Below are 576,716 nucleotides of genomic sequence, written 5' to 3' on the forward strand. Positions count from 1 at the left end.
TGGCTACCTTGCCCTCTCCTCCCTCCTCTTCTGCCCCCCCCTCGGGCTGCTTCTACACCTCCGCAGGGTGTACTTCTGATTTGTACCCCTCCCCGGAAGTCTTTCAAGGATGGCAACCTTCTCCACATTGCAACTCTAAACTCTTGCTCAGCTGTCAAACACTCCTCTGACATCTGCCGCCTCCTGGAGGAACTTGACCTTGATGTCCTCGGCCAGCACAAGCTTCGACACTCTCCTCCCTGATGGCTACAAGATCCTCTCTGCGCCCAGATCCAACCATTCCGGAGAGGGTGTAGCCCTGATCTTCTTTTAGTGGATTCCTGCCTCTGTCATTTCTACGCAGGCCTACTCCTCTTTCAAATGCCTCGTCTGCATGCTCTCTCTCTCTCTCTCTCCTGGCCATTCCCTTACTTTGGCTACCATCTATCGACAACCTGGTCAGATCTCCTCCTTCCTCTCCGAGTGGGGGCGGACCTCTCCTCTTCCCTCCTGGTCTCAACCACTCAACTCCTTCTTGGAGACTTCAACATCCACCTGGATGCTTCCATGTCCTTCTACTGGACTCTTTCTTGACCTTTGCGACTCTCTCTCTATTCTCCCTTCTGGCCTGACTCACTCTTCAGGGCACACTCTGGAAGTTCTGATCTCTTCAGACCTTCCCCTTTCAATCCCTCTCACCAATCCTCTCTCTTGGAGTGATCACTTTCTCCTTTCCTGCCATCTCACCCTCTCTACCCCTCAGGCCAAGCCAATTCCAGCACTGCCACCTACCTTCTCGGTTATCCGACCCATGAAGTGTGTGTCAGTTGAGGCTTTTGCCGCCGCTCCACCCCCTCTTCCCCCGCCTTGGCTGACTAAAACCCTGACACAGCCCTTTCCATGCTCCACTCTGCTATATCTGATACTCTTGATGTTCTTGCCGCTGTCATGAGGATACGCTTGAAGTCCAAAGCCAAGTGCATCTCTTGGTACGACTCAGAACTCGTCACCCTTAGACTCAAGTGCAGGGTGGCTGATAGGAAATGGCATGCTTCTGGTATATCCTCTGACAAACTGGCCTGCCGCCTGCTCCAAAGGCAATATCGGCTCTCTTTCCACACTAAGGAGAGAGCCCAAATCCAAGCCTGCGTCTCCGCAGCATCCAACAACTCGGCCAAACTCTTTAAAATCTGCAAGGAGCTACCTCTCCTGTCCCCTCCCAGACCCTTTGCACAGCCCTGGCTTCTCATTTCAGCTCAAAACCTCTGGAAATCATGTCCTCTCTCTCCTCCTCTCCCTCTACTCCCTGCTCTTCCTCTGGCCCTTCTTCGGCTCCCTCGCCTCTCTCCTTCTCTGCCTTTCCCCTGTTCGCCTCAGACGAGGTTTCTGGACAGGTCTGATCTATGAAAGTCTCATCAAAATAGGTTCACCCCTGCTCCTCCAAAACCATCAAGGACCACGTTGACACCCTGGCTCCTGCTCTGGCTGATTTCTGCAACCACTCCTTCACCACTGGAGTCTTCCCCTCTCCCTGAAGCACTCCCTTGTGCACCCTCTTCTTAAGAAGCCCTCTGCCGACCCTTCCTGCCCCGCTAGCTATCACCCAATCTCCATCACTCCTTTCCTGGGCAAACTCCTGGAAAAGCTGGCCATCTCCCAGCTTAATCTTCACCTGAATCTGTTGGTTGTCTCCATGACCATCAGTATGGCTTCAGAGCTGCCAGAAGCACGGAAATTGCTCTCCTGAACATCTGTGAAGACCTGCTCTCCAACTCCGATTCCAACACCCCCTGTGTCCTCATCTTGCTTGATCTCTCTTCTGCCTTTGACACGGTCAACCATGCCATCTTGCTCATCCGTCTCCGTGATAATCTGGGTATCGCTGATCAGGCCTTGGCTTCGCTGACCTCCTTCCTCTCCGATAGACCCTCCCAGGTCCAAATTGGGTCCATCCTCTCCTCGATTTCTATCTCTACCTGTGGTGTTCCACAGAGGTCTAACCTCTCTCCCTGGCTGTTCAATCAATACCTGGCACTTCTCGCCCACCACATTGCCGCTCTCTGCCCCAACTTTCAGTGCTATGCGGATGACACTCAGCTTATTTTCAGGCTCCCTTCTGCCACCTCTTCTCCTTCGCTCATCTCTGACTGTAGGTCCGCCATCCAGGAGTGGTATGCCGCCAATGATCTCTGCCTTAATGGCAGTAAGACCAAGATTCTCCTCATCGGCACATCTGCTCCCTCCTTTCCTGTCACTCTCTGGTCGGCCTCTCTTGGCCCTCATCCTGCTCCCACCTGTGAGGTTAAAAACCTCGGGGTCATCTTCGACACCACACTTTCCTTCTCTCCTCACATCTCTGACGTCTCGAAGAAGTCACACTACCAGCTGCACCTCCTCTGAGGTATTCTTCCTTTCCTCTCCTTCCCCCAGAAGCTCACTGTCTCCAGAGCTATGGCCCTCTCTAGGCTGGACTACTGAATCAACCTCTTTTTAAATCTGCCTGTCTCTACTCACCGCCCTCTGCAACTCATCCAAAACAGGACTGCAAGACTTGTCCTTGGCCTCAAGGCCAGGGATCGTATCTCTCCAGGACTGAAACCTCTGCACTAGCTCCCAGTGGCAGTGAGTCTTAAGTTCAAAGCCCTCTGCAAAGTCCACAAGGCCTTCTGGGGACTGGGACCTCAATACCTTCAACTCTCTCTTCCTAAATATCTTCCTTCGCGAGCTCTTCGCTCATCCGCCTCCAACTCCCTCAGGGTTAGTCGCTTCTCCAAGCAGCGAGTTGGTGGTAAATCTCTTTCTTGTGCTGGGGCCTCCCTCTAGAACAGCCTCCATGCCTCTCTGAAACTTGAGGAGAACCATCAGAAGCACCTCAAGGCCTTCCACTTTGCTTCTGCTTTCTCTCCTCCTCTCTTCTGCTGATCTCCTGGCTGAATCTGAAACTGCACTGGTTACCTGGCTACCCTCTGATCTCGGGCCCAGGTTCCCTCCCCGCTAGTTGCACACCCACACTTCCCCCCTGGCAACCCTTGCACTCTGGGACTGTATCTGTAGCCCTACATCCCCTGCTAGCACTTGACACCTGATGTCTGCACTTACCCTTGCACTTGACCTGGCTGCACTCTTACTTATTATCTTTATTTATTTTACTATTATCCTATGTACTGCACTGCCCTCTCCCCTTTATCCCTCCCCTTTTCCCCTGCACTTCTCCCCTTCCCCCCTTCCCTGCACTTGCTCAATCTCAATGTCACTTGTCCTAGTAGGATTGCTGTCTCGGTCTTCCCTCCTTTTCCCCTCCCTTGCCTCGTCGCGCCTTGACACACTTGTGTATTGGCGCGTTAGAAATGCCTTATCATATTTGTGATGTGATGTGCACCTGGTCGTCAACATGAACTTGGCAGATAGCTTGGTATAAGGCGCTCTATAAATAAATCAATCAATCAATCAATAACTCTGAGGTCAGCCTGGTCCTTGAAAACAAAGCATCTCTTTTCTCATCCCAGACACACAAGCGCTCCCATCACGCCTCCCCGCTTCAATCTTAGAAGTATTGACATCACCCTTTGTTCTCCCTGGTACAATCACGGACCTTGTTGCTCTCTGCTCCTCACTTTATCTGTTAACCCTCCCAAGAAGCAGGCCTGGTGTCCCACTAATCCATTCAATTCATGAAGGATTTAAGAGTCTTATTTCTGCACATCTGGTAGTTCAAATAGAATGACCATTATTCTGGGAGGCGCTAGTTCATTCATATCTCAGTTCATGTTTTGGCAGCTCAAAACCTCTGCCCCTGCTCCCACGGGTATGGCCTTCGTAGTAAGGTGAGCCCTTCTGCCATTTGGCTGCTCGCATTCCTACCTAATTGTTCAAAGGGTCTAACTTGATACATTGTGTACATGCGTGTTCCCTACCGTGCCTGGGAATTGAAATGTAATAATCAGGTAAGAGATAAGGCCCTGGTGTTCTGCATTTCCAACACAGCCTCTGAGAATTCAGGGATACTCTTAAATGCAGTGTTAGTTCATGTTATAAATGTTGCGTACATGCAATGTATTCTACATAACACTATCACAAAGCAAATAGTTTCCCCTACATAAGCTTAAAAAATGTGGGTCTCCAGTCAGTTGCTTCCACCCATAAGGTTCTCCCCTGCACCCTACACCACCCTCTACACGTTCTCCATTTGTTACTATATTTTCCACAATCTAAATCGTTGGGAGGGGTGATAATTTGAACATACATCCCAACAATCACCCATGGGACCAGTAGTAGTGACCCACTCTTAGATTACGTCCTGGTTTACCAAGCGTTGTGTGAGGGTGTGGAAAACCAAGACTGACCAGGAAGACCAAGACCCACATGATGAAGATTACCGGTAAGTAATCAGGCCATTACCCTCTTGTCCACTTTCCTCCTCACGACCCTTCATTACTTGAGGACCTACCAAACAGTGTCCAAGTAAGTAAAATAAGTAGAACACACCAGTTTTTCTGCACAACCTGCTATTTTAAGTGTGAAAAATCCATGTGCAACCCAAATAATTACTACATTCCCAAATTGCGTCGGTAAAGCAACCAGCACCTTATAGTAGTAGATGAATGTTGTGGTGGCTGCCCAGGTTTCCACTGCAAACTGATGGAGCCTCTAAATTCACTCCAAGTGTGGAACGATCCTGAATTGCAGAAGGCAGTGGTGCATTAGAAACCTCATGATTCATGGTAATAGCAGATTTAATGCACCTGCGTACGACAGAAGGGGTAGACTTATGGTCCCTTTAGGAAGTTCCAAAGGCGTTTGCTAAAGAATCTACTTGCCGGTATTCGCTGGTGCCTTGCAAGTCAAGCATTATGGCCTTAGGTGCATCCAGTGCTTCATTTGTGAGGGTGTTTGCCAGGGCTGAGGCCTGGTACTTATTTTTTAGCCCTGGCACTTATTGCCTCAGACTCACTTTAATTATGAAGTGGCGATAGTCCGTCCATCAACCACAATGAGCAGGTGCGAGCTGTAGTGTAACTCCAAATATGGTCGACACTGTCGGGAGTAGCTATGGGGGGGTGGCTGCAGTGGTGCCCACCCACAGTGTCACAGGAGTGCTAGAAAATATCTAGAAAAAAGTGTTGAGCAGCATACTCGGAATTCCACTCTGGCAGTAAGCATTTGTCAATGAGCCATATTGATTGATTGTGTTTACTGAGATCAATGTTCAGTGCCACTCTTGTTTTGGACCTTTTACAACTTCTGGACCAGTTTCACTGGTGGATTGGTAATGTAATGGCCTGTGGTACATTCTTCTTGTAAGACATAGATACACCCAATTGGAAGGCAATGCCGCCAATACCAATTGAACCCTTTACTCTATTTAGATGAGGTAGTTGATTGTATGGAACAATGATCGTGGCAGGTTGGCTAATTTGCATTGCCATAAGCAATTATTCTTGGATACACATAATGACTGACGCTGTGCTGGGAAGTATCCTGGGTGTCTCACATAGAGCAAAAAATGCTGATTCGGACAGGTTTGAAGCCAATTCATCCCCACCGTGAGGAAGCTAGCTCATTCTTTCTGGCAAAGAATGATGAGGAGCTGCAACCTTTCATTGACCGGCACCACTGAACGCATGTCTTTATCAAAGCCCTCTATCTGCTACTTGTCCTCCATGTTTAATTTGATTAGGTGAGAAAGGCCGGTTTATGTACTGGATATCGTTGGAAGGGGTGCTTTTCATTTGTTTTGAGAATGTATCAACAGGATTGATTAGATTCTTATTGACACTTTCGGCTAATTTAGCCTTTCGTGACAGCAAGCTTTAAAATAATTAAGCACATTGCATTTATAGAGTATGGGGATAAGACTGTTAAAAAATGTAAAATAATAAAACATATCATGCAGCATGTGACTAGAAATAAACAGCAAAAATGGCTGACCGAACCCAGTGTCGAGTTAAAACACAGACTTTTATGTGCAAACAACATGGCCCTAATTACGCACAGTACTCTATAGTAAAATACCAAGTTTTATTTAAGATTTAATACAAAAATGTATCTCCAACATTACGTTACGTCCTTGACCCCCTGCACACCATCCAGATGGAGCTGCTCATGGGGGGAGCATGGGTATCATCCGGTTAGTGCCTCTACACAGAAACTTCCTTACTCACAGCCCCTTAGTTCAATCTAGTAGGCTATATTCATTGGGCTCCTTGCTGATCTCTGGAGCCACGCCCCGCAGATAAAGTTTGCCACTGACTTGGTCATATTGCCTTCAAAGTCCCCTAAAAAAGAGACACAGCTGCAATCCTGTTCTCTGTGAGGCCTTCCTTCAGTGGGTGGGGTTCAATGCATCTTGACCTTAGGTGGTTATACGCTGGGCATGTGAGAAGGAAGTGTTGCACATTTTTATCCTCGTCACCACACATTTTTCATTTTGCACTGGTAGAGTTGTTCCATTTCTTCAAGATTTTCTTCAAGCTTTTCACCAAAGGGAGGGTATCTGCTCTGGCTACTGCAAAAAGGCACCCGACTTGTGGGTTTCCCTAGGTCCATTGGTAAGGTTGATGCAATTATTAGCTCATTAGGTAATGGGATATCCTTTTCGGATACATCCCTGGTGTCCTGCATGTGCAAAAACAAAAGTAATTATCCTTGATAAACATCACAATAGGAAATAAAAATGCAGTTTCATGGTGGAGGGTGAAAACATCGAGGTAGTGAATTGCTTTATATACCTGCGGGTTGTCATAGCACCTCATTTCACACACATCGCGGGGCGCCAGGGATGTATCCGAAAAAGGATATCCCGTTACCTAATGAGCTAATAAGCCCAATTGAAACAACAATATATGGAATATCCAATCATACGAACAGTATGAAAACAGGCATTCTGAGCGGTAGCAGTGAAGAAGAATGCTTGGTAAATTCCTATAATTAACAACTTATCATAGCAAAGAACTGAGTCTACATACGAATGGATCAATACAAGCAGGCGTAATTGATTCAGCCTTGAAAAAGACCTAGAATCGAAAAATGTGTCGGCTATGGCAACAAAAATTTAAATCCATTTATGTTCATTTGGTTTTGATCACTTTCAGACTTCTATTTAAAAAACTAAGAATATAATAATGACCAATCAAGAATATAATTACAACCGATCAAGAGTCTATAGGCTACTAGATGTACCATTGAATGGCTAGCGCGGGATACCGATAGACACACATACCTTTTTCTAGTATTGTTCTTTTCCAGGCCCTAGATCCCAGCTCCATAGGCTACTGTGCCTCTGAACTTCGCTTGATGGACTTTTTCGACTTCCGGACCCAACTTGTCAATTATGATCATGGCCAAAACGGATAAATCACTCTCCCTGTGTCAAACTAGAAATTATATCGTGCCTCCTATTGCTATGAATATATGTATATTGGCCTACGCCAAGCTGCTAACAAGCTGCTTATAAACTACATGTGAATAAACTCGCATTGCAAGGTCCTGACCTTAGAAACCATGTAAACTGTCATTTTGGGTCAAGCTGCCATTTTAGGTTTTCTTGCTCTATAAAGTCACCATGTGAGCTAAAATGGTAGCCTATGTTATTCAGAACAGAACTCGATTGTCATGACCTCTGTACAGCTAATGTATAACTTGCCTGCAGGCCACTTGTTAGGGTCATGAGCCGAGACCTTGTCCTTCTGATGACCTGTGTGCAATGGATTACCTGTATCACTGAAACTGATCTATAATTGAATGAGAACACCTGCTTAACTACATTGTATAAACTAAGTCCCGCATTGTAATGTTAGGCCTAGAGCATACATTATTACCATTTCTTCTTGTTAATGTATAAACCTAAGATGAACTAGATTTGACCTGGCAAGGGACCCTAGAGCAGTAACTTATTTATGGAATGGTCAACCTGAAGAAAGGCTGGACAACAGGCTGGAGAAATGTATAAAAGCCTGACTGTTTCAATGAATATTTGCACTCACTGAGCACACCGAACCACGCCGGAGTTCGCTGTGTTGTACTGAGGGTCGATAGCTATCTGAATTTTGTTCTGTTCTTTTGTAACTGGATTCAGTATAAAATAAAGTGCTTTGTATGTTCCTTTGTAACCTGTGTTTGGTGTGTTTCCTTTTTGGTTATCCTGCCTCATATTATTTCCTTGTTTTCACACCTGTGACTGCCGCTTTTCTAGTTGTATGTTCAACGTGTTCTTTCCAGGAGAGATTTGGTGTATATAAAGCGATTCACTACCTCGATGTTTTCGCCCTCCACCATAAAACTGCATTTTTATTTCCTATTGTGATATTTATTAAGGATCATTGCTTTTTTTTTGTTTTTACTTGTTCAGGATTAGTTTATTATTACAATAGATCGCTCCTGCTTGAAGTTGGTTTCTGAGGGCTTTTGAGGTTCTTACAAAATGAACAGAGTCATCCGCTTACAATATTATTGGTACAGGCTTTTTCCCTTAATGGCGGAAATATCTTTAGAGGCCAATTCCACGCACTTGGACATATCGTTAATGTATAGACAAAATGGGACTGGTGCAAGCAAGCAGCCCTGTTTGACTTGTCCGGCTAAGGGTACTTTTTTGATCAACTGGCCTTGCGGGCCAAACCTAATCTGGACAGATGTGTCATAATAAAGAGATTTAATGATATTAAACAGAGAGCTGTTAATTCCCATTTTAAACCATAGCCTTTCTCTGACCACCATATAGAAGGCTGATGAGAAGTCCAGAAAGTCTACATATAACGGCATCTAAATGGTTATCACATAATTAGTGGATAGATGCCAGAACATGAACACCTACTCCACAGTGGGGAGACCCGGTCTAAAACCACCTTGAGCACAGTCCACAATGGAATTTGCTTCTATGCAGCGGTTTAGATCTAAAGGGATTTTGTGCCAAAAAATCTTGCAATCAAAGTTGATGAGGCTGATTTGTCTATATAATAATAATATATGAAAGTACCTCATGGGTGGGGCCTTTTTTGTAGATGGTATAATGATAGAACTGGACCATGATGTGGAAAAGACCCTGAATCTCACAAAACAAGGGGAGACTGCTTTAAATAGCCGCACCCACCACTCACATGCGTACCAAAAAACTTCACCTGGGATCATGTTCTGTCAAAGGACCTTACCGCTAGCAAGAGGATTAATAGCTTTGTGGATTTTGCCTTCTGTGAAAATGCTATTTCATCATGTGCCTCTGGTCTCTCTCGATGGCCTTCTACATCCATTAGAGGACCTGGTGATATAAATGGTGCTTCTCGTTGTCTAATCCCTCCCATTGTCAGGTTTACTGGCTGCGCCTGTGAGGTAGCTGGGGCGTCAGCGATTATTGCCCCAGAGATCAATGAAAAGTCAGCGATCCATTCATCCTCGGATATCTTTGCATCAACACAGGATTTATGTTGTCCTTAGACACTTCGCAACAGTCCTCCAGAAAGCTGTGGAATCTTTACCGTTTGCCTATTTTGTTAGATTCTCGCAGTTCCTGTTCCAGAATGCTTTCCTCTTTTGTGTAAGCATGGATTTAGAGTTTTTACTAAGCAGAGTGACATTTCCCCCCTCCACCTCCTTGTCTTACGGCTTCTTGTGGTGCACTCTTTGGACCTGCACATTCCTTGACAAACCAAACATTTGCGTTTGACTCAGGAGATGGCTTGTGGGCTCGTTTTCCTTTTGTTACACGGGGAAAAAGGGAGGGCATCATTTGTTCACATATTTCACTCACCCGATTTGCTCGGTCAGGTTCTGTGGTAGGGCCACGTAAATCAAGTAGGGCCTGCAGTTCTCTGTTTGGTGATGTCTGGTTAAGCCACAGGGATGGTTCTCTGCAAGTCTTGGTCCCCACTTAGCCCTCACTTTATTAGTCAGTTGGAGGGACAGCAGATCATCAGTTGGAATTTCCACTCTTCCAGTGTCCACTAAGAGCTTGGTTAGGCACAAAGCACATGGTCGCCTTCCACCCTAGCAGAGATAGCCAGGTTCTCATATGTTGACCGGATTTGGGTTGTTCGTTCGTAAAGGAACTGATTGTGGATGAAATTACTGTAATGATTTTTGCTGAAGATACATTTTGTTCGTTAATGAGAAACATAATATATAACCACATACTAAATCATACAAGCTGTGTAGATTTGATGATTTAAGAATTAATGCAAACACTAGGGACAAATCAATAAAGAAAACTTACATCAGTTATACGGAAGTAAAAGGAGCAGCGGGAAGTTGAAAATACGGGCAAAATCTTGCAAAAGGTGGATCACGGGAAGAGGCGTGCAAGCGTAAAGAAAAACTGTTACTCAAACGAATGATATTTTGCTGAGAGAAAGAGCAGTGCGACGTTATGAGCGCAAACGTTTGAAAGTTTATAATAACAAAACTGAAATACTAACTAAAAAGGTAAGCATAAACTTGATTTGTATGTTTAATGAATAAAGTTATACATTCATAATATCCAAAACAATATAAAAACTAATTTTATTTGTTATTAAAGTTGGCATGCATGTTACAAAGATTAAGAAAACTTTGTCATTGTTATTGCAGACTTCTAATAACTGCCTTTCACTTATTTAACATAGAATGTTATGGTAAATTCGTAACTGAGAACGCAAAATGAAAGACACTCAACGGAGGTGCAAGACAAACAAAAAACAAGTAAGTTAAGTAATAAAGAATAGAAGGTAAGTGAATTCAGAGAAAAGAGTTATGAATAACAATTGATTAACAATAAAACTCATTTTAGAATGTAAAAAAAAATAGTTTTGAGGATTGAGGCGAATGGGCAAGAAAGCGGCAGATGGGTAGGAGGATGGGAAAATAATATAAAAAGGAAAGAAAAAAAAACAAATTGTGCGGGAAGTGGCCAACAAGTAAGAAAGAAATATGGTGTATTAGAACGTAAAGGAAAAGTATGCAACATGGAGCGCAGAGGATAAAATAATGTTCTATTTTTTAACAATTGCAAACAATTTAGAAAAACAGTAAAATGGTAAAGCTAAAATTCGGTCTAATGTTTCATTTGAACAAAAATATTCCAAAATGTTGGGTATTTCCTCTTCATCATCTTTCCACAGGGCACAAAATATAGTCGATCACTGTGCGTGACCCTATTCCTTCATATGTTGGTTGCATGGTGGAGTTTGAGACAAAACTGCTTTGTGCTGAAACAAGATCCAAGTCTGTGCAGAAAAGTAGTAGCTTACAGCCTTTTGGGTCGATCTTCTCTTCTGTGTGCCTTAGGATCGGGATGCCGAGCGCATTCAATGACTCTTGACATATATCAAAGACCCCACCACATGCTCCCATTTTGGCATTCCAGTCACTACACACGACAAAGCACAGGTTGCCATTCGTAGGTCAAATGGTCTCCTCCCCCAGTGTGACCAACAAGGCTGAAAAGTATTTAATGCTTTTGCAATTGGCGGATACGTTTATGACTCTAAAGGGTTTTTTTCCATTTAAAAGAACCACTTCTACTGCGGGCTAAATACCAACGAGTGGTTTCTAAGTGCGTGCTCGGGATTCAAACCCGTGTCACACTGTGTTGTCTTGCTTGCAAGACAAACACGTTGCCCCTGAGCTATCCTTCCTCCTGTTGACATGCGAGTTTGACAGCATGTCTTCTTGCCACTGTACTACATGAGATCTGTAGACCCCGCCAACCCCTTTATTTCTTCCGTGTGCCATTTTTTGCCTTGTTGTGGAAGTTCAGATAGCCACCTGGGTTCCAGAGTGCAAGTTTCCTGGAATGTGAATATATCAGAGGCCAAGATAAACGCTTTGAAATCGGGATCACCCAGGATTGAGGTCTTAGGACTTCCAATGTGTTCTAGGACACCATGTATGTTGCTATGCCCATGCAGTTGGATGCGATCTTAACATATTGGCTGACTTTGTTATTGCGTGTTAAAGCAGTGCAGAAATGACTGGGTAAAAAAGGTTATGTACAGTCTTTATTATAACACTTGAAATTTTGGGAGGTACGCAAGTCAGGTTGATGTCATGCAGGGAAGAGAAGGACCACCACTGCCCGATGCACATAGATCCTGGGTGGCTGTATTTTTTCCCCCTCCCCCAGGCACTGCAACTTGATGAATTGGAGGTTGTGTATGTAATTGTAAATTAACAAATTAAAATTCACCACAAAAACACAGTTTTACATATGATCAAAGGATACTCTGCAGCACTATTTACATCAAGTAAACGCATCCGTTTTGTTGAAACATTTCAGTTAGAGCCACAATAAAGTGAATCTAAGGTAAGTCTTCAAATGTATTCATCATCCTGCTCCCAGAATCAGTTTCATTTGCATATTTATAAATTTATGATTTGTTTGCTGATTTTCATTTGAGAGGGAAAGGGCCCTGCTCGCTTGCTTGACCTAAGCCCGTGTGATAACCCAATGGGTGTACAATATTTTAAACGGAGAGTTCCCACTATTGAACAAAAGAAATAAAGGAGGCACGTTAATCAACTGACCTATTATCAAACGGCACATCAAAAGCTTTCAAGGGACACCCTTACTACATATGTCTGCGGCAACACAGTGTCAAATAATGTTCTCTTATTCGTCCCATAGACTAATTCCAGGAGCTATAACTTCCTGGAGGCCATTTCAGATACTTGATGGGATCTGGTAACTTTTTGTTATTGATATATTAACAAATGTCAAAATGCTTTCATTATAATGAAAACATGGTATCAATGGGCAGGGGCCGTTCAGTGCAAAACGGCACCCTGTCAAGTGCCTGATCTCTCCGTTACTGAATACCTGTTCTCAGTTGGCGATCTTGGCGACTTGAACCAGAGTCTAATCTGCCTTGACGGTCACTAATTCCCAGAGGTCGCAGGCATGGAGATGGAAGCGATGTCCGAGCGTCCGCTGTGATAAAACACGGGATATACCTGTTTGGAGATCAGCTCCCCACACCATGGGATTAGATCCCCAGAGCTGGATTGCCGAAGGTAATGGTGGCGCAAGGATTGCAAGCGAGTGCGTAGAGCAGGAAAACCGTAACCAGATGCAAGCAGGGTGGCAAGGGCCAGTAACCGGTGGGCTGCGCAGAGAGGAAGCACAACAGGAAGGATGGGCAGCCCAAGCAAGAAGATGAGTGGCAGAAGTAGGGGCTTGAAGGCAGGAAGGAATGAGACCAGTGGGAGGCAGAAAAAAGGAACTAGAGGACAAAAGGCAGAGTAGCACAAGGCAAAGCGATGCAGACATACAGAAGACATAAAGATGCATCCCAGGGCAAGTTCGCAGGATTTAGGATTTGGGGTTGAATACCCGAAGTGGACATTTTCGAGGGATAAAAGACGGAAGACTATTTTTTCGAAATAATCTTCGGTCTTTTCTCCCCTGAATATTTTCGAGTTGCCCAAACCCCTACCCACTCCCATACCCACACCCACACCATATATAGCGCTACAAATCCTCTGGCATCGGAGTGCTGTTTACCAACAGTCTGTGGTGCTCATTTATCGACCTCAGAAGGATGAAAGGCTGAATTTGGCCCTGCCGGGATTCAAACCTGCGTCCGCAGGCTCTGCACGGATGTCAAAGCAAACGCTCTACTTACTTACCTTGCATTCTGTCTCGCCGTGTCCCTGCAACGCCTGTTCCTTTTCACTTCTGTGATCGGGAACCGGCGCCGCAGGGTCCTTTCATTTTCTTTTGTCAGGTCAGCTGCGGGGGGGGGGTGTCCCCTGCAACCCCTGCTCACTATACTGCGCAACCCCTGCTCACTATACTGCGCAACCCCCGCTCAATATACTGTGTATATACACTATAGTATAGTGAGCAGAGGTTGCGGGGGACACCCCGCAGCCTTTTTATTTTTTTGTTGGGGGACTGTGGGACAGCTGCAGGGGGGCACCCCCACAACCCCCATTCACATTATAGTGAGTGGGGGACACCCCTGGTGTCCCCTGCACTGAATGTGTGATCTGGTCAAACTTTTCAGCCGTTTGGAATTTTTGAACGGCCGCAAATCAGCCAAATCAGGCATTCAGACATTTTTTTCCAGTCATTTTGGTGTAAACAGGATTTACATCTCCTAGTGCTAGGAAATTGAGGCCGGAAACTCCTGATGTCATTGCCACAGCAAAGGATGATGCCAGCCAGAATGCGCAGAGGCATGTCGCCGCCTTTGCGCATGTGCATAATCAGTGTAATAGCATGCCCATGGTGCAAGCATCTGCACCGTTCCTGTAAGCCACGCTGAGGCCCATACCACCATCGGTCCATGCCGGGCCACCAATCCCCTGCTGCTGCAACCGCTATTGGGGGTACAACCTCCAGGTAAGTACCCGTCAGGTGTAGTGGTGACGAGATGAATGTGGGGGTTGACACCCTCATGGTTTGATGTTCACCTTCTACTTCATCGATTTGTGTTGACTTGTCAATGAAAAGGAGGAACACCTGTTGAGACACTAATTTGCTTACTCATCCAGTCATGTTTTTACTGCCCTCTGCAGAGGAACTCTTCACCACCATCTTCCAAGATTCATGTCCCTGACTCCTCTACAATATTGGTCAAGGATTTCCACACCCTCATCCGTTTTGTTCTTTGCTGTATTTGTTCAGTTCTTTATATCTCTTCCATGCCTGCTTGAGCATGGTGACCATATCTGCAGAGGACCACAGTAGGTCAGTGAGGTGTAATTTATGTAGTTTGCAGTACTCGGACTATAATTTACTTGCCTCACTTGCACTTCCCAAAATTAGGCCGTTTATAGACGAACGTAAAATAAACCTCTTTTTTACACTAAAGCATAAAAGGAAAACCTTCACTATGCACTACTATTTATGTGCTAAGGAAAGTGCTGTACCTTGTTGATATAAATAAAATAGAAACTGAGCCAGGAGCTTTTTTAATGCACAGAGAAGTAGGAAGTACAACATAAGTAGTCTGCAAATGCTTTCTCATGAGTATCAAGTGAAAATACTGACTACAAAAATAAGGACGCAGGAAAAACCAACCTACTAAAGAAAACACACTATAGAATTGTAGGTTGCACTTTCATTTTGGGAGATAATATGACCGCTGGCTGGAGGATACGTGGCGCCAGGCGTGTGGGGCAAGGAGAAGTTACTGCATGGAATGTGTGTGGCGTTTCTCTGTGGAAAATGTCAACAGCAAAATATACACCAAGTGCTTATAGGTGGCCTGGGTGAGTTGGGGCGGGGATGATTAATTATGATTGGGAGATAAAACAGGTCTACTAGTGTTACATTTTAAAATGAAAAAATAGGAAGAATCTTTACAGTCTTAGTTTTGTAGTCTATGTTGTTGGTGTTGCATCACACAAATCATACATTTGTGCTAATTTAACATTTATATTACCTTGTCTGATGCCCAGCAAAAGCATTTCAGATTTGTATGTTGGACTGCTAGGCAAAAATGCCTGCTACCCCGTGCTTACAAGTAATTCCCTAAGCACAGGCCAAGGGCTACGAGCCATCACTGTGTTTGGACAGGACCTTTTGAAATGGCAACATTTGGGTTAAAAACCTGTACGTTGTTCACCGAGCTGTCATGTTAAGTGCCTACATTTCGAATGGGTTATTTATTGTGATTCAACATGCAGAGTGCTACATGTGGTGGCAGCATGTCAGAATGTAGTATTTCACACGTTGTGCTGCAAACCCTAAAACAGCACAAGGCTTTTTTCTAAAGTAAATTCCATTCCTTTGGGAGTTAAACCCTCTCCCTCTTCTGCAACTCTGCTTACCTTGCAGGCTCTCAGTCGCAAAGAGAAAGGAAGGCGGTGAGTGTGAAAATAAAGAGAGGTAATTCTTTGCTGTATTGCAAATATAATGACCCCATTTTAAGTATTCTGTAGAATATGGCTATCACCCTCGTGTCGGGGATGTGCATGGCTGGTAACGGCCCAGTGCCCAAACCTAGGCATGCCTGAGTGATGGCTTAAAAGCCATTAACGACCATGTATGGCCCCCTGACAAGGGGGAGATTGATATTTGCACTCATGGGCTCCATCCGCGGTACAAATATTATGTTTTTTTCCCCCCACGGGAGCTAAGCTCCTAACGTATTGTGCAAGCCCATTCTACTGTGAAAAATAAAAAAGCAAAATGGCCCCTGGCATAATAAAGGGACTTTGGGCCTCATTACAAGTTTTGGAGGTGCAGGAAAAGAGTGGTAGCAATTCCGTGCACGGTAAATCCACCAATTTTCGTGAGAAGAAGTGGTGGATTCTTCATCAGCTTCTTGCTGGAGGTAAATGCTCCACTTTACTTCCTGAAATCAGTGGATTTACCATGCAGCAATTCCGCCAGCGGTAAATCTGTCAAACATCCCCATGTAGTCCCATGGACTGCAAAAATGGGGAATTACTGCCACTTGGAATCCCATCGTAACGCCTCAGGACCAAGTGGCAATAACAGTAATTCCATTTGGCGGTATTTCAGCAGATTCAGGAGAGGCTCCCTGTTGCCTCTCCACAATCAAGACATCAGCACCCGAGGAAGGGCTTTGGGTGGTTGGAGAAATATGGGTGGTACATCGTGAGTTCTTGCCCACATTTTCATCCACCTGATTGGATGAGCACTCTTCCCCACGTGCAAATTTGCTTTGAACCCCCAACACACATTTTCTCTGCAACTCAGGTTGTAGTCCACCAAGCATACATTTGTGCCAATTCTTCTTCCTATTATCTTATATATATATATATATCTCAATATGCTTTTAAACAACTGCAATGATAGCCTGCCATGCCGTCTATGTTTAAGGGAGGCATTGAACCACACTGGTCCACATTTTCTCAATGGCCTGCTCAAAAAAATCTACATTTTGAGATTTGGATTCAAAAGAACGGGGAATGACTAGGAACCCTGAGGTATGCCAAAGTCAAAGGACCGGCTAGAGGCGAGAAACAGGGCATGTTTAAGTCAGCTAGCGAAGGGGAGAGCCAATGAGACCAAATCAATTCTGAAGGTGGCCGAGAAGGCCCTTATCGTTGAAGGAGATGTTCTATTTGATGGTCTTAAGCAGCTTGAAAGATGTCCATGATTGAAGGTGTATTTGCCCTGCAAAGGCATTGGGGATCGTAAAGAGTTTGGTGATAATTCGACAGTAAATTCATGAAGTTACTGCCCAAATCGATTACTGTTCCTGTCGCTCAGTCCGTGCAATTACCATGGCATTATGAGCGAGATAAGGCAGTGTACATTCCTATTCTTCAAGAGCGTAGGATTACTCCGAACGGTAATTCCACAACACTAATTCTAATGCTTTTTGGCGGTAAAGTGAATGATTTCGCTTTTTGCTGGAGGTAGCCCCTCCACTTCACCAGCAAAAATCCTAGGACTTTGGTGTAGTGATGTGGTGGTAAAGTGGAGGTCATAGAATTAATGCCACTTTACTGCCATTTTACCCGCACCTCTAAGTTCATAATGAGGCCCTTTATCTGGAAAAAATTGGGTATCCAAAGGGGGTGCGAATGGCTCATATAAGGTTCAGAGATTTGAAGGCAGACAAAAATAGGAATCATGAACTAACCCAGTGGATTATTTTTTCCACAATTTGACTTTGTGGTTATGTGCAGACCAGTCTCTCAGAATGGTAAAAATGGTGCATTATCTAGGCCAGGGTCTCAAAGTGTGGTTCTTAAGACTCCCAACCACTCCAGGTTTTCAGGATAACAACTGCGTAGGTAAACAACTATTTGTATTTACATTCTATTAATTTATTTTGTGTGGATATCCTGAAAACATTAGGCCTCACTACGAGTTTGTGGGTAAATAAGCAGTAAATAGCCAGCAAGGTAAAGAACCCAAACGTGTAAATGAAATTAGCAGCAAGAGTATTTCAGATGGTGTCATGATGACAGTTTGCCATAACAAAGACACAGAAATCGTTACAGAGCTAGACTTGGTAACCAACCCTGATGATAAAGATGTGGGATTATGTGGGAAACGGTTCAATTCCTGGCAGCTCAAAGGCTCCTCATGTGTACTCTTGTGCTTTACTACATGTGGTTGTTGCGCCAATGACTTGACAAACTTGTTCAATAGATTTTGTAGTGGACTGTCGTCCTTAACAGGGAACCACTATCATTTTGGTCAGTGGTGGATATTAATAATAAAATGGCACATTTTGGGGGAATGCAACACTGATCTCCAACTACAACGGCATCTTAGTTTTTTAACCATGGTTACCAACTTTGTCTAAAAAACACATTTCTCTTACGTAAACCCAGTTTTTGTAAATTGTTCAGCAGGAATAAGCCACAATTTACCACCCATTATTATGCTCAAACAGAAGGGCATACAGTGCTTTACCCTTTCCTTGGAGGTGCCAAGGCTTCCTAGAATCACCAACGCAAGGGTAAGGTATCTTTGTCAGGCTTTCAAAGAATTTAGATTAGTTAAAGGCAAGGGTGAGGGGATGGGAGAAGAGCAGTAATCAATTTGTACAGTAAGAGCAACCTGAGTGCTGAACAATAAGTGCAAAACAGTACAGCACCAAAATAGAACTGAGAATGAAAGTGTTAACAGTTAGATGATGCAACGTGAAGGAACAGCATGGAGAAATTACAGTTGGGCCATGACAGCAGAATAAACAAGAGTCAAAGAAGCTTCTTTTTTATTTTTTTATTTTTAAAGAAACATTTGTAGTATTTTGCAGAACGGCAAGTGGTCCTCCTCTGATCTCAGGACAAGTGAGTGACAGTTTATTCCATGCAGATGCCCCTACCCGTTTCTTGGTCTTGAATGTTGCTGCTAAAAGAGTCTTGGAAACAATGAACCCAAGGATCCTGGATGAACAGTACATATTTTCCTTTTTATTTAAGCAGGTCCAGTGGCCCAGGTTTTTTTTAATAATATGATACAAAGCGCCTTGCAGTGGATGCAGTCTGCCACAGGGAGTCAGTGCAGAGAGATCAAAACACTGGACTAGTGTCCCGAGGTTTCAGATCCAGGACCAACCTTATTGCCTAATTCTGTATGGAATGGAGTTGCAGAATTTGGCATCTAGAGGGACCCAGGTAGAGACTATTGCAGTACCATCGCCTAAGTCGCTTGCACTGTTTATGACATATTCACAAGAGGGAGAAAGTGCTTCAGAACAAACAGATGAAAGTAAGATTTCTGGGTTATCCCTTGAGTCAGAAGAAAGGAAGAAAAAAGGCAATTGAAGACCACTTCCACATTTGTTTGCCAGGGAGGAGATGGAGGAAGAAGTCCCTAGGATTGTAGGCCATGGGCATAGGAATAATGATACAATACAAGAACTAAAGAATATGATCCCAGTTTTATTTTTAAGCATTCAAACAGAGGCTGTTGTTTAATATCCAGACTTGGATCTGGAGTAGGCAGGTGGAGATGCAGCGAAGATCTGTTGAAAAGCCTCAGAGTCTCACTGCAAATACAGACCTCACAGTAATGTGCTACTGTTAAAAGATGCCAGCCCAAATGCCAGCTACCCACACTCTGTACAGCGCTCCACTACTCTTGAGCTAGGTCTGTGTTTTAAACAATAAATACAAAAATAACAAATAGAAAATATGTGCATCATCTGCATAGGTTTGGAAAGTAAGAGAACCATATGATGATGTCTGTCATGGGTTTGAGTTAAGCATTCACTAGCCTAAGGGAAGGGATTGACCTGGGCGAGGGGGGCGTCGCAGTTGTGAGTGGCGGGTTTGGAGAAGGAGGGGCCGGATTGGACTTGAAGCACCACGTCTTCCAAAAATGAGGAAATCACTGAAGGGCAGTACCTTTAATGCTGAGAAAAGATTTTAAGCTGCTATGTAGAGTAGAATGCATGACATTGAAAAAAGCCTCAGAGAGAGAGCGATGCAGGATAATGTGCACCGTGTTTTTCTATGATCTTGCAGTTAAAAGGAGTGTTTGCAGTAGGGCAGTCCCTTTTCAGAGATGTTAGGGTCACAATTTTCTTCTGTGCTCTGGCAGATGAAAGGAGTGTTTGTAGTAGGGCAGTCATTTGAGGGGATGTTCGGGTCGTCATTGACTTCTTTTTAGGAGAGGGGAGATACAGTTCCTCTCAACCACAATCAATACAAGACTTATTCAGCACAGTTTCGGAAAGCTGATCGAACATCTAGAAGTAGCGAATAGTCAACGAAAGACGAGTGCAGTTTTACATCTTTAGATTGGAGGCAAAGATAAGAACAAGAACTTGAATCCCGAAGCCAGTTATTGTGAAATATTTTGACAACTGCATGAAGTTCAATCAATTTTAAGTTATACTGTGTTGGTCTTAAACCATTCTGAAAAAGAATATGCCGGGTACCATAACAGAGGCTCACCAATAACACATCTCATTTTATCTTTGATAGGTAAATACAGGTGCTGTCAAGTTACCAAATATTAGCAGATTATATATGCACCCGTGCCAAGCGGGGACATGAAAACTACATAGTGTACATATTACAAATTAACAATACAGAAAATAATAAAAAGAACGGTTGAAGTCTTATACATTACTTTTTTAAATTACATTTTGAATTTTGTGCCATGGTTTTGTAGCAGGGGGATAACGGTTCTATGGTTCTGGGATGTACATTTTGGGGGAGTGGAATGGGAGTAGGCTCCTGGGAGTTTCCACCATTTGTTATTTAGGTGTTTATTTCCTCAAAAAGTTACTTTCAGATGTTTTGATTAAGTACTTATTTACTTGCAGTCGACATTTTTTTCAAATTTAATATTTTACATCCCTGCACTTTACATAATAAATTCAAGATTTTCACAGTCACTTAAAAACACCAATAGGCTAATTTTAAAAAGTACTAATTGCACAGAGACAGTCTAGTCTAGTTTTACACTTTCACGCACTTGGGCCCCCTTCATGCAATTTCTGTCATTTGCATAAAAAATTGTGCAAACCAGTGTTGAACCTGGTAAACAAAGGCTAAAAAGTCTATTTTTTGCTCACCATTTACTCTTGCCGAGGCATTTACAATTGATTCCTATGGAATCCATCTGCTTTTAGCTCTAGGTGCAACAAGTGGGCAGCTGTAATAGGAATCCATTGGCTTTCTGCCAGCAAGAAAATGTCAGGCTGTCAGAAAACCATTTTGTTCTGATAGTGGCTGTGGGAAATGACGTCGGACACAGGGATCCTGTTCCATGCCCACACTCCACTTGCCAAAACATGGAAAATCGCCTAATGGTACAACAGGTGCTAAACATGCAGATACCTTTTATGCATGTTTTTACTCTTTTTTTTTTTAAAGTTTATTAAGTTTTTATTTAGATAATACACAAGTAGAACATTACATATCGAAACCTTTGCAGAGTGGTAATGAAGATGCAAAACATCACTCCAAGGATTGTAAAATGAGCCTTGAAGTCTTTCTGACCATTGAGTACCACATTCTATGCTAGTGTTTCATTCCAGGTTTCCCCTCGCCTTTAATGAGGTCATCATTAACCTATCAAATGAGCATGTTCATTGTTTAAGTTCAAGTGGATCAGGTTCAATATGGCGTTCCCAAATCCGACTGTACATCAGGCTACGCTTGGTATTTCTAGGAAGAAAATGTATTACATATTAGGTGGCCTGATCAACAATTGTGTCCAGACTAAATTAAATATCCGATGCCAATTTGTAAAATCGATGCTCATGTCTCAGAATGATAGTTGCGTTACATTGGGTGAGAATAAAGCTAAAACGGTGGAATAATATATTTTCAGCCAGTCAACAATGTGCAACATTTATTTTTGTGTTCACTCCTAAGTAGCGGCACCCTGTGCATGCGTCACATGTAGGCGTGTGTTCAATCCGGTAATGGTTTACAAGAACATATGTGGTTTAAGTGTGGTGAAGTAAGAAGTGACGATGACGATAACAGCATAACTGAAGGTCATGTTGGTGCCACATGACTTTGTCTTCAGGGGTTGCCACTATAGACAAAGGTATATTTAGGATAACCTGCATGAATGGCATGCACAATTGTATACCTTTCTTGGGAATCAAAGATTTGCGTTGGGTGCTGTGGGGAGTTGCCATGATTGCCCCCAGCTGGACTAGCCTTCCAGAGGTAGGGGAGTCTGCAGTGTGGCCAGCACTGGCACAGAGATACAAGTGTTCCAGAGGCAAATTTGTCTGATATGAATTTTACTCTATCATAACCCTATTGACCTTTAAAAGCTCATAGTGCTGGCAAAGCTTCCAATGTACCTGCATGTTCGTTACAGTCTGACCCTTGAGCAAGTAGAAGTATGCAGGGACAATTAACTTTTAAACTAAAGACTTATGAAGACGAGTGGTCTTGTTCCTCCGTGAGTGTCTGAATGCCTTTTTTTGAATGTCATACACTCTTCAGATAAGGTTTAGTGTCGAGCCACTGTAATAACTGGCCAGATATATGTGCGAAGAAGGCAATAATCCTATATCAACTAAACAAGATGCCTGCGACAGCACTCGTCCACGGATACTCGAGTGTTCTATGTCATTACACGCTCATGTGCAAATATTTTCGCACAGAGGCCGACCTAATAAATGATAAGGCACCGAACACAAAGGCCCTCATTACGACCCTGGCGGAGGTCCATGGTGCAATTTGCACCATGGACCATGGCGCAGAGCTGCCAACTCCGCCATGGGGGTTGGCGGACTTACCGCCCCATTCCGACCTTGGCGGGGCGGTAAGTCCCCAATCCCCATTTACCCTTCCCCATTCCCATTTTTGCCCCATAGGGTATAATGGGAGTGGGGAAGGCGTTAATTACGCCACCGTAGAATACGGTGGCGTAATTAACGAGGGGACCCGTAGCGCCATGGATTTTTCCGCCCGGAAAATCCGGGCGTAAAAATCGCCATGGCGCTACGGAAAGACCTAATCTGGCGGAGAGGTACGCCATGCATTACGCTGGCGTAAACCCCTCTCCGCCAGGGTCGTAATGAGGGCCAAAGTGTTTAAATGTGAACTCAAAACCATTGTATCGTCATACCATGACAATCTGTTGTGGTAACCCACCTTACCTTTGGAAAAGGGTTGGAAACTTGCTGTGAGGACACAACAGCCAGATTGAAACTGCTGCAGCCATTATAATTCAGAATGCGTAACTCATGTGATGGCTCCTGCATGCATACCGTGCTGGAAACATCCAGGACTTTTAGTAGATTGGTCAGCCATTTGGAAGGGACCATAAGATGTGTGCTGGTCAGGTCACTTTATAGGTCAATGACAGCAAGTTATGCACCAACTAGTGGGATTCATATAATTGATATATATTGATTGTTGCAGTCTTTGCGCATAGATCTGGCTGTGACTCAGATAAGAGAGGTTCTCTCCTTGGTGCTCTATGCGAGATGCCACAGATTCTGATACACATTGTGTATATGCTTGTGTTGGAGATGGAAGAGTAAAAGGTGCTTGTGTGCATCGCCATTGGATTTAGAGGGATAACTTACAGCCAGAACTATGCGAGGGGTTGATTCCTTTGAAGATGTCCACCTCGCGACAACACCGTGAACATTCTATTGGAAATCTACTCTGGTCATATAAACAAAGAAAAGGTCAGTGACAATGAGGGTTGGAATATCCACTTTTATCCTTATCCTTCTACTAAACAGAAAGAAGGTTGAACAATTTTGTTCTCTTTCAAGAAGTTTTCCGTTTTTTCCACATGTCCTCATGTCACTTGCAAGACGACCTGACCGAGACTGTCGTGAGGTAAAATTGCCACATATGGGTGTGTTTTTTGCATTACAGATTCTTTGTAGGCTTTGATAGTGCGACATTCAGACAGTAATGATGTAATACTTTTTACAGGGTCACACATGCCACATGTCATGTTCAAGTATGAAGTGCGTGTACAAATATATCCGATAATTGGAGCTTACAATTAATTTCCCCCTAAAGAAAGTTCGAAATCACAGGGAACCGAAACAAGTTGGAGCATACGGGCGGCGGAAAGGATAGATAGGATTAGATGTTTTTAGATGTAGTCATGTGGTTTTGTGTCGTTGACACTTGCTGCAGTGTAGGCAATCAGTAGACTGACACATACTATGTAAAATATCAGATGTGAAATATATGTGGCTGTGTTTTTATAAAAACAAATGTGCGCTTGTGCACAATTTCAAATAACGTGTTGGAAGCAATTGTCTTAACTAATGATACATTTTATATAAAGAGATAATTGAATAAAATATGTCCCCCCCAGGCCCCCCCCCCCCCAAGTATTTTTTATTATTTTCCATAACAATACAAACCAACCAATAACTGTCTCCCTCCCTCTTCTTCCCCCTACCCTTCCCCCTTCCTCTACGGGGTACAGGCATTTATAAAGTAATTATAATGGTGCTTCAAAGAATGTTCAAAATTCGGATCTTATGTGGACACCATTGGAGCATGTAGTCACTTTGAAGATATTGCAGTATATCCCCCCAGATCGCCTGAAAGTCCTCTTGGGAACCCTGTATCCTGCATGTCATCCATTCTAGTGCAACAAAGTTTCATATCTTCTGGAGCCATTGAAACTGCATAGGGGGGGGGTTCTTCTTTTTCCAGCACTGCGCTATTGACAACCAAGCAGCTATGATGAGGGCCATTATTCCCTTCTGTTGACGCCTGGGGTATGTTCGCTGCTCCTGGTCCCAAATGCCCGCCAACCACACGCTTTCCTCTAATTCTTCTGCTCCTTGGACCATTCTCTCAGTTTGTGTTTTGATGTCTATCCAAAAGGCTGTGCGTGCTGGACACTCCCACCAGACATGTTTCCAATCTCCCCATTGTTGACAGCCTCGCCAGCATGTCTGTCGGTGTTCGGGTAGACTGTCTGCATCTTCGCTGGGGTTAAATGCCATTGCAGGAGGATTTTTTGCCACATTTCCTGCAGCTGGATAGATCGAGTGAGTTTCGGCATCTCTCGCCAAACTTCCTTCCGCAGGGATCTTGGTATTGTTCTCCCTAGTGATTGCTCCCACCTCTTCATATAGGCCCAACAAACGTCCTCTCCTTGTTCATTCAGGAGGGTATATACATTCGAAATCAGCTTGTTGGATCCTGAATTGGTTGTCAGGAACGTCTCGAATTTTGTTAGTGGCCTTGTCCCTGCTTCCTTGTATGGGGGGGACGACAACCAGTGTACTAGCTGTGCATGTTGAAATTTCTCTTTAGAGGGCATGCCAAAGTCGCGAGAACAGTCCTCGAATGACCTTATGGCTTGGCCTTCAAACATGTCTTTGATCTTGGAAAAGCCTGCCTACCTCCAAGCTGATTATGCATTGGGATTCAGACCTGGGAGAAAGTCCAGGTTCCCAAACAGCGGGGTGAGCAGTGATGGGATTTTGGTTATGTTTCCTCTCCTGACAGCAGAGTCCCAGGCATCCAATGTAGCCCTCATGACTACACTGACTTTGGTGTTTGGGTGCCTGAGACTCCTTTCGTTCCATAGGAGGTTGGCGAGCGGGGCGCCTGCCACAGGGACATCTTGCCTGGTCCATATTTGTTGAGGGGAGGTTGCAACCCATTCCTTCAATACCCTCAGTTGTGATGCTTTGTGGTATCTCCGGAAGTGCGGCAGTGCCATCCCTCCCTCCCGTGTGTGGGCTGTCATCGTTGACATGACCACTCTCGGCTTCTTGCATTGCCAGATGTAGGTGCTTGTCAATTTATTGAAGGCTCTGAAAAAGGAGTTTGGCGGTGTCAGCGGGAGAGCTTGGAAGTATTAAAGGACATTTGGTAGGATGTTCATCTTGACCACGGATATCCTCCCCCACCACAACGTGTTGAGTGAGTTCCATTTTTCCCAAGAGATGTTGCAGATGAGTGAGCAGGGCCGGAAAATTAGCTGCATAGAGTTTATTTACAGATGGGGTCAATTTGATGCCCAAGTGGGAAATGAAATCTTGTGCTACCTTCATCCCGAACGACCGGGATAGAGTGGAGACTAACCCTGGATCGGCCGAGAGGTTTAGGATTTCTGACTTATTCTGGTTTATTTTGAGGCCTGAGCCGTTCCCAAACTCCTTGACTTCTTGGACTAATACAGGCAGGGATTGTTCTGGATTAGTGAGGGCTATCAGCATGTCATCTGCGAAGGCCATGGCTTTATGTTCTTTGTCGCCCATTGGGATCCGTTTGATGAGTCGGTGCAACCTTATCCTCGCCAAGAAAGGTTCCAGGAAGAGGGCATAGAGAAGGGGTGACAGGGGGCAGCCATGTTTTGTGCCTCTAGATAGTGCCACTGCAGATGTAAGTGCTCTGTTTAATGCAATTCTTATCATGGGGCTCCTGTAGTTTGCAGTAACCATTTGCATAAACCTCCTCCCGAACCCCATGCTGTCACGAGATGACACCCTGAAGGGAGAGGCACAGAACACCCAGGAGGGTTTCGGGTGGTTGTGCCGAAGTAAGGTGGACAGAATAGTACACACACAGCTGAAAGTACGAGAACGAAGAGTAGTCAAGTGTAGCAAGGAATAAGATACAACAGAATGGATTCCCTCTAGGGGTGTATGCAGATATAGGAAAAGAGTATTCCACAAACCTTAGGAAAAACTCTAGCCTTCTGCACAGTTTGCTATAACAGAGGCCCACGCTGTTTGCTCATGGCTTGGAACAGCAGCTATGGGTGTCTGTAATGTAGAAACGAGACAAGGGAAGGGGCAGAGGTTGACTGATGGGAACCAACAGACAAGCTCTGTACAAAAGGGTCTACAAACAGTACAAGAGAAGATACTTACAGACAACTCCAGGAAAAGGAGGTTGATAGCAAACTAGCAGAAGGAAATGAAGGGAAAGTCGTGTAACAGGATAGGATAGCAGAGGACAGTAAGGAACAAGGTAGAGAGCTCAGAGGAGCAGGAAAGCAATGAGCAAGCCCTCAGGAGCAGGGCTGTAAGGTAGAGAGCCCAGAGGGAAAGGGTTTAGGGCAGCAGAGTAAAGCAGGCTGCACGGCAAGGAACCCAGAAGGGCCGGGCAGCAAGGAGTGAGCCCTGAGGGGCAGGGCCGCTGACCGTAGAAGGTTGCAGAGGACTGTAGAGGGCTGCTAGGCCGAAAACCCAGCGGAAAAAGGTAGGTAGTAAGCAGCAGAGCGTGATCAGCTGCAAAGTAGGAGGCCCAGAGGACAAGAGCTGTAGGCAGCCGAAGTGAGGCAGGCTGCAGAGCAGGGAGCCCAGAGGACAAGGGCTGTAGGCAGCCAGAGGGAGGCAGGCTGCAGAGCAGGGAGCCCAGATGACAAGGGCTGAGGCTGGAAAGCAGCAGAGCGTGATCAGCTGCAATGTAGAGAGCCCGGCAAGGCAAGGGCGGAGGCTGGAAGACAGCAGAGCGTGATCGGCTGCAATGTAGAGAGCCCGGCAAGGCAAGAGCGAAGGCTGGAAGGCAGCAGAGCGTGATCGGCTGCAATGTAGAGAGCCCGGCAGGGCAAGGGCGGAGGCTGGAAGACAGCAGAGCGTGATCGGCTGCAATGTAGAGAGCCCGGCAAGGCAAGGGCGGAGGCTGGAAGGCAGCAGAGCGTGATCAGCTGCAATGTAGAGAGCCCGGCAGGGCAAGGGCGGATGCTGGAAGGCAGCAGAGCGTGATCGGCTGCAAAGTAGAGAGCCCGGCAGGGCAAGGGCGGATGCTGGAAGGCAGCAGAGCGTGATCGGCTGCAAAGTAGAGAGCCCGTCAGGGCAAGGGCGGTAGCTGGATCCAAAGCCGGAGTGAGGAGGTACCGCATACAAGATCAGTAGCTCAAAACAATAAGGTGCCGGAAAGACTCCTAATGCAAGAGACTGAGCTCCTGCAGGCAGCAGCCTTTATACCGCCCAGCCCAGCACAGAGGCAGGCTAATTGGTCGCACCTGGCTAAGCACACCTGTGGACAATCGGCCACCTCCCTTTCTGTTCCTGAGCTGGTGGAAGCAGAGGAGATCCCTAGGGCTTCTGGGGATTGTAGTTCCGAAGATGGCGAATAGGAATGGCCAGGAAAAGATGTTTATAGCCAAGTGCATTGTGGTAAGTGTAGTTAAAGCCTCGCAAATGGGAAATAAGGTCCATATTGTTCGTAAATGTATGCGCCCATGGAGCAGGCATAACACATGCGTTCCATCGTAAGGAAGAGCTGTGACCACTCGACCCTATTGAACGCTTTCTCAGCGTCCAAAGCGACGAGTGTTGCTTGTATCTTTGAGTGTTCGGCCTTCTCGATCAGGTGGCAAACCCGCCTTGTATTATCTGTGGTCTGCCGTGTGGGGATGAAGCCCGCTTATTCTGGGTCCACTAGAGCTGTGAGGTGTTTGGAGAGCCTGGTTGCCAATATCTTAGTGTACAGTTTAGCGTCCAAATTGATCAGGGTAATCGGGCGGTAGGAACCCGGTTGAGACAGGTCTTTACCCGGCTTGGGAAAAAGTATTAATTTTGCTTCGTTCATGGATGGTGTTATGTCTCCTTGAGTCCTGAACGTATTGTACAAGGCAGTGAGTCTGGGGATTAGGGATGTCTGGAATTTCTTATAGAATGCTTCCGTGTAGCCGTCAGCTCCCGGGCCTTGTTTTTGGGGAGTTTCTTAATGGCCTCCGCTACATCTTCTGATTCTATTTCCCTTTCCAGCAAGGTTCTGGTCTCCTCTGGCAGCTGGGGTAGGGCGATCTGATCTAGATACGCCATCTGTTCCTCCCTGATTGCGTTTGCTGTGCTATAAAGAGTCTGGTAATAGTCCTTTATTACTTTCCCCATTTCTTCATTTGATGTTACCATGTCTCTGTGTGCGTTTTCTAACGCTAAAATTGTCCCATTACGAGTTTTTTCACAGAGCTGCCGTGTCAGAAGTTTATCGGGCTTGTTGGCATACATGTAGTACTTTTGCTTCATTCTGAGTAGGGCCGTCTCAGCCTTTCTCGTTTGCAATAGGTTTAGTTGCCCCTGTAAATGCTTCATCGTTCTTTTCGATGATCTGCTTGGGTTATTCACCACCTCCCTCCTTGCTTCATCTAATTTCTGCTCCAGGTCCTCTTCCCATTGTGAAAGTTGTTTAGGTCTTCTTGCTTTGAGCGCTATCAGCTCCCCCCTTAAGACCCCCTTGAAAGCATCCCATATCACTCCCTGCGGTATCTCGCCAGTCTCATTCTCGCTGAAATAAGTTTTTATTTTCTCTTCTATCCCCTCCACCACCATTTCATCCCGGAGGAGATATCCGGGAAACCTCCAGGCCCACAGCCGCGCCTCGCGGGTCCCCAGGGTTATTGTTGCAATAAGCGGGGCATGATCAGAGAAGGAAATCTGGCTATGCAGTATCTCTTTTGTTTTCCCTACTAACCCAGTTGAGGTCCAAATGTAATCTATTCTAGATTGCGTGTTGTGGACATGAGAGAAATATGTGTAGCCCCGTTTGTTTCCTTTTTTGGCTCACCAGAGGTCGTGTAGGGACAATGTTTTGAATGCTTTTCTCAAAGACTTTGATGGAGGCTTGGTATCATAGCCAGTTGTGGCGCTCCTATCCAGACTGGGGATCCATGCCAAGTTCAGGTTGCCGCCAAGGATTATGTCTCCCGATGCAAACTCCTCCAGGGATGCCAATGTTTCCTTAAGGAAGCTTTCCTGACCCGTGTTGGGGGCGTATACTGACGCCAATGTGATTCGCCTTCCCCCCTAGTTGAGCGTTCAGGAAAATATATCTTCCCTCTTTGTCTGCCCTGTGTTCCTGGATCTTCATGGCAAGTGTGTTGCGCACCACTATGAGGACTCCTGCCCTCTTCCCATCTGCGTAAGATTGATATATTTTAGCGTATCCCCTTATTTTGACCTTTGCTCTCTCGCTTCTCTTTAAGTGCGTTTCTTGATACAGGAGGACATCCGCATTCCATCTCTTAGCTTGACTGTCCAACTTGGCTCTTTTCACAGGTGTATTCATACCTCTAATGTTTTGAGATAGATTCGTTACTTGATACATGAGGACCCTGTGATGCACTGCTCCATTGTCTCAGGGCCCATGCCACTGCTCCCTTCTGATACTTTTAGTCCCTTAACCTGCTCCTCCTTCGCCACCAAAGCCCACCCGCTACCAATTACCCTAACATAACTATTCTTCGAGGGGGTGCCGGGGTGCTACTCGCCCTTGGACAAATTGTCCAGAGCTCCTGGTCCCTTTTCCTCCTCGGGTAAAGGTCGTGGGGGGATCCTAAACCCCACTATCGATTCCAGATTTTCTGTTCCGTCTGTCGTCCGGGCCTGCTTATGTCGGGTCGGTCGAGTCACCTAAAAATGTGCTTACTGAATTGGGTTTCATGCCATGCCCCTTTATTGTCCTCCATTCTGGAAATAAAATCTTGAGGGGTCTTAGCTTTATTTGTGGTTTTCCCCTTTGCCTTTCTTCTGTACCGTTCTCCAACTTTCTTGTCTGTTTGGACCCCACACTTTTCTTTGTGGGAGGGAATGTGCCCCTGTTGATCCGCCTAGTATTCCCAGGATTTTTTCTCCCTCTTCACACGTAACCAGTTATTCTGTGTTGAGAGCCTTCCCAGTTGAACAAGAGGCCAAAAGGGAAAGTCCACCTATATTTCGCTTTGTGGCTTATCAAGTGTTGAACAACCAGCCCCATCTTCCTTCTCATGAGCAGGGTAGATTGAGCGAGATCCTGATAGAGATGTACCTCCTGAGCATTTATTCTTGTAGGAGCAGCGAGCCGTGCCTTGCGCAGTATCTGCTCCTTTTGGGTATAGGACGCCATTGCCACAAGGACATCCCGTGGTCTAGTTCCCTGCTCAGTCGACCTTTTAGGACCCACTCTGTGAAATCTATCAATTTGTACTTGCTGTTCCGAGTCCTCTGCCAGGATCTCCGTGAATAGCTGTGAGACTGTCCCCATGAGGTCCCTGTCCATTATTGATTCAGGCAGGTTCTTAATCCTTATGTAGGACCTTCTTGATCTATTTTCTAAGTCCTCGCACTGGGTTTCGAGATAGGTGGTGGCTTGAGCTATTTGGTCAAGCTTTCTTACGACTTGTGCGAGTCCTTCTGAATCTGCTGAACTTGCCTCTCCAGGGTGTCTGTCCTTTCCTCCAACTTTGCTATATCTTGTTTACTTTCCTGGATGGACAGTTTCATGTCATCCCAAAGCAATTTGAACTGGGTTTGTACTGAGCTGATTAATGGCGCTTGGAGCTCCTTGAAGCATTCCTGCATTTCCGCCCTGTTCATTGTATTCCCGGCCATGCTTTCTTGAAGGGGATCGGGAGGTGCGGGCAGCGCTTCCTCAGATGTGGTGTTCAGGGAGTCCTGCGAGGACCACAGCTGTCTGATGTTTCTGTTTTGTTTCCGAGGGGGGTGGGGAGAGCGCTGGGGCTTTCGTCTTTGACTTGGACATCAATGCCTGCCTCATGTTGGACTCGATCAGGCTACCAATGATGACCCGAGGAATCCTCTGCACTAGCGCGGGGTCGGGTTGTCGATGGAATATACAGTCTGGGCCTCTAGCGTGGGTGCGGGGGGTCCTCATCGGCCCGGTTATGGGGTTGTGTAGTGACCCAGGCCTTCACTTGCTGGACCCGGGGGGGGGGGTCTACACTGGATGTAAGCTGACAAGTTCTTTATGGATCCGGTCCAGCCCTGGCCCCTTCTATATTTGCACACTTGACACTGGAAGCAGTTGTCGGGTTCTTGTCCCGGGGGGTGAGGGGGGGGCGATGGCTGCCGACCCGTGGGCTGCTTGACTATTGCCTCAGAAGGTGACCCGCCCCCTCCTCCTTACCTCCAGGGCCATGCTGCGAAGTTCCTTTCTCCCCCTGACCTCATGGGGCCCCCGCCTGATGTCTGTGCCTCCGCCTTCACTCCTGCTGGTGGTGTGCTCACAAAGAGTGATTGAGCCATGAGAGCTCTCTCTACCGCTCCCCAACTGTCTGTTATGCTACCATGAGGGGGGCGCTCTTCCCGCCGGTGGTGTGCTGTTGGGGGGGCCCTTGGGAGTGTCCGCTAATGTTGTAGCCATTGGGGGGGGGCGTATCTGCTCCGGAGCCCCCTCCTGGTATGCTGCCAGTGCCCACTGGGAGATCTCTCTGTCTCTGCCGCTGCTATGTCCGCAGGGGACCGACCCGATCACACTGGTCCCGCCCCTGCCAGAGAGGCCAGGCGTCTGCCGGGGGTCCTTCCCGGGCCACGTCCACCGGCGCTGACGTGCTCACACTCGCTGGTCCTCTCTCCCCGGTGCCAAGTGGGGGGAGGGACGGTCTCTGCTGCAATTGGCCCTGCCACTGGGCCGCCGGCGCTTCCCAATGTCTGCTCAGACGATGCTGCTTCACCGGAGTTGCACTGCCTGACCGGGGGGCTCGCCGTACACCGGTCTCCGCTGGGTGCTCATCCTGTTCTTTTATGGAGCCCTGCCCCCTGGATCTTCTGTCTTTGCTCCCGCGTTGTATTTCAGCCCTGGAGATCACCAGAAGTACCGTTCACACTCCGCTCTTGATGCTTCCTGCTCGCGGTCTTCTTTGTCGGGTTGCGGGCCTGTGCTCTACCAATCTGCTTCATTGATATGCTTTAGTTGGGCAGCCCGGCCGGGAGAGACACTCACGCATGTCCTCCTGTGCCGGTTGCCATCTTGGAATCCCGAATAAAATATGTTTTGATACAAATTTTAAATAAGAGACTAAGTCCGTACGTGAACGAGAATGTGTTTAACCTACATATTGAGGGGATTTTTCTATAGTTGTGTAAAGGTACTGCATGCACCATATGAAACATTGCAAATGTTTATCTGGAGGAAGGCCATTTCAAGTAGATTGAGATGGTTGAAACATGTTGACACTTCATAAAAGCTTATATTGACAAATCGATATGTACAGATAGAATAGATTTACACTTTGAAAGAGGATTACTCCAACTTAGAAAACACAGGGTTGCAGATATGATATAATAATTGGGTTATTTTGTTGGGGACATCCATGGGGAAATGGGCAGAAATACAGCATTTTGGATACATAAACTGGACACCCTTATGCTAGGGGATAGGAATGAAGAACTTAGTAGACTGTTTTCTCTAATCCAGATTGTTCTTGGCCATCTTGGCCCCTTATGACTATGCCCACAATGATTTTAAATGTTGTCTGTTGAATATCTTCTATCATCATCAGTTGAGATGCTCATCCTCAGGTGTATGATTATCAACTTATTCCCTGCACATATTGAATTGGTATGCTCATCTGGATGTTACCTTATAGTGTCTCACATGTCCAGGTAGTATATAGCTCAGTGGCAATGCGCTCGTCTTGGAAGCAGGATGACGCAGAGCAACACAGGTTTGAATCCTGGGTCCATGCTTAGAAACCTATTCGGCACCAAGAGCATTATTTAAAAAATCCAATTATAATTTGAATTGACATTTATAATTAGGTCTACTCACTAACTCCATAAGTAGGATACTTGCTGCATGTACAGTAATATTAGATCTTTCACAAATTGTACAAATTATGATTTGGTTGTATATTACCATTGTAGCACACATGCCGATTACCTCCATTTAACTTTCCTTTTCATGTACCTCAATATGCCTCTTATGGTTGATAAGGCTTTTCCTCTCCATATGTATATATGTCTATATATTTGTATACCTATTTCTGGGCACATCTTTTTCCTTATGCAAGCTTCTTTTTTTACCAATGTAGAAAGGTTTTCCTTTTTACATTTTTTTCTTTTTTCCTTTACATTTTTAATCTTCCACTCCTTTTTATAATGGTATTCGTGTATTGTGAGCTACATAATGTTCCATTGCATTTGTTTAATCCAACCCTTTTTCTACTTTAATTGTGACTCCACACTCTCCAGTGTGGGCACTCTTTACTTAAACTACCCTTCATATGCAGAAGCCCTTTCTTGGCTTACAGGCACCTTGTATTTACTGTTTACATACTTGCCTATGTTCTATGGGATGTGTTAATGTCACTGGGACATTCATGGTCATTATGCGATGTCATTGCACGGGGCATTTCTGCACACCCTTGAATCCCTTTTTAAAAAGCATGCAGATTTGCTAGCAAACGGTCAGCATGAGAATGGAATACAGATGGCTCCAGGATTGCTCCTCAACCCCTTGGGTGAATACATTGCCACAGACAACAGGGGATTTTCACTCCCCTGCAGATTTTCTTGTTTTTCAAAACACTGCCATATTTTCATCTTTTTGTACCTTATGATATTAGTCTATTTATATATATATATATATATATATTTTTTTTTTAGAGACAGTTCTCTTCCTCTTCCGACCTTTGTGATTAAGGGACCATCTTGAACTCACTTTCTACTTCTAACACAACGTATGATGTTCGTGCCATTTTCTTTATACATGTGGTGTCATTGTACATAGGGACTATGCTTTCTTTTTGCGTTTTCTTAGTTATTTTTATAAAACCTCTTTTGAAATTTGTGTAGTTCCACTGCTTCAGATTTGACATTGGTGGTTTTCACCATCTGTTAGGCGATCCTCTGCACACCGATCCACTGCACACCAGAATACTGCTCACATTTCCCCAACACCTCCCTCCAGGGTTCGAGGCTCATGTGATTCGGTTTTCCCAAAGGACCGAAAGCTCCGTACCAGGTATGATTTACGGGCTCGATTGCAACCCTTCCTGCACTGGCAGTTGCCATGGAGAACATACAGCAGAAGAGGCGGCGTTACATCTCCACGCCGATCGGTCACTTGCTCACGTGATCCAGAGTGGCGTTTCTCACGTGACCTTGGTGGACGTCACATGACCCCGAAACGCTCAGTATATAAGGCTTGAGACACGGAACGCTCATTGCTTCTCAGCTGTCTTCAGACCCTGTTTGGCGTTACGTTTTGGTTTGCTTTCCTGGTTTACCTTGATCTTGGAACTCTCTTGGACTCCTTCGGATTACCCCTTTGTACCTTTGCTTGGAACTGTTTACCTGTTGCTAGATTTCGGACACACTCTGACTTGCCTTTGGATCATCCCTTGGTACCTTGTTCAACTTTTACGCCATTTCCCTTTTTGGGATTCAAGTCACGCCTTCAGTCCTACAGGTGGTTTATCCTGCATCCACACTTGTCTGCGGTCCTCATGCTCTAGGGACCGCCTCATCTGAGTCTCGAACCTCCCTCCTAGGTTTCCTTGGTTTTCCAAACACCTGACAGGTAAAGCTATTCAGATCCTTAGGTTATTGTGATTGTATACTGTAATTGCCTTGTACTTAACCTCGCTCTTTTTGACAGCAGCATTGGTGTTCCAGAGGTTCCGTGGATCCGGGAAGTAACATCTCCCACCTGTGGCCCCAAAGGTCGCACAGCGGGTTTCTTTTAGTTCCCCTGTGCGTCACTTGAGGACGGAGGTTTCAACGGTCTACACGACACTCAAGTCAGAACAGACTGAGAAGCCATATAGTCGTGTTAGACAATGCAGGGGTCCACAGAAGAACCCATAGCTGCTTTAGTGCAGGCGATTACAGTATTAAGGGCAGATATGGCCGCCGCTAATACGGTGATTCACCAGAGGTTAGATTCTATACAGAGTGTTCAGCATTCTCTCCCTGCAGACCCTGAATTCGGGGATGCTAGCACTTCAACCACACCGCCTCCGTTGGCAAGTACCCCAACTCCAGCTCCGGTGGTCCTCCCAACCCCTTCCCCTTTGGCTACTCCTGAACGTTATCAAGGTGATCCCAAGAAGTTCAGGACTTTCATCAATCAGTGCAAATTACATTTCTTGTGCAGACCTCTGGCATTTCCTAATACCACCGCCAAAGCCGCTTTTGCCCTTTCCCATCTGGCCGGGACAGCTGCCGCTTGGGCTAACCCTTTATTGGAGAACAATAGTCCGGTTCTTTATTATTTTGATTTGTTAGTTCTAGAAATGTCTCGAGTCTTTGATACCAGACACAAGGCACAGTCTAGGGATTTGGAGTTGTTAGAACTAACCCAGGGCAGAGGGACTTTGATAGATTACATCACCCGGTTCAATCAATTGGTTGCCGAGACATCATGGCCAGAAAGCAAGCGGGCAGTTATATTTTATAGAGGGTTGAATAACGCAATGAAAGATGCCTTAGCAGTGATTCCTTCCATGCCCACGCAGTATCAGAAACTAGTGGATCTTGCCCTGCAGGTGGATGCACGGCGATCAGAGCGCAGAGCTGAGTTGGGGGTTTCTTCCCACCCTATAGTTGTCAGTACCCCCGCTTCCAGTATTGAAGAACCTATGCAAGTAGGAGGTTTACGTAGCCCTATTACAACATCTGAGAGAGAACGTAGAAGGGTGGATAATGCATACTTTTATTGTGGCACCACGGGACATTATGTGAAGGAATGTCCTCGACGTCCCAGGAAGAGTCAGGTTTTTCGGACAGCTCGACCTTAGATCCGGAGACCAGGTCGAGTGTTCAGTCTTCATCTCCGGGTACCCCTCTTGCCTTTGCTCGTGTCCAGCCCATCTTTGTACAGGCCACTCTTTGTCCCTCTACAGGTATTTCTCATGCAGTCACGATCATCATTGACTCAGGTGCCACTGGGAACTACATAGACACTGCGCTAGCCCATTCCCTCAATCTACCTTTAGTGGTAAAAACCCGACCTGAACCTGTTCAGCCCTAGATGGCACTGCACTAGTCTCTGGTCCTGTTAGACACCAAACTGCACCTCTATTGTTGACCATACAAGACATTCACACTGAGACGTTAAGTTTCAATTTGATCACCACACCTCAATTTGGTATCATATTAGGAGTACCATGGTTACGTGAACACAATCCTCTGATTAATTGGCAATCAGGCACGGTGCTCTTCGAGTCTGAGATTTGTCAGAACTATTGTCTCCCAACCCATCAAGCAACCGATTCTCCTTCTCGGGCCTTGGGAGCCCTAGCTCAACTCACGTTGAATGATGATGGATCAAAGGTTGTGAATTCCCATACCGTTGGGGGGGTGGTGTCAGGGATTCCATCTGAGTATAAAGCATTCGAATCAGTTTTCGATTGCGGTTCTTCCGAGGTACTTCCTCCACACAGACCATATGACTGCCCAATTGAATTAATCCCTAAATCCACCATTTCTTCGGGCAGAATTTATTCCTCGTCTCCCTCAGAAGAACAAGCATTGAAACAGTATGTGCAGAACGCCCTACGATTAGGACATATTCGCCCCTCTACTTCACCAGCTGCAAGCCCTATATTTTTTGTACCTAAGAAAGAGGGGGACATACGTCCTTGTGTGGATTATCGGCGCCTTAACGCTATCACGAAAAAGGATAGATATCCAATTCCGTTAATCACACCTCTTCTGGACCACTTATCCCATGCTTCTTTTTTCACCAAGCTGGATCTTCGTGGCGCATACAATCTAGTGCGCGTTCGCGAAGGCGATGAGTGGAAAACTGCCTTTTGTACCCGTTACGGCTTGTATGAATATCTAGTCATGCCCTTCAGTCTATGCAACGCCCCGGCAACATTCCAGCGTTTTATGAATGACATATTCGGGGACATTCTGGACGAATACATGGTTGTTTATTTGGACGACATCTTGATCTTTTCACAGAATCTTGATGACCATGTAAAGCATGTCCGGGAAGTATTATCCCGTCTGTGGGAACATTCCCTATTTGCCAAACCCGAGAAATGTCAGTTCCATAAAACGTCTGTTGAGTTTCTGGGCTTCCACATTTCCCCTGGGGCATTATCCATGAACGAATCCAAGGTTAAAGCAGTCCTAGATTGGCCAGTTCCTCAAACACTCAAGTCATTGCAGGCCTTTTTGGGCTTCGCCAACTTTTATAGACGTTTTATTTCCTCCTTTTCCACAATTGTTGCCCCACTCACGGCCCGGACCAGCCCTCAGGTACCCTATCGATGGCAGAGGGAACATCAGGGATCTTTTGCGGCTTTGAAAACCGCTTTCGCTACCGCTCCAGCACCCCAATCCCGATCTTCCGTTCATAGTTCAGGCGGATGCCTCTTCTTTTGCTCTTGGTGCGGTATTGTCTCAGACATGTCCTACAACAGGCTAGTTACACCCGGTGGCATACCACTCCCGTAAGTTCTCCAATACTGAGACCCATCATACCGTAACGGAGAAGGAACTCCTGGCTGTCATGGACGCCTTTCGTGTCTGGCGCCATCATCTTCTGGGGGCTAAGCATCCAATCACTGTATACTCAGATCATCGAAATCTACAGGATCTGGCCTCATTGAAGTGCATCAATAGCAGACAGGTCCGGTGGCATCTTTTCTTTTCCGCTTTTGATTTCCATATTATGATTCGTCCTGGAAACTCACATGGAAAAGCGGACGCCTTGTCACGTTCCCCGGGTGGGGTCGAGTTGCCAACCTTCCCTGACACTGTTCTCGGAAAGAGTCATGTGATTTGTCTCTGCACTCCCTCTTTGTCATTGTTAGATTCTGTACGAGCTTGGACTAGTAATCATTCCGACCAACTGCGGGATTGGGACCCCGTTTATTCTGAGGGTTTGCCTTTCGTGCATGAATGTCTGTTTCTTCCCACACCTGACACTCGTAACTTGGCCCTTGAGTGGTCTCATGATGCTCCCTTCAATGCCCATCCCGGTCAAGAGCGCACTTTGGATCTCCTAAAGCGCTGGTGTTGGTGGCCCTCTATGAAGCGCGATGTGGAATGCTATGTCAATTCATGCGCGGTTTGTGCTCAGGCTAAACATCGAAGAGGACGACCGGTTGGGCTGCTGCTTCCGCTTCCGGTACCTCCAAGACCTTGGCATACACTGACAATGGATTTCGTAACCGATCTCCCCAAGGTACGAGGTTTTGACACCATCTGGGTGGTGGTGGACACGTTCACAAAAATGGCTCGTTTTGTTCCTTGTAAGGGTATTCCTTCGGCCCCAGTCTTGGCAGACTTGTTTTTTGAACATGTGTTCGTGTTATTTGAACTCCCTTTGGTCATTGTATCCGATCGAGGGTCACAATTCACCTCTCGTTTTTGGAGGTCATTGACTAAATTACTTGGCATCGATACCAGGTATTCTTCGGCCTATCATCCTGAGACTAATGGGCAGACCGAAAGGACAAATCAATCTATGGAGCAGTATCTTCGGTGTCTTATATTACAGCAACAGACCTCCTGATTGAGCGCTTTACGGCTTGCTGAGTTCGCATACAATAACGCGGCCCATTCTGCTACAGGTTTTTCTCCTTTCTACGCCCTCTACGGCCAACACCCCAAGGTCTTGCCTGTCCCTGATGCTTCTGTTTCTTCGAATCCTGCGGCCACGGCTTGTTTTAGGGATCTGTCTGCTGTTCATGCTAGTACTGTGGTCCATCATACTGAAGCAAAGGCTTCTATGAAGGCTCATGTTGACGGCAAGCGCCTGGCTGCTCCTCCCCTGGTGGTGGGTTCTAGGGTGTGGTTGTCTTCACATCACCTTCGCCTAGTGGGTTGCCGGAAACTTCTACCTCGTTTCGTTGGCCCATATGTGATCTCTCAGGTTGTGAATCCAGTGGCTTTTCGTCTAGTTCTCCCAAGTTCTTGGCGTATCCATCCTGTATTTCATGTCTCTCTCCTCAAGCCTTGTCCTGATTCTTCCCGCCTTCGGGCCCCTGTTGCTCCGGTGTCCCTGGCCTCTCCTGATGTTTTTGAAGTGTCGGCCATTTTGGGTTCCCGTTGGTTTAGGGGTAGGCTCCAGTATTTAGTGAATTGGAAGGGTTATGGACCGGAGGAGCGTTCTTGGGTTTCCGCTTTGGATCTTGACGCTCCACGGTTGGTGGCTCACTTCCATACGGATCACCGGTCCTGCCCACGGGGTTGTGGGCCGTTGGGGGGGGGGGGCTATGTTAGGCGATCCTCTGCACACCGATCCACTGCACACCAGAATACTGCTCACATTTCCCCAACACCTCCCTCCAGGGTTCGAGGCTCATGTGATTCGGTTTTCCCAAAGGACCGAAAGCTCCGTACCAGGTATGATTTACGGGCTCGATTGCAACCCTTCCTGCACTGGCAGTTGCCATGGAGAACATACAGCAGAAGAGGCGGCGTTACATCTCCACGCCGATCGGTCACTTGCTCACGTGATCCATAGTGGCGTTCCTCACATGACCTGGGTGGACGTCACATGACCCCGAAACGCTCAGTATATAAGGCTTGAGACACGGAACGCTCATTGCTTCTCAGCTGTCTTCAGACCCTGTTTGGTGTTACGTTTTGGTTTGCTTTCCTGGTTTACCTTGATCTTGGAACGCTCTCTTGGACTCCTTCGGATTACCCCTTTGTACCTTTGCTTGGAACTGTTTACCTGTTGCTGGATTTCGGACACGACTCTGACTTGCCTTTGGATCATCCCTTGGTACCTTGTTGAACTTTTACGCCATTTCCCTTTTTGGGATTCAAGTCACGCCTTCAGTCCTACAGGTGGTTTATCCTGCATCCACACTTGTCTGCGGTCCTCATGCTCTAAGGACCGCCTCATCTGAGTCTCGAACCTCCCTCCTAGGTTTCCTGGGTTTTCCAAACACCTGACAGGTAAAGCTATTCAGATCCTTTGGTTATTGTGATTGTATACTGTAATTGCCTTGTACTTAACCTCGCTCTTTTTGACAGCAGCATTGGTGTTCCAGAGGTTCCGTGGATCCGGGAAGTAACATCTCCCACCTGTGGCCCCAAAGGTCGCACAGCGGGTTTCTTTTAGTTCCCCTGTGCGTCACTTGAGGACGGAGGTTTCAACGGTCTACACGACACTCAAGTCAGAACACCATCACAGGCCAGGAATGCCTTTTTTCTTTAATTGTTGTTGTTCTTCATACCATGTTGCCCCATTAATCTTCGATCAGCTCTTCTTTTTCTCCTTCTCTTATTTCTTCACACATTCCCCTGCGCAGACTGAAATGCATTGAATTTGATATAGTCTGCCTTATTGTTAATTAAAAACTGTTTTTCCACCATCATTGATGTTACATCAATCTATCACAAGTAGAACAGAAATTGTAACCAAATCTAAAGGGTTTTTCCTTTAAGATTGCGAACAACACTGTTGGAGCAATCCTATGGTCCTTGATTAAAAGATACTGCAAGCACCATATAAAACATTGCAAATGTTTGTCTTGAGGAAATCCATTTCAAGTGGATCAAGATGGTTGAAACATGTTGATTGAAGCTTATTTTGAGAAATCGATATCTATAGATAGGATACATTTACACTTTGAAAGAGGATTACTCCAACTTAAAAAAACACGGGGCTGCAGATAAGATATATAAATGGGGTTATTTTACTCCTGACTTTTGAAAGTTAGGAGTAAAAGGATTTTATGAAATGGGAAAGTAATTCTCATACCAGACACACTAAGTTTACAAAAGTAAACACGCATTTTAAAATGTGCATGTTTTATTGCATTTAAAATTTGCATGCTGTATTGCAATTTGTATCTATTTGCAGTGTCGGATTCACGTAAACGACCCAACCATGAAGGGGGGAGAGAGGTACTGCACTGTGTTCTGATAACCAGGGACGATATGTGGGAAGGTGCATATTATGCCGAATATGTGGTTGTGGAGAATGGTTTAACTCGTGTCATGTCCTTGTACATAATTCATAACAATAAAAATGTTATACTTTTTTTAATGATTCACATGAAGATGTGTTTTACTTTACGTTCCATCTGCAAATCAGGGAGCAACAATAAACAAGTTCCTACTAGACAGAACTCTGCCAATGTATCACTACTTTTTTAAAGTGTGTATTGTTTTGCCCATTTTTTATTCCGTATTTTCTTTTGTAAACTTTATTTAACAAAACGTAGACAGACTACAGGACTGTGACGCAGAATGGTATATAAAATACATGACATAATAGAGAGGGGCCACTTCCGAGACCAGCGGCCAATAACCTTCAATATCCCTATGATTTTTTAAAAAAATAAAATTAAAAAAAAAAGTATAACAATTTCACATAACACACAGTGAAACAATTAATTTCTATCCCCTCTCCTTTCACCCACCCATATTGACAACAAGACGCCAATAGGCCGCTGATCTTATCATCTGTGCTGCATCTAGCAACCCCTATTCTGCGCTCCATCATACTCCCAGTTATATCTGTGCTTTCCTCCATATTTTCTCATGTTTGACATGACAGCTACCCCATCCCACATTCACAGTACCTGCAGAGGATGTGGAATTTACGGAATACAATTTACCACTACTCCACATATCCGATGTACACTTGTTTTTTTTGTTGCATCATAGCTGTCCTCATTTTCTCTTCTCACTTCATTTGCAACACCTTTGATTTTCATGTTTCAGTGAATTATAGGTTATTGATGTATAATTGTCATTGCGCATGCTCCCGGGGAGCGTACAATGGATCCCTACAGGGTCCTATACACACTTAGAGGGAAAAGAGGTATACTAGAGGTAGTCGGGGAGCAAACCTGACATATCTTATTAGAAAACAATAGACTATAATAGCTCCCGTACCTAATACAGGGTCCACCTGCTTTTTGCTGGTGCATAAAGCAGGCGGTCCCCACAGTGAATGCCAGCATTTGTGGCAGCATGAAAATCCATGCCAGTGTAGATGCTGGAGCATTTGTATGGCAAAGAGGACTAGAGTGGCGGAAACGGAAGTTGCATTCTGCCCCTCCTTTCCGCCATACAAATAATTGAAGATGACACGTGGCGTACTTGAACGACGTTAAAGCCTTAGAGCTTTTACGCCTTGCAATCACGTTACGGCTAAATGGAAAATGAGCCCCACATTGGTGAAACACTTTCCATTGTTGACCTTCACCTCACTTTCATTTTACTGGGGACTGTCCAGTTCTAGCACTGATAAAATCTTCCACCTTGAGTTGGGTCATCTGAATCTGCCTCATGCAATATAGGATGCCAAAAGGAGTTATCTTGTCCCTTGTGTTATTTACTCTTGATGTGGAGCCACTGGGTGATCTGACTGGCCAGCTTGGCATCTTGCATGTGTGTGACACTTGTGTGTGTGTAATATACATATCTCCACTTATGAAGATATGCAGTGATCGAAGCATTCCCTAGTGTCCATCGAGTATGAGGTGACAGAGGATTATTTAAACCTATGCCCTGCAGAGACAGAAATTATTTAACAAACCAGAATCAAATGTACAATTTGAAAGCAGACACTGAAAAATGCTTCTGCTGTGCTGTATTCAGCTGCTAGGGGTCAGCGAACGACACTGGATTTCAACGTGACTAAAAATACCAATAAGACATAGGGCCTCATTACAGGTTGGGTGGTCCGGAATTAACAGTGGCGGTAAACCCACCGCCACTGTTAATTCCTGACCGCCTGATCCAGAGTCCTGCAGGCGGGAGGTGATCTTCCTGCCAGGTCTGACCTGGCGGGTTGAGCACCTCCCGCCTGCAGGCGGACGTGGAAACACCAGCACCATCACAAGATGGTGCCGGCGTTTCCACTTCCCCATGACCATTGAGTCGTATCAGACTCAATGGGAATGGGGACTTACCAAATTCCGCCTCCGGAATTCCCGGGACACCAGGGTCGTAATGCCCTGGTATTTCCAGAGTCACAGAGGCGGAATGGTAATACGAGTCCGGCGGTAACCAGGCAGTTTTACCGCCAGACTCGTAATGAGGCCCATAATCTTCCTCCTGTTACCATCTCCATCAGTGTATATATAGACATTTGTTTCAGAAATCTGCAGATCAGACTGGAGCAGGCAATGGTTAGAATTGGCTGATCCTCAGGACCATTTTTACTACTATGCCTGTCCTTGTATTGGTAATGCCCTGCTTAGACGACTGTAAGGATTCGGCTACCAAAGACACTTAATGTTATTGTGATTTATACTGTGCACCGCTGCCATTTTCATGGTCTCCAAGCACTCTGGTGGATCTGAAAAGGAAAGTGGGCTAGTTAGTGAGAGGGAGAGTGCAAGAGAGCTTTGTTGTGCTGTTGGTAGCATCAGTTCTGTCTGGTCACTGTGTGCTGGGTTTGCTTTTAGTTGGTATGGGTTTGACTGTATTTTGGTGCATGAGTGTATATGGGGTCGTGTGTGTTTCTGTAATGCGTTGGGTTGAGTTGGGTGTTGCAGGGTGTTTGCAGATTGTAGGGGTTTCTAGTGTCTGCTGTGGTAAAGGTATACATGTGTTCTGCTTGGTGCTTGAGAGTATGTAGTATAAATGGAATGTTTTTAGTAGGGTTAGTGAGGAGATTGGTCTGTGCGCTTCTCTGCGAGGGTTATGTTTGTTTGGCTAGGTTCATATCCTTGTATGGTGGTTTGCATTCAAATGCTTCATTTCATTGGTGTATCCCGGTTTCGGTTGGTTTTGGGCGTTTTTCTTTGTGATGTGGTTGGTGGTTTCTCTTTGATTGTGTTTCCTATTTAGCTGAGCGAGTTAAAGAGTCATGTTTTTAGTAATTTTCAGAACTGTAGGTGTTGTTCATATTTACTTGGGGAATGAGTTTTGTTGAGATGCAAGAGAATGTTGATCCACCAAATTTCAACTTTGAACATTGCTTTGAGGCCAATGTCATTGCTGGACCTCAACGTTCTGTTTGGTTTGTAGATGGAGATATTTTTCTTGCATGGATTCTGCTCCTTGGGCATGGATTGCTCTGCTCTTAACCCACAGAAAGCCCAACAACATGCCATTTGCCTTTTTTCACGCTCCAAACTCAGATCACACCTTCATGGCTATGAAGTCACTGCCAATGACACTTTGAATTGATTTAATAAATTACCAAATCTCATCTTCCTGGATACTAAAGGTACTGCACTGGCAGCCAATTAAACACCAAATTCACTTAATAAATAGGTAGATCACATCTACGTGGCAAACAAAGCAAGTTGTCCTCCCAAGTCATTGATCAAATCTCCTCAGCTTTGAAGTCTCTGCACATACTGGAAATCAAACACTGAACAGTGCTTTGTGATCAGAACACATTGCCCAGTGAAATGGTAACTTGAATTTAGCAGCAGGTGTGACTGAAAGATTAGCCTGCCAGAACTTGCTGGTCACCATCCAGAAAATGTGCATGCAGATTATTAAAGTTTAAAGGCTGTACACTCTGGAATACCCTCCCTTTGCACCTCCAAAGTGAACCCAATTCCAAGAGAAACTGGGAAGGTCAATGAACGCTTATCTGTTCCAATCCACCAAATTAATATCTGAACCACCTTTCTGTACAATTTTATTTTGTGCTTTTTAGAGTTGTATTGCTTGGTTTATGTTACCCTTAATTGTGTTGCCTTTGTTAATCTGTATCTCTTCTGCAAACTTGTTATGCAGTGGTCAAGTTCATATGAGCTGCAGTTTGCAAAATAGAAAATTGTTTAAGAAGAAAAATGAAACAAGACCTCTGCTGTAAGGAGAGCACAGCGTGCTGAGAGTACATTTGTGATGGTAATAATATAAGGATTGCACAACAAAGTGGATCCTCCTTGGAAAAAAGAACACACTCATGTGCAGAAATCTCAAGCGGTCCTATGTAAGGTGTGAGTAGTTTATCTGTAAGCAAGTATCTTTAGGATTGCTTAGCCCTTCTAAATTCAGGACTACATACTTGTAAACATGAATCCAATAACAGGAACTAGACCTAGTGAACTACTTGCACTTGATATAAGACAGTTTGAAATCACTGACATAACTATCAAAAGAGCGGGCAGGCCAGTATGGCTAGTTTACTGTGTAGGTCAGTAACAAATCAAGTTCCCAGAACCAAGTGCAACTGTATGGTAGTTGAATGACCCTGATGGGCAAATGTAAATTGTAATTGATTATTTATAACGTGCTTAATACCCAGAGGTTTAGAAACGCAGACCTGGGGTCAAACCTGCGTTGCTCTGCGTCGTTTTGCTTCCAAGGCGAGCGCACTGCCCCTGAGCTAGTCTCCCAAGACATGTTCACTAGCATCAAAACAAAGGGTTGACATGTTATAAGTTTGTTGCATTATACTGCTTGAATCACTGCAAGATTGCTTCAAATTGCTGAGGGGGACCAGAAGAGATGGAATTAGGGAACCATTTATCATGATGATTCTTTGCCTGATTATGGCACATTGAACCGTCTCCGAAGGATTCAGGTGCAAGAGGAAAGAAGAGGTGAGATGAAGAGACTTCACAGACTTAGTCACCACCATGTCTGTCATGCAAGGCAAGAACAACTTCCTCAGTGTCTTTAACATCCCTGGCAACCCAAAACCCAAGTCAATGAAGGAAGGTCTCCACTGCCTTCTAGGCACTCAAAGTCACAGCTCATGAAAGACAAACCACAGAAAGCAAATGTCCTTGATATCATCAACACCACCTCCCTCTGTCACATCGCTCCAATCCTGCTAGACTGGTCAGACCATATAGCAATTCCCTTTGATGGGAGTCAAACCACCCCAATCAAGCAGATCTATCGGTAAACCCAGAAAACAAGCCTTCAGATCATTGAAGGATTTCCAAGTGGAAGCGATCATGGAAGACTGCACCTACCTGACGAAGCAGGACTGCGACTGACTTCTCCAAGAATTCAACACCACCCTCACAACCAACATCAACCACCATGCCCGAGTGAAACAACATACCCTCACGCCTTAACCTTTTGCACCTTGGTAAACTCAAGAACTCAACATCAACAAAGGAATGGTCAGAAAACAAGAAAAGACTTGGAGACAATGGTGTAGTGCATTTGATCTCGGCTTGCTCAAGGAACAACTGGTCACCACTGCCAAGGCCAACTACATTATAATACCATAGTAAAGACCTCTTGAATGCCATCAAGCATTGCATCAACCCTCTTTCCGACACCCCAGTACCGCACTCCATTGAAATAGAAATCGCCATCAACTCTTTCTTTCATCATTAACCAGATGAGTATTATCAGTCTGCGCATAGACACCAATTCCACAACTGACCACACATCCCATTTCACAAAGCCACCACTGCCTGAACAACTTTCAAAACACTCACCAGAGAATAATAGCTGCCAACCTAGCATATCTCAAGGCCACATCATACACTATCAACATCTTCCCTGCTACCATACTTAAAACCATATTGACTGAAGCAATTCACAATTCTACCTTGCCTGGTAATCAACAGTTCCTTCACTCAAGGCTCCCTCCCCTCAACCCTCAAGATAGGACAGAAACTCCCACTTCTTAAAAATACCAACACTGGACCCAGACAACCTCAGCAACTACAGCCCCATCATCCATCTTCCCTTCCTAGGTAAGTTCCTTAAGAAAGGAGAAGTCACACCTCTTCCTACACCAGAATCCATCTTCAGTCCTAAAAATCTGGCTTCAGGCCCAGATGCAGTATGGAAACAGCTACCATGAAGGCAATAGACACAAACAGCTTAACACCAACTTAACTTCCCGAGAAAAATCAAACAAATCACCCAAGCAAACAACTTCAGATCTGCTGTCCAAGCATTGGTCTTCCTTCAGCTGGATGGTGAGAATTGCCTTCCGGAAGACCTTCCAGTTACCACCATGGCACCTCTGAGTTGTATTCCAGTATGTAGGACACAGCTCTGCAAATTCAACCACTGATTGAACTGCACTGCACTGGCTACTACTGCAAGCATGTATAACCCTAAAAAAAAAAAATGCTTCCTGTACAAGTCCATCACCCTCAAATCCACAAGCTACCTTGCTGGGAAGTTTAGCAGCTCCAGAGCCCTACGATCCACCAGAAGGAGGACACAGGCAGACTTGAACTCTGCTGGTACAGTAAGGAGAGAAACAGAAGATATGCCTGCTCTGTCATCTCCCCAAGACACTGGAACCTTTTCCCCAACAGCACCAGACTCTCCCCCTCACTTCTGTATTTCAGGAAAGAGCCCACAACACTCATCTTCAAGGACTCTTAACACCTAGGTCCACACACATTCCACTACCCACCTAACCTGAGATTGGGCAATCTGCTCTGCAGTTTCCTCCCCTGGTTGCTGGTAGATCATTTGCTGTTGAATTGCCAGTTCTCCCCAGTGAGTAGCACCCCATTCCCTTGAACTTGTGATCTGCTTCCCCCGCTGTGTACTTGCCCCCTAGGACTAGTAAAGCGTTTGGTTGCTTCCTGGAGCTACATCTGCACTCAATATATACTCTAATAATACTAATAAAGGAAAGGAGGGAGCTGGAAAAGAAGGGAGACAACAGGAGAGAGGCAAGGAAGGAATATGTGCATTGTAAACGTGTATACTGCGATTACCTCCCTAATGAGAGACCACATTTTGCCAACATTCCTACATGCATACAAGTCAAGAACAATTTGTGAACTGTGGTCAGTCAGAACCTTCTCACATTCAATGACTGGTTTATTTCTTTATTTATTTACACAGGTTTAAGGTGGGCTTTGCCCTTTAAGGAGGGCTTCATGCCACTTCACACAGAACACTGTAAACAATATCATGAAAATCTTAACATAGAAACACAGATGTATGTACACTTCCATCGAGCCTCTTTATTTCCAGTTGGCAGTCAGTGTGGAGCAAGGAATGGGTGGGAAGAGTATGAGATTCCAGTCCTTCATCCACGTTTAACGTCTTCATCGCACCAGGAAAACTTGAGCGTGATGGTTCCAAACAACCACCCTATTTCAACCGTTGCCCTGGAACAGAGGTCTGCAGGTTTTGGCTTTCCAGATATTTTAGACTAAAACTCCCACGAGCTCCAGCTGGCAGTCAATGCTAAAAGGAGCATGGAAATCATAGTAAAAAAAAGAAAAACATCTGGCAAGCTAACTGAGGTGCAGAATCTCTTACGCTATCTCCCACTTAGTTGCTTTCCACTCTTGGATGATTAGAGTACAACGTGGTCTAGCTTTGAGGCTTTACCGGGGATCTGAATGCTGGCGCGGATGCAAGGTTGTCCCTTATTTAATCATTGTTTACCTCCAAGGAGAATCTTACACATATTGTTAACGGCTAGGCCTACCTGAGCCGTCTGCCATATTTCGCAGTAACTATCTATGCATTTCTAGGAAAGAACAGGCAGAGTATAGTATGTGTGTGTGTGAAAGCCTCTTGGCAAATACCATATGAGTTGAAGGGAAGATAATCAGTGACTTAATGAACGAGTTGCTGATTATTGTTCAAAGGTGAACCGGATTATCAATGAGTTGTATACTAATGATACTGTGCGTTTAATTGTCAAGAGGCAATTTAGTTTGTTTCATGCGCTTTATATAGGATCAATATTTTAAAATATTTCCTCAGCATGTCCGACACAGTCAGAGTTTGAGCGCATCATTGCTGCAGCTCTCATGAAGACTAGGAGTATAAAAGAAATGATGGGAGAGTCAAACGCAAGGCATCTCCTTCGGATGGGCTACACCTAGGAGCAATTCGGTTTCCAGTACACCTAGCACTGCCAGTTAGCCATTTATAAGGGCTCCACTTTTGCACATAGACAAATTATGGCAGCTTCATCCTGTATCTAATCGGACTGGGACTGCCTCGTTGAGGGACCAGACTTGCCAACTGGCAAACTTTCTGCTGTTCACTTGCTGGTGATATACCCTTTGAGCGATCAGAATGTTACCAGGGACAACAGACCAGAGAACTAACTCCCTTCTCTACCACACCCACGTTCTGAATGAGCATGCTGGAGTGTCTGCAAGGTAACTTGTAGCACTCAATAATACACCAACATAAATACATTTTTGATTCCCAAATGTGTGCACAGTTTTCAGCCCTATGAAAATTATACTTTTATCTTTAGTACTTGATCCTACCACCTCACCCTGCACTGAACAGTGATCTGACTACTTGTTAATAGTGCTATATGGCAGTTTAATAAATTCATTCTGTATTTCGGGGCCCTTGGTTTGTATTTTCAAGTTGCACAGACAAGAAGTTGTCTCGAACTAGCACTTAGCTTGGGGGACAGCTACCAGCCGTGAGGTTCCTTGATGCGTCTGCAGATGTAGACTTGTGCTCACAAAACTGTAGCCTAACAACTCAGATGTAACACTAGCTCAAACTCTGCAAGAGATATTGTTTTACTACTTCTATATTTAACAGATATACGTAATGGTGCAAATATAGCCATTTTATGGCTAATAATGAGTCTTAAAAGAGTCAGCGCCTATTTTCCCTATCCCGAAAAACAATACAACCTCCCCATTGTGTTTATGGACAACATGCAGTGTTGACTCACATGTGAAGAGCGAGGGGATAGGTTGGTGCCCAAGAAAGAAAGTAGGGCTGGGTTGGAGTCATTATCAGGACCAGCTCACGCAGGTGGTAGTGCTGGGGCAGAGTCAGTGATGTGATTCTGCCGTGCCCCCGAATGGCCTTTCAGATGCTGTTTTTGCAGGGGAGGATATGGGGCAGAACAAGACATAGTGCAGCTTCTGCAAAATGGGTCTTGCCAGAGCACCATTCGAGATTCAACCCCCTGGGCTCAATCTCCAAAATGTGTCACCTATAAGCAGCCCAAGCAATTTCTCCTGAGTGCATGTTCTTACTCTGGAGGCATCCTTGTGCTGCGGGAGACTCACGGTAAGTAGGACTGAGTGATTCATTTATAAACTTTGTAGCGCTTAGAGAAACGAGATATCCTCCGCGCACACGGAAGAGCCCAAGTCTCGCATCCATAAGCTAGCACTGTCCAAATCAGTATATATGGCTTGTGGTTAACAGACATTTTACTGTAAGGCCGATTGTTGTGACAAATGACATGAGCAAAGAGCCCGGTTAGCATTACTTGCTTAGAAAGGGTTCCATGCTTGAACCACTATCACAAATATTTCATATATAAACTTCTGTGGTCATTTTCGTGATAGCAAACAGCTCTTTGATGTTTATGCAAATCTCCAATCATTCTCTCTAGGAGGTGCCCACCCGCTTCACTGGATTTGGTTTCTTGTGGAGGTTGGGTGCTGCTCGATCTGAGCTGAGGCTCCACACCTCAGCCAACCCACATCACTTTGACCACTCCCCCGCCCAAAAAAACAAGACGGGGGTGGGAGGTTAGGGGTTCGCAGAGTACATTTTCTCCATTTCCAGCACTGGATTATTGACAAACCAGTTTCCTGGGGTTTCTCCATGCCAACCATTGTGATGCCGCTGGCGCCACCTCATCTGCTTCAGCAGGTAATGATAGAAGCTAACGCTCCCTTTTGAACTTTCAAAGCCATCTAAAAAATGTTAAGCATCTCCCATCTCCTCCCCCTCACTATTTAACCCAATCTACACTATGAGCAATGATAGAGCATAAACTGGTGACGCACCAGGTGCCAGATGAGAAATCCCAGGTGTCAAATTAGCACAGAATGGCAGTAGGGGAGAGTTAAGCTGGATAAGCAGACTTCGGGCCTAGGTTTGAGTGGAGAAGCATTGAAAACAGCTGTGCAGAAGGTGCCATCAGCAGGGTGTAGGACAATATGCTGACCATACGCCCCTCATGTTATGGCACAGGGAGACCATATTTCCAGACCTGAGCCGTCATTCGAATAATGTTAAGCAATGCATCGGTGGAGTCTTGGTTGAGGTCAATGCTGTTGAAAAGGATACCCCAGGAATGCAAACTAAGCTAGTGACAAAGAATTGTGAAAACTGGTAATTTGACATTGGTAGTATATACAAATCCTCACTTTGTAGATCAGCATGCAATAACAAGATTATACTGTTAGTATATATAAGTCTGTGTTATTTTTTTTGCTCTTTCAATTATTTAAAATGATGCCTTTTGGACCGTTAGTGCCCCTGCAGAATCACATTATTAGAGGACCAGCATCTTAAAGTATTCCCCCACCGCTAAAACAAGGTTTAAGTCTCTTATACAAGAAGGCCACAGGTGCTCTCTTGTCCCCAAACCCACCCTGGATCCCTTCGCTCCCTTTCCCCTCTCTAATATTCACTGAGGCTGTGCCACTTTGCCACCAGCTTGCGAGGGTGGTCACACACCTCCCGCCAATGTTCCACACCACCAGCCGTAACGCTGTGCGCACCCAGGATCAGCCGGCCCACGACTTCATTCTTGGTGGTGCGGTCGAAGTCGATGACCAGGAACTCGATGCTTATATCTGGCAGTAGCTCAGTCGGGATGTCATAGATGAAGGACTCATTGAAGACCGGGTTCAGCGTGCACTTCTTCACATGCGTCTTCTTCTTGGCAATACGCTTGCGGCCGTAGTAGACATTCACTTTCACGTATGGGTCTGCCATGGAAGAATGGGGAGAAAAAAAAAAAGACCAATGACACAGATCCAAAGACATGCCAAAAGAGTGAGACACTGAAAGACTAAGGAAGTGCTAAGTAAGTAAATAGACATTTATGTTTCGCCAACTACCGCCACCATGGCAGTGTCCTTTTGCAGAGACTTGTCCAGAATGCATATTGGGTTCATGCCCGGGATAACCAAACCTGGGTCTGTGGTGGCAAAAAGGAGGGGTGAGGAAAAATACAAAAAACAAAGTGAATCCAGTGGGTGGAGGTAGCGCTGTTGTAGGGCATTTAGGTATATCAGGAAGATGGGGTAAAGGACTAGTTTCTACTTGGATATATGGTATCTGGCATGTGAGAAATTGAGCAAGAAGGGTTTGTGAAGAGATTGAATGACCATGGTGAATCAGTGGTTGGCTGATGTTTCTTCAAAAGTCTATTGCCGTTTTTTAAATTGAAAGAGTGTGAGGAAGGCGACTAAGCGAGGCAATCAGTGACAGAATTAGGGACTAAGTGAGTGGGACAATGAATGTGGGAACAAATGTATTGTGGCTGAGTGACTAAATTATAGTGAGTGAACCTGGGAGTGAGTGACGGTGAGGGAGGAACTGAGTCAGGCACTTTATGTTATGTTATGCAGATTTATACAGCGCACTGCTACCACCCGAAGGTAGTCTCTAGACGCTCACATGGCTCTGCAAGAGAAGAGGGCAAGGTGTGTTAGGGATAATAAGGTTCAAAACCAGGAGGAACTGGCGTCTGTGTGCGTTTTCTTGCGTGTGGGAGAGGTCCTGCTTTTTTTAACCATATGGGTAGGACTCAGTGCCTCAGATGTGTGCTAGTGTTTGTGTTGGGTCATATGAGGTTAGATTGAGGTTGCAGTCATGCGCACTGGTTAGTTTTATCCATAAGAGGGTCGATAGACGCAGATTACTGTTCAGTATTTTGTCGTGTTGGTGGGCATTTGTGTAGTGTCAATGGACTAGGTGTAAGGGTAAGTTCCCTCTAAGTTTACTTCCAGAGTCAGAGAGGTGATTGAATTCGAGGATTACATTAGTTCTCAATGTGTCTAAGTGTAGTGTGTCTAGCCCTTGGTCGTGTATCGTGGCGTTGGTTATGTTGGGGGAGCAGGAAGGGGGAATTGATTAGTACACCGGTTAGCTTGACAGTGCCTCTGAAGAACAAGTTACTTACCGGTGTTAACACTCTTTCAACTGGATGTTCCTCCCGCGTATTGCCCATCTTTGATATATCCAAGTCTGCTTGCAGCTTGCTTTGGAATTTGTTTTCCTCATACGGTCGAGCATATGCAGTATCGAGTCTTGGTCTTCAACGCCCTCCATAGCATCCCTCATGACATCGATGATGGTATATGAAGCACGTGCGCTGACCATTACCACAGTTCTAGTTCTTTCCTCTTTAATTTGCATGCTGTGTTGTAGCAATCTTGAAGTTGCAAGGAAACGAAGGTGTTGGACACAGAAATTCTAGGCAAACAAGAGGAGACGGATCGGAGGACGATGAGGAATACGTGGGAGGAACATCCAATTGAAAGAACATTATCACAGGTAAGTAACGTGTTCTTCGAATGGATTGTGTCCTCCCACGTATTCCTCAACTTCGATAGACTCCCAAAGCAGTTTTTCTTAGGGGTGGGTGCCAAGAATGTTCTTTTGTTAATGTTATGGAGGAAAGCTTTGCCAAATTTGCGAGAGGACTTATCTGCATCAAGTTTCCCCTTCATTTCCTGTAAGGCCTTGACAGTCATGGATTGAAATGAGCCACAGTCATCCATCTGTTGGCTTGTCCCAAAACCCCACAGACATACGCAGTGAGGTTCTGTCATGGACATTTTTGCCCCACAATCTGCACACCGTTTGAAACCTGTCTTCGGTGTCAAGGACATGTTGAAGGAGTATCGAATCGACGTGATTGAAAAATGAACACAATCCAAATTTTGCTGAGGTGAATAGCTCCAAAGCATACAGCAAGGCGTAAAAAAACGGATCTGGTAAAGGTCAGCGCACATGTTTCATATACCTGCGTTAACGTCACAAGGGATGCTACGGAGCCGAAGACCAAGACTCAACGCGATATGATGCGCAACCTTATAAAAAAAAACAATTATGAAGCAAGTGGCAAGCAGACTCAGATATATCAAAGATGAGGAATACGTGGGAGGACACAATCGATTCAAAGTGAGTCTTTGGTGGCCACTCGATGGTACCTTAGCCCATTCTCGACTTCCACATAGGATTTAGGGCAGGGGGTGCTTGTACCCAGTGTTTTCCTAGTTACTTGGCAGGGATTAGTCGGGGCAGTTGTGTTTGGCCGGCTGTGCTGTTGACTGCTAAATGGGTGCACAGCTGACATAATAAATTTGAGGAAGTGGTGATCTACTGGGCGACCCTAGTTATGTGGGTGAGCAATTGATAGGGTGATGCTTCGATTTACTGCGTTACCCGTTTGCATGAATTGAGCGTGGGGTGTCTTTCCATGGGTCTGTCTGTTGATTGGTGGCATACTCTTCACCGATCTCTCTAGTTGTGGGGCATTACTGGGGGGCGGGGAATGTGGGAGGTGGTGTATTCTGTTCTTCCTTGGTTTCGCCACTGTTATCCGTGACCAAGTCCCTTAGTGCATTTCTTTTGTTTAGCAATCCCATGGGTTTTATTTAGTTTGTTTCGCTGCTGTTATCTAGCACTTGTCATGGTCTACTGAATAACCAGGTTTTTAGTCGTTTCCTGAAGGTGATGTGGTCTTCTGTGGTTCTAATTTCTTTGGGCATGGTGTTCCATAGGTTAGCAATTAGGTGGGAGAATGCTTTTCCTCCAAAGTTCCTCTTTTCATATTGTTTTGTCTCCATTTGTAGGTCGTCGCATGATCTTGGGTCCCTTCTTAGCTGGTAGCGGCTGATCTTGGCCTGGAGAATCTTGGCTCCTTGTCTGTTTAGGGATTTATGGGCAATGCAGAGGGCTTTGAATTTAATGTGTTTTTTTACTGGTAGCCAAAGGAGGCTTCTCAAAGCTGGAGTGATGTGGTCTCTGATGTGGCCTCTGTTAAATCTTAGGAGAATCCTGGCTGCAGTGTTTTGGACACATTGGAGTTTCTAGGTGAGTCTTCCAGCATTCTTAGGTAGAGGCTGTTTGCATAGTCAATTCTTGTAAGTGTCAGGGATAGGATTGTGAGGGTTCTGTGTAGAAAAGAGGTATGGAAGCAGTCCCCCTTAGTAGTCTTAGGAGATAATGCAATCACTAAAAGGTGCATCAGACTTGCAATTCCAGGGATAGTCCATTGTCCATGAGTACTCCTAAGTTATTTTACCACGTTGGACGTATCCGGTTATGCTCCCATACCAGTCAGCCAGTCCAGTTGTGGGTTGGTTGGTTTGCTTTCTGTGGGTGATATCATTATTTCCATTTTAGTTCAGTTTGAGGTTGTTCAAGGTCATGAAATTGTAGATGTCTGAGACAGTTGAGGCAGTTTGCAAAGATGATCATGACTAAAGAACCAATCAGTTGTGAGTTTCGTCTGCATCGTAAGCGGTTAGTCCAAGCGTTAGGATGATTTTCATCAGGGGGTCATGTAGATGTTGAAGAGCAGGGGGGAGAGGCTGCATCCCTATGGCACACTGAAGGATATGTTTTTGGTGTTTGAGATGAAAGGTGGTAAGTAGGTTCTTTCGTTTCGATTTGTGAGGAATGAGGTAAGCCACCTCAGTGCGAATTCCCGTTTGCCCCATTCCATCTGTCTTTATTAGTGTTGCATGGCTAATTAGGTCAAATGCTGCAGATATTACCAATAGTATGAGAGCAGATTGGGTGCTGTTGTCTGCATTTATTTTCAGGTCGTCCCATATTGATAGGAGTGCTGATTCTGTTCTTCTCATTGGTCTGAAGCCAACTTGCGAGTGGTCCAGTAATCCATTTGTTTTTAACTAGGATCCTGTATACATGGTTCTCCAAGATCTTTTCTGGGTTGGGCAAGTTGGATATGGGTCTGTAGTTGCTTGGATCTTCTGCGCTTTGATTCCTTTTTTAACCAGTGGTTTGATGTATGCTGATTTAGAGGAGGTTGGTACGATCTCTTTTTTAAGTGATCGGTTCATTAGGTTTCGGAAGTGAGTTGCTGGGGATTTGTGGTTGAGGATTTCTTTGACGATTGTCAGCAGAGGGAGGGGGGGCTATGGCCATTTGGGGATCCTGAAAAGTTGGTGTCCTTGATAAGTGTGGAGATTCTGTGAAGTGAGCACTGATAGTGAGTCGAGGACAGTGAAAGGGTGACTGAGGAGGGGAATTGGTGAGTGGCAGGAGGATGGAGACTGTCAGTGATTGAGTGGGAGTCTTGAGATTACCAGCTGAGTCAGGGAAGTATGTGTTAGGGATTGAGTGTATATGTATGAGAATGAGAGAGTATAATAGCGAGCCAAAGCATAAGGATTTGTGTTGATTAAGTGGGAGGTTTAATGGAATGCCTAAACAATTAAGCAATGGATTGACTGATTTTAAGAGGGCCTGGGTCAGTCACTTACAATGAGTGAGCCATGGATGGAGTAAGGGACAAAGTGAGTGGGGAAATCAGTGACAATATGAAGTACTAAGAGAGTGTGTGACTGAGATTTTACCTTCACTTTCCTTGGCAGGAGGGACTAATGTTTTTTTGTTTTGCCAAGTGCTGCACAGTCACAGGTAAACCAAGTTGTAATTGGTTCGTACAAAACTAATTTTTTAACAATCTTTTTATTTCTCTTTTTTACGATCTCAGTAAAGATAAAAAATGAGCTTCCGCCTTGCCCTCATTCCAACTCTTTTTCGTCTACCCTTTAAGCAACCCAACATCCCAGTCAACTAGTACCAATATTCAGTATGGCAACTTCCTTTTTTAAAGTTTTCATTATTAGATGGGGCTTTGCAAGCCAAAACTATTGGAGTACAGCTAGTGGGAGATCGGATATGAGCAGGAACACACAGATTGTGGGTGTGGTTTGGTTTTTACCCACCCATTGACTGCCCATGGCCCCGTTAGTCCCTATGGCCATTCCATCCATTTCCTGCCTTCTGAAAACCCATCCCTTCTTAGAGCCAGCTTTAAAAAGTAGTAACATCAGACTTTGCCTGCCAGTATTACGTCAAAGCATCCTTCTGAGAGGTAATGGCTTAATTGGATCTGTAAATGAGCTACTGATGTAATATAAAAAAGACTAAGCCAAGAGGGCTTTCATCCTCTTGAAATATACGCAGCATGCATGTCCTTCCACTTAAGTCTTGTTTAAAGGAAGCATTGGCAAAGCTGATAGTGTTTGCTTGTAGATCGGTATTTTTCCATCTGCAACCAATAATGGTCAGTTAGCACCAATAAGGCAGTCCCTGACAAATGCTTGTTCCATGTCCACAAAAGGCAAAACCGTTGGTGTTGCCATTGCATGTTCAACTTAACTGTGGTGTACTGGTTACCTCAACTATCTCCACCCCACCCGCCTCCTTTGCAATTGCCTGTCTCCACAAATATGTATTATTAAGTGTTCAAGCTTACCCCAAGTCTTTTCAGGCTTTTGCTGACACCCCGTATTTCGATGCAGCACTTATTTCCAGCGCTTTAAAACATGCTACAGGCAGAAACATGTTGCTTCAGTGCTGGAAGCAAAGGAGATGGGGCTAAGGGCGGGCGATGCGAAAAGGCCACGAAAGGCTGGGTTCACAGCAAGCCCAGTGCTTGCATTCATGAAGGTAGGCAACTTAAACAAGTATTATTTGCATTTTCATATACAGCCATATTCCCCCAAGCCAAAGTGACCAGCCGCCCACTTCTTTTATGGCTTATTTGCGGGAGGAGTGGTCTGGTTGCAACCCATGAGAGGCAGTTTAGTAGGCAGGATCCTATGAGGGGTCGATAGTGCCAAGAGCCAGGGTCTGCAACCTTTGACTATCCAAAGGTTATGGACTACAATTCCCATCAGCCTTTGCACGCAGAGTCAATGATTGGGGATCATTGGTTCGTAACCTAAAACAGCTGGAAAGCCACAGGTTACACATCCACCACCCAGAGAATACCTGATGGGAAGCCTGTTCACTGGGAAAAGACTCACAGAATGAAACTTACCTTCAGTGAATGGGTATTTTTGTAATCACATGTTCCTTGTGAGTGTGTTACAAAGCTGGGGCCTTACAGGCACCACTTTGCATTTTTTCCCGGTCTATTCCATCCCACCTTGTACTCAGAGGGGCTTCACTCCTTCACCACAACAACTGCAATGTCGTTTTCTGCAACTGTTAATCCTGTAGTCACTAGCAATTTTCCTTTTCTTGGGCCATCACTTTCAGCCTAGATAGTCAGGGCCTGATTCACAGAAGTGTTTTATAATAGCGCAATCCCATAGGAAAACGCTCTGTGAATCAGCCCCTCGATGCCAACTTTGGGTCAGGATCCAGTGTCCAGCCTGCAATCGTCAATGAGGGTTCCCACAGTACGTGCCTCCTTTGAATTAGTGGACAGGGCATATTCAGTGTGAAAGCAATCCGCCTTTCTGGGCTACGGTTGACCTTTCAAATCATCCCCACTGCGCTCTATCTTATGGAGCCTGTCCTGAAAGTATTAAACCCTATGCAGGTACTTGCACTGAACCAACCGCACTATAGAACCGGCAGAAACCTCAGGTGGGACATGAGTGGCCTCTCTCCAGTAATCACTACTGAGCTCTCCAGCCTTTTCCCAATCCTCAATTCCTCTATGTCTCTGGGAGAGTCGAAGACCGGCTTTTCTAGTCTTTAAAATACAACACTATACATCTGCAGCCCAGCCAATTAGCAGCATCCTGTCTGCGAGCAGGGCACAGGTGGAGGCTACCTCGGAGATACTGGTTCACAGACTGATCTGCACATTTATTTCGCTTTAAATGGCTTATTTCAGAGTTGCCAAGGTGAGAATCTCTCTAGAGTCAAGCATATGCAGGTGTGTCATTGTCTGCATGGGGGAGGAAGGTGTTAATACTAATGTTCTGCAACGGGCATGAGGAGCTCTTGGGGTCCACTGGGTGAAAAGAAAAGAAAACAAAAAACAATGCTGCCCCCTCCCCCATTTCTTTATTTACGAAGGGCATTGGGTAAAATGTGTGGTAATTCAATTCTGATAAGAGGATACTCAAGGATGGAAGAAAACAGCTATTTTACCGCAGGGCACTTTCAGGTTGTGGGCCAGGAGATATATGGACTGCAGTGCCCTGCACACGTGGGTCATTACACAGAACTGAAAGGGCATGCAGGGGGCACGTTGGAGTAAATAGCTGCTACCTGAGAGACCAGTGATGTCCATTTTTGGCAGATGCTTGGCTTTGAGCACTACGACCGTCATCCTCTGCGCCACAGGCTGGTAGGACAGGGACACCTGAAGCTCTCCGCGGCTCACGCACTTCTGTGGGAAGGAAACAACGAGACATCAACGAGAGAACGACGTCCCTGCACCTTGTACAGTGACGCGAGAGCCACCATCATGCATATGCTGCTTGATAAATATAGATATAAAATACAAGCACTGTTCTAAATTGATGGAGTGCAGAACTATGGTAATTTCATGGAAAAAAACGAGAACTGCTGTAATGGGTCAGATTCTATAATTAGGGTGGCTTCATAGTGTGAGCTTCAGGGGGACACAGTTTTACAAAAATTAAATGCGTTGTTGAAAAATGTAAATGTTAATCGTCTGCCTATTTTCCAACGGAATCATACGGTCTCATCTATACATTTATCAGCATTGCCTTGTTAGGGGTTGTCCTCCATTTTGTGAGCTGCTTCCAAGTGACTTTGGGAGCGTATATCATTACAGGAGACAAGGGCATAGTAAAATATTGCATTTTTAAAACCCTGCACAGCCCCTTTACTTACCTACTAATCCCAACCCCCCCCCCCCCCCGTAGTAGTAACTGAAGTACAAATGCGACAACGAATAGTAATACAATTACGGTTACCATCTGTAGTACTGTTCCTTCTAGCACTATAGACACTACACTACCCACTGCAGTGCCATTACTGCTACAAGTAGTAGTACCTCTGGTAATAGCAGGTTTACCAGTGCATCTGGTAGTATGCTCCCAATAGTAGCACAATTACCAGTAGTAGTTGTAGCAATAGTATGGACAGCAGTAGTAATGGGTTCCTACCAGACGATTCACTAGTAGTACTACTAGTAACACGTGAAGTACTATTGCTATGAGTAGTACTGGATTGTCAGTAGTTGTAGGAATGCATGTAGTTCTGTGGTAGCATTAGTACGAATAGTGGCAGTACTAAAAAATTATCGCTGGTTTTACCACTAATGCTACCAGTAAGAATAGTATTATTACTGCCACTGGCAAAAGTGCTACTACTGCTGCAACTAATATTGGTAATAGTGCTTCTACTAGCAGTGCTCGTATTTCTACGCATAGCACTATTGTTACTAAAACTACTACAAATGGTAGTAGCGGCAGTACAATTACAGCTGTAGGAGGTTTTTACTGGGTGATGTCTAATTCAGGGGAAGTTTTCACCCACCCCAAAACCGGTATGCACAATTCTCCTTTATTTAATACAGTTCTTTTTATGAATCTGGGGCCCCAATGTAATGGATTTGATTCCCCATAGCTTCACGCCCCTTCTGGGGCAAGAAACACAGTGTTGCACAGAAGGTACATTTAGTAACCAAATAGAAATAATTTAATCACATTGTAGATAAACAAATTGTTTCCTCCTTAAGACCAGTGATGAGCAATCATCAACACACTAGTCACTTTAGTTTTCAATACCACAGATATGGAAATAGAAACTTCTGTAATACACACTTCACTAAAGGTATCGATGCATTTGATTCATCCTGCACACAGGCACGCACCCTGGATTGAGGGCATGAGTGTCCAGGAGGAATCATTCATTGGTGGAAACAAATATTAGCTTAGCATATCCCTGCCTGCCCAGTTCTCACTACTTCCCTTTTATGCAAAACACCCCCCCCCCTTTTTACTCAATAGACAGGTCAGAGTTTCAACTCAATTGTAACAAACTATGGGACCTTTGGGTATGTGAATGGCTTCTAGCAAATAAAATTATGTTCAGCAGAAAGTTGGCAAAATTCCCTTCAGTGATGTTTCTATTCAGTTAACGTGTAAAATGTACCTTTCTTCCTTTCAATGGGCATCTTCAACCGCAAAAAAGAAATGCACAGCAAATCTCCCTCTCCCTTTTATTTTGAACAACTTAGCTTTAACAGCAGTATTCTATGCAGTGGTATATCCAGGAAATTACTTTAATACTTTGTCTAGGTAAGCACACAGTGAAATGTTCTATGCTCTTCTGTACTTGAGATCCCCTGATTCCTTCTCTGTGCATAGCGCACCATCTACACACCATGGACCTAGTCTGTGTTTCTGGAAAAACATTTGTTGTAGATGAACAAGTTAATTCTTACCTGGTAACGTTCTTTCGATGGGATGTTCCTCCGCCGTATTCCTCATATTGATAGATCATCTCCAGCTTGCTGGCCTCGGAAAAAATGTTTCAGTAGAGGGCGCTGCGCGTCGACGTCCCTCAAGCCGATGTCCCTCGACAGCCTCCGCATCGGCGCTGATGTCATCATGCGTATAGACTCGCGCAGCGTCCTTTGCTCAGGTCCGTTTTGACGTTTAACAGTAGCTTTACATGAATTGGTTATTGACCCCAAAGGAGCGTAAGCTGTAACCACAAGGGAAGTTTTACTGAGGGGATGGATGGGAGGGGCGATAAGGAATACGTCAGAGGAACATCCCATCGAATGAACGTTACCAGGTAAGAAGTAACTTGTTCTTCGAAGGGATTGTGTCCTCCGACGTGTTCCTTATCTTGATAGACTCCCATAGCAGTGTAACTGGAGGTGGGAGTAAAATGCCACGTTTCCCTTCAAGAATGAACAGAGTGTAACACAGCTTTGCCAAATCTAGTCTCTTGGCTAGAGGAGGAATCCAGGTTGTAAAATTTTGTGAAGGTATGTGCAGACGACCATGTGGCAGCCGCACATATGTCTCGAATCGGTACCCCTCTTTGGAGGGCCGAAGAGGCTGCGATACCCCTGGTTGAATGGGCCCTAAGATTTTGAGGATGCTCTTTCCCTGCCAGTTTGTAACATTCCAGAATGGCCAAAATAATCCATTTGGAAATGGTCTGTTTTGTTATCGGTAATCCCAATTTGTGCCCTGAGTAATCTACGAACAGTTGGTCTGCTTGCCTAATCCTAGCAAGTCTGCTGATGTAAAAGCTCAAAGCCCGCCTTAGGTCCAGCCTATGTAGCCTTTCTTCCTCTTTCCCCGGATAGGGAGGAGGATAGAATGAAGGTAAGGTAATCTTCTGAGTGATGTGGAATTCAGAAATCACCTTTGGGAGGAAATGAGGCTTCACTTGTAGGACAACTTTGTCTTTATGAAAAATTGTATGAGGGGGTTTACAAGATAGAGCTTGTAATTCGCTCACCCTCCTAGAATGCCACTAATAAGACAGTTTTAAGGGTGAGAAATCTTAACGAACAAGAGTGGAGTGGTTCAAAAGGAGTACCCATCAGGAAATGTAAGACTAAATTTAAATCCCATAAGGGAACTTGGAATGGTCTTGGAGGATAGACATTGGTTAATCCCTTCAGAAATTGTATTACTAAGGGTAACTTGAAATACGATGGCTCCTCTGCAGTGCGCTTGAATATCGATAGCGCTGCGAGATAGCCCTTGATGGTGCCAACTTGAAGGCCCGAATAAAGTAGAAAAGATAAGACCGTTGGTGTACCACATGAAAAGGGATCGATATTCTTTTCTCTACACCAGCTGCAAAATTTGTTCCAACGGCAGCGGTATAAAGTCTTTGTTGCAGGCCTTCTGGCCGAAAGCAACACCTCTATGACGTCATCTGGGAGGTCCCAATCCATGTATCTCAACCTTTCAGATACCAAGCGTGAAGGTTGAGGGTTCTGATGTCTGGATGGAGAACCTGACCTCCCTTCTGCGAGAGAAGATGCTCTTTGAGTGGAAGACTAATTGGAGCGCAGATGGACATGTCCAGAAGGTCCGGGTACCACGTTCTCCTGGCCCAGTCCGGGGCAATTAGGATCATGGCTTTCCGGAACCTTCTCAACCTCCTGATCATTTGAGGAATGACAGGGACTGGAGGAAACGCGTACAGAAGTGGAAACTCCCCGTCCACTATGAGCACGTCCCCTAGAGCTCCTCTCGGGGGAAAATCCCTTGAACAAAACGGATCGCACTTCTTGTTGATGCTGGTGGCGAACAGATCCATTGAGGGGTTCCCCAAAGGGTGAAGATCTGTTGAAGCACTTCCTGAGCTAGTTCCCACTCGTGGGAGACTGCTCTGCCTGCTCAGAGCGTCCGCCGTCAAGTTCTTCTCTCCGGCTAAGTGAACTGCCGATAGATTCCTTCTTGGATTGCCCAAAACCAGAGCTGCATCGCCTCTCTGCACAGAGGCAGTGATCCTACGCCGCCTCTTGTTGAGGTAGTGCAAGACCACTGTGTTGTCTGTCATTATCAGGACATTTTTCCTCCTGTACAGATGGCAGAAAAGCCTTCAGCGCTAGTCTGATTGCTCTAACAGGTTGATATGTAGTCTGGACTCCGATGGAGACCAACGACCACTGATAGTCGAATCGTTGGCATGGGCTCCCCACCCTGTGAGTGAGGCATCCGTGACTACTGTTATCTCCGGCCATGGTTGCCAAAACAGTTCTCCTTTCAAAATGTTCTCCTGACAGGCCCACCACTGAAGGTCTTGAGCCACCTTGTCCGGAACCTGAAGGAGATCTGTCATTCTCCCTGAGAATTGCGACCACTGAGTTCTTAGTGCCCACTGAAGAGATATCATTCTCAGGCAAGCCTCTGGCACAAGGAAGATGCAGGATGCCATGAGGCCTAGCAACCTCAAAAAGTCAAAGGCTGGGAGACATTGGGCATTTTGAAACTTGGGGACCATCTGCAGAATATCTTGAGCCCTCACCTCTGGTGGCGAGGCTTTCCCCAGGGAAGTGTCCAGGACCGCTCCAATGAACTGGAGTCTCTGTGATGGTATCAACTGTGACTTCTTTAAATTGAGGGAGAAGCCCAGTTTGTGAAGGAAGTGGCAGACATAATCTAGCTGGATCACTACTGACATTAGCTTGGTGAAGACCCTCGGGCGGAGGTCAGCCCAGCCCTTGTTCCTTTCCGCTACAGGTACCGGTTCTATGGCACCTTTCTCCAGCAGGTCTACAATTTCCTGCAAGAGGAGCGCATCTGGAACTTTCAGAGAGCTGTTCCCTGGTGGATGACTGAGGAATGCGTAGAAAAGGTAGGCAGTAACCTTGGGCAACTGTCTCCAATGCCCAAGCATCTGACGTAATAGCCTGCCATTCCGTCATATGTTGTTAGCCTGCCCCCTACTGGTGTCTTGTGAGGAGAGTCCTCAGAGGGATTTAGAGGCGGCTGATGCAGATGCCGAGGGTAAAGAGGCACCTGCTGCTGCGGCTTTTATATTTTTACCCAGTCCACCTCGGGTGAATCTTTTTTGACCTCTTTGAACCGACTGTCCTCTGCCTTTTCCGAATGCGGAATAAAAGCGAAAGGACTTACCTCTCCAAGAGGTTCCTGAGGGGCGATATGGCGTTTGACGGATTGCAGCTCCCAGGGATTTTGCTGCTGCTTTGGATGTCTAACTTTTCTAGGCTGTCATCCGCCTTCTTACCAAACAAAGAGCCGTCAAAGGGCATATTTAAAAGTCTGGCTTGTACATTTGAAGCAAACCCAGACTTTCGCAACCACGCAAATCTGCGGGTTGTAGTACTTGCCGCCATGGCCCTACTGATACTGTCAGCAGAATCAATGCCAGTTTGAAGGGATTCGCACATTCCGTCTTTACCATCCTTAATGATGTTTAGAAATGCTTCCCTTTCTTCTCCCTCTGGGAGGCAGTCAGCCGCTGATGAAGCACACTCCCAAAGTGTATGGCTGAACCTTGCAAGGGTATAAGTAGCGTTAATAGATTTCAACACCATGCTACATGCAGAAAAGACTTTCTTAGCCATAAAGTCGTATCTTTTGTCATTCCTGTCCTGTGGAACAGTAGGGTATGCCGATCTACTGCCTGATGCAGTTGCTGCTTGAACAACCAGACTCTCTGGAGTTGGATGTTTAGACAAAAATTCAGGGTCAGTAGCAGATAACCTATATTTGGCTGATAATTTCTTGTTAACCGCCAGGATAACCTCGGGAGTTTCTCAGTTAGCCAATCTTTTTCTTTGTAATGCAGCGTGAAATGGAACCACAGGATCCTCCTGTGGGCCTTTAACTAAAATGTCTGTAAGGTCATCCTGCTGAAATGCAGGTGAAGGTGTAGACCAACCCATGAATTCTATAATCCTTGCCATTAAAATTCTGTAACGGGTCTCGGCATGTTCCCCTGGGTCTGGTTTGGGAAATTCTACTTCTAGGGAAGTATCTAACCCACTTGCCTCATGTAAGGATTCTCGAAGGACCTTGAACCTATTTTCTTCAGAGGTAAATTCCTCTGGTTCAGGTGTTGTGGTTCTCTGCAACCCAAAGGGTCTTTCTTGATCCGAATCCACCCCTTCTTCATAAATTGAAGACAAAGGTCTGAAATAATCAGATCTTGGAAATGGCGTTAATCCCATTTGCAGAGCAGAAGGAGCCAAATTTGTCGTAATTGGTTGAGAAAACGTCGACGCTGAAAAAGGCGTCGAGAAGATCGGAAGAGGCCTCGAAGAGCTCGAGAGGATCGGAATCCTACTCGAGGTTGTCAATGACATTCTCGAGGTCATGTTAGATGCCCTGGCTATGACCGCTGGCTGTGAGGTAGTGACGGCCATGGGTTTGTTCTTTATCGGCATCGAAGAGGGCGTCGATTCGATAGACCTATGCGTCGATGAGCCCTTCGATAATGGCGTTGATGACGCAGATTTATGCGTCGAAGGGACTTTCGGCGATGGCGTTGATGGCACAGTGCCTTTGCTCGAGGGTTCGTGACGCTCTCAAGTAGTTTCTTTCGCCGGGTGCAACGACTCGCAGCGTTTCGATTTTTCGGGTCTTTCACCCAGGGTATCACCCTCAGCTGTCTTCGAGGGGGTTGGGGCTGCTTTCTCGAAGACGCTAAGCATCCTTTTATGGAATTCCTCCCACTCAGCCTGAGAGCTATGTTTTGTGGGGCAGGTGACCCTTTCCTTGGAAACAGAAGACGAGGAAGGGGATCTTCGACGTCTCTTACTCGAATGCTTGGATCTCGAAGAGTGGTGGGAAATGCTTCGAGACTTAGAACGAGAATGTTTCCTGCGTCAGCGAGGAGACGAATGTCTCGACTCTGCCGAGGAAACTTTCGAAGGAGTTTTAACTGGCTTACCTCTCTCAAGCTTGCCCTTACGCTCCTTCAAGGCTTTCGCCGTCATGGACATGCAGTCCTCGCACTCCGAACATTGGTGCTCCGATCCCAGGCACCACAAACAGATCCTGTGAGGATCAGTCAACGACATTTTCTTTACACAGTCTCGACATTTTTAGAAGCCGAACTATGGAGTCGTTGGTTCGGATGAGGAAGCCATCGAGCAAGTGTTGGTATTCGAGGAATAATGAAGAATATATCTGACTAACGAACTGAGCAACGTGATTCCGAGGCCCACGAAGAGCGGAAAAACGGAACTGAGCAACAGACGCTGCGCAAGTCTATTTATATGCATGATGACGTCGGCGCCGATACGGAGGCTGTCGAGAGGCATCGGCTCGAGGAACGTCGACGTGCAGCGCTCTCTACTGGAAAAAAAATTCCGAGGCCAGCAAGCTGGAGATGATCTATCAAGATAAGGAATACGTCGGAGGACACAATCCCTTCGAAAAACTTCTGAAATGCTCCCTAACTTCACAGGATGCCCAATTAATGCATCCCACCCCTCAGTGCTAATAAATTATAGGGGCGGGTTTTACTCTAATTCCCTTGATAGGATCACTCCATACACAATTATTTCCCTTTTAGATAATGCTCGCATCAGGATTTCTTTTGGCTGAATCACAGCCAGATGGGCACCCACTCTTAAGGGCCGGTTAAATTCTCCCTCTCTAGGAACCGGTGGGCCTTCGCCAGTAAGATCGGATCAGCTTTTCTCCACAGTCTGCTTTCTCTTACACTGAAAAAGGCCTGGGACTTTAACTCCTGGTAGCTCTCACTTTCAGTCCCTGCTAATAATCCTTCAATGGGTCCTAAATGAGATCAATCAATTCCTTCTCCTACCCGTTATCAATTCTTCTTTCTCTCCAGCAATCAGTCATTGTTTCTTCAGTAAGTGTCCATGAGTGAGTCCTGAGTGTTGTGTGTTTGACCTTTTACAGAACAGAAAACTCCACCTTTTTGAGGGATATATCCTTTCCCCAAATCTAATTGGTCAATCCATATGATTGGACAATGTTCCAAAATTGATATCACAGTAAAGATAACCGTCATGAATCTAGCAAACCTGTCACTGGTTCTCCAAGTGAAATCCCCCCTCATGCTGCCAGGAAAAGGCACAAGCTACATGACTCCGACCCTGGGGATGGCTATCTGTGGGGAGCCAACCCTCTAGGAAGTGAGTCCATGGGGTCAGAACAAGTCTTTACCTGTACTTCTGGATAGCACCCATTTACATTTTCCACATTCTTGTATGGCATATTGTGATGAGGATAAAGAACCTCCACTAATTGTTAAATCAACCTTATGCCTGTTCTCCTCCCTTGTATAACACGGAGACAACCAGTACTATGTACTCCCCAGCCCCTTTTTACAACAGACGAGAGACGAAGAGGGATGGCGTAATGAAGATCATCAAGAGTGGCAAACCAACGACACGGTCTAGTCGTTGTAAATTACTGACAGGTGCCGGCACATTCAAAAGCAGAACACCTGAGAGGAATGGTAGTGTCGAGCCTCCCACTGATGGTTGGGACATGGGAGGATGTGAAGTATTCTGAAGAAAGGAGACTGGAGAAGACGGCATCCAGAGAGGTTGGGAAGAGAAGTGTTCGCCAAGAGGAGAAGCAGTAACCGCTGAGTGAAGGAGAAGGTAAGGTGGGAACTGAGAGGCCGGCAAGATGCGTTTCAAGTTAGCAGAGGAACCGGAGAGACACAAGGGACGCCAAATCTGCCCAAGACAACCAGTTCGCCCAGAGAAGCAGAACGGGATACCGGGGCGCTTCAGGCTGAATACAGCAGACCGGTAGCAGCAAACAGAAACCCTTACAAGAGAATTGCAACATTAAGCTTAACTGTAGATGGGTTGGTGATCCTGAAGAATAAGAAATATATATCTGGATACAAAGATGAGCAAGTGCAAATGAAAAAAGCAAACCTAGCATTTGCAGTCAAATATTAAGCAGACTTAAAAAAGCCCTAGCAGGAGATTACACCAGGCAAAGCAGGTCCGGGACTCACACCCAAGTCAAGTAGCATAAAGCCCTAGTGGGAGAGTAAACCAGGGATTGAAGAATCAGGGCAGAAGCCACCCCCTGCTACCCTGAAATTGTGGAAAGCTGAGAGAATAGGGGGAAGAATCCCCCCCACTTTGTTTTGTGAATCATAAGGTAAGAGCCATACCCCTTTTCTGTAAAGGACATCACTTGCAAGACTTTGTTTTTGGAACTTTGTGAGGAAGCTGATGGTGTACAGCTCAAAGACATTACCGGTCACGTTACATGAGTTTAATGTGTGAGGGTCAGTTTAGGATTTTGGGTAAAGGACAGAGAACTCTTGATTTGAACATCCTGACACAGACGTTCATTAGTTTTGTTGAGGCAGGGAAACCCCTCATAGGGTTAGGTATAGGTAGGATTTTCCGAATCCCTCATGAAAGACTTTCATTATGAAATAAAAATAATCACTGACTGTGTCTGAATATTACTCTTGATCCCTCACACAGCCTTTTGCAGTGATTGAGCATATTAATGAAGAAGGCAGTCTGATGGGAGTAGCTTCTACAACCAGTTCCCATCCCATTTAATGTGATGTGATCTCAGGGATTTCTTGCATCAGCTACTGCCACGTTCTAAATGTTTCCATTCTCGCTATGTGACCACTTGAGTAATTTGTTCACAAGATGGCGCTCTCTGGCACAAATCAATTGATGCAATCTTTATCAATATGTCATAAATAATTGGAGTTCTTGATTTTTTCCCCCTTTAACTCTTCGAGAGGTTTGGTTCCAGAGATACAAGTGATATAAACAATTCAAAGTACATTTTAAAAAGGCATTTTCTTTGATACAAAAATATGACATTACAATTACTGGTCTTCTGCCTAAATGAAACACTAGTAACATGGTAATTTACTATTGAGTCAGCTTGAAATCTGCTCTTGTTGACTCGGGCCTGGCCCATATAATCTTTATCGCCCTGTGCCTGGCGGATAAAAAAGCCTTTGTAATTTGAATATCTACAGATTTATTGTGACTTCTGTCTCCTCTTGAGAAGTTTTCAAACATGCAGTTCTGTCAAGTGTTAAATTTTTCCCATAAGGAAGACCTGTTAGATGGTGTTAATGGATAGAATTGAAGATGAACACAGATTCAACTGAATTTAAATTTAATTATTATATTAAATTATTTGTTTGAATGTTCACGCCAAAGATACACACAGGGCAAGTGATAAAATGTGACACTTAAACTTTATGGCACGCCTGGTTTGCCTTGCCTGTCTGACGAGGGATCCTGATCTGCAGTAAAATGGCTTATTAGCTTGAGAAGGGAACTGATCTGTCCTGTCCTCCCAAAATGTATGTTGGGGCTGGAGGATGTCTTTGTGAGTTGAAAGGATTGCCATATGTCAGAATTCAGTACTGGCTCAATTTAAAGTTGGGTTCCATCACAATTGCAACTTTGAATGTGCATATTTTCATAAAACAAAGTTCATATTGAAATTGCTTATCGAACTCCTATAAATAGACAATATTGTCAACATTCTGAAAGTTTCCCAATACTGACCTTTTGTTTCTGCAGAAGAAAACACGCAGCAGAAAAAATGCAAATCTGTTTTTCTTTCTTGAACTTCTGTTCTTTCTTCTCCAGTTAAGACGTTCCCAATTTTAACGAAAATGGCAGGATATTTACTGGTACTTGAAATGTTCATTTCAGACCTTGTCAGTGAGTTTTGAGTGGCTGCAAAGCACTGAACATTTTGTTTGCATGCATGTTTCCCAACTGCTATGTGCAGGCTGCAGCTTTTCATTTTTTTGTTTTACCAAATCTTTATTTGTACATTCCCAGAAACGCACAGTACAAACTGAGTTACAACTTCACCAATCTCAATAGCATTGCAATGCCCCCCATTCCCCTTTTCAGGTCTGCTCAGTCCTCATCTCTCAAACACCTTTTTTCTCGTGCATCTTCAGGAACCTCATTCTCTGGTAACATACATAGAATCTTGAGCCTTCTGGGGATATACAGTTGATTAACATCCTTGTGGGCATACTGTATGAAAGGTGACCATACCCTACCAAATCGCTTAGTTACTGCAGTAATGCATGACGTAGGTTTTGCCATGCTAAAGACTTCCCATATCATGTAGTACCATTGTATGTCCGACAAGGCTGCCCAGTTTCTCCATTGCTTTGCAGTGCAACTCTTTACATATATTAGCAGGTTAGTGCACAGCCTACCTACTGATCCTCCTAATCTTGTTTCTCCTACTGTGGGTATATGTAGCATTATCAGTGCCATGTCTAGATGTAGAGGGAATCCTAGAATCTTGCTAATTCTAGACTTTATCTCTTGCCAAATGTGCTGGAGTTGTGGGCATTGCTACCACATATAATTTACAGTTCCTTCTTCTCCACACTCTCTCCAACAGAAAGGCGAGTTACCTTCAATTATTATATGCATCCTCTCAGACATGTACTGCCATCCGATTCGGGACGCTCCTCTGGTTCCTGAATGCCTCCCCTTCCCCACCAGAGCCCATTCCATATCTGTAATTGACCTGCCAACATCCCATTTGCATCTCAGGCCGATTTGGTCCCGTTTTTTAACCTATGGATGGCCGAGATTAACCCCCTTGTTCATGACAGTATTACTAATCAACAATTCCCAGCTAGGTAATGACCTCATTGCACCCTCCGCCATTGTGTGCAACGCTGCTGATATGTATACAGATCCTCCTGTTGCAGATTACATTCTTGCCTGCATTCTGAGAAGTACCTGAACTCCCCCCGCCCCCCCATACAAATCCCTCAGCTCCCTTAGTTCCCCCTTCTAGCCAATGTTTGAACATTTTATATTCCAGCCCCAGGGGAAACGTCAGGCTTCCGATGACTGGCGTTCATAGAAATGGCCATGGGGTTCGTACATTCCCTCGATTGACCTGATCCCACTATCCGAACAGGCAGTTTCTTATAGGATTCACCCTCAATGCCACTGGCCTGTCAGTATTCCTCAGCCACAGTGCTTTCCGTATGTGTTCTCCCGTTACTGCCTGCTACATCATGGCACAATATCTGTCTGTATGCCTTTCCTAACTCCCTGCGGCACCAAGGTTGAATGAGCTTGAAACATATACAAGAGCCCTATTAATATATTTATCATTGCTATTCTCCCCATCCATGAGGCATATAGACCTTTCCATCTAGCAAGATCCTTCCTGATCTGGTCAAATAATCTTGGATAGTTTGCACCATATATCCAGTGTAGTCTTTTTGGTGGAGGTGTTAGCCCCTTTAAGTGGTACTTCGCTCTTGATCTGCGCTAGCTTTCGTCTCTCCTAGTGGGAAATTTAAAATCTCATACTTGGTGGAATTTATTTTGAATAGCGAAACTCTTGAAAAAGCTTCTCGCTTGCATAATCACGTAAGAGAAATGCTAAGGTCAACCACCATCAGCAAAAAAAAAAAAAAATCTTATGATGTGCATTTGCACACCTAACCCCCCCTGTATGTCTGGTCTCTCCTATAATCCATCTGCAAATGGTTCCATGACCATTGCAGATAAGAGGCGACAGGGGCATCCCTGCTTCCTCCCTCTACTTATTGGAAAGGCCCCAATCAGTCTCCTGTTCATCCTTACTTTAGCTTTAGGTGATCTATAGATTGCTTGCACAATCCTTGCAAAATTGGGCCTATTCCCATCCATTCCAGCACCTTGAACATAAAAGTCCAGCCGACACTGTCAACATTGCCTTTCGTGCTAGACGCTGAAAAAGCGTTTGACTCTTTGTCGGCCGACCTAGATGCCTTATCTATAGTATGAAGGACCTTTATGTTGTCAAATGTATTTTTTACCTGGATAAAACCCGACTGGTCCTGCAAGACTAGTGCAGGCCATACGCCCTCCAACCTTGAAGCCAGTATTCTGGTGTATAATTTTGCATCAATATTAATAAGGGCTATTGGTCTATACTAAAGGGCGAGTTCCAATGCAGATCCTGCCCCGTCTTGGGAATTAAGGTAATGTGGGCCATCTGCATGGAAGAGGTTATTCTGCCTTCCGCCCTAAACCCATTGAAGAGCTTTGTTAAGTAGGGGGTCAGCTGTTGACTAAACGGTTTATAAAACCCTGCTATAAATCCATCAGCCCCTGGGCTCTTGCGAAGTTTCAGCCTGCTTATTGCTCTCCTAACCGCCTCCTCCCCTATTGGTGCCTCCAGAGTTCCACCTGCTCCAATGTCAGTCTTGGTCCCCTCTAGCCTGCGAAGTATTCATTTTGTTCCTCCTGATCACATGATTCCTCTCTGTATACGGAGGCAAAGAACTCTTATGACCCCCGTTTTATCACCCTTAAGAATCGAACAAACACTTTTACGTATCTTCTAAACTCTTTATGAAAGAGTTTTGCTCTTTGGACAGAGTGGTCTTGCCGATATTGTCCCCATTTTATCCCCTAGCTCATACAATTGTCTGCTTCTCAGCAGTGTACTCTCCGCCGCTTTGTCAGTTAACTACCTCATTTGTCCCCAACATGTGTTAACTTCCGCTCTATTTAACGTGAGCCCAATTGTTTGGAAAACGAAATATGGGAACTAGAACTTATATACAACTTCACCTCTGCCTCTACTGCTGCCTCCTTTAGCTATTTGTCTAAGCCTATTAGAAAGTTCCAGAGGCTCGTCTTGAACCCATACCACCTCTGCCCTTTCTGACTCCCCTGGTCTTGCTCTGATCCTAAATGCCTTCCAATGTCCCCCTTCTATTTGATTCCTAGTCCCTGCTTCTCTGAGTAGATACTCTTCCAGTCCCCACCCTTGCTTCCCCAACCATACCCTCCCCTCATCCCAGTCGAGACAAACCAAAGCATGATCCGATAACCTGATTGGGCCTATGCTCACTTTCAGCCCTGCCGTTACCACTATTTGGGACCTATGCACATGGGAATAGAATGTGAAGTCCATCTAATGGGATGTAGCAATCTCCATGCATCTGTGAGCCCTAGTTGATCAAGTGTGCAATTCAATGAGTTAGGCATCTTTCCTGCATATTGCCCATGGTCACCCCTGACCTATCCAACCATGCGTCAAACACCAAGTTGAGATCATCAGCCATTACCTATTCTCCCTCAGCGAATGTTTACATCTCCCGAAGAAACCTCTCCATGATTTATTCCTGGCTTTGATTGGGTACACATCTGGATCTCCAATTTCCCCTTCCTCCTGCATCACTTTTGACTGCTTTCCTCTACTCCTGCTGGTTTGGTTTCCACGTGTTCTTGGTACTGGAAATTCCCTGCTCATCAGCATCCTCCCATCTAAGATTCTTGAAGGCACACCATCTGTGCCTCCTGCTTGACAAGTACCCTTAGTATGCTCGCCCTCTTGTTTGGGGCATTTAGCCCCCTTAAGTTTCATGATTGCAACCCAACCACTGCCCTGTAACACCTTATGTCTCCTCCCAGTCACATTGCTCAAGACTTTCCACTTCTACTCGCTTTCATCTAAATGTGTAGGGTCCTGTTCCCAACATAACCCCACCCCCCACACTTTTAGACCGGTCTCCTCATAGTTAAGGCCTTTTATCATTGTAATCGCCATCCAGCTTTGAAGTACAGCCTTTCTCCTATGGACTTATGTCAGCAAAGGCTCCCTTTTCTGTTTATTACAGTTAACACCCCTCCATTCCCATCATCATTGGGCACCCCCGCCACAGCTGTCAAATCACATGCACCCATTGTATTGAGTCTGCCCTGTCCCAATCTCCTTCCCAATGCCTACTCTCCAACTCCCCCTCTGACCCTGAACAACATCAGCCATTTCATAGACCACCAATCCTTACCAGCATATTATTTTGTGTTGCCAGAGTACTTTTCTGCTCTCCATCATCTTGTCACATTTTGGCTCATTATACAGAGGATTGCTTCACCCTCTTCCACCGTGGTGATTTCCCCTTTGTTGGCCAGTCGGGTATACCCATCGATATTTAAGCTACACCTGGCTAGCTCCTCAGTAATGGCTTTGCATGTCCTCCTTCTAGCCATCATCGCCTGCGCCACGTCTTCAAATAGCAAAACTTTGCTTCCCGTAAGGTGTAGCCTTTTTCACTCTGGCCACCCCCAACACTTTTACTTTGTCTCTATAATAGTGCATCTTTGCCAAAACATCTCTTGGGCAGACCCCGGGTCAGTCCTTCTCTTCCCTACTCTGTGCACTCTGTTCATGCTCATACGTTGATTCAGCATTCTTTCTAGTAACTCTGCTAACAGCTCCTGAATGCAGGCATCAAGATTATCTCCTTCCGCTTCTTCTTTCAGGCCCTTAATCCTGATGTTCTCTCGCCTGGACCGGTTTTCCAGATCTTAACAATTTTCTTCTTGTGCTTGTATCTTATCGGCCAACGTGTGTACTTCCTGGGGTAAGTCTGGCATCTCTGCCACTTCGCCTTACAGTCCACTGATATGGCCACCCGGGTCATCTATATCCTTCCTATTGGCTGCAAAAGACAGCTCCTACTTAATCGCTACCTCCGCCATGACTGTTTCTGTAATGTAATTTCTAAATTTGCAAAAAAAACTCTCTGTCTCCGTCTTATTCATAAATGTATTCATGAAATGGCACCTAAATATCTGCCCCAAATAAATCAAGCCTCTATGAGCCTTGTACTTATCTGGTTAAAAATATGCTAGCCGGGTAAGGGGGGGGGGGGGGGGTAGGGGAGCAGAGCACCACAGGGAAACCTGGAATTGTGTGCATGTTCACCGCATGAGGGAACAGGGCATGGGAGCAGCAGTCATACGTGAAGTGTTTCTCCGCAGTGCCAAAGGCAGATGAGGAAAACTGGCTTCCACAAAAACTACCTTGTGAGAAAACCATCTTAGACACATTAAGGCTAACTTGTCACATCAGGATACAGTAATTGAAGAGAACTATGAGGAATGTCAGGATTGTACCCAGGGAATTATTAGTATTAGCCAATACCCATCAGATTTTGCCACCATGGTGTACACAGCTACCTGACACCAGCAGTATCTGCACCTCCACTGGAAGGTTGAGGACACAAGATACAGGGACAGAAGTGGGCCTACCTTTGACAATCCTGGACATACACATGTTATGGAGTGGACATACATGGAGTAAACACTGGGACAGGCCAGCCCACTGAAAAATGCCATAACAGTACATATCTATGCACAGACAGGACAAAAGACTTTTGGAAAAAAAGCTCACCTGGCGCAGGAGCTGCTGTGTGCATTGGTCCACCTATACCGTCAAGAGCAAATGAATGAAGCATCCCTTCTACAACCTCCTCTGCAAAATGTTGTCAGAGGGAGTTCCCCCTCCTGTGGTATTGGTGTGGCCTCACTGTTAATCTATTTTTCCCTTAGTGCACTTCTTTACTTCTAAATTTCTTTTGTGGTGTGCTCCGTTACAACCAGAGCAATCGCATATTTTAAGTTCTGCGCATCGGGCGTTTTTACAGCAGTACTGCCCATTTGGCCATGAAGACTCGAGAGGCTGTTCTCAGGGTCAGTCAGATAATTAGGACATCTGGTTCAGTCACGGTGACATTTTCACCCTTTGTCCCCTTCTTGAGAACCCGGTTTCTCCTTTGATGGCATATGTGTGAGGTAAGAATTGTAAATAGTGTAATGAACTCTTCTAAACTGTTTTATATGCACTTATAATGACCCTTAATGTGGAAGGTTAATTTTTAGACCGGATGCACATAAATAAATGTAAATAAAGTATGTGCTTCTTGGATGTTCATGGATCCAGTTTTGTACCGGAGGCAAAATGATGGCGCAGAACTGTGTTAGACAACCTAAAAGGGACACATTCATAGAGCAAAGAACTGAGGTACTTTCAGATTCTATAACCCTGGTTAATTTATAGGATGTAGAACTATGGTAAATGAAAAGGGCATGGAAATGTGGTAAATCCATTAGTGTGTGACATATTCAGAGCGCACAAGTTGTAAAAGCAGACGTTTACGTCTTTGCCTTCTCTAATGCAAGCCTGTGTACCAGCCAGTCTTGAATACAGCAATGTATTTATTGCAGACGGTGGCAAGCTCCATATCTGGTTTCCAGTCATGAGCTCACAGATCGCCAACAGTTTCACGCTGAAGAATGTTATATGTTAAAATTAATAAAAAAGACCTTAAAATAAATAAAGCAGCACATTGGATTAGAGCATCTGATAACAAGATCTACATGATGCAGGTGTCGAAACGGATGGCACTAAAGATTGATGGGATGCAAATCTTGGAATTCCTTTCTTTAAGGCATTTATAGCAGCAAGGCACCCCATCGTCCTGTACTTCAAGACTTACCAGGATAGAACACTACCATACTGGTCGATCCTTAAAGAGGCAGCAGGGTGAGGTCCATCAGGGGTTGGGTGTCCATTTACTTCCATGCCCTTCCATCAGGAGGGGCGGGCTGATTGTTAAAGTGGCCTCCGAAGAACCACGCCAGATCGATTGCATAGATTCACCGGTTATGACTTAGGATAATGGAACAGTCGTTAAGGAGGATGGCAGCGGCACTTCAGGGAATAAGAGGAGACCTGATAGCAAGAATGGCAGATAGCGCGATACTGGCCCAGCAGCATGTAGAACACAGCTCCTTCGTGAAGAACGGTACATTACCAATTCCTGCAACTAAGGACACAATCTTTCACGGAGAGTAGAAGTTCCCTCTGCATTCTTGTGCGAGACTGGTGCTTAGTTCTGAGGCAGCCATCCCGAGTAGAAGTTGCCCCTACGACAGCCTAGATTGTCCCCGGTATGGCAGCCCACATACCCTTGCCCCTCTTACCCCAGAAACATCAGGAGTACTCAAAGGAACATAACAAATGTTAAACTCCAACTTGAGCTCAGTTTATGAAATTCAGTAAACGGTATCAAATTTGAAAATGCAAAGTTGGGCTTCATCTTGATGAGCTTGGGACGGAATGCTTGGTCCCAAGTCTTCCCCGCCCCTTGATTAACAGACAAAACCCCATTCACAAACATGATCACAAATTTTTAACGGTATTTCAAACTCATGTTCAAGAGGGAGAGGGCGGTAGTCATTCACTCCAGAATTATCCGATAGAAGAAAACCGAGGGACTAGGGGTGCAGTGGGAATAAGGATTTGTTTGCGCAGAACCAGTGGGTGGATGACACACAAACCCTTGTCTTTTACTAGGGTGTCAAAAGTAATCAGACACCCATTACCAGGCAATATCCACTCGGGGGACCAGACAGCAAAACATAACTGGCTCTACGCATCAATTGACTACAAGGGGAATGCAAGAGAGAGAAGATGAGACTGGAATCTCCAGGTCTCCGTCTGTATAAAACCATGTTGCTAGGGGTTGTTAGCGATCTGGTCACACACTCCTACCCCCCGCTCCTCCGCCCCAAAGAAAGATGAAGAAGACTCTACCTTTGCTTCAACTGTGGGCATCTTAAACAACTGATTGGAGAATGCTCCATTAAGAACCCACAAAGATGGCACGTCCACTAGTAAAAATGGGGGAGCCTGGTGGGTAGAAGAAGTCACCCAAACACTCATCAGTACTATCCATGGTGAAAACAAATAGAAGTTGCAAGCTACTAATCAGTATAAGGGTGTGGAAGGAGGAGACGGACACACACTAGGCATCCTTTTTGGGCAAAGATATTTATTTATACCAAAAGAAAGGTGGTCACCTAGCTATCCCCAACACTAACATGGGTTTCCCTGCCTCAACAAAACACTAAGGAAATATCAGAATGTCTGGAAATAAAGTGCCGAGTGTCAAAATCCTTCATCTATCCCTTACACTTATAACCAAACAAAACTAGATTTGTCTCTTCTGGGTCCAGAAGAATGAGTCCCTTCTTCTGGACAGGCATGGTTCACAAAGTAGGGGGAATGTCTCCCTTCCCCAGACCTTCTTTAGGTTTGCTTACAACAGTTCAGCTGGCAACCCTGGTGTACTCTTCTGCCAGGGATTGCCTTGGGTCCCAGACCCCTTCACAATGGATTCTCATACACAGGTCCCAGACCCCTTCGTATTGGCTTCTTATCTGGGGTCCCAGACCCCTTTACTTTGGCTTCTTAGATACGGGTGCCAGACCCCTTTGTACTGATCTCTTGGCTTTGGGTTACCGACCCCTTCATCAGTTCTCAGAGTTGCATAGTGGCTCTGTGCCTCTACCTCGTCACAGTAGTTTGTCCTGGAGATCCAACAAAGTCAGCCCTGCACTTCCTTGTACCAGTACTACAGGTATAGAAGGGTCGAAATAAGTAGATGGGGAGGTTGTTGGGATTAGAAGCAGGTATGGAGGGAGGTGTGAAAGAGGTGGATGGGAGGTGTGAAAGAGGTGGGAATACTGCGTTGGTCCCCCCAATCTCTTCCCTGTAGCCAAGAGGGGGAATCCCTCCCCATGACATCCACCCACCTCCACCCCCAGGGGGACTCTCGGGTAGCTGACTCGCCTCATGGAAAGGGTCTCCCCCTCGGGGAGAAGGCACGACACCATAAGATTAGTCACACCGGGCAGAAAAGTCACTTAACCTCTGGCATGAATGCCAGTTCTCCACATGCATACATTTTCTTACTTGTCAACAGTGAATTATTACTCAGCAATGGTTGGGCAAGTGCATGTTTTGCAGTCTGGTTCTATCCACACCAAGCACTCTTTATATTCAATCAAATTGTTCTCATCCAAGAGAAATCATGGCCCATTTCCTTGACCACCACAGTACTGTAGAGGAAAACAGGCTTTATAATAGAAATGAGTTAATGGCTCTACCTAAAGACACAGTATAGAACATGCACCTGGTAGAGGGGTCCTCTGTTACCTTTGCTATGATTACTCCTAAAAGTAGTATGTTTCACGTTAACCAACTACAAAAGGCTGTCTTTTGATATTGACATGCTTTAATCGAATTTGATGTTAGTAATGCCCTGGCACAATAATGTTATCATTTGGCAGAAGAGGGTGGTCTTGTTTACTGTTTAAACTATTGCTTATTGGCTCAAGAACCGGGAGAGGACCTGGGGTAGCTGCCTTTACTGCTCCTCAAACACATACTGTGAACACCCTGATGTGGGGTTTACCTCCAATCTAAAATGCCTATCAATATGTTAGTGAAAACAATTAAGCAAAAGTGTTAGCACCCTACAAACAGTGTGAATGTCGCACAGACATTAAACACTGGGATACAATCCCATATGGAAGGACATAAGCATTGACAGTAAGAGAAAAACAGGTTCTTCAAGAAAACATATGATTCCAATTTGTCGCACATAGCCTAGTGTGGTCTACAAAGATTCCGAACTAATCTTAGGTTAAAAAAAAAAGGGTTTTAGTTAACACAAAGCAAACCTCTTCAGGGATCAAACTCAAACAAAATGAACAGTTCCACTAGTTTAAGGGTCTCCTAGATGTAGCAAGATTTTTTGGGTACTTATCCATCACTCAGTCTGTATGGTTCTCTCCCCAAAGGTCATCTGGCGTGCCTTCCTTTGATTAGGGGATAGGACCACCTCTGCATTCACTTGTGCACTCTCTCGCCAAAAAGCCTTTTGCGGACCCTTCCTGTCCAGCTAACTATCGCCCTATCTCCATTACCCCCTTCCTGGGCAAACTCTTGGAGAAGCTGGCCATCTACCAGTTTATCCACCACACTAATCTGTTGGTTGTCTCCATGACCACTAGTCTGGCTTCAGAGCTGCGAGAGGCACGGAAACCGCTCTCCTGAACACCTGTAAAGACTTGCTCGCTTATCTCAATTCCAACTTCCCTTCTGCTCCCATCCTTGACCTTTCCTCTGCCAAGGGCAATCATGCCACCTCAAATCGTCTGATACCCTTGGCATCATGCACCTGGCTCTGGACTGGTTGGCCTCCTTCCTCTGACCGACCTGCCCAGGTTCAACTGGGCCCTTCACTCTCTCTTTCATCTCACTCTCCACCTGCCCCTTCATCTCTCTCTCCACCTGCTTTGTCCCTCAGGGCTCTATACTCTCACCTTGGCTTTTCAACTTCTACCTGGCCCCTTTAACCCTTTTTGTCTCCATTTTCTCTCTTAACTTCCAGTGTTATACGGATGACACGCAGCTCCCCTTCAAGTTTACCCCCCTCTGCCTCCTCCTCTTTCTAATACCTGACTGCTTATCTGCTATTCAGGCATAGTGCACTACTAACAATATCTGCCTCAATGGCAGCAAGACTGAGATCCTTCTCATTGTGACACCTGCTCTCTCCTTCCCTTCCACACTATGGCTGCCCTCGATGGCTCCTCTCCCCTCACCCTCCTGTGAAACAAAAAAACCTTGGTGTCATCTTAGACTCCTCTCACATCACTGACCTTGCCAAGAAGGCCAACTTTGAACTTCACCTCCTCAGGCATTCCCCTTTTCCTCGCCTTCCCCCAGAAACACAATGTCTCCACCAGAGCTCTATTCCTCTCCAGGCTGGACTAATGCAACAGCCTCTTCCTCAATCTGGCTAACTCCTCCCTTTGCCCCTTTCAACTAATCCAGAATAGGACTGCAAAAGTTATCCTTGGCCTAAAGGCCTGGGACCGTATCTCTCCAGCCCTAGAATCTCTCCACTGGCTCCCGGTTGCTACAAGGATCCAGCTCAAGACCCTATGCATCATCCACAAGGCTTTCTGGTGTGTGAGACCCCGCTACATCCAACTCTCTCCCTAAATACCTTCCTGCTAGACCCCTTCGTCTTCTAGCTCCAACTCCTGCCGATCAGACGCTTTTCCAAGCAGAGAGTGGGGGGGAGGGGAGGGGGAAGATCCCTCCCCTCCACAGGTGCCTCCCTCTGGAATGGCCCGCCTCCCCCCTCAGACTTGAGCCAGTTCTCCTTAACTCCTGGAAGCGTCACAAGACCTTCCATTTATTTTCCACCTTCCCTCTCCTCCTTCCCTCTCTCCTGATAATTTCCCCGTCTGCTTCTTGACTGTCTGTCAGGTTCCTTCAGATTCTTACAGGGCACCAGGCCCTTCTTGTCCAGTCTACCCCTGCACTGGGTCTCCCCTGACCCACCCCCCCTTTTAACCTGCACTTGCCCTTCTGGGCCCCACCCTCCTGCACTAGCCTGGCTGGGCCTGCCCCCTTCAAGCCCTTCCAGCCCCAACCTTGCACTTACCTTGTGGGCCTTGCTTCCTCTGCACTCTGCATTCCCCTGGCTCTGTCCACCTGGCCTCCCATTGCACTTGCTTTCTCACAGGCCCTACCGTCCTGACCACCACTCTCCTCCCCCGCACTTCTTGTTACTGCACTTGCAGGAACCGGATGTCATAAGGCCTAGTAGGACAGTTTTCATCCGTTTCCCCACACGTCCCCAGTCTTGTTGCACCTTGAAACACATTGTGTATAGGTGCATTATAAATTCCCAATAAATAAATCCTTCCAGCAGCTTCTGTATGATCCGAAGTGACATTTCCGCATTTTAAAGACTGCACACAAATGCGGAAATATCACATCGCTGGGAGGGAGTTTTACCCCCAACCCACTGGAAATCTGCTCCCTGCCCTCTCCCGAGCTTGTGGGATTTTGTAGAAAGTGGGGGGGGGGGGGAGAATGGGTTTCACTCTCCCATGTATCCACTACATCACCCTCTCCCTTGTCACAAACAGTGCCCTTCCTCCCCCACACAGAAATACTGATACACACATCTCTATCTGGCCAATTAACTGCAAGTTCTGACTTACCTCTTCTGGTCCCACAGCGTCCGTCAGCCCCTGCGCACATTTGTGGGTGTACAGGGGCATGACAGGTCCACTCAGACAGCCTTTCTAAATTGGGCTTTCCTTAATTTTGGTCAAGTGAAAAAGATATTTTCACTTAAGACGCTCCTCTAGATATCATGGTTTTTGCCATGAGCCATAGATCCAGAAGGAGCGTCTCCTTCACTTGCAGACAGAGCCTACTGGATTTGTCGGTGCACTTCTTCAGTGGCACTTTAGAGGACCTCCTCGCCTTCAATTCCCAGGGTCTTGATTCCCTCCCATCTGCCCAATCTCTCTATTCCTCTGGTCTTGCTCCCCCTTCATACCGCACTAAGTGATAGGTCCTCCTTTCCCTGTGAAACCCAAACTGATCAGGATCTCAATGTTCTCCCCTTGCTAGCACTTTGTGCTTTCTCCAAAATACTGTCTACCTGCCCTACCACCACCTGATGTCTTCTGTCCTTCCACCACCTGATGCCTCCCTCACCATCTCCTGAGGACATTTCTCCCGTGTCATGCTCCTCCGCTCTCCCCCGATTTTTTCCACCACTCTTCCGGAATCACCAACTTTCTTCAAACTTGGGAACCACATTTTATATTCGAGCCTTCGTAGGATGTCCCCTGTATATTCCAGTGGATCCCAGTGAGGAGCCACGAATGAGATGCAGACACAGGGGACTCATGTTTCTGACCATAAACCTTTATTGAAAGAAGAAGGGGTTGGAAAATGCCTCTGTCCCTACTCTAAAAGACATTTCCCTACCTAAAACAAAACTAAGGGTCTGTCCAATGTCAAGATGTCCAAAGCGAAATGTCCTGTATCCAAAGTATTATTCTGACTCTCGCATTCTAAAAATCAACTCCAAGGTGAAAAGGGGAATGTCGTTGGTCTTTAGTGGACAAATGTTCAAAAAGAAAATGCGCAACTCCAACACAAAACTTCCAGAAGGGGAAAGTTAACAGTTTCAGAGGATGTATCCCTTCCCCTGTATTTCTCTCCGCTATGCATTATACTTTTAAGAATATCAGTTCCTTTAGTTTCATTTGATCAACAACATAACAGGCATACAAAACAACTTGGCTGCTAGTCAGCATCTTGGTCGGATACTTGGTGTACTCCCCTAACAGGTTTTTTTCTGTTTAATATATTTCAACACAGTCTTTGGCTATTCCTGATGTATCCTTATCAGGACTTCCTCATGTGATGTACTTTACAAACGGTCCAACTTGACCTTGCCTGGTATACTCTCTTGTCAGGGCGTATGAACACACGTACAATTTGCATTGCCCTGGTATCCTCTCCTACCAGGGCTTTCTCTTGTGAATACACTTACAACTTGAAACTGCCTGGTACACTCTCCCGAGTTTGTCTCCCTATGTGAGAGAGGGTATGCCCAGACGTGGTTCCCTTGCTCGCTGCGCCATAAGGAACCATGCTGCACATCACTGAGGAGGCCCAACAAGGCCAAAACATGTCTGGGGTTGCATGTATTTCCATGCATGCAGAGGGGACCCAGCCTAGCACTTCGGGCAGGGATGCTCCCATTAGGGGCAGCACCTGACTGATTTGCATATGGCTGGAGCACTTTTGCAATGGCACACACGAGCTAAAAAACAGTGGTGTGCAAGGATGCCCAGAGCAATAACAGTGGCTCAGATTAATTCAAAACCTTCCACCCAACACTTTTCTGGTACACTCTCCTGCCAGGGATTTTCTCATAGGGACACTGTGCACACTTACAAACTTAACAGTCTCTTCAATGTTCTGTTCTGTCTCTTTAAGAGCTACTGAATCTCTCATTCTTTCTCATATGCTCCATTTACTTTTATTTGCCTTCGGGGCGGTTGCCGAAATGCCCAGGTGTTCCACCTTCCCTTGTGTGGACTCATTAGCTTTCGGGTGGTATGCGTTGGGTCTCCCACGGCAATCCTCCAGTGGCTCTTCAGCATCCCCGCTCCCTCTCTTCGTGTTCGCCACCTGTGCTCTGTGGCTTCTGTGCCCCTCGCGGTTCCCACTCGCCTGCTCTGGGTTTCTCAGTGCTTAAGCAGCATGGAGGCTGCCTTTCGGTACCTGCGTCAGCTGAGAAGCCTTTCTTCCGCTTCTGGCGTCCTCGCAACCAGGGTTGGATTGACCCATCGCCCACTCAGACCGTGGTCAGGCCAAACATTTTTTTTTTTTGCCGGCAAGTCACTGGGGGCCAGCGTCTGCCCACCACGCCTGGGCCGGTTTGCGAAATTGCGACTCGGGGGGGGGGGGGGGGGGGGGAAGCACCTGCAACAACATGGAACTATGCCGTTGCGGGTGCTTTTTTTTTTAGTTCTCAACCCATCCGAGAAATGGACCATAGCAACGGCCCGCCCACTCTTCTTCATGCGACTTCTGACCGCGTCATTTTCCAGAGCAATGAAGCGGTTCCGGAGCAATTTGAGTGAGCGGGAAGGCTCTGGAGTGGCTGCCGGTGCAACTGTGAAACCGGGCGGACTCTGCCTGCCTTTGGCTCAAGCTGCCTGGAACTCGGGGAGGCTCTGGCTGCCGGCGTAGGACTCTGCGTGCCTTGTAGGTGAGTTACAAAATCTTAGTGCCCTAGGAGGACGGTGGGGATGTCAGCTCTCGTCGTCTCACACGGACCTATAGATAGATGGAGGACGCACACTAGGCTGATTGAACAACACATACTAGTAGAAAACTGAATAAACAAAAGCACACGGTCTTAAACATGAGTAATTTCCTTTCATTGCAACACCTTTGGGAAGGGACATGTTTTTGAGGGGTGCATGGAATACATGAATACACGTTCGGATGGTGGTTTTGGTGGCAATGAATTAGCGTCATAGTGATGGAGGGTGTGACTCAGCACCACAACTGCGTGTAGCGAAAGATTTAGGGGGAATTTGTGCTGGGATGACTGGATTGGTCACATGTTCATATGTAAATGAATATACCATAGAGCACTTGCTGGAAAATGGGGTGTAGGGTGGTGGTTAGGTTTATCAGGCAGTGCCATTAGTGGCAACTTGATTGTGTGTATGACAACACGCCACATGTGTGCAGAGGAGAATGGAGGTCATATTGCACTTAAGCACTTAAACCAGCTCAAAATAAAACATGAATATGGCTGCTGAATACAAAACTGTTAATATTGCTGGAAATATGGCATATGCAACATGTATTTTGTGGATAAAAATAGTTTTGGAAGCTGATGGTAAGTACTAATGTCTGCTAGCAAATTCTCATCTGGAATTTATTTTAATACAAAGTGGTACCTCAATTGTATCATACTGTTGTCCTTGCAATGAGAATGAAATTGACAAGTCAGAGTTCCACTTCATAATGGACAAGTGAGCAAACCACTGCTTCATGGCTGTATCAAATAACGGGGTTACCTTCCAATCCAGTAGTTTGACAAAGATCTGTGAGGCTTACGCAATAACCCTTCCCCCGGCCCGTTTCGCGTCCCAATTCCCATAACTGGCATTCCAATTTTAGAGTACAATAAACTTCCATTTCGGACTATGTATTTTGCTTTCAGCAAGTTGCAGTAATAGCATGTTTTTTCTGCCATTGTCTCTGTTACGATCATCACAAGACATTCCATCTCAGTGTCCTCAGTCACTTGACAAAATCCTTGTGCCTAAAAGCTTGTGTATAGTGTAGAAATATTTGACCAAAGCACATCAAGTGGCCATTGACTTCATTGTGCCACAATGAATGCTTTGTTGTAATGTGTATCTTTCCTCATCTCCCTGGCATGCTGTTCAGGATGTTTGTTTGCATGTATGTGGTAACGAGTTCTCAGAGTATGGGATGTGATGTGAGTGTGCTGCTTTCCCCATTTTGCCATCCTATGAAGCCAGAAAAGTAGATACACGCACGCTTGACATGCGGCCAAATTTGCACCAGATGAACAAAACTGGTCTGCTGTTAAATCTCAGTTACCAGTTTAATGGTATCCACACTACAGTATAATTGCTCATTTTACTATAGTCGATGCGATGTGTGTGATCTGCAGGTTCGAATCCCAGCAAGGCCATCTCAGCCTTTTCAGCCTTCTGAGTTCGATAAATGAGTACCAACACAGGTTGGGTGATATTGTATGAATATTTGTTCTATAAAAAAAGAGCTTAAGCATTAAGTGATATACAATAAGCATCTACTTGCAGCAGGTCCAAAAACCGCAGTGGGGGTGGTTGGTTCATGCCACTCCTGCGCCTTGGAGCTGTGCACCCTGTCACAGAACTGTATGCAAAGTTATGTTATTTTATGAGTTGTGTTGTAATGTAACAGACACATGAACCCTCCATAAGCAGCATTTTCTGTAGAAGTCATGAATTAACGCGATTCACAGAAGATGGTTTGAGGGCCACTTGGAGGGCAGGGGTGGGCCACTTTGAGGCCAGGGGTGGGCCTTTTTTTAGTGGAAGGGTGGGCCACTTTTTTTGGGGTGTGCGGCCCCATTCCTTGTCCCACTGCGACCCTGATCGCAGCGTACCATCTCGCGCAGTCTGCTCTCCTCAGCCTCTTCTGTGAGGCTGTTGGCTCCACAGACCTCGGACCAGCCAATTGGTCCCTCGGTCGAAACTGTGAAAAATGCAGAAAACAGCCATAAAAACAAATGCGGGGCAATTACCGCAGGGAGTTGGACCAGTAACCTTGCAAATGCAGAATGTGGAATCAGAAACAGGGAAATCCTTATTGAATCAAGGGCAACATCTTGGGTGACCTAATAAGAAAAGGGGAATAGCCAATCAGGATTAAAGAGAGCAGAGGGAACACCACAAGGGACTGATCGGTCACTCATAAAAATCAATGACCCTATGAAATGGTCCAGCAGGGAATTCCACAGACTGGCCCAATAACTTAGGGACAGAAGGGGAACAGCAGAAGAGCTACAGAAAAACCAAGCTTTGGGGAGACCAGAAGGAGAAGGGTCAGAGTGAGCTTGAAGACTGCTGGGGACTGTTTCTCAGGCTTTCCCAGATATCAGACCCAGAGAAGGAGAGGGGCCCAAGAGCCTATGAAGAGCTGCACCTCATATACTGATGGAACCTTACAGAGAATAGGGAGGGATGGCCTAACGCCTTCTGAGGGCTATACTGCAGAAACTAGCAGGGAGTAAAGCCAGGAGAGGTGAATGCCAAAAGAAAATTCTTGAATGATAAATGGATGACTGCCAAAGGGATGCTATGTGTTGGGGAATTTGTATAGCGTCTAACTAACATGGTCAGAGCCTCAAATAACTTTGGATGTCTCGGAGTTGAACAGAACGCGATTTGAACATATGTGGTAAAATAGTGCATTGCAGAAAGACATTTCATAATGTTAAAAAATTTACTATTATCTGCTAAAGACTATTTTTGGCAGAGACGACCAGTACTGTAATGCTATATGTTCCTTTTTTTGAGTCCAGTGTTGTGTACTGTGTGATATGCTACATCAGTGAACGTGTGGTTGCTGGCATAGACCAAATTGTGCATTGACTCAGCTAGATAATATGGGGACGTTGCACTAAGGTGGGACGAGCAATATGTATAAATGCAGCTGTCATGAAAACATAGGACAGCAGTTGTGGGTGCTGCAACATTTTGCATGCGCATTTAGTAATCATTGCATATGAGATGATATCTATAGTTGGTCAACTAGACATGTTTAAACTATACAACACAGTAGTCTGGGCATAGAATTTAAACAGTGCATTGTAATCCGTTGCATCTCAGAATGAGTGGATGTCAGCATGGCCTGAGTTAGGCATGGGATTCTGTCAACCAACATGGAGACCCTGCACCCAGATGTGTAGCAAACAGCATGCAAGATGCGACTAGGATCCACAGAGCAACTGGCTTCCGTTGATTCTCTGCAGTACCTTATATGTACATTTGTAAACATTATGGGCAGGATTCTCAAAACGTTTTTTCCAAAGGGCATCTGAGGCCCTTTCACACCCCCCCCCCTTTGCACAAATAAGAGGGCATTTCTATGCATTTCAATGCGCATCTCAAATTCATAAACGGGATGTGATTCGATATGTGCACAAATGAAGAAATATCCCTGCAACTGACAGAAACAAGCACAGGGGGATGCGTTAACGATGACATGGCCCTTCTGCACTGACCCTGTCATGCATTTTTCTTGAAGTTTGGCAGCCACTGTTTAAACCGTGACTGTCACACTTGCATTTCCATCCCCAAAACAGTGATGGAAATGCAACTTTTTTCTTTGTTTACTTTGCCTTAAAGGGGCGGTCCCTGTGAAATACACTCCCAGCATCCACGTGGGTGACGGGAGCCAGTCAAACAGTGTTGGGAGTAGACGGAAGGGGACTGGCTAGCGCATCTTTTGAGCTGCCGCACAGCCTTCAAAGGAATGCACAGGTCACATTTCAGAATAAGGTGACCTGCACATTTCTTAAAGTAACACAATTGAAACAAGTTCATCGTCTGCACTTTTCGTTTGTGTACAATTTTCAGAATCTGGCCCTATAGGTTTTAAGGGTAAGATACACGTATGTAAGTGAGGTTGCAAAATTGCTGGGAAAATAGTATGTTATTATGAGTATAATAGAAACGGGCAACCTTGAAAAGATATTAACAGTTATAACTACACCTATTCAGTGTGGAGCACTCTGTAGACTGTCAAGCCAGCTACATGTTGCCGCCTGCATGAAGAGTGGGAAACCAGAGGTGAAAACCAAGTAACTGTTAGCAGGTTATCTTCCAAACATTACGAAGGAGACGGACACAAGTGGAGACCCAAGACTGGTGGGTTATAAAAAGCCATCCTGACAAAAACCTATGCAAGGAGGAAGAAATACTTGCTGTAGGAAAGTCGTAACTGTATGATCAAGCCGAAGCAAGAAATACCTAATGGTGGAGAGTGCAACTGGCCTCATCAACCCTAAACAATGGAGAGGTAATACATGTTGTCCCAGGCGGCCGACCAGTGGGCAGAGGGCGATAATACTCGAGCATGACATGCACCCAAAAGCAAGGGGGGGAAATACTTGCAGGTAGAAGCCAAGCAGCGAGAAGGGTACCATGTCCCTTGCCTGTGAATCCAAGAAGCAAGTTTGACACTGTCCCCAAGATTGTAAGTGGAAGTTAAGAAGGGAGGTGGTGCTTTAGCAAGGAGACAGTTTCCTAGATAAAAGGAACATGGGTATGATCAGGATTGCCATAGACAGGTCCTTGAGACACCTTTAAGTATCCGATCATGACACTTAATATTATGATCCTTTATTTTCTTTCTTGAATGGCTTCCAAAAACCCCACAGACATCACACATGCCATTCATGCTGGTAATGGAGTGTTGCACCATACTGATGACTCTTGTGTTCCGTTGATCCGTTGATCTCCTTGTCACAGAATACTGCCCAGACGGCGGAGTTCTTCCACACGCAGACAACCCACATGTTTGCCTAAAGCACAAGGAGCCTGGGTCTGGCTGGCCTTTTCTTTTCCACTCACTTTACTGAGTGGAACCCTGATGTGGTCATGCACCAAAGAGCCAGGAATATGTTAAATGACAGCAACCATTGAAGACTCTTAATGCAGAATGGGTACAAATGGGCTAAATGAAAATTTGAAATCGGTTATGTGCATTTTTTATTTGCGTTTTAATTTTACTGGAAATTATATAGCACTTTCGTCAAAGTGCTAAAAACATAAGTAATGATGGGGAAACCAAATGAACAAATCAGTAGAATTAGAAAAGCAAAGAAAAAGGTGAGCTTTTAATCAAGAGTGAAAGATATGAAGGGATAGGGAGGAATGCATGTCTGGAGTAAGGGAGTTCCACAGTTTGGGGGCAAGATGGTAAAAGAACCGGAAACGGGTGGGGGCACAAGGTGGCTTCGGGGAGACTAACAGATGGCGATGCTGCAAGTGGACAGGACGTGAGTAAGGTGAAATTAGAACGGCAAAATAGGGGAGTACAAGATCCTAATAGCATTTAAAGACGATATAAAGAAAACAGAATAAGACCTGGCAAACATAAGGAAGGAGAGAGATGGACAGAAGAGAGGAGGAAATACAAATCCACATCGACTACGACTCTGAGGTGGAAAGGGCAGGAGTCCCCACCACCCCGCTTCTCTAACCACATCCACCATTTTAGGATCCCGCGTGTTACCCGCTGCAGTCAACCGACATCCCTGCAGCCCTCGAGCTCAGAGATTCCGAATGCTGCTCAGCATTGGGGGAGGCTTTTCTGAAATTGCCCCCAGATTGGCTGCATTACATTGATTAGCCACTGTTTTATTGGAGCGGTGCCCGTGTTTGCTGCAAATAACTATCTTGCCTGCCTCCAAGATGTCGGGCGCATTACAGCGCCACAACGAGGCTGGCTTCGCTCCATTGCTAAGAGACTGAAGCCTTTATTTCCTTTCTAGTTCCGCTGGCAGGCAGAAACGCCAGCGCAGCAGAAGGCCTGCAAAAGGCCCCGTTTGCCACAGGCAGCCAGGAGCCTCTGTCCACCTCAGTGAGCTAGGACATCATCCATGTATGCTGCCTGACACTAAGCAGACATGCAGGTAATGCTTACCATACCATAGCTGGCCGAAAGTGACTTTTAAGGCCCACCTTTACCAGATATCTTTATCTCAATGAAACCTGCTGCCCTACGCCACCCATTGCCCAATGACATGTCTACTGCCGCCATATTAATAGTTTATATAAGTTGCTCAGAGAACAAGTCTCTGTACATGGTTATTCGATTTTGCATATATTGTATTGCAACTTCAAACCAGCCGCTCACCACCAACAGTTGCATCTCGCCCTTTTATCTGTATTATGAATATGCCTGCAATTTCATCTAGTTATTAGCTTATTACAGTTGTCACCAATTCACCTCCCGCCTTACTGTTAGCATTTGATTATGCCTGCAACTCAACCCAGCCTATCACTTCTTATGTGACCTGAATGCATAATTCATTGTGAATTAAATCTAGCCTTTCCAACCAAAGGGCTTCCTGCCTACTATCTAACCCGTATATATAGACTGGCCGATTAATGGAATTAATGTGCGTCGAAAATCTCTGCGCAAGTGTGCGAAAGCGTGCGAATCACAGCGCAAGTGAGAAAAATCGCAGCGCAAGCGTGCGAAAGCCACGCACATCGATTCATGGAAGTCTGTGCGCGTGTAAATCCTGGGATGTGCGCTAAAATCCTGCGAGGCACACGTCAAACGGCGTGCGCTATGCGCACAGCGAAAGCGCACATAGCGCGGCGCACACAACAAAAGTGGGCGGAACACGGGGCGTAACACGCGGAATGGGGAACACCGCGTGAAAATGTGGGCGTTACGGGGGGGGGGGGGGGGAGTACAGGAGTTAAATGCGTAGAATGCCCACACAAGTGCCTACAACACGTATTTATGGAATCGAACAGGGGAAACGCGTGCGCCAAAAAAGACGCACTAATCCGGAAACACGTGCGCCAGCAGGAAGCAGGCTACGCGGCCCTGCGCAGCATAAAAGTGCACGCAAACAACAAACAAGCTCAGATGCTACGATGAACATACCATTCCTCGCAGCAGAGGTCGTGGGACACCGCAGCAGGAGGAGGATAGTCAGGCCCACCATTTTTACACCCAGGATCAGCCTTTTTGGGATGCCTGATGACCAGGTGTATGGGAGGTACAGGTTTCCACCTCACATAATACTCGACCTGGTGAGTGAGTGGGAGGATGACCTCACATCACCCACCCTGTGCTCCCAAGCACTGAGCCCCTTGGAAAAGGTGCTCAATGTACTGCACTTCTTGGCCAATGGTTCATTTCAGCAGACAAGTGCCATAGTGTGGGTGGGGGGGGGCGGGCTGTCACAGGCCACGCTGCCTACACCAGGTGTTGGCCATCATGACTGCAAGTTCTTCAGTCCGTAGGCACATATACCTGCCCAGAACACCTGCAGACAGACAGGCTGCCGGCCAGGATTTTTACGGGGTGGCACACCTCCCCAAAGTGCTAGGTGTCATTGATTGCACCCATGTGGCTCTACGTCCTCCCAGGGCAACTGAGCACATCTATAGAAACCGCAAGCACTAGCATTCCATAAACGTGCAGGTAGTATGTGATGCCAAGGGAATCACCTCAGTATATGCCAACTATCCAGGGTCCACCCATGACAGTTTCATTTACAGAATGTCACCCCTAAACCGGGTGAGTATAAATGCCTCTGCACATGCATGCATGTCAGATACTGAGCAATGTCACAACCTCACTAATGATACCCATCATCACCTCCCCAGGGGACAGTGCCTACCCTCGAGGACCCATATGATGACGCCAATTCGGAACCCTACCACACCACCCGAGGTAAGATACGACACAGCCCATATTGCAACCCGGGGCATAGTGGAGCACACATTCGGAGTGCTCAAGTCACGCTTTCGCTCCCTTGACCGCTCGGATGGGCAGCTGCTATACGCGCCCCCAGTAGTGTGCAGGATCATAGTGGCAGCATGTGTCCTGCACAACGTTGCAACCTGCCGGGGCTTGTCAGTGGACATGGTGGTGCCCCCACATCCCCAACCACATGCACGCCCGCTGCGCATGGGAGGGGAAGGGCACGTGGTGAGGTAGCCCGTACGCAGCTGGTGGCTAATTACTTCATCTAAAATCACACCCTTGTGGAGTGCACACAGCCCTGGCACATACCAGCTGCCTACCAGCGGACAATCAATGATGATGACATAAGGGACAGTCAACTGTCACAACCATACCAGCCTGAGATTGGTCACCTGGAAGTGTTACATTGTGTGCATCCCTACCTACCGAAAGGCACACGTTTATGCTGGATGAATGACTGCCCCCTTGCAAAATACAACATGAAAACAGCGCCATGTCACCCAACCCGTCCCAATCTCCTCTCCCGAACACACCAAGGCATGTCATGCAATGTGAAAGCAAACAAAGGAATGCACAACATATGACACAAGTGTCACAAAGTGCACTGTCCCAAATGGAAACAGGCCACAGACAATATGCTCCCAGTAATCAATAACAAACAGCGCACATGACCAAATACTTACCAGCAACACAATACAGCAACACAGGATGAAACATTGCCAAAATAAGACAGTACCAAATCAAAGTAGTGCAAGTCTTACAACCTGAATAAGCCAGCACATCGACCCCTTCCAACTACAGAGTGTTGCTGTCAGGCAAATGTGTCAGTGTACTGCATACAACATGAACTGCATCTGCAAAGGAGACAGCCTTGTGAAGACATGAAGAAGGTACCTGTGAATAAAGAGGAATACATGGATGCACAAGCACATATCAATACACCATGCAGTGTTCAATACAACAACAATCCCCACTAGGAATGTACACACAGTTTTGACTACAGACACTAAAAAATAAATAAAAAAATAAATATTTTTTTTTTAAAAAAATGGCCATGTGGGGGCCAGGAGGTGAAGGCCACCCAGGAGGTTCGAGGACAGGGTGCACACCAACACCCACCTGCGTGGATGTTGCGAAAAAAAAAAAAAAACATGGCCTACACGGCTATGCTATTGTGGGAGAACTGCTGCTGTCGCTCTCTTCACCCTCTGCTGCTGCATCAGGGGGTGGTGGTGGTGCTATGGGAGGCAGCCCACGCAAAGCCCTGGTATGGTCCTCCATGGCAGCAAGCAGGCAGGTGTTGAAGGTCTGATTCTGGAGGATGATCGTGCAGAGATCCCCATGCAGCACCTCACGGGTTGCCTGCATTTCTGCACGCATGGCCTCGCGTGATGCCCGGATCTCCTCCCAAGTTGCCTGCAGCTCAGCTGAGAGCGAACGTGTGAGCTGCTCCAGCTGCTGTTCTGACCTTAAATTTCAGGAAGCCTCAAGTTCACTTAGAGTCTGCCTGAGGAACTGGAGTTCTAACCTCAGGGCTTCCCTGTGGCCCTGTGACTCTACAGAAATGGCTTCCGGCAGAGTCTCCAGTGCCGCCCGTCGGTCCCTGTTGGACGCCAACATGTCTTCCCTGTGTGATTGGCAAATGGAGTCTGTTGCCTGCTGTTGTTGCTCCATCTGCCTTTCAGGGGGGAGAATGGAAGTGGCCACCCTCTCCATTGCCCGAGCCATCATTTCAACCGATGCTCCCTGTTGTGCTGCTATACCGTACATGGAGTTTTCCATACAGTATTGCCTGGTGGAGAACGGCCACCGTGTTGGCGGGCACCACACCTGTTTGGGGCAAGGCGATCTGCACCTTGCTGTGCTGGCGCTGCCTGAGGCTCAGGACTGCATTCCCCCTCTGATCTGCTGGCCCAGGAACAGGATCAGATGTTGTGGAGTGTGACCCTGCATCTGTAACCGCCAAAGGCGGACTTACCAACACTGACATCCCCATAGAGGGTTCTACCCCTGGTGCAGGTGGGTTGGACAGAACCGAATCCCTGCCAGAAACACTCACCTGCAACAGCACATAAGTCTCATCATCTGATTCAGCACCTGAATCAGAGGTCTGGGGAGGTGCAACCAGAGACACCCCTGGACAGTATGGTCTGCAGTAAGATTGGATTTTCACCCACCACCACACCACGTCCTCCACTGGTGCCCGGTCGTGCCTGCGATTCCTCCTGGGTCTGCACCATCTCCTCCACCTCAACAGCATCAAGTGCATCATCTGCAAAAACATGAAAGACAACAAATGGAAACAGACATGAGCACCATAGCGCACACACATAGGCCTGACAAGCCAGAGATCCAGTACATGAATTACACATGTCCCACATGACTATAACCCTGGCATGCATGCACTGTCAAGGAGTTGGAAGGGGAGGCAAAAAGCAGACACGGAGGACACCAAGATGGAAAAGCAACACATATGCTGGGTAGCACTGGCATCACACATTAGCCTCTGAGTGGCATGTCCAATACACATACATGACACATGTCAGCACATAGATGCCATGTAGCATAGCCATGGTACATTTCACAAGTACAGCCATATGTCACTGAATGAGTACTGTCACCCATCAATGTGAGATGAAAAATAGTGTCAAAATATGCATGTGCCACACACTGCAACACATCCAGTGTACAATGATAAAGTGATGGCATGCAGATGGATACATCAATGGTTGGTCACTTCAACATGACACTCAATCAGCCTGAATGGTCTAATCATTCCCATAACAAGGTAATAACTGTGGCCCAATGTGGGGTGTAATTAATGACAGAAGCATGTCACATATGTGGCATTAGGGCTGAGAAATGCGTTTGAAAAACGGGACAATTGAAACAATCAGGCTGAATGAACACAGAAAAATTCAGAACAATGTTGTTGCAAGATGACAGTTCAAGGGCAACTGCAGTAATGTTGCGCTAATTGGCTACTGTGGTCAGAAGGGATACTGTCATACCCAAATCCAAGGCCGCTGAATGTTTTGGAGGAAGCACATGGGTGACCCATACAACTCAGGACTACACGCCCTCACCTGGCACTCAATCTGAACACGTCACCCATGCAACATACACATGGATTACACACACATGCATGGGCACTCACCGGACAATCCTTCATAATCAGATAGGTCTCCCACACCTTGGATCTGTTCCTCTGTGACGAAGGTTCCAGCAACAGACTCATGTTCAGTGAGTTGGTTGTCCTCTGGTGGAGACCCACCGCCAGTCACCAGAGAAGGAGGCATGATCGGAAGCCATCTTGTTCTTGGCTCTGCGTTTCAGGTCATTCCACCGCTTATAGCAATCATCAGCTGTGCACCTCACAAATCCAAGGGCACTAATGTGGTCTGCGATGGTCTGCCAGTGTGCCCTACGTTGACCAGGTGTGGCCTTGCACCCTGCAGTCACCAACATTTCGCGGCTATGTGCCGACACATAGTCCACAAGTGCATCAAGTTCAGCGTCATTAAAGCTAGGCTTCCTTGAGGTGCCGGAGTGTGTAGCCGTGTCTGGGGTCTCAGCCTGTAGTGCCAGAGCACCCTTCTTCTTCAAAGGTGGTGCGGATCCTGAGTGGCTTACGCTGCTCTGGTCAGTAGGGGCAGAAGCACAGGTGGACTGGGTAACAGAAGCCTGTAAAGGCACAATGACCATAGGGCTTGGTGCAGGCATTGGCTGCAGGGTGATGTTGGCAGGGCCAACGTCGGTTTGATGGACCTGGACCAACACTGTCCCAGCTGGGAGACTCGGAGCTGGGGCGGATTGAGTTGCAGCTGCTCCTGCAGCCTCCCCACCCTGGCTACTTGTGGCAGCAGATGACATTGCTGCCCCAGATCCACGTGACCTGGTGACAGCAACTTTCACCGCCACACGTGGCTTAGACTTGCTGACCTGGAAGTCAGCCTGGGAGTCATCCTGTGCTGGTTCAGGTGCCAAAATGGGCCGGTCCAACAAGGGCTGAGCTGGGATGGTGTCAGCTACGTTTCCCACAACCATTGGTGGGGAGGGGGGCATGGGTGTCCCCGATTGGTCCTCCACATACAGGGCTCTAGGGGCACCCTGCAAATCCTGGCCACGTCCCCTACCACGCCCACCTTTTGGAGGTCGGCCACCTTTGCCTCCCCTTACTGCTTGGTCGCCACCCAACCATTGCACTGATGTTGTTGTGAGTATTGGAGTTGCTGTAAACAATTGTCCGGGGCAATTGGGGTGAAAGGGGTAGGGTACTAGATGGAATTCGTACCCTAGTGCTCTGGCAAGGCTGTATGTGACCCCTGGAGGAAGATGACGGGTCACGCAAATGCACAGGCAGCCCATAAACAAAAGCACACGTGCACGCAGCCCCTGGTAGACCACGTGCGTGGAAAAATAAACCTGCACTAGGCTGTAGTAACCAGAAACACAAAAATAAGCGTACGCGTGTTACACGCAGCCTACAATGACCTCTGAAGGGGTACACGACACACGGGGGCAACCACAGTTGGGAAATAAGTGCGCGACTCACCATCTGCCTTGAAAAAGAATGTGAAAAAGACAACACCCACACCAAAAGAAGAAAAGAACGCAGTCTGAGGAAACAGGGAGTACGAACTGGAAACGTCTTGAAGTAATCGCGTGTGAACCGACAAGAAGTACAAGATACACTCGCTCGCTCTCCACAAAAAGCACGTACAAGCGTGATACTCGTACCTTTTAAGCCAGCCCACACGTGAAACATCACTTACACGCTAAGGCCCTTTCCTCCAATAGCACGGTGACGTGCAGTTTTCTCACGTGCCGATTCACTATGCACCCGTGTTGTGGGCAACACCTGCACATGCAACATCACTGAAGCGCTTACGCGCTAAGGGCCCTTCTTCGAATTACACGCTGACGTGCAATTTTTTCACATGCCAAATCACTCCGTATCAAGCTGGCTACGCGAATACACGGAAGACCACGCTCCTGCCCAAAAGGCCATTTTCCTGCCCCCAAGAGCCCAGAGCACACTCCCACCAGCCATCTGCTGCTGCTTGCCTGATGCCCACGTGCCCTGCTATTTGGTGCCAGCACGTCAGCCATCTGCAGGGGTCCAGTTGCTGTGTCCACCTCTGCTGGAACAGAAGACTCCCGACTGGGATACCATCGCTCCACAGCCCAGTCCCAGGACCCAGTTGCCCACCCCCACCTGCCTGGGGGGGTCGCCATGTCGGGGCAAACACCATCTGAGACCACTGGCCACCCCCAGTCAGAGAGGCAGAGGGCCACCATCTTCAGTGAGAAGGAAGTTGGTGTCCTGGTGGAGCATGTCCTGGGGCATTATGATGCCCTCTTCGGAACATCACGCGCCAACAAGGAAGGACGGTTGAGGATATGGGAGAACGCAGTGGTTGCAATCAACGCGTAGGAGGTGGCAACCCGCGACATCAAGCATGTCAAGAAGTGCTGGGAGGACCTGAGGTCCAGGACCCTCTACAAGGCCCGGCGCCTCACGGAGTGGGGGCCGGGGCAGCATGAGTAACATCCAGATGAGGGTCCTGGAACACGTAGCCCCAGTGCTCCACGCCCAGATCCTTCAGGGGCAGCCCCGTCTGGAGTTGAGCGGTAAGTGGCCAAGCATTGATGTGAGACAGGGCATGTTGCAGTGTGCTGGTAGTCTGATACTTTCCTGTATGTGTGACATAGGCCCTGTATGGATGTGTGTGCAGGGACATCATGGTCATGCATGTCAGACCAGTAATGTGTGAACCACATGGATGGTGCATGTGTTCCAATGCAACATGGGGAGCTGAATGCGGAATGCACACATGAATGCATGCCAGTCTCTGTTCTTGGACATGGAGGGGGGAGTGAGGGATGGATGCTGCTGTCATGTACATGTATGGTGCACATGTGTGTATGATTTCGAAATGCCATGGTGGCAGATCACACGAGTTGGTGGCAGATCATGCTCTTCGGCTGGCGTCTCTTTGAACAGCCTTCCTGAAACTTGAGGAGAACCATATCCGGTTCCGGAAACACCTCAAAACCTTCCTCTTTGCTTCTGCTTTCTCTCCTCCCCTCCCTTGCTGAACTCCTGACTGAAATTGCACTGGTTACCTGGCCACCCCTCTGATCTCTGGCCCAGGCCCTGTCAACTGCCCACCTACACTGCCTCCTTGGCAACCCCTGCACTTGTGGACTGTTTCTCTATCCCTTCAGTCCCCTTTCCAGCACTTGTCCGCACTTGCCTGTTTTTTTTTTAATGTGTTTTATTTATCTTATTTATTCCACTTCCCATGTACTGGGCCGTTGTGGCTCCATCCTGGTTGGTGTTGCGTTGCGCACGCGTGACATTCGTGTGATCACAAACAGCAGTGTTGCGACGTGGCACTGTTGGGATGGGCCCTGGTCAGTGGGTTCCTACATGTGTTGCGCACTCTGGCGGACCTCGCCTCCTCTATGGAGACTATGCGCCAGTCGTTCTCCCTGCCGTCTTCCAGCCCAGATTCCACCAGGGCCCCTGTGGGCCCTGGCCTGACCAACACAGCCAGCTTGGTGGAGATCCCATCCCTGCCACAGTCGGGAGTCGGCGGTCCAGCAGGGGTGGACACCCCAACAACTGGAGTCCAGCAGATGGAGGATGTGCAGGCATCGGACAGGGCACATGGACAGCAGCAGCACTGAGTGGCTACGTTGTGCATTCCTGCATGGGCATGGTGGTTCATTTCATCTATCATGGCATGGGTAATTTGGGAGTGGGTTCTGTGGATGGTTGCATGCTTGGATTGGGGGGCAAGGGGGATTAGGGTTGGCTTTCGGGACATGGGTCTGTTTTGTTAGGACATGTTTGTTGGGACATAAGTCTGGGCCTGAGGCTCACTGCTGGGGGGTGGGGGTTTTGGGGGACATGAGTCGGGGCCTGAGGCTCACTGCTGGGGGGAGGGGGGTGGGGGTGCTGGGGGACATGAGTCGGGGCCTGAGGCTCACTGCTGGGGGGTGGGGGTGCTGGGGGACATGAGTCGGGGCCTGCTGGCAGGTGCCCATCACTGCTTGGGGGTGGGGTTGGTGATCACTAGTGGAAGGTGACATGTGGGCTGGCTGGGGGGGGCATGCCCATGGTGGATGGGCTGCGTGCGGGACATGACCAGGGGAGCAGGCTAGTCCCCTGTGGTGTGGGTTTCCTGCAGGGGCCGTGGAGGGGGTAGAGGGCACACCTGGGAGGACCCACACTACCAACTCACGTGTGGGACTCCCCGCGCACCCCACTGGATACATGTACCCGCTCTGACAGCGAAATCGCGTGTGATACCTCCCGCGTACCTCGGAAATAGACGTACCCTGCTCGCACAGGGCCAATTGCGTGTGAAACTTCCCGCAAACCCCAGTAATACACATACCCCGCTCGCACAGGCCCAATCGCGTGTGAAACTTCCCGCAAACCCCAGTAATACACATACCCCGCTCGCACAGGCCCAATCGCGTGTGAAACTTCCCGTGAACCCCAGTAATACACGTACCACGCTCGCACAGGGCCAATCGCGTGTGAAACTTCCCGTGAACCCCCGAAATGCACGTACACTGCTCGCACAGGACCAATCGCGTGTGAAACTTCCCACGCAGCGGAGTGCATGTATTCGGAGGGGTGCGCAGAGAGTTTTACAGGCTTTTCCGTGGTTGGGGGCCTGTGCGCCTTGTACGGGATTTGTGCGCTGTACATGGCGCACAGAGAGGGGTTGGGGGCGTAACTGGCGCTGCGGCAGGGTCGCTGCTCTACTCTGCGCCACAGCTAGTAATGGATGTTAAAATCCATTAATATGCTGTGCGCGGAAATGGATTCTGTTGCACGCGCACACTGTGCGCCAGCCGCGTGCGCCACTTGTGCGCTGAATTCTATTAATTACCCCCTTTACCCGTTACTCAGCATCTGAATATGTCTGTAATCTGATTCAGCACATTACTGCAGTTGTTGTCTGAATGCACAATACACAATGTAGGTTATCTGCACGCCAGCCTATCACTATAGGTGCTACTTTACCACACCATTAATGTAGACAGAGCAGATTACTGTGCTTCTACTGACCTCTGTGGCACTATGTATGCTGCTGTGTCAAACTTAAGTCACTTTAAGCACCCTACTAGCACTTTGTCCAGTGCCCAGTCTCACAAGACCATCCATCCAGACAGCAATATTAATATCAACATGGCAGATATTGCGATTGATACACTCTCACTACCTCCACCCTACAATTTGGTCCAACAACAACCTTTAAGACTCCTATTGGGGGAACACCCATTTCTAATAGACTGTAGTAAAGCCTCCAGAAATATCAGGCTCCGCGTCAGATTGTCCAAACTATTTGAACCTCTAGCTAGCTCTATGACCATGACTGACCTTAAGAGAATATAACAGTCAAACTACTACTACCAAAAAGCCCTGTACTGCATCACTTGATGCTGGTGCTATTAACTGTACCTCACCGTCCCCACTGACAGGTAGCCCCACCCCAGACCTTAAGGGGACATTAATAAACGCCAAATCATTAGTCACGCATGCTACGGAGAGATCCAACCTTATCTTAGCAGAAAAGTATGACTTCCTTGCCATTACTGAATCCTGGCTTCATGCAGCAGCAGGTCCCGCTATTATGTTAGCAGTTCCTGACGACTACACCATTCTTAGAGCAGACAGACGCGAGGCTTGTGGAGGAGGCATAGCTCTCATTGTGAAATCTAACCTATCCATGAGACTAGTCCCATCCCAGACACATGTGAAGCCCTCACCGCCAAACGACCTATTGCCAACACACACACACACACACACACACACCCCCCACACCCCCACACCCCCACACCCCCCACCCACCCCCCCCCAAACCCCCACCCCCCACCAACCCACTCCCCACCCCCCCGAAGGAGCTATTGGCTCATTTGAGGAGGATATTTCCACCATCGCTCTGACAAACTAAAAAACACCTTGCAAGTACTATTGTTAGGGGATCTTAATCTGGGATGTAATGACCCTAATGACCAACAAGCAACTGTCATTGCTAAGGTCATCTCAGAATGTGGCCTCACCCAAAAAGTGACTTAACCCAACCATAAGGGGAGAACACTTGATTGGGTGGCAGATTATAACTGCAATGCCTCAATTACCGCCAAACCCCCCCCCCCCAGGTATGGACAGACCATCACCTCCTATCATTCACAACTAAAAGGCCCACCACCAAAAATATTCTTTCCGCTCCCCCCATTCTAACAAGAAACAAAAAGAATATTACAGTTGAAAAACTCTTATCACGGGGGGTGGGGGTGCTCCTGCAGCCGCTCAAAGAAATCCTGGAATATCCTGCTATACATGGCAATTCTCGTTGAATAATCACGTCAATCGCCAGTACCAGCTCTCGCAGATGATTTCCCGCAGATCGGGACACTGCACAGATACAAACAGACGTGCCAGAAATGGCCGCGCACTGTGGGTGAGAGCCCAGAACCGGGGAAGCAACTGAAGCGCCGGCAGCAGGGAAGCATTGCAGCCCAGGACTGCAGGACCAACAACATTAACACACAGCTGAGACTGCTCCTAAATCGGAGCTGCGGACCCCCTGCCTGTTGCGGCAGTACACCCTCCCTCGACCCATAACCAATGCGGACGAATGGTGAAAGCAACATGTGCCTTGCTTCAACATAACGGACACTGGGGCAAACCTACTCAAGCTGGGGTAGCGAACCTCTGAGGCTCTATCCATCCAGAGCGAACTGAATTGTGCCAGCCTGCTTTGATCCTCGACGGCACACACTGTGACTGGGGCCTGGTAGGACTGCAGAAGCGGAGCTGAGAGACCTGCTCTACACCTCCACCCACTGGGAAAGAACGAGTAGATGACCTGCAGACGCGGGGGCTGCTTGCCTGCGGCAGTGCGGGCGGAGGTCAGCACTCCTGTTGAAAGTCGCCCGACCCCCCCCCACCCCCAAGGCTCTGCCTGGAGTTGGTAACCCCGACACCCTACCTCTCCCAACCACCAGACCACCCTGTGCCACGGAGCTGGAGCCCAGATGGTTCCTGTGTTGACCAACAGTAAGGCGGTGCGGCCGCGCCTCTGCCCACGGAGCACTGCGGGGATAGAGGCGCGAACCACCTTGACACCATCAACGCCGCCACACACATCCTAAAGCTCTCATTCCATGAGGGAGACAGACAAAATGACACACCCGACGTGGACACAGCCGCAACATCGGAAAAACTCTTACCACTAATCTTACCCACCCTCAACTCATTAACTGATATCACTGATCCCAGCACACTAGTCGAAGAATATAACATAACTATGACCGCAGCTCTCGACTCCATTGCCCCTCTAAAAATGCGAACCAGTAAGCCCAAAGTCCACCTCAACTCTTGGTTCACACCACATTTGAAAACTTTGAGAATTGAAAAAAGAAAATGTGAAGTCTCATGGAGGCTATCACCTTCCACTGAAAATAGAACTAACCTGATGAACATATCTTTGAGATACAAGAAAGAAATACTCTTGGCTAAACAAGAAACTTACAATAATAGAATCGTGCAAGCTAACTCTAGTACAAGGGAACTATTCGTAATAAAAAAAAAATAGAAACCCCAATCCCAGTACAAGATAATTGCGTGAAGGATAAAACTTGGTGCTCCAATATTCAGCAAGCACTAGCAAACAAAGTTACCACCTTGCAAAACGAGATTACCAAAAAATAAAAAGCTACCTTATCCAACATTACCTCACCAGACAATACCTCTCCCCTCGCATATTTCCACCCCACTTCGGCTTCTCCAAAATTTCTATCCTCGAAGTTGAAAAAGTAATCCTTTCACTCAAACCTTCCAATTGCCAGGGTGATAAATCCCCAACCCAAATAATCAAGGATGCTGTGAGAGTCTTGGCACCTTTCATATCAAAGCCTCATTCTCTTCGGGCACCATCCCAAGTAACACGAGTCTTGGGTTCTCACCCTCCTTAAAAAATAGACATTAGATCCATCCGTCCCAACTAACTATAGGCCCATCACAACAGTGCCTTTTCTACTCAAATCTTTATATAAGGTGGCCTATCTCCAAATACAGAAGTACCTGGATCAACACCCGCTCCTAGGAGTCCATCAAATCAGGATTTAGGCCCCAACATGGCACTGAAACGGCGCTAATTGATCTTAAATCCCAAATTGATTTGATCAGGGACAAAGAAAAATCAGCATTACTTCTGATTCTTGACCTCTCGGCTGCGGTCGACTTGGTGGATCACAAGATCTTATGCAACCACCTGGACTTAGCAGCGCACTTCTCTCGGGAGGCCATAGTTTGGACACAATCCTTTCTGAGCAACAGGACCATGAGAGTCTTATCAGCAGTGGCATACCCGATCCCCATCACCTGTGGGGTGCCCCAGGGGTCATGTGTCTCACCCACATTGTACAACATATTCACCAAGCCCCTTTTCGATGATCTGGACCATCTTCATATCACCTACACTAACTATGCAGATGATAGCCAGATTCTCTTTCCACTTACTGGGGATTAGGACAAGGATTTGGCCTTGGTAAATAAAGTTTACCTAATCATCCAGACATGGATGGCTGCCCACGGCCTATGCCTGAATGATGGCAAGACTGAGCTTATCCTGGGTACTACATCCAACCTCAATAAGCTTGGCCCTAAATACACTTAATTTAATATTGACAGTAACTCTATTAAAGTTGCCAAAGAGGTATAAACTCTAGGCTTTTACCTCAAATCCAACCTGCCAAACAAGAACTCCATGGCCTCTGCATATACATGCAAATTAATCAGAGCTGGTAAACCATTCTTATCCAAGAATAGCTGTATTACCCTGGCCAGAGCTCTACTCCTATCTAAATTGGACTATTACAACTCCCTCTACATCGTGCAAATAAGCACATCTTTTAGGAGAATTCAGACACTCCAGAATAATGCCCATAGAGCTGCCCTGGGTATAGCAAGGAAATAACATATTTCGGAGGTAAGGAGACAGCATAACTGACTATCTACTAGTGACAAAATCTGGTTGAAAAACAGCTTCGCTCATTCACAAGTGCCTGAATAATGCTGCGCCTCGCTACCACACAAGAGATTCTTTAGAAAAGTCTCTAGCAGGCCCACTAGTACAGCCAATACTAATTGTCTGACTGTACCAAGATTCAAATTATCCAAAGTCGGCGGAAATAGCTTCCCAGTTGAAGCAGCACAGCTTTGGCACTCTCTAACCCCTACCCCGACCCCTCCCTCACCATGAGAGCTGACCAAACCTACCTGAAATTCAGACTGAATCTCATCAATTGGTTTAAAGATAATGACCACTAATGCACTCCTCCTACTTCATCTGCACTGTAAATAGTTACCAGATTGCTCTACTAAAATGATGCTCCCGCTGTATATTGTTTTTTCCCTCAGTGTTGTATGTACTGACCATTACCTCTATATATTGCACTTGCATATTCTGATTTGTACCTCTTTATACTACTATGTAGCCTAAACTGAAAGTTTTCTTGCATCTTCTGCGCCATGATACCCTTGGGTCTGGCGCGCATTACAAATAAACAAACCAAAAAAACAAAACCAAGGAGGAAGTGAGAAAATTAGGCAATAACTGAATTGAAGACTGAGCAAGAGGAGTAAGATAGGAGGGTGGGGCAGGCCAACAAGAAGAGCAGAATAGATAAGGTGTGTGCAGATGAGACAATTAGATGTTTAGTGACATGAAAAGACAGAAACAGATGAATATGGCGGGTAGTGAAAAGGTGAAAGCGGCAGGTACGGGCAGTAGCAGAAATAGGAGATGAGAAAGAGCGGAGTCAAAGATGACCCCAAGATAATGTGCACAAGAACAGGATAGAAAGGAAGGAGGGGAGATTGGAGAGTGGAGGAAGAGGACGGGGAGGGTTCTGTTTTAGTGGGGTTGAGATGTAGGAAGTGGGACATCATCCAGGACTGAACAGCAGAGAGACAAGTAGAGACAGGCGGAGTCAAGTGTGTGAGAAGTGAAAGAGAAGATGAGGGAGTCGTTGGGGGAGAAGTGGCTTAACGTAGAAGGATTCAATGAGAGAGGAAAGAGGAATGGTATGGATAGAAAATAACAAAGGGCCAAGGACTGAACCTTGTGGGACACCATAGAGCAGAGAATGAGAAGAAGAGGTGTGACCAGCACAAAAAAACAACTAAGTGTGATTGAAAAGATATGAGTGGAACCAGTGGCAAACCAGTCGGAGAATGGCAGAGAGCAAGGTGGGGGTTGATCAACAGTATTAAAAAGCAGCAGAAAAGTCAAGAAAAATAAGGATATATGAACACGTATTGCATCTACCAGAGAGGAGCGAGTTGGAAAGGTGAAGAATGGCAATTTCTGTAGAGTCAGTGGGTGGAATTCAGATTGAATCAAAGGAAGTAAAGAGTGGTGATTCAGATAAGAGGACATTTAAGAACAAACAATTCTTTCAAGGGGTTTAAAGAGGAATGGAAGATTAGAGATCAGTGGATAGAGAGAGATGAAGGGTCAAAGGAAGGTTTTTTTTTAGAACAGGGATAATAGTAGCATATTTGAAGGGGGGAAGAAGACCAAGAAAGAGTGAATAGAGAAGTCAGGTTGGGGATTAAGAAGGGGTAGAGCAAAGGGATAGTGGGGATGGGATATGGTCAAGAGGTGAAGAAGTGGGATGAGCACAAGAGAAAAGAGGCAGTATCAGCAATAAGGGGAGAGAATGAGGGAAAGGTGGAGGAGATTAAACAGTGGAACGGGGTAAAGGGTAGTGGAGCGGTAAATGAATGAACATAAGGTAGAGACCTTGGAAGTGAAAAAGTCCACAAAGTCAGGAGAAGGCTTAGAGGAGATCCACCGATTGGGAGGGAAGAGAGCATTTTATTGATCATTTGGAAGAGAGAATAAGAAGAGAAATAATATTTTTAGCACTAAGAAATGAGGACCCATAAGAGGAGTGTAGGGTAGAAAGATAAATAAGATCAGTATGGTTCTGGGTATTCTTCAAATGTCATTCAGATTTATGCAGGGAGGATCTGAGAGAGGAGACAGCCAAGGTTGGGGGGCTGGGTGTGGCTTACAAGAGGGGAGAAAGGAACTGAGGGGAGGTTGAGTGTCAAGAGTAGAAAAAAGGAGCATTATGAACATTGGATGCAGCTTGATCAAGGGAAAGAATAGAGAAGTGATCAACAGGGAAAATAGTAGATGAGAGGGACGAAAGATGGGAAAAAGAATGTAAAATCACATTGGAAGAAAGAGGGAAGGGAGACAGGATTTGGAGGTAGCGAGAGAGGGTGAAGGAGAGGGGGAATTGGTCAGAAGATCAGATTGAAGGAAACTGTGCATTTAATCGTTTCCTCAATTCCACTTATATCCCCTGAGGGGCCAGAACTGTGGGAGGGCAGGGTAGGAAGATGGGAAAGAGCAAAAGGAGTTATGTAAAGTTACAAGAGGGGAAGGCACGTGGGTAGAAGGGGCAGATTAAAATCACCCAGATGAACAAAAAGTAGGTACTGTAGGGTGGTAGATGGCAAGAAAAGCAAGAGTAGGGGTTAGAAAAACAAGAAAAGTGATATTCATAGGATGGAAACAGGGGAAGGTGAGGATGAGGAGGGGAGGGAAGTCAGGAGGAACAGAAAGCCAGACATAAAAATTGTAGGATAAGGCGAATTAACAAAATCATGCAACTTGTTGCAGAGAGAGAGGTTCCAACTAATCTGATTTACCCAACCATATCTTGTTCTGAGTGTAGGATAAAGGTGAAAGCAGAGGGTGTGAAGAGCATGGATTGAAGGCATGAGAAAGGAAGTAAAGGAGATCATATGAAATGAAGATGAAAAACTGGAAGTAGTTGAACATATTCAGACGCTCTTATCAAACCACAATGGACTACACGTCCTACGATAAATATATATATATATACATATCCCCACTACTCGAGTATAAATGGTACCATAGATGGGTGGCAAAAAACACTGACATCATACATTACTGAACATGCCACTGCACTCAGGAATGTAACACATTCAGATGGAATACAAGCATGTATGAAAATGTTGCCGGGGAATGCTAGGGCCCAGGCTCAGACCATCCTGCAGAAAGGCCTTATTACATCCAACACCTTAAGAGCAGTTTGGATGCTGCTGAGAATGTATGGAGACAGGTAGCTACGGACCTTGTGGTTGGAAGATACTCTTGCCTACAGGTGGCGACTTTCTGACCAAAGTCATAAATCTAATCAACCTGCCATTGACAAGGAGAAATCCAAGAAAAAGAATAAGAACGCTGTATCTCTGGGAGCCATATCCATAAGAACCACTGGAAGAAAGGGCACCTCACTTGGAAGGGGGTCCAGGAACACCTACATACCAGCAGTTGTTTCTGCCCTCCCTACACTGGTAGAAACACCCCCAGTAGTACTCCCAATGCCAGTACTGGCCAAAAAGTCAGATAGGCAGTGGTAGAGGAAGGGGAGGGGGGGGGATTTCTCCCAAAAACCAGTGATCAAGGAAGTCACAGACTGTTCTGGCTGGGATGGGAAGCCAGGGCAGCTCACCAAGGACTTTAGAGATGGGGTCAACTGTCTTGTTTTCTGTTATAAGTCATGCTGCAGCACGTTGGGAGGCCTGTAAGTGGAGCCTGATGCGTCGCCGGCACGCTGGTGAGGAGGGCGCTTCCCCCCACTGATATGGGTGATTACCAGGTGGAAGAAAGGGTTTTATCTTTCGGATGAGAGTTAGCTTGTCCAGGTGGCTTGGGCCTTTTTATTGATAGTTTGTTGGAAGAACAGCGTGCTGCCTAGATTGAAACAGAATGATTTGGCAGCCAGTGCTAGCTGAGGTGTGAAGCCATCAAGGTGCACATCGTTAAGCCACCCTTGAACGGTACCCTCCGGAGATGGGTAATTGAGTAGAACACATGTTGTCCTTGTGGTATTGTGTTCGTTATCCAGGATTAGATAGAGGGAAGGCCATTTCTGAGGTATGAAATGTCCTGGGTAAAACTAACTGTCAAAGCATAATTGGGTATTGTCTGCATACCAATGGAGTGAGATGCCAAGGTCATTGAAAGCTGACCCCCCCCCCCCCAGGGGCCCATGTATAGATTAAGAGATCACTGGGAAGAGTACTGAGTCTTTTTGCACTCCTCAAAGTGACTGGGCGACGTTCTGACCTGAAGTTGCCCATTTGGACGGCTTGGTGTCTGACCAAGAGGTTAGATAGGAATCAGTTGAGAAATGTGCCTGAGAAGTCCATTCTAGTATACTTTAGCTGGCCATTGTGAGGTGGGTTGAGGAGGACCAGAAGGCATAAGTAGTATTTGTCCATGATTTGAAGAGTGTCCTCTATGACCTGGATGGTGGCTGATTCAGTGCTACATTTTAGTCTTAATACAGATTGGTAATCACAGATCAGGCCATGTTGGTTATGCCAATCATGGAGTTGGTTGGCAAATTGCCCTTTGTTATTTTTCCAATGAGGGGGAGGCTATCGATCAGTCGGTAGTTTGAGAGATCATCGGGGTCCTGTTTTTAGGGTGACTGGAAAGGAGGTCTTATACGAGTAAGGCATTTACTTTTTTGAGGACTGGGGCACCCCATGGATCTGCTTTAGGAGAGCAGTGGGGAGGGTATCATCTTTGTATATGGTTGGTTTAAGTGAGGTGGGTCAACAATATCCTTGAGGCTGAGGGGAGAAAAGGAGCTCTAGGTTTGTGTCAAACCCATGGAATTGAGAGCGAGTGTGGGGTAATTTTTCAGAATCAATTGGTTGTCTTTTTATCTATCTAGTTGATGAAAACATTAATAGCTGCACATATTTTAGTAGACTCAGGGATTACCGCTTTGAGCAGTGCGATTGCTGTGAAGAGTTTTATTCTTGTTGGAGGCCACCGAGATATGGTTTTGGCTTTGATGGGAGACAGTAACAAACTGTGCGAGGCCCAGAGGGTGAGATCTTTGTTCCTCTGCATTTTCTGCTAACATTTACTGAGTGACTGGAATATGCACATATTGTTTGTTAGTTGCTCTATCCACCAAGAGGTAGATGGTTTAACCCAGATGCAACATAGTTTCAAGGGAACATGTGTGTTAACCAGTTCCATTAAGGTTTAATTGGGAGTTGACAATAGTGTCAACTGTTTGGGGGGGGGGTTGATTAGAATTGCTAATTTGTGTTCTAGTACTTCCTAGGGGGAATACTTAAATAGCTGGAGGTCATGGTTGGCTTACTCTGTCCCTTGTTGGACAGGAGGGAATTTGTAGGAAGGATGGGGATGGCAGCATGGTCTGTTCATTCAAATGGAATAGGGTTAAGGCACTGTATCAGAGGGGATGTTGAGAAGACAAAATGGAGTAGGTTTGCTCTGATGCTAGTGGGGTTTAGTATGTGTTTTATGACCAGGGAACCCATAAGGTTGTAGAGAGCATCACCGGTAGATCGAAACTGACAAGTAAGACATTAATTGAATTTGTGACTGATGCTGAAGTCAGAAATGTAATTGAGGAATGACCCACACCCACAAGATGGGTGGTAGAACAGATAATGTGGCTGTCTGTTCATTGCTGTTTGGCTGAACATGGTACAGGTCCAGTCTAATTTGTGGATAACCGGTTGCATGCGCTACCCAGGTGGGATGTGGACATCAAGGAAGTTGGTAGAGGTGGGAGAGAGCCTTCTATGATGAAAATTGCATTGTGTGATGAATTTGATGATGTCGGTGGTCTGGTGGACTAACGAGTTTGCATTGACAAGCGTTAGGTTGAGAGTGAGGCGGGGAGGTGAGGATGCAGTGTTAAGGAGGGGGTGGGAGTGGATGAGAGGATTTGCAGCACATAGGTACAGCAAGTATTTTACTGCCACAGGCCAATGCTTCACTTACAAGGACACAGGCTTACAAGGAGCAATGCCAGAATGATGTTTGAGGTACACATTCTGGCCCTTGACCATGACCGGACCCCACCAGAGCCACAAAGGAGACATCATTGCCTTCATCCTTAGTTGAAGATGCCTTGGGATGGCTTGTTATAAGGAAAAGCTAATGGCTTTTCTGAAGTAGTTGTCATTGCTCTATTCCATGAAAATAGAAAAGTTGCATACACATGAAACTAGTCCGGGCATGCCTGCCAACCAAAGTGGTACGAGATGTCATAGGAACTCAAAGCGGAGGTTGCAAGAAGCTGGTCCCAGAGGTGATTATATTTGAGCAGAGAGTGCTGGAGGATATAGTTGGACTAGTGCTGAATGAGGTCAAATATCTAACATTACTAGCCAATTATCAAGACAGAGACCGACCCCCATGCCATTCTGAAAAATGACAACCTCACCGACAAACTGGGGATATCTCATTGTCTGAGCACATCGGATTTGGCTATTGGCTACCTGGAAATTACCCTTATTAGAGAGGTCATAGAAAGGTCACCATTTTAACAATAGAATGGCTCTTCCTGTTTAGGATAATGCCACTTAGTTTAGATATGCACCTGCCATATTCCACTCTAGCAAACTGGCTTCTCGGAGGTTCTGTGTTGTCTACTTAGATGGCATCGCTGTGTTCAATTTACAGTACACCAACCTTAAGTTTCTACATTTGTATTTGTGTCTTTTGAACAGAGATGTCAATGCGATCAGATAGGACTTACACATTTACAGATGTGAAGGCAATGCCCTGGAAGGGTGCCTGTGCAATAGCATATAATAGCACAAAGATGAGACCGTGTGGAGAGCCCATTTATGAGGGTGTGAACAACGTGGGACATGGGCCAGGGACAAAACAAAAACACAGCACACATAATAAATTGGTGACCTACAACAATAAGATTCTCTAGCATTGGATCTTACATAGATTCACATGCTGTTAGAATATTTCCAGTCATCTGGGTGGGAATCCTCAGTAAATGCACTTACAGCTCATTTCGAAACATCAGCCACAAGGTAAGCCATGTTGGCTTGTTAGAGTGAACAACGCACTGCCATACCTTCATACTACTGTGAAAACAGCTGATTGCAACTTCTCTGCATTTACCCCTTTGTGCTACGAATCGTCTGTTGCCTCCATGGCAACCTAAGGGACTATTTGAATATTATTGCTGCACTAAGATGGCCGCCGCCACCACCTCTAGGTTTGTCCTGGTTCCTGCCTTGATTGCTTAATAAGATTGGATTGGGTGCCCACCACATTTTATCCAATCGGGAGTGCCGGCAGGCATAGGCCGGCCCCCACACAAGGCTCACACCTAAGGCTCTTGACTGAGCCTGACCGAGCTTGAAGAGCTGAAAGCACCCTCTCCTTACCACCCAAAATTGTTCGGTAAGCCTATATTTGTTATAACTGCTGGCCTTTTTTCATTTTTGGAAGTGTTATTGCAAAAACACCTTCCCTGTGGCTTCACTCATATGCTATATGCTTGCCTATTATCCCCCTCATGATCCTACTCGCAAGGATCCCTCATAATTGCCCAAGACCAACTGTCTTGCACTGACCTGATTGATTCACCCAGCAAGGCCTTCAGCTTGACTAGGCTGTATCCCGACTAAGATTGAACTTCACTGAATCGATGATTCTGCACATACTTGTGTGTCCATAACAAAAAATTGTTGCATTCCGCTCGTGTACACACAGGACCACATAACTTTGCAAAGCCACCATCTTGTTTTTTATTTTGCCGTCTCGTTATTGAAATTATGCCTAGTCAATCTTTCCATGGCTAATGTTGTACTGTATTGAATAGTTTGACCTGCAACCTTCTTGTGCACGTGCCAATAACCTCGCAATGTGGCTCTTTACTATTTGGGTGTCATTTTGTTAAGAGGCTCACCATCCACACTACCGTCACTAATCCTGGATTGTATTGTTCTGCTATACCCTTCTAAGGCCCACGCTAGACACTCAATTTCACCAAGGCAGCACACGTTACACTCAACTCAATTCTGCACGGTGTAATACCGCGAGCGCCTGCTTAGTGACCCGTGACCCTCTTGGGGTCCCATCCTACACGATCCTCAATAGAGCTCCTATAACTAGCCATAACTCTTGCCTTGCACCATAGTCGCGAGTCAGCTAACCCTCTCACTACTACCCTTTGTGCAGCCAATCTAGCAAGTGGCTGGTCACCACTGAGCCCATCTACCATACGACCACCATGTTCCCTGCTCTAATCACATACCTGACCTACTTAAGTCCCATCCTTACCCTTTCCAATTTCAATCCACCCCAGTCTAAAGCCTTGCCCCCTTTCACTCCGGATACCAACTCTATCCAGCCCACCTGCCTCCCATTCGGTGGTGCTCAACCTCTAGCCCACCACCCCCCCCCCCCCCCAAGTGACCCCACAACCCACCGGTGTTTCATGAGAAGCACAACCTGTATATTAAGGCTACCCGCAAACGTCTCAACCATGCCAACAGTAGCCCATGCCCACGGCCACGCATAAATGCCAACCTTGCAACCAGAACCAAGTAAACTAGAGACACAACAGGCACCTTCGCCCCCACCACCCGAAGAAGAAACGCACTACTTACAACACGAACAAATATACACCCTCCCACCTCTGCCAGAACATCCAACTACAATATACTTGGAGCTCTCATTAATGCTAGATCTCTCCTAGCCCACGCTCTAGACATTGCAGACATCACCACATCTCACAATCTAGACTTCCTAGCCGTAACAGAATTCTGGCTTCATGCCACAGCGGGACCAATCCTTTCTCCCGCCGTTCCGGACAGCTGTAGAAGGGACAGACCTAATGCTAAAAGTGGAGGAGTGACTATTATAGCCAAAACTGCTCTGAACATGAGGTGTCTGTAACCCCCTTTACTTCATGTGAACATCTATCAGCAAAAATGTCCCTTTCAGCCACAGCCACGTTAAACATTCACCTCATCTACAAACCCCCATGGGCCCTTACTCACCTTATGTATTTGAACAGATGATTTGTTTGACCTAATTCTCAAACCTAAATCACTAGCCATCATTATGGGTGATTTCAACCTAGGCTTAAACGACCCCCTCGACAACAACGTTCCATCCCTGGCCAATACTATATCAGCACTCTGACTTATACACAGGATCCAGGAACCCACACATGTGAAAGGCTGCATCCTTGACTGGCTTGCTGAAATCAACTGCAATTCCACCATCACTTCTAACTCCCCCTGTCAGTGGTCCGACCACCACCTCATCACATTTAAAGATTGCCAAAACCAACCACCCAATACTAGCACAAGAGGCGCCTTCTAGAAACAAAAGGAATATCACGGCCAACAACCAATTCCCTTTACTGCAACCAATCCTAGCAACCCCAAACGGTGACAACTCCGACCCAACTACAATGACCAAACTCTACAATGACAAAATCCGAACAGCCATAAACAAAATAGCCCTGCTCGCACTACACAAAGTCAAACAACCTACCCACCTCAATCGCTGGTTTACCCCCGAGCTAAAAAATTCTAAAATAAAAGGCTGAATCCCTATGGAAACAATTGCAGACAATAACTAACAAAACAGCCTTTGGTAATGCCTCCAGGCAGTACAAACAACAAGTACTCCTGACCAACAGTAAACTGTACAACAACAGAATCTCCAAAGCCTGCTCTAGCACTAAACAACTATTTCTAATCGTCAGAGAGCTAGGAACCCCTATCCCACCAGTAGAGAGTGGTAACAAAGATGCCAGTTGGTGTGAGAACATACAAAACGCTCTACAATCCACTAACAAAGCCAAACAGATCAGTTTAGCCAAACTCTCCGAACCATCAAGCCTCCATGAGAACGCCACCAACTTCAAGAAACTGCCACAATTCGAATTTACGGAGGTCACCAATGCAGAAGTCCTCCAAATCATTCTAAGTCTTAAACCTTCAAGGTGCCAAGGTGACCCTTGCCCACTGACTGTCATTAAAGACTGCTCACTGCAACTCACCCCTTTCATCACCAACCTCATAAATGCCTCCTTCAAAAACAACAGTGTTCCCACAGACCTATAGAACGCTTGGATACTACCCTTACAAAAAAACAAAAACAAAAACCCACCCGCGACCCCAACATTCACACAAACTACCGAACGATAACAACTGTTCCCTTCCTTCTGAAGATTTTAGATAAAGTAGCATACTTGCAAATTCAGAAATACCTTGAAGCCAATAACATCCTGGGGCTATGACAGTTGGGATTCTGCCCAAGACATGGGACGGAAACAGCACTCCTGGACTTATAAGTCCAAATGGACGACCTGAGGGACAAAGGGGAAACCAGCCTTGCTCCTTCTCCTGGATCTCTCCGCTGCTTTCCATCTTGTGGACCACAATATTCTGAGACCACAGCAGGCACTTCTCCACTAATGCCACACAATGAATTAAATCTTTCCTTAGTGACAGAACGATGAGTCTTCTCCACTTAAGCGAAAGCGCCACCCACCATAGTTCTGTGTGGAGTACCACAAGGCTCATGTGTGTCCCCCTTTTTGCATAATAAGCCCCTATTTGATTGACTGGACGACTTGGGTGTCACCTACACGAATTACAAAGATGACACCCAGATCCTCATCCCAATATCCGGGGACCACGACACAGCCACTCTCAATGTCATACCCCACTATACAAATCTAGATGACGCAGCAGGGTCTAGGTTTAAATGATGACAAGACCGAGTTGCCCATCATAGGCTCTCAAAATAGGATCGCCAAACTTAATGATGCCTTCAAGTCCTTCAACATTGATGTTAACACCATTAAAGTCTCCAAAAAGGTAAAAACCCTAGATTTCTACTTCGACTCACTCACCCTCAATAAACAAATAAATACCACGACATCAGCCACCATTTACACAAGCAAACTCATCAGCGCTTGTAGACAATTCCTCACACTGGACAGCTGTTTGACTTTGGCCAGAGCATTAGTGCTTACCCGCCTCGATTATTTTAACAACTTATATGCCGGCACTAAAATCCAGAACATCCGGAAGTTACAGGTCCTGCAAAACAACGCCCTCAGAGCCGCACTTAACATTCCCAAATCAGCACACATATCAGCAACCAGACCAACACTGGCTGCCGATACATGAATGCATCATGTTCAAATCACTCACCTTAACTCACAAATGCCTTCACCGGATGCCCCCCACATATACTTACCTGAAAAATCACCATGACAATTGGCGCCCAGTTACCCTAGGGTTCGGCGCGCGGTATAAATAAAGAAACTAAACTAAAAACATGTACACCCTCAAATACTGACAATACTCTAAACTGTATATACAATGTCTTCTCTTCAATGTTAAAACCATGCAACATGTCTGTCCTGTATATTTTCTTTGTGTAACAACTGCAACATCTCTATACTGTAAGAAAGCACCCAGATGCCTTTGGGCTTGGCGCGCTATATAAGCTTCAAAATAAAATGCATGCAGTTTCATACACCTCTAGCCAATAGGCAGTGGCTGCTTTAGCTCCACCCCTGAAGGCCATCTTTAGATTCTTTATCACACGTTCAGAGTTGGGAGTTCTCTTCAAAGTTTTCTATTTATTCAATGTTCTCGCAAAGAATCTTCATCACTCGGCTTTACTTTTACCATCATTTGAAAGCTACCGACAATTACTTCTTTATTCTGGAGTTTAGAGGTTCCTGCTCTCACTTGGTGCTCCACTAGAAGGAACATTAATTAAACTGTTTTCTTCTTGGGTTGGGTCCAGTGTAGTGCCCCATCAACCCCTCACCATGACTGATTCAAAGGCCACAAAGAAAGTTCAAGACAAGTATTGTTTGTACCCAGATCATAATCTAGATTCCTGCTCAATCTTCAAGTCTTTTTCTAACAAGACTCCCAAGGGTAGGTCTAGGAGTCTTGTGGTTTGGGTCGGCGAAGGCACTGTGGCCTCAGACTGCTTCTGTGAGGAGCTGTTCTTCACTGTGTCCTGGCAGGCCTCAGAGCATACTCCTCCTTCCAAGAGGTTCAGAACCCATAAGGAAAGTGTCTGTGGCAAAAGGGTGAAGAAAGGGCATTCAAACCATACTATACTCGGCCAGTCTCTGATAAGCCTGCCAGGCCAGGATAAGTCTGCCAGCTGGGAGAAACCTCCATCGTCACACATACAGTCCACCTTGACGACAAAACCATCAACAACTCCTCCGTCTACAAAGTCATTTAGAACAAGTGCATGTTTGAGCCATGGCACTCCTAAGCCATCCACAATGCCATCGTCAACTAAGACACCATCATCCACAAAACTGAAACCGCCGCCGGCTCAGTCAAGTACTGCCTCGTTGACAACCATGCGACAGTCCAAGCCTCCATCAATGACTTCATCCATGACCACCACTTCTAAACTCTGTGGTCTTTCATCCTGTCGACAATCCCATTGACCACTTCGTCAACGACCATTCGCTTGTCTGCAGCCTTGTTTATGTGCCCTTCATCAGCATGTCCACATCCAGTTTCTTCACCACTTGTCACCCACAATGCCTAAACAGCCCTTGTTTACACAGCAGCCTTATGCCCTGCCCATATTGTTAGTTCCTTCCAATATCCCTCCCGAGGACTTCCGGATGCACACTTTTTAACACAGATTTTGAGGGCCCAGAAGGGGTGTTTTCCAAGGTAGAGGAGTTTCCTAGCCTGCCTCCAGCAAAGCCCCTTCCTACACCAGTGTTTTCAATTGCAAAGACTGCCGAAGATGGACCTGCCAGACCCCTCGCAACCATGACCTGAGACTCACTAAAACTATGACATTTTACGAACCCTTCAGACGGTCATGTTGGAACTCCAGACGGTAATTCCCACTGTTCCTCCTACAGTGGACCCAACATCTGTCTGGTCACTCCGGCCTTGGTATCCGCATAACCACCAGTGCCAGCCTCCACCAGAGGAACAGCCACCTAAAGAAGTCTCCTCTGACACAGATTCACACAAGGATTTAAATACAAATATGGCCTTAACCCACTCCTCCAGAACTGACTAGTTCGATAATGATCTTGTACCACCAGAAGAACTCCCACCAAAGGACTTCCCTCCAGATGAAATTGACATTTTTCACTTTACCATGACTAAGAACACCAAAGAGTCTGACATCCACCCCTCTGAAAAAAAATAGGTTTCCTGTTACAGCGGAGAGACAGGTCCAGAAAAACAGTGGTGTACATCCCAATCAGATGACATTTGAGAAGATGGGCTTGTTGCCAGGAAAAACAGCTTAGCCAAAAATACCCCCAAATGTATGTGCACCCAACGTAGCCCCAACTCTATGGTCTCTGCTGCAGCCATGAAAACGCCAGCCAAGTGTTGTCCCTCCTGACATGTCAGGCAGCTTGACACCTTCAGCAAAAAAATCATTTGTACAGCGACAACCACAATCAAGGCTGCAAATTCACTCACCAACCTTGCCAGACATGACAGTGAATTGTGGTCCCAAAAATAAAACACAACTAAAAAAAAAAAAAAAAAAACAACAAATCAGTGTCACCCTAGATTTTCTCCCCGACGACAAGAATCATGAAGTTTTTGTGCAGTTCACATCGCTAACACAGGATTCCACCAAATGGAAAACAGTGCTGTCCTACAATGCCATGACTGGCTAAAGGCCACAATTTTCAGACATGTACAGGGTAAAGTCGGTAATGTACACTTTTCGGAGGAAAACCTTTTTTGGGGAAAAAGGTAGACAATACTCTTCAAACCATCAAAACCAATACGGCCTGGTCACTGGTCACTCTTCAACTATGATGAATGTTTCAGTCCTTTAGTTTGAAACCACAGCGCTTCCCCAGGTCTGTCACAGAGACCACCTCTCCTCCTTCTGCCCTCAGGCGTAGAGAGAAATGTTGCATGCCTCGGACGAGTAATACAAGACCCGATCACACTGTTACAGAGGTACCCACAGGTGTTGCAGCTCCTCATAGCCCAAAGGCAAGTCCAGCAAACAGACTTGACTCATGCACTGTGCCGTCGTTTTTAAGCACCTCAGTGGGAGAGCTGCGTCTTCGTTCCTACCCAAATGTAGACAAATACCTACAGACGTATGGGAGATTTTTTTGCTGCACCAAACACTCCCCCCACCTCACTCACAGGAAAACCAAAACACCTTCACCTGCTTCAGCAGGAAGTATACTTGCGCCTCTCCAAGGGGGCAATAGAACCAGTAACGTGCTCCTAGCAGAAACAGGTCATGTACTCACAGTATGTCCCAGTGTAAAAAGTCAGGTGGCTGGTCCTTGACCTACGATATCTGCACACGTTTCTCCATTTCCAGTTGTTCCAGATGGTCATGCTGCAAATGATTCTCAGCCAGCTAACCAAGGGAGATATTCTGTCGTCCTTGGACATAGAAAACTTACTTCCACATCCCCACCCACATCAAATCCCTGTGCTTTGTGGCATCAGGAAGACACATTCATTGAAGGTCATCCCCTTCAGCCTCAAGTCCGCCCCAAGGGTGTTTACCAAATGACTTGCCCCGGCCGCTGCGCACATCAGAAAATGGGGGATTCAAGTCTACCCTTATCTCGAGGACTGGTTGATCAGGGCACCATCTCTTCAACAAGGTGTCCGGGGGGGGGGTGGGCATGAAATACAGAATGGAGCTCTAAAGAACCTCTGGTTGCTGCACCCTCAACCCAAAAAGATAGCCCGAGCCAGCTGAAGGGACAACAGGGCGTGGTAAATGCCCCTGGGGCAGGAGTGCTACTGGGCGCAGCCTCTCTGAAACATGATAGATATGCAAAATAAATTACTTTGTTAACCTAATTAAGGTATTGACTTGTTTTGTTCTGGATCAACATTCTATTCAACCCTTGGCTAACAGGGTACAAACAAACTGACCATATAATACATTACTCACCGTAAATGTATTTCTGACGCTTGTATCGGCTTAGATTCACATGCTATGCATAGGCCGACATCTAGTGGTAGCTGCAGAGTATTCCATTTTTTTTTTCAAAATTCAAAAAGGGACGTCAACAGGGCGTGCCAGTATTACTTTCCTTAGTGTGACGACCACTGTACCCATGGTCCGTCAGATTGTTGTGTTTCTGACATGAGGTAGCAGGAAGTGTAGTGGGAGTACATATGTAATAAAGCAGATAAGAGTAGATAAAGCAAGAACACATCTATGCACCTTCTACTCCACAGGGGAGGACGGGGGGGGGGCGCGTATGGATCCAAACAGATACAAGCATCAGAAATATGATTACGGTGAGTAATGTATCCCTTCTGAGGCTTGTGGATCTGCTTAGATCACATGCTGTGCATAGATAAGCAAGCAGTGTCTGGAGAAGGTGGTGGGTTGTGAGACGGTACATCAGCAAATAAAGGTTTCAGCACCTCTTGTCCCACCTGTGAATCTGCTTTAGAATGTGTGTCAATGCAGCAATGCAGAATAAAGAGTAAAGGTATGTAGAGCACTCCAAGTAGCTGCTTTGCAAATAGCATCCAGCGGGACATTTCCAATAAAGGCCAATTTAGCTCCTGTACCCGTGGTAGAGTCAGCTCTTGATGTGAAAGGCAGAGTTTGTTTGATCGAGAGTAGCAGAGTTGTATGCATTTAACTATCCATTTGGCGATGGCGTTTTTTTGAAACGTGATTCCCCTTCCCTGCCAGGTGCTAACAGTTGGTCGTTTATTCGTAGCGGTTTTGTTTACATAGCAAAGACATGCCCTCCTTACATCTAATGTATGGAGGTTTCTCTCAACAGAGTTTGAAGGGTTTTGAAAGAAAACTGGTAGTTCAATGGACTGGTCGACATGGAACTTGGATATGAACGTAGGTGAAAACCTAGGGTGTGTTCTCAATACCAACTTGTCTTTGTGGATAACAAAGAAAGGATCTTGCACTGACAAAGCTTGTAGCTCACAGACTCTTCTTATGGAGGTGATGGCCACCAGAAAAGCTTTTTTATATGTTAGGTGTTTAAGGCTGGATATGTACATAGGCTCAAAGGGAGGACCTATGAGCTTTGCGAGTACCACATTTAGATCCCCACCCCTGGAGGAGGGTTTGAAGGGGGGGGGCTGGCGGTAAAGACTTTTATTCCTTCCACAAATGCCTTAATGACAGGGACTTTCCACCAGGACACCTTGCTTTGAGAAGTGGTGTACGTGGATGGAGCCGCTAGGTGAACTTTGATGGAGTTGAATACTAGGCCGAGTCTAGTAAGTGGAGCATGTAATGAAGAATGTGTGATGGAGTACATTCGATAGGGTTTACATTTTTTGACTGGCCCAATATTACAAAATCTTTTCCATTTGTTAAAGTAACAGTGTCTGGTGTTTGGTTTACATGCCTCTTTGAAGATTTCCATACACCTTTGATGTTGTTTTAAATGACCAAACCCTAATGACTTCAGGAGCCAAGCTGCCAAGTTCATAGATGGAGGATGTGGGTGTAACATTGTACCCCTCCCCCACCCTCCCAACCACCCGTGTTGGGTGAGCAGGTTGAAGCGGCATGTGAGCTTGAAAGGATTGCACATTGCCAGTTTGCACAGATGCGGAAACCAAGGTTGTCTCGCCCACATAGGAGCAACCAGGATTAGAGTTACTTGTTCCAGGTGCATCTTGTTCACTATTCTGCTCACAGGTGGTTTTGGGGGAAAAACTTAAGCAAATTTCCCTGACTAGCTCATCCACAGGGCGTTACCCTTGGACCCGGGTTGGGGAAACCTGGATGTGAAGTCTAGGCATTGTGCGTTTAGGCTTATGGCAAACAAGTCTAACGGGGGATAGCCCCAGAGGGAAAGATATTGTCTGAAATGTTTCTGCTGAGCTTCCACTCGTGCTCTTCAGGTAGGGGATCTCTGCTTAGTGAGTCTGCTAGAGAATGGAGTTCCCCTGGAACATGTTCCTAGTGTCGCAACATGTTCCGCTTGAGTTCCCACTTACAGATATTTTGGGCTAGCCTGGACAGACTTGGAGAGTGTTTGCCTCCCTGCTTGTTTATGTAAAACATGGAAGTGGTGCTGTCTGAGAACTTGTACTATTTGACTTGATAGATGCACTTGAAAAGCTTCTAGGGCTTTGAGCACTGTTAGCAGCTCCAAAAGGTTTATGTGATTTTGTGCTGTGATCAGTGTCCACAGGCCTGCACTGAGTGGTGAAGGTAATGGGCTCCCCACCAGGTGAGTGATACATCCGTTGTGACAATCGCTTGCACTGTAAGGTTTTGAAATGGTTTTCCCGTTAACAGAATTTCCTTTGTCCACCTGTATAGTTCTTGAACTAGGGTTAGCAAAACGACCACTTAATCGTCCCACTGACCGCTTGCCTGAGACCACTGTTTCGCTTACCACTCTTGCATTGGGCGCATGTGCAACCGTGCGTGCGGAACCAGGTAAATGCATGAAGCCATCATCGCAAGCAAGTGCATTGCTTTGTGTATGGTTATTTGGCAAGCGGCTAGATACTGAGGTATTTGCAGCAGTATGTTTTGCGCTCCTTCATTTGAAGGGAAGAATAGCCCCTCTCCCGTTTTTAGGATAGCTCCTAAGAACTGTTTGGTCTTGTTTGGAACAAGACTTGATTTTTTTATCGTTGATTGAGAATCCCAATTGGAACAGAAGATTGATTGTTCTTTGGGTATTTTGCTTTCAAATTTGAGGTGATTCCCCTTTTATCAGCCAGTCATCCAGATATGGGTACACTGGGATTGATTCTCTGCATAGGTGCACCGCCACTACCGCTAGTACCTCGGTGAATACGCTTGGAGTGGAGGCTATGCCAAAGGGAAGCACCTTAAATTGGTAGTGTTGATTCACTATTTTGAAGCACAGGAATATTCTGTGCGCTGGAAACATTGAAATATGAAAGTATGCATCTTTCATGTCCAAGCTTGCCATGTAGTCCCTCTGTTTTCGCAGTGGGATTACTTCTTGTAGCATTGTCATGCAGAATTTTTGTGACTTGACATAAGTGTTCGCAGGGTGCATGTCTAGGACAGGGCGCATTGTTAGGCCTTTCTTTGGCACAAGGAAGTAAATTGAATAGATACCCTTGTTCACCTGGTTTGTCGGTATGATTTTTATGGCGTCCTTTAGTAGCAGCAGTGCCTTGACCTCTTCTAGCAGGATTCGCTGTTCTTCCTGCACAGTTTGTCTTTGTATTGGCGGGTGGTTGGCTGGTGTTTGTATTGGCTCTATGCAATAGCCTCCCGCCACGGTGGAAATTACCCACTTGTCCGATGTGATCCCCTCCCATGTGTGGGTAAAATGAGAAATACGACCTACTGGAGAGGCATGGGATGAGACCTGTAGCAGATGGTCATTGCTTAGGAGAGGTGGAGCCTCCTTTTGGGGAGGATCTGCCTCTACTTCTAGAGCTTTTGTGGTCCCTTTGAAATTTTGTTGGGAGGACTGCCCCTCTGAGGAACTCCAGGATGAACTCTGCCCGCCCTGTTTGTAGTTGAAGGACCGCTGGGAGTGCTGTCCTCTAAACCAGCGTGTATTAGAACCTCTTCTCTGCACAAAGGGCTTGTTTGGGAGTTGTCACAGGGATTTGAGGGGGTCATATTCCTCCTTAGCACTTTTCAGTGCATATTCGACTGCTTTATCAAATAATGAGTTGGCCTCGATAGGCATGTTCAAGGGAGTGGCTTGGGTCTCCAACTTGAAACCCGATTGACGTAGCCATGCATGGCGTTTGATGAGGGTATCTTCTGCCACAATCTGCCCCGCATTGCCTGCTGCATCTAAGGATACAGCTTGCTACTTGTCTCCCTTCAGCAACTGTTTGTAAGAGCTGTGTCTTTAGGGGTTCTGGGACCGAGTCTATTTGCTGTGAGAGCTTGTCTCACTTGTGCCAAATATAACTGGACAGTAGTGTAGTGTTGGCCATCCTCACCCGGTAGGCAGCTGAGGAAGCAACTTTCTTTCCTATGGTGTAAATCTTTTTGCTCTCCTTGTCAGGAGGGGCCTCGGCAGAGGCTAAAAGTGTGCCCGCTCTCTTCCTTGTGGTGGTCACTACTAGAGAGTTGGGCTTTTGCTGCCCCCTAATGCATAATGGATCTGATGGGGCTGGCCTAAACATTTTCTCAATGTGTGGGTTGACTGCCCTTTTCAGATTGGGGGGGTAAGAAGAGAAGGCTGAATGCGCCTTTGGACAGATTGGAGGAGTGGGATGAACTGTGCTGCAGATCTCTTATCTTGAAGGATGTCCTCTACAAAGTCTTTATCGACTTGAGCTTCCTGGGTATCGATTTTAAAGTGTTCTGCAGCTTTTAAAAGAAGTTAATTGTACTGTAGCTGGTCGTCCACTGGGGAATCAGCCACTGGTTAGTTGGTAAGGTCTGGGGATTGGATGATGTATAAATAATTGTTGTCATGATGCCTAACCCCGGAGCACCAGGCCAGGCCCAGCACCCCCGGGAGCAGGCATCATGCCTTATAGGGGCTCTTTGGACTCTATCCTGGCGCCGTTGGCGCCAGGCTCATAAAGGAAGGTGTTTTGTGCACTTACCTGATGCAGACCATGCTATAAGATTCAGACCTCCCTGAGACCTGAAAGGGACTATTTTTTCATTGGGACTATTTTGCCACTCGGGCGTGGCCAGGGAAGGATACTTACCTGGAACTACTTTGGGGGCTATTTAAGCCACGCCCAGACAGTAGCTCACGCTTCTCGTTGTTCTGCATCCAAGCAGTTGAACGCTCACCGTGTCTGCTCCTGCATCTGGTCTCCAGCCACGCCCGCCTCGATCCTGGAACACCTGTAAGGAAAGAAGAGAAGGGTGAAAACCAAGAATTTTATCAAACTTCTTACCTGCATCCGGAACCTTCACGCCAGCGTTCCTGAGAAAAAACTTTAATTTAAAAGCACTGCGTTGCTCGCTGCAGCGCCGCGCTTCACTCACCTGTCCTCGGGAGTTCTTCTGGCTCCACCGCGACTGTCTGCACCGGTCGCCACATCTCTGCGCCTAGGGGAGAGAAGAAGAGACAAAAGGTGAGCAGAAGGAACATATGAGGAAAGCCTAATTTTCCGCCATAACACTTACCGGTCTTCTGTTGGTGGACCATTCCTCATTTCGGGTCGGCGCCGCTTCGTTGGCAGGTACCGCACCCCGGCCCCTATGGGGAAAGGACAAAAGACATTACTGGAGGAATATAAAGACATTAAGAGGGATCGCCCCCATCGCTAACTCACCCGAGTTTACCATCGGCAATTCAATCCCTCAACGCATCGCCTTCATTCTGCACCTGAAATAAAGGACAGATCACAGGTTAGGAAGGCAACAGAAAAGGAGGCTCTACACTTGAACTTTTGTAATCTTCATACTTACGGCGTTCCGCTCGGAAAAGTCAAGTGGATTTTGCCAGCCCCATTCTGAAAACCAGTGAAGTAACTGGACAAACACGCGCCCCTGCACCAGAAGCAGGATGGAGAGTTCCTCCTTTCCAACCATAAGGTGAGCTTCAACCGGGGATTTCGGAGGAAGTTAGAGAAGAACGAAGGGGGGAGCAAGCACACTATTCTGCAGACTGTTAATCCCCTTTCTCATCTGCAGAAGGATATTCCTATGGGCCAGACAAGCAAGATTTGAGGGTCCTGTTCAGTCGGTGTTCCGAGTTCTGCGCATCACGCTCAAAGAGGCCACAGCAACCCAGATTAGACCAGCGCCTCCGTGGGAGTCAGGTGAGTGTTACAATCGTCGTCATATTATTGATCTGTATCCTCCATGTCCCCTTTGTCTGCTAATGAGCCAGGGTCTTGGGAACCTTGAGTGTCATAAAAGTATAGGTCATCAAACACTGTTTGATAGTTCGATGTACTAGGTCGTTAGGTCCATGTGGGCTTATTTTAGTGTCAGGCTGCTTCTTGTTAGCCGCCTTCAGGTGGCCCCTGGAGGTTGGTAAGATGTTCTGGGTGTTGATCTAGAACGTCAACAAAACTAGACATTCTTTTCATAACCCCATCAAACTGTTCCGAGGTCCATTGGGAGGAAGGCAACACTATGGGAGCGGGTGCAGTCAAAGGCTCTGGAGCAGGGTGCCGCTTGTGGTGCATTGCCCCTGAAAGGGTGTCCTTAGGGGCAGAGTATTCCCTACCCTTTAAACCTTGTGATTTTAAGGGCAGGGGTGTCAAGGATTTGGAGTTTTTCAACGCATTTGCCTTGAGGAGGGTGTCAGACATGTTTTTTTAATGAGTTCACCAATTTTGAATTTTTAGCAGGAGCCGTCGACGCGTCTTTCGATGCATGTTGGACGGACCCCGAGGACTTCCTGATTTGCTTGCGGTGTCGGAAACTGACATTGGCGTCTGTTTCGGGGGCCCGTCGTGTGGTGATCACGAACGCGATGGCCCAGAGGACAGGGATTTTTTGGACCTTCCCTTCGACACTGTGTGGCTTATTGGTCACTGACGTGGTCGACTTTCGGCCCGGGGGGGATGTTTAGTGTGGCGTGCAGTGGAAGTGCCTAAGTCACCAGGTGTCCTCTTCGTAGCAGAACCGCAGGCCTGACTGTTGGAGCAGGGGGCTTGCATGCAGGAATCCATCAGATCCCAATCACCCTCAGCGTCACTTACAACACCGATGCTGCCATCGCTGGAGGCTCCCTCGACATCCATGGCGGCCTCTGTTTCATTTTCCAGTCCTTTAAAGCTTTTGGCCACAACAGTTTGCAGGACTTGCACTGTCTTTCGGAGTGATCCCCAGGGAGGCAAAGGTTACACACTCTTCCTTCCAGGGAAACTTCCAGGGAAACTTCTTACAGGAAGGACAAAATTTAAAAGGTGTGTTTTCCATGGTATGGAAGAATGGCAGCCTGGCAAAATAAAAAGGATGTATAGTGGGATATGCATTCTCTAAGTGAGATGGATTATGCCCTCTGCCTACTGTACAGGACCGATGCTCGTTGGGGCCAAGGTAGGCCGCAGACAACGTTCGAGACAGGAGTCGCTGTTGTCGACAAATGGTCTTGTCCTCGAAAGCCGACGCCGGGGATGTTATGGTGTACGGTTGTCGAAAGGACAGAAATCAAATCTAACTTTAAACTTTTTATAAGTAATGGCGTCAGCCAGAAGGAACTCCGCAATATGCATCCGACTATGATGGCAGAAAAAAACAATCTGTGGGACCTCGGGTACAGTGGATGTCACACTAGGGATGGTATTACTGCCACGCCCTGTCGACTTCCAGTATCGAAACCAAACAATGTAATACTCCACGGCTACCACTAGATGTCGGCCTATGCATAGCATGTGATCTAAGCAGACACACACACACACACACACACACACACACACACACACACAACCCCCCCCCCCCGTCTCCCCCCGTCCCCCCCTCCGTCCCCCCCAGAATATCAGAACAAGAGAGGGTGCAAAAGGTGGAATGTCTTACCACTTTAGTATGGTGGTCCTGGCAAGGCGGGATCCCTCTTAGGGTATGCGGTCTTCTCAGTAAAAAATAGACTACAAAAAGGACATAAAATAAAGAACGTGGAAATCTAATTACATTGAGGAGCAAACGATTCTTGAGAATCGGGTCCAGAACAGGAATCATACTCTTCGAGAAAGCCAGTCATGTGTATGCATTGTCCTTCCATATAGGCAGTGGGCATGTAGAGAACATAGAAGGGTCGCAGATTTGATGTCAGGACCCTGTTGCACCGTGATGCGCTGCATCATTTCTGTGCAGATCGAAATATGGAATTAGTTCCTGGCTGCACCAGTTGGAACCAAGCCTCCATGAGCAGACACATGTAGCAATCCATATACCTATAGGAGGTTCCAGGGAATAGCCGATCTGTGTTCCCAACACGAGGCCTGCAACACGCAGCAGTCACGAAAACCTGTCTTACATCAATCGGCTTCTCTCTCAATTATGAGAAATCATTCTTGACTCCATCACAAAACATGCTGTTTCTAGGGGTTTGCCTTGACACAACATCTTTAACTGCCACCCTGTCGACCAGCATGGTCAAGTCTATACTTTTGAAGGTTCAAGCATTGTCTCGGCTACGGGTTTCATCGGTCCAGACTCTCAAATCCCTCTTAGGAATGATTTCTTTGTGCATCCAGCTAATCAACCATTGCAGGCTCCACATGCGCCCCCTGCAGGAATTCCTGGATGCCCACTGGGATCAAGTTTCCGGCCATTGGGACGACAAACTGTCCTGCAATAGTCCTTTTCACAAAGCACTGCTTTGGTGGAACAATGCCACCAATCTCACAGGCGGGGCACCTTTCACAGTTCCAAACCATCAAGAGACTGATACAACAGATGCATCCATGGAAGGCTGGGGAGCCCAGACAGCCCATCTCCATGCCAGACGCCTCTGGTCGGCAGAAGAAACATCTCTCCATATTAGTATTCTGGAGCTCTGGGACCTCCAATCTTTCTTTCCACATCTGCAGGGGAAGGTGGTATAGGTGTTCACGGACACCACCACAATGTTCTACATCTGGAACCAGGATGGCACCATATTGCCGATCTTCTAAACATAGGCACAATCTCTGTGAAAATGGGCACTTGCCCAGGGAATGTTTATTTCCCCTTCTCACCGAGAACGCCTACATAACTCAGTGACCACACCTACCACAGATGGGGGCTCCTTCAAAATCAAGTGGAAATGCTATTCTAAACTTGAGGGACACCGGAAGTGGACCCCTTTGCCACAAAAGACAATGCCAAATGCGACTCGTTCACCAGCAGGTTCTCAGCTGGCCAGCCCGGGATACGCTTTTCCACTTATTAAGAGTCCTTCACACTGCCAAACAGCAGCTGGGCAGACTGATTGTTGTGGCTACCACTCTTGCATTAAAGTTCATCTAGCTCCCATTTCTCGTTTCACGCGTGCATTGGTGCCGGCGTAGCCATGGTCACACAGGCTGGGAAAGAATTTATGAAAATAATCTTTTGGACATTCCCCTCAATACGCAAATCTGCCCCTTCTTGGAAACTGAATGTCACTCTGTCCAAATTTATGGGTGCACCATTTGAGCCTGTGCATAAGGCCACTATCAAATATGTCAAATGGAAAATGGTGCTCCTGGTGGCAATCACCTCACCTAGGAGAGAAGGTAAGATTCAGGTGTTCTCTTCGTGCCCACCATACCTCGTCTCCCAGAATGTCAAGGTTCTTTTTCGGGCCAATCCTTCATTCATGCCCAAGGTACCATCCCCTTTTCACCCCAATGAACCATCAGTCCTACCGGTTTTCTTCAGCTCTCCTACTATGCATGCTGAGTGCTCTTCACCCCCTTGAGGTCATAAGGGCACTAAAGTATTACATTGGCAGGACCAAGCCCTTTCGAAAGCCCTCAGAACTGTTTGTTAAATTTGGGCTGGCTATTACAGGGAGAGTCCTCTTTAAGGCTTCCATTTCCAGATGACTCTCTGCATGCATTTCAGTCTGCCTTCAACTTTCCAAAAGGCCACTTCCAGGTCAGCCTGAGCACACTCTACGAGAGCAGTCTTGCCCACAGCTGCTCTTCTTGCAGGAGTGCCGCTGGCAGCCTTCTGCAGAGCTAACATATGGAGGTCTACAAACACCTGCAAATTTTACTGCTTCAAAAGAAATTCTGTGGAACAATCCAGGGTTGGACAAGAGGTCCTTCTACCCTGTTCACCTAAGGTGAGCCATTCTCCTCCTGCCAGTTTCACATTTTGATACATATCCATTCTTGGTCCTGCTTTGTGATCTATTCTAACATCATGTGAATCTATGTAAGAACACATGCTGAAGAAGGAATACGTTACTTACCTGTAACTCTATTAAGTGAGTTATACGAACCTGAAGATAGCCTCCATGGGTGGACCTAAGGCAGATACTGCTTATTGGGTAGATGGCCTAAAACGTCAGAACTCTAAAATGAATGCAGTTTGTTTATGTTCTATGAAACTGCTTCACGTTACCGAGAACTCCCAGCCCGACGACAGAGAATAGTCTAACAGCGTGCAAATCTATGAAAGATCCAATGTTGGAGAACATGTGTTACCTGGTAAATAACTTATTCCCTAACATGGGGGGCATCATTTCACCATAAAGGGTAGCAAGTGTTAGGTTGGGCAATATTCAGCAATTCATCAAACAATCGCAAAATATGCAGTTCAAATTTGTATAGCTATAAAATCAGAAGTCTGAAAATACATCCAAGTCAAGAAAAAAGTGAAATGATATTTGTAAAGATTGTATGTGAACCAAATACAATAAAACATGCAATATTAATAAATAGTAATGCATAGCAATCAAGCACGTATGTTACTGATATGCACACAAAATGAATATAAAGTTACAATTAAGAAGATTTTAATTTATAGAGGAGGAAACAAGATAACCAGTATAGAAGATAAATGATGGAAAGAGAAATCAGAAATATGAGATCAGGAAATGGAAACAAGAATAAAATACAGGCCACAGCATAATAAAAGCCACATTTAAATGAAAAGAAAGTATTTTCCCCCAATTAGGACAGCACGTGTTTGGGTGGAGGGAAGGCATATCCTCACCAGGCCAAGATCCAGATAATACTGAAAAGAGGGCCAGGCAACAAAGACCTGCTATAAAAAAAAATAAAAAAAATTAATATGTATATATGTATATATATATATATATATATATATATATATATATATATATACACACATACATACATACATATACACCCTCATAGGATTTACAGGGTGCTACTAAATTTTATGGAAAGCTACGGTTCCATTGTTCTTTTTGGAAAATGAAGTTCGGAGTTATGAGGCATTGGCGGGGCAGGAGCCATCAACCATCGAAAAGAAAAAGGTTAGAAAACACTTGCCGGGAAAAATTCCAGTCTTGGCTGCCGGAACGGTGACTGGAAGTTATGTTGTGCCAAGCAAGGGTAGCACGAGGCAGGCCATTCGTACAACCTCTATTTGAGGAAAGTTTTTTTTTTTTTTTTTTTACCGTCAACGAATTTGAGTTTTTACCGGTTGAGGCCGTCATTACACAATTATGGCGGCAACGGGACAGGGTGGAGCAGTACCTGAGCTCTTTGACATGAAAAACGTCATCTCCTACCTTTGTTTTCGTTACTAGTTATTGGGGCTCCGATATCCCGAAGGCATCATCCCTTCTCAGTCACTTTCATGAACCCCTTTTGGGCTCTATGCCGAGGAAGGACCCATCTCTGCCTCCTGCCCATTATTGGGCTCTCTTGTCTTGCAAAGCCTCATCTCTTCCCTTCCGCTCTCATTAGCCCTCTCTTGGCTGGCTGCCTCATCCCTTCCCTGCCACTCTCATTAGTCCATTTTTGGCTCTTCAGACAGTTATCCCTGGATGAAAGGACAAGCTTCATCTAAAGGAAATTAATAAAGTGGAAACAAAATGAAAGGCTGCCCAGACAGCCAGCCGCCCCTGGCGATTGATGCGGTTTATTCCGCCAGCTGCAGAGTTCTTATATTCCTGTAGTGCTGCGTCAGTGCAGCTCGCTCCTGAAGAGCAGAACCGCCTGCTCTCAGAGGAGTCAGACTGGCACGCACCTCTTAAAATTCACCTCAGTCCTGGCATATGCACGCTGTCCTACTGCCCAGTATGATGGTGCTCTGACACACATTACAGCCAGCGTGAAGCAGGGCTAGCAATTGCATGCGTTTACTGTATTTGGAGTAGTCCTTCATTAAGCACTGCGACATTCACAGCAGTGCGCGTTCACGCCGTTGGGTGTTGGATAGCCACTTCTGAAGCTCAAAGTGAAAAAGCCCACAGGTCAGCCTTTATTATATGTCATGTGTGCCTCATGAGCGTAGCCCCACGCCCCTCCTTTGGCAGTTCCCAGATCAAAGCGACACAGGTATCAGAATTATTCAATTCAGGCTGCATGTAGGGCCTGTTTCATTTCTACAAGAGTACATGGTTAACTGTCCACCCAGGCTCTGCTGCAGATCAAGGCGTGATGGCATACCCTCAGTAACAGCCTGGTCACTTTGAATGGGAGAGGGGGGGGGGGTCGGCGTGGAGCGACCCACCCAGGGAAATGTCTTGGCTAGAAGATGAAATCTTAAGACAGAAAAGGAGCTTGTGACAGAGGGCCTCTTCATTAGGGAGCGCATAACCCCTACACCCCTCCCTCACCCCCCTCCGCCCCCCCCCCCGCCATGTCACAATTCATGCTACTACCAACCTCTTAACATGACCTGAACAATACTGGAGAGCCACCAAAAAGAAAGGCAGGCGGAGAGGGGTCAGCCCAGTGTAAACCTCTGGAGGGACTGGAGTACCCTGGAGGGTCCAGAGCCTGAAGACTAAATAGATTAAATGAAACGAGATCCACTTTTAGTTATTTACCTTACAGAAGGTTAAACACAATGAACACTTTGAATATAACACAAGAGAGCATCGTTTACTAGAACCTTGCAGGGAAAGTATAAAAGGTGCACACCTTTTAAATCTAAAACCTGTTCTGCAACATTCCTGGTTTCTTACTGAGTACAATCTTAATGGGTGATTTCACAGACTCCCGCCGCCCCCAATCAGATGCTGGAGCGGTGTTGTGGTGAAGTGCTGCACCCGTGATCCTGCAGCGGACGAAGTCTACTCGCACCAACATAATGAAGGGCACATGTGGAGTTCCCTGAATCCCAGAACCAGGGAAGTGTTATTTCTTTGTTGCCAGATCCCAGACGCAGTAAACGCCGCCCCAAATGACAACACTACCCGGCCATCTCATTCTATTCTAGCTGGATCTCCGGGGGCCAAACCTATGTTCTCATCAGTCCTGTGCACGCTAACCCTTCCCCAGATAACAGAATGTGCAAGGGCCCCAACCTTGTACCCGCCGTCTCGAATCGGCATGGATCCGTGTGCAGGTGCATCTCCGCCAAATAAGCCATGTACTCTTTGGATATAGTTATCAAGAATGTTGCTCGAGATGTACTGCTCGGTATTTGGAGCTAGCAATGAGCAAACGTGCAACACTATCATGAGCACATGTATTTTCTCAAGTATTCCAAGGATTGCCTTTATGAAATAGGCGCGTCAGTACTGGACTACTCAGTTCAATCAGGATGCAGGAATTGACATCCTAACCAAAAGCCTATCACTCAGGGTTGACTTTCTTGGATTTCTCCAAGATCTAACTCTCCATATCCAAGCCATAAGCGTTTCAGTGAGTGCTTTCTCAGTTCACTCTGAAACGCTGGGTGATGGGATTTCGAACCCTAAATTGCAATCAGGATTGTTTTTCTCAGTTTGCACTGAGATTCAGGACTCGGTATCCCAGCATGCAGCGTTGCAGTCAGGGTTTATTTTCACAGTCTGCACCGGGGTTCTGCACTCCGAATCCCAGCATGCAGAGTTTCAATCAGAATTTTCGATTTCTCTCTGAAAGTACGTTGGGACTCGCGCCATGTCCCAATGGACAGCTTTACTCCTTGGCCCGTGGGTTTGCTTTGCTGGTCTCTAGGACCTGTGCCGCCCTCATTCTCTCTACATCTACGTCTGCAGGGGCTACCTAGTCACTTTGTGGTGTGACGTGTCTCCACAGGTCAGAGGCGGATATCTGCTCAGAATGCTTTGGCCAGACATCTCCCCCCCTCTCGTTTCAACCTTGCCAGCTTGCGGCAGTGTTACTGTTTTTTTCCCGGTTGGCCGGGGCTTTCTCGCTATCCTCCTCTCAGCTCACCAGTTCAGAGGACGTCCAGATGTCCCCATGAGATCGGACTCGCTCATTGGACCATCCCGGGTGTTCAGCCAATGTTCCTCATTCTGCCCCTATTCCATTAGTTTCAACCCCTGTAGCCTCAACTGTGCAAAGCTTCGGCAATGCGGGGGGATAGCGACCACACCATTTCTAGGCGGGTTTTTCAAGCAGTGCAGAGGCACGGGCCGGGTCACCAGTCCTCAGCCATGGACAGCAGACTGCAGAGAGCAACCTCGACATTGGCAAGTGGTTATTTGTGACAGTCCCTATATCAAACGCACAGACCTTTATCACTTGCATTTACATCCATGATAGTTTAGAGATGTCTGAAGCTGTGCCATGTCAGGTGTGCGATGCATTGCCAGTCCTGGAATTTTGTCTCCCATCACTATGCCTTTCTGTAGTTGTAGTCCTGTATGAATAGTGAGAAAAAATACATATTAAGTACTGTGCAAGAATGCATGTGCTGCACTATCGCCTTCCCCAACCAAACATCCTGATTTGTTTGGACATATGGCCAATTTTCGGATGCATCGCTTCCTGTGATGTGACTTACTTCTAGGTCCAAAAATGAATACTCCTCCACTTACCCTTATCAATGTAGATAATGGCATGCCTGGCTAATTCAGTACTAAACCGATAACTGCAAATTTACGTCATTCCACTCTGCCCTGTGAGATCATTAGACTTCTTGAGCAAGAAGGAAAAGTTACTTTTGTGCAAAAATGTCGCTAGAGCAGGGGACTCCAAGCCTGGTCCTTGAGAACACCCAACAGCACCAGGTTTTCTTGATAGCCCTAACTGAGATTCACTGCATTCAAGTGTACCATGGATGGACATCCTAAAAACATAGTGAAAATGGCTCTCAAAGACTGGACTTTGAGACCTTTGTTCTAGAGCCTAGAAACCCTTAATTAAAAAAGTGTGATGCACGCTTGTCTTTCTTCAGACTGGATGCCTAGGTAACCACTATCCATATCTCCAGCCGCTCATTTTCATGCTGTCTCTATAGAGAACTGTTCCACGGTGAGGAGCCTCCCTCCCAGCTGCCATGAACTCGGAAAGCCGCAGAAAATCTAATTACAGGAATCTGGACTCCCCAGGGCCAGGAGGCTCCAGACTGACTCTTCGAGGGCCGTTGGGAATCGTGGCAAGGTAAGACGCTTCGAGTGCTCAGAGGTGTATTCTGTCCCACAAAATGGAAGCAAACCTTTCTCCTGGTCTGGCTTCTGCTGCACCTCCTGCTAGTGCAAAGGATATCTCCCTATTCCCGCCCTGGCTATTTCCGTCACTCTCCTCCTGTGGGTCCTGCCTTCCATCATGGCATCTTTCAGTTTAGCTATGGCAGGCGAGCCCCCCCCAAGCGTGGGGCTCTTAACCGGGCAGGCCATGTGGGATTATGCGTCACCGGTTATCCTCCTGTACGGAGCTAGGGCTTTTGTCCATGGTGACAGCGAACATATTTAGGGGCTGTTCATACAGCGCTAGTGCACTTTGTTGTGCCGTATGTGCATGAAGTTAACCAACCACCTCTCATAGAACAAGCTATGAGGGCAACGGTGTCTCCCACTGTGGTAAAAAGCTAGGGGGTATCAGTAATAACTTAGGGACCCAATGACACCAACCATACTGAAGCCCGATAGCCTATTTTAGCTGCCTAACAATGGGTGGACACAAAGAGTAAACTTAAATCTAGATACCAAAAGAAATGCACCATAGGGAAGCCTAGGCAATGGTGTAGAGATACGTCACGACCAATAACAGGGGCTTCTCTCCAATGAAAAGCCATTGAGCATTCCACCATCTTGGCTGCAGATGCGCTTTTCACTCGAGACGTTTCCGTAAAAGTATCTATGTCTAAATGCATAGTAAACTGTGAAGGAAAGAGTAAAAAGACAGGAAAGAGGAGAAAGGAGAGGGGTTGCAGGAGCAGTGCCACAAACAAAGCAAACAGCTTCTCTGTAAAAGCCCCATTTGTTTTTGATTGATGGGTTCTGGCCAAAGATATTGACCTCTCACATACTTTACTCAAGCATCATTTATAAAAATGTATACACATTGACAAATACATTTTAAAGATTCGCACAAATTATGAAAACATATTATAATACATTACACTAAGAATGCTTTTGAGACTCCGATCCATGTGATATCAAAAATAGGAAACAATTAGCACGGATAATTAAAATTGCATTTTGTCCGCTTTAGTAGTTAGTTATATTATTAAACTTATTTTAGGTTATTTTAACAATTCTGTGATGTTAATGTCGTACAAGGATGTCGTTTGGGATGAAGGTTACATGTTGTCACTTCCTGTGAGGTCATGGACATGTGACATAACTTCTGCTACCTCTGCATTTTGATGACTTAATGTGCATAGGAGTAAGCTATTAAAAGCCCCATTTCGAAACTTAAACCAAATGGGGCAGATCTAGGGCCCTGTTCTCGGGTAGGAGAGGCGTGGAAGAGATTTTCAGCAGGAGCAGAAAATATCCAGGGCCCCCTTTCTAAGCTCTGGCAGGAGTGGGGTATACCCAGGACTTCTTTTGTGAACTCCGAGATGAGCATGAGAAATCTTAAGCCCCATCCTGGGCTGCAGAGGGACAGTGAGGTATTCATTCTCCATTAGGAACTGGAAATATCCAGGGTCGCACCCTTGGCTCCAGCAGAAGTAGGATATATCAAGGGCCTTGTTCTCAGCTCTAGGAACATGCTAACTATCTAGAGCTCCATTGTAAACGGATGGTCATGGGAGCTATATGGAGCCATTGGTCTAAGCTCTGTGAGGAGTGTGATAAAAATCAAGAGCCTATGAAACATCCAGGAAGAGCAAGCTGTCATTTACCTTAAAAAAGCATTCCGATAATATACTTGCACCACAATGTAAAACGTGATATATGGCGGCTTCAACCAATTGTAACTGACAATATCCAAGATGAGCTACCTGGTTATATCACCCGACTTTCCCATGTCATGTAACATGGGCCAGAAAGCAGAACATGAAGGGAAAATAGGTAGACTACTCTTAAGAGTCAACCAACTTCAAAAGGAAAGTTAGTGAAGATCCCTACCAATTAGGGCTCAGAAGGGGTGGTTTATATAGAATACGGAAAGGTGGCAGAGTGTTTTGTGGAGAAGGAAAAGGTATAAAGCTGCTGTGAGGTGAGGGTGATGAAGGCAGCCTCTGACTCCCTAACCCAGGTTAGTGTGGGTCACTATTGGACACCATTACCTTTCTTCCCTACCCCTGGCTGCTTATGAAAAATCCTCTGGATATGCATTTAGTACCTGAAAGGTGCCAAGAACCCTGAAAAGCACCAATAATCTGATCAATGGGGAGAACCCTGAAAAGGACAGAGCCTGGAAGGATCCGAAAAGCCTTAAACATACCTAGCACCTGATCTGTGAACCTAAAGGGACGGATAGCTTTCAAAGATAATGAGAAACCAAATCGACTGGCCAAGAAAAAAAAATGGCTGAAGAGGTGAAAGATCGGATTCCGAGAAGCTAATTTATCCAGACAGAATGAGGATAAACCCAACTATTGGTGATAAACACATTTACTATAAAATCATAATTATCAATTGCGTGCAAAGAAACTATATCCTCGTCAACTTTGGCCCCTTCTTATCTTCAGCCTGAGTTATCCATTCTAAAACTCCTCTTATAATTAACCCTAGAGATCTCCCACTATTAGGAGGAGTTAAACACAGGCCCTGGCTATCTGCCACTCAAGGTGCGAAGACCATTCTGATATAACCCTCATATCTTCTATTAACGTAGGAGGTCAGTACCTCAGCCACTTTCTCTATTAAGAGTGGGCAATTCTCAGGGACTCAATACGATTTAGATACGATGGTCTCATGCCTCCAACACCTTCAACAGCCTATCAGCAAGATTCTGGTCTATGCATTGGAAATGTGTGCCTATGTGTGGAGGCATTAATCAAAGAGTTATATGTTACATGGATCCCTGCAGCACATTCTTTAAATTGAATTCTCTCTTGAAGTTAAGATAGCAGGCTATAATAACCAACTTAATGGTCATTGTTGGACTGATCTTGGAGGACAACAGATTGAATACCCAAATAGATGACTCAAACTAGCAGCCAGTGGGCTACACAAAAATCTCTGTAGCAGGCATTTAAACTACAGAGCTATCCTAAGTGTGGCTGACAGAGGCGAGTTCCAGACACTTCCATTGGCAGAATGCCTCGACTCTGAGATGGAGTGACTATTTACGGTTCCTGGATAAGGCCATTTAGCACAGGAGTATCCATGCATTACATGCTGTGAAGTTTATTGATTACACATACAAGCCTCCATTAGTCACACATGGGAACGGTCATTAACAGGTGTTGGGGAGATTTTTGCATGACCCTCTGGTGAGGGCTGTGTAACCATCTAACCTAAAGGTGAAAATGTTTGACCAAACAGCAGACTCTCTGAAGTGGTAGCTGTAACCGACCAGTCCGAGGGCAGTTAGTGATCCAAAAAAAACACACCCACACTAGTATACTTTAAATTAAACACTATTACAAATTAATACACAGAATATCCAACAGCTAAACAAGAAGTACTATTGGTAAACACAACACATAGTAATAAACATAGTGCATGTAAAAAAAACTAAATTAAAACAGTAATGTCAGTAAGACCTAACCCAGTCCTACCACTAATATGCAAGACCACTATCTGTGGACAGACAGTACATAAAGGCCATGGAGGAGAGGGACTGGGGCTGGGAGAACCCTGGATATACAGTAGAAGGAACAAGTTACTTAACTGTAACTGTTGTTCTCCAGCATGGGTCTGGCATGGATTCACATGCTCATGAATATTCCCCGTCGTCAGGCTGGGAATCCTCGGTAAAGAAAAAATCAGTATCAGTTTCGTTTCTGATCTGTCTTTCTTAGTAGTAACCAATCACTGATCTCTGGGTCATACTGCCCCCAGCCAATGACTGCCCTCTCCCTAAGCCCCGCCTCTGGTAGCCATCCTCAGATTTGGTAGCACGCCAAGTGGCAGTATGACCAAGTGAAGAGCAGCAGAGGGGTAGGTGGGAGGGTTCGCGTGTGAATCCATGCCAGACCCATGCTGGAGAACAACAGTTACAGGTAAGTAACTTGTTCCTTCTCCAGCATGGGGTCTGGCATGGATTCACATGCTCATGAATAAAAGAATACATAGCAGTATACACATGCACAACCACGGGAGGTGGCAACAGGCTCAACATTAAGCAATACAACAACTCAACATTAAGCATCTTACCTCCTCACCAGGCTCAGCTTAAGCGAACAGGTTGCGCAGCACTGCTTGGCCGACCCTGGACTCCTCCATGGAGTCCTGATCGATGCAGTAGAATCTTGTGAAGGTGTGCGTCGACCTCCACGTAGCAGCCCTGCAGATGTCCAGCAGGGGCACACCAGACAGGAACGCCGTGGTAGCAGCGATCACTCTGGTCGAATGGGCTCTCGGCCGGCCGGGCAGCGGTCGGTTTGCCAACCGGTGACAATGCATGATGCAGCCGGAGAGCCATCTGGAAATGGAAGTCTTCGAGAGAGCCTTCCCTTGATTCACAGACCCAAAGTTCACAAATAGCTGTGACGTCTTCCGAAAACTCTTCATGCGGTCCACGTAGAACTTCAGATTTCTAGCTACATCCAGCGAGTGCAAAGTCCTCTCGGCCGGGGTCGAAGGCGACGGTAAGAAAACTGGTAACACCAAGGGCTCGTTGAGGTGGAAGTCAGACGGCACCTTGGGCATGAAGGAGGGGTGCGTCCTAAGCACTACCCTTGTGTCATGAAAAGTCAAGTATGGAGGCTTGCAAGATAGGGCCTGAATCTCTCCCACTCGTCGTGCAGAGGTGATGGCCACGAGGAAAGCTGTCTTCCATGACAGGAACTTCAAGGGCGCCGAATGCATAGGCTCGAATGGGGCTCCCATGAGCCTGGTCAGCACCACATTAAGTTCCCACGCCGGGGCAGGAGCCTTCACCGGCGGGAATGAACGGAATAGTCCCTTCATAAATTCCTTTACCAGGCGATGAGACCACAAGGATACCCTGGTATATCGGGAGATGGCAGCCAGATGTATTTTCATGGAGGCGTGGGCCAGTCCAGCTTTGGCCAGCGACAGTAAGTACGGCAGCACTTGAGGGGCCATAATCCGCAGAGGGTTAATCTTCTGTGCACGGCACCAGACAGAAAACCTCTTCCATTTATGACGGTAGCACTTGAGAGTTGAGGACGCCCTGGCCTTTGCAAGAACCGCTCTGCAATCAGCCGGGATATCGTACCCTCCAAACTCTAGCGCTGCAGGAGCCAGGCCTGCAAGTTCAGCGACTGTGGGTCGTGGTGTAGAATGGCGCCTCCTTCTCTAGAGAGAAGATCCGCGTCCGCCGGCAGCCTGACTGGCAGGGACGTTGACAAGTCCAGAAGGTCCGGGAACCAGACCTGCCTCGGCCACGCCGGTGCGACGAGGATCATCCTGCACCTGGACTTCTTGAGCTGGCTGATGAGGCGGAGCAGCAACGGCAATGGAGGGAACGCGTATAGAAACAGGCCGTTCCAAGGGAACGAAAAAGCATCGCCCACGCTCCTCGGCTGTGGGAACCTGCTGGCGAACCTCTGGCACTTGGAGTTCTCTGCCGCCGCGAACAGGTCGATCTGGGGTTTGCCCCATCGTTGGAAGAGTCGATCCACTTGATCCTGGCGCAGTTCCCACTCGTGGCACGAGCGCAGCTCCCTGCTGAGTGAGTAGGCAATGGTGTTTTTTATTTCTGCCAGGTGGAAGGGAACCAGAAACATCCCCTGGGCGACGGGCCCAGTGGCACAGATCCTGGGCCTCCTTGGATAGGGCTGGGGATCTGGTGCCTCCCTGCTTCCTTATGTAGAACATCGTGGTGGTGTTGTCGGTGAAGATCCTCACCACTTTGTCCTTGAGGGACGGGAGGAACGACTTGAGCGCCCAGAACACTGCACGAGCTCCAAGATGTTTATGTGAAGAGACCTCTCCTCCGGGAGCCAAAGGCCTCTTGCGTGGAGATCTCCGGTGTGCCCCCCCCCCCCCAACCCTCCAGCGAGGCGTCCGTAGTCACAGTCTCCTGAAACGCCGGGGTTTGAAAGTCCGTGCCCGTCGTGAGGTGAGCCCTGGTGCCCCACCATAGGATCGCCCGATGGAAGTCCTCGTCGAGGGGGATCCTGTCCTCGAAGCAGCCCCCCGCCTGAAACCAGCGGGCGTCGAGGAACTCCTGTAGCGGACGCATCCGAAGTCTGCAAAGGGGTACAATGTAGATGCATGAGGACGACATCCCGAGAAGGGACTTAATGGACCCCACCCTGGCCACGTTCGTGGCTAACAGTCGCTGTACCTTGCCCAGGATGGTTTTGGTCCTCTCCTCTGAAGGGGAGGCCAATTGCTCCACTGTATCGAGCTTCGACCCCAAAAACAGTTCTACTTGCGACGGAACCAGGTGGGATTTGGGGTAGTTGATGGAGAACCCCAGCTCCGTGAGCAACCGGACGGTCCTCGCCGTATGATCTACGGTGAGTTCCCTTGACCTTGCCCGGATTAGCCAGTTGTCCAGGTAGGGGTAGACGTGGATCCCCTGCAGGCACAGCCGCGCCGCCACTGGTGCCAGGCACTTGGTGAAAACCCTGGGTGCCGACTTTAATCCGAACGGTAGGGCTCTGAATTGGTAGTGGCGTCCTTGAACCACGAACCTGAGGAACTTCCTGTGCCTTTTTAGAATGGGGATGTGGTTGTAAGCATCCTCCAGGTCCAGCGACGATAGGGGTACGTGCTGGAGGGTGACCATCCTGAATTTCTGCGCCTTGATGTATTTGTTTAACCGACGCAGGTCTAGGATGGGGCGCCAGCCGCCTGTCTTCTTCCTGACGAGGAAGTACCTCGAGTATACTCCGGAGCCCCAGAGCCTCCTGGGGACGAGCTCGATGGCACTCCTGAGCATCGCCTTTACCTCCAACAGCAGTTGAGGGACGGGATTCTCCTTCCTGGCCACGGGAGGAATGCGAGGGCACTTCTTTAGGAATTCCAGCGAGTGCCCGTTGGCCAGGGTGTCCAACACCCAACGATCGGTGGAGATGGACTCCCACACCCTGGCGAACTTCGTCAGTCGGCCTCCCACTGGGGTGCTTCGGTGGGGGCCCGACCACCCGGCCGGGTCAGTCTTGCTTGGAAGCGGCCTTGCCTCCATGGCGACGACGGCGGGAACCCCTTTGCTTGCCGCGACCTCTGTAGGCCTCCTGGGGAGAGGAGCGGGCCGCCTGGCGGTAGGTGGAGGAGCCACCGCTGGATCCTTTGGAGGCACCCTGTCTGCCCCCAGAGTTCCGAAAGGGCCGTCGCTGCTGAAGCACCCCAAGGGCCCGGGCCGTCTGAGTCGGTCTTGATGGCCTGTAGAGACTCATCCACCTCCTTACCAAAGAGGTTGTTGCCGTCGAACGGCATGTCCAACACTCTGGCCTGGACGTCCTGGCGAAAGTCTGTCGCCTTGAGCCATCCTCGTCGTCGGAGGCAAACTCTGTTGCCCAGTTGACGAAATCCGGTATCGGCAATGTCCGTTGCCACCGTAATGGCGTGATCCGACGCCACCTCGCCCTCCTGCAGAATATCTAGGGCCTCTGCCCTTTTGTCACCAGGCAGGAAATCTAGCAGGGGAGCTATCTTGAACCAGAGCTCCCTATCGTAGCGGGCCACGATCGCTAAGGCATTGGCCGCCTTAATCATCGTCGCCGCCGACGAGATGACTCGTCGTCCCATAGAGTCCAACTTCTTACCCTCGCTGTCTGGCGGGGAAGTGGAAGCCGCCGTGCCCGCCGCCGTGCCCGCTGCCGCCTTCTTAGCCGCTGCCGAGACAACCGAGTCTGGCGTGGGCTGGGCCCTGAGGCACAAGGGGGCGGCATCGGGGACTCAGTACTTCTTCTCGTACCTGTCCCTCTTGGCGGGTGTCGTGGCAGGTTCTTGAGGACAGCAAGCCCCTCGTCCCAGATGTTGTCGAGTAAAGGCACCGCGAGGAGCGTCTTCCTCTTAGCCTCTCGTCGTTGGTACAGAAACCCCTCCTTTTTCTGTTCTTCAGGGCAGAGATGGAAGAGCTCGGATGCCCTTTTTATGGCGTGGCGACGCCCGTGGGGGGATGGGGGTGTTGACGACGGGATGTCTGTGTCCTCGTCGTCGTCCGTCCCCGTATCCTCTCCCGGAGAGGGGGGATGAGGGGTCCGCCGGCCTCGCGGGCACGAAGGGCGGAGAGGGGTGGACTCTCCTCCGCTTTTTCAGAGGGTTTCCCGACGGGCCTGGTTCTGGATCCTCCGTCGGGGTCCGTGGTAATCTCGTCCTTCTCGGTACATAAGGATTGGATTGCCAACAAAATGGCCGCTGAGCTATCCTGGGGCTCGGGCAATGGCTGCGACGGATGGGATGGCTGCTCCACTGGGCCCTGTTCGTTGTCCTCGTCGCTATCTTCGATCACGTCAGCAGGGACCCTTCTCCAACCTCTCGTTTAGGTTTATGAACCTCTCGTTGAGGCCTATGGACCATTCTTTGAGGTCCCTCTCGGTCTCTACCAGTTCCTCCTCAGAGGCTGATTCCGAGTCTGTAACAGCCACGGGCCCCCCCCCCCCACCTCTTTTTCAGCCGGGGACTTCACGGGGGTCTTAGCGGTGGGCTGGAAAGAGGATTCCCTCCGCGGCGGCAGGGATACTCTGGGCCCAGAGGCCATTTCCATTGGCGTAGTCTCAGCCGGCTTCGGTAGAGGCCTTAGCCGGGTGGATCAAGGCCCTCACCACCTTAGGTGCGTCCTGGGCCTTCGCCTTGGGGGGGGGGGGGGGGCAGGGGAGTGTCAACGCCTCGCTCCCCCTTCGAGATCGACTGTCCGCTCCAGCGGCCTACCCGGGTTCTCGGACTTCCTCTTTCCCGAACCAGAGCGCTGGCTCGTGGTGGAACGTGCCAGAGAAGTAGAGCCCTACTTGGCAACCGAAGAGCCCGACCTTTCGGCGCTCCCGGAGCCCGCGGACTCGCAGTGCTTGGCCTTCTGTTGGGCCCCCGTCGCCAGGGCGCCCTCAAAGGACTTAGAAGCCCGCTCAGACTTTTTCACCTTCTCACTTGCTGTGCCCTTCTCCAGCCAGGTGGCGAGGCGGGAACGATGATCTTGTTTGGTCCGTTCCGAAAGGTTCTTGCAGAACGCACAGTCCTTCTCCACGTGCGTCTTGTCTCCATGGAGGCAGTAGAGACATCGCAAATGCTCGTCCTCCTTGAAAACGTTATATAATCTGCATCCAGGGCAGTTCCTGAACAGCTTAGATCCGGGCGTCGAGCACCCTTTGTCCTGGGCCATGTCCGTTGAGGTAGGCCGCAGATCTTCCGAAATCCTCCAAGAAGTGTAAACTCGACGAAAACTTCACCCTTGAGGGGCGTAGAAGAATTCTGAAACGAGTCCCCGTTATCGGAAGTAGAAACGGTGGAGCTTGAGGCTCAATTAAACCGAAAAAATGAGAAAATCTCCTGAAAAAACATGAAAACGCAGTAAAAAAACTCGAGAGCTAAACACGAGGACTCCCAACACTTGAGCGTGCGGTAAAAATCTGAGGATGGCTGCCAGAGGTGGGGCTTAGGGAGAGGGCAGTCATTGTCTGGGGGCAGTATGAACCAGAGATCAGTGATTGGTTACTACTAAGAAAGACAGATCAGAAACGAAACTGATACTGATACTGATTTTTTCTTTACCGAGGATTATTCGTGAGCATGTGAATACATGCCAGACCCCATGCTGGAGAATAATACTTTTACAAAGTCCTATTCAGATCCCCATGTGCCAACACTGTGAAAATAGCCTTAATAATCCCTAAACCTCTAGGACATAGTATTACAAGTAAGCGAATAGCACAATTAACAGTGACTGTAGTATCTAAAGGGAGAAAATGGGGAGCACACATTAGAACACCAAGACAGAGAACACCAAAGGTTAGAGAACACTTAGACTTCGAGCACCAACTCATTACATTCCAAGAAAAAATACATACTGTTATATTTTGCAGATCTACAATGTAACAAGACATTTCCCATAGGCAGAAGTGCAATGTGAGACTTCAAAAATATATGCATTATCAGTGGCACAGGCTAACATTCCAGTCTTTGGCCTAAAACGTGCTGGACTCAAGAGGGACCCAGGAAAAATGGCCAGAGGCAGTAATTTCAGGAGGGTTCTAGGTAAGTTCAAATGTCCCTCGTAGGAATAAACGGGACAAAGTCAGTAGACACAGAAACAGTTATGAGGAAAATTAAGGTAAGTGCCAGTTCCACCCGACAGATGCAGAGAAGATAGTAATGGACCCCAACCCTCCTGAATAGATTCAGTGCCAGGTTCAAGACCTAGAGAGGCAGCCTGCAGGATTTGAGCCACGCAAAACAAATGGCAAAACGTGGTAAACGGGGACCTGTGGAGACCTTCAATCACTAGGAACCATGAGGGTAAGAATCTAAAATAATTTACCAACACAGGCCACAGATGCAAGTACTTACAGTTGTGGGTTACGAAAACACCCAGTTGTGGGTTACGAAAAAGCTCTTCCTTTATAGGTGCAGTTTACAAGATCCGGTCATCCATTGATGAACACTGAACCTAGGATGACCCAGAAAGCCAAAATGAAAAATTGGTCTTCCCAGGAGCGGTACTTAACAGCCAGAAATGGAAGCAACAGCGAAGATAGCTTCTAGAAGAAAGTGTAGCTGAGCCAAGCAGATTCCATCTGTCCAGAGGAGAGAACGTGACAGCCGGCCAGCAAACAATAATCCAATGATAAATACTAATAATATGGAGGAACCCAGGACAACAGGACAACAAACAAACGAGACGTGGAGTATTGGTATCCCAATACCCTTTCAGGTGACGGCAGATTCCTACACCGGAGAACCAAGATGGCAAAACTATGGTAAAACAGCCCAGAGATAGTCCCAGCATGCAAGCCCCAGCTCAGCCACTGAGAACTGGAAATGGGAGAGAAGATGACAACACAGGAAGGATGTCCAGCAGCCAAAAAAAAAACAAACTGGAGAACAGATCATGAGACACAAGCAAGCCTGCATTGCCAAACAGGTTCTCAAAATTGCAGCAGATTTTCGGAACCAACATTTTCCAGCAGGTAAGTAAATCTGGAACCCTTGAGGAAAAATCTAGCAGAACCGAGGCAGGGTCAAGGTCTCTTACATAAAACCATGCAATAATGGCCCGGCTTACTCAAGCCCTCCAATCATACACCAGGGTGCCTAAACAAAGTTTTTGGCAGCCAGCTAATCAAGTTGGCCCCAATAAAACTAACGTTCAGATCCAGCTACACAGGAAGTGCAATTGCCTGCCTGGGGCTAGGGACTTGTCTAAGCCAGTCCAAACTATAGAAGGTGCAGGGCTGGAATCAAAGGGAGCCCCGGTGTGCACAATGGTCATTTTAGGCCTGCCTTCTGATTTCCCAAGTTAAGAAATGAAATGGCCGCAGCAAAGACTATAAAAAAAATACATTAGTACACAAATGGGTATAAATAAGGTACATTGAGCTACTAATGCAGTACATTGGCTTGCACAAGTGATTAATCCAAAACGGATGTACAGCTTCCCCAAGGTTGCTCCCTGAAATTAATGTAGGATGATAGGCACGCTAGAACCAAAATGTGGTCCTTAAAAAGTGCCCCTGTCCTAGCCTTATAGGCTACCACAGTACCATATACCAAAAAAAAGGGTTGCAGTAACGGGGGACATCAGTAGAAGTCCAACTGAACACAAAAAGGTCAGAGACCCTAAAACGCAAAGAACAAAAAAGCAAACAATATAGTGGCTGGGAAAAAGGACAGCAGAACCTCCAACAATGTTAATCTACCCTAATACTAGGAATTGTGATTCCTTTGCAGAAGTAGATCCAGCTGCCCAGTGCCCAAACATCCTAGTGGTGAATGATTAATTTTCTGCTAAACCTAGAAGTGAATACTTGTGTTTCTGACAAGAGGCTCGACCAATGGGCTCAGATTCTATTCAGGGAGCAGATTATATGAAAAACGTGGGAAGATATTTTAAATCAACAGACATGTTTCAACATATTGCAGAGCATCCTACATTGCGGTGGAAGCGGTTCTGCAGTGTAATGAGGGAGGTCATTTTGCAGTGTGGTGGAGGGCATTCTGCAGTGTATCAAATACATTCTTCAGTGAGAAGCTCTGCAAAACATTCCACTGAACAGGACATTCCCCACAAACCATGGATTACTCTGAAATTCCAATTTTAGAAACAACAGGGTAATCACTAAGCAAGCATAACCATTTTTTGAGGCAGCTAAGGGGATGTTTCCATGATTATTTTTAAATTCAGACTTAAACTATGCACTATAAATTCATTTGTAAGTTCATCGGCCGACAATACCCACATCATTGACCCTTACAGAGCAATAATGGCGTCAGAGTTAGCAAGCAGGACAGAGACCACCCTCCCCACAAACCAACCTACTGACCATAGGCATTGGGAGGGGAAGAGAGGAAATAAGCCAGGGTGAGGAGACAGAGAAAATGGAAAGGGGAATAAATGTTCTACTGGATAGGTTCCACACCATGGAACCAGGTGATCAGAGTACAAATCCAGCTTCCTCAATTGCCAACAATTGTGTGATATTAGGCAAATCAGTATTTTCCTCGCCCTTCTTTTGGCTGGTCTGCTGAAATATGACAGTTCTTGAAAAAAGGCTACCAGTATAAAGAGTTTTATGGAATAAAAACAAGACTGGGCAACAGAGGGAGATCGTTTATTTTGCTAAACCACATTCTAAACTGCAGGCCCTGGGGCCAGAACATGTGTATTACGTTAATTCCCTGTAGGCAGTTTCCTCATCTTCCAAATGCAGGAGTGCTTAGACATTAATGGAATAGCAGCATGAAGTGCTACAATACATCAAACTGAATGGGCAGCATAGGAAAGAGGGCAGATTAAGACCTGAATCGAAGTTGCTGACTTTAGAACCAGAAGATGAAATGATGGATTTGGGATGCAGACACTATGGATCCGAATCGTGTGTACCATTTTGATGTAGCAAATGAAACCAGAGTTCCTAATTGGACAGTTTAGGAATATCCCCGGCTAAATAGAGTTCTGGTCTGTTATTTGTTCAACCTTTGATCGTTTTATGTAGGTGCTAGTGTCCATTAGCAATCGTATTAGGTTAGGTTTTCAGTAAATATGGTTCAAAAAAAAAACCATGCCGTCAGAAGCAGAATCATTTGATGTCCACTTCTGTGAGGTAATTGAGGGGGTCAAGGATGTTTATGTCTCTTCCTTGGTACTTGTGAATGTTGTGAAATAATGCCACAGATCCCAATCGGTTTCCTTACTTGCCCAACAATGCGTGGTTTTGGCCAAATATCTGTCACTATCCACCTCAGCTTTCTGATCTAACAAATGTTGGTGTGGCTCTAAACAAAGGTATGAAATGTACAAACAATAAAGATGGAGCAAGTGACACATTACTAATTAGCAACAAGAAATCTGGAGACCAATCTGGGCCTCCCTTGATCAAAGTAAGTTTCATCTTTGGAAATCAATTTGACTTGATGCTTTTCATTACCAGATGCTTTGGTGATAGAAATGAAATGCCTTTAGTTGTATTTATTGCAAATCGGGTTTCCATACAAGAAATATTTCCCACAATGTGAAATTTCCTGTGAATCTGGTTCGGTGGTTGGTGCACATAATACACCTGTGCAGTAAAGTTAGGGCCATTGCACAGTGAAGGAAGAGGGCCCCTCTGGAGTGTAGGGGAAGACACGCAAAGTGCATGAGTGTACATTGTTCGGTTTAGTGGTGCAATGGAGTACAGTTTGCAATGTAAAGGAGGACATTCAACGATGCAGTGGGGAGAATTTGCAGGGATGCATGCAGGATTGTTTTTCATGCAAATTGCCCACTCCACTCACCTATACTGAAGGGTGTCTGATGGCCTCGGCACAGTACATTAGATTCCTTTATGTTCCCTGGTGGTTTTGCACAACCTTTCATTGATGCACAGACCAGGCTCTTTGCATATCCCTTGGTAGAAACAGTGGGATAAGAAAATGGGCTTGAATCAAGCTCCACCAACTTAGTAATGTTTCAATGGAGACAATAGGGTTGTGACATGTCTAAAGCAGTTGCCTTCAAGCTGTGGGGCTAGGGGGGGGGGGTGTGAAACGCTTCAAAAAGTGAATATGGAGACTGTTTTTAATAGAACAAATAAGTAGATATGGCATGGGGTGCTGGCAACAATATTTTTACTCAAGGGGGAGCTTGGCAACAACATTGTTACTTGGGGCTGCACAGCATAAAAGGAAATACCACTGTCTGGAGTGTTTCGTATGGAAATGACTCTGGTGCAGACTGTTTTCTATTCAGTCTTCCTTTTGAAAGCAAGCATTACCTTTCTTAGTTCCGACCTACATCTCCTTTACTTAAGAGATGGGCTCCTTCAGATGTTGGTTAAACATCTGACAAAATGGCTGCATCTCCAAGCTCTAGGCCCCCTTCTAGTTCCGACGTTTGCTGGGGCTATAGCAGAGTATGGAGAGCCTCACATACAATAGGAACAGGGTATGTAAATGTTCCATAGATAACAGTAACAGGCTGGCAATGGGCTATTATAATCGGCAAGCACAGATGCTGCATTGCTACCCAACCCCATAGGTTGGAGTGGCCATCTTGGGGAAAAAGGCAGCTGTGCTATGCTCATCATCGTGGGCCCTATAGGGAAAAATGCAGGGAGGCGGAAAGCCCTCTAATTAGGGCAGGAAAAGAAAGACTGATGTGTCATGGTGGAGAAGCCTCTGGATAACAAGGGTGGTGGTGGCAGCGCAATCCCGTTCCTCTTAGGAAAGAGGAGGAAAACCAGGCAATGGCAAAACAGATTGTCAAGAACAAAGTGCTCTGTAGGAGCAAGAACCCAGTGAACGCAGTCAGTTGGGCTACCCACTTTTAGCAGGGAAGGATCCCAGTCCTGGGGCTAGATATGCCGAAAACCAACAGAAGCTCAACCAATGGCACAATTCAAGCAGAAAGGGAAGAAATATGCATTTTCTAACCCCTACACTGCAGCTGGTTACCTGTACAGGTCGATGTTCTCCTTTTGCCCTGTACATTATCCAGGAGTAGCATTAAAGAAGCACAGTAAGCTTGCTAGCCCCCTGAAACTGCTCAGAGGGAATAAGAGAGGAGGACTATCACTCGTCTGAGTTTCTAAAGTGTGAAAACTGATGATTGCTTTGATGTAGGCTGGCCAAATAACCTCAAAGCAATCCAGAGAAGCGATGGAGAGAAATGTGGAAACCCTGACCTGTAGAATAATCATAAGTGAAAACCAAATAGGCAAAATGGAGCATTGAACTCCATAGATAACAGTATGGTGGGATTTGTTGTGTTCCTGCACTATTTAGCAGCATAAGGTTTGTTTTCTAATGCTGGTGAAAGCAAAGAGCAAATTACCTCTCAGTAATGTTTTTTCAGATGGATGTTCCTCCCATAGATTCCTCATCTAGGATATCCCTGTCCCAGCACAGCATTTCTGTGGAAACCTTAACGCCGCAAGGGGGGTGCCATGCGGTTCCAGGTCAGCTCCACCCTACACCTCTATGCGCCCGTGCTGGATATCAGATCCACTACATATAGCTACATATAGCTGCGCTGCGCCCCATGACCAGAGTTCCACCTGGTTTCTCTAGCACTCTGAAGCGCAGGGACTGTAGAACAGATGGTGTACTAGCTTCCTGCAAGAGGGGTATGAAGGATGAGGAACCTGTGGGAGAACATCCACCAGAAAGAACATTCTAGAGGCAAGTCATTTCTCTTGTAATTACTCCCACTGATTCCTCATCTATGATAGACTTCCAAAGCAGTACGTAAACCTGGATTCTGCACAACCAAAATGGGCATTGTGACCCACAAGGGAATCCAAGCAATAACGCTTAGCAAACGTGTGCAGAGATTCCCACATTACCACCTGGCAAATATCCAGAACCAGGAATCCTCCCTGCAGGCAGAGGTGGCAGCCACTCAGGCACATCCTTCTGTAGTGTCTTCCTTTCCTTTCATTTCATTTAATTTCCCTTGAATGTGGAAGGTTTGTCTGCGTGATGTCAGAGTGCTGGAGTGAATGCATAGGATATAAGACCCACTGGTGCCCATCACCAGGTAGTACTTTCAACTGTCACTGTGGGAACAAAGGGGCAGGAACATTCTATACTAAGCAATCACTGCAACACTGTCATCACTCACACAAACATCCCATACACCAGTGAACAGAGGAGAAGGCAGGATACCCCCCCTTTCTACCCAAAAACATTCACACAAAATAATCTTTACCAACAGAGAATGAGCTGGAAAGCAAGAGCACAGCACACATGCAGTCACCTTGTAAAAGAACAGGAAAAAAAATAGAACTAAGACGACAGATGCCCCAACCATTTACAGGAGGACAGGGACAATGTAAACAAACATCTGACCCCACACTTACTCAGTGATCCTAGTTAGAGGACATGTACTATACAGAACACAACTCTCAGAAGGGAAGACACGTACTGAACGCAGCACCACTCTCAGCACACATACGCTCACAGGTCATGGGTTGGTACATGCAGTCCTTTTATTTGGATCTCACTTGCATATATCCCAAGTACATGTAAAGGAGAAGATGGCCCATCAGTCCTCACCACCCAGGTAGCTCTTTCAACTGTCACTCTTGAAACAAAGGGGTAGTAACCTTCTATACTATGCAATCACTGCAACACCGTCTCTGATATCTTTCACACAGACATCCAATCCACCAGGGACCAAAGGGGAAGGCAAGATACCACACACCTCCCTTTCTACCAAACACAAACACATCATACACACAGGGAAGAGGAAGGGGGCAGCGGGGACACTACACCTTCCCAGCCAGATTGTAGCATTCAGAGATGCAGAGAATGATACACCTGGACAGGGTCTGGTTGTTGAAAGCCCTGCCAGCATGATCTATCTATCATTCTATATTTTTGTATTGCGCCACCAACCCATAGGCCTCAGGGCGCTCACAAGAGGAGGAAAGGGACAAAAACAACAGAAAACAATATCAGACAAGGAGAACGAAAAGACATGAAAACTGGTGAAATCTAAACCTCATAAAGACCAGCAGAATGAGGAAGAAGATAACGGAGAACTGATTTCAAGTACCGAGAGAGCTACGCTAAGAGGACAGAAGAGGACCTATCCTTTATCAAACAGGAAGGTCTTCAATTTCTTTTTGAAGATAGGCAGAGACTCACTATTAGAGAGGTATTTAGGGAGAGCATTCCAGAGAGCTGGAGCCCAAGAGTCAAAGCTAATATCCCCAAATCTTTTCAGGATAGATGGGGGCTGAACCAAGACGGTGTTGCTACTTGAGCGCAAGAAACGGATGACAGGTTTCTTTTTGATCCTGGTAGCGAGATAGGATGGAGCTTGGCCATGAAGGCATTTAAACACAGTAGTAAGGCCTTTGTGGTGTAAGCGCTGTTTCACAGGGAGCCAATGAAGGCTACGCCTGGCGTCAGAGACGTGCATATTGCGCTTAAGGCCCATTACTGCGCGTGCTGCGTTGTTTTGTATGATCTGCAAGGTTTTGATGTTGGCCTGGGAGGTACCGATCATTAGACTGTTACAATAATCGAGCTTGCAGCTTACAATGGCAGCTGCAATCACAGCAAGGTTCTCTATAGACAGATAAGGACGGATCTGCCATAAAAGTTGAATATAATAATGACACGAGGATTTGAGATAATTGGCCTGGCGGGTGAAAGATAGCTGCGGGTCAGATCAACAGCTTAACCAAGAAAAAGCTTGTCATCTTTCCTAGGCTCTCTAGTTTGAGAGACGTAGAACTTCAGGGCCCGTACTGTGTCAAGCTGATGGAATCGTTCCTCTGCCTTGGAGGGGTGAGGCTGAGGAAAAACACACGAAGATTGATCTGAGAGAAATGGAAATCTGAGACGAATATCTGAGACTGAAACGAATAGCCAGGTAAAACAGACACGCCTGGTAAAACACTTTGAGCTCTCGCCGTTTACGCAAAAGTGATGGCAACCAGGAAACTAAATTCAAATCGAACACCAGAAGCACAAACTGGCAGGGAGGGAACTGGTTTCACAACCCACACAGAAACTGCAGAACAATGGGGATTGCGAGAAACAAGCCCTCTTCTGGGGTCCTCTTGAACACTGAAATAGTAGCATGTTAAGCCTTCACAGTGCCAATCTGCAGGCTCGCCTGGGTGAAAGACAGCAGGAAATCCAACAGAGGACAGGATAAAGGATCAAGGTGGGTCTCCCTGTACCAAATTGAACTCAGAACGGAAAGGAGCACATAGAGGGTATTGTCGGACAAGTCCCACTACTTGTATCGCAGCCTCAGTAGCCAAGCATAAAGTTTCAGGCTGCTGAGGTTTGGATGGAGGACCCAGCCCTCCAATTGTGGAAGCAAGTCCACTCCCCTTAGAAGGCACCGGGGAGAGCAGATTGAAATGTCCGGCTACTACGAATACAAGGTTCTCTGGGCCTAGTCTGGGACAATCAGGATCATCAGGGTACTGAACAGGTGCAATCTCATAAGAACCAGCATAATGACAAGGGTCGGTGGGAAAGGAAAAAGGAGGTTGAAAGTTCACTCGACCGGGAGTGCAGTCCCCAAAGCTCCCTAACAAGGAAATTCCATGCAGCAGAAACGCATGCACTTCCCCTTAGCACTGGAAGCCAAGAGGTCCCCTTAAGGAGTCCCTCAAAAGGAGATCTCCTGCAGAACTTCCTGGCAGAGCTCCTATTTGTGGGAATTTGAAGTCGGTCTGCTCAGGGCATGTGCTGTGACATTCTCTCATCTGGCCAGATGAGCTGCCATGAGAGAGACAATGTTCTCCAGAGCTCAGAACTACAGTCTTCTTGCTTCTTTGCAGAGAGGCATGGACCCCCATGCCACCTAGTTTGTTGAGGTAGTGCAGGGCCACTGTGTTGTCAGTCAGAATCAGCAGTACTGCTTTTCACAGAGGAGAGCAAAACGACCAGGGCCAGCCTGATCACCCTCAACTCCTGCAAGTTGATATGTCCCCGAGACGACAAGGGAGAAAACAGTCTGCTCACTGTCAGGTCTGACAGGTGAGCGCCCCAGCCAGTCAGAGATGCGTCCGTGACCACAGTCACCTGGGGCCAAGGTTGACGAAACAGCGTGCCTTTCAGAAAGGTGTCTCGCATGGCCCACCACACAAGATCCTGAGCCACCTGGCTCGAAACCTATAGAAGGTCTGACATGTGGCCCTGGAACTGCGACCATTACCAACAGAGAAGCCACTGAATCAATTTAATGTGCAGCCTCTCCTCTGGCACCACAAGGATGCAGGAGGCCATGTGGCCCAGAAAGTGCAAAATAGCCAAGGCACAGGCTTGTTCCTGTGATTGGAAAACATTGACCATCCAAAAGATTTTTGCCACTCGATCCTCGGGTGGGAAAGCCCTACCCAGGTGAGTGTCCAAGACTGCTCTGATGAAATCGGAGAGACTGAGAACACAGAACCTGAGACTTTTTGAAGAACAGGGAAAACCACAAACTGTGCAATAGAGTATGTGCGGAGTAGATGCTCTGACACTGGCTCTTGGGAGCGAGCTTGGATGAGACATTCATCCAGGTAGGGAAAGACATGAATACCTTCCCTCCTGAGGCAGGCCGCTACTACTGCCAGCAGCTTGTTAAAAAAACACGACACTGAATAAAACACTAACAGCAGGACCACTACAAACCTCAGGTACTTCCTGTGCTTCAGATGAATCTGCATATGGAAGTAGATGTCCTTAAGATCCAGTGAAACCAACCAGTCCTGCAGCTTGAGGGCATGCCGGTTCTAAACCATCTTGAAATTTTCCTGGCGTAAGAACAAGTTCAGTAGAAGGAGAGCCACAATGGGATGCACGCCACCATCCTTTGGGAACCATGGTCCAGGTGTCGCTGGAGAAACAGGAGGCAATAACCCTGTTGGATTACCTGCAAGGCACAAACTTTGGACGTAGTCTGACCATTCCGTGCTGAACAAGGAAATTCCCCCTTGCAGAGTCTCATGGCAAAACCCATCCCTGAGTTTGGTGCCTGGGGGTGCGGCAGAAAGAGGCTGTGGCAACGCCACCCATCTAGGCAGATTGACCACAGCCTCTAAAGGCAGTTAAGGGGTGAAAACCCATGCCCTGAGGAGATTGTTGTGCGGAGGGCTGTTGTACGGCAAGCCCCAAGACTTTACTGCCGCCTTTGATGACTGAACCTCCCAGAGGAGGTTGTCAGCCTTCGCTCCAAAAAGGTTGTTGCCGTCGAATGGCATGTCCAACCATCTGGTTTTATGTCAGCTGCTAATTCAGACTACCCACGTAGTTCGCTGTGTCTAGTCCTGATTGCAGCATTTGGCATGCCGCTTCCCTGCCATCAGAGACCAGGGCCTGGAAGCCGTCCCTCATTTCCTCTTTGGGATGTGCTCGGCTGCATTAGCCACCGTTGTCCAAAGGCCGAAGGAAAACTTCACCATGGCACATGAGGCACTCACGGCCCACAGTGCCAGATTGCTTGACATGAACACCTTCTTCCCCCATGCGTCCAACCCCTTAGTCTGTCTGGTGGAAGGTATATGTTTTTAGGCAAGCCGTATCAGGCTGGCCCACCAAGCGCTCGGGTGAAGCATGGGGGAAGAGAAAGGTTGGATCTGACGGAGTGGGATGGTGTTTCTTCTGCATGTCTCCATAGACAGAACAGAGACTGAATTCTCCCACCCCGCCAGCACAGGCACTTCTACCGCCACATTGAAGGCAGGAGCGTCCCCTTTTGAGCGCCTCATCCAGAATATCAAAGTGTTCATATTGCACCCTGGACCTGGATGGAACAGACCATCCCAGAGTAATGGCCACCTTTGCCATCAAGCACTGGAACGCGGCTTGAGGCTTTCACAGGGTGGGAGCTGGCAAGAAAATCATCTCCGGGAAGGAGTTGAGGCCGCTGGCTCCTAGCAGGTCCTTGGTCAGTGCCAGCACTTTCACAATCCCAGTAAAATTCCTCTGGGAAACCCCTCAATTCCCTAGAGCCCAGCGGTTCCAGCCCAAAAGGTATCTGGTAACCCTTATAGTCCTAGATGTCACACATCTTAGACATAAAAGCATGCATAGGGAGTGGGACATATTCCTGTGGAACCGGTGTGTCCACAGTGCCGGTTGGCGCACCGGCCACAATGCCCGAAGGCTGGGTGGGTCTGTGGCCTCTGAGCTAACACAGCTTACTTTTGGGCCAAGCTTGAGCCGTGGGCATGCAATGGAGGTCCCATGAGCTGCCCTGCCAGTTACAACAGATGCGGTTGGACCCTGCAGTGCCATAGCCAAAGCTGGTAGCACCGTTGCATGTGCCAAAGGTGCTGAGGCTGGAGCGGTTGGCGCCTGAGCAAAGAGGTCTAACATCTTCAGGCTGAAGTTATACCATTCCTCTGGAGTGGAGGATTGGGTTGCAAAAGATACCTCTTTTGGCCACTCTGGCGAACCCCTGGAGCAATGGCTCTTTTTCAAATAAGAATACCCGTGCGAGGACCCACTCAGAGCGGGACCTCTTGCGAGCACTCTCCTTTTCCTTGTGCAGAGCCATCCGTTCTTCAGAGTGCTGATCCATGCAGTGCAACTCAACTGAGATCGGGGAGCCTCACCCTTTGCCTTGTGGACGAAGGTGAAAATCTTCAGCGTCCTCTCTGAGGGCCTTCCGGTGCATCGACTGGCATGAGCCGCAGTCCTGGGTGTCATGAACTACCCCCAAGCAGTATAGACGGACACGAGACCAACATCTGTAGGCCGCAATCCACACACGGCTTAAAACCCGAGTCTTTAGACCGATTATGCATGGCGTTACAGAAAGAATTCCTTAAGCTCCACAATAGTGTTCCCAATTAGAAAACAGAGTAAGTGGAAAAAAGGAACTGAGGTCATGAAGAATGGCATCTATGTATACTGGCATCATCATATCCAGCATGTGCTGTATAGGGTCATTGGGCGGATCCGATGCCGAGTCGCCCCATGCCTCCTGACGGTGGCAAAGTTTCCAGAGAACAACTGTGCTGAGACAGGAATATCATAAATGATGAATCAGTGGAAGGAATTGTGGAGAATCCTGTGGATCCCCCACTAAAACTCTGCCTAAAGTCTCCTCCCAGGTGGCCAGGAGAGGGCAGTCACTTCCTGATCCCAATCCTGGGGGTGGTGTACAGTGGGTACATCACCTGGGTGGAGACAAGGCCCAGGGTAGTGGTGAGACACACTATTTCTCCTTGGAAACCGATGCTCTTAAAGGATGCTCTGGGCTGAAGGAGGAACTGACATTGTCATTTTGATATATCTCAACCTCCTACTCTGGATGGCAGGGTGACTCAAAGGGGGTAATCCAACAAGGTACTATCCAAAGAGCAGGTCTCTTTTTTTTTATTTATTTTGATTTGGCTGAATAAATCAACTTTTCAAAAGAAGAAAAGAAAAGCGAAACGAGAACAGATATGCAACTAAATATATCAATTCTTCTATAAAATTACAATTAAAACAATGTAAGAGATTTATATCAATTAATGAATAGATCAACTCATTTCTTATAAAATAGCTCCACATTACTTAGTCAAAGCAGGTAAGATTGCATCAAGAAATTGCACTAATGATTTGATTGTAGAAAATTTCGTGTCGACACATACTGCTTCCCAAATTTGCGTGTCATCTTTTTGGCTGTGAAAATTCATTAAGTTTGAGAAAAATTTGGACCGTTGATGCAGGCCACTACAGATAATAATCAAATGTTGCAATGTCTCCTTTTCATCAATTATTCCACAAAAGCGACAATAGTCCAAGTTGCTTGAAATCAGATGCCACCTCACAAGGACTTCCCTAGTTGGAAACAGATTCAACCTAAACCGTAGGTATTTATTCCTTATGTCGGTGGATGGGCATTTCAACAGGTAAGGCGCAGCATAACCCAAACGTTTATGACCAAAAATACGTCTGTCAAAGTCTTTATATTTCAGGCATGCTGATTGATTAAGAATCCATGTCCATTGATAAAAATTTTTCTTTGCCCGTGCAGGATTTTCAAGTAAAAGGGGGATTGATATGTTAGCTGCGAGCAAAATATCAATTACATAATTACGCCACGTGCGTGGATAAAAATAAGTAGAAGCAATCAGGTAACGTGCTACAGTGTTTAGTATATTGTTCATTCCTAGGCCCAGTAAACATTTGTGGAAAAAAACACACATCCGCCATTTGACTCTAGAAGCCATTGAATTCAAGCCAAGTTCAAATCTTAATATGGGCATAGGAACACAATTGGGTAAGCGTAAAACTCTCTTCCAAAACGTAGCTTCGAGCTTATTCCATATTTTATCACTCAGACAAAGCTTAGATTCTGCAGCATATAGTAATATAGGTATAACCTTTTGTTCATAAAATAGCAAAAGGTGTTTTAAAGTGAATTTGCCATACTTGAAGTTCAAGATTCTTGCTTGAGAGGTCAAGTTAGTTAATTTAGACTGTAAATTGGGTAAGTAAAGCTTGTCCTTTATTGTGTTATGTACCGTCAGGCCCAAATATTTGTATTCTAAAACAGTTTTCAAAGGTTCATTACCAATAGACCAGGAGAAGTGAACAGATTTTCTATTAACATGAGGATTGCACAACAAAATCTGAGATTTATCAAAGTTTATAGTTAGATAATTATCTTCAACATAAGTTGACAGTGCAGTTAATAGGTTTTGTAATCCTTTTGGGGTCTGTGATATTAGGACTAAATCATCAGCGTATAGTAACCATCCTATACGCTGACCCCCTAACTCAGGGGCATCAGAAGACACCTTAGAGAAAAGCTTACCCAAATCAAGAATAAATAAATTGAACAAGAAAGGGGCCAATATACAGCCTTGTTTAAGGCCCGTGTATGTAAAGAAGGAAGATGATATAAGTCCCTCTAAATTTAACCTTACACGCATGGAGGTGTTAGAATGTAGCTGTACAATAAGTATAAAAACTGTTTCCGTGCTGCGTATTGAGATTTTAACATGTTAATAGTCATGATGTTAGGCAAGGTACCAACTCCTGAAATAAAGCCAGATTGAAAAGGATCTGCCACATGATTGTTGGTCGACCACACACGCAGATCTCTTAAAATTAGGCGACAGAAGATTTTTCCCGGTACGTCCAACAAGGATATTGGGCGATAACTAGCTGGGTTGGAACGATCCCTTTTTTTATATATGGGAACAACAATGGACTTTTTCCACGATGCCGGGATACATTGGGTCTTGTGTATATGCACAAAAATAGAACACAGTATTTTGGCCCAAATTGTAGGAAATTGCTTCAGGTGCATGTTAGACAACCCATCAGGCCCAGGGGCCCGTGAAGAGTTTGCTTTATTAATAAAGAATAAGAGATCTTCTTCATCAAATTTAAGCTCAAAAGCAGACTGGTGTAAAGGCTCAAGGCTGTCTACTATAGTGGTACGCGAAGCATACAAGTTAGAGAAATATTGTACCCAAGATCCCTCGCTCACCCCATTCACCTGAATGGCAACTTGATGTCCTGCAGTCGCCTGGTTTATAATTTCCCATGATGCTTTAGAGTTTTTGCTAGCCAATATTTTAAACATCTTACTACCATCTTGTTGATATAGTTTAGCCCGCTTGCCTCTTAACCAGTTCCTATACCTGGTTTTAATCAGAGTAAGCATTTTCTTTCGATCATTATCATTGAGTTTACAAGCCACCCTTTTTTCTGCTCGCACTAGAGCTTTCATGGTTTTAATTTCGTGATCAAAAGTGTGAAAATAAGGAGGTTGTCTTTGTGTGTGCATGATGGAAGCTGGTTGAAACAATTGCATTAGCTCGTGATATATAACTGTAGGGTTATGGTCCAACATACACTGATGTTGAAGTTGAGCCTCATAATAATGTCTAAATGCTTCCAATGAGGTTTCTGTCCAGTGTAATCTATTCCGAGCTGTGTTCACCTTCATGGAGCCTCTTAAGCATTGTGGCATTTCATAACTCATGGGAACCTTAGAAGTCCAGGACATGTTAAGAATATTGTGGTCACTTGCTTCTGCATCTATAACTTGAAATGATATCTAACATACGGCTATCTACATAGATATAGTCAATGGTTCCTTTACTAAAAGCACGTTGCCATGTTGTTCTTGCAGGTATGTCGGGAGCAATTGAACCATTTAACATGAACAGTCCTCTGTCCTCAACTAAGTTCAGCCATTTGTTCAACCGACTCAGCTCTGTACTTCGAGGCTTACCAAGACAGTGGAGATTAAAGTCTCCAGCAATGATAATAGAATCCACTTTATCATCTACAATAGTGAGATCAAGTGCGTTGGTTATAATGGCCAAAAATGTATCATCTGTAATGCTCAAGGCATTCCAATATACATTGATAAGTGCACAATGCATATCGGGACCAATAAGCCTTGACATTTGAATAGAAGCATTAGGAAAAAACCATGGTTCAACTCTAAGAGGAATTTTGTTTAACGGCCATTAGAAGACCAGAAGTAGGCCTTCCATGTATCCCCTTCTCAGCGGGTATGAGCAAAATGTCATAGTTATCCCAAGATGGAAGATGCATTAGCCAAGATTCCTGTATCAGTAAGACATCATGCTTCGACAGATCGTAAAGTCGATTGTTCATCAAATGTCGATGCCCCCTGGAATTCCAGCTAATCAAGGAAAAGGTGACCTCGTTGTTTGCCTGATGCTAACGCTGACTTGGCTTTTGATTGCAGGCGCACTTTCCTGGGCTGCAACTCAGGTTACGGTTTGCAAATTGCTGTATGTGATGCTGGGTATTTTTTTCTGAAGTAAGTTCTGGTGTACTAGAATGTACCGAAACCATAAAGCCTAATTCAAGCAATTTTGCTCGAACTGCCCATATGGTATTAACTACAATGCGAGAATTTATCCACAGTATTACTGAAGACCGTTGAGTGGTCAGGGAATTCCACTTGTTCGATATCAATAGAGCCAATATCATCCAACTCTGGGAACTCACTGAATATGGCTAAAATAGATGACCGGTTCAAGTGATACCGAGTGGCCGGCATTTGAAAGATAGCGAATGGACAGCAGGTCTCCTAGGGCACCAGTTCCCTTGGGTCAATTCAGAATTATTATTAGCCTCCATAGATGTTTTATTTCTCAAAGTCGCAAATTTGGGGTCTTTTCCAGCTACAGAGGTATCAAAGTTAAGGATTTTGACTAGTGTAGTTTTAATCAGAGATTCAATATTCAAGCGAGACAGATTTTCCTCTTGGGTTTTGTCCTTATGAGGCACTGTCCTAGTGTCATCGTTCATTTGCTGTCCTGGCCCTTGAATTTTACAAAAATTCAGAGATCCAGAGTTTCCAGAGCTGGAGTTAACGTTCGGACTCAGTGTTTTGACATCCGGAACAATGGGATCACAGTTTGGAAGTACCAACTTTTTTAAGACCGGCTGAGAAGCCATGTAGTCATCAACAGCCTGTCTAATTTCTCGTTGCTGAGCCAATGGATTTGGTTCTTGTGTAAGTTGTTTGGATTGTAGAAATGGCATTTTTTTTCTCCAAATTACTTACAGGTAAGTCCTGTTCTGCTTCCAGCACTACTTCAGCCAAGGCATTCAATGGACTGTACGACTGAACAAGTTTGTTTTTCACCAATGCTTCTCCAGTTGACTTAGACTGAGACATTGTTAGATATTTTTTTGTTATTGCCTTAGAAGCCATTCGAGAATTTGATACGGGAAGTGTAATATTTTTAACAAATGCTTTTGTATGTGAAGGTCGTTTAGGGACAGATTTGATATTTTTTGATTTCTTCCGAAGATCACCCTTGGATATCCCTTGCTGTAAGGGTAAGGGTAAGGTCTCTGTCCCCGTGTTACCAAACAAGGCATAGTTTTGTTTTTTTTCCTGAATAGTAGAGACAGGCGACTGCTCCTTGGAGCTAGCCGTTAAATCCACAATAGGCTTACTTAATTAGGGTAAGATAGAGTATGTTTGACGATACTCATCAGACCATACAGAAGTTTGAGAACTGACAGATTTTTTCTGCGGAAGTGGACAAGATGGAAAGTGTAGATCGTTTAGTTTATTTACTATATCCAGATGGCCAGATAGCAGCTGATTTAGTTGCTCTGAGTGTACGTCTGCCTTAGAAGCCAAAGCTTCAAATAGCTTTGCAAGAGACAGAATAGCTGTATTCATAGATGACAAGGCAATCGTGACCATGTTATTTTGTGTGTTTACTACTTCCGTTGTAGAGTAATGATCAGGAGCAATTTTACGTGGGGTGGGAGCAGTAAATGATATTTTCTCAGCAGAGTAAGAATCACTAATATTTGTGAACATAATTGGAGATTTAGAGAGATTATCCGAAAGAGTGTGCACAGTAAAACAAGAAGCATTTGTATCCAAGTCTATTACTGCCAAGTCACTAGAAATTGGAGTTTTAGCACCATTTGCAACAAGTAAGGGCAGACCAGAATTGTTTGCAGACACTATAGTCTTTGCGGTAAGTACATTGTTTAGAAGTATACTATCTGTTAAAGAAACATTTTCCTTAGCAAATGTGACAATAGGAGTGCCTGTAGTGCCACCATTAGTTTGTGCACATGAAGCTCCTGGAGTATCGTGCGAACCACATGTCTCAGAGACAGAAGTAATCGTGCCATGATTGTACATTGTGGCAGGTTTAATAACTGAACCAATTGGTTCATCAGCTGTAGTCATCCGACCCTTCACTTTAGAATGTAAGTTATCCATATCACAAAAAAAGGGGCGAATGTCCACTTGCAATGAGGGGTCCGTGTTGGATTTTACGGAACGCTTAGTTGTAGTTGCACAAGGAGTAGAGCTCAAACGGCATTTCTTGGTTGGACAGGACGAAGAATTGAGAAGGGATTGCTCCACATTAGTGACATGATTTTTAGTAATCGCAGGCATTCCTGATTTTAAAGAAGTAGTGCCTCTCTTCATAGTATTATGTAATATATACTTTGTCAAATGGCAAAAGTAAGCTGTGTTGACTTATCGTCAAGAATAAGAGTATGAACTCAGTATTAGAGAGGTACCTCCACGTGTAGATGTCCCCCTGCACAGCACGCCAAACAGCCGCACAACAGCCGGCGGGCTCTACTCCACCGGGCTCCACGCCGCAAGGGTGGTAGCCTCGGTCTTTTGTGGGCGGCCTGTGTCACGTGATGAGTCACGTGCCCGCTGTAGCACCGCCTCCTCCAGGAAGCGCAGGAGAGCCGACAAGAGCTTCGTTATTGCTGGCAGTGCCGGGTAGATGAGAATAGAAGTGTCAAAATGAACAAATAAACTCCTTCAATTAGCCAGAGCAGGTCTTTTATACCCCCATAGTCCCATGTCCTTCCCATTGCCAAGGGTATGCCGAAAGGAATGACTGAAATATGTCCTTTCCTGTCCCATCTGTCTCTAAAAAGGTTAAACCCTACAATCTCTCCTCTAACATGGGGGGGGGAGGGGTGAGTAGAATCCTTGTTAAATATAATGGAGAACGAGGAAAACCGAATTTCCCTAAAAAGAACTACATGTCCCAGAATCCCTCTGCGGCTGTGACGAAGAAGAGGGATGAGGAGGCACATGGAGGGGAAGGACAGGCAGGCCTAACAGCCTTTGGCAGGGTCCGCCTATTAACTCTAAGGGCCTACACCTGAAGCCAATTGCCTCACCTGAGATGCATAAAAGGCTGCAGCAGGAAGGGGCAGTAGAAAGATGTTGAAGCAGGAGCTGGAAGGTCGGCAGCAGCAGAAGCAGAGCACGAGGCTGGCAGTTCACTAGGAAGTCTTGCCACAGAAGGGACACCAGAGCAAGAGAAGAGCAGATTCCACCTGCAGGCTCTGAATGTATTGGAAGAGACTGGGAGAAACTAGCAGTGTTTCCAGGTGCCCCTAATTGCTGTGAATACAGAGCTGAAGTCGTGCATCCACCCAAGGTCCATATGCAGAAGCAAGCCGAGGGAAGCTGGAGAAAGGAAAACTCAATTTTTCCGGCTGGGTCCGTGGCACCCAAACTGTAGCGGGGTGTGGGTCTTGAGAGTGCCCTTAGCAGTAGTAGCAGAAGAAAGAAAGAAAGTCAGGAAGTGGAAGCAGCCTGCAACCAAGGCGACTTTGGCGCTCGTGAATGAAGCTCCATACTCCAAAGCACTCGAAACACCTTGCCGGTAACTGTAACCAGCTGATTTAAGGCTGGCATGCAATTGGAAGCAGGTAGGTTGTTAGTGGTCGTGGGAAGTCAATTATCACAAAGGGAATTGCATCACACGCTTATTCGCACAAGTTAAGGTTATCGCATAGAAAGAAAACCTTTTTCCCTTTGTTGCATTTAAACTATTACCGGAGTGGTCACGTGTCTCCCATTATGGGGAGAACATTGCCGGTAAGCTTTTAAAGAAGTAAAAGCTGACTTTCCCCGAAGTGTTACAAGACTGTTCAACATCAAAGAGAGGTCGCGTGTATGAAACGGTTTCCCAAAACACGTTAAAGCAGAACTCTGCACAAATAAAAGGGAATGCAAGTCTTTAAGTAGAAGTTTAACATCAAAGAGAACATGTGTACCTAAATTGGTTTCTTAAATGAAACCAGACTCTTGTAACATTCAGAAGAATTATCAAGTAGTTGTAGAAGTTGCTGCAGTTACGAAAAGAACAAGCATTACCCAAGCGAGTAGGCAGATCCTTTCTAAGGGCGAAACCAGCCCAATTAAGACCTGAACACCGATGTTGAAGCTGTTATAAACCCAGAGTTCTCTGATACAAGGGCGACAAGGTTATCCAAGGTTGGTAGAGAGGCACTACAGCTTTGGGGCAACTATTGTACGCCAGACGGTGTGCATAACACTGGGGAAGGGAGTCGGGTGCTTGTTAAAAGAACTAAACAATAATCTGTAAAGCTGCGACTTTTGAAGCTGAGAGAGAGAGAAGAAGTCTAGAAGCCGAGACAGATTTTGTGGTAGCTGTAAAACAGAAGAGGCAAAGAGGCTGACCTTTCTTGTGATATAGGAAGGAGTGCCTTGCCTACCTGTAGAGGTTGAAGAGTCTTGTCTATGTTGCCTAAAATATTTACAAAGATTCAAGTTGCAGAAGCAGTAGAACTGGTGGTCTATACATTTGGCAGAACATTTCTAAGTGAATGTAGTTGAAGTAGTAGTAGTAGACTGAGGCAAAGGAGCCTGCTTTCACAGCATCATTGGCAGAAGGGAGTTGTCAAGGAAAAAGCAACCCCCTTAGAAGAAGTATCCTGACAAGTTATATTGAAGATGCTTCAGAGGGTACAGAAGTAGTATTGTTAAAGCAGAAGTGGTACTTTTGTTTGAACTTTATCCATTCTATCCTGGAAGGAGGGTATCCCGGATTACCATTGGTGCTGTTTTGTTTGTGAAACTCGTGAAGGGAACGTCTAGGAACTGTCGTTACCAGTGAATTTTTGTTTGATTGAACCTTTCTTTGGAACATTTCAAGAACTGATTTAAAACTTTATTTTCCTTAGAGGAAATTGACTTTGGACATTCCAGGGGAAGGAGATCTACCCAGGACAAGTATAGGTCATCCAGACACTGGTTATTTGGTAATCTTTCATTTATGTTATTTATACTTTGTTTTAATTATTTTGCTGTTTACTGTGAGGGCCAGTTTTGTGTAGGCTAAGAGACTTTCCCTTGGATACTAGACTAGGTAAGGAACCGCCCGTTAAGGTATTCTTTGCAACTTTTGTGTACAATATAATGTCAAATATTAAGAAAACTACAAGCAATTGTCCACCTCGCATTACTCACCACTCACATAATCCATTAGAAACAGGCCAATGAGCATAGTCATCTGTATCCTGGGCTTGCAGACGGAGATAGAAAGATGAGGTAAGAGGACTTGAGGAGATTCGTTAGGGGAGCATAGAAGGAGAAAATGTATTGATAAAGAGAGCATTAAAACCCTCCCATGAGCAGGTGCTCATCTGACTGGGACCAAGTTAGCTGAACTAATAGCCGAGAAGAGAAAAAGACAGTGCCCTGAAAGCAGCACTTTGAAGAGAGATCATTTGATTTTGATTTTTGATTGAGTAATTTCATGAGCGCACCAGGCAGGTAACTGCATTCGGGGACAGATGTTAACTAGAGATTGAGTGTATCGCTGTGGGAGCCTGAAGTAGCCCTAAAAGGGTATATTCATTTCACTTTATTTAAATAGGAAGGTTTTGAGTCATTTTCTAAACCCTACCAGGGTAGTGCATGAACGAAAGCTAAAGGGCAACTGGTTCCACAGCTTGGGTCCAAACACAGAGAATCTCCTGTCACCTTTAGAGATACATTTTGTCCTAGGGACGCGTAACAGGAGTTTGTCTCCTGATCGGAGGACTCTAGATGGATAGTAGTGAAGGATTCTAGTGTTTAAATATCAGGGTGCAAGTCTATGGTAACACTTGTATACCAAGCATGCCACCTGAAATGCGATACAGTCCTCCACCATCAGCCAATGCAATGCTTTTCTGGCTGTGGATACATGATCTCTTTTGCCCACCTAGGCCGTTAACCTAACTGCCACATTCTGGGCCCTCTGTAGTCTTACCATTTGTTTCCCAGGGATACCGGTCATTAGACTATTACAGTAGTCTAGGTGGGAGTTCACCAAGGCTCCCACCACTGCTGGATAATCTTGGGGAATTAGAAAGGGGAGTATTTTCCTAAGCAGGCACATGGAATAGTATACTGCTTTTACTTTTGCCCCTAACTGGGCTTCACTGGCAAGATTTCCTTGCCAGATACACCCAAGGTTCTTCACCTTTTTTGAGAACAGAATGCTCACACCCAAGATATGTGGGGTGGCATTTATGACTTCCTCTCTATTTCTTCTTCTCTGATCTAAATAATATGACTTCTGTTTTGCATTAAGTTGAAGTTGGTTGCAGGCCATCCATTTTTTGTATATCTTGCATACATTGGTTTATCCTTTCAAATGCCTCAGATAGATTATCTGTCTCCGCATTAATCTGTGTGTCGTCGGCATATGAGTGAAAGCGTAACCGTGTTTCCTCAAGATGTCGAATAGTGGTAGAATATGCAAGTTGAAGATCAGAGTTGTTAGTGCTGATCCCTGAGGGACTCTGCACCTCAGTTGTATTAATTCTGAGAGAAATGCTCCCAGTGTCACTTGCTGAGTTCTGTCCTGTAGAAAGGAGTCAAATCAGTCCACCACTACTTTAGCTGTTCTGCCAATATTTCCGATCTGTTGGAGTATAATCTTATGATTAATAGTGTCGAACGCCGCAGAAAGGTCGAGCATCAATAATATTGAGTTGCTTCCACTGTCTGCTGCCTCCAATAGGTCATCCTGGCCTGCTAGTAGAGCAGTCTCAGTACCATGGTTATGGCGAAACCCCGATTGATGCTCATCTAAGATGTGTCTACTATCAACAAACTGCTGAAATTGGTTACAAACAATTTTTTCCAGGATTTTGGTAGGCCAACATAGGTTGGCTACTGGACGGTAGTTTTTAAGTATCATTGGATCTAGATTGGGCTTTTCAACAAAGGTTTTACCAACGCGCCCTTGAGTGCGCGTGGGACATGGCCTTCTGTGAGTGATTTGTTCACAAAGGATGTTATGAATGGGCTAAGATTGCGTCCAGACGAATGGCAGTGCAGGCTGGCATAGGAAACGCCAGATCTGTTGTAGGTTTTGAAGTATTAGAGCCTGTATTGCTTCCCTCTCAGTAGGCTGGAAGCTGAAGATCTCCTCAGTTTACTGATTTGTTTCCCCCACTTCCTCTCCTCCAAAATTTCCCCATTCTTCTGCAGTCATTACTTCTTTGATACTCTTCTGAATATCCACGATGTTTTGTTTGAATAATTTGGTGAACTTATTGGCCTGTTCCTGTGAGTTGGCGGTCGGTACAGACATACATTTAGGGTTCCAAAACCTTGATACTACATCGAATAAGGCCTTAGACTGATTGCCTGCTGACTTAATTTCTTCTCGGAAGAAATCTTTTTTTGCCACAAATATAGCATTTTTATATTGTTTTAGGCGAACTCTCGCCTTCTCTGCGTCTTTATCCAATTTGGAGGACATCCAGAGTTTGTTGGCTTTGCGCACCCGTTTACGCATTAAGCTCAAGGCTGGGCTAAACCAAGATTTAGAGTTTTTAACTGTCTTGAGTTTAAGTGGTGCATATTTATCACAGATTTCCTTTATCAAATCTGTCCCTTTGCTAAAGAATTCTTCACATGACAGATTGGTATCTAGGCCTGCCAATTTACTCTAAACTTCCTGGTAGACTGTAACCATACAGTGTTATTCAGTTTTCTGTCTGTAGTCCTGAATGTACAGGTTATGCATAGAGTTGGAACCTTGAATGTTGGCATAGGTTTGCATTCTAAGCAGCCTGCTGCTGGGGTGTCAGTTGACGAGTTCACTCGTAGGTGCCAGTTGCCCTGTGGGGATTATTGTAATAAACTTCACTTATAAATTAACCACTCTTCATTGACTCTTAGCCGGATGTAGTTCCAGCATTGCAGTGGCAATAATTGTGCAGGTCCTGAAGAGAACCTCACATAGAGAAGCCAGCTGCCACAGCACCACCAAGTCGGGAATGAAGACCCCTGGAGTTCACAGAAGGAGTTGGCCGTACATGTAGGTTGATGTGGAGACAGAGTTTGCATATTGACCATATTGAGGAAGACTGGACATGCAGGCAGGGGACAGGAACATGTAGGCCTCTGTGCAACCTGCTCCCCAGAAGCGTGTGAAGCTCCTTGGCAACAAGAAAATGCTGGGCCATCCTGTATCGAGGAAACGAGGGACACCACTGTAAAGCAAGTTGGACTATGCATACACCCGTCCGTGTCCAAAGTGGTTTGGTTCACTGAAGCAATAACTGTCTCTGGATAAAGACACTGCCCGGTCTGCGGTAAGGCAAAAAAAAGATAGCTGTGTTGAACTTTGCTAGTCCACATTGGTAGCGAACTCTGAGCCTAACCTGAAGAATATTGATCTAGTTGAAGTGGAGTGTGCCCACCGTGGGGTAATTTTTAGTCCCTGTACCACCTCATCTGATACTGAAAAAAAGACAGAAAAGGGTGAGTGACAAAGAAAAAGTTGCTGGTCAATAACATTATTGCGGATAAGCGTCTGTGGGATGGGGCATACTGGGGCAGGCTATTGTGGAAAAGGACCTTTTGGTGAACCTTTCAAGTGACTTTTGGCACTTGTGTTGGGCAATAAAGGATCAGGAAGGACATTGGTGGGTGTCACAGTGCCGGCAGGACCAAGATTCCAACATGTAAAATGGGTTGCCTCCAGCGCAATTCTTACAAACGCTTGGTGAACCCATAGCCAAGCAGAAAAGGCTGAAGAAAGGTTTCAAACAGTACCTCGATGCCACTTAGGGACCCAGTTATTGTATAAACAGAAAAATATCCCTTTTAAATGCGCTGTCTGGACATAGGCAGGCAGAAACAATATGAAAACCTACCTGAGCAAGGAGTAGGAATTAGGCCTAAATGCAAAGGAGTGTTACATGAAGAAGCTAGGCAAGCAGGAGAAGGAGAAGGCCAGAGTGAGTGTTATCCTGGAGTGATTCTACTATGGGAAGGGAACCCAACTACAAGGCAAGACTTCTGCCTCATGTAACCTTGGACCACAATTAGAGGAAAGTTTGCGTATTCAATTCATGTCACATTGCCGTTAAAGTCAGGGAGGAAATCTAGAAGAAAAGAGTCCACCATAGATGAGGCATTGCTAGTGGCAAAGACATTAAAGCATACTATGCAATGTGTAAAGCAATTGGGGTGGGGGCGAGTGCAGTATTCAACCATAATGTGGCATTTCAGGTCCACAGTAAGTCTAGGTGTGAGCTCAGGAATGCCTCAGGAAGAGTTGGGAAAAACATGTAAGGGGGGGGGGGGGGTAGCAATGTTATAGTACACTATAGAACCCCTAGCACCAATAGCCACCCAGAAACAGACATCCCACTAATACTGGCGCCCATCCTTAAACCCAAAACGAAATGCATCATCATTGGGGATTTGAATCTTGGCTTCAATGATGACCTAGACTCTAAAGCAGCCTCCCTTCTCCTGGCACAAAGACATGAATTTCAGCCAACACGTCAATGTCCCCACCCACACTAAGGGCCAAAACCCTTGATTGGATCCTCACCCTCAACACCAAAATCACTATAGGCACGTTTACTCCTCTTAGCTGGATAGACCACTTTTGCATAGAATTCACCATCACCAGTGACAATCCCTGCCCTCGTAAGGACAAAATTATGGATACCATTGAAATTAGAAATCCCAAAAAACTCACAGTAGAGAATCTTGACCCCACCTGGAATAAAATACTAGAAACCCACTAAATCCTTAGCAACAATCCCACTACCATCGCAGAGTATTACCATAAATGCCTCTCCACAGCCATTGATACAATAGCGCCGGTCACTACCAAACCAAGACGGGTCAATAAAAAAATCCAACTTCTGGTTCAACGAAGAACTAGTCACCCTAAGAAGGAATAAACGCTCTCTCGAACACGCCCATAGTAAACACCCCTCCCCCGATTCGGCCAAAGCCTTCAAAGACGGGAATACCATTTACAAAACAACAATCATTGCCCACAAAGCGAACGCCTACAATGCTCGCATCAGTAATGCAGCATCAGATTCTAAAGAGCTCTTCTCTATCCTCATAGAACTTGAAAACCCCCTACTTACCGATACTTCCACCAACACTAGTAAAGAATGGTGTACTACCATACAAGATGCTCTTGCCTCCAAAATTGCTGAGCTGCAGAACAAAATTACCACCAAAAGACTTCTCCTAGCAGATAAAAATTCTCCCACCCCCAACCCCATTGCCTCCTCCAGTGACAACACCAACCCCCTTTTCCAGTTCATACCCATCGCCCAAGATCTTGTACTCGACACTATCTCCAAACTAAAAGCGTCCAATTGCAAAGGGGACACCGTCCCAGCCAAACTAGTCAAAGCTTGTGCCTCTACTTTGACCCCCACCATTACCAATTTTGTCAATGCTTCTTTAACTCCAACACAGTTCCAGCCTGCATCAAAGAAGCCTGGGTTACCCCGCTTCCAAAAAAATCAAACCTAGACCCCCACCATTCAGACTAATTATCGCCCCATAACCACGTTCCGTTCCTCCTTAATCATTGACAAACTAGCCTACAACCAAATCCAAACCCATCTGGAATCTAATCAGCTCCTCGGCACCAGACAATCAGGCTTTAGGCCTAACCACAGCACTGAAACAGCTCTTTTGGACCTCAAACTCCAGATGGATGCTATCAGAGATTCTGGGAAACTCTGCATTCTCCTGCTGTTGGACCTCTCTGCTGCGTTTGACCTGGTGGGCCATGACAAAATCTGCACCTCACTCGCCCGAGAGTTTAACTTCTCCAGAGAAGCCACTGCATGGGTGAAATCCTTCCTAACCGATCGCACCTCCAGAGTGTCCATAGGCAAAGAAGCGGCTAACCCCATCCCAGTCCCCATAGGAGTGCCCCAAGGCTCTTATCTCTCCCCTACACTGTACAATGCGTACACCAAACTCCTGTTCTCAGCACTAGACGAAATGGGTGTCATACACAAATTTTGCGGATGACACCCAGATCCTCATACCTCTCACAGGTAACTATGACCAGGATACCGTAACTATCAATAAAATATACGTCATCATACAAAATAGGATGGCACTAAATAGTCTCTGCCTCAACGACGAGAAGACAGAAGTCCTCATCGTAGGATCTCCAGCCAAAATAGCAACTCTCCACCCAGAATACTCAACCATCAACATCGATGGTACCGCTATTCCTGTGCTGAAGCAAGTCAAAACACTCGGAGTGTACATTGACGCCAGCCTTACCATGACTAAACATTAACGCACTCGCCTCTTCCACGGCTTACACCTCCAAACTCATTGCTCTCAGCCGACAATTCCTGACCCAAGCAAATTGCCTCACCTTAGCCAGAGCTCTGGTTCTATCGAAATTGGATTATTACAGTGTATTATTACTAGGCACATCCAACACCAATTTAGCTAAAATGCAACTACTGCAAAAGAGCAGCTCCAGGTATAACAAAATCAGGCCATATCTCCAAGACTAGGAAGGACGCTCATTGGCTCCCTATCTATCAAAGCCAGAATCATCTTTAAAACATTATGTATCACACACAAAAAATGCCTGACTAAAAAAGGACCCATGTATCTTAACACTCTTCACCCAAAAGATTACAGGAGATCACTAAGATCTAATGACAAACTCCTTCTGGCTCCCCCTCGCTTCAAAACCACTAGAGCGGGGGGTAGCAGCTTCACCGCTCTAGCCCCTAAACACTGGAACACCCTACCCATTAATATAATAAAAGAATCCTCCTTCACGGTATATAAGAAACTGCTAAACACCTGGCTATTCAACCAATATTAGCACCTAAGGACAGGTCTCTGCACTGATGTAACTGGTTAGTGAATATTTGTAAATTGTATTTCTGCACCAACTAAGCAATAATGTAATGTAACCAATTTAACAATGTACTATTAATTCCTAAGCTGTCTTGTAACCACGCCGCGACACCCGAGGGTCTGGGCGTGTAACAAATAAATAAATAGTCCTTCCCACTTGGGACATAGCAAAGACTGCCCTGCCTTACACATGATGGGAAAGAAATGTGAGCGGAGGGGCCACATGCAAAACGTTGCAGAGTGGATCTGGTCAACATGGCATAAGAATCATCTTTAGATGAGGAAGATGTCATAGTGGCAGTTGGGGCAGGCGGTAATTATGATGTGGAAGACCACCCCAGGTCCCCCCATCGATATCAATGGTCAGACACTCTGCTTCTTTGACTCTGGAGCAAAGCACTTCATGATTTCATGCCACTTTTCATGACATTGAACATTTCCACAGTGGCATTGACACAGTTACTCATGGGCATAAGCACATTACTTTAATGGATTAGTTCTGGGCCAGGTATGCATTTAAGGATAGGCAAGTGCAAGGGAAGGAATGTGTATCTGAGAAGGGGTTCACTGCCCTACTAATCAGGCCACACAAAAAGAAAGAGGAAATTACACTTCATTCAATGCTCCTGAGGTGGTTATGCCCTGTCAGGGGGAAGGTCAGGTGGAGGAACTGGACACGTTTTGCAGTGGTGTGAGGTGTCGAGTTTTGGCCACAAGTTACTGCTGCTCAAATTTTCTAAACTAGTGGTGCATAGGGCGAGGCCGATGCCCCTGGTAGTGCAACTGGACGCTAAGGAGGAGTTACCTCTACTAGAGTGAGTGGGCATCACTAAGAGGGTGGAGGCTTCAGAGAGGTTGTCACAGCTTGTCATTGTGTGGAATCCAGCAGGTAAGCTTCTGCTATGCATTCACCTTTGGCCACTTAATACATGCATTGTCCCAGTCTAACCTCCCTTTCTGAACATAAATTAATTGCTAACTACAGTAGGGCAGGGTAGGATACTCTCCACATTAGACTTCATGTCTACTTGACAACAAATGAACCTTCTGACTGTATCAATTATTGCATACGATTTATACTGATTTATTCAGATACTGTTTGTATAAGTATTTGCTGTATTTCATGTACTACTTATATAATGGAAAGGCGGGCATATTCTTTCAGGATGATGTTTAAGTGTTTGTTTCCTTCATGGAAAAGCGTGCAAGGAGATTGAACAAAGACCTAAGAATATTATGAGATTACTGTATGGCCCTCAGTAAAGGAGACATCTATATTTCGCAATGACTGTGTAGAGTTTCTGGGCCACGTAATCACAGGGAGAGGCATACAACCTAGGAAAGACTGTGCATTCCATAAGGAGCCCAACTGAGATAGCTCTAGGTACGGTGGAATAGTATAATACATTAATCCTCGATTTCAAAGGGAACAGGCACCTCCTCAGAAAAGGCAAGCCATTAAAATTGAAGTGAGTTGTGTACGCAGGAATTTGGAGTGGTGAGGCTGTATTTAGAAAAAAACAACAGTCCTCGAGCAGTTACATATCTGGAAGCAGAGTTAATGCAAGTTATGTAGGTCTAGGCACTGCTCTTAAACAAGTGGACGGTTCAAAGAAGCAGGCGATTGGTATTGCTTCTTGCTTGTTGACGGACCAACGTGCAATTATCTTGTACGTGAAAGAGAGCTCCAGCTGCTAAGTGGGCAATGGAGAAATATAGAACATTTTTTGGGGCATCAAGTTTTAAGTATGAAAAGATCAAACCCTGGAAGGAGATTGACTACCAAAGGCCTAGAAAAAGCATCGTCACACATTCAGAAATGGGTAGCGACTCTACAAGAAAATGTCGGTTCGCCAAAACTAACATTCAGGATGGAAGAGGATAGTGAGAATGATGAACAGGTACTGAGAGTAGGAAGCAAACTCGCTCCAGAGCAGGAACGGTCGAATGCCATGAGAAGTGTTGAAGAATTGAACCGTGTGAAGGAAGCCTTTATCTCAGGCTATCCAATGTTGGGACACATCAAGGATGTGAGAAATGGTGACACATTAGAGATGCAAGAAACCTCTAGCTAAGAGGAACCACATTTTCCACCTTGGCCATGAAGTCAGCCAAGGTACTGTCAAATGCAAGTAGCTAATAACAGACTACTGGTGGGCAGGATGCGACAGATATTGAATGCAATGTGTGTGAATGCATTATTTGTGAGAAGGGAGATAAAGCATGTCAGTCTCCTGTGGACCCCATTACGATACCCCAGGTTCCCACAACACAGAGCGTGGGACCGGACATTTAAGGGCACATTAAGACTGGGAACAGTACAGACTACTGCCTGGTATTAGTGGATCATCTCACATAGTGGGCAGAAGTGAAATTTACTGGGAAAATACGTACAAAAGATGGGATAAAGTTCCTTGAAGACATATTTTGGTGGAAGGGTACCACTCTTACCTAGTCACTGACAAAGCCGCTCAGTTTAGGTCCATGGAAACAGTGGATTACTTGAATAGCAATGTCATGAGGCCGGGTGGGTATTCTACTGGAGAGACAGGGTTGGTAGGAATAGTGTGGTAAGGGGAAAAAAAAAAAAAAAAAAAAAAAAAAAAAAAAAAAAAAAAAAAGATGGGAGCCATTTGGTTTGTAATTCTGAATGCATAGGTTATGCACACAGCATATCATTTAATCGCCAATAGTCCGTTATCAGTGGCTAGTGGAAAATGCAAAGTTTGCACCCCACTTCGAATGTTGGCATAGGTTTCTGTTTTAGAGCAGTCTGCTGCTGGGGTGTCAGTTTGTGAGTTCACTTACAGGTGCCAACTGGCCATTGGGCTTCCCTTAAAAGTTAACAAAACACCCTTCACTGTTAGATTGCTATATTCCCATCATTTCAGGGATTCACATATTAAAGCATGGAAATTAAAATGGGACAAAGGGAATTGCAGCTTGTCAGGAAAATGCCATTACGGCTGGCACAATAAATGTAGACCATGCTCCTGAAATTACAGTAGTGAGGTGTCACTTCAACCATTCTATTTAGCTCCTAACAATATTTACTTAGATTAAGGTCAGGTATGTATCCCAGGACAGTTATTTTGTGACTCTTGCAATACTTTCGAGATGACCCTTACAGAGAGCAGTGGCATGGTCTTCCATGTGGACAAGCCTTTAGCTTTGTGGCCAAGCTTCGGGCACAAAGAAGGATAATCTTCTAGCACAAATCACTTCACTTTCAAACCTCCTGCTCGAGAGCCCTACCCTATTCCACTCAAAAGACCCGGGCCAAGCAGCTGTCACCACCACGTTCTTCCACACTAGAGTTCCTCATTAACGGCTGCTGCATTTAATGATCAACAATTTCCCTGCCTGGCCAGTTAAAAACATTCTGTTCCAGTGTTCGTGGCTGTGCACCATTAGGACTAACGAGGAATACCACAACCAGACACATACTCAGGGCACCTGCCAGACTACTGTATCAAGATAAATGGCTCAAACACCCAATATATCCTCACCCAAGACCTGCACCTGTGCCCAGTAATGCTTGACATACACTGCAACCATTTAGACAAACGCTTTAGTGCCGCCACCTCAGCCCACCCACATTCCTAGCATCATCACCTAGGTTCCAACAGCCTGCAGTGTTTTGAGACGACACACAAAACCCACAAACATTTAATATCGCATATGGATGTAGGTAGCCACACTGCCACATAGCTTAGCACCTCAGAACTACAATACAGGCAGTACTGGTTAAGTGTTAAATTATAGGGCCGCGATGTGATGTGGTGAAGCTTTCCATGCCTTACCAAGCTTTTCACTCCATGTCCTCTATGCCATTGATACTTTCCATGACTTTATTTGCAAGAGATTCGTGCTCCCCTGCTCCTGACGCCAGGTATCCTTCTCACACCTCCTATGCCATTAATGTGTCCCATTCCCCAATTCCATTACAGCCTCTCTTCACTTGCCTTCTACCACTACATTGCCTTACTTCATCCTTCCATATCTTCCATCCCGTCTCCCTCAGACTTTTCTCCTCTTGTACTGTGCCCGTCTTCTCCTTTTTCTTCACTTCATTCCCCCCCACGGTCACTCTCCACTTATGACTTAATTCCTGGTCCTTCACTTCTTTACACTCAATGCCGCCTACAGTCATCTCTTTCTCAGTGTTCCTCTCCCTACACTCTCGCAGGCAATTCTCCTTCAACAGTCGCATTTGTTGCCTGTGAATTCCTCTCCACACTCTAATGACTATATCCCAAAATGTTCCCTACGCTGCTTCCTATGCCATTGTTAAACATTTCATATCTTTTATGGCCTTCCGCGTCCGCAATGATCTCCACGCACTTTAAACGCCTTCATGTTGCACTGCCTACCATCTGCAATTCATGTATTGAATGGTACTTTTATGCAATATTGGTAAATGCTTTGTTGCTGTGGTGTGCATTTAAAGGCCCCAAACAGAAGTCCCTTTAACATGAATAGCCATATTTTATACACTGGAACAAAAACGGCCTGGCTTTTGTTTTTGTTTTTCAATCAAAAACAAAGATCCATGTGGAAATGGGCCTATTTGTCATTACCAATGGATAAGCAGCATTTTAATTAACAAAAGGAGGAATCAAAGATCCCTGTCCCATGGAAAACTGGATTTTTAAACATTGAAGACAAAAAAGGCCTGCACATAAAAAAATTGCTTTAAAAAAAAAAAAAAAGCTAGCAAATGTGGAAAAAATATCACTGCTCACAGAAAAATGTCAGGACAGCAAAACCTGATGTATGGGTTGACAAAATGTATATTATGTTTCACCTGCAACACTCCAGTGACATTTGAAGAGCCACTTTGTCTTCATGGAAAACCTGTTTCTGGCTGTGGGCAAAACTTCACAAAGGAAGCCCAGTGTTCTCCAGACTTGCTGGATCTGAAAGCAGGGACTTCAAGGAAATTCACCCTTGGCTGGAGTATGACTAATATGTGTGAAAAGGAGGACACCCACTTCAAAGAGCAAACTACCAAATCCGAGAGACTCAAAAAAGCCTCTGGTCACGGGCTGACCCAGTGAAAACAAATGGCCGGAAAACACAAACTGCAATTTGTCCCACATGAACATTCACAATTAATTTAAAAGGACTATCATCATCAAGGCCTTTTTCTCAGCAATCATAATGTGGATTGATTTTTTTTGTACAATTTTTTTAATGTAATTTCTAGGTGATTTTGCGGATATAAAATGCATCTGCCTGTGACTCTGGGAACTGTAATGGCCAGATAGACAAGGTTTCTGGCTGATCTGAACATGTTGCAAATTTGAGAGTTGGCGAGTGGGTGGAAAATGAAATTAGGGATATGCATAATCATTTCCATCTTCGTAACTGCTGTGCTTTTTATGGAAATGGCAGAAATGTGCCACATGACCATCCTACATCGTACTGATTTGGTGGTCCGCTTATCTAATTCTCCATGATCAGCTAAAACAGAAAATATGTTTGGTATAGCAGTTGCTAGTAAAATTATGAAGTTGTGATACATAACTAGTGTTTGGCAAAAAGTTGAAAGATGAACAAAGTGGCGATTACAAATAGCAATTGCCATATGTTGCTCCAAACCCTTAAACCAATCATGACTTGGAGGCGGGGCTGGGAGGAGCAAGAAGAGTTACTGTCCAATCCTAGTGGCAGGGATTATTGCGGTGTAATTCCCCCCAAGATTGTAAAATTGGTGATGCCATTTCTGCTATATAAGGGGGACTGCACTAGTACATAAGACAAAAACCAATGAGACAGAAACAGGAGAAAAACAGGAGGACAGAGAGAAGAGACAGACCATCAGGAAGGCTGCTGAAACTTACCATCTGACAGCTGTAAGGAGACACCAGAGGAGATTGCTGAGAGTGCATCTGGGTGGAGCGGTCTAATTCTAGGAAGTCCTCAAAGCTGACTGGGTCCTGTGGTGGAGAGCGGGAGACCATCTTTGAGAGTGGAGTAACCAGGCCCTGCCCTTTCTTTCCAGAGTATCTTCAGATGCAACTGGCTTCCCTGAACCTTAAACAGAGGCTTGCTATCCAAGTAGAACTAAGCCCTGGAAAATCAAAGGGGGGGAGAGGGAGGAAGGTTGAAGTCTGCTTGCCTTGAATTCTTTCCCTTTATAGTGGGTGGTGATGGGCGAAACTGTGTAGACCCTTAGCCTATGTAACCAAAAATATTAATTTTATTAATTCCCCATTTGGCAGAACACTACAGGGTGAATTTTGTTAAAATTCGAAAAATCAAGCAGATCCCACGATGTCAAAGTTTATAACAATGTACATAGCGATGTTTGAAAGTGCTCTTGGCAACTTCTATAACCTGCAAAACCTCAAGACTTGTATGGAGCAAAGTTGGGGGGGTAGGGAGGGAGGGGGGATGGGATTAAAAGATAAAAAAGTTGACATTTCTGTTTGTTTGCTATATGGCAGGAGGGGATTGCCGACGCACCCTGCCTTGTATGTATACGGTCAATAAAAAACACATTAAAAAAAAAACAAAGTTCACTTCCCAGTGTGCACTGAAAACTATAGCCTATAATTTAATTGGGTAATCCTTGTTGTCCAACTGAACCAGACTGCTTTAAGGAAGAGGGGTGTCTTTGTTCTTAAATCAGTCCAACCTTTTTATCCAGCTTCCCCAACACCAGCCTTTCAGTAAAGGGGGTCTGAAATCCAAAATTCCCCAAAGAATTTACATTTTTCTGTCTAACTTGCCAACATTGACCAAAGCAAGGGACGGGGTCTGAAAAACAAACCAATAAACCACCCTGCGCTTGTTTTAAACCAAAGGTTTGGGCGAAATTATATTACTGATCAGTGTAATTAATTTGTGAATTGAAAGAAAACCCTACTATTGTGATTGTGTTCTTTTTAACTCACTTTTGTGATTTATTTATGCTGAGAGAAGTGGATTGTGTTGTGCCACGGATAACGTGGTGTTTTTGAAATTCTCGTGCTAATTTCTATCACTGTTAATTTAAATAAATAACAATATATTTCCGGTACACTGGCCTGGTTCTTGGCTCATTGTTAGCTCAGGGGCGAGAGATCTAAGGGGCATGATATGTGTCTGAGATAGGGCTAAAAAAAAGAATCTGTTGAACAGTTTGTTGAATAACCACTTGAGTGGGGAGGGAAGGGACTCTGTTGTGGGTGGCTTCTCAATAAACCGTTAGTGAAGTACATTCAAATGGATGTGGCATCATTACCGCTAGCCAAGATTAATGTTCTTGCTTAAACTCTGGATCCACAAAGCCTGCCAAGAGGTCATGCAACTGCTCGCTGTTCATGCATCCAGGACTAGCAACTGACATCACTCTGCAACCGTGCAAGTCTTGCTGATGCTTGTTTAAGCCAAGCTCACAATACTTGAAATGCGTACCATTCCTCAATGCATGCACAACATGACATTTGTTGTGCAATGTCAGCCCATGGTCCTCTTGTCAATCTCAGATCAGTGCAAGCTTGCACTCCAAGTTAACTCCCGGGGCAAGGAGTACATACCAATGGCAGAGTTTGAATTACAAATTTACTTATTTATTTTATCTTAAATTTCTTTTTAAATAAAGTGCAGCCTTAACACAGAGGTAATGGCACAGTGCACAGAACAAAAAATATAATATTGATTAAAGAAAAATACAATTTAGAATAGAACTGGTGATCATAAAACAATTAAATACTCCAACCAAGCGAGATAGAGAGATGAAGAAAACAAAGACTTTCCAAGAGCGAAAAAAGGAGTTTAAGTCTTTATGGAAACCCCCAAAAAAACAACAAAACAAGTATCAGTGGGCAGAGAGTCCCAAGCATGACTCCTACAGCATAGAAAGCTATGACGGATTAGTGCCAATAGCGAAAATAATCCCAAGAACATCGGCACCTTTGGTGCGTCTGGATGCCAGACAGATGGTGCCAAGCTACATTACAAAGAGGTTTGGCCAGTACAAGTGTCTTTCGGGTGGTACAGCAGATCTTGAAAATGGTCCAATAGAATATACCAATGTCTGCATTTTGTGCGACTAGGATACCAGAAAATTACTGCGATTAGTCTACTGAAAGAGAAACCTAGGAAGTTCTGTAATCAAGTTGTAAGGCCACGCCTGCTCCTCTTTGGGGAGAAGGTATTGGCAACTCTTCCCTGATGTAACTGTCACCTCGGGCATACACACAGATATGCAGTACCAAGCATGGCAGATATCTTAGAACTGTAACTACCACAGTATCATAAGTCATAGCCCAGCAACCACAGAGGATACTATTCCCTACCACATACCCAATGTTGGGGCAATGCAACACAGGGCTTTAGTTGTAGTCATGGGCATCAAGAACAAATACCTGTGAGCCCCTAACACCACAACACGTCTGCCTCCGACAGTACAAGCCACTATGTTGATCACAGCGCATAATAGTCCTATTTTTATGAACCACAATTCTTCCTAGGTCAGATGTAACACCATGTGCATCACATTATCAAAATGCTTCTGTGTAGAGGGCAAGGAGTCACGTTTGAAACGGTTCGACTGATGAAGGTAAATCCAACAGTTCTTGGAGAGGCTACTAAATTGATGACTGTTTCCTTAAAACCTTTCACAACACAAAAGGTTCAGCCAATCACTCATTTCCCCCCCGACTGTCTGCCATGGCTGTTTTCACTAGATTTGTTTAGGACATGGAACTGCATGGTCACCGTTGGAAGACCCAGATACCTCATCTTGACCTAAACTACTAGAGGAGGCCTCACGTAAAGCCTCAAATGTGTACATGGCTCTTGCATGTTTCTGCATCTCATGTAGATACATTGAATTGGCTCTGTCATGGCTCTAAACAGTCAGCATTCACAGCAGTTCAGGAGTGTGAAGGTCTTACCTGAATATTCCTTTTGATGATGTCCCTGGTTATCTGAACTTTGCCAGTGCTTGGATCAACTCCTGCCAGAGGCACCATGACTTCACCGATGACATCATCACGGGAGAACCGATCGAAACTCAAGACCAGGAAGTGAAGCACAAGATCCTGTAGTTGGCTGTAAGGGATGCCGTAGAAGGTGAAGGTTTCATCAAACACAGGGTCTAGGGTCTTCCGAAGGACTCGGGTCTTCACCCTGTGCTTCTTGTCAGGCAGGATGGTCATCTTGATGTAGGGGTCAGAACCCTGGCTCTGCTCATCCATTACTGGAAGGCCATGGGCCTCTTGAATGTTCACCACCAAGGCTTTCTTGGGGAAGTTGTAGTCAACGCTGAGTGTCAACGAACCCAGCATTGGCTCTTCTTCAGGGGATGATGGAGAGGGGGTCTTACTTCCACTGGAAGGGAGGCTCTGATCAGGACTCAGCTCATTTCCATAATCCACCTTGATTGGCAGCTGGTTCATGCAAGGTGAAGGGGTTATCCCATTTGGAGTCTTCTCTGAGCCCATGAGGCCAGCCTCAGCGGCATCCACTAAGAGATTGCTCCGCACAGGATCCCGGTCACCACCAGCCTTGTCCCTCCGAATCCGGATGATTTTCTTCTTATTGCTTAGGGTCTCTGGATAAATGCTGATCCCCTTTAGCATGTGGATGAATTTATATGGTGGGTTCTTTTGCTTCTTCTCCGACTGTTGGTGGCAGCATGTCCAGATGAACACGGTCACTGAGACGGACACTACTAGGGCGGTGGCACCAATGAAGCCGGCCACAATGGGAGACACATCTGCAATAAAGGTGTGAAAAGCCAGAGGCAAGATCAGGGTACAGCCGTTTAACAAAACATTTACAAAAACATGCATTTCAACAGTCAATTTGACAGGTTGCAAAACTAGCATTAAGAAATCTGAAGTCAACACAGTAGTAAAAGCAAATGGAAAGACCCACACCAACACCATAACAAAATAAATATAATCCCTAAATTAGCCAATGGAAAAATGATTGTGTGTTAAGCAGAATTATGGCTTTTGTTTGTGCAATATGTTTGTGCAAGGTAGTCATCCGGAATATCTGTATTACGGAGATGGTGTATGATACAGAGAAGAGGTGCATTTTTTATTAGTAGCGCCAAGAGATAAAGAAATTGCAGAAATGCGAAGGTTTTCAATGATGAGCCCCTCATTTAGAACATGTAACCGGACAGCTAGATGCTAAGCAGAGTCTACTGTGTGCCATCACTTTCAGAAATAGGAAATAATGACCACCAGACACAGCCAGTCAGCCTAAGTATCATAATGAATAAAATAGCTTTCCAGCTAATTCTCTTTGAAAATAATTCTAAAACAAAAGCTGTGTTCCAGGTACACATTTGCCCGCCAGCGACTGTCTGTACACCTTTTATTACTTTGTTTCCAAAGCTAGCTGCCGATTGCTGGATTTGCTTTACTATTTTCGCTTTCCAGGATGTATGCTAAACAAAACATCGTTTTTTTTTGTGGAGGGTAATGGCACATGCCCCATATTAGGCGTTGACAATCCAATGAACATAAAACAGATTGAATAGCCGGAATCTGCTTTTGACAGAAAGACATTAAAACATATCGTGGATTTGAGGTAAACTATTAGTCAGAGCTAAGCAGCATGCGTGCTTTTAGAGAAGAAGGGCTCCTAGTTTCCTCGAAATATCTTGCAATGTTACGATTTATTATCTGCAAAACTCATAAAATGGCTACTTGCTTCCTCTTGTTTTTTTTACTGGAAGGACAGGAAGCAGAAGAAAGAAATGAAAAATTATCTTTACAATGTGTACTATGTTCCACTAGGATCCTGGGGGCGCAGCTGTGCAAACTAGCTGGGTCAGAATGCAGTCATTACCTGCCTTTGTTCACCTGCATTCCTGCCAGCACACCCCACCCCCTTCACCTCTTCAGCCACCATCAGTCACACTGATGTGCTGCCTTACCACCACCCATCTTCATTCGCTGTCTGCCCCTTAATCTGCCCTCCCACTCTCCCATGGCCACATACTGTCTTGGGCCTCCATCCCCTCACTCGTGTCACCGCCTCCATCATCTGCATCGGCTATCTTAAACTGCGCTCGCAATGCTTACACTGCTGCCCACTATACTCCATAAGGTTTCGCGTCTGTGCTCCCTTTTGTTTTTCCACAAATATCTGGGCCTGTTAGTAGAACCAAACCACCCCCCCCCCTTTTAGGGGAGGTCTGGAGGGTTGGGAAGAACACCGATTGCAGTAACAACTGTGGGCATGCGTTGTAACGACGAGGTAAAGGCCTTCCACCCTCTGTAATGTCCTTGCTTCACTCAGACCTTTGACTGTCCTACGCCATTACCAATAGGCACAGTCTGTGCCCGTGGACATGATCACCATATAAGCAGCCAGTCTGGAGCATGCTGCTTGGTTCAGCGAATCACGAACAAGGATTCTGAGCAAATTCCAAGCACAGCTTCCAGTTTCTTTCTCCGAATCCTCTTCCTTAGACAGGCGGGCCAAATGGAAGGACCCTATCCTACTTCTCGCTGCTGCTCTCCGCCTCACACTTAACTTCTTTACTTCTGCTTTGTGCGGGTGGCTCTGCCCCTTCGCATCAGACAGCTTATTTCCTCCTCTACAGCACTGCATCTGTTGCATTGCGTCCTCTTGCCTCACCTTCCCTCAGCCCGCTCACATCACTCAGCAATGCAGAGCTGAGGGAAGGGAAGGTTTACCTTCCCCAATCTTTTTTCTAAATCTCCCTCCCCAAATGGGTGCCAAAAAGCTTAGCACAAAAGGGGGCAGGGGCATAGGGAGCCGGAATACCCAGCCATTAGGTGCCATAAGCCCTCCTTAATGCCCATGCCTTGCTCTGGACGTTACGTCTCTGAGCACTTAAGGCCCAGGAGTTCCAAGCTTCCGGGGCACTAAGACCTAGTTAGATCTGGTTTTCTACTCAATGGACATTTAGAAAGTGTAAAATGCCGCTGTAACCATCGGCAGAAGGCTTCATTCCATGCCTCCCTTGGGTTAATCTCACCGCCTCCAGCTCTAGCCAACCTGAAAGCTTGTATGCATTCTCTATGCCAAGCTTTGTTTCGTGACGTGTATACAATGGGCACTGTATAAGGACACATGGAAAGTTCCCCAGGAGAGGCTTCCATTCCCCGGGCCAAAGCTCTATTAGGGTCGGAGCCCTTACCAGCGTGCTCTATTCAGAGGCGTAAACAGGGTAGGGCCTGAGCGGGCAAGGCCCACCCAAAATCTGTAAATGCCCACTCAGCCGCTCTGTGTGGGCATTTACAGATGTTAATGTCACTGCGCTGGGCCCAACTACATTAGCTTCAGACCCCACTTGTTAGACCATCTTGGCTACGTCTCTGGCTCTATTTGCTGGGTGCCCGTTGCCCTCTTTAGAGCCTTTGCTTTCTCTCTGCTCGGGACCACTAACTTGGGCAGCAGTCACCTAACACACTAGAGCTCGTTGGTGGGCTTCAAATGCGCCTTAATTCCTGATATTGAAGTTTCTTGTAGTCCTTCAATTCCAGTCTATTTACAAATCACTGATCACTTGCATTTCAGAGCGAGTCATTACGATAAATCCGTGATTTGAGCAGGAGTTTATATGCGATTGCACGCCACAGGCTCGAAACATGGTAGGGCCGATTCAGTTATTCACAGTTAAAAAATGAATAAATTAGTTGGAAAATGACAATGCAAACAATAAAAGCCAAGATGCAATTCAGTATGCTTTGAATGAAAACAATATTAAAAATGTATTACGCTAGAATTCTATTACTTCTTGATCAAGCGGACTCCTAAGAATCCAAATATTACACAGCTCGCCATGCAGGGGCCCTTTGGGGAAAATGACATGTTCTGGCACAGCTGAGAGCCAAGCGAGTGATTTCATTAAACCTGACAACCCAAAAGCAATTGTAACGGTAGACCGCATTACTGTCCTAAATACTGCCGCTTGACTGAGACGAGAATAATGCGCTTTAGAAAAGGGAGATTAACCATCCCCGCAAATGATATTTAGGGATAAATCCAGTCCTCCATTCTCCGCTTAACCCGATTCCATGACTTAGCGGGTCCCATCAATGTAGGGGTACTGGCGCCGGGGGCTCCAAGCCCATCCAAGCACTGCCTGCTGTGTTCCCCATATGTAATACCACCTGTAAGACCTTTCCAATATGGAGGCCCCTCATCCTGCAGGCGGGCTGCTGCACTGCCTGCTGTGTTCCCCATATGTAATACCACCTGTAAGACCTTTCCAATATGGCGGCCCCTCATCCTGCAGGTGGGCTCCTTAGCACCAAGTGACTATGGTTCTAAGTCCACCGGTGCCAAAGGACGCGCATTTTGAGTTCTGCTTTCGCCCAACCCCATTTCTGAATGAGCATTGAAACAATTAGTATAAGAAATGTAAATAGCGCACAGAGCAAACCACGAGGTAAACTCTTGCAGCTTCAGGGGTGTGGTTTTCACCCATTTCTGCGGCAAATGTGTGGCATTTGAAGTTTCTAGTGCAAGTTAGTTATTTTTAATGGTTACTTTTAATTCAAATATTACATGCCAAATTATAGAAACTGCACCATGCAAGTACAAATTTGCACAGCATTAGCCCTAGTGCAAAAAGCATTGGGGACACATTAGAAGACCTTTGCACCAGGACAAGTGCAATTTCTCATGGTATTAGCACTAGGGTAAAGTTTGCACTCAGGCAAAAATCATACTTTCAATGAATGTTTGCACCATGGCAAAGTTTGCCCTAGTGCTAATACGGAATGTTTCTAGAACTAGGACAAACTTTGCCCCGGTGCAAAAATGCATTGAAGGCAAAGGTTTTTTGCAATAGGGCAGATTTGCCCTAGTGCCCAATACCATGCAAAATTGCACTTCCACCGGGAAAAGGTTTCTGTACTCTGGCCCTAGGTAGTAAGGGTCTGCCATCCAAGTTAAAGAGGGAATTGATCATTACCACCGAGTATGGCCCATCAAACGGAGCAGCATTGCTGTCCGCACCCAAAGCTCCCATCTGATGTGCTAAGGGCCAGTTATTTGTGTTGGAAAGAAAGGGGCTGTGATGCGCACAGAAGCAGGGGTTTCACACAAAAACAGAAAAGTAGAACTTCGATGTCTACCTTGAAAATGGAGGTCAGGACTCGGTGTGGAGCCCCTCTTCCATTTTTTATAGAACACACAGGAGGGTCCAGGCGATGTGAAGCAAAGAGATGGAGCCAAATGGTCCCGAGAAGGGAGTTGACGGCAAAAGGCTCAGTTAACGAGGGGCTCATTTGTTTGAAAGTGCAGCAGCAGTTAGAGAGGGGTGGGGTGCGGCTGTTGGCGATGGGTATAGCAGTAGGCAGGTGAGGGCAGCTATCAACTTGCTCCGAACACAGGCGTTCACAAGTAGGTAAAAGCACTGGGTGTGAAAAACCAGATTGTTGTCACACCCACATTGGGTACAAATTTCCATTTGTAGAGAACACATATATTTGACAATTACTCAAGAGGACCACAACTACTAAAGTCACTCTACCTGCAAATGCAGACAACAAACAGTGCCTTTCAAATTTTGTGAACTTCCTTTTTTATCCACCCCCATGTCAAGTTTGAATGGGAAAATCATGTTTGGGGCCCTCTATAACTTGACCTCTTAAGAGTGTGGCACAGAATTGTCCAGCAGAGCCAAAGTTACAGGCCAACAAAAACAGATCCTCCTACTATACATTTTATCCTTAACTATAAGTCTTACCCTGTGTTAAGTGTACAAGGCACTGCAGGGTATTGGAATGAGGCCTATCTGAGATGAGTAACTAGTGAACTGCACTTATGCTGATGCATCAAACAGCTGAACTGATGCAAGGAGTGATGTTCTGAGGCCATTCAAGTTTGGTGTTAAGTTTTCACCAGGAGACCCGTTTAGGTTGTGTTGCAATAATTGAAACGGGATATTACATTTGCAATTTGTGAGGTAGAGTCAGAATGTGGTGCATTTAGCCTTTGATGATAGAAGACATTAGCATGTTTCAAAGGAAACACGACCACCACCCTATAGTTAAAACCAAATCCATTTGCATTGAGTTTACCAAAAATGCTATTGTTAAAAACATTGGATTCACTGGAAGGTTATGGTTAATATATTAAGAAAACAAAAGTGGTTGCAGCCTACTCCCGTTCTTTTTTCCCCATGGAGAAAAAAGGGCTTCAATTGAACACCAGCGCGGGAACAGTACACCGATATATACCAAATAAGAAACAAGAGGGGCACAAAGCATTGCAGTTGTTCCTTTTTTTGGTTTGGTGTAAACCTGTCAAGTACTTTTTTAAATATTCAATGGAGAAGAGGGTGCCCCTAGTGCAAAAAAGGTTTATATTTCACGGTGCGTTGCTGCAATGAGGATTTTCAGAAATGAGCAGGCCCTTTTTTTGTCCGATGCAAGCGGTTCCTGCAGTAATCCCTGGAAGCCGGAAAAGAAAGGGCTCAAAATGATACTTGGAGGCAGGAAATGGGTGGTTATCACATTAGGGTACAGGTGGAGAGCGAGAACGAACCACACGGTTGTTTGGAGAGTTTGGGGTAGGTCAGAGAGTCCATGTTGAGGCCAACTGTTTTTGATCTACGGTGGGATTCCTGCAGAACTATTGAAAGATGTGCTGGGAAAATAAACGGAGTCATGCGCTGGCATGGAAAAGAGGATAATAGGAGAGGGTCAGGAAGGATTTACACAGTGGGTGGGGTGTTGGGGACCTAGAAAGGAGAAGGTGTATATGGAGAGTGACAGTAAAGGGTTGGGGAAAACTTAAAGTATTGCACATTTTCCCATTACCGCAGTGATCAGCAAATGCTGCATTGCCATGATAATCAGCAAACATTGCATTACTGTAGGAAGAACGTGGGGACTACGGTATAGTGCTGTAAGGAATTTTCCAGAGGAAACTACCATAAAAATGAAAGGAGGGGAGAAAAAAGGAGGGGAGAAAAAGGACATGGCATGGGCTACTGGTCCGCCATGGCCAGAGGCATGTGCTCGTTTAGCTGTATATATACACAACTTCTACAGTTGGCATCACTGGTGCAATATGGTTTCCTATTGGTGAGGGTGATATGGGCGTAGGCTGGGGCCATAAAACCTATGAATGACGCTCATTTTGACTAACTGGTCCATTGTGAATAGTGGCAACAGTCAAAGACCATGGCCAGTGGAATCTAGTTATTAGTGAGGGGGGGGGATATGGGCAATGGTACTAGGCTGTGGCAACTGACCATAACTAAAAAGGTCCGGTCTGTGAGCCACAATCATTTTGTCTCATTACTGCAACATGGCCACATTACCTGTGGTATCTGTTTAGTTACTAGGCAGTTGGATATCGCCATGGCAATAGGATAGGGGCCATGGCCAATGGGGTTTTACTAATTGATGCAATGTAAACGGTGGCCACGGCTGAAGGCCATGGGGCTTTGGAGGAGATATAGCATAACAAACCGTTCAAACGCAGTGACAAAATCTTTAGTTAAGATGATCCAATTCCTACCAACAAAACCCATGACATTTGCGTGTGTTGGAAGCAATGACAGCCTTTCTTTTTGGGGGGAAGGCACTACGACCCGAGGATACCCAAGTGCTCGTCTGAAGTAGCTTCCTAATGACAAAACTGAGGAACTCGAATAAAGCAGTTTTTTTTCAGAAGGTAATCAGATTGTCAATGCAACACATTTTCTCTGGGCAGAAATTCCAAACTTTGGCAGCAATGACTGCACAAGACCTACGCAGCCATTTGAAAAGCCTGAAACAGTTCGTGATCATCATGTAACAAGAGACCGATCTCAGGGGTCTTGAAGAAGTTTGCCGTTTCCAATAACACCAAATAGAATGGGGGACTGAACCATACAGGGCCTTATGGGCTATGGATCCTAGTTTGAAATCTACCCTAGCTTTAACTGGCAGTCAATTGAATTTCTTTAGCACAGGGGAAACGTGAGCATGTCTGAATGTATTTGTGATGATACCAGCTGCTGTGTTCTGTATAACCCGAGCTATGGTGGCACAGTATTCCTCTGAAAAAAGTGGTTTCATCGAGTTTTAATATTAAACTTCATATATTGTTTTGTGTTTTTATGAAATGGCCTGCAAGCAAGAAATGCAGATGTGCTCAATCATAGCTAGATGAGATGCTAGAAGCATAATCATTTCTGTTCATTCTTGTTTGAGGCCTAACCAATGTTCTGCCATCCATTGTTCATGGATACCAAAAATGTATTGGATGTGGGCTATATTGGTCTCCGAGTCCCGAATTAGCTGGAAGACAGGGGTCATTACAACAGTTTGTGGGCTTTAACAAAGGATCTTGTCCCATCTATGGAGACGGAATGTTATTCAAACAAAACCTTGCAGTCTTGGTCCAGACTCAATGCAGGTTCGCCAAGATCAGATGAAGGTAATTTATGAATGTCTTGTGCCAAAGGGGCACGCAAAGAATTTACACGGGCTCCAATCTCTAGAAATCTTTCACGAAAAAAAGAAAATTCAGAATCTTATTACAGCAATACAAAAATGAAGGTGGGGCAATGATCACAGGGGAAGGGTTCTTCAAACTATTCAAAATGTTGAATACTCCTTTAGAGAAGTGCAAGGTTGCTTCTGTTCGTGAGGCCCAATGACTCTTAGCTTCCAAAATGGCATGAGCAATGACAATCTTCAGGAGTCCCGCCTGCCCATTGCTAAGCCAATGAGCACATACACGAGATTAAAAAAATAACATGCTGGACATCTACGAGGTGGGAGGGGTGACTCCAAGATTAGATTGCCATCATGTTTTTTGTTGCAATGAACAGGATCATCTTTACTCAGTCTTCAGATTTTTTCACTGAAAAAATATATATAACCATAATTTTGCGCCCCCACTATGCACTTCTCACACCGAAGACAGCATCACCATAATGTAGACATCCCGTCAGAAAATGCTTTCTAGGAGTTATGTTTAGGATAAGGCAGCCAACAGATTCTCAAAGCGAATGAAAAAGGATCAAGAATCGGTGTGGGACCCGAAAGAACAAGCTCACTGCAAGGCCACAAAAGACGAATTTGTTGCTGTGACAACTTTGGCATTCTGTGTCATGCCCAGTCAGAGATCCTGGCGGATGCTAGTCCGGTGGGTCTCAGAGCAGCGCTGTGCCAACGGGATCAATTTGGCAGGAGTTGGCCAGTAGCTTATGCGAGTAAAGCACTGATGCCCACAGTAAGATGCTATTCACAAATCTGCCTTAAGACTGCCCATAAGGCTGGAGCTGTGGCTCCCCCAGCTCCAGGGCTGCTGAGTAACACGGAGGTTTAAAACGGGAGCCAACAACCTCATGAACTACTTGGGCCACAACATGGCATCCAAGGACATCCAGAATCAGGAGTTGATGGATTGGGAGGGGGGCTTAGGGCAACAAACATTTAAGAACATGCTCACAAAGGCCTTGATATCGAAGTCCATATCTCTACACAAAGTGCGGCTACAGCCCGGAATAAAGGAATGCAGATGTGACTGACCAACTGTGCACAGGTCAGTGGCAAGACTTCCTTGCATAACATAACCACGAGCTGGCTCAGACGGATTTCTCCTTTGAAGATTCCAACTGAGTATTCCACCCAAGCTCAATCAACAGGTCATCCAGATGGTCTTACTGGCACGCTGGTGTCTTGTATGGGCCAAGATTAGGATAAAGGAAAAGGTCTGATTCCAGGACCTTGCGATAAAATTGGACACACTGTTGGCCAGCTGCATGTGCTGCCAAGCAGCAGTCGCAGTTCCGTCCCTCCTCCCATTGATTGTACCTCCTTAGAGTGTCCATGCTCCATGACAGGAGCAGAGTGGGTATTTCAGGATTGTACAACACACACTATGCTTCCTTGTGGCACTCAACAGGTTTTCTTGCTTCCTGGAGAGGAGGGCTGTGATGCCAATGGCTGCTGATGTGGTGATCCTACTCTTGGAGGAGCAGTTTGCTGCCCAAGGAATACCAGACTACAAATGCTCCGACAACAGGCCACCGTTTCAGAGTGAAGAGTTTGCCTGCTTCTATGAAGTAATGAACAAGAGCATCCTCCCCTGCTGGCACAGGGTCAATGACGATGTAAATGATTCGAGAGACCTCTAAACAAAGCGTATTTGAACGGCAATCCCCTTAAGGCAGCACTGACATTATTGCTTAGGTCTACTAGACAACACCCCATATTGCTAATGGAATTGCTACACTTTGTTATCAGGAAGTAACGTCTCATTACTGAATAGGAGATCAAGCCATTAGCTGGAATGGACTCTGAACACGCTCATCACAACAACCAGAAGGAGAGCATCAGGAAACCACTCCGATTCCCAAAGATGTCGGGGATCAAGTGCTCATTCTTACTCAGCATCACCAACACAAGCTCTTTCTCTGGTACGAAACCACTCCATGGACAAGGATGGCCCAAAAAAGATCTATGGTTAAAGTAGAACATAGAGGTGCCCGGAACTGAAGCTAGTTTCACAAAGTTCGAGCCTACAATGACATGCAAAGGACAGAGTCACTGGAAAATGTTACCCTTTCAGAGAACAGGAAAACAGGATGGATTCTGCTCTGCCCAAAGCCCCGAAATTGATTAGGTGACAGAGTGACATGGGAGCTGGAGATCCCCAGAGAGAAAGAGTGGATCTGCCGTCAAAGAAGGGTGGGTGTCACCATAGTAATGATGTGGGTAGGCAAATAAGTGAACATTTTGTGGGTCACCTGTTGGTGGACAAGTACCTATGTTAGCGGTGCAAGACTGCTGGGAAACGTCCTCACAAGGGAGTCTGAGCCCAGTTGTAGTCCGGTCAACCCTTCTCCATAAGGTAGAAAATGGCACACTGCGTCAGCATCTAAACTGTGACAAGACTCTGCCCCGATCTCAGCGGTCTTCGGGACACAGCCTGGATAGGTCTTAATTCCATGTAACACATGGCTAAACAGCACTTCCTACAGCATACCCTCTGCACAGCCCCGCTGGCTGCACGAGGAACCCAGCCAGGCAATGTGGTGCATGCGCTGGCAACGAATGAGCACCAGACAGCGGGGTCTGTCACGCCTCAGCTGCCTCTTTGGGCATGGATGGTGTTGGAGGCCTCTGGCGCCAGGGATGCCCAGGAGGCAGTAGGACTGGGACAGGCCAGACAGACAGTTTACGTTTCAGTTCTGAAAAAAAATCCCCGAGTGATTACAGGCGGATCAGTATTTTGTTGTGCTCAGTGAGTGGGGCGGAGGGACTAGAATAATTGCATTCCATCTTGAACATCGGCACGGATTCACAGGGCTTCAGGGGGAGCTCGGCATTGTGCGAGGCTAAAGCAAGAGCTTGTTTTGAATTTGAGCGAAATTCGTAATATTGCTGCGCTCATCGTTTCAACTGCACAATGAACAACAAGATGCAGGGGAAGGGAACGACATGTCCGGGGGGTGGGGGGTGGGGGGTGGGGAATGATCAGAGAATGATTTGTTTTTCCAAATGCGAATAACCACTAGCTCTGCTGTCAGAGTGTCAAATCTCGAACACGAGTGATAAAAGGGATTTCTCCCAGCCCTCCTCTCCCCCCTCCCATCTCCCATCTCCACTGTCACTGGCTGGAAACTCGAGGACCCCTCGAGTAGGACCATTTAGCCACTAGTAGTAAAGGAACTTCGAGAAGATTAGGCACACTCATCTTGGACATTAAACCCAAACAGTACTGAAATATTTGAGCAGTCAAAAACCAGGGTTCTGCTAGTTTTCCAAATAGCACATAAATATACACAGCAAGTGCATGCAGCCTGCTTCCATTATGAAATGTTTACAAGCTGTATCCACGGTATAATACGCCAATATGTGTCTGTCTGGGGGAGGGGTGGAGTGGAGATGTAGCTCTCTGGAGAGGATTTTGTTTTTGTAAACATCAGTTGTGCAGGATGCGAGGTAAATCTTCTAGCTGGCTTTTGGAAAGGAGGATTCAAGTAGTTACAAGGAATCTGTATATACACACAGACACCATTTTTTCCATAATCCAAGACAGTCCCCCAACATAAAAGTGAGGCTAAAATGGGACCGTGGTTATTTTGTATGATTTATTTGTACCGCACCTACGGTCTTTGGCCACAGAGGCGCACACGCAGCACAAACGAATGCAGATCGAACAAAAGCCCTTGTATCAAGGGCCAGAGACAAGCAAGTAGAAAAGCCAAACCAGCAACAAGAACAGAAACAGTCCAGGGTTCAGTTCCAATCAAGAACAGGAAGATCAGAAGAAGCTAATTTGAAACAAAGGGTCTTAGGTACTCTTGTAAATAACGCAGTGAGCGCATTGCCCTTAAGTCAGGAGGAAGGTTATACCACAAGCTAGGGGCAATGAAATCGAAGGTCAATCTGTCCGCTCTTTCAAGATGAACTCCGGGTGAGGCCAACATGCCAGCATTGCTTGAAAGCAGCGTGCACATATAAGATTTGAAGGATAGTCTGGGGCTCATATGACAGACTTCTGACATACAGACATTTGTGAAAAATGGTGGCAACTCGAAATACAAGACGTTCCTTTCCAGGAAGCCTATGCAGCGCAGAGCGCGAGCTTCCGTAACGTAACATGATCCCTGCAGTTCTGTTGATTGATAACCCTAACTGCACCATTTTGCATTGCTTGAAGCTTAGAGATATTGCTCTGGGCGGAACAATACAAAAGGCTACCACAGTCGTCGATCTTGGAGCACACAATGGCACATGCCAATGATGCAAAGTAGTGCACCATAGAGAGGTAAGGACGTATGTGACAGAACAGTTTTAAATAAATCGGAAATAAAGGAAACTATATAGTTGGTCTGGGCCTTCAAATAAAGATTGGCATCCCGGTATACTCCCAGAGTGTTGACCTCTCCTGCCACTCAGATGGAACAACCTGCAAATCGTAAACTCTTTGCATTCTTGTTGGATCGCACCCAGTCTCTGCCGAGAACCCACAATCAGAAGTTCCATCTTCGAGTCATTTCATGTCTGCCCGTTGTGTGCCATCCAACTCTGGATGGTGTTGTAGATTTTGTGAATATTGGCAGAGTCCTGCCCGTAGTCCGCAGTAAGCTTTAACAGGACCTGCGCATCATCGGCATAGTTGGTAGTAAGTACACCAAGACTGTCCAAGATGTCAAAAAGGGGCTTAGTGAAAAGGTTTTATAAAGGAAGGTGGAAGGCAAGAGCCCCGAGGGACTACGCACACTAAATCAACAGGAATGGCAGCAGGAGATTAACTGAAAACTCTAGCAGAATGCCCGGTTAATAAAGAATGGACACAGCATACAGCATTTGCTGAGGAATTAGCTGTAGACCATAGTCTATCAGTCAGGATGTCATAGTCGACCAGGTCGAAGGCCGCTGAGAGGTCCAAAAGCATGAGGAGGGCCATGCCACCCTTATCTATGAGATAAGCATGCTAGATTTTAAATCTAAAAAGGGTGGTTTCTGTACCATGAGCAGATCTAAATCTGGATTGCCTGCAACCAAGTTGAATGTATTCCTCCATGTTAATGTTAACGTTAAAGGATATTTGTATCACCACCGGAGTGGTCCCCTGGCACTCTAGCGGCTCTGAAAAAGGGAAGGGGGGTGAGTTAGTGGGAATAAGCTGGAAAAGTGCAAAAGAGCAGTGATGTGCTGTTGGTAGCCCCAGCCCGGTGGGTCCGTTGCCTGGGCTTGGGGTGATTTACGGTCAGTAGATGTCGTGTGCTGTTGTGCAAGTCTATGTGTGATTTGTTTAATTTAGTGAAGTTTGTGCGGATTGTTGTGTTGTAGGCTTGTGGTTGGTTAGAGTTTGAGAGGTGTATGCAGAGGGGTGAAATTGTTAGTGGATTGGTTAATTTGCATTGCTGTCCTTGCAATTATTTCTAGGTGTGATGCTTGCTTATCATTCACTACTCCATCCAAGTGCGGTACTTGGTAACATTCACAGTTTCATCTAAGTGTGGCATATGCTAACATTCACAATCCTGTCTGGGTGTGGTGCAGGCCAATCTTCACAAGTATCTCTAGGTGTGGCACTAGTTACGATTTGCAAGTGAGTTAGTGTGTAATGCAATGCAACATTTACAGTCCAGCCATGAATAAATTTAGGCGGTTCACAAATCTCTCTAAATATGCATGGTGTAAGTCTATGGCAGTCTATGTTATGGAGAGGTAAGGTAGAGTGGCAGGGGATTTCTGGAGTAGAGTAATTGCTCTACACCCAACCCATGCCACACTTACAGTTTTTGTTGTTGTCTGTGGACTGCTGGCTTTGTTGGCTTCCCCTGCGGACACCTGCTCACACGTCTTGGAGCCGTCAGTGTAGGAGCCGCCCTTTGCCTTGGGGCTCTTAGCCGCAGGGGCTGCAACGGGCAGAGGGCTGCCCTGGGAGGAATCGTTAAGGCCAGGGAACTAGCCAATCACGGGTGGGGGAGGCCTGGGGGGGGGGGATTTCAGACAGGGCAGACCAGGAGAGGGAGACGCGGCTGCAAAGCAGCACGCAGGGGCCTGGGGGCAGCAAAAGCAGGCCCAATATTTCAGAGGGGCCAGGGGACTCACCTGCTCAACGGGGGACGCTGGATGTTAAAGGCATGATCCCTGGTGCAGCAATCATAGTCCCAGTGCCTGATACAGGCAGCCAATCACGGGTGGTAAAATATGTATCTACAAGTATGCCACCTTGCCAATGATCTTCAGTAAGAAAGATACAATTGTTATCAGCCGATAGTCGCTAGGCTAGGGTCAAGGGGGGTTTATTTTAGCAAAGGAGTTATTCAAGCTTTTTTAACTGAAGCACGTACAGAGGCAGAGCCAAAAGAAACCTGGATATTTTTGGTAATAGATGGAAGGGAAGCAGCAGACTCATTAACAATGGCAGCTGGACACAAAATCAGGAATACACTTCAGTACTGCGCGGGCGAATATAGGATGTTTTCCAATCGGTGATCATATTACTTGCAATGCTAATCGAGGTCATCTGAATAAGATGAAACAAACACATTTGCCCAACTGCAAGTCAAGGCAATAAAAGCATTCTTGCATTGAAATGAATTCAAATGTGCCAGTGCACGTTTCTTTTCATGCTGTTATTCAGGGAGAGAATCACCAGGAGCAGTATTATTAAGTGGCAGATCTTACCAGGGTTCCATGTGGGGAAGGGGTGGTTGCTCCAAAACCCATTCTACCGGCCTCTCCATCCCCTTCCCTCTCCGCCAACACATTGCTTGTGCCTCGATTGCTAAAATCCCAGTTTATTCTGATAGCAGCAGGACCAGTGTGGAGGGGTCAGAGTGCTGTATGTTTTTATGGCTAAAAGTAGAATAAGAGGAGAGGCAAGAGAGGTTTGTTCCAAGGTGGGGGACAGACCTGACATTTGGAGACCTACATTGTCATGTTATGTTATGCTATGCTACCAGGACTGCTTGTGTTCTGCAAGAATGTTCCCATCACACTAAGGGCAAGCTAACACCATCCCCATAGGCTTTGCAGGAGATGCTAGGGTTCTGAAAGCCCTTGTAAGGGACTAGTGGACCAGACTGTGGGATCTACAAATGCATTTATTTTCTATTACTTAGTTTGTGCGTACTGTAACAAAAACATGGGTTCAGCAGCACTACCAACACATCTATCAATGGATAGAGAAAATAGTGTGTATTCTCAGGAAAAGAAGCTATTTAAAGAGGACATTTTTTTGACACACATGCTCCCTCCACCCCAAACCTCACCCCCCCGCCCCCTGAGTCTGACACAGGAAGGTCCACTGCCCGCTCGATGCTTCCAAAATAATACCTGGGCCCCTGAGAGTGAAGTGCTAATGTAGGACATTTAAGTTTTAAAATACACGATAGCTGGTTACAATATACAGTTCTATGGTGACAGATGCCATTCACGTAGACCACGATGTCGAATCCATTGCGGAAATAGAGGTTAGCGATGGATACGTAGCATCAGTATGTTGATATACGGCAAGATGAGCTTGTGCATTTGCACTTTATAAATGTGTTTTAATATGACCAATCCATATAAAAACCGGGCATTGTGCAACTCCCGCTTGTTTCAAATAGATTTCAAAACTTTGGAGTCAGTAGCTAGCAGAATGAGGGTGTAGCTCGGTTCGCTAGATTCGTTTCATATGACACTGGTCTCCTTTGGCTCGTTTCTTAAGTATGTATAGATCTGAGAAAAAGGGCGGTTGTTCCCTGGAAGATGCGCTGTCACATGTGTTTGATTAAGAAAAAGAGCAGATTACACACTAACTCTCTCATATTGAGTAATAGTACCCTGTTTTAATTGACACGTTTTTCAAACCCTTTTTTGGGTCTTTTTCAAGGCACGGCTTATTAGACAGACAACCACTCAAATTCAGATGTTCATACATGATCTCAGCTACATTGGGATGATAAGTCGTTGTACTGTAAGTGATGATGCATGACCAATTTTATGGCCTGAACCTTAAAATTTGGAATATGTCCTGCGTGAGTCACGAGCGTAAAGATGCCTCCTTGATGTGCGTTTCATTAATGAAACTTCCAGATAGATAAATCACGTTGTGAGGTCCTGTGTCAAAGTTCTAAATTTCGCTGGCAGGCTTCCCGTCACCCTGCCTCGGTTAGCAGCTTGGAAAGGAGGAAATGGCAGTGTCCGCGTGTTATCACAAACAAACGAAATGGCTCAGACGTGCATAAGACTAGGGATAAAAATCCCATTCGGAGTTCCAATTTGCCACATACCTTAAGACATGGTCGCTGCATCACTCAGTAAGAGTGGAATTAATAGCTCTCGCGTTTCCCCATCCTGTATTACAGCGTTATAAAGGAGTTATTTGAGTGGTGCGCGACCCCCATTTCATCCTTTCCAAGCTACTAACAGAGGCGGGGTGACGGCAAGCCTGCCAGCGAAATGTTTAACTTTGATACGGACCCCCCCCCCCAACGCTACTCCTCACACAGGTTTGGTTGTTACCATGAAACCTCGCCAAAAGGTCCACCTATGCCCCTGGACAGTCCATGGACCTGAACATGTCCATGAGCTTTGTGCCGTTGACTTTGTCAAACACTGTGCTCAGGTCCATAAATGCCAAATATATGGGCTCCTCCCTCAGATAAAGTGAATGAACCAGTACCAGGTAGAGATTAAGTGTCTGTTCTGCTGTACCTAGCCCTGGCCTGAAGCCTAACTGAACATGGAAGAGAACACTGCTACTCGCAACCCAGTCCTCCAGTCGTGCTAATAAGTGAAATCGGTCCATAGGAAGCTGGAGAAGCCTGGGAACCCTTCTTATAGATGGGCTGGATTGCCCCCATAGACCATGACTGTGGAATAGGTCACCCATCCCCCTCACATATTGCGTTAAACAAATAACGTCTGCCCAGATATTGTCTGGACCAAGACCTCGATTGCATCGCTGACAGCTAATGGCCTGCTTTATTTCCTGCACTGTGAACTCAATGCTGTTCTCCGTGCCTGGTTCATCACTGCGCTCTGGTCTATCCCTTTCAACTTGTGCATCACCCACCACCATACTCCCCACACTATAGAGTGAGGAAACATTTTCCAGCCAAGCTTCATCTGGAACATTGTTAGTCGGGGTCTCCATAGTAAATTTATAGCGAGGGCCCTTCTGGGAAATTCCAATATAATTGAGTCATTCTCCTTTGCGGCTGCCACCCAGGCTTCCCATACTTCTCCCTCCATTTCTCTTTTCCTGGTAGCCAGAGCTTTCTTATAGGATGATCGAGTACTTCTAATGGTGGTTTTAGAAGCACTGTCACTGCTCAAAACCTCCAATAAGTTCTTCCTGGCTTTAGAGCAGGCAGAAACGAAACAATCCCCTCTTCTCTTACCTCCTGGTTTGCCTGGAGGGCTGGAGAATACTTGAGAGAGCTGCTTCAACATACTTACAACTCCTCCAGTATGACCCCGCTCTCCCGGTTCCCAGACAACAGAGGATCAAGTTAACTTGAAACTACTGCCTTTTTTAGTAATACCTTATTCCCATCATCCCACCATTTGAGCCTACGCCTGGAGGCATCATGCGATACCTCCGGCGGATATACCTGGCTCGACGCCCCCTAACCCCCACAGTTGACTAGATCCACAATTTGATGGGAAAATGATCACTGCAAATATTATGCAGTACTTCAAACCCCCTTATAAATCCCCAGTGTACTACCGGGATACCAAAATAATCTATTGTGGAGCTGGCTAGAGACGGTAACTGCCAGGCATATCCCCAGTCAACTGTCCATTTACAGTTCTTAATCCCCACTTGTACAGATAGTGCCACATGTGCAAACCTTCCGCACAAAGCCTGGTATGCATCATAATGGGCGACGGTATTCCAGCCACAGCGTCTGTGTTCTCATACAAGTTGTCTCTGTTGCCACCCCCCAGTTTTGCATTATATTCACCTCCCACTATCCAACACACCTTCCCCAAAGGGAACCCAACGGATAGTTCCTGCAACGCAAGGCTTAAAAACACCCAAACAATTCTCATGTTGCTTAAGAGAACTACTGTAGAAATGTACTACTACAAGGCCCAATTTGCCTGATCTACACATTTTAACCAACAAAATGAACGGCACACGGTTTGCCAGGACCACCTGCATACTCTCCAAGTGTGTTTTAACCAAGATACACAGCCCCCTGCCCCGCCCCCCCCCCATAGCTTCTGCCTCTTTTTCTCAGCCACCCACTGGTATGAGACAAAGCCATCAACACCAATTTCTTCCCGGACCATGTTTCTTGGAATAAAACAATATCAATTTCACTGATTGCCCTTTGTGACTGTGCACGCTTACATCGTTTTTATTCCAGCCACATTCCATGACAATAATGACAGGGTATTTTCCATGGGCTCCACAAGGGGGATGCCCTGAGCAGCATTATACCCCGCCTCTTGTAGCCACCCAGGAGCAGCCCACGGGGACTGGCATAATTCGATGTCATCCATATCAGTGAGACAGGCAAACTGATTCTGGGATAATACCCAGTCAGGTGCTCTACCAACCAGTCCGGCTGCCCACCTTGTACTTTGGATGACACCAGATGGAAATGAAGATTGGGCCGCTTGGTGTGGGGTCTTATCAGTACCTGTGGACCTATTTAAATGGACATGACTCATTACCCTAGATATTATCCCTCGTTTCTCCCTATCTTGAGGGTAAAAAATAATTACCACCACCAACCAAGCCCGGCGATTATGACTGGGGGTGCCCAAATTGGACTCGACCAGATACTTAGTCAACTGCGCATTTTTAAAGGTTAACACCACACAGTCACCAGCTACTGACTTGTCATTGGTGCTCACCCATGGTGTTGTACGAGCCATTATGATAGTTTGGGGATCTTTAAATTGCCCTCAATATGTGAAATTACCTATTGCACTGATTTGTTATTCAAAGCCCCACAGTCTTCGGTACATCCCATTCCCAAAGTAGGTGCATTCAATATTACACCTACCAGTGGTAGTGCTTCTGGATGCAATTGCAAGGAATTTGCTTTGGGTCTACTTTTTCCTGCACCTGTGCCACATTTCTTATGGGTATTTTTGGTTCCTGGCCTGAGACACTTAGAGGTTTCGAGCACCAGATTGATGGATGTGAACTCTGACATCTGAGGGAAAATAAGTTGGCTTGGAGGGTGGCCTACAGGGGGATGCATCTCCACAGGAACCACAGGTCCTTTACCCCCACTCTATTCCCCATTTAATCCAACATTTCTTTCTGAAACTTCTCCCTGGTCAGTCCTCCTCCTGGGGCAGTTATTGGCTACACCTAACTTGACCTCATTGCTCAGTACCTCAACCTCTTTCTTTAATGACCTCACCTGGTCGTCCAGAATCAACAAAGTGTTCATAATATCCATTTTGAATGTCAGAAAATTCATAAGTAGTGTGACAGTGAATCATTGATCGGGCCCTCCCCACCCTCCCTCCTTGAGTACTTAATAATTCCATTACCCCGGGGGGGGGGGTACTCAAACCCTCCGGGAGTCAGTATGCTGAACACCCTGGTCCTGTGCACCCCTTGCTGTGGACAGCGTTTGGCCTGTAGGAACTTCGTCCAGACTAAGCAACATGCTAGGCAACGGTGTAGGGTTAGGGGTAGGATTATCCTGCTCACCCAGAACTGTGTTTGTCACCCTTTGTGTGTGTACAGGGGTAGATTTACGCAGGGTAGCCCGTCTACCTCTCGAAATAATCGGCAACTCAGCCACCCTGATCTCCTCGTCAAGGCAAATTACTTTTTGTAGGTAGGAGTCCAAGGTCGCCCCCCCCCCAACCCTTTTGCACCTAGAGGGATCCCCGGCAGAGCCTCTGCTACCAAAATTTTCTCCAACATGGGAGAGTCATCTTTAGTCTTTCTGACTTTCCTCAAACCCTGTGTGGCAAGGAGGATGGTGGATGCCTTGCATTTCACCATGATTGGTGCCCCTTGTGTCAAACAAACAATTATATGCCCTTACAACCCTGAAATAGCTTTAATTTGTAAAACTATTGTATGTGTGGGTTTGCGGGGGAAAATCAAGTACAAAGTCAGTATTAAAAAAGAATCTGAATTAAAACTGAGTATAATATGACAAACTTAAACATTTATAATAATGAATACAATTCAGGTGTTCCAAGTTCATAAAATGAGAATTAAACTTGTGTTTCAGCTAAAATAGAAACCGATGAAAGCACCCTATATTTATCGCTATTGGCACTCTGAGCCACCATCAGGGGTGCCGCTACTTTCTTTTTAAGGAAACCAAGCTTTTCGCAATTCTTGCTTTCCTTAAAAGGGAATTAAACCTATGACGGCAACTGGAAATAACTATTTCTAGGACCTACAAGTGGGCCAGGAGGCGTGCAGTGAGCGGGCATGTTGCGTTGTAGTACTGGAGTGGACACCCTCTCCAAGGACAGGGTCAAGGCTGGACAGAGGCGTAGATGGCTGGTATGAAAGGAGGGCAACTACTTGCAGATTCTGCTTGTTTCCGGATTCCAGATTGGTAAACTCTCTTCCGCAGGTGCGAACAAATAATGCAATCCTAATCGTAGAGCAAGGCAAGCTCTGCAGGCTAACTACTGTGTATGGTATGGCAGCAGATCTCTATATGTACAGACTGGATGAAACCACTGAGCACTACTTTGCATAAACATCTAGTTAGCTTTGTGTATTCATTAAGTAAAAGGAATGAAAGTAAGGGACTAAGCCGAGAGGATGGCATAGTAGGCATAGGCATAATAGGCACTGCACTGGACCAACTAGGTAAAATATTGTAGTTTGAGCCCATCTCACTTTCAGGGAAGCTAGAATAAAGCAAAAGGGTAAAATGATAGGATGACAAGGAGTGTGGGATTAGCTCATTGGGCTGAGCACCAGTTGCAGATGTGTGCAACCAGCAGGTCACAAAACTAAGTTTTCCATCAAAAGCATTCGACCATCTGATCATGTACATTAAAAGTATTTACCCATCAATAGGATACACCTTCCCCAACAAAATGAAATATAGTGGTCACTGAGATTTAGATACAATAATCTAAACTTTACTGAAAACGTGGAACCAATGCAGCGTTTGTTGGGGCCAATACATTAAAAAACGAAAAGGCTATTAAGAAAACACCAAAAAAATAAAAAAAATAAATGTGCAGTTTTTGAAGAGCCATAACGCAAAAACTGCTGACCAGATTTTGGACCAAATAAACTATTTGGGCACACAGCGTTTGCTTAATTTCCTTGACTGGTTTGGGGTAAATCCATCCAGTAGTTTTAAAACAAAATAGTGGACAGTCATGGGGTTGCCCCCTGCTCCTTAAACCCTTTATGTACATCATCCTTGATGCTTTACAGCAGAGTGGTGTAGAGGCTTTTCAGAAATGAAATTTGACATTTTATTTGCTTTATCCTGCAAGAACACTGAGAAGGAAAAACGGGTAGCACTCAAAATGCTATTTGGAGGAGGAAAAAGGATGCCAACCAGTTTTGGAATTAACTCCCCCATGACTTTAGAGCATCTAATAACCTTCTCATCTTTAAAAAGAATAAACACTAGGTTTATGAAGTCACTCCAAGAGAACCCAGATTGTTTTGAAGGAAAGGACTCACATGGGCTGGCTGTAGACACTATATAAATACCAATAGCAATCACATAAAGCTAGAGGACCGGAGTGGGAAAGAAGACAACCTGTGAAGTTGGGGATTTGGAGGTGGGTTGGGGAGCCAGTTATGGGTAGAACATTTCTGGTTTCACTGGGGAAGACGCAAGAATCTCAGAACCCTGCAAGGCGCACTCAGAAGAAAAGTGCATCACGTGAAGCGATGAGTGGTAGGGGTAATGGGAGAGAAAAAGCAATTGAGTGGCGTGATGGGATCTGGAAAAAAGAAGGGGAACACATGTTGAGTGCCTGTGAGGATGTGAAAGACTTTAAGAGCATTATGTCCCCGTTATCATGGGAATCAGCAAACCGCAACTCTACTGCAGGAATTTCTGGTATTGGAAACATTACTGTGAAATTGTGGGAATAAGGAGTTAGGAAAAATGAGGTTTAACCTCTGCATAGCCTACATCTACTGGGCAGGGGGCAATGGGTATTTGGTAACACATTAATGGTGCAATATGATCAGTGGCCATCGCTAGTGGGCCCCAAAGAAAGCTACTGGTGCAACATGGACAGTGACCAAGGCCAAAGGCCATGGCTAGTGAGCCCGAAGAAACCTATTAGTGCAACATATGAAGTGGGCAAGTGGGCCACATTGAAACTTATTGGTTTAACATGTACAGTGGCCACGGCCGTAGGCCATGGCTAATGGGCCCCATAGAAACTATAGTATAACAAAACCCTTGAAATTCAGTGAAAAGCTGTTTGAGAGTTAAGGTGATCAGATTCAGCGTGAAAAATACATAGCAACTAAATCTTTCAAATTCACTTGGAAAAAGAAACTTGACCGACAATTCAGGCAATGGCACCTTAACTACTTGCCCCCAGTGGCAGTGTATGACCACAGTGATGACAGATTACATCATTGGTGACATCACTAATTACATATATGTTTATATATTAAAGCCATAATAAGAATGTTACAAGTTTCTTCCTTAGCCGAGCACAGTATGAAACTGTGGAATAACCATATCAGGGTAAAAGTGTCAAGCAACAAGCTACTAGTCAGACATAAAACACCACTCGCCCGTCAATTGTTCCATACACACGCACACCATTTTGTACTCGCCAAAAATCGATTATTACTAAGCAGTGGTGAGTGCACATTTTGAGGCCTGATCCCCATAAAATTAGTTTTTATTAACATGTTCTCTGGTTTACCGTAAACCTTCCACACAATTGATAAATATAAAAGCACACAAGACTACACAAAATAAGTGTATTGCAATTTACATAACGTGACAATAGATGAACAATTCCAATGAGAACAAAATATTATTTTCAAATTTGCACGCCACTAGCAGAATGTATCCAAATAAATCTGTAAATAGGAATGCTTTGTCACAATTTCCCCCAAAAATCGTAATGTTGCTCCATAATTCAACAGTCACAAAAAGTCACTGTTATATGCTTTTCATCCATTATTCTTGGCCAAAACTGTCTGACTAACAACTCTATCTAATTAAACCTGTTGCAAAGATGTTGTCTTAGAAGATTCTACAACGTTTCATTAGTTTCCATACACGATAATTTCTTATACCACCTAAAATACCCATTACGTACAACGTCTTACAAATTAGAGTTGATTCAAATATTTATGTGCATCTCTTGCTCCTACCATTGAAGTTATGAATACAATTTTTTATCTCCACATAAGGAAATAAATAGGTACTAGTGAGCCGTATGATTATCCACCATACCCTTACTTATGGCCGAGTTACCAAGGGGATCTATGGCACCACATTGAATGGCAAATTTCACTGCATTTTTTAAAAATGATTTCCTAAATAGCGCCAATTTCCATTGACCCAAAGAGTGCTGTTGTGGCGGCTACTACCCTAAACAAATGTGTTCCAAACTCTGCCCGATTTTTCCTTGTTCTAACCAATGCCATCTTCATCTGTGAGCAAAACTGAAAATTGTTGCTTGATGCCCGTCCCATTGTTGTACCAATTATCCACCAAGCCTCCCTCATTACTGGTCTCGGAATAAGTGTCATGTGAATATCAATTTCAAAACCAAATCTCCTTCAACGAAGAAAAACCTTTCTTCAAGTTCACAAAAATAGAGATTCATAATATAGACCCCCTCCAATTCATTATAAAGAGCCATCATAGTATTTGCCTGGAAGAATTTAATATTAACATAAATCCTACGTTTTTGCAGCATTTTTATGGGCAGCAACCCCGATTCCACATCTCTACCTACCGCCCCTACCATCCCCAATCTCCTTTACCTACTCCCTAACCTTGCAACCCCCCACAAATCTGCAAAAAGCCATTGAAAAGTCCCTTCACCAAATGTAATGAAAGTTCTGTGATGCATTAGGACGGTTACCAACTAAAATTACATAGGTTCTAATCTGGTCTCCATTACATAATGATTAGGATTGACAATCTTTTAGTTACAGGCTTTGATCATTGGCAGCAAGGCATAACCACCATATTGATGGGCAAAGTGACAGAATACACCCATACTTATTTGTACCCTAGAGTTACTTTTTTTCCCCCCACACAATTTGGATGGTGACAGGTTGTAATTATGCAATTAAAATTTGTCATCAGATACCAAACAATTTCAACGATGTCTAAGGAGACGTTATGCCATTTCCAGGTTAAGGGGCAAAGCTTCAACAATATAGTGAAACACATAACCTTAGTTTTGCTTGTGTTTATCACTAGGGCATAGTCTTCTGAATATTTATTAATAGGACAAACTCCTTTACAAACATATGACTATATTGTCAGCATATGCCAAATAGGTGATAAGATTTCTCCCAGATTTAGGAGGAAAACTGTTTACAGAATGGGCCTTGGGGACTACTGCTCTAATCCATCTGTCATAATTGCCATCTCCAAGGCAGTGGTAAGAGTGCTGCATTGGCCAAGACTGGGGGTGCTATATTGTTCAAATCTTGGGCTTTGGGTTCATTTGAAGATTCGCCTTGGGATTCTGCCTATTGCTGCACTGTTACACACTTGGAATAACAAAGTCTCTTCTAAATGTGTGTTATGCAATGAACCTGTTGAAGACTTGTGTCATTTTGTTTTGCTATGTCCTGGGACTAAGCCGTTGAGGAAATGTTTTTTGAAGCCACTTTTTGTAAATCGTGGCTGTAGGTCTATTGTTGAAGCTATGACCTTGTGTTTATATTCTGCTGATGTTCTTGCGGTCTTCGCAACTAGTAGCTACTTAAGGTGAGCATGGAGAGTTCACCTAAAGAAGCATAGAGAGTCTGTACAATCCCTTTTGGAAGTGATTGACTAATTCTCAGTACTACATCGATGTGCAATGTATCTTTTTATCCACCTGCATTTCGGATGAATAGTTTTTATGTGTTATTGCTGTATAGTGCGTCTATGATGTATTTATGAATTGTTGCTTTTAGGTCTGTCGAAATAGAGCTTATGAACTGAAAATGTAATACTGCACCTATATCTGAATAAAATAAATAATAATGGAGGTAAGACACAACCTTGGTTTAGCCCTTGGGCGAGGTGGGGGGGGTAGGGTAGTAATAGCGTCAGTATACCTTCCACTGCATCCAACCTAACTGTTGTCTCCCTATATAGAGGCATTACCACATTAATTGGACCTGGGTCCATCTCCCTATAGGGAAATCTAATTCAAAGAAAGGATGCAGAGCAGTGTGCCGATAAGATGGATTTCTGAAGGCTGGCCTAGTGGACAGATTTCCGGTGGTGGCCTTAGTTATGGTGAGCAGGGGTACTCTGAGAGTTTAGCCAAACCAATCAAGCCAAGTGTGGAGAGTGGTCAAGGCCAAGTCTCAGGAGAAGCGAGTGGGGCCAGGGGTCCACAAGGAGTCCACACAGTGAAATACACAATGATTCTACTTAGACTGGCAAGTACAACAATACTATCCAAAAACAGACTAGGATAATGAATCAAGCAGGTAATGTGTCACACAACACTCTAAATACATATATACAGTCACCTTAGGTGGAAAATGCATACAATTCACCTAAACACCTGAAAGGGAAGGTAAGTAATTATGCACAGAGAAAACCAGTCCACAAGAAAAGAAGCCCTACACTTTGAGTCTAATCCCTAAATTGAATAGAGACTTGTGCCGAAAAGTTCAAAGTTCCTTTAAGAGAAGGAACTAAGGCAGGAAGAGCTCTAGGGGTGGTGAGAAAAGTTTCCAAAAGTCTTCAGAAGGTGTTTACAGGTTTGCTTTGGAGCAGCTGTTTAAATAAACGTTTAAACAGCAATAGAATGGAATAAATAAAAGTTCTTCACAAACTTTTATAATGGGGGAGATAGGGGCGCAGGTAAGTATTGCGACTACTCCCTGCCCTTACTTAAATTTTCCCAAAGGACTTGGCAGGTCGAATGGGAGTCGCTGGAGGTAGATTTTACACCATTGGATCCAGTAGAAGATGCCCAGGAACTGTGGGTGCAAGGAAGTTTCCAGTCGAGTCCAGGAGCAACCCTTTCCAGCACAGAAATTAATGCCGTAGGTACCAATGCCGGTCTCATCAGGACTCTCTACCAGACAGGGGGAGGGGGAGGCTAGTTCAAACAACAGTCACCACACATGGGCGACAGCAGGCATCTCTCCAGTCATGAACAAAGTAAGCCCTCCAGAACAGGTTCTCTGGATACTGGGACGCTGAAACCTGGCAGGAAGGAGACTTGGACTAGCTGGTGACTACCGAAGTTCCAGGCAAAACCACAGAATGGCGAGGATTCTGGCACAGTAGTCCAAAAAGGAGCTGGTCAGTCCACCGGGTGGTCCAGGGACATGTCTGTAAGGCTCCAGGCTGCAGAATAGTGAGAAGGCGTCGAGACTGGTTGGCCTCCCCAGTTTAAAAAGGTCAAAGCACCAGAGAGTGTTTTCTGAGATCAGGTAGTCCTTCAGGGCCTCACCAGGCAAGCAGCAAGAATAGTCGCCAGGCCTCTTCAGGATTTGTCCACAGGTCTTCCATCTGCACAGCTGCACAGGATACTTGGCTCCTCTTCTGATTGGCTGGAATGGCTGCAGGACTTTATTCTAAATTCAGGTGAGTGATCAAACTCTGTCCTACAATAGCAAGGATCTGCACCACTTGTGTACACCAGCAGCAATCTGGTACCAGTTTGTGGATTGTGTCCAGACAGTAATGTAAGTGGATGGGTGGGCACCACAAGGTTCAAAGAGTCTCAAAAAGAATAAATATTCAAAAGAATGGTATTGAGCACTACAGAGCAGAATGTCCTTGGTCCAAGGCCTTGAGAAAATGCAGTGTGATTCCCCCACGGAGAAACCCTGGATGCTCAACAATATGTTCAGAATTACCTTTTCAAGTATGCATAAGAATTAGAGCAATACTTAAGACAATAATCCAAGTGCAAAAACACTTAGAGCGATCAAGATGATTCAAAATATTTAAATGCATAAAAAGCGAGAACAGATTTCTTTTGTGAAGCCAATGCATTTGAGACATTAGTCCATCATCAGGGCTACATCTGGGTCAACTCTCACTGGATGACAGTATTGAATCATCTGTATTAATGGTAGGGCCGAAATCCTGAAACAAGTAAGTTAGTCATATGGTTCCTGTGTGTAAAGGTGAACAGCACATATCCAACAAAGCTGGAGCACCGCGATGGGCAACTGAAGCATTGTCCCTAGCCGTGTAGGAGCACACAACCAGAGACCAGACAGACCCAGCCCACTTCCTGGGTCCATACACACTAAAACAGCAACTTTCCCGGGCAAATGCATGACCATAAAAGGGAATTCCTGACCCAAGATGTCAGGAAGAAGGCCAAAGAACAAAATGGCTGAAGAACAACCGAAATCTCGTGACATGGCCATCTTAGGACACTAGCCACTGTTAGTAGGCAAACTTAACGTGAATGTGCACACTAAAAAAGATTATCAGACGTTGTAAAAATGTAACTGTTGCCACCATCTTGTTTTAAGGCACATTTAAAAGTAACCAAAAATCCCTTTGGTAAGAGTCTAGGGTGACACAAAAGTATCCCCATTGGACTGCATTGGAAGATGCTTTTTGCAATATGAAAAAGTTACCCAAACAGGTAACAAGAAAAAGGCAACAGTTTCCCCAGTAATGACAGTGCGAATACCTAGTCAGTTTCCCCATAGCAAATTAGCAAAATGCCAGGGAAGTGAAGCTGAATGCTTCACTTCTTTGTAAAATGTCAGGAAAAGGTTTAAAACAAATGCAAAGCATTAATGGGTCCATAGAATATGGAGGGAAAGTTGCCTAAAAGAGAATTCTTTCCTAACATTTTCCATGTTAAGAATAAACATGTAAGATGCGGCCTGTGCACAGCATTTGAAAAACACATGTGTAAACAAAATGTGCAATGTTTTGCAGCCTCCAAAATCCAAAGATAATTGACAAGGCCCAGGATAAAGATTAACAAGTACAAGAAAGAATCTTGCAACGTATTAAAATGGAGAACTATTCAAGCAGATGGGGAAATAATTGCAGCATTTTAAAGTTACAGAAAACTGTATTTGCATTTTCTGCTGCTGTTTGTTCAATTTTACTTTACAGAAATGAAGGGTTTGGATTAGGAAACCTACAGATGTTGAAAACATGGACCTTTGAGAAGAGTAGATAAACCAATCCAATGGATAAACTGCTGTGTTTGAAAATGTAAAATCTAGTGGATGAGGAACATGTAAAGTTAAAACCTGAAATTGTGAATGGGACCAAATTAAATCAAGCCAGGACTGAACTCTGACCTATGGTATTCTGTTCCACTACCAAATCCCAGCAAAAAAAGATGGAAAAACAGCTAATTTTAGGAACTGGAATTTGTGTGAAGGTGAGCCATAAAAATATTGACTGCCTTGCGGCAAGGTCACAGGAAGGCCAACCTTGCTACACATTCTAACCGGGCTTGCATCTTAAAAAAAAAAAAAAAAGGAATTCTGCTCGACCAGTGGATCGGTCTTGTCCAATCTGCTATTTCAATCTCCCGGTCCTTTCTCAAGAAAGCAATCAACACCTGGGAAAACATTTGATCTAATATCAGCCAGGCCGTGGAAACCCCAGGAACCTCAAACTACAAAAGACTGCACCTCAAACTACAAAAGACTGCCACTGCAGTCTAATGTCATAAATACCTTCAGCTCTGAACTAACAGTGAAGACCCCAGATGCTAGGTTATTGACAGACCTAACTGCAGATGCCATGTATTATTTTGTACATAAAAAAAGCCTTTTGAATGACAGTGGGATTCACTATTTGGCTCATGATTCTGGAATGGAACCTCAGAGAGTTAATTTTCGTTTTACAATGTCCAACTTCAAATGCCCTATTAGGTACTATAAAACAACATTTGTGTGAGGTTATTTCAATTATGAAATTTAGGCTAATTTGTATTGTGTTGAGCCAAAACAGTGCACGCCAGTGATGTATACGTTTCCTAGTATCCGCATTTGCAACCCCGTTATTTTGCAAAGGAAAAAATGTGTGTGAAATAAGTTAGAAGCCAAAATCTGAGCCATGAACCATTTGTTCCATCATGATAAAATGTGTGTCGTTTGATTTGTGCCAGAGAGAAATATGGTGAGCCAATTATTAAAGTGGTCATGTGTAATTTACTGTTTCAGTAAATTACAATGCTTAGGGCAAGACATCTCTAAGATGTAATCACATCAAATGGGAGGGAAACTGGATGTAGAAGTTACTCCCATCTGACTGCCCCATTCCTTAATATACCCAATGATCATGAAGGGTAGGACTACTCTGAGATCCAGTTTGGAACACTGTCCAATCACATGCATTGACCAATTAGATTGGAGAAATTATACATAACTCAAAAGGGAAGGGTTTTGTTCTGGAAAAAGGTTAAATACCCACTGACTAGGCAACAGTCACTTGCTCATTCACTGACAGATGGAGAGCAAGAAGGAGAATTGCTAACAGAAAGGAAACTGAATAGATTGCTCTCCTTTTGGACCCATTTTAGATTATTACTGAAGCCCTCTGAGGCCCAGGAGGAGTAGACATTCCAGGTCTTCTTCAGAGGAGGAGACAACAGACAGGTTGTGGAGGAAAGCTGATCCCATCTTGCTGACAGATGCCCACCTGTTCCTAGAGGGCAAGAATTGAACCACTCCTTAAGGAGGGTGCCCACCTGCCAAAGAGACAGCCAAAGAAATGCATGCATCATCTAAAAAGGAAAATATAGCAATACTATAAAAAGGGAATTAGATTAAACCTTGGTGCCTGCGATCTGTCAGTGCTGACGGGTGGGAATATATACATTCATTGGGCATCCTGAGAAGCATCACTGAAGGAAATCTAGCCTACATGCATGTTGAACGCATATTTTCCTTTCTAGAAGCCATATGTAAAACAATGGTGGTGTTGTCCGTGAAGATTCTCACCACCTGCCCTCACAAAAGAGGCCCGCAGTTGCAGAACATTGATGTGTAAAGTCTCCCCTTCCAGTGGGACTGTCCAGCGTGAGAGGCATCCGTAGTGGACTGGAACAGGGGAACCTGAAACACGGCTCCCTGATTAAGGTGCTTGCGCAACCCCCACCACTGAACAGCTTGCATGAAATCCTGGTTGAGGACAATCCAGTCTGTCCATTTGCCTGTGACCTGCAGCCACTTGGCATCCAGAAACTCCTGCAGAGGTCTCATTTTGTAGACTGCAAAATGGATACAGGTCGTCATGCCCAACAGAGATTGGATTCTGTGAACCACTGTGGATTGAGCCTTAGCTAGTCAATGCACCTTCCCCAACATAGCCGCAACTCTCCTCTGATGGGAACGCCAAGGACATCACTGTGTTGCGGCGGTCGCCCAGAAACAGAGCATTCTTCAGTGGCACCACTCAGGAGTTCAAACAGTTGGATAATCTGAGCTCTGTCAGAAGGCGTATGGTTTCCCTGGTGTGTGGCACCGCCAGGGCCTGAGAGGGAGACCAGATGAGCCAGACTGAGTAGTCACAGTCGAGCCAGTCGTAGTCATGGCCGGAGCGATAGTCATGGGCCGGGGAGGCCGTGTAATGCTCGGCTCAGATGTTGCTCTGGTAATCAACGGGACGTTCATTGATGATATATGCCATGCTTTCTGTTAACTTAACCAGTTCTTGTATCATTGTTTCATAATTCTCTCTCTCTGCTCATCAGGAATCAATGAAAAACTGCTTACAGAGAACACATTTCCAGTTACAATGGCCCCCATCATAATACTTAAATAATAAGGGTCCTTTAGAGGAGGAGGTACCTGCTACTACTGCCTAAATGTCGGATAACTTCTTAGCTCAAGTAGAAAAGTGGCCAGTGGCGGTTTGTCCATAATGGGCATGGGGCGTTGACCCCTCGCCCATTATGGAGGAGCCAGACCAACCTGAGCGCTCCCTCTGCTGCTTTTTGCAGACGTGGGAGTGCTCCTTGGCTAGCTGTACTGTGAAAGGGAAACATTGAATTGAAATTTTATTTCTTTACGCTCATACACCAGCGTTTCAGAGCACAAGGCAAGGCAGGGGAACGGGAGAACATAACAACGATCTTACTAGGCCCAGTGACAATGAGAACGTGCAAGTGCATGGGGGAGGAGAAAAGTGCAAGGAAGGGGGGAGACATGGAAAGTGCGGAGCAAAAGGAGAACAGAATAATTTATAATAAATAAGATAAATAAAAAGCAACAAAAGTGATAGCACTTGCCACTTGCTGGCTGCAGTGAGTATATTTTTTTTGTTTTTATATCCAATCAATGGCATGTATTTTTTTTTTTTATATATATTGCCTATTAGTCAGCCTCAAATTTTATTTTTACAATGAAAAAGTCCTCCACCCAATAGCCTGATGGTTCCGTCTATGTGCTCCTAATCACACAGACATACGTCTACACGTGTTTCGGTTGTCTTTCAGGGCATCCACCCTCTTTGCCCCTTTATTCTCGCAACCTTCGTCAGGACGAAATATGGGGAGTTTCCTTGTTCCCATTAGCACTAAGTAGGGTGAGCAACACCACTCCAAATAATCATATCTAGATTTTTGGCAGAACATTCGGACTTTGTTTCTTCAAGAGAAATTCTTTGATCTCAGCCGCATCAGCGTATCCTTGTGCTCTACTTCCGGCGAGCACAAGGATACGCAGATGCGGCTGATGAAAGAAAAGAGTCTGTCAGAGTGAAAACAACTATTGACGAATAGAATGGTGGCAAGGTGAAAATAAGACATGCAGATGAGGTAATTTGAACAACCTGATGACCTATCCTCTGAGATTGTGATACGAAGATCAAAGAATTTCTCTTGAACAAGTCTGAATGTTCTGCCAAAAAATCTAAAAATCTAGATAGGATTATTTGGAGTGGTGTTACTCACCCTACTTGGTGCTAATGGGAACAAGGAAACTCCCCATATTTTATCCTGACGAAGGTTGCGAGAATGAGTGTGGACGCCCTGAAAGACAACCCGAAACACGTGTAGACGTATGTCTGTGATTAGGAGCACATAGACGGAACCATCAGACTATTGGGTGGAGGACATTGTGCAAATAAAATTTGAGGCTGACTAATAGAAGGCCATATATATAAAAAAATACATGCCATTGATTGGATATAAAAACAAAAAAAAAATGGAATGAGTGGTAGGAGTGAATCAGTTTGAGTTGAATATGTAGACAATTGTTTGTTTAAATGTTTTAAGAAAAAGTATTATACATTTTTTTATATGAAAATAAAAGTTTTTTTAACTAAATTAGCATTTATTGGTATTTATAAATAGATAAATGTGTGGAGTGGCTATTCCCTGTTCTGTTGGTCCAATATATGTTTACTAATATATGAAGCCTGGAGGACCAGGGACTTTAATCAGGCACCCCTTTTGGTTAAAAGTGCACTGAGTATAAGACAGCAGACAGGGTAGGTCAGATAAGTGCAGGAAGAGAAAAGGGGAGGGGCTGTATGGGTACAAATACAGACCGCAAGAGTGGCCCGGAGGCAGCACGGGAGGCTGGCAGGGTGAGAAGGAACCTGGGCCTGGAGGACAGAGGGTGGCCAGGTGCACGGTGCCAGGAGAGAACAGATCCGCAGAGGAGAGGGGGTGGGCAAAGGCAGAAGCAAAGAGGAAGGTCTTGAGATGCTTCCGAAACCGGAGATGGTTCTCCTCAAGTTTTAAAGTGACAGGGAGGCTGTTCCAGAGGGAGGCCCCAGCCGAAGACAGATTTACCTCCAGCTTGTTTCTTTGAAAACCGACTGACCCTGAGGGAGGTAGAGGAGCGAAGAGGTCGAGAGGGGAGGTATTTGCGGAGGGAATAGCTGAATGTATTTTGGACCCAGGCCCCAGAAATCCTTGTGGACAATGCAAAGGGTTTTGAATTTAATCCTTGCATCCACTGGGAGCCAATGGAGAGATTTCAGAGCTGGAGAGATACAATCCCAGGGCTTGAGGCAAGGACAAGTCTTGCAGTCCTGTTCTGGATTAGTTGCAGAGGGCGGAGCGTAGAGGCAGGTAGGTTAAGAAAGAGGTTGTTACAATAGTCCAACCTAGAGAGAACCAGAGCTTGGTAGACAGTGAGCTTCTGGGGGAAGGAGAGGAAGGGCAGAGTACCTCTGAGGAGGTGCAGTAGGAAGTTAGACTTTTTAGAGACATCAGATATGTGGGCGGAGAAGGAAAGTGTGGAATCAAAGATGACCCCGAGGTTCTTAGCCACGCAGGTGGGGTAGGAGGAGGGCCAGGGTAGGCCGGCCAGAGAGTGAGGGGAAAAGATGGAGAAGGTGTGCCAATGAGGAGGATCTCAGTTGTGCTGGCATTCAGACAAAGATCATTGGCGGAACACCAATCTTGAATGGCAGTAAGGCAATCAGAGATGAGAGACACAGAGGAGGTGGCTGAGGGCAGCCTGAAAGTGAGTTTAGTGTGGTCAGTAGCACTGGAAATTTGAGCAGAAAATGGCAATGCAGTGGGCGAGAGTTGCCAGGTATTGGTTGAAAAGCCAGGGCGAGAGGTTAGACCCCTGGGGAACACCATAGGAAGAGAGGGAGATAGATGATAGGAAGGACCCCAGTATGACCTGGGAGGGTCGATCAGAGAGGAAAGAGGTCAGCCAGGCCAGAGCCTGATCAGTGATGCCCAGATTATCATGGAGACAGTTGAGCAGGATGGTATGGTTGACCATGTCAAAAGGCAGAGGAGAGAGAGTAGGATGAGGACAGAGGTAATGTTAGAGTCAAGGTTGGAGAGCAGATCTTCAAGGATGTTTAGGAGAGCAGTTTGCGCTTCTGGCAGCTCTGAAACCAGACTGGTGGTCATGGAGACAGCCAACATGGTTTCCTTTTTACAGTTCTGTTCTACAACAGCGCATGCTCAATGAGCCTTGCAAGGCTGGGGGTGTTTTGCTTCCCCAGCCTTGCATAGTTTAGCTTATTAGAAATGCTGGTTGGGGAACTGCATGTCTGTATGTGTGAGAGGGATGCTCCTGCGCCTCTCCGCAAAACAGACATGGGGGCGCTTCATAGCCAACGCTCCAGTTCCTGCGCTCATGCGCTCAGAATGCTGGCACATATTCGTTCGGAAACAACCTTCAGGACTAACCGGCAGAAGGTAGGTTTATTTTGTTAATTACTTAAAATGTGTATGGATGCATATAAGCTTGTGTTATGAGTGAGCGTATGATAATGGGTGCGATGAATGTTCTGTAGTGCGAGTATGTGTGTTTGTGCTGGGGGAGGCCATTGTTGTACAAGCTCCCCACTGCCCACGGGCAAAAGAAAAAAATCAACTTCCCCTTCAGTGGCGCTGGGGGGGACAGGCATAATATACCTGCCCCTTGGGCCCCCAGCTCCTCACACGCATACCTTATGTGATTGTCTGTATGCAAGGCACTAGGGGCCCATGGGACAGGCATGTCATTTATTTTTTTTACTGGACATCTATGATGAATGGCCAGTTAAAAAAAAAAAAAAAAAAAAAAAAAAAAAACCATGCCTGCACCCTGGGCCCCTAGCGCCTGGCATACACACAATCATATAATTGAGTGCATTTGAGGGGCTGGGGCCTAGGCGGAAGGCATGCCATTGATTCATGGGCATTTATACCCAGTAAATAATTAATTGCATGGCTGTACCATGGGACGCCAGCCCCTCAGACAAATCTGCCCCCTGGACCTCCAGTACCTCCCACTCACACTTAATGACATTCATAATTAATATGATTATGTCTGAGTGTGAGGCGCTGATGCACCAGGGAGGCAGGAATGGCATTTTATACAGGGCCTGGATGATAAAGCAAGCATAAGTGTCATTATGTAGCTAGGCGGGCATTTTTATGCCACCAGGCTGGCCATTTCTTACTGTGGCATGACATGTTTTCATTGAGAATCTTTGATAGAATAATACAGCTGATCATGCTTGCTCTAACTGTGGAATGACATTTGCATTGGGCATGTTGGATAAAGCAAGCATGATGAATGTTATTATGTAGCTAGACTGCCATTTTGGTGCAGACAGTTTGGACATGTTTTGATACTGTGGCATGCATTTTTAATGGTAAAGCTAACTGGAGTATGTTCTTACGTGGGGATACTGCCATATATTGGCTGAAAAAGCATGGACAGGTTCTTACAGTAGAATTACTGGCATTATGCGCAAAGCAAACATGAGTATGTTCTTATATGGGCATACTAGTGTATCAATGTGCAGCCAGCATGGAAATGTAAGGGCACAAGCAGTGTGAAAATGTTGTATACTGGCACATATTGTAGGCAAAGGCATCATGAAAATGTGTTGGAGAAATGCTCCTGTGCACTGTTGGCGAATTGCATCAATTGGATGTTTTCATGAGTTAGCCTACAAAACCAACTGCAAACTATTTGGCCGTTTACCCAATTGTTCTAAAATGCACCATTTTAACCCATTATTTGAAAACAATTCTCAGAGGGGGTACGGGGGGTGAACCTGGACGAACCGACCTTGATTCGCTCAGGCACCATCGCTACACTTGGTTGCTAGGGCTTATCTGCAAGAAATATTTACGCCCCACCACTTAAAAATACATTCACCAGCCGCCACTGAAAGTAGCTCAGATTACGAACAGTGGTATGCTAGTGCCATGACATACATCGGGAGCGGCTTCATTTAATTACCTAGTCAGGAGATTAACATTATTTCTGCACTGGGGAATATAGTACCTGCTTTATTAACAGTTCCAGGAGCACCTGTATATGCCCCTTCTCCAGATAAACCAAACAGAAGGGTTGCAGTCAAGCTACAGGAATCACCTGACTCATTTGGTAGAATCAGCAAAGTTGACATTAAATGAAAAATGGGGCACATCAACAAATGTATAATGCAAAGTGGAAACCACCCCTAAAGAAAATATAATGTATGCCTCTGGTTTATCGCCAGCAGTCCTGCCATTGACCATTACCAAGCCCCTGTCCTTTAATGATTGAAACCACATCCGTCCGGTTCCGTAAACCATTTTGTGCTTAAGACACACCTCAAATGGAAAGCAAGCGTTCATGCAGTCAGGTCCTACAGGGTTAAACACACCTGAGGACAGTTGGCATTCAAATAGGCAAACAAGCAACTCCCTAGTATGGAGCTTTTCAGTGGGAGCGTACCCATCTATCACAAGCATATCTATTACTCTACTGGCCAAGAAAAAGTCAGACTAGCAGCTAATAAGTAAGGGAAGACCAAAGGGCTATCAAACTTTGTAATGCTAACATTCCTGATAAGAAAGCCAGCTTTAAGAACTGACTCTTTATTCTTTAAATTTGCTTAAGTACACGCATGAAGCCTTTTATACATGCGGCTTCATTAAGCCACACTTCTTGTAAAAGAAATATATCATGTTTTACAAAGCTGAAGGTCTTTCCTTTACTTAAAAACCTTTTAAAGACGTTTGTATTCCAAAAGATCGGAATGGTTATGAGCGATTTACAATTGGCAGCTGCAGTGTTGCTGCCAGTCACGCCTAGTCATTTGCACACCATGCCTTTGGCCGAGCTTGTGGTGTATCATATTCAACATTTCCCCTGGTTTTAAAGCCCAACAAGAACTAAACTGAATTCCTTTTTACAAAGAGCAATCCCAGACAAAATAAAAATAGAAACCTTTGTCTGAAGTCAAGTGCCATATGAACGAGGCCCCTGCTGGGGCATATGTAACCAACATAAGCATAAGACAAAATCAATTGATAAAAAAAGTTCATCAGGAGTAACCCTAGCAAAACTAAAGCGTACAGTATATCTTGAGAATTCTACTTGCAAAATATCTTGTGTGCTTACAACGGAAAAGGATATTTCATTGAACAGAGAACGAACAGGGCTCTTACTAAATGGAAGGGAGTCAGTCACAGAAGAACTCTTTTGGTATAATCACAGTAGTTTCGCACATTCCTGTCAAAAGTTCAAGTTATATATCTGTACATCACAAACATCATAAGTAGTCATGTGGTTGTGTCAAGTGTTCAGTTTCATCAGTTGCATAATCATGGCCTACTATAGTCTAGGTCACCCATGCCCTCTTTGGAAATATCCCAATGAGAAAGGGGAAATTGGATAAATCTCACAAATGTGGGTTCCTGGCTGCTTTGCATTAAATCAAATATAATTTTGCGAACATAAGAATTCCCACAGAACTTTAAATTTGACAAATATGTCTGTGATAAAAGTATTTTATGCTTGAATCGATAAGCACATATTTCACACTGGGCTTGGTGCCCACCTCATTTCCACAACCACAACACTCACGCCAACATTAAACAGCTGGTAATCATGAACCACATATGCTCATGATTGTGAAGTCTCACTCCACTGGGCTCTACATTTAGAAAGGGAGCGGGGAAAAGGCTGAGAGGAGAAGTCCAGTTCCCAATGCACAGACATCCTTAGAGAAATATATATTTCAGTTTGCTTGTACCGTATTAGCCAAGGGTTTAATAGAATATTAATTCAAAAGAAGACAAGTTGATACCTTAATTAGGCAAACAAAGTCATTTAATATGCAAAATAAATGACTTGGTTAGCCTAATTAACGTATCTACTCGTTCGGATCAAGATTCTATATATCTATATACATGCACACATATACACACACAGGGCAAAATGTAAGCTTGCAAGCTGCTAGCCAGGCATATAAAGTCACATGCCACCTCAATGCCACACACACACATACACAGCACACCATTTCTTACTTGGCAACCGTCGCTAGTGGCGAGTTCACATTTTGAATATATATCCCCCCAAGAGATCAGCTTCCAATAAAGCAGGCAGCACTTCAAAATGGTCCAGCAATCAAACATATTTGAAACCAAAGTTAATTCACAGTGTGCAAAAAGGAGTCTCATGGAACAACGTGTTTCGCCCAACTCTGGCTTTGTCACAGTTACCGAATTATAGAAGAGAGCTCATACATACATAGGATAAAAATAGTCAATCATTTAGTTTTCAAAATTAACAGTCACACTACAGACGCTCCAGAGCAATATCTTGGAATGATATTTGCACATTATTGTGTTCGATTGTAGAAGTACAGTCCTATGCTGTCGATAGAGCATATTCTAATTAAGAAACCATCCAAACTATATTAATTTAAATGATGCCGTTTCACCATGCCCATCAACTCTGTTAATGCATGAATATTCTTTCAAGGGCTCATAACGGCAAAGCAGCAACATAAGCACATTACTACTGTTGGAGTTCCCTATGGGTCTGTCCTTGGTTCACTTCTCTCAACTCTATACTTCAGCTCTTGGTGCCCTGATCTCCTCTTACGGCTTCTCCTACCAACTCTTCGCCGACAAACTCAGATCTTCTCCTTTCACTCCTTATGCCACATGCTATTGTCAAAAATGTCCAACTGTCTCTCCGCTATAACATATTGGGCGGCGTCTCACTCGCTTATGCTCCTTTACACCAAGACTGAAATTCTCTACTTGCCAGCCAAACAGGCTATCTTCCTCTCCCGACTACCTTCCTTACTCTGCTTCCGCTTGTAACCTTGGTGTCATCTTCAACCCATCACACAAACTGGGTGCTCTTCATCTCCAAATGTGCCACTGCAGTCAGACTCAACCTCCTCAATATCAGAAAAATCAGTCCTCTTGCTTTAAATACTGCTAAACAGCTCATTTCTTCCTTAGTCCTTTCTCGATCGGACTACTGTGCTAGACTCTTCTATGGCCTTCCCAACTATGCTTTTTCACTTCTAGACAAAGACCTCAACTTCACAGTCTGCACACTTTTCCACTGCTCACTATACCTCTACCTCCTCTGCCACCAGATTGGGTTACGTATAAACTTCTTATCTTCATAACTATACATGGACTCGCCCCACCCTACTTATCTGCTCATCTCACTCCGTACTCTCCTCCTCGCTTGTTAAGATCTCACTCAGCTCAACTCCTTGCCACCACTCAAGCCCACTGTGACCCCTCTCATTTCTACTCTCGCCCTCATCTCACTCCCCTAGTCTGGGATGCTCTTTTTCTAACTATCCGTACAACTCCAACTCTTCCACTATTTGAATCAAACCTCAAAGCTGTCCTTTCTGAAGAACATGTTTCCTAGCAGTCAATGTGACTGCATCATCCCGTTTCTCCTCTCCCTACCCTTCATGGACAACTCTACAGAAAGTCACCTCTCCATCCTTAATTTAACACTTTTGGCACCATCCCATTCCTGTTTCATTCTGCCCAGTCCTGGTCTCTGGTTTATGTTTCCACCTTCCCCAGCAACACATGGTCTTCAAGTCACTTTCTCTCACCCCATTGTAAAGGACCATGTCCTCCACTCGGTTATCAATGTCAAATTCTGTAAGCGTGTGTGCCAAAAATTAGATTTTTATGAATAAACAAAATAAAATTACAAAAATAATGAATAACCACAATCATAATCAAGTTACATTAAAGTGACATGTCAAAAAATGCACACAGTGTAATACAAAAGTCGATATACTAAAATAACTATCTTACACAGATCATACATCTACTCTAGAATGCATGGATTAACCGTTTAATATTGGGTACATTTTACTAAACAATGTTATTAGGCCAAATGTTAGTAAGGCCTATAACTATCTTCAATATACAATGGGATAGATACATTACATATTATATTGCCTAATTACTACATTAATTGAAAATGCTAATGAAATAATCCATTGTGGACTAAAGTGCATAAAATAAGTTTCTTAATTAGAAAGTCAATAACCCTATAAAAACCAAAATTGCACTCTCGCCTAAAGCGTATTTACAAAAGTGCATGATAATGAGATTACTCAGATATATTTAATCTAAAGTGCATAGCCTAAAGTGCATTATAAAATCGTAACAATTGATTATCAATACCAAAAGGTGACCAAATAACTGCATATCACGACACTCCAGCTGCACAATTATGCACTCATAATCCAAGTGCATTTTAATTAGAAATACTAAAGGGCTGGGAAAACACACGTAGAAGCAGTCAATCATCAAGATCAAGACAGACAAAAATTAATAAAGTAAAATCTTTTAAAAACACTAAGAGCAATATTAGCAGAAGAAAAACTAAAATCCAGGTAAAACCACAGCACTGTAAATCAGTCAAAACACTAGTCATTGGCCATTATATAATTCCCCATAAAGACAAAGTTCTTCATCTCTGGTGTGTCCTCTGGGGATTTTAGAATCATAATCTACAATGTATCTGGCCTTTTATTCAGTCTCATGAGTTTCTCTCCATTGCAATCACACGATTTCGCAGGGATGAAGTCAATGGCAAAAAAAACAGTCAATGAGGGGAAATGGCCATCACGTTCATCCTAAAAAGGTTTAGCCAGGGTGCTAAGAGAAATTCTTGTTTTCGACTGCTCTGAAGTGCTGTAGAATATGGACTTCAACCTCATGGATTGTGCTGTCAATATACCACTTCTTCAAATCACAGGTCAGCACGTATATGAAAAATCTACTTTCGGAAGTTAAGTATTAATTTATCTTAACCATTAAATCCTCTGTTGGTCAATATATTCCACAACATTAGTTCCATATTGACATTCTTTGCATTTCACAAATCCCATCTGTTTATCTTTCAACCGACTAATGCCTTCATGTCTTGTCCCATCGTCAAAGAGACTGTACTAACATAGTCCTCAATGAAGATGACCTCCTAAAATCATAGAAACACCTCAGAGACTATCATCAAATGTGTAAGATAACGCCAATGTATATTCAAAAGCCCCTGGGCTTTGTTGTCAAGGGTAGCAATAAATCTAATAACATTGCCAGCCCTTTCTTCATAAGAATCTTTTGAGAATTATGTATGATGGAGTCTTTAATAATAAAAAGTAGCAGGTCTTTTGTATCCACATGCTTTATCATATGCACAAATGATCAAATGTTTGGGGTATTTTCAAACCTGAAATCATCACTCATCCTCCTAGTAATTCCTTCAAACATGTATGAATTCACGGCTGGCTATAGTCCACTTGAGATATTTGGGGGGCAAACTCTCCACATGATGCACCAAATTGGTAATTCTATCTTTCCTGGATAATTCACTTTGAATGCACTTGTGGTCAATTTTAACATCTTGGTAAGTAAGCTTATAACTATGTTGCACCAGAAACCAGAGATTCTCATCATTTGCATTAAGGATTTTGGTGAGTTCAAGTAGCTCATGAGTAGCCCCATTGCAGATGATAAAAAAGGTCAACAAAGCTATTCCACATGATAATTGTTAGTGTAGCATTGATGCTCGGAGGAATGTAGGATCCCTTCCTCCCATTAATCCACACAAATGGTAGCATAAGTGGGCGCAAAAGATGTGCTCATAGCAGTTCCACATAGCTGATGGTATTCTCCATTGAATTCAATACGCTGCGTTTTAAACAGAACAACATATCCATAATCATCTGTGAATGTGCTCTATAGCTGCCAGATCATGTTTAGTTGCTTCCACTCCTTGGCAATCTTTAATGCATGTATATAGAGAAACTACATCAAGAGTAACTAGAACAAATATCAGACCATGGTATACCCTCAATTTTACTCAGAAAGTCTGTATTATCCCCAATATAGGAAAGGGGCCAGGGGGTCTCTATACATGGAAAGAGAAATTTGTCAATGGAAATCGGAGTCCTTTTCTAGGAGAAAGTCTGTAGAGGCCACAATCGGTCTCCCCGGTTTTTATGGACCTTAGAGAGAAAATAGATAATGGTAAATAGGGGGTGGTCTTTGGAGAAGTATGGTTTTTCTTCCCATTTAATGATGCCAATTGAAGAACAGTGTATATGTGGTAAAAAAATGCACTCTGAGTTAATTGTCAGAGTCCCTTGACAGTTGTGGGTTTAACAGCAGAATGAGTCCTATACAGAGGTTCTGCAAGTAGCATGCCACTTCACCTGTACCATTTCAAGGGGAAGGTGATGGTTCAATTTGCTAATTTTAGATGGTTAGATGCCAGAGGTGCTGTCACGGTGCTCACCCGTAGGGCCTGCCACCTTTCCCTTCCATGGCGGGCCTGTTGGCAGCTTCGGGATAAGCCGCACAGACATCCATGGCTTGGTCGTCCTCCTCCACTGGAGGCCGCCATGCTGAGTGCAGGGTGCACACGCCGAGGTCCGGCATCTGCATTCCACCCATGCGCGGTCTGGTTAGCATTGTCCATTGCCACGGACAATCGGTATACCAGCGTTTGTCCACAAGTGTGCATAAAAGCAGTGTGAGCACAAGTCGGCTGAGCTTTGCGCTGAACACTGCTTGCCTTGCATTCTTGGAGACTGCTCACTTGCTTGCCCCTTGCCTTCTCCTCCTGTCTGACCAGCCTGGAGCTTGTACCTCAGTGTTATTTCCAACTTCCTCCACCTGGATGTGAGGTACTTTTTCTGTCTACTTTTACTTCCTTCTCTGGAAAACTCCCAACCCATCGCTGATCCTCCACATTCAGTGCACTGCCTGGCATCACCTTAAGCGTGGGGGATCTTCTTATGTGCTGCTGGGGAAATGCTTCCTGTCCCTTGGTGGTTTTCACTATCTAGCTTGATTCAGGAGGTGGACTCCCACACTACACCATCAACAGGACCGTATGGACACCGCGTCCCAATACTTACCCTGGATTGTCAACAGTGCCAGAAAACCAGGTAAACAGAAATCACGGGGTGGGGAGGGCGGAAATCACCTTGGTAGGTGCCAATGGGAAGGAAAAAAGGAGGACAGGGAGCAGCTAAATTGCCCTACCTAGTCCCACCTAGCCCTAGGGGCGCACCAGAATCCCCTAGAGCCAGGTGGGACAAGTTAGCTTCTGCTCCCGGTCCTCCTTTTTCCTTCCCATTGGCACCTCTGGCATCCATCTAAAGATGGTGAACTGAACCATCTCCATCCTCTTGGAATTGTTTGTACGTAGTGTCCTAGGGAAATGGTACCCTTACGGGCATCCCTGAAAGACAAATTAATCAGCTCTGCTGGACATAGAATGCTGCAGTCTGATATTTAAAGGCACCCAAAACTGTATCTATCCCACCACTACACAGGTCACTTCACTGGCTTCCTGTGAAGCAGAGGTTGGACTTTAAAATTCTCTGCATTGTTTAAGTGCTTGCACAATCTAGCTCCAAGATATCTGTCTAAAGGGGTTGCTTGCTATGAGCCTAAGCGGAATCTAGGATCCTGTGATAAACACCTTTTAGTGATACGCCATCCCGATGTGTCTATAGGGACAGAGGTGCCTCACGATTTATGGACACAGACGGTGGAATTTACTGCCCCTTGTGAGAAACCAAGTGTCTCACCCGCTAGTCCCTGGGGATCTGTCATCCAGGTGGCCAGGACACAGCCATCGCTTTTGGATACAGTTCCTGGGGGTGGACCAGTGCAGGAGGATCACCTGGGTAAGCGGTCTTCAGGGAGTGGGACATCGGATGGTGAGATGCGGTATCCCTCCCCCTAGAACACCTTTACCCCCATCCTACCAGGTGGGAGTACATGGGAACAGTACCCCTCCCCCATCCCTTCACAAACACTTCCACACAGACAGCCCGTTCTGGGAGAAAACAACCTCACCCGAGCAGTGTACCCGACAAGTCCTGCTACTATGATTAGGCGAAGTCAGGCAATAACTGACATCGGACTTCCATTAAACTTCCCCATTTGGATAAAAGGCAGAGCATGAGAGAACACTCTGAACGAGGCAAAGCGCACAAAGGACATTACTGTTCAGATAGCCGCTGAACGAGGGAAGAAAGACAGCAAACCAAGAAGAGTATGCAAGGAGGGAAGATAACTTTGACCTTTTCGGGGAGAAACCATTAGTTTCCAGAACCCTGCAAATCAGAAAGCATAAGGCCCAGAAACCAAACTACAGAAGCTTGTATGGTGTGTCAGAGATACCCAGGGCCTTCCTGCACAGCTGTCCGAGTTGGGGTGGATCAGTAGCCGCCGTTGTACCATCCTTGGCTCCAACATTAAAGCAGCGCCTGAGAGATCAACACAGCCAGTGGGTTGGGGAGAGAACGATACAAGACCAGCCTGTGTTGAGGTCAAGTTTGCACGCAGCAACATTGTATAAGGAGCATAAGAACAAAGATTGAAACCTGTGTGATGAAAGGAAAGCTTAATTGCTGATGGTTGTTTGCACATGTCACGAAAGAAAGATACAATAACAGTGACAGAGTGGTCCAGCGCCGCGTGGGTGCCCAATCAAAGGTCTCTGTAAAAAGGTATCCAGCCAAGAAGTGGCAGAAACGAAAGTAAGAACAGTGTGTGAGGTGAATTGAAGTGGTCCTGCAACGGTTTAAGCAAAACACATAGCACATTTGAAAGTCTTCAATTTTGATGTCAAGAGGAAAACGTGGAAAGTGAGATTGCATGGTCCGAGCCCAAATGAGGGAGAACAAATGTGAATATTGTGCTAAAGGGATCTGAACCCCAACGAGGGAAACCAGTTGTGAACATGGTGTTAAAATCGGGCCCAAGTTTGAAAGAGGGAGACCCACGATGCATATTAGAAGTGAGAACTTGTAGATGTGAAAAATCCTGATTTAAAAAAAAAAAAGGAACTGTGGTGCTTGTTTGTTACGACAGGCACTCTGCAGTAAGAGACTGTTATTGGATAGGAGGCCCCGATATCTATGCTTTGAACTGTATCCTCGTGGAAGAGAAGCCAGAGTGTGAGCGAAGCTCAATGTGCCCCTGTGCTGAAAACGTGGGGAAGGGAAGCCAACTGCTCAACTATTCTGACATATTATTTCTTTAACACTTTTCTTTTTGCATACACTATTGTCCCACACCATTTTGTATTTAGAAGTAAGGCTTGGCAATAGGTTTATTAGTATAGGCCCTTTTATTTTGACACTCGGCTAGGACTGCGTTATTATTTGATGGTCGTAGCTTGCTCCCATCTTTAGATTTAGGTTTAGATAAGCGTTCAACCAACCCATTGAAGTTCAATAAACACCCTTGAATTGTGATCGTTTGTGTCGGTCTTCACGGTTTGATACCATGCCTTCCTTACACCCTAGACATCTGAAGTATTTCTTTACTTGCATTTTTTCAGTAGCAGTAGGCCTTAAAGACGTTCATTTAACTGGTCCGCCTTTTAATGACCATCAGGCTGTGATTATTAGTGACACTACTGTGGATGGGTTCTTCTTGCCATCACCTGTGCTTGGATGCTGTATTCTGTTCGAAGCGCATTAGAAATTAATCAAAATCAAATCTGACCCTGCAACATGACCAGTCCATGGGCCTCATTACACGGACGGCGGTAAGGGTTAACGGTCACCGTTAATGGTACCGGTGACCGTTAACCCTTACCGCCTTACTACGAGGTCCCTTTGCGGGTTGGAGAATTTAACACCTGCTTTTGGCAGGCGTTAAAAACCAACCCGCAAAAGGGACCAGGGAGCCAATTACGGTACCGCAATTTGCGGTGCCGTAATTAGCACCTTCCCCATTCCCATTATGCCCTATGGGGAAAAAAATGGGAATGGGGAAGGGCAATGGGGAATTACCGCCCCACCAACCTTGGAATAGGGCGGTAATTCCCCTTTCCACCAAGGCTGTGCCGGTACTTTACCGGCATGGACCAAGGTGCTAATAGCACCTTGGTTCACCGCCGTCCGTGTAATGAGGCCCCATATCTCCTAAAATGATAAAGGGTGTGTGATGGCCTCGCCCAATCTTGTGCTAAAGTTAACTTTTCAGCGTAGAACAAGTTTGATGTAGTGAATCGATAGAGAAAACAGATGTGGAAACAATCATTTTAATGGAGAACATTTTATGTATTTAATTAGGTGCCAAGACCAAAATTTTATTACCAATGTTGTACAGCGCCAAAGAATATAAATACATTAAGGAAAAACGGTCTAAGTTTTCTACAGTACACCTTTTGAGCTCAGTGTGTACAAATATGAAGTGTGGTCAAAAACCTGTGCGGGCTGTTCTATATCTACATAAAACTTGACATCCCTCCTTTAACGTCCATCAACCTTTTTCTGAAAACCAAAGGCATTAATTCACATAAGAACACACTTTCTAAAATATTAGGAGGATGAAGGGTATCAGTTTTATAACAGCAATAACAGGCAAGCATATTTGAATTTAACAGCAAACAGCAACTAGGCACATAAGGCTTCACCCTTCACTTTCAAAGAAGTAGCAGCAACTCAAGTTTGCTAACAACTATTTCTGGAAGTAGCTGAAACAATAAGCCAACAGGAGCGTGCAGGACGCTGGGAAAGATTAGGTCATTTGAACTACAAAAAGTATGTAGAGAGGCAACATGCGGGTGGAGACAAGCCAGGGAGAATGCAGGGAAAAGCGAGACCACCAGACCCGCGATTAGAGAAATAATGGGGGAGGATGGGCAAATAGTGGACAGCCAAGAGGGCATAAATCGAGAGTTCCTTGAAAACTACCAAAGATTGTATGGAGATGAGGAAGGAAGCAACAGCAGGGAAATAATGGACACATTGGAAGACATAGACATGCCATGAATAAGCGCGGAGGAGAGAGGACCTAGACGCCCCAATCACCCTAGAAGAACTAGAAGAGGTAGTAATACAACTACCCACTGCAAGACCCCAGGGGTGGACGGATTTCCCAGCGAGTTTCATAAAATGTATAGAAAAGAGGTGCTTCCCCCGCTGCTAGCAGCGCTAAATGAGGCATTCGAAATAGGGTGGCTGCCAGAATCCCTGAAAGAAGCGATCATTATTGCACTCCCCAAACCCAATAAGCCAGGCAAGGATTGCGGATCATTTAGACCGCCATCAATGCTGAACCAAGATAGCAAAATGCTTACTGCAGTGCTGGCAAACAGAATGAAACGGATCATTAACATATTACTACACCCTGATCAAACAGGATATGTCCCGCACAGGAACATATCTGGCAACCTTAGACTACTCCACCGGGTTATAGAGCACACAAAAGAAGACTCGGGTGAGATGGCAATAGTATCCTGGATGCAATAAAAGCCTTTGACTCAGTCAAATGGCCCTGGCTAACTGTAGCCCTGACCAACGATGGTATAGGGCCGGGGTAACTCAAATGGGTATAACTACTGTATAGTGCACCGCTAGCCAGAGTAAAAAAGGGGGCAATCATTTCGGAAAGGTGGCAATTGAGTAGGGTCACTAGACGGGGATGCCCGTGGTCTCTGGCACAGGGTTCCCGTACATTTTGGCACGGGAAACCCTTGCGTTATATATGAGGCAGCAGTATGAGGCAATAGGGATTAGCATAAAAGGGCAGCCGCATTTGGTCTCGCTTTACGCAGACGATATGCTGCTGTACTTACGATATCTTGAAGAAAACCTCCAATATATCCTGGAAGTGATGGAGCGATTTGCATCGCTATCTGGTATAGCAGTGAACCCCAGAAAATCATGCATTTTCCCACTGGGGAGGTATTTAGGAATCCCAATAGATAAACTACCAATCTTGCAAATACCATGGGAGCCAAATACGTTTAGATACCTGGGATAGACATTTATCATACGATAGAGGCGCAACACCAGCATAACACCGAGGCGAGGAAGCGGTGAAGTATATCGAGTATGAGGTTCTGGACTAAGCTCCCCTTGGCAATGATGGGCAGAGGGGCGTTGCTGAAGATGGTTGTATAGCCGAGATTACATTTTTTCGGGAATATTCCATACCCGATACCGAGGAAATTCTTTATTAAGCTACAGAGCATATGCAGGGAATTTTTAATGCCACGGGACTAGGAACAGAATCGCCCTCTGGAAGTTGCAGAACACATATGACAAGGGGGTATATATAAAACTGCCAAACTATGAGGTCTACTACTTAGCCAGCCAGCTACAATATGTGGCCAAATTGTTATCTGAAGACCTGACCCTAGAATCAAGATTGCTGAGACTGGAATGTGCCCCGTACTTCCTGAAAGAAATGATATGGCTGGCCAAATCAGAGGTGAAAGAGCGCTCAAAGATGTTGGTACTGGGATGGAAAGTATGGCGCAGAGCTTGCAGGTTATGGAGAACCCACCCTGTGTTCTCCACAAGTGCCGTTGGTCACATTGACGGGAGGGTAAGGACAACTAATGAACGAGATCAGAAGGCACTGGGAACGGTGGGAAGTGTAACATTGGGAAACATATGGCAAGAAGGGGAGATTAAGGTGTTTGAGACGATAGTGGAGGAAATAGGGTTACATGCGGGGCAGTATATTACATATAACAAAATGGTGCGGCGGATCAGAGACACATGGTCGGAAAGAACACTCGAAGAGTTACCTGACGCCACCATAGAAAATATATATGATATAAGCAGAAGGAGGGCATGAGATATCCAGACTATAGGAGCTGTTGATGTCCAGAGTGGAGAAGAAAGTGGTGCAATTGAGATATGACTGGGAAGAAGAGGCTGGGGTACCCATGAGTGACGGGATGTGGGAGAGGGCGCAAGGATGCCATAAGAAAGTATCTAGGAACGCGAGGCTACAGCAAATACAGCTATATATAACCCATAGGGCATATATGACACCTCAGAGGATAGCCAAATTTAAAAACGCAGAACCACAATCATGCCCCAAATGCCGGGAAGAAAATGTGGGGATGACGCATATGTTTTGGGCATGTCCTCAAATTGGGAAATTCTGGGAAGAAGTAGCACACCGGCTAGAAGAGAAAGGGATCAAGATAGATGTTGAATCTGTATGGGCATGTCTGGTAGGAGGATTCCCTAAGCCGCATCAATTAAAACATGTAAGTAAATTAAAGGACTTGGCATACATACTTGCCAAGCATAGAATTGCTATGGGATGGAAAGCATGCAACAGACCTAGGATAGATGTCTGGTGGGCAGACCTCCAGAAATGGACTGAAGCTGAAACAGCAGTATGGCAAGACACGGGTAATAGAGGAGGAGGCAGAAACCACGACAGCCTGGAAACATTTAGTGGCCACGCTATATGGGTCCAACCAAAACTGGTTGAGTGACCAGGACTCTGCTGAGGACACAGAAATGGGAACCCCTTTGGAAGAAGGAGACGCGGTCCGCGAAGTGGAGTATGCTCGAATGGGGGGGTGGGGGGGCAAGCAGTAGACACTGAAGAATATTGCATATTGGAATGTAAGGACATGTACTGCAAAGTTTTGTTGTATGATGTTTGTGACAAAATCACTAAAATTGTTTTAAAAAAAAATAATTCTGGAAGTAAAGGTAGATGAGGATCCATGTAGCAAATGTCAGGTTTGTGATTTCCAAGTAAGGAATAAGTGGCCACTTTCCTGGTGACTCCCAACTCTAGAAGCACAACTGACCATCAGGTCTAGGGTCTTTTAAAGTTAGAAGAAGAGGCCACCATCTTGTGGACTTCAGAGTCTCCAAGTGAAATTGTCTGGGATCTTAGCCTTGCAGTGATGACCTTTTAACACCGAAGTGGAATTAGACGATTCCTAATAACCCCTAATTATTGCAGTAGAAGCAGATAGATTATTAGTGACCCATAACTCTGAAAGTTGAAGCACCCACCATCTTAATTACCCCAAGTATGTGAGTAGAAACAGCTGCCATTTTGGGGACTTGTGTTGAATATATATATATTAGTGTCTACTATTGTCACGACACCAAAATAGAAAAAAGAAGCAATTGGCACCTTCATCTCTAAACTTGAAACGTAAACTATCTGCTATCCTTGCAGTTCAAAGTCAAGCCAAACTAGCCCAATGTCAACCTATACCACATATGGTTAGTAGCAGTCGGTATTGGTCACAATACGTTGATTCGGATAAAATATGCTTAAAACAATTTCATACAGTAATAAAGATTTTTGAAAAGAGGAATAATTTGAAAAAACAAAAATAAAAAACACGCTATACTATAAGATGATATAGGTGTGGTCCAAAGAGAAAAACAAAATGGACCCAAAAGAAACAGAAAACAAATTCCAACAAATAGAACAAGATCAGTTACCAATTTGTAATACAGTTTAGCAAAAGGATCCCCATTTGCTATTATCAGTTATTGCTGCAAGTGTTATTGCTGCAAGTATTTCCTCCTTATTATCATTAATGTGTGCAGGAATTTTGACAATGCCTACAAAATCATGGCGAGTCAGTCCATAAAACAAAAATAAAGGCAGGAATACGCTGCCTTATGGCATTCTATTTTAGAGGTGGGATATTATAGGTTTCTCTGGGGACTCTATATTTACTACATCTAAAGATAACGTGTAGCTTGTTTTTCGGGAATGTTACTACAAAACGGACACAACCAGGCTCACAGCCTCATTTTGACTAGCAATTTTAAAAAGACAGTTAAATCTAAGCTTGGTTAGAAGACTTCTGTCTGGCTGTCGTCCCGGTACGATGTATATATCTTGAATTGCAGGATTTTGGTCCATTCTTCAGTTTCTCTAGAAATTACAAACTGTGCTTTAGGGTCTGTATTAGCTCAGATTTTAGAGGATTTATAGCGGCCAGGTGGGATGTCAACTGGCTTGGCAACCCGACCTCATCAGGATGAGCCAACACAAAGCTTAGCCAAGGAATTTTTGCTACAAGGTTCCTTATTTTTAAGCTTTTGATCAGTGTGCGATAGCCAAGCCTTTTCATTTGAAATAACACTCAAATAAAGCAAAATGGGAGTAAGGGAAAGCTCAGTGTGTAGATACTGTAGTCCCATTTCTGAGCACATTGTGAATATTGGAGAGGAGTTGGAAAGCCCCAATAACTGTCTATAGGATGTATTCTGGTCAGTTGGAGCCTTGCTGTATTGTTAAAGCCTCATATCTCATGCCGTATAGACCAACTTGTTTATCCATGACCTTTAACACCGTGATCAGATGGGTGAGAGGTTGAACCTTAAAGTTGGCTGTGAATGTAAAACCACCACCAGTGGCTTGTGCCATGCCCATCTCTTTGTCAATTTGGCCTAAATGATTTAGGCTAGAGGTAAACTGAAAGCCTAAATAGACAAACTGTTCAACTTTTTCGATCCTTTTTGTCCCCTGCAATAAAGTGTCATCCACATGAGGTTTTATGCTGCAAGTTAAAACCACAGATTTAGAGGCATTAATAGTAAGGCCTAAGGATTTCATATGGGCAACAAATTAGTCAAGAATTTGTCTTTCAGTAATTGTAGGGAATTCTGCTTTCTTGCAATAAAGACAGCTTCTCCCATATTCCTATACATTTTCTGTGTGGACCGCCAAACATCACAGGCAGGGGATTGTTAAGTCTGACCTGGTTGCCAGCTATATTCCCCTGAGCCATTCTATAAAAATGGAGGCTATTTTAGTTAAAATTGTCATCTCTACTCATCTTAGTAGACACATCTTGGTCTACCGCCCCCTGGAGCGGTTGGCTCCTTCTGTGACCAATTCTTTGAGTTTGTCACGGATCTGGAACTTAGATATCCGCACTTTGTCATTGCAGGTGATTTTAAGCTGCATTTTAATTGCCCTACCAAGATGACTGGGAAACAGTTCTTTGAAGCAATGAAGGATGTGGGTTTGGGCCCAACTGGTGTCTGCTCCGACTCACTCTGCTGCCAACACGCTGGATCTAGTTTTTGACAGGGGTTCCCTGGCTACTGCTTTCCCCCCCTTTTCCCATCCTATGGTCCGTGCCTTTCCTGATTCAGGCACAGGTCGCTCGGGCCTCGGTTGAAGCCAATTATCAACATTGTCGAAATTGGTTAAAAACCTCTAATGCGGACATTGTTCATAATATCCAGGCACAATGCAAAGCAGCAGGTGCAATACATCTCTCCACATTAACAAAAAAAAATGTTACAGGTTGTGGCAGACACCTTAGCCCTGCTTACCCTCCGTAACCTGAGGGGACAACCCTCTCAGCCTTGGTTCATAGGTGAACTCAAGGCCCTCTGGGCAAATAAACGGCAGGCTGAGAAAAAATGGAGAATTTACTCTGCTAGTGCAAAGTCATCTTTTACCCTGACCTGTAGCACTTACCTTGCCATTCAGATGGCTAAAATCGGCTTCTATACTTATAAAGTTGAAAATGCTCTTAACCAACCCTGTGAACTATTTTTTGTTGTCCTGTCATTTTCTACCTCCCCACCCCCGGATACTGCCCTCCAGATTGGTCATTCTCAAGCTTTCAGTGATGATCTGGTGGCATTTTCATTAATAATAAAGTTAATTTGATACAGGAACAGATCCGTCTATCTGCTTTTCCTGCTCCTGAGCAGCAGCTCTCTTTCTGTACTTTGGAACATAGTTGCCCGGTATTTCCTATTTTCTCAGTACAGGAGGTGGAGCTCGAAATACATCTCTCCCCATATCTCTATATGGCCGACAGAAGCAGTTAATGACTCCTGCCAAACGGAATCTCTCATCAGAGCTTAAGCAAGCTGTGGTCATTCCGCTTCTGAAAAAGCCTCTATTAGACCCTGCTTCTCCGGGGAATTTGCAACCTATTCTTTGCTTCCGTTCTGCATGAAACTACTGGAATCCCTTGTCTCCCCCCTGCTTACCTCTTTTCTTGAGCGTTCCTCTTTTTAGAACTCGCTCCAGTCCGGTTTACGTCCGGGGGACGGAAAGTGTCCTGGTTTCTGTGTATGATGATCTCTGCCAGCTGGCTGATGACGGTGGAACGGGAGCTGTCATTTTGTTAGATTTATCGGCCGCGTTCGATACAGTGGGCCACCAGGTGCCACTCGATTGCCTGCCAGTGGCCGGCCTTTCTGGTCATGGCATGGCCTGGTTCGCCTCTTTTTTGGCCGACCGTAGCCAAACATTGACACTTGCCTCTTTCTTTTCAGCCGCTGCAGTGTTGCTGTGTGGGGTCCCCCAGGGATCGGCCTTGTCCCTGGCTCTTTTCAACATCTATATTCAGCCTCTTGTTTTGCTCATCCGCTCTTTCGACTTTAGGTGTTACTCCTATGCTGATACGCAAACTATCATCCGGTTGGATTCTACCCAACCGGGCCTTGCATCTAAGGCTTAGGAGTTGCCTGCTGGCAGTGAATAAGTGGATGGGCAGCAATTGGCTGAAATTGAACGGGGACAAGACAGAAAGTCCTGGTGGTGCATCCCCCCCACAGGGCCCTCGGACGGTTGTCTCTGCCATTTTGACCTGGTCTCCGGCCTTTTGGCCTATGGAACTTGGGCCATGTCCCTCTCCAGATTCGGAGGCTAAAAATTTGGGAGTAATTTTCTCTGCCTCTGTCGATGAATGGCCAAGTTGGCGCCATTTGTAAAACAGGTTTTTTCCAGCTTTGCGTGCTTCGTAAGTTTCTGCCTTTTCTTCCTGTCCGACTGAGGCCTTTAGTTACAGCCTCTTTATTTCTAAGTCGGCTGGATTATTGCAACTCCCTTTTTTTGTAACTCCATCTTCTTAAGCTCCTTCAAAACTATGCTGCACTTATTTGAACTGGTACCCCCTATGATGCCCACATCTCCCCCATTCTTCGATCATTGCACTGGCTCCCAGTTCTTCAGCGGGTGCGATTTAAATCGCTGGTGATAGTGCATTGGGCTTTTTATGGCTCTGGTGCTGAATATCTCCAGGAAATGTTTCATCCCTACGTGCCCTCTCGTGTGGTGCAGAGTAAGGGCACATGTCTTCTTGTGATTCCTCGCTACTAGTTCGAAAGGATGAGGGGCTATTCTTGCTCTGTGGCAGCTGCTAAATTGTGGAATTCCATGCCAGTTTCATTAAGGTCCACAAAAAAAATCATCTTACTTTCAGTCGATTTCTAAAAACCCATTTGTTTTGATCATCCTTTTCACTGCTAGCTTGATCTCTAATCCTTCCGGTTTATCTCAGCACCAAGATGCTTTGCCGTGTGTGCGCTTTACAAAATGTATTAACATAACATCGTCATATGCATTGGATTACACAGGAATTTTAAAATCCTCCACTTCGGGGACATCAGCCCCTATGCCACACATAGTGAATTGGTGAAAAAAGTTAAACAACAGAGGGGCTAGTTCACAGCCCTACCATCTCAATCGAAATGGGAGCTGTTATTTTACCCCCTCTGCTATGTCCAACTTTTGCTATATTATTTGTAAGGGCCAATTCTATAACTGCCAATAGGTATCGAGGGACATCTAGCAAAGCAAGTGTGGGCCAAAACTTAGATCGCTCTACTGAATAAATGTCTATCAGGGTAACATATACATTTTCTTTCCTCACAGACATAGTATGCAATGCCACCAAACACAAATTAGGTGCTTGTACTTCTGTACCCAAACCTGTCCTGAAGCCAATTTGGGGGCTAGGGGTGAAAGTATACAGTTATCTTCTGCCCATGACTGAAGTCAATTGAGCACAGTTTTGCCAAATATCTTGAAAGAATTATTCAGAGATATTGGATTGTAGCTACTTTGATTTCTAAAAAGGGAGTCAAAAATAGACAGATTAATGCTTGCTTTCAGGTGGACGGAATTCAGTGGTGCATAGCAGAATGTTAAATACTCTCATAAGTAGAGGAGCCCAAAACATCCAGATGTGCTTGGGATAATTCTGAAAGGAAACAAATCTGGGCTTGGTCTTTTGCCAAGTTTGATGGACTTAACGGATACCTGTACCTCATGGAGTGTGAAAGAAAGGGGATTGTTTGAAAAGGTGGAGCCTGAGAAAGAAGCACTTGGCACCTTGAGGTCTCATAAGCTTGAAACGTAAACTGCTATCCTTGCAGCTCCGAGTCAAACCAAACAACCCTAATGCCAACCTAAACTTCATACAGCTAGTGATGTTTTGCCAGTGATTTGGCTCCCATTCATAGAATTATTATGAACTGGTTTATTGTTAACAAAGTATTAAGAAAACGTTCGTAGGGGAGGAATCCAGGTAGAAACAAGGAGGTGTGTGTGAAACACAAACAGGTGATAGGAGAAAACAAAAGATGAGTTGAGTTAAGTTTAAGAAGCCAGCCAACAACAGAACGTGGTGGGACACCGAGAGCGAAGGAGGTCGAGTCAGAGGTGTCCATGTTCCAGGATAAGGAGAAAGAACGACGGACAAGGTAAGTAGCAATCAATTTAGCAACAGGGCCCTGAGGCAAGTCAGGAGGAGGTTGTGGTGGTCCACTATGTGGAAGGCAACAGAGGTCTAGCAGGATTAGCAAAAAGGTTTTGTGATGGTCAACAGCGGTTAGAATGTTACAGATAGCAGGGAGGACTGTTTCTGTAGTGACTGCTGCAGAGTCCAGACTAGAGAGGGGCGGGCAGAAGGGGATGCCATAAGTGGAGTGAGCAAGTAAGTGGTCCGAGAAGGGGGTAAGGCAGGGGATCAGGGAAAAAAAACTAAATAATAAGGAGGGCGAGCCAGGCCAGGAGAAGCCCATGAATAAGGGGTTCAGGTGGGTGGGAAGACTGGGGGTTGAGGAAGAGAAAGTGTAGTGCAGAAGGAGGTCAAAGTTATTGCTGGCTCAGGGGGTGAAACCTACAGATCAATTAAGAGTTCTATGGCTACTTGTGGCCAATTTAAGGTTTAACCGAGGTGGCCAAAAAAAGCATCCTTTTCTTGGACCTCAATCAACAAATAGACATCAAACCCTCTGAAATACCATGAAGAGACTAAGCCTAGTCAGACACATCTCAGGCATTACGTTGCTCAGGCCTTTCTGAAATACAGCGCGTCAATAAATGTTCATAACTCTCTGTAATCTAAACCACTCCCGAGCATACAGCCAATAGATTAGTCATCCATCTGGTCAAACGTGTTGAAGTGAATGCATGGCAGTAGTGGCAGTTGGACACGGCTCGCCAAGCTCAGCAGACTTAAGAGTGCACAGGTCATCTTACTGTTTTCATTGCATCTGTGGATATTCCCCCATTTACTTGCATGCACTTTGAGTTCCTATCCTTTCACACTGCTCCTGTCTTCTCAACCTGTCCTTCCTTCTTTGATCCAGATTCCTCAGTTTATGTCCACAGATATTTCTTACTGTCCTCCACTAGTTTTGTCGCTCAACTGTTTTCCTGTTCCCTCCATTTAATAATACAATTCTATCTTGCATCGTTTAGTCTCCTTCCAGTCATTGGATTTTAGTTCATGAGAAAATTAGACATACACTCATCAATGGCACCAGGTCAGTCCCTCTGGCAGAAAATGCCAGCTGAAGATGACAGTTGGAGGTACACCGGAGAATCGGCAGCGTACTGATGTATGGAAACCCTGGTGCCAAGCAATAAATCAACCAGAGGTTGAATAAATATATTCAAACAGCCAAGCTCGACCCAAGGGATACCCTACAGGAAAGAACTGAAGGGGCCCACCTTGGTCAATTGGGTGTGCCCGATCAGGAATCATGAGAAGAAAAAAAAAAAAAAGGGAAACACACTGCATGACATTATCCACCAGATCAATGAGGGAAGAATGAATGAATACAGTCAAGAGATCATGAAGCAAAAGCAGACAGGAGCCTCCATCATCAACATGGCATCATCCACAAACTAGATGTCTCTCAGTGCCAGTGAAAACAGGATTGAGTGGAATGGGGAATGGGACGAATACTTAAATGGTGCTTGCCGTATGTCTCCATGGCAGGACAAACGGGATATGGAATAAATTCCTCGGTTTAGAAACATATGACAGTTTAATTTCTAAGAACTTCACCAGCAGTTCAAAGTCAAATGAATTCTTCTCACTTGAGATGTTTTGCAGTGGGATGCTATCTAGCCCTGAAAGATTTTAAATGCATGTACTGTATGATACAAATATATCCCTGCACACAGGGAAATTTCCAGCAATCCTTAGAAGCTTTCCTCAGCAATGCCAGTACTTCACAAAGTCCAAAATGTTATTATTAAAGCACATGGTTGGTCGTTCAGTGCTCAAATGGGCCATGAAAACACCAATACTTTTGAATGTGTTAATTCACTTTGATGAAACTTTAGAAATGTATTAGCAGTTTGAGAAGTGAACAATTTATTCACAAGTCATAAGGCTGTTTTGTTAATCTGCAACACAGTTTCAAAGTCCCTCAGACCAGAAGATGGGGTCATTCGGACTAAGTGGTTCAAAAGCTACCTTACATGCACAACATGATTTTCAAGTCTCAACAAAAGATAACCCTTCAAGAACAAGTATGGAGGGCCACCACTCTTTCACAGGACCTATGGTTCCTATTCAGCCAAGAGATGGTAGAGATGACCCTTTCCTACCTTCCAGCAGATGGAAGTTTGGGGTTTTGCCGTCATCAAGGAAATCACAAGGATGATCAACTCCTAACAGAAGTGTTTTGTATGGAAAAGAGATACAAGGACCTTGTACAAACAGAAGGCTTCTATCTCTAGGGGAGCCTGCTGCATAGTAGACTTTGTCTCCGTCACTATTCATGCCACCTTCCTGCACTGCGCCCTTACAATTGTAGTTGTAGGTGCAACAAAAAAGGGACACTATGCTAGAATGCACACATTACTGAGGAAATGGATGTTGTAAACGCAAGAACTGCGAGTTGCGTGGTCAGATTTGCAGTGAAAAACCAATTTTGTAATAAGGTTGACTGCATAAGAAGCAAAGCCATAGGAAAAAGATGAGAATTTAAGCTGCGATATCTGCCTAAGGATTGTAGGGAAAGCAGTACCCATGCTTGTTGATTTGGGATTCCCATACATCTGCATATCTGTAGTGCAGCGTTAAGGCCGGTGGCCAGGTGGGGAATACAGATTACAAGCATCCTATCAATATCAAGCACATGGGGTGGTGCCTTTGAGGTCATAGAAGTCTGTTGCTTATGAAAGGAAGCAGATGCAGGCAAGATGTACACAGTGAGGAAGGCGATTGCTTGTTGGGTTGGTGCCACCAGGGTAGATTAGACATGGTATTGTACCCGGGGCAGGAAGAACAAATCTGTATGGTATGCGAGGAAGCTCACTCTAGGTGTGAAAATGGGGCAAAAGGCATTTCAAAGGGTTTTCCCTACACGTGTGGACAAGTTGAAGTTTTGCCACAGAATAAAACTAAACACAAGTAGCAGGACCACAAGGTGAGACCATAACCACAGGGGTGCAGGCTAAATTGATTGCAGAATTGGATTCCTTGTGAAAGGCAGGATCTAGCAAACCTATTGAGAGTAGTGAGCAGCTGGACCTGCATGATGGCATTAAAGAGGTACAGGTGGATATGTAGCCTCTCCCAAAAGTGAAGAAATTGCTGACACCATGGTAAGGTCAAGCGGTTCATCCCACTTGAATCTTGCATCTGCATATCACCAGATTGGATTGATTTACAAAAGGAATCCAGCCCATTTACCTTCTTCCTTAGACTGTGGAGCCTACAATAACTGCTGCATGCCCCTCGGGTTCACATCTGCAGCGGCGGTCTTCCAGTGTTTAATGGAGGACTTGTTCAAGAGGTTGATGGTTGTACAGTGCTTCCAAGACGACATGTGCGCTGAAAGCTAGGAGGAACAAGCTGCCTTTGTGAACAAGGTACTGTGGGTTTTGAAGGAGGTCAGGCTGAAAGTGAGAAAGGAAAGAAATGCATGCACAGAGAAGGTAATGTATTAGAGGTCATCTGTTAATGAGAGGGGACCAGCACTCAATCAGAGCTGGTAGAGGCAAAGTTGACAGGGGATTTACAATTTTCTCAGGTACAATTCAGATCGTTCCAATGTCTGATGGAGTACTAGTCCCAATCATTCAGCAGTTTGCTAGCAAAACTGTCATTTTGTGTGCATTACTCACACTGCTAGTATGAAACGGAAAATGCCATATTTCATTCACAAAAGGAGGGAATGGCCAAGACTCCCATTCTGTACAGGCTCAATTCCAGGGCGAGAACTTTCCTTTCCGTGGAAGCTTGTGTGCACGGTTAAGGACAGTTCTCAGCCAAATCTTACAGGGGTACGGGTTCCCATTGCATTCGTGTCCAGGGGGTTGAAAATAACTGTATTCCATCATTGAGAAAGAGGGGCATGCATGTTGCTGGGCATCCATGTACTCCAGGCCACATTTGTGGGTTCTTCCTTATACAGCAAGTTTTTTTCCAAAAGCTGCTGCCACACTTACTGTCCACACGAGGGTCTGGGTTTGCGACACCCCACATTGCGAGGTGGTTAGCAGCATGCGGGAGAACAAATGAACTTTAGTGTAAGCACCTGGGAAATCGTACCCCATAGCAATTTGCCTTTCGTTGTATCTGAACAAGGATTCAGTGCACACCGAGAATGTGAATGAGGAATGGGCGGCAAGTGAGAGTGAAAGTATGTGCCATAGTAGACAACCATGTGTTGTGTGGGTGGGGGAATTGTGCAAGGATGAGGAACTAGCTAAAATCGTGAGGTACTTAGAACATGGATGCCCTAAAGGGAGTGTCCCAGGATTTCCCCATTCGTTAAGGTAATGGACAAGTTGTGCAAACGTGAGCTGCTCATCATAAGTGACCTTTGGATCCACCCCCAAGTTTACATGGGACCCAAGTGCATCTGGCACCTCAAGGGCATGTGGGCTGTATCTAAACCAAGAGGTGACTGATGTCCAAGTTCTGGTGGCCAGGTATGAACGGGTTGGTGAGCACTGGCAACGTGGGGACCTCTGCAGTCTCATGAGGGGGGTGGGTTCTTTGACTTCAGAAAAATGATTTCTTTCCCAAGTCCGAGTGTATGCACTCTGGCTTAACATAGAAATTATTTCGGAGCGCCTCCATCTTGCACCATTTGTGGTGCAAGATGGAGGCGCTCCGACTTCACTGCACATGTCATACTAGAAAGACCTCCCCGCTTCCTGTCTGCCGAGAGCGTGGGAGCCCGAGGCCTGCTTGGACAGGAGTATTGTGTCCGCTGGAATGATGGGAAATAGGTAAGAAAATAAAGCCTTTTTTTAAGTGTGTGTTTGTGATGGTGTTGCATGTTTATTATGCAAGTCTGTATGCACGCAAGGATGCGTCTGTGTAAGTCCCCATATGAATGAGATTTAGTGTGAATATTGTGTGTATGTATTGGTGTGAATGTTGTGGGTGTGTGCGTTAATGATTGAGAGAGAATCTGTATTGGTGAGCGACTGGTTGGTGAATGGATATGAATACGTTTGTGCGATGCTGGTGGCATTCGAACATGTACTTTTTTTTACATGTTTTACTGACATTTTTGGCAGTGGCGTCGCTGGGGGGGCGGGCCCCCCCTGTGAAACCATGTGCCCCCTACCTAAGACGAGCAGTGATCATGTTCTCCCCCTACTTTTGTCTGTGCCCCCCTACTTTTGTCTTTGGCCCCGTCTGTGCCCCTCCTAAATTTGATTCCTGGCGACGCCACTGATTTTTGGACAAAGCCAACTTGATGCGTTGTGGAAGGGGGTTTGGGGCGGGGGGGATTCTAGCAGAATAGACATTTTCCTTCTGTGGCAAGGCATTTGTTTTACTCACATTAAAGGCAAGGCCAATTCAGTGGGGTTTCTTACATGAGACGTTGTGGGCGTGTATGCAGCCAGCAAATAAATGTTTGTATACGTTGGCAGTGTGTGTTGTACTGGTATTGAATGCAAAATCATCATGAAGAGCATTTTTACATGTTGGTGCCAGGGGTGAGTATATATTTGTGCAGCCAGTCAGCAATAGCTTGTTTTCTTCCTGTTGCATAATATCTTTTACTGGCATTAAGGGCAAAGCGAAGAAGAAAGTGTTTGTGTATGCAGATGCTGGCATACACTGTTATAACAGCATGAACATGTGTTCATATGGTATCATTACCGTTCATAACATTGCTGGCCCGGCAGAGTTGGCTGTCAGTTAGGGGCCAGGGACAGACCCCCTTGTTTCTATGCTAGGTGACCTATTTAAGGATTGATTAAAACACATACTTACATCTTTCCACTAGGGCAATGTGTGGCATGCACCTGCAGCAGCATGATCATCATGAACATTGCGCATGCATGGTGGCCCAGGTTAACTCGGAGTGTGGCGCAACCCATGCTTTGTTGCCAGGATTGGAGGGGAGGCTCTACATTTTTGGTTGCACCACTGTTGATAGAGGGATGCTTGAAGGAGTGTAGCATGTGTACAGAAAGCAATAATAGACACAGTGCCCATGCCCAGTTAATCCTGGTGAAGGCACTTGAATGGGTTGGGATGAACTAGCTTTATTTTCATAGGATCTTCAGAAATCACAGTCCAGGGGTACAGATGAAAATTACTGGTGGGTTATGCATAACATTTTTGGATTCGTCCTTTCTCAAGTGTCATGCAGTATCTGGAGGGGGTATTCATGAGGAATTGGATACCCTACGTGCATTGTATCTGAATTATAGCATACAGCTCATCTCGTAAGAAATGCAGAGGTACTCGAGAGAAAGGGGGGTTTACTTAATGCAGCACTGCAGAATCCCAAAGCAAATGGTTAGTTGAGCAGGTCAATCACATCATGAAGGAGAATTTACAGTATGCAATTGTTAGTGGGCTGGATTTGAAGAGTGTTTTGCACAACCTCACCCTTGCCATACAGAGACACTCTCCATGTGGCAATGGAGGAAGACAGTTTCAGAGGATGAGAAGAAGGACCCCTTGTCTTGCTTTGATCTATAGTCACCTTTGCTGCTAGTGGAGGCTCCTGGAACCATGTGCCTCATACTGGTCTTGGAACAGATCAAGAACTGAAAGGATAGTTAGAAGTCTAGGTATGATTCTTGCAGGTCTGAAGGATGGGCACATCAGTGTAAGGGAATAACGTAAAGATACACAGTGCAGAAGGATCAATCTGGGTTTTTCAAGATGATGGTCAAGGTGGTCATGTAGTCTTGGAGGATGGGAGGATATGGAACAAGAACTGAGTGGGGCTCTGCAAAGAGAAAGATGGGAACAGACGACTGTCCTCTGTACCAGTTAACAGGAAGACAGCCCAAGATGGCTCCTTCCCTGCTGAGGGAGGCAAACTCAAAGAGGATGAGTGGTAGAACTTTGGAGGCATAGGCATTAGCCCTGATATTGAAAGGAGAGCTGGGGTTGAGAGAGCTACAAGTGCTGGGGAACCTACTCGGGCGAGTTCTAGTTCAGACGCACTGCACAACCCAGAGGAAGGCAGGTTGCCTATAGTGTCTGTACCCCCAGTTTCTGTTACCAATCACCACTACTGTGTCTACGCAGGGTTCACATATAGAAACCTGAATCCCCAATGGAAGGACAGTTGACAGATTTCCATTGATGGGCACATCCGGAGGCAGTTAAAATGAACACCTTTGTAGAGCTTCGGTGTCAGGAGACCAATTATGCCGTTTTACCCTTTGTCATGACTGAGTGAACAGCTCAGGTGTAAACACTTAAACAGTCAGGGACTGGAGAACCATTCTGAAACCCTCTCCAGGTATTCACTCCACCATTAAATCTATAACATCTTCTCACACACAAGAACGGTTTTGGTGCACATATGAATACATCTACAATTTTTATTGTATTCAATCTCCTAATCCACTACCACTGTCCCTAGATAGAAGCACACCCTTTCCCGGTCAGGGGTTGCTATCCCTAGGTTGTCGGTGGTGTACCGCCTATCTAACAGGAAAGAAAGAGATAACGATCCCCATCAACACAACCCAATCTATCATACGAGGTACACAATTTCAAATTTAAAAGCGTATACAGTAGCCCACACCAACATGAGAATGATTAGTATAGTCTCATCCCATAACACTCCAAAGGGGAGCATTTATTTCAGTAACACGTCTTTTTAATCACACACAGTGCAATATGTACGGTTAATGCATGGTCAGGGCTAACTTGACTAAAATACTGTGCACAGTCACAGCTTCAACATTCATTGTGAGAGACTCACTACTCGAGCCCTTCAGCTGGTATTCAGTCGTTAATTAAAACAAGTCGTATCCGTATCCATTTGTGGATATAGACACTGGAAAAGGTCAACCGGTTTCGATGACTCAATTTGTTGGGGTCATCATCTTCAGGGCCACTAATTTGTCTAGCAGAGTCAGTCGCTGTGATGCATCATCCAAGATCTGGCAGCCATTCCATGACCTAGAGAAATTTGAACATTTGTTCTGCTGGGCATCATGGAGTGGACATTCATTATATTAAAGGCTACAGCTGCCACATACAAAGGTCTTTCAAAAACCAATTGACATCATTTTGGGCATAGTGTGGAAATGGTGTATTCCCGAAATAATGTTTTTTTCCGTGGCCTTTTTATGTGGCTGTAGCTTCGAATATAATGAATGTCCACTCCACGCAACCTAGCTGAACAAATGCTCAAATTTCTCTAGGGCATGGAATGCCTGCCAAATCTTGAATGATGGATCACAGCGACTGACTCCGCTAGACAAATTAGTGGTCCTGAAGAGGATGACCCGAACAAATTAAGTCATCGAAACCAGCCGACTTTTTCCAGTGTCGATATTCACAAATAGATACGGATAAGACTTGTTTTGATTTGAATTCGATGGCGCTCTTGGGCTGTGACCAAGTGATATTCTTTATTTTTTTTATGCTGAAAGTGGTTGGCTTTGACATTTGGAGGTACATTACAGACGTTTCTCATTTGTTTTGAGAAAACGGGTCTATAGGAAATCTACATGTAAAAAAAGAGAAATCTAGGTGTGTTCAGAAAAGCTCTTCCATGCTGGCCTCAATACTACACGGCCACACCGACGTGCCAGTTTAGCACTTGCAAAGGCCCAGGTGTCATGTCACACTGCTGTGCTGCCCGCCAGGAACAAGTGTCAGGTTCACCAACTCTTCCCATAGATCCTTCCCATAAGGGCTCCTGTTTCCAGCTGCCTCCCTTCACTCTAACCGCCCTCTGTGGGCCCTACCCACTCTCCTTCCTCTGAAGCTAGAAACCTTGGTGTCATCTTTGACACCTCTCTCTTTTATTCCTCACATCTTGGACCTTGGCAAGAAGGTCCATTTCCAACTTCACCTCCTCAGAGGCATCCACCCTTTCCTCACCTTCCCCCTAGAAGCTTAATGTCTCTAAAGTTCTGGTTCTCTCCAGGCTGGTATACTGCAACAGCCTCTTCCTTAATCTACCTTCATCCTCTCTCTGCCCCCTCCAACTAATCCAGAATAGGGCTGCAAGGCTTCTCCTTGGCCTCAAGCACAGGGACCACATCTCTCCAGCCCTAAAATATCTCCACTGGCTTCCAGTTGATCCCTCTGCATCATCCTCAAGGATGTCTGGAGCCAAAGACCACGCTATCTGCAACTCGCTCTGACTAAATACTCTCCTTCCAGATCTCTGATCATCAGGCTCCAACTCTCTTGCTGGTCAAGCGCTTCTCTAAGCAGAGAGCTGGCGGTCACTCCCTTACCTCTCCCCTCCCTCTCTCTCTCGAGCCAGATCTCCTCAAGTTCTGCAAGCATTTCAAGACTTTCCTTCCCCCCCCCCCCTCTTCCTTCCCTCCCTCCCTCCCTCCACCCCCCCTCCAGTCGCTTAGATTGACGCCTGGGCCCTCAAGAGTCTAATTGGTTCCTGGCCTTCCATCAAATTACCCACAGCATCCATCCCCCCCCCCCCTGCACTTGACTTCAGGCCCTTACTGGCCTGTGGTATCCCTCAGGTCGGAACGCTTAATAGTGTGGCAGCTGACCTCCAGGTTACCAGGTGATCTCCACCTCGCACTTACCTGTTGCCTTTGCAATGGGAACACTGGCACTTCCACCCCCCCCCCAAGCACTTAACCCCTTTCCTTCTCCCCACTCTCCCTCACCACTTCCACACTCTGAATGTCACAAGGCCTAGTAGGACCACTGTTGTCATTTTCTTTTTTCAGCGTGGTCCATGGTGCAGCCACCTAAGCAGCTTTGAGTCAGGATCTGGGCTGTGCAGCCTGCCTGCCCTAGGCCTGGAATGAGTCACAGTTCTTTAGCAACCATGGGAGTGCAACCTCCCCTCCACCAGGATGTCCTTATCCTCCAAGAAACGCTGTCTCCAATGGGAAACAAATGTGTGTGCAACTGGCGGTGAACCCCCGCTCTCCCTCCATATAGCTGCCATAAGATACAGGCTCTCCAGGCAAATGCAGCCATTTGAGTGAGAGCCAGAAAAGTGCATGCATGTGGCCTTTCTCCTAGGCTCCATCATGCTATGCTCCCGAACTTCCAGCCTTGCCTTCCAATCTCATCCTTGCTCTTCAGCTTCCCTACTGTTCCCACCTCCTTTCCCTTCTCCCCAGAGCTCTTGGTAATGTCCTTATTGTGATATTATATTTTATTCAAGAAACCTACAGATGTAGCAATAGAAAAAGTAAGTATCACTATAGGGAGGAGCAGATAAGAAGAAATTGGTTCAATGTGTTGGAACAACCACAGTTAGTTTGTGGTCGGCTAGATCAACTCTTGTAAGTCACCTTTATTTAACTTTGTTCTTAAATGGGTGTCCCTCCATACCACCTTATCCTCATGCCTGCCACATACTATCCCCCACAGACATATAAAAACGAAATCATTTTTTTGTTGTTGAACTAGCAGACCACAAACGAACTAACTGGTAACGTGTTTGTAAGTACCATCATTATAACCCAAATTGTGGTTCTCAATGTGAGACCAGAGGAGGATGACGGCATGTGTCGGCGGGGTGGGCTGGGGGTATTCAAGCCGTTGTCCATGTGCAGATCTAGCCGCTCCTCCAGATGTGACAAGTCCAGAGACTGTCATTGGGGGAATCCTGCAGACTGATTGGTTTCTCGATTTTCATGAGTTCCTGTTGGAATAGGTTTTCTTTCATTAATATAAATCGATAGACCGCCTAGAGTCCCAAGCTACAAGACATTGTTAACACCTAAAACGACCAACTGTGGTGGCTTGTGGTCTCACGCATAACGACATCTAGTAGCTATGGCTGGAATGCCCCCTTTTGTCCATTTTTAATAGAATCATCAGGCTACTTGGAAAAATCTTTATTCTGGTTACAAGCTGCAAAAAAATAAATATATGATTGATCCTCTGGTGAAATTACTGATCCTTGAAAAATTCATCTACGACTTCCTTGTCTGAACTATGGCAGGTGTGTTGATATTCACTCATGCACGCAACATTTTTGTGATCATTTCTGAGAACCTAGCCATTTTCATGATATTGTTATCTTGGGCTCTATATCTTGAAAGCTACTTATCGTGTTCGACTGGCACACCAGGACTGGCAGAAGGGCACAATAAAAGACCTTACAACAAAGGAGATGGAATGGCACAGTCTATTTCGACTGGTGTTTGCTGGATGTTCAGCAACTTGGGGTTGGAGGACCTGCCCAGTCGGATACCATTGAAATGATTTCTTGTTGCTGCCCACCACGTGTAGGTATGCTGCATTAACACACTTCAAACCAGGGTGCATCAGGTCAGTGACAGTCCCTTCATCAGCAGGGCTAGACCACAGGGAACTGGGCAGACTGACAGGGCCTAGTGGACTGTATCTAAAAGGAAATGGGCAGACTAGATCGGTGCCTCTGGCTCCTTATCTGCAAACACCTGGAGCACTTGGACACAAGGCAACACCCACGTTCAGTGTCACTGAGGAGGTGCACATGTACATAGTAAGTTAAGCATGTCCTACTCCATTTTAATTTCCCTCTGTAAATTCTGGCCGAGCTTTTAAAAGTCAGGAAACTAAAATGACCTTGCAAACCTTTTTCAGGAGCCCCGATGGGTGAGAAGGGCGTCGTGCAAGGGATCTGGCAGGGCCCAGAAGCAGCTAGTGGAGAACGCTGTGCTAAATTAGACGCCGGTAGACGGCCAGGATCGGTAGCATCACCACAGGCTTTTAAAAATGATTTCTTGTTGCTGCCCACCACGTGTAGGTATGCTGCATTAACACACTTCAAACCAGGGTGCATCAGGTCAGTGACAGGCCCTTCATCAGCAGGGCTAGACCACAGGGAACTGGGCAGACTGACAGGGCCTAGTGGACTGTATCTAAAAGGAAATGGGCAGACTAGATCGGTCGGGTGGTATGCATCTTCAGGGGCAGCAACAGACTGGGTGGACCTGGTAGCCCTCAGCTGCAAAGTGAGTGGAACCGATGCAGCAGGTACCAGCAGGGGCATAGGCAGACTTGCTGGGCATGGCAGCCATAGCTGCATAGAAACGGGCAGGCTGGATGGATAGGGCAAAACTTCTCTGCACGGAAAGAGCAGATGGGCCTGGCAGTGTCTTCATCTGCTGTGACCTGGGCAGACGGGGTAGTGAAGCCAGTACATAGCTGTACAGAAATTAAAATGGATGGGCATGGGGGTTGCTAGCATGCTGTCAACATCGCAGTTACATTATAAGCTGCCCTCTTCACACTCTTTTCGATCCAGGCCTTGTTAGCTTGGGCCTCAAGGCTTCTAAATGCAGCCAAGGCCTCCTTACGAATTTGGCGATATTACCTCTAGTAATACAGACAAACTCGATTACCACAGAGTAACAAGGTAGGAGCCAATTTAAAATTGCTATTGGACTGCATTGCAGATATGCAGTATTGCCGCAAGCAGTAATACCACACAAGTAGTGCATCGTGAGGAGATCGTTATCTTCTCACAAAAGTACATGGTTTTTAACAAATCCGGTTTTCAGATGGAAAGTGTAAAAAAAAAAAAATGTTTAAATAAATAAACAAAAAGGAGGTATTCCAAAATACCGCCTATTTTACTGTTGCCACACTTTTCGAAACGAGGCCCCTGGGTTGGAAGGATATATACATAAGAGCTCCTAACCCTTTCACAGACACAGGCTTGTGCAGCTCATTCGCATGCCCGCACCCATCCTGTGCCATCTGCCGCCATCTACGCCATAGGCCTAACTGGGCATTGGACCTGCCAGAGAACAGCGCAGATGGCCCAGCCGCTCTCGTACATCAGAAAATCCATTTAGGGATGCCCGATTAACTTTATCGCAAGGCGCGAAGGCGGGGTTGCTTGGTCGGATTTCTGCGGCAGCCTTCCAAAAACAGAAGACAGCCCAGTTACTTCAAAAGGGAAACGGGGCCGGACTGTGCGCTCGACCGGCGGGTACATTAGAAATGGCGGGCAGGCCGTTGCACCCGTATTTTCGTTATTCCTGCACGCGCACCCGCTTCCAAACGCCAGAAGGTAAAGAGAGGGTGGGTGGTGCTAAAAAAGGCAGACGAAGGAATGAACAATGAAAAAGATAGGGAGCAATTCTAAGGTTGACACACGGTTGTTGTATTCCTGGAAACCTGAGAGCCTTTTATGTGTACACATTACCCAAAGTTCTAGTTGAAGTGCGATAGAAACATTGCGTAACAGATCGAGTAGTTTATTATTTCATTGGTACCACAGCCCCAAAAAGCCTTTAAGCGAACACTTGCCTCTTTGGGAAGCCACTATTTTTCATACAGGCCTCATAATGAGAAACAGAAGGTTAGGCAGGCAGAGCCAAGCTTTTTCTTTTCAGTTGTGGCTGTTGGGTGCTGCTTAAACGCCACCTACAAGCTGACACTGTTGCATTGGAGTACAGATAGAAGGGAGTTGGGATGTGAGAAGAAGCACACAGCTTGTGGATGTTTGGCTATTTACCCATCCACTTGCTTCAAACCCGTACAGCCATTCCCACCCCCTACCTGCTCCTCAAACACATCCCTGTGGCATCTCTTTGAGCTAGCTAGCTCTATCAAGCAAGAATGCCAAATGTGCTGTATAGAGCCTGCCAGTGTTATTTAAAAGTAGTCTTTGTTTCCCCGACTCTTCAAAGAACTGGAAGGCGACTTGAAGCGCTGGGAGACCCAAGAGATCTCCCTGCTCGGGCGCATCACTGCATGCAAGATGAACCTCCTTCCGAGATTCCTATACACATGTGCCTCACTGTGACCAGTGGCAATCCCCACGCCAACTCTCCGAGGGATCCAGAGGAAAATGCTGAACTTTATCTGGAGAGGTAAGAAAGCGAGAATACCTCTCAGAACTATGCTGGGGAGCTCCAAATTGGGAGGACTAGGAGTCCCAGACCTACAGGCCTACAGAGTGGCAGCCCAACTGGCCCAGGTCCAGGCCTGGCAAAATATGACAAACCGCCCCAGAGGGGTGGAGTTGGAACAATCACGGGCACCCCTAGCCCTGCGATTTCTACCACACATCCCGCCCCCCCTCAGGACCCATTGGGGAGAGCTCCTGCTATCAACTAAACACACCCTCAGCACCTGGGACTGGGCGCTAAAACGAAAGGGAGTGCCAAGAGGACTGAGCCCATGTTCCCCGGTCTTTCATAATCCAATGTTCACACCGCGTATGAATCCTCACAACTTTCGTAACTGGATCAAAGGTGGGCTGGAGACCATAGACCAGCTGTATACGGGGGAGAGACCTCTCACATTCGTCCAATGCAAGAAGTTCCAACTCCAGGAACGGGATAGATTCACATGTATTCAACTACGCCACTGGTGCTCGCATCCCCAAACCTTGCAAGCAGCAACACGCCCTCCTACTACCTTAGAACTCACCCTGGGAGATCTTCCAACCCGCGGCAGAGTATCCACCCTGTACAGACGCTTTCTAAGCGACTTCCTGACCACAAGAACCCGCTGCATGGCCCAATGGGAAGCGGACCTGGATCACCCGATGAGGATCAAACCTGGGTTGACATATGGACCAGAACACATACCTCGTCCACCTGCATCACCAACAGGGAATGTGCGTATAAGATCACGCTGCGGTGGTACTATCCGCCCCTCAGACTTCACCATATGAACCCCCAGGTGGACCACTCTTGCTGGAGAGGATGCGGCCACCCAGGCTCCTTCTTCCACATGTGGTGGGACTGCCCGAAGATCCAACCATTCTGGAAAGCTTGCCTAGGGTCCATCTCACAAATTACCGGAACAACGATTCCCTTGGAACCAGAACCGGTTTTGCTGGGTGCTCCAATTCCCGGGACCTATCCGCGCTCCGGACCCAGAGCGAAACTAGTAACTCACTGCCTACTAGCAGGGAAAACGGTGGTGGCCCGAACCTGGAAAACCCCGGAAGGCCCTCACATAGCCCAATGGTGGATCAAACTTTGGGACATTCTGATAGCGGAGAAGGTGACGGCAGCATAAGCGGGAACTCTTCATCGTTTCCAGAATATCTGGGCCCCAGTGTTGGAATTCGACCAGCGCTTCCACGCCCTGACCTACAAACCCACTAGGGCCTGCTGGATCTTAAAAAATCAGGAGATCCCGGAGGAAGACACATAGTCGCTGAGGCCCAATTCGGACTGCCCGGGAGGGAGGAGCCCGCCTACAGGGCCTAGGGGACAGATGGACCAGGGGGAGGGAGGGAGGGAGGGAGAAGTCGCAGGGGGGGATAGAGGACTGGGGTTCAACATGCCTAAATAACCACTGCTTATAATGTCTGTACTTATCATCCTGCCTTGATTTAAAATAAACAAAATTAAAAGAGTAGTCTTTGATAGTTAATTGCCAATGTAAATGTGCTGTGTGTGGTATGAAAAACAGTTAACCAATTGTACCTTCCGCCACTTGATTTATAAGCGGTATGTGCGTCCTCACATTTGCTGCTCGCACTGAAGTCCTGTTAGAACAGGCATTGGCAAAGCCAACAGGCTTGTGTATGGGTATTAGATGAGCATTTGCCAGACGCTCCTATCATATGCCCAGATACACACCATTTCCAGCTGTTATCTCATTAATCTAATTAGTACCATTATGGAGTTTCCTGGAAAATCCTACCCATACAAAAAAGCCCAAAAGGTTGGCTTTGCCAATGCTTACCTTGTCCTTGTATCAACATCACAAAGAGTGTAAAGTATGGATAACAGCCAATTGCCCGTCTAATACTTTCCAATGTCAAGATAACACTCATCATAGGACTTGGCGAAGGCCTAACCTTTTTCAAACCAATATACTCCAATCACACCTTTCATGAATCCAGATCAGCCTTGGTGAAGGAATGGGCTAGTGCTGAAAATAAGTTACATCATGATCTCCGCCAGATGTTTTAAAGGTATTAGTAAAGAGGGCCTACGTCTAACTGTACTACATTCACATCATTAAGAAACCCAGTTCTGATGTCTACCCTCAGGGCCTGAATGCAATAAAATATTTCGCATAATGGCACAGCCAGTGTCTTCATGTAACTGATCTTCCCCGTCTAGGAATATTGCAGTGTTGCGCTGAAATGAAGAGGTAGACATGCCAGGATTCCTGGTAGAGCTTCATAGAAGACTTGGGTTTTAACTGAGACTCGCTGGCCAGACTATTTGGAATTCAACAACTTAGCAACTGCTAGCCTTCAGAGGAGACCAAGTATGGGCTGCAGTATTTGTATAGCCGGAGTACAAATTAAAAGCCAATGAAATAAAATCTGATTTGAATATCGCCTAAAATCAATACATTTTGATGGTAAAACTCAAGACATTAAACTATAGTCAATCAATGACACCATTCTAGGTGAAATATAAACCAGGACGTGGCTTAGTGCCCACTTATTTTTAGCCGTCAAACCTAAGAGCGGAGTTATTCAAGCAATATAAATCCATTGTTAAAATTAGAATTGAAACAGTTGGTGAGAGCTTAATTCTTGCAAAGGAAGGAAAAAGGTTACCAGTGCAGCAGGATAGCCCAGCAAGGCTTTTTTGAAGGTGAAAAAGGAATGACTGAGCAGAATTAGGAGAGCATATTATATGTGACTATTGCGTTTAAGGCAATACAATTAGCAAAATTAAAAAGGATTTTAAAGTACAAGTGTCACAAAGAAGAGACAATAACAAACCTCTAATCGAACTGGGAAAAACAGACCACTTTGGTGCAAGAACAATAGCGATAAAAGCCCCACTGGCAACAATTACAATACAGAGCCTCGACTCATCCCCAACCAATAGCAACATTGCAAGAGAGGAGTCCTGGCTCGTTTGTTGATCCTAATACAGAAATTGGTGCAGATATCTCAAATGATGGCAACCAATTTAATAAAGATGAACGCATGCGTCTAGTAAATAAAAAATGGCCTTAGAAGTGTACTTGGTGAATTAAAATCGGTCTACAGCACCAAGGGCAGATGGCCTTGCCCATGTATATTTACAAGTAAAAACGACTTTGTGGGTCTGTATTGCAACCCCAATCTTCATGAATAGTTCTGCTTTTATCCTGGATATATCAAGGCTGAAAATGGCACAAGGTGTATGCAGACCTTGTGGGCATATGCCATGCTCAGGAGTGCAGCTTGTGTCTGTACATTCACCCAAACACACACAGGAAAATATACATAGCCCAAGGGCAGCACAAACATGCACCTCACCTGGGCTAAAGATGAATGCCAGCCCACAGCAGTAGATACATAAAACACTGATGGCAGAACAAGGACTACACAGACCATGCTCCAGAAGTAGGGGCAGGGTAACATGTCAGCAGGAATGACATATCCTCACTTGGGGACATCTCAGCAGAGTGAGGAGGTAAGAGTGGGTTGATGTGGCCCAACATGGATTGAAGAGTCATGGAAAGCTTGCAATGTTAGTATAGTGGAGAGATTTGGCAAAGGCTGGGGCGGTAGACAGAAAGGAGGTGCGATTCCTTGTGTGGGTCAGGAGGGGAAACAGACTTTGTGGAAGGTCGTGATGCACAAATGGCCTGAGCTGCGGGATATCTGGGGCGCTTGAGTGCATGGCCAAGATGGAGCAAAGGAATAAGAAGTGGCGATCATGTGCCAGGTTGAAGTCCAGAAAAGCCTGGTTATTGGGGTTATCGAGTGGCAGAGAGCTTGGATAAAAGGCCTGACTTGATCAGCAAAGAGGGTGAAAGTGCTGGGCTTAAATTTATGTTTTGTGATACTTCAAAGAGGAGATGATGGGAGATAATTGGTGGAGGAGACACAGAGTGGAGAAGGGAGCGGTATAAAGCAGAAGGATCACTGGGGTATGGAATAGCTACGAGAAGAAGAGAGCATGGTAATCGGTTGAGTTGCTATGGGTGTGGTCCAGTTAGCGTCTACAGGACTACTTAATGTTTGGGAAGTTGAAATCAGCCGGAAATGTGCCTCAGAGTGCACAAAGATCGTGGAAGGAGAGCTTGAACGTTCCATGGCAGGGGCGGGGGAGGGGTTTATAGATGAGGGGGATTATGACAGCGAGTAGTCCAAAGAGTTAAACAGTGATTTAGTATTCTGCTTTTCGTAGCGGGGCAAGGATCGAGGGATTAAGTGGCTAAATCACTGTGAAGAACAAAAGAAGTGGCAATGTAGTGGCGGAAATAAATATTTAAATGAGGCCAAGGATGTACACAAGAGTTTGGTCTGAGGGAAAGTGGTCAACGAGAAAGGAAGTCTTGTTCTGTTGCAGATGGATTGGACTATTCAGAGTGCCTGGGTTTGTTCAATGCATTGGTGGGAAAAGGGAAGAAAGGTTGGGCAGGCCTTAAGACCAAGACAAAAAAGGTAGATAATTACTGTAATTTTGAGTGGGTTGTCCAAAGTGAAGAGATGGGGAAGATAGAAGTAGGTGGGGGAATGTGGGGTGCAATAAAGAAGCGTTCATGGAGTGCCCACATGAATGATAGTGGGGAATTGTGTGTTGTAATGAATCCTGCAGAGTCATCACTGAACCCCAGCCCAACATCTCCTCACATGTGGCCAGGGCAAGGCAGCCGCTATCTGATCTGACCCTTGGGGTGGTATTGCGAGGGTGAATCACATGGGAGGAGATGGCCATCATGGGGAGGTGATGACTCAGATGGGAGGGAAAAGGCATTCTTCTCTTGATAATAAAGAAACTAAAATTCCAAAGTTTCTAATGGCCTGCTGCCATAATACAGAACCATTCACTTCGGAAGTCATAAAATCGATGGGCCTCATTACGAGCATGGCGGTAGCCGTGCCTGTGTGGCAGGCACGGCTACCGCCATGCTCGCTACTGGCACCACCTCCCACGATTGGGCAATAACTGGCCCATTACGAGATGAATGGGCCGGTAATTGCCCAATCGCGGGTGGAAGTATTGCCGGGTTCCCGATCCCAATTCTGGGTGGGGAGCATGGATGCGCCAGCACAGTTGATCGTGGTGCCGGCTGCATTACGAGTTATGCTCACGGGTGCCGCACAGCCCTCCAGGTCAGACCAGGCGGGTCGTCAGGAACCCACGAGCAGCACTCGTAATGCAGCGGGACGGTATTAACGGTGCCTGTGCCTTACCGGTACCGTTCATAACGTCACCGCAAGGGTCCTAATGAGGCCCGATGTCTTTTCAACACTTAGCAGAACTTGATTCCTCCTTTACACATGAAAACCTCTTTCAATTACATCTTATGTTAATGAGGATTGTAATGTAGATAAAAATGTACAACAGGACCTAGAACACTATTATCATCCTTGGGACTCCCAGAACTAATTAAGAACTGGGACTAAGAAGGAGTAAAGAGTTGATTAGGATTACCAACTTTATTAATGGTAACATACAGTCTAGTTGTTGTCCCTTTAATTATCAGTGCTGAACTTTTAAAAAGGGAGAAACACCTGTGAGCAAGAGAGCAAGGCCAGTAGAGAAGGAGAAGGAAGTCCTGCAGAACAGGAACGGGAAGGAGACTCCAGGTTGGAACCGCTGAGAAGGGCAGATGTGCAGGAGGGCACCAGAGTGAAGAGACAAGGTGCTGCCGGACTGCCTCTTTCCATTCCAAAGTACAGGAGTGACGGGAAGCCCGAATAAGGGTAAAGGATTCCCGGCAGGGACCGCAAAGTTCCTGGCAACCGCAGACAGATTGTTCCCAGTGCTGCTATGAAGCGAAGCAGTATACGTGTCGGCAAGGGGCCGCAAAGACATCAGAGAACTTGAAAGGGGTTTGACTAATCACAGAGGTCATACCCAAAGCAGAACTCTGATATTGCCACAATCCATGGGTCAGAGACACCAAGCAAAACAGGTGAGTTGGTCATATGGTATTGGTGACCCCGGGGTGTTCAGACGCTGCATGAACGTGAACGTTTCAGATAACGATTGAAAGGATCTTGCGAAGAGAAAGGAAGAGGGCAAATATGGTACAACTTCCCTGACAAGAGAGGTCTGTTGGGAACGACTTGGAACCAGCATTGCCTCAAGTATTAAAAAAAAAAAAAATACATTGAGAGAGAAAGAAAGAGGCAAGAACTGTGCAATTCTGTGAAATGTAAAACAAGCATTTCCAAGAGCTGAAATACATGGTTACCTTTTGAAAAGAACCTTGCAGTAGAGTAACCACGAAATCTGTCGTGCCAAAAGGGGAATATTTCTGGCAGGAGAGTAAACCAGAATATCCAAAGCATACTGCTGGATTTTCTTTGGGAAAAGAAACCTGGCAGGAGACTACTCCTGGGGATCTATAGATAACAAAAGGGAGACCAAGAAGTGTTGTTCTAGTGAGCCTTGTATGAAATTGGACATTTGAATTGAAGGAGTTCCCGGCAAGGGAGAAGACCAGGAAGACCAAAGGTTTTGTTAAATTCACCGAAATTGAACAATTTTGCTATAGCCATCCTGCAAAGTATAAAAGACTGTACTTCAACCCTAATGGAAAAAAGAGAACCTTTTGCTCTGTCATTTTAGGAAAATATTTAGGGCAACAGCAATTTTATAATTTCTTCATGGAACTTTGGTGAAACAGAAGGTTTGGGAATTTCCTTTCCTGAAACAGTTCAGGGGAGGGAAACTAAGCCTGGAGGCAAGGGATGTGTTGTTGAGACTGTATATATGTGGTGTTTTGCACAATCTAATTGAAGTGATGATAGAAACTATGATGCCAGTTTTTGTTTGTATGTTAGTGTGAGGGATAGGTGTAATTGGACACAAGGCCAACTTATTTTGTGTTTGTTTTCATAGGAAGGGACATTCTTCTTTGGGTGGGGCAAGATATACCTTTTGCCAAACCCCTTTTTAATTTTATTTTAATAAACATGGCAAGTATTGAAAATACTGCAACTTTGTGTCTGCCTCTCATTGCTGACCCCTCACAGTGTTTAGGATCATGGTAGGAGCAGGTATCATTACGGTAATAAGGCTGGTAGGGACCAAATAAATAGTGAGGCCAGTAGCAAGCAAAAAATACATTAGGCTGAGAGCAGGCATACTATTGAGTAATTGGGCTTGTAGCAACCTACTTAATGAGCGATATATTTGGAGTCACAACTTCATGGAAGAACCTGGGTGTGGGTGATGACAGCCATCTTGAGAGGGAGGAGGGTGAGGAAGGAAAACAGACAGGTGTTATCCTTTGCCTAACTGCATTTCACCTGACCGCGCAGCAGTTGGATAACCTAAGCCTGGTAAAGAAGTAGGGAGACAAGTGTGATCATATGTTGCCCTCCAGCCAATAAGCAAATCGGGCTCAGCTTAGATGTTCCACTGTGGGTGCAGATATCAGCAGTTTGGAAAGAATAAAAAAACCAGTGTTCCTCATGGACGAGATGGGGCATTGAGATGAAGCAGGCACCACGATTATCCTGTTTGTAGAAAGAGGTGCAGAAGCGCAGGGGGGCTCTTGGTGGCCACTGATTGAAAGGATTCAAAGAATAACTGCAGGATGATTTGTTGGTGACAGTTTGTTCAGCTGGTGTGCACCAGTGACACATCAGGCTCAACTTACTCGTTCTTTCCAGGGTGTGGATGAGAGTGGCATAGAAAGAGGGCAAGAAGAAGGGGTGCTCTTAGGTGAGGAGGTGTGGCCGAATGAAGATCGGGAATGGACAATTCCCTTGTGAAAAAAAGTTGAGGGAGCACCTCGTGGCCCAATGGTCTCCAAAGGCAGGGGGTGGAGGGGGCAACAAGACTTCAATGGTATTTTGCTTCGCAATGGCAGCAATTATCTCAGTACCAAAGCAAACATCACAAGACACCTACACAGCAATCCTAAAACTCAAAGGACTAAAACAAGTCAGTTTCAACCAGGGCAGGACAATACCATTGTAATACTGAAAAGTGAACTTCACCGAGATGAGCCTCATATGGGACTGAGGAAAAAAAGTACCTCATGCAGGGCACGACACCACCACTGGTCTAATGAAAGGTGCTCTTTACTACAAGCGCAGTCAGGTGCTGTGCACAAACGTCAGGTGCACAGCTCGGGCCTTTAACTAGGTCTTCGGGCCCATAATTCCCAGTATGGCCCTCAGGCTAGGTATACAAAACATAATGTCCTGGGAGTGTGACTTGGCACACCATTGGCCAATTTCAGAGCCATGCAACCTGGTATGACCCAGATATTGGCCAATGAGAGGGGGAGCCCCGTGACTCCCCCAGTCACTGCTGCCAGCAGGGCTCGGAGCGAGGCACTCCATTCAATCATGGCAGCACTGTGTTGAGAGTTCCACCGCCAGCACCTTTCGGTGTCGCACGGGCCACACTATTACAGACACGGCCTGGGTGCCCAAGCATTCCCCCCGCCCCCAAACACTCCCCACCCCCATGCTCCTTAGCTTGGTGTGGTGAAAGGTGGATAGCCGCCTGCTGACAAAATCTTCTCCAGGCCACGCCCACGGTGGCAGCCCAGCCCCCTCAATTTACTTTACCGGGCTGAACCTAGCAGATGTGGGCTGGCTGATTTCTAAGCCCCGCCCTCCTTCCTTATCACACTGCTACGTGGTTGCATGGATCTAGCCAGTTCCCAGCAACCACTCCATGGCTACTTTTTCTTTTTAAGCCACCTCACTTTTCAGCGGGGCATATTACCTTTAATAGACCCCGGCCCTAGAGCCGTATCTGGAGTTATGGGCCTGCATGCCTCGTTTAACGACCTCGTCTTCAAGGCCCATAACACCTGGTATGGCCTTCAGCCAAGGTCTATAAAGCTTAATGAAAAGATACATTCTGAAAGGCGATTCTTATGCAAATGAGATTCAAATAGTATCTTGGTGTTTATTACATAGAATTGTTATAACCGTAGCAGCCATTCCATAGAGCAACCAACAGTGGGATAAGGATTTCACAAAACGGGTAGCCATCGGCTTCATACCGTAAACAGTACATCACCTTTCATGGTTTCAAGTTTAGAAAAAGCCAAAGAATACTACTAAAAAAATAAAGAGGTAAGGCAGTCGAAGGCTTCCTTTGCGTTTCAAAGAAGACTTCCAGTTTAGGGCTACAGCCGACAGTGGCTACCATGAATACACTTCATTAGTGGGGAAAATGGGAGTGTGGGAGGTGGGTTCCAGATATCCCCCTGGGTATAAAATGTGCAATTTGGCTGTAACATGGTGCTAAAATTAAAGGGGTGTTTGCACCATTGCTATTCCAGGCATTGCTATGGCACTATTTACAAAGTAGTCTCTGTTACACAATCGGGTAACATGTGTAGCTGTTAAGAGGGTGGGGGTTGGAGACAATCCTTGGATGGTAGAGGTGGGACTTAAATGCTCGTGTAAATGTATCAAAGTATAACATTTATATTGATTGCTGGAAAGTGAGCATTGTGCATGAAGATGTGCACGATTCCTGCTGTCACAGCTGGGACTCGTCACCCTAACTCTCCCAAAAACCTGAACAGGGTTTTTAAATTAAAACATAAAAACCTGTCAGGACAGAGGGGCCTAATTTCGGACATCTGATCACCTGCAGTATATTCTTAAACATGTTGGAGGTGTTTTGATTTTACTTGAATGTTTCCCAAGGCCACTCCCACCACTTGCTTTTGGCCAATTGGAACTTTAAGAAACCAAATTGTTACTTTTAAGTTTTTCCTCAGACGGCCCGCCATAGACATACTTTTTTTGCCATAGGAGTCATTCCATCCCTGCATTTTTGCACTGCCTTCGAAAAAAGAAAATGGCTTCCAAATGGTCATACATTGAACTTTAGGATTTCCTCTTACCAACAAATTTACTGAAACTCTGGACGTCCATAGTAGAAGTTAGTTCTGACTAGAATAGAGTTCTAAATGTTGAAGTGCCTGCGAACAGACCAGCCTCTCAATCCAGAATTCCTTTTGCAAATTTGCCATGGAGAAGTGTAGTTTGCACGGACTAATAACACCTAAACATTCCAAATATAAGGCACTAAATAAGTCTCTGTCCAGGGCCCCAGAAATCATTAAGACGGATTGTGTGACCGGTTTATGCCAGCTGGCTTTCTTGAACCCCTATTGCTACAGGGGGCCACCAAGAAGTTTCTGGATCCTGGTGGGAGAGCGCGAGAGGTTCTGCAGTGGCCATGCCGTTATTAAAAACCATGACTGGGGCCACTGCTCCGTGGCAATACCATAAATCAGGGCAGGGATTGGTTACGCCTGCCCAGGCTGAAAAAAATAAGGACACTGGCATAGCCAACTCCCCGGTTTCCATAGCAAACAACGGCATAGGCTGGACATAGTGTGCTAGGGTGACCAGTCGTCGTGGAATTCAGCCCTCTGTCACGAGATTTTTTAAATTTAAAAAACGGTCACGGTGTTGGGGAAAGTAATTGCATGGAATTGGGGAAAGTAATTGCATGGAATCATCACATATCACTCCCCCGACAATTATAAACTAAATAAACCTTGTGATAATCTTACATTCAGGGTAAAGCCATCCAAGTGTGGCCTCGAACTCCCAACCTTTCAGCTAATAAGCACCTGCATTACCCGATTATGCCACAGAGAATGCCTGGTAAACAGCGTTATAGATGCCTGCGATAGCAGTTAGAGCATACGTTCATTTGTTTTGAACACATCTACAGTCAAATATGCAGTTTATATCCGGGGAAATAACTCGAACTGCCCCCGCTTCCCACTACTGATGTGAAGTCATGGTAGAAATGTGTAGTCCTAATTTTAGGCGATTGGCCTGTCCCGGTTTTTATTTTTAAAATAGGGTTACCCTATTGTGGGCCCTTGTCATAGTAACGTCGCCACAGCCGGCAGTGAAACTAATCTGGCCCAGCAGCGCAGGTATTGCACCAACAGTGTCAGCCATAGTAAGCCAGGGTTATAGGTCAAAGTTTCAAATGCATAAGATCGAATGACCAAAGGGTCGAATCAAAAGGACCGAAAACCAAGGGTCGAATTTTAGTATTTTTATTTTAAAACTTTTTTTGGGGGATACCCCCAACAAATCCACTTTTTTGTGGTAAAAATCACTTTTTCCAAAACGAAAAACCCCAAAAAATATATATTTTTAAAAAAAATTCGCCCCTTTTGTTTTAGGTCAAATTGAATAGACCCTTTGGCATTCGATCGTTTTGTATTCGATACTTTAACTGGACGCCCAAGCCAACAAGGCTGCTCCTGAGTCATTGTGGACCTACTGCGAGTGGATTGTGGCAGTTAACGTCTTTACGCTGCGCCACAGGTCGCCGGTGAGATGTGCAGGCCAGTCTGGGAGGTGGAGAAGTGATGGACACCCTCATTAAGGAAACAGCGGATGCAAAGGCCTGATAGTGGCATCCCTCCACCCCACATCCACAGCTATCTTGAGGATCATAAAAACACTAGGCCCAAATATCTCCTAGAGAAAGTACAGAGATAAGTAGAATAACTCACATTCAGGATACCAAAAATGGGGCGGCGTGGGGGGTGGGTTCTGTATTAATGCACGTTTGATTAAAGCACTAGTTCACGCTTTAATCAACCACTTCCATAGACTTGTGTTCATGTTTATCACCATTTGAAGTGAATTTGCGCAACTACAAAGCCCAGAATTCATTACGGTTTCCCCCCAGTTGCATCAGGACATCGCAGTGTAGTGATTTGCAACTCTTGGCACCTATTACACAGCATTTGGAGCTCACTAGATGAGTGTGTCAAATGAAGTGGTGACTTGTATGCGATTTTCACTTTCAAATGCAAAAGACAGTAACACATTTTCAAATTGCTCTTTTTTATTAAGTAGCGGTAAGTATTAAAGTTTTGCTTTTTTTATCCGGCGGGGAACATATCAAAGTGTGTCAAACTCCAGGGCGTCCACCCCTCCGGTGTCAACTTCGGGAATGTTCCCCCACAGACTGTAGGATGTTTAAGCCGGAAACTAAACAGGTTCATGACAATTTGTATGTTCCAAGTCCTCTGTAGCACCATCTTTCCTAATTGAGAATTGATATTTGGGTGTTCATGTGGGCTTAAACATTCATCTGGAAGCGACAGTACAATGCCGCCACCAGTACTGCCCCAGAACGAATGTGCTACCTTACGGAGGTGAGGGGTGGAGGGGGAGGTGGGGGGGGGGGTCTTTAGGAAACTAATGGACGCTTGGGAGGGCCTTTGGTCGCGTAGGATTGATGCTTTACTTCCCAGAGATGCACTCACGAGAAGAGCCCAAAATAGACATTAAATGCGGAAGATCACATATAAAATATTAACAGGCTGCCAGGAAAATGGGCGCACACATACTTCAAGGCCTGCCCATCCCTTTGGTGCTGCGACATACACTTCAAGGCCTGCCTGTATTTTGACACAGTTGCTTAAAGGCCAAGGACTGCCTGTACTTTTGGAGCGGTCACATACTTCAATGCCTGCTCTTAGCCTTAGGAGCGGATTAAAGGGTTTATGGAGGGGGTGGGAGAGCGTCACCCTACAGATAAATTGGCCAATGGAATCTGAGCAGATCTGAGGGGGTCATTCCTTGTAGCTCCACCCATTCTCAGTACCTTTGACTTGAGTCATTGAAGTGCAAGTTATTTCCAGTACTGTGGCGAAATAAGGCTGTCACTAAGTGCTATACTTAAAAAAAAAAAAGAAAATTGTTATTAATCGTATTAATACCATTTGCAGTATCCTGCGAACACGATCACTGGCGCTTTGGTGATTAAGGCACCCCTTCTGTCATGGAAACTCGGAATAAGACGCATTGTCACATTGGAGTCTAAAAATATTTATGAGTAATCCCTTCTCCTTTCAGTCGCCGACCCGAGTGTGACAAAAACTGCAGCGTACTCTCTCCTTTGAGGTTTGGGGCCCGCTCTGAACAGGCGAAATCCTTCCAAGGCACGCGAGCAATCGACTGTAATTGGGATCCCTGGACCCACAGGGGGCAAATGCATGGGGTCTGCAAGTGTATATATATATATCATTGCATGCACACATGCACGTGTGCATATCATTTGTGTTTTTTTTTTGCTGCTCACCTATTCACTCCTGGAGACACTGCGTTTGCCGTTAGATCATATGGGTTACCCCCATGAGGGCACCAGGACATCACATGCATGCCACAAGTGACTTTGTGTTTATCCATACGGTGGGTGTTAGACACATTCTGTATGCCCCGGGTGCCTTTATGAGCGCCTGTAAATCTTGGTCTTGCCATCTCCTTTGTGCTACCCAGTTGTGGGCTCCCGGTTTTGAAATGTGTGTTAGTGCCTTTGTGCTGCCCACCTATGGTTCCTGGTTATGATCTGCAAGTTTTTTCCTTTGTGCTGCTCACTTATGGGCTGTATCTCCTCAGTCCTCTTGTGCTGCCCTCTAAGGTTTCCTGGTGGTCTAATCGCGGCAAAAAGGCGGTTTGTGGCCCTCCCAATCCATGTAATGGGGGGTGGGAGGTGGAGGGGGGCTGTGCTGATGCTTAATAATGGACTCCTCCTGCTTGTAAGTGCCAGACAGGCGATCAAACTCATGCTGCATGGCATGGTCTGGTCTGGTCTGCAAACTAGCTTCCCAGCCCGGGGAAGAGCTGTATATCTTCAGTTCCTTTGTGCCCAGGGATCTTACAGATGGACAGCACAATCTGTGTATTAGCTCAGCTGTGCCTTCTATGTATAGACCATAGAGGGCTATCTTTCTGACACTGGTTTTGTTTTGCTGCCACAGTGTCGGCTCCGGGAGGAGATCTGTCTGTCACAGATTACTTTGTGCCGTCAATAAATGAAATCATGGCGATGATCAGAAAGGAATTAATTCTTTTGGGCTGTGCATGTAGGGGCCTGAGAGGATGGCCTGTGCATCATGGATGCATCTGTACTCCCCCATGTAGGTGTCAGAAGATTCTATATGATTATGTTGTCTGTGTTGGCCAAATATAGGCTCCAGCAGATGAACTGTATATTAAAATTTCATTGTGCCGAGAGCACCTTTACGGCCCAAGAGATGTATACCAGAGCAATATCCACAACCAAGGATCACAGGGCTAGTGAGAACAGTCACAATAGTGCAGGTTTCCACAAGCCCTAGAACAAAACAAGATTCAAAGATGCTTACACATTTAGACTCAGAGAAAATTACTCCTCTGGTTATTTGAAAAACCCGAGTAAAGACCTTCTGTCTTTCATTGATCCCGAAGAGCCACACAACCTCCTTATACTACAATCCATACCTCATTAATAATCTGCTCGTTCCACTCCATCCCAGAAGCTCTGTGAATCGACAAGATCAGGGAACATTTCAAATTGAGTGCAGAGCCATGTGTTTGAGGGACAATCGGGTTCAAGGCCCGCTAAACTAGGGCAACAAACACAATAAGAAATCTCCCCTGCAGCTATTAGACAGCACTTTCTGGGAGGGGGGGGGGGGGGAACGACTGACAACGCAGAAGAGACTTTTAAATCATTGTGCTGAAACCCTATAAACGCATGCATGTCCAAACGTAACTCGTTATGTATACAGGAGTACAACTACAACTGACCAGATCGTGGTATTCTTCTAAGCAATTGGTGGAATTTAATACCTGTGGTCGTTTGCATGTTGGCACCACCTTAGATTGGCTCGAAATGCTACTTATGCTTTAACATCATTACAAGCGCTTGTTCTTTGCTCTGCTTGATGCTGGGACCATTAGCGCCTAAATAACATTTCTGCACCTCCGTTTTCTTCCTCATTGCTAGAAACGTGGTTCTCTTGCAGCGAGCAAATGTGAAATCCATAGTCCCGAGTATCCTTCCAGCTCACAAATTCTGAGACATCCCCCGACTTCCTTTTCTACTAGCAAGTCCTGTGTTGCTAGCTTTTTGTCCAATTTCTGTGCCAGACCGGAAATGCTGGTTTGCAGTGCCACATGACCACTGCCCGTTTTGTGGGTTTTCTGTGCCAGCAGTTTATCATTTCCTGCTCTAGCTGAGGAAGGCTACTTTTTCGGTCAGTTGCATGTGCAAGCTGCACACTGCTTGCATCCGTCTTTTATTTAGTGTTGATCGAGGTTACACTTTTGTCAAGATTGGGGGCCGTGCCCACTCCTTATTCCTTCTTAGTGCATAAAACCGATGCCTCTTCCTCAGCGCCAGTGCACCTCTTTACACAAAACAGAGGTATGTGGAGTGGCCTGGAGGAACCTCCTCCCCTCCAACTGGAGGGAAAAAGGACCAGGCAGAAAAACCTTCCAGTCCACAATAGTCCACCTGCCAGCGATCAGGCGATTGGTTCAGCAAAGTCCATGCATGATACCACAGCATAACAACCAATATGGCTGAAAAAGAAAAGAGCCGTGTTATGATTTCCTACCTGACCAGCTCCCTTATCCACCATTTTACCAACGGAGAGGGAAACAGCACAAAGCAGCCACCACTATTTGGGATCAAAGGACAGATGAGGAAATGGCATTAAAAGATAGCAGGGATCTTGAAAGGTAAACCACTGGTGACCCTAGAAGTTGGATGTAGGCCACGCTGAGAACGGCCGCTGCCACAGACCCCAATACTATGCAAAAGAGACCAATGGGTCATGCAACTAGAAACCACCCTGAAACTCCGGAACCTGCAAACATGTCAAACACTGCCACAAGCCCAACCGAATGCCGTGTGCTGGCATGATTACACTGCTACATGACAACTTTAGAAAAACTTTAACCCTTCTCCATTATTCGCTATGTCATTTATCATTTTCTACTTTCCTGAGGCTCTCAATTTGCTTGAAAATTACAAGACATCTGCACATCTCTTGTTTTGTCAAGTGTTGTGTGTTTTAGGTTTCAATTGACTGTCTCATTTCTGTACATCAATCTTTGTTCCGTTTCATGTCTAATAACGTGTAGTAAGAAAAATACGGATACTACTTTGAAACTTCTCCATCTTGTTACGTATGATGCAAAACACAGCGCTAAGGACACAATCCATGAGAGCTGCTGACCTCTTATAACGCATCAAATAATCACAAGACACCCACACTCACTGACTTACATTGGCTGCCCCTACAAGTACAGATCGTCTCCAAGGCCAGCTGCATCATTTACAAAGTCATCACTTTGCATGATCCCACCTACCTAGCGATAAATGTCACCATCTCTGGCAGTCATCGCTCCACAAGAAGCCAGGACCTGGACAGATTAGAGATCCAAAAATTGAACAACTGGAAGCAGGCATTCTCAATCTATGGCCCAGCTACCTCATATCCACCCATAGACTCACACACCCTCATGCAATTGTGAAGGGGCTCGACACCCTCCTCTTCAAGGAGAATCTTCTTCATACACAAGACACTTTCGATCCCACCTGCCGGCAGACCCCCTCCCCCCCGGCCACCCCACCCTCCCAGTTACTGGTGGTATTGCGTATTTGTATGCAACACAGTCCCTCTTTACCTTGTGCCCACTTACCTGCATTCCAATCAACCCACTGTTGTACAGTGCTCTGCTGCTTCTCGAAGCTAGGTCCACGCTCAATAAATACCCCACATAAAAGAAATAACATTTTAAAATAATGATAATCACATCTACCAAACTACGTGCATTTTCAATATGGAAGACACTTAGATAGTTTTAGAGATACTTTCATAGCATTGATTCCATTACATATTTACAGAAACACTATCCACCCATGTGAATATCAAACATTTGTTTAGACACAGTGTTAACCTCGTCACTTTCTATCTGAACGGAACCAGCATAAAAATGGTACCCAAGCAAATGTTCATTTGAACCCTGTGATGAATAACACAATCATTCACAATGTCTACCTTAATTGTAACACTTATCGTTTAAAGAAAGACCCCACGTGTATCGGTCATTTGCTGTTGACATTGCTTCAAATTACGTCTAAGCAATTTGGACTGTAAAAACCTTATCACTTTGGCCTGTTTTAATTCCTAATAAATTCAGAGAAAGAAAACATGCCAGTTCACTGTACAAAGTTCCATAAAGAGAATACAGCAAATATGGTTATTTACAAAATTAACAACATAGCACAAATTTCATTCAAAAAAGCAGCAAAAAGCGGAGCTTAAATATCAAAATTGAAAGAACGTAGAAATGGGGTAGAGCGAACCGAGATGGAAAGCCTGTTCCAAAATTGGAGCTAAAAGTGCAGAGCAGCAAAAATACGATTGGGCATTGGGCGAATGAGGAACAGTCAAAAGAAATAAAGACAAATGCACACGCAGGTACATAAAGTGAGACTCAAGAAGATAGATAAGGAGCAAGGTCATGGTACATTTAAAAGGCAATTCACAGAAACCAAAACAGAAGTGGGGCAAGAACATAGACAGGTGAAGCCACAGAGAAGGGCAAAGGCATGAAAACGCCAAAGTAAGAATGCACATTTTAATCGGATCTTACAAATGAGGGAAGCAAAGAGCTGGATCAAAGAAAACACTATATTATGAGTAGTAGCAAAGAGAGAGAAAGCATCTGGGGAAAGAAAGTTGGGAGGGCTGCAGGCAATGAAAGGATTCAGATTTTAAAAGTATTGCAGTGAAGAGAATAGCTAAGCATCCACGCTGCCAGACAACCAGAAAAGTGTCGAGAATCACAGAAAGAGGGTCCTCGGCAGAAAAGTGAAAATGGAAGACAAGGGATTGGATACTAGAAGAAATAGGAGTGGTATATAATGAAGATTAACAGGCAATGGTCGATCCTTGGAGAACCCTTAGACACAGTCACTGGCCCCTTACAAGGGGTCCTTTAAGGTAGGAAAAAAAAGGAATACCGGCCTTGGTGACAGAAAATGGGCGATAATGAAGAAAACCAAGAGATGGCAACACTAGATATATCCAAAAGAGAATGCAGAACAGAGAAAATAGTAATCAAAAGCAACAGATTCATCAAGAAGAATTAAGAGGATTGTTTAGCATGGTGAGCGGCAATGGGGAAAATAACAGTGTCAGGAGAACATGCAAAACAGAACGAAGATTATAATAGCTGGGAAATGGCAGCACATTCTAATTGTTTACATAAAAAGGAAGAAGAGATATGGGAGGATAATTAGCTGGGAGAGAAGGTTTAAAAGGAAATAGCAAGAATAGTGGCATGTTTGCAAGAAAAGAGAATACCAGATGAAAGAAGATTTGAAGAAAAAAGTCAAATAAGGAAGAAAAAAGACGGAGAGAGTATAGAACGGGAAGAACGAAGATGATCAACTTTTGAAGTGAAGTAAGCCCAACAGTAAAGCGACTGCCATGGGGTGATCAGAAGTATGAGGGAACAAAAGAATGGTAAGAAGGAAAAAAAAATCATGGTAGAGGAGAAAGAATGGCAATAAAGGCATTTGGCATGAAATAAATGAAAATCACAGAACGTGTGAGGATAAGAAAGGGTGGTAAGATTACAAGGGGAGGGAGATCTTTTCCAGCAACCTTCCAGTTAGAGTAAATGCCCCTGGGTACATTAGAAAAAGGTCAGCCATGGCTGCAGAGGTTTAGCAGAAGGTAAAGGAGAAAGGAATGACAGAAATAATTTAGCACAGAAGAAACTGAAGAGGAGATAGAGGAAGAACAGTCAGGGTGAAAAAAAAGTAGGCACTAAAGAAAAATGGATATGGAAAGAGAAAGATGGTCTGTCAAACTGATATAAGTACTAACCAAGGGAGAAGCAGTAGGATCGGAGGAAAGATTTCAAGATGGAAAAACTTGTGTAAAAACGAGAAATATGATCAGCAGAGAGAATGGGAAATGCAGAAACAGAAGCACAAGGATGGCGCAATGAAATTAGTTGATGACTGGGAGAAAAGAACAAGAATAATAAAATGAGAAGATGTGCAAGTCAAAGTTATCAAGAAGAAAAGGGACATCAGAAGGCAGAATGGATAGCAAGGAGACAATATCATCACAAAAGGGCGATAAGTGACCAGGAGGGTGATACAGGGACCAGGGTGGTGATACAGGATTACTCACTATGTGGCCCTCCAGATGTTTGTCCTTAACCTCATGATCGCTAGTCAGCACAATCAATTATGAAGGATCATTGGAGTCAGCCCAAAACATCATGGAGGGCCACATAATGAGACCATCAATGAGAAAAGAAAGGCGAAAGGGTTTGAGGGGGAGGCACAATGGCATTCGAAGAAGGAAACGTAAGAGGCAAAGTAGGCGGAGACTAGGAAAAATGGAAGAATAGAAGTGCCGCCGCCAGTGCCTGACAAACAGGAAAAATTTGAGAACGAAGTAAAGGAGGAGTCAGCATGTGGAGGAAATCCAAATTTCATTAAAAAAAATAATAATTGTAGATGGTCTTCCACCCTCAGTGCAGTGAACAGAACCCCATAGGTAGAGACACTCTCCTTCGACAAGAGCTCCTACATTTAACTAAGGCGAGTCACAATGTTATGCCAGGTGGCATATGCACCAGCCTAATGAGAACAAGGTACATAGAGAACCCTTTCCTCCAATGATCACGACAGCTCCAGTTAAAAAAGCTATGTAGTTGTGGTCTACAACCTCGTTGAAGTGAATTAATCATTCTCCCAGTTAGAGACCTTATTGCAAATGTGTTAGAAATGATGGCAGATTAAAAATAATGCCAGTAGGTTTTTACTCTCCAGTGCCAAGAAGCAAATTAGGCAGAGACAAACCTTTACCAAAGGAAAAAAAAAAAGTAATGAAAAGCCAAAGATCCCCAGAAGAACGTCCAAACAGCAGCATAAAGGAGAGAAACATACTCTTAAATACTCAGATAAAAATATACTACGGTAACCTGTGTGCAGACCTAGTGACTAGGAAATACATTACACTTTGTCTAAATTGATGGTGGATATTTACATGGGTGCATGTAAGATTTCTCTTGATAAGCAATGGAAGCAAATATATATGAATGGTATGTTTAAGTTGTATCTAAGAGTCTTACGTTTTGAAAATTGCGCAAATATTGTTAGATGCGATTTCAATTGTATTAAATATACGTGGAAATCAGCCAGCATGTACTGAGTCTTTAGCACTGCGTGTTGTGTCTTGCGTATCAAGAAGAAGCCCTTGCAAAGTAACTCATTTCTGCCGGGTGGGTTTGGGGGGGGACAGGGGGGGGCTTGTGTTCCCCATTGCTATACTTGGTACATTGGGCCTCATTCCAAGGTTCAGCTAACATCAGCGGTAATAACAGAGTTACCACCTCATTACTGCGCATCCGAACTATGGTTTTGGCAATGAGATGGAGGAAAAACCTCCAGCAAAACGCTGGAGATAATTCAGCCACCTTACTGCCCAAATGCGGCCATATTGGCAGGATTACTGCCAGTCGTAATTCTGCTGAAATCCCCCATGGAGTCCTATGAACTCCATAAAAGGGAACTAACACCACCATACCACCACTTGTAATCCGGTGGTAATTCTGCCAGACCAAGTGGCGGTAATGGCAAATCCATTTGGGGGTATTTCAGCAGATTTACTGTTGAAATAACACCAAAGGTTTAGGTCTATATTATAGGACATAAGAGACATCTGCCTAAATGTGTTGAATCTCACGGTTTCACCCATCATCTTGTAACTCCAGAAAGAGAACAGTAAAGGAAGTACTGGATCACAGTCGGAAGACATCTTTGACACCTTGTCAGAACACAATACACTTTTATACAAATTAAGTTTCTATTTTATTCTTAATAATCATGTAAAACGTTGGCAATTTCTTTGTGGATATATCTTGCATCAGGTCTGAGTCAAGTATACATGTGTGAGAACACACTAATCATCAGTGTATACGTCTGTTTAGCAACAGAAAGAAAATGAAAAAAAAAAATATATCAGTATTGCAGAGTGTTTGAGGTCCACCAACATCTGGGGTCCATCAAAAACAGTACATAATTTCCAGTGCTCCTTAAAAATGTTTTCGGCGCATGTCGAGTAGTGAGAGGACCTTCATCAGGTTAGAGGGAGAAACCCTTGTACTCACTTTCAAAATGCACAGATTTTTGATTTCTTCAATCATTGGATCTGTACGCACAAATTAGGAGTAGAATAGATCCTCTGGTAGGAGTCTGCAACGCACAAGACAAGCGGGTACCTTTCCCGTAGCACTGCACGGTGGGCCATGCATAGCCTATTAATACACAGTAACATGCTAGTTCTGATTCAAATTGGCCGCATTATCTTATGAAGCTCCCACAGGTAATTGTTACAGAATGGGTTCCTTTTTTGCAGTCCGCGTGTGGGTTCCTACAGATAATCGCTATGTCTACGATATACTTTTGCTCTCCACCTGTGTGATCTCCTGGAGACGATAGCTGTACTGCAGGTTCCTTGGTGCTGTCCCTGCTTAGACTCCAGGAGATTATCCTGTAATGCTGATGCATTTGTGCTGCCACCATGTACACACATGGACGGTTCCATGTAATTTCAACTAACTAAATTACAAATACCTTGACCCCCATTACACCGACTAAGCGGAGCAGGGTTTGTCCTCTGCAACCCTTGTTCTGGGTAATGGAGGGGGGGTAGGTGTCAGGGGGTGTCCCCCGCTTCCATTACATGGAGAGCAGGGGACAAGAAAGTACATTTATTTTTTTTTAAAACAAAAGACCCTGCGGCACCAGCTCCGACCCACGTCAGACCTGACGCCAGAGGGACAGAGATGAGTCAGCGGCACACACAGAAGTGTGCCTCCGAAAGTTACGTAGGGAGGGGAGGGCAAGGCAAGTTGCGGCTGCAGGCAAAAGTGATCTGTGAGATTATGCAGCATTGCAGGTTCCTTTGCACTGTCCATGCTTGGACTCCTTGAGATTACTGTAGTGGGGCACCCTTTGTCCTGTTCACACATAGGCTCCTAGAGCTGCACTGCAGGTTCCTCTGCACTGCCCAAACATAGGCTTCTAAGGGAGAACCAGTTTTGCGGGATACTTTTTGCTGTCCATGTTTGGACTCAGATGATGGCTATATTGCAGGTTCTTTGTGTTGCCTGGGCATGGCCTTCAAGAGAGGATGGCTGTACTGTGGGTTCCTTTGCACTGTCCATGCTTGCATTCCTGGAGATGATGCTTAAGTGAAGGATCCTTTGTGCTGTCCCCTAATGGGATCCTAGAGATTATACATGTGCTGTAGATTCCTTTGCACCATCCATGCATAGACTCCTGCAGATGCTTCACTACATGTTCCTTTATCCTTTCCACTCATGGGTGTCTAGAGATTATAGCTGTACTGTGGGTTCCTTTGCACTGTCCATACTTACTCCTGGAAGTAATGCTGTGTTCAGGGTACTACTTTTTGCTGTACATGTTTGGACTTCTAGAGATGATAGCAGTATTATTGGTTCCTTAGGGTTTTGCTGTCCATGCTTGGACTCAGAGGATAGCTGTATAGCAGGTTCCACTGCAGTGTCCATGCTTGGACTCCTGCAGATGGCTGTATGGGTTCCTTTAAGCTGTGACCGTGGACTCCAGGAGGATATGTTCCATTGTGGGGTAGTGCTTGCTATCCGTGCTTGGACTCCTAAAGATGATAGCAGTAATATAAAGGTTCCTTTAAACTGCCCATGCTAGGAGTGTGGACTCCTGGAGAAGATGATTCAGTGTGGATTCTTTTGTGCTGTACACTCATGGTCTCCACTGCCCACACTCATGGGCTTGTGGTGGTGAAGCTGTACTGTGGATACTAGTTGCTGTTCATGCCTGGTCTTCTAGAGAAGAGTCCTGTATTGTGGCGTGGGCTCCTGGAGAAGCTGTATTGTGGAGTACTGACTGATGGCTGTGCTTTGACTCCTAGAGATGGCAGCTGTACAGCAGGTTCCGTTGGACTGTGTGTGCTTGGACTCCTGGAGATAATGCTGCACGGTGGGTTATTTGTGAGCTATCCAGTCAATGGCCATTTGAGGGGGATGCTGTGCTACTTGCTATCCACCCTTTGCCTCCTAGAGAGGATGTCTGTATTGCAGGTTGCACTGCACTGTCCATGCTTGAACTCCTGGAGATTTTGCTGCAGTGCAGGTTCTTTTCGTGCTGTCCACTCATACGCTCCTAGAGTTATATTTGCACTGTGGGTTCGTTTGCATGGTCCACGCATGGGATCCCGGAGGCGATTCTGTGCTTTGGTGTACTACTTTTTGCTGTTCACGTTTGGACTCCTAGAAAGGATAGTGGTATTCTGGGTTCCTTTGTGTTGCCTGTGTGCTGGCTCTTGGGGGGAGATGCTGAATTGTGGGGTACTACCTGTGGTCCATGCTTGAACTCCTAGAGATGGCTGTATAGGTTAATTTGTGTTGTGTGCATGGGTTCCTGGGGTACTACTTGCTGTCCATGCTTGGACTTCCAGAGATGATTGCTGCATTGTGGGTTCCTTTGTGCGGTGTGCATGGACTCCTGCAAGAGATGCTTCATTGTGGGGGGTACTACTTACTATCAGGCAGAGAGAAAGATGTTATTACATTTGGGAAAATGGTGGCAGGAATAACTAACAAAGCCGAAAAAAACCCTATGTGTAATATCTCTGGGAGTGATTGGTCCCACTTGAACACACTTTATAGCAACAAAAAGGTGGTGATGTTCCCATTCACATAGGTATTGAACCCTGCCTGACTGAGGGCGATGTAGGGATCACAATAAACCTGAAAGAGGTAGAAGAGGCAATCAGCAAGCAGAACACGGGGAAGGCTGCTGGTCCTGATTTTATACCTGTAGATCTGTTTAAAGGCGAGCCCCTGATATATGGTCTATAGTTCTCCTCTCAGTTTCTAATGCAGTAATCAGGTTAGGAGTTATAGCTTCATCCTGGCAAAGAGCGCCTTTGGTCTCCCTCTATTAAAAAAAAAAGAAAAAAGAAAAAAGAAAAGAAAAGAAAAAAAATTTTTTAAAAAAAGGAAGAGATTCCCCAGCAAACTATCGGCCAATTTCTTTGCTACTCCGCTGGGAAAATCATCGTCAAAATGATCTTATATAAGTTACAGAAATGGGTATACAAAGCTGAAAAAGAAACGGTGGACCAGTTAACCTTATTCCTGCTTATCCAGAAACACATTAACCTCTCAAGGGTGAAATTGTATGCAGTGTTCCTTGACCTTACAACCGCCTTCGGCAGTGTCTCAAGAGCTATCCTGTGGGACATTGTGCCTAAGAAAAAGTGCCCATGCAAGTTGGGTGCACTTCTTGGTCAATTGTATTCTAGTGACCCCACCATTCAGTGAGCAAAGGAGTAAGACGGGGCTGCATGTTAGCACCCCCTAATATTCTGCATACATGTTCAGGAAATTATTGATACAATGACTAATAGCCAAGACTCCCCCAAATTGGGAAATGTGAAGTATCCCACACTTTATTACACAGATGATGCTATGTTGCTGCCAACTACTCCCCAGGGTTCACGTAACTCACTAAAGAAAATGTCTAAGTAAATGTAAGGAATTAGGTTGAACAGCCACCACTGACAAAACAAAGGCAATGGCTTTTTGCCCCAAACATTCCATAACATATTCCCTTTGTTTGGTAGTTGGGGACGCCCCCCCTTGAGCAAGTCCACCATTTCGATTACTTAGGTATTCGTTTTCAAGAACATGGTGACTGAGGAGAGCAGATAGTGAGATCTAACCTCAGCCTAAAAAAAAAAAAAAAAAAAAAAAAAAAACACTGCAGAGCTGTAAAATCTATGTTCCGCAAACATGGGAGTGGGGCCTTCTCCCCAGCCCTGCAGATGCACAGAGGACAATCAGTCCCAGCAGCACTATAGGCAGCGGAGTTGTGGGGTTACGGCAGTGTAAAAGCTTTGGACGTAACCGAATCCAGGTTTCTACAAAATCTGCTGTCTCTACCTGCTACTGCCTTCAGTGCCTGTGCGAGGACAGTATCGGACACTACCTTTGTTGGTATTGCCATTCCCTTTAGACCAGTATCTTATTGGCTTAGGTTATGACAAACAGCGTGAAGGATGGATTCACCTTTGGGCCCTGGAAGGTGGGAAAGGCCTCAAATGGGTGCGTCATGTGAAGGATTCACTAACCTCCCTAAGAACATTGTGGCAAGCACCCGAAGGAATTAACAACAAAGCATGTACTGAAGCAAAAGAGCTGTTAAAGGCTCAAACAAGAGGTCACCTAGTCCGAGAAGCAAAAGCCCTCCAGCTAGGACCCGAGTACCTTGCTCATAAACAGTCAGTTGGCTTCGAGATGCATGTCGACCAATCTGTACCCTCTGTGTGAGGAGCTTATCCCTCAAGTTTAGATTTGGAACCCTACCTCGGGCACCTGTCATGAAGAGGTGGAAACAGCATGCAAGAGACGTATGTCCACTGTGTACCGACACAAAGGAAACCGCAGTACATTTTCTTTTGCTTTGCCCGGTGACCCTTAGGCGCACTTACTTACGTCGACTGTTGCCATCAGGGTGTCTTAGGAAAACCAGAGAGGCACTGGAGCTTTGCAAATGTACGTCACGCCCGAACGTGATCTATGCCACCTCTGTGTATTTACAGAGCTTGGCAGCTAAGGTTCAAAATTCATCCATCTACAGGAAAGTCTGTAAAGGGGGTCAAGAGTAGACCTGCCTTGTGGATTGTGATGATATCGGTTGCTATTGTTTAATACTTTGTGTTCATGCCAGACGACCCTGCATTATGTATGAATGCTGGGTCAGTTTGTTAATATAACTGAGCAGTGGCGAATCTGGGGAGGGGATGCAAACCCAAACGTTTGTTGATGGAATGGAGGCAAGCTAAATATAGGAACTGATTCAGAGGATGCTCGGTGGTTAAATTGCACGGCGTATGTTGCTATTTATCCTGAGTGTGATAACGGTAAAGCACTTTATTCCAAATATTTTTTTTTTACATTTTACATAGTGTAAAGCTTATATATTGTGAAATACAAGTGTTTTAGCTATGTCATGTGTATGTTTTGATATCGATTGTAAAAAATATCGAATATAGTATTGTATACGTTTTTATGGCTCTTTGTTGCCGAAATAAAACAATTAGAACAATAAATACTTGCTTGGCCTCCTGTGCTGTATTGTGGGGTTCTACTTGCTCTCTATGCGTGGACTCCCAGAGTGGATTGCTGTATTGTAGGTTCCTTTGTGCTTTGTGCATCGGGGTGGGGGGGGGGTAGGAAGATGATGTATTGTGTGGTACTACTTGCTATCCATGCTTGGACTTCTAGGGATGGTGGCTGTATGGGTTCCTTTATGATGTGTGCATGGGCTCCTGGAGGGGATGCTTCCTTGTGGGTGGGAGGGTTGGGGGAAGACTACTTGCTATCCATGCTTGGCCTCCTAGAGATGATTTGCTGTATTTGGCTTCCTTTGTGCATGGGGGGGTGCTGTATTGTGTGGTACTACTTGCTATCCATGCATGGACTCCCAGAGGTGATGCTGTATTGTAGGTTTCTTTGTGTGGTGTGCATGGACACCTGGAGGAGATGCTTCACTGTGGGGTACTACTTGCTATCCATGCTTGGCCTCCTAGAGACGATTGCTGCATTTGTGCTGTGAGCATTGGGGGGGGGAGATGATGTATTGTGTGGTACTACTTGCTATCCATGCTTGGACTTCTAGGGATGATGGCTGTATAGGTTCCTTTAATCTGTGTGCATGTGCTCCTGGAGGGGATGCTCTTTAGTGCGGTAGTGCTTGCTATACGTGCAGGGGCTCCTGGGGGGGGGGGTCTTTTGTGCGGTAGTGCTTGCTATACGTGCATGGGCTGCTGGAGGAGATGCTGTATTGTGGGGTACTACTTTCGGACTTCCAGATAGGATTTCTGTATTGTGCTGCCTGGTGCACGGGTTCCAGGGGTTGCAGCTGTATAGCAGGTTCCTTTGCGCTTTCCTCGCTTGGACTCCTAAGCTATAGATCTATTGAGGGTCATTTTTTACCGGCCACGTCTTGAATTCTGGAGCGGACGTGAATCGTGACTTTAGTACCTTTGTACTGAATGCACTGCGGGACTTGCCGCCCTTCGGCTCTTAACGCTGCACCTGATCCCCAGGGCCGGTCTCCGAAAGCAGCCCCCTGAACCTCTCTCGCTGCCCCTCCCTTACTCCTGGGAGATGGATATCGAGGAGGCCCAGCTGGGCCTCGTCTCCCAGTGATCTCGTTGAAGATCTGTCACTAAGGGTGGATTACATCATAGGAACAAAGAGGGCTTTAACTAGTCAACAGAGGAGTTGGATAGAAAAGCACACAGCATCGAGGGTCCTTTATCACTGGCAGAGGCAGCTGGGAGGGAGGCAGTGAAAGCACCCCGTCAGTGCCGCGGGAGAGGGGGCGCTGACCGAATGGGAAAGGCAGCAGGAAGGAGGTCCGAGAGAACAGCAGCAAGCCGGCGACAGGGCGGGGTGGCACCGAGACTGCCAGAGACAGAAAGCAGGCGAGATGATAGATCCTACAACAGTAGGAGACACGGGTAGCATTTAAACAAACGAGAGAAAGTAGAGAGTATACGTATGTGAGCCAGGGAGAAAGATGGAGACAGGGAAAGAGCGAGAGATAGAACAGAGCAGAGGTCAATGGGGACAGCAGGAGAGAAAAGTCAAGCCAACGACAGACAGTGCGAACTGGTCGGTGAAAGAAGGGCGAGGATGGAGGAACACTGGCAGTTGAAGAATGGATAACGTGGTGTCACGCGGGGTTGAATGTGTGACAGACAAGGAGAAGTAATGCTAGAGTTTGTGACAAGTGAATAGACAACTCGGCTCAGGGCTGCGGCAGTAGTACACGCACAGTGCCCACCCAGAGCCTGCCTTCTGTGAAGCAGAACCAGGCCCATCACACCGAAGGCTGCCTGTAACTGCTCTGGCCCATCACTTGTGACACTGCCCGACACACCAGCCTGATATTACTCAAAATGAGCCTGCATTGTCCTAGACGGCAGCCTGGCCCCATCCCAGCCCAACATAGTAGCGCAACTGCCCCCTCACCAGCACCTGATATATGAATCAACCACATCATTATGGCATTGGTCCGATATATCAGCCTGACCCATTGGACAACACCATCGCTACTGCCCAACCCACCAACAAGACAGATAATATTGCGGCCAGGGACGTCATTTGGCGGTTGCCAGGGGTAGCAGCTGCTACCCCTGGCTCTCCCTAGACCTGTCCTTGCTACCCTTGGGCCACTGGACAAAGAGGCAGTGCCAAGAGCAGATGTCGGTTTCACCTGAAAAATGCAGTTGCAAATGCAGCTAATTGTGCCACAGCTTTTTTCACATGGAATCTCGCTCTCGTTAGCTGGAGGAATAACAGGGATGCAGGAAATACCATGAAGCCGCCATCACTGACAGGTTGGTAGTCCATTAGTGAAGGAAGAATGCATGCCTGAATGGCTGGGTTCAGAGGCAGTGCTACCTGTGCAACTCATACCCAGTACTCTAGCAACAGGAAAGGTATGGGAGCTAGGTCTAGCTAGCTTGGAATGGGTAAGAGCAGCCTGCAGTACTCAGTGACAGCACAGCATGAATACAAATCTCAGTGTTTGTCTGCTTTGTGCATCCAGTGGGCCCCTGTGCATGTAATGAGAGGGATGTGCCCCAGTGGCTTCTGCCACCAATCCTGCCTGGGCACTGTGTGACCTGAGCCAGATCTGCATCACAGGCACACTGTGGATTAATGCAAGGTGAGAATTAATTTACATGAAGTTGCCCTCCGCCTTTGAAGTGATATGGAAGGATAGCTCAGACGCAATGCATTTCCTTTGGGAACAAGAGGAAGCAGTGCAAAACTGGTTCAGTTCCTATTCCAGTGCTTTGACGCTGGCCCTGAGCAAGATATAAATGGAACAAAGAAGATCATAAAATGGGCCTTTTCTAGGGATGATGTCATGGATCTGCTGCGGTTTACATTTTAGAATTAAACTGCAAGATTACTGTGACCTACAGCACATCCTTCCTCTCTATCTCAAATCCAACCAAAAAAAGTGGTGGTTACTTACCAAATAAGCAAAACAAAGGTGATGGCTGGAAGGTTTCAAATCCTTCATAGTCACGGGCACACCTCTGGTCAACCCTCCACACCATCATTTTTCTGGTTGGACTTTTGTTGGTCAGTTGATGTTTCCAGTCTGTGGCCACACACTTGGCAGGCACTGGATGTCTGCGCTTGGGGGGGGTTTAGGCATCTTCTAGATGCTCGGTTTACAGCTTAGCGAGAGTGCTGTATAATCCAGGTTGTTGTGTTGGACATCCGCTTACATTCACAATAATTTGGTAATATGGGCCTATACACACCGACTGGTGACCCATTCTTATATGAAATGTATATCATACTACAGTGATATCATAACCATATTTTTCTTCGAGTACTGAGGAACAATGCTATGTGATGCCACTTCCTGTTTTGTCAATGGGTGAAAGGTTGTGTCTCATCACTTCCCGCAATGTCACTTGGGGGTGGGGTCAAATGACACCACTTCCTATGATGTCAGAGGTCAAGGGTCATGTGATGTCACTTCTGCTACCCCTGGCATTTTGGTGAAATGAAGTCCCAGACAGCGGCCCAACACACCAACCTGCTATGGCTCAAGACACACACACATACATACACACACCACCCCTAACATTGAGATGCTCGTGCTTGCCCCCCCCCAGTGTCGAACATATGAACTTCCTGCCGTTTCTTCCCTCCATCACCTCTAAACCCACGACTTATTTCAACAGCTTCCACATTCGCATCCTTCAGCTTATTGCAGCGCACTCATGCCGTCCCATAGTAGGCGTGGGGAGCCCACCCAGGCCTCTTTATTTCTAGTATTAGACTGGTGGCCCTGTATTTACAATTTAAGTGAAACTCAAAACCTACCAGAATGCAAAGCATAACATGGGACCACGTGTGATCTACCAACTCGTAGAAGCCTCAAGCAGTGTATATATGTCAGAGGGGGTTGTTTTAAAGAGAAGCAGAAGGGTTGGAGCAGAGTGTGTTATTTCCAAAACGGCAGCTGTTGAAAGCTCAATATAATTGAAACAAAAAAGGAAAACGGCTTTATGATAGAGCAAAGAAGATTAACCATGACTGCAACTCCCAGGAGACATTAGGTTGTTATATGAAAAACAAGGACTACACGTACACAATGATATGCTTACCGTAAATTGGAATAGAATGAGCAAAGCGTCAAGCATAAGTGGCGCAGTTTAATACCATTAATATCGTGACTCATATGCAGGTGGCACTGTTGGCGAGAATGGGAAGTGTGACGTCACATATACCGGATAAAATTCCTCACGTTGGCTACAGTACCTCACACGTGGCTTCCACACGATATTCTGCAGAGATGAATCAGAGGGGGTCCTCGTGGTGCATTTAGAATATCTTGCCTCAACTGTGGCTGATCGAGCGCCGAGCAACAATGGCTGGGCGCTGCAAGCCACTGGAAAGTCCATTCAAGTTTTCGGGATATCCACAATTCATATATCTGAGATTAATGTACATATAATGAATTGAAGTTTGGTTTATTTGCTTACGTGTTGGCAATTCTGAAAACCTGACTGGATTTTTCTATGTGGAGAGTCCCCAAGCTCAGGCACACTGCACCGGTTGGAGGCTTTGTGGCCCCTGTAAATTATATATTAGTCCTGTGCCTCTCACATGTCCTCACACGAAGAGTAGTTACCCACTGTGCCATCTTACTGGGACTGAAATGTGTAACCTGCAGGTAACACCAATGGATGGAGGTTGGAGGTATTATGGAAGGTGCATAAACAGACAGCACTACCACACCAGAAATCATATCGATCTGTTTTTTTATGACCTCCATATTTAACTTTGCCATAATCAGGAACCTGAGCCAAAACTCCATCCCACCCCCCACGTGAGGACCTTGTGGACTTGTCAATATTTGTGTGACTTGGCCCTCTGAAAAATCCCCTGTACAGTGTGAATAAAACCATGTTCAGAAAGGGTCTTATTGTACAAGGGTGGAGAAGCTGGAGACCATGTAACGATATGAATGTAAAACAAATAAGTGGAAATGTGGCTGGGTCTGCTGCGGCTTAGAAACTGTCGGTTCCTCCCTTTTCTGTAGGAAATGGGCACACTTGATGGGTGGGGGACTTCTTATGTGTACGAAATTGCCACATTGGACGTACTGGCTTGAGTTCCTTACCTGCTGAGATATTGGAAGACATAATGGGGTTGTCAAATGGGGAGAATGGGCGGCACTGGTAGTCAAACTGGATAAGATGTGATGGTCCATAAAGCCACGAGAATGAGAAGACTGGGTTGGCCCGTCGTCCCATCCTACCATACAAAAGATACCCACGTACAAATTAAGCAAGCAACGGTAACGCTGAAGTCCAGGGAGGGTATGAGACGTAGGAAAATGGGCAGGTTGGATGGGGCTGGTCGTCTTAACATGCAGTAACATTTAAGTTATTTTAAAATTGTATTTACATCTTCGGCGTTGAAGAGCTGTAATAAGAATGACTACTAAATAACCACAGAGCCTCTTTGAGACGGGACTGATCACCCCCATCCGTTCCTTTCCCTTGGAATTCAAAGTGACCCAGATCGTGGGCAGTGACCACGCACGCAAACACACTATTAGAGTGTGATGGCCCATTTTGCCCCATGACATCATTGGTACCGGGAGTTGAGCAAGGCACGGGGTTATCCGTGGCATTGCTCCTCGGCAGGGGTCACCTTTTCCTGAGCCCTGATCCCCCGCGAACCCCCCTTCGGCCCCCCCACAACAAAGGCATGGGAAAGATAGGAGAGGTGGAAGCCTGCCAGCACCCCCGCCTTCCCCAGAAATAGACATAACGTCATCCCATCGCCAAGCAGCAGCCATTAGGGCAGCGAGCATTACACTGCAAAACACACTTAGGGGGGTGGCGCTCAACTCCGGGCCATCGACCCAGGGAGCGTCCTCTCTGCCAGCCACGTCTGGAAGGGCCTCGCCTTCCGAACCAGGGTGCGCGGAGGGAGGGGCGACAGAACCACAGTTGAGATCCAGAACTGCGGCCGAGAAGAGGATACTCTTTTACCGACATTGAGCACGGGGTGTGTGCATAGTCGTGCATGCATGTACGTATGTCCGCATGCAACGGCTGAAACCTAAAGCAAGCTAACAGAATAATGCATGCTCAAGCGACGCCCCACCAGTGAATAACACAGACTATATTGATAGTGTATGTGTGTTAATCGAACACAGCCATCCATGGCTACCCAGCTCAAAACCAACAGTGGCGGTAGCCCCCGCCCTCTCTCACTAGAAGGGGAACATACACTATTACAAAAGCAGCTAATCCACTAACTACCAAAGAATTCAGAATTCCACCCAAGAAAAACAACACTCAACGGCCTTCCATGACAAAAAAAGGGGGATAGGGGTAAAAAGAAACGAGAGATGGTAGCCCATTATGAGGGCCTTCCCTCAAGGCGGACTTGTCTGCTATGAGTCCCCAGGGAACCAGAGTAACAGCTGAGGCCCGCGACACGCAAGGCAGGGATTTATCCACGCTTCTAAATTATTATTATGCCATAAAAAGAGAACCAATGTGGAAGCTCCCCGTGAGGATGGGGCTCCGGATGATTAAATATGCAGAGCATCTCTCACAGCAGGCCCCAGCTATGGGCGATTAGACCCCCCCCGACCCCCCAGGGTAGCCGCTGAGCTCTCCTCCCATATTACAGAATAGTGCACGCCGCTCTCAACGCAGTCAGGATTTTAATTAAATCCGACGCCCCCTGCGCGCTGGCTCAAGCGCCGTCTCTAGTCCATGCTCCTCACTTAATATTTTGAGATCAGAGACCGAAGATTACACAGAAAAGCATACCATTCATATACAATACTTAGATTGTATGCAACTAATACCACCCCACCCCCTTTACCCCCAGGGCGGGCTAATGGCTTTCCCCCTATAACTTACTGCAAACTGCATGACGTGTATGATTAATATTTATGTTACCAGCCATGTGTGTGAGCTTGAGCGATGTTAGTATGGATATTCCGATACCACGCTGTGTGCAAAGCCCTAAATGCAGTTTGATGGGTTTCTCTGGTATGTTGTATGAAAATGCACAAGGTTTACATATTTATAGTATAAAAAGATTCCAGTGATGCCACCCACCGGTCACAACGTATTTTTTTGTACGCATTAAACTGCAGGCTATTGATATGGAGAGTTCCAGTGTGCTACCTTCTAAGTGGTGCCTTGTGGTGCCTACTACTTCGCACATAAGGCACTTCAAAAGCTACCCTCTGAGATAGCAAAGCCGTGCATACAGCATCCTGGTACTCACCAAAACCAGTCTTCAGGTTGGTAACCTCTGCCATCTTGCCTTATCCTGTCTGATGCGGCTGGTATCAACTGTTCTGCTGCTACTTGGTTTCCATGTAGAGAGGCCACCTGCTCTGGGCGCCTAGGCCAGATTGGGCTCCTCTAGGCTCCAATGGCTTATCAGAGCTTGGAATAGTCTATTGGCCTGAACTGGTCTGAGCTAGGCTGACTAATGTGCGCTGGAATCTGTTAGGCCTGGGCTAAGCTACTGGCCTGCACTGCTCTGGGCTGAGCTGACTGGTGTGGGGTTTGATCTTAAAAGGCGGAGGCTAGGCCTATACTGCTGGGAGATGACAGATGCAGGATGGGATCTTCTATGGTTGGGCTAGTCGTTTTGCTCTGCACTCCAAGACTGAGCAAATGATCAAGGCTACAGGAATGGTTTGCTCTGCACTTGGATTCTAAGTCAATGTGGAGTCCTTGCCTGAAAATAATTGGTCTGGGAAGACTGGACTAAGCTTTACTAGATGTGTGCTGGTCTCCTTGCTTTCCCTAATCTGGGCGGTGACTGGACTGGGTTTTTCCCACTAGTGGCTGAACTCCTGTGCTAGCACTAGAAGACAGCACTACACGGGGTCCCCAATCTGGGGTCAATTGGGATGGAGCTCCTGAGATTTTCTTGCATTGGGTAACAATGCAGCGCTACTCTGGGTCTAGCTTCTAGGAACTAGGCGCCAGGGTTCAGTTCTTAACTCGGTCCCCTCTTCGAGATCTCGGTTCGAGTCCTGGGTTGCTCCGATTAGTGATCCTTACTCTGCCTACTACAAGGATGATTAGCCTCAAGTGACCTTGTTCTGCTCACTCGATCGGTTGTTGCCTTGCTGAGGTTTATTGGTCTGCTGTGATCTTAGCTCCTTTTTATCGGGTTGGGCTGCGGGGCTCCGGCCCGCTCCTCACTCTTTCCCCTTCAGAGATGCTCCGGTTTCAGACTCTGATGATGCTCTGAGTGCAGGGTGCAGCCGCAACCAGACTGGTCCTGATGAGAGCCGAGACCACGCCCAATAAGACAGCCCACGCCCTCGAAACTGGCATGTCAGCGTCGACTACAAGAAAGACATAAACGCGCATCCCGTATTTCGACCATCTTGGATTGGAGTATGTTCAGTTCAGTGAAAACAGAAAATTAGACTTTTTAATGAAAATAACAGGTACCATTGTTTTCCGTGTCCATTCCTTGATAAATTCAAAAAGACAAACGAAAAATACTAATGTCGGACTTAATACACACATACGTTTCACATTAAAACAATTATATGATTTTGTATGTATTCAGCTGAAATATTCGTCCCTGTGGGAAATAATTACATTTGCTCTATTTATATCCTGATTCGAATACGAAACACTTCCCCTTTGCACTAGCCTTACTGGCGCATCGAAAATTAAATCCCCCATTCCAAGATGGCAGGTGTAGAAATAGAAAACGGACAAACAAAAATATCGCCAAACTCATAAAATGAACGGAAAGAGAACCTCGGCTAAGTGAATGGAAAGTGAGTACCCGCCCTCAAAAGCTGGCAAACCCTTTCTCGGAACGTCAAATTTTCTTTCCTGTTTTTTTTTCAATGGAAGCTGCCTTTGTTTTTTAGCGTTTCAGGTGAAGATGTTTTTACAGAAGTTGTATCTTCCTCAACCTTGCGAAGATTTATATAACACAAAATAGAGAAAAGATTTCCGATTTTACATATTGTTTAGATCAGTTGAAAATAATGAAGGATGGCAACACCACAGCTCGATTTTAGTTTGTTTTGATTTGTATCTATTGTACCAGGGTAACGTTAAATGTTAAAGGTATTTGTACCGTGCACCGTCGCCAACGGAATTGGTCCCCAGGTGCTCTGGCGGATCTGTAAACGATAAGGTGGTGTTACAGTGGGAGTTGCATGTACGCATGCGCGAGCCTTGTTTAGGCTCAAGCATGCGCGTTATGAATAAATGCGTCCCGAACGGCAGTTGCCGCCGGGACCTCAACAGCACCAGACGTGTCTCTGAGTATTCCTCAGTGTGCGTGCGTGGGTGTATGTATGAGGCGGCCCGAGGCATATGCAGGTACCAACATTGGCGACGAGGACGGCTGCTCGTGGGTGGATCACAATTATGTACGCAAGCGCAATTACTATTAATCCTTCCTCCGACGCAGCCCGAATCCGATGCTGAGACGGTCGGCCATTTTGAATCTGCTCGTGGCACAGTTGCGGCCCGCGAGGGTGCTCGTGCGCTGCCAACGGGCCAAAAAGACAATTTCTGGAACTTTCGTGGTTCTCCGGGTAGGGGAGCCGCGATTTTGGCCTGAGAGGCCCACTTCTTTCAACAAAAAAAAAGAAAAAAATGAAGAGCAAGCAATCCAAGCCTGAAAGCCCAGCTCAAGAGGGTCACTGAAGGAGGACCCTGCATACCACGTAGACAAGACATCCAGGTCAGTGGTCAACAGTGAAAGGACACTCCAGAAGAACAGGTTTGCGGCCTCAATCACGTGGGTGAGGTGCTTGTGCGAGCTGCGAGAATGAGTGACCCAGATGAGGAGACTGCGGCTCCTGCGCGAATGGCACATCGGCAGCATGGCACTCTGGCACCAGAGTTCGACACTTCGGGCCCACCCTCCAAGTTAGGGCACAAGTGGCTCGTATGGATTAAGAAGCTGGACATGTTCGTCAGAGCGACTTAGGAAGATGACGATGCAAAGGACGCTACGCTTCTGTGCTCAGCAGGAACTGAGGTGCGACGCATCTATGCATCACTAAACATTCAAGTGGTAACATATGCCGCCGTCAAGACTGCTCTTCAGAATCACATCATTCCGCTTTCGAATGTGGAATTTGATATGTTCATGATGTGTGGGGAAAAGCAACACGACAATGAGTCCCTGGACCAGTTCTGTGCACGTCTGCGCCAACTATCGAGCATGTGCATGTGGGACAATGAGGAGGCGATGATCAGGAACCAGCTGATACAAGGATGCAGCTCAAGTAAGTTACGAAGGCAAATCCTGCAAGACCCGGGAATGACTTTAGTCCAGATCCTAAACAATGGCAGGATACACAAACTAGCAGAAAGTAGGGGGGCAAAAATGGACGCAGCTGTACGCCCAAGTAAAGGGGAGGAGGCGTTTGCCCTAGGGAAGTCCACCCTGTCGAAGTCCCGACGGAGCCAAAAGCGCCAAGACACATCTCCCGTTCAGGGATCCCCAGCTGTGTGCCAATATTGCAGGTACGACATACCACATGCCGAGGACTGCCCCGCAAAGTCAAGGGTATGTTGGAGGTGCAACACACCAGGCCACTACGCAAGGATGTGCCGAGCTGCAGCTCCAGTGACGACACACTGGGGTCCTGCGAGGGTGAGTGGGAGTAACTTCAGGAGACCGCAGAGCATAGCCACACTGGAACAAGAGACACAGAGACTCAACATTGCTGAGGAGGAAGAAGATGACAAAGACATTTTCTTCATATGCAACATTGCTACTGGAGCCAAGAAAAGGAGGCAACCCACCAGTGTAGTGGACATTAAGGGAACCCCCACACCAGTCCTCATTGACACAGGAGCATCTGTGTGTATTCTGGCCACGAAGCACTACAAGGCCATCCCGGGCCCACCGCAGCAGGACCAGTCAAAAGCTAGAATTTACACATTCGGAGGCAACAAGCCCTTGCCAATCCAAGGAGTATTCGTCGCACTGGTTACCCACGGCCCCAATGCAATCAGGGCTCGTTTTTATGTAGCCGACGTCAGTCCCCACTCTCTCCTGAGCTGGGCAGCGTCAGAGGCCCTCAACATCATCCACTTCACGCTAGCAGTGTATCAGGCGGACATTGAACAGCTCCTACGCAGGTTTGAGAACATATTCCAAGGGGTGGGCAAGCTTAAAGCGGCACCGGTTCGCCTACACATCGACGAGACTATAAGACCTACCGCTCTTAAGCATAGAAGGATACCCTTCCACCTCAGACCGCAAGTGGAAAAAGAACTGCAGACTCTAATTGAGAAGGACATCGAGAAAGTTGAAGGGCCCACGCCCTGGGTATCACCAATTGTAGTAGCGCCCAAACCCAAGCAACCAGGTGCTGTCCGCATCTGTGTGGACATGCGGTTACCTAATGCGGCAATAAAAAGGGAGCACCACATTACCCCAACGCTTGAGGATTTAGTTAGTGAATTGCAGGGGGACAAGGTCTTTTCAAAGTTAGACCTAGTTCTGGATACCATCAGCTTGAGCTTCACCCGGAATCTAGGTATATAACGACTTTCACCACCCACGAGGGGCTATATCAATTCGAGCGACTAAGTTTTGGCGTGGCCTCTGCTGCCGAGTTATTTCAGAACACGATCAGGGGTGCGCTGGCTGGCTTACGTGGAGTCCTCAACACGAGCAACGACATTTTGGTGTTCGCGTCGTCGGAAATGGAACATATGAAGCGGCTGGAACTGACACTGAACAGACTGAACGAACTGGGTCTGACACTACACCGCAGCAAGTGCGAGTTTTTTAGAGATCGCATAGAGTTTTTTGGATTCATCTTTCATGCAAAGGGGTTCTCGGTGGACCCGGATAAAGTTTGCGACATTCGCGAGGCCGCTGCACCTGAGTCGCCAGCAGAAGTGCGCAGCTTCCTTGGAATGGTGAACTACTGTGGCCGTTTCATAAAAGGACTTGCTTCACTCTTGGAACCCCTCCGAGCTCTAACGAAGAATGATGTGGCATGGACGTGGGACAAAAAGTAACAAGAAGCATTCCAAGACCTTAAGGTGGCGCTGTCTAATCAGGACACCATGGCCTACGTTGATCCCACGGTTGAGTCAGAGATTGTAGTGGATGCCAGCCCCGTGGGGTTGGGTGCCGTACTGATGCAGGCGGGCGCACAAGGAAGCATGCGTCCAATTGCGTACCCAAGCAAGGCTCTGTCAGAGACGGAAAGAAGATATTCCCAAATTGAGAGAGAGGCGCTTGCGATATTGTGGGGCTGCCGGCACTTCCGCATCTACATCCTGGAGAAGCCGGTGGTCGTGGTCACCGACCACAAACCACTTATCCCCATTATAGCCGGGGCGTCATGCAAACCTCCACCACGCATTGAACGCTGGATGCTGTCACTCATAGAATATGGAGTGAAGCTCCTGTACAGGCCCGGGACAAACAACCCCGCCGACTACCTGCCCCGCCACCCAAACAGCAAATGGGAGCAAGGCCAAGGCGAGATTGTGGCATGTCAGGAAATTATAAATAACATCGTGGAAGTGGCCATGCCCGTAGCACTGTCAAGAGAGGTCGTCGCCAGGGCATCCAACGAAGATGAAATCTTCAAAGTAATCCAGTCGGGCATCCGGAGTGGAGAGTGGAAGGAGGTTCTGAACAACAACGCAAGGTAGGAGGCGAGAGCGCAACGGGATCTGCAGACGCTCTGGAAGGTGAGAGATGAACTCTCAATCTCAGAAGAAGGCCTACTCCTATGGGGCAGACAGATAGTGATTCCCTGTGCACTGGTACACAGAGTACTCAAACTCGCGCATACAGGTCATCAGGGGTCTGCAAAAACAAAGGCGATATTGAGACCAAAGGTGTGGTTTTCCGACTTGGAAGACCGGGTGGAGGGGCATGTGCAAAGATGCTTACCGTGTCAGGCCTCAAGCCCTGCAGAAAGGGCACCTCCCATCAAATCTATGGACAGAAGCAAACTCCCCTGGTGGACAGTACACGCTGACTTTGGCTCAACAGGCAGAGGGGTGTATTTCTTGGCGAGGTACCCCGTTATAGAGCTGGTAGACACCACCTCGTGCGATCACACCATTTTAGCCCTCAAGAAAATGTTTGCGACCCACGGGTTCCCAACCGTCCTGTGCTCATACAATGGGCCCCCGTTCATGGGGCATCAGTTTGCAAAGTACATGGAGGCGAGGGGGATACAACACAGGAAGGTAACACCCCTATGGCCCAGGGCGAACAGGGAAGCAGAGAGATTTATGAGAACATTGAACAAAGTATTTCAGATCTCAGCGAATGGAGGCAGCGAACTGAGAAGGAACCTGTTCGAATTCTTGCGAGAATATAGAACCACCCCCCATCAATTGACGGGAGTTTCCCCAGCTGAAGCCCTGTTTGGACGCTGCCCAAGAGGACTCCTCCCAGAACTGGAAGGACGAGCGCCAGGCGTGATCGACGACACCCGGGTCCGGCAGGAAAGAGTGACCAGGAATGAGAAGGAGAGTGAGAGGAGAGGCCTACAGGAAAACGAGGTAATGGTGGGTGACACTGTGCTGGTCAATAACCGCCACCCAGAAGGGAAACTGTCGCTCACGTATGAGCCACAACCCTGGACAGTTACTCATGTGAAAGGGTCGATGATAACAGCAGCCAATGAAAGGGGAACAATAACCCGAAACAAATCCTTTTTCAAGAAAGTGGACTCGAGTCCCATGGAGAGGTCACTGGAAGAGACTTTAGAGCCAGAAGCAAGAGGAGGCATCCCCGAGGCCGACAGACCAGAGGAACCCATGCCAAAATTGGTCGCACCGCTGCCTACCTACAGGAGCAGCAGTCGGTGCCCGACGAGACAGGGGCGACAACCCTCGGTGCGATTCAAGGATTACATCATGGACTCAGGGGACTGAGCCGGTAGCACACTGAATTGAGCGACTCACATTGAGTCCTGGTTATTCTACATTTTGTTAATTGTTTCTGTTTAAAGTAAAGGAGGGATGTTATAGTGGCAGTTGCATGTACGCATGCGCAAGCCTCGTTTAGGCTCACGCATGCGCGTTATGAATAAATGCACCCCGAACGGCAGTTGCCGCTGGGACGTCAACAGCACCAGACGTGTCTCCGAGTATTCCTCAGTGTGCATGCGTGGGTGTATGTATGAGGCGGCCCGAGGCATCTGCAGGTGTCAGTCCACGTGTACTGTTGCTCCGGCTTATGTGTTGTTTCAGTGTTGTGAAGTGGGTGCGGCTTGTTGTGCGAGAGATGGTTGTGTGAGTTTTTTGAGTGAGATAAGTATGCAGAGTTTGAGCTTATTTTGGTTAGTGGGTTACCTGACCTTTAGCATGCTAACATTCACAGTTTTGCCTAAGTGTGGCACTTGCTGACCTTCGCAATCCTATCTAGATGCGGCGCAGGCTAATGTTTAGAATTCTATCTAGGTGTGGGCATGCTAACACTCAAAATCCTATCCAGATGCTACTCAGGCTAATGTTCACAATTCTTAAGTGTGGTACATGTTAGCATACAAGTTTCATCTAAGCGCTGGCATGCCATCCTTCAATCAAAATTCTATCCAGATGCGACGCAGGCTAATGTTCACAATTCTAAGTGTGGCATATGCTAGTCTTCAGGTTTCACCTAGGTGCGGCGCTTGTTGACCTTGACAAGTATGTTAGTATGTAATGCAAGGCAACTTCTACAGTCCTGTCATGAATAGGTTCAGTCTGGTGGTCACAAATCTTTCTGAGTATACCTGGTGTGAGTCTATGGCAGTCTATGTTATTTGGAGGCAAGATAGGGTGGCAGGGGTTTTCCTGGAGTAGAGTAATTGCTCTACTCCCCACCCATGCCACACTTACAGTTTTTGTTGGTGTCTGTTGACTGCTGGCTTCACTGGCTTACCCTGCGGACACCTGCAGACACATCTTGGAGCACCCAATGTAGGAGCCGCCCTTTGCCTCAGGGTCCTTCGCCGCAGGGGCTGCCGGGCAGAGGGCTGCCCTGGGATGTCCTTGATATGGGGAATGTGGACCAATCCGGATGCAGTGGGCGGGTTGGGAGGTGGGCAGAAGGGAAACCAGGAAGCGGGCGTTGCATGGGTGTATTATTTTCTCTTCTGAGTCTCCTTTTCCATAAAGTTTTATTGGTATTTTTAACAAGTCATTATGGGGTAGTGGCGCACAGTGATGTACTGGGAACCAAAAGAGTTCCTGGAAATAATTTGCAAAGTGGCCCCAAATTACACACTTTCAGCCCATCACTTATCTCCTATGAGAACATTTGGAAATAAAATAGGGTACCACACAAAAGTTGGCCAGGGTCAGAGGCTTACTGGGAAATCTCCAGAGTTCCCAATATGTCAGTCCACCCCTGGTGGCGCAGATGAGATTATCTATCCCTGGGGGCAGGTAAGCTCAAGTGTGGCACCACACCGTTTACTTCAAGAAGAAAGTAATGGTCCGCACGAATAATATTCTAATGTTAACACTACATTCTACCACAGCGTTTCTGAAACTGCGCTCGCAGGGCATGCTGAACCAACAGAAATTGAACTTGCATCAATAAGATTTAGGCCTGCACCAACAGCCTGCGCACCAGAAACGTCATCCGCCCTGGCACTAGTCGTTAAACCAACAGACACTGAAGGAACCACCGCCGGAAGAGCCTGAAAATCCATCACACCATCACCACCGTGATCAGGAAAATAATCATCTGTCGACCACACACCCGACACGTCCTGCACAGCAGTACTCACCGCTCACAGAATGCAATCTCTCACCGCCCGTTCGATATCTCCATCCATCGCGGGCCACCAATAAGACTTCATCAGACTCTTTTTCATCAAAGTCCTTCCAATATGCCCCTCATGGGCCAAAGCTACCAGAGTCGCCCGCACCCCGGCTTGGGGAATCAATCTGTCACCCCGAGTTATGCCCTAAGGTCCATCAGCAAGTTTATTAGCTACCAGAAAAGTGGTGGGATCGATATGTGTAGTTGTGTGCTATTTCCCACTCTCTAGTTAGGAATGTTGTATCAGCAGCAAGAGCCACACTCTCTGTAAATCACCCACTATGATTTACTATGAGATATACAAAACAATTGGTAAATCGGGAGGGCAACCTGCACTCTGACTTAAAATTTAACACTGGATTACAAATAATGTTTGCACATAAGAATAATATTGCAGATGTGGTTTATTCCACGTTGTGGATGCAACAGAACAGCCGACACGTATCATTAGCTACCAGACCTTACATTTTTGCTCACCACCACATCACTGATCGCTGACCAATCCTCCTTGAAACCCTTCCTTAACCATAACCATTTTGGGTCCTTCTCAGCCTCTGCCCACCAAACCTTTCTGTCTATAGCTGGAATCATGCATGCCACCTGCACCTGGCTCTCACCAACCATGCCTACAGAGCTATCGCCACTACCCGCTGTAAGGAACTCATGGTGGCAACAGTAAGGACAGACACAAGTGATCACAGTTCAAGGGTGTTTATTGAACAATGAATGCAGGGTGGAAAAATGCCTAACCTAAACCTAGATCTAAGATGGGAGCAAGCGTCAACCATCAAATGCAAAATACGGCAGTCCTGGTGGCGTTGTGTCAAATAAAAGGGCCTATACTAAGAAAAACCTTTTGCCAAGTCCTTATTACTAATTATAGAAAGAGTGTGCGATAGGATTTCAATAAAGAAAGAAGTGTTCTCAAATCGTAAGTCAGGATGTGATTACCAGGGGTCTTCCCCATGTTTTCAGCACGGGACAAGGTGGGACCAGGGAGCACAGCACACACTTGAGCTTTCTAGGCACAAGCCGACAGTTCCATTCCAGCTATCAGGTTCTTCGATGGTAAAGTCTCTTTTCATAATAATGAAACTGATGTATCCAACAAATAAACACAAACAAAAAGTTCCTGCCATGATCACAGCCAGGGTCCATGGTCTTAATTCAAGTGTTCAGCCAAAGCGGGATACATTGCATAGATCAGTGTGTCAAAAGTGGGTGTTAGCTTGGCACATATGGCAATTACACCACTCACAGCATTTAAATACCATAGACTACCATAGCAGTTCAATACTCAAGAACGCCACCTAGAGGGTCATGGATAAACTGCAGCATCGAGCCAGTCATTTGTCATAGAGAGCTACTTAAGCTCCGCCCCGCTGGAAAGCGCGCATTGCGTTTAACCCGCTGACAGCGGTGCAACGCTACCGGTGCTTCAGCTCACAGAATCTGAAAAAATAAAATAAAAGAAACATGAATTCTACGAATTACTCACAGATTATCCACAGACCACAGATAAGACTTACCTGACAGAATTTTCCTTCGCTGCAGTCTTCCTGTTAAAGAACATTCTTTCGTCAAAGAGTCTCCTCAGACCGCAGTCCTCGTTCACAGCCGCAGCACCTTCCAAGGGTTTTTCTCAGCATTCCGACGACCTGCAGAAAATAAAGGTATTTTGTTAAAACGAACATTACAGAGTTTTAAGTCAAGATAATTTCTACGGGCATATGTACCTGAAGCTCCTCTGAGTTCTTCCTCTCAGTAGTTAACCACGCTTCGCAGTAGAAGGTTGCAGCCTTTTCAGATAAGACAAACTTACTCTGTTAAACGTTTTCTCTTCCTGATTACGCGCGCAACCATTCCGCAACCAAAGATCCTCCCTGGATAACGAAATCTCATATTTAGATAGGCGCTTCAGCAGTAGCACTCACGCCAACTCTCCATATGAAGTAAGGTGTCCATACTCTTCTCCTTATGCCTCGAACTTTAGCAAGCTTTTCTTCCTCCAAGAACCTACAAAGAGAAAGAAGAATTAAATAGTTTGAATGAGAGATCTGTCCAACTTAGAGAACTTTTAAAATCAGAAAGACAACAGTTATCCTCACTAGTTTTTTCTGTCAAACGACTTGTTACTTTAAAGACACTTGCCTTCAAAGTGTTCAAGAGTTCTATAGCACTCCAATCTTCAGATCCACCATTTCAACACACCCCTGTTAGACAGCAGGATGGAGAGCTCCATTCCATAAATATAAAACACAGGTGAGGAGGGTGTGTGGTCTCAGATACAGAAGGGAGTCATTTCTGGGTGAAGTTAGTCAAAAACTCTCATTAGTTATCACCACACTATACACATACAGTACCTCTATTCTATCTATCTATATGTTTTAACAGGAAAATAATCTAAAGGCTTCAGTGTAGCAGGTCAACAGGCTCAAGATCATTACGCTGCCGAGGAGTCCAGGTAAACCTTACAGTTCCTTTCCACAGTTCATGTTGGGTGATGGCTTTACCCCTGGTTCCCCCGCTTCCGGGCACAGACCCCTCACGTATAGTATTCAACCAATCAATTGAACAGTTCCTTTCTCAAAGAACTTTGGGTGATGACTTTTCACTCCTGGATTTCCCTTGACCGGACTCAGACCCACTTGACAAGGGGGACAATTCATTTCCCCTCGTCTTCCAACACCTGTTACATTCACAAGTCTTAATGTCTTTTTAAACAATATTCAGGCTTTGTTCCTGATTGTCGGCTTCCCTCTTCCGGGTTCACTCTCGCCAACTTTTACAACACACTGTTCATGCGCTCATTTCACCAAGCAGGGTTAATTTCCCTTTGCTTCTCAATCATCTGTCGGTCAAAGACTTTGAATGGTACAGAGGATTTTGCAAGACCCCTGTATGACCACCATGACCCCCTTTTCGCCTTCTTCCAAGGTCTTCTGGTTCTCGTTTCAACAAACGGGTATCACCAGAGTTTCCTAAGTGAGCACCCATGTGATGCTGGGATTTTCTCTTGCTGGTTTTCCCCCTTTTCAATAGTGTCTTTGTCATGAACCGCCGAATTCGTTAGTTCTGGACTTCATGGTCCATGATGCATTGCGGCATGAACTCAGTGATCCTTTCAACATGGCTGCCGGGCGTGAAACGCCGTGCTCTAGCCGCTGCGCGCAATGCGCAACTTCCTAGAGAACTGACACGCCCCCGCAGCTCTGCGCGTCTCAACACAACTGCTTGGAGTTGTTAGATGTGTGCTTTTCGAGTCCGCTTCAGCGTTTATCCCAGTTCCCTTATCTTTCCCTTTTCTTGTTCCCTGGAGCCCCGTCAGTTTTCCTATTACCTTCTTACCTGTGCCTCCTCCTGGATTCGCCTGCTCTTCGTTCCATGGTATTCCGGACATCCTCCGAGCCTGGAACTCTTATCTCCTTCCTGGATTCACGCTCCTGGAAACGGAACGTTATCTGGCTAAAGAGAGCTGGCTATCTCACGTTGGAATCCGAAGACCCACACCCCGGCCTATACAAGTCTCGGACAGTGAGAAAGAAAGCAGTCGCTTCCGAGAAGGTCGCAAGCAAGGAGAAACAGGTGAGGAAAAGAGAAACTTGTGACAGATTGAGACGCCGCCAGCCTGATATGGAAACAGACATGGAAGTCGCCGTTCAAGACCTCATGAGAGGTATGGAAGAATTGACCACTGAGGTTCAAAACCTCAAGGCTGAGAACGCAGCATTAAAGCAGCTAGTCTTGTCCCGAGATTCCGCAGTCAAAGAAAGCGCCCTGCTGGGGGAAGTAGTGGACAAGTATGATGGATCTTCCAAATCCCTACGTGCCTTCCTTGATTCCTGTCTAGTACATTTCACTTTCAAACCATACTATTTTTCCACCCCACGAGCAAAGGTCGGGCTCATGATATCTCACCTCACGGGCAATGTCTTATCCTGGGGGACTCCTTTAGTTAATTCGGGAGACCCACTTCTGGATTATTACGATGAGTTTGTGGAGGCACTTAAGGCCATGTTTGATCGACCTGAACTTGTTTATAGTGCACAAGAAAGACTTCTCGAATTCCAGCAAGGCACCTAGGATATGCTGACTTATGTGACTCGCTTCAAACAGCTAGTCAAAGAAGCTGATTGGTCTCAAGAAGCCAGCTTCACCCTCTTTCGACGAGGTTTAAATGACGAGATAAAGGACGAACTAGCCAGAGTAGCTCGTCTGAGTTCCTTCCAGACTCTCATGGACCTTTCCCTACAGATTGATTTCCGGATCCAGGAGAGAAAGGCAGAGAAGAAGGAGAATAAGACAACACCTCCAAAGTCAGCCGTAGGCTACCCTTGTTCAAAAGAAACAAGTGCTCCACATGTTCCAGATCCAGAACCTATGCAATTAGGCGCCTTCCGTGGACCCATTACTCCACAAGAAAGCATCCGTCGGATTAATACTGGACTTTGCATGTATTGTGCTTCTGATAAACATCTTGTACGAGAGTGTCCTATAGCGCCACCCTGGCGTTCGGGAAACGCCATCTCCCGATCCTAAGCGGAGCACAGCTTCGGGAGAAAGATGCCTGCTCCGCATCCATTCCTTCCCTGAACACTCCAGGACAGAGCACTCTAGTGATTCTACAGACATACCTGTCACCTACCAAGAAGGAAACCTACTCCATTCTGGCTCCAGTGGATTGCGGTGCCATGGGGATTTTCATAGACCCAGACTGGGCTGTCAGCCACCACATTCCTCGAGAAACCAAAGAGATAATACAACCTTTTGAAGGCATTGACGGCAGACCATTGTCTTCAGGACCCATTACTCACCAAACCAGGGAATTACTAATGTAAATAAAAAACCATCAGGAAATGCTTCGATTTGACATCATAAAATCTGCTCATTAACCGATGGTCCTAGGCATGCCCTGGCTTCAGAAGCATAATGATATGATATGATATGATATGGTATTTGTAACGCGCCTATACACAAGTGTTTCAAGGCGCGACGAGGCAGGGAGGGAGGGAAACAAGGGGAAAACAGACAAACGATCCTACTAGGCCAGGTGTCATTCAGATCGCGCAAGTGCAGAGGTAAGGGGAAAAGGAGGAAGTGCAGGGGGGAGGAGGTGGGGGGGGAAGTGCAGTACAAGGTAAGTAGCGTAAAAAAAATAAAATAAAATAAAATAATAATAAATAATAAATAGAAAGGGCCAGCTGGTGGCAAGTGCGAGGTAAGTGCAGAGCAAGTGCTGGGAAAGGGGCTGTAGGGATACAGTGACAGTCCCACAGTGCAGGGGGAGCCGGGGAGGCAGTGCAGGTGGAGAGTGGCTGGGCCCTGGACCGAGGTTGCTGAGAGTGGCCCAGATGCAGGTTTGAGCTGAGTTCAGTGGGGAGTTAAGCAGGATTAGCAGGGGAGAGGGAGAGAGAAGGCAGAAGCGAAGAGGAAGGTTTTGAGGTGCTTCCGGAACCGGAGATGGTTCTCCTCAAGTTTCAGGGAGGCAGGAAGGCTGTTCCAGAGGGAGGCCCCTGCTGCGGAGAGAGATCTACCCCCAGCTCGTTGCTTCGAGAAACGGCTGACCATGAGGGAGTTGGAGACGGATGAGCGAAGGGCTCGTGAAGGAAGATATTTAGGAAGAGAGAGTTGGAGGTATTTTGGTACCAGGCCCCAGAAGGCCTTGTGGACAATGCAGAGGGTTTTGAACTTGATCCTCGCGGCCACTGGGAGCCAGTGAAGAGATTTCAGTCCTGGAGAGATACGGTCCCTGGGCTTGAGGCCAAGGACAAGTCTCGCAGTTCTGTTCTGGATAAGTTGCAGAGGGCGGAGAGTGGAGGCAGGCAGATTAAGATAGAGGCTGTTACAGTAGTCCAGCCTTGAGAGAACCAGGGCTCGAGAGACAGTGAGCTTCTGGGGGAAGGAGAGGAAGGGAAGAATACCTCTGAGGAGGTGCAGCTGGTAGTGTGACTTCTTAGAAACGTCAGATATATGAGGAGAGAAGGAGAGTGTGGAGTCGAAGATGACCCCGAGGTTTTTAGCCTTGCAGGTAGGGGCAGGAAGGGGGCCAAGGGAGGCCGGCCAGAGAGCTGCAGGGAAGGAGGGAGTGGGTGTGCCGATGAGTAGAATCTCAGTCTTACTGGCGTTGAGGCAGAGGTCATTGGCGGCGCACCATTCATGGATAGCAGACAGACAGTCGGAGATGAGGGAAGGAGAGGAGGAGGCTGAGGGTAGCCTGAAGATGAGCTGGGTATCGTCTGCATAGCACTGGAAGTAGGGGCAGAGAGCGGCGATGCGGTGGGCAAGGAGTGCCAGATACTGGTTGAAAAGCCAGGGAGAGAGGTTGGATCCCTCGGGGACACCACAGGTGGAGAAAAAGATGTCAGAGAGGAAGGAGCCCATTTGGACCTGGGAGGGTCGATCGGAGAGGAAAGAAGTCAGCCAGGCCAGAGCCTGACCAGTGATACCCAGGTTATCACGGAGACAGTTGAGCAGGATGGCATGGTTGACAGTGTCAAAGGCAGAGGAGAGATCGAGCAGAATGAGAACACAGGGAGTGTTGGTATCGAGGTTCAGGAGCAGGTCCTCACGGATGTTCAGGAGAGCAGTTTCCATGCTTCTGGCAGCTCTGAAGCCAGATTGATGGTCATGCAGATTACCATCCTTACATCAACTGGGCAGCAGGTTCCTTCTTTCTCGGTTCCGAATTTTGTATGTCCCATTGTTTGTCTCAAGACATGCCGCAAGATCCTACAGTAACCTCCCAGGACCACAAGCAATCATCCGTAAGTGTATCCAATATTATCCAAGTTCCCAAGCTCTATCAAACAAACTCGGATGTGTTTTCGACAGCCATTGTCCAAGCTCTTCCACCTCATAGACCAGAGGATTGTGCCATTGACACAGATGCTTCAGCGGTAATTCCATTTGGAAGGATGTTCATTTTATCTGAACCCGAAAAGAAGGCTCTACGAGAATACTTTTATACCAATTTGACAAATGGTACTATCCGGCCTTCAAAATCCCCAGCCAGTGCTTCCTTATTCTTCGTTCCTAAGAAAGACACAAAAGAACTGCAACCTTGTTTGGATTACCGTGGTCTCAACCAATGCACCCTCAAAGACCGCAATCCGCTACCACTTATTTCTGACATCCTGGAGGCAGTACGAGATGCTGTTATCTTCACTAAACTCGATCTCAGGGGCGCTTACCATCTCATCCAAATAAGAAAAGGCGATGAATGGAAGACGGCCTTTAGAATTCCCTTTGGCGACTTTGAGTATCTAGTGATGCCCTTTGGTCTCGCCAGCACCCCCGCAGTGTTTCAACGCTTTATGGATCTGGTTTTTTAGATATGCTGTTTCTTTTAGTCATAGTGTACCTGGATGATTTACTAATATATTCCAATGACTCCCAGATCCATCAAGAACATGTAAAGGCAGTCTTACAACGTTTAGGAGAACACAAACTCCTGGCCAAGCCAGAAAAATGCCTCCTTCATATCTCCACCGTCCATTATCTTGGATTTGTACTTAGCTCCAAAGGAATCGGAATGGATCCTTCCAAGGTAGACTCCATCCTTTCCTGGCCAGCACCCACCACTGTAAAGCAGATTCAATCCTTCCTGGGACTTGCACATTTTTACAGAAAATTAATTCCTGGGTTTTCTGACATAGTGCATCCCATAGTGACACTCTTAAAGAAGGATACCCCATTTGAATGGTGTAATGCTCAGGAGATGGCCTTTCAACAACTGAAAAAAAAATGTACTCAAACTCCAATCCTAGCCCAACCTGATATAGTCTGGCCTTTTTTGGTGGAAACAGATGGATCAGACTATGCCATTGGTGCAGTCTTAAAACAAGAATTCGGGGACAAGATGGAGCATCCTATTCCTTACCTATCCCGCACTTTGACTCCTAGTGAGAGCCATTATTCCGTCCTGGAGAAATAGTTGCTAGCCATCCGACAAGCATTCACCGACTGGTGTCACCTACTCCTGGGTGCTAAACATCCAGTGCAGGTACGAACAGACCATTGAAATTTACAAGTTCTGCAAGTTCTGCAATCCCAGGAATGTAGAAACAGTTGTCAAGCCTGTTGGGCCTTTTCTTTGCCCAATACCAGTTCCAGATTCACCATTTTCCTGGAACAAATAACATTATCGCAGACATCCTGATTATGAGCCTGTCGAAGCCCAGACCTTTCCTAAAATGTTTCCTGATACTGTGTTTGTGGCCCATGCCATTTCTCTCCTGGAAGAGATTTGTGCTAGAACACCTTCTTCCGATCACTGGAAGGAATATAAAAATAACAACAAATGGAACCTAGTAACGAAAGACGGATATCTCTTTAAGGAAACTCGGCTGGCAATACCAACACAAAAGCTGAGGCACAAAATTCTGAACCTTTTCCACGATACCTTTCATTCAGGACATCGAGGCGTCACTGCCACCCTTCGTCTTGTGCAGCGGCAGTTCTGGTGGCCAGAAATGATAGATGACGTAAGGACCTACATTCGATCCTGTGCATTGTGCACTCAGAATAAATATGATAACAGAAAACCTGCAGGCCTCCTTCATCAACCCGCATTACCAACACGACCCTGGGAAATCATAGCCACAGATTTCATCGTGGAATTACCCCCGTCCAGAGGTTACACAACCACAATGGTTGCCATCGACTTGTTTACACATATGGCTCACTTCACTCCCTTGTGCAAACTACCATCCTTGTCTGAATTGGCCGGAATTTTCCTAAAGCACATATTTAGACTTCACGGACTGCCTTCCAAAATCATCTCCGACAGAGGACCCCAATACATATCTCAGTTCTGGAAACAACTATGCCAAATATTGGGCATCCAGCACGCGCTTTCTTCAGGATATCATCCACAGACCAATGAGGTTACTGATCGAGTCAACCAAACCCTAGAACAATACCTCCGCTGTTTCGCTACCAAGGTCCAGGATGACTGGTCACTTTTGATTCCTGTTGCTGAATGTGCTCATAACAATTCTGATCATTCAGCTATCAAGACAAGTCCCTTCTTTTGCAGTCAAGGATTTCATCCCTCAGTTCTACCATCTGTCCTACCAAATCCTACTCCAGTTCCTGCAGTTGATTCCTGGATTGAAACACTGGTCAACCTACACAGAGATGCTAAAGAACAACTGGAAAAAGCCAGAATAGAAGTCAAACAATATGCAGATACTAAGCGGAGACCTAGCCCTTCCTATTCAGTCGGGGATAAGGTTTGGCTATCATCAAAACTTCTTCCTCGACATCTGTGGCCAAATAAACTGGCTCCCAAGTATTATGGACCCTTCCCCATAAAGGAAGTCATTAATCCAGTGGCCTTCCGGCTCCATCTTCCAGAATCTTGGAAAAGGATGGACCTGGTCTTTCACAGTTCCTTGTTAAAACCATATGTACAACCAACCAGAAATATTCCTCGACCTGCTCCTGTAATCCTCAATGACCAACTTGAATTCGAAGTCTCCAGGATATGTGATTCCAGATATAGACGGGACCAGCTCCAATATCTGGTAGAATGGAAAGGATATCCTCCCAGTGAGCGCACATGGAAACCTGTCTCAAACATGAATGCCCCACGTTTAATACAGAGATTTCATCGAGTACACCCAGGCAAACCCGGGGGTGCATGGTTTAGGAGGAGACATACTGTTATGAACCGCCAAATTCGTCTGTTCTGGACTTCATGGTCCATGATGCATCGTGGCATGAACTCAGTGATCCTTCCAACATGGCCGCTGGGCGTGAAACACCGCGCTCTAGCCACTGCGCGCAATGCGTGACTTCCTAGAAAACTGACACGCCTCCGCAGCTCTGCGTGTCTCAACACAACTGCTTGGAGTTGTTAGACGTGTGCTTTTCGAGTCCGCTTCTGCGTTTATCCCAGTTCCCTTATCTTTCCCTTTTCTTGTTCCCTGGAGCCCCGTTCATTTTCCTATTATCTTCTTACCCGTGCCTCCTCCTGGATTTGCCTGCTCTTCGTTCCACGGTTGTCCGGACATCCTCCGAGCCTGGAACTCTTATCTCCTTCCTGGATTCACGCTCCTGGAAACTGAGCGCTACCCGGCTAAAGAGAGCCGGCTATCTCACGCTGGAATCCGAAGACCCTCACCTCGGCCTATACAAGTCATGGACAGTGAGAAAGAAAGCAGTCGCTTCCAAGAAGGTCGCAAGCAAGGAGAAACAGGTGAGGAAAAGAGAAACTTGTGACAGACTTTCAACTTCTCAAAAGTACAAATTAGCCGGTGGCTAGTTATCCTTCAACACAGTACGGTTTCATATCGATACAACCCTCGACTCGCCGGCAATGTGATCCGCTTGCCTTTCTTTCTTTTCGAGTCAAGACCAGCGTCCTTCCCCGGCTTGGTTATCAGCGAAGCAGGGTCTCATGTACCATAGACATCTGCTGTAACACACGTTGGCTATTGTTCGCGGTCTTAGGTTTCCATCTGCAGAGGTTTCATGGGCCTTGATCGGAAAGGGTAAAGTTTGATGCCCAAAACACAGTCAATGCCTCCCTCGCAATTACTGAGTAACTTGTTTCTGGGCCGGGCAATACCCTGGAAGCGAAAGCTGTGGGCTTGTACTCACCATCGCCCCATTGTGCCAACAGAGCACCCAAACCAACCTTGCTTGCTCCCACAGTCAGCACTGTTGTGGCCTTTATGTCAAAGGTCACCAAAGAACGTGCCTCATCCACACATTTTCTCACTATGTCAAACTGTGCCTGACACTCACTAGTCCAATCAAATGCCACATGTTTCTTCAGCAAACCCCTGTGTGAGGGTCATGGGGACTAGGACGTGAGTCGGGAGAGCTCGGCCGATGGGGTTGGGGTCGATAACCACATGGACCCGGATTCCCCGAGAGGAGAAGGTCTGAGCCATCCTCCCCCGCACAACTGGGCGGCCGCAGGTGAAACAGTGTAAAGTGCGGAGAGGGTTGAGGATGAGGGATGGTGGGGCTGCGGGGACAACCCCAATGTTCGAGGTGCTTGTGCTTAGCCTCCTTTTTTTCAAAGCGACATGGATGTACAAGCAGTTGGCGGAGAAGCCGGCGCTGCAACGCATAGCGTTTTCTCCCGGGAGGACACGTGGAGCATGGAGATAAAAACAGTTGCAGCTTCACCCGCACCCATTGAAACAAACCACGGATGCCCTGACTTACCCGCAGGATCCATAGACACCGACCCGAACAGCATCACCATACAGGAGCTGGGCAATGCGGCATTATGGTTGTTGTTATTGGGGAAGGAAGGGGGCAGGGTTTGGGGGGTTTATCTGGCCTTCCGAGCATGCACTTACGGGATTGGTTGGTGGCACTCCAACCCACATATAAGCCAAAAACTGAAGAGAGACTAATGAGAATTTCTCCGGTCTATTTCAGAACAGCTCGGGGAGCGAGGAGAGAGGAGCTGAACACCGTTGGGCGTACGAAGATTAGAACCACCCTTATCCTAGGAAGAAACTGCAAAGGAGAGACAAGGAACTCTAAAATTCTGTTTGCAACCTGATTTAATCCTTGCCCAACCCTTATTCTACTTTTTTATTTAGTCAATAAAGACTATCTTTTTGTACATGCACCAGCTGTCCTGCCTATCCTTACACCCTCACATGAGCGGTTTTCTCAGCATAATGGGGAATTAATTTTACATATTACTTGGCCATTCCCAAAAACAAATGCAGATGTTTCTTAGATACGGGAACAGGTGTTTCTTTAAGCACGAGCAGCAATCCTTCTTTGGGTCTGATGCCCATCTCATCAATAGTATGACCCAGATAGGTGACACTGCGCACCTTTATCTGACATCTTCACTGTCTAACTCTTTTCACACAACACACTAAAAATTGCATGCACCCTTTGATCGTGCTCTCTGTCACTCCTCCCCTACACCAAAATGTCATCTTGAAAACAATTAATCTGAACCAAACCGTCAAATAGTTCCTGCATCAAACTTTGAAAGACAGCCGCCACAGATACCAAAACAAACGTCATCCGGCGGAACATTAATGCACCAAATGTCAAATGGCATTCTGATTTGTGTGGCTCAATTTGGTGATAGGCTGAAGACAAGTCAAAGGTTGAAAACCATGCCGCTTTCCCCATTGTAGTTAACAGAAGTTGGCATTAAGATCACAGAGATCTACACACAATTTAGACCGCCATCCTGCTTCCTTGCCAAAACCATTGGTGACAAACCATTCTGACGCTTCAATAGTCACTGTCACACATCTTTTGTGAACCTGACCAATTCTGCCTTCCACCTTGAGTCCTTCACGTGCCAACACTGGGACTTTCCGGACATTGTGTACAATTGGCTTTGCCCCTCTCTTCAATACTATCCTGTGTACAACTTCCCCAACTTGTCACAGAATACATCAGGATACAGTTCCTTGAGACTGTCATCTGACATAGGCCTCTCTGCATCCACACACTAAAGAGGAACACTCTTTCCTGGGCAAATTTGGATATCCAACGCAGCCTGTTCATCCCACCCTAGAACACTGACTCCATTGTGTGCAACATACAGCTTGCCCTTTGTGCACTTGCCCCTGAATTCGATATCAGCCCACTCGTAACCCAAAACTTTGATGGGAGCTTGCCCATAGGCACTTGGGTTTATGTCGGGAGGCGAAAGTGTCTCCACGGATTCCTTGAAAGTATCCTCATACAGTTCTGGAGTCACCATAGTATAAGGCGACCTGTAATCCACCATAATTTCGATATCTGCACCATTCACCTTTACCATGCTCCACGGCCGTTTCTTCTTCTCCTCTTGCACGTGGAGTATCACCCTCTCTTCCAAGGCGGGCTCATTGCACTCAATATCCTCCACCAAGTGGACACCACTGTTTTGCTTTTTCGGCCACACACAGGGGCCTCAGATTCCTGCACCACTTGTGCTAACGTGGTCTGGAGCGGAGTGTCCTCCCTCTCAGCGAGACTGCATCAGCCAAGGTCCAAATCTCTCTCATTTCCATGAGGAATACCTCTTCTCTTTATGGGGAAATCCTTATCTCTTCATGGGTATCATACTGCCCTCGGCCGAAGGGCAGACAGCAAGCATTGGGAGCCAAGAGTGGAAAAATCTAGCTAGAAGTGGAAAACCCAGCTTCTCTCCCTTGCCATCGTTCCCAGCACCACTTATCACTGCACCTGCAAAGCTCTGACTCCCTTTTTGGCTCGTCCTTCAGTGGACAATACAACAACTATCCTCCACCGTTAGCTCATCTGACATCATTATGTGACCTTGCAACCATTGCAGAATTCATGTTTACTTACTGAGCCCACAAAAACGTCGGCGTTCTTTGTGGCAATGTAAATGAATGTCCAAAATGGCCGCGCAACGGCAGCATGTTATCTAATTTACGCACACGCACTACACTACACCCCTTGGACAATCAACTACCATAACCCAATGGGCGAACAGAAGGTTCCTGGAATTTACGCAACATCCCCATAAATTCGGAACACACGAAATACAACAACAACAAATCAAAACATCAAAAACAGCAAAGACCCAATTAAAAATAGAATGCAATGCTTCAGGAATTCATGCCAACACCTGATCCCACCAGCCCCCGTCCTGCTCTTGAGTAACTTGAGCAATCAGGTCTTTTACCCCGCCAATATACTTTTTAATGGAACAGGAACGATCATCCAAGTTAATGCAACACATCCCTTCCACAACATTGCAACTCAAATAATGTTTCAAAAACAAATAATCAATAGCAGCCCTATTCTGCAAAATAGCCTTTCTAAAATTTTGATTATCTAACAATAGCTCTTTAAAGCTTGAGAAGTCTCATTAAGCCCTTTCACTACTAAACAAGCTAGTTTAATCATAGTTTTATATCCTCCGGCTGCTAAACCCCAAATTCCTATCAACGAAATAGCCAATTCCAATACTTCTCCTTCAGATAACAAATGTATATTAGAATCACAGTCAGGTGACAGAGGGGTATAATGAATAGACAGCGTAGATCACCGAACAGCAGGCTGCAAAAGAAACATCTTTAAGCTAAGGCGTTTTAAAGCACAGGGACCACCCAAAATGTTTGCAGGAATCTATGAATATGTATAGTTTCCTCAGGAGAATAATCAACCCGGAGGAAGTTTCACATGATTCTGGTGACTGGCAATTAAAACAGTAACATTACAAAACCTATTATTGGATACATCAATACACACACTTGCTGTTCAAGCACTTAGATGTTTCAAAATCAGTTCCTCCTTGATCATTGTTCAAATCCAGTTGTTGACATTTACTGATATAGTTCGGATTACTAGTCATTTGATAACAAACATTAGCAGGAGCAATATTGTAAGTGATGAAACGTGTCATGTTTCGCCACTTGCAATCTGTGTCCGCGCAGAACTTGCAATACTCATAAATGGAAAAAGAACTCCTTACATCGGATTCCTAAACCAGAGAATCCTCATGCAACACCCCAAACGGATGTCGGTACACAGGGGCGGGCGTTGGTACAGCCACGATGTATGTGGAAATTAGTTTTGCAGAGTCGTGTACATCTGCTAAGCAGAACTGTGAGATGTTTAACACCCGCCAAGCCAAAAAAATAATATATTCTCGGGTTGCTCGACGATGGCCGAATAGCCATGCTGCACAAAAGACACAGACACTGCAGAAGGGGATAGGGCATCACGTTTACGCGCATGCTGTTTTCTCAAAGCACCACAATACGCCGCAATTGATGTGTCATCCGGTGCAGTGGTTGTAGTAAACTTGTTAGTCATCATCTAGATCCCCAATTCCATCTGCAGGAAGGATACATTTGCCACTTTTTCTTGCATGCCCCTGGACCCTCCCGAAGACACTCCACACTTCTCCACATAGACAACCAACACACTCAGGATCTAAAAAATCAGAAGTCAAAAACAAGATATCAGTGGAGTACTTTACTCACACAAATAACATTTGCCACAGGGACATGCGTCCATTTCCTTTTCCCGGGTTCCTTCACAAGAACTACTTGATTCTCTCCTGCAGCAATGGCATCCCCCGGGACGGGCGGACCATTAGGCTTTTCTACCAACACCGTAGCTCTCTGAAACCATTTTATCTGATGAGCCAAAACCCCTATCCCCACGAGTTGTTACTACAGTGAGTGGCTCTCCTTTCTAATTCAAGAATTAATTGTGCCACCCTATTTCCCTTATGGATGGGCCACACATTTTCTCCACTGTTAATGAGAGTTACTTTTATCGCTCCTTGATGATCTGCATCCATAGTCCCTCCTAATACCTGAATACCTTTTAGTGCAAATCCAGATCTAGGGGCAATTAATCCCATATGGTCAGACGGAATGTGTACCTCAATCCCTATATCAATCACAACAATGTCCCTGAGCTCTAGTCAAATTTCTTTCCTTGCACGCAAACCCACCCCAGCAGACTCAGGGGTGGCTCGAAAGGGAGCTAAAGCCCCAGGAGGTATTGCCCAGTACAACAGAGTTTCCATAGCTCTGTTTGATTTGATTTGCAAGGTTGGCATTAACATGCGCATTAAAGGAGTCTCACCATTAGCAATGAGGCGATTATTTAGGATTTGCACCACATCCAGCGCACGCTCACGCCACCCTTTCAGGGTGCCTCCACCAGTTTTGCATAACTGTTCTTTCAACAATCCATTCAGTCTCTCAATGAACCCGAAAGCCTCAGGGTGAGATGGGACATGAAAGATCCACTCAATACCTTTTTCCTGGCAATAGTCTAGAACCAATTTTCCCTTGAAATGTGACCCATTGTCACTCTGAATTTGTAAGGGCACTCCATAATATATAGCCACTTGATCCAACAATTTAATTGAATTCAATTGCGTGTCTCTTTTGTATGGCAACACAATAAGGTATCCGGAATATGTGACCACAATGTTGCACGCATATTGACATCCTCGGCTTATGGGCAGTGGACCGATATAATCGATCTGTCAAATCTGTCCGGCAATTTACCTCGTTTCAATGTGCCTTGAATTACATGCGGAATAGATCACTGCTTCTGATGTTGACACACGGGGCATTGTAAAATCACTGTTTTCACCATCACCATATAGCAACAACCAGGCTCCTCTTGCTTCAAAGCCTTATACACGGCATAGTATTCTGCGAATTGGTTACTTTTCCCTTTTCTGTAAGTGGTTAACACTTTCTTCAATTTAGGATTATATGCCACTGCTTTCCAGTGTCGCTCACTCCCCACATATTTGGCTGAACCATCAGTAAACCAGGCATATTCTACCGGTTCACCCGTTAATTCTCTATACAGGATTCTCCATTTTACCGCCGACTCACCAATTTCACTTCCTTCTGTGGGCTCCAGATCGACTAACGGAACCCCCACGACTTGCTCATGTAACTTCGCAACTTCACCCTTCCCTGTCTTGCGTGATCTTGAATGTAGCACTTCCATTTAATGATACTGCCTCTTGTGCATGCCCTATCTGATGTATCTTGGGGGAGCTCAGTACCCACTGCCTGATCGGGATTTCTGGTTGGATCAATACATCATAGCCCACTGTCATTTGTTCGGTATCCACGAGTGCCCAATAGCAGGCTATCAGCTGCTTTTCAAAGGGAGTGTATCTGTCACCAGCCTCAGGCAGTTTACGACTCCAAAACCCTAAAAGCATCCGCTTTCTGTCCTGTTTGTGCCACAAACTCCAGTAGGCATAAATTATCTTGTACCGACACATTCAACTCCACCTCCCCTTCCCTTAAGGGCCATAAATCAAGCACTCTCTGTATGGTATCATTCCCTAGCTGGAACGCTTTCTCTTGCTCCTCACCCCAGTCAAAATGGAATTTCTTGCGTGTTACTCTGTAAAGGGGCGCCAAAATCGGCCCCAAATGTGGTATGTGCTGTCTCCAAAATCTGAACCAGATAAACTGTCGGGCTTGTTTCTTATTCATAGGGGTGGAAAACTCACGAATCTTTTGCTTAGCTTTCAGCACCATTTCGCAATGCCCATTATGTCACTGAATTCCCAGAAAAATCCAGTCTCTGCTGGACCCTGGGTTTTGGCCTCATTAATTTCCCATCCTTCCTTTTGTAATCCTTCCATGATGAGATCTAGGTGCATCCGCACGCTATGCTCATCCTTTCCATGTATCAATATGTCATCAATGTAATGCACAATTTGCACATCTGGCTTGCACAGAATTTTGTCTAAATGTTCTGCCACCAGCCGGTGACAGATGGTCGGACTATGCATGCATCCCATTGGCAAACGTTGGAACTTGTATTGCCTTCCATTCCAGGAAAATACAAACGATTCCTGACATTCTTCGGCAATCGGTACAGTAAAGAAGGCATTAGCCAAATCTAATACCGCATACCAGGTTCCTTCAAATGTCTGCACATTTCCAATCAGAGTGACTGCATCAGGGACTGAAGGTATTAATGGAGGAATGTACTTGTTCAACTCACGGTAATCTACAGTCATGCGGTAACTTCCGTCCGGCTTCTTAACAGGCCAGACCGAATTGTTCCAAGCTGTGGTTACGGGGCTACGGGGCGCAATACACTAGCTTCCAGATATCTTCTGATGGTATCTGAAATCTCTTTCTGACCTCTCGGAATACAATATTGTTTCATAGATACTCATTGGGCCTTATTATAAGCTTGCCGGTCCGGTAACAACGGTGCCGGTAGCCTTGCTGGTACTGTTGTTACTGAACCGGCAAACTATGAGGTCTGCTCGTGGGTGCCTTTCCAGCCACCAGATCTTACCTGGCAGGCGAACCGGCACCCACAAGCAGACCATGACGGATGCACCGACACCATTCACGAATGGGGACTAATATTTACTGGTGCCCGGGAATGGTCAGTTACCGGGCCCGCCGGGCTGTAATGCCCTTGTAATTGCCCATTTTTGGGCGCTGGTAAATGAATAACTCTGGTGGCAGCCGTCTCGGTATTTACCGGCACGGCTACCACCAGGGTCATAATGAGGCCCATTGTCCTGCACTGGGGGCATCTTCAATTTCCCTACAATAACAGGGGAACAGGTCAACACACTCACCCCAAACTGATAAAGCGTACCTCCCAATCCAAGCGTCAAACCCTCCAGAATGTAAAACCCAATAATATTTTCGGGTATCTGAACAACTAACACTTGATAAGTATTCCTTTTCAGGTGCCAATTTTAATATCAATTTTGGTCTGAACAGCAGAGGTCTCTTTTCCCCCCAAACCTGTGATCGTAAAATACCATCCATTAAACCTCAAAGGATTCCCAGGTATCAAACAGGTCTCCGCCCCAGTATCAAATAAGGCGCGGACCTCCTGTATATTTCCTGATTGCCAAAATAACTTCACACTCACATGAAGCTGTCTGTCTACCTTCATTTCCGGCAGTTGTCACCAGAGTTTGACCACTATCCCATTCGTACTTTGAATGCGTATATTTGGATTGCATTTGCACCATCGCACTCAGCATTTTTCTCAAATCCGCATAAGTCAGCTGGAATTGTCGGGACGTACCCAGGGACTCTTCGTCCACTTCTTCTGCGAGTGGTGCGCAAGGTATCTGATCCCTACTGGGCTTATGTACCTCCTGCCGTTTCACTTGCTTGTACCGCTCCTTACCTTCCAACCCTCGCTTCTTATATAATTGATACATGTCCCGTGTCTCAATCGCATCAATGTCTTCCTGTGGCACCCCATCTTTTAGTAGGGCCAAAAACATATCCTTCCTGAATACCCTAGAGTCTCTGCTGTCAAACCTTTTCCCAGGGGTCTGTTTTTCACTCTGCACCTCTCTCACAGGGTCTTTTCTCAGCCTTTTCCCATTCCCCTAGGTCTGCCAATTGCCTGATTGCATCCACCACCTCATCTGTCATTCTACCGGTCATTCCCACCAACAGGGTCAAAATGACGTTCTTATATTCTGGCAGAGCGGTTCGAATGATGGCATTTCTAGCTGAGACCGATAACGCTACCATCCCATATGTTGGGGGGTATCTTATTGAATCGCTTCTTTCATGGCATGTTCCCTCACTCTTTGTATGACCTCTCTCAAGGTGTACCACTTTTTCTCCTCGTTAGGCCAGTCTGATGCAATCGGGTATTTGCGGTTATACCCTTGGGCCGCCAGCTGTAATCAAGACATTTGAACCTCTCCCCTGTCGTCCTCACGCCGAGGACCTATACGTAACATTTCCTGAATATGTGTTTCCTGCGACAATGGCAGAAACCCGGTGTCGTCCGTGGCATCTAGCCGGAGACCCTCCACCCCTCTGGCAAATAATATAACCATCCAAGTTAACAACGACTCACCAGCCCTTTGCTTCAATCGGCTAATGATTTCCCCTTCCTCTTGCTGAGAATAATCCTTTAGTATTGTCAAATGCACCAACCCCCTTCCAGGATTGTTTGGATTTGGACCAGCTCGCCTGTGCATCACTGGTTTAACTGTTACCTCCTTCCGACCAGACTCTGCCCTGGACGATACCTCCTGCTCTGAACCACTCTCAGTGCTGGTACTGTCAAATACATCTTCATCTCATTGGTCGGGGTCCCAAACAATCCCTGCGGAAGTAAACACGGTCGCTACTTTACGAGAATTCACCTTCCCTCTTCTCTTTCAATATTTGTATCGAGCAACCCTTACAGCAGCTCGCTCGGTTAGCGTTTGATATTTGTTTTCCTTATCATGATACAACTTCATTTGGAGCTGCTGCATTAATGCAATCTGTTTCTCAGCCGCAAGCTCCTTTTCCAATCTCAAAACACTCGCCTGTAGTTCCACATTCTGTTGATTAACCTTTAAGAATGCATACAACAGAATCCAACCTATTCTACCTAAAGCTGAATACTCTTTCTCTTTTTCCACAGGCGCCTGCTGCAGGCAGCCCCTTACTTCGGCCGGACTTGCCTCTCTTATTCTTGTATCCCAAGTCTCATTCAGACCTGCACCACATGCCCAGGTTTGTCATACAGACTTTGGTCCACCCTGGGATGGTTACTTCAGGACAGTCTCCGCCTGCGGAGCTTCCTTTTTTCCTAATTAGGGAACTCATGATATCAATGAATGTTTCACATCACTATCGTCAATACCTCACCACACACCCACTTTCCTCTTCAAATATCCACAAAACAAAAATAGCCTTTCTTTTTCCAACACTTCAAAATTATTACATTGGCAGGGTTCTTTGGCATCAATGTCAGCTCAAAGACCCTGCTCACAGCACCAAAATGTTTTGCTTTTTCAGCCACGCACAGGGGCCTTAGACTCTCGCACCCTATTTCACGGACCCAAAAAGTACTTGGACTCAGGGAGGCAATGAATCACACTTAGCCCAATAATTAGAAGAAAATGGTTTGTTACACGCCTTTTATTCACACCCAATGCACATACACACAACTAACACATAACATATTGTCAATTATACATAAACATGGAAAAGAAGCATCACCGTTAGCCTTCATCTCAGCCACCACAACACTGCTTAGTCCCAGAGCAGGAAGGCAAAGAGATCACTCGTGCTACCAGGGTCTGGAGCAGAGTGTCCTCCCTCTCAGCGAGACTGCATCACCCATGGTCCAACTGCCTCTCTTGTCCATGAGAAATACCTCTTTTCTTTATGGGGAAATCCCCACCCCTTCATGATTACCAGACTGCCTCGACCGAAGGGCAGACAGCAAGCATTGGGAGCAAAGAGTGGAAAAATCCAGCTAGAAGTGGAAAAGCCAAGCTTCTCTCCCTCGCCTTCATTCCCAGCACACCTTATCACTTCACCTGCAAAGCTCTGACTCAGTTTTTGGCTCGTCCTTCAGTGGACAATACAACAACTATCCTCCAAAATGGCCGTGCACCGGCGCCCTGTTATTTAGCTCATTTTCGCACACGCACTACAACCACGCTTCTGCATGCAAAAACCTTCTTTATTCATTCTGTATTGTCTCTCAAAATGCCCCCTCAGACCGCAGTGTCTGTACTCTGCTGCTGCTTTTGGACACTCTTTCTCCTACAGTGTGACTGCCCCAACCGCAAGGGTTGCAATTCCCTTTATTTCTTCCGCTTAAACTGGCACTCGTTCCTTCTTGCCCCTCTGTTCTGCACTTATTCAGCCTGTCACCTTCAATCTTCGTGGCAGGATACACTGCTTGTACAGGTGGCCCTCCACCGTTGATCAGTGCTCCATCCTTAAGAGTAATTGCCCGGATGTTCTTGGCAGATTCTTAAATAGCCCTGGCCAGCTCCAAGGCCTACTCCAAGAGTGGGTCTTTGTCAGTTTAGAGCCGCTCCCTTATTTTGGCATTACATGTCCCCACCATAATGCACTCCCTTATGTACTCGTCCAAAGTCCCAGTGAAATGACACATAGCGATTAGTGTCCTGAATGCAGTAACATTATTGTCCATAGACTGCTCTGCACCGTGCCTCCTTGAATACAAATGGTAACGTTACAATATGACATCGAGCTGCTTTACAAAACACTTAGTGAGCTTCTTAAGGGCAGTCTCATATGCACTGACCACACTTTCACCGTCACTGCCTGCTTTCACTATGACATCATCACCAGGCAAATGCCTAAATATGTGCATGCCCTCCGTCCCTAGCCAATTCAATAGGGCTGCTTCCTTCTGGTCATCGCTATACCTGGCCCCACCAGCTGCCCTCAAGTATACTTTAAATGAATCCAGCCATAACTCCCAGGAAATGGGTGTCTCACTTTGTGTCGATAGAAAGCACAGAGCTGCCCAGGCCTTGGTGCTCTACATGTCACTGCCAATACAGTTCCTTCACCAGCACAGCAAAGAACAAACGCAGTACTTAGTCGGACCTGCAGGTGGCAGAGGAAGTACTATTTCCAAGGTAGGTCTGCAGGTGGCGAGCTCTGTCACGTTGGAGCCACTTCCCACGCAACCTGTTTTGCGTCGGATCCTTGTCTCTGACGTTGAATCCTGGCGCTCCATGGCCGAGCCCCACCCCGGGGCACAACCTCACTGGCGCACAATCAGGGGCTGATGGACACCCCAGAACCTTGTTGTGACCTCCTGTCATGACCGCTGCAGCCTCCACCAACAGGGGACCAGACAGCAGGAAACGCTGCGCGCCTCTGCTGACCTCCCGGGACAGCACAAAGACCCCTGATGAGGTTGCTAGACAAGTCCGATCTATGAAAGCCTCATCAAAACAGGTCCATTCCTGTTCTTCTAAAACCATTAAGGACCACATTGACACCCTCGCACCTGCCCTTGCAGATTTCTGCAACCTCTCCTTCACCTCTGGATATTTCCCCTCCCCCCTGAAACACTCCCTTGTGCATCCTCTCCTCAAGAAACCCAAAGCTGATCCCTCCTGTCCGGCTAACTATCGCCCTATTTCCATTACCCCCTTTTTGGGTAAGCTCCTGGAAAAGCTTGCAATCTCTCATCTTAACCTTCATTCTGACTCTGTTGGCTCTCTCCATGACCACCAGTCCGGCTTCAGAGCTGCCAGAAGTATGGAAACTGCTCTCTTGAACATCCGTGAAGACCCGCTCTTCAACCTTGACTCTAAAATTCCCTCTGTCCTTATTCTACTTGATCTCTCCTCCGCCTTTGATACGGTCAACCACACCATCCTGCTCAATCGTCTCCGTGATAACTTTGGTATCACTGATCGGGCTGTGGCTTGGCTGACCTCCTTTCTCTCTGATCGACCCTCCGAGGTACAACTTGGGTCCTTCCTTTCCTCTATCTTCCTCTCTACCTGTGGTGTTCCCAAAAGGTCTAACCACTCGCCCTGGCTGTTCAACCAATACTTGGCAACCCTTGCCTACTGCCTTTCCATTTTTTGCTCTAACTTCCATTGCTATGCTGAAGACACCCAACTCATTTTCAGGCTTCCCTCTGCCACCTCCTCTCCCTCCCCCATCTCTGACTGTCTAATCGCCCTTCAAAATTGGTGTGCCGCCAATGATCTCTGATTAAATGCCAATAAAACTGAGATCCTCCTCATTGGCACACCCTCTCCATCCTTTCCCCTCACTCTCTGGCCTGCCTCCCTTGGCCCTCCTCCTGCCCCTACCTGCGAAGCTAAGAACCATGGGGTCTTCTTTGACTCCACACTTTCCTTCTCCGCACACATCTCTGAAGTCTCTAAAAAGTCTAACTTCTTACTATACCTTCTCAGAGGTACCTTTCCCTTCCTCTCCTTCCCTCAGAAGCTCACTGTCTCCCAGGCTCTGATTCTGTCTAGGCTGGACTACCTTACAGCCTCTTTCTAAATCTACCTGCCTCCACTCTCCGCGCTTTACAACTAATCAAGAACATGACTGCGAGACTTGTGCTTGGCCTCAAGCCCTGGGATCGTATCTCTCCAGCTCTGAAATCCCTCCATTGGCTCCCAGTGGATGCAAGGATTAAATTTGAAACCCTTTGCATTGTCTACAAGGCTTTCTGGGGCCTGGGTCCAAAATACCTTCAACTATCCCTCCGTAAATACCTCCCCTCTCGAGCCCTTCGCTCATCTACCTCTAACTCCCTCAGGCTCAGCCGTTTTTCAAAGTAAACTGGGGCAGATCTCTGTCTTCGGCCAGGGCCTCCCTTTGGAACTGCCTCCCTGCCACCCTGAAACTTGAGGAGAACCATCTACGGTTTCCGGAAGCTCCTCAAGACCTTCCTCATCGCCTCTGCCTTTGCCACTTTCCTCCCCTGTTGATCTGCTTTCTCTCTTGGCACTGCCTCACCTGCCAACTGGGCCCTGTGGGCCCAGTTACCTGGCCACCCGGACACCCTCTTGCACTGCCTCCTGGCCCTCCGTGCACTGGGGCCTGTATCTGTACCCATACAGTTCCCCCCCACTCCTCTTCTGCACTTATCAGATTTACCCTATCTGACTTGCCCTGCACTTTACCATTCACTGGCTACACTGCCACTGCTCTTGATCACCTGTATTTATTCATTTATCCACTAACTAATTTTTTATCTTGTTTCTCCTATGCTCTGCACTTTCCAATCCCCCCACCCGTTCCCTTGCACTTTCCCCCTTTCCCTTCCCCATGCACTTGCGCGTTCTCAATGTCACTGGGCCTAGAAGGATCATTTGTTTTTGTTTTATCCCCTACTCCCCCTCCCTTTGCCTGGTCACGCTCTGAAACACCTGTGTATGAGCGCGATATGAATAAAATATCATATCATAGCACGTCGGGTCCGCCGGCGTGGGGTGCCCCAAGGAAGCTCGTCATCAAAATGTGGTAGTGGTGCTGATGAGATATGAATCACTGGAGGCAGGCAAGCTCAAGCGTGGCACCCCACGGTTTACTTCAAGAAGAAAGTAACGGTCCGCACGGACCCTATTCTAGTGTAAACACTCTACATTCTACCACGGCGCACTCACGCGCCTTCATGAGATCACCACACATTAGCATGGAATTCACGAATTGCAAAGGTTACACAATGAAGTCTAGGCGTAGTACTGAAGAGGGCGGAATGTGCTGACTGTCACAAAGACAAGATAATTATGGCAAACATTCTGATCAGGGCCTAACGTTTAGGTACACACTAGTCTAGAAAAAACATCAAAAGTAGAGATATACAATCTATGCACATCCTAAACTGTTCATACAGAATATAGTAACTCTACATTACCTCCATGTTCCTCTTACTCGTCCCAGTACTTTATTCTACGGCTCCAGCGTCCAATCCGTTTTTAACTTTTTTTTAAACCCCACGCCTTCCCTCCTTTGGAGCATAACCTCTCCATGCCCTTCCCGAGTCATCCATTCCCATGCACTGCGATCCAATCCTCTCTCACCACCACTACCTCTATTTCTATGGGCACTATTGTTCATTCTGGCTCATCCAATGGTGTTTCTGGCCTGAACAGATATTCGTTTGGGACCCACCACACTTTCCCTGAAATGCCTGGGAGCCATGCAATAGCAATGTCAGTTCCATACTGGAACATCTCTGGGTCCACTGGTACCCCCCTCTGTACCGTGCGCCTACAGTATGCTTGACGATCTGCCTTACATTGAGCACGTGTATGCCTTGTGTTGAGCACACTATGCCTTTGTCTGTGAATGAAATGGTGATGTTAAGTCTGCTCATAATGTCTCGTCCCAGTATGTTTACAGGTGTCTGTCGAGAGTAGAGTAGAGGTAGTGATAGATCGTGATCTGCTATAGATAGTGAGATATTATCGGTAAAAGGAACCACTTCTCAAGCCCTCCTGGAAAGCCCCCTTGGTTGTGATGTATCTGGGGCCCAAAGCCATGCCCCTTTGTAGGCTTCCCCTTTCACGAAACCCCTGCTGTGGCCTGCCTAACCCCATGTACCCTCCTCCCATGGGCGGTGTGAATTGTTGTGGCTGTTGATGCTGCGGTTGCTGCTGTGGCTGTGCAGTGGGGCTGGTTATAACCGCCCCTTCAATCGCATACTTTGATAGCTTTCTCTGCACTAGTTTCGCCTCATCTGCCTTTCTGTCTTTCGCTTTTTGCTTAACCTTCTCCTGCCATAGTCTACAACCATTCACTATCATGAGCTGTATCTCTGGCCATCCTTTCCCTTCCGTCCCTACCAGTTTCTTCAAACTGTTCTGTACTGGTTCCGGTAGTCATTGCACTAATATGTGATAAAAGCTCTTGAATCACCTGAATGTACTGCACAGGATCTTCATCTTCCCTCATTTTACGTGACGTAATCGCCCGATGTCTGACATGTCTGGGTATTGTGTCCTTAATGCTTGCCATTCCGCCGCCCTGCAGTTTGCAAATGGCACCCTGTTGTGCGCTGTGTTCTGTGTCATCACCCCTGGCAAACCCCGCCCCCTCTTCCATACATCATCAGCTGCATCTCCTAATATCGATACTAACAGTCCCTTTATGTCACCCACTGCTAGTCTATGGCCAGCTATCATATTCTCCATCTTATAAATCCATTTCCCAGCCCCTGCGCTCAACGATGGCAACCTACACTTCACATTCTCCTTGTCTGTGTGCTTCCATGGCATGTACTGAGGTCTCACCCCTCCTCTCTCCAATAGAAGCATCTGTGTGTATACTGTCACCTCCTCAGGTGTCCTTCTGTTCAGTCTAATTTGTCAAGGCCTCTCTCGTCCTCAATGTCCACGCATACATCTACAGGTTCCAATATAGGCACTCTCCTTTTATTGCCATAAACTCTAGACAATCGTCCTCTCGAGCAGTCAATTGCTGTCTCCCCCCTCTTTTGTCCTGGGAGGTCCCTTAGTCTATTTATATAGCTGCTGTGTGAGGTGCAAAAGGCGTCTGTTTGTTGTATCTGCTCATCTGAGCAACCTCCCTCTTCTCCCTGTGCATGCGTCCTGAACTCCCATGACACCCGTTTGTCTGTCCCCCTTCCCATGGACTGTGATCGATACTGCTCCCCCCTCTCATCCCCACTGTATTTGCCCTCATTTTCAGTGTCCATGTTGCTACAAAATCATCTGCAAAACTCATCCTTCTCGATGTCAAGTCTGTGTTGGACTTCATGCTGCGGTCGAAGTCTCTCAAGTCACCCCTGCTTCTTCCTGCCCAGGCCCCTAGGCCTGCTCCGCTTACCTCATTTGCGCTTCTGCCCGAGAGTTTGTGCTATCTGGTTCTGTCCGTCTGTCCTCCTCAAATCTATTCCTTTCCCTATCCAGTATTACCTGTGTCGTCACTGCCCTTATTACTCGCTCGTCCTCTTCCCTGCGCGTGCGTTCCCTTGCCAGTCTGTCCAGCTTCAACTTACACTGTGCCCTCTCAGCTAACATGTATTTTTCCTGCTCTGCTATTTCTCTCCAACTCTCTGCCTTTTCCAGCTCCCTCTTCCTCTTCTACTGTATCTCCCTTTCTGCCCTCTTCCTTTCTTTAACATCTCTCAATTATTTCTTGCCGCTCCCTCTCCAAATGCTCCTTCTCTTCCTCCCTTCTTTGTTCTCGCTCTTACCGTTATGGTTTCTCCTCTCTTCTTCTCTGTCTGTCCTCTCTAATCTCACCTCCCTGTCTTTCTCCCTCCTGTCTCCCTCCTCCTTGTCTGTTAGTTCTGCCCAATCTGTCATGTCGCTGTCCCTCTTCAGGCTTTCTATCGCCTCGGTCGCTCCTTCTGCCTCTCCATTTGTCTTCCCTTGAAGCTTTAAGAGTACCTGCGCTGCTATCCATTTGTTCACGCTTATGCCCTTGAAATCCTTGTTCACGCAATGCTGCACCTCGCTGATTGCCCCTGAATCACTAATTGGCTGCCCTGCGCCTTTCGGCTTCTCCTCCCTTGTATATGGTGGTGGCTTATATGTCATATTTGAATAGCCCTCTGCTGCCCTCAGTTCCCTCATCGGATACATTCCATGTTCATCGTCTCTATCATCAGATGCTACACTTGGAGGGGTAGGGGGAGGTGCAGAGGGATGGGTCCCTTAGTCCTTTACCTCCTGCTGGCTTAGCATCCACTGATGCCTCGCAGAAAGCCCCCCCACCCTCCTCAAACATGCGCCACAACTCAAATATGGCCATGCGTTTAATCAATTTCTTCCCCTTGTATGTGCCCTGCATGTGTGTCAATAATGATTGCTGCACATCTTTGGAGAAACTTCCACAACTCTACAACTTATCAGGCGTGCTCCGTACATCGCCCTTTCTCCACAATCGCTGCCTCCTCAGGCACCCTCACAATCCTGCGCATGCACCTGACACGCACCGCCACTGGTTCACCTCTTCTGCGAATCCCAAGTTCTCAATGCTAGCTCCTCACCGTCATTAGCTCTCCGTGTCCTATATGCAAACCTAAGGGTGACGTCACCAAGCTTCCAGAACAGCACAGGTAAATCAAACATTGCGCGCACACTGTAATAGCATGTTACTCCCAAACCACACAACTCCCCACAGTTGTCTTCCTGCACACCAGGCAGAGTATACCAATATTCTCTTGTGATTGAACTGCACCCACTGCATCGTTTAACGCGTGAAACACCTCACTCCGGGAGATTTAAGCAGTCGATTCACCCTCCGCAATCTAGGCCAGCTCCCTTGCTAACCCTCAGGAGGATACCCTCATCTATGACCCGAGCTAAAACGCCCAACCCAGAGGAATGCCTTTATTTACATAACCTTTGTCATACAAGCCCTCAAGTCAATAGTCTAGGTTATTCACCAGAACCTTTTAGCTCTAAGACCAAATGTGCCCTAAACATACCTCTGCTTCCGTCCCTACTCACTATAAAACTACTAAACAATACTTCAACAACACTCGACAATACTAAACAATACTCCACAATACTCAATACCCCCCTCACACCCACAGTTGCCGTTAGATTGGGTCAATACTTGCGTTCCGTGGTGTGCTAGCGCTGCTCAGCTGCCCGGCTCCCCATCAAGGCGCTCGCCTCCCTGTCTTGGTCTGCCTGGACAACTCGCTGACGTCGGGCAGGATAATACACAAGGGGCTACTGACAACCTGAAAACGGGCTCGCATTTTCCCATCTTCTCGAAATATGCGAGGGTCCTTCAGCCTCTCAGGTTCGGCTGTGAAGGAGACGACCTGATGTCGGGGGCTGGAACAACCAATCATACCTCTGCTACCAACTTGTTGGTTGGAACAAACTCCCAGGTATGCCAGAGGGCACTAGGAGTTTGCAGACTCTCGATAGGCCCAACACCTTCCACAGGACAAACGGCAAGTTCAAACTGCAGTTTATTACAGCAAAAACCAACAGAGATCAATCAGTACAGGGATAGAAGAAATCCATGGACATCTCAACTTCTCCTGCCTCGCAGGCCAGTTTTGTACCCGAATGATATCAGAGTGATACACTGGTGTGGGTACTCAGTAATAGACCACCTATAGTGGACACTATACATGCTAGTCTATTGGCCCTCGCATGTCAGGTGGCTCTCCTGGTCCATTCCCAACTCACTCTCTATAACAATGTTGCAGTGTGAGGGTCTTGCCATTGGTTCATGCCCGTTGCTATCCACCCCTAGGATACGGAACTGTGATTGGCTTGAGCTGACGTCCCGGGGCCTGGGATCTGCATATGTTCTCAGCTCTTGGTGTACCTTTTCAAGGTAATTAGAAGGACTATGGGCCTCATGCCGAGATTGGAGGCAGTCATGGCGCTATTAGCGCCATGACTGCCTCCAATAACGGTACCAAGTCCGCCCTGATTCAATGGGGACTTACCGGTCTAGTCCGACCTTTGCAGGACCAGTAAGTCCCCAATGAAAATGGCAATCCCCATTCCCATTTGAGCCCCCAACGGGACCCATTAAGGGACCTCGGAATAGGGCGCAAAGGGATTACCGGCACTGTTGTCCTTAACGGTGCCCGGTATCCCTTTGCGCCCGGGTCGGCATGAGGCCCTCTGTGTCTGCATTGTAACTTGTGTGTACCACCTTAGTCTATGAGAGTGCTCTTTTGCTCAGCGCAACACTTGTCTCACATTGTAGCATCTTTGTTGTGAGCTTCTGTCTGTTAGCATGTGATCGGCTCCCTTTCTCAGCGCTGGTTGCTGTCCATTGTCTGTGTCGGCTACGTCACGTGTTCCGAGACCATGATTTAGAGCTGTACATCTCTGAATTATGAGGAATTAGTCACATTTATTGCAGCTGGCGCTGATGTCATTCAGGGAATAGAATGTCATCCGTGACCTTGGCAGCAGGACCTTTCTCACATGTTTGCTCTCTGTTCAACCTGAATTCAGCTCAACTCAGCTCTTGCTGAGAGGCCTGTGGCCTGCTATATTTTTCCTAAACCATTATGCGGTTTCCACAGTGTTTGTGCTATTCTATATTCTCCATAGTTTAGTCACACCTGGTTCTGTCAGGTTCCATAAGTGCTCCTGCAGTTCCATAAGGTTATTCGCATATAAGCATCTGCAAGCTTTGTTCAGGATCTCCTCCTTCTTGTGGTTTCTGCATTGCTGCGTCTAGCAAATGGCAAAATAATAAAAGCAATGACAGTGTGTATCTGTCCTCTAACTATACAACTGTATGTTCATGTTCTTTGTGTATTCGAGTGCGTGTTTGTGTCCCAAAGTGCGGATGGCATGTGTGCTTTATGTCTAACGGTGCTAGGTCGTGTTGTCGCTATCAACGTCAGCAACATGGCTTCTTGGTGCTTTAATCGATACTGTCAATTGAGGTGTCTTTAGTCGCAGCCTGGGGTGCCTCGTCCACTCTGGGGTAGATTTGATCCGCACCACTTGTCTCACATTCTAGCATCTTTGTTGTGAGCTTCTGTCTGTGATCATGAGATCGGCTCCCTTTCTCAGCGCTGGTTGCTGTCCATTGTCTGCGTCGGCTACGTCACGTGTTCCGAGATCATGATTTGGAGCTATACAGCTCTGAATTATGAGGAATTATTCACATTTATTGCAGCTGGGGCTGCTGTCATTCAGGGAATAGAATGTCATCCGTATCTTGTGGCCTTGGCAGCGGGTCCTGTCTCACACGCTTGCTCTCTGTTCAGCCTGAATTCAGCTCAGCTCTTGCTGAGAGGCCTGTGGCCTGCTGTATTTTTCCTAAACCATTATGCGGTTTCTACAGTGTTTGTGCTATTCTATATTCTCCAAAGGTTAGTCACACCTGGTCCTGTCAGGTCCCATAAGTGCTCCTGCAGTTCCATAAGGTTATTCGCATATAAGCATCTGCAAGCTTTGTTCAGGATCTCCTGCTTCTTGCGTTTTCTGCGTTGCAGCGTCTAGCTAATGGCAAAATAATAAAAGCAATGACAGTGTGTATCTGTCCTCTAACTATAGAACTGTACCCTCATGTTCTTTGTGTATTCGAGTGCGTGTTTGTGTCCCTGTGTGCGGATGGCACGTGTGCTTCATGTCTAGCGCTGCTAAGTCGCGGTGTTGCTATCGACGTCAGCAACATGGCTTCTTGGCGCTTTAATCGATACTGTCAATTGAGGTGTCTTTAGTCGCAGCCTGGGGCTCCTCATCCACTCTGGGGTAGATTTGATCTGCAACACTTGTCTCACATTGTAGCATCTTTGCTTTGTCTGTGATCATGAGATCGGCTCGCTTTCTCAGCGCTGGCTGCTGTCCATTGCCTGCGTCGGCTATGTCACGTGTTCCGAGACCATGATTTGGAGCTATACAGCTCTGAATTATGAGGAATTATTCACATTTATTGCAGCTGGGGCTGCTGTCATTCAGGGAATAGAATGTCATCTGTATCTTGTGGCCTTGGCAGCGGGTGCAGCCTGAATTCAGCTCAGCTCAGCTCTTGCTGAGATGGCAGTGGCCTGCTGTATTTTTCTTATACTATTATGTGGTTTCTACAGTGTTTGTGCTATTCTATATTCTCCATAGGTTAGTCACACCTGGTTCTGCCGGGTCCCATAAGTGCTCCTGCAGTTCCATAAGGTTATTCACATATAAGCATCTGCAATGTTTGTTCAGGATCTCCTGCTTCTTGCGGTTTCTGCGTTGCTGCTTCTAGCTAATTGCAAAATAATAAAAGCAATGACAGTGTGTATCTGTCCTCTAACTGTAGAGGTGGTGTCGCTATCGGCGTCAGCAACATGGCTTCTTGGCGCTTTAATTGATACTGTCAATTGAGGTGTCTTTAGTCGCAGCCTGGGGCTCCTCGTACACTCTGGGGTAGATTTGTACCACACATGGCCTGTAGGGCTGGCTGAGGGGGTACCTCTCGACATACTTGTCAACCATAGGAGCACTGGGAATCGGTCTGAAATAGTATGGGCGATTGCAGTGTCTCCTGGCCTTCTTCCGTGTCATGTATTTTATAGGAGGGGCAGGAAGGGGTTAACTTTCCCATCCCTCTTCAGTTTCTTTCTTGTTTTTTACTTTCTTCCAATTTGAAAGTCAAGGTTAGTACTACAGGCTTGGCCTCGCCTCCCCAACTCTGCCATTCACCCGGGAGGGTCGCTGGCATCCTTGGAACAGAATGCTGCTGTCAATTTTGGGATTCAGCCATCTCCACATATCTTTCAAAGCCTTTTGGAGGCAACAACCTTCTGCAGTGAACTCCTGGGGTACTCCAACCATGGCTCTCATCCGCCTGTCCGTTGCTCAGCTCCACTAGGTTCGCCTTCACCCGGAAGTTCTGCTCTTACTCATGTTCCACCTTGCTCAGAGTGTTCTGACTTTCATCTGTGTGAGGAGAACTAATTGGTATCAGATGTATGCACTTAGAATCAAGTATATAACTTTGCCTGACCCAATTAGCAGGACAAGGCCAATGTGATGTAGCATTGTTGCTCTCACTCGCCCTCTTCCTCGGGCCAGTGTTTGTGTGGAAAGTGGGGGGGGGTTGGGACATCAGGGAATACTGTGATTAAGGATGGGTTAGGTGTGCGGGAAAGGGGGGCATACCAAGTCCCACCATAGGCTGTTTCACCCCTACTCCCCAAATACCCCTCACTCAGGTTTTCCTGCTGCACTGGTCCACCCCCAGGAACTGGATTCAAAAGGGATGGCCGTGCCCTGGCCACCTGGAAGAAAAGTCCCCAAGGACTAGCGGATGAGACACATTTTGGTTTCTCACGTACCCTTCTCCTATGTAAGGTTGATAGGTTTGTTCTTCTCTGAGGTCCTCTAGTCTGAGGGCTCTGGAGAGGACAAGTGAAAACTTTATCCATGGACTCTCGCATATCCACATGGTTTCTTTTCTGTTGTTCTGGTAGGGGCTGTATGTTGGTCTTAGTTCCCTGTGAGTAGCCCATGAACTTGGATCAAAGGGCTTTTACAGAAGTAATGTCTTTATAAGGATCTGCTTCCATCCATTCCCATACCAGAGAGGTTTCCGATCTTGTGGTGTAAATCCTCTGGGTGGATTTGGAGGTTCCTGCAGAAAGGTGGAAAACTCTGGGAAGCCTCTACCTATAATAACCTCTTTCAGAAGTCCAGGGATAATGGCTGATGATACTAGCTGGGATTTCCCTCTGATTTTGATGTACACCATTATTCAGGGATAGATCTCGTTATCCCTGTGTACACAGGTAGCTCTAACCATAGCGGCATGTTCTAGGTCTGCTGGACTGACCAAATCAGCTCTTATGGATGTCTGGTTACTGCCAGAATCAATGAATGCCAATACCACTTTTCCATTTACTAGAGCCCTCTCAAATTAAAGATCTGCTGAGTATCGGCATAAACATATGCTAAAGGTTTCTAGATCTTCTTATTAGTCGTCATCTTTTAAGCATCCTATTTCCATAGGCTCCTCCTTTAGATGTTTGGGACAATGCCGGGCCAAATGACCTGTCTCTCTTCACGAGAAGCAGATCGGTTGTGATGGTTTAATCAATTGGAGCTCTTCTCTCCTTAGCTCTTCCTTACCCTTAATGTCAGTGATTTTTTATCCCACTCTCTGGCTTTTAGAAAGTCCTCCCCTTCAGTCTAAGGTTTGGTTTGGAGAGCGATAGGTTGGTTTCTGATCTCTTTTTTTCTTCGCTGTTATGTAAGGAATAGAAATGTTTTACTTCGTCTGAATGATTTTGGGCAGTTTCAATAGCCATGCTAAGGATGGGTTTATTTAATTTTAATACTGCTTTTTGTAAGAAAGGAGGTAAAGAATTGGTTAATTGTTCAAAGATTATAATTTCTACTGATTTAGCAATAAAGAGTCAGGACACAGCTGAGAGGTAGACCAAGTTATCATTAGAGAAAGTAAAACAGCAGAATACAGTAAAACAGAATGACAAGGGATAGGTGTCGGAGAGCTCTCCCGGTGCTCGGTTTGTAGACATTTGGTAATATTAGAAAGCAGACATTTGTGAAGAAACCTGGCAGTTATATGCACTGCACATTGTGTCACAAGATCAGTATGCAACTTTGGCGTAAACACTGGAATACTCCTTATAAGGTGGTATTTGTACACAGCTAGGGAAAGGTACAGGGAGCTGGTATCTCGTGGGTCCCAAGGGCAGAATTAGGTCGTGGCCTGCTGAGCGAGGCGGCAAGAGGCCTCAGGCTAGTCCATGGTGAAGGATCTGGAACCTCTCAGGGGAAGGTGATTTCTAGGAGGTTTAGTATCAGGAAAATCCTGCCACATCAACCCCGGAATTTGGTCATCCCTGTGACAGGGTAAAGACCACAGGGCTCAGATTGTCCTTTTGGGAGGGATGGTACTGGAGAAGGAGGTGTAGCAGTGTAAACTGTAATGGGGGTCAACTATGGCCATCCCAATTCAGGAAATACCACCAGGGTGAAAGGAATTCTTTCGCTAGCGTGTGTTGGGGTGTGTGCTCAGACATAAAAATCAGAGGCATTCATTAGATCGGCATATGTGTTTGAGAAATTTGAGGAATTTATTGGTATCTGGGGACATGAATACTGAAGTGCTGGGCAGTTGTCCCAGAAAAACAGTCAGCAGGGGTAACACAATATGCATTTGATCAGAGAAACATAATTTATGCAGTGCGCATGCAGTGGCAATAATATTCCTAACTTGTGCTCTCCAGCCCTATGCAAAATGGTGCCTTATGCCCAAAAGTTCGAAGCAATTTTGGTGATCCCTGGACCTGGGAAGCTGGAGATAGCAGACAGCAAAGTTCAGGAAGCCAGCAGGGTAGATGCTTGATCAGGCGTGGAGCAGAAAGGTCGACGGTCGGCGTGCTGAAAATGTTTGTGGGCTGGCAGCTCAGCAGGTGAATAGGCTGCCCAATAAATAAGGAAGAGGATGCAAAGAGCAGGTATCCAGACCAGCTAGGAGCCAAAGACCCCGGCATGTCACATTGGTCAGGTGGAGCTGGTCTGTGATGCAGGAGAAGGAGCAAAGGCAATTGCTGAGGTGCTAGGCTTACTCAGCCGGCACCCCCAGACCTCTGGTACTGGTGGGCCATGGTGCCTATATTCCAGGTGAGCATCTTTATTATGTCTGCATGAAGAAGAAACACATTTTTAGAGCAATGGGCCACCCGCAGAAGGTTGAAGGCAGGTGTAGCAAGAAAAGTTATGAGAGCGTTGGGCCACCTGCAGAAGGCTTGTGAAGCAGGACGTCAGTGCGCTTTACCTGCCGGTGGTGCTGGTGGCAGAACTCCCTAAATTATACCTCTGTACTGGTATCGGAGTGTCGTCAACAAGAAGTTACAGGATGGGGTGCTCCGCAGAGCCTGTCCTCTGTAGCCCCGGTGGGCAGTTGCAGCGGGGTGTCTTTGTCATGGACCTCTGTAGGTGGCAGCTGGGTTGGTGTTTCCTGCATCACTGGTGGCAAGGTGGCGTTGTCCTTGTCTTTTGGCTGTGGCTTTTCGTCAGCCGGTGGCGCTTTCTTTACACAGTGGCAGGCAGGCGTGAACCCAGGCATCGAGTCCTCTGCAACGGCCTGCGGTGTGAGTTGTCAGCAGGACCTGGTAGGAATACTTTTGCAGATGAAACTTCAGGACCACACAGTCTCCTGGCAGGTGGCTGTGGCACGATGCTTCAGGTGGCCGAGGACGTTCTTCTTGTATTTGCTGGAAGTGAGAATTGACAGCAAGCATTCGTTTTTCACAATATTACACAATCTGATCATTCAGTTGAAGATTACATAGTTCTGGAGCTAGTGGGGCAGTCACTAGCATCCTCAAGGGTCTGCGTATTAGAATCCCATGTGTTGACAGGCCAGGCGTTCTGCTACCACTATTTCTAATGTCTGTCAAAACGAGAGGGAGAGCATCTGGCCAGCTTAGGCCTGTTACATGGCACACCTTGGCAAGGCAGTTTTTCAGGTACCCGTTTAGAGCAGTGGAACTTTTAAAGAATACGTACGGTCTTGCAAATGTTTTGGACAGTCTGTCCTGTGAAATGAATGCCCTGGCAGAGTTTATGGATGCTGAGAGGCCACAGCATGGGATGAACGCCTTAAGTAGTCTCTTAGCTGCAGTGATTTAAACAGCATATTTACAGAGGTAGGCCTCAGTCCATCTGGAGAATTTGTCTATGACAACCAGGACGTCTCAGGAGGATAGCTCAGCGGCAACGTTCTCGCCTTGGAAGCAAGACGACAGGGAGCAACACAACCGACAATATTATTTCATAGACAGGCACATGCATTACAACACAAAACCCGTGGTGAGAGGGGTACCAAGAAGGACATGAAAAAAACCACAGCATGTGAATACCGCAAACAGCGAGATAAAATGGCATGGAGACAGTGCAAATATAGAAAAAGAAAACAGATTGGTTTACCCATCAGCAGTGGTCGGAGGAATACAACGGTTCCTTACATCCGTACTGCAACACCTAGCATGCTTACAGACCATCAAATCAGTGCCATCTAACCAGTGCGCAAATCCTCGGTGGTTCGTAGGCACTCTAGGAGGCAAGCAGGATGGAGCGAGTCTCGCCATCATCTGATGTAGCAATAAAGATTTCGGACACAGCTGAGAGGTAGAACAAGTTATTAGAGAAAGACAAACAGCAGAATACAGAATGACATGGGACAGGTGTCGGAGAGCTCTCCCGGTGTTCGGTCAGAGCTTATTTTATATAGCCTGGCATGTTTCCATGACGTTTGTAGACATTTGGTAATACTAGGGAGCAGATATTTGTGAAGAAACCTGGCAGTTATATGCACAGTACATTGTGTCACAAGATCAGTATGCAACTTTGGCGTAAACACCAGAATACTCCTTATAAGGTGGTATTTGTACACAGCTAGGGAAAGGTACGAGGAGCTGGTGTCTCGTGGGTCCCCAAGGCAGCATTAGGTTGTGGTCTGCTGAGCCAAGGTGGCAAGAGGCATCAGTCTAGGCCATGGTGAAGGATCTGGAGCCTCGCTGGGGAGGGTGATTGCTACGAGGTTTAGTATCCGGACAATCCTGCCACATCACTATCAACTCATCCAGGGTTTTATTGCTGACCCAAAGGGAGACAGTATTTTTAATTCTTTCTCCTACTTCAGGGGGTCTTACCGGGGTTCAATCTGATGGATCTTAATTTCTGTCAATAGAAGTTACTGGTCTGTCCTACTCTTTTAAGGAGTCGTTCTTTGATGGATACAAAGGTAGCTCCCAAAGCTAGATTAACTAACTTATAGGTGGTTTGTAGTTCGCCTTTAAATAGAGGTCCCAAGTAGCATTTCTTTAAGTTGTATCCCCATCCCAGCTGTTTAGCTAGTCGTTCGAAATTTAAGAAAAAAATTCCTAGGTCTTTTCCTTCCTGATAGGGTTGTAATATCAGTTGAGGTAATAGCGGTCTTGCTTGTAATTCAACCAACTTTGTCAAATTTTCTTGAAAGCGGGCCTCAGCCTCAATCTGATAAGCGGCCAGTTGCGCTATGACAGCTTCAATATCGGCCATATTTTCGAGAGGGGTAAATTTTCCCTCTGTTGGGTAGTCATACTCTGAGAAAAAAAGGGTCTCAACTTCCTCAGAGAAGGTCTTGAAGTCGTCTTACTCTTTCGAGTTTGATTCTGGTGAAGGGGGTTTGGTACCAAAAAAAAAGGTTCGGGAAAAGGTGGGCTTAAGGCACTAGGTCTAATGAAAATATATGAGGGCCTTATTTTTAAGACTATTCTGTCCCATTGTTGTATTTGATAGTGGGCTATCAGTAGTGTATCTAATAGTACCTGAGTTTTGAAAAACAAATCCTGTTGACTAACCAGGATCTGAAGTTGGGAGAATAAGAGCTCCTTAATGGTGGATATTCGATCAGAATCAAGGACTTCAATAATCCTGTTTTCTCCTTTTGGTAGTATAACAGTTACCAGCATGGGTGATCAACTTTGATCAATTGGGTCAGATCCAACTCTGACACCATATGTAAGGAAAGCATGGTATCACAAGTACGACACACTGACACAAAAGGTACAATTTGTAAACCTTTATTAAAGTTTCAGTGGGGTTGGAGAAACTCCTACTTTGCCCTATAGATATGATGGGAGTAGTCTCGACCATGAAATCATTAACAAACATTCCTAGTTGTGTCTGTCAAATCAAAATGGCCTATGCTAATAAAAACCTAATGCCTGCCCTATACCTAGGACAAAACGTGTGAAAAGGAATATATGCATATAAAGGTAAGTCAGTGTTCAAAAGAATAAATGTGGCTGAGTCAGCTCTCCTCCCCACGTTGGACAGCACGGTATAAGGCGGTCTCTGTAGACAAACCAACACACCCTGGCTCAGGTTCTTAGCACAAGGTAGTTCAAAACATGGAACGAGGCCCGCCTGCCCTTCCACGTTAAAGTCTTGCTTTCTGATTTCCACAAACACAGTTTAACAAAAAGTTCACAGCGGTACCCCTCAATCGGGTTCATACCTCTTTCAGCAAAGGTTCACGTCAGCCCCCCTCTGTCGGGCTCAGACCTTTCACAGCAAAAGGTTCACGTATGTACCCCTCTGTCGGGCTCAGACCTTTTACAGCAAAATGTTCACGTCTGTCCCCCTCTGTCGGGCTCAGACCTTTAACAGTAAAAAGTTCAAAACACTTACAGGGGTTCCCTTCCCCAGGCTTAACTCATATCCTTGAGGGGTTCCCTTCCCCTGACTTATAATATTTCTGCCCTCCCTCAGTAAGGCTCGGGCCATTTTCTGATGTCGAAGACTTTCGAATGTGTGCGGTTTTTGCAACAGACCTCTGCAGGACCATTTCGACTTTCCAGCTTTTGATTCATTCTCCTCTTATTTACCCTAGTGCTTTCTGGTCTATGTAGTTTGCTGTATTTAGTATCAAAGTTCAGCGTTCAGCTTTTCACATTCCCCTTCTCTCCGGGTTAACTGCAATCGCCTTGCTTTTAAATTCATTCACTTTATCGAGACAACCCTCCACTTTTCATCGAGACTTTTGAGTGGGCTACTTCCTTTTGCCAGACCACTCCGCTATTCAGTATCGCTGACCTTCCAGCTATCATTATTTCTAAATTCATTTGCAGGTCTGCCTTTCTTCGCGCCTCATCCACACGCATGCAGCCTTCAATTTGGCGATATAATGTTGCCACTTGAATCTTTCTCCAGCACACACCGGTCTCTCGCTTTGCTTGCCAACTCACAGGCTGTGTGTGTTTCTTTCTTGCCTTTTACATTCTTCCAATTTGCGAGTCAAGGTTAGTACCACAGGCTTGGCCTCGCATTCCCAAACTCTGCCGTTCACCCGGGATGGTCGCTGCCGTCCTTGAAACACAATGCAGTTTTCAATTGTGGGATTCGGCCTTCTCCACGTACCTATTACAGGCTTCTGGAGGCAACGACCTGGATGACAAGTTCCCGAGAACTAGCGGGTGAGCCACTTCTTGGTTTCTCACAGCATGAACACATTCAGCCTCTTGAGTTCCATGACCTGTATGAACTTGCCCTTCGGTTTGGGCTACACAAATATGACAGAGTAGAAACCCATACCCCTCTCCTTCCTGGGAACTTCTTGGATCTCCCCTTTCTCCAGCAATTCCAGGACACTCTTAGTCACGGCCAGAGCGCACTCCACCCTTCTGTGAAGCGAAGTTGCCAATGCTCCCGAGCACGGCGCAGGTGAGTCAAACTCAATCTGGTATCCCCACCAAACAATCCTGTTCACCCACACGTTGGAAGACACAGACCTTCAAGCAGGCCAGAACCAGCAGAGCCAGGCCCCAACACATTTGGCATCAGGGCTCCTGCGAAGGCACCAGAACAAAGGGTTTGATGGACTTCTGCTGCCCTTTTGACCGACAACCACCAGAGGGTTTCTGATAACTCCCATTGGACACAGCATGATTCTAAAATGTCTTACATCCGGCAGAGGTACCTGGTGCTTAACAATGGAGCAACGATGTAGCTTGTCAGTGTGCTTATCTGCCCTGAACAAGGAATGCACCCTGTTGTCCACAGAGTCACCAAACTACATCTTTCCATCAAACTACAAGGCCATCGTCCTCTGCTGCCTATCAGAATGCCAGTCTCTGAGGTGCAAGTGACAGCGGCCCAACACTTCAGCCCTCATTGTCACCGCTACAGCACAAACACCATCATATGCCAAATCTGACAGTAGCTCCACATGTGACTGCATAGTCTGAAGCAGCCGGGGAACACCGCCTGCCTCCACTAGCTGTGCCAACTTCCAAAAACCACCCAACGTAGTCTCAGCCGCATAGAAGTCATATTTTGCGGCCTGAAAGGCCAACACCCCCACGTAAGATCTTTTCAGGGGAAAATTCACAATTTTGTCCACAGGATCCTGGGCGGCTGCCTCCAAAGCCACCATCCACAAGTGAACCACCAGGCTCAGCAGAATAGTATCCACCTGAAGCACCTGCAGAAGCGCACCCTCTTCCTCTTGTAAGGGATACAGCTTGGCCATAGAGCGAGGAATCGCCACCTTTTCAGGCTCCCACCAGTATTTAAGGACTTCCTCCTGAATGTCTGTAAGTGACAGCAGTCTACCCTTCATAGTATGTTTAAACCAGCATGGAGGACACCGGGATCCAGACACTACACTAACTACAGGGGGCGGTTGTTGAAATCCGATATAGTCTGCAATATGCACCAACACTTCAGCCAGCGCCTCTTGTCCAGACATTTCCCCCCGAGGATCCTCAGCATCTCCAGTCATCATCTCAGAGGAACGCAAGGAGGACATCCTGTCTGAAGAACGAACCAACGACAGCAACAGGCCCCTGACCGCCTGGACTTATTCATCACACTAGTCTCTCTTCTCAGGGCCTTCTGGCAAATGCGCACCAACTGCTTATGCGACATCAGAGGATCCCTCTTATGTTTGGAGGAGGTGCGCCGGTCAGCACCCGTAGAGGAAGACCTTAAGCTTGCAGTGTTGCCCTCCGTGTCAACATGCTTCAATTTTCATAGCTGCTTGCCAGGAGCCATGTCCGCAAGATATTCAACAGGACAGAAGACAACCAGAAGAACGTCAGTCAACCACCAGCAAAACCCGTGAAAAGTAGCAGCAGCGACCCAACAGAAATGCAGCAGAACCACGTCAAGAGCCGAGCACCAGGCACCAACCCAGTGAAACACCAGCAGCAAAAAGAACCCAGCAGAGCCCCTTACATACAGGTCAACAAGGGTTAAGAAAGTGCACCAATGTTCTCAATTAAGCCAGCACAAGGCCAGCCGCTGTGAGAAACCAAACCTGAGGATATTCACACTCATATGCCCCATGGGTCCTCTGCTTAGGTGGCCAGGGAAAGGCCATCGTTTTTGGATCCTGACCCTGGGGGTAGACAAGCGAGGGGGGATCACCCGGGTGCAAGATCATTGGGGACTGGGAGTTGGGTGCCCTTGGGTGAGACATGGTATCCCCCTTTCCCTAATGACAATTACCCTAACCCTTTCCCAACCTTCATGGGCTATTATAAGCCAGTTCCTCTCAACTCTTCCTATATAACAGTTGACAGTACTGTTATATAGACGAAGAAGAAACAACTAAGAGGAATGAGGATTACCCCTTTACACCACTTTACACCACTTTGGTACTGGAACAAAGAAAATGCCTGCAAGGAACTGTGAGGGTCAGGCATGTCCTTATAATTATGGTTAGGCAGAACTAATCAGAGTTCCACACCTGCAGTCTGGCAAGGGGCTGAAGGAGTATAAAAGGACAGAGAGCAACGTGTAGAGCAATGGTGAAGCAACTGGTGGAGCAGCATGAGACTGTGAGAGGAGGCAGCCATGGTGGTCCAGGAGAAGGCACCAGGACTCCAGCAGAAGTCCCAAAAGACTTGTGGGACCTGTAAGAAAGGCATGGTATCAACAGTAAGGCAGACACAAGTGACCACAGTTGAAGGGTGTTGATTGAACTTCGATAAGGGTGTCATAAACACCTATATGTAGATTTATATGGAAGCAAGCTACGACCATCAAATAATAATACAGTCCTAGTGGAGTCTCGTCAAAATTAGAGGGCCTATACTAAAAAATCTATTGCCAATCCTTACCTCTAAATACAAATAGTGTGGGGGTAGTGTTTATGAAAAAGAAAGAAGTTTTCACAAAAATGATATGTCAGGATGTTCAGACCGTTGGCCTCCCTTCCCCATGTTTTCAGCACAGGACAAGGCAGTTCACTAAAGCATAGCACACTCTCTGGCTTCTTCGGCAAGAGGATACAGTTCAATTACCAGCATCAGGACCTTCTGTGTCCAAGTTTCTTTACTTATCAAAGTGTCTTGATACAGAGGGCCTGACATGCTAAAACAAACGAAAAAGTTCCTTTCCTATTCAATTCAGGTGATTCACTTTTCACCCTGGATCCCCCGCAGCCAGGCTCAGATCCCTTTTATACAATGTTCATAATTTTGGATCCCCTCTTCCGGGCTCAGGTCCACTTTTCAATGTTCAGAGAAATATATTTCTCGGGTGACTCACGGTTCACACCAGATCCCCCTCAGCCGGGCTCAGATACTTCCGGCTAAACAATTAGTCTCCCTCAGCCGGGCTCGGACCAATTTCAGTTCCAATTAACTATCGAAGACTTTCGAATGTGGTCTGGGTTTAGGTTGACCCGTTGCAGGACAACTTCGATTTCACAATTCCTTTTTACATTTGCCACCTCTCAGTTTGGATACCAAACAGAGACCTTCGAATGAGCACCCACATGGCGCAATACCACTTTGTATACGGTATCTATCTTGGCTTCAAAAGTTCAGTCAATCCTTTGCTGTTCAATAATATTTGTGTCTCTTGTCACATACGCTTCACACATTGTTCTCTTCAGATTTCACCATACGATGTTGCCGCTTGCAACCTTGGTTCTAACACAGAGTGGTCTGGTATCAGTTTCCCTGACTCACCGCTGTGCTGACTTTACTACCGCTACTTAGTTGTAGGAACCAAGGACAGCACCACGGGGGCAAATGCTCCTCCCCCCCCCCTTGGCCACCGACACACAATGCACGTTTTTTCAACTTTAATTCCAGGTCTTATGTTTCTTATTCTCCAAGGCTGGTGAAAGTAACATTTTGTTCTCTGAAAAGGTTAAGGGCACTTCCCGCCTTGCAACCCTCTCTGGTCTTGCTGTCTTTCCCCTCGTATAAAATGGCCATTTTGGAACTGCTGCTTCCTCATGTGCTTTGCCTTGCTCAGAGTGTGCTTTTGTGCTCTGCCTTTTATCCGTGTGTGAAAGTGTGAAGTCAGGTGTGTGTAATGATCAGTAATTGCCTTACTCTGCCTGACTATTGTGTTGGGACATGTCAGGTATGCGACTCGGGTGTTAGTCTGTTTTCTCTCAGAGTGAGCTGTCTGTGAGAAAATGTTTGTGTCGGGAACGGGGGAAGGGGTTGAGTTCATAAGTATCCTACCTGGTAGGATGGGGAAAAGGTGTTAGAGGGAAGGGGATACCGTGCCTCACCATCCGGTGTCCCACTCCCCGAAGACCCCTCATGCAGGTGATCTTCCCGCACTGGTCTACTCCTAGGAACTGAATCCAAAAGCGGTGCCCGTGTCCTGGTCACCTGGATGACAGATCCCTGGGGACTAGCGGGTGAGAGACCTTCAGGATTCTCACAGACCCGTTGTAAGTGGGCCTCGTATTCCCCACAAGCCTGGGAGCCTCAGAACAGTAGCGTGTGCAGCAAGTGCTGCCAAAGAGCCTGGAATTATAGGTTATTTATAACGCGCTTAATACGCAGAGGTTTCTAAGTGCGGACCCGGGGATGGAACCTGTGTTGCTCTGTGTCGTCTTGCTTCCAAGGCGCACATGTTGCCCCTGAGCTATCCTCCCGAGACGAATGCAGAGGACGTTGACCCAGTCCAAAATCCAGCAGCAGAAGGAAACATAAATCAAACAGCTAGCAAGAGGAGATCACTACGGTGGCCATTCCCAACTTCAGGAGGTCAAAAGAAGTCACGGGAACCACCGGGTGAAAGCCGAAAAGGCATGCCAGTGTCGGACAGGTGTGTCAGCACCGGGGCGCTCCGAAAGGACCACAAGTGAGTGACGGTCCATGCAAATGAAAGAAAAAGCGCATTTTGAAAACCGAACTAAAGGCAAAGTTAACATTTGAAAGCCAATGAATATTAAACACTGAACGCATATTAAACAGTGAACTGAATAATGCACTCTACATTGAGATAAAACCAGTGCACATTGAAGATCGAATTAAAGCGCTATTTAACACTAAAGCAAGCAGGCATGCATTGAATACTGAATTTAATCAAACCACCTACAAGAGCATATAACTCTGAGTTAAAAGTGGACTTTAAATAACACAGTGAAGGATGAAGAAAGTCAAACAGTGAACTTTAAAGAGTGAATACAGTGTGCCAAGGCTTCAGGTTGGAAAGGGGTGTGTGAGGCATGGTGGCTAAGACACAAGGCGAACAAGAAGAGGCCAGAGGAGCACAGGAATACCCCTAAGCCACAAGCCTAATCAAACTGAATGAGTGACAGTGACTTGGTGCTTAGGAATCAGCACCAAGTAGCCTGTGGGTGTGTGCCGAGGAGTCCAGGGGTTCTGGTTGCTCGACCTGTGATGGGTGGACTGTGTGGTCTGACAACTGCGCCTAGACCACAAAGCCATGGATGGTGAAAGTTAAGAACACGGTTATACAAGTCCAATGAAAACACTGTAAAGGGCCTGGCAAGGCAAGCCAGAAAAGGGGTCAAGTTGACCTGGTGGTTTTTTCTTTTAAAGACTTTTGAAGAGACTAAGATAAGTGTCCTCAAAGGTATTGAAAGTCTTGGGGAATTGAACCCTGAGACCTACAGAACTAATTTTTTTGTCTTGGGACCGGAGTCTCAATACCCCTTTGTTTTGGATTGTGGTATGTGAAACTTGGGGAAGGGAACCCTAAGGATTGGTGCTAAACTACATCACTTTGAACTGGAGGAAGGTACACTTAGAGCCTTTTTCATGGAACTTTCTTATGCTTGGGGAAGGGGAGCTGGACGCAAGCTGTGAGATAGAAGCAGCTCAGAACCTTGAGTTAAACACTGTTTCTTTTGACTTTTGACATCCCTACACATTGGTTCATTGTAGTTTTGAGGGAAAGGATAGGTTTTGGACACAGACAGACTTGTAAATTAAACTCTTTGACTCAGACTTTCCTTAATGTTATTCTGGTAGGAAAAATCCCACCTTAGCGTAGGGAAAGTTAGGCCTTCAACCATCCTGACATTTAAGTTAATGAATATTCTTTTGTTTGGACTTGAAGTCTGTTGTCTGTGTCATACTTCATGATGCCTTCACACCTCACCTTCCTGAACCTGAGTAAGCCACCCAAACTCAGTCAGGCAGTCGTGGCCTCCACCCTATCAGGAAGGTAAACCTGTGGAGTATTTGCTGTGCATTTAAAAATAAAACTTCAAGTGCAACCGAACATGGGATTAGAAATTGGGACACCTGTATTCCAAGTCCAAGCACTTATCACTTGTGCCACTACTCTGTGTGCTTCTATTTCATTAAAAACGAACTTCTGAGCCCCCCAGTACCGTGGAGTTGACACCAGACCCCCTCTGAGGCTTTCTTGTGCTGTGGGGCTGCGGTGGAGCACGGTTCAGAGGTCCGTGGGTGCCGGAACACCTGAAGGGAACACTCATCCCTGCGGGAAGCGCCGGCGGCAGGGTGGCCTTGCCCGCCGAAGAAGACGTGTGGTGGCCTGCTGGCTGGCAGTGGGGGAGGGGCAGTGGCCAGCCCCGCGCACGCACTCTAGGAGGAGTCCAGCCAGTGGAGATTCTAGAACGGGGTGTTCGCGACCTGGTTTGCAGGGCTCGAGCTGCAGCGGAGGACGGCTCGAGGGCCCGGTGTGGATAGCCAGGGAGCGGGACAACCTCCGAGGGACTCTGCATAGCCGCGGTCGGCGGCCACGAACAGGTAGCCCCGCAGTGGTCATAGAACTGGAGGAGGACCTTGCCTTCCGGTGGGTCTCGAGGTGAGCCGAAGGAAGGTGGCGTGGGTGTGCGGTGGCGAAGGCCCCCTACCGGACTTTGGGCTTTCTAATAACTATCTCATGGTCTGGACGGCGGAAGGCGAACGGGTGGCTGTACTCGAGGCCACGCTGCTGGTGCATGTGCTGGGGGGAAGTGGCAGGAGTATTTCCCCCCGGCCTGGGGGATTTGGGGGTCCTCCATGCTGGGTAGGTGGGCTGTGAAGTGCCCTCCTGCATAAGTGGAGAGAGAGGGCCCCCATGTCGGCTTGATGTCGGGCTGAAGCGCAGCTTTGGAGGTGTAACAGAGATACCTGCCTGGTGTGCCATTCCTCTGGGAGTGGCGCCTCCTGCTGGTAGTACTTGTTGCCCCCCACGGCCGATCTTGCTCCGGTGGAGGTGGTCCACTCCCTGCACCCCCCAGGCCAGGTCTGAAAGAAGAGGTATCGCTGGCACTGGAACTGTTGGGGGGCTGAACTGCAGTGAGGGACCGGTGAGCTGCTGTAGAGAGTGGTGGTACGGGATCAGTCTGTGGGTACCTGCCAGTTCTTTGGATGGACTGGGCACAGGCTCTGCAGAGGTTTCGGCGGGTCCCTGAACTTGTGGAGACCAGGAACAACATGCAGGCCTCGAGTCACCCAGAGGCAATGGATTCTCAATCAATCAGTCGCAATATGGCAGTCCTTCTGGAGGAGATTCGGGGGTTCAGGGCAGACATTAGCAAACGGCTTGACTCCCTTGATAAGAAGTGGACTCAGTGGAGGATCGAGTCCAAGCCCTTGAGGCCAACCAAAACTCTGCTGACCTATTTGAAACGCAGTTCGACATGAGGCTAGCTGAACTGGAACGGAGAGAAGAGAAGGTCACCCTTAAATTGGATGACCTTGAAAACAGGGAGCATCGCTCGAACCTGAGGTTTCTTGGAATTCCCGAGCAAGATGGGGAGACGCTGTCGGACATTGTGAGAGTGGTCAAGGCTATCATTAGAAAACTGTTCTATGGTGAAAATACCAGCAAGCTTACAATCGACAGAGCCCATAGAGCTGGAGGGCGTCCGGGTGGCCTTAGATCTGTTATTGTGAAATTTCATTATTTTACGGAGAAAACCAAGATTTTTGAGCTGGTGCGCAGGACCTATTGACTGGGAAGGTGCTAAAATGTTGATTTTTCAAGATCTCTCTGCGCTCACTTTTGCGCGTCGAATACTCTGTGGACCCCTTACGAGGTGGCTGCAATCTAAGGGAGTGCGATATAGATGGGGCCACCCGTTCTCGCTCTCTTTCGAGGTGGATGGGTATAAGCATTCCCTGGTTGCGGAGTCTGATATCCAGAGAGTGACTCGAGAACTAATGGGGGACCGCTCCTCGAGGCAAGTCAGGGATGGACGGAGTAAGGAAAAAGCAGGTCAAGGTGCACCCTCGGAGGGCACGGGGCGACGGCGTGTCCGAGGGCATAGAAAGTTCAGAAAAGTGGTGCCACCCTCTCCAGGGCAACCGTTAACTCAAAATAGATGATGGGGGTTTGTGTGGGTTTGATATGTGTGTGCTTTAAGGCTCTGGAGTTAGGTGTGGGCTTGTGCAAAGTTGATAACTGTTGCCTGTGCCGCAGGCTTTAGGGTTGCGTTAGGAAGGGGGGATGAAGAGGTCTGCGTGATTTCACATGTTCTTACAATGGGGAGGCTCAGAAACATATGTTATATGCTGTTGTGATTTGTCCAGGTGGAGGCGACACTTGGTGGCCTGGAGGTGCGGCGGTTAGATGTCACAGTCCTTCCAGGCGCTCAGGAAAGGGGTGGGTGGATGGGCGGAGGGGTTGGGACTGTTGGGGAGGGGTTGGTGGGAGGGAGGGATGAAGAGGTTGTGTTTTTTGGTTGTTGGGGAGGGTTCATTAAGGCAGAGGGGTGCATTGGGAGATTCACAGGGCTTTTCCTAGTTTTCTTTTGTGTGCAGAGGCTGTGGGTTGGGGCTGTCATAATAGGCTCCCTTGTGGAGTCGGCAAGGTCTTTTGGCTATTCTTATGGGTGATTCGATTCAAAGCTTGTCGGTGGGGACCCTGAATGTTGGTGGATTAAACTCCCCCACCAAGAGGTCTATGGTGATTAGGGAATTCGCGAGGCTTAAACTTCACTTGCTTTTCTACAGGAGTCGCAATGGGTCAAGGGGAAGGAGCCCCCACTTAGGTCCAAGGCTATCCAGCATGCTTTCCGTTCCTCATATTCAGCGAAGAAGCGGGGTGTCGCCCTCCTTATTTTCCTGCATGCTGGCTTCTCCTTCAAGGCTGTCAAGTATGACCCGGAAGGGCGATATGTTATGGTCAATGGGGAGGTGACGGGTCGATTGTACACTTTGGTGGGCGTGTATGCTCTAAATGAGGGACAGGACGTATTCTGGGAAGGGATGAGGGAGACAATTAGAGGGTTTGCGGAAGGCATGCTTATTGTAGGTGGGGATTTCAATATGGTACTTTACCCGGATAGAGACAGGAAATCCCCAAACCCCTGCCCAGACTTACAGGCTCAGGCGAGACTCTCGGACTCTTTCCGTCAGACCAGCAGGGAACTGGGCCTGTGTCAAAACCTAGACAGTTCTAACATACAATCCCCTCTTAGTCTGGAGCTAAATTGCAATCAGACTTTCCTCACAAGAGCGTGGTCTGCAGGAGTATAGTATACATGCCAGACCAGGGGCTTGAGGGAAAAGGCAGGAGCAGCAGCAACAGAGCTAGAGGAAAAGACAACAACAGCAGTTCAGTGCAATGATCAAGGATACCAACCTTGCCAGCCACCACCCCCTGCTTCCCACTCTTACCTGCTCCGTGAAGGAAAATACCCGAAATCTACTTGGCCCCACAGGATACAGCAAGGTGAAAACAAGGTAACAAATCCTCAGAAGAAGTCCCGAGATTCCAATAGAAGAGGAGAGGTTGAAGCACTGAAAAAGGGCGTGAACCACAAATATCTCCATGGCAGTCCTTTAGCTTTCTGCACAGTGTCCCAGAGTTAGATGGAGGAGTGACCAGTGAAGTAATCAGGAGAGCGTCCAGAGTGGTCACCCTTATGTCCAGAAAAAGGATCCTCGAAGAGTCAGACACCATCTTTTGGGGAAGGTAAAGAGAAAAAGGGGAAACACAGGTAGACCGAAATGGCCCGATCGGAAATCAGGAAGTACTTTACAAGGTTTCAGGAGTTGCAACATCCAAGTAAGGAATCCAAGTATCGACGTAACCAAACACGAAGCAAGAGGGTAATCCAGGTAAGCAATGCGGCGTCGGGGAAACCGGGGAATCAATCAGAGGGAGCCGGGCACCAAGAACCAAAGGGCAATCCAATAGAACAGTCCTTGATAACAGACCAAGAATTTGAAACCAGGAAACAAGACGTAAGTATCAGGATACAAAGCACTACGAAACTGGCAACAAGGACACAGTTAAGGAGCACCAGCGCCGCATTTGAGTTAACAATAAATAGACTACTAGCGTACGGACTGGGAAGACGTTCCGTGCTCCTCACGTGACCATAGTGTCTGATCAACTACTAACACGGAATGCTGGAAGTTGTAGTCCGAACAGGACCGCCGTACTTTCGACGTTGACCAAGATGCCGGGGGACTTTCCAGGTGATAGAAGGGGTGCCCATACACTGTCATTGCCGCAAAAGGGGTCGGGGCATGACGGCCTGGAGGATGCTCACCCCTCCAAGCACGAACGTGAAGCCCTTTTCACTTTCTTCTCCAGGGTGCATCAAACGTTCTCCAGGATTGATTATGTCCTGGTGGACTCCTCGATCAGGGAATGCATCTCTGACTTTGGGGTAGAGACGATTCCTTGGTCTGATCATGATCTGGTTAGAGTTGAGTTGGGGATTCCTCCCCCTAGTCTGGCGAGGTCTCAATGGATTTGTAATGATTCCTTGTTGCAGGATAAGGAGTTGGTGCAGTCGCTGTTAGTTGCCATGAAGGAATTCTTTGTTTTCAACGATACTGGGTAAGTGGAGGTTAGGGGGATTTGAGATGCTTTTCAAGGCCACGATCAGAGGTCACCTGGTGGAAATGGGCTCTAGGAAGAAGAAGGAAAGGAATCGGGAAGAGTTGAAGCTGAGAGAGAAAATTGCAGCTATTCAACCGGGAGGGAAGCTGAAATCACAGTTGTGCCCTGGCAAGTGGGAGGAGCTTCAGAGCCTTAGGGCAAAATTGTCTGCTCTTTTGGTGGGACAGACGGAAAGAAAGTTGGCCTTTTTAAAGCAGCGGTACATGGAGAGGGGGGAGAAGGCGGATAAGATTCTGGCTTGGAGGCTGAGGGAGCTCCGTAATAGTAAAAGGGTAAGCTGTATGGTGGACCGAGAGGGGGGAAAAGGTTTGCGGGATGACCAGATCGAGGAGCAATTTAGGCATTATTATGAAGGTTTATATACCTCAGTGTTTTCAGGAGACGGGGCAGATGTAGACCGGTTCTTGGAACACCTTCCCATTCCTCGCTTAACCCAAGAAAACTCGAACCTTCTCGAGCGCCCAATTTCGCCTCAGGACATATCTGAGGCTGTGTCTTCTATGAGGAGCGGTACAGCACCAGGGGATGACGGCTTTTCGGTCCGCTTCTATAAAATCTTTTGTTCCACGTTAGCGCCTTTCCTGGCGAAGGTGTATAATTCGGCTCTATAAACATGGTCCCTGCCGGGTATAGACTGTCGAAATGTCTTCCTTCCCTGGTTCACGGAGACCAAGCGGGTTTCATTCCCGGCTGTCGAGGGTCGGATAATGTGATTAAAACTTTGGGCCTTATGCCTTATGATTCGCAGGCCTATCTCCTCTCCCTAGATTCAGAAAAGGCCTTCGACCGTGTCGAATGGCCTTTTCTGGGGAAGGTGCTTCGGAGGATGGGTTTGGGGACATTTTGTGGGTGGGTCTCGGCTCTGTACAACGGTCCCTCTGCGAAGGTACTGGTGAACAGCTGTACCTCGGTGGGCTTTGTGCTTTCTTGAGGCACCCGACAGGGGTGCCCCCTTTCCCCCATTTTGTATACTCTGGCGATGGAACCCTTTGCTATCGCGGTCAGGGCAGACGATGGAATCTCCGGGGTGCAGTGTGGGGATTACGAGTTCAAGTTGTCCTTATTTGCGGATGATATTTTGGCGTATCTGACTAATTTACAGGAGTCCCTCCCGCATTTCTTATGCCTAATCAAGTGTTTTGGGGTGTTCTCTGGGCTAAAGGTCAACGTTTCCAAGTCGTGCATAATGCCAATGGGTAGTTTGGACTGGGAGATTAGAGGCAGAACTGAGGTGCTGGGTATGAGGGTTGAGAGGGAGGCATCTCGATACCTTGGCACTAATATTCCCAGAGATTTGGGTAAAGTGTTTGAGTCAAACCCGCCTGCACCCCCAGGTTAAGATCTTTAGTGATCTGGCAAAATGGGCTCCCCTTACTCTCTCCTGGTTTGGGCGTATGGTCACAGTAAGGATGAACATTCTCCCCAGCCTTCTCTATCTTTTTTCGGCCCTTCCACGCATTGTTCCGGATTCTTTTTTTGTGTTATTGCAATCTCGACTTCTCCGTTTCATTTGGGATGGGAAGAGGGCTAGAGTGAAGTATTCCACCTTGACCCTCCCAAAGTCTTATGAAGGTTTTGGTCTTCTGGACTTCAAATTGTACTATAAAGCAGCTCAGCTGCGTGTGATGTTAGAACATCTGAGGGGCGATTTCAGAACGTATTGGACCTACGTGGAAGATGTGCATGTACACCCGAAAAAAGTTAGGGACCTACTTTGGGCTCCACCAAGGGCCATCCCAGGGGCGATCAGATCACACCCGACCCCTGCGGCCTTGTGGGCGTCCTGGAAGCCTAATAAAGATAACAAAATTCTCTCTTTCTGGCCCTCTCCCCTATCCTCTCTTTGGGGCCCCCTGATCAATTTGGGATGTAGAGGGTTTCAAAGGACGCAGTCGTGGTCGGATCAGGGTGTGGAAAGGGCTGCCCAATTCTTTCGCCAGGGTGCTTTTGTCGACTATAGTGTTGTTGTTGGAAGTGCTGGGTGACAAAAACGCTGTCGGTCTTTGAATACTTGAGACTAAAGGGAATCCTCACTCAGGCCGCTTGGCTGTCTGACCTCACCCGTCCCCTGACCCCCTTTGAAAGAATCTTTGTGGAAGCCAAGTCCAGGAAGGGGGCCCTGTCCAAAATATACCACGCCTTGATCACGGCTGATTTGGAGGGTAGACAGTCATTTAAGCGCATCTGGGAAGTGAGGTTTGGCCTTATCCTGGATGATCGGGCATGGCAGTCTGTCTTTAAGTCAATCTTCTCTGGGGGGTTGTATACAGCAGCCATGGACCACAATTTCAAGATTCTCCATTCTTGGCATCGTTCTCCCGCCTCCCTTTCTAGAATGTTTGCCAGCGTGTCTCCAATGTGTCCGATGGGGTGCTACTCCCGCAGTACCTGGTTTCAGATGTGGTGGGGGTGTCTGGTGATTCAGGTCTATTGGTCAGAAGTGCTTAGCTGGATGAGGGGCATAATGGGAAAGAGCCCCTCACTTCACCCCCTGGAGGTCCTTCTGGGTTCGCCCCTTCCTGATGATGAGTCTTTATCCTTCTCAAGGGCGTCGGGCGCCATGTTGACAGCGGGGAGATTGGCATTGGCCCAGAAATGGAGGGGAGCCGCTGCCCCTACGAAGGCGGAGTGGCTTAATAAGTTACTAGCTATTTTTACATATGAGAAACTGTCGGCCATTGTGCATGACACTATGCCTTCTTTCCTACAGGATTGGACCGTTGTTCTGATAAGTATGGATTGTGATGCCTTGAAGCTGTGAATGACCAGGGTGGGTTGCTCTGCTCGAGGCTCAGGGAGGGGAGCCAGTAAATGGTTCTATCGCCATGTTCTGTTATGTCACCTGGGACCTCACTGACTTTGATGCTCTTTTGAAAAGCCTTATTGTGTGTTTAGTCCTAATGTTTAGCCTTATGTGCCTATTGTTCTCTGAAGCCAGATTTGCCTGTGGGCTGGGGGGGGGGGTAGTTGAGAGGGGCTGGGGGGGAGGAGAAAAGGGATATGGTTTGTTCTTGATGGTTGTTTTTTTGGTTTATGCCGGGTGGTGCCTGGCAGTAACATTGTTTGCGGAAAAGTTCAATAAAAACAAAGTGGAAAAAAATCAAAATGAACAGAGGAACCTTGTGACGGCACTGGGCTCCACCCGCACCCCCGCAAGGTCGAGGAAACCATTGCAGCCTCCCTTAAGTTCCTGCAGGTCGCCACGCATACTGAAGCCCCGCCCAGTCTCCATGCAACTAAAAAGAGCGTCTGAGACAGGGCCCGGTGTCACCTGGTACACCTGGATGGAGAAGAGGAGGGAGCTGCAGAAGCCAGAGAAAACCAGCAACCAACCCTCTCCACAAAGGAGGAAAACCGAGGGCACCGCCCTTAGGCCTCTAATCACTGACGCCTGGGCACTGGGCAACTTTCCGTCCCGGGCAGAAGAAAGCAGAGGCCATCCTGACCAGTAGGACTTTCCAGGACCGGAAAAGCTCAAGCAGGCCCCCTGCTCAGAAAAAGGACCTGGGAGACCAAGGCCTCAACCCCTATGCACCCCGAAGCACAGCAGAGAGTGAAGGGGGAAGGAGAACTTGCAGGTACCCCTTCAAGCCAAGCAAGGAGCGGAACAACAGAGTAGCAGGTGGCCCAGCCACCCACCCACCCAAGATCCAGACAGGTAGGCAGTGTGAGGCAGGCATGGTATCAAGAGAGACACAGACTCAAAAGTATTTGTTTTAAAAGCTTTATTTGTTAAGGTTCCTGGGTTAGTGGAATTCCAGACTGGCCCTAACTCTAAATGGATGGTTCCCTTAACTGATTTTTCTAATGGCCGTCATTGTCTAATAGTCCAAAACAAAAGTCTGTCTGGGTCTAAACCTATGCTTGCCCCGACTCTCTACAAAAATGTGATAGGAAGTCTTTTAGAAAAGGAAAAATAGTGGTTCAACAACAATGGCAAAACCAGAGTTGGTTTCAAGTGGTCTTCTCACCCGGTGCAATTTGGTCAATGTCACAAAGATGTACTTACTGAACAGGGCTGTTCGAAAGACCTTCTCCACAGGGCCCTTTCTGTGAATTCCAATACCTTCAATGTCTCGGAGTTCCTTGGGGTTCCCTTCCCCAAGCTTCAACTTGTTCAGTTTACTTTCTTCAGTGGGTCTCTCAGGGGCCCCTTCCCCAAGCTCAGGCCTCTTCCAGCTTTCAACACGAAACACAAAGTCTACTTTTCTCAATAGACCTCTCAGGGTTCCCTTCCCCAAGCTCAGGCCTCTTCCCTCTTTCCAAAACACAAAGCAATACGTATCACAGTTTCTTCTTAATCTCTCAGGGCACCCTTCCTCAAGCTTATGCTCTAGTTCCAAACATTAATTGACCTGTTCAAGATGCGCCCTTTTCATATATATATATATATCCTCTCTTACATGCCATCCTCTCATGGGGTAGAATCAGAGGCTTTTGAAAATGCCAGGCTCTTTGCTTTTCCTCTCCGCGACCACTCTGACCCTCTTGCCCCTCTCTTTGTTTTCGTGTGCTCCTTTTCATTTGTCTTGCACACTTGCACTGTCCTTTACTCCTTTTGTGTGTTGTGCCTCTTGCACGCTTCTTTAGCACGCACCTCTCTGCTGGTTTCTGTCTTTCTGAGTCACTCGCACCCTTTTCGTATTCTTCTTTCCTTTCTTGCCTCTTCCACCTTTTTCATTTCCCTTCGTGTCTCTTGCACCTTTTCCACTGACTTCTAGCCCCATTTGCATTCACATTACTTCACTGTCCAATTTTACTTTCTTTATTTTTGCACGCATGCGCGTCTTCCCAGTTTTGCGTCTATACTTTACACTGTTACTTGTATCAATGTCTTTGCACTCTTTGAAATCTTCTCGTTAGCTTCAATTGAATACTCCCACAAACATGGTACTCTTTCTTACTCGTGTACAGTGTTACTATGTGTCGCACTCTTAACGAGCCCTGCAATGCATTCAGACTCACCGGTGTGAGTTCTGTGCTTCGGCTCCACAGGGCACTTTGTTCCAAGGTCAGAGTCTCACTTCCTGCCCCTCGGACACTCCTGCACTGTCTCACCGGCCCGGGGAATGAGCAGACACATACACAGGTTCTGCAGGGGACCAGCACGCCTCTCGGTTCCCATGCGCAGACGCTTCTTGGCTCTCTGGAGACATGGGTCCCTCACCACACTTCTGCTCTCTTGCACTGCAGTTCCTCAGCGTCTCGGCTTCCTGGTCTCTGGCCTCTGGTCCTGGGCAACTCTGGCATTTCGGTTCTCCTCTCCGCTCACTCTTCTGCTTGCTCACCTACTCGCTTAAACCTCTGTGTCAGACCACAACTTTAATAGCGAAAAGACCAGTCAAGTGGAGTCAGGTGTGAATGGTTACTATCAAATGCCTGACCCTGCCTGACTCTATTAGTGGGACACTTCGAGTTGTTTCTATGATAGGTTTCCCTCATTTTTCCCATGTTATTCCTATGGGTAATCTTTACTGATTTTAGTCACCTCTTCCTCATCTCAGTGTTCGTTGGAAATGGGGAGGGGAGTTGGGGTGAGGTTGGAAATATTGCATAAAGGCTAAAGGACAGTAGGTTGGGGTGTTGTTGGGACTGGGGGAATACCATGTCTCACACTTAGGTATCCTCCTCCCATTCCCTCGTATCCCTTCTCTCAGGTGATACTCCCTAGCTTGTCCACCCTGAGGGTCGGGATCCAAAAGCGATGGCCCTTCCCAGGCCACCTGAATGGAAGATCCTGAGGGAGTGGGTGGAAGAACACTGTCAGGTTTCTCACAGCAGGAACTTTAAAACTAACATGTTGTGGGGGTGGGAGAGTTTTGTACTCTCAGGGAAGTGGTGGGGCAGGTATATTTATTGGTAAAAAGATGGAATGGATTCCTGAGATGCAGGTTATGGGCCTCACAAGTAAGTGCTGGGATGAGGAAGAGGGACTTAGAGGTAATGCTCCCTGGTTGAGGTACAGGCCTGCTTGGCAGCTGGTATACTCCCAAGATGCAATGGCTCCTTGGCTCCCTGCTGGGCGAGGGATCCCAGATGGACACAAGGAAGTGCAACTTGCATGCCCTCCTACTGGGCAAAGAGAAGTCCGGCCATTTGTAGGCTGTACAATCCAGCAGGGTGAACATTGGTGGGAACATAGCATACAGAACCATGTGCAGGTAAGAGGCGAGGAGCTGAAGCTTAGCAGTGCCTTGCTGAGCACAAGTTTATGCAAGCATGTGCAGCAAAACTAAAATTCGAAGACTGTACATTTAGAAATCTACTTCAAGATGAAGCTTCCTCGATTTTGAATCTCCCAAGAACATGCAGTTGCACAGAGGGGTGCTAGTGGAAAGCAGTGCTGTTGAGCGTAACAAAAAAAAATATGATGGCCGAAATAAGAATAGCAAGGGAATGTGCACTATGCCATTGGTATGGTGGTGCTCATTTTGAATTGCAAAGTGATTATGAGGAAGAAAGCATGTACTCCCGTGTCTATAAACATGTCAAACAAAGGGAAAAAGTGTCAGAAAGGTGGCATGCAAGAGAAAACATGCAGAAAAATTGGTCTCGGCACAGGAGAGAGAGGAAGGATACATTCTCTAGACCTGATAAGGGCTTACTGTGAGGGGTCAGAAATGAGAGGCAGACACAAAGTGGTAGTGGTTTCAAAATCAGATATCTTCATTAAAAGAAAAGGTTTGGATAGAGGCCTCTCTGTTCCTATCCCAAAGAGAGTTTCCGTACTTAGGAAACAAAAACTAAAGATGTATGTGTCTTGTCGTCAACATTCTGTAAACTGTCCTTGTGTCCAAAACATATCTGACCCTGACACTAGAAATGAACAACTAAGCAGTGCAACGAAAAATCTCTCTGATCTAGGTTTAGCCAAACAGTGTTCAAATGTAAAGCAAATAGATACATCCAACAAAAACTGTTTCTTGCAAGGAGATGTCCTTAGATGCAGAGGGTAGTTCCCTACCCCTGGATTATTTCAAGAAGGATGTCGAAAGTGTCTCTTTCCAAACAATGTTTCCTTAAGCAGGGCAAGAATGTCTCTTCCATTCACAATCTCTCAATGCTGGCAAACGTGTCTCTTTTACACAACTGTTGTTTCAAGGATGGCAAAAGTGCCTCTTTTATACAACTGCTTCAAAAATGGCAAACATGTCTCTTTTACACAGCTGCTTCAAGAATGGAAAAAGTGTCTCTTTTTTTATTTTTTTAATTATGTTTATGTTCAAAATGAGAACATTTACACATCAAAAAATGCTTACATAGTTCATTAGATAGCAAACGAAATTTAGCAATTCTAAAAACAAATTCTTAAATAAGACACTCTTCCATCTCAATCATTATTATATACATCATTTTTTTTATTTGTTTATTGCATTTAAATTGTAAAACATTTTTTTAGCAATGTATCTCAATTGTGAACAGTAAAACAAGATTATTACTAAAATCAAAGGAAACACGAAAGAAAACAGAACAAATTGAGTCAGATCAGCTAGCTGTGCCAGTTTCAAAAGATATTCTTTCGAGAAATTGAACCAGGGCTGTTACATGTCTGAGTTTCGAACCATCAGTCAGCAGTGGCCACCAAAAAAGAGGATCAGAAGCAATGTGGTCAGAAAAAAGATGTCTAAAATACATGGTACGAAGGTCTCTCAGCCCAGGACATCTTGTGACAATGTGCATCAGTGTTTCGGTCTCGTCAGTATTTCTGCAAAACTGACAGTTATTGTCTTTCGACAGACCACGTATTGCCTGGATCTCATGTGTGGAATATAAGTTCAACCGAGCTCGAAGAAATGTGTCCCTTACTTGCTTATCTGGGAATTGTTTCAAGTGAGGGCGCTGTTACGCTCACCTGGTATCCACAGGGACGCCACCCAGCCCTCGTTGGATGATTTGCACTCTCAAACCCTCTCCCGGCGCCCTTGGTAAGGCCTCTGGTTAAAGATGGGTCTGCAATATAGGACAGCTGGATTCAATACCAGATTGTCTTTATGTTTTCCCACCTCCCTTGGCCTCTACTCCTTCCTCCCCCCTGGGCCTTCTCCTCACCTTAATATTGTACAAGTTACTTCACTGGTGCAAACCCCCCTGGGGGAATCCAGGACTGCTGCGACTCCGTATGTTTGGGCTGGTAGGCGAAAGCGCGGTGTGCGTGATGCTGTCCGGTGAGCAATGCGCGATGCGCGGCGCTGTTTCGCCTTTTATATTGCTAACCTGTGTCTTTTCTCTCCTTACATGTTGCAATGTTCCTCGCCAAGCACTGTAATGTTCCAGCAATGATACTGATGAGGAGATGACTACCCAGGTAAGAATTGTGTGGCTTTCTTCATTCGGGAGGAAACGTGAGTAAACATTTACTAATGCTGTCTTTCTTTCTCCTCTTTCCAGGTTATGGCATTCCAGGATGCATGCGGTGCCGGATGATGGAGTTCGTACCTTCAGGTGAGTGGAACTTAAGTCAGCGATGGATTGAAGACAGGATACTGTTCCAGCTAAGTTTCGTAGTGTTCTTTCTCTCTCTGCAGGTCCTTGGTTTCAGGTAAACTGGCATCAAAGAACTGGACACGGTGAGTGTTACGCTGCCCACAGCAGAATAACGCAAAGCATGTTCTGCTGTTTGGGTGCAGTTTAAATAGTCTCAGGTAAAGTAGTCCAGGTAAAATAGTCCCAGGCCTGCCACACCCAAAGTAGTCCAGGTAAAGTAGTCCCAGGCTTGCCACACCCAAAAGACTAGACCGCAAAGCTCAGTCCCTTGTAACTGAGCTATGTGTGTGCCTCCATGTTGGCTGAACCCCCCCAGGTTAAATAGTCCCAAGTAAATAGTCCCATTCTAATGTTGGTCTTCATGATGGTTATGAGCCTGGCACCAAAGGCGCCAGGACTGACTCCAAGAGAGTCTTGGATGAGGTTTTAAGGCCTTTGACCTGGCCCTAACTGGAAGGCTGACTTGCCAGTGAAGGCCAGGGCAAGGGTCATGACAGACGCACGCTGTTCAATTTCCAACCGTCCAGAGGCAGATGCGTCACCAGTTGGCACTTGGAAACCACTTGCAGAGTTTGGATCCAATCAAAAGTTTTCAGTTTTACTTTCACCCTATTTGGGTTGGTCAAGAGTTGTTCAAGTCGGCTGCCAATGGCGCTCAGACAACTGTTCATGTCCTGAAACCAGTCCTGCAAGGATGGGTTGTGATGTTGTTTTGTTTCATTGTAGATCAGATCCAAAATTGAGGATCTTGATGAGGAGAAACATTTGCCGAACAAGGCCAGTCTGTTCTCAATGAAGAGTGACCCAGTTCTCGACGGAGAATGGCAATCAGGGTAGATTTTGGAACCCCGAGAACTTGCTTCCAAAAGAGCCCCTCAAGGCGAGTCCAGAAAGGGTCTGAAATGGACAACATGGCGTCAGCACCATAAGTTACCATAGGGATGACCTTCGCTTTGTAAAATCGGATAACAGGTAGGATAGAAAAGCATCCGAATTTTCTATTTATAGCACACGCCTGACAGGTCAATGTTTTCATTTTTCCCACCAAGTGGGATAGCATTGGGGCTTCCAATTTGAAATTGCTCAGCCAGACCCACAAATATTTGAATGAGTCCACGTTCTCGATCTTCTCACCACCGATTTGCCAGGAAAACTGTTTTTTGACTTTAATTGACATACCAAAACTCGTGATTTTGGTCTTACCTTTGTTGATTTCGAGTCCATTCTGAGTGATGTAATTATGGAGGGCATCGAGTTGCCTCTGTAGGCCCACCGGAGTGGACACCACCCACGTTTGGGGGGAATGATCTTGTGGTGTGGAACGTGTCGGGCATGTCCTCCAGGTAAAAGTTAAAGAGGGCTGATGCCATCGGGCAACCCTGTTTCACCCTTCTCAGAGTCTTGATTTCTTTGGACAGGAGACCTGCCTGGTTTAGTCTAACTCTCAAGGTGGTGTCAGAGTGCATGGTCTTGATGGGTTCCAGGATGGCTAATGTGCATTTCTTCTTCTCCATTTTTGACCAGTACCTGCAGCAGGAAGATGTTATATGCTGTTAAATAATGTTGGGGAGGGCGATAGTTCTTTGGATCCTTCCGATCCCCCTTTTTGTGGATCGGAACCACTATCGCCCTCCTCCATGAACTCGGTATTTGGTGCCTCGCAGCGATCTGACCGAACAAGGACACTATGAACTCAGCCCAGTCCTCCGGGTGCTCTCGAAGCATGACGTTCGTAAGGCCGTCAGGACCCGGTGCACGAGATATCTTTAGTTTCGTGATGTGGACCATCATTTCGTTGATGTTGAGGTTTGTAGCCCATGGACCCAAGTTCCTAGGAAGCGGCTCCTCTGCCCCTCTGGCCATGGCCGGTGTATAAAGCCTAGCGAAATGGCTTATCTATGATTCCTCGTCAATAGGATTGGATTGATCCGCCTTTGATGAGGTTTTGTTCAATTTAATAAGCGACCAAAGAGTGCAGGGATCTCTACCCGCCAAAGTTCTCAGCATTGCCTCTGTGTCTTTCTGGTATCTTAGGTGTGTAGATGAACAGAGCCAGTTTTTGTAGTTGAGCTGAGCTAACCTTGCGTTGCTAAGTGCTTTGGTTGAGTTCGATTTTTTTGTGATCCATTGCAGTTTTCCGACCCATCTTCTTTTCACCACCAGGACTGGATCAAACGCATGATGATCAAGTTTTGTGGCAAATCCAATAGATGTAAAGTTTGAGCTAGATTCTTCCAACAACGGAGAATATTCCACCGTAGGTATTGTTTTGGCGAACGTAGAAGAAAAAGCTCGGACTCTTGTCGTCCTTAAGCGGAGACCCTTATTACAAGAGTCAACCACGTTTGGCGTATAGACACAAACTAAGGGGCCAGGAGTTTGCCGTTCTAGGAGAAGGAGGCTGTGGTCGCTCTGAGGGGTAGTAATTATCTGGAAGCTTTGCACCAAGGGAAGAAAATTTGTGGACACATATATGTAGTCTAAAATGGAGGTAGAACCCCTGCCTTGCCAGGTCGGCTGAGCGGGGACATCCCCTGTAGTGTTGCCATTAAGGAGGTGCATGGCTCTTGAGTTCATAAGTATGTTCCACTTATCACGTCTGACTTATTTCGGATCATCACGGTTCCAGAGATTAACTTGTTTCATTTGCACAAGATCGGGGATGTTAAGTTTGCCACAAATGATAAGGTATGTAAACTCCTGATTGGTGTAGAAGTCGTCCAGTCTGGGAGAAATTAAGGCAATGAATGAATCATCTGAAATCGTTGTGGTGTTCCAATAAACGTTGATAATCAAGATCTTGGAACTAGTGGCACTAACTGACAATGGTAGGTCAGGTTCCCAAGCAGTTGTGTTTTCTAGTATGTGAAAGTTCAGTGTCACTGATTTCAAAAGTTTCAAAGTGCTGACAAGTTTTACTGCAGCGAGTAAACCCGCTGATGGAAGCCCAAGGTCACCTTTCACAGCCGAGACAATAGACAAGTCAAAGAAATCCAACATTGGCGACTTCCTCAACCACGTCTCCTGAAGGTTAATTAGGTCAAACTCAGCCAGATTTAAGTTGCTAGGACGTAAAAGGTGGAGAAACCCCCTGGTGTTCCAGGATATGAGATTCAGTCTAGGAGTATTGGTTATGGAGGAAACTGCCAAAAGGTCTCTTCTTTGATGTCTAATACTAGAGCTGGGTTGCTAAGAGGAGGGTTGAGACGCCAATGTGTTATCCAACCAAGACCAGTCAGTAGTGGGCAGGTTAGGTCTTTTGATGGGTTTTTGAACAGTCACACTTCCCACTTGTCGAGTCAGGGTCACGCTTGAAAGTCATGTTCAACTTCAGGACAGGGCCTGACGAGACCCTACCGATCTTCAAAGGGTCCTGAAATGGAGGGAAAGTTTTAGAGTCTGTTGTTCCACTGTCCCTCCAGGAAGGGCCCCTTACAACAGTAGCACTTTGTTGTCTTAGAATCAGAGATTGGTCGGTAGTAGTACAACATGACAGGTAAAATCCCGATAATAGCAAGCTTTCTGTTGAGTCCAACAACATGGTTTTAATCACTGGAGACAGAAAATGGAGAAAAACTGAGTCAAGGCGTTGCTCGTTGTAAAATTCAATGAGTTCAAAGTCGGAGGAACGTAACAAACGCAAGTTTGGAATTGAGTGGAATAGTTCCAAGAACACTCGACGGTTTAGAACAAGAGTGTTGTTTTGATCCAAAACCCTCTCCAGTTTCAATGATCGATTTTGGGGATGGACCTGTTTCACGCTAGCTCGGTTGTAAGCTGACTGATTGTCCCTAGGGTCGTTGCTTCAGACGTCTCCCTCTCTACGTTAGAATTCCTCAACATGATTTACAATTTTGGGCTGAGCGGCTGGAAGGCTAGTAGCAAAGTAGCAACCTGGGTTTTTGCTTTCACCGGGCCTGCAGTCTTAGTCGTTTCCATTTGTCATTCATAGATTCGAACCAAGGGGAATCCAGCAGCTCTTGATTGTCTGTTGGAGGCACCAAACTAACTCCATCATTAGAGTTTACTAGAGCAAGAGGCTCTTCATTCTGGGCGTCAGCCAGGGCGTTCTCAGTCGAATAAGTAGAAAGGTTCAGCAAGGTCTGAGAGATGGGGCTCATGCAGGGCCCACCACAGGGAGGACTAGTAGTGGGCCCCTGGGAGACACCCCTCGTCTCTAAAATGCCGCCCAGCTGGTGTCCTTGCATGGTTGAAACCACCTATCTCGGGGCCGGTTTCGGGACTTGCCTTGCATCAGTTGGCGATCGTGGTGTAACCTTGTTTAGCGCTGGTGTAATTCCACAACCAGGGAGGATTACAGTCTTCTTGTGATACCCTTGTTTTTGGTTGGAGAAAATCGGGAAAGGATGGTTATCCCCCACCCCTTCCTCCTCTATTGAGGTAATTTAAAGGTCCGTGTCGCAAGCAATACATGGACCAATCACAGTCTTCTGAACAGTTGAGGCACCAGCGGAGAGATCCATAGTAACAAGGGGAGTTGTAAGGTCCTTGGTCAAGTCAACAGAAAGAGACAAGTTTCTTGTCTGCGTAGACTGAGAGACCGGGGGACCCACTTCATTGACAGTTTGTAAAGCAGCATGGAGCGAAACCACAGAGCCACTCGTTCTTAAACCATGCGTTTCCTTGCCTGTTACAAAGCCCTGCAGGAATATTAGCTTAGAGTGTGTCATGGCTAAAATATGGTGTGATGGTAAGTGTTGACATGATTGAAAAAAGGTCGAGTTTTTCCTTCCGGGTCGTTGGGGTGGACAAGGTGGATGGCTCCAGAGGCAGAGTTGCAGGTGAAGTGCCAGGATTAAGTTGACTAGATAAAGGAGCAGACAGTTCAGGCAGCCAGGTGGCCTCTATTTCCCGTGATCCAAACTGATCCAGGAGGGCTCGAGATCCTACCCCTGCAGAGCCCGGCACCTGTGCTTCATCCGCATTTGCCCCTTCCAGTCGACATCTCGGTGAAGTGTTGGCCAAAACCGGAGCGTCAGGCTCAGTAGGCATGAGCTCAAGAAGTGGGGTCACCGTGTCCATTGTTAAATCCTCCTCAAGTCGATTTCCCTGGTGTGAGCTAAGCTAGAGCCGACTTGACACCGGGGATTACCCAACGTAGGGGCAACTGAAGGCATAAAGAGAGCCTTCAGGCCCCGAGGGGCTGCTTTAAAGTTAAAAGGGACAATCAGAGAAGGCGGTGCTGTGGTACCCCCTTCCACAACCTTCGAGTGATTCGGACACCAACACGAAGTTTCGGAGGCCTTCTAGTAAGTCAGCATCAGAGACATCCCCAGGCAAGGCTCCAAACACAGAGGCGACAATTTATTTTTCTTAGAGAACATAGAAAGAACTGTGGGGGTCGTCTCACAGCCCCACCTAAGAAGTTTATGGTGTATGCAACGGTTATGAGGCAGATTAGCAGCTTTGGAAGAAGAAATTGCACTTGTCGCCCCTGAAACTTTAGTTCCTTTTCGGGGCTTTGGGTGTGAATATTTTTTGTTGTGGCATTGACCGTCTGATTTCCCAGAGAGGGAAATATTCGCCACAGCAGGACGCGGACAAGTTAGCATCAAACACAACTGGAACTCCGACTGGCAGACAGTCCCTTGGGAGAGTGTTAGGCAAAAGGTTATGATCAGCCTCCACCGGGGACAGCGCTGCCGCAGGAAGCCACACAGTGTTATCAAGGTTTGGCATTTCAAGCTTTGGAGATGAAGAGCGTACACGGTCAACAGCAAGAGACTTGTGAATCTGTGCCCTTGTCGTGCTCGGTTTCTCAGGTACGGGCAGCACGACCAGAGTCACCCCTTCAACAGTAGGAGCTGCGAGTTCTAACAAACCCAGTAAGTCCAAAGATGTCATTGTCCAGGGGGGCCAGCCCTCCCAGAGAAACCCTTGTTGAGCAAGGGGGCGCATAGACGGGCAACACGCATACAGTCAAAGTGTTGGCGGGGTTTGAGCCTGTTGCTATTTCTGTCGAGGGCTCAAGCTGGTTTGAAAAGTAGCTCACAGCGGAGATAGAATTAAGCGTACATACAGGAGATCCAGTGTCCCACAAAGCATCCCGAGATTTAGATGGTCTTGATGAATTTGAGTGGTTAGAAGTAGGGAAACTTTCTCAACCTGCTCTGGCCGGTGGAGAACATCTCAAAGTGGGGTAGTTGATAACAGGTGGTAAAAAGTCAGCGGTCTTACTCACCGGCCACGTGTCGGGTTCCCATCCCACAAGGGCCGAAAGAGGTCTACTTGAAGAGAACTACATTAGTTTTGAAGACTCGCCAGCCGGTGGGTAGAGCTGTGAAGGTGCATGGCCATATCCATCTGCCAACAGACACTCTACCACACTCTGCCACGCTTCGTTAGGCAGCAGGTATTAAAGCAAACGTGAGCTGGAGGGGGAGTGTCTGGATAATGGGCTCAGGAAACAGACTCAGCGAGTCTCAACAGCAGCAGCCCAGCAACGTGAAAGAAAGCAGACTCCGTGGGTCCGCGCGGGTCACAGCAAAAGTCTGTGCAGAAATCCACGTGTGTTTAAAAATACACACAGCAGCAACGTAGTAAGGGCAGCACACCAGACACTCCACCACACTCCGCCAGGCAGCAGGTATTAGAGCAAACGTGAGCTGGAGGGGGAGTGTCTGGATAATGGGTTCAGGAAACAGACACAGCAAGTCTCAACAGCAGCAGCCCAGCAACGTGAAAGAAAGCAGACTCAGCGAGTCAGCGCGGGTCACAGCAAAAGTCTGTGCAGAAATCCACGTGTGTTTAAAAATACACACAGCAGCAACGTAGTAAGGGCAGCACACCAGACACTTTACCGCACATAATTAAATATACATTCAAAACATACGGCATTCATTCACAATAACCTATAATATGCAATTCTAATACTAAAATAAACCAAACTCCATTCTAGTTATAGGCCAAATAGCCACATAAGTAGAAAATTAAACCATTGTTATCCAATGCATTATACAATTCATCACAGCATCTACAGATACTTTTTCAATACTTTCTAGGATATCCTAATTCATCCAACATTCTAATAACTTACTAAGAAAAACTTAATTTCCCGCGCTTAGCCTCTGCCATATTGCTTGTGCCAGATCTTCATTACTTAATGTGAAAAATCTACTCAAGTACCTCATTCTAATGTCGCTTAAGAGTGGACATTCCGCCATCAAATGGTATAGGGTCTCTTTGGTTGTTGTAAAGTAGCGACACATATTTGTCTCTTCCCCCCCTTCTTCTGGTGGCCAGGATTTCCTCGTGGGCAAGAGATTAAGACAAGAGCGCAAAAATTTACTCTGTATTCTTGGCCATTGGAATTGCTTCAAATATGTTGGGAGCATTCCCACTGGTTTTTCGATCCTGGGAAAAGTATAATATGTTTTGTAATTTCTAACTAAGGCGATCGTTTTAATCCAATCTGTCTCATTCACCCTTTTTTTTACTGCATTCAGATTTTCAAACATCTCTTACTGATCTTTACTGCATTTCCCCAAAATGACGTCCGCTCTATTAACCATTGCCATTAACAGGGATGATTTTTTAGACTCCAATTCTTTAGCTAAGTTTACAAAGAGTGTATGTACAGTGGGATAGAGAAAAGTTTCCATTGGACTCAGTATTCCAATGACAACAGCCCCAATTCAGAACAAATTGACGGAATTGGTGTCCCACTTGGTAAACTTAGTACCTTTTTCAATATGAAGCCCTCTATTTTTGCACATGGTATGGTTAGACTAGTTGGGTACACTTCCACTCCATATTATAGCTTGGGGACAACTTTCCCAACATAGTATGTGAGCAAAGGTTTTACTGTGAACTTGCAGTATTTAGATAGGATCTTTTGCATTTGGTAAATCATCTGACCACTTTTATGCAGTATTTGATTCACACTATCCCCACACAATGTTTTATCAGTAACCTGAAATCCTAGGTAGATTACTTCTCTTTCAGGTGGTATATTGATGTTATCTACTTGCAAGGTATATTTTGCTCGCGAAGATTTAGGATGGGATAACTATATCACCTGGCACTATTTCTGATTATTTACAAGACCATTACTTTTAGCATATTCAGTGGTTTTTATGAGCAAGCGCTGCAGCCCTACCGGAGTAAGGTCCATAAGTTCCAGGTCGTGTGCATAAGAAAACCAATATATAGCTTCTCCTCCTAATTTAGGTGAGACCAGACCCACTCCCTCTATTGCCCTCTTAACGTCCACCATAAAGAGGTTAAATAAACATGGCGCAAATATGCAGCCGTGACGTAGGCCTTTGTGGATCCTAATTGGCAATGTTAATGCACCTTCTAGGTTTAATCTGGTTCTAATCCAGGTCTCTTGATGGATGTGTGCTAATATTGCCAAAAGAATACTCCATGCCTTGAGTTTCTTCCATAAGTGTTCACTGTCGACAAGGTCAAAGGCTTTAGAGAAGTATATTAGGGCAACAAAATTTCTTATCTGACTACCTCTTTGGTCAGTGACAATTTGATCCTTTAAGACCGTTAGGATCAGACCATTTAGGGTGGTTCCCACTCCTTTACGGAATCCTGTTTGCGCTTTTGGTAAGATACATTTCTCCTTCACCCAATCATTACGTTTTTCAAGGACTAAGGCAGCAAACAGTTTGCTATCGGGATCTAACAAAGCAATAGGCCGATAATTTAATGGCTCTAAGCGATCCCCCTTTTTTGGACAGGTACAATAATGAATTCTCTCCATGATTCTGGGATCTTTCTTTTCCTCAAGATATCCTTGAAGAGAAGATTCAAAAACCTGCCAATAATTCTGCATTGTTCTTAAAGAGTGCATTATAGAGACTATTAGAGCCACATGCAGCTGACAAGGATGCTTTTATAATTAATCTCTCAATGTCAGGGGGATCAAAATTCAAAGTCCAAGGTATGCTGATATCAGGGTGTGCAGTAATTAAATTGTGGAAAAAAAAGTCGCCTGTAAAAGAAATCGCGGCAAAAATGCTGTGGTTTGACCCAGTAAAGGTATACCCATTATACCATTTAAGGTGAGCGCTCTCCTTAAATGGTATAATAGGTCCAGCGTTTACAGGGGTATCCCCCGCATCCATTACATGGATTGCGGCGGAAAAACCACAGTCTTTTTGCCAAAATTATTTGTGTAAACGGCCATTTTTGCTGCGATTTTAACACATGGAACCAATATCAGCCACTTGACTGAACCCTTCATGTACTTCTCCATTAATTATATTCCAATGCGCAATCCATGCAGCCTCAGATACACTTGTGGATTTTCATTGTGGCTTGCGAATGATTGATATTATTCATCAGGGACCAGAACTGCTAGTGTCATTTTTCAAAAATTCTTTTAGCATCATCTCCCCGGATTTATTATTTAGCAAACATCTACAGCTCCTTAGCCATCGTTTATATGCTGATTAAACAACCTTTTATTGTGACTGGTAGTGTTTTGACCCATGCTCATTCATTTCTTATTTAGCCAGACTTCTTTTTCAAAGGTGTGTTTATGCAAAGTTGCTGTATTTTGTATTGTGTTTGGTATTTCCTGAGACAAAAGAAAGTCACAAACATTTTCTATTGAGCAGTCATTCATCAAAGCCCTCTCTGTAGCACCTTCTACGTAATTTAGCAGTTTCAAATTCAATGATGCACCCTTGCAACTGTATTTCCAAATCCGGCTTCCAGCTGAATTAACCATCAGATCTTAGGTGCAAGGGTTGCAGAGCAATTTACCTTCATTGCTAAGGTATTAATCAACATATCGTGGTCACTTAGGGCAGTCTTTTTCACTCGGAATTGTTCACACAGGTCTCAAAGAGGTCTTGAAAAAATGACATAGGGCCTCATTACGAGATGGGGGTAGCCATTGAGCTACTCGCTCCATGGCTGCCTCCCATACCGTGCCCGTGTCCGCTGTAGTTCACTGGGGACTTACCGGTGTAGTCCGACCCTGGCAGGACCGGTAAATCCCCATTGAAGTAACCATTCCCCATTCCCATTTCAGCCCCCATAGGGCTCAATGGGAACTGGGAGGGCGCTAATAACGGGCTCACCAGTGGCAAGCCTGTTATTAGCTCCCTGGTCCCTTAGCCGGACCCATAAGGGACGTGTGGTCGGACCACACGTTCCTTACGGTTCCCTCCAAGGGACCTCGGAATAGGGCGCTAGGGGATTACTGGCACCGGTCTCCTTACCGGTGCCCGGTATCCCTTACCGCCCTACTCGTAATGACCCTCATAGTCAAATTTGGAGTGAGACTTTCCCCTGTTCCATGTGGGGGCCATTTTATTGTTGAGAGCCATTGTTTTATTCACAATATACAAATCCCAAGTATCACACAGGATCTCTAATTTTTGCCATTCACCCGATCAATCTTTTTTGAGCGAGAATTGAGATTGACACAGTCTGTGTTGAGGTCCTCCGCAAGCATAATCAGCGAATCACCCTCCATTTGCCACTCACCAATCATTTGGAAAATATGAAGGATGTAGCTATCTAATGTTTCCAACTGATTGTTATGATATAGGTTTATCACCAGTAGTTTCCTTATTTTACCCTCACAAAGAATTTCCATTTTGACAGAAAGGATCCCCTCTATATCATCGGAGACTATGTGGGATGAAGTAATAATTGAATTTCTTGAGGCCACTAACAATCCACCCATTGGCCGACCCTTATTGGGTTTCTTGGCTACTTGCTGCATTATACTAAAACCATTGCGGCATGAGGTGGTAGTTAGCCAGATTTCCTGAAACGTAATAATATCATATTTTGTAAAAATATGATTGGCATCCTCAAACCCCAAGAAGCTATTAAAGCTTCTCGTGCTCCAATTTAGGCATTTCAGATTCCCTTGTGTCAGAGATTCCCTTATTCCCATTAATTATTTTTTTTTTTAGCAATTGCAGGACCATTTGCACCAGCCCAGGTTGTTCACTTGCAGGGTTAGCTATCACTTGACTCCCACTTACACATCTAGCCTCTCTCACCTTCATCATATTCCCTTCATTGCCAACCTCCTTCATATTCCTTACATCAGCTTTCTTCTTACCATTGTCACATTGCCTCATTCCATCATTCAATTCACAAAAAAATGTTCTCACTTCCTGGCGTTCTTCATAGACCACACAACCATACTTCATTATTTCCTCTCTTTCATTTAATACCATGTGTTTGACAAAGGACGACCTCCAGCCCACTTCTGCAAGGTCACATCTAACTAACATACTGTATGTCTCGTGAAGACATTTTTGCCAGACTACTTGCCTGCCTTAGTAAAGTCAGATGTATTAAGTACAATATTAAGATCCACATATGGGCACATTTCCAGATACATAATGTTCTGATCTTGGGTCCCCTGGCTCCTACCGTCAAGATTTTCTTTTATCCTTATGGGCTCCATCTGTCCCGATTTAGAATTTCTAGTTGGTTGGGAATCTTCTTTGGTCACTACATTTACAGGACCAAACAGCTCTCTCAATCTGTCCACCGGACCCTCAGTGCTTTGCTGCCAGGGCTGCATTGTGCAGCCTTTTTCTGACATGAGCATATCAACTATAGCTGTGGCCTGAGTAGAACATTGCTCATTTGTAGACATTACAGGGCCGAGATCCTGTCTTTGTGCAGATACAGAACCAATCTGTAATTGGTCAGTCGGACCCTGATCGGCCGTATGAGTCGAGAATAGTACTGCCCATTTTTACTTGGCTGTTGTAATGTCGATCTTATCCTTCATGAATTCTTTAGGGTTGTACGTTAATGACCCATCTTTATTCTCTTTTCCTTGGCTGGAAGCACTGCCATCGCAATCTTATCCTTCACATGTTCACCAGGCTTACTAGATAATGTCCCAGCTTTATTCTCACTCGCAATCTTTGCTCCAACCTCCTTCATCTTTATTGAGAACATATCCTGGGACATATGTCTTTCCTTTGTTCCATATTTCGAGTTGCATGTTTGGTTAGAGCTATGACTATCAGCTATCAAGTATTCGCCTACTTCAATCAGACTATTGGAACATTTTGATGAGCCCACATCATATGATGAGTCATTTTCAATTCTCACTACTCTTACCTTTCCATCCTTTACTTTGCTCATACCTTCCCCTTTTCACTCCACTCTTGATCCCTTTTACCGGTGTCTTTAGTTTCTGGATTGCATAGCATATCTCTTAGGTACTTTCTTAAATATTTCTTTCGTTGATTCCATCTACCATTCAATGTTTTCTTTTTGGCTTTTTTAGATATCTTTGGGGATGATACCTATACTTATATAACTTATATATATATATATATTACTTATATAACAACTTCTCAAGGATGACTTCCTGGTATACTCCCCTGCCAGGAACTCTTCAGTAGATTCCATAGATTCCCCTGGTATATTCTCCTGCCAGATATCTTTTCACAACGTATTTTCCTTTCACACACTGTAAGTGGATTCACTGGTGTTCTTCCCTGCAAGGAATCCTCTTCTGGGTTTAATAGATCCCCTGGTGTACTCTCCTGCCAGGTATCATTCCACCAAAAGGCTGACTGCCTCATATATCTCATTTATCAGGGCTTCTGTCAATGTTCTCTTTGTTTCCCAGAATAGCAAAGTTGTACTCCTGTGCTGCCTATACTTCATTGACTTTAGATACTACTTGTCCCAAGCTTCCCCATATGAGAATCTCGCACATGGAGACTTGTTCAAGTTCTGTCTTCTAATTTATTCACCAGTATTAATTTGCTTTTAGCAATGCTTGCTCCAACTTTCCCCATATGGACATCTCGTATATGGAGACTTATGCACATTTGGTCTTTCAGCTTCTTCATTAACATTCATCTGCTTGTGATAACATTTGCTCCAACCTTTCCCATGTTGCCATTTCAGGCATGAAGAATTGTGTAAATTCTGTCTTTTTAATTTATTTGGTAAATATTCTAAATGCACTTTTAATTGTTCATGTGCCTGTCGGTATGCTCCGGGTTTCCCTCCATCACTGAGCCAACTCACCGGTGGTGCAGCTGATTTACATTGCAACACCCAGTCTGTGTGTTTCGTTTAGGGTTTCTTTCAATCCATACTAAATCCTCCTTTGTCTTCCTCGCCTCAGTACTTGAGGCGTTATGGGAGTTGAAGTCCATAGGATTAATAGAACTTCTAAGATGATTTTGTTTGAGATTTGTATTTAGTACAAACCCATCAGTGACAGGAGGTGTTATGTCTGTGTTATGTAGACATGAGATGTGAATGGTATTCAGCCTAGAATGTTTGTTAGGAAAGGTTTTTATAGTTTTGTAACTGGAGGGATTTGTATAGTGATAACATGCCATTAGGAATTTTGGAATTATAGGGTCTTCCTTATTTCGAAGGGAAGAATACTGCATCTCTCCTGATGGGGTCTCTCCATCACCCCCAAAGCCATCTCCTCCCATGTGATCCTGCCATATAATACCACCCCCAGAGGCAGGTAGCATCTGTCGTTCCCTGGCCACATGGGAGGAGATCTCAGGTTGAGAACCAACAGCCTACCCATGTAAGGAAAAAGTTCCTTATTTTGGGTTTCCCAATCCCAAAGCGGGTCTGTTGATGGGAATCCTTCCTTTCCCCATGAATGAATTGGAGAATATGGAATGGATGGTTTCTGGTAATCAATTAGGGGCTCTGTCTTTATGTGTTTTAAGTCCTATTTGGGCCACTTGGTCAATTTATTGATAAAAGTATGGAACTTCGCTACCCAGGACTAGTGGACAGGTAGATTGGAAATTACATGCCACTAACATATGCACTTCTTTTCCCATGATCGTACCAGGGATTTGAGTCTGTGGATGTCCCTCTGTATTGCCATGGATACACCCTATGATTTTTCGTCCTGTAGGTTTCCACCCCAGGGGAAGTGAATCAGCTCTTATGGCACATCCTTTACTACCTGTATCTAATTGGGCCCAAATGGTTTTCCCCTGCAAAACAACTGGGATTCTGTAATTTCTTTTATCCCCAGTACAGAGCATAGTATTGGATTTCCCTGGCGGCACTGGGGGTCATTGCAAGAATGGCAGTCTGGAAATAAGGGTGCCGGTAGCAACATACCAGCACCCTTTTCGGACCGCCGCACTACATCTGTGCCTGCCGCGCCCTTGCACTCGGCAGGTCTGACCTGCCGGGCGCATCTGCCCCGGTAGGCACAGTTGTCATGGAAGCACTGGTACTGTTACTAACTTCCGAGTCCCCATTCCTCATGTGAATGGGGTGTAGGGGAAGCATGGTATAGGGTGTAGGGGAGGTATAGTATCACAATTATGACACTGAAACAAAAGATACAATTCGTAAACCCTTTATTAACTTTGTGGGGTTTGGAAAAATTCCTACTTTGCCCTATAATTAGGATGGGAGTCATCTCGACCATTAAATAATAAAGAAAACAGTCTTAGTCGTGCCTGTCAAATCAAAATGGCTTGGGCTTTAACACATTAACACTGAAACAGTTCAGAACGTGGATCGAGGCATGCCTGGCCTTCCACGTTAAAGGCTCTTGTTCCAGTCTTCCCAAAATAACGAAACAAAAGGTTCACACTGTTCACTCTCTGTTGGACTTAGACCTCTTAAAAAAGAAACACAAAAGTACAATGCTGGCCCCACTCTGCCGGGCTCAGACCTTTCACAGTTCACCAACAGTTGCCGGGACTCCCTTCCCCAAGCTTTTCACACTTTGGCTCTCCATCAGTCGGGCTCAGACTGCTTTTCAGATATCGAAGACCTTTGGAATGTGCGGCTCCCTTCACAGAACCCTGCAGGACCACTTCGAGTCAGAATTCAATGTTCAATTTTTCCTCTCCCCTTTTCTTGGGGTAACTTCGTTCACTTTCGCGTTAACAAGTCATATCGCCCCAAACAATACACCTTTCACTGAGACTTCTGAGTGGGCTACTCCTTTTCGCCGGGCCACTCTGTTACTCAGTATTGCTGATTCCACAGCTGTCTTTATCTTAAGGTTCATTCACAGGTATGCCTTTCCTCACGTCTCATCTACACGCATGCAGCCTTTACTTTGGATATATTGTTGCAAACTTCAATCTTTCTTAGCACACACCGGTCTCTCAGGTCGCTTGCCAACTAACTGGCTCTGTGTGGTTCTCTCTTGCTTTTTGATTTTTGATTCACAACTCCATGTTAGGACCATGCAACTTCGCTGCCCCCAGCTCTGCCGTTCACCCGGGACGGTCACTGGACACAATGCAGTCTTTGATATTGGGATCTGGTCCGTCGTTCTGCTCCAGTAGGTTCCCCTTCTCCCCGGAAGTTCTGCTCATACTCGTGTTCCACCTTGCTCAGAGTGTGTCTCTAGTTTCACCATTTATCCGTTTGACGAGAGCTAACTGGAGGAGATCACAAATCAAGCAGACATGCAAATACCGGCTTCATGAAGGCGTAAAAAGTGCTTCCCGACATGCCGTAAATACCGGCATCGCAGACCAACCGTAAAATGCATTGAGCAGTGTTCCCAACTGCCACAGGTGCACACAATCAGCACAGGTGGAGGCAATGGAGTCTGGCCCTGTACAAAAGGAGCCCACCTACACACCACACCCCCTCCCACACCAAGATGATTACAATAGTAGTAGCATTACTGGAGCTGGAGGACATGCTTGCATTGCCACAGCATCAACAACAACAACAGCCGGCACCACAGAGGAGATGTAGGAGGAGAAGGAGGGTGGGACAGGCCCAGCATGCCCCACCAGTGCAGCCACCGTTACCACACAGGCACCCCCAATCCCTCGCCAGTCTTTTCAACCTAACCCCTGAGCAGATCCACACCCTGTACCGTCTGGACCGTGACACCATCACCACCATTGTGGACCTGATACACAACGACATTGTCAGAATCATTGAAGTACACACCACCATCCCCCCTCTACTGAAGGTAGTGTGGGTGCTCCACTTCCTTGCCACAGGCACCTACCAGCAAACAGTGGGGTACATGCATGGCATATCACAACCCTTATTTTCTCGGATTCTGAACCAAGTGCTGGATGCCCTCCTCAAGCACACAAGGGACTACATATCGCTACCACGGACTCCCCAGGAGATATTTGATACAAAAGTTGGCTTCCATGCACTGGCACGCATGCCAAATTGTGTAGGTGCCCTCGACTGCACCCACATGGAGTTGGTGGTCCCGCATGCCATGGAGGTGGTGTACCGCAACCGCAAGCAATACCACTCCCATCAATGTGCAGATGGTATGCGACGCCAGCAAGATCATCACACATTGTTGTGCTCCAGGATCAACTCATGACTCTATGGTCCTGTGGAACTCCACGCTACCACGCTTCATGGAGCGGCATGCTGGACGACGTACCTTGCTGTTTGGTAAGTTGCAGGACTGGCATTGAAATGGGGGGAGAGATGCACACACCACCATGGTGTCAATGTTGATGTTACAGCACGATGTGCACATCACCGAACACTGTGCCCCAAAGTATCACTAACGGTACATGACACCCAAATACCATATGAATGAAGTAAGGTCGACACCTATCACTACATGACTAACAGGAAACCAACCCACATCCCACAACATGTGCACCACTCATCAGTGGCCCTCACCCTCAGTAATGCCATCCAGCACCATGCAGTGCATAGGCACTATGTTGCTTTCTCCAGTACATCACCACACAGGACAAGCATCCCGGGAGTGCATCAAACTGAACCAACTAGGGAATCCACTGTCTGTCACTGGGCTGCCACACCCACAGGAGTGCTGCATGTCACCATGGGAATGATCTGCTCTGATTGCCCAGACTGCTGCCAACGCTCCCTCTAAGTAAATCTCACAGAACACAACACCTCACAAATTTCACACTAACACAGCTGTATGCATACACGATGCATGAGCTACAAGACGGCAGAGCACACCGTGTATCATCTTGAAGATGCAACCCACACCATTAGTCCCTGGCAAAGGACACATTGAGGGACTGAAAATGGCGTAAATACATCCAGGGACATGTACATGTGGCCAACGATAATCTGCAGGCATGTGTAACTAGTACAGCTGTCCATCATGAATCGACTAACATTTACCTTTTATTGCCTCTCATGCAGGTATTAGTGGCTATCCCTTGAAGACATGGCTCCTCACCCCTGTCTGTGAAACCCACAGAACAGGCACGAGGAGGACTACAATCGTTCCCATACCCGTACCCGTGTGGTCATCGAGCAGACATTTGGACTGTTGAAGGCACGATTTCGCTGCCTCTGCCGGTCGGGTTGGGCACTCCTCTACAGGCATGAGAAGGTGGCCAAGATCATCATGGCATGTGTCATGCTTCACAATATGTGTATCTGCCGGAACGTGCCCCTGCCCCCTGACATTGAACTGCTACCACCTGGTGATGATGAAGGGGATGAAGAAGATGTGGCTGGACATCATTGCGGTGCCGATGCACAGGAGGGACGTGCTGTGCGCCAGTCAATGATTGCACAATATTTCTGACACACATGGCAGCAGAGGGTGACATGGTAGTTGGACAGAGGGCACTGAGTGTGGGGGTACATGTACACTATGCACTGTATATGAATAAATGACACATGCGCAATGATAAATTTCCACTCAGGTCTTTCTTTTCACACAACGGGTGTATTAAATATAACAATGTTAACGAAGGTGCGAAAAACCCTCCACCACCCTTACCCCCAGCCCCCTCCCCCCACAACTCCCCCACATACCCTCACCCCCTCCCCTTCCCCCCACAACTCCCCCACACACACTCACCCCCCTGCCCCTCCCCACACAACTCCCCCACACGCCCTCACCCCCTTCCCCTCCCCCACAACTCCCCCACACACGCTCGCCCCCCTCTGTCACATGCAGGGACTGCTGGCGTGTGTGGAGATGTTGGCATCTGGGCGGCCATTAGACTGGGCCGTCACGCTCCTCGCGTCCCACGCACACGGTCTAGTCTTTTTGCCGTTCGGCCATCGGCAGTCCTTTTACGTGGACCAACCCGGAAGCCCGCGCATTGCAACCTATTCGCGTTAGGCTTCCGGGTTGGTACGCTGTGTTCTCTCCTCCTCGGCATTACGCCGCTTGTGTTTCTCCCTCCTTTGTCTCTCCTAGCTCGCTCTTCTTTCCCTTGTTTGTGCTTCGCATGTTGCAGTGTTAACGCCGCGCCCCATCTGGTGTTTGTTGCCTGTAGCTTGCTTTCCTGTGCTTTCGCCCCAATTCTTTTCTCTCTTACCTGGCCATCCTTACCTACCTTCGGGAGTTATTACCTTTACCTGAGTATTACTCTTCAGCTCAGCAGAAGGTGGATCACCAGATCTGCTCTGACACTACAAGCCTTTGGGACATTTCACTCGGCTCTGCATTGTGGTACCAGACAGTCCTTACCTAGCTCAGGAAGGTTTTTTTTGTGCCTGACGGCTTTTTCCCCTAATCTGGTCTGCTCCGGTACGGAGGCCCTCCTTGACCCCGGGTCTGAGGGGCAGGGTGGATTTCTCCCGAGGCAGACCTTATCTGCAGTCAAGAGAGAAGGCCCTCTGGAAGAAGAGATTTGGAGTCGATCCTGAGCAAGAAACCACAGGTGAGGAGGAAGGGGAGTGGGGTGACCTGGATGCAGGGGCTAAATTGTCGGATCCTGGGAGTTCGCATTACAGTATGCAACGCCAAGAGGTAACAATGGCCACCCCCGAACTGATACAAGAACTAGTAGCAGCAGTCCAAGCCATGAATGTGGAATTGCAAAATGTGAAAGCAGACAATGCTGTCTTGAGACAGATGGTGTCTACTCGTGAAACTAGGGATACTGACTTACCTCCCATGGCCTTATCCTCGGGCAAGTTTGATGGTACCCCGAAGCGTCTCAAAGAATTCCTAGAAGCCTGCTCAATTTATTTCGCCTTTCGACCTCAATTTTTTTCCAACGATCACACAAAGGTGGAGTTCATAATGTCCAACATGACAGGAAATGCCCTAGCCTGGGCCACCCCACTGGTTACAAATAACAATCCGGTGATCAGAGATCATGGGGCCTTTCTGGCCTTACTGCGTCAGACCTTTGAACAACCTGAAATTATACACATAGCCGCTGAGGAGCTGTTGGATGTACAGCAGGGATCCTGTGACCTACTGACATATATCTCCACCTTCAAACGGTTGGCTACAGAAGCGGGGTGGCCAGAACAGGCCCAAAATACAATATTTCGCCGAGGGTTAAAAGAGGAGATAAAGGATGAACTTGCAAGGATAGCCCGCCGTACTACCCTGTCTGATTTATTCTCCATAGTAACACAGATTGATTACTGTCTCAGTGAACTCAAAGCGGAAAGACTGAGACATAAGACCCCTGTCGTCCATCAAAGGCTCCCTCACTGCCTGTCCTGAGCCTGTCCAGAGAAAGTCCAGAGACCAGTCCCCCTGCTGAAAACCAGCTCGGAGTCCTGGTAAGCGCCATAATCATCCTCTTTATACTTCTTGTTGCATGCCCCTCCTACATTAGCCCAACGCCTCGCAGCTTTACGCTACCATTATAGGGTGCCGCCCTCTGTTACAGACATTACCCGGCAACAGATAACAGGCACCAACATTATCAGTCATCTTGGTCACTCCACACCTAAGAGCCCTCCCTGACTGTGCCTGCATATGGAGCTATAACGAAACTAATCTACATGGCTGGCCCTTTACACTGCACTCTTAGCTGCCATTGCGAACTGCCTATATTACCTTCAGTCTACCCTCACTTCTATATTACCCTCTCGTTCCATGCCTAGACCCTGCCTATTGCACCTCAGGCAATTGCCTTTATACTCAACCGCTTTTAGGTTGTATTTAGATGTCACCCCCTTGCTTTTAAGTCAACTGTTTTAATTTCGAATCTAGATGTCATCCCACTGCATTTGAGTCAACGGTTTAACTTCGAATCTAGATGTCATCCCACTGTATTTGAGTCAACTGCTTAATTTCGAATCTAGATGTCATCCCACTGTATTTGAGTCAACTGTTTAACTTTGAATCTAGATGTCATCCCACTGTATTTGAGTCAACTGTTTAACTTCGAATCTAGATGCCATCCCACTGCATTTGAGTCAACTGCTTAATTTCTAATCTAGATGTCACCCCCTTGCTTTTAAGTCAACTGTTTTAATTTTGAATCTAGATGTCACCCCCTTGCTTTTAAGTCAACTGTTTTAATTTCGAATCTAGATGTCATCCCACTGTATTTGAGTCAACTGTTTAACTTCGAATCTAGATGTCATCCCACTGTATCTGAGTAAACTGCTTGTATATTGAATCTAGATGTCACCCCTTTGCACCTGAGAAAACTGTTTTATATCGAACCTATTGATCTTTGAGCCAAGTGTTCCCACGTGCAGTCCCATTGCTCTCTAGTCTATTACTCACTGTGAAACTATGTGTTGCCCAACTGTATTTAGGTACTCATTATCACTGCTAACCTAGGTGTTGCCCATTACACTTGAAGCATTTGTTTGTACTTTTTTCACCCTGATAGGCTGACCTACATAGCACTGTTACAGCTTGATCTGCCCACCCTACCACGACAACACCACAAGATGCAAACCTTACGAGTCATACTAGCCCTCCTCACACTAACAGCATTCCTAGTTTACAAACTCAGGATCGCTTCAGTCCCCGCCATTGATTACACTACCCTTCAACTCTGGGCCCTCTCTCCCACAATGACACAGACACATCCTCAACCACTAACGAGCCACAATGACCAACTTGAAGAACACCAACAGCCCTGCTCATTCAAGTCCAAACCGTGCAACACCACATCCAGAAATGCCAGACTCCGAGCCAGACTTGCTAAAATATATGAACCTCTCGCTAGAACGTTGACCTCGTCCAACCGTAGCAAGCCTGCACCTAATAGGAGTACAGAAAAACTTCACAACCCTAACCTCAAAACACAGAATGTACGCATGCACTCCCCTGCCATGACCCAAGAAAAGAAACGCACACCTCCATCCACCATCCCCCACCTTAAAGGTGCTTTAATTAACGCCAGATCCATGATTGCTCATGCCATTGAGATTGCTGATCTCATTCAGACCGAAAACCTCGACTTCTTGGCCATTACGGAATCCTGGCTTCATGCCGCTGCAGGACCTGCCATCATGTTAGCGATCCCTAATGGTTACACCATCCTAAGATCAGACTGAAGCGAAGCCCATGGAGGAGGCATAGCCCTTATTATCAAATCCAACCTATCTACCAGGATAGTCCCAGCTAATGACACTACATCCTGTGAAAGCCTAACAGCCAAATTAGCTATTAACAACTCCCAAACCCTCACCACCCACTTGATTTATAGACCCCCAGGCCCTATCGGAACCTTCGAGGAGGACATCTCCACCACTCTATCTCATAACCTAAAAAATTCATCACAGGCCATCCTTTTAGGGGACATTAACCTGGGCTTCAACGACCAAAATGACCCACATGCAAACAGAGTGGTTAACCTACTCTCTGAACTAGGCTTCTCACAAAGAGATACTTCACCCTACCCATAACAAACGTAGAATACTTGATTGGGTGGCAGACCACAATTGCAACGCCTCCATCCTATCGATCTCCCCCCAAATCTGGACAGACCACCACCTTATAACATTTGCTCTAGAAACGGACAGACCTACTCCTACCTTAGCCCAGCCAGCTCCGTCCATCCCGACAAGGAATAAGAGAAACATCACCCCAGATAACCTACTCCCGCTCATCCTCCCCACACTCAACTCATTACCAGACAACCTGGACCCCGAAACTCTAGTGAATGAGTATAACAAAATCATGGTCTCTGCACTGGACTGAATTGCACCACTCAAAATGAGACAAAGCAAACCTAAAGCCCACCTCAACTCCTGGTACACCCCCTACCTGAAAACACTCTGCACCAAAAAAAGACAATCTGAGGTCGCATGGAAACTACAACCTTCTGAAGAAAATAAAATCACTCTGAGGGATATATCTACCCTCTACAAAAAGGAAATACTGTCGGCAAAACGAGAAACCTATAACACTAGAATAGCCCAAGCCAACTCTAGCGAGAAGGAACTCTTTATCATCCTAAAGCACATAGAATCTCCTATCCCAGTACCAGATAATTGTGTCAAAGACAAACTATGGTGCACCAATATTCAGCTAGCCTTAGCTAACAAAGTGTCAACTCTCCAATCTAAAATTGACAAGAAAAAAGCCTCACTTAGCCTGGTTACGAATCCTAAAATGTCTATCACCCCCATAAAAATAACACTGACACTCCTCGCTTCAAGTTCTCCAATGTTTCTATTATTGAGACTGAAAAATCATTCTGTCACTCAAACCATCAAACTGTCAGGGGGACCAATGTCCAGCCCAACTGATAAAGGATTCAGCCAGAGACCTGGCTCCCTTTATCTCAAAACTCATTAACGCTTCATTCACAACAGGATCTATACCGAGCAACTTAAAAGAATCTTGGGTTCTCACACTGCTCAAAAAACAACGCTAGACCCAGCCATATCCACAAATTACCATCCAATCACCACTGTGCCATTCCTCCTAAAAATTATAGATAAAGTGGCGTACTCACAAATTCAGAAACACCTTGAAACCGACAACCTGCTGGGAGCACGGCAGTCTGGCTTCCGTCCCCAGCACGGGACCGAAACAGCCCTTTTAGATCTAAAAGCACAAATTGACGAGCTAAGGGATCAAGGAAAACCAGCCTTACTCCTCCTTCTGGACTTATCAGCTGCATTTGACCTTGTTGACCACAAGGTCCTTTGTGGGCATTTGGACATGGCTGCACTCTTCTCTGAAGAAGCCACAGGCTGGATCCAATCCTTCCTCAATAATAGGACCATGAGAGTCTTCTCCACCACTGCAGCAGCAGACTCCATCCCCATTACATGCGGCGTGCCCCAGGGATCTTGCGTTTCTCCTACACTCTACAACATCTTCACAAAGCCCCTTTTCGATGATCTGGACCTTCTTGGTATCACCTACACTAACTATGCAGATGATACTCAGATTCTCCTACCACTTACTGGTGATTATGATAAGGATTTGGCCTTGGTGAACAGGGTGTATCTCATCATCCAGGCATGGTTGGCCACTCATGGACTATGCCTGAATGATGACAAAACTGAAATCATTATCCTTGGCACACCCGCTACCCTAAAAAAACTGGGCCGTAACTACTCCTCCTTTAACATAGATAATAACCAAATCACAACCGCTCACGCGGTAAAAACTCTGGGTTTCTACCTGGTCTTTACCCTCTCTTTCAACAAGCAGGTGAACGCGATGGCTTCTGCCACCGCCTACACCTGCAAATTGATAAGAGCAGGCAAACCCTTCCTGTCCAACAATAGCTGCATCACACTGGCGAGAGCGCTCGTGTTATCAAAGTTGGACTATTGCAACTCGCTCTATATTGGGGCCAACAAGGAAGTTATCAAAAGAATTCAAATCTTACAGAATAACGCGCTTAGAGCAGCATTAGGCATTCCCAGGAGAACCCACATCACCGAACTCAGAAGGGCCAACAACTGGCTTTCCACTCAGGAGAAAATCCAGCTAAAAGTGGCCTCACTTGTTTACAAATGCCTAAACAATGCCGCACCATGCTACCTCTCTGCGAGATTCACGAGACCTAAACCAACAAGACTCACCAGATCCGTTAACTCTAACAACATATCAACACCCAGATTTAAATTGTCCAGAGTCGGTGGCTGTAGCTTCCAGGTTAAAGCAGCTCAACGTTGGAACTCCCTACCACCCACCCTGCGGACAAACCAACCTTACTTCACCTTCCGACACAACCTTACAAGGTGGATTAAAGACGCAGACAAATAACAGACTACCATCTTGCCTGGACTTATCCTGCGTCTCTCTCCACTTCTGTCTTTATCTTAAGGTTCATTCACAGGTATGCCTTTCCTCACGTCTCATCTACACGCATGCAGCCTTTACTTTGGATATAATGTTGCAAACTTCAATCTTTCTTAGCACACACCGGTCTCTCAGGTCGCTTGCCAACTCACTGGCTGTGTGTGGTTCTCTCTTGCTTTTTGATTTTTGATTCACAACTCCATGTTAGGACCATGCAACTTCGCTGCCCCCAGCTCTGCCGTTCACCCGGGACGGTCACTGGACACAATGCAGTCTTTGATATTGGGATCTGGTCCGTCGTTCTGCTCCAGTAGGTTCCCCTTCTCCCCGGAAGTTCTGCTCAAACTCGTGTTCCACCTTGCTCAGAGTGTGTCTCTAGTTTCACCATTTATCCGTTTGACGAGAGCTAACTGGAGGAGATCACAAATCAAGCAGACATGCAAATACCGGCTTCATGAAGGCGTAAAAAGTGCTTCCCGGCATGCCGTAAATACCGGCATCGCAGACCAACCGTAAAATGCATTGAGCAGTGTTCCCAACTGCCACAGGTGCACACAGTCAGCACAGGTGGAGGCAATGGAGTCTGGCCCTGTACAAAAGGAGCCCACCTACACACCTGTTACGTCTCCCACTACCCCACACACTTACCTGGGTCCACGTAACCCATTGACCCTCAACCATCCTGTTAGAACACTGTATGGCAGACCCGGAGTTTATCGCCCCTCCCGTTCCTGGCAACTGAACTGGAGATTGACATCTCGCTACAACGCAAAGCGTTGCCCACGGAGACCCGCGCGGCACGGATCACGTGATTGCCCTTCACGCAGCAACGCTCCCGTGTCACGTATCACGTGACCCCTGAAAGGATATAAAAGACTTCCGGAAACAAGGAGCGTTGCTTCACAGCTGTTTTCCTCCTGGATCACGTGACGCTTTTGAACTTACGGATTGTTTTCTTTCCTCGACCACGCTTTGTTTCACGGACTGCCTCTCATTGCCCTTCTACTAACAGAACTTTGGATCTTCAGTTGCCGAACCACGCTTTGCTCCACGGACTGCTTCTGCCTCGCCCTCCTGTTCGAACTTTGATCCTCTTGTTTACTTGACCTCGGCTTCGTCTCTGGATACTCTACGGATCACGTCTGTATGCTTGGTAACCTGGCCTCCGGCCTCCACTCTAGGTGTTTACCTATCCGTCTTCCTAGCCTCCAGCAACTCCTGCTCCGGGGTTCAGCCCTTTCTCACATCTCTGGGCCACCTCTTGTACAGATAGGTAAGCAGCACCAACTTACCTGTGTCTTTAGTTGTCCTTCCTGTTCTGTGCATAACTGCCTAACCTTTTGCTTTACAGCGTTCAAGGGGTTCTTCCGGCTGTTCCCAAATCGGCTCGACGGACTTCCACCTGTGGCCTCAAAGACCGCACAGGCAGTATTTCTGGTGTTGTCTGTGGGGTACTTGGGGACGGAGGTATTTATACTCTGCACGACCATCAAGTCCATAACAGACTGTGAAGCCTTTGGCCGTTCAGAGTATGAATCCCTCCGCCGGGGACCCAGTGACCGCTCTAATGCAGGCCGTAGCGGCCCTTAGGACCGACATGGCGGCAGCTACGACCGCCATTCACCATCGCTTAGACGCCTTGCAAAGCACACGTTATCCTTTGCCTGCAGACGCCGAGTTCGGAGACCCTGCCCCTCCAGTACTGCCTGTCCCGGCCCCGGCCTCCGCACCCACACCTGTTTTGCTTCCAACCTCTTTCCCGCTTGCCGCTCCAGAACGCTATCAAGGTGACCCGCGGAAATACCGCACCTTCATAAACCAATGCAAACTCCACTTCTTGTGCAGACCCCAAGCCTTCCCCGATTCTATCACAAAAGCTGCATTCCTTTTGTCCCATCTTTCTGGTGTAGCGGCTACCTGGGCAAACCCAATGTTAGAAAACGACCATCCTGCTTTATATGACTTTGAGCTCCTCATAACGGAAATGGCTAAAGTGTTTGACACCCGCTACAAGGCCCAGTCAAGGGACCTGCAATTACTAGATCTCTCACAGGGAAAGCAAACACTTATCGAGTACATCACCCGTTACAATCAACTCGCCGCTGAGACCTCCTGGCCAGAGGAGAAAAAGGCGATCGTGTTCTACCGTGGGTTATGCGACTCCTTGAAGGACGCTCTATCAGTGGTTCCTGCTCTTCCCTCTGTGTTTACGGATCTTGTAGACCTTGCACTACAGGTGGACGCCCGGAGGTCCGAACGGAAGGCAGAAACCACGTTTGCTGGCCAGTCAACCCCTGTTCCTTCCCCCGCCAGTACTGAACCCATGCAAATAGGTGGGATCCGAAGCCCAATAACGCAGTCTGAACGGGAACGTCGGAGAACCGACAACGCCTGTTTTTACTGCGGGTTAAATGGACACTACGTAAGGGAATGCCCCCGACGACCAAAGAACAAGGCACCGGGTTTTCAGAAGGCTCGCCCATGATACAGGGGGCACCGGCGAGCCTATCCACGACCCCCGCTGAACCCACCTTCGGTCCTATCAGACCGGTTGTGGTCCAGGCCCTGTTGAAACCTACCCAGGAGATCGTCCATGCCGTTCAGATCGTGATCGACTCCGGGGCCACGGGTTGTTTTATAGACATCACATTAGCCCATCGTCTCAATCTGCCTTTGATCAAAAAAGAACACCCGGAACCAGTGCAAGCGGTCGATGGCACGTCCTTGGCCTCTGGTCCGATTAAGCACCAAACTGCACCTTTGGAAGTGGTGATACAGAGCACTCATAAGGAGAGCCTGTCATTTGACCTCATCACCACGCCACAATTCGGGGTTATTTTGGGTATCCCCTGGTTAAGGCACCACAACCCTTTGATTAATTGGGGAACGGGACAGGTAACGTTCGAGTCAGAAGAATGCCAGCACTTCTGCCTAACAGAACCAGAATCACTCTCCTCTCCCGCCAGAATCCTCGGCGCCTTGGCTTCCTCCGTTATCAGGGAAATAGCCACTGACACCACGTCAACACACACGGTGGGAGCCGTTATGGCAGGTATTCCCGTGGACTACCATGATTATCATATGGTCTTTGACAAAGTCACAGCGGAAGGTCTACCTCCACACAGACCTTATGACTGTCCTATTGATCTTCTCCCGGATGCTCCTATACCAAGGGGTAGGATCTACTCGTTATCACAGTCTGAAGAACGGGCTCTGAAAGAATACATTCAGCAAGCCTTGCGTTTGGGTCATATCCGTCCTTCCTGTTCTCCAGCTGCCAGCCCTATTTTTTTTGTCCCGAAAAAGGAAGGTGATCTGCGCCCATGCGTAGACTATAGACGGTTAAACGCTATCACCGTGAAGAACAGGTACCCCATTCCGCTCATCTCCACGCTACTGGACAGGCTGACAAAGGCGTCCCTGTTTACCAAATTAGACCTGAGAGGGGCATACAACCTAATCCGCATGCGGCGTGGGGACGAATGGAAAACGGCATTTTGCTCCAGACAGGGTTTATTTGAATATACAGTGATGCCTTTCGGGCTCTGTAATGCACCTGCAACGTTCCAGCGTTTCGTCAACGATGTATTCTCGGACATCTTGGATACGTACGTGGTGGTCTATCTGGACGACATTTTGATCTATTCGTCCTCCTTGAAAGAACATATTGCTCATGTTAGAGAGGTACTCTCCCGTCTCAAGAAGAACGCCCTGTTTGCCAAACCCGAGAAATGTCTGTTTCATACAAGGGAGGTGGAGTTTCTGGGGTTTCACATCACCCCTGGAGGGTTGTCTATGAATGAGTCAAAAGTCCGTGCTGTCACGGAATGGCCAGTCCCTGTCAACCTCAAACAGCTCCAGTCTTTTCTCGGCTTTGCTAATTTTTATCGGCGTTTCATTGCCGGTTTTTCTTCCATTGTATCTCCCCTGACTGCGCTGACCAGCCCTCTCGTCCCTTTTGTCTGGTCCTCCGTACACCAGGAGGCTTTTGAGGCACTTAAATCCAGATTTGTTTCTGCCCCCGTATTGCAGCACCCTGACCCGGACCTTGCGTTTGTAATAGAGGCTGATGCTTCCTCGTTTGCTCTGGGTGCCATACTGTCACAACCATGTCCAACCACGGGTAGTCTGCATCCGGTAGCTTATCACTCACGGAAGTTCACTGTAGCCGAGTCACACTATACAGTGACCGAGAAAGAGCTGTTGGCCATCAAGGACGCCCTCCAATCATGACGTCACCACCTCATGGGGGCGAAACACCAAACCATAGTATACACAGATCACAAGAATCTACAGGATCTGGCCTCTCTTAAATGCGTGAACAGCAGACAAGTGCGTTGGCATTTGTTCTTCGCTGCTTTTGATTTTGTGGTTAAGCACAGGCCAGGTCTTGTTCATGGTAAGGCTGATGCCCTATCCCGTTCACCTGGGGGGGAACCACTGTCTTCATTTCCAGACACATTGTTGGGGAAGGGTCATGTTGTTTGTTTGTGTACACCATCCCAGCCACTGCTTACCTCTATTAGACAATGGGTCTCCCAACATCCGCATACACTCACAGAATGGGATATTGTACTACGAGAGGGGTTGCCGTTTGTTCAGGGCAAGTTGTTCCTTCCCACATGCGATGTGCGCAACCAAGCGCTGGCCTGGTCTCACGATGCTGCCATAAACGGTCACCCAGGGCAGCAACGCACCCTGGATCTGTTACACCGGTGGTGCTGGTGGCCGTCCATGAGAAGGGATGTGGAGAACTACGTGAACACCTGTTCGATATGTGCCCAATGCAAGTCACGTAGAGGACGCCCCCTAGGCCTACTCCATCCATTGCCCGTACCCCTCCGACTGTGGCATACTATCTCCATGGACCTTGTCACGGATCTGCCACGCCGACAAGGTTATGATGCCATCTGGGTTATCGTGGACTCCTACACTAAGATGGCACGCTTCATTCCCTGCACCGGCATACCTTCGGCCCCAACGCTAGCCCGCTTGTTCTTCAGGACAGTCTTTTGTCTCTTTGGTCTTCCACAGGTCATCATATCGGACCGCGGGTCGCAGTTTACTTCCTGTTTCTGGCATGCCCTTACCAAACTACTGGGAATTGATGCTCGTTTCTCCTCTGCCTATCACCCAGAAAGCGATGGGCAGACTGAGAGGGTAAATCAAGCCATGGAACAATATTTGCGGTGCCTGACCCTTCAATACCAAGACTCCTGGTACGATCTGCTCCACCTCGCTGAATTCGCCTATAACAACTCACGACACTCAGCTACTGGTTTCTCTCCTTTCTATTCTATGTATGGTCAACATCCGCGCACCCTTCCGCTTCCGGATCTCTCCTCCGACACCCCTGCTGCCAACGCCTGTGTTCGCGACCTTGCGGACGTCCATGCTCAGACACTTGTCCATCTCCGTGAGGCCAAAACCTTGATGAAATCAAAGGCTGACCGGAAACGGTCGGTGGCCCCTACTTATCGCGTAGGGGACTGGGTGTGGTTGTCGACCCGACACTTGCGTATACCTGGGTGTCGCAAACTGTTGCCCCGTTTTGTGGGTCCCTATAAAATCACTGGGATCTTGAACCCTGTGGCCTTCCGCCTTGCTGTCCCTCCTTCTTGGCGAGTCCACCCGGTTTTTCATACCTCTCTCCTCAAGCCTTGTCTGGCCCCTACCCGTGTCACTGCTCCGCCACCCTCTGTCTCGGTGTCCTCTCCGGATGTTTTCGAGGTCAGTGCTATCTTGGGTTCCCGTTTTCACAGGGGTCACCTTCAATATCTCGTCGACTGGATGGGTTACGGTCCCGAGGACCGCTCTTGGGTTTCCTCCAATGATGTCCATGCCCCGCTTCTTGTTGCCCGTTTTCATAGGGACTGCCCTGCCTGCCCACGGGGTCGTGGGCCTTTGAGGGGGGACTCTGTTACGTCTCCCACTACCCCACACACTTACCTGGGTCCACGTAACCCATTGACCCTCAACCATCCTGTTAGAACACTGTATGGCAGACCCGGCGTTTATCGCCCCTCCCGTTCCTGGCAACTGAACTGGAGATTGACATCTCGCTACAACGCAAAGCGTTGCCCACGGAGACCCGCGCGGCACGGATCACGTGATTGCCCTTCACGCAGCAACGCTCCCGTGTCACGTATCACGTGACCCCTGAAAGGATATAAAAGACTTCCGGAAACAAGGAGCGTTGCTTCACAGCTGTTTTCCTCCTGGATCACATGACGCTTTTGAACTTACGGATTGTTTTCTTTCCTCGACCACGCTTTGTTTCACGGACTGCCTCTCATTGCCCTTCTACTAACAGAACTTTGGATCTTCAGTTGCCGAACCACGCTTTGCTCCACGGACTGCTTCTGCCTCGCCCTCCTGTTCGAACTTTGATCCTCTTGTTTACTTGACCTCGGCTTCGTCTCTGGATACTCTACGGATCACGTCTGTCTGCTTGGTAACCTGGCCTCCGGCCTCCACTCTAGGTGTTTACCTATCCGTCTTCCTAGCCTCCAGCAACTCCTGCTCCGGGGTTCAGCCCTTTCTCACATCTCTGGGCCACCTCTTGTACAGATAGGTAAGCAGCACCAACTTACCTGTGTCTTTAGTTGTCCTTCCTGTTCTGTGCATAACTGCCTAACCTTTTGCTTTACAGCGTTCAAGGGGTTCTTCCGGCTGTTCCCAAATCGGCTCGACGGACTTCCACCTGTGGCCTCAAAGACCGCACAGGCAGTATTTCTGGTGTTGTCTGTGGGGTACTTGGGGACGGAGGTATTTATACTCTGCACGACCATCAAGTCCATAACAACACCACACCCCCTCCCACACCAAGATGATTACAATAGTAGTAGCATTACTGGAGCTGGAGGACATGCTTGCATTGCCACAGCATCAACAACAACAACAGCCGGCACCACAGAGGAGATGTAGGAGGAGAAGGAGGGTGGGACAGGCCCAGCATGCCCCACCAGTGCAGCCACCGTTACCACACAGGCACCCCCCAATCCCTCGCCAGTCTTTTCAACCTAACCCCTGAGCAGATCCACACCCTGTACCGTCTGGACCGTGACACCATCACCACCATTGTGGACCTGATACACAACGACATTGTCAGACTCATTGAAGTACACACCACCATCCCCCCTCTACTGAAGGTAGTGTGGGTGCTCCACTTCCTTGCCACAGGCACCTACCAGCAAACAGTGGGGTACATGCATGGCATATCACAACCCTTATTTTCTCGGATTCTGAACCAAGTGCTGGATGCCCTCCTCAAGCACACAAGGGACTACATATCGCTACCACGGACTCCCCAGGAGATATTTGATACAAAAGTTGGCTTCCATGCACTGGCACGCATGCCAAATTGTGTAGGTGCCCTCGACTGCACCCACATGGAGTTGGTGGTCCCGCATGCCATGGAGGTGGTGTACCGCAACCGCAATCAATACCACTCCCATCAATGTGCAGATGGTATGCGACGCCAGCAAGATCATCACACATTGTTGTGCCCGATGTTGTGCTCCAGGATCAACTCATGACTCTATGGTCCTGTGGAACTCCACGCTACCACGCTTCATGGAGCGGCATGCTGGACGACGTACCTTGCTGTTTGGTAAGTTGCAGGACTGGCATTGAAATGGGGGGAGAGATGCACACACCACCATGGTGTCAATGTTGATGTTACAGCACGATGTGCACATCACCGAACACTGTGCCCCAAAGCATCACTAACTGTACATGACACCCAAATACCATATGAATGAAGTAAGGTCGACACCTATCACTACATGACTAACAGGAAACCAACCCACATCCCACAACATGTGCACCACTCATCAGTGGCCCTCACCCTTAGTAATGCCATCCAGCACCATGCAGTGCATAGGCACTATGTTGCTTTCTCCAGTACATCACCACACAGGACAAGCATCCCGGGAGTGCATCAAACTGAACCAACTAGGGAATCCACTGTCTGTCACAGGGCTGCCACACCCACAGGAGTGCTGCATGTCACCATGGGAATGATCTGCTCTGATTGCCCAGACTGCTGCCAACGCTCCCTCTAAGTAAATCTCACAGAACACAACACCTCACAAATTTCACACTAACACAGCTGTATGCATACACGATGCATGAGCTACAAGACGGCAGAGCACACCGTGTATCATCTTGAAGATGCAACCCACACCATTAGTCCCTGGCAAAGGACACATTGAGGGACTGAAAATGGCGTAAATACATCCAGGGACATGTACATGTGGCCAACGATAATCTGCAGGCATGTGTAACTAGTACAGCTGTCCATCATGAATCGACTAACATTTACCTTTTATTGCCTCTCATGCAGGTATTAGTGGCTATCCCTTGAAGACATGGCTCCTCACCCCTGTCTGTGAAACCCACAGAACAGGCACGAGGAGGACTACAATCGTTCCCATACCCGTACCCGTGTGGTCATCGAGCAGACATTTGGACTGTTGAAGGCACGATTTCGCTGCCTCTGCCGGTCGGGTTGGGCACTCCTCTACAGGCATGAGAAGGTGGCCAAGATCATCATGGCATGTGTCATGCTTCACAATATGTGTATCTGCCGGAACGTGCCCCTGCCCCCTGACATTGAACTGCTACCACCTGGTGATGATGAAGGGGATGAAGAAGATGTGGCTGGACATCATTGCGGTGCCGATGCACAGGAGGGACGTGCTGTGCGCCAGTCAATGATTGCACAATATTTCTGACACACATGGCAGCAGAGGGTGACATGGTAGTTGGACAGAGGGCACTGGGTGTGGGGGTACATGTACACTATGCACTGTATATGAATAAATGACACATGCGCAATGATAAATTTCCACTCAGGTCTTGCTTTTCACACAACGGGTGTATTAAATATAACAATGTTAACGAAGGTGCGAAAACCCTCCACCACCCTTACCCCCAGCCCCCTCCCCCCACAACTCCCCCACATACCCTCACCCCCTCCCCTTCCCCCCACAACTCCCCCACACACACTCACCCCCCTGCCCCTCCCCACACAACTCCCCCACACGCCCTCACCCCCTTCCCCTCCCCCACAACTCCCCCACACACCCTCGCCCCCCTCTGTCACATGCAGGGACTGCTGGCGTGTGTGGAGATGTTGGCATCTGGGCGGCCATTAGACTGGGCCGTCACGCTCCTCGCGTCCCACGCACACGGTCTAGTCTTTTTGCCGTTCGGCCATCGGCAGTCCTTTTACGTGGACCAACCCGGAAGCCCGCGCATTGCAACCTATTCGCGTTAGGCTTCCGGGTTGGTACGCTGTGTTCTCTCCTCCTCGTCATTACGCCGCTTGTGTTTCTCCCTCCTTTGTCTCTCCTAGCTCGCTCTTCTTTCCCTTGTTTGTGCTTCGCCTGTTGCAGTGTTAACGCCGCGCCCCATCTGGTGTTTGTTGCCTGTAGCTTGCTTTCCTGTGCTTTTGCCCAATTCTTTTCTCTCTTACCTGGCCATCCTTACCTACCTTCGGGAGTTATTACCTTTACCTGAGTATTACTCTTCAGCTCAGCAGAAGGTGGATCACCAGATCTGCTCTGACACTACAAGCCTTTGGGACATTTCACTCGGCTCTGCATTGTGGTACCAGACAGTCCTTACCTAGCTCAGGAAGGTTTTTTTTGTGCCTGACGGCTTTTTCCCCTAATCTGGTCTGCTCCGGTACGGAGGCCCTCCTTGACCCCGGGTCTGAGGGGCAGGGTGGATTTCTCCCGAGGCAGACCTTATCTGCAGTCAAGAGAGAAGGCCCTCTGGAAGAAGAGATTTGGAGTCGATCCTGAGCAAGAAACCACAGGTGAGGAGGAAGGGGAGTGGGGTGACCTGGATGCAGGGGCTAAATTGTCAGATCCTGGGAGTTCGCATTACAGTTTGCAACGCCAAGAGGTAACAATGGCCACCCCCGAACTGATACAAGAACTAGTAGCAGCAGTCCAAGCCATGAATGTGGAATTGCAAAATGTGAAAGCGGACAATGCTGTCTTGAGACAGATGGTGTCTACTCGCGAAACTAGGGATACTGACTTACCTCCCATGGCCTTATCCTCGGGCAAGTTTGATGGTACCCCGAAGCGTCTCAAAGAATTCCTAGAAGCCTGCTCAATTTATTTCGCCTTTCGACCTCAATTTTTTTCCAACGATCACACAAAGGTGGAGTTCATAATGTCCAACATGACAGGAAATGCCCTAGCCTGGGCCACCCCACTGGTTACAAATAACAATCCGGTGATCAGAGATCATGGGGCCTTTCTGGCCTTACTGCGTCAGACCTTTGAACAACCTGAAATTATACACATAGCCGCTGAGGAGCTGTTGGATGTACAGCAGGGATCCTGTGACCTACTGACATATATCTCCACCTTCAAACGGTTGGCTACAGAAGCGGGGTGGCCAGAACAGGCCCAAAATACAATATTTCGCCGAGGGTTAAAAGAGGAGATAAAGGATGAACTTGCAAGGATAGCCCGCCGTACTACCCTGTCTGATTTATTCTCCATAGTAACACAGATTGATTACCGTCTCAGTGAACTCAAAGCGGAAAGACTGAGACATAAGACCCCTGTCGTCCATCAAAGGCTCCCTCACTGCCTGTCCTGAGCCTGTCCAGAGAAAGTCCAGAGACCAGTCCCCCTGCTGAAAACCAGCTCGGAGACCTGGTAAGCGCCATAATCATCCTCTTTATACTTCTTGTTGCATGCCCCTCCTACATTAGCCCAACGCCTCGCAGCTTTACGCTACCATTATAGGGTGCCGCCCTCTGTTACAGACATTACCTGGCAACAGATAACAGGCACCAACATTATCATTAATCTTGGTCACTCCACACCTAATAGCCCTCCCTGACTGTGCCTGCATATGGAGCTATAACGAAACTAATCTACATGGCCGGCCCCTTACACTGCACTCTTAGCTGCCATTGCGAACTGCCTATATTACCTTCAGTCTACCCTCACTTCTATATTACCCTCTCGTTCCATGCCTAGACCCTGCCTATTGCACCTCAGGCAATTGCCTTTATACTCAACCGCTTTTAGGTTGTATTTAGATGTCACCCCCTTGCTTTTAAGTCAACTGTTTTAATTTCGAATCTAGATGTCATCCCACTGCATTTGAGTCAACGGTTTAACTTCGAATCTAGATGTCATCCCACTGTATTTGAGTCAACTGCTTAATTTCGAATCTAGATGTCATCCCACTGTATTTGAGTCAACTGTTTAACTTTGAATCTAGATGTCATCCCACTGTATTTGAGTCAACTGTTTAACTTCGAATCTAGATGCCATCCCACTGTATTTGAGTCAACTGCTTAATTTCTAATCTAGATGTCACCCCCTTGCTTTTAAGTCAACTGTTTTAATTTTGAATCTAGATGTCACCCCCTTGCTCTTAAGTCAACTGTTTTAATTTCGAATCTAGATGTCATCCCACTGTATTTGAGTCAACTGTTTAACTTCGAATCTAGATGTCATCCCACTGTATCTGAGTAAACTGCTTGTATATTGAATCTAGATGACACCCCTTTGCACCCGAGAAAACTGTTTTATATCGAACCTATTGATCTTTGAGCCAAGTGTTCCCACGTGCAGTCCCATTGCTCTCTAGTCTATTACTCACTGTGAAACTATGTGTTGCCCAACTGTATTTAGGTACTCATTATCACTGCTAACCTAGGTGTTGCCCATTACACTTGAAGCATTTGTTTGTACTTTTTTCACCCTGATAGGCTGACCTACATAGCACTGTTACAGCTTGATCTGCCCACCCTACCACGACAACACCACAAGATGCAAACCTTACGAGTCATACTAGCCCTCCTCACACTAACAGCATTCCTAGTTTACAAACTCAGGATCGCTTCAGTCCCCGCCATTGATTACACTACCCTTCAACTCTGGGCCCTCTCTCCCACAATGACACAGACACATCCTCAACCACTAACGAGCCACAATGACCAACTTGAAGAACACCAACAGCCCTGCTCATTCAAGTCCAAACCGTGCAACACCACATCCAGAAATGCCAGACTCCGAGCCAGACTTGCTAAAATATATGAACCTCTCGCTAGAACGTTGACCTCGTCCAACCGTAGCAAGCCTGCACCTAATAGGAGTACAGAAAAACTTCACAACCCTAACCTCAAAACACAGAATGTACGCATGCACTCCCCTGCCATGACCCAAGAAAAGAAACGCACACCTCCATCCACCATCCCCCACCTTAAAGGTGCTTTAATTAACGCCAGATCCATGATTGCTCATGCCATTGAGATTGCTGATCTCATTCAGACCGAAAACCTCGACTTCTTGGCCATTACGGAATCCTGGCTTCATGCCGCTGCAGGACCTGCCATCATGTTAGCGATCCCTAATGGTTACACCATCCTAAGATCAGACCGAAGCGAAGCCCATGGAGGAGGCATAGCCCTTATTATCAAATCCAACCTATCTACCAGGATAGTCCCAGCTAATGACACTACATCCTGTGAAAGCCTAACAGCCAAATTAGCTATTAACAACTCCCAAACCCTCACCACCCACTTGATTTATAGACCCCCAGGCCCTATCGGAACCTTCGAGGAGGACATCTCCACCACTCTATCTCATAACCTAAAAAATTCATCACAGGCCATCCTCTTAGGGGACATTAACCTGGGCTTCAACGACCAAAACGACCCACATGCAAACAGAGTGGTTAACCTACTCTCTGAACTAGGCTTCTCACAAAGAGATACTTCACCCTACCCATAACAAACGTAGAATACTTGATTTGGTGGCAGACCACAATTGCAACGCCTCCATCCTATCGATCTCCCCCCAAATCTGGACAGACCACCACCTTATAACATTTGCTCTAGAAACGGACAGACCTACTCCTACCTTAGCCCAGCCAGCTCCGTCCATCCCGACAAGGAATAAGAGAAACATCATCCCAGATAACCTACTCCCGCTCATCCTCCCCACACTCAACTCATTACCAGACAACCTGGATCCCGAAACTCTAGTGAATGAGTATAACAAAATCATGGTCTCTGCACTGGACTGAATTGCACCACTCAAAATGAGACAAAGCAAACCTAAAGCCCACCTCAACTCCTGGTACACCCCCTACCTGAAAACACTCTGCACCAAAAAAAGACAATCTGAGGTCGCGTGGAAACTACAACCTTCTGAAGAAAATAAAATCACTCTGAGGGATATATCTACCCTCTACAAAAAGGAAATACTGTCGGCAAAACGAGAAACCTATAACACTAGAATAGCCCAAGCCAACTCTAGCGAGAAGGAACTCTTTATCATCCTAAAGCACATAGAATCTCCTATCCCAGTACCAGATAATTGTGTCAAAGACAAACTATGGTGCACCAATATTCAGCTAGCCTTAGCTAACAAAGTGTCAACTCTCCAATCTAAAATTGACAAGAAAAAAGCCTCACTTAGCCTGGTTACGAATCCTAAAATGTCTATCACCCCCATAAAAATAACACTGACACTCCTCGCTTCAAGTTCTCCAATGTTTCTATTATTGAGACTGAAAAATCATTCTGTCACTCAAACCATCAAACTGTCAGGGGGACCAATGTCCAGCCCAACTGATAAAGGATTCAGCCAGAGACCTGGCTCCCTTTATCTCAAAACTCATTAACGCTTCATTCACAACAGGATCTATACCGAGCAACTTAAAAGAATCTTGGGTTCTCACACTGCTCAAAAAACAACGCTAGACCCAGCCATATCCACAAATTACCATCCAATCACCACTGTGCCATTCCTCCTAAAAATTATAGATAAAGTGGCGTACTCACAAATTCAGAAACACCTTGAAACCGACAACCTGCTGGGAGCACGGCAGTCTGGCTTCCGTCCCCAGCACGGGACCGAAACAGCCCTTTTAGATCTAAAAGCACAAATTGACGAGCTAAGGGATCAAGGAAAACCAGCCTTTCTCCTCCTTCTGGACTTATCAGCTGCATTTGACCTTGTTGACCACAAGCTCCTTTCTGGGCATTTGGACATGGCTGCACTCTTCTCTGAAGAAGCCACAGGCTGGATCCAATCCTTCCTCAATAATAGGACCATGAGAGTCTTCTCCACCACTGCAGCAGCAGACTCCATCCCCATTACATGCGGCGTGCCCCAGGGATCTTGCGTTTCTCCTACACTCTACAACATCTTCACAAAGCCCCTTTTCGATGATCTGGACCTTCTTGGTATCACCTACACTAACTATGCAGATGATACTCAGATTCTCCTACCACTTACTGGTGATTATGATAAGGATTTGGCCTTGGTGAACAGGGTGTATCTCATCATCCAGGCATGGTTGGCCACTCATGGACTATGCCTGAATGATGACAAAACTGAAATCATTATCCTTGGCACACCCGCTACCCTAAAAAAACTGGGACCTAACTACTCCTCCTTTAACATAGATAATAACCAAATCACAACCGCTCACGCGGTAAAAACTCTGGGTTTCTACCTGGTCTTTACCCTCTCTTTCAACAAGCAGGTGAACGCGATGGCTTCTGCCACCGCCTACACCTGCAAATTGATAAGAGCAGGCAAACCCTTCCTGTCCAATAATAGCTGCATCACACTGGCGAGAGCGCTCGTGTTATCAAAGTTGGACTATTGCAACTCGCTCTATATTGGGGCCAACAAGGAAGTTATCAAAAGAATTCAAATCTTACAGAATAACGCGCTTAGAGCAGCATTAGGCATTCCCAGGAGAACCCACATCACCGAACTCAGAAGGGCCAACAACTGGCTTTCCACTTAGGAGAAAATCCAGCTAAAAGTGGCCTCACTTGTTTACAAATGCCTAAACAATGCCGCACCATGCTACCTCTCTGCGAGATTCACGAGACCTAAACCAACAAGACTCACCAGATCCGTTAACTCTAACAACATATCAACACCCAGATTTAAATTGTCCAGAGTCGGTGGCTGTAGCTTCCAGGTTAAAGCAGCTCAACGTTGGAACTCCCTACCACCCACCCTGCGGACAAACCAACCTTACTTCACCTTCCGACACAACCTTACAAGGTGGATTAAAGACGCAGACAAATAACAGACTACCATCTTGCCTGGATTTATCCTGCGTCTCTCTCCACTTCTGCATTTTGCACACACCTACTACCTAGCAGTTACTGCCTGCTTAAGTAGAACTGTAAATACGTGCACCAGCACTCCTGCCTGTTGTGTATATTGTGTATATTGTGTACTTATATTCTTTGTATATTTCTTGTTTCTTTCTGCCATGTGTTTTTCCTGTAACTAAGCTATAAATTGTCTTATAAAATGCGCCCGGTTACCCCTGGGTCTGGTGCGCAATACAAGTAATAAAAACAAACAAACAAAACAGACAAACCAGGCACCCCCTCAGCGCCTCCTCTGACACCCCTAAGCAACAAGGAAGAACCTATGCAAGTAGGATCCGCGAGAGCACCATTGACGCCAGAAGAAAGGAGACGACGCAGGGACGCAGGGCTCTGTATGTATTGTGGATCTGACTCCCATCTACTCCGAAATTGTCCGGAGGTTCCGCCTAGGCGAGCGGGAAACAAACAACCTCGGACCTAATGGGGATAGGTATCCGAGGTCAGAACTCCAGTCCCTATGTTACAGTGACCGTAACCTCACACCCCACAACCATGGACTCATGCCTCATGGCGGTTCCGATTCAGTTGGAAACGCTGACATCTGCACTTACTACTATGGCTCTTCTGGATTGTGGTGCAGCAGGGGTGTTTATGGACACTCTGTGGGCTCATAAACAGGGTCTCCCCCTGTTGAAAAGAGAAGACGTTCAGAAGGTGGAAGGAGTTGATGGCCCCCCCCTCTCATCTGGTCCTATCACCCATTCCACCGAACCCATAAAGGTCCAGATTCTCCAGCACTCTGAACGATTACAATTTGATTTAATTTGAGCGGCTCACTTTCCGATCATCCTCGGGATTCCCTGGTTGAGAAGACACAATCCACTCATCGATTGGGCCCAGAATACCTTGGCTTTTGCCTCCCCCTTTTGCAAACAGAATTGTTTGAGCCAACCTTCAGAAGATACTGTACGGGTCCTTACTCCTCAACAAGAGGGAGTAAATGAGATTTGTAGTGTTCCCCCAGAATTAGCTGAATTCAAGGAAGTCTTCAGAGACAAACCCGTTCTGGATCTACCTCCGCATTGGCCAGAAGACTGCATCATCGAGCTGGTGTCGGAAGCACTAGTGCCATTTAGTCGCATGTTTCCCTTGTCTCTGCCAGAAAAAAGGGCCCTTCAAAACTATTTGGACTCTCATCTGACAAACGGCCTCATCCGACCTTCAAGATCCTCGGCCGGGGCTTCACTATTCTTTATACCCAAATGTGACTCCTCTGAGTCAAGACCCTGTATAGATTACAGAGGCCTAAACAAGGTCACTGTTCGTGACCGTTACCCGATGCCTCTAATAGCTGACATACTGGAAGCAGTTCAGGGCTCAACCATCTTTTCCAAGTTAGATCTACGGAGTGCTTACCACCTCCTCCGCATTCGAGACGGGGATGAATGGAAGACGGCCTTCTGGACCCCGTTTGGCCTCTTTGAATATCGGGTTATGCCATTTGGCTTGGTCAACGCTCCTGCCATATTCCAGCGTTTTATGGACCGCTTGTTCTCAGACTTGCTGTTCATCAGTACCATTGTATACCTGGATGACATCTTAGTTTTCTCCAAGTCTACCTCTGAACATACTCAACATCTTCGGACAGTTCTTCACCATCTTCAGTCACAACACCAATTGGTTAAACCCGAGAAGTGCCTCTTCTATACTTCCTCAGTCCCTTATCTTGGATATATCCTGTCTCAGGAGGGTATAACCATGGACTCGAGGGAAGTATCAGCCATCCCGGACTGGCCCACGCCTGCATCTTTGAAGGATGTTCAACGATTCCTGGGACTCGCCAACTTTTATAGGAAATTTATCAGACAATTTTCTCAAATTGTATTGCCCATTACAGCCCTACATGAGAAAGAGGCCAGACCTTTCCACTGGACTGAACCGGCCAATCAAGCCTTTATTGAACTAAAGAAGAGATTCTGCACCGCTCCTGTTCTGTCCCAACCGGATCAAGACCAGCACTTTATAGTTGAGGCTAATGCCTCTGCCAGTGCATGAGGAGCCATACTCCTTCAACTTAAGAAAGGCAAGGAACATCCGGTAGCTTATCTCTCGAAGACCCTGTCTACAAGCCAATGGAATTACTCAGTTATAGAAAAGGAACTATTGGCTCTCAAGGTTGCATGTGAAGAATGGAGACATTTGTTACAAGGAAGTTCCTACCCATTCACTCTACGTACCGACCACAAGAACCTGAAGATCCTCAGAAATATGGAATGTGTAAATTCAAGACAGGCCCGTTGGGCCCACTTCTTCAACAAGTACGACTTCACGATAACCTACATACCAGTTACCCAAAATAGTCTGGCAGATGCCCTGTCCAGGCGTGACACTTCTGAGTGTCATTCCACTCTCACCAGTGTCCACTTGTTTCCTCGAAACAGAATCGTGGGGAGGATTTCCTCGTTTCTCCAAGAAGTTAGGACCGTTACCACACTTGACCTGGCAGCTACGGTACCCGGTGACCAACGTCATCAAATCCGTTGGTCGGAAGGCTTATTACTAGTAGGGCAGAGGCTGTATGTTCCCTCTAAACCCTTACAACTTAAGATCCTGGAATGGGGACATGACCATGTAACTGCCAGACACAGAGGGGTACGGGGTACGCTGGAGTTGATCTCTCGTTCCTTCTTTTGGCCTTCTCTCTCTCAAGATGTAATGAAACATTGCAAGACGTGCCTGGTCTGCGCCAGAAATAAGAACGCCACCCATAAACCCTACGGGTTGCTGACTCAACCAGACCTGCCGGGCCGACCATGGTCCCATATATCTACTGACTTTACAATGGACCTACCCAAATCTCAGGGGTCTACCTGTCTGATGGTCACGATGGATTTGTTTACCAAACTGGCCCATTTCTCCCCGGTATCAGGAGTGCCATCAGCCACTGAGATGGCCGAAGTTTTTCTCAGAGACATCTTCAGACTTCATGGGCTGCCAGACAAGATTATATCAGATAGGGGAAGTCAGTATACTTCTAGATTTTGGGGTGCCCTGTGTCAACGGTTGGGCATAGAGAGGGCATTGTCCTCAGGTTTCCATCCCCAGACCAACGGCCAGACTGAGCGGCTTAATGCCTCTCTTGAGCAGTACCTCCGGTGCTATGTTAACAAATATCAAGACAATTGGGTGAGCCTTCTGCCCACCGCGGAATTTGCGTATAATAACGCGGTACACTCTGCAACAGGCTTTAGCCCTTTTTTCTGTTCCTACGGTTTTCACCCTCGTGGTATATTTCCGGTCTTTAACTCTCCTACCAATATACCCACTATTGATTCCACCCTGGACCAAATAGCCACTGTCCATACCACAGCCCAACAGAGTCTAGCTTCTGCTAGAGGAAGGTATAAGGAACGATCTGACCGGGCCCGTCTACCCTGTCCCGATTGGAAGGTGGGTGATCGGGTCTGGTTATCCACTAGATTATTACCTAGATGGGTACATTCAACCAAGCTGACCCCCAGATATGTAGGGCCTTTCAAGATAAGCAAGAGGATAAACCCAGTGGCCTTTAAATTACAACTCCCCAAGCCCCTGAACCGGGTACACCCAGTTTTTCACTCATCCCTTCTCCGCCCAGTGGATCCTGACACTCCAATTAGGAAAGGCAGGGGCTTGCTAAATAGTCACAAGTACATGCCCGAAGAGTATGAGGTGTCCACCATTCGGGATTCCAGATATCGTAGGGGCAGGTTAGAGTACTTGGTGGCTTGGAAGGGCTATCCCCGTTCTGAGGACTCTTGGGAACCCAAATCCGGAGGAGTCGGACCTAGAGGGGGGCATACTGTCACACGCAGGGACTGCTGGCGTGTGTGGCGACGTTGGCGTCTGGGCGGCCATTAGACTGGGCCGTCACGCTCCTCGCGTCCCACGCCCGCGGTCTAGTCTTTTTGCCGTTCGGCCATCGGCAGTCCTTTTACGTGGACCAACCCGGAAGCCCGCGCGTTGCAACCGATTTGCGTTAGGCTTCCGAGTTGGTACGCTGTGTTCTCTCCTCCTCAGCATTACGCCGCTTGTGTTTCTCCCTCCTCTGTCTCCCCTAGCTCGCTCTTCTTTCCCTTGTTTGTGCTTCGCATGTTGCAGTGTTAACGCCGCACCCAATCTGGTGTTTGTTGCCTGTAGCTTGCTCTCTTGTGCTTTCGCCCAATTTCTTTTCTCTCTTACCTGGCCATCCTTACCTACCTTCGGGAGTTATTACCTTTACCTGAGTATTACTCTTCAGCTCAGCAGAAGGTGGATCACCAGATCTGCTCTGACACTACAAGCCTTTGGGACATTTCACTCGGCTCTGCATTGTGGTACCAGACAGTCCTCACCTAGCTCAGGAAGGTTTTTTTTGTGCCTGATGGCTTTTTCCCCTAATCTGGTCTGCTCTCTGCTCTGGTACGGGGGCCCCCCTTGACCCTGGGTCTGAGGGGCAGGGTGGCTTCCTCCCGAGGCAGACCTTATCTGCAGTCAAGAGAGAAGGCCCTCTGGAAGAAGAGATTTGGAGTCGATCCTGAGCAAGAAACGACAGGTGAGGAGGAAGGGGAGTGGGGTGACCTGGATGCAGGGGCTAAATTGTCGGATCCTGGGAGTTCGCATAACACCCTCCCCCTCCCCCCACAACTCCCCCACACATGTCCCATCAGGTCTCCAATGCCTACATGACGCTGCCCTGACTATCAATTGGCACTCCCTGGTCCAGGTGGTGGCATGTCTTGCCGGCACAGGGTACGTGCCAACCTGCGTAGCGGGCTCATCTGGGTCGAACTGGATGATGACGGTGTGGCCACCTGCTGGGATTGGGTAGCCGGATGCCCTGCCTCCATGGCATCCGCTATGCGGCCTAAGACCTGGCGGAGGGCCGAGACCTCCTTGCAGAGGCAGCTGGTGTTATCTGCAAAGGATTTGGCCATGGCGGCGGTGTTCTCCGTGATGGTCCTGCCTAGAGAGGCACAGTTCTCATGCCACTCCTGTCTGGCCAGTCTGTTGTCTTCAACAAACTGACGCACAAGGGCAGTCATCTGTTCTGACCGCTGCGGCCCTGCGGGTGCACCTGTGGAGGTTGTTGGTCCATGGCTGTCCTGCTCAGCCTGCTCAGCCTCCCTACTTGTCAAAATGGGACTGAAGTGCCCTTCGATCTGCTCCTGACCAGACTGCTCTGAGGTGGTGGTGTGGTCAGTATCGAGGGACGATATTTGGGGGGATGCCGGTGGACTTAGCGTACGGACCACTTCCGATGCATCGTCCTCAACGGGCACCCAGATGTCATCCTGTGGGACCTTCACAGCACAGCCAAGGGTGCTGTGGCTGCCACCTCCCCAGCCAAACTGGACTCCTCTGAATGTGGTGCCTCCCCTGATTCCTCAGGATGGCCAATGGGTGTTGATGCTTCACCCTCTACGGGCCTTGGCGGCACCGGTGCAGTGGCAACCTGGGGTGTCTTGCCTGTTGGTGCACGGCAGCCCCTGGGTTGTCCCCTCGAGGTCGAAGGGCGGGTGGCGTCATCCTGGGACCTCTTCTGGGGTGTGGTCTTGGCGGGGGTTGCGTCCTGCCCATCACTGTCATGGTCAGAGCCTGTGGGGGTCGAAGAGAGGGACGGCATGAGTGATGTTTTGATAGGCATCATACGTACATTTGGACAATTGATCATCCACACAATTGGGGGTAATAGGCATTTGTGTTTGGATGAGCACGTTGTTTGATACATGGGTGGGTTATGCAGGCATACGTCGGCGCCACTCATATTGGCCAAGAACTATGCTATCTGACACGCACATTATTTGGGGCCTGCCCGCTGTGTGACTCATGCCATATACATCTTTGTGTGCTATGTGTCAGGTACGGCATTGCCTTGCAGCAGGCATCTGCATGTGTCTGTGATGTGTCCGCCTACTTTGCTGGGAGTGTGTGTGTGTTGGAACATGGCTTGACGCTTTGGACTAACATATTGGTTGACTTTCATCAGACTCGGCATTACAATGTTTTCTTAGGACACTCACCTCCATCGCCCGATGTTGTGGCTCCACACTCCATCTCGCCAACACCTTCAATTCCCTCCATCCTGATCGTGCTGGCGCAGATGCCCTCACATGGTGTCAGCTTGATTGGTGAGCTGGGGCCTCCTCCTGTTCCCATGGCCTGGCTCCTGTTCACTGGGAGTATATTTCGTACTCTGAGTCGCAGGTCGTCCCAGCGCTTGTGACAGTCTTTGATGGTGCGTGGGGTGTTCCCAACAGCACTGACTTTTTGAGGAACAAGTGCCCAGGCCTCCTTTTTTTAAAGAATTGCCTCCCTCTTCATGTTGTTTGAAAAGACTATCCCTGCATGCTCCTGCAGTGTCCCGACCAGCATCTCCAGCTCATCCTCATTAAATCTCTCCTTGCGCTGGCGGGCAGCTCCCTTCTTTAGGGCTTTGGGCATAGTGGTGTTATAGGAGAATGTTCTCAGTACAACAGCAGAGTCCAATGGGTCCTGTGTAGTGAGGATGGCAATGGATTGTGTTTTTAAAGATGGCCGCCGTGCTCCTTCACGTTCCTGTGCGATGATGCTACTTCCGGTTCCGCTTATTAGCGGTGACCGTTATTAGTGGTCATTACTAATAACAGTCACCGCTAATGCCGCATTGTACCTTGTCGGCAGTGCTATCTGCGCTATGCTTGATGCCGCTAAGGGCATTTTAGGTGCCTTTAACAGCATGGCGGTAATGACCTTACCGAAATGGCGCAAAGCTCGTGCCCGCGAAGTCGTAATAGTCCTCTATTAGCGGACTGATGACTGCCCGGACATGCTATTTACGCCATGCCGGTAAGGATCGTTACTAACCTCCAAACTCGGAATGAGGCCCTTAGTCTTGTTGCTCTCAGTCTGCCTCTTCCTCGGCCTAGTGTTTGTGCAGAAAGAGGAGGGGAGTTGGGACATCGGATCTTAAAAAATAGGAGGGGTTGGATGTACAAAAATACCACGGCTCACCATCGGCTGCCTCACCCCCAATCCCAGAAGACCCCTCATCCAGGTGATCCTCCCGCAAGGGTCTGGATACAAAGGCGATGGCCGTGCCCTGGCCACCTCAGAGAGGGATCCCCGGGGACTAGCAGGTGAGACCCTCTGGTGCCTCACAGGGGACTAACATTTTCTTCTGCCTGATATCCCACTCCCCGGGACTTGTAATGTTGTGGTGGCACCGGGATCTCAGGCAGCGGAAAGGGTGTTACAGTCTGGCGGCATAGCACCAGCGGGTTACCACCAGACTTGTAATGACCCCCACTGTCTCTCTAGAATGAAAAGACATAGGACCTAATTTACAAAAACACTTTGGAATGGGAAAATCTCATTGAAAAATGCTTTGTAAATCAGGCCCATATTGCTTTCACAGGAGATTCCAACCTTTCGTTTTTGTTGCTGCTCTGCTGATAATTTACAGTTCTCTGTTCTCTGAGATGGACAAAGCTGTGTAAAGTGTCTTAAACTCCTGCAAACACAGCATACTAGCACAGTAGATCCGTATTCTTCCCAGGAGGGATCTAATTCCTCCCCAGAATATGAAACAACAGTTCCTTGGATTTTGGACTTTTTTCTTTGAGAAACCCCTTGCAAAAGAGGGTAACCCATTGAGAGATATAGCTCCCTTCCTTGAAGGTTTTTCTTCAGTTGACTTACATTCTCTCTCTTTTATCAAAGGGGGGAAAATATTTTCTAGAGTAGATAGTGCTTTTCTTTGGTGGATGGTTCCCATGAAATCTCATTGGTATTTTTTGTATTTGTTTATTATTTGTATCGCGCGCCTAACCCTGAGGTAACTGGGCGCTGGAAAACTTAACAAGTTACAGGAAACATATTTACATACATAAACATACATATGAATTCCACAGGTGGGTCGACCAAAGGTTACAGGTAGGTCTCATAATCAACAGGTGGGTCGACCAGAGGTTACAGGTAGTTATGGCAGTCAAGTCAATAAGTACAGTTAAGGGCAAATCAATCAGAACAGTGAAGATAAAATACAGATCCACTGGCAGCCAGAAGCTTCAGTTGTTAGCCTTATCAGTTAGCCAGAACTTCACTCTGGTTTTGAAAGCACTAAAAGAGGGTTCCATTCTAATGGAGTACAACAAGTTTGCCACTATTTTACCCCTATTGACTTTTATATGGATTGGAGAAATATTTTGAATAAACCCTTCAATTCTTCTCCACAAGAAAGATGGGGTAACATTTTTAAACTTCCTTCTTTACAGGGGATAACATAGACAGACATATCAATGGGAAAGCCTATATTTAATTGCAAAGAAACTATCATTTTATCTTTTCCATGTATCCAATGCTCTTGTGGACAAAAAGATGATAAATATTACCCTCTACAGTTTTTCTAGCTAGTAAAATAGATTAACTAGATAACAATTGGAAGAAAATTCCTACAATAGAGAGTACAGGAATAAAGGATTCATGATCTCTGGAAGATTACAAACCACTGGTAGAACAAATAACCTGCTTAGGTCTTACTCCAGATATAGATGTAAAATGGATAGAGCCTGTCTCAGTTTCTTAGATCTAAGACCCATTAGTAGGAGGAGTGTTGCTATTCCATTCATCACCAGAGGTGACATATGTGGTGCTTGGATATAAGACCCATTAGTAGGAGGAGTGTTGCTATTTCATTCATCACCAGAGGTGACATATGTGGTGCTAGTATCTATTATACTTGTGTTGGACCCCCAGTTTGTGTCAACTGAACCCGATCCCACCACTGAGATGAGAGGTGGACACAAAGTGGTAGTGGTTTCAACATCAGACATCTTTATTAAAAGAAAAGAGTTGGATAAAGGCCTCTCTGTCCCTATCCTAAAGAGAGTTTCCCTGCCTAGGAAACTAACTCCAAAGATCATTGATGTTCAGGGAGGCATCTGCATCTGAAAAAAGCGAAGAAACGCTCATGGAAGACACCCACGCAGAAATAGTACAATTGCAATAAAAATTCTATTGCACTGTGAAACGTGATTGTTAGGCAGAAACCTGTGCAGTTCCCTTAGGGACCACTGCAAAAGATTTAAGACCACAGGTGGTTGGCAGTAAACCCAATCGGTAGCAGTCTGTACCACCCAGATTTACCTGGTTGCTGCGGCTGAGCAGTCAGACTTCTCTCAAGATGAGTTAGGCAGTATATAGAGTATACACAATAGGTACACAGATACAGTAGCGCAAGCAAACACTGACCAGAGCTTTGGTGTAAAAGTATATAATTATTTATTTAAAGACACACTTGTAAATTACACTAGCACAAAAAGAGTTAAGTAAATTCAACACACAGTCACTATTATATATATACAACCCTAATTACTTATTAGACAAGTCTTAGTGAGAAACACCACTTATTTTCAGACAGAGGTGAGCGCTTAACATAAGATGGCACTCTAATAAGTTATTTAAAAAGGGAGGGAAAAAGGCAGAGTTATGAAAGCACACAAATCTCAATACTTTTCACAGAATCACATTGAGGCAGGTTAGGCAAAGTCTACTGAAGAGCAAGGAAGTTCAAATGCCAGGCCCACTCTTAGAGACAGCAAGCGAAATGTGTCCAGGGTCACACAGTGGGGGTATGCCCAAAGCGTCTTTGTAAATAGTTCACAAAAGATTGAAATCAAGTCAGGAAAAGTTAGTTTACAGGCCCAGGCTAACCCAGGTTAGAAAGTCGAGGATTTACTGTCACCCCGAACGATCTGTCGCAAGGGAAGCCAGGTGGGACACAGTACCCGAAAATGGGAAGAACGCTCCAGCGGGGGCAGTTGTTCCTGGCAGCGGGTGCAAGTCGGTGTTTCGTCCAGAGGAAGAGGAGGTCTGGATGTGGAGGAAAGCTGAATGTCATTGCACTGCCAGGGAAGAAACCAGCCGCAGAGTTTCCCGGTTACAAGGTACCACCCTTTTCCTTGCGTGGTATTCCGGTTGCCGGGGTGCTTGGCACGGGCAAAGCGGCCACGACATGGTCCAGGAAGGCAAAAAGACGGGCAAACTGGTTATCCCCACCAGTCAAAGGAAGAAGACTCTCCGGGCTGGAGATCTCATCTGTCGTCGGGAAAAGTGGTGAGACGGTTCAGCAGGGCTCCACCGGTAGTGTCGTCGTTGCAGGTCAGCTCGGCTTCTCCCTTCTCTGATTCTTTAGGTCCTGTGGCGACCTCTGAAGTTCCAGTCCCCAAAGCCCTGCTTTTATGCAGAAAAACCCCCATTCATTCAGGCTAGCTGTCACTCAAACATGCTAAGTGGTGAGCCGGGCGGCTCACCACTTGGGCCAATCACACAAGAGTGCGGCTTGAGTTGCCGAGGCAACTCAGTCCAGGGTGCCTAAACCCCCTCCTGCACCCCCTGTGGTACCCAGACAGAGTGGCACCACTTTTGGAGGCTTCTGTGGAGAAGCCCGCCAAAAAGTGGAACAAAGGGCTCGACTTGGGTTGGAGTCACAGAAGCGAACCCAAACGCCATTTTGGAACCAAGTTTCGGCAAAAAATACCAACCGGTGTATTTATATTCATTTAATAAACCGGCGGTATGTTCGAGGCTATTTTAAAAAGTGGTAGCCTCGAACAATGGGAAAATCCCACAGGAATATATTCGCGGTCGAATATAAAAAGTAGTATCCACTGCCACCAGCCAAAACTCGGTCGGGGGGGACAGGACAGTGCCCCCTCGAACAACAGACCCCGGGCCAATCGAATTGCCCCGACCAGTACGTCCACAATATGATGGTTTGTACTGGTTCTGTTCACAATTTGAGACTAGAAAAGCCAATGGTGACTTTACATGCCCTGGGAGACAGTAGTCAGTCCCAGGGTATGGAGTCTATGTTTGGGGATCGCTACGACACCCCTGGGTTACTGCACGGAGGGTGCTGTGTAGCCCACATATCAAAAACACATGAAACCCTATGGGGAAAAGGACCCCATAGCCCATAAAACACATACAAAGTCAAAGGAACACCTTAAATCATGTCTAAGAGTGGGAGGAAAAGAGTCTCACTCTTAGCAGTAGAACAAAATAAACCCCAAAATCCAGCAAAGCTGCTGGGGGACTCACTAGGTTTGGGAAATTAGCCTTTACAGAGAATTCTCCCTAACAGTGATTTATCAAAATACCATCGATCAAGGGGTATGCACCTGGCTGGAGCATTGCTTGGAAAAATTAGCAAAACAAATACCCCGCCTCCCGACAACAGTGAGGGCATCTCGAAAGAGTCATTGTCCCAAAATTCAGAACGAGAAGGCATTGACAAACTGATTGAAATGATTGAAGTAAGGGCCAACGTTGAGCAAAACAGTAAGTAGATGAATGAAACTGGGTGCAACGACCAAAGTTTACACTTGATGCGAAAGGAAAGAAGAAACTTGAAACGTAGTCGCTATAAACACGAAATCACAATCTGTGAACAAAATTATACAAGATACTCAGCAAAAAAAGCTGTGGAGCGTGTGGGAGCACCGGCAAACATAATAAAAAGCAGGAAAAGAGCGGCTACAAAAAACAAAATACTGGGGAAACATGGTCACTGACCAGCTGGTTACTCAAAGGCCAGCAGGTGAAGGCACCTTGAGCAAATTTTCATTTATATCAGAAGTAGATGTTCCCAATAAGGAACCTGAGGATGTGCAAAAGGTGACAGTGTTATTCACCGCCAAGCTGAACAGGCTGGGGCGTGGCTCAGAACCACAAATCCGCAGATAGGCCTCTTCAAATTGAGGATACTCTTCTATTTAATACACCCCTCTACTGTGCTAAGATAACAGACAGAGGAGTAGATTACCCAAAAGAGCGGGGAACATCCACACCACCACACCAATGCTGACAAGGAAAAACAACTGATTAGTAAAGTGGACAGGAATCACTAGTACAATAGTCCTAACAGCGAGCAGCGTACCTGAGAGGCATGGAATTGGTATCACTAATGGTATGACATAGACAAACGATAGATTGTACTGAATCTATTCAAGGTATACAGGGAAAGAACAATTACCCACTATACCTTAGAGCACAAGACTCAACCCTACAAAGAGCAAGGACAGCTCACCCTGTCTTGGTGGAGTATAGACTGAATGTGAAGGAGGTTTCAACGATAGGAGAAAACAAAAACAAAAATGGGTAGGTTGGTATAGGAAACTCCCCGGGCGGCACGAGGGACGCTCCTAGAACTAGAGTGGTGCATTGAGCAGCATAGCATTCGGAAATGTACATGTAGCTTTCAAAAATTGTCCCACTTGTATGTTTGTTCCAAAGGTCACTGAAGTTTTGAGTGAAGAGCAGGTTCCTAGTGTCCACAGAAGTCTTGGATAACAGGAAGGTTTATAAAGGGCACCTGGTTGATGCCTTGCTCTACCCAGGTATGTATACTATAAAATAACACAATTGAGCAAGGTCATGGTGGTCCAACTAATGATTCAAACTTGCTGCTTCTGACAGAAAAAACGGATTATACACTGCAGTTGCTATTTAATTCGTATGTAGTGAATGTAGTGGTACATATACAAATTAGGTCATAGGAAATTCAACTTTAAATTTGTGTTTGCGCCAAGCGGAATGGTCAGAGACCGCGCACGAAAATGCAATAGTAGTAAGCCAGCCTTAGTTTAAGAGAGAGGTTACCAGGGAGCAATAACCGGGTTGGAACACCGAGAGCGGAGCGCGCACAAGGCAGCAGCTCTGCGGGAAACCTGGAACTGCTTTAATCGAGGCTTCGAGACCAGACGACAGGCAAAAGGAGTGCGTGGGCTGTCCAGGTCAAATACGTTTGGTAGGTCAAAACAAATGTATTAGACGAAGGCAGGTCAATTGGAAGTCCGGATCTGAATCAAGCAAAGTCAGAGATGAAGTAATGCTACAATTAGAAGCAGCGTTAATTGAGAGCTGAAAGCTTTTGAGAAGTCGGCAATGGGTGGTGTCTGCGCATACGTGCTGCGGTCCGCTGATTCCTCACGTGAAGTGCTTGATAGTTCCTTTCCACTGAGAGGAAAACAGAACATCTCCTAGGCAACCGCCAGCGCTGCAAAAAAAGAAGAAGCCAGCCTTCTGGACAAAAAGGGATGTGAAGACCATACGAGGTACAAACGAGGACTAGATGTAACATCACCCTCCCGCAAAGGCCACAGCAACCCCGGGGAAGCATGGAAGGACCGCAAAAGGACGGGAGAATGTATGTGAGCCAAAGGTTGCCAGGTGCGATCCTCAGGCCCATAGCCCTTCCAGTCCACCAGATAGAATAGTTTACCCCTAGACAGTTTAATGTCCAAAATTGCTGATACCTCTAATTCCTCCTCCCCATTCACTGTAAGGGCGGCCGTGCGATGAGGCAGTCGAGTAACATTAGGACAAGGCTTCAACAAGGAGACGTGAAATACTGGGTGCACTCGCCAAGCAGCAGGTAAGGACAGGCGAACCGCCGCCGGATGCACAACTGAGTCGACCCTGTAAGGATCCACAAAGCGAGGTCTGAGGGACTTCTTTCCAGGAATGTGCAGGTTCCGGGTAGATAACCAAACCATCATTCCAGCATGATAAACTGGAGCCGGAGAGCGATGCGCATCTGCATATTTCTTGGCTCTCACCTGGGCATGCAACAGGTGGAAACAGATGTCCCAATGTAGCTGGTCCATATCATGCACACAGGCGAGGGCAGCAGGATTGTCGGTGGGCAACGACGGATCGAGATACAAAAAGCGTGGATGAAGGCCATAAAGAGCAAAGAAGGGGGATACCTTCGTAGCTGAGTGCTGGGAGTTGTTATAAGTGAACTCGGCCTGCGGCAAAGCAGTCAACCAGGAACTCGGAAACTGAAGGCATAAACACTGCAAGTATTGTTCCATGGTAGCGTTGACATGCTCTGTCTGTCCATCCATCTGGGGATGAAAAGCTGATGAGAAGCGATCATCAATAAGAAGGGAAGCGGTGAGAGCCCTCCAGAACCGAGAGGTGAACTATGTCCCCCTATCGGTTACTATGATAGATGGCAAACCAAAACACCTAAAGACATTTACCAAAAAGAGATCGGCCAATGCAGGAACCGACGGAAGACCCGAGCAGGGGATAAAGACAGCGTATTTGGTAAAGTAATCGATTACTACCAGGATGGTATCGAGCCCCTTGACTACAGGTAACTCCACCACAAAGTCCATTGAGACCGTCTGCCATGGCTTGTAAGGAACGGGAAGCGGCTGCAGCAAGCCCATCGGTTTAGACCTAGACGGTTTTCATTGGGCACAGATGGAACAAGCGGCAAGATAGTCCAGCACATCACGTGACATTGAAGGCCACCATGACCAGTGCCGAAGGGATTCAAGCGTTTTTTGATGGCCACGGTGCGCAGCAACAACAGAATCACAAGCCCACTGAAGAGCATGGGTCCGTGCCTGTCCAGGAAGCACCAACACACGTCCCTGAATAAAAGGCAAGCCATCCAAGATCTCGAGATTGAGGAAGCAAGTTCAGTTGGATTAGAGACAACCCATTCCTCTATGAGAGAGCGTAGTGAAGGCTGGACTGAACACCCACACACTACTTTATCAGAGAGGAGAGCAATATGTTATTTGTGTGTTTGATGGTTGTTTATGGCCTGCCTAGACAAGGCATCCGCAGGGACGTGTAATCGTGCGGGACGGTAGGTGATGATGAACTGGAACTGGGAGAAGAATAGATTCCAGTGGGCTTGCCAGGCAGTGAGACATTTCATTGACTTAAAAGCTAATAGGCTCCTATGGTCTGAGTACACAGTGACTGTGTTTCTTCCTCCCAGAAGATGGTGTCTCCACTCAGCAAAAGCATATTTTACGGCCAGCAATTCCCTCTCGGTTATTGAATAGTTCTTCTCATAGTTGGAGAGCTTTTTCTGGAGTAGAAGGCAACAGGATGTATCTCTCCCGTTTGTGGACCAGGTTGTGAGAGAACTGCACCTACCGCATAACCAGAGGCATCAGCCTCCACAAAAAAGGGCTGGTCCGGGTTAGGATGCTGTAAAACTGGGGCTGAAGTAAATGCTTTCTTTAGCTGATCAAATGCTAGCTGGGCTCCACCAGTCCAAACAAATGTGGTGTTGGAGCTGGTCAAAGCTGTGAGTGGAGTTATCGCAGAAAAGGAATGTATGAAGCGTTGGATAAAGTTTGCAAACCCCAGAAAGGACTAGAATGCCTTAACGTTCTTGGGGATAGGCCATTCCATGACTGCTTTCACCTTAGATGAGCTCATTCGGATTCCCCGATTAGTAAGGTTGAAACCCAGAGACTCCACCTCTGTGGCATGAAAAACACATTTCTCCGCCTTCACGAATAGATGGTGATCCCTGAGGTATTGTAAAACAGTAGAGACGCGTTGAATGTGTTCAGACTTAGAGGTAGAATAGATAAGAATGTTATCTAGACTACAAAGTATTGATCTTGTATGTCATGAAATACATAATTCATGAATGCCTGAAAAGTGGCAGGGGCATTGCAAAAGACAAACGGCATCTCCAAATATTCCTAAAGACCGAAACGGGTCTTAATGCTGTTTTACATGCATTGCTGCTTCTTATTCGTACCAGATTGTACGCACCACAGAGATTCAGTTTGGTAAAGACTTGAGAGTTTCCCAGCTGGTCGATCAGTACTGAGATTAGAGGTAGAGGGTACTGGCATTTTACGGTCACCTCGTTCAATGCCCTATAGTTTATGCAGGGGTATAGGTCGCCCTCTTTCTTTGGCACAAAGAAAAGTGGAGAGGCCGCCAGTGATTTGGAAGGACGTATGAAGCCCATAGTAAGGGCCTCGTCCATATATTCCTTCAAAACCTGGTTCTCCTTTAAGGACAAGGAATAGACCCTTCCCGATGGTATTTTTGCCCTGGGTACCAGGTCTATTGGGCAGTCATAGACACAGTGAGGTGGTAAGGTTTCGGCTATAACTGTCAGGAATTGGATTTGAGGCAAAAGAAGGCACATGTATCATCGGAAATGAGGTTTGAACTACATTACCCAGCAGCTGGTGGGCCAGTGTGTAGGACTGGCTTGCCTTTAATGATGCTGTGCACACAGTGTTTGCGCCAAGCGGAATGGTCAGAGACCGTGCATGAAAATGCAATAGTAGTAAGCTAGCCTTAGTGGAAGAGAGAGGTTCCCAAGGAGCAATCACGGGGTTGGAATGCCGAGAGCGGAGTGCGCACAAGGCAGCGGCTCCACCGGAAACCCGGAACTGCTTGAATCGAAGCTTCGAGACCAGCCGACAGGCAAAAAGAGTCTGGGGGCTGTCCGGGTCAAATACGTTCGGTAGGTCAAAACAAATGGATTAGACGAAGCCAGGGCAAATGGAAGTCCAGATCTGAATCAATAGACAAAGTCAGAGACGAAGTAACGCTACAATTAGAAGCTGCGTTAAGTGAGAGCCGATCGCTTTTGAGGAGTCGGCAATGGGCGGGGTCTGCGCATACGTGTTGTAGTCAGCTGATTCCTCACGTGACGCACTTGATAGTTCCTTTCCACGCAGAGGAAAACAGAACGTCTACTAGGCTACTGCCAGCACTGCAAAAAAGGAGAAGCCCGCCTTCTGGACAAAAAGTGACGTGCAGACATTAAAGGGTAAAAACGAGGACCAGATGTAACAGAGAGTCATGTTAGCAGAACTTAATGACATCTTCCCCTTACGAATCAGAGGCAACAAGTGGAGGGAAGGTAACACATTCCCATTAAGATGCATTTTCACAAATAAATACAAGAGGTGGCTAAACAGACAAGCGGTCCTGAAAATCATGAATCATATACCCCAGCTACGAACAATGTAAACAAGTGACTTTTTGCAGGTTGAAATACTAGAAGAACAAAAATGCAAGATCAATAATTCTTTGTTACTCGCAAGACACAGTGGAGTTAATGCAGCTGAACTCCAAAACAAATTTTGAAGATGGGCTACGATGTTGAAACTATATTGCCATCAAATAATAACCACAGTGTAAGATCGAAACCTCCTGCAGTAAATTTAGAACTGGCATGAGCATGTGCATGCGCAAAGACTAAGGAAGAAGGAAAGAAGAGCAAAACAGTAAGAGCAAGGTCTTAAAGTGCTGACTACGGCTACTGCAAGTAAGCTGGAAATTGAGGCGCTGGCTGGAGAGTCTGGTTGTCAGCATGGTGAATGGGAATGGTTATTCAGACTCCTGTCTACAAGAAACACTCAAAACCCATGATCCACATCTATATTAACTTGGAACACTCAAGGCCACAATCACTTTTTGGACTGTAATAAGGGTCATAGACTTCAGTATGATTTCGACATATTCCTATTACAGGAAACATGGTTCACTCAAGAAATCGTTATAGATGGGTATACTCTGTTCCAGAGAGTGGCTATAAAAGGGGGAAAAGGATGCTTGTGTGGTGGACTTATAATTGGAATGGGAAAAACCCTAATAGCATCTTGCATAGCGGTTTCTTATTGCAGTGACAAATTACTTGCAATGGAAGTAAGGGGAAAGAAAATGGACGACAAGGGAAACCTATTGCTGATCAATGTATATTATCTAAGCCATTCTGACATTTCTTTTAAGACACTATAGAGCCTCATTCCGAGGATGGCGGTGACCTGACGGTGCCACCGATAGCTTGCCGCAGAGACAGAAACACTGAATCCGCCACCTGACTTCCCAGGGCCACCAGGACATTTCAAGTACCAGCGGCGCGGGAAGTCAGGCAGTGGATTTGGTAACTCCTCATTCCCGTGGAATCCATGGGAGTGGGAAGACGGAAGCACCTGCATCGTTAGTAACAGTGCCGGTGCTTCCATGACGACTCTGCCTCCCGGGCCCGAATGGCCAGGCATGATCGGACCTGCAGGGTGCTATGGCCACTGAAAGCAGACTCGTAGTGTGGCGGTCTGGAAAAAAGCATGCTGATAGCCTTACCAGCACCCTTGTTTCCAGACCGCCACATTTGGAATGAGGCCCAATATTTCCTTTGTGCATTCCCGTTACACATTTGTCATTTGAGAAGGAGGGTAAGGTTAGGTTTTCTTAGTAACTTGGACTTGTTTATTGTTTATTTAATGGTCGAGACTACTCCCATTTTAGGGTCAGTCCGGAATTTCACCAACCCAAGTAAACTACAAAATAAAGATTTTGAAACTTGCATCTATTGTGTCTGTGTCTACTGTTGATACCATGCCTCCCTTACAGGTAAAAAGAGAAAAGGAAAGAGTGGCAAGTGTTATATTGCGGAAACCCCGATTGAGCAGGTCCTGCAGTATAAATTATTGGGGATCACGCTGAATAGAAAAATGACTGAATCTCTCGCGTGTGGAAAAAAGCCAGAAAACATCACATTCAGTATAGTAGGAATCATAACCATCTATAAAACATATATATTTCCTGCAATAAGTTACGGTATGGAAACCTGTTTATTAGCAAATCAGGATTTGGTTCAATGTAGTAGAAGGAAAAATCTGGCGAGGCATTCTGGGTTTACCGCAGGGCGTCCCAGTACAAGCCACAAGACTAGAATTAGGTCTTAGTTCCATACTGCCCACAGTGCTGATCAGACACAGAACGTTATACATCAACTGAGAAAGAACTCCAGGCGCCCATTATTGGGTCTTATGGGAGAGGCATTATCAAGAAGCGGAGGCAGGCACCTGGAGTGCCTGAGTAACCTGTGTGAGGGTCTCTTTGGAAATATCTGATGGTTGCCGGAACAGGAAAACAGGGTCCTGATTAAGGAATTCAACAATAAAGTAAGAATGTGGGATTGGGGACTAAATCATATGCACCTGTCAGGTTTAAATAAATACAAGGAGTATGCAGAAATCCAAACAATGTTTCTGACCCCACAAAAATATGTATTAAAGTCACCCTTGCTAGCTGTAAGGTTTCCTGTATCGTTAAGTGACGGGAGCTTGTATGGGTTTACAGAAGGAAGATAGAGGATGCAGGTTATGTAGAGTGCCCTTGGTCATAGAATCAGCGCAACATGTAATAAAATACCGTAAGAAAAAGGGCCATTTATACATGAATTACTTGTATAAAATTACTCATTGGATTGAGGAAATAAAAAGTAAACAGTACTGGAGAAAGTGCCTGATGGCCTCAGACCACAGACTGAACATGGCCTTATTTAAGCTCTGGCTAAAGATAGGACCTCAATGCCTTTAAAAAACGGGGCACCGGCTAAGTACAAGCAAAGTACTGTTGGCTGTTGTTACTTTTGCCGGACTCTGCGTGGACTACTGAATATTTTAACCTCGCTTCTGCTTCTATGGAACCTTGATCAGCTTAAGTGCAGTCAGTCCGTTTTCGTACCGGAGGATGTCCTTTTTTGCTGCTCACGGATTGCCTGACTTCTGACAACAGAAGAAGGAGGAGTGACTGGGTGTTTCTCTGTTCGGCGGCCCGTCCCCCCTGGCTGTGACGCCCATCCGGCCTCTTTATTAGCATACAGCCCAGCGCACTCGCGCTGCGCACCGGCTAAGTACAAGCAAAGTACTGTTGGCTGTTGTTACTGTTGCCTGACTCTGCATGGACTACTGAATATTTTAACCCCGCTTCTGCTTCTATGGAACCTTGAGCAGCTTAGGTGCAGTCAGTCCGTTTTCGCACCAGAGGACGTCCTTTTTTGCTGCTCACGGATTGCCTGACTTCTGACAGCGGAAGAAGGATGAGTGACTGGGTATTTGCTCTTACTTACCTTTGATATTGTGTGTTTATATAGAGGACTACTAATGATATGGTGTGTTCACATAGAGGACTACTACTGATATTGTGTGTGCACGTAGTATATGTGTAAGTACAATACTCACTGGCCGCCGTACTCACAATTCCTATATTTGTTTTTACTCTAAGGTGTTTCTCTGTTTGGCGGCCCGTCCCCCCTGGCTGTGACGCCCATCCAGCCTCTTTATTAACATACAGCCCAGCGCACTCGCGCTGCGCACCGGCTAAGTACAAGCAAAGTACTATTGGCTGTTCGCTGGTGATCTTGGGGTGCTTGGGCGTTACTAACTCTTAAATTACATGATAACTTGATTGTATCAGGCCGGTGTCGTAAAATAAGTTGGTCCTGTAGTTGGATATTTGTTACTTTTAGAAGTTGCTTATATTTAAAAAGTAAGTTTTGGTATTCTGGTTTACTCTAGATAGCCTTATTAGCCTTACTCTATTTATACAACAATGGCCATTGGCCTGCGGAGTGGGCGTTGCACTGAGGCAATAACTAATGTCCTTACAGCATCTAATATTGATTCTCTCGTGTGTAAAGGTTGCACCTCATACAATGAACCGTTAACATCGGATATTCCAGCTGCGGGAATTATAACTGAACCTGCGAGTTGCCTAAGTACTGTTACATATGCTACTCACCTAGCCCAAGTTCATGCTGTTTCTCCTGCTTGTCTGTATGCCCCCATAACGGAGGAGGAGAGGGAGTGTACAAATGAGAATCTGAGTGAATGTATGATTCCATCGGCACTATGTATTTCTAGCGAAGATCAGTTCAATACTACTATGCGGAAAATGGCTGCATTAGATGAACAGGTCAACCGGTCTATTAGTATGATGACCCCACTAGTATATGGATCAGCTAAGAGGGGCAATTTGAAAACATTTCGTAGTAATTATACCACTAAGACACATAATGACGTAGCGGGAGATGGAGCCCATGAAGTAATCCCGCACGCCCTATCATACTCTCCTGATCAGGTCGAAGACCAAAGTAGGTTGTTACAAGATGATTTTGAAGGGGGTACGATTGATGAGTGCGGAATAGAACACCAATCCCTAGCTCTCTCACAGTCATTACTAAAATATTGGACCTTCTTGATAAGGGCCATGAACTTACCCACTTGGAATTAAAGTAAACAAAGGCGATCCTGCCCTATTTATGTTCTAAAATGGATAAAATTGAGGGATTTATAACTGCTGTTGAAACCCTGAGAACCATGCATTATGAAATAAGAGGGCAAGGAATTAATGAGGCTTGCGTAGTGAGTCATGATAAATGCACGCAATGTTCGCAAACTGGCTGTCATGAGGGGGGTCGGAATATCAATGTACCACTTGAGTCTGTGAAGTGCAATTGTGACAATGACTTGAAAGAGATCAAAGCCTCAGTTGAGGCACTGAATACTACAATTGCAACGCACTTACTGAAAATGGTACCACCTTCAGTTACTCCTGACAGTCCATCTGTATTGGTGGAAGAAATCGAATATCAAAAAAAGGTGGAGAATGAGAACTCTTCCTCTGAGGAAACTCTCACCTTTATGTCTCGTCATGCTAAAAGGATGCACATGCGTGCTGTTAAGAGATATGCTAAGCGAAGGAAGGAAGCTTTAACACATAAGAAGGAAGTAGTAGTAAAAGATCCTAAATCAGCTCCTATTTTAGAAATAACAGATGAGGAGCATATTGATTTAGAACAATTGTCCAAAGAAAGTCAGGATGCACTTACACCTGCATCTAATACATCGGAGGAATTGAGATGAGGGGGCTCTATAAAGACTCCGCTGATGAAGGAAGATGCGCACTTTAAGACTTTAATTACCAAACCTAGTAATATAAACTTGGAGAAGACAGTATCTGAGAAAGTAATAAATTGCAAGCCTGTAATTAAATCAAATTTATGTACGATGTCCTTAAAGGTCCACGAAACGCACGAAAAGGGAAGTGAAATACCCATAAGGAAATCTTACAGTGAAGTATGTACGAATGTTGTGAATATAGAAACTACTGAAACCAATGAACGTATGCTGAGTAAAAACAAGTCTCTAGATGTGGTAAATGGTATGGGTAAAAAAATGAAAGCTGCAAGCGCAGAAACAATTGTAACCAGTGAAGGTGTGTTGAATTAAAATAAGTCTTTAGTTGTGGTAAACAGTATGGGCAAAAAAATCGAATTGGCTGAGGTACCCATTATGGTTTCCATTGGGAGCCCTAAATTTAATAAAACTAATTCTGTTGACCTCATCGGAATTGCACATGACTTCAATTGCATATCAGTTCATGGCTCCTCACTAAGTAGGTCATTATCAGAAACTAAGATTAATAAGGGCCTACTGCACAGGGATCATGAATCATTTGAATCCTTGAGTAAAATCTCATATGAGGGCAGTCAAAATGCAGATAGTATTAGCAGAACTCCGCCAACTCAACTTCCTCACGCAGTAGTAAGTGCTTCTTCGAAAGTAGTGACTTCTAGAGATCCAGTAATAAATTTAAACTCAACTAAGCCTTTACAAGTTGAGGCTAAAAGACAGTACATTATTGGATTTGAGGGTGATATGGCTGACTTGGTGGATAGACGCATTAATCGATCATTTATATTTTCTTTGTTCTCAAGAATACCACAACTGAGAATGGTAAAATCTGATAATATCATTAGGGTCTCTATGGCAAGAGCAAACAATTTTAGGGCTGTTTGTTATCTTAGCTCTGAAGCCGTAATGAAAGTCATCTGGTTCAGCCACGAGGAAATAAAGGATTTGTGCTATTTACTTTTGAATCTGAGGTGGATGCTGCTGAATTCTTAGAACCCCCAAGTATGGTTGCTGAAAAGTTTCTTGAATCGGGTAGACCTGGTACGAAATCTGAAGCAGGTTCGGAATGTGAAATGTTGGAGTTATTGAAATTAGTAGCAAATGGAAAAGGTTTTCCTTGGCTGGAACCAATGCTCTCGGCTATTCTTTGCTCTAAAACATCTCTTCCTGTCACATAGCCATCTAATAATACAGAGCTAAAAATCATCTCTTGGAATTCTTGTGGTCATGTGAATTTAATGAAATGGCACTCTGCACTAATTCTTAACGATCAACCTATGATAATTATAGTGCAAGAATCTATGAAAACCAAACCATTCTTGATTGCTGCTTATTCGACTTTCTGCTCGCCTGCAAAGAGGCCCTCTCAAGGTCGTCCATCTGGGGGTTTAGCGATTGCAGTCAATACATCACTTAAAGCTCAATCGAAATTGGTTTGGGAATATGCAAGTTTATTGGGGATCCATCTCAATATACCATCAATTACATATTCCTCATTCATTATTATTTCCTTACATTGGAATCCCGCCAACATAACAATTGATGAGATGTTGGATGAACTGGATACGTGCCTAGAATTTATTTCTGGCAGGTATCAGGCATGTGAAATAATTGTTGGTGGAGACTTCAATTGTGATTGCAGAAATGTGAATGAGATTGACATACCCAATTTTTCAACTTTATCACGCATTAGAGGAGCTAAGCTTAGGGAACTTTTAACTGATTGGGATATGGATTTATTGGTGACTAATGATATGAAATCTAAAGTATCCTGGGAACGGGGTATGAAGAATTCGATGATAGATTTTATATATGTCTCTCGCAACCTCCTCATGCACATGGCTCCATTAGAAATAGGCCAGATATTGATTGGTGACCATGCGCAAATTTCTACATTCCTGAAATTGAAATGTCAACTGCTTAGAGCAAACATAGCACTTGCAGTGGTGGAAATTAATCGCCCTCAGCACTCCATTAGGTGGAATCAAGGGTTGTGTAATCAGGTTGTAAAACACATATCGCTAGAAATGGAGAGGATTCGACAAGAAGGGGGTAACATTAAAAAAAAACCTGGAACTCAGTATTCTGAAATAGTCAATGCTACATTGGTGATGTTCTGTAAAAAACAAAGCAGTGTGAAACATATCCATTTATATGATCACACATGCAAACTATTGAAAAGGGATAAAAACAGGGCACTGAGACACCTGAAGAGAAGCAATTTAGATAGTGAGGGCTGTAGGGTAAGGCGGAATCAAATTGTGTCTGATTATAAACAAAATCTAAGGCACGCCCGTATTTCAAGATACAATGAGGAGAACCGTGCGTTAATTTGTGCTATTACGTCGCATGATACACGTGTAATTTGGCATACCTTGAAAGCAGATAATAAATGTGTTGCACTACCCATGCCAAATTGCATGCCCGATCAGATATGGCAAACATATATAATGGCTAAATATCAACTGCCTCATAATTTTCGGCTTGCTCCAAGTGTATCTCTGGGTCATAGCAATATCCCCCGGCTGAAGTGGAATCTTAGTGGCATTATTTGGGCAATCTCTCGGTTGTCATATTCTAAGGCTGCAGAGCCAGATGGGCTTCCCCCATGTCTCTACAAGGCGGATCCTGCAATGTGGGCTGTCATTATAAAAACCAAATTTGAAATTATTATCAATTCTGGGGATATTCCACCATCATGGCTAACGGCGAACATAGTCCCTATATTCAAAAGGGGTGATCCATCTCTACCCGAGAACTATCGACCGATTTCTTTAATTGATACTGAGGCAAAAATCTTTGCGATCCTACTTTTACATGATCTTGATAAATTTATTGAAATGAAGGACTTATACTCAAAATTTCAAACTGGTTTCAGGAAGAGCATGAGCACAACTTTAAATGCGGTTATTCTGGCACATGTTATTGCAGGAGTAAAGGAAAAGAATTCCAACCCAGTTTACATCGTGATGATTGATATGAGCTCAGCTTTCGATAATGTTGTCCGTAACTTGTTGTGGATGAAAATGTTGAAGCTGGGAATTCCAACTGCATACGAATACATTGTATAAAATAAGAATATCATCGGAAGGTGGCACTACCGCTCCAATTGGAACAGCGATAGCCTTGAAACAGGGTTGTAACCTTGCGGCTACCCTATTTAACCTATATCTGTCCGATTTAGACAAGAATTGGGAAAATAGGAACTTGTTCTTTGTTAAAGTTGGGAGTATTCGCCTGAAATGGATCGCTTTTGCAGATGATTTCATTCTGTTTGACCCTACTCCGGCAGGGCTCCAAAACCAAACTATCACTCTTTGAAGAATATGCAAAAGCCCATAATCTGACTCCCAATCCGGCAAAAACTGCCATCATGAAATTTGGAGTGAAACAAAAAAGGCAATTTCAGATGGCAAATTATGGACACACAAATATTTTGTATTAACAATGCAATTTATTTAGGGTACAATCTATCAGCCCAAAACTCTATCAATTCATGGACTGAAACCATCAAATGTAAGACTAGACCACTCTTGTCTCAAATGAAAAAGATTATTCCCGGTATTCCAAATTTCATTAACACCTTTAATAGAATTCATGACATTAAAAATCGAAAGTGTTATTCTTTATGCACTTGATATATGTTTGTGTGACATGACTATCATGCTTGATAGCTCACAGGGATCACTTTTGAAATCTGCAATGTTTCTACCAATGTCTGTCCCAAACGCTATTATTTGACATGAATTGGGGTTGGTGGTGCTTTCTACCCGATGGAAATGGAGGCAGTTGTCCAGCTATGCAAAGGACCATTATCCACCTACAAATTCGTTGTATGTGGACATGAATAATATGCCTGGCACTCATACCTCAATCTCCTTTCTAAACTACCATCTGAAAATGCAACAAATACTGAGTGATGTGAATATCACTGTGGATGACGTATATCATCGTCCCTGCTATGCCAAAAAAAAGCTTTTTGAAATAGATTGGTGTTCAACGATCGATCGGATCATGACTTATAAACTATATAAAGAATATGGTGCATATGTCAAGCAGCGTATCCCACGATATGAGCACATTACGCTATTCCCTTGTGAACACACTAGAAAAGCATATATTCGATAGAGATTTAATCTTTACCATACAAGGGAAAGAATTAAGAACTGGAAAATGAATGAAACAAAATACTGTGTGGGATGTCGTTTTGATGAATATAGTGAACCACATGAAACATTGAAGCACCATATACTCCATTGCCCTCATTTTAAGAACATAAGGACAGCTAGATTGATGAAATTTGTTAATATTGAATATGAGGATTGTCTCAAATTTTTATGGTCTAGAATGATGCAGGGAGTGCACTAACCTTTAATTTATAGGTAAGTTGTTGTAAGCATATTGAAAAGGAATTAGTACTATTTGGTAGTTGAGTTGTTTACATCACCAGAGGAAACATACAAAGGGTGGAACTCAGTTTTAAATTGAAATGCAGTTAAATTTAACCTTCTGTATAGCTTTTTCTACTTTTGGACTTTATTGTACAGTGGATGAAAATTAAGAGTCATACAAATGGATTATAACTAAAAATATGTGACTGTAATGAAATATGTAATTGATGGTCCTCATACTTCATATTTTATATTCTATATCTTAATAATCAACTTTGTAAAGATTTTATAATAATTTGGATGTAATGAATATCTATATGTTGATCTTCATATTTTAGATTTTGTAAAGCTTCTACATGAATTTACTTTTTTGTAATTGAACCAAATGCAAATAAAAAAATTAAAAACGGGGCCTGTAAGATTTCCTGTAAGCTCCTGGCTGTAAATCGAAATGAGGAGAAAAGAGATTATGGCTGCAGGAAAGTCTTATAGTCTAAATGATTGTGGTGCTTTTGTTTCTTTATTTTTATTTATTTTTATAAATATTAAATACTTTTATGAAATATTTAAATGATTTTATGATGTAGTTAGTTATGATTACTTTTACTTTGTTGGATGATTATGTTATTTTATACACTGGTAATTAAATTTATGTAAAGTTCTTTGAGCTAAATCACAATAAAAAATAAATAAAAATAAAGATCAGTCTGTGTCTTGTGTGAGGAACCTGAGGGTGTCCTCACTTCTTTTCCCCTGGTAGCCTCCTCTCAGGTGGCCAGTAAAGGCCATCAATTTTGGATCCTGACCCTGGGGGTGGATATGCGAGGGAGATAGAGGGAACCTAGATAGAGGGAACTTGGGGAGTGTGGGAGAGGACATCCTTAGGTGAGACATGGTATCCCCCATTACCTTTTCAGAATGAACTTTCCAACCCTCAAGCCTTTGTAGGATACTGTCAGCCCTTTCTCTTTTCTTCCCTTCAAACTGTCCCCCGGAAACACCATCTGAACACTGTGACGAGGAAGAGACCAGCTAGGAAGACACATCCTCATTTTGATGAGACAAACAAATATCAGCCCTAGAGTGCTAATACAGATACACATCAGTCAGGTAACAAGACGAGGAGGAGACAACACAGAGTTATACACACTTCCTTTATTAATTCAGATATTCCCAAACACCACTCTGGTACTGAGACAAAGAAGAGGTGCTGGAATGCGCAGAAAAGAACATTTTAAACAAATACACTGGGAAACAGGTGCTTACACACCAGCGATGGAGCAAACACTTACCCACAGCACCACAAGCCAAAGTAGGGAGCCTGCAGCCTGGTCGCAAGTTGTCCAGGGAACTCAACCAATCACAGGATGCGGAGGTGGGAGGGCTTGGAGGATGGTTGAGAGGGGAAAGAAGGAAACAACTCAAAGAGGGGCACATTAGCATGCAGGAAGGCACTGGAGTGCACAGAAAAGTACATTTTTTAAGCAAATACACTGGGAAACAGGTGCTTACACACCAGGGATGGAGCAAACACCTACGGCACCATGAGCTAAAGTGGGTGCACAGGTCAGTGCTAAGGGGCCTGGAGCCTGGTCTCAAGTTGCCCTGGGAACTCAACCAATCACAGTGGCAGGGGTGGGAGGGCTGGGAGGAGGAACTTACAATTTTAAACAAATAGACTGGGAAACAGGTACTTACACACCAGGGATGGAGAAAACACATACCCACGGCACCACCAGCTAAAATCCTAGGAAGAAGTTTCTTAGTTTGGGTTTTCCAATCTCAAGCAGAGCCTGTCGATGGGAATCCTTTGTTTTCCCATGAATGAATAGCAGAATATGGAAGGGAGGTTTTACTAGCATTCCTATCAAGCCTTTTAAAATTGTGGATTTATGTACCAATACTTGTTTCTTCAGGTAACCCTGGAATGACAACAGCATTTAGCTCAGTAGCTTCCCCTTGAACTCTAATAATGACTGGAGTTATATGGTACATTTCTTCATCCCCATGTACGCAGGTAACTGTAATTGGGGATCCTTTTCTCTGAGATATTAAATCAGATCTGATGGCCCTTTGTTTACTTCCAGAATCAATGAAAGCTTTGGGTGGGATCCTGTTAACTGTTGCCGAACCATGAGTCTTCAAAGTATTACTAGCAAGAAATAAATCACTAGTAACTTCTACTTCTTCTTCTCCTAACTTCTCCTCCTCCTAACCCTGTCCCACTATAAAGCCAATATCCATGGGTTCTTCCTTCTTGTTAGAGGGACAATGTTGGGCCGGTGTCCAGGCTGTCCACATAAAAAACATACCAATGAGGTAGGCTTTTGTATTTGTCCCTCTTCGGTCCTTAGATCACCTTTTCCCTAATTATACTTTGTGGAATGTCTTGAGTTTTATCTTTGTTTATTGAAGGGGGAAACAAGATAACCCTTTTGATTCCCATTTGATTTCTTCAACTTTATGAAGATTTCGTACATGACGATTAGCTTCGGCAAAATACTGAGCTGTTTCAATAACTAAAGCCAGATTAGGTTTGTTCTATTATAGATTAGCTTTTTGTAAGCATGGTGCTACTGAGTTTATTAATTCTTCTATGTTCAATCATCATGTACATCATGGAGCATCAAGTTCTACAGCATTTGTCGGAGAAGGTTGGGAAGATTTGTTCACAGTGGAGGTATCGTCCAAACTGTTTAGGTAGCTGCTAAAGGTGGACCATATATTTTTGGTGCGGGAAGGAGCGGGGAGCATACCAAGGAACTCTTCTTCACAATTTCGGGACCACATAAGTAGATTTAACCATTTCTGAAATAAGGGGGGGGTGGAGCTCTTCCAGTTCTGTAAAATACATTTCTTAGCCATCACACAGCTTACATTAAGGAACTCCCAACGGGTCGGGGTCGACCACAGAATCAGTAATTTCCGCTAGCGTTTCCAGGATCTTGCCCCAGAATGCAGCCAGCCCCGGGCAGTCCCAGAACATGTGTAGATGGTCAGCACCGCAGCGAGGACAGAGGCGCGGGTCAGAACGCACAAATCCAGAGATCCTGCGCGGGGTGTAATACAGCCTGTTCAGTAACTTATACTGTATGGTTCTATAACAAAAGTTTAGGGAAACCCTGTTGGTATGAGAGCACATCTTCTCCCACAGATGGTCAGTGAGTTCTGACTCCAGCTCGGATGCCCAGTCATCCCGGGCCCTGGAGGGCCTGGGGGGGCGGTAGTGGTCAGTAAAAGCTTGTATAGTGAGGAAATTACTCCGCGGGCGCCGCCCAAATTGGCGATGTAGGTAATGACAGGGGAGTCCGGGGGCTCATTGGGGAAGTCAGGCCATGCATTGCGGAAGGCGGCGCAGAGTCTGTAAAACTGCAGAATGTCCAGGGCAGAACCCGAGTGACCCGGCTTCCACGTTTGTGGCGTTATGAACTGCCCATCTGGGTAAAAATCAGTCAGAGCGAGGTACCCCAGGGCCTCCCAATGTCATACCAGGGCAGTGTTGTATGTGGGTTCCAGCCCGGGAAAGCGCCAGGTGGGGAGCCACTTGTAGTATGGGTGTTGTTCGGCACAAGTCTCAAGTATCCGCCCACAGGCTCGTACAGTGGTTCGGACTGGGTCAATAGGCGAGTCTGGTTCGTACCGCTGATGTAGGATTAAAGACATTATGTTGGTGCGTGCTGCCGCCAGAGTTTCCAGCTTGGCGCGGGGACGGGGTGGGGGCCCAGGATACCAGTAGGAAGCGAATTGTGCCTGTGCTACGATCCAGTACTGCAGCATATTACGGGCGGTGAAACCCCCTCTATTGTAAGAGAGTGTCATGTCAGACCACTTTTTACACACAGCCCCAGAGTGCCACAAAAATTGAGCGCACAGTTTGTGTAAGTTTGTGAAGTATCTCTTACCGGGCCAGATGGGTACATTACTGAATACGTACAGCAACTTGGGGAGTACTATCATCTTCACCAGTGAGAGTCTCCCGGCTAGTGATAGTGGAAGGGTATGCCAGCGCACCATTTTGGCTTCGGCTTGCTGTGCCGCGGCCAGGTAGTTGTCTGCTAGCAATGTATCTTTGGACAGGGACACCTGGACTCCAAGATACTTGATCCCGTCAGGGGACCAGCGGAGCGGGTATTCGGTGGCGGGCTGCGATGTGGAGCTGGTGAGGGGGAAGATCTTGGATTTGGTATAATTTATAGTGAACCCAGAGTGTGTGCCTATACGGGTGATATCGCGTAACATTGGGTCAAGATGGACAGCAGGGTCTCTTATGAACAATAGCACGTCATCTGCATAAAGCAAAATTTCAGGGGTGTCTATCAGCCGTATCCCTTTACGTGAGTGTCGCTCCCTGACATACTCCGCCAGGTGCTCTATTGCAAGGGCGAATAGGATCGGGGAGAACGGGCAGCCTTGTCGGGTGCCTCTCAAGAGAGGGATTTGGCCCGACGTCTGGGAGTTAACTCGAACCCTGGCCACCGGGGAGGTGTACAATAGCTTAATATATGCAATCATGTTAGGCCCTATGCCCATTGTTTCCAATACCAGCCACATATACTTCGAGGACACCATATCGAATGCCTTCTGGGCATCTAGTGTGACCGAGACTGCACTTGCACGCTGGTCAATTCGCGACATGACATTGAATAACCTTCTAGTGATTTTAGTGTCCAAATTCATAAGGGAGAGGGGCCTATACAATCCGCACTCATCGTTGGGCTTGCCAGGTTTGAGTAGGACCGTTATAACGGCCTCGCGGAATGTTGGGGGAAGGGAACCTAGTCGGAGTGACTCGTTACATACTTCAAGTAATTTGGGGGCTAATATAGCCACGTGTTGCCGTCAGACCGTCAGGGCCCGGCACCTTTCCCTTAGGGAGCTTGGATATGGCCTTGACTATTTCATCCAGTAGAATGGGGGAGTCTAGTTGGTCTTTGGGTGCGGTGGAGATATAGGTTGTGGGTATCTGCTCGAGGAGGGATCGCATATGAGAATCACTATGCTCGGGGGGTTGGGAATATAGTTCTGAGTAGAAGTCCGTGAAGACTTCCAGGATCTGCTGGTCAGACCACCGTACTGTCCCCAATCTATCCTTAACACAAGTGATCTGAGCCTGGCCCCACTACCCCCTAGCCAAGGCGGCCAGTGTTTTGCCAGGTCTATCCCCTTCTCCATATTTCCGCGCAGCTTGTGGACGACTGAAGTATTGGACTTCCCTAATGGCCTGTTCATTAAAGAATTGGAGTTCTTTACTAATTTGGGAAAGAGTAGCGGGGTCAACCGACGTTGGGTGCACCCTCTCTAATTCACGTAGTTTGGCTTTGGAGCGGCCAAGGGCTGCTCTTATAGTTTTAAGGACTCCTGCCTCCCTAGATATGGACATTCCTCTGATAAAGGCTTTGAAAGCATCCCAATCGGATTCCCAAGGAGGTGGACTGGGGTGTATTGAGCTCAAAATAGGACTGGATGTTGGCCAGAATGTCTGCCTTGAAGACGATATCCTGCAGGGCAGAAGACTTGAATCGCCATGTGTTAATGGTAGGAGGAGATGCTCCCAGTTCTAGAGACAGTAATATCGGCGAATGATCCGATAGGGTGCGAGCCAGTATTTGCGTTTCCACTACTTTCCCCATCATCGTGCTTGACAGAAGGAATATGTCAATTCTGGACGTGCTGTCGTGTACTGAGGAATAGTGAGTGTACTTACGTGTATGAGGATGCAATGCTCGCCATGCGTCTTGAATATCAAGTGTTGAGCTGTGCGCTAGATTCTCTGTGCCGCACCGGACAATGGTCTGGGAGCTGTGCCTGATCTGTCCAGTGTGATGTCTAATATGAAGTTCATGTCCCCCCAGATGATCTGCACCCCTACATAGCCAAGCAATATAGATACCACCTGGTCAACAAAGTCGGGGGAGTCCACGTTGGGGCCATAGGTATTCACCAATAAGTATTCTCTGTTGGCTATTGCACAGTGCAATATGATGTATCTTCCCCCCGGGTCAATGTAGCTCTTGTGGAGTAAAAACTTAAGTGACTTGTGAATCATTGTCACCACCCCCCTGGCCCGAGTTGAGTATGAGGTGGAGTATCTGTGGGATCCCCATGATGGTGCCATACATTTAGTCAAAGGGCCAGTGGAATGCGTTTCCTGTAATAGTAATATTTTGAAGCCATGCCTGTTGGTGTAGGGCATGATCTTACAAGCCTTGGTGTAGTTACTTAAGCCCTGGATGTTCCAGGACATCATTGTTGTAGGCATTTTAAGAGATTAGGGGACATCCCAACACAGTCGCTGTAACTTACATGTAGGGCGGGATATGCCCCTATGTGGGCGCTTCGTGTGTCTGCCATTCTGCCTCTGCCTTTTGCAATAACATTTCCCCGGTCCCCAACATTGCCTCCCCCCTCCCTCACCGCCCACCCCCAACTTGCAGTGTAGATCCCCCCACCCCAGATGTTGGTGACACCAATTAAACCGACTCTTACTGGGAAATAGAGGTCGGAGGGCAAAATCCAACTGAGATATGCCCTTTTCAAGGCCCAACGGGTGCCAACAAGCAATAACATCCAACAAAACATAAGCATTGCAATTGCAGTGAGGTGTGCTGTTGCCGTGCAGTTGGCGATATGAGCATCGTGTAGGACAGTGTGCCCTGTCAGAGAGAGGTTTCTGCTGTAAACAGACCCTATGTCAGGCCCCTAAATCCAGTAAGTTGTTAAAGGCAAGATGGTGCTGAAGAAATATTTATGGCACATGGCCAGCTACATGCCCAAGAAGGAGCAAGGGGATCAGTGTCCATAGTGCAAGGGCTAGGCCATAGCCCGGATGCCTGTGATAGGGGCAGAGTTAGCTGAGTTTGCAGTACAACATTGCCATCGTCACATTCAGAATCAAGGAGTACTAGATGGGTTTGGCCACATAGGGCTAGGTCGGGAGCCATGTTTGCTGAGTGAGCAATACTACTTTGCCATCGACACATTACACCTCAAGGGTCAGCGGGTAGGATGAGGCTCCTCGAGTTAGGCAGCTCATAGTCAATTGTCATTGGTGCGATTGCCTCCTGGGTTATGAAGTGGTATTTGCGACTCGATGAATTTCACCGCTTTGTCTGGGACAGTGAAGAAATATAATTTGCCATTGTGGGTAAGTTTGAGTGGCGCCGGGAACAATATGGCATATGGGACGTAGCGCTTCCTAAGCAGTTTCTTGACGCCACTCCTGCTGTACCGCTACTGAGAAGTCTGGGAAAATTCTAATGGTGTGGGCTTCAAGGCGTAGGTCTCTCTTCTCACGTGACAGGCGGAGGATGAGGTCCCTGTCCCGGTAATTAAGAATTTTGGCGATGATGGGCCTGGGGATATCGCCCGGCTTAGGTCGTGGTGATAGTGCCCGGTGAGCCCACTCTACGGTGAAATATGGTGAGAGGGCCGGGTTATCTAGCAGATCTTTGAGTAGTTTTTCTACCGCATCCTCCATCCGCCCTTTGAGGGCATTCTCGGGAACCCAATAATGTGCAGGTTGTTTCTGCAGGAGCGAGATTCCAAATCGTCACATTTTGCATTTACACTTTTCATATCTCGGGACAGGGAGGCCACCGTGTCTTGAAGTGTGTGAATTTCATCCTCATTGGAAGAGATTCTGTTTTTGGCTTCAGTAATCCTGGATCCTGCCTGGTCAACACGTGCTTTTAGTGAGGCAACATTTGCGTTGATGTCGTCCAACTTTTCGTGAAAAGAGGCGAAGTTTTTTGCCATTGACTCCATCAGTGTAGTAAGGTCTTGGGGGACAATCCCAGGATGCGGATCCGACTCAGGCTCCTCTTGTAGAGATGACATGTGGACCGCCTCAGCCCTCGGGATAGCCTTAGCGAATTTGTCCATAGTACCCCCCTTGGCGGCTCCCTTGGAACGGCTCGACATGTTAAAGGAAGCCTAGGTGTAGTAGGGCCCGCAGAGGGAGCAGATGGTAGTGCGGAGGGTACAGGCCACAGAGAGATTGAAGGCTATCAGGCAGTGTTTCAGTGGCGGCAGGGTACTCAGGCCGTGGTGAGGGCCGGCAACGGTAATGAAGGTGCAGCCAAATGTGCGGCATGTGTCGCCCAGTGCAGCCAGGGGCAGTTGTGGAATGATGGGTACTGCCAGCAGGCAGAGGGTGCAGCCCGCGCAGCCGTATGCCCCATGCGGGACCCCCGCGGCAGGGTGAGTGGAGTTGCCGCAGTGTGGTGAGGCCCCCCTCGTCCACAGATGGCTCAGGAGGAGGGAATCCGGGGGTGTCCTCTCGGCGGCCCCAGCACAGGAGCGGGAGAGAGAGGCCAGGCAAGCAAGGCAGGGGAAGCCGGAAGTCAGGCAGGCGCCAGGGCCAGGGTGTTCACATGGCCCGCCGCTGCCAAGGGTGCCACCGCCGGGCCCCTGGATGTCGGATCGGGCCCAAACTTGCTGGATGCAGGTCCAATGGTGTAGTTAACTGTTCGGCGAGGGGATGGCGATATTAGGTGTGGCAGTCCGCAGATGTGGACGGATCAGCGCCGAAGCCGCACAGAGCTGGTAAGCTAGGCAGCCATCTTGGGCTGCTCAACAGCGCCACCTCATTGTTTGCTTAGTGTTTACGTATCTTTTGGCTATCGTTTTTTTACCTGCTTTTGGATTTCCCTTGACTGTCTCTGTTACGGTGCTCTATCTGGTTATTAGGAAACTTTGCCTACGTCCCTGGATTGGCCTTGCCTTCTTTTGGTGTTGTTTTCATCTGCCTATGATTTCCGACCCAGACCTTTCTTGGAATTGCCTCTGTTTTGCTCTTGGTCTGGTTATTGTCCAATAGTATTCAACATGGAACGCTTTTGGACTCCTATTACTTTTTGATTCTTGTTTGGGTATATTTAGTCAATTTACCTCTCAGGTCTTCTTTTTGGATTCAGCCTCCGCTGCTACGTGGGAACCGACTCAGCCTCAGCTGCACCGCAGGATTTGTTTCATCCTCCGCTGGTACGTGGGAGCCATCTCAGCTTCAGCTGTACCGCGGGATTCCTTTCAGCCTCCGCTGCTACGTGGGAGTCTCTAAAGCATACCCTGGTACGTTAACTTTGAATTTTGTTGTCTGATTTTTGCAACCAGTCTTTGTGGGTTTCTTACACGCTAGACACCACTTAGTGAATTAGAGATGCTTGGTGTTGTTAGCTGGGCCGGAAAAGTATCTTAGTGTTGTCTGGGACATTGTATTATACCTTATAGCATTCCCCTTGTCAACGGGATAGTTTCTTGGGATTATTATTTCCCCTGAACTACCCTTAATCCTAGGAACTACCTAGTACAACAGTAATCCCTGATAAATCATTACCTGGTTTTGTTCTGCCCGTTTTTGATCTACATTCTTTGGTACCTGTAATTCTCCAATTCATTGTGATTTTTGTTACAGAAACCTAACGGCTACTGTGCATGAATAACGACCTGATCTTTTGGATTCATCTCCTAGCTGTACAGGTTAGTGTTGGTATCTAGCCTTCTATTCTTGAATTACTGTCTGTTATTAAAGGCATTAATCTCACTTGTTTCCTTTTACAGCCACGGTGGTCTCGAGGGAATCCAGTCTTTCAATTAATTGATTCCTCTGTATGTTTTGTTGTACATTCAGAGGGATACATTAGTGGGAAGAATTCTTCTTCTACACTACGGGGTCAAGTTTATGAAGGAGAATTCTGACACTCCCATTGCTCTGCTTCCTTCTGCCTCTGTTCGGCTTCTCTCTCTTTGGTAATTGCTGAAATCATTTTTAAATGTCCCATGTAGTCGGGCTTCCTCATAACAACTAGCCTGCATATTCAGTTTAGTGTTTCTTCAGATCCATTTTAACTCCTTTCGCCTCATCCTTGTCCCAGTAATTGAAGTTTTATGGGAGTTGGATTCCATAAGATTTATAAGACTTTTGAGGTGATTTCGTTTGGGATTCGTATTTTTTTTTTTCCCGAGTGGGGAAGTGCACCAGTCCAGACAGGAGGTGTTATATGTTTGTTATATACATATTAGTTGACAATGGTATTCTGTCTAGAATGTCTGGTAGGAAGGGATTTTAGGGTTTTGCAACTGGAGGGATTTGTAAAATGACAACATGCCATCAGGAACTTAGGTATTATAGGGTCTACTTCATTTAGGAGGGAAGAATACAGCACCTCTCTTGATGGGGTCACCACATCTCCCCGGCAGCCATCTCCTCCAATGTGATCCTCCCTCATAATGCAACCCCCAGGGTCATGATCAGGTAGTGGCTGCCGTCCCCTGGCCACATGGGTGGAGATCTCAGGCTGGGGATCAGTGATGACACCATAGGATTCATCACAGCGTTCACAGTGTTCTAATAACAAGGTCACTTGGCGTATGTCCGGAAACTTCTCAAGACTTCCTTTTCTCCTCTTCCTTCCCTCTCCCCTTCCGTGCTAACTCTCCATCTGCCGCTACGATTGGGGCCTGGTCCCTTCAGAGTCATATAGGGGCCAGACCACCCCCTTACCTGTCCCCCCAGCATCTTTGCCAGCACTTGCTCTCAGGCTCCCTTTCCCAGACTAGCCCAACTCACTCCTCCCTGTCCACTGGACTCATCCTCCCTTTCCCCTTTTTTCCCCTTGCACTTGCCGCCTTGGCACACCAAACACATGCCAGCCGCCACCCTTGGGGATACCCAACTTCTACACTTCTCCTTCCTTACCCTTCCCCTTGCACTTGCCACCTTGTCATGCCCATGCACAGTAGTATTGTCACAAGGCCAATATAACCATTTTCTTTTATTCTACTTTTAATTGCCATATCCCGCCCTCCCCACCCCCCCGTCCCCCATTTTGTCTTGTGGCGCTTGGAAACACCTCTGTATAGGCTCCATACAAATGTCCAAATGTCCAATAAATAAATAAATGGTCGGGGTGATGTGGTCCAATTTGCAGCGTCCTTTAATGAGTCTTGCTGCAGCATGCAGGACACATTTCAGGGGTGCCAGGGTAGTTACCGGAAGGCATTCCAAAAGGGCATTGCCTCCATCCAGGTGGGAGAGGACCAAGGCTTGGACAGCGGATCTGAAGTTGTGTTCTGGGATGAAGGGCTTGAATTTCTGCAGGATAGAAAGTTGGTACCAAGCTGTTTGTGTCTTCCTTGATATGTGCTGTTTGAATGTGAGCTGCCGGTCGATGTTGGACCCAAGGGACTTGGCACAGGGGTGTGAACCCCTAGATGTTCATAGCAGAGAGTCGGGTCTGGATGTCAGGGTGTTTGGTGTTGGTCAGAAGTAGGAATTCAGTCTTGGAAGGGTTGTGCTTCAGGTAAGCACTAGACATCCAGGACTGGGTCAATGTGAGACAGGCCTTGAGCCTGTTGATATCTTCGATGGAGGATATCTTGAGGTAGATCTGTGTGTCATCTGTGTATTGGTGGATGTGGATATTGTGTGAAGAGAGGAAGGTTCTGAGCGGTTCCATGTAAAGATTGAAGATCACGGGGGACAGGGTGGATCCTTGCGGGACTCTACAGGTGATGGGTAGAGTTGGTGATCTTGAAGAATTCATTTGTACAAACTGTTGGCGGTTCGCAAGGTAGGATTTGAACCAGTTGAGGACGATCTTGCTTAGCACCATGCAGTGATGTTGATCTCCGCTTCTCTCGCTCTCTCTCTCTAACCTGTAATACTCTCTCTCACCCTCTCCTTCTTCCTCCCCATCTTCCTGTCGCCTATCTCTCCCTCTGCTCCTATTTTCACCCCTCTTCTCCCCTTCTCTCTCTCCCTCCAACTTCCTCCTGATATTCCTTTCTCTCTTTCTCAGACCCTCCAATGTTTTTCATTATTCAAATTACTTCTTTTTTACCTTCTGCTACATCCTCCTACTCTCCAACCTCTCCCACTTTACACCGATCTCCCTTCTCTTTCACCATCACTTTACTACTTTTCCAGCCATGCCGTGTCTCTGGCCCAATCGCTCCTTCTAATCTCTCTGTAACCTCACGTTCTCCTCTCTCCCCTATCTGACTCTCTGCCACCACTTATTCCTTCACTCACTCTCACAACAGACTCACAATTCGCTTACACTTAGCACCACTCTCTGTCACATGCAGTACCTCACCTGCACTCTATTCCCCAATCTCCAAAACATCCTCACCACTCCACTCCAGCTCCTGTCTTCCTCCTCGTCTTTCGACCCGCCACCTCTTCTCCTGACCTCACTCGAGCATCACACATCGATCCCTTGCCACATGGGTATTTCATACTGGCCTCCTTCTGTAACCACTTCCTACCGTTGCCTTTGGTCCCTGTCTGCACCAGACACCTCAGGCCAATCTCTTGCTGCCTTTTCCCTGCTGGGTTGTGTCAGCGTGTCCTATACTTTTAAAAACCCTCTTTAGCCCCCTCCTTTTTCCCATTTCAGTGTGTTCGGGCTTGCATGGGCCATGTCTCGTTGTTTCCTGTTTCATGCTTTGATTTCCTGCTGTCCCTTGAAGTTAGAGCTCTTCCTGGTAATCTGGAGATCATTAAAGGAGCGAGACTCACATTGGTGACTCTGTTAATGGAGTTTCCCACTAGGGATGAACTGCATTCTGGAGCTGGCGGTTCAGTAAGAAACAAGAGAGAATGTCTGCCATATAGGAGGTTGCAAGATATGGCGCAACATACAGTAGCACCAATGGTACAGGTTTGCATGCAGAACTAGGTTCTTCAGGGACTTGGGCCCACCCAAATCTATCACCTGGCCTCTGGGGTAGGATTGCCTTTGGGATATGCACTGGCAGTTTGCCTACCCCAGGCTGGTGGTAGGGATCCTTGTTCCCCCCTGATAGGGCAAGTCCCTGGCCCTGTCACATTATTCCCTTGTGGGTTTTAGGTGAAATCCCTAGCCTCTATAGGAGTTCATCACACCAACCCTGTTGTGTTTATCACTAAGTATGTTCAACTGCACTTTTGTCTTGTGTAATCTATTGGTTATTTAGTGAAAGAGGCCACTATCCTGTGGCCATATGTGAGAAATTGAAGAGGAATGGCATGTAATTTATCCACCCTTGAATTGCTTTGAGGAAGTGTCTTGAAAGGAGACAGAGATTACACATTATTTACTCATTCTTGTTTGGCTCCAGATTGGCATCTTCAGCATACATCACAAATTCCAACATGAAAAACCTGACAATCCCTGCTAGCGGCTGCATTTCCACTCAAGAGGATCAGTGACATTGGGGAAACCCTGAAGTGCCCCGGAGTCATGGAATTGGCTGAAAGAAATCAATGGGGCGACTTTCACTTTTTGTGATCTGCAGAAAATAATTGATTCTAGCCATGTAAGGGCTGTGTTGGTAAGTCGAAATCAGTGGCAGAAGCTTTTGAGGAGAACTTTGTGCTAGTGGGAAACAAATGTCCAGCATGATCCGTTAGACGGGTTGATATGCATCATTTTCCTTCACAAGACACTCCCTGCCATCAGTGATGGCACATCGCATTTCATGCTGTGGTCTGAAGACTGATTCAAACCCGTAAGGAGTTGTTTGCTTTCAAACTACCTGTGCAGTTTTTTGACTACTCGCTTATCTGTATCCTTGCTGATCCAAGGGAGATTCAAAATAGGGCTATAGTTAAGAGCAATTTAACATTATCTCTACGTACCTCAGCCTCATTATTTACTTCTGAGGTAGGCCAGCAGCACAGACAGGAACTCATAAAAACGAAGTCATATTTGATTTCTTTTTGCTATGCTCTCCCGCTGCTAAGAAGATGGTATAAATGTCCTTGGTTGCCCAAAATTATCTCTTTCTATGTCTTGTGCCTTCAAATAGTAACTCAGAGTCTGTCATACACTTTACCTCCACATATATTGGTGCCCAGAATGACATCGAAGTACCACCAAGGTGAACCGCCCCCCATGCTTGCTGCTGGGCCTGAGCCTGTGTCAGGAGGAATACATGGTGATTCTGCCTTCTTATTCTTTGCTTGGGAGTCATATGGGGCAGTGAAGCATGGGCTTGCAATTAGAGGCAGTGTGTGATTTTACTTTAAAAATTGATTTGGTGGAGACCACCAGGAGGCGCAGACAGTGATGGACGCGTAGAGCAACAGCTCTGCTGCAGCCCGTCACACCGGAGCTTGCAGCGCTCCCCCCGACCCAGTGCGAGTTGGAAAATAACACCTCTTGACCCCCTGTGCCCAGGGGGGGCATCTGCACACATCGACTGCCCGGAGCGGGTTCTGGGAGAGGTGACATTGGGGAGGCCTTCCCCGGCCTGTGGAAGTGGGGACACTGAATCCTGTCACTGGGCCGTGTGAGACCCGAGCGCTCCCCCCCCAACGCTTGAGAGGTGTTGGTGGGGGCGCCGGTGCAAAAGGAGCCCTCGGCTGGTGAGGGCGGGCCAGCCGTGGTCCCGCGCCTTTTGACGCTCAGCCAGAGGACCAGCCCCGGAGCGGCGGAACGAGCAGGAGGACCCAGCCATGGCCGTGCTGCCCAACGCAGCCCCCGCTGAACCTTAAGCGGGAAGGAGGGCACATCAGGAGCAACGGTCCCCCCTGGACTGCAGGTGAGTGGGAGGGCAGCAGAGGTGCAGTGAATTCCCACCCGCGTGGGAGCTGGGGATTCCACACGGCCCCACGCGGTGAGTAGCACAGAGAGGTCTTGGCCCAACTCCCCTCCCTGTCAGTAAGCCCATGTTGTGAACAGTTGAGGCGGTGGAGCACGGGGGAAAGGGCCGGTGGTGTGAGTGTAAAGAGGGAAGCAGTGGAAAGTACAGCCCAGACCCGAGGTGGTGAAACTTTGCTATAAAATCAGGGTCACACATATTACAGGGACTTGAGACTCCAGTCCTGGACTGGGAAGCATATCAGCCTTACTGACAAAGGGAGGATCCCCCTCACGACACACCCAAAGGGGGATACAACAACTGCAGGACATAATTATATGGCAGGCTGAGGGTCCAGAGTACCTGTGGAACACTGGAGTTTTGGAGGTGACAGGGAATCACAAGGGCAAGAACCTCTGGAGTTGAGTACCGACCAACAACTGGGGAGAGGAGCACATACTCATGCAGTAGCACCTGGGTTGGCGGAATTCCACTTAGACATCATTGCTTGAACCCGAGCACGGAAGGGCACCTCAATGAGACACAGACCCACGCCGAATTGTAGGAGTGCCCACCTGGAGCTCAGATGGGACCAGTTAGTGCCCTAAATTCAGCAGCTCGTCACCTGCGGCCATTCTGGTGGAGACCTAGGGACCTCTCGGTGCTGAGAGAAACGGTGGGGACAGGGATCCGGTCACTCCAGCACTTCCGGAGGAGCCCGGTTGAAGACCGGGGGAGGACCCATCAAACTCAGGACAAGATGGCCATGGAAGGAGGCACGCTGACACCAGCTCTGATGAGAGATGATCTAAAAGACATATTCCAAGAAATTAAAGTGATTCGGACTGACATCCAGGCCTCCATTTGTGACCTCAAGTGTCGTGTGGACAAGTTAGAAGATAAAATGGAAGGGATGGAAAACAACCATCTACAGGTAGAACTCCTGGACATGAAGTATGAGGCACACCGAACCGATTTGGAGGTGAAAGAAGAGGAAACCCTTTTAAAGTTGGATGACCTGGAAAACAGAGAGCGCCGGAACAACCTGTTGGGGGTAGGTCAGAACCCCCAGCGTTGCCCGTAAACCCCCGGCACACAAAGGACTCACTCGGCACATGTCCTTCTGGCTCGGCTTCCCGGTCGCTCTGACGCGGCCGGGAACGCCCCGTTTATTTTTGCTGCACGCGGCGGCATGCAACGTCACCCCGCCGTGTGCGTGTCCCGTCATCGGGCAGCGCCACACTCCTCCTTTTTCGGGAGGACAACAAATGGCTTAATGCTACACACTGCAAACCAAATAACACTACTAATGCAAACATCTAATAACAGATCCCCCACACTCCCCTTTATTAGCATCCACCCAGGTCCCCTTAGCAGTCCCCGGCATCATGCAGATCAGACAAGTGTCCCAATACGTAGTCGCTGAGGTGAGCGGGTTTCCCTCGCCCAGCCCTCTGGGGGTACCTCCCGCTTACATCTGGCACGGGTGATCTGTCCACAGGTGTTCCCCGAGCCGGGGACTCCGGCGTGCAGAGCGTCCCTCCTCCGTCTTCAGGGACCGCCATCAAGTCCGGATCCAGGGTGGGGGGGTCAGTCCTTGGGTCCCCTAGCTTCTTAAAGAAGCTCATAAGGCAGTGACCATGGATCCCTTGACTGCCACGACATCCAATGGCTCCGGCTCGTAAGGAAGGGAGAGCTTTCCATGGGGGTGTCTATTTCGAATGAGGACCTCATCACCTGGCTCCAGCCGCTGCGGGCGAAGCCCTCACCTGATGTTCTCCTGCTCAGTCCTCACTCGCCAGTCCGCCTCGACCTGTTGGTTGTCGATTACCCCCGCTCTTTCTCCCCCACCTCGGGCAGCAAACCCTGAGGACACCGCTTGAATAACGCCTCAGCCGAGGCCACTCCCGTGGAGGCATGCGGGCTGGTGCGATACACCCCAGGAACTGGTAGAGGGCTCTCGGGAGGGATTGCCCTGGGCAATTCTGAAGGTCTTTTTCAGTGTCCTCATCAGCTGTTCGGCCTCACCATTTGCCCGCGGCCATATGGGAGTGATCTTCTGGTGCAGTACTCCGCAGCTCTCCATCAGCTCCGCGAACCGCTCGCTCTGGAACGGCGCCCCGTTGTCTGAGCACAGTGTGTGTGGGAAGCCATGGGCCGCAAACACCTTTTTTATGGCCACCACCACATGCTCAAAAGCTACCGACTAGACGAATTCCACTTCGGGGTACCTGGAGTATTCGCCCACAATCACCAGAAAGTGGGTGCCCATTGTGGTGGAGCCGAAGTCCACATGGACTACCTCCCAGGGATGTGTCCCTCGCGGCATCGCCTCTATGACCGGCTCCCGCTGCAGAGGAGACGCCGCCTGACAACAGACACAGGCCGCCACAAATTCATCCACCTTCAGTTCCAATTCTGGGAACCATACTTTCAGTCTCAACCGGGCCTTGGTCTTGGCAGGGCCCTGGTGACCATGGTGGGCAAGGGTGATGACGTCCTTCACCTTGGATTGAGGCACGACAATGCAGTCGCCTCTGAGTAGTAGGCCGGACGCTGAGAACAACAGCTCCTCCCTGACCTTCCACAGCTGCTCCAGTCTGGTCCTGGCATCCTGAGTGCGCCCCGCCAGGGCCACCAGCACCGACTTCCAGGAGCCCTGCTGCATGGAGTGCCTCAGGATTTTGAAACACTCATCTCCCGCTGCGGCTGCCTCGAGCTCCTCCAAGGGCATCGCATTTGGCGTGGCCACCTCTACCACTACGCGGACATGTTCATCGGCCTCTTCAGCATATGTATCCAGGTCTTCCCCTCCAGGCGCACCCGGGTGTCGAGAGAGATAATCAGCCGCATTGTTCGCCCCCGGCCAATACACCAGGGTGACCCCGTACTCCAGGAGTGCGAGCATCCACTGCTCAATTCTCGCCAGGGGCTTGGTTGACGACCCAGCCAGGATGGGAATCAACGGCTTGTGGTTCGTCACAACCGTCACCGGGCGCCACAGGACATATAGCCTGAAGTATCAGCAACCCCAGAGCACCACCAGCGCCTCGCGCTCAATTTGCGAATATCGCTGTTCGGTTTCCGACAGCACTTTGCTGGCTTAGGCCACAGGGCGGATGGCTCCAGTATGATCAATCTGGGTCAGTACGGCGCCCAGGCCTAACGGGCTGGCATCCACGATGATCTCCGATTGTAACGCCGGGTCAAAAAATGCCATGGTGTCTTCCGCTGCCAGCACACCCTTAATGTCCTCAAACGCCACCTGCTCAAGCGGGCCCCAGTGCCAGGTGGTGTCTTTCTTCGTCAGTGTCCTGAGCGGTTCTGACCTGGAGGCAAGATTCTGAATAAACCGTCCACAGTACATGATCATGCCAAGGAAGCTCCTCACATCGGACACCGATTCCGGCGGCTGTGCCTTTTTAATGTCCTGGACTTTCTTGGGGTCTGGGACACCACTCCCTCTTTGAACACAAAGCCAAAGAATTCGATCAATGGTCGCAGGAACTCGCACTTTTCCTTGTGGAGGGTGAGGCCCAGTGATTGCAGCCTCTCAAACGTTTTCCCCAGCCTCTGCAGGTGGTCCACCTCCGTCCTGGCGAACACCAGGATATCATCACTGATATTCAAGACACCCTCTAGATCTGCTAGGGCGCCTCGGATTATATTTTGAAAGACTTCCGCCGCCGAGGAAACCCCAAAACTCAGTCTTTTGTAGCGGTACAACCCTCGGTGGGTGGTGAACGTGGTGATGTACCTCGATTCGGGGTGAAGAACCACCTGATGGTAACCCGCTCGGAGGTCCAACTGAGAGAAGAACCGAGCGCTCTGCACCTCGGCAATGATGTCATCAATCGTCGGTGTGAGGAGCCTCTCCCTCTTGATCGCTTTGTTCAGCAGCCTCATATCAACACAGATTCGGACAGCGTCTGGTTGTTTGGGTTTCCGTGCCACTACAATCGGGGACACACAAGGAGTCGGACCCTCCACCTTCTCAATAATGTCAAGATTGACTAGATTGTCCAGCTCCTTGTCCACATGTTCACGAAGGTGAAAAGGTACCCTGAGATGTTTCAGGGCGATGGGCTGCACGGATTCATCAGTATGCAACCTCACGGGGTCACCGGCCATCTGTCCAATCCCCTTGAATAAGGCGGCATACTTATCAAGCAGATCATTAATGTCCTCCAGGTAGACGGAGTACACAAAACTGACGATGCCGAGGGCCTCCGCCGTTGCACAGCTTAGCAAGGTGTTCGTGCTTATCGGCGTGACATAGAAGCGTGCCTTGGTCTGCGAGCCATCGGGGTCCACCTTTACCACAAAAACACCGTCCAGTGGGATGGGTTCCATACCCCCGAAGGTAAAGATGCAGGCCTTAGGCGCGGCCAGTTTGGGAGGCATGTCCATAGCGTCGTAGTGCCCACAGGCCATCACATTGTCTGACGCACCCGTGTCCACCAGGACTGGGACAGGCGATCGATTGACCTCCACCACACACCTCCACTGTCTCCTATTCTTGCCTTCTAGGACCCCCACACTGGAGACGAAAAAGATGTTCTCTTCCTCCTCTTCGTCTGCCTCCTCCACCTGGGCGATCTATTCACCCTGTTCCACCTGGGCAACATTCGGCGGAGAAACCCAGACCAGGCCGGGCCTCTAGGCACCATTACAGGCACGGCTGATCGGGCAGCCCACACCTTCCACATGTCTTTCCAGCCGCTGGGCATTCCGACGGGTGGGGCAGGTCGTACCCACACTTTTGGCAGGACTCTCCCGATCTTCTGGCTCTATCCTGGGGCCCAACACCAGATTTTCTGACGCCTCTGCCACCCCGCCACAGGGCACACACTTCCTCGGTCTTGACGGAGCGCGACCCAGCCTCCATTCTGGCGGCCCGTGCCTCGGACACCTCATGGCACTGCCCCAGTTCTAGGATGCGCTGGAGCGTGATGCCGGGCTCCCGTAGGACCTGTCTTCTGAGCTTGCCCGAGGAGCACGCCTGGATGAGCATAGTTCTAATCATGTCGTCCGCATCGCCCCATGCACAGGCCAGTGACAGGCGCCTTAGGCGTCCGTAGAAGGTGTCCAAGTCTAATCCTCTTTTTGTTTTGCAGACAACATCACGAAATGTTCGTAGTCCGCGTTGGCAAGGGGCAAAAAGTGTGCCTGAAGTGCGGTCTTCGCTTGATCATAGGAGCCATCCCCTGGTGCAAGCGACTCAAAGATTTCCTGGACCGAAGGCCCTGCCGAGTACAACACGGTTGCCAGCCTGCTGTCATCATCTGTCACTTGTGCGGCCCGAAAGTACATATCCAGGCGGTCAACCCACCTCTTCCATCTGGGCCCCAGGCTGGAAGGCGGGCCCGATACATCGAACTCCGGGATGGGCTGCAGGGCCTCATGCGCACGTGACATTGCAGGAAGTCCTGGCTGAGCAATCGCTACCACCTCCGGCTGCGCTGGAGGCAATGGGGCCTGGGCCCCTGCTTGAGCCAGAGGAGGCTGTTGCACCGCTGCTGGTTGTCCGCCGTCCTGATCCTCAGAGTCACTCATGAGCTTGAGTACACAGGCACCCCCAGGGTGAAGTTTTGGGGGCCGCAACTCAAACCTCCACCACCACCACACAGTCCTGCCACGTCCGGGCAAAACGAAAATGTCCAACCTGAGATGAGCGATGGTGATGACACGGTGTCCCCCTTCACAGACAAACAGCAGGGTCAGCAGCCTGATGATGAAGAGGATGAAGAAGACTCCAGCCTTCAGCTATTCCAGAAATTGAGTGAAGAAGGACCTGTGGGCTATGCAGGCTCAGCCATTGTAGCCCTCCTCCTCGCTTGCACTCGACGTAGGAGACCCAAGATTTGAAAAAAAAATCAAAAATCGGTCATTGGCATGCAGGTATAACTGCCTGCTAGCAGCGTGTCCAAAAATTAGGCCTGGATGCCGTTCACTGCCCAAACCGGAGCTCAGTGAAGTTCCAAGGCCTGAAATGTAAAATGGCCACCAGCTGCGTGGGTGATGCAAGGACTACGGCTCGAAACGAAATGTCACCACGATTCCGTTTCAGGGAAAACAAAATTGCAGATATATTCACCGCCGGGCCCAGGCATCATCTCCCCACTCGTCGCCACTGTTGGGGGTGGTCAGAACCCCCAGCGTTGCCCGTAAACCCCCGGCACACAAAGGACTCACTCGGCACACGTCCTTCTGGCTCAGGGTTCCCGGTCGCTTTGACGCGGCCGGGAACTCCCCGTTTATTTATGCTGCATGCGGCGGCGTGCAACGTCACACCGCCGCGTGCGCATCCCGTCATCGGACAGCCCCACACAACCTACACATGCTTGAGGTCAGAGAACAGAAAGGAGAATCGGCGGCAGAGGTGGGAAGAAAGGTGGAAGGTCTGATCAACCAACATTTTGCCCTGGAAGGTGGGAAAGAGGTGCAGCTGGAAAGGGCCCACAGAGGAGGTGGTAGAGGAGGCAGGGGCCTGAGATCTATAGTGGTCCGCTTTCTGAGATACTGAGAAAAAATTGAGGTCTTGGAGAAGGCAAGGCGCTTGGGGAGCTTCTTATACGAAGGGGACACAATCGGGTGTTCCAGGACCTATCAGGACTCACCCTGACCGGGCAGAGAGACTGCTGTCCACTCACACAATTGTTTGAATGAGGGAGGGAACGGATATAGCTGGTCCTTCCCATTTGCGCTGTCATTCGAGAAGGGTGAGGTGGATTATCGTGTAACCAGCGGTCAGGAGGCACAGCAGGTCCTCCAAGTCCTCAAAGGAGAAGATCTGAATGAAGGAACGGAGGGGCCACTGGTCCCGTCAGTGGAGCAGCGTGGACCGGGGGGTGCACAGAGCATGAAGAAGATGCCAGGTGGCAGAAAGTTCAAAAAGCGAAATAACCCCCCGCAAAAGAACCCCAGAGATTCTTGAGGAGGGGAAGGGGCCTATATGGCCATGGCAGATTAGTGGATGAAGTTATATGAGTAAAGTGAGAACGGGGGAGGTGTGGAGGTAACTTGAATGACGGGTGCAGTGGGCAACTGTCCCTGGTGGCCCATAAAAAGGTGGGCGTCTTGGTCAGGAGATCATTCCAGGGTCTGGAGAGTGTGGCGTTGCCCCGTGAGGGGATACGCACGCGGCGGCGTGACGTTGCACGTCGCCGCGTGCGCCTTAAATAAACGGGGCGTTCCCGGCCGCAGTAGAGCGACCGGGGAGCCCGAAGCGCACAGACGTGTCCGTGTGGAGTCTGTGGGTGGAGGGGCTCGCGGGCACGCATTGGGGGCACCCAGAGACCCCCAACAGTGGCGACGAGGATGGGATGCCCGGGCCCGGCGGTGAGCGCGATCCCGGACAATTTTTCTGCAACGAAGGAAACATCCGCGGATGTTTCGCATCACGCTGAGGCCGCGGACCACACGCGGCTGGCGGCCATCTTGCGCACGAGGTGGAGGATCTTCCGAAAGCTCCGGTTTGGAGTAGGAAGGCCATCCAAGCCTAATTTTTGGATTTACTGACTGCGGGCAGTATAACCCGCAGGCCCATGCCAGAATTTTGATATTTTGGCCATTTTTCAGACGATGACGTCGTGTTGTAGCTGGAAGATGGACTGAGGTGGCTGGGCCTTCTCAGCCCATTCCTTTTCAAAGCTCAATTTTTGGGAACTTTTATCCACGGATCCTCTTCAGGACCCTCTTCAACCCCTTCATCATCATCACGTGGGGGATGACGCTCCCGCTTCTGCGGCCCACGTGGACACAAGGCGCCTCGAGGTACTCTCCTTTAACCCTTTCATCATCACGTGGGTGGTGGCAGTGTGGGGAGAAGTGCAAGTTGCGGCCCTCAGGATTGGAACGAGGGTGCCTGTGCGCTTGCGCCTATGAGTGATCCCGGTGCCCTGGAAGGTGCGGCTGCCACGGCCTCGGAAGATTCGCAGGATGAAGACCTAACAGACCAGATTCAGCAGGACCCCCCACAGCTAACCCCGCGTCCTACGACGTCTGGACCGCCTGCGCGCCCGGTTGCTGCCGCTCCCCCTCCGATTCAACCACCACCCCTGGCCATGGCCCAAGCCAGGGCGCAAGCGGCCCTACAGCCTATTCCGGAGTTTGATGCTACGGGCCCCCCATCCAGCTTGGGGCCCCGATGGAGGAGATGGATCGGACGGCTAGACATGTACTTTCGGGCCGCCCAGGTCACGGACAATGACAGCAAGGTGGCCACGATGCTGTATTCCGCAGGAGCGACCGTGCAGGAGATCTTTGAATCATTAACTCCAACGGATAACTCCTATGATCAAGCCAAAGCCGCCCCCCTCGCGCATTTCATCCCCCTTGCCAACGTGGACTTCGAAAGGTTCGTCATGCTGTCGGCCAAACAGAAGGAGGATGAGACGCTTGACACCTTCTATGGCCGCCTGCGCCGCCTGTCACAAGGGTGTGCGTGGGGGGATGCGGAGGACATGATAAGGACCATGCTGATCCAGGCATGCTCATCTGGCAAGCTGAGGCGACAAGTCCTAAGAGAGCCCGGACTCACTCTGCCCAGAATCCTGGAGCTCGGGAGGTGCCATGAGGTGGCGGAGGCTCGGGCCAACAAAATGGAGGCCGGATCCCGCGCGGCGAGACCGGAGGAGGTGTGCGCTGTCTGGCGGGGCGGCAGAGGGGTGCGAAAACCCGGTGTACCTCCCAGAGACAGAGCGGGGAAGCCGGTGGAGTCGTGCCAGAGGTGCGGCTATGACCTCCCCCACTCATCGGAGTGCATGGCAAAAGGAAAGATCTGTGGACGCTGTGGGGTGCCTGACCACTTCTCGAGGGTGTGCAGGGCGACCCTGCCTGTACTCATTCCGAGAGGACAGCCTCGTCTATTGGCCCCGCGGCAATACCGCCCGCCGAATGTAGCTCAGGTGGAACAAGCGGAACCCGAGGAGGCGCTGGCGGAAGAAGTGGAGGAGGAGGATGAGGAGAACATCTTCTTCGTCTCCAGCATGGAGGTCCTCAAGGGGAGGAGCAGAAGACAGCCGAGATGTGTCGTAGAGGTAAACTGCTCGCCGGTCCCGGTGTTGGTCGACACGGGGGCCTCTGTCAACGTAATGGCGAGAGGACATTATGCTGCGCTCAACCCACCCCCGAGGCTGGCGACGCCAAGAGCCCGCATCTTCGCATTTGGTGGGCGTGAGCCCCTGCCACTTGACGGGGCGTTTGTCGCCAAGGTGGAACATGACGGGTCGAAGATCAGGGCCCGTTTCTATGTGACTCCGGTGAGCAGCAACACCCTGCTTAGCTGTGCGGCAGCGGAGGCCCTTGGCATAGTCAGCTTCGCCTATTCAGTATACTTGGAGGACATCAACGACCTGCTGGACAAGTATGCTGACATCTTCAAAGGGATTGGGAGGATGAACGGTGACCCCGTGAGGCTCCACATTGACGAGTCGATACAGCCCATAGCCCTGAAGCACAGGCGGATCCCATTTCATCTAAGGGACCAGGTGGACAGGGAACTCGATAACCTGGTGAACTTGGATGTAATTGAAAAGGTGGAGGGCCCCACACCATGGGTATCCCCCATCGTAGTGGCGAGGAAACCTAAACAACCGGACTCCGTCCGAATCTGTGTGGACATGCGGCTGCCCAATAAGGCCATCAGGAGAGAACGACACCTGACCCCGACGATCGATGACATCATTGCTGAAGTGCAAGGGGCCCGGTTTTTCTCGAAGTTGGACTTACGAGCTGGGTATCACCAAGTTGTTCTCCACCCAGAGTCCCGTTACATCACGACTTTTACCACCCACAGGGGACTCTATAGATACAAGCGGCTGAGCTTCGGAGTGTCGTCTGCAGCCGAGGTGTTTCAGAACTTAATCCGTGGCGCTCTCGCAGACCTGGAGGGCGTCCTAAACATTAGCGACGACATTCTGGTCTTTGCTAGGACTGAACCTGACCATTTGAAACGCCTAGCCAAGACCCTCGAAAGGCTGCAGTCGCTGGGGCTCACCCTCCACAAGGACAAGTGTGAGTTCCTCCGCCCGACCATTGAGTTCTTTGGTTTCATCTTCAAGGAGGGCGGGGTATCTCCTGACCCCAAGAAGGTCCAAGACATCAAGACGGCACGCCCCCCTGAGTCGGCATCAGAGGTGCGGAGCTTCCTGGGAATGGTGACGTACTGTGGGCGTTTCATCAAGAATCTCGCCTCGAGGTCGGAACCTCTGAGGGCCCTGACGAAAAAGGATACCATCTGGCAGTGGGGCCTGTTAGAACAGTCGGCATTCGAGGACATCAAGGGTGCCCTGACAGCAGATGACACAGTGGCTTTCTTTGACCCCGCCCTGGAGTCGGAGATTGTTGTGGACGCCAGCCCGTTTGGCCTCGGGGCGGTCCTCACCCAGGTGGGCAAAGATGGGGGAATGAGGCCCGTGGCATACGCGAGCAAGGCCCTCTCCGAGACCGAACAGAGATACTCACAGATTGAACGGGAGGCCCTGGCGGTCCTGTGGGGCTGTCGGCATTTTCGGCTCTATGTGCTGGGGAGACCCGTGACAGTGGTAACAGACCATAAACCTCTGATTCCGATTATGGCCGGATCCTCTTCCAAACCACCAGCCAGGATCGAGCGATGGATGCTGGCCCTCCTGGAATATGGCGTCACCCTAATCTACCGGCCGGGGGCCAACAATGCGGCTGACTACCTGTCCAGGCATCCGGTGGGCAGGGGCGGACCCGCACAAGAGTCGTGTGCGGAGGAAGCCGATGATCACGTCAGCATGGTGGTCGAGAGCGCCACCCCCAATGCAATGCCGCTACCCGAGCTGGAGAGTGCTGCGGCCAACGACGAATGCTTCCGCATCCTGAGGAGCTCGATGCAGTCGGGGTCCTGGAAGGCCGTGCTGGAGTTGGTGGCAGGGCGCACTCAAGAGGCTAAAGTGACCCTCGAGCAACTCTGGAAGGTGAAGGACGAACTGTCCTTCACGGAGTCGGGCCTGCTGCTGCGGGGCGATCGCCTGGTGGTGCCGGGCTCCAAGGTCCACGAAGTCATCAACCTGGCACACCAGGGACACCAAGGGGCCGCCAAAACGAAGGCGAGATTGAGGCTGAAGGTGTGGTTTCCCGAGCTGGAAAGAAAAGTGGACGACTTTGTAGCGGCCTGTGTATGGTGCCAGGCGGCCTCCCCAGTACAGCGGGAGCCTGAAATTGAAGTAATGCCACGGGGGACCCGCCCGTGGGAGGTCGTACATGCGGACTTCGGATCCACGGCCGTGGGTACTCACTTCCTAGCCATCGTCGATGAATACTCGCGATACCCGGAGGTGGAATTCGTCGAGTCGGTGGCGTTTGAGCACGTGGTCGGCGCTGTGGAGAAAATCTTTGCCACCCATGGGTTTCCCGTGACCCTGTGCTCGGATAATGGGTCCCCATTCCAGAGCGCGAGGTTCTCGGAGTTTCTCGAGAGCTGCGGAGTGGCCCACCGGAAGGTGTCCCCGCTGTGGCCCCGCGCGAACGGGGATTCCGAGAGGCTGATGAGGACATTAAACAAAACGTTCCGGATAGCCCAGGGACAAGGCCAGCCTCTCCAGCGGGCGCTATACCAGTTTCTAAGAGTGTACCGCACCACCCCACACGCCTCGACTGGGGTAGCCCCGGCTGAAGCACTATTCCGAAGGTGCCCCCGAGGTCTCCTCCCGGAGGTACAGGAAAGGGTACCCGGCGTAATAGATGACCAACGGGTGGAAGCGGAGCGACAGGCAAGGACACATCAAGAAAACATACGGCGGGGTCTTCGTCCGCAGCGGCTGGAACCGGGCGACGAAGTGCTGATCAGGAATCGGCATCCCCACGGAAAACTCTCGCTCCCATATGAACCCGAGCCGCTGGACGTAGTGGCAGTAAAGGGATCGATGGTAACGGCCTCGGACGGGAAGTCGGCCGTCACTCGAAATGTGAGTTTCTTCAAGAAACTGGCGGACTCTCGAACTGAACTCCCGCCTGACCCGGATGAGACTGTCCTCCCGGATGAAGATACCCCCCGGGGGGAACTCGTGGGGTCACCAGAACGAGGCACTGGAGCGGCGGGGAGTCCGGCGGCTGAGGTAGGTGGGAGGTACCCCCAGAGGGCTGGGCGAGGGAGACCTGCCTACCTCGGAGACTACGTGCTGGGGCCAATTGACTGTGTTCCGGAGTGAAGGGGACCTGGGAGGCTGATAATAAAAGGGGGCATGGGCCTTGTAAGTTCGCAAGTGACATTGTGTGCAGTGCTATGTTTTGACGTGTCTGTTTGTTGTTGTTCCTCCCGGAAAAAGGAGGAGTGTGGCGTTGCCCCGTGAGGGGATACGCACGCGGCGGCGTGACGTTGCACGTCGCCGCGTGCGCCTTAAATAAACGGGGCGTTCCCGGCCGCAGTAGAGCGACCGGGGAGCCCGAAGCGCACAGACGTGTCCGTGTGGAGTCTGTGGGTGGAGGGGCTCGCGGGCACGCATTGGGGGCACCCAGAGACCCCCAACAGAGGAGAGGGAGAGAGCGGTTTGGGGGGGGTCACAAGAAGGGAGTCCATGAGGAACATATGGTTGAAGGTTTCCATATCGCACCAAGTGAAGTTGTTGAGGCCCGACAGCATGTACCCAGCTGTTACGGGCTGAGGGAGGGGGCCAGGGCGAGACCCTTAGAATGGAGACCCTTAATGTTAAAGGCCTGAACTCACCCACCAACCATTCCCTGCTTGGGAGGGAGATCCGGAACAGAGATCTAGACGTGTTGTTGCTGCAAGAAACACGGCTACTCCAGGGTGAAGAGAGGCGCGTCCCAGGGGCGCACATCGGGCAGGCATTTTGGGCTTCCAGATCTTCAAAGAAAGAGGGAGTAGGTATTATTTTCAATAGGAGAGTGCGGATAGCCAACCCACTGATCTCAAAGAGGAGAGATGGGAGGGTGCTACTGATCTCTGGATCTTTGGAGGTTCTCCAGTTCAACATTGCCGTGGTATACAGCCCTAACACAGGGCAGATGCAATTTCTATGTGAGGCAATGGGAGAGATACTCACTCGGGGGTGGGACTGCTCCTAGTAGGGGGGACTTTAACATGTGGGCAGACCAGATCATGGTCCATAGTGGGGAACAGATCCCAATTGGTAGTGGGGCGGGGCAACAGAGAGAGACTTATGGGGTATATGTTAGACCAGGGGCTGGTGGATTTGTGGAGGGAATGCCACCCCGTGGAAAGGGGCTACACTTTCTTTTTCCCTGTTCATAGATCCCGAACGAGGATTAACTATTGGTTCATGCCCCAGCGGCACATCTCTAGTGTCACTGTTAGCGATCATTGTCCTGTTAGTTGGTCTGACCATGACATGGTGGAGGTGGGCATTGCATTATCTGTTAAGACCGCGCAAATTGTTGTGGTGATACAATGATGCCTTGTTTGAGGACATGGTTTTTTGCAAAAGAAATGCAGGAGGCGATCGAAGAGTTCTTTCAGTTGAATGACACATGGAAGGTGGAGCTGGGCATGATGTGGGATGCAGCCAAGGCAACATGGCGAGGTCTCATTATTCGTGAGGGCGCGGCAAAAAAGAGAATTAGGACCCCATAGGCCGAGAAACTTAGGGGTGAGATTCGCAAGTAGGAGACATACGAAGTCAAAGGAGAGAGATAAAGGGAGGTGGACCTGGGAGTAGCGAGGGAAAAGCGCCAGGAGCTGACGGACTTGGAGATGGGGAAGGTGATTGCAGGTCTACATTTTCTAAAGCTAAAGTATTACAAAAAGGGGGACAAGGCCGACACCTTACTGGCAGCCAGGCTCTGGGGTCAGGGGGCCTAGAGGTGGGTAGCTGGGATTCGGGACTCAAAGGGGCACTCATGCTCTCTCGCGGGTGAGGTGGCAAAGGAGTTTGCCACATTCTTTATATATTTATTTATATTTAATTAGCGCGCAAGCAGCCCAGGGGCATTGAGGCACTGTTACTTGCAATAACTTGGTTACAGGGTACAGGCATGATAGCGGTTGTTGACATATTATGAATACTACAAAACTTCATACTGTTGTTACAGATATTGCATTTGGTCATATATTACAACTTATATGATAGGTATTCGTGCTGGTGTGTCGGGCCTTATGTGAAGAGGGTAGTTTTCAGAGTTTTGCGGAAGGTGGTGAGGGAGACCTCACCTCAGATAGTGGGAGGTAGGGCGTTCCAGTGAGTGGGTGCGAGATAAGGGAAGCTGGATCCGCCCGCTCTTACTCTTTTTACTAGTGGCACAGAGAGCATGTTGGTGTATGGTGATCTGGTTGGCCTGGTAGTGGAGACGGGGTGTATCCTTTGTGAGAGGTAGGCAGGAGCAGTGAGGTGAATGCACTTGTGGGTCAGTGTCAGGGCTTTGAATACGATCCTTTTGTTTAATGGGAGCCAATGGGCTAGTTTTCTGGCCTCAGAAATGTGTTCTCTTTTAGCGATGCCTTGGGCTGCCCGGAGAGAGCGTTGTTCTGTATTACTTGTAATCTCTCTAAGTTTTTATTGGATTTTCCTAGAAAGAGTATGTTGCAGTAGTCTAGCCTAGACCTGGTGATGGCTCTGGCTATATTGGTGCAGTTCTCTTTGGAGAGAAGGGTCTGACAGCGTTGATAAGTTTGGCATGATATGCAGCTGCGTAGGCTATTGCGTTGACTTGTCTATCCATGTATAGGCTGGAATCCAGGTAGACTCCCAGAGTTTTGACAGAATCTGAGACAGGAATTTTGATGGAGTCAATGGTGAAGTGACTGAATTGGGCATCTAGATTTTTTAGTGTGTCGGGGGAACCTACCAGGAGGAGTTCCGTCTTGTCAGAGTTGAGGCATAGTCCGTTGTCTGCCATCCAGGCTTGGATGGTGTTGCAGAGGTTGTTCAGGGTCAGGGAGTCAGTGTCATAGTTACCTGTGAGGGTAAGGAGGATCTGAGTGTCGTCGGCGTAGTTAGTGTAGGAGATGCCCATAGCGTCGAGGATGAGGAAGAGGGGTCATGTAAAGATGTTGTATAGGGTGGGGGAGAGGCAGGAACCTTGGGGCACACCACAGAGTATGATGGTTGGTGATGCGGTGGCTAGGTCAGCGAATACTTGCATGGTTCTGTCTTGTAGGAAGGAGGTGATCCATGCTGTGGCCTCTGGGGAGAATTTGGTCGTGGAGGAAAGGTGGTGGCATAGGACGCCATGATCTACGAGGTCGAAGGCCGCGGATAGGTCAAGGAGTAGGAGAAGTGCTGGTTTACCCATGTCTCTAGCATCGTCCATCTGGTTTTTCAGGTCAAGTAGGGCAGTTTCGGTCCCGTGTCTGGGGCGGAAACCGGATTGGCAGAGTCCAAGGAGTTTGTTCTCTTCAATGAAGTTCTGAACTTGCAGGTAGGCTGCTTTGTCCAATATTTTGAGGACGAAAGGGACAGTGGTGATGGGTCTGCAGATTTTAGGGGAGGTGGGATCGATAGTTGGCTTTTTTAGAAGAGGGCGTACCCAAGCTTCCTTGAGGGAGGCGGGGACTTTTCCTGTGGTAAAGGAGGCATTAACAAAGGCTGTTAGGAAGGGAGCTAGCGCTTCCGTGCAGTCTTTGATAATGGAGGCTGGGCTTGCATCACCTTTGCAGTTAGAGGGTTTGATGTTCCTCATTATGTTGATGATGTCTTTTTCCTGAATGGGTTTGAAGGAGAAGGGTAGGGGGGGGAGGTCTGGGGCAGATGGCGGGACAGGGATATGCTTATTGGGTAGGGCTTGTTTAGTGGCTAGTATTTTGTGTTTGTTTTTTGTTATTCTATGAGCAACTATGGTAGGGAGGGGGGACGGACGAGTAGAAACTGAGTAGATACCTGGGGGAGGTGTCCCTGTCCCGTCTTAAAAGTAGTGAGAGAGCAGAGAGGGGACAGCACATCACCCAAGAGGAGGTGTTAAAGGTGATTGCGGGGCTCAGGGTAGGGTTCTACAAAACCTTTGCAGGACCCCTTGCTCTGCATTTAACAAAGCTATTTAATCATATCCTGAAAACAGGGAGAGCCCCCCCATCTTTCGGAAGAGCGTTAATAATGGTAATACCAAAAGCAGGCAGAGACCCAGGGTGCTGTAAGTCCTATCGTCCCATTTAATTACTTAATGTCAATGCAAAAATCTTCACTAGAGTGCTAGCCACACGAATGGAGGGGATCATGCCAAAACTGATCTACTCAGATCAAGTGGGATTCATTCAAGGTAGGCAGGGGGCTGACACCTTGCGGAAGACATTGCACCTAATGGATGCTGAGGCTGGGAGGGAAGGGCACCCGGTGCTAGTGGCACTCGATGCCAAGAAGGCTTTTGACCGGGTGGACTGGGGCTTCATAGATGGAGTCCTGCGGGCATTTGAATTTGGGGACCGGACCATGAGAGGAATACAGGTGCTCTATGTTGCGTCTGTAGCTCATGTGACTGTGAACGGGAAGCTGTTGAGGTCCTTTGAACTGCAGAGGGGGACCAGACAGGGTTGCCCACTTTCACCCCTCTTGTTTGCTCTAACAGTGGAAGTGTTGGCTGAGCGGTTAAGGGTGGCACCACAAGTGGAGGGCATTGTTGTGGGTGAGAGGGAGTTTAAATTAGGACTCTACACAGACGTCTTATTGCACCTGGTGAATCCCACCAGCTCCGTCCCAGCTTCAATGGCAATAATTGAGGAGTAGGGGCAGTTCTCAGGTTTTAAAGTCAATAAGGATAAGCCAGTGATTTTCGTTCGCTGTGGAGAATTGTAGGGATGTGGAGGTGCTTACGCCCCTGGGGTTACAAATACAGCTGGATAGTATTGGATACCTGGGTGTCACCATTGTCAAACCAGGGGAGGACCTGGCCGATGCCAATTATCCCCCTCTCTTTGAAATGTTATTAGTTGAGATGGAGACTTGGGGAAAGGGGCAGATATCATGGATGGGGAGGCTTAGCAGCGTGAAAATAAATCTGCTCCCCAGAGTACTATATTTGTTCCAGATGTTGCCAGTCCGGGCTCCAGAAGCCTACCTGAGAGAAGCTAAATCGTGGATCCTGCAGTTTCTCTGGCAGAACCAGAAGCCCAGGGTGTGATATGAAACTCTAATCCTACCAAAGGATAGTGGAGTAGTGACTCCCGTACCTTATGATATGTTACAGGGTGGCGCAACTCAGGGCAGTGGTTCCACACTTGAGGGAGGATCCTGTGAAACAGTGTGTCTACCTCGAGAACCAACATTTGCTTCCAGCAATGGTGGGGGAATGATTTTGGGTTCCTAAGGGGAAGCTTCTGAGGAGAATTCGGGAACACCCATTTCTTGGAGTCCATTGGGAGGTGTTGGGTATGGGGGGTAAAAGGGGTGAGATCACCACATGGCCCTCTCTGATGAGCCACATTTGGGCCCCCCCTGTGCGGTAGGCCATACCAGAGGTAGGGAAGTACCAGACATGGTTTCAGGGCGGACTCACCCGAGTAGGTCAACTGTGGAAAGGAGGGAAATTCATTGGTATCCAGGAATTGGAAGAGGCCCTGGGCATAGGACAATTATCAGGGTTACTCTACCTCAGATTGAAGGGTATAGTTACTGCTGAAAAGTGGAAGGAGCTGATTCAGAGGGATCTCACACCAGTGGAGAAGGTTTTGGATGGGCACGCAAATATGAAGGGGCTCTTTTTGCGCCTTATAGGGCTTTGCTGGAATCCAAGGGGGATGCAGTTTAGGTACTTCACCTTAGGTGGGAGAGTGATCTGGGCAGAGAACTGGGCAAGAATCTCTGGCAGCATATGTGTCGGTGAGCCTTTAAGACATCGATATCTTGCCAATACAAGCTCCATGGCGTGAAATTATTACACCGCTGGCACTATCACCCAACATGTCTCTCCAAAATGTTTCACACAGTAAACCCCCAATGTTGGCATGGCTGTGGTATGGTTGCAGATGACTGGCACATGTGGTGGGATTGTCCCAGAGTGCAAGTGTACTGGATAGAGGTCCTGGGCTGGTTTAGGGATGCAGTTGGAGTACCAGTATTGGATCCTATGTTGGTGTTATTTGGTCTTGGGAGGCGGGAGGATCGATGTTATGCACCCCCATATTGGTACACTTTCTCCTCCTGGCGGCACGGGCATGCGGTGCCAGACATTGGAAGAGAGCCACGCTACCTACTGAGAAAGAATAGGTCAGTACAGCGAAGGACATATACCTGATGGAAAAGATTACGGCAGCTATCCATGGGGGTGGTGCTAGTGTAGAATTGGAGAGGCAACAATTTTGCAAAACGTTTGGGTGAAGGGCTAATGGACAGATGAAAGGTGCCCTGTGACCCGGCCCGGGTAGGCTTTGTGCAAATAAGATACATCAATTGAAGGATGCTAAAATGGGGTTTAGTGTGCTTGAATCCACTCGGACATTGTGTTAACTGTTTGTGTTTATGAAACCTTGATGCAATAAGAACAGGTGCCTAGGGGGGAGAGTGTGCGGGGAGCGAGGGTGGAGGGGAGTTCCAAGGGTGAATCACTACATCAATATTATTGTTGGAGTGCTTGTCCCCCAGATGTAATTGTGACTTTAAAGGTTTGATTGTGTCCTCAGAAACAATAAAATTCAATTTACAAAAAAAAATAGATCTGGTGAGAGGCCACGAGGGGGCATGCTCATGGAAGCTGCCTGAACGTTACACTCCCGGTGCAACGGGCCGTCAAGTGGTTTGAGCCCCCACTTGGGACCCACGGGCAGTTCATTTGTGGTTCACCCTGCCCATAAGCACTCTGGGCACACTCGCTCCAAATATCAGAGGAATCGGTGGTTGGAGTCCCCGGATCCGTCGTTCTGCAGACAGGACAGGAAAGTGAAAGTACTTTACCCCAACGCGGTGCTCCGCAGTGGGATTGCTGATGTGCCGTGGATTGAAGGCCTGGGTGACCCCCGAACCACAGAACATGAGGGGGCCAAAAAGGGATCTTTGCTTTGGGCCTTGTAGGCGGAGGGCCACCACCCTGCCACGCAACCGACCTGGTAATGTGGATGGGAGCGGGGCCAGTGGCATGGCAGAACAGTGTCTGCAGACACTGACCCCCTGGTGCAGGTGCATGGTGAGTGGAGGTGAGGGGAGCCAAAACTGTGACCCCGCGGACCTCTGCAGACACTGACCCCCTGGTGCAGGTGCATGGTGAGTGGAGGTGAGGGGAGCCAAAACTGTGACCCCGCGGGGTATGGATCCTCTTCTCGCCTGGGACTGGGGGCAGAGAAGCGGTCAGAAGGAATTGCCCTCTCCCCTGTGAGGTGTTGGAGATGGAGGAGGTGGGAACCTCTACTTGGGGACCCATTGTTATGCCAGGACTGGACAACAAGCAATACACCATTAGCCAACAGTCAAGAATGGAGACAGACACTAACCTGGATCAGAGGACACTGCTAGATGGTCGGAGTATTCACCTAGTTGCCACTCGCAGCTGTTGCATGAACACGAGAGCGAATAGACGCCTGTGCACAAACTGGTCACGGAGGAGGACATACGTAGGGTCACAGGAGAATTAGTAGGAGGAGGAGAGCCTATGCCGGAAGGAGGCCCGAAGGAACCAAAGTAATCGGAAGATCAATGGTGGCGTATTAAGGGGCCAAACAGGTGCAGGATGCCGGGTTTGAGGAAATTCAGGAAATTGAACACTTCCCCCGATGGTGGTACATGACTGGTCTGCTACAGATGATGGGAAACCTTTTGGCAGTTTGGTACTAGACTGTTCAATGTCACCGTTTTTTTTATTGTTCATGGTTATTTGGGTGTTCATGGGATCCCTGGTGGTGAAGGGGTCTATGTTTTTGTCACGCTCACCTGGGACTGGGAAGCAGACCTGCCAAGAGAATAGATGTTTAGAGAGGGGTTGGTGAATAGGCTTCTAAACCTCCCTCCACCCTCCCTGTGTCCCTGTGGAGTGTCTTCCCTTACTGGGGTGTGGCTCACCTTTTGTATTAGAGTGGTGCGCTCTCCATCTTGCATCTGCAGGGGTGCTGAAGTCTGGGATTTAGAGCCAATTGCAGGCAGTTGAGTGTGCAAGGTGCACTTTCTGGAGTTCGGCCAGTTACAGCACTGGGTATGTCCGTAGGTTCAATGAAAGACGAGCCCACAGGTAAGTCCAACTGTGCGTGGCAAGTTCAACCAGTTGCTTCACTGGATTGCGTGTTGTTTTCGTAAGGTGGGCGGTTGTGTGAGAAAAGCTGAACATAGTAATGCTGTTTATTGTCTTTCACAGGTTTCAAAGCGGTCTGCTAGTTGGTTGCAGGAGTAGAGAGAATAGTTCCGCTAGCCACAACTCAAAAGGTAAGTTCTGTGATTGCGCGGGAGACTGATGTTTTATTTTGCATGCATGGAAGAACTGCAGAGCAGGTCCGGAGCGCTGGAGAACTGAAGATCGGGTCCGGACATGTAGAAGAGCGGAGATCCACCTGATCACGAAGAAAAAACAGCTGACGGTGATCCCAGGATATCCGAGCGATGAGAGAGGAAACTGGTAGGTTCGCTCCAAGCTGCAGGTAGGCTGAAAACAGGTAGGTATCCAGGCGGCGGTGAACGTGTGCACGAGGCAACAGAAGGCACACGAAGCATGGACCAAATCGTGGGTGTGGCTTATATAGGCAGCCACACCCAAATACTAGAGCGTGCCTTACAGTTCTCACATTTCCTGGATGTCCCTAAGCAGCCATGTTGAGGGTACAGGAAGTGGATGGGAAAAAACAAGCCCCTAAGAGTGTGTTCCTACTAACAGTTTCTCAGTGCATGTTTTGCTTGCCAGGCCCTCACCCATCTAGCCCCAGCTTGTGTTACAGGCCTTATCCCACGTGTTTGTGTTCCCATGCTGGTACCCATGACAGTCCTCCCCCTCAAGGCCCCACCCAAGGGTGTTCTCCCTGGTCCAGGTTTGGTGGGGTTATCCCAATGGAATTTACGCAATAGCCAGGCGGCATGAATGTTCTCACTTGGCTCCCATGACCTATCTTGTGGCCCATACCCATTCCAATCTATTAGATAGTATAGGGATCCCTTGGTTATCTTAGAGTCCAGAATCCTTTTGACTTCATATTCTGGTTTGTCACCTTCTACTACTATTGGAGCTGGGGGTGTTGCTACTCGTGTATCCGGGTGCATTGGTTTTAGCAGGGAAACATGGAACACCGGATGTATGCGCATGTGGGGTGGTAAGGTTAGTTTCATAGCAACTGGGGAGATTATTGCTTCGATTGGAAATGGGCCTAAGAACTTAGGTTGGAATTTCCTTGGACCTCTTAATGCTACATATTTTGATGCTAGCCACACCGAATCTCCAATCTGATAATTTGGGGCCTTTTCTCGGTGTTGATCTGCATACCTTTTTTGTGTTTCATTAGCAATCTGTAAATGTCTCACTGCTTCCTTGGCGGCCTGGGTGATCTGCCATGCAAGGTCTTGACAGCCAGCATTTCAACAGCTTCTGGTGGATCATATTTCGAAGTTCGTGGGTTCCGTCCATATAAAGTATAAAAAGGAGTCAGTTGAGTAGAGGCATGTGCAGAATTGTTGTATGCATATTCTGCCATCCATAAGATCTCCAACCAAGCATGATTTGTTTGGTGTAGCAGACAACAAAGGTATTGCTCCAGGGTTTGGTTTGTGCGGTCCGTCTGCCCATCGGCCTGTGGATGGTGACTGGTGGATAAGCGAATTTCCACTCCTGCTAATGCACAACATTTCCTCCAGAATTGGGATATAAACTGACTTCCTCTGTCGGATATTATCACGGTTGGAAACCCATGTAATTTCACTATGTGGTTGAGGAAGTTCTGGGCTAATACTTAAGCCGAAGGTATTCCTTTCAAGGGTATAAAGTGGGCCATTTTAGAAAAAAGGTCAACTACCACCAGGATGGTGGTGTACCCGGAACAGGAAGGTAGATCAGTGACAAAATCCATCGACACTGTGTGCCAAGGAGCTGGAGTTATATTCAGGGGTTGTAGTAGACCGGCTGGTCTTTGCCTAGATGCCTTATTTTGAGCGCATATCCCGCATGAGTTCACAAAATTCAATGTGCCATTCCGCCAGGTCGGCCACCAGTAATGTCTCTTTACTTTGGCCAATGTTTTGGCCCCCCCCCCGGGTGACCTTCCAGGGGCGAACTGTGCTAACTAGTGAGAATCTCTTTTTGAAGTGCACGTGTAGGTAGCTATAGGCGCCCTCGGAAATAGGGGAGTTTGTCCTGTAAGGAAAAGTGAGCCCCCTTCTGGTCCCAGGTTCTTAGTTCTTCAGCGGGAATGCTATTCTTCACTTCTTTCTTGAGCGCATCCAGTGGGGAGAGAGTACTATCGCAAAGGCCTAGGATCTTTTCACTGGGAATTATGTCCACTGGGTCTGGGTTATTGTAGGCCTCTTCCCCTTTGTTGATGCGTGATAATGCGTCTGCCTTGCCGTTCTTGACTCCGGGTCGATAAGTGATTACGAAGTCATATTCGGTTAAAAACAATGTCCAGCGAAGTTGTCGTGATGACTGGGCTTTAGCTGAGCGCAAGTATTGTAGGTTCCGATGATCGGTTATGATTGTGATGGTATGCTTAGCGCCGAGTAAATAGTGCCTCCACTCCTTGAGATTGTCCTTGATTGCTAAGAGCACTTTGTCTGTTATGGCATAGTTTCGCTCTGCCGGAGAAAATTTCCTTGATCAAAATGCCACCGGGTGTAAGTGGCCAGTTGTTGGATTGGGCTGAGAGAGGACGGCTCCCATGGCTACACTGGATGCGTCAGTTTCTACGATGTAAGGGAGATCTGGTTGAGGGTTCTGTAGCACTGGGGCTGAGGTGAACCTGTCTTTCAACGCACGGAATGCCTCTTCGGCAGCTGGCGTCCACTCAAACTTCCGGTGCTTACGGAGAAGTGAGGTAATCGGATGCACCAGGTGAGAAAAACCGGGTATGAAGCGTCGATAGAAATTTGAAAAGCCTAAGAAGCTTTGCACCCCTTTTAGAGATGTGGGTGAAGGCCAAGTAAGTATGGCCTCAACATTTCTGTTGTCCATCCGGATGCCTTGCGGAGACAACACAAACCCCAAGAATTCCACCTCTGTGACATGGAACGAGCATTTCTCAAGCTTGGCGTAAAGATGGTTCTCACATAGTTTACGGAGTACAGCTTACACGTGCATGATGTGTTCTTGCATGTTGGACGAATAGATTAGGATATCGTTGATATACACTACCGCACACACGTCCAATAACTCCCACAAAACGTCATTCATGAAATGTTGAAATGCCGCTGGCGCATTACATAGCCCGAACGGCATTACTTGGTACTCATATAAGCCGTACCTGGTGCGGAACATGGTCTTCCATTCATCTCCTTTTTTAACGCGCACCAGGTGATAGGCTCCTCGTAGATCTAATTTTTTGAAAACTTGCGCGTGTCGTACCTGGTTTAACAGGACTGATATTAATGGCAGCGGGTACCTGTTTTTTATGGTGACTTGATTTAATGCGCGGTAGTCAATACATGTGCAGAGGTCACCTTCCTTCTTGGGGACGAAGAATAGTGGCGAAGCTGCAGGTGACTTTGAAGGACGGATGACTCTGTTTGCTAGATATTGATCCAGATATTTCCTTAGGTGGGAGTTTTCTTCTTCAGTCAAGGCATAGATTCGACTGCACGGTACTTCGGCCTCAGGTAGTAAATCAATTTGGCAGTCATATGAACGATGGGGTGGAAGAGTGTTAGCTTGTTCTTTGGCGAGCACGTCTTGGAATTCCTGGTATTCGGGTGGTAGGACCCCCATTATCCCTAGCACTGGCACTGATTTTGGGGACGCGAGTAGTGGGTATTCTGGGCACTTAGAGATCCCATAACAGCGTCTGCAGTCCTCTGAGAAGGTCAGTGTCCTTGCTCACCAGTCTATACGGGGGTTGTGAGTTTCCAACCAAGGTATTCCGAGAATCACCTGGAATTGTGGACCTTTAATCAAATCAAAGGAGATTATTTCCCTGTGACCATCTTGGCAGAGGAGCGTGACATCAGTGGTGCGATGAGTAACTAGGCCAGAAAGCAATTGAGAACCATCTACCGTGGTTACGTTGTCAGCTATGGTCTTTGGGCTAACTGATAACCCCATCCAGTCGGCCGTCTCCAGGTCCATGTAATTGTCTGCAGCCCCACTGTCAATGAAGTCCTCAATTGCATGCATCTTGGGTGAGTGTGGTGGATTCAGGATGACTGGAATGGCAAAGTGGGAGGTCTGGGGGGTCTTTACCATGCTCGACAAACCGACCTCTATGTTTGCTGGCTGTTGGGAGTTTTCCACCTCCTCTGTGTTTTTGTTTCCATCCATGGCACCTACGGTCTTCCGGGGTGGCTTTGCTGGGCAATTGTGGAGGAAATGGCCTGATTGACCAGAGTAAAGGCATAGCTGTTTTTGCCACCTCCTGTCCCGTTCCGACTTAGTGAGTGGGCCCCATACAACGCCTAGTTGCATGGGTTCAGGGTGCGTCTCTGCGGAGGGCCGAGCAGAGGCCGAGCAGACTCCTTAGGTCGGAGATAGAATGTTCTACTCTCGGAACGGGCACGATCCATCTTCCGGTTTTGTAGTCGATGATCAAGCTGGAGAGCTAGATCTATCTACTCAGCACAACCCTCGGGGGGCTTTACCACCTGTGCAAGTACGTCTTTTAATTCCCCACGTAAGCCTCTGTAAAACAGAGTAACTCGTTTTTCTTCCGGCCAATTTGTCTCAGCAACCAGCCGATTGAACGTGGCCACGTAAGCTAGAAGATCTTGATTGCCCTGTCGGAGTGTTAACAGCTCGTCATCGAGGGCTTGACCTTGCGTGCGACGGGCAAAGAGCTTTTCCATTTCATGATGAAAACCAGCGTAGTCTCGTAACAAGGGATCATCTCTGCTTACTAATGGGACAGACCAGTCCTCTGCATGACCCCCTAGATACGATAGCACAAAGGCCACCTTGGACTGGTCATTGGGGAACAACCCGGGTTTGCACAAGAAATGCAAACGTCACTGGTTCATAAAGGTTCCAAATTTCTTCGGGTCTCCCGCAAATATTTCTGGTGGTGCTTAATGGAATATTACCCGGAAGTACCACCTGTACAGGGGTTACAGATTGACTCTGTGGGACTGAGGAAGCAGCAGCTTCACCGGGTAATGGTGACCGCCCTGCCAGGGTTTGGAGCAGTTGTCGGGCTATCTCATCAGTCTTTTCTCTGTTGATTATCAACTCGCGCTTCAAGGCGTTTGTCTCAGCGCGGGCTGCATATACTTCAGCTCGCAACTCCCCCAAAAGCTGGGACAACTGATCCACCTCTGAGGTTTCCATTGCTCAGGCAGAGTGGTTTACGGTAGGCTTTGTGTTCTGTCACGCTCACCTGGGTCTCTGCGGGAGCAATGGAGTCCTCCGGATCCTTCCTCGCGTAACCCCGGGACTGGGAAGCAGACCTGCCAAGAGAATAGATGTTTAGAGAGCGGTTGATGAATAGGCTTCTAAACCTCCCTCCGCCCTCCCTGTGTCCCTGTGGAGTGTCTTCCCTTACTGGGGTGTGGCTCACCTTTTGTATTAGAGTGGTGCGCTCTCCATCCTGCATCTGCAGGGGTGCTGAAGTCTGGGATTTAGAGCCAATTACAGGCAGTTGAGCGTGAAAGCTGCACTTTCTGGAGTTCGCCCAGTTACAGCACTGGGTATGTCCGTAAGTTCAATGAAAGACGAGCCCACAGGTAAGTCCAACTGTGCATGGCAAGTTCAACCAGTTGCTTCACTGGATTGCGCGTTGTCTTTGTAAGGTGGGCGGTTGCGTGAGAAAATCTGAACGTAGTAATGCTGTTTATTGTCTTTCACAGGTTTCAAAGCGGTCTGCTAGCTGGTTGCAGGAGTAGAGAGAATAGTTCCGCTAGCCACAACTCAAAAGGTAAGTTCTGTGATTGCGCGGGAGACTGATGTTTTATTTTGCATGCATGCGCTTACTTTTTTTTTTTTTTAATATTTTACTGATTTTATATTTTAGAAAACCAAACAACACACAACACAATACAACTGTTAATTATTTACAGAAACACAAAAGAAAATACGAAAAAACTCCCCCCACCCCCCATCAAGCCAGAGCCGGCTCCCTTGTATCCTCAGTCGGGGCACTGTCAGGTGGAACATTGTCCGTAGGCCCATCTTCCGAATTCTCAGATTCGTCCAAACCCTGTTGTGGGTTGGTCATAGAGGCCCCCAATTGTCGCCAGGCCAGCAAGGGCCCTATCTCCTCCTCGCCCCCTCTAGTGACCGCTTCAAACCATACCACGGATTCAGCCTCCGCCCACCTCATAAGGTCCGCCCACCATAGTTCCACTCTCGGCCTGCAAGCCGATTTCCAGTTCATGGCAATCCTGCGTTTGGCCAGAACATATGCCAGGTCCCTCAGCTTGCTCAGGTGCCTAAAGTGTCTGGGCCTGGGGAAGATCCCAAGCATACACGACCAGGCAGATCCCACGTCCAACACCACTCCTCCACCTGCGAGCTTCATCTTAACCTCCTCCCAAAATCTATACACTTCCAGGCAGGCCCAAAACATGTGTAGCAACCCAGCGTCCACCTCCCCACACCTGGGGCATTTTTGAGTGATCGAGCCTCCGAACCGTGCGATCTTCTGGGGAGTCAGGTAGGCCCTGTGAGTAATGTAGAACTGGAGTTGTTGGAGCCTTGCATTTCGGGACACCTTTTTATGATACCCCAGGACCCTCTTCCACTGACCCTCCGTCATGAGTCCACCCATCTCCACCTCCCATTCGTGTTGGGGCAACTCTTTCCCAGCCTTCATTCTGAGGAGTTCGTATATCCGTGATATTTCATGCCCGCCCTCTGAGACATCATACATAGTTTCAAGGGTGGCATCGGGATCATCTGCCAGTGCCATCACCGGCCATCTCTCTCTTACCCGTTGCACTAGCCTGGCATAGGTGATGTACTGGCCTCTGTGCACCCCAGTCTCATCCTGCAACTTTTGGAAGTCCAACGCCTCCCCCTCCCGCCATATGTCCCCGAGCGTTGCCAGGCCCACCGCTCCCAGTGCCTACGGACAGACTGAAACAGTTGGGAGTCGCCTTCGCACAGGGCCACCAGCGGGACCTGCCAAGATAGCGGTTCGGGCTCCCCCATCAGTTTCCACTTTCTGTGCCAGACCTCCCATCCCAACCTCAATAGCCGCCCTCTTCCCGTCAGTTTATTCCTTTGTAGCCACACCACCTCTTTCAGGAAGTATGGGGCCGCATCCTCCCGCAGCAACTTAGATTCCGCCGAATCTTCGTCAGACAACCACCTGGCCACATACAACAGCTGCCCCGCCAGATAATATAGTTCGAAGTTGGGCAAGCCTATACCCCCCTTCTCGTACGGGTTCTGGAGCTTTCACAGGGCCACCCTATTTCTGGTGTTACCCCACATGAAGCCCCTACACATACTATGAAGTCGTACAAATAGGCTCTTGGGGATCAAATGCGGGACGTTCACGAAGAAATGCAGGAGTCTGGGAAGGACCACCATTTTCAGCAAAGCCGCTCTCCCCATCATGGACAGGGGCAATCTGGACCAGAATGTCATGCTATTCCTGACCCCCTCTATGGCTCTCTCTGTGTTATGCTTGTGTACCGCTTCAATCCGGTGGTAAATATTTACCCCCAGGTACCTAAACGTGTCGGTCCGCCATGGTATTGGCAACACAGGCAGCCTCTCCAGCGGGACGTCCCTGTACCCGCCCAGAGGGAACAGGCTAGATTTCCTGGGGTTCACTGATATGCCCGAGAGGACAGCATAATGATCCAGTACTTCCAGTACGTACTGCAGGTTCTCCTCCGGGTAGCGTAAGTAAAGCAGCATATCGTCCGCATAGAGAGATATTAAGTGGCTGCCGCTGGCGGTATTAATGCCCACCTCTCCGTATTGTTGCCGCAGGCATATCGCCAGCGGCTCCAGCGCGAGTATATATAACATGGGTGACCAAGGGCATCCCTGCCTGGTCCCCCTACTGAGTTGCCAGGCATCCGAGACTGTGGCCCCAGTCTTGACCCTTGCCACCGGGCTGCTATATAACAACTGGACCCATCTGATATACCCAGGGCCCACGCCGTATCCCTGCAGGGCCGCTTTCAGCCAAGGCCATCTCACTGAATCAAAGGCCTTGACCGCATCCAGCGACACTACCGCCATCTCGCCCGTGTCATCCTTAGTATGGTCGATAACATGGTGCAGCCTCCTATGGTTATCGCTGATATTCCTGCCTGGGACATATCCCGTTTGATCCGGGTGGATCAGCTTGCCAATCACCTTCTTCAACCTGTTGGCCAGCACCGCCGTGAGTATTTTGCTGTCCTGGTTTAGCATGGACAGAGGTCTATAAGATCCACACTCGACAGCCGGCTTGCCTGGTTTCAGTAATGGGACAATCATGGCCTCACGGAGGGACAGCGGGAGTTCTCCCTGTTCGTATGCCTCGTTAAATAAGGCCAGCAGTGGCTGGAGCACTCCTGCACGTACACCTTGTAAAACTCACTAGGCAGTCCATCCGCTCCAGGTGCCTTACACGTGGGGAGGCCCCGGATCACCACCTCCAGCTCATCCGAAGTGATAGGGGCGTCCAGTTCCTCCCGCTCCAGGTCGTCTAGGGTGGGCAAGCCAATGTCTTCCAGTGTGTTCAGGATGTCCTGGCTCCTGTCCTCCCCAGTGTCCTCGTACAAACGTTTGTAGAACCTGAGGAATTCCTCGTTCACCCCATCCTGAGTGCTGCGAAGACAACCGTCTTCACCACGGATCTCATGAATAACCACTCGGGGGGACTCGCTCTTGTACAGCCAGGCTAGCAGTCTACCTGGCTTGTCGCCCCCCGCGTGCAGCCGCTCGGTGTATTTCCTATGGTTCAATCTACATAGTCGATCCCAAAGAGCGCTGCACGCCACCTGAAGGTCCCTCATCCTAGTCTTGTCTTCCTGAGTGGCGTTCTCGAGACGAGCCAGGCTCTCCAGTTCCCTTTCGTTGTCCTGAAGCTCCCTCCCAATACCCTCTTGAAGTCCCTTGGATTTAGAGATGGCCACCCCGCGCACCACCACCTTAAAGGCCTCCCACAGAGTTCCCGCAGAGCGCACGCTACCCGTGTTTAGCTCAAAATATTCCCCAATGGCAACCCTCAGGTCTTCCCGGAATCCCTCATCCTGCAGTGCCTCCGACCGGAGCCTCCATGTGGGGACCCGAGGCCTAGGGGGTTGGTGTCGCCACTCTACCACCAGGGGCGAATGGTCTGACAATACTCGGGCCTTGTATTCCGCCCCCACTATTTCGCCCGCTATCTCGGCAGTTCCAAACACATAATCCAATCTCGTATATGAATCGTATGGCGCCGCATAGTGCGAATACTGCCTATCTGTGGGGTGGAGTTTCCTCCACACATCTACCAGTCCCAGGTCTCCCAGCAATGTCCCGAGCGCCTTGGCCGCCGGCGACATTTTCCCTTTGGTATCAGCGGACCGGTCGATTTTGGGATCTAAGACGCAATTGAAGTCCCCACCCCACACCATCGCGCCCCCTACCAAGGGGCCAAGTTTACCATAGAGGGATCTAAAGTAGGCTGCAGTATCATGATTGGGGGCGTACAGGTTGAGGATGTGTACTTCCCTGTTCTCCAGGAGCCCTGTTATCGCCACCATTCTACCCTCCGGGTCGACTATCGAGTCAAGCACCCGGAACGGCACATGCGGCGCCACCCAGGTGATGACGCCTCTAGCATACGCCGAGTACGTGGCACCCACCACCTTGCCCTTCCACTTCCTCTTGACCACCTCCAATTTCTCCCTAGTGAGGTGGGTCTCTTGTAGCAGGGCTATATCTATCCGCATCTTCAGGTATAGCATTACCTTGTTCCGCTTGAGGTAACTATTGAGGCCTCGAACATTCCAGGTAGCTATGCGAAGACTATCCGATGCCATCAGTTTGGTCTGTATTCAGCCCCGCCCTCCCCACAATACCCCCTTGGTCTAACACTCCGCCGGCTCTTCCGCCCTTGATCCCCGTCCCCCCTCCCTGTTTCCCAACTACACACCACAGCAAACAACCCCTCCCATCCCAACAAAAGCCCAGCTCCATCCCTGGATCTCAGGCCCACCCGCGTCTGGTCTTATCCCGTATTCAAGGAGTAGGACCCCGCGGGGCGTCGCCGATCTAACAGCGACCTAACTAACTAGATATGTTACTACTGGGGACAAAGGAAGCCTCTTGGAGCTCCCAACCAAGTAACCACGGGTAGGCACGCCCAATGGGCCAGCCAGTCAGCACCACATCATACGCATCATATACCGTATAAATGACTATATTCAAGTCCCAATGTCTCGGCCCCATTGCCCTAGGCGACCCAGCCGTAAGCTACTTATCTTTCGTAGTCTCTGCCTGGATGCCCGGTTCTTGAGGACTGCCCAGCGCGTCTAGCCAGTCCATCGCTTCAGTCGGTGTTTCAAAGAACAGGGATCTGCTTCTGTAGAAAACTTTCAGTTTGGCCGGGTAGAGTAGCATGTAGCGATGGCCAGCTTCACGAAGTCTCCTTTTCACCGCCCCGAAGTGCATCCGACTCCGCTGTACCTGTAGCGTGTAGTCAGGGTAGGCCGTGATCTTGGCCGATCCTCTGTCAATCGTTCCCCCTTTTCGAAAGAATTCAAGAATCTTTTCACGATCTCGGTAGTTCAGAATTTTTGCGATCACCGGCCGCGGGGGGGGCCCAGGAGGCGGCCTCCGGTTAGGGCCCTGTGCACCCTCTCGACTGCAAACCCCTGGGTCAGTACCCCGCCGGTAATCTCCTGCAAAAACATGGATTCCACAAATTCCGTGGGGTCTGGCCCTTCCGTTCCTTCAGGTAGGCCCACAATGCGAATATTGTTGCGCCTGGCACGTCCCTCCGCCTGCTCAGCTCTGTCCTCCAGGTTGCCCACCCGTTGCACAAGGGCGTGTAGTTCCTTTTTATGAGCAGCGCAGTCTGCCGTGTTCGTGGCCGTCTCCTTCTCGATGGTCCCCGTGCGCTCCGAGATCGCCCTCACGTCCAGTCTAAGCAGATTCACCTCCTCCTGAACGGCACCGATCTTAAGATTTAAGCCTTCCTGTAGCTCTCTCATGGCGAGGCCCAACTTGGTCTCCCATGACACTTTTAAGTCCGCAATCACCGCCAGCACCTCCTGTATCGTGCCCGGTGACTCCGCGGCCGTCACGGGGGTCTCTTTGTTCTTGCCTCCTTCCGCCCCTGAGGGGGACTTGGCGTAAGCCTCCATCGTGGGCGGTTTGGCCTTGGGTTTCACACCTCTCGTGGTCATGTTGTTGTATGAGTCGGGCGGGGGCCCGTCCCGCCAGGCACCGAAGGGGAGTCACGCCACTCAATGCTCAAAGCCTGGCCCACCACACCCTGGGGCATCCAACACGCCCGGAGCACCCCAGCCACCGGGCCCACGGTCCCGTCGTCACAGCTACATCCGTTCGGCCCTCCAGCTCGCTGGGCCACCGTGCGTCCTAGGCGGCGCTCACGTGTACTAGTCCCCAAGCAAAGGGACCCATGGGTCCTGCACTCGTGATCGCGACACTGACTTCACGATCCTCGGTGTTCGCAGCGTGTCGCCGCCATTTTGTCTTGTCCGCCTGCTCAGGGCTCGTCCCAGTCAATCGCATTTATTTCGGTTCCTGGGTCTCCCAGACATCACAAACTTTCACCGGGTGTAGTGGTGGCATTCCCACACCTGGACATCGATTTCCAGCGTCGGCCGGCCCCCGTGGACGTACCCCTCCATCAGGATCAAAACAGGATCAGCGGAGCTCCTCCAGAGTGCGACCCCTTACATGGCCGTCCAAGCCACGCCCCTTGCATGCATGCGCTTACTTGTACTGACTTTTGTTCTCTTATTTCTTCCGTAGGGCTTATCCGATGCTCGGAAGAACTGCTGAGCGGGTCCGGAACACGGAAGAACTGCAGTGCGGGTCTGGAGCGCTGGAGAACTGAAGATCGGGTCCGGACGCGCAGAAGAGCGGAGATCCACCTGATCGCGAAGAAAAAACAGCTGACGGTGATCCCAGGATATCCGAGTGATGAGAGAGGAAACTGGTAGGTTCGCTCCAAGCTGCAGGCCGGCGGTGAACGTGTGCACGAGGCAACAGAAGGCACACGAAGCATGGACCAAATCTTGGGTGTGTCTTATATAGGCACCCACACCCAAATACTAGAGCGTGCCTTACAGTTCTCACCTTTCCTGGATGTCCCTAAGCAGCCATGTTGAGGGTACAGGAAGTTGATGGGAAAAAACAAGCCCCTAAGAGTGTGTTCCTACTAACAGTTTCTCAGTGCATGTTTTGCTTGCCAGTCCCTCACCCATCTAGCCCCAGCTTGTGTTACAGGCCTTATCCCATGTGTTTGTGTTCCCATGCTGGTACCCATGACAGTTTTGGATTCTGAGTAGTGGTTGACTTAGGTGTTGCCATGGGGGAGAGGTGCATGATGTTGGGGAGCTTGAGGCGGGGAGTGAGGAAGGCTCTGATTTTAGAGGAGGATGGTGGGACGACCTGCAGACCGGGTCCTACTGGTGGTCCGGTGCTCGTCCAGTGATGCTAACTGGAAGGAATCTGGCGCCACTGCGCGGTGGGGGTGGGAATGGGATGATTAGGAGGGGTATAGGGGGGTTTAGGAGTCCTGGTATAGAGTACATGTGGATGGAATGTGATGTAGCTCAAGTAAAAATGCCTTGGAATGGGAGTGAGCGTGTGCTTCGTGAGATGGGGTAAAATGGCAATGGCGGATATGAGGGAGAAGGGGAGAGAGGTCCACCTGTGGATCTGTACACTGAATGTAAAGGGACTCAACCCCCCAACAAAAATGATCCTGCATGGCTAGAGACTTTCAGAGGATGGGGACAGATGTCCTCTTCTTGTAAGAGACTATGTTTCTCTGGTGAGACGAAAGGAGGGTCCCCTATGATCTTATTGGGCACATATATTGGGGATCGGAAAAAAACAGAAAAGGGGGAGTGGGTATCCTGATTCACAAGCAGCTTCGGATGGAGGTTTTGAAGGTATGGAAGAGCGTGGATGGAAGGGCGCTGTTGCACTCAGGTCTGATAAAGTGAGTGCGGTTCACTTTCGCGACAATGTATGTCCCTAATTATGGGGGGCACTTCAATATGTGATGTGGGCAGACCACAGTATGGATAGGCGAACAAGGGGTCGGTGCGGCATGAGGCATCTGATCAGGGAGGCGACCGTCTTTGGGAATGTTTGGATGCATATAGGCTGCGCGACACGTGCCGCTTCTTTCACCCGCAGGAGAGGACTTTCACCTTTTACTCCACCCCCCATGGGACCTTTACCCATATTGATTATCTTTGTATCTTAAGGGAGCTGTGGGAGGCAGGGGTTGGGATAAGAAATTCACCCCATCAGTTGGCCTGACCATGACCTGGTATCCTTGGACTTATCGTGGGAGGGGTTAAGTCCTCAGAGTTCGATGTCGAGATGTAATGAGTCCCTTTGGAAGGATCTTCAGGGAGGAGTTTGAGGAGGCGATAAGGGAATTTTTTCTTCTCAACAACACTGGGGAAATGGATCGATGTACAGTGTGGGACGCTGCTAGAGCGACCTCGAGGGGCTTGTTGATTAGAGAAGGGGCCCGGAAAAAGAGGGAGAGTACACAGTTGGAAAATAGACTGCACCTGGAAATTGGGGCTTTGGAGAGGCGGATACACACATCGGAAGGGGGGGGTGAGACAATGGACTGAAAAGGTGAGGGGAAAGGGAAGACTTGAGGCTGGTGGAAGAGGACTGGATCGTCTGTAAGCTCCAGTTTCTGAAGCAGAAATATTATGAAAAAGGGGACAAGGCGGACTCTCTGGTGGCGGCACGCCTGAGGGTACAGTGGGCTGTTAGGTGGATACCGGAGGTGAGGGGCAAGAACAATGTGTTAGAGGTGACAACTGAGGGGATCCTGGAGACTTTAGCCTCCTTTTACAAGGATTAATACAAAGGTAAAGGTCAACCAGACGGGGTGGGAATTGATAGTTATTTGAGAGAGGTCCACTACCAACATTGTCACACAAGGAGGCTAGGGGGCTGGACGCACCAATTACTGGGGAGGAGGTCCAGAACGCAATTGGATGACTGCAGTTGGGTAAATTAGCAGGGAAGGTTGGATTTACCTCAGGAGTTTATAAAATATTTTCGAATGCGCTGCTCCTATTTGAGTTGTTCAACAACTTCTTGGAGACCAGCCAGGCGCCCAAATCGTTTGTCTGAGGACTTATCTCTGCAATACCTAAAGAGGGCAGGGACCCCCGGGCATGTGGGTCCTACCACCCGATCTCACTCCTCAATGTCGACGCAAAGATATTTACCTAAGTCCTGGCCTCGAGGTTGGAAGTGTATATGCCGCGACTGGTACTTTCGGACCAGGTGGGCTTCATAAGGGGACGTCAGGGAGAGGATACCATAGGAAATTCCTACATTTGATTGCAGGAGCTTGGGATGGGGAGGGGACCCCCACTCTCCTGTCGGTGGATGCTGAAAAAGCCTTAGACAGAGTTGAGTGGAGCTCTCTCAAGGCTACCCTTCTCAAGTTTGGCATAGGGGACACATTTCTACAGGGATTTATGGCAGTATACTCGGGACCCAGGGCTTGTGTGGCAGCGAATGGGGGCTTCTCCCGTTGGTTTGGGCTGGGGTGAGGGACGAGGCAGGGCTGCCCCCTGTTACAAATTTTATTTGCTCTCTCCTCTGAGCCTTTGGCACCGAAGCTGAGGGATGACCGACGCGCGGAGAGAATAGCCATGGGAGGGGTTGAATATAAATGAGGTCTCTATGCTGATGACATGCTGTTGCATGTACGGTACCCTGTAACCTCAGTCCCAGCGGTGGTGGAACTGATTGAACAATATCGGAAGTTATCAGGGTTTAAAATCAATGAGGGGAAGTCCATTCTGTTCCCACTGGGTGACGGGTGGGAGGGTGATGCTCAAAGATTGGCGCTCCTGGGGATGCGGATTAATGTGGATAAGTTGCGATATTTGGGAATTAATGTCACAAGGGAACTGGCAGGGATATATACGAGGCACATTTTCACCCTCTAGTTAGGAGGCTGTTTGAGGACCCAGAAAAGTTGAGTAAATTGACTTATCCTGGCTCGGCGACTTAATGCTATAAAGATGGTTTTCCTCCCAAACCTCGTATACCTGTTTCAGATGCTCCCGATTTGAATCCCCAAATCATTCTTTCAGGAAGTTAAAGGGCACCTCCTGAGGTATCTGTGGCAGGGGAAGAAGGCTAGAGTGGCGTTTGAATTCATGGTCCTTCCAAAGGATAGAGGAGAGGCGGGTTTGCTAAATCTGTATCTGTATTATAAGGCCGCTCAACTCCTAATGTTGATCCCTCATCTGCGGGAGCAAAGTGAATACCAATGGGTGGAATTGCATAATTTTCACCTCAGACCCGCTACAGTGGCGGAATGGCTCTGGGTGCCATGGGAACGGATCCCGAAAAGGGTTAGGGAACATCCTATTCTAGGAGTCATCTGGAACATCTGGCGGTGAGGCCCAAAGATGAAGGGGCTAACCATGTGGCCTTCCCCGCTGAGCCACCTATGGGCACCCAGAGTGAGGGATGCTATCCCGACCCCGGAAAGGTTCCAAAGTTGGTTTCGAGACTGGTTTAGTGAGGATTATCCAATTGTGGAGAAATGGGATGTTCATCCCTATAGTAGACCTCGGGGAAGTGCTGGGGATGGGTAACATATCAATGTTTTCATACTTGCAGTTGAAGGGAGTGCTAACGGCCGAAACCTGGAGGGAAAGTACAAAGAGGGACCTCAACCCGATAGAGAAGCTCTTGGACTCCAGAAAGGAAATGAAAGGGTTGATTTCTTCACTGTATAGAGTCCTGGTGGAAGCAGGGAAGGGAAGCACGGAGAAGCTGCGGAAACATTGGTCGAGGGACTTGGGACTGGAAGTGGGAGTGCACCTATGGCGCAAAATGTGCTGTGGGGCTTTAAAGGCGTCGATTCTGTGCCAGTACAATCTCCATGCGATCAACCTCTTGCAGCGGTGGCAATATGACCTGGTTCGACTTCCCAAAATGTACTCAGGGGCTAGCCCTCTGTGTTGGCATGAATGTGTAATGCGGGCAGACTATATACACATGTGGTGGGGCTGCGAGAGAGTGCAGTTCTTTTGGGATGCGGTGCTAGGTTGGATCAAGAAGCTGGATGGGGTCACTTGGGACAGGAATCCCTTATTGGTATTATTTGGTCTGGAGGGAAGGGGTTGGGGGTACTACACTCTCCCACACATGGTGCACTGTTTGCTACTAGCAGTTAGAGTGTGCTTGTTTACACATTGGAAGAGGGTGCAGCTTCCGATGAAAAGTGAATGGGCCATCACGGCTAAGAACATATATGTGATGGAGAGGATTACTGGGGCTATACATGGTGGTGGGATGAGTTTTGAAGCAGAATGGGGAGAAATTTTGGACTAGGTACATATATACCGACGGAAAGTGAGATGGTTCATGAGGGGGTGAATAGAAGGTAGAGTGTTGATGTCAGAGGTGTGTTAGGTCTACTGACTGATGGCAGAGGGAAAGGATTGAGAATAATGGATGGAGAGTGACCACAGATCGTGGGGTCCTACTTCAAGCCGAGCTGAAATATTGCAGGTCTGTCGGGACTTACTGGAGCGAAAATAAAAAATAAATTAGAAAAAAAGGGACGTCTATACCAGGAGGGGGGAGGGAGGGTGATAGGGAGGTTTGGCGGAAGATAGCCAAGGGAGTTAATGCCTTTTTTTGAGATTGTAATGTGCCCTGACCCTGTTTCTTCTTTTTGTGTTGTACTGTTTTGAAAACTTAATAAAAATTAAATAAAAACAATAGATCTGGTATTCCGTGAGCGGGGGCAAGCATACTCTTCATGGGAGGTATATTGCTTCTAGGAGGATATGGCAGGGCACTCCGCCACTACATTTGTGGTAATTTGTAGGTCAAGCATGCATCAAAGCGTACTTTCGACAACTACATGTGCAGAGTCAGTACAGCACAATAGACATAAAAAGGGAGACTTTGCTTAACGTTGTCACAGATGTCTCCTCCTCCTGGCAACAATTCAAGATGTTTTCTTCTCAAGGGACAGAGTAAGTCATGTGGTGAAGTAGAAATGAAGGAGGTCTGTGTGTCCGAAAAATAACGAGATTCTTCAAGGGAAGAGAGTCTCCATATTCCTCTTCTTATGGGACTGATTGCTAGACATCTGATGATGGAGATATATATCAGATCTGAGCCTAGAATAAAGCATCTAGCAAAGGGGGACTAACTGCTAGTTCTTTCTGACACTGCTGCCAACATGGGATTTCCTGAGGCAGTAGAGCTGGCCTTTCCAGTGAACCATGTATTTGCTAATTCTCTATGCCTGGCAATCCTAATGATTTCATTGGTCGGAAATAAGATTATGAGGGAAAGGCAGAGGCCTGAAAATATATCTGTCCTTTGCTTCATGCTAAATATGTTCCCAATATTAGTACAAGAGAGTTCCAGTGTCAAATATGGTGGACTCTGACCTCTGAAGCTTACAGAGTATACTTCACTGTCAGCAGAGGATGCAGGAGCAAATGACCCAGTAGATAAGAACGCGTGTTCTGTACTTAAGAGCTCTTAGGTGGGAGCTCATCCACCCTGAAGGGGTAGTGTTTATTACCCCTTCACGTCTCAGTCTTCACTATCAGATTTCAGCAACTTTATAAGATAATTGTACAGAGCATAGAATGGCATGCAAGTCTGCAGGCGGTTAATCGACAAAGGGAACTATTATAAGGCTTTGCTTTTGATGGCGTTGGATTGTCAGGCTCACACAATGGTGTCTCCTTCAGATGTCATGTGCTTATCCGGGATTAGTACTCAGAATCTTCAGATACATTTTCAGGGTTCACAATACATTGTTTGAAGATCAGCTGAAGGAGAAGGTACATTGAATATTTAAAGAGGGGCAGCATGCCATATTTCACACAAAACGTCAAAATCTTCCTGGGTCCATACCAAATCTGCACGTTCTTCCACTAACCCAGGTCCAATTCTTATCAACCAGAGGATGGTTTAAGATGAAGCCTCATCATGGCCACCTCACCCAGTACATTCTACTGAGCAGCCCATGTACCAGGGGACCAGATGATGCTTGGACGGAATGGCTAGTGAGAGGACATCCCCATCATTTTGTCAACACTTGGGGGACATATATTGCAGACTAGTGGGTCCCGCAAATTATTTGACATGGCTATGATATTGAATTTTTAGAAGCTCCTCCTGTCACAGGGAATCAGTTTACATCATGGCCATGATGACTACATAGGAGATAAGCCCTACAAGGAATAAGAGAACTGACAGCAAAAGACAATTAAGGTCCCAATAGTATGTACCAAAATCCCCTGGACGTTTCTGACATCAGGGACTTAAACCATTTTGTCAGCACATTCCATTTCAAAATGAAAACTCGCCAGAGGATCATTCCTCTAATTCCCAAATGGTACCTCCTTGCATTACTGGACCTAATGGATGCATACCTTTAAATACCTATGAAGAAATCTCACTTCACTTTTCTGTAGGGCACTCCCAGTACCAAAGACATTTACCAATGTTTTGGCACTCAGGGTTACTCTTTTTAATGATGAGGTATCTCTGTGCCCAGATTTGGAAGACATTGTTCTTCAGGTTTTCAGAGGACTCATACCTTCGGAATCACATGCCACTTGCTACTTGATGTGGGTACCAGGATTCATATGGAGGGGACCCGTTGGTCACCAATACAGCACTTTGGGAAAGGGGCAGGTGCTCAACTCATGGAGACCCTTTTTAATTCTGGCCCTTTAAGAAGGAAGCCAGATCAAGACTTTCATGTCTCTGGCCCAGAAGATTGTACTGTGTGGACCATCAAACATTAGTATAACGTTCTTCAAACTTTGCTGAAGCAAAGTTCACCCACGGGTTGGTTTCTGCAGCAGACAGAGAGTCAGACAAGAAAGGAGCAGGCAGCAAGCAGCAAGCAATGATTATGGTGTGCATCACCACATATGCCCACCAATGAGGGAAACAAGATGGCAGACCAGCCTCATTTAGGTTCCTTCTGCCCCTTGTGGAGCCAACAGTGATTACAGCTGACCCCACTAAGAACTATACGCAGAGCCAATCCCAGCCCCCAGTAAAATAATGCCCACATGCTGTCATGCATCTTTCGCGCCTTCCATCATGGCGCTTGTGGGGTAGATGGAGACTTTCTCACCATTAATATGTTCCATTCTGCCTTTTTTTCACTTCCGTTTGTGTTGGTCTAGTCTTTTTCTCCCGGTTGTTTTGCTTCCGTTCTTAAACCACGCCTCTTTTCCTGTTAGGCACGTTGCAACCCTTCGCTTCTCGCTCCGGGTGCCTGCGCTCTTACCTGTTGGATCCGTTCCTGTTACTACCCTCCGTCGGGTCTCGTCCCGATTCCTCTGCCTTCCTTCGTTTTCCTCCGTTTCTGATCTGCTTTACCTATTCTGGTTCCTGCTTGCCGCCGCCCGTCTCCATCGCAACGGGTGCCGGTACTCATTCTTTCCTTCTTGCCTTTGCCATTCTTTTGTCCGTACTCTGTTTTTGCTGGTCGGGCCAGTGTATATTCTAGCTTTTCCATCTGTTTTCCCCTGCTCTTCCCCTTCAGTCTTTACGCCTCTTCTTGCCTTCATATTCCATCTTACCTGTCGCCTCTTTCCCTCTTTCGGCCTATCTGCTTTCCGTTTCTCCGTACCTGGAGCATTCCTACGCCCAACTTGAACTGCTGATGAGAGCGCTTTTATTTAGCATCCACTTTTTTCCTCTCACTGGCTCCTCCGGAGGGGGGGTCCCCTGTATGCCTGTCCAATTAAGGTATCAGGGTGGCTTCCATCCGGGGGACAGCCTTACCTCTACTCACGAAAAAAGGCAACAAAAGAAGAAAGGACAAAGGAAAAAGTCGTCATCTGAAGATTCAGGTGAGGAAGAGTGGAATTTGGGAGAGCGTGGGACGTTTGGAGTTGACACATGCAAACACTTGAGTCTAGCATATCCCCGCAATGGAGAAAAAAACATATGTAAAGTAGGAGGTGTCATGGGAAAGTGTGGAAGTTTGGAGTAGCACAACTGCAAGGAGGAGCTCAGAGGAGAGGTTGGAGGTGCAAGACTGGTTGGCGGTGTAGAAGAGGATGGAGGTACAGAAGAGATTGGAGGTGAGATGGAGGTTGGATGTGCAGAAGGAGTTGGAGAAGCAAGATAAGTTGAAGGTGCTAAAAGAGACAGCATAACAAAGAGAGAAGAAGGGAAGGGGAGAGTTAATGGAATGTACCAACTGGGAGAGAGGAGGTGAAAGAGAAGAAGAATGGAGGAGAGAGGGTGAAACGTGAAACATTGAGAAGATGAGTGCTGCCCAGTTGAAAGGATGAGTTGGAAGAGTGGAAGGCGGGAAGAGAGACCAGTAGAAGTGCTATGCTGGAAGGAGAAGTAAAACCCAATTTGAGAAAAGGTCAGAGATAGAAGCAAGAGGCAGGACGCCAGAGTCTAGGAAGGTGTTACATTGGAAAGAGAGGTTGAGAAGAGAAGGAGAAACTAGAAGAGGCATAGGGTGTACATTTCCTTGCGATTTATTAGAGCCTCTGACAAAGTCTCCTACCTAACTCTGAGGATATCTAGTAGGGTGACCAAGGGAATGGTTGCCTCTCCAAGCTGGTGGGTGATTAGCCTGGGGGTGGTATGTGGAGTATTCCCTGATCACTCAGAAGTAGTTTCCACCCCAGGGAAGAAGACTGGCATATGAGGAGATCAGGGGAAACTGCCTCTTTGAGGCAAAAAAGTCCTACACTTGGGGACCTGAAACAGAATGTAATCAGTGAGGTGAGGTCTTTCTTGTCCTCAAACACTTTAGGCATTCCCGGAGCAGATAGCGTTTTATATACTGGTTCTTTGAAAGCACAAAGCTCTATGACTGAAGAAAAACATGTAGCAAAGGATTTAAATGCCTTCAATAACAGTAGCGGCAGCTGCGCAGATATCCGAGGCACACCAGTTTTTCCTCCAGCACAACACAGTGAGCCCTCACAGACATAAAAAGCACACCATATTTTCCTATTGCACTCACACAGTGAGACCCTACAGATATCAAAGACACGCCACATTTTTCCATTACACTTGTTGTGAAGGAGAGAGGGTCTTCCCACCCCCCTAGGCGATACTGAATGAGAAATAAACGCTAGGAGAGCACATCCATTGGGGACAGGGTTTCCCATAAAGGAGGGTGCACGATCACCTTAGTGCATGCATTTCAAGCTATATGGTAGATGGGGGTGTAAACGCCAGCTTGGCAAGCAGCAGCCATCTTAGAAGTTAGGCACAAGTGCGGCGAACAGCATGTGTGTTAGTATTAGACCCCCTTGAATGAGCGTGATCACCACTCCCACCCTGGCCATGTTTCACAGATCCACAACAATCTCTTTCAGAAAGTTACAGGCCCTCGCAGTCTGGAAAGAATGCACTCTGCAAGGCCATGAGAAGGGAGCAGAGCACCTCTTGGCAGACCCATCCCACGGGACAGATAGCAGAGCCATCCTGCCCCGAACAATCTCCACACAAGTAATACAGCTTTGCCATGCTTTCATCCCATGAACCCTGCATGCCATTGCACCGTCCGAACCCAGACCACCGACCATAAAACATTTACACCCCTCAATCTATCACTAAGATCAGAAGGCAAGGCTATTGCGCCTTCAGAAATGGGTCATGTGATTTGTGCAGAGAGGTGCAGGGTAGCATCAAAATTAAAGCCTAAAACTAAGTTGGAGGACCTTGGGAGTTGCTGATCTGTCTGGGAGCGAGTGGAGCATGTGAGTTAGTGTGACCTCAGCTCTCCCCCTGAGCCCATCCCTACATCTGCCAGGTGGTCGTTACAATGATAAAATAACATTGTGTTAGTAGCCAATCAATTGTCCGGACAACTTCATCAAAGATGACGAGCCCAGCAGCACCCACGTGGACGAAGATGAACAGATGAAAATGGACCAAAGGTCTGGCATTCCATATGGAGCAGGCCCTATATGTATAGAGCTCATTCCGTTAGGAATGTTGAATTGTACCATAAATGGTTATGTCTTTAGTGACGTCATTTGTGCTTATATTGTGCTGCACGTCCTTACGGAGCTCAGAACGTTTGGCAGCAGCAGAGTTTTTTGCTGATGCATTATATTTTGTAGAAGCATGCAGGGGCGTGCCTTCACACTCACATAGCGAATCCACTTAACAAACTCATGCTGCTTTCGTTTCCTGGCAATGCAAAGCTAAAGAGTGTAAGCAGGGAAGCACCACTGAATTAAAACATGCTTTTACTTTGCTCACCTTAATTTAAAACACTGCCAAGTCCGAGTGCATGCGCTTTAAGAATGTCATAGACATCCCTTAGCTACAGCATCCCCACAATTGAGAGAAGTAAAACCCAAGATGGCAGACCAACCTTTTGAAGACTTGGTCCGGCCTCAAAATTCCCATATGAAAACCATGCAAATCAAGTAGAAAAAGAGCCAATCACAGCCCCTCATCCATTAACATCCACAGGTGCAGACCCTTAGCAAAAGTCTAAGCACCCAGATGGGGTTAAATGGCTATATAAACCCAGAGTCCTATTCAGACAGTGTGGGTGTTTGGATTAGGGGCTGGTGACAGGAGTTTGAGTGTGAGCAGGCTGTTTAAAAGGAGAGGGAAGACTTGAGGAGGTTAGAGGCTAGAAAGGGAGATAGTCATCAGCAGGAGGTTGGTTTGCGATAACAGAAGGAGGTGATTGATTGGAAGCAGGAGGAGGACGTTGGGGTTAAAGTCCAGGAGACAGCAAGGTGGTAGGTAGCAAGATCAGGAAGTAACTAGAGGGCATGTTTGGCACAAGGCAGGGAATAGGTTTGAGAACCCAGTGGGAAAGGTTCAAGCCCACAGTGGGAGGTGGCTCAAAGATGTGGCATATCATTGAGGAGGAACATGACAAGAACATGATTAAAGATGCTATGGAGAGGGAGGTGACATGTAGTTGACATGGATTGCCATATAGAGGCTAGACTAAAGATGTGCTTGACAAAAAGACCTATTAGGGGCCATGTTCGAATTGGGCCAAAATAACAAACTGGTAGGCCTGAACTACTAAACTACAGTTGTCAGGATGATTTGTTTACAGGATGTGGAGAGAGAGAAAGCAGAGGAGAGAGGGAATGTTTTGAGCTGCTCCCGGAACTTCAGGTGGTCCGGCTCAAGTTTGAGAGGGGTATTGAGACCATTCCAGAGGGAGGCACCTGCAGAGGAGAGAGAACTACCACCCACTCACTGCCTGGAGAAGCGTCTAACCCTTAGAGAGTTGGAGGTAGCGGAGCGAAGGGCTCGAGAAGGAAGTTATTTTGGAAGAGTGCGTTGGATGTAGTGGGGGCCCCGGTGCCAGAAAGCCTTGTGGACAATGCAAAGGGTATTGAACTTAATCCTTGCAGTCACCAGGAGCCAGTGGAGAGATTTCAGGGCTGGAGAGATACGGTCCCTGGGCTTAAGGCCAAGGATAAGTCTTGCGGTCCTGTTCTGGATTAGTTGCAGAGGGCAGGGAGTAGATGAAGGCAGATTGAGAAAGAGGCTGTTGCAGTATTCCAGCCTAGAGAGTACCAGAGCTCTGGAGACAGTGAACCTCTGGGGGACAGTGAGAATGAGAAGAGTCCCTTTGAGGAGGTGCAGCTGGTAGTGGGACTTCTTGGCGACATCCATGATGTGAGGAGAGAAAGAGAGAGTGGAGTCGAAGATGACACCAAGGTTTTTTGCCTTGCAGGAAGGCAAAGGAAGAGGGCCCAAGGCGGCCAGCCAGAGTGAGAGAGGGAAAGCAGGGGCAGAGGTCCCAATGAGAAGGACCCCTATCCTCTTCCTCTAACCACCTACTTCCCTTCCTACATTCTTCACCTATTTGGGCACCCTTCATGTACCAGTAAGGGCCCCCAATTTCTCTACCATTTCTCCCACCTTCTTCACATCTTTGGGCACCTTCTTCACCTCTTTGAGCACATCTCTTGTCCTTACTACTAAGGTTCCCTCAGGCCTTCTCTCATGCCCTCCTTAGTCCCTTTTTTTGCACCAATTAAACTTTACAATATCCTCCAGTTGAACACTTGCCTCGTCTGTGTTTTCCTCTACCTTCTCCTTACTTCCAACCTTCTTAGTTCCAGCCTTCTTCTTACACTTTATTCCTTCCCCCTCCAAATATCCCTTCTCCCCCTCTGTTCTCTTGTCTGCAGGTCACTCTCCTCCTGACTTTGTGGGCATTTCTCTCTCCAGCCCGATGGATCTCCCTTTTCTCAGCTCACTAGCTACCTACCTCCATGCATGGCTTTCACTGGCCTTCAACTGTAGCCTCTTGTATCCTCCTTATTCCATGCTTCTGGATCTCTCTTTTAGTTTCCTGTCTTCAGCTGTTTCTCCAGCTCCTACTCCTTTTTTTTGCCCACCTCTCCAGCTGACTCCTAATGATCACTTCCTCTTAAATCCACATGCCTTTTGGTACAGCGTTGTCTCTTATAGGGCCTTAGCACATAACTTCCAGCCTCCCTCTGATGAAAGGAGATTTATGTGTTTTAGTTTTAATGGGGATGGGATGTGGGCTCTGCCTCTCAGGATGATTTACATCCATGATATGGGGCTTGGGATGGGCTTAACCTTCCCATGAACAGTCCTGTCGATGCCTGCCACAATGTACCCTGACTAGCAGTCTATATCTGGGGTAAAGAACGCTAAAGTATGTATTTTCCAGCTGCTGGTGTACGGATTGGCTGGTGGCCCCTACTCCTGTGCTGGGCTTCCAGTTCTTATATAGGAACTGGGGCTATGTAGTCTTTCCTCTGGGTGGTCCTTTCTCTGGTCGTCACACTCAGGCCATGCTCTCAGAGGGGATCCCCTGAGTCTATCTGTTTTTGACTGTATGGGACTGGAGGCCTTGTGTGATGACTGTCTGACTTTCTCTCAAATATCCGGCCCCAGTTCAGGTCGCAGTTCCGGCCCCAGTTCAGGTCCCTATATTTTGCTCAGTACATTTATATGGGATTCCTGCATCCACGCAAGAGAAGCTGAGTGAGCATGTGCTGCTGGGACCATGGGCCCGCCGCTCCTCGATTCCATTAACGGGCCAAAAGTATCTAAGGTGGCAGTGTTACAAACCCCTACCTTTTATGTGCACCACGATGGCGGTAGCCAACACGACCCTTCCCACACCATCCCTGGCCCAGCATCAATGGCATTATGGTGACACCAGGACCCATTAGTGACGCCACCATACACTAACAATGTTAGGCAGGGGCCGTTGTCACAGAGGAAATCAGGAACCTGCTAGAGGGAGGCGATAGGGCTCTCTAAAACTCACCTGTGGAAACTTGGCTCTGTCTAAACGTTGAAAAAAAGCTCCACCGCTGTCTACAGCTTGTGATGAAGAGCCAAAAAAATCTAAAGGAGCTTCACAGAACAATGGTGGTCATATCCCATAATCCACCAGAGACAAACAGAAGGATACTTTTCTGGTAGCCCATCAGGGTTTTGTGAGTTTTTTCTATAAAAAGGGCAAACGCAAGACACTATGTATAGATTACACTAAAATAGCAGCTGCGTAACTAAAGAATAAAAAGTAAAAAGCCCTTTAAATATTAAAAATATAAAAGAGTCTTTAAAAAATATATAAAGTTTATACTGTGCACTGTATTAAAAACTAAAGTCTTTAGAAGGGATGGGCTGCGTATGTCGGGTGCAACCCAGCACTCAGAGGCAACATGGGGGCCCCACACCACTCACTCCACCTGGACCACATCTGCCAGTTGTGACCCAGGGAGTCCAGGAGGACCACCTGAAAGGAGGTGGTGCCTTTTTTTTTTCCAGCCCCAGGAGGGCTATCAATGCATTGGGTGCTCCGCAGCTATGATGGTCCGGGCTGCGGTTGTGAACGGCGCTGAGTGGAACGCCTCCAAACCTCTAGCAGGGTTTGGCCGTTGTGACAGGTGCTCTGTTCATGCCAGACAATGGTCTTTTTTTTATAGTAAAGGGACCCTCACGTCGGCACACACGAGGGTCATTTACTCTAATTTTTTCTTACCATGGTCCCCGGTGTGGTTCTCATGCCGGGGATCTGATTTTCTTTTTTTTAATGTCGGGATCCCCAGCACAGCTTCATGCGCCGTTGATCCTTTCTTCAATCCACCAACCGGGGGTTACATGCTCACCCCCATTGAACTACCCTCGGCCCTGAGGATAGCCTTGGTCTGGTCAATGAATTTATCCAGCCATGATTTAGGACAGGCCACAAGTTGCCAGTCAGTACCCTGAATCTCAGGCACCTCCCACAGTACCCCCGAACTCCCAGGAATCTGCTCTAGAGAAGGAGGGATGGAAGACTGAGAGGAACGGACTGGAACCTCACAATGGATCCCTGGTGTATCATATGTTAATTTCATAACAGGTCTGCTCTCCCTGGTGCTATGATGGAGAGTAGCCAGGGCCTTGTGTGGGTATTCCCCCGGGCATGGCGGAGTACTCTGCACCAAGTCAGGGACTCTATTTTCCAATAGAGGAACGGCGTAAGGGTTCCTCTGCCCTGTCCACCGTAGCAGGGGCGATTGGAGCAGGATCGGGAAACAACCTCTGAGAATGGGGTTCAGGTTCCCTAGGAGTGGGATCTGGATCTGTGGGTTTAGGGACCCATACGAGTGTCTGATATAACCATTGGTCTGGTTAGATGCCGAACTGATCGGCCTCTGCGTCAGCGTCTTCACTGGCTTCCGGCTGACCTTCTGATGTTCTCTCAGCCTCGGTAGCTGGAGATGTTTCCGGGGATTGAGCCTTCAAAGAATCTTCAGGCCTTTCAGTCACTGCCTTGTCGTCACCGGCCCCTTGGCTGGTTCTTCATCGGTCACCTACGGTGTCAGCTCAACTTCATCCCCAACTGGGAGCAGGTGATTCCGGCGCAAGTTCTTAATAATCCTTGGCTATCCTTCCTCTTGCAGTCAGTAAACAGGGAGCTCTCCCAGCTGATGCTCTATGAGGAAAGGCTGAGACTCCCACTTGTCACCTAGTTTGTTGCATCGTCTCTTTCCCAGTCTGCAGATCAATACACGATCGCCAGGTTGAAGAACGTGAAACCTGACCTTGGCATCATAGCAGTGTTTGTTCCTTCTGACTCAAAAAAGAGGTGAGAGGGAAAGCAAATGTTTATCCTGCTCTACAAGCTACACCCCTCAGGATAGGTGTACAACTATTAACAAAGACAAAAAGACAAAAAAGTGCTTGTAGGCAGTTCACTCATTCAGGAAGGAGGTACCTGTACTACCTGTACCTTGAAAAGCTTAAAAAGCAATGATGGACAAACGGAGAATTCAACCTGCCATCAGTCAAAAAGGTTTAAGAAAAATATAAACTCTTTATTCGTGAAAATCTCAACAAGGATACATATAAAAAACATATAGGTGTTCATTAACACTATAACAACTAGTATGTAGATACACAGACAAAGGAGTACACAGATTCTGATGAGTAATTCGGATAAAAACATATGATCTCTACTTTCAATGCGGTGAAGAAAATTAATAAATAAGAAGTATACAGTTCTTTTATGAACAAGATACAATATTAATTTACCATTACTTCATTCTGACCACAACTCATGTTCTCACAAACATACCAATTCATACTCATCCAAAAAACCAAACATGTTTCATTCCTCATACACACACTCATACAATCCAAGGAAATTCATCAGGGGAGAATACAACCCCTTGTCTGTGACAAATAGTGTAAACAAGTTCACAATCGAACATCGGAATAGGCCTTACTTAGGTCCAAATCGATATCTATCCGGTGTTCGGTACACTTTAGTGTATGTGGATTACACTGTGGCCGGGTACGGGTAAAATCTTCAATGCTCACCCAAGCTGTAAGTTAATGCCCTTCATATGGCCATCGGCGCTAGAAACATGAGGTACATTGCAGAAATCCTGGTTCCTAGTCGCTCAGATTGGCAAGTTAATGTTTTTCAACAACCTTGATAGTAATCAGCTCCTCGTTCTGTTGGTTGCTCGCAGGAGCAGGGAGATACGTCAATCCAATCAGGTCCTTGCGACAGGCGACCGGATGAGAAGGCTCCTACAGCAAATCACGAATAGGAGGCGTACTGCGCAATCTTACGCAACAAAGATTGCGCAATATTCCAATGGATAAGAAAATCGTAGTTGAAATTCTAATACCTCCGCCTCTAAGAACTAGTAGTCCAAAACGTCACTACGTTTCTAATGGGTGAAAAGCGCTGTGTTCTAGCGTATTTGTGTTGCATCCGGATCGGGTGAAAGTGGCTCTGAGTGCGAATTCCAGCGGTCTCCGGCGCTGATGCTGCAGTCTACCCTCCAAGTGGAAACCGAGCGGTTCCCTTCTGACACCTTCTTCTCAGCAGCCTGGGAGATCTGATATGATTGCTCCAGTTGACACTTGAGCTGTTTAACATAGCTGGCGTAGGTCAGTCTGCAGACACTCACTCCAGAACATAGGTCTACAGACAGTCGGGCGTCCCTTCCAAACATCAAGTAATATGGCGTAAACCTGTGATATTATTCTTCATACAGTTGTATGCATGGGTCAGGGTGGCCACACGCTGACTCCATCTGTTCTTCTCCTCTGGCCTCAGGGTGCCCAGCATGGCCAAGAGGGTACGATTAAAACTCTCCACTTGAGCATCCCCCTGAGGGTGATATGGAGTTGTACGGGTTTTCTTGATGCCAACCAGCTGCAGCATCTGTTTGATGAGTGTCGATTCAAAGTCTGGTCCCTGGTCGGAATGAATTCTGGTCAGCCAGCCGTAGTGCACAAAGTGTTTTTCCCACAACAGGCAGACAATGGTGGTGGCATGCTGATCTTTGGTGGGAAGCTCTGGTGTATATTGAGTGAAGTGGTCTGTCACCACCAGGATGTTCGGTACTCCTCGCCTGTCCATTTCCAGCTTGAGTAAGTCAGATGAGGTATATGGGCCTGGAACTCTGCATATGATGAAGATAGGCTGGAGGACAAGCCACCGTCTTCCTGATGACACACCTGGCACAGTGCTGGCAATAATACTCACCATCTGCTGCTAGTCTGGGCCAGAAAAACCTTGAGCGGACCAACTCAAGGGTTCTGTCACTGTCAAGGTGTCTGGGCTGGTCCTGAAGTGCATACAATACAGCTCGGAGGAATCTCTGTGGCAAAAACAGGCGATGTAGAAGCCGGCCTCCAACTTTGCTTTCCATGTACAGGATTCCACCCTTCTGCATGAGCTTCTTGCACTTCTTCAGCATTGCAGCTTGCGCTGGGTCGTGAAGGACGCCTCTGGACACATCCGCTCCCGTGGTCTTGGCTTTCAGGATCCGCTAGCTCTGACATACGGATCTCATCTCGGGTCAGACGCGGTAGCTCAGATACCTCAAGACTGGTGATGTTGCAGTATACGGCGGGTACCGCCTCAGCTGAGGATCCCAAGCAATCCACGCTCCTGACTCTGTCTGGCTCCTGCTGACTTTCCGCCTGGCAGTTTGCTCTGATGCCTGCTGAAGACAGCTCCTTCCATGAGGTGGATCCAGCTGGATCATCCGGCTGAGCATGAGGCCTCCGAGAGAGGACATTGGCTTCGATGTTAGTGTGTCCAGGTCTTTACTGTAGACTGAAGTTGTATGTGGACAGTTCAGTGAGCCAATGGTGTCCGGTAGCATCCAGCTTTGCCGAGTTCAACACATGTAAAGGTAAACAAAGAGAAGGGGGGTGAGGCGCGCACTCCAATTCCTGACCAATATACTACCTGAAAAAGGAAAAAGAATAAATGGGTTAAATCCCAAAGTGTCCAATTCACTGGGTTAGTGGGTTGTTGTCCATCCTCACCGTCAAGGTGCGCAGTAGAGGTCATCCTGGAACTTCTCTGTAATGGCCCACTTCAATGCCAAGAATTACAATTTGTGAACTGGGTCATTCTTCTTTGCTGCTTAAAGGCCTCGGCTGGCGAAAGCGACCGTTCTTTTCTCAGTGTTGGTCTCCTAGTAGAGAACAGTTCCCAATCCGTCCAGACTCGCGTCCACATGCAGGCTGTAAGGTAACTGCGGATCCATGTAGGCCAGAACTAGTGCTGTGGTGAGGGTCCCCTTAAACTCTTCGAAGGCGTGGTTGCATCGATCAGTCCATCTCTCACCAAAAGGCTCCCATGGATGGTATAAATGGTCTGCAGAGTTGGCGCTGTTCTTCTGGCTCCTCTGGGTAGGTAGGTACTGTAAGGGGGTATCTGTACTTCTGCTCTCTATATGGTAGGGTAAAGGCACAGACAACCCCAGCCAGTGCTCTCAATTTGGTAGCAATGGATAAGCAATGGATGAGCAGCCAGGCTTGAGCTTTCAGGAGGTGATGAAGGCTGGTTCTTAAGTACAGTGAATCCTCAAGCCCTCACAAAGGAATGCCCACACACTATGTTAGTAGATACCACAACACAGCTTCTTTATATAAAATAAGGCTGCTACCAAAATATATACATATAAATAGTAACATTTTGTACTTGGAAATACTTATTCAAAGAATGGCAAATATATACACTTGATGTGGTACCACACACTACTTAAATTCAGTAATAGATGCACTAACTGCAGACAGTTTTAAATAAGCGTGTACATTCTTAAGGGAGATGTATCAGCATAGAATAGGGAACTAAGGCAGGTTAGTTGTCAACAGTGTCAGAATGCTTTTTTTTAGACTAGATATACAAATCTTTATGATGATCCCCCTACCTGGGCAACTTGTAATGGAAAGGGTAGGGAGTAACATATCTGGTCTTTTACAGCCTAGTCCAATAATGTTCAATAACCTTCTGCTTTCTTTAAAAGGTTCTACCACCCCAAAGTACCTGAGAGGCCACAGCAGAACAACGACCAAGACGAAGCTGGGACCCTTGGATGACTCCTGAGGCTAGACAATGCTCTTCCTCGTCACAGTCCCTTTGGTGACTTGGCAGGCAAAGTGGAGAGTTTCTCAGTTTCACTCAACGATTCCCTTTGAGGATGGACCCCGCTTGGAAGAAGGAGCCACTGGGATGCTGAGTCCACCAGAAAAATGGAACCAAAGTCTACCTGAAGTCCAGCAGTTTTTCTCTTCGCACTGCTCTCCTTTGGGCGACGATTTATCTGACTGTAGAGTCCTGTGCAGTGGGCTCCTTAAAAGCTTGGCAGATGAGACTAAGACCCCTGGGACCCATCTATGACTTCTGGCGGCGACGGGTGCATAGGTAATTTTTGGTGTCGGTTTTGGAATATTGCGGTTTTCCACCTTTTGGTTCTTTGTCTCTGCAACCACAGCACGGACATCTGGACGGCTTTTGGCAACCTGAACTCGACCACTTGTGTAGACCTCAGAACCTCACCAAGTCTAGACCCTCGGTACGTCTTTGTTAGCTACTAGTGGCAGGATCCCACCGGCAGACCTTCCTCAGCACTCATCGACTCTGGACTCTCTCGGTTGGGAAAAAGTGGCCAGTGATGATGGCAAGGATGTCCCTTGAAATGTTCATAGGCAGTTTGGAACTTTTGCAAGTCCGGATGTCCAGCCGCACTATGGTACCCCCTCTTCTGGGCAGACCCTGGGCGCCACCAATGTACTTCTTTGACTCGAGATGTCTGGGCACTCCTCTTAAGGACTCACAAAGACCCCTTCTCCGGACGGCAGGCACACAGAACTGGCTTCCAGGGCACATTGGCTGAAGAGTAGCTGGTTGCAGGATGGTCCCTCCTTTGCAGGTCGTCTCTGGATCAGTCCTTGGGAGAACATAGCAGCTTTTGGATTACACAAAGAAATACAGCAGCAGACTTCTCCTCCAGCTAGGCTTCAAGGAACAGCTTCTTCTTGCTTCAGCTTTGACTTCAGCTTCTGAACAAATTGGTGAGTGAGAGGTCCCCTGTTATACACATTGGTTCTCATACACTCAGGATGAGCCAGGCTCAGTCAACCAATCACGCAGAAGAGCATTCATGCAGGCAGACTGCCAATCAGGCTCACAGGCATTCAGGCCATTCACTCTGCCCAGACACCCATAACAATGAATGTGGATTGGGGTAAGTACTCAGCCTTTTAGCACACTACACTGCATTCATGTCACTTTTAGTCAGGTCTGTCTCAGTCATTGATTGATTGATATTTTATTTATATCGCGCTCGTACACAAGTGTTTCAGAGCGCGACAAGGCAAGGGAGAGGAACAGGGGAGAACAAAACAGCAATCTTACTAGGCCCAGTGACATTGAGAACGCGCAAGGGCATGGGAGAGGGGGAGGGGAAAAGTGCATGGAAGGGGGGAGAAGTGGAAAGTACGAAGCAGAGGAGAAACAGATAAATAACAATAAATAAATAATAAAGGAACAAATAGTGGTAGTGGAGCCAGCAATTTGCGAGTGCTAGGTTTAAGGCAGCAGACAGGGTAGGTCTGTTAAGTGCAGGAAGAAAAAGGGTGGTGGCTGTATGGGTACAGATACAGACCCCAGTGCAAGGGGTGGCCCGGAGGCAGTGCGGGAGGGTGGCAGGGTGAGCAGGTACCTGGGCCCGAAGGACAGAGGGTGGCCAGGTGCACGGTGCCAAGATAGAACAGATCAGCAGGGGAGAGGGGGAGCGAAGGCAGAAGAAAAGGGGAAGGTCCTGAGGTGCTTCCGGAACCGGAGATGGTTCTCCTCAGGTTTTAGAGTGGCAGGGAGGCTGTTCCAGAGGGAGGCCCCAGCCGAAGACAGAGATTTACCCCCAGCTCGTTTCTTTGAAAAACGACTGACCCTGAGGGAGTTGGAGGTATGTTGCAGAGGGATAGCTGAAGATATTTTGGACCCATGCCCCAGAAAGCCTTGTGGACAATGCAGAGGGTTTTGAATTTAATCCTTGCATCCACTGGGAGCCAATGAAGAGATTTCAGAGCTGTAGAGATATGATCCCAGGGCTTGAGGCCAAGGACAAGTCTCGCAGTCCTGTTCTGGATTAGTTGCAGGGGGTGGAGAGTGGAGGCAGGTAGATTTAGAAAGAGGCTGTTACAATAGTCCAAGCTAGAGAGAACCAGAGCTTGGGATACCATGAGCGCTTCTGAGGGAAGGAAAGGAAAGGCAGGATTCCTCTGAGGAGGTGCAGTTGGAAATTTGATTTTTTTAGAGACCTCAGAGATGTGGGCGGAGAAGGGAAGGGTGGAGTCAAAGATGACCCTGAGGTTCTTAGCCTCGCAGGTGGGGGTAGGAGGAGGGCCAAGGGAGGTCGGCCAGAGAGTGAGGGGAAAGGATGGTGAAGGTGTGCCGATGAGGAGGATCTCCGTCTTGCTGGCATTCAGACAAAGATCATTGGCGGCACACCAATCTTGAATGGCAGTTAGGCAATCAGAGATGCGAGAGGGAGAGGAGGTGGCAGAGGGCAGCCTGAAAATGAGTTGAGTGTCATCAGCGTAGCACTGGAAATTTGAGCAGAAAGTGGCAATGCAGTGGGCGAGAGTTGCCAGGCATTGGTTGAAAAGCCAGGGCGAGAGGTTAGACCCCTGGGGAACACCACAGGTAGAGAGGAAGATAAATGAAAGGACGGACCCAAGTTGGACCTGGGAGGGTCGATCTGAGAGGAAAGAGGTCAGCCAGGCCAGAGCCTGATCAGTGATACCCAGGTTTTCACAGAGACGGTTAAGCAATATGGTATGGTTGACCGTGTCGAAGGCAGAAGAGAGATGACCGAAAACACAGAATGTGAGTTCACTTCAGACTCCATTCACACAGTTCCCACCCGTAGGGTGTACCCACAACACACAGCACCTGGGAAGGCTCCAGTCAGTCTGACAGGATGCAGCCCCAGAGCCATATATGATATTTCCACCCAACAGCCAGTGAGGAGGAAGGGACAGTGTCAGGGCTCCCCAGCACTTTGAGAAACAAGGTAAAAGGCAATAGAAACCAAGAGGCCACAGTGGCCATCTTGCCTTCTATCAGGAATCCATTGATTCCAATGGCAGGGCCTGGGTGTCCCAAAAATGGAGGACAATCAGAGCCACTGCCATGTCAGTATGTAGCTACCACCAGCCCATACCCTGCTTTGTGGGCAAAGCAGAGGTACCCAAAAACAGACATAAGGGGTACAAGGGTGTACCCCCACACATGGGTGTCATAAAGGCACCAAAAATAAAACATGAAGAACTGCACTGCCAGAGGTCCAGGCTGGACCTCCGTGGCAGAAAACATAGAGTTAACACACACAGAGAAGTTGTAGGACAAGGACTAGGAAGCCATGTCCCTCCATAAGGCATTTCCAGCATCACATACCTCCCCACCCAGACTGAAGTTAGGGCAGCTGATCTCCCACGAGATTGTTACCCTCATCCGGACTGTCAGCATACCTTCTGCAAAGGTCATCTGCATAGTCAGGGTCAGAGTGCCAAACCTTCCAGCTAGTCTCCAGTTCCACAAATCTGTTTATTTGCTTCAGTGTACTTAGCTCCTTTACTAAGTTTGGTGAGAACTCAGAAGATCGACCTGGAATGGGTGTAGAGTGCCTTCTCTTATCCATAGTTTGCTTCGCAGATTGCATTGTGTGACATTTAGAATGCATTAATAGGCCCCTCTCCCACTATACAGGTCTCTCAAGTTTAGTAAGGGTTCTGGGTTCATATTGCATTGTGTGATATTTAGATTGCTCTGATAGGCCTCTCTCCCACTATACAGGTCTCTCTAATTCTATGGGGGTTCTGGGTCCACACTGCCTTTTGTGATACTTAGATTTCATTGATAGGCCTCTCTCCCACTTTACAGGTCTCTCATTTTTCCATAGGGGTTCTGGGTCCGTATTACATTGTGTGATGTTTGGATTGCATTGATAGGTCTCTCTCCCACTATACAGGTCTCTAATTTTTCTATAGGGGTTCTGGATCCATATTACATTGTGTGATGTTTGGATTGCATTGATAGACCTCTCTCACACTTTACAGGTCTCTCCAAATTTATAGAGGTTCGGGGTCGACATTGCACTGTGGAATGTTGTGATTGCATTGACAGGCCTCTCTCCCATTATACAGGTCTTTCAAATTTGGTAGGGGTTCTATTTCCAGGCTGCATTGTGCCATATTCAGATTGCATTGATAGGCTCCTCTCCCACTGTGCAGGTCTCCCAAATTAATAGGGGTTCTGTCCCCATATTGCATTGTGTGATATTTAGATAGAATTGATAGGCCCCTCTCCCACCATACAAGTCTCTGAAGTTTAGTAGGGGTTCTATTTCCGGGCTGCATAGTACGATATTCAGATCTCATAGATAGACCTCTAGACAGGTCTCCCAAATCCTGCTAACCAACTCACTCCTGAAATGAGACAGAACCCACCAGTGAATTACTGTGGAGCGACACCCCGATTAGGGACTCACGCCTCTTAAGGCTTAAGTTCTAGCTGCTCCCTAAAAATCACTCTCAACTAGTAGATATCCTTCTTAAACCCACACTGCCTGTCCACTGTAGTGAATAGCGTATAGGGTGACTGACACCATAGAGAGCCACCGATTAAACCCAACTATATAACTCCTAACCACCCCCCTACCCCTTTCAAGACAGCGACTGAACAAGTCGGCTACATTAGCCAGAAATACCACCCACAGGCAGGACCCCAACTGTTAGCAGATGGCCTCCACTCCCTTACTACACAACAAGACAACCAGACCAAAGCAGAACCAACCGGACATCAGCGAACAAATAAAGACTAAACAACTCTCTATCTTATAATGCAGCGCAAACGACCCATTCCAAGGGAAAGAGAAAGAGAAGAAAGAACAAACACTCCTGAACAGCAACAAACAACCACATCTACAGAACACAACCCTGCAGTCAAGAACAAGAATCGAACCAACACTGAGAGAAGAGACAAATACCTCTACTTAACTCCTTACCTCGCTGACAAATGGTCACCAGTACAAACCAACCCAACACTAGAAGCAGCAACATCAAACTACCCAACACAAACGCGTAGAAGAAGGATGAACAACACAAGAAACAACAAACACACGACTAATGCTATAACACCTTACATCACCAAAGCAAGAAGAACTTCCAATCGACAACTACAACTCATGGAAGACGAACCCGATGAAAACAAGAACCCAAGACAGAACCTAGAAGAACTCTTCGAAGACGCTGACACCCCAAAACCTACACCTCAACAAGAGATCGACCAGGAAGGAAACCCCAACACTGATCAAAAGACGACCTCAACAAGAAAGTCCAAACCAAACAACACCCCCAAACTCCACTGCAATCTTATAAATGCTAGATCCATGTAAAAAAACTCAACAGAGATCTTCGACCTACTCGATGACAGCGGCATTGACTTCCTGTTCATCACAGAAACATGGCTGGATGACAACTACAAAATCACACTCCAGGGCTGCCTTCCAAACGACTTCAAATGCCTCCAAATAAACAGGAAAAACAAAAAAGGAGGAGGAATCGCAATAGCATTCAAAGGACACCTGAAAATAAAAACAGATGAACTGCTCAACATCCTCAACTGCGAAACCATGGTAATACACCTAACAGCAAGCCCAAAAACCAACATCACATTCATCTTGGTGTACAGACCACCAACATATGATGCAACCTTCGTCGACAACTTCATAGAAGCCATCACCAACATAGCCATCAACCACAAACACCTAATCATCCTGGGGGACTTCAACATCTGGTTTGAAGACAGTCACGGTAACTCCCAAAACTCACTGATCGAACAACTCAATACCATGAAACTACGACAACTAGTCAAAGGGGCAACACACTCGGCAGGACACACCCTTGATGCAATTTTCGCCAAAAAAAAAAAACTCAATACCACGGCACCGCCGATACAAATACTGTGGAGTGACCATCTCATTATCCCATTCGTGATCACTCTGCCTACTCAAGTCCACATCCAAACTCACAACCACCACAAAAAGAAACTGGAAACACGTCAAAGAAAGCAACCTATTCGAACAACTGGAGTAAAACAAACTCCCAACTACAGAACTAGAACGGGCTGACCTGGACGAAAAAGCGGAACTACTACACAAATGGATTGCAGACACAATTGACAAGATCGCCCCAGAAAAACCATTCACCCCATGAAAAAAAAGAGCAATGGCAAAATGGTTCACTCCACTATTAAGCACCATGAAAAAGGAAAATAAAAATATGGAACTGGAATGGAGGAAAGAATACAACCCAGACAAAAAAACACTGTTCCAGAGACAAATCCGCACATACAAGAAGGAAATTCAAAAGGCGAAGAGAAGGCATTATGATGACAGAATTACTAATGCCACCAACACACAAACAGAAATGTTTAACATAATTAAAGAGATGAGAAACCCAACAGGCTGTGACAACACCCCAACCCCCTCAGAGAAACTGTGCAACGACCTGGCAGACCACTTCAAGAAAAAAATCAATGACATCTGCCAAGCCATACAGAACATACCAACCGACCACAACACACTACCAAGCGATCCTATCTCAGAACCTCAGCACAAACTCAAAAACTTTCCTGAAATATCAGCAGAGGCATTCGCAATGCTGGTAAAACACAGCAAGAAAGCTGGATCACCCATGGATCCCTGTCCCCCGGACATCTGCAAATCAATCCTCGCACAAGAAACGCCAGCAGAATACTTTAGAAACCTTTTGAACCAATCACTAGCAACAGGAAATGTACCCTGATCTTCAAATCAGCATATATCAAACCACTTCTGAAAAACACAAGTGGCAACGTAGAAGACCTCTCCAACTACAGGCCGATCTCCAACATTCCCTACCCGGCAAAACTCCTGGAAACCTACATGTATAAATTAACCCAAGAACACATAGAAAAACACCACCTGCTAGAACAAGCTCAAGTCGGTTTCAGACCTGCAAGAGGAACGGAAACAGCACTACTATCCATCTGGGATGACCTAAAAACTAACGAAGACTCAAACATACCCTCAGCCCTTATCCTAATCGACCTCTCCGCAGCCTTCGACACAGTTAGTCATGACACCCTAACCAAAAGACTAGAAGACATAGGCATAACTGACACACCACTATCCTGGACTAAATCATTCCTAGCAGACAGAACAGAAACTGTTTGGATCAAACCCTTCAAATCCACTCCAAGAGTTAAAGACTGCGGAGTGCCACAAGGATCCTCACTATCACCACTGTACTTCAACATCTACCAGACACCGCTTATCAGAATCTTCAAAAAATACATCACATGCTACAAGTACGCCGACGATACTCAAATCATCTACAAAATCAAAGACACCCAAGCCGATCACGCAACCCTAATTGAATGTCTAATAGAAGTCTTCAACTGGATGACTGCCAACAACCTGAAAGTCAACCCAGGAAAGACAGAAATCATGATCATATCCAAAGACCAAGGAAACGAAACCGCCGTCCCGTGGCAAACTGAAATGAACCGCACCATCACCATCTAAGGTAGTAAAAAATCTGGGGGTCCTGATGGACAACACCCTAACCTTAGAACCACAAATAAATGCAACTGTCAAGAAATGTTTTTTCCTCCTCCACACGGCAAGAATACTACCTTTCCCCTCCTTCCTCTCCTTCACGCACAAAACATTCACTATCGTCGCCCTCATCATGTCAAAAGTCGACTATGCAAACAGCCTCTACCTCGGAATACCAGAATACCTCCTTAAGAAACTACAACGGATCCAAAATACAGCTGCAAGACTATTCCTCAAACTATCAAGAAGAGAACACATGACTCCTGCTCTAAAAACACTGCACTGGCTCCCAGTAAAACATTGCATCACCTTCAAAACAATGTGCATAACGCACAGGGCAATCAGCGGACAAGGAGCAGAATTCCTACAAAAGAAAATAACAATCTACAAGCCAACTAGATTCCTCAGGTTATGCAACGAAAACCACAAACCTACAGCACAACAAACCGCACAAACTTCAGTACATGGCAACAACAAAACAAAAAATACACATAGACTTGCACAACAGTACACGACGACTACCGGCCGCAAAACACCCCAGTCCCAGCCACCGGACCCACTGGGCTGAGGCCGCCAACAGCACATCACTGCTCTCTTGCACTTTTCCAGCTCCTTCCCACTAACGCCCCCTCCCTTCCTTTTTCAGAGCCGCCAGAGGGCCAGGTGACCACTTTGGTGGTGATAGTGCGTGGTACAAATGTCCTTTAACATTAACATATTCTCAATGGTGGAGCCTAGCCCTTGCAGGCTAATGGACCACCTGAGCAGTTTGGGGTTTTCACCCTTCATTTGCATTAACCCCTTTTAGCACTTGGTCAGTTTGGACCTTAAACGCAGACCCTGTAAGGTAAGGTCTAAAACACCTAAGTGCCCAAATTATACTGAAACACTCCTTTTCAACAGTGCCCCACCTAAGTTCCCTACCCTTGAGTTGTCTACTGATGAAAAGTATGGGGTGTTCTCTCCCTTTGTCGTCTAACTGAGACAAGACAGCTCCAATTCCAGTGTCAAAGGCATCAGTGTGCACATTAAAGAGTTTGCTGTAACCTGAGACACACAAGACTGGTGCCCTGCACAGACTTTACTTCAAGCCACCAAAGGCCCTTTGACAGTCTTCACTCCAATGAACCTTCTTAGGCTGCGTGGGTGATGTCAGAGCTGTCAGAGGAGCAGCTATGGTGCCATAGTCTGCCATGAAGTTTCTGTAGTACCCAGTCATGCATAGAAAAATCTCTCACCTGGGTTTGCATAGAGGGAGTCTCCCAGTTCTGTACAGCTTGTACTTTACTAGAGAGGTTGGATTTGACCCCTTCCTACCTCATGTCTAAGGTAGGTAACTTTTCCCTATACTATCTGGCACTTGGTTGCCTTGATAGTGGGGTTGGCCCTTTTCCTGGTCTGCAACACCTTATCCAAGTGTGTGAAATGCTCTTACCAGGTGGAACTGTAGACAGCAATGTCGTCCAGGTAGGCAATACAAAAGGACTCCAGCCCACTGAGAGTGTGATTGACTAACCTTTGTAAGGTGGCGGGGACATTCTTCAACCCAAAAGGCATAACCCTAAACTGGTAAAGCCCTTCATGTGTTGAGAAAGCCATTTTCTCCTTGGCCTGGTTAGTCAGAGCCATTTGCCAATAGCCTGATGTGAGGTCAAATGTGCTCACAATTTTGGCAGCACCTATCTTGTCCACAAGATCATCAGCCCTAGGAATGGGTGTATATCAGTCTTGGTGACTGCATTGACTCCTCTGTAGTCCACACAGAACCTCCAATCATTGGTAACTGCCTGGGAACTTGTTTGGGGACAAGGACCGCTGGGCTGGACCATGGGCTTGTTGACGGTTCAATGACACCCAAGTCCAAAATCTTGACGACCTCTTCCCGGATGTGGTTGTTAACAGTGTCTGCATCCTGTAGCATCTGTTTTTGACAGGTGCACTGTCACCAATGTCAATATCATGCCTACACCATGGGGTGAGGCCTGGTGTCACTGGGAACAGAGGGTCATACTGCTGTAGCAAAGCCCTGCAAGCCCTTTGCTGCTCTGGAGTCAGATCTGGAGAGAGATGCACTCCCTCCGCTGAGCTATCCTGAAGGTTGCTATGCAGCAAATCATATGCAGGCGGCTGCAGAAAGTGGCTGGACCGCAGAAGGGTCCGAAGAAGACGAGATTGTGGCTGCGCTGATGCACAATTTGGGTGACGACAAATCTTGTACGGATGGGTTGGATGGGCAGGACGCACAACGGGCGACAAAGCCTAGCTGGTTAATAACACCTAAACCAAATTGAAACTGATGCACCAATCGAAAACATTCTGCACACTCTGCAATTTCACCCATCTATGGCCAGAAAATAACAGACTTTTTCCAAAGAACCGGATCTAGTACAGACATAAGGTTGATTATTCCGATTAGGGCAATGACTACCATCGATCACTCACATATGAATGACCTGAGAATGATTGAGTTCGCGGACTCGGTATTGCTGGAAGCACTACATCCTTCAGAGAGTGTTGTGCAGCAGACCTGCAACGCTTCAGTAATAGGGTCCCCCAGTGAATTAACTAATTTGATGGAAAATAGCCCAATTGTTGACTTAATGTCAGAAGCCACAGGGGAGGAGGAATTTAGGGGGCAGTGGAGCATCCATGCATCATGCTCTTTGGGAAGTCGACGAGAGGATAAGACTCACCTCTCTGACTGTTTCTGCACTGAATATGGTGCTCAGTTCATTTGTTGATGTGTATGATAACATTTGCGATGAGGGAAAGCTCATACTTCGATTTTAAGCACTATTAGTTTGAAACTTGATCTGTTGGGAGAAGCTCCCTCTTCTCCTCGTCCCCCTAAATCTTTCAGAAATAGGGGAGGAAATTGATGAGGGAGTGGGTTCGGGTCATCCTATCCCCACAGGGAGGTGAAAGCTCCCTCCCCCAATAGGGGATAGAGGGTGGTTAGTGGAGCAGATAGTACCACAGTGGTGGAAGAGCATGATACACGGGAAGCAAGGCTTACAGATACACTGGGTAGGGGTGGGGGCGGCGCTAGAGACCAAGAAACAAAAAAATCAAAACATTATATAAAAAAAGAAATATTCTTCATCACGAAGGTTTTTAAGAGATGTAACGATTGTTGAGTCAATGGATAGGCAGCATGTACGAGTGAGCAAAACATGTTCTGCCCGGCCCATTATTCCAGCGCCGGAAGAGAGTGTATATGGTGCGAATATAAGTGAGGTGGAATTATGTGAACTGGGGGAGGCAGCCAGAGAGAACCACGAGGAAGAAATTGCCAATGCGCAGAGTGATGCTGTATGCAATGGTGTGGGGAGAAGGGGGGGTGGTTCGCACAACATCTGATGCGGTAGCTCAGATGGATATCTGGTGTGGTGGTGCACAGACGTAAAGAGGAAGTTTCCAGCCCTGATTCTCTCTCCCCCCTTCTCCACCCGCCATGAAAATACAGTCAGGCAACTGGCTACAGTTTCTAAATACTCCTCATTCGGTCTGTTTTTTCCCTTTCATGAGTAGATAAATAAACCTTTCAACCAGCTCTTTACAAATACGAATACAGAGAGGCTTCTGAGGAAACTACACTGGCCTGGCCCTGTGAATGGCATAAAAAACAACAGCTGTGTGCCTGATCGCATCCTTCAATCAGTGGTTTACAGTGGAAGGGGGCGGGTTCCCCTGACCCTATGGGGCCTTCTGGGTGGGTAAATGGAGAGATCCGGCAGTAAACTGGAGCACAGTGGGTGGAGAGAATATCCCCTTAAGTATCCGGAGCAGTGCAAGGTATGCTTATGAGTCACCAGGATGAATCACCTTACCCAGGGAAGCATGCAGGCAATACATTATGCCTAACCAGTACTTTTGAGGAAAAAATCCCAGTCTTCCCGAATAGAAATAATGTTTTATTGATCTTCTCTGACATTTTAAGCTTGAAAGCCCTGTCCTCTCCGGATATCGAAAGTGTCGAATTTCCGGATGGAGTAAAAACGGATAGGTGTATCTTACACTTTGGCTCATGAATTGTCAAGGAGTTGGTTCTTTCAGAAAGTCAGAAATGGAGTCGTCATGATTGCTACGCTCACAGCAGTTGCACCAGCAGTATGGAACAACTGAAACTGATATCATGGAACTCGCCAGGGAGCGTGCACTTGCTCTCAAACATGGAAGCCAATTCCCTATTGAAGCAATGTAATTGTGTTCTCCTACAGGAGACTTGGTTAACATGACACTCCATGACAGACAGCTATCAGGCATTTTCTCAGGCCGCCAAGCCCAGCTGTGGATGCCGCCAACCAGGGGCTTCATCATTGCGATCTGTTCCGACCATGGGTTAAGTGCTTGGGAGGTGCCAAATCTCGTGTTTGGGGTGCAGGCAGTAGAATTATCAAAGTCAGGGGACCCAACTTCCTTTTGGTTATTAAATATATACTGACATAAGGGAGTTGGTGATTTGGACGAGAATCTATGAAGTAGTCTTCACGGTATAGTCACCTGACAGTGTAAGAAAATCAGGGGCCACGTCCTTTTGGTGGGTGACTAAAATGCAACTTGTCTTGGTCCCGACACTTGAGGATGCAGTCTCGGACGTAACTACTGACATGTTGGCTTCCAGCTACAAAGCACAGGCAGCAAGTCGTGTGTAGCTCTAGCATCCGTGGGTCTTCAGATGCTCAGCTTAAGGTTGAAGGGAGACAAGACCAGACAGCCAACATGGCACCGAGGAGCTAGCAATTCCACTTTGGATTATGTTTTTGTAGACCACTTTCTGTTTAGCAGCTGTGTTGAGTTACAGATCACAAAAACACCTGAAGTGATCACTATATGGTGAGGGCAGATTTTATCGAGTTGTTCCGCAGCACTGTGGTTAATGTTGGGCAGAATACGGTTTGATGGACACCTAATAATGTAAGGCACTTCAACAATAACTTATCAAGGGCTTTGGAGGAATCCACGTTTGAATGTTGTATCTCTCCAGCTCTGAAATCTCTTCACTGGCTCCCCGTGGCTGCCATGATCAAGTTCAAGACCCTCTGCATCACCCACAAGATTTTCTGGGGCTTGGGACCGCTCTACCTCCAACTTTCTCTTCCAAAACATCTTCCTTCTCGAGCTCTCCGCTCATCCACCTCCAACTCTCTGAGGGTCAGACGCTTCTCTAAGCAGAGAGTTGGGGGCAGATCTATCTCCTCGGCTGGGGCCTCCCTCTGGAACAGCCTCCCTGCCTCTCTCAAACTCAAGAAGAACCACCTCCGGTTCCGAAAGCAACTCAAGTCCTCCCTTTTCACTTCCGCCTTCTCTCTTCCTCTCCCCTACTGATGCACCTGAAGCTCTGCGCAGTAGTCACCCTCTGAACCCGGGGCCCAGGGTCCTGCTTCTTCAGATGCCCTTGCACTGCCTCTGGGCTCCCCAGCACTTAAAAGTCTGTATCTGCAACCCTACAGTTCCTTCTCTCTGCACTTATGAGCCACCGGCTGGCTGCATTGTGAGTCAACTGCACTTTCCCCTTCCCCCTGGCACTTTTCCCCTTCCCTCTTCCCCGCACTTGTGCGATCTGAATGACACAAGGCCTAGTAAGATCGTTATTTTGTCCTCCTTTTGTTTCCCCCTCCTCGTCTTGTCGCGCCTAGAAACACTTGTGTACAGGTGCGTTATAAATGCCCCGTCATATTATATCATAAGTTAGCAGTTTGTAATGTGGAAAACTTTGACATCTTTCTAGCTGACTTGGGGAGCAATATAACGAGAGAAAAAAACAGTTTCTAGTAGAAAAGTGAAAAGACTCCATTTGCATGCCTTTGATTAACCTCTTTCAGCCAGGAGAAGGGATTTGAGGAAGGTGATTAGAGAAATCAAAAATTCCAGTCTCTCTATTGAAATGAAAGTGAGTAAGTGTAATTCTAATTGTTTATTTGTAAAGCGCTTATACTCAAGTGAAGTCCTTCAAAGCGCTTCAAGGTGTGAAGGGAACACAGGGATAGCATCGTCATTCTTAGACCTTGAAGATTCTGAACGGTCTAACAGCAATAACTAGCATACTAGGCCAGGGCATTTCAACGAGTATAAGTGTGTGACAAAGAGTGGGGGCGAAGTAGGGAGGGGAGATGTACATACAAGACAAAAAGGTTCGTCATCAATGTGCCTATGCATGCAGACACAGCCAGCTATGGGAGGAGAGATAGAGGAGGACAGGACAGACAAACATGCTAAGCCTAGTACATTCAAGGTCGTGCAAATGCACAGACAGAAGTGCAAGGGAGGGGGAGGGGTCAAGTGCGCCTAGACAGGCAGGGGCCAGTGTTAAGTGCTGAGTGGGTGCCACTCTCATGGAACGCATTCCGAGTGCAGTAATGCAAGGCAGAGTGTGGAGGCCCAGAGGCAAGTGCAGGACTGACTGGTAAGAAAATAAAACAAAAGTACAGGCATTTCTGTAAATGCCATTGTTCTAAGTTGCTCCAGAGGGACACAGAAACAATGTTGCAGATCCTTATTAAAATGGATGTGGGCTCATTCTGGGAACTGTATATGCACAAGAGCCCTTAGCTACAATAACACAGTTGAATGCGGTACCCGAGATAGCATGGGTTAAGCACTTTAGGGAGCTTTATTCATTGTGCCATTCTAGTACAGGCTTGACTATGTTTGTCCCTGAAAACAAAGTAGGAGAGGAGTGGACTGTTGCAGTAGTAACTGAGGAGGTTCTGGATGTAATAAAAGCAAGTAAATGCTCCAGCGCCCCCCTGGGCCAAATGGCCTAACCAACGATATTCTGAAAGAGGACTCCTCTTCCTGGGCTACAGCATTGACAATTTTGTTTAGCAGTATCAAGGATAAAGACTGTTTGTCAGATTTGTGGCAAACTTTTTTTTGGTTCCAATCTACAAGAGGGGCGTGAAGACCTATTCTAAGAACTACAGACAGATCACGTTGATCGATATGGATAGCAAGCTGAAAACAGTTTTTTGAAAAAGCCACTCAAATAATGTTAATGCGCTTGTTTTAAGAACCATCCAAGACCATGCATGGGCCAATAAGACCTGGTGTATTTATTGCCTCAATCGACCTCGCAGCAGCACTTGACAGGGTCGGAATTGGACAAATGAGAGCCGCCGAGAGGTCTATTGAGCTTGATCAATGGCTTACATGAAGGGTCCAGAATTATATCTAGACTGAATAAAGAGGGGGGACTATCCAGAAAGATTACAATGGAATCCATTTTGAGGCAGGGGTGCGTTTTGGCCCCCTGCCTCTTTAACCTATATGTATCAGATGTTGGAGAATATGTTGCCCCCTCCCCTAAAACGTACTCTTTAAAGATACCCTGGATTGCTTATGTGGCCAACTTCTTGCTCTCCAACAACACTCGTATAGGGATACAGAGGCTCTTGATGGCCTTTTCAAAACATGCGAAAGACAATGACCTCCTGATCAATCCCAGTAAAACCAGAATTTCCAGGCTGTCGAGAGGCAAGAAGCGCAGATCTTGCAAATGGTTCTTTGAAAATACCAGGGTATCGTGTACCACAAGTGTCACATACGTGGGCTTCCATAATTCGGCACAACCGTCACTACTGAATATTCACTCTGCCCTGGCCAAGAAGGCTGCATCTTTATCCAACCAACTGCTGAAACTTGATAGAAAGTTTAGTCGCTTCTCAATAGAATCTGCAATCGACTTTTATGAGGGGGAAGTCATCCCGGAATTGATTTACAGGATGCAACTTTGGCCCAAGGCCGTCTTTCATTGGTTGGGCACAATTGGGGCTGCAATGTAGAGACGTGTGCTGAATGTACCCAACGCCATCCCACTAGCAGCAATCCTCTTTGAACTGGGGATACTATCTCTTAGGGTACGAGTTCAGTTGTGACTGCTGTCTCTGTTTCGAAAAATAAGTTGCCCGATAAGCGAGTCTTTGTATGCTGAAATTAAAATCTGTGTGGAATCGAAACAGGCATTGGGTGGCTCCTCAGGGAACATTGGTAACCTAAAGGGCTATTACGAAACCATGTTGAGTGAACTCAACTATGATATGGATGTCTTGATCAGTAAACCTGAAAAAGTAAAACACGCAGTATATAATGGGGATTGGACCAACACAATAGACTCTTTCCATAGATATCCATCCTTGACGCACCTTGTTCATGAGCATAAAAAGAGAGGTAGTGTTGCTGCATATTTGCACTTTTTCCCTAATAATTTTTATAGATTGATTTTAATGAGTCTAGATGGAACCTGTTGCTGACGAAAGAGGTGCTGTTAAGAAGGGGAAAGATTTGCAGTGTGGACGCATTCTGTAGATTTTGCGGGACCAAAGAAAGCATTGAAACAACAAAGCATCTACTACTAGAATGTCCAGTTCTCATGTTGAAAAGATCGGTATATTTCAAGAAGTTGTTTCTTTCCATAAATTGGGCTGACAATGAAAATCTGTGGAAAAGATGCCTAAGTAGTAACATAACCTCTGATGGGGTAGCGGTGGCTGCTTTCTTAATCTCTTTGCATTTAAACTCTTTGTAATCCTGCCAGAAGATTGCACTTTACATGGTTTTTATCTGTGGTATTCTTTTCTATTCAAAATATTGAAAACCTGTGGAATAAAATGCCAAGACAGCAATATAATATCTGATGGGTTAGGCATTGACTGCTTCCTCAAACCTTCTGCACTCAAGCACTTTGTAAACCAGCCTGAAAATCGCACTTGATATGGTATTGATTTGTGGCATTGTTTTTTATTTCTTCAAGGAATAGGATATACGTTTAATTAATTCCTTTTATCTTGTATTTAATATTTTTGTATTATTGTATTGTAAAGATTTTTCTAAAACCATATACAAATAATTTAAATAAAATAAAAAAACAATCTTTACAGCAGGGGTTCCTACTGCTGCTGATCCTCTATAGAATTACTAGCAGATTCCTTTGCAGTGAAATCTGGAGCCAGGAGAGAGTTCGATGTTGTGTGCTCCTCAAGATGGACAACGTGTCCGCAGTAAGATATATCAACAGACTGGGCGAAACGAGGTCCAGAATGCTAGCAAAGGATTTTTGGCATTTATGCCTACAAAGGAAGGTCACGCTAATGGTAACGGCAGAATACCTGCCAGGGCTACAGAACGAATTAGCGGTTTGGAATTTGAGGTATCTCAGGGATGCCAGCGATTGGCATTTGGACACAGAGGTATTCCGGGAACTGAGGTCCCGGTGGGGTCCCTGTCGGATCGGACAGATCTATTAGCATGAAGGCTGAACAAACAGCTGCCTCATTTCTTCAGTTGGAGACCAGACCCCGAGGCGGAAGTGACAGATGCGTTCCTCCAGTCCTGGGGACCGGGCAGAGAATATGATTACCCCCGTTCATGAAGATTCCAAGGACTCTAGCGCAGGTGAGAAGGCAAGGAGTAACGCCAGACTGGAAGGGGCAAGCGTGGTTCCCAAGCCTTTTGGAGATGGTGTGCGACAAGCCGATCGCTCTGCTGAATTGGGAGAAGATCAGCTTGGGCAAGCAGGGGAGCTCCATCCCTTGGTACACTCAGGTATGCTGAACTTGATAGCGTGGGTGAGTTCCGGGGGTCCTGGGTTATGCCGAGTCTTTCGGGAGAAGCTGAACATATCATTGAGGAGTCTTGGGCTCTCAGAACCAGGAAAGCTTTCAGATCAGCATGGACACACTGGCGTAGATGGTGTCTGGAGGGGAACGTGCATCCTATGTAGTGAATTTCCTGGGTCAGTTGGCAGCACAATTAATACGGCATGCTCTGCAATATCAGCGGGACACCCGCGGGTTGAGGGCCTACCATTAGGAGAACATCCCTTGGTATGTCGGCTGCTGAGGGGCATAAAGATTTGAAAGCCACGTAAACCTAACTACACACGGCTATGGGATGTGAACGAGGCATTAAGGCTTTTTAGAGATTGGCCAGACAATGCAGAACATTCCTGAAAAGCCCTATCGGGCAAGGTGACAAGGCTGCTATGTCTAGTATCCTGCAAAATAGTATCGGACGTGCGAGCATTAGAGATTTCAAGAAAACCAGTGCCCATAACAGGGGTTACATTCTCTTTCTCAAAGAGGACAAAGACAGGTTTAAGGACAGTGTCCTATGCATTCTTCCTGGATCACCCAAACCTTTGTCCGGTCTGATATCTGGCTGCTTACAAGGCCATGACAGAACACCTTAGACCCACAGGTGAGTCTCAACTGCTCATAGCATTATGTAAACCTCATGAGGCGGTCACACCTGCTACCCTGGTGAGATGGTGTATGTAACAAGCGGGTATTGATGTGGAAATCTACGGTGCGCCCTCAGTGAGGGGGCGAAGGCCTCAAAGGCGTATAACATAGGTGCTCGGTTGGAGGAAATCCTGAAAGAAGCCGACTTGTCGAATGAGTCGACTTTTAAGAGTTTTTATTTTAGACCAATTGAACAGATTTCTACGTTGGTGGTAAGTAAGCTTTGAACAAGCATAATCCGAACCTCTGGTCTTGTCATAGAATTCAGATTTTCAACACTAACATTATAGAAAGTCATCATTCCATTAAAGAAACAGAGGCGGAACAAAAGAGAAAGGGAAGCCCAGGAGAAGTCTCTGAGAGAGAAAATAGCCCAACTCCAGCCGGGGGGCCCCCCAGCAGAACCCTTAAACCGCGATCAGGTAACCGCCCTGGACGGCTATAGGCTCCAGTTAAAGGACCTCCTCCTGCACAAAACAGAAAGGAGTCTCCAGCTGGTTAAGCAAAAGTATTATGAAAAGTGGGACAGGGCGGACAGGATTCTAGCCTGGAAACTGAGGGAGGTACAGAGAAGTAGAATGGTGAAAGCAGTGAAGAACGAAGAGGGGTCAATAGGCCATGACACGTCCCACATAGGAGGGCCTTCTGCCGATACTATGAAAAATTATACTCATCAGAATATAACGGGGGTGAGGCTGAGATTGAAGGGTTCTTGAACTCTATACAAATCCCGGCCCTGACTAGGGAGATGGCAGAGAGGTTGGAGGGTCCGGTATCTGAGGACGAGGTGGAACACGTGATCAGCGGAATGAAGGTGGGCACTTCCCTGGGTGAGGACGGCTTTACAGTGTACTTCTATAAAAGGTTTCGCTCGACTCTAGCCCCGCACTTAGTAAAGGTCTTTAATGCAGTCCTGGAAGGGGGGACTCTCCCGGATTCCATGATGGAGGCCATAATTGTAGTGTTGCCCAAGGACGGCAAGGACCCCACGGAGTGCTCCTCCTACCGCCCAATATCTCTGTTGAACATTGACGTAAAGATTCTTGCTAAGGTCATTGGGAAGCGGATGGAGGAGATACTGCCGAAACTGGTCCACGGGGACCAGGTAGGGTTCATAAGGGGAAGACAGGGCTCAGACAACATCCGCAAAACCATAGATTTGTTCCATCACGCCCAGGGGTCGGACCTCGACGCGAGTGTCCTCTCCCTGGACTCGGAAAAGGCATTCGACAGGGTCGAGTGGAGATACATGGAACTCCTCCTCCAGAAAATGGGCTTTGGGGTACACATTAGGGAATGGGTGGCTGTACTATACAGAGCTCCGAGTGCAAGGGTACAAGTGAATGGCAGGTTGTCAGAACCATTCCCCCTCTCACGGGGAACAAGACACAAGACAGGGATGCCCGCTTTCTCCCCTGATCTATGTCCTTACAATGGAACCCCTGGCCATAGCAGTTAGAGCACACCCGGACATCAAGGGGATTAGGAGAGGCGAAGTAGAATTCAAGCTTTCCCTGTTCGCAGATGATATCTTGGCCTACCTGGCGGAACCCGGCTCCTCACCCCTCCCCCTCCTGTCTCTGATGGCCGCATTTGGGCGTTTCTTGGGGTTAAAGATCAACGCATCTAAATCAGTTCTGCTCCTCATGAGAACACGGGACCCGGGCTTAGACTCCTTGGACAGGCTCAACGAGATAACAGTGGGGAAGGTCTCTATCTGATATCTGGGCGTCCTCCTCACCAGGGATCTATCAAAACTAGCCCCTACCAACTATGACCCCATCATGGTGGGGATCACTGCAGACCTCAGGAGATGAGGTTCAATGATTCTGTCATGGTATGGCCGCATGACGGCAGTAAAAATTAATATACTACCGCGTTTACTGTATCTCTTCACTGCTCTCCCAACCAGCGTCCCCGACCAAACCTTCAGGACTCTACAGAACGCGGTACGAGAGTTTATATGGCAGGGTAGGACCCTGAGGACCGCGAAGGCCGTCCTGACCTTACCGAGAGAGGAGGGAGGGTTTGGGTTACCAGATTTCCAACTTTATTTCTGCACGGCCCAGTTGCGTGTCCTCCTAGAGCACATGAGGGAGGAGATGGGAACCTATTGGTCCTATTTGGAAGACATGGACGCCCACCCTCTTAAAGTCCGAGACCTCTGGTGGGCCCTACGCAGGTTCATCTCGAATAGACTTAAATCCCACCCAACATTGGGAGTTCTCTGGGCAATCTGGAAGGAGGGCCCCCAGACTGCATACCTAACGTCGTGGCCTTCCCCGATATCCTCACTCTGGGGACACCCCCTCAAACTGGGAAGTAGGGGGTTCCACAATGCACATGCCTGGTCCGACTCGGGAATGGAGTGGGCGGGGCGATGTTCAGGGAAGGGGAATTCCTAACATATGAGGAATTGAGAAACGCTCTCGGGCAGGGGTCCCTCTCCATATTTGAATACCTCCACCTGAAGGGTATCCTCTGTGACCAGTCATGGGGCCAAAATTTGAAGAGACAGCTGACCCCCTTTGAGAAACTACTAGACACAGCGACTTCAAGGAAGGGGGCGGTGTCCAGGATGTACAAAATCCTGAACACTATCAACCTAGTGGAGAGGAGGGGTTTCCACTCATTCTGGAACGATTTAGCAGGAGAGGTCATCTCGGATGACGCCTGGTCAAGGATATTTAAAATAGCATTCCATGGGAACTTATTCACAGCAGATATGGAACACAATTTTAAGATTCTGCATGGGTGGCATAGGGACCCCGTGAAGTTGTCAAAGATGTTCTCAGGGGTATCCCCCGAATGCCCAAGGGGCTGTGACCAGGCGGGAAGGAGGGGCCACATGTGGTGGTACTGTCCAAAAGTACAGGTGTATTGGGAGAAGGTAAGGGGTTGGATTGCTGAAGTCTCTGAGGAATTGCTCCCCCAGAACCCTCTGACGATGTTGCTGGGTCTCCCTCCGGAGGATACGGAAATACACAGGTACCCTAGAATGTGGGAAACAATGCTGAGGGCAGGCAGGGTGGCCCTGGCGCAGAAATGGAAGAGCCCGGAGACCCCCTCAAAGGAGGACTGGCTGAAAAAAGTAAAGAATATGTTCTTAATGGACAAACTAACGGCAATGATGAACAATGACTCTGGCTCATTCCAAGCAAACTGGTATGGGGTGCAGCAGACCTGGGGATCGGACGTTCACTGATGCCCGGTAGTGGCCCCCGGTGGGGGCGGACGGGGATGGGGTTAGGGATGAAGTAAAAATGGAACAGGCGCCCAGGGCCCGGTGGACGGTGGTCGAATTACAGCCATAGAAGAAGTCAACGTCCACATTTACTCCCAAGCTCCGGACACAAAAGAGCATTCAAGGAGCCTCCCAAACTTATGGTTCAAGTTTGAATAAGTTTTTAGGGGGGTGGGTATGTATTGGGGTATGGGGTGCAGGGGAGGGGGGGCAGCGGCTATTAGAGACAGGATTGGCCAAGAAGGTCACATGGATACAGTTCAACCAATCTGCAACAAACTACAAAAGACTAGGGTTTTCAGAGTAAAACATAATCCTTCACCGTTGTGTCTTTAATAGAATTATTAGTTTCTAAACATTAGTGTTGAACATCTGAATTCTTTTGGAATCCGAAACTGGAGTTGAACTGGAGTCTAGTTGGCCATTTTATTCACCAGTTCAGGTAATCACTTTACAGCTATGCAACAGTCTTAGTGACCACACCAACCACTGAGGGCACGATTTAGAGGTGCACGCAAAAACAGAAAAGTGTTCTTCAATGAAGGACGAGCACGTTTCTTAAAAGCACCATCTTCTGTCAAAGTTGGAATGTAGCAGTCTGACATCAATGCCTCCACTTTTGCATGCGCCTGTTTTACGGCTTAACAACAGCACTAGCAAACATCAGGAATGCAGGGTAGGCATTGCAAGGGGATTCTCCATGAAAAAAAATGAGTTAAAAGACATCACCTTGGAGGTGTTGTTAACATCTACTGCACGCTTTTTCCTTTATAATGAAGGCCTTTTTCCGTCTGCAGTACAACTTTTCCTATTTATTGAAGGGGCAAGGGCAATTTCGTAAATAAGAAAAGTGGTAGACTTCTTAGAAATGCTCGCAGTGTTAACTGGTGCAAACGCTGGCCCCATAAAGACAGATTTATCCGATTTTACAGCTGGACAAGCATGACTTCTCGCCTCTTAGCACCCACCTCAGAATGGTGGTGCTGAAAACTGGAGGCAAGAATGTCGCCTTTCTATGCTGATTTCATCCTCAGCTCAGAATTGGGACCTGACTCCTCAATCTGGGCTGTACTGCTCAGCTAGCACCACATTTGCAGATACAAAATAGGTGCTTAAATAGGTGTCATTAGGTGAGGAATTAATGCAACCTTCAGTTAAACAAGTTTGGTGCGCAGGCCCTTCAAAAGTATTTCATAGTTGGGCCACAAGATGGCAGTGTAGTGTAAAAAGAAAATAAAGGACTCCCGGTATGTTTCGATTGTTTCTGTGTACAGTATAAGCATTCACAGAAAGTTCTACCAAGGCACTGAGGATTTCTAAGATGTCATAGAGTCCATAAAAAAACAAATGAAATATCATTGCAGTACTAGGTGAAGAAACAGTACCAGTAGTAGTAAAAGTTTATTTCAGGAATATAAAACGTTCCCATAAAAGCAATGAATAACATAATTACATAACACACAGTAAAAAAATAAAATAAACAACATTCCTCCCTCAATAAAACCAAGCCACATATTTAAATACAAAAGCATTTGGTTCAAACAATTTTCATAAAAAATGTCCTCAAAGTTAGCGCACTCTTTAAAAACGATACTAAAACCCAACCCACACAAACGTAGTCCACCCATTTCAGGTAGCACAGTGCCGGTTCGTACTGAAGGAACCCCTGGCCCTGCAAAAGCGATTTAAGCCTGCGCTCTCTAATTAAGGAGAAAGCTGGAAAAACCATAGGAAATGGGCCACCTCTTCCAAGTGCGCATAGCAAAAAATGCACGATTGGTTTTCATTGCCATTCCACCAGGCCGCCACCACTGCTCTTAGATTAATACAATTAAAGCGTGACCTGGTAATGGGAACACACTGAGAGGGATTCTGTGCCCAAAGGAAATATTTCTTGAGACCGGGGCTCGCAATAATCACATGTTTCCTGTTAGCAGGCCTCTGAATCTCGGAAGACTCTGTATTGTCCAGAATGCGCTGGAACACCCTTACTTTTATAGCGCTTAAAACAGTGCGTGGCATAACAACCCTCAGGAGAAAATATTGAGCCATATCCCCTTCTGACAACATTGCCTTTATATACCTTAGCCAGGGAATCTTCAGGTAAGGATCCCTAGGAACCAAGTGTCCTGTGTTAAACCGGCTTTGCTTTTACCCCAGACTCTAAGCTAATGGTTCACAGGCTGGGCTGCGATGGAATCACTAATAAACCTGCAGCCCAATTCCTGATGGACCGCAACAATAGGGGCCAAATCAGGAAGCCCCAAAACCTGTTTCAGAAAAGTATTCTCCACCACCTGAATGGCTTCCACCTTGCTGTATCCCCACAACTCCATGCCATACCTGGCAACAGAAATAGCTTTCCCATTATAAACCTTGAGTGCCAGCTCTGTGGGTTTGGCCTTAAACATACCCATGGCTCGTGCCACCCCCTAACCTGTTTAAACCTGGATGCCTGCTTGACAACCTGGGCTTCCACACTAAAGTTTGAAGGAAGTCTAACCCCCAGATAGTCAAAACTAGAGACTCTCAGAATCAAGACTCCCTTGCTGTACATTGCCTGCTGTTTTGGGGGGCACTTGCCCCGCTACAAACCATAACTGCTGATTTTTGGGCATTAACCTTTAGATCCAGTGAATCCATGAATGAAGAATAATCATCAATCAGGCGCTGCAAGGCTCTGGGAGTACGGGGCAGTAAGACTGTATCGTCTGCATAAGCCAGTAATGGCATGCACCAACTACCCAGCCTGGGGACATCAGGAGTAGAATTAAGTAAATGGGTGTAAAGCCCATTAATATACAAACAAAAAGCAGGGGGGCCAGCACATAACTCTGGCGCACCCCTTGCTCCACCTGAAAAAAAGTAGCACACTGACCCTGCACGCCGCTCCTTACACAAGCCACCGTCGATGAATGTAGTCCCTCCAGAAGATCCACCAGTGCACCTGGACAATTCATAGATTTGAGCACACACCACAATTTCTTTACGATTGACTTTGGCAAAGGTGGTGCTCAGATCCATGAAAGCAAGGAAAATGGGTTCATCCTTAATATATAAAGAGTGACCCACCACCAGATAGAGGTTCAGGGACTGCTCCACTGTTCCAAGACCTGGTCTAAACCCCATCTGAATGGGGGAAAGAATATTATTACATTCCACTCAAGATTCCAATCTCCCCAGGAGAACCCTCCCCATGATCTTTAAAACAAAGGGCCTCATTACGAGGAGCGCAGTAAAAACGGGGTCATTACTGGCATGGAGGTACTAGCGAGCCTGTGCTCGTATGACGCCGCTAATAGCGGGTGATTATGAGTGCGCGAGCACGAGCGAACCCCCATGCTGGTAATGGCCATACTGGCATGCCGCTAAAGGCCCTCCAACCCCCCGATAACGCTATTACGGGACCTGCCGATACCACCTCCGCCTAAGAGGAACCCCTTAATACCGACCCAGTAATAACAACATGCTAATACCGGGCTCGTAATACCGGACCCGGAAGTAACGTCATCGCGTTGGAATGGGAAATGCTGCGGTGGCCATCTTTAAAAACACAATCCATTGCCATCCTCCCAAACCACCAGTTGCATTCAGGACAGACCAGTGCCAATCCCTTCACCATGTCGAAAGCTACCCGTAAAATAAGCTCCCGCCTGCGCAAAAAGCGTTTCTCAGATGCAGAACTTAACATGCTGGCAGACACCCTTGCAGCACATGCAGACGCAATCAACCTGCAGAACCTGAAGAGGGAGGTGCAGCAGCGCAAAAAAGAAATCTGGAAGGTGGTAGCCCGCAAGGTGTCGGCAGTCGGCACCACCCCACGGACAGTGAGGGACTGCAAAAAGAGGTGGGATGACCTCTGCCTCAGAGTTTGGAATATCCTGGCCAGCAACAGGAGGGAGGCCATGGCCACAGGCGGGGGTCCCCACTCACCTGCCAAACTGATAAGCTGGGAGGAGACTGCAAGAACATTCATTCAGATGGAGTCCTTCGAGGGATTTGGGGAGGTCAAGACGGGTGCCGCAACTTCTTCAGATGGAGTTGAGTGACCCTGCAGATCCCTGTAGGGGAAACCATGACGTAGCACAAGTGATGTGGAAGAGAGCCTAGGCAAGGCAATGCATGTCCCAACACACACATGAACATATCCTTGTGCAGATGGAGGGCCAAACCCTGCCACACTGAAATGCATGCTGAGTGCCAATCCCATTACCAACACACAGTCAACACACATGGACCGTGCCCATGTAATACATCACATAAACCCCAACACAACGGCATGCGACCTGCCATGCATCAAACGCCAAAATGCCCCTGTTATAAAGCGAGTGGGAATAGACTACACAATAGACAAATGTGAGGTTGAACTTTGTTTTAATTGTTTCTTATTTCCTTTTCCCTTGTAACACGGGAACAAACAATATTGCCGAACAACTGGGTTGCTCTTGACTCTGGTGACTCCTACTTTCCTGGATCAGTCTTTCTGCTTCTCTTGACCATAAGCTTTTAATGAGAGGAGTAGTGCCCTTATAACTTCCTGTGCATATCTTCTATGCTGATTGACCTCCTCCGTATTCACACGTGGCCTCTCCTATAACTTTCTTTCTCTTTACAGTTCCCTTGACCCCCTTGTGGCCTCGTAACAATATGGCTAGGGCACTGTCTTTTTTTATTATCAATGTCTTAACTTTTCTGCCGCCTCTCCTGACGTCGTACCAGATTGTCCCAACCGCCTTCTCCTCACCTCATTTCATGTCACGGGCTCTTCTCCTGCTACTCAGCCGTGGGAGGGAGCCTCTGCTCTGCAATAGGGGGTTACCCTATCACTGTACCTCCTCCAGAGACAGCGTTAGCTGCCTGGGCCTTCCGTCATCGCTGTTTCATTCAGCCTGTGCCGGTGCAGACGCACAGCTGATCATACGGCCTCAGCCGTCCTAGCACTGACTGACTCCTCCTCCGCAGCGGTGGCGGTTTCAATGCGGCTTCACGGTCTTCGTCAGGCCGTCGGGCTGACTCCTTGGCTCCTCCTCCGCAAAGGTGGGGGCCTCGACACTGCTCCGCAGTGTCCTCCCAGCTGATCGACCTCACAGCTGATCTCCTGGTTTCAACTGTCTTCGGCAAACGGACTCCTCCTCCGCAGAGGTGGGGGCTTGTCTCTGCTCCTCTTCCCCTTCTCCCTCAGCGAGCCGGGCCAAACTACGGGACTCCGTTAGCAGATAGAGCGGCCCTCTCCCCACACGGAGTCTCTATCCCTCTCTCTCGATTCTCCGCTGAATCTTTGCTGCAAACTATAGTTAACTATGACAACTTCACAAGATGCTCAACAGGAGCGTATCTTGACTTAACCTTCACGGCCCCTCTGACTCAGTAGGCCCATTCATATACGATTTCCTCCTCCGAGGTAGCCTTTTCCTCCTCACCCTTCTCGGCAGGCTAAAGAAAAACAACAACAAAAAAACGTCCAGTATTAAAGTAAAGCACATTATTAGGCCATCCCTTTATCTCTCATTGGAGCTCTCAGATGTCTTTCCCATAGCTATGGCCCTCCCCTCACTTATGACATCATCCATATACTCTTCCTGCTTAGCATAGGCCTAGGGGATTTGTAGTTAATTGGCTCTGATATATCTCAGCCTCCTCTGGCCTCATCACATATCCTCCCCCTTAAGCCCTTACGTTCGGGAAGGGCGTACATTCTTGACAGGAAATCCGCTTGAGCCATCTTACTTCCTGCTTGATGGATAGTTTGGAAGGAATATGGTTGCAATGACAGGAACCATCTCAATACTCTGGGGTTCGACTCTTTATTTCGTGATAACCACACCGGTGGGGCATGATCGGTAACTAACGTGAAGTTTCTACCTAGCAAATAGTATTTTAGGGACTCAACTGCCCATTTCACTGCTAAACATTCCTTCTCTATTGTTGCATATCTTGTCTCATGAGGCATCAGCTTCCTGCTAATAAACAGGATAGGTCTCTCTTCCTCTCCTTTGTTTTGGAAGAGTACTGCACCTAGTCCTGATCCTGAAGCGTCCGTGTGTAGATAAAATGGCATGTTGAAGTCTGGACAATGAAGAACAGCTTTATCGGAAAGCGCTGTTTTTAGGGCGACAAATGCTTCTTCAGTCTTAGCATTCTTCCATTCGCTCCTGGGTGGAGCATCCGACCTTAGAAGATTCGTCAAGGGAGCTGCTAACGTTGAAAAATGAGGAATGAACCGACGGTAATACCCCACAAAACCAAGGAATGCTCTAACCTGTTTGGTAGTTGTTGGAAACTGCACTTGACGCATGGCATCCATCTTCTCCTGCTGAGGTCTCATGGTCCCCTGGCCAACATAATATCCCAAGTATTTGGTGTGTGAATTTGCCAGGTTAGTTTTTTTGGGGTTTATGTGTAAGCCTGCCCTTTTCAAGGTTTGAAAAATTGCTGATAAATGTTTCAAATGATCTGACCAGCTTTGGCTGAAAACAACAATGTCATCCAGATAGGCACCAATATAACTCTCATGCCCCTTTATCAAGTGGTTCATCAATCGTTGGAAGGTGGCCGGCGCCCCATGTAGTCCAAATGGCAGGACTGTGAATTGGAATAGTCCACCTGGAGAAGCAAAAGCAGTTTTCTCTTTATCTGGGGTGAACAACGGAATCTGCCAATATCCCTTGGTTAAATCAATTGTGGTTAAAAATTTTGCCTTGCCCAGTTTTTCCAGGAGATCGTCAATCCTCGGCATGAGGTAAGCGTCAAATTTTGACACTTCATTTAATCTTCTGAAGTCCATGCAGAAGCGGATACTTCCATCCTGTTTTGGTACCATCACCAGAGGGGAACACCAGTCGCTATGTGAGGGCTCAATCACACCCAAACAAAGCATCTCCTGAATTTCTTTCTCTACAGCTTGAAGTCTTGCTTCAGGGATCCTATAAGGCCGCATTCTCACCTTTGCTCCTGGATTGGTCTGAATGTGGTGACAGGTCAACGAAGTTTTCCCTGGTATTGAGGAAAATATTTCTGCATATTGCTTCACCAAACTAGAAAGTTCTGATCTTTGAACAGGGTCTAATTCAGAATTGTAATTCAGGGCTTCTATTCCGATTGGTGCTTCCGTCGTCGGTAAATATTCCGCCGATCCCTCTTCCACACTAATCATCGTTACTGAGACTTCGGGTTCCGTCCATTTCTTCAGTAAGTTGACATGGTAAGTCTGTAAAGGGATTTTACTTTCAGGTTGACGAATTTTATAGGTTACTGGCCCCAAGACCTTCTCGACCGTATAAGGTCCTTTCCATGATGCCAACATTTTATTTTCAGATATAGGGAGAAGTACCAGGACTCGATCTCCTACCTGGAAACTACGTACTTTTGCTTTCTGGTTATAGTATTGCTCCTGTTTCCCTAAAGCTTGCTGCAAATGGGTTTGGGCCAAGGACTGAAGTTTTTCAACTCGAGTTTTAAGTTCCGAAGCATACTCAGTCAAAGTAATCTCGGGGTTTGCCTGCTCTTCCCAGCTCTCTTTTAGGATGTCCAAAAGCGTTCTCACCGGCCTTCCGAACAACAGTTCAAACGGAGCAAACCCCGTAGAGGACTGAGGAGTATTCCTCAATGTCATCAAAATCCAAGGCAACACTCTATCCCAATTTTGCTCGCCTGGTTGGATGGTCTTCCTCAGCATCTGTTTAATTGTCTGGTTATATCTCTCAACCAGACCATCCGTTTGGGGGTGATATACGGCAGTTTTGAGTTGGTCAATGTGTAAGGTCTCGCATACTTGCCTTAATACCGTTGACATGAAGTTGGTTCCCCTATCTGTAACTATTTCTTTCGGTATGCCCACTCGGGAGATGAATGGGACGAGGACATCACATATTTGCTGGGAGTTTGTGGAACGTAAGGGAAAAGCTTCGGGATACCTGGTCGCGTAATCCACAATCACCAGCAAATACTTGTGTCCTCGGCTTGTAGCATCTAGTGGACCCACAATATCCATTCCAATCCGCTGGAAAGGTTCTAATATCAGCGGCATGGAGTGGAGAGGAGCCTTGGGTACACTCGGCCTGTTCTTTTTCTGGCATTCTGCACATTGTTGACAAAAACGTGCTACTTGTCCATATATGCCCGGCCAGTAAAATCTTGCGAGGATCTTCTTTGTGGTCTTCTCAACCCCAAGATGACCTTCTCCTACTTGGAGATGGGCAACTTCCAATACAGGGCGATAATATTTGCTAGGAACCAATAATTGTCGGATTGTTTCTTCACCGGGGTTGATACTTATGCGATAGTATAAGCCATTGTCTTTAATAAAGTGGGGTTTTTTCCCTTTTGGGTCTTCTTCTACAGAGTCTCTGGCATGTTTCAATAGCGGATCAAGTTCTTGGGCCATGCGGAAACTATCTCCATGTTCATCTATTTTCCAGTCCACAGCTACTGGATACATATTCCGTTCGAGCCAGGCATGCTTCTCCAATTTTCTTGCACTCTTACTCTTCCTCGTCTTGTTGGATTCGGACAGGATCTCTACATCCTGAAAAGGAGCTTCCCTCCACCACTGGTCTTCTACTTTCTGAATAAGCCGAGGGAGGTCGGGTATATCAGAGCCAATTAATAAGGGTTCAGGCAACGCCGGCACTACAGCAGCTCTTATCCTCATTCGTTCCCCAGCTACCTTTATTCTGATATCTTTGAGTGGGTATACTTTAACATCACCATGCACACACCTGATAGGTATACTCTCGTTCAGTTTCTCCACGTCACCTACCAGATCCGGATTCACTGCTGTTTGTAGGCTACCCGAATCTAGCATCGCCCGGGTAGGGTGACCCTCCGCTTCGCAGACATATGGATACGTTGGTTGATGACTTGGTAAAGCTCCACACTGAATGGCATCCTTGGTTGGACCAAAGTTTCCGACATCCATCGGTTCCGACTTGGTTTTCCTTGGGCATAACCTCGCCAGATGGCCCCACTCCCCACATTCAAAACATTGTGGCCCCGCACACTGAGACTGGGAGGACGGGCAAGTTGGGATGTCCCTGTTCCTTCACTGTTAGGCCGGAACCTTGTTCCTTCCCAATCCGGTTTCCTAATCATTGAATTCGGCCATCGTGAGGAAGACATGGGCCTATTCCCCACACCTGAAGAATTTCCCCCAGCCTTGGGAGTAGAGGGGTAGGCCACCAACTTCGCTTGGCCAGCTTTCTGATATGCAGAGGCTATGTTGACCGCTTCTACCAGGCTGGGCCTATGATGCTGCCTGACCCATCTCTGCATTGGTAAGGGTAAGGCCTCTATGAATTGCTCCAAAATCACCTTTTCGGCCACCTCGTGCGTAGTTGAGGAATTGGTCTGTAGCCACTTCTTCCCCAGCTCTTTTATTCGGTAGAAGAGTTGGCGTGGAGTCTCCTCGATCGATAGCTTTGTTTCCCTGAACTTAATCCTATAAGCTTCTTCGTCATGCCCAAGACATTCCAGCATCACCCGCTTCATGTCTTGGTAACTGGTGTCCCCTGCCGGGTTCGCCGCCTGGTAGGCACTCTGCATCTCTCCAGTCATGAGGGGGCCGATGTAGTGGCACCACCTCTCGTTTGGCCACTGGGCATTCCTGGCGACCCATTCAAAGTTGACGCAGAAGTGAGCGGGATCTTCGCCGCTAGTGAATTTTTGAAGGACCGACGTTGGTACTGGGGTCTGGCTTCTCATATTTGTGACTTCTAATAGCTGGGCCTGCTGTAGCTACAAGGCTTGCTGGAAGGCCAGTCTATCAGCCTGGGCCTGCTGACTTTGAAGTTGCAGGGCTTGTTGTAACAACTGCTGGCCCTCACTTAATGTCTTTATTAAGTCCTCCATCGTGTTTCGGTCTATCCCACCGCTGCCACCGAGTGTTATAAAGCGAGTGGGAATAGACTACACAATAGACAAATGTGAGGTTGAACTTTGTTTTAATTGTTTCTTATTTCCTTTTCCCTTGTAACATGGGAACAAACAATATTGCCGAACAACTGGGTTGCTCTTGACTCTGGTGACTCCTACTTTCCTGGATCAGTCTTTCTGCTTCTCTTGACCATAAGCTTTTAATGAGAGGAGTAGTGCCCTTATAACTTCCTGTGCATATCTTCTATGCTGATTGACCTCCTCCGTATTCACACGTGGCCTCTCCTATAACTTTCTTTCTCTTTACAGTTCCCTTGACCCCCTTGTGGCCTCGTAACAATATGGCTAGGGCACTGTCTTTTTTTATTATCAATGTCTTAACTTTTCTGCCGCCTCTCCTGATGTCGTACCAGATTGTCCCAACCACCTTCTCCTGACCTCATTTCATGTCACGGGCTCTTCTCCTGCTACTCGGCCGTGGGAGGGAGCCTCTGCTCTGCAATAGGGGGTTACCCTATCACTGTACCTCCTCCAGAGACAGCGTTAGCTGCCTGGGCTTTCTGTCATCGCTGTTTCATTCAGCCTGTGCCGGTGCAGACGCACAGCTGATCATACGGCCTCAGCCGTCGTAGCACTGACTGACTCCTCCTCCGCAGCGGTGGCGGTTTCAATGCGGCTTCACGGTCTTCGTCGGGCTGACTCCTTGGCTCCTCCTCCGCAAAGGTGGGGGCCTCGACACTGCTCCGCGGTGTCCTCCCAGCTGATCGACCTCACAGCTGATCTCCTGGCTTCAGCTGTCTTCGGCAAACGGACTCCTCCTCCGCAGAGGTGGGGGCTTGTCTCCGCTCCTCTTCCCCTTCTCCCTCAGCGAGCCGGGCCAAACTACGGGACTCCGTTAGCAGATAGAGCAGCCCTCTCCCCACACGGAGTCTCTATCCCTCTCTCTCGATTCTCCGCTGAATCTTTGCTGCAAACTATAGTTAACTATGACAACTTCACAAGATGCTCAACAGGAGCGTATCTTGACTTAACCTTCATGGCCCCTCTGACTCAGTAGGCCCATTCATATACGATTTCCTCCTCCGAGGTAGCCTTTTCCTCCTCATCCTTCACGGCAGGCTAAAGAAAAACAACAACAAAAAACGTCCAGTATTAAAGTAAAGCACCTTCTTAGGCCATCTCTTTATCTCTCATTGGAGGTCTCAGATGTCTTTCCCATAGCTATGGCCCTCCCCTCACTTATGACATCATCCATATACTCTTCCTGCTTAGCATAGGCCTAGGGGATTTGTAGTCAATTGGCTCTGATATATCTCAGCCTCCTCTGGCCTCATCACAGCCCCCTTCATACTACTCTGTGTGACACACCTGTAAGATATGAAAGCATGATAAATGTAATACTCCACAGCACCATACAATGCATCTAGCATGTAACACCATCACTGATGCCCTGTATCTCTTCTACCCCCCAGGCACCGATGGAAAGATGCCAGCGAGGATCCAACCGCAAGGACATCCACATCCTGGCCAAAGACAACGGCCACCAACAACACCACCTCCGGGGCTGCCTCGCAGCCCACACCAACACCCAGGGCGCCTGACACCGTGGACACTGAACTGGCTACATCAGTGGAAGGCGAGGCTGTTGACCCACTGAGCAACACTGCTACCCCAGTGGAGGAGGATTTGGACCGGGATGTACTGACCCATGTGCCATGTACACGCTCCCCAAGCCCCGTGCCCACCCCACCACCCCACATTCAGCCCTCACCCACCTGCAGGAGTGCGGATCCCCAGTGCACGAGGACAGCACTGCCATTGCAGGCCCGGTCACAGCACCCTCAACCACTGCTGCTCCCACCACCAACCTCGAGGCACGGCTAGCGAGGGTGGAGGCCAGACATGAATCCATGTTGCACCTGCTCAGACAATATGTGGCCGATGGGGAGGACAAGAGGTGTGGGATAGCCCAGGCCATAGCAGCAACCACAGCCGCCATAGAGGTGAACACTGCCGCCGTCAATGCCTCGGCATCGTTGATGAGAGACAGTCTGGGGGCCATCACGCAGGTCTTCACTTCCATCCTGCTGCACATGCAGCAGGCACAACCTGCACCAGCCGTGGAAATCCCCACGGCTTCCACCGCATCCACCACACCTGCTACCTGTGCCCCCACTTCCTCAGCACCCTCCAGCCCTGTGCATCTAACAAGACGTAGTGCGAGGCACTCTGAAATGCTGCCCCCGGACAGCAAGAAGTCTAGGAAATAGTGGTGGCCAGTCAAAGGATCGAAAATAAAGGATCGAATGACCTTTTGCTCGAATACAAAAGGATAGAAAAAAAAGGATCACATTTATTTATTTATTTATTTATATTTTTTTTTAGTTTGGGTTGGTAAAAAAAGTGTTTTTAATAAAGAAAACGGGGGGTGGAGGGAGCCCCCCATTTAAAAAAAAAATCGACCTACAATTGGAAATAGTGTAGGGGAACTATGGGAGTGGCTCAGATGGTGTTGGTGTTGAACGGGTGAATTAGGGGAGTTTACTGGGGGTTTTTGGGAGATCACTGAGGTTTTTTGGGAGTTCACTGGGGGGTTTTGGGAGTTCACTGGGGGATTTTGGGAGATCACTGGGGGGGTTTAGGAGTTTACTGGGGGTTTTGGGAGATCACTGGGGGGGTTTTGGGAGTTTACTGGGGGGTTTTGGGAGTTTACTGGGGGGTTTTGGGAGATCACTGGGGGGTTTTGGGAGTTTACCTGGGGGTTTTGGGAGATCACTGGGGGGTTGGGCAGGTTGCACTTTCTCCAGTTGTTATCAATACACCCGTTGTGTTAAAAAACATTCAATGGCTGGACATTGTTCATTTCATGTGTATCCATTTAATTAATGACGGTTTATAGTGCCCAACTCCACACATTCCCTGGTTGCATGTCCACATGGACACAGTGTACAATGTGTCACTGACACATCTATCAACGTCCCTGTGGGTCAGAATTATTTGTCAATCAGTGATTGGCGTACTGCACGGCCATCCTGTGCATCACGTACTGGCAGGGGTGCTGCTTCCCCTCCATCTTCATCCTCATTATCCTCACCCAGTGCATGCATGTCAATGTCAGGTGGCAGTGGTACATTTCTCCGGACGCACATGTTGTGCAGCATGACACAGGCCATGGTGATCTTTGCCACCCTCTCAGGCGCATAGAGGAGTGCTCAGCAGCGGAACTGTGCTTTCAACAGGCCAAAGGTCTGCTCAATCACTACACGGGTACGGGTATGTACCCAATTGTACTCCTCCTCATGGCTGTTCCGCGGGTTCCGCACAGGGGTAAGTAGCCACCGCTTCAAGGGATATCCTCCATCACCTGCAAGCGAATACAGAGCGAATACAGAATACAGGTGAGTCACTCTGAGCTGCCACCTTCAGGATACACAGTCATGGCCGCAGCTATTTGCTGTCGACCTGCACATGTCCCTGTAGGTACGCACAAATATTGTTTAGATGCATTCTATACTGCAATATGGTGTGGTAGTCTGGATGGCGTTGTACAGATGATGCAGGGTGAAATCATGCATGTTGATGCAGATGTACTGTGGTTGTAGGACTATGTTTTGCCTCCCATTTCTGCTGTGTATACTACACTGTGCATGGTCACACTAGCCCCAATGGCACAGTTGCAATCCTGTTCGGTCATGCATTGCTTGACATACCCATGGTGGCCAGGTTGTGCGTTTTACATGTTGTCATTGATATACGTAATTGGTCAAATGTGTGCCAGTGATGTGTCATGTTGGGGTTAGGAGGTTCAGGTCAGGAGTGTTTAGCTCTGCGTGCATTCTCCACTCACTGTCAATTCCCACCCAGGTGGAGCATGCATCCCGCCCTTTCCCACCCAGGTGGAGTATGGACCCTTCCCCTTTCCCACCCAGGTAGAGTATGCATTCCAACACATCACTACCCCCAAAGCACTGCCATGGGCCAGTTAGGCAACTCACCAAGCAAAAGGCACGTGGTCCAGCATGTCGCTCCATGTGACAGGGTAGCGTGGAGTTGCGCAGCACCATGGCATCAGGTGTTGATCCGGGAAATCGGGCAAAGCAAAGTGTGATGATCTTGCTGGAGTCACATACTATCTGCACATTGATGGAGTGGGATTGCTTGCGATTGCGGTACACCGCCCCTACGGCATGAGGGACTACCAATTCCACATGGGTGCAGTCCAGGGCACCGACACAATTGGGCACTCCTGCCAGTGCATGGAAGCCTACTTTGGTGTCATCTATCTCCTGGGCAGTCCGTGGTAGGGATATGTGGGTGCTAGCGTGCTTCAGGAGGGCATCCATCACTTGGTTCAGCATGTGTGAAAATAGTAGTTGCGAAATGCCATGCAGCTGCCCCACTGTGTGCTGGTAGGTGCCTGTGGCCAGGAAGTGGAGCACAGACACCACCTTTAGTAGCGGGAGGATGGCAGTGCGTATTTCTATGAGGCTGGCAATGTTGTTGCCTTGTCATGAATCGTCGGACGTGTCCCTTTTGGTGTTCCCGGTCCCTGGCACATCGGGGCTTGCACTCTGCGCTACTACCAACATGGCCGTCAAACATGGAACATTGCTTACCAGCTTGCGCGCTGGACGTAGCACGTTCTATAAGTAAGCCACGGCCCCACGCGTCTCAACGCTACCGTTTCCAGTGGCTAGACGTGTGCTGCCGTAGTTCGCTCTCGCTGACTACTTAATTCCCGGCTCCAGGTCCTATTATCCCTTCCTCCTTAATTCCCTTCCGTTCACCTTCCCCTCTGTTTCCCGGACTTCTGTGTACCCGTCTCCGAGTACACTCTTCAACTCCTGGATTTCCCGGACTTCCGTGTACCGTCTCTGAGTACACTTCTTCTACTCCTGGATTTCCCGGACATACTGAACGTCCCAGGCGTTGGAACGCCGAACGCACACTGGACTCCGAAGACGTCCACACGGGACTATACAAGACTCGGACTGTGCGCAAGAAGGCTCCTTCAAAGAGCTTCAGCAAACAACATTACCAGGTGAGAAGGGGGGAAACCTGTGACATGCCTATCATGTCCACTATGGTGGGGATGGTGTCCCGGTCCAACCGGTACTGGCTATGGATCTGGTCAGGGGTTAGATTGAATGGACTGGGTCTGATGCGAGGGATTGGTGGTTGCCTACGAGGTACTACTGGCTGCACTGGTGGTAATTGCTGGGCCTGTCTCGCCCTCCTTCTCCTCCTGCGTCTCCTCTGTGCTGCCTGTTGCTGCTGCTTTAGTTGTTGTAGTTGCTGTTGTTGCTGTAGTTGTAGCAGTATAGGCATGTCCTCCAGCGCCATGATTGCAACAGCTAGTGGTATCATTTTGGTGTAGGTAGGGGTGTGGTTTGAGGGTGTGCTCCTTTTATACTGGGCCAGGCTCCATTGACACCACCTGTGGTGATTGTGTGCACCTGTGGCAGTTGGCTTGATTGCTGATTGCTGTTTACGGGTGGTCCGCAATGCCTGTATGGCTGCCATTGTGCAGGCCCTAATTGCCGCCTTCAGGATGCCGGTATTTGCATGCCTGCGTGGGTTGTGATGTCCTCCTATTACTGGCATCCCGGTAATTACTCCCCTGAGGGGCGCGTTTACGCGCCCATGCCAGTATGAGGGGGCACGGTACGGGCGGTGCCGGTAATGGCGGGTTGTCGGGTCGTAATGCCCCGGACCCGTCAACAATGCCGGTATTACCATAACGCCTTCCTTTTTTCATTACCTCCATTCTCGTAATGAGGCCCAAAGTCTAAAAGCGAAATAGGTCGATACGATGCTGCTAACGCCTCGGCCCCTTCTTATATATTGTGAATCACTGCATGCGACCAGCAGACGAGTTGCATACTCCCTGCAGAGATAGCGTTAAAACCCATAGCCATAATTGGGGCCCAGTGGCCCGGTTCTGATAAGAACAGGTCTGCTGGAACATTATCAGGGCCTGGAGCACGATTTATTTTTTCACATTTTATGGGTTAAACAATGTCCCCTACTTACAAAAAATGTTTCCATTCACTGAGTGTGGCAACTGCTGAGGATCTGTGGCCAGCGGTCGTTAACTGGACGTGACCGCCTCACCAATACTATATAAGGAAGAAAAATGAGTCACCCATGCCTGCTCAGAAACCATGACCTCAGCACCTCTTAACTTACATTTGTAGACAGGCACTCCGTTCACTATATTCCAAAAAAGCTTGTGGTCATTAGTGACTGAAGAATTGACCCAGGCCACCCAAGACTCAGGTTCAATTTCAGTCTTCCTGACAGTGATAGCTCTCTTAAAAACAGCCTAGGCACCAACTATGTCCCTTTTTGAAGACAGAGGTTTCTTACGGGTTTGAAGCAAGATACTCTTGGATTTCGAGCAATCTGAGTTAAACCAACCCGGCTGCCTCTTTTTTTCTAGTCTTCTGAGTAAATGAAGCAGATAGATTAGACAGCAGTGATGCAAAATTAGTTAGTATAACACTCTGATCAGAACTGCCTGAAAAGAAGTTATCCAATTCCTGCCAGTTGTTGATGACAATGTCCCTCTGCAACCTCTCTCTGTCTGCTGACTGTCATTTTAATCTAAACGTTTGGCCATCTGGGACCACCACCGGCTGATGCAACAAACCCGGCAGTGCTTGTTTAACATGTGTTTTCAGCACAAGCCGGAAAGGAAAATGATCACTACAAATGACGCCCAGCACACTAAACTTGATAACATGGTGCTAGAATTTTACTGGGACACATAGATAATCAATTGTTGAGCGACCCGAGGCTGCCGAGAATGTAAAATTGCCTGGGATATCATCAGGACAACGGACATTGGCCAAACACAGCCCCCATTCATGCAGAAGCTTCCACAACCTGAGCCAACAGCCATGATACTTTTGCCTAATCATAAAATTGTGGGGAAAAAACACAGTGAGCCTCATCATGAGTTGGGCCTGAGCCCTTAAATGCAGCGGTAAAGCTATTGCCGCCACATTTAAGGGTTGGCCCAATCATGAGTCGGGTGGTAAGTGGGAGTTTTACCTCCAGCTTTTTGCTGGAGGTAAACATTTCCCCTTACTGCCTGTTTTCAGCTTTTTTCAGCACTACTACTGCCAGCGGTAATAGTGCCCCAAACCCCATTGGATTCAATGGACCCAATGGGGAATGGGAACTTACTGCTGTATCGCTACTCGTGATCTGGCAGCAATAGCACCGGACTGAGTAGCGGTAACGTTATTTGCGCTGGCAGTATCCCGGTGGTATTACCAGACTCCTGATGAGGCCCAGTGACTAAACCAGTAGACCCCCCCCATATCAGGTGTTGGGTCTGTGGGGAGTTTAAACACAAAGGCGGAGGTGGACACAAAGGGCCTCATTACAAGTTGGGCGGTGCAGGTTAAATGCAGCAGTATTACCGTATATCGCCACATTAATGCCCTGCCGTACTATAGGTTAGGTGGAAAGTTGGAGGATTCACCACCAGCCATGAGCTGGAGGTAAATCTGCCATCTTTCCACCAAATTTGAAAATGCCCCATTGAGTCATATGGACTCAATAAAAATGGGGATTTACACCGCTACCGCCACATGTAATCTGGCAGTAATACCTCAGGACCAAGTGGCAGTAACAGTAATACAGTTTGGTGGTATCTGGGCAAATTTATGACCCAGATACCACCAAACTCGTAATGAGGCCCAAAGTGCCTGGGCCAGTCAGAGCCTGAAGGACCAGGAAGAAACGGGTTAGCCAATCAGAGTCCTACTTGCACTAATCACCTTATTTTTTTATTTTTTATTTGTTTATAGTTACATAGTAACTTTTACAAATGATTTCTTTGTGGTTTAAAAACAGCCTAATTAATACAAGTTTTACATAACATATTTTCCTCCATACGAAATTCATATTTCCCACCTATATCTCAGTTTTTACAACACTGTAAAGGTAAAAGAAAAAAAGATAAAATTTGTTTACCCAAATTCTGAATGTCCCTTATAACATATTCTGATACTTTCCATTCATAAAAATTGCACTAAATGCTTGATCGCTTGCCCTGTAGAATAGGCCATTTACCCTTTATTTAAAGACAACAATAGTTCTTTAAGAACCTGACTACGGCAATCTGTAGTTTGATTCTTTTACCGTGTAACATATCGAGCCACAAAAGATCTAAATCAACACATTCTGTATTTGGTACATACATGCTAAAGTGACTAATAAGTTCGTTCCTAAGTACGTTACACCTGGTCAGTAGATGCTCCAACGTCTCCAGATTTTCCTTTTGTTTACAAAATCTACAAAAGGAATATCCCTTACTCTGACCACTTCTAATATCTACTATTTGTCCCGTACCTAGTACATTGAAACAAAATCTCATATACTCATGTCTCCAGGTTTTATGGGGAAATTTTAATAGATATGGTGCAAGCTCCCCCATTTTTTTTATATTCCGAGACCATATGGTTATATAAATGAGTCATCTTAACCTCTTGGACAGTTGAATTCCAATCGAGAGTTTTTTTATTTTCATTGGGTTCGTAATAAGTGTATCTCTATGGATCCCTAGTTTGTCCAGAATTTCATTTGCTTCTTCCAACATGTCCCTGAGGTACTTTGATGTAGGAGCGCCACTCCTAATGCCTCTGCCCATTATATCATATATAGTAGTATCTTTGCTAATTAACTGAATAGGGCCATTCTGCGCCATTCTATGGTACTTCTAATCGAATGCAAGCCAAGCTCATATCTTAATGCTACCAAAGGCACGCATTTTGGCAAACAACGTACGTTTTTACGATTTTGGATTCAAATGCAGTTACTTCCATCCGGCACCATAACGGTGCAAGTTCTAGTCCATGGCACAGTTGAGGCACTATTCTGTTTTTATACAGGCGAATACAGGGCAATAAAGAGAATTTACCATATTTTCCATCAACTTTACGTAATTGAGAAACCATAGGAGTGATTTTCGATTCCAATAAAGCCCTAAAGTTTGCCTTGTTCTTGTTTCCAAAAACTGGGTAGCCTAGATATTTTATTACGTTCCTTGTCAGTAATTTTTCATGATTTAGAAATAGTGTTCATTTTTTGTTTTTTCTTATTTGACAAACAAACAATCGTTTTTGAATAATTAATTTTTAGTGCATTTTTGATAATGTATTCTTTAAAAGCAGTTAAGAGTCGTTGGAGGCCTATGGGGGTGTGATCATAGAGAGTCACGTCATCTGCACAGGCAGTCCACTGGATCTTAGTTCCCTCCACTTTAGGTGAATTTACAACCAATTTTTTAAAACTCACTCCTATATAGAAGTATAAATTGAATAAAGTTGGAGCATATATGCAGCCCTGCCTAAATCCATTTTTAACCCTTATTTCGTGGGACAAATTTCCTTCCATACTAAGTCGGATCTTAATTCTAGAGTCCTGGTGCATGTTGTATACAATTGACAACAGAGAATCAGGCATCCCAAGGTGTGTTCATTTTGTCCACAATATTGATCTATCGACTAAATCGAAAGCAGATGTTGAATCAATTGACGCCAAATAGATAGGAAGATTTCCGGGGGTCCATGCCGCTCTTTGCATAATATTTATTAAAAGACCTCCTGCATCAGTACCTACATTCCTTCTAAAGCCAAACTGAAAGGGCGACAGAATATTACACAGATCCATCCAGTTCCGAATACGCTCTAAAACTAGGCTTGCAAATATTTTGGAGTCAACATCCAAAAGGGCTATTGGCCTATAGCTAGTTGGTAAAGCCCTGTCCCCTTTCTTATAAATTGGGACTACGTAAGACATTCTCCAGCTATTTGGAATTAGATGTTTCTTTATGATGTCTTTAAAAAAGAAAAATAGCATTTTGGCCCATAAATTAGCTTTCTCTTTCATAACCCTGTTGCAGACTAAATTTGGCCCGGGGGCTCTGGATGGAGAGCTTTTCACAATGATATATTCAATATCTTTAACACAAAAGGGAATATTCCATGTGGCATCTTCAGTCTCTGGTAACGGGACCCATACCACAGTTGGTGGAGGATACAGGCTATTAAAGTGTCCGTCCCACTTCTCCGTATTAACACAAGTTGTCCGAACTTTTGTTTGAGCTTGCCCTCCATTGTTAACCAGTGCCCAGAATCTATGGGTATTTACATCGTACAACGCTCTTAGCATAGCCTCTGCATCTCCCTGAAGGAGCTTTGCACGCATACACCTTAACTTCGATTTCCATTTATTTTTTATTTCGTGAAGTTCCTGGACTTCCTTCATTGTAGGAGGGCTTGCAAAGTGCCTACGAAAACCAGAGACTTCACGATTTCTTCCCTGCTTAAGTGTTCTCATTTCAACAGAGTATGCATGCGCGTGCCCTCCCGTACCTTTTACCTTATATTTGATTCCCGTTTTATCTCTGATTACAGATTCAATGTAATATCCAAAGGAGTCGTGACAGTACATTTTTTTTTTTGGGCATACACATTGTCAAAATCTGCCTGGAACAGTACATTTACTTTTTCGATGTTCGTTTTATGCCAGGAGATTCTGTTCAAATTGTTATTCGTTTCCACTCTTATGTTATGATATTTATCACCCCCCTCATACGTGTCTACCCACAATGTCATTATTAACATTTTATGATCACTCTCCTTTGTACCAATCAAAGCAAAACCCTGGGCAAGATTAAAAATGTTGGTACTAACAAAGATTTAATCTATAGTGGATGCCCATTTACCATTAGACCATGTTTTTTTGTCCATTGAGTCTTCCATTAAGTCATTTACTCCTTGCAGGCCCCAACCTCCCAGGAAGACGGTCCATATGTCCCCCTGTTGACATTTCCGCGAGTCAACTCTTTCACCAATTTTACGACCAGACGTGTACTCATTTCTACCCTCGTCCAAGCATATTTCAGAATTATAATTCCCACACATGATTATGTGTAATTCCTCATTCATATCCTGACATTCTTGTATTACAGTGTCTATGGCATCGATAAATGCCTTTAGATCACCTTCAGGTTGCCAGTATATATTTAAAATTAAGAGGAGTATGGGTTGCTTCCTGCAACGTATTTTAACGAGTTTGGCTATACATCCTTTACTTATATTAAAACTTTTTAAGGTTTTAAAGTCAATATTGTTCTTCAAAGCAATTAAGAGACCCCCTGAAGGTCTCTCCTTTAGCTTTTTCTGTGCTAGTTCCTGAAATACAGTAAAACCATCTAATACTATTGGGGTAACCGCCCACGTTTCTTGTATACATAGGACAGAATAGGTAGAGAGCACCGAACATGTATCATAAGAGTATAGCAAGGCTCGCGATCCCCTAGAATTCCATGATAGGAAGCTGAGTTTTGCCGTACTCTAGGTCGAATCTTTCATGCCTTGAATTTTGGAGATTAATTCTTGCAGAGTCAGTGCAAGCCGCCTTAACTCAGCCATCTCATTTAAATGAGTCTCTACTGTCGAGCTTCTTTCTTCTTCTCGATTTTTCCTCCCTTGCATCTCACTGGGATATCCTCCCATCTCTCTTCCCTGTTTTTTCCCAGAGCCCTGACTGAAGTCTACTATGTCGTACCCAAATCGTTTAAGTGCCACTCCTTCCGTAAGTGCCAGTTCATATGTGGCTCTTGAGTAGAACACAATCCTAACACAATCGTATTGTGTAGGGTTTATGTAATCAATGAGCTTAATATCACTTGATGTAATTAGGGAGAGCCGGGGTATCTCATTGAACAGGAAGAGTATCCATCCTCTGTGTAATGAGGAGGGACCTCCTATTGTGAGCATGAAATTTAATATGACACTAGGGTCATCCACAAATGTGGGCTCTCTCCATTCTCTTTGATCTTCTGGCCAAGCACTATATAGAGTTTGCTCTTGTTCTTGCTTGAGTTTCTACTAGTTTCCCCCTCCCTATTCTTCCCTCTCTCGTTGTCCCTTTTCCCTTCCTTATCACAACTGTACTCTCTGCCTTGTTCATGTCCCTGCTTTACGTTCCACATTTCGGCTATCTCCCTAATCCGGTCTTCAAAGTCCTTAGGCTCATTTTTAGATATATTTACTATTGGCCCCCCGTCCTTACATTCCGCTCCCCGGTCCCTCACACCTTCCTGTGTGTTTATCGGAACCGTCCCTTGTTTCTGTACGATCTCTCGTGTAACAGAACCAGCTTCATTCATTTGGGCCCTGTGTCCCTGCTCCTCCTGATTTTTATTTTCTTCCACAACTCCTTGCGAAACAAATCTCTGCTGTTGTCTCTCAAAACCTTTTTTTTAAAAAATAGTTTATTAATTTTTATTCAAACCAAATAACAATACAAACAAACCCAACACGCAGGGTAATTTACAACAACTCCAATAAACACCATTTGTATTTTCAGTTTGCCACTGCTCCCCAAGTCCCTCCCTCCATTATGAGCCTATTTGTACTTCTCGTTCAGTATCTGCTACATGTGGCTGGGTCTCACTATCTTCGGATTCAATCGGGTCCGATATAGATCCGAACAGTTCCGCTATTAATAGTTTCCATGCCATCAAGGTACCTACTTCTTCCTCCCAACTCATGCTGCTCGCCTCCTGCCATACTACCGTTTCAGCCTCCGCCCATTTCTGTAACTCCCTCCACCCGTGGCTTGTGACACTTCTTCCATCCCATGGCGATCCTCCGTTTTGCTAACACATATGCCAAGTTTCTCAGTTTCTCAACATGTTTAAGTTTCCGTGGTCTGGGGAATCCTCCCAGCAAGCAGGCCCAAGCCGTATCTATGACAAGCGTGACCCCTTTTGTCGCTAATTTTTGTGACACTTCACCCCAGAAACCTTCGATTACTGGGCATGACCAAAACATGTGTGTCATGTCAGCGTTTTCCATGTCGCACTTAGGGCACGCCTGTCGCCCTGCGTTCCGGAACTTGGATATCTTCAGAGGGGTCATGTATGCCCTATGCGTTATGTACAACTGTATTTGTTTAAGTCTGGCATTTCTTGACACTTTCTTGAGATATCCCAGGGCGCATTCCCACATCCCATCTCCCATCGGGGCCCCCACCTCCTCCTCCCAATCAAGTCTCAAATGTGTTAATTCCTTCCCCACCTTGGTCATCACCATCTCATACAATCTAGAAATCTCATGCCCCCCTTCCGATATGTCATATATTACCCCCACAGTAGCATCTGGTTCCTCTGCTAACACTGTTTCTGGCCACCTTTTCCGACTTTTCTGGACCATCCTATGGTATGTAACATATTGGCCAGTATGTAAGCCCGCCTCCTCCCCAAGTTCTTCGAAATCTCTAATGGTCCCCTCTTGCCAGATGTCCCCTAATGTCACCAGTCCCACCGATTCCCAGTAGGTTCTGATAATCACCCTCAGCTGCTTGTCCCCTCTTGCTAATGCAACCAGCGGTACTTGCGGGGAGCACGGGAATGGGTCCTCCATCATCTGACACGCTCGACGCCACATTTTCCACCCCAACATCATCATCTTAGGGCGCTCCTTCATGTCTATTTCAGGCAACCATATCATTTCCCTTTAGTAAAATGGGGTACAAGCCCGCCCAAACAACCTATGTTCAGGGGTCGCTTCGTCGGAGAGCCAATTGGCCACATATTGTAATTGACTTGCTATGTAGTAGACCTCAAAATTGGGCAGCCTGATACCTCCCTTTTCATAGAAGTTCTGCACCTTCCATAGCGCTACTCTATTCCGGGTACCATGCCATAGGAAGTTCCTGCACACACTATTCAGTTTACCACAGAACTTCTTGGGTATCATATGTGGGATATTGTTAAAATAATGTAAAAGCCTAGGTAGGACCACCATCTTAAGCATTGCCCCCGTCCCATCATAGCTATGGGCAACTTCTCCCAAAACTTCATGCATTTCTGGATTTTCTCAACAGCTACCACGGTGTTGTGCTTATGTTCCTCTTCTGCGGTATGATACACATCTATGCCACGTTAACGGAAAGAACCAAGCACCAAGGGTATCTGTAACTCCGGCAACCTTTCCTCCGGGGTCCCCTTGTAGCTACCTAGGGGGAATAAAATGGATTTTTGGGGATTTACCGCTATGCCGGACAACCCCGCGTATTTCTCCATCACTTTAAGGATATATTGGAGATTCTCTTCTGGGTATTTCAAGTAAAATAATAAATCATCCGCATATAAGGATATTAGATGCCGCTCCTCCCCAACCTCAATACCTATCATGTCGTATTGTTGCCTGAGGTATATTGCTAGGGGCTCCAAGGCTAGAATGTAAAGCATCGGGGACCAGAGGCACCCCTGCCTGGTACCTCTACTAAGCTGCCATCTCTTGGATATCACCAATCCCGTTCGAACTCTGGGTAACGGCTCACTGTATAGCATTTTCACCCACCTGATATAACCCAACCCTATTCCATAACCTCCCAGGGCTGCCAGCAGTCATGGCCACTTAACGGAGTCAAAAGCTTTAACTGTGTCTAGGGATACAATCGCCATTTCGCCTTCTTTTCTATCTGCCCATTCGATCACACGGTGGAGTCTCCTATGATTATGGATTATATTCCTGTTTGGGGGACATAGCCCGTTTGATCCGGGTGGATTAATTTACTAATTACCCTCCGCAATCTGTTTGCCAGGACAGCCATTAGTATCTTGCTGTCCTGGTTCAGCATCGACAAAGGCCTGTAGGAGCTACAGCTATGCCCCGGTTTGTTGGGCTTGGGAAGCGGTATTATGATCGCCTCTCTGAGTGACTCCGGCAACCTTGCTATCTCAAGCGCTTCGTTAAGCATGTCTAGCAATGGGGGTAGCACTTCTTCTCTATATACTTTGTAAAATTCACTAGGGAACCCGTCTGCTCCTGTGGTCTTACTGGTGGGCAACTGCTTCACAACCTCCCTCAGCTCCTCTAGGGTAATTGGTGCATCAAGCTCTTCTCTCTCCTCATCACTTATCTTAGGTAATCCTATATCTTCTAGTGTTTCGGTTATCTCCTCTTGACTACTCCCCTCCTCGTCACCCTATAGCACCCTATAATAATCCGCAAATTCCCTGTTAACTCCTTCTTGAGTGTCCACTACATCGCCATCTTCTCTGACTATTGTCCTGATCGGGGGTCTATGGGTCTCACTCTTGTACAGCCATGCTAAAAGCCTACCCGTTTTATCTCCTCCTACGTGCTGTCTTTCTACATACTTTTTGTAATTGAGGTTACAGAGCCTTTCCCAATGTTCCGCACACTGCTGTTGTAGTCTAAGTGCTAGCTCAGTGTCCACACTGTCACATTCTAATGTCCTCTCTAGCTCATCTTCAACTCTTTGTAGGTCAGCCAGAACCCCACCTTGCAGGCCCTTTGACTTAGCTATGGCTGCCCCCCGCATCACCACCTTAAAAGCTTCCCATAGTGTACCCGCTGAGTCAACACTTCCAGTATTCGTCTCAAAATAGTTAATGATCTCATCCCTTATGTCCTCCTGAAAGACCGGATCTTTAAGTGCCTCCGCTCGGAGGCGCCACCTCGGGATCCCCACCCTCGGGGGGCAGTATTGCCACCCAAGGATCAGGGGCGAGTGATCCGAGAGGACCCTCGCCTTGTATTCTATTTGAGTGCTCTCTGCCACCACATTCGGCGTGGCAAAGACATAGTCCAGTCTCGTGTGTAGCTGCTGCGGGGCAGAATAATGCGAATATTGCCTATCATTGGGATGTTTTGTTCTCCATACATCTACCAAGCTGAAATCATCTAGTAACACCAGCAATGCTTTGGCCGCTGGGGTGGGCCTATCAATCCTGTTGTCAGATCTATCCACTTTGGGGTTCATTACACAATTGTCCCAAATAACCACGCTTCCCACACACATACTAAGGGTAGTGCACAGAGTCCTGAAGTATGCCGCCGTGTTATGGTTAGGGGCATACGTATTCACGATGCATACCTCTTTATTCTCCAGCAGCCCTCTCAAAATAACCATCCTCCCGTCAGTTTCCACCGTTTCCTGCAGTAGCTGAAACGGGACATGTGTTGCTACCCAGACATGCACTCCCCTGGCATAAGCAGAGTACGACAAACCCGCCACAATCCCTTTCCATTTCTTCCCAACTAGCTCCAGTTTCTCCCGCGTCAAATGCGTCTCCTGCAACAGTGCAACATCTATCTTTTGCCTTTTCAAATACAGCATGACTTTATTCCTCTTCATATAACTGTTAAGTCCCCTGACATTTCACGTCACTATCCTAAGATCTCCCATAGTGCACTGATATCTTCCTCCCTCGTTCCCAAACCGAACCCTCCCGGTCATGTTATGCAGATGCAACCCTTCAACTCTTCCATGTAGGCTCATATTTAAACTTGAACTCCCCAAAACTATGTACAACCCAAGCTTCCCACCTCTCTTCTCTCCTCCAACCTAACCATTCCCCAACAACGACCCCCCCAACTGTTGCCTAGCTCCATCCCTGGATCTCAGGCACCCCCACATCTAGCCCCGTCCAGCACAAATTTATGCTCAGTAGGGTAAAGTCACCCTAATGGCCACTTAACTATTGGTATTTCAGGGGTGAGTTGCCTCCATCCTATTGCTTCTATTCCCAAATGTATTACGCATTGTGTTAACTTTATGCTTTATACAGTTTACCTACTATATTCCAGTCCATGACGGGCACAAGGCCCGAATGCTATCCAGTGTTCAACTAATCTTGTTTCCCGGTATAATCTGGTACCCCCAATGACCGCGGCACCAGTGTTTTAGCCGTCCTGTTCCTGCCGGTCGTGGTCCACTTCTTGTTCTGGGCAACCCTGCAGATCCAGCCACGTTACCACCTCCTCGGGAGTGTCAAAAAAGAGCGCTCTGCCCTTATGTAGCACCTTCAGCTTTGCCGGGTACAGGAGCATGTATTTGATGCCTGCTGCTCGCAGCCTCTTCTTGACGGCCATGTAGCTGTATCTCAGTCTCTGCACCAGCATCGTATAGTCCGGGTATGCTGTAATGTTGGCGGATGCTCTCTGTATTGTCCCACATTCGCAAAAATATTCTAGGATCTTCTCCCTATCTCTGTAATTCAAGATTCTCGCGATGATAGGTCGCGGCGGAGCCCCAGGTCGCGGTTTCCTCATCAAGGCTCGGTGCGCCCGCTCCACCGTGAATCCCTGCGAAAGCTTATCTGATCCTATTTCTTGTAGGATCAAGTTTTCCAAGTAGTTTGTAGGGTCTTGACCCTCCTCTCCCTCCGGCAGGCCGACCATCCGTATGTTATTTCTCCTCGCTCTTCCCTCAGCTTCTTCTACCTGATTTTCGAGGTTAGCAACTTGCTGTTTGAGCACATGGACTTCCTTCGCGTTAGTCGTGCTGACACCAGTATTGGTCTTCACGGCACTCTCCAGCCCACTTGTTCTCTCCACCAGCCCCCTGACATCTTGTCGTAACAGGGTAAGTTCAGTCCCGACCGCATCAATTTTACCTTCCAGGGTTGTCCTCAAGTCCGCCATTGCCGTGCCCCACTTGGTGCTCAGCTCCAATATAGCCTCCAGGATTTGGGGCTTGTCTCCTTCTGGGGCTTCTTCAGCAGAAGTCGTGGACGCGCCCGCTCCGATGTTGTGGGGGTCTTCTGCGCTTTCGCGAAGACCTCCATTGTAGGTTGTTTGGTCTTGGCTCTCAAACTTTTCACCGACATGGTGCAACCTTGTCCACGTGTCTGACTCGGGCCCGGTGCCGCTTAGTTGTTGTTCGAGTCGTTGTCTCTGTATATTGTTACGCACAAAATTGTTATTCAGGTGGATTGTAACTCTTGTCACAACCACCTCTTAGCGTCCATGCCAGTCATCAGCAGGGTGCCGTCATCAGCATCTCCGGTGCTTCTTTATAATCTTTGCACCTATCAAAGGCCGATGGTACATACAAGATGCATATAACCATTTGCTGCGTCCAAGACCTTACGAGGCCGCTTCACGGTCCACCAGTACAATCCTTTGTTCAGGATAAGTCGCCATTTTGTTTCGGGCATACAGGCCTCGTCGCCACGTATTGTGTCCGTATTTGCTCATCCACTCCTCGGTGCGGATTTGGGATGTAATCCCTGCGTGCTCGACGCTTCAATCTTATTGCGGGAACGCTGTCAGTCTTCTTGTCCGTTTCATGTATACATCGTCCCGGTCCAATGGGAGCACCAAGGCCGTGCCGCCTATCTCATGGCCCAGTGGCCCAACGCTGTGTACATCCTCTCGGGCTATTCGTGGGCTTCTCTCCGGGAGTCGACCACTCACTGTTTCATCTGCCGCTGCACGCCAGCAGTCCAGTCACTGTCCGCCTGGCACCCGATTTCAAGTGCCGCCGAGGGTCCCTTTGTGTTGGCAAGCTGCCATCTTAGTTTCGATTGCACTGCTCCCGGATCAGGACACAAAGTGGCCTAATTCAATCTGTTGTGTCCACTTTTTCACGCCGATACGCTCATCTGCTGCCTGAAGTATTCACACAGATACTGTATCTTTTTTCCGCTGGAATCGGCTGTGAACACATGCGTTTTGCTTCGAATCATTAAGTCGGATCATGGAGCTCCAAGGAATCGCAGCCTACTCCAAGGCTGCTTGGCCACGCCCCCCTCTCAAAACCTTTATGAGCAAATGATGATGGTCCAGATGGAGGAGTAGGTCCCAACGTAGAGGGGTTCTGCAGAATTTTGATAAGAGCCTCTTGTACCAATTTTTTAATATCTTCACTAGGTGTCATTTGCAGCTCACTACTATTTTGTATCCTCACTACCATGCTCTCCCGCTGATTTCCTCTCCTCAGACTCTTTAGAGCTAATAAGATCTTTTTGGCTATCTACTGCCTTACTGGGTATTTTGACTTCTTCTGCTTTTTCCACCTTATCGGGGACTCTGTCTGCTATAGGCTTTTGCTTATTTTTTACACCAAAAAAATGCTGAATGCTCCTTTCCTCCTTAATAATTTCGACTTTACTTCCGTTCTGTTTGTTTTGTATTTTTTTACTATCATTTTTTTTATTTGCCTTGGACCCTTTCTTTTTAGAATTAGCTTTGCTCATTTTCCCTTTATGATTCATAGCTTCTGATAGTGTATTTGTGGCTTCTCCATATTCCTTACTGTTATTCTCCGATTGGGTACCCACAGTAGTGTCCATTTCATTCTTCCTGAAAGAATCTTGTTTATCCCGTATTTCCTTCACCTCCAAAGCTATTTTGCTTTCTTCATTTAAATGGGTGAAGTCTAGTTGCCCTCCCTCTACTGATAGGCTACATATATCTTTAATGTTAGAGGAGGTATTTTTCATTTTAGGAGAAGGTTGATTTTTCGATTTTTTAGACTCCATTGCAGTACTCCCCTTCTCACTCTTGGCTCTTCTCTTCAGGGCCCTTGCTCTCATTTTCTTTTCTCTGCGTGAAACGACATACACATACGGTGTCTCTTCTTTCTGATTCTGATCACCTCCATTTTCCTGATTTTGTACTTGCATTTGGGCATCCTCATCCTCCATCACATTCAGTAGTGGTGATAGACTATCCATCATTTTTCCTACTTTCTGCTCTGTGGTCATTGCTGTATCAATTTCTGTTTTCCCCGCAGCCTCTCGCCTTGTTGCTCCACAGTTTTAATTTTATCTTGGTTAATTAGTATCATTCTTTTCAATTCATTAGCATCTTCCCAAATTATTTTCCCATTACATTCATTCTCGCAAGGTTCTTTTTCTGTTTGGGAGACTTTATTAAGCATTATCTTATTACTCTTAGGGGGGTCTGTAGACGTTTCTTTTTTACTCATATTTAAGGCATGTACAAATCCCTCCAGCCTACTTATTTTTTCTGTACACTCTACCATCATGTATCTTAACTCCTGTATCTCAACATAAGTCCTTTCGTGCCCCTTATCCATGAGGTTGAGTATCCTGGTTAGGACCGGATAAGACTCAATTTCTGACATGATTTCACCCCCTTCTAGTTCCTTGCTGGGCTGGGTATACATCAGTTCCTCAGTCTCTTGACTCCAAGGGGGAACAGAGTTGGTCGGGCTAGAGCATTTGTTTGGAGTTGACTTGCCATCGCCCATTTCCGCACCTACAAAAATGGCCATTTTTTCACCCATTTTGTTCTCATAATGGTCATGTTTTTTTTAAATCTCGTACTCGTCCATTATTCCAATAGTGGATTTGTGTAGGTGTACATTTTCAAGTCCACCTCCCATAGCCCTTGCAGGAGTGGAAGGGCCAGTAGACAGCCTGACCCTTCTGTCTAACTCTGCACTTACTGCTGGGGCCAGGAGGGACCTGTCCAACGGAAGTGTGGAGGGCAGGGAATCATCCATATTTAGTACCGACGGTCTTACCGGTATTTCTTGCATGCTTAAGAAACTTTTCTGCGCTGTCTGTTCAAGGAGGTCTGTCTTCTTGAATGATTCCATTTGTGCCATTATCTGATCACTAACTACATTTGTTAGCAGCGGAAAGTCTATACCACTTAGTTCCCATTTGTCCATCTCAACCACCCCCAGGGCACCCCTAGTATATTCATCATTCATTTTAGTGGGGAGGGGACTTATCACTAAGTGATTTATTGTCTGTGTAAATACAAAAGACCCACTTGCAATGATTGTATTTTGCCTCGTCAATTTGCCTCTTGTGTTTTGCTTCTCCACTTTTTTATGGGCCCCACACTGCGTTGGTATTGTGCCACTCCTTAGGGTTCCCACCATACTCCCTGTACAGAAACACCCTCTCCCTGGCCCAGTTTTTTTTTTTGTTTTTATTTTTTTTTACAGTTTTTACCTTCCCGCCGTTTTCTTTTAGCCCAATTGAGTCATTTATAAGGTATCCGCTTAATTTTGCGTGCATAAATTGGAGAATCCACACTGACAATGTCTCCCTTACCTATGTCACCCAAACAGAATTTAACAATCAGAAATCAAAACCTTTCTGCCACCACAGATTACAAATGATGTTTAGTTAGTGCCAATGTAGAATGCAACACGTTTGAAGTCCTTCACATCACAATAGCACACTGCCCTTATTTCTCCCGGACTCAAACCTTTCCGGGGAACAAATACAAGGTGCAATGCACCAAGAGCACCATGGTTTGCAAAATCCTCAGAGTCAATTAAATTCCTGGCCGAACCCTTTCTTGCCGGCTTTCTTTTCCAGTCCCGCAGCAACCCACAGGGAGTTTGCTTACTTCTTTGTACAGAAGCTGGATTTAATGGACGTGTGATGGACATGTAACACAGCCCTTACTATCAGAAATCACTATCAAAGTGCACGTCTTTGTGCTACTGTAGCAACATATTCACCAAAGAGGACACAGGACTTTTTTTGCCGCCTGCTACTATGCGGCAAAGTGAACAAGCCCTTCGACAGAGCCCGAGATACAGAATGATATTTCAATCGCGATACCTCTCGTTCTACCTCTATGACGAAGACCAATTATAACCTCTCTCACTCGATGCTCCTAATTACACGAACAGCATTTCGTGGCCCCCGAGCCCTGGACCCACAGGACAAACAGGCGAAACAGGCACTTCCGGGCACTTCTCGGTGCGCGTGCGCTGGTGCGCGCGGCAGTGCCTATTTGTCAACGTTTCCGGGTTTGTGGGCGTGGCTTGTCTCTAAAAGAGATATATATGAATATTTAGGGGACTTAATGTATACTTGAAAAGTATATATGCATATTCAGATATTCAGGTACTTAATGCCTCACCCTTAGCAACAGAAAAAGCTTAAATCAGTCCATGAAAGTCCACATGAAAATCCACAGAAACATGGTGATCACAAGCAGGCACAGCAGGCTCTCCCCAGGCGAAACAGGCACTTCTGGGCACTTCTCGGTGCGCGTGCCTATTTGTCAACGTTTCCGGGTTTGTGGACGGGGCGTGTCTCTTGAAAGGCAAGGGGGGCCTCTGCAAACAGTCTTGGCAAAGTGATGTCACCTTATTACCTTATTACCACAGTACAAAAGGCAACCAGTTTTCACTATCTTTATGAGGGACGGGACAGCTTGGGACCTTGTATTGTATTGTACAGAGTGAGAGAAGAGCAGGTGAGAAGATAAACGGTTATGAAGCAGAGAGAGGGAAAGCATGAAGCTGCAGGAGGGGAAGCAAGATCTGGAGGAGGGGCTGAAAAATATGGGACTAAAAGACTGGTAAAAGGCCTACAATATAAAGGTCTAGAGAGTCACCTAGGAGCAGAGCCAATGACCAGGAGGGGGTCAGCTCTAGAAAAGTTATGTGCTCAAGGGAAGAATCCAGGCTAAGGCAGAGGGCCTATTATCAACATGGGGACGGAAGCTGGCAGGAGCCAAACAGCGAGTGCCTGTAAATTTGCTGGCAAGTCAGATATTATATCCCTCACATTTAGTAAAGCAAACGGGGAGCTATGTACCCAAAACTAACACGAGTCAGAAACTGAGGAACTGGGTCAGATTCAAACTAGAGTGGTAAGGAACAGGCATACAGCACAACCTTAAGACCCTAAAGCTAGTGCCCAGATAGGGACAACAAATAGCCTTTCTGGATCAACCCAGGTAGTTGTGGGGGTAGGGAGGCTTAGCTATCCCAAAGTGCCCCAGTAGAGGCTCTCAAGGTAACAAGAACCATAGGGAGGAAGGAGCTAAACACACATGTCCATACAATGAGTTGTACTAGGTGGGACAATCAAGCCCAGGGGACCACTAGGGCAGGAGGGGGAACTAATCACCTGCCCATTCAGGCCACTAGGGACACAAAAGGGTCTAATGGCCACAAGAGCCCATTTACCTTCTCAGGAGGTGGCCCAGCAAGTCAGAGAACAAACTACAACCAGGGCCTCAAAAAACAAACCGCACCATGATGAAAGACAGACACCAGAACCCTTCAACTACTGAGGACTATGAGTGACTTTGCAGGAATTTTAGATCCTTGCTTTCTAGAACAGGGACATTTGGACTTAGAACCAGTGGATCTTCTACAGCAGGGGCTACACTGTGTTGCTCTATCTATGTGTATACCCTGTTTTGATTTTAGGGAAAGCGCACGTCTTCTATTCTGTAAAGAAACTCTTAAGTCCTGTACAAGATCCAACAATCTGTACTTTAACTTCAAAAGTGAGTGAGAGATCTCAGGGGTTGGGCCCAGTCAGACCCCGGGGTAGAGGGACAGAGATATACCAACCAGACAACTAACCTGGCGGCATTCCAGAGATGTTAATTTCTGTCAGACTGGACTGGGTTTGCTACCAGCAGAGGGAACCTCAACAAGAGACTCAGGGGTGGAGGCAGCCTTTGTACTGTAGTATGTTCCTATCCTCTTCCCCAAATAATGTCTTACTGTCTGTCAACAGACCTGTGTTGAAATCTCCATCTCCATATGTATCAATCCTCTCCTTTCCTTTCATTGGCAACCAATTATTGCTAATTCCTTAAGTGAGTTTAAACATCAGTCTACTAGTAGATATATAGCTCTATATCAATTACGTCATGCTGGGCCAGATGAAAAAAATCAGTGATAATTGCCCATTCCCTCATTCCTTATTGATTAGGGAAAGGTGTTGACAACCTGACATACATTGTTTAAGGCATATGTTTAAGGCAAGGGTTCTTGTGTCTTTCCTCTACATAAACGGACAGATCGTATTAATACATTTTGTAAAAATGCAATCTATCACTGCATCAAGCTACCCATTCATCAAGATGTTGTCTCTAATGAAGTTTAACGAAGGGATGACCAAGTGTCTAGCTTTTGTCCATTTCCTATTTCTCTGTTCTATTTCCCTGAGTCCCTGGTATATTATTACCCATTTAAATTCTTCTGCTTTATGATTCAGTTCAATAAAATGGCTAACCAGCGGTGGTGTGTGTATTTGGTTTTTTATACAGCTCTTTTATACAGCTCTTATGTTCAGTAATTCGCGTTTTAATGTTCCTTTCTGTTTTGCCAATATATAGTTTGCCACACGGGCATCGTATGGCATACACTACCATTTTAGAATTGCAATTCGTAAGTGTTTGAGGTTTCAAAGGTCTTTATAGACCCAGATCTACTTCTGTACTCCTGCTGGTTTGGCTACAACACATTCACAGGGTAATTCATAGAATTTCGCAGAAAAGTGTCGCAAGCGGCTGGCGCAGAGTGTCCGCGTGCGATTGTCTGCGCCAGGCACGTGCGCTAAAACCGATTTCCGCGCACAGCGTATTCATGGATTTTAGGCTCCCAAACCAGCCGTGGCGCAGAGTATCGCAGCGACCCTGCAGCAGCGCCAGTAACGCCCCCAAGAACGCCCTCGCGCAAGGAAAAGCCATCAAAATCGCTAAATCATCGCAAAGGGCTGCGCTAACCCTGGACCAGTTTACAGGGCTGCCAAACAAGGAACGCAAAGCGGGTAACGTTCAAATCAGGGGTACGCGGGAAGTTGTACACGCGATTAGCCAGGGTACGTGTATTATAGGGGTACGCGGGAAGTTTAACACGCGATTGGCCAGGGTACGTGTATTAGAGGGGTACGCGTGAAGTTTTACACGCGATTAGCCAGGGCACGTGTATTACAGGGGTACGCGGGAAGTTTAACACGCGATTGGCCAGGGTACGTGTATTAGAGGGGTACGCGTGAAGTTTTACACGCGATTAGCCAGGGCACGTGTATTATAGGGGTACGCGGGAATAATCACACGCGATTTGGCTGGGTAGGTGTATTACAGGGGTACACGGGAAGTTTTACACGCGATTTGGCTGGGTACGTGTATTACAGGGGTGCGCGGGAATTATCACACGCGATTTGGCTGGGTACGTGTATTACAGGGGTGCGTGGGAAGTTACACACGCGATTAGACTGGGTGGGTCCTCACAGGTGTTCCCTGTACACCCTCCACGGCCCCTGCAGGCAGCCCACAAAACAGGGGACTACCCTGCACACCTGCTCATGTCCCCCTGCACCTCCACCCCCCAGCCACCAGGGGCAGCCTCCACCAGGCCCCCACCCATGTCTACCACCACCCCCACCCCCCAGCCACCAGGGGCAGCCTCCACCAGGCCCCCACTCATGTCTCCCACCACCCCAGCCACCAGGGGCAGCCTCCACCAGGCCCCCACTCATGTCTCCCACCACCCCCAAACCCCAGCAGTGCAGGGTCACCCTCCACCAGGCCCCCACTCATGTCTCCCACCACCCCCACCCCCCAGCCACCAGGGGAAGCCTCCACCAGGCCCCCACCCATGTCTACCACCACCCCCGCCCCCCAGCCACCAGGGGCAGCCTCCACCAGGCCCCCACCCATGTCTACCACCCCACCCCCACCCCCCAGCCACCAGGGGAAGCCTCCACCAGGCCCCCACCCATGTCTACCACCACCCCCGCCCCCCAGCCACCAGGGGCAGCCTCCACCAGGCCCCCACTCATGTCACCCACCACCCCCACACCCCAGCACTGTGGGGCACCTGCCAGCAGGCCCCCACCCATGTCCAACTCATGTCTCCCACCACCCCCACCCCCCAGCCACCAGGGGCACCCTCCACCAGGCCCCCACTCATGTCCCCCTGCACCCCCACCCCCCAGCCACCAGGGGCAGCCTCCACCAGGCCCCCACTCATGTCTCCCTGCACCCCCATCCCCCAGCCACCAGGGGCAGCCTCCACCAGGCCCCCACTCATGTCTACCACCCCACCCCCACCCCCCAGCCACCAGGGGAAGCCTCCACCAGGCCCCCACCCATGTCTACCACCACCCCCGCCCCCCAGCCACCAGGGGCAGCCTCCACCAGGCCCCCACCCATGTCTACCACCCCACCCCCAACCCCCAGCCACCAGGGGAAGCCTCCACCAGGCCCCCACCCATGTCTACCACCACCCCCGCCCCCCAGCCACCAGGGGCAGCCTCCACCAGGCCCCCACTCATGTCACCCACCACCCCCACACCCCAGCACTGTGGGGCACCTGCCAGCAGGCCCCCACCCATGTCCAACTCATGTCTCCCACCACCCCCACCCCCCAGCCACCAGGGGCACCCTCCACCAGGCCCCCACTCATGTCCCCCTGCACCCCCACCCCCCAGCCACCAGGGGAAGCCTCCACCAGGCCCCCACTCATGTCTCCCAGCGTGCTACGTGTATTTCAGGGGTGCGCGGGAAGTCCCACTCGCGAATAGCCTGGGCGCGTGTATTTCAGGGGTGCGCGGGAAGTTCCACACGCGAATAGCCTGGGCGCATGCATTTCAGGGGTGCGCGGGAAGTTTTACACGCGACTTCAGCAGGGTACGTGTATTACAGGGGTGCGTGGGAAGTTACACACGCGATTAGGCTGGGTGGGTCCTCACAGGTGTTCCCTGTACACCCTCCACGGCCCCTGCAGGCAGCCCACAAAACAGGGGACTACCCTGCACACCTGCTCATGTCCCCCTGCACCCCCACCCCCCAGCCACCAGGGGCAGCCTCCACCAGGCCCCCACCCATGTCTACCACCACCCCCACCCCCCAGCCACCAGGGGCAGCCTCCACCAGGCCCCCACCCATGTCTACCACCACCCCCGCCCCCCAGCCACCAGGGGCAGCCTCCACCAGGCCCCCACCCATGTCTACCACCCCACCCCCACCCCCCAGCAGTGCAGGGGCACCCTCCACCAGGCCCCCACTCATGTCCCCCTGCACCCCCACCCCTCAGCCACCAGGGGCAGCCTCCACCAGGCCCCCACCCATGTCTACCACCCCACCCCCACCCCCCAGCCACCAGGGGAAGCCTCCACCAGGCCCCCACCCATGTCTACCACCACCCCCACCCCCCAGCCACCAGGGGCAGCCTCCACCAGGCCCCCACCCATGTCTACCACCACCCCCGCCCCCCAGCCACCAGGGGCAGCCTCCACCAGGCCCCCACCCATGTCTACCACCCCACCCCCACCCCCCAGCAGTGCAGGGGCACCCTCCACCAGGCCCCCACTCATGTCCCCCTGCACCCCCACCCCCCAGCCACCAGGGGCAGCCTCCACCAGGCCCCCACCCATGTCTACCACCCCACCCCCACCCCCCAGCCACCAGGGGAAGCCTCCACCAGGCCCCCACCCATGTCTACCACCACCCCCACCCCCCAGCCACCAGGGGCAGCCTCCACCAGGCCCCCACCCATGTCTACCACCACCCCCGCCCCCCAGCCACCAGGGGCAGCCTCCACCAGGCCCCCACCCATGTCTACCACCCCACCCCCACCCCCCAGCAGTGCAGGGGCACCCTCCACCAGGCCCCCACTCATGTCCCCCTGCACCCCCACCCCCCAGCCACCAGGGGCAGCCTCCACCAGGCCCCCACCCATGTCTACCACCCCACCCCCACCCCCCAGCCACCAGGGGAAGCCTCCACCAGGCCCCCACCCATGTCTACCACCACCCCACCCCCCAGCCACCAGGGGCAGCCTAAACCAGGCCCCCACCCATGTCTACCACCACCCCCGCCCCCCAGCCACCAGGGGCAGCCTCCACCAGGCCCCCACCCATGTCTACCACCCCACCCCCACCCCCCAGCAGTGCAGGGGCACCCTCCACCAGGCCCCCACTCATGTCCCCCTGCACCCCCACCCCCCAGCCACCAGGGGCAGCCTCCACCAGGCCCCCACCCATGTCTACCACCCCACCCCCACCCCCCAGCCACCTGGGGAAGCCTCCACCAGGCCCCCACCCATGTCTACCACCACCCCCACCCCCCAGCCACCAGGGGCAGCCTCCACCAGGCCCCCACCCATGTCTACCACCACCCCCGCCCCCCAGCCACCAGGGGCAGCCTCCACCAGGCCCCCACCCATGTCTACCACCCCACCCCCACCCCCCAGCAGTGCAGGGGCACCCTCCACCAGGCCCCCACTCATGTCCCCCTGCACCCCCACCCCCCAGCCACCACGGGCAGCCTCCACCAGGCCCCCACCCATGTCTACCACCCCACCCACACCCCCCAGCCACCAGGGGAAGCCTCCACCAGGCCCCCACCCATGTCTACCACCACCCCCACCCCCCAGCCACCAGGGGCAGCCTCCACCAGGCCCCCACCCATGTCTACCACCACCCCCGCCCCCCAGCCACCAGGGGCAGCCTCCACCAGGCCCCCACCCATGTCTACCACCCCACCCCCACCCCCCAGCAGTGCAGGGGCACCCTCCACCAGGCCCCCACTCATGTCCCCCTGCACCCCCACCCCCCAGCCACCAGGGGCAGCATCCACCAGGCCCCCACTCATGTCTCCCTGCACCCCCATCCCCCAGCCACCAGGGGCAGCCTCCACCAGGCCCCCACTCATGTCTACCACCCCACCCCCACCCCCCAGCCACCAGGGGAAGACTCCACCAGGCGCCCACCCATGTCCCCCTGCACCCCCACCCCCCATCCACCAGGGGAAGCCTCCACCAGGCCCCCACTCATGTCCCCTATCACCCCCAACCCCCAGCCACCAGGGGCAGCCTCCACCAGGCCCCCACTCATGTCCCCTATCACCCCCACCCCCCAGCAGTGCAGGGGCAGCAGGCAGTCAGGCAGCAGCAGGTGGGAGCATGCTCGGGCTCTGGGGGGCAGTAGTTCGGCCTTCCGGGCAGGAGCGTGGTATTCCGTGTGCGTACGCGTGGCCAGCTTGGTACGGAGTGATTTTGCACGTGAAAATCCTGCACGTCAGCGTGAAAACTGAGGAAAGGCCCTCAGCGCGTAAGCGCGTCTGTGACGTGACCCGCACAGGTGTTTCCCACACAGCACGTGATGACAGAGCACACGTGGAAAGACTGCACATCAGAGTGTAATCGCGTGTGATTGGTGCAAATGGCCCTACATGCAGAAGTGACAAAGCGTGTGATTGGTGGAAATGGCCCTACACGCAGAAGTGACAAAGCGTGTGATTGGTGGAAATGGCCCTACACGCAGAAGTGACAAAGCGTGTAATTGGTGGAAATGGCCCTACACGCAGAAGTGACAAAGCATGTAATAGGTGGAAATGGCCCTAGCGCGTACACGCCGCGTAAGTAACGCTGGACGTGTGGGCCTGTATAAAAGGTACGTGTAGAACACGTTTTCCTTGTACGTGCTTTTCGTGGAGAGCGAGTGGGTGAATTCTGTACTTCTTGTCGTTTCACACGCGATTTACTTCACGGCGTTTCTAGTTCGTATTCCCTGTTACCTCTGACAGCTTTTTCTCTTTTTTCTCTTTTACTGGTTTACCTGGGCCTGTTCCCTCAAACAGTGTTCCCTTCTACTGTTGTCCTGTCTCCTCAGACAGCGGACAAATCTTCTTTTGGCGGGGGTGTTGCCAACCAAACGTGGTCCTTTTACACGCTCGTTTACCTGGCAGACGGTGAGTCACGCACGTATCTAACATCTGTGCTAGCCCCGTGTGTAGCCTACCCCTTCAGAGGTCATTCTAGGCTGCGTGTGACACGCATACGTTCATTCTTGTGTTTCTGGGTGCCACAGCGTAGTGCAGGTTTTTCTTTCTGCACACGTGGTCTAGGAGGGGTTGCGTGCACGTCATCTCCCTTTTTTGGGCCTCCTGTGCGTTGCGTGACCCGTCATCTTTCCCCAGGGGTTACATTCAGCCTTGCTAGAGCACTAGGGTACAATTACCATCTGGTACCCAACCCCTTTGACCCCCAATTGCCCAGGACAATAGTCTACATCCACTCCCATACGCACATTAACATCAGTGCCATGGCTGGGAGGTGAGGATTCCGTAAGGGTGGCAAAGGTGGAAGAGCCACAAGTGGTGGCCGTGGTGGATCCGGTAGGGGACGTGGTTGTAACTTGCAGGGTGAGCCTGTCCCCCCATGTGTGGAGGACCAGTCACGGGCACCCATAATTCCCCCCCCCCTCCCATTGAGGCTGATGTGGCTGACACCATCCATGCTCAGCCCTTGTTGGACCAGCCCATTGTGGCACCAGACCTGGCTGACTCCATGGCTGACTTCCAGGTCAGCAGGGCTACGACACGTGCGCTGGTGCACGTTGATGCCATCATGCCACGTGGATCTGGGGCAGCAAGGTCATCTGCTGCACCAAGGAGGCAGGGCGGAGAGGCTGCAGGGGCAGCTGCGGCTCCATCCACCCCAGCCCTCACACACCCAGCCAGGACAGTGTCGGTCCTAGTCCATGCTGCTGACATTCCCCCTGACACCATCACACTAGAGCTAATGCCTGCACCAACTCCCATGCTGAGTGTGCAATCCCACACTCCTGATACAGAGTCCACCAGGGCTCCTGCCCCTAGTGTCCAGAGCGGCGCAGGACACTCAGGATCACCACCACCTTCCAAGCGGAAGAGGAAGAGTGCTCGTCCGGCACAGACTGATGCCCCAGACACGGCTACACAGTCCGGCCCGTCCAGGAAGCCCAGCTTCACGGATGACGAACTGAATGCACTTGTCGAGTATGTGTCCGGACATGACAACGAGATGGTCATTGTTGCAGGATCCAAGACCACACCTGCACAACGCCAGGCACACTGGCAGACCGTTGCGGACATCGTAAGTGCCCTTGGAATTGTGAGGCGCACAGCCAATGATTGCTATAAGCGCTGGAATGACCTAAAGCGCAGGGCAAAGAGTAAGCTGGCCTCAAGTCATGCCGCAACTCTAGTGACTGGAGGTGGGTCTCCAGTAGTAGACATGGAACTCACTCCACATGAGTCAGTCGCTGGGACCTACGTCACGGAGGAACAGATCCAAGGCGTGGGAGATCTGGCTGATTACGAGGCATTGTCCGGTGAGTGCACATGCATGTGTGTGTCATCCATGTGCATGGTGTGTGTGTGAGGGCTTCTGTTCGGGTGCCAGGTGAGAGTGTGTGCGCCTGAGTCGTATGGGTCAGCCATGTGCTTCATGCAATCCTTCCTGCGCAGCTGCATTTGGCCATAGCAGTATCCCTTCTGCCAACAGTAGACATCTAGCCCAACTGCACGCCAGTTGCCCTTGAAGTGTCACCTTGCCACAACATATTTGCTTCTTTTTTACTGTTCATTCAGTCAGTTTGTATGCATTCCACCACTTTCACTAGGCATGTCGCTGTCCACTAGTCACATGTCTGACATGGGTATGGTAAAGTGGAGTGACTTTGTTACCTGGATATCATTTGTACACACATGTCCCTGTGCAATTGGACCATTTCAGACTGGCAGCTCCAGGTGAAAAATCTGACCTGTTAGAATTAGAAAAGCAATTACATGCGGGAACTGAACTGAATGAATAGGTGCTGCCCTCCTCTCCATCTTCACTCAATAGCAATGGTACATGCCATCTGTGTGATGGCATGTGTGTTTCACCTGCCAATCACAGGCCAATGTGTGATGCCACTGCCAGGCAGCATGCAGAAAATGTGTTCATCTTCCATCTTGGTGTCATCAGTGGGTGCCATTTGCCTGCACTTCATACGCAGTGAGGGTGCATGCATGGGAGGGTTTTAGTCATGTGGGACATGTGTCAATCAAGTACTGGTTCTCTTGCTTCTCAGCCCTCAATGTGTGCCATGGTGCTAATGCCTGTTTCCATTTCTTTGTTTTCATGTCTTTGCAGGGGAAGACGCACCTGATACTGCTGGGGTTGTGGAGATGGTGCAGACCCAGGAGGGGTCCGAGGGCCGACCAACCACCAGTGAGGGACGTGGTGTGGTGGTGGGGGAGAACCCACAAGTGCTGCAGGTCGTGCTCTCAAGGGGTGTCTCTGGCTGCACCTCCCCCGAGCTGTACTCGGGTGTTGATTCGGATGAGACCTACGTGCCGTCGCAGGTGAGTGTTCCAGGGAGGGATTCTGTTCTGTCTCACCCACCTGCACCAGGGTCAGAACCCTCCATGGGGATGTCAGTGTTGGCAGCTATGCCTTCGGTGGTTACGGATGCAGGGTCACACTCCGCGACATCTGATCCTGTTCCTGGGCCAGCAGATCAGAGGGGGAATGCAGTCCTGCAGCCTCAGGCAGTGCCGGCACAGCAAGGCGCAGTTCGCCTTGCCCCAGACAGGTGTGGTGCCCGCCGACGTGGTGGCCGTACGCCACCCGGCAATACCGCATGGGAGCAATCCATTTACGGTATGGCAACCCAACAGGCTGCATCATCCGAGATGATGGCTCAGGCCATGGATAGGGTGGCCACTTCCATTGTCCCCCCAGAAAGGCTGATGGAGCGACTAGAGCAGGCAACCGACTCCATCTGCCAGTCACACAGGGAGGACATGTTGGGGTCCAACAGGGACAGGCGGGCGGCACTGGCGACTCTGCAGGAGGCCATCTCCATTGAGTCCCAGGGCCACAGGGAAGCCCTGAGGCAGGAGCTCCTTCACCTCAGGACGACTCTTGTTGAGCTTGAGGCTTCAACACACCAAAGGACAGAACAGCAGCTGGAGCGTCTCACCCGTACGCTCTCAGCTGAGATGCAGGCAACAAGGGCGGAGGTCCGGGCATCCCGTGAGTTGTTGCATGGGGACCTCCGCACACTCATCCTCCAGAACCAGACCTACCACACCCGCATGCTTGCAGCCATGGAGGAGCAGACTAGGGCCTTGCGTGGGCTGCCTCCCATAGTGCAACCACCTCCGGATGCAGCTGCACAGGGTGATAATAGCGACAGCAGTGATACTCCCACAATAGGGTAGCCGTGTGGGCCATGAGCCCATGGAGGTGTTTTATCTTCCCAGGATCCACGCAGGTGGGTTCTGGTGTGCATCCTGTCCTCGGACCTCCTGGGTGGCCTCCCCAACCCCCCCGGGCCCATCAATGGCCATTTTTGATTGTTTCTTATTTTTATTTTTATTTTTATTTCTTTTATTCCCAATTTTTTTGGGACGATCTGTTGGCTTCCGTGGTTCCTGTGGGCATACGCTGCATTGTGGCTGGGCACATGCAGGCTTGTAATGTATTTGGTTCAGATGCTTGGGTTTGAGTCACACACACCCCTCCTGCTTCCCGTTTCCATGGGCTTGTAAAGGGTGTGCCCAAGTGACAGTGAATTACACAGTGACGTTGGACTCCCATGAGCTGTGTGGGCAGTCTGTAGTCAATACTGTGTATACATTCCTAGTGCATATTGCTGTTGTGTTGTACACTGCATGTTGCATTGATGTGTAACTCTTCTTCTGTGTCTACCTCCCAATTTGCAGGTCCCTTCCTCATGTCCACACAAGGACCTCTAGTCTGGAGATGGGGTCCATGTTGGCAGCAGTGCACCTACAACTCTACATGGCGACAACACTGCACAGTTGGTAGTGGTGGGAGTGCAGGCATTTCCAGGTGGTGAGACTACTAATATGTAACATTTGTGATGTCATGTTAATGGTACTACGTGCTCAAGTATGTTGTTGGTCCGGCATTGCTGTGAGCATTTCAGGTGTTGCAGGTTTCTAATAGTGCCACTGTACATAGTGAGACTGATGTCATGTTGTGGGGATTACTTTGTTTACCTGCAATTAGCATGACATGGCACGGTGTGTCGTGTGGCGGTGCTGGGGTTGGGTTGGCTGACATGGCACTGTCCTCTTGTTGCATTTTGCAAGTGGGTATTCATTTTAGCTGCTTCAATGTGTAACTTCACAAAACTGCATTGGTGGTGTCTGTGTGGGTAGGGATGCACACATTGTGACACTTCCAGGTGAACAATCTCAGGCTGATATGGTTTTGACGGTTCATTCTCCAGACTTTCAGGATCAGTGTCAGGTTGAGTCATCATTGATTGTCAGATGGAATGTGCCAGGGCAGTGTGCACTCCACAGGGGTGTGATTTCTATGTGAAGTAATTAGCCACTAGCTGTGTACGGGCTGCCTCCCCCCGTGCCCTTTCCCCTCCCATGCGCAGCGGCTGTGCATGTGGTTGGGGATGTGGGGCCACCACCATGTCCACGGCCAGGCCCCGGCGTGTTGCAACGTTGTGCAGGACACATGCTGCCACTATGATCCTGCACACTACTGGGGGAGCGTATAACAGCTGCCCGCCAGAACGGTCAAGGGAGCGAAAGCGTGACTTTAGCACTCCGAATGTGCGCTCCACTATGCCCCTGGTTGTAATGTGGGCTGTGTTATATCTTACCTGGGGTGGCGTGGTGGGGTTCCGAATTGGCGTCATCATGTGGGGGCTGAGAGGGTAGGCACTGTCCCCTGTGGAGGTGGTGATTGGTATCATTGGTGGGGTTGTGACCTTGCTCAGTATCCAACATGCATGCATGTGCAGTGGCATACATACTCACCAAGCAGCCATGTATCGCCATGCCGCCCAGCTTCTAGGTCCCGGCTTAGGGTGGACATTCGGTAAATGAAGCTGTCGTGGGTGGAGCCGGGATAGTTGGCATATACTGAGGTGATGATTCCCTTGGCATTACATGCTACCTGCACGTTGATGGAATGCCAGTGCTTGCGGTTCCTATAGATGTGCTCAGATGCCCTGGGGGGACGTAGAGCCACATGGGTGCAGTCGATGGCACCTAGCACTTTGGGGAATCGTGCCACAGCGTAAAAATCCAGGGCGGCAGCATGCCTTTCTGCAGGTGTTCTGGGCAGGTATATGTGCCTGCGGACTGATGGCCGTGCAGTGATGATGTTCAAGACCTGGTGTAGGCAGCGTGACTGGGTGGCCTGTGACACCCCACCCACTATGGCACTTGTCCGCTGAAATGATCCAGTGGCTAAGAAGTGCAGTACATTGAGGACCTTCTCCAGGGGGCTGAGTGCTTGGGAGCACAGGGTGGGTGATGTGAGGTCATCCTCCCACTCACTCACCAGGTCCAGTATAATGTGTGGTGGAAACCTGTACCTCCCATACACCTGGTCATCAGGCATCCCGAAAAGGCTGGTTCTGGGTGTGAATATTCTGGCCCTGACTATCCTCCTCCTCCTCCTTTGGTAGCCCACTGCCACTGCTGCTAGGAACGGTATGTTCATCCTGGCGTCTGAGCTTGTTATTGTTAAAGTCCGCAAATTTATGCTTTGCGCGTGTTCTAGGCGAGCGTGTGACCCGCGCACCCCTGCAATCCAGTTCCCAGTCCAATAGCGTGTGGAAATTCACACGCACCACGGGATACAGCGTGTGACCCGCGCACCCCTGGAATCCAGTTCCCAGTCCAATAGCGTGTGGAAATTCACACGCACCACGGGATACAGCGTGTGACCCGCGCACCCCTGGAATCCAGTTCCCAGTCCAATAGCGTGTGGAAATTCACACGCACCACGGGATACAGCGTGTGAGCCGCGCACCCCTGGAATCCAGTTCCCAGTCCAATAGCGTGTGGAAATTCACACGCACCACGGGATACAGGTTCGCTGACGTACTTGCGTGTGTAAGTGCCCGCGCACCCATTAAATACACGTACATAGGCCAATCGCGTGTACGCGCACTTTTGTCCAATTACACGCGATGACACTCTGACGTGCAGTATCTCCACGTGTGCCCCGTCATCACGTGCTGAGTGGGGAACACCCGTGCGGGTCGCGTCACAGACGCGCTTACGCGCTGAGGGACTCTGGTCCAATAGAATCGCGTATGCGTGCTGACGCGCTTACGCGCTAAGGGCCTTTCCTCGGATTTCACGCTGACGTGCAGGATTTTCACGTGCCAAATCACTCCGTATCAAGCTGGCCACGCGAAAACACACGGAAGACCACGCTCCTGCCCAGAAGGCCGAGTTACTGCCCCCCAGTGCCCCGAGCAGCCTCCCACGTGCCATCTGCTGCTGCCTGCCTGCCTGCTGCCACCGTGCCCTGCCATTTGGTGCCTGCACATCAGCCATCTGCAGGGGTCCAGTTGCTGTGTCCACCCCTGCTGGAACTGAAGACTCCCGACTGGGATTACATCGCTCCACAGCCCAGCCCCAGGACCCAGTTGCCCACCCACACCTGCCTCTGGGGTTGCCATGTCGGGCACTTCCACATCTGGCACCAGTGGCAACCCCAGGCCAGAGGGGCAGAGGGGCACCAGCTTCACTGTCACCGAAGTTGGTGTCCTGGTGGAGCATGTCCTGGGGCAGTATGATGCCCTCTTTGGATCGTCCCGCGCCAGCAAGGAAGGACGGCAGAGGATCTGGGCCGACTGTGTGGTTGCCATCAACGCGGAGGGGGTGGCAACCCGCGACGTCCTGAAGATCAAGAAGCGCTGGGAGGACTTGAGGTCCAGGACCCTTGTGAAGGCCCGGCGCCTCGTGGAGGGGGGCCAGGGCCGCATGAGTTCCATCCAGATGAGGGTCCTGGAACGCGTACGCCCAGCGCTCCACGCCCAGATCCTTGAGAGGGAGGCCCGTCTGGAGTTGAGCGGTAAGTGTCCATGCATTACTGTGTGAGACAGGGCATGTTGCGGTGTGCTGGTTCTATGATACTTGCCTGTATGTGTGCCATAGGCCATGTATGCATGTATGTGTGCAGGGACATCATGGTAATGCATGTGCGACCAGTGATGTGTGACCCACATGGTTGTTGCATGTGTTGAAATGCCGCATGGGGAGCCCTATGCAGATTTAGAACATGAGAGCATGCCAGTCTCTGTACCTGGACATGGGTGGGGGTGAGGGATGGGTGCTGATGCCAGGTACATATATGGTAGCCATGTCTGTGTGCCTGACCTGCGTGTCTTTGACTTGTGCATGCCATGGATGCATGACACATGTGTGTGACAATGCACAGATTCAGTAAAGCAAAAGCAGCCAAATTACCCTTGTATCCGCTGTGTTTGGTGTGTTTGGGGCCAGATGGATGTGACTGAGGTGAAGTGTGTGCATGTGATAGGCATGAGCCATGATGCATGTGAGTTACATATCATTGAATGTTTCAAGAGTCCATTGGACATGCATGGAAATGTCCATGGCATGCACCATGCCTGTTACTGTGTGTGTTTTGCCTGGACTGACCCATGTGTTGTGGAGGGACATGATGGAAGTGTACTTTGACAGTGGTGCTCATCTGCTATTGCTTCCTGTCTAGGGGACCATTGTACAGTGCCCTGATGCTTGTGTTCTTTGTCTCCCTCTACGCAGCGGCTAGTGAAGAGGAGGGCGGAGACGGCGCTGTGGAGCAAGGCGGCGGGGATGCCCCCACGGCTGCAGCGGAAGGGGTGGGTGAGCCCCCACAGGGGCCTGCTACGGTGGGAGACGGTGAGGAGCCATCCAGGTTGGTGGTTTGCACAGAGGAGGAGGAGGCCGCCACTGGGGCACACATGGGGCCTGGTGGGGGCATCCCTGCTGGTGCAAGTGGTGCAGTCCAGGGCCAGGGGCAGGAGGCACCACAGGTCACCGTGGAGGGGCCTGTGCATGTCGCTGTCCCTGACCCTGTGAGTGCACCACCATGCACCAGCAGGGATGCCCCGTCCCAGGCCTGTCCGCAGGTAGAGGGGATGTCCATGTCACCTGACTCCCCTCCACCTGCGGACGTGGGAACCCCTGGCCGTGCGGAGAAGGTCCTGATTGGGGTCGCGATGCGCACGGCTGTGATTCGTGATGCCGTGCGTGCTTCCCGGGAGGAGCACGCACGTCATCACGAAGTGCACCGTGCCGACGTGGCCCAATTGGGATCGGCCATGTTCGGGGGTTTCCTGCATGTGTTGGCCAATGTGGCGGCCCTCTCCTCCTCTGTGCAGGCTATCCACCAGTCGTTCTCCTTGCCGTCTTCCAGCCCAGATGCCACCAGGGCCCCCTGTGGACCTGCCCCGACCAATGCAGCCAGCTCGGTGGGGATCCCATCCCTGCCACAGTCGGGAGTCAGAGATCCAGCAGGGGTGGACACCACAGCAACTGGACCCCAGCAGATGGAGGATGTGACGGCATCATCGGGCAGGGCACGTGCACGACGGCGTCGGTGGTTTCCATCAGCCTGGATGCCGTCGTGCTGGCACAGGCAGTTGCGTCGGAGGCAGCAGCAGGCTCAACGTGGGAGGCATCATGGCTCGGGGCCATCAACATCAGGGGTGCAGGCATCGGCCGGAGGGCAGGAGAACCCTGGAATGGGAGTGGCTTCCGTGTGGGAGAGGTTGTGCCAGCGGATAGGTGCGGAGCGGCAGCGGGCAGAGGAGGAACGGCTCACGATGGTCAGGGCGGAGGACTCCATGCGGAGGGCGCTGAGGCGGGCTGAGTGCCTCGAGGGTCTTCGCAGGGAGTTTGAGCTTGACACTGCGTTATCCCTGCGGGACCTCGGGGCCAGGGAACATGCCCGCCTCCAAGCCATTGACCAGGAGTTCGATGATGCCCTGGCCCATGACAACAACCAGTGAGCCGTCCGAATAGCCCGCTGCCTTTGTATATAGTTGTATAGTTAGGGTTAGGTTTCCTTTGTTTTTTTGATTTTTTTTTGGTAGCGATTGGACAATGCACCACTTTTTTGTATATAGTTCAGTTTTTAGTTAGTAGTCATAGTTAGGTTTAATTTGGTTGGGCTCATGGACCCAGGATGATCTTCTTCATGGTTCTTCATTGGCTTATTTTAATTTTTCAGATTATTTTCTTGGACATTCATCTTGTTTTGTTTGATTTGCTTTGTGTTTTTTCTTATTTCATTTCCATTCTACTTGCTGTTCAATACATTATTTTTTTTATTCTTCAATGTGTCGTATCATCTCATTGCTTTCAGGCATGTCATGTTGGGTGTTTTGTCATTCACTTGCAGCCATTGTGTGTGACAGACATGTGTTCAATTGCATTATTTAAATTGGGGGTGTAACATGTAATTGCCTTTGATATGTGGGTGGGTGTGATAGTTGGTTGGGCCTTTTGGCAGGGGAGGATGGGCATTACGGACATGATTGGGGAATGTTGGGACCCAGGTGCAGGGGGGCATGGATTGGACATGGGTGGGGGCCTGCTGGCAGGTGCCCCACAGTGCTGGGGGGGTGGGGGTGGTGGGAGACATGGGTGGGGGCCTGGTGGAGGGTGCCCCTGGTGGCTGGGGGGTGGGGGTGGTGGGAGACATGAGTGGGGGCCTGGTGGAGGCTGCCCCTGCACTGCTGGGGTGTGGGGGTGGTGGGTGACATGAGTGTGGGCCTGGTGGAGGGTGCCCCTGCACTGCTGGGGTGTGGGGGTGGTGGGTGACATGAGTGGGGGCCTGGTGGAGGGTGCCCCTGGTGGCTGGGGGGTGGGGGTGGTGGGAGACATGAGTGGGGGCCTGGTGGAGGGTGCCCCTGGTGGCTGGGGGGTGGGGGTGGTGGGAGACATGAGTTGGACATGGGTGGGGGCCTGCTGGCAGGTGCCCCACAGTGCTGGGGGGTGGGGGTGGTGGGAGACATGAGTGGGGGCCTGGTGGAGGCTGCCCCTGGTGGCTGGGGGGTGGGGGTGGTGGGAGACATGAGTGGGGGCCTGGTGGAGGGTGCCCCTGGTGGCTGGGGGGTGGGGGTGGTGGGAGACATGAGTGGGGGCCTGGTGGAGGGTGCCCCTGGTGGCTGGGGGGTGGGGGTGGTGGGAGACATGTGTTGGACATGGGTGGGGGCCTGCTGGCAGGTGCCCCACAGTGCTGGGGGGTGGGGGTGGTGGGAGACATGAGTGGGGGCCTGGTGGAGGCTGCCCCTGGTGGCTGGGGGGTGGGGGTGGTGGGAGACATGAGTGGGGGCCTGGTGGAGGGTGCCCCTGGTGGCTGGGGGGTGGGGGTGGTGGGAGACATGAGTGGGGGCCTGGTGGAGGGTGCCCCTGGTGGCTGGGGGGTGGGGGTGGTGGGAGACATGAGTGGGGGCCTGGTGGAGGGTGCCCCTGGTGGCTGGGGGGTGGGGGTGGTGGGAGACATGAGTGGGGGCCTGGTGGAGGGTGCCCCTGGTGGCTGGGGGGTGGGGGTGGTGGGTGACATGAGTGGGGGTCTGGTGGAGGGTGACCCTGCACTGCTGGGGTTTGGGGGTGGTGGGAGACATGAGTGGGGGCCTGGTGGAGGGTGCCCCTGGTGGCTGGGGTGTGGGGGTGGTGGGAGACATGAGTGGGGGCCTGGTGGAGGGTGCCCCTGGTGGCTGGGGGGTGGGGGTGGTGGGAGACATGAGTTGGACATGGGTGGGGGCCTGCTGGCAGGTGCCCCACAGTGCTGGGGGGTGGGGGTGGTGGGAGACATGAGTGGGGGCCTGGTGGAGGCTGCCCCTGCACTGCTGGGGGGTGGGGGTGGTGGGTGACATGAGTGGGGGCCTGGTGGAGGGTGCCCCTGGTGGCTGGGGGGTGGGGGTGGTGGGAGACATGAGTGGGGGCCTGGTGGAGGGTGCCCCTGGTGGCTGGGGGGTGGGGGTGGTGGGAGACATGAGTGGGGGCCTGGTGGAGGGTGCCCCTGGTGGCTGGGGGGTGGGGGTGGTGGGTGACATGAGTGGGGGCCTGGTGGAGGGTGACCCTGCACTGCTGGGGTTTGGGGGTGGTGGGAGACATGAGTGGGGGCCTGGTGGAGGGTGCCCCTGGTGGCTGGGGTGTGGGGGTGGTGGGAGACATGAGTGGGGGCCTGGTGGAGGGTGCCCCTGGTGGCTGGGGGGTGGGGGTGGTGGAAGACATGAGTTGGACATGGGTGGGGGCCTGCTGGCAGGTGCCCCACAGTGCTGGGGGGTGGGGGTGGTGGGAGACATGAGTGGGGGCCTGGTGGAGGCTGCCCCTGCACTGCTGGGGGGTGGGGGTGGTGGGTGACATGAGTGGGGGCCTGGTGGAGGGTGCCCCTGGTGGCTGGGGTGTGGGGGTGGTGGGAGACATGAGTGGGGGCCTGGTGGAGGGTGCCCCTGGTGGCTGGGGGGTGGGGGTGGTGGGAGACATGAGTGGGGGCCTGGTGGAGGGTGCCCCTGGTGGCTGGGGGGTGGGGGTGGTGGGAGACATGAGTGGGGGCCTGGTGGAGGGTGCCCCTGGTGGCTGGGGGGTGGGGGTGGTGGGAGACATGAGTTGGACATGGGTGGGGGCCTGCTGGCAGGTGCCCCACAGTGCTGGGGGGTGGGGGTGGTTGTCATATTCCATAGAAGGAGATGGTCGTTGTGGCGCCGTTGGTCCCAATCACGGGTGGCGGCCATTTTTTCTCCCAAGATGGCTGCGCCATCCGAGGGCGGTGTTCCAGTCTTGCAAGAGTTGCTGGCTGTGGAGGCTCCTCCTCCTCAGCAGAGATCCGGTTATCTTGCGGCAGGCACAACGCTCGAGTGCGTTGCTACTCTCCCCAGTCAGCGCTTCAAGCCTTCTTGTTGCACTCCAAAGGCAGAGATTCCGCTTCCTAACCTCTATTTACGAGTTCCATTGCTGATCAAAACAGATCCTTCTCCTTTCTACTACAACCGCTTCCATTCACACCAGGTTGGACAGTTTACACACATTGATTCGAGTCAGCTGTTTCACTCATTTCCCAGCCGCGTTGTTCTTAAGGTTTTTGCTTCGATTCGAATCTGCTGCCAGGTACCCTTCTCTCCTTCTCGTCTCGTTATTTAGAACTACCTGCCCGCTTTTTCTACCTTCTAGTCTTCTCACGCTTCCTTTTATATATATTAGGCTCCCGAAGTTACATCACGTTATCCACGAGTCATCACTCTCAACGTTCCACAGATGAAATCCGAACGTATGCAATCTTGAGGCAATATAGATTACAATCCTCTTTATACTGGTAACTATTAGGCTACTGACATCCGCTTCTACTCTGTGTTTAAGCGCATACTTACCTTTCTCTAATCTGTGCCTTTCTTATTTTTCTTTACGGTACCTGCATCCAGTCACCTGGAAATGTGTTAAAGACTCGCCCTTACCTGCTCACAGAGAAGACTTCCAACAACTGAGGCGGACAGGGTTTTCTTCCCCAGAGGGTTTCCCTGGGGAGTTCATTCCTTCCTGGTGCAAGCTATCACGGGATAGGAGGGGATTCCCCCGGGGGGGCTTCTCAAATTCCACACGTAGGGGCTACAGGATCAGGTCAGTGGGTGCATGTTTACAGGGAAACATTATTATTACTGGAAACGATAAATACTGAACAGAAACATTACAGTGGTGGGAGACATGAGTGGGGGCCTGGTGGAGGGTGCCCCTGCACTGCTGGGGTGTGGGGGTGGTGGGTGACATGAGTGGGGGCCTGGTGGAGGGTGCCCCTGGTGGCTGGGGTGTGGGGGTGGTGGGAGACATGAGTGGGGGCCTGGTGGAGGGTGCCCCTGGTGGCTGGGGGGTGGGGGTGGTGGGAGACATGAGTGGGGGCCTGGTGGAGGGTGCCCCTGGTGGCTGGGGGCTGGGGGTGGTGGGAGACATGAGTGGGGGCCTGGTGGAGGGTGCCCCTGGTGGCTGGGGGGTGGGGGTGGTGGGAGACATGAGTGGGGGCCTGGTGGAGGGTGCCCCTGGTGGCTGGGGGGTGGGGGTGGTGGGTGACATGAGTGGGGGCCTGGTGGAGGGTGACCCTGCACTGCTGGGGTTTGGGGGTGGTGGGAGACATGAGTGGGGGCCTGGTGGAGGGTGCCCCTGGTGGCTGGGGTGTGGGGGTGGTGGGAGACATGAGTGGGGGCCTGGTGGAGGGTGCCCCTGGTGGCTGGGGGGTGGGGGTGGTGGGAGACATGAGTTGGACATGGGTGGGGGCCTGCTGGCAGGTGCCCCACAGTGCTGGGGGGTGGGGGTGGTGGGAGACATGAGTGGGGGCCTGGTGGAGGCTGCCCCTGCACTGCTGGGGGGTGGGGGTGCAAGGGGACATGAGTTGGTGTTCATTAGTTCAAGGAGACATGTGCCTTTGCTGGGGGGCATGCCCATGGTGGGTGGGCTGCCTGCGGGACATGACCAGGGATGCAGGGTAGTCCCCTGTGGTGTGGGCTGCCTGCAGGGGCCGTGGAGGGTGTACAGGGTACACCTGGGAGGACCCACACTGTCAAATCACATGTGGAACTTCCCGCGCACCCCTGAAATACACGCGCCCAGGCTATTCGCGTGTGGAACTTCCCGCGCACCCCTGAAATACACGCGCCCCCAGGCTATTCGCATGTGGAACTTCCCGCGCATCCCTGAAATACACGCACCCAGGCTATTCGCCTGTGGAACTTCCCGCGCACCCCTGAAATACACGCGCCCAGGCTATTCGCGTGTGGAACTTCCCGCGCACCCCTGAAATACACGCGCCCAGGCTATTCGCGTGTGGAACTTCCCGCGCACCCCTGAAATACACGCGCGCCCAGGCTATTCGCGTGTGGAACTTCCCGCGCACCCCTGAAATACACGCGCCCAGGCTATTCGCGTGTGGAACTTCACGCGCACCCCTGAAATACACGCGCCCAGGCTATTCGCGTGTGGAACTTCCCGCGCACCCCTGAAATACACGCCCCCAGGCTATTCGCGTGTGGAACTTCCCGCGCACCCCTGAAATACACGCGCCCAGGCTATTCGCGTGTGGAACTTCATGCGCACCCCAACTTCCCGCGCACCCCTGAAATACACGCGCCCAGGCTATTCGCGTGTGGAACTTCACGCGCACCCCTGGAATACACGTAGCCCGCTCCCCCAGGCCCGATCGCGTGAGGAACTTCACGCGAACCCCTGTAATACACGTAGCCCGCTCCCCCAGACCCGATCGCGTGTGAAACTTCACGCGAACCCCTGAAATACACGTAGCCCGCTCCCCCAGGCCCGATCGCGTGAATAACTTCACGCGAACCCCTGTGATGCACGTACCCTGCTGAAATCGCGTGTTAGACTTCCCGCGCACCCCGGTATACACGCACACGTATTTTTTGTCAGCGGGTGTCCGTGTTTGTGGGTACCCCTTTGCACGTCATTTTTCCTGGAGGGCCACAGTATGGGACATTCATCATGGCAGTATATAGGTGCTATTTGTTGGCGCACCTTTTGGCGCACATTTCTTACAGCCGCAGAGACGCTACCGCCTGCTTTCTTGTGGCGGTCGTGTTTGTGCCTGTGCGCTGGTTTGAGCGTGCGCTTTTTTGCACTATTCTATTCCATGAATACGTGTTGTAGGCGAGCGTGTGGGCGTTCCGCGCACTTGTGCCCTGTACTTCCCCCGTGACGCCCACGTTTTGGCAAGTTGTTCCCCATTCCGAGTGTTACGCCCGTGTTCCGCCTACTTTTGTTGCGTGCGCCGCGCTATGTGCGAATTTCGCTGTGGCCTGTGCGATTTTCGCTGTGACCTGGCGCACGCTGTTAGATGGCCTGTGCGCCAACGTGCGCCGCGCACTTTTTTATCGCACATCCGCTGGTTTTCTCGCGCACGGCCTTCCATGAATCGACGTGCGCTGCTTTTCGTGCGATTTTCGCAATTGCAATGCGATTTTCGCTATCCCACCGCGATTCGCACGTTTTTGCCCACTTGCGCCGCGCTAATTATTCCATGAATCGGCCTGTCAGTTTCCGCATGGGGTATGTATTGTGGGCGTTGTAATCCCCAACTTTCAGTGAGGTTTGCTGTTTTTTCATTTGAACATTGATATTATTACACATTCATTGATCTTTAATGCTCTTACTCATTTTGTATGCTGTTATGGGTATTTTCACTGGATGCTTCCCCTTTTCCATTATTCTTCAAATTTGATTCGTGAGGTTACTGTGTTTACAAACACAAGGTTATCTTCATTTCCATTCCTTTTTTCTTTTGAATTTCAAATTGATACATACTTGATTTAACTATTCACTAATATAGGCCAATAGATTTGCCACATTCTGAGCACCACAATGCTATCTGTGTATCACCGCCCTGTACTGTTGTTAGCTCAAGATGTTCCTCTGCAGGACCTAAAACCTTTATTTTTATGAAGCCTGCAAGTCATGTGTCCAGTCCAATGAATGGGAGCGGTTAGGAGTGGTGCTCCTCTGCTTTTTTTTAAATTAAGGTTTACTGTTCCTATACTTTTATTTTTGTTAAAAACACCGTTTTGGAATGGTTTTGTTTTAAAATAAAAGTGTAGGAATAAGTTGAAACCTGCACCTCAGGGCACTGCATCAAACGCTTCCTTAAACAGCAGGCCCATTTGTTTAAGGGGTTTCATGTATGCCACGTGGGAGAGGGCGTGGCGATGGGGCATGTGGGGAGCGGGGACAGGCCAGCAGATAACATAGTTCCACTACTTCTTTTAGTACACTTTGACCCATGGTCCCGTCAGTGTAAAGCAAGCATGTGCCTTGTTTGGCACCAGCAAGGGAACATAGACGTCCCAAAATAATACTGTCATTTCAATATCGAAGATTACAATGTTGACATATATGCTTTTATTTAAGCAGATAAATGGGCTGCCTTAAGCACCATAGCAAGCTCCAAAACAGTAAGAGAAGGCTATGATGTTTAACAACGCCCTGTTTGGTGTACTTTTCTGCTTAGTCCCACCCAAAAATACCTGCTGCCATATGAGTCATAGTAACGACTTGGCATACGTTCCTTACTTAGAGGAAAAATACACATCCTACTTTGAATTTCCCATGGTGGCAGGTACTTTTAGTTTTTTTAATCTGTCGGAGTTTAATATTAGATTGCTTTTTTTTTCTTTTGGACACGTCAACAAGTTTGAAAATACAGTTTTATCAATGGGGATCATAACAGGACAACAAAACGGCCAGTGAATGCTGGCCCATTTCACTCTCTGTTATATGGGGCAGTGTGGTCTGTACTTCTCGCCCCATCTACATCCATTCATGTAGCTCCGTGTGTCAATGCAACTGATGCCTGTCGCATGCTTGCTGATGTGTCAACAGTATGTTTTATCCTTCCGTGCTTAGTTCAGATGGAAGATTTAGCGCCTGTTATTTGAAGCAAAGTGCACTCGCTACCTCAATTTCTGGACCAGTAACAGTCGTACATGTTTTCATTGGAGGGCCGTAAACATTCCTCATGAATATGCACGAGCAGATGAGCATAGCGAGGGAACCCCAAACAACTAAAGGAGTTTGGTGGGGGCTCTACATCCCAAGAATTTTTTTTTAATAATGTGTTACAATGGTGTATTTTACAGTACAATTCCTGTGAATAATTGGTTTAAAAGCCACACCGTTTACAATCGATTTGGAAGGCTAGAACCCAAAAGATGCTAGCTTAACAGTTAAAGGCCATGCCACTGAACCAATGTAGTCCAGTATTCACACATAAGACCATTCATCGTGTTGTCTTTTTTGCATAATGCCTGTAAATATGCCATGCCCTCTGAAAGAAAACATGTCCATTCTGGTTGCACCAATATAGCCCTGCATAGTCCTGAAATAAATATCACATGGGGGTTAGGCTAGCCGTACCTACCCACATACCTTCACCACACATGCTCCTTCCCAGGGGGAGCCTAGAACACAGGCAGCCAGTGACACTGGTAATGAGGCTCGCCTGGCTCGGTGCAACGAGCCCACCATGGGAGACTCGTCATCCCACTCTTCCTCGCAGATCTTTCTTCACGTGCCACCACACTAGGCGCAAACACGTCAGGGAGTGCCAGCCCCTCAACGCCTATCCAATTTCCATTGGTTCAAAAAGCAGCACGTGAATATTGAATGAATGCATGACCGAGAGCAGACTCAGACTTCTGGGTGGCCGGAGTCTGCTCTCCGTCACACACAGGTCTATGGAGTTGATGGAAACTTGTGCTGTTTGCATAACTATCAGAGCAGGTGGGGCCAAACCTCTTCGACCCCACCGACCTCTGATGCTAAAGCCCTACACAGTTTGAGTGGAACCCAGGGCTTCGTGCAGAAAAACCAAAGGAAAGCCTTGTTTGAGATGTGCACCATGCAGGCCACACAAACTTCCAACCCGGCTTGATTCGTACAACAAGTAAGTGCAAATGCCCCTGATGTTTATGGTGCACCACAGTGCGCCTGGTGCATTAGGTGAAAGATGTAAGTACGGGTTAAGTCAAATTTTACATCAGCCCAAGTTAACGGCCGAAGTGAAGTGAGGGCCATTAACGTGGGATCCGGGCCATTACCCCCCATTCCAACACTTTGAACGGGGGCTTAAGGCCAGGGGTTTAAGTGGGGTAAGAAATCGAGGGGTAGCCCTCATTTGGGGGCGTGGCTTGTGGTGGGCGTGGCCTAAAACGTACGCAAATCGTAAGGTATGCACACACATATATATGCATGTTATATATCTGTGTGCGTACCTTACTATGGTTTGTGTACTTATTTCTATGTTTAGAAAAGATGGCTTGCAAAGTACACAAACCATAGTAAGGTACGCACACAGATATATAACATGCATATATATGTGTTGTGGCCTGAATGTAAGACAGGACGCAGTAGGGTTTCTAACAGTCTTTATTGACTGAGAACATGGGAGAATGTCTTAGGGCGGACTGGTGGCATAGGGCGCTTACTCACTGTTCGCTGACCAAGTCCTGTGCTTCCCCAGTTACTTCACTGTGGAAGGGTTGTGCTCACCGGTGGCACGCCGTAAGCTCATAGGGCCCCCATGAAGCCTCCAGTGGCTGTGGTGTTATGCCCTATGAGCTGTAGTGATGGTTCTGGAGTTGAGCCTCCTTTTTCTATAATCAGGAGCAGCGCTCCTGTGCGACCGCTCTAGCTGGCAGGGCGCCAACTCTGAAGCGGGAACCTTTTCCCGCGGAGCGTGGGCTCGCGAGATCCCGTGTATCGAGATCTCGCGAGAACACGCTCCCGCGATCACGTGATGTCCCCACACACCTCCTCTGCTGGGAAAAAGGACTGGGAGGTCACTCCATGATGAAGTCCGCATATTTCCCGGGCTTCCTTCTCTCTCTCTGGGGCCTGCCAGGATCCGGGTATGTAGCGGGATCGATGAAGTGTCCTTGGGAGGGCGCTGGTGAATCGGGATCTCTTTGTCCAGCTCCTTGCTGTGATCCCCTGGGTGTGGTTGGGAAAAGGGAGCTTGCGAAGTCGTTGCGATGTTGCGGCTCTATGATGTCTCCACTCGGGAGATGATGGTTCTCGTATGGCTCTTGGCAGACCTGATCTCCTCCAGTGTCTCCAGGGGAGTGTACAGTATCATCTTTCCTGTGGTACATGGCTACCCTCTCTAGATTCCATCTCCTGCCATCGCTGGTGCGGATGTGGTTTGTCCCTCTCTCCATGACTTCTATGGGACTGCTGTATCTGGAACCTGTGATGGTGTCCTTGTGGGGAAGTCGTATCTTCACCAGATCCCCTTTGTTGACTTGTGTGTGTCGAGCGGCTCGGCGCAAGTCCCCCTGTGCTTTCATTGCTTCTTTGTTGCGCTGCATGCGGCACGTTACGTCAGCCATGTCGACGTCTTCGTCGGCCCTCACTTGCTGAAGCCATGGTGGTACCAGTGAGGATGCCGCCCTTCTCTCCCTCAGCAGATGGAACGGAGAAACACTTGTGACGGCGTTGGGGGTGAGACGGTGAGCCGCTACGGCTTCTTTGGCCGTCTTGTATGGGTCTAGGCCCGAGGCGTGGGCCAGTTGCAGCGCCCCTTTGATGAAGCGGTTGGCCCGCTCGACTAGGCCATTTGCCTGTGGGTGGTATAGACTTGCTTTCCGCTGTTTGATGTTGTTAAGCCTGAGAAATGTTTCCATTTCCCTGGATACTAGTTGGACTCCGTTGTCCGTGACGAGTTCTTCGGGCAGGCCCTCCCGCTGAAATATGGCGGTGAGAGTTTCAATGACTGTTCCCGTAGTGATGTCCGGGGTGAAGTCTGCTTCCACCCATTTGGAAAAGTAGTCGACCAAGACTATCCCGTATCTGTGCTCAGGGGGCATGTTGTCCAGCGGTCCTATGAAATCCAGCCCCAGTTTTCGCCACACCCCTTTGGGGACTTCGGTGGGCAGCATGGGGGCTTGCCTCACGGCTAGGCGCTTGTCGCTGTTGGAGCATTCGTGGCACCTATCGACCATCTGCCGAACGTCCTGGTCCATACCTGGCCACCAGTATGCGTCGCGTATCCTTCTTCTGGTCATGTTGCACCCTAAGTGGCCCGAGTGTGCTCTGCACAGTATGACTTTGCGGATTCCGCTGGGTGGGATGATTTGATCACCTCTGAGAATGAGTCCGTTCATGGCGGTAATTTCCTCATTCACCTTCCAGTAGGGGCGAAGGCCTTCAGGGATCGCTCTCTCGTTGGGCCATCCATTTCGCACCCAGGTGCTTACGTGCCTTAGAGCGACGTCCTGCTCGAACTCTTCTTGCCAGTGGCGCTCGCTCATTTCCATGTACTCGACGTTCCTCAGGTCGCCGATGGACGCAACGACACATTCGTCTTCCAGGAATGTGGTGCCGGGGGCGCTTTGGTTGAGGAGCCTGGACATGCAGTCCGCTTGTGCGTTTTTCCAGCCCGCAATGTGTTGTATCTCGTAAGTATACTCTTGGAGCTTCGCGGCGATCCTGGCCAGTCTGGGGGTGGCCGTCTTGGTGTCGCCCGGGCTCAGCATGTGGATTAGCGGCTTGTGATCGGTGATCAACTTGAATCTTGTCCCCCATACGTATGATCTGAAGTAGTCGACGGCCCAAGCGCATGCCAACATCTCTTTCTCTACCGTAGAGTAATTCTTCTCGGATGAGGATAATGCCTTGGATGCAAACGCCACAATGTTCTCTGTATCGCCCTTTTTCTGGGTCAAGGTGGCCCCTAGGCCGTATGCGTTGGCGTCAGTGGTGATGTAGGTGTCCCATTCAGGGTTGTATGGTTTGAGGCACGGCGCGTGTAGAATCCTATTCTTGATTTCGCCGAAGGCCTCATCTTGTTCTGGGCCCCACGAGTACGCTGCCCCTTTCTTCAGAAGCTCCCTCATGGGAGACGTGGTCTCAGAGAACCTGGGGACGAATTTGGCATAGTACTCAGCTAGGCCTAAGAATGAGCGCAGTTCCTCTTTAGACATCGGCGCCGGCGCCTCAGTAATGGCCTCCATGAGGTTCCTTTTGGGGCTCACCCCATCACTCGAGATGCAGTACCCAAGATACTCTACTTTGTTCACCCCGAAGACACACTTTTCATGGCGTAGATGAATGCCTTCCTCCTGAAGTCTGCTTAGGACTGACTTGAGCGCCTTGTCATGGGTCTCGCTGTCCTTGGCGTATACCAGAATGTCGTCTTGGAAGAACGAGACATTGGTGAGGCCTTTCAATAGGGAGTTCATCATCCTCTGGAATGCGGATGCTGCGGACGATAACCCGAAAGGCATGCGGGTGTATTGGAAGGTGCCGAAAGGAGTGATGAACGCAGTCAGGGGGCGGGAGGACTTGTGTAGGGGAATCTGGTGATAGGCATCACGCATGTCCAGCTTCGAGAAAATGGCCGCCTCTTTCATCATGAGGACGATCTCATTGATGCTGGGGAGCGGGAAGCTATCCGTGATCACCTCCAAGTTCAGGCTTCTCAGGTCGATGCAGATCCTGAGGTCGTTGCTGGACTTCTTCTTAACTAGCACCACCGGACTCAGCCATTGCGAGGATTCCACGGTTTCAATGGTTCCTTCCTCGACCATCTTCCTCAGGTGAGCGTCCAAAGCTGGTCTTGCGGTGGCAGGTACCGCCCTTACTTTGTGCTTGACTGGGGTGGCATTGGGTTTCAGTCGAATTTTGTGTACGAAGTTTCTCACTTTTCCCGGTCTCTCGGAGAACAGGTTTGGAAAGATCTCCTTATAGTTTTGCGCTGCTCCTGACGAGATCATGAGCACCTGTTCCGGAGTGCTGGGATCTAGTTTCATGCTGAGTTTGTGTTGGTCATCCCACCCCAGCACGGCTGGACCTTTGGGGGAAAAATACACCTTGGTGGTGGTAGACCTCCCCTTGAAATCAATGCGGGCTTTGATGTAGCCCAGCAGGTCGACCGTTGCCCCTCCAAACACGGTGGGTTTTTGCCTGGTGGATCTAATCTCCACTCTTTCTTGTCCCATCATCTCCTTGTACGTGTCGATGGGCAGAATGGTAAGGTCGGATCCCGAATCAGCCATGACACGCGTTTCCATACCGTCCACTTGGATGGTGCAGTGGGGCTTTTCTCTCCTGGCATGGGGGGCATTGACCATGACAACCATGGGTCTGTCCAGCAGTTCATCCTCATCGGTGGAGGTGCAGTCACCGTCGACACGGGACACGGTTTTCTCCCGCCACGTGCATGCTGGAGCCACGTGGCCAATGCGTCCGCACTTGGAGCATTCTTTATTCCTGGCGGGACAGTCGCGGTCGTTCGCCATGTGCTTGAGACTGGCGCATCTGTAGCATTTCGGTGCCTCCTTTTTCCTGGGACTTTTGTCCTTGGGGCCGTCGCGGGATTGTTTGCCTCTGCGACCTCTCCATTGTAGCGCCGCCATTTCGGGCACAGGCAGGTGACTTCCCGCCTCCTTGCGTCTGCTGGAGGTTTCTTCCTCCGCCCTGGCGATCTGGATGGCTTTATCGAGGGTGACCTCCTTCTCCTGGATGAATTTGTCCTGCACTTTCCTAGAGTTGGTGTGGACGACGAGCATGTCGCAGATGACCTGTTCTGCATTTTCTCCGAAGGCGCACAGAGAAGCGAGTTCCCTCATCCTGGTGATGTAGTCATCCACGGTTTCGCTCCCTTCCTGTTTGCGAGTATAGAATCTCAGCCTATGCAGTACAATATTCTCCTTATTAGTGAACCTCTTCATGATGCGACGCGTGGCTTCTTTGTACACGTCGTCGTCATCGGCGTCTTCGTCGGCCGCCGGTATTTCTTTAAGGCCTGCAAAGATACGCTGACCTTCAACTCCTAGCGCATTCAACAGCATCGCCCTCTTCCTGATGGGGGCATATCGCGTGCCGCCCACCGCTTCCAAGTAGGTGGAAAAAAGGGGTTCCCATTGTATCCACGGAATCGCCGGTGTCCCTGGCAGGGGGAGAAACGCAGGGGGTGGCGTGGCGCCTTGCATGGTGGGTCCGTGGGACTTCAGGTATCCTCGTCGCCAGATATGTTGTGGCCTGAATGTAAGACAGGACGCAGTAGGGTTTCTAACAGTCTTCATTGACTGAGAACATGGGAGAATGTCTTAGGGCGGACTGGTGGCATAGGGCGCTTACTCACTGTTCGCTGACCAAGTCCTGTGCTTCCCCAGTTACTTCACTGTGGAAGGGTTGTGCTCACCGGTGGCACGCCGTAAGCTCATAGGGCCCCCATGAAGCCTCCAGTGGCTGTGGTGTTATGCCCTATGAGCTGTAGTGATGGTTCTGGAGTTGAGCCTCCTTTTTCTATAATCAGGAGCAGCGCTCCTGTGCGACCGCTCTAGCTGGCAGGGCGCCAACTCTGAAGCGGGAACCTTTTTCCGCGGAGCGTGGGCTCGCGAGATCCCGTGTATCGAGATCTCGCGAGAACACGCTCCCGCGATCACGTGATGTCCCCACAATATGTGTGTGTGCATACCTTACGTACGGTTTGCCTACTTTTCAGGCCATTTTTTTAAAAAAACATTTCGGTTTTATAAAAGATGGCTTTGAAAGTACACAATTCAAGCCATATTTTATAAAGCTTTGACTACGGACAACGTCGGCAAAGCTTTATAAAAGATGGCTTGAATTGTGTACTTTTCAAGCCATCTTTCATAAAGCTCGAAAAATGTCAAGGAATCCCCAGGTTCGCCGAGGGTTAAAGACGCCTCGGCGACCTGGGGAAACAAAGGGACAGTAACTGCCTCTGGTGACCCCTCGCGCGAGAGGTCACCAGAGGCAGTTACTATGATTTACAGAAGTGGCAGCCAGGCACAGCATCGCTGTGGTTGGCTGCCACTTCTGTCAGATCGCCTGACTTCATGGCAGGCTCATAATGCATCCCGCCAATGTTGCGTGGGGTGGGACGGGGGCCCCGGCTCAGTCCCACTTTTTGGAGACTGCCGGGGCCCGGCCCCGGCAGGTCCTGGCCCACTTAAAGCCCTGCTTAACGCCATTAGCACCCTGGGCTACCAAAGCGGTAACCCGGGGTGCAAACTAAAAGCCCCTCTTCCCTTTCCATGGCGGCCTGCAGGATTGGGGAGGAAGGAACGGTGGGAAGTGCCACAGCTGCAGAAATAAGGTAAGTGGGGGATAGGAAGGGACAAAAAAATAAAGATATAAGGGGACAGAGGGAAGGGGGAAGATGGCGGTGGGGGAGCCGGCCATCAGGTGGGATGGAACGCCAGCTTTCACTAGCGGTTCAAGCCTGCGTTCCTAGCCACCTGATGGGCTGGCTCCCCCCGCCAGGGAGCTAATGATTATTTTATTAAGTAAGGATGATTTATTGTATTTTTAGTGTATGAAATATTTAATCAAAATTGTTTTATTTATGTTAAGAAATTGATTGCATTTTATGTTTGAAATCTGTGTACGGCACTCTGATACAATTTGTTTGTCAAGTTGGCACTATATAAAAATAATAACTAAATAAATAATAAATTAAAAGTGGAGGGTCACAAAAAAGCAGGAGTTGAGGTGTTTCCGGGGAAAGAACACCACGGAAGCCAAGAATAAGAATAGTCTCACCATCGCATATTACCATAGAATTACCCAGAGACATGCTCTGTGGCCTGGATTTGGGTCGCCAGAGAGCACAAACAACCCCAAAAAGAAGTTGTGCTCTAGGGAGGAGCAGGGAAGCCGGTAAATTAGGGTGAGCCGTGCATCCTTTCTCAGTGCCTCAGGAGCAATAAGAGACAGCAAAGTTATGGCAGTGCCGCCACACAAAGAAACCATCCTACAATATCTAAGGGAATATAGTAACACACACTTTAACATTAATAGCCATAGCTTTAAGAATATCCTTTTTTTATTCTTTTTTTTAATTATTTGCTTTTAATTGTATCAAAGACCATTTTTTTACAAAAAAGAAATATCCGGAAAGTTACATTAGGAAGGGGGTGGGGGTTTAAATCCCTCTGCTCGTGAGTGGGTATGTTCTTAGGGTTTAATATTAGGAATGGTTGAGTAGTCCCTCTGTAATTCCTCTTCGAGGTCCACTATGCCAAGTGACCTCCCCAGATTCCTGTTCCAATCCAATGGCTTGTATGATCTTAGCTGTGGCTACCACAAGTGGTATGCTGTCACAGTTTATTTATCTGGCCCACCAGGTTTCTTCTTCGTGCAAGCTATTTCTGTCTATTGCTGCTTTTAATGAGACTAAGCTTAGTTCGCGTCTGATGCATTCCCCAGATGTAGACGGTGGTAATTTCAAGACTTTGCTTCAATAAAGGCCTTCTAGTTTGGCCCAAATCTGCCCTCGTGTAACCCGGCACCACTTTAGCTCCATATGTAATTGCCAGAGTTTCCTTCGATTTGTAGAAGTTCAAAGTTGGAGCGAGGGAAAATCGGGCACATTTTTTGTCGAGAGCCATTGTCTGAGCAGCTAGGGACTGCATTTTGGTAAGTCGGGTTAGCTTCATCGATGATTTAACCGGTCTCCTGCTGACAGTGATGCCTAGGTATCTGAAGCTTGAGACGTTTTCAAGACTGGCTGCGTCCAGATGCCAGTGAAAATGTCCATGTTTTTTAGTAGCTTTTTCCAAAACCAAGATTTTTGTTTTTGCTGAATTAATTTGGAGGTCATTTTTAGTTAAGTATTCTGAAAGATTGTTCAATTGACGTTGAAGACCTATTTCCGTTTGATCCAACAGGATGATGTCATCCGCATATAGCAGACGTGATATCTTTTCGTCCCCTGTTGTTGGTGGAAAAGATTGTGTGGTAGTGTCTATGTCTTTGATGTCTCTTGTATAGGCATTGTACAATGCAGAAGCCAGGGGGCAACACTGTTTGATGCCTCTTGAGGTGTTTATCGATTTAGACAGAAGACCCGTGCCGTTCAGTCTCACCCTCATAGTTGTTCCGGGATATAAGAATTTGATGGGAACGATGACTGATCTTGGGCATTTCCATTGTAACAGCTTTGCCCATAGTTTGCTTCTATTCACCCTGTCAAAGGCCTGAGTAAGGTCTGTAAAGGCCAGGTATACTTTTGGTCGACCAGCCAGTATCTTTGATTTTAATGCACTGATCATCTTAATGTTTGCCGACGTGCTGAGGTCCTTGACAAATCTTGATTGGAATTTGTCGAAGCAGTCCGCTTCTTGAGCCCACGAGTGAAATCTGTCCAGGAGCAGGGATGCAAATAGCTTGCCGATGGTGTCTAGCAATGCTATTGGCCTGTAATTTCCCGGGTTGGACTTGTCCCCCTTTTTGAAGATTGGCATTATATTAGCCGTCTTCCAAGAGGACGGGATTGCTTGTCTTGTGACGCACCTTTTTGTAATTTCTTAGACCAGGACAACCCAATCGTCTCTGTGTAATTTCAGTTCGACATTAGTAATGCCGTCCGGACCTGGAGCTCTTGAGTTGTTTAGGCCCGTGATTTTCCTCAAAATCGTGTCTTTATCATAGTCGATATCCCATTGTGTCGGGTCTGGTAGCTGGACGAGATCAGGACAGGTCAAAGGCTGGCGAAAAAGTTCTTCAAAGTGTGATATCCATTTGGATTCGCTGACGTTGTTTTGTAGTTGATCGTCTGTGGACTTAGTCGAGCTTTTGATCAGACACCAGAAGTCTTTTGCTCTTCTGCTGCACACGGCACGGAGCATGGATTCAGAGTCTTGTTGGTAAAGTTTCCTCTGATGCCCCACCAGCCATGATTTGTAGGCTTTCAACGCTTTTAGTGCTTTTCTTGGTTAGCTGTTGTCGGGTGTCTTCTGGCAAGTGTTTTTGCATTCCTATTCTCATCTCTTTCAAGGTTTCATCATATGGATATGCATGTAGGTACTGGATTGTGGAGTTTTTATTAGGGTGATTTTGTCGAAAGAATGGCATCAACATTGGACGGTAGTAGTCCAGTTTCTGCTGCTTCGTAGGGGTGTGCATCCCGGTTGTTTGGAGCTTTGTATTGGCTAATTATTGTCCCGATTGTTTCTGTGGTCAGTCTCAGATGCAGGCCCTGACTGTGGTTCTCGATTGGAAATTTCATGACTACGTTTAGTGTTCTTAGATCAGGCCAAGTAGTAATGAGAAGGCTGTGGTCACTGTTTAAGGTTTTTGTTACCTTAAATGAGTCAATTATTGACAGTAGGCCTTTCGTAACAAAGATGTAATCAATTATAGTCCCCCTGCCGTCTCTTTCCCACCTAGGTGTTCTTGTTTTGGATGAAGATGACATTGCGTGGAGGTCGTACATGTCTGGAAGTTCCATGAAGTTGCACCATGAGATTCCACTTTGTTTTAAGTCGGAGTTATGCCCACTCCCGGACTTGCGCTGATTTGATTGAGTCTTGGAGGATTCCTCTCCAGGAAGGGGACATGTGGCATCCAGATTGCCACAGATGATGGTGTGAGTTATGTCATGTTTAATATTAGCGTCATCTAGGACTGCTTCTATCGAGCAGATGAAGGTGTGTGATGACTGGACTTTTGGATTCCAGTAGGTGTTTATTACCAATATTAAATCCTCCATACTGTTCGTCTTAGTTGGGTTTGTACAGCTCCATGTTACCAGTGTCGACTGGGCGTATGTGGTGGTCGACAGGGTTTTTATCAAGCACAAGGAGCTACCAGTTCGAACCGCAGTCAAAAGACCCAAGATGAGACGCCCTTTCGGGCCCTTGACTGCGGGAGAGGTTGATATTAAAAATCCATCTAGAGAAGGAGTAGCCATTAGCCAAATTTCCTGTAGGCAGAGTAAGTCAACATCGCCCAAGTTGATGTCACTGTCCGTGGTTAGATGGCTATATCCTCTAGTGTTCCAGGATCCTAAGGTTATCAGGTGTATTTGATGTTTTACAGAACCTGATACTTCTGGAAGTAAGTAGCTGGTTTTCTCCGATGGTTGCTATTGTCGTGGGTTCATCAACAAGGCCTCCAGGATCCATGGCCATCTAATTTGTTCCTTATCTTGTAGATTTTTTTAGATGAGTGTCAATGGAAGAGACTTGATTGCTCTTTCATGGCGATTGACTAAAGGTCACTTTAAGTTTTAACAATGGGTCATGGGGTTTTCTTTCTGGATCTCTGTTCTTCTTCTATTCACACTCTCTTCAACATGTGTTCTAATCAAGTTACAAAACAAATGGACATCTACTCATATACAAATCCCTTTCCTCATTCACTTAAATTCAATAACTACAAGAGCTTTTATCTGATGTTTCCACTCACTACCTCGCTCACAGGCAGAACAACGTCTAACTTCCCTTGCACAGACCTACACGCTTTCCCACTACAACATCAAAAGTTCCTGCATCAGGAAAATGCCCCCTTCTTTCACAAGTGGGACACTCCACACTCTACCCCACCCATTCTGTGTTCTTCCCACCTTTATGCACATGTCTCTTTACCGCAAAAACGTCTTTCTTTCTCATTTCGTGTCACCCATGTCAATTCTATAGAATCCTTTAATGGTGTTTTCTATGTGTTTGTCAATCTCCACCACCTCATCGAGGGAGGCATCTCCATTGAGCCAGATTTCCACCCAACCCTATTGTTGGAACTCCTCAACAGGAGCCGATCCCAGAAGTGCTCCACGTGAGTATTTCTGAAATTGCTTCCCGCTGCTGGCCCCCTCAAACCCGCAACAAATTCCTCAATGGGTTCTCCCTGTCCGTGCATACCAAAATGGTAATGCTCCAGAATCAAAACAAAACCTTTGGGTTGTAGGGTTTATCCATTTCTTTTATGTACATTATAATCTCATTAACTACCCCACTGCCCGGCTAATCCCTTATATCTGTAATAATATTAAATATATCATTGTATTTGTATTTGCATTTATAAGGAACACGGTGCATTGACCAGAAACACAAGCATGCGTTATACAGACCAAGGGCCTCATTACGACCCAGGCGGTAAGGGGTTAACGGCGCCGTAAAAGGTGGCGGCGCCGTTAACCCCTAACCGCCTAATTACGAGGTCCCTTTGCGGGTCCCGACCTTAACGGCTGGTTATACCAGCCGTTAAGGATTGGACTCGCAAAGGGACCTTGGAGGTATTTACGGTACCGCAATTTGCGGTACCGTAACTACTGCCTTCCCCATTTCCATTCATCCCTATGGGGGCAAAAATGGGGAAGGGACAATGGTGAATGGGGAATTACCGCCCCGCCAAGCTTGGAATGGGGGGGTAATTCCGCCATTCACCATGGCGCAATCGGTAAAATACCGGCGGCAACCATGGCGCTACTAGCGCCATGGTTACCGCCTGGATCGTAATGAGGCCCCAAGAGTGCAATCTCCAAGCAACTGCATTACATTTGGCAATGAGTAGACAAGAACACTTCTCTGGTTGGTGGTTTGGGATTTAGACCACGGCTGGAACAAACAAAGGACAAAAGAGAGTGTACAGGGAGAAAGGGGAAAGAGGCCAGCCAAGGGAGGAGATGGAGTTGGAGAGGGGAAATAGTGTGGCAGATAGTGGGGAACATACTCTCCATCACCTGAAAATCCCAAAGTGGGAAAGGGGGAGACGATGTACAGGCTCGAAAACATTTGGTAAAAATACATTAAGCAATAATCATTTATGTTTTTATATAACGCGCCATGCCATAGTACTTCCATTTCGAAGCGCTGTGATAACATATTATTATTAACTTATTTTATGGAATTCAGTTTATCAACCACAGAAGGATGAAGCAGTGAATAAGCCCCGGCATCCCCACATATTTTATGTAGAGTGTCAAAAAATGTTTCCTAAAACTCAGCAAAGATGGAGGGTACACTTTCCCAAACAATTCTTTTATAACACTACAATGATTAAAGAAAAGGTAATATTTTTTTCAGAACAATTGCTATACTTATACGGTTTTATAGTTCGGCTTAGTTAAGAGTCAGTGATGTCTGGATGGACCCATGCCCCACCCCCCTCCCTGGCCGCTACATATTCAAAGACAGAAGTAGGCTTTGCCAGCCTTAGTTCATATATCATTTTGGCTACCACTTTGTTCTTACCACACTTATCACCCAATTTATGGCACCAGGGGTGTTGCTAGGTCTGGAAAAGATCCGGGGCTACGCTAATGGCGGGACTGTCAGGATTCGGGGCTAGCTAGCCTTTTGGTTGTAGCCCCTGAGATTCTATCCAGGGCTACAACCAAAAAACCCGGGGCTATAGCTCCCTAACTCCCCCCCCCCCCCCATCGCCTCTGTATGGCACTAATTCATCATCCTTAGAAGTATTAGAAGGTGAATTGGCAGGCCTTAAGATTTGAGAGCTCATATCAAAGCAGCTAGTAATACCGGCAGACTTTTAATGCGGCATACATGATGTAATGTTTTCCCAGCGCATTCAGAGGTCAATGCAAGGAAAATGTGCAACATTTCCTAATGAGGTGATAAAGACCACAGCACTCGATGTAGCTCTGTTTTACTCAAAGCACTCACGCCAGCACAGGCTGCCTGTAGCCAGGCCTGTTCCCCAGCCTGTGACTTTGTAAACTTCTCTCACACACATTAGATTACGTTTTCTGGTGAAAGTGCACACAGGGCAGTTACTAGCCAATTTGATGCCCAGGGCGAAACACTAGAATGCACCACCCCCATCCCACGAAGGCACACATCACTCCCAAATGACACCTCTCTGTCACACGACACAGCCCCCCCTCAATATCAATAAATCACGCTATAGAAAAGAAGCTGGCTTTATTAAATTGCAATTCATGTACTTTACAGATTAAAACATACAAAGCAGAGTACACACCAATATCATAAAAAAGGGATTGGTTTTCATGGTTCTAGATAGCTGACTGCAGTCAGATACTTATTTGTTCAAGACGCTAGCGGGCGAAGTGGCAATATGTGTTATTAGTCCACACAACATGAACACATGTTTCACAGGGCAAAACTGCTGGCATAGATTATACGAACAGGCATCATGAACATGTGCTTCACATTGGTAATTACAGCATACACTGTGGCCACAGAAATCATGAAAATGGCTCTAAAGTGGCAAAACTAGATTGACAGTACAGACGCCATATGGTATTGGTAATTCTATGGTGACTGGCATTACTGGATTTTTTTCATGCTTTCCCCTAAAGAACCCATTGTAAATTGTATGGCTTTTTCTCCATTTTTTTTTTAATATGTTATGTAAAATGCATCACTTCAACCCATTGCTGGAAAAAAATCTTCATGCTTGCTCTGACCAATCATGGGCAGCAAAAAGATGTATGCCCCTCAACTTCTACAATTCACCAGAAGATACCAAAATAAACATCAGTAAAGCTTTCACACAGTGCCCACTTGAGTTGTTCATTTTGCACTTTGATAACATAAACACGTCTTGGCATGGCTTGGTGCTAAGCAGAATGGCGGGTAGTTCCTTGGCTCTGCTCCTCGCATTTAAATTGATATATTAATGGACAGTTCAAGAGTCGATTGCCTCTTTCACTTGTTAAGGACATTGTGGATCAGGGTGAGCCGATTTACGGTGAAGTTGCTGGTCTGGGGAGCTGCAATTTGTGGAGAGAGGGAGTTGCGTGTGAGGCTGTAAAGCATCGAGCTGCCATTACAGCAAGTCAAAAAATCCAGTCAGCGGTTCCGGGCAACGCACAACGTGTGCATCGCCTGCTGGTGGAAACGTTCTTTTCTCACAACAGATCAAATCTGCTAACTGCATCGGAAACAACACTAATTCTACACATATTAGTGTTTCAGATATTTTGTGACTCTCAGAAGTCCTATATGTACTAAATAACAACCCTACTTTTTGTACCTTGTGAACTCACAGCACTATACTTCTTAAAATTGCATATAAAATGGTCTGTTTCTGCATTTAAGCAATTTTGAAGGCTCCAACCTTAAGTGCTTACTTTTTGATAGAGGCTCTATAATATTAAGAGGGAGACAGAAGCTGTATAGTCTATCATCTACAAAATACCTATTTTAAATAAATATGGCATCATCTAAGAAGAACATGGCTAAAGACACTACCTCAACTACTGCCACTATGTTAAAAAGGCAAAAAAGTGATTCACCCACTCCCAATGAAGAGGGTATGGACCTAGCCATGTTAGCCATTTTGACTGAAATTAGAGCTTTAAACCCATTTATGGAGGCAACTATCAATAAATTGCAATATCTGGATGATAAATGGTCAGCTTTTGACTCCAGCATCCCTGAAGTGGTGCATAGAGTGAGTACTGCGGAAGACATCACAAAAAGAGCTGGCAACTTAGAAAACTCAGTCAAAGAACTTCAAAAGCACTCAAAAAACCTGGAAAACAGAAACAGAAGAAACAATCTTCACATTGTGGGCCTAACAGAAGGAATTGAAGGATAGGATACCATTATTTTCCTTAATAATATGCTATTTAGACTTTTTGACCTGGACACTTCACTGCAACTCAACATTCAAAGAGCTCACAGGACTCGTCTATGTTACGCTCATCTGGTCTCTGTGGGGTCGTTGGGGCATGGTTGCAGCCCTCCCTTGAACTGGCTCCCCCTGGTCAGGCTTCTTCCCCTGCTCCTGTGTTGTGGTCTGTGCTGGTTGTTGGTACTGCCCCAGCGAGAATACGAGAGGCCGTGAGAATGCTGTGATATGACTGTGGTCCCCCTCAAACCCTTCTTCCCAGAATGTGGTGAGCATGCACCGACTCATATAGTCTCACCTGTTTAATTATGATGGAGGGCTCTCCGTCCTGCTTCTCACTGCAAGGGTGCTTTTAGATAGACCGAGTTTCTTCACTGGCCCATGTGCGTGGCAGCCCAGACTGGCTGTGGCTACACCACTTCAAAGGTAAGTATCCTTCAATAATGATTATTGTCTGTATCCTTTTATAATGTCTTTTCCTTGATTATTGTCCGTATCTCTTGTAATGTCTTTCCTTTTCCCCAATAAGTAATATGAGGCCCAGACGTAGGTGCGGTGCAAGAAGCGAGCCCCAGTGGAAGAAAAGGGAGTTCACAATGTCCCAATAGGTGGTAATTTTGGTGTTTAGGTCAAGCGCGAGGCTTGGTCTGAGCGCGACTTTAGTGTAATGTCTTTATAGTTTTTCTAAACTTATTTTGTCCTTTTCTCTTGCAGGGATAGTCTGGCGAAGTCAAACTGGAATACTGTTATCCGAAGATCTGCCGGCAGATGAAGGATGCCTGGATCTGCGATGAAGCTGGCCGAAAGTGGACTCCAGAGTAAGAGTTGTGGCTGGGAGCCAGAATCAGGTAAGGATGCCCTCCGACTGCAGTTGCTGCTGGAATCAGGTAAGGATGCGCTCCGACTGCAGCTGCTGCTGGAATCAGGTAAGGAGGTGCTCCGACTGCGGTTGCTGCTGGGATCAGGTAAGGATGCGCCTCAGGCTGCAGTGAGCGTTACGCTGCAATAAGCAGACTAACGCAAAGTGCCTGCATGCGGGCGGGGCAGGCTTAAATAGCCTGACCCCGGCCACGCCAATTTGTTCCGACTCGTGGCCCCACCCTGCCACTCCTAGACGATGCTGCATGTGCAGCCCAATTTAACTCCTATGGCCATGCCCGACCTGGAGGCACGTGGAGGCCCTGCAGGGAAAAAAAGCACATGCACCAGAATAAAGTGGAGCTTGTGGTTCTTGCCCAGTGGCCATGTCAGTCTTTTACAACCTCAGACTAACCCTGCAAAGTCCTCAAGAACTCTTATTTTTGCTTTCCTGGATTTTAAACATGTACAGCTTATAATGAAAAAGGTCAAGATGACTAAACATCTCACTTGGAATGGAAATAATATTTTCTTCTCTCATGATGTTTCAAATTCTATTGCCGCGAGAAGAAAAGAGCTATTAGCGCTAAGGCCAGCCTTGAAACAACTTAATGCCAGATGTGTAATGGTTCATCCTGCGCCTTTAAAAGTCACCTTTAAGGGTCATAATACCTCTTTCAATAATCTTGAAGACCTAAGACAATTTATTGAATCTCAAAGGTTGGATGAAATGGATACTGCTGGTCCGTCCCTAAATAATGCAACATAACGTCTCCTAAACATTTAGACTCTACTAAGCTTAACTATGCAGGTGCGCTGCCTTGGAAGGCCTGGTCTCGCTGGGCACCCTGTCCTCATTACTGTGCTTTCGACATGAAATGTTTTGGCTGTTTCCACTTAGCGATTTTGTTTTGTGACATCATGAGCTACGATCTACTTTTACTCATCTCCATGTTCTTGTTTGTCATCCCCTTTTCCTTATGTATCTCGTTTTCCTGTTGTTTTTCCCCCAAGGGTATTTCACTATTCATAATTGCTGGAAATGTCATGAAAACTGTTTGGAAATCCTAATATTCATATTATCTCGCCACACTATTAACGTTCTTTTTATATTATTTTACTTCTGAATCCCTATGTCTATAAACATATCATCTTGGAATGGTAAAGGTCTTCACAATCCGATCAAAAGAGGAAAGGTGCTATCATATCTCAATAAAAATAAGACTTCCATTGCTCACATCCAAGAAACGCACTTCTCAACATTAGAAGCTGCTAAGCTTAAGAAACTTTGGGTGGGTAAGGTCTTTGCAAGTGCGGCATAAGGATGCAAAGTAAAAGGTCCAAAGTAAATGCACAACACATGACACAACTGTCACAAAGTGCACTTTGACAAATGGAAATATGTCCGAAACAATTCCCTCTGACATATCAAAATGAAACCGTACACAGGAATATCCATTTACCAGCATAACATACCGTAAACACAGGACACAACAGTGAACATGTCAGACAGTGACCAATCACAATAGCATAAGTGCCTCAATGTGACAAAGCCACCACATGGACCCCCTCCATCTTGAGTGGATCTCTGCAAGCTAAAGGGGGCAGGGTAACACATACATCATGAAGGGTATCAATGATGGAGACAGGCAAGATAAAACATGAAGATGTAACGTTACAAAATACACATTTACTAATATCCAAAGAAAAATGCATGCTAAAAATGCACTGGTCAAACAATCATGAATCCCCACAAGGGGTGTATACAAAGGTTGGACTTCAGACTGGCCACAGACATGATGGAAGTCCAATGTCTCTGTCTAAGTTACTGTCACACGCTGCCCTCCTTGCAAGCCCATGGAAAGGGGAAGCAGGAGTGGCAAATGTGTCTGGTGCCCAAGCCACAAACACAAACACGAGACAAGCCTGTATGGGCCCAGCCGGAACACACAGTGGATGCCTACGGGTGCCACACAAAGCAACACACCGTTACATGAATGCACAATTGACAAAAAAAGAATACATTTATTTTTAAATGGCCACAGTGGACCGGGGACGGGTGGGGCCACCCAGGAGGGAAGAGGTGCAGGGTGCACCTCAACACCCATATGCGTGGATGTTGAGAATAAAATAAACAAAAAACTCCATGGGTTAATGGCCGCTGTCGGCACCCTATGGTGTAACATTAGAAGGTGAGCGTGGCAAGGGAGGCTACCACACATAGCCCTGGTATGCTCCTCAATGGCTGCAAGCATGCAGGCCTGAAAGGTCAGATTCTGCATGATTATGGTACGGAGGTCTTCATGCAGTATCTCACATGTTGCATAGAGTTCCGCCTGCAAGGCCTCATGTGACGCACATATCTCCTCCCATGTTACATGGAGTTCCACATGCAAGGCCTCACGTGACGCGCATATCTCCTCCCCGGTTGCATGGTGTTCAGCAGAGATGTTGTGTGTCAGCTGCTCCATCTGCTGGTCCGCCCATCTACTGCGGACCACCTCAAGTGCAGCCAGAGTAGTTCTGAGGGAGGAATACTCTTCCCTCAGGGCATCCTCATGGGCCTCTGCCTCTGCAGCCATGGCTGTGCGCAGAGCCCCGAGTTCAGCCCGTCGGTCCCTGTTGGCGGCCAACATGTCCAGCCTGTGGACCGCACTGCCTGTTGCTGGAGCTCCATCTGCCTTTCAGGGGGGGAGAATGGAATTGGCCACCCTTTCCACGCCCTGAGCCATCATCTCACATGATGCCCCCTGTTGCTGTCCAATGGCATACATGGAATTCTCCCACACAGTATTCCCGGGAAGCACACCGCCACCGCGTTGCTGGACACCACACCTGTCGGGCCAAAGGATACCTGGCCCTTGCTGCACTGGCACTGCCTATGGCTGTAGGACTGCATTTCTCCCTTGCAGAGCTGCCCCAGAACCAGGAGCAAGTAGTGTGGAGCATGACCCTGCATCCGTAAGCACCACAGATGGATATACCAACACTTACTGGCCCCTTGAAGGGTCTACTCCCACTGCAGATGTGACGGACAGAACAGCATCCACAGAAGAATCACTCACCTGCGACAGCAATGAGGGTTACATTTCCGATTCCACACCAGAGGCATAGGGTTCCTCAAAGGTGTACTCGGAGACACCACTGGCCGGGATGGTCTGTAGCACCAATGGAATTTCATGGGCTAACACACCACAGCCTTATCTTTAAGAACACTTACTGAATATTTCCCTTTCCAAAACACATTGAAAACCCATTTGTTTAAACTGATTTGATTTCTTTCTTCTTCTAGTTAGAGTGTGAAGTCATGGGTTCTCCTGGGCTTGCTGCCATTTTAGCACCTAGATGCCTTTGGGCCTTAGTTTGCGCTCTATAAGT

General features: G+C 47.4%; 1 protein-coding gene across 2 annotated transcripts; it reads right to left on the bottom strand.

Moving 5' to 3' along the window:
- Positions 1–48,165: 48,165 nt before the first annotated feature.
- SYT11 (synaptotagmin 11) lies at positions 48,166–284,269 on the bottom strand. 2 transcript variants are annotated; one of them, XM_069649939.1, is made up of 4 exons: positions 283,267–284,269; positions 180,617–181,440; positions 59,313–59,433; positions 48,166–52,021 (listed from the first exon to the last, which is right to left on the bottom strand). In XM_069649939.1, the coding sequence occupies exons 1-4, from the start codon at positions 283,298–283,300 to the stop codon at positions 51,711–51,713; spliced, it is 1,290 nt and encodes a 429-aa protein (XP_069506040.1). In that variant the 5' UTR covers positions 283,301–284,269; the 3' UTR covers positions 48,166–51,710. The 2 variants fall into 2 exon arrangements, with proteins under 2 accessions (XP_069506040.1, XP_069506033.1); XM_069649932.1 differs by having other exon boundaries at positions 59,310–59,433; positions 283,267–284,268.
- Positions 284,270–576,716: the final 292,447 nt, after the last annotated feature.

The sequence above is a fragment of the Ambystoma mexicanum genome, chromosome 1p (genome assembly GCF_040938575.1).
Source record: "Ambystoma mexicanum isolate Mex_15411 chromosome 1p, UKY_AmexF1_1, whole genome shotgun sequence".
Taxonomy (NCBI): domain Eukaryota; kingdom Metazoa; phylum Chordata; class Amphibia; order Caudata; family Ambystomatidae; genus Ambystoma; species Ambystoma mexicanum.

Excerpts from the sequence above, each read along its gene's own strand:
- SYT11 (XM_069649932.1), bottom strand. The coding sequence starts at position 283,300 with ATGGCAGAGGTTACCAACCTGAAGACTGGTTTTG. Across the intron at positions 59,434-180,616 it reads TCATCAAAAGGAATATTCAG|AAGTGCGTGAGCCGCGGAGA; the intron begins GTAAGACCTTCA and ends TCCTTCCCACAG. Across the intron at positions 52,022-59,309 it reads CATCACTGGTCTCTCAGGTA|ACCCATACGTGAAAGTGAAT; the intron begins GCAGCTATTTAC and ends CTTCCATGGCAG.